The sequence below is a fragment of the Arvicola amphibius genome, chromosome 14, assembly GCF_903992535.2.
Source record: "Arvicola amphibius chromosome 14, mArvAmp1.2, whole genome shotgun sequence".
Lineage (NCBI taxonomy): Eukaryota > Metazoa > Chordata > Mammalia > Rodentia > Cricetidae > Arvicola > Arvicola amphibius.
In genome coordinates, this window is record NC_052060.1 from 57010390 (window position 1) to 57474724 (window position 464335).

At 43.6% G+C, this 464335-nt stretch overlaps 8 protein-coding genes across 30 annotated transcripts; 3 read left to right on the plus strand and 5 right to left on the minus strand.

Annotated features, from left to right (window-relative positions):
• Positions 1–18760: 18760 nt before the first annotated feature.
• Dnajb4 (DnaJ heat shock protein family (Hsp40) member B4) lies at positions 18761–28847 on the minus strand. The gene is made up of 3 exons (XM_038312071.2): positions 28213–28847; positions 21474–22042; positions 18761–20023 (listed from the first exon to the last, which is right to left on the minus strand). Exons 1-3 carry the CDS (start codon positions 28421–28423, stop codon positions 19790–19792), a joined length of 1014 nt encoding a protein of 337 aa, XP_038167999.1. The 5' UTR covers positions 28424–28847; the 3' UTR covers positions 18761–19789.
• Positions 28848–45368: 16521 nt separating this feature from the next.
• On the plus strand, positions 45369–73889 carry Fubp1 (far upstream element binding protein 1). Of its 13 annotated transcripts, XR_005283075.1 has the most exons (22): positions 45369–45600; positions 48979–49069; positions 50685–50723; positions 51410–51449; positions 51838–51890; positions 51985–52056; positions 52217–52274; positions 53467–53629; positions 53718–53816; positions 53914–54015; positions 54242–54344; positions 54491–54591; positions 55084–55225; positions 55732–55892; positions 59344–59495; positions 59777–59856; positions 62526–62663; positions 64373–64447; positions 68810–68955; positions 70544–70643; positions 71479–71525; positions 72407–73889. XR_005283075.1 is itself a non-coding variant. In XM_038310884.1 (21 exons), the coding sequence occupies exons 1-21, from the start codon at positions 45493–45495 to the stop codon at positions 72435–72437; spliced, it is 1989 nt and encodes a 662-aa protein (XP_038166812.1). In that variant the 5' UTR covers positions 45369–45492; the 3' UTR covers positions 72438–73889. The 13 variants fall into 13 exon arrangements, 8 of the variants coding, with proteins under 8 accessions (XP_038166812.1, XP_038166809.1, XP_038166805.1 ...); XR_005283076.1 differs by having other exon boundaries at positions 69352–70643; positions 71479–73889; XR_005283072.1 differs by having other exon boundaries at positions 70544–72543; positions 73663–73889.
• Positions 73890–74328: 439 nt separating this feature from the next.
• Nexn (nexilin F-actin binding protein) lies at positions 74329–92495 on the minus strand. Of its 2 annotated transcripts, XM_042054165.1 has the most exons (13): positions 92469–92495; positions 90935–91126; positions 90177–90255; positions 89938–90086; positions 86474–86515; positions 84971–85162; positions 84721–84891; positions 82707–82901; positions 80316–80513; positions 78721–78942; positions 76009–76194; positions 75106–75463; positions 74329–75022 (listed from the first exon to the last, which is right to left on the minus strand). In XM_042054165.1, exons 1-13 carry the CDS (start codon positions 92493–92495, stop codon positions 75009–75011), a joined length of 2025 nt encoding a protein of 674 aa, XP_041910099.1. In that variant the 3' UTR covers positions 74329–75008. The 2 variants fall into 2 exon arrangements, with proteins under 2 accessions (XP_041910099.1, XP_038167477.1); XM_038311549.1 differs by having other exon boundaries at positions 74329–75463; positions 82707–82892; positions 84715–84891.
• An 18142-nt stretch (positions 92496–110637) lies between these two features.
• Miga1 (mitoguardin 1) lies at positions 110638–164088 on the minus strand. Of its 3 annotated transcripts, XM_038311187.1 has the most exons (17): positions 163967–164038; positions 160864–160987; positions 160646–160760; positions 157387–157564; positions 154538–154674; positions 152273–152399; positions 149720–149853; positions 148671–148794; positions 132541–132641; positions 125830–125948; positions 125111–125183; positions 123828–123914; positions 121852–121950; positions 118936–119070; positions 118413–118466; positions 115433–115549; positions 110638–113883 (listed from the first exon to the last, which is right to left on the minus strand). In XM_038311187.1, exons 3-17 carry the CDS (start codon positions 160742–160744, stop codon positions 113665–113667), a joined length of 1803 nt encoding a protein of 600 aa, XP_038167115.1. In that variant the 5' UTR covers positions 160745–160760; positions 160864–160987; positions 163967–164038; the 3' UTR covers positions 110638–113664. The 3 variants fall into 3 exon arrangements, with proteins under 3 accessions (XP_038167115.1, XP_038167114.1, XP_038167116.1); XM_038311186.1 differs by lacking the exon at positions 160864–160987 and having other exon boundaries at positions 163967–164088; XM_038311188.1 differs by lacking the exon at positions 160864–160987 and having other exon boundaries at positions 160646–160755; positions 163967–164019.
• A 4387-nt stretch (positions 164089–168475) lies between these two features.
• On the plus strand, positions 168476–220914 carry Usp33 (ubiquitin specific peptidase 33). 3 transcript variants are annotated; one of them, XM_038310890.1, is made up of 24 exons: positions 168476–168635; positions 181313–181444; positions 181616–181669; positions 182073–182135; positions 183737–183889; positions 185587–185689; positions 187491–187560; positions 194125–194238; positions 194712–194790; positions 196585–196999; positions 199924–200064; positions 203021–203133; positions 204425–204594; positions 204690–204784; positions 205331–205364; positions 207394–207439; positions 208351–208531; positions 209546–209672; positions 210784–210953; positions 212605–212686; positions 213602–213710; positions 217335–217437; positions 219071–219139; positions 219819–220914. In XM_038310890.1, the coding sequence occupies exons 2-24, from the start codon at positions 181364–181366 to the stop codon at positions 219974–219976; spliced, it is 2730 nt and encodes a 909-aa protein (XP_038166818.1). In that variant the 5' UTR covers positions 168476–168635; positions 181313–181363; the 3' UTR covers positions 219977–220914. The 3 variants fall into 3 exon arrangements, with proteins under 3 accessions (XP_038166818.1, XP_038166819.1, XP_038166820.1); XM_038310891.1 differs by having other exon boundaries at positions 204714–204784; XM_038310892.1 differs by lacking the exon at positions 199924–200064.
• A 1609-nt stretch (positions 220915–222523) lies between these two features.
• On the minus strand, positions 222524–229673 carry LOC119800702. Its single transcript, XM_042054144.1, has 3 exons — positions 229607–229673; positions 224464–224819; positions 222524–223776 (listed from the first exon to the last, which is right to left on the minus strand). The coding sequence occupies exons 1-3, from the start codon at positions 229671–229673 to the stop codon at positions 223348–223350; spliced, it is 852 nt and encodes a 283-aa protein (XP_041910078.1). The 3' UTR covers positions 222524–223347.
• Positions 223967–293836, plus strand: Zzz3 (zinc finger ZZ-type containing 3). Of its 6 annotated transcripts, XR_005283077.2 has the most exons (15): positions 223969–225022; positions 247505–247613; positions 250104–250248; positions 255087–256639; positions 277325–277463; positions 279283–279430; positions 279517–279632; positions 280204–280275; positions 281198–281299; positions 282496–282591; positions 285123–285275; positions 287365–287499; positions 288925–289025; positions 289291–289748; positions 289857–293836. XR_005283077.2 is itself a non-coding variant. In XM_038310896.2 (14 exons), the coding sequence occupies exons 4-14, from the start codon at positions 255117–255119 to the stop codon at positions 289433–289435; spliced, it is 2727 nt and encodes a 908-aa protein (XP_038166824.1). In that variant the 5' UTR covers positions 223967–225022; positions 247505–247613; positions 250104–250248; positions 255087–255116; the 3' UTR covers positions 289436–293836. The 6 variants fall into 6 exon arrangements, 5 of the variants coding, with proteins under 5 accessions (XP_038166824.1, XP_038166821.1, XP_038166822.1 ...); XM_038310896.2 differs by having other exon boundaries at positions 223967–225022; positions 279520–279632; positions 289291–293836; XM_038310893.2 differs by having other exon boundaries at positions 289291–293836.
• A 10-nt stretch (positions 293837–293846) lies between these two features.
• On the minus strand, positions 293847–444853 carry Ak5 (adenylate kinase 5). The gene is made up of 14 exons (XM_038310900.1): positions 444794–444853; positions 437738–437924; positions 433767–433934; positions 432520–432689; positions 432319–432432; positions 397740–397931; positions 342640–342730; positions 338391–338467; positions 325733–325775; positions 322587–322631; positions 309338–309501; positions 307023–307139; positions 301451–301642; positions 293847–294974 (listed from the first exon to the last, which is right to left on the minus strand). Exons 1-14 carry the CDS (start codon positions 444851–444853, stop codon positions 294906–294908), a joined length of 1689 nt encoding a protein of 562 aa, XP_038166828.1. The 3' UTR covers positions 293847–294905.
• Positions 444854–464335: the final 19482 nt, after the last annotated feature.

The window sequence follows — 464335 nt, forward strand, 5'->3', positions numbered from 1 at the left end:
ACAATATTATTTCATCTATAAGACAATATACAGTCATTAAATGAATCATAAGATAAATTTACTAGTTGTCCCAGAAAATCTAGCCTCTGATTACATTAGTTTTGAAAAAACATGATTGGTCCCACCCTGCCTCACGTACCCACTGTGGATGGATCCAGCAAGCAAATACTTAGGAAAAAATAAACACAGGATTTGTTAAATGCTATGCAGTTTTCCTAGGCACTAAAGATAGCGTGTTTTATAGTTGCATGGCAACAATGAGCAATCAAAGACAACACGTAGAGGAAGAAATAACTCAGTTGAAATTCAAATAAAATTTGCCAAGAATAATTGCAATAGCAAACTGAGACATGAAGGAAAGGGGAACAAAGTGATGGAGTGTGAAGGATGAAGTCAGGAGTTCAATAAACAAGTGCCTACTGAGCCTACTGGGAGCTTGTTCTGGGTCTGGCTTTGTTGTGGAATAGAATATTTGTTTAACCAAGTAAAGATGTGTTGCATTGGCTTGTGTTACAGAATAATTGTTTAGCTATGTAAAGATACATTGTATTTGTTAATGTTGCAATTGTTTAATTATGTAAAATATGTTGCTTTTGTTTACACTGCATTTGTTTAACTATGTAAAGACATATTGCTGTTTTACCTTGCCTGCCTAAGGCACCTGATTGGTCTAATAAAAAGCTGAATGGTCAGTAGCTAGACAGAAGAGGGATAGACAGGGCTTCAGGCAGAGAGAAAAGGGGAGATGGGCAGCCAGCCAGTGACCAGCCAGCAAGAGTTCATACAGACAGACACAGAGGAAACAGGGAAGCAGAATAGGCAATAATAGATAAGGTAAATAGCTTCAGGGCAGCATGTACATTAATAGAAATGGGTTAATTTAAGTTAAAACTAGCTAGAAACAAGCCTAAATTTGTAAATAATTGCAAATAAGGCCACACTTTTACAATTAATAATAAGTCTCTGAGTCATGATTTGGGTCTGGCAGTCCAAGAACACCTGCTGCATGGCTTAGTGCTCAGAATTTCTCATGCATCATCTCAACCACAGCTTTGTGCTGTGGAATATCAGTTAAAGTTGTGATACATTTGTTTATGCAGTGGAACATTTGTTTAATGATGCAAAGATGTGTTGCAGTTGTTTAACTCTGTAAAGCTATGTTACTTTGCCTGCCTAAAATACCTGATTGGTCTAATAAAGAGATAAACAGTCCATATCTAGACAGGAGAGTGATAGGTGGGGCTTCCAGGCAGAAAGAATAAATAGAAAAAGAGAAGAGAGAGGAAGAAGAAAAGAAGGAGAGAGGTCATCAGCTACACATCAAACCATGGAGTAAGAAAGAAGTAAAGGAATGTATATAAAATAGAGAAAGATAAAGTCCAGAGGCAAAAGTTGGATAGGATAGTTTAAGAAAAGCTGGCAAGAAATAAGCCAAGATAAGGCCAGGCATTCATAAGAAAGAATATGTCTTTGGGATTATTTGGGAGCTGAGTGGCTGTTGGCAGAAGTTTCTTCCCTGTAAGCCACTCCCAAGTAACCACCAGAAGCTTAATAATATTTAAAATGCTCAGCCACTAGCTCAGGCTTGTTAGTAGCTAACTCTTACATTTATGTGGACCCATATTTCTTATCTACACTTTACCACGTGGCTTGGTACCTTTTCTCAGCACAGCATGCCTATCTTGCTTCTTTCTGCATCTGCTTGTGACTCCTCAGACTCCACCCTTCTTCCCCCCAGCATTCTCAGTTTGGCTCTCCAGCCTAACCTTATTCTGTTCATCTATTGGCCAGTCGGCTTCGATAGAATCAACAGTAGCTGATGGGTTTCTTTCTTTTGAAATACATTCTGGTTTCTCTTCTCCAGTGAGTAAGGGTTTGTAGTTTTCCCCTTCAGGATAAATCTCACCTTTAAAAGCTGTGTTTTCTATGGGTTCTGTCTGTAGCTGGAGTTCAGCTTTTCCTAGTATCTTCAGCACAGACTCTGTAGGACCTTTCACCCAGACTTTTCTTGGCAAGTCATTAGAATCTAACTTAATCACCTCTCCCACAGTATGTTTTTCAGTTGTTTGTTTATTGAACCAATCACAGCAACATACATTCACACAGTGTAAAGGAACATTCCGCAGGTGGCAGGTACTCCAAAGGGTAAAAAGGGGAAAAAAAACAAACTACAGCTTTGGAGGAAATGCTGTGACGTGGAGTTCTAATTACTCTGCATCTCCAATGCTATGGTAAATAAAATATTAGAGGCAAGAACTTTTTAAAAACATTTATGTGCGAGCATGCACACATATGTATGAGTGTGTGTGTGTGTGTGTGTGTGTGTGTGTGAGCGCGCGTGTGTGTGTGCAGGTGTGGGGGTGCATGTGGAGATCTGAGGAAAACTTGCAAGAGTTGAGATCAGAGGGTGGAATTCCAGTCATCAGGCTTGCTGGCAGGTGTTTTTTTACCAGCGGAGCTATCTCACCAGCCCAAAGGGTAATCTGCTTTAATACAATCTGTTTTATCATAACGTACATAGGAAAAGACGGACATCTTCGGGGAAACCTATTTCAGCCATTCAGGATCAGACACTAAACTGAAAAAGGAAATACTAACTGACTGATACACAAGTCTTTGATGCCCCAGAGTCAGGCAAATGATTTCCTTTACAAAAGCCCCCAAACAGTAGTAGATCAAGTAAAATAAGCATCTCACTGAAGGGCTGGCTGGGGAGATGGGTGAGAGGGTAAAATGAGGAGGGCAGGGTTCTTGTGCACACAGATAAGCACTGAAGAAGTCAGGAAGAGTTAACTCTTGGAGGGAAGGAGGTGTGTACCTGTCCTCATGGCATGCTGGGAAAGGATGCAGTTTACAACCTGGGGATCCTTTGCCCTCTGTAGAGCCAGGTTTCACCCTTATCTCCCAGAATTTGTGTCTTGTTTATTCCAGACCCTTTCCCCCTAAACCTTGAGCATTGCTTCTTGGCCACAAACCCATTCTTTTGAGTGAGGTCACTTGTGCTTTACAATGGCCTAAGTGACTTCTCTGCTACCCTAGGGCCCAGCCAACCCCACAGGCATTACATTTACCTCAGTCAAGCTCCCTAGACTCTAGATTGTGGACACTATCTCTGAGTCAACAGTGCCCATTTTTATAAAATAATTGAGGTGTACTTTGTAAAGAATTTCAATGTAAACATGTCTTAAAGCTTTGTTGTACTTGTGGGACTGAGTTAATTGTTATCAGAAAACTTGTTTCCAAAATTGCACTGTGCTTAACTATAGCTAAATAAGAGACCTACGTGTCAGACTCTGGAAGTTTGAACCAGTGGTGGCTGACCAAGTCTAGTTGAACTGAGTTTCATTTTTACCTCACCCAGATTGTTTCCCTGTAGACCATAAAGACTGCGGAGACTCCCGCACTAAAACACTGAGTAAGCATGACGACTCGAATTTGTATCCCAGTACTCACAGGAAACCGGATGCAATAGAACACAGTGTGATTCCAGCACACCTACAACAAGACAGGAGGGAGGAACAGGAGAATCCCAGGAACTTCACAGTGCAAAGAGGTCCCTGGTCTCAAGCAATGTGAAAGGTGGGGACCAGCATCAGAGGTTGCCCTTTAACCTACACATATGTGCATGTGCTTACACATGCACGAGGTTGAGCACATGCACACACACGTGCACATGCGCACACACACATAGAGATAAATTACTTTCAGTGAAAAGAACTAATGATTCTAAACATAACGTGGTGCAGGAGAATTATCTGTAATCTGTCAATCATGTTTTAAATAAAATGCTGATTGGCCAGACAGGAGGTAAAGATGGGAAAACCAGACAGGAAGTAGAAATGATGTAATGAGAACAGGAGAACTCTGGGAAGAAGGAAGTTGATTCCTCCCACTCCTGCCCAGACCACCGAAGCAGCAGGATGTAATCTGCAACCACTGAAAAAGGTACTGAGCCACATGGCTAACATAGATCAAAAATGGGTTAATTAAGATGTGAAAGTTGCCAGTGAGAGGTTAGAGCTAATGGGCCAATCAGCTTTATAACTTAAAAAGATCTCTGTGTTATTTCTTTGGGGCTTGCCGGCTGTGGGGTACTGGGCAGGACAGAAACCCAAACAAGCAGGCCTGGCCCCTTCATGTTACAATAACGTTTACAGGGGTTTTTAGTTTATTTTTTGATAAAGTCTCACGTATACCAGGTTGGCTTCAAGGAAACTATATAGCTGAGGGTGACCTCAAAATTCTGATCAATCTACCTCCGCCTCCCAAAAGCTGGATTTCAGGCATAAACCATGTCTAGTGCATGTGGTGGTGGAGATTAAAGCCTGGGCTTCATAAACCCTCAGCAAGCCCTCTGCCCACCGAGCTATGTCACTGGCCCCACTGCAGTGAAGTTTGAGGACAAGATACAGTCATGACAGAAAAAAGAAAGACATATCTTGATAGAGCAGAAGTTTTTAACAATTCTATCATAATTTTTAAAGTCTAAAAATCTGAGGGCAGTTACAGTAGTGCACATCTATAATCCCAGAATTGGGAAGCCGAGGCAGGAGGATTACTATAAGTTGAAGGACTCCCTGGTCTACAGAGCAAGTTCTGGGCCAGCCAGAATTACATTGTGAAACCCTGTCTCTCGAAAATAGCAACACCTAAATCTCTTAAATGAAATGTGACTAACCTACTTTCCCCTTACTAGAGGAAAGCCTGCCAGGGACTGGGAGCTCTTGGGAGTTAGGTAGGGAGAGGTGGCTTTCTTCAACAATTCCATCTTGAACTAAGTTCTCAAACACAGCCAAATATGTCTCAGTTTATTATTTCCTGCTGATGTTTGGTTTTGCTTAATCTTGCTTTTGGCTTCAGCGTCTTTATATGTAACCCACGCAGGCCTTTAGCTCCACCTCCCGAATCCAAGGGTTACAGGCCTCACCCCAGCTCTTCCATACTAGCACTGGAAAATGTGTACTAGTAGACATTATCCAAAACTGCTTTTGCCACATTTGGTAATTAATTTGAGAACAGTGCATTTACCCAGTGAGATTGTAAAATTAGAATTTGACCTGAAAAATGAATCCTTGAAACCTCAGGGATTCAAGGAAACATAATTCAGATTTTTGCAGTAATTTTGGTGGTGTCAGAGCTAAGCTTGTGTCTGCCAATCAGAGTTAGGACAATGCTGATTCCCATGGGGTAGAGACAACCCAAAGCTTCTCAAGGGACACTCCAGAGTGAGGAGAATGCTGACTTCCATGGGGTAAAGACAACCCAAAACTCCAAATGGATTTCCAAGGAGACCTCACTCTCTGTTCCAATGTCAGGCACAGAAAAAGAAATGAAATAGTGAGTTCTTGGTTTTTTTATGTATGAGTGCTTCCCTTCACGTGTTTCTCTGTACCACGTGTGTGCGTGGTGTGTGTGGAGGGCAGAATAATGTATTAGATGCTCTAACCCCATCAGAACTGGAGTTCCAAATACTTGTGAGCCATTATGTGGGTGCTGGGAACCAAGACATGTCTCCTGTAAGAGCATCAAATGCTCCTTAGTGCTGAGCCATCTCTCCAGCCACCCAGTCACTTTTTCAGAGGAAAATGATCAGGGAAAAGAGAACAGTGTCTAATCAACACAGGTGTTCGTTTTTAGTACCACCCATGGTTATATTATTGAGAAAATCTCGCTTTCAGTCAGGAAATTCCAGCACCTGGAGGAGGCTGACAGTAGAATTTCAACCAACCTGGAGCACACAGTGAGACCCTGACTCAAAACAGCAAAATAAAGGGGTGGCAAGATGACTCAGCCACTAAGAGCACTTGCTGCTCTTCCAGAGGACGTGGTTCCCAGAATCCACCCTGTGCATCTTACAGTTTACCGTTACTCCAGCTCCTGGGGAGCTGATATTCTCTGGTCTCTGAGGGCACCTATGTATGTGTGCACATACGCACACACACACACACACACACACACACACACACACACACACGTCATGCCGTTGCACCAGCCGTGAATATACTCTTTAGAGCTCATCTCGCTGAGCGAATAGCTTCTGAGAGATGTTATATGAGAATATCGGAGCCTTGTGCATATAGTAAATGATGAAGAAATATTAATTCTAGGTATGATGGCGCGTACCTGTGATCTAAGCACTTGAGAAGTGAAGACAGGAAGACCAGGAGCTCAAAGCTAGCCTGGGTTATATGAGATCTTGTCTTAAGAACAAACACAAAAATATGAATTATTATTGTGTAATAGATGTGCATAAGCAAATAGACAGCATGCTCCAAGATTACACAATAGTCAAGAGCAGGTTTTTCACATTTCGTGTCTTATAGGACTTGTGAAGGGCAAGTCTCCTGGGCCTGGGCCTTCCCGTTTTGGAGGATGAGGTTCCACACAGTGTACCTACTCTAACATTGCAATTTCCCTGAGCCTTAAAATCCCTCCATCAACACTAAGCCAAAGGATATTAAGCATCTCCAATTCCTTTTTATTAGGCTGTCTTTTGATAAACACTTCCGCCAACCATTCAAACAAGTTTTTGACACCTTTTTAAGTGTGCAAGCTTCCGTGTTAAACCTAGAATTTCCACCCAGAAGGCCCATATCAATAAACTCAGCCTGTTCTAACTTTATGTTCCTTCCACCGTTATCCCACAGCCTTAAAATCCATTTCCACCCAGATTCCCCAGACTTTTGCTTGAACGAATTAGCACAATCTTCGAGCTCCGTAGCAGTGTCGTGCATCTCCTCACAGACTGCACTTCCTACCTTCCCTCCAGGAGCCTGCTTTGCCTAGAGTCTGGTTATAGTTCTAAAGACAACTGTTCGTGGGACTTGAGGGACATCAGTACTATCTTGCCTCAAAAAAAGTCACTGCTAGAATAGCAGACATTGAAGGATTAATTCCCTCAGTGAACGGGGGAAAGGGCAAGGGGTGGGGTTGCAATTTTTAAAAAACGCCACGAAGAGAAGTCACGCCATGCAAGGCTCACATGGGAGGCTTTATTGGAAGAGCAGAGAAAAGGGGCAGAGAGGGGGGACAGAGACCCGTCCCTGGGGACAAGAGTGGCGGAAGAGAAAGAGAGGGAGGGAGAGAAAGGGTGAGAGAAGAGACAGAGAGAAAGAGAGACAGGAGATAGGCAAGGCCCACTTTTAAAAAGGGAATGGCCAGGCGGTGGTGGCACACGCCTTTAATCCCAGCACACGGGAGGCAGAGGCAGGCAGATCTTTGTGAGTTCGAGGCCAGCCTGGTCTACAAGAGCTAGTTCCAGGACAGGCTCCGAAACTACAGAGAAACCCTATCTTGAAAAACGAAATAAATAAATTAAATAAATAAATAAAAAGGGAACGTGGTGAATGAACACAGGAGATGCTCTTAGTGGCGGCTGCTGAGGACGTATTCTGTCAGGACCCCAAGGGCAGGCCAGTCCAGATGCCTGAATACTAACATTCCTCCCCTTTGTTTGTTACAAAAGCGTGAGGAGTAAGACAGGGGTAGCAGGTAAGGCAGGGATGAGGATGCCATGTTCTCGAGATGGCTTCATGCTGACCTGCGGGGTCTCGACCATCTTTGGAGGACCTGAGAAAGCTGGGGTGCTGGCCAAACCCAGAAACAGCTAGCTATTTCACTTTGCTATCCAGGCTCTGTGGGGCTGTCCGGTGTCTCTTGAACCTGACTAGATACTGTTGGAGGTGAAGCCAATAGCTTTTTTTTTTTTTACTAAGTAAGGATCAAACGATAATGGCTCGAGCCATTTAGTGACTTGTCAGCCAAAAAAAATGGGAGCCGGGGCAGTAAGCCCAAAGGACATGAATCCAAGAGACGAGAAGGCACAAATGTTGAAGGGCTGAGCCCGAAGGACCCTTGAGTTCGAGAAGAGAAAGGCACGAGCTACCCAGTGAAGTTGGAGGCCAAGGAACTTTGCCTGAAGGACACTTAGGTCTCTGATGAAAAAGACCTCAGTCGTGGGGAACAAGCTGGAGGTGATTGTCGGTGAAGAGAGTCAGCCATAGCCCTGAAGACCATTGCTGGGGGTACTCTTGCTTCCAAGAACACCAGAAGGGTGCCAGACACTCAGTCATCACTCCCACAGGTTCAGTGGAGGTTCATTTACACCTACCGGGAGGAAGGGGACTCACTGAAGTCGATGTTGCGCGGTCTATTAGTTGGAGAAGCGAAGCTTCACATATGGACCGGGTTCCAGAGTACCATCACAGGTTCCAGAGTACCATCACACCTCAGACTGCCTGAGGGCAGAGAGCAGGAGGAAAGGCAAAGAGCCTTTCCTGGTCAGGGAACCAATGTAGTTTAAAAAGTCCCGCCATTGCAATAAGGTTCTCATAGGGGCAGAGAGGAGGACAAAGACTGGCCCCTGGGGACGAGTGGCAGAAGAGAAGAGAAAGAGAGAGAGGCAGACGGAAGGTGGACAGGCCCTAGGAAAAGAGGCACCGTGTGAAAACTGAAACAACAACCTCTGGGAGGTGTGGGGAGCACTTCTCTAGGATGTTCACGGTGTATAAGGACTTAGCAACTATACCTAAAGCCAAATATATACAGCCAACTCGTGAAAGAGAAGCAGTTTTTCTGAAAGTATATTTCTGTCCCTTTGGGGGACAGCTAACACACAGTACACACCACTTAATGTAAATTGATTTTTAATATTTAATTTTGTTCTCTTGTTTTTATTGTTCGCTTGCTTGGTGAAGTCAGAGTCTTGCTATGTAGCCCAGGCTTGTAACCCCCGCTTGGCGGGTCAGCTATTCAGGGTCCCCTGAAGGGGCGCTAACCTGCAAGACATGGGCTGAAGAAGAGGAAGGAGACCAAGCAAGATTGTATTGTCAAGGTCTCCGTTTATTGGGGTGAAAGTTACAGCTTATATACCCCTTGAATGGGGGGGAGGTAGGTAGGCAGGAACTCTGCCTGGGTAACTGAAGGTCATCAGCCAATACCTGGTGTAAGCCGAAGCATGTGATCCATTAACATTGGAGTAAGGGGCGGGTTCCGTTAACAGATGTGATCCATTAGCATTGGAGTAAGGGGCGGGTTCCGTAAACATCCTTAGGGCAATGACCTCTGCTATCCCTGTAAAGACGATGGTCCCTGACAAATCTATCCTTTAGGAAAATGGTCCCTGACACAGGCTAGCCTCAAACTCCCAATCCTCCTGTCTCAGCCTCACAAGTGCTGACATTGCAGGCATACGCCAACATGGCCAGTTCTGAATTCTTTAACTTTCCTTAGAACTGTTATCGGACTATTTCTTCACTGTTGCCTTGGAGACAGATGCCTTTAACCCATTTATTTAGATCCCAGAAGCACACTGTGCTGCGCTGTACTGAAATAGCATTGATAAAGAGGACACTTATCTAATGGCCTCTGAATTCCAATGTATAAATACTAAACAAAACGCTAATGAAAACCACTAAATGTGGGGCCAGCAAGATAACTTAGTAGACAGAACTACTTATGGCCAAGCCTGATAACCTGAGTTCAGTCCTCAGAACCCAGGCAGTGAGTGGAAGAGAGAAATTGCTTCTGCAATAGCCACGGCACATGCATGCCCACACAGGCATAGCTGAATACATGTAGTAGTAAAATACTTCAGGGGGAATACTTTTTCCTTACACTATATTGGTGGTCACTAGTGATGACCATAAAATTAAAATGAAAATTCTGCCTGCTTGTTTTCCAAACACTGGGGTTAAAGGAATGGTGCTGCATACTACTTTGCTATATTTATATCCTTACGTTGTATGACAAAACTTTCCCTGGGGGGCTGCAACACACACACATACTCACCCCTCAACAGACCAAAGTGTGGATACCACCAAAGTCCAACTTAGTGAGCCAGTGAGTTTTGCTGGGGTTACTTACAGGAATATAGGTGGCAGTTTACTTACAGGAACAGAAATGACTCACTGACAGCTGCCTCACCAAGGTCCACCCTAGCATGGGTGACAGCTCACAGAGCTGTAACCTGGGGCACGCTGCACAACTTGCAGGGAGCTAAACAGGTTGGGGAGTAGTCACTCCAGGTGCCTGGGTTTACCTAAATGCTCTTCCAGGCGGCTCCAGTGGTTTCTGCTTCTTCCAGTCTGCAGCTTGGCTCTGCTCAATCTCAGGAAAATTCCCAGTTTGCACTCTTTTCTGTGGCAGGTAGGGCGGGGCCTAGAGGATCTGGTGGGTTTCAGGCACTTCCTGGGACTGCTATGAGCTGTTTACCTTCCTGTTTGATATCGTTGATACATAATAATTTTTGTTATGCCCAAGTTTTTGGTCCCCAAACGAATTCACAGAGCTGGATTTCCGATGCAAATTTCATGAGGGTTTTTAATTCAAACTCAAATTTGGACCACACCTTTACCACACCAATGCAGTGGGTGAGAAAAGTGCAACCCCGAACCCAAGAAAGGGGGAAACTTTTAAAGGGGAAACGCCATAATCAGGGGAGCTCGAGTCCTGTTGTCTTGGGACTGGGTGAGGAGTACATAAGGTAGTTTCTGAAACCATTGGTCAGTTTTGGGGTGCAAAACCCTAATGAAGGGCCATTAATAACTGACAAGGTATTTTCAAGGACAGGATGCACATTTCTGGAGCCAGGGTCAAGGCTCGATTATTTGCCAGGTGGCCTTTAGGGAAAACTGAATCCCTGTAAAATGAAAGCTTAATTAAATCTTTGGTCTCACATTTTCATGGGCTAAGATAATCAGATAATTTGGGCATTGGATGTAGCTCATTGATAGATCACTTGCTTAGGATGGGTGAGATCCTGAGCTCAGACTCCAACACAAAAAAAAGGTATCAGATAATTTCATATTGCCATTTGTTTAGAAAAAAATGTATATCTGCAATTCAACATTTAAATACCAACAGGTAATGAAAGCAACTAGATAATAGCTTGAAATTGTGTTCTTACTAATGAAGAGTCATAAAACAAAATCACCAAGACCCCACAGAATGCCACTGTACATAGTACACACATACATGTACATAGTACTGAAAGCCCTGGATAAATCCAGGTTCCCCACCCCCAGCAGGAAGAAAATAGCCAAAAATCTAAGCAGGAAGAGAAGAATCAGAAATCTAGGATTAGCCAGTTCAGTGACTCTGTTTCAGGAACTAGCTGAAGATAAAGTTAGATTGTAATCTTGAGAATAATCTTGAGAAACAGGGAGTTTCCCTCTTGTGATTATCATTGGGATTTTGGAATACTGTGGTTCAGGAACTAGCTGATTATGGCCCTGAGAGTGATCTTGAGAGGCAGGGAATTGCCCCCCTTGTGATCATCACTGGTATTTTCGGAATTTTCTATACCCTCCCTGCCCCTTTGGGATCACTGGGCTGTGGTTTCTTCCCTTAAAAACTCCTACCCGTCATTGGGGTCGAACTCTTCCCCTGCGTGGGTTATGAGTCTCTACCCCAGTGCACTGGTTCCCATCTCATCTCATCATTAAACCTCATGTGATTGCAGCAAGAACGGTCTCTCGTGAGTTACTGGGGGGGGGGGGTGTTATCCCGAGACTTGAGTGAGAGTCTCCCCACATTGGGGGTCTTTCAGTACACGCATGTATGGCTTGTGTGGTTTGAAAGAACGGCCCCTAAACACTCATATGTTTAGAAACTCAGTCCTCTGTTGATAGAACTGTTTAGGAAAGATTAGGAGGTGTGGCCTTGCTAGAGGAGACGTGCCACAGGGGTCAGGCTTTGAGGTCTCAAAGGACCAGCCATTCCCAGTTAGCTCTCAGCCTCGTGCTTGTGGATCAAGATGTGAACTTTCAGCTACGGCTCTGGCACCACACCTGCCTGCCTTCCTGCTGCCATGTGACCTATCTTGACAGCAATGGACTCTAATCTTCTGAAATTGTTTGCCCCAAATAACTCTTCCTTCTGTAATGTCACAAGCCCATAAGACTGCACAGCGCGTGCACAGCTGACTGACCAATAGGCAGATCCACGGGAAGTGTATACATACACATCCATATGGAACAACCCCATTCTGCAGAGCTGCGGGAAATCTTGTCTTTTGGAAAAGTCACTGTCATATCTGTGGGAACCTTGTGAAGCCATGATTCTTCCCTTTGAAATGGGATTCATCCCCAAAACACCTCAGCAGCGACTTCTTCACAGGCAGTAGAACACCCTTGCTCCATTCCTCCACACCACGAGGCCTTGGAGCAATGGCATTCACTCTTTGTTCTCACAGTCAAATTTACATAAAGTCAATCCCACAAAATTACCTGCGAACAGACTACAGGGAAATTTCTATAGAAGACAGGCACCTAGCAGGAAGACAGCCTGCCCAACCTTTGCTAACAAAAAAACCTGGGCTTCCCCAAAGCTGGTTATCACAAAAGAGATTTGATGAGGACTGGGTGGATCCAGGACTCAGGGATGTTTAGTAACTTTATCTAATGGTTTGGAATGTCAGGTACTTCCCCTTGAATGCTGGCTCTTTCTTGGGTGGTGTCACAAGTACTGCTTGGTCAGGTTCTACCTGCCCTTTTTGTGCTTTTGATATGCATATTATTATTGTCCTTGCTTATGGAATTTTCCAACTACGTCTGTAAAAGCTAGAAGCCTTGTGGGGGTCACCTCTTCTCCTTCTCTTTCTTCTTCTTCTCCTCGGTGCACTTCACTTCGCTTTCTCCCCTCTCACGGAAAATAAAGAACAGGCAGAGGTAACGGATTTGAGCTAATTTTTTACCCTCAGATCCTCGCCTACCGTAGACATCCAATTCTGAGCCCCGAGGGGGTACTGAGGCTGGCACTCATCACGGGATCTTGTCACTGCAATAGACAAGTAACTAAGACAGATGAACACACTTTGGGACCTCTCCCACTGGGCAGTTTTGTGGCACTAATATTGGTGTGTATTTGTATAAATCTAGATGGATAATATACCAGGCAGCCAGGCTGGGTACACACCGGCACAGTGTGTTGCTGCACTGAAGACCGTGGGCTATTGTAACACAACCTTAAATGTTTGTGTTCCTAAATCTAGGCTTGGCATCATGGCATACCCATGTTTTCCCAGCACCTAGGAAGCTGAGGCAGAGGCTGGTAGATCCTAAGTTCATGGCTAGCTATAGAGTAACACCCTGTCTCAAATAAATTAAGTCTTTAAAAGAAATCAATGTCTGGCACTGTAAACCTAGTGAAAACACACGGCTGAGGGAGTCAGGCTCTGGGACGGCACTTGCTCCTTGTTTAGCTGTACTGGCACCACGTCAGACTACTGTGTGAGCATTTGCTTATATCCGTAGTCAAACGCCTTGCTCAGAGAAGCCTTGTTTTGTGGCAAGCAGGAGGTGTTTGGCTATTCAAGGTGCCGAGAGTAACTGACAGCTATGTGCTCTGTCCTAAACATAAGAGGTAGGCCACGCCGTCTAAGGCTCAATGAACCCAACAGAACAGAGGCAAACAAACTTAAGAGGTAGACAACAGGAAGACGGGCGGTTAACACCATCTGAGCCCCATGCAGCCATTGCAATCATGAACTCATCAACCAGGGTCACCTGTACTGAGCATGCCCAAGGCTGGCCTTGCTCATAGTCAGTCTTGAGTGAGGGTGGGTTGGCTAGCTGCCGGACCTTGGGCTACCAATAGATTCTGGGAGATCAGGAGCCACTGTTTGCAGTTGGGCGCATTGTTAAACCCATCTGCTCTAACTGGTAGCTCCAAATCCATGGTCACACAGATAGCCCTGGTTAAATCCAGGGGTTCACAAGCAAAACATGGCATGACCATGGGTAAGCCATCTGTAGGGAGGAGGTGAGCAGCGTCGCATAGGGCTAATCAGAAAGCATTATATACATTTATGAAGTTGTTAAAGAACAAATTTAATTTTAAAAAAATTAAAAAGAAAAAGGTTTCAATAAAAAGTTAAAGGATATATATATTTTTTGGTTTTTCGAGACAGGGTTTCTCTGTAGCTTTTTTAGAGCCTGTCTTGGAACTAGCTCTGTAGACCAGGCTGGTCTCGAACTCACAGAGATCCACCTGCATCTGCCTCCCGAGTGCTGGGATTAGAGGCGTGCGCCACCATCGCCCGGCTTAAAGGATATTTGAAACACAGGAAAACTAACTTTCTAGTTTTATTCCCTGTATCAATTTTACAAAACTTTATCGGCTGAGTCCTCTCGCCAGTCCCAGCCTTGAACTCTTGGTTCTTCTGCCTCAGACTCCCGATTGCTGGGAATGCAGGTGTGTCTGGCCACACTGAGCTTCACATGGTGCTGGTGAGCGACCTCAGGACTCCTTACAGCTCCATGCGGGCGGTAGCTACAGCTCCGTGAGCCTGGGGTCCAACAGAACAAAGCCTCCAGCATTCACCATAGCAGAGGGCAAACGCAGCTCCCAGCTGACCACTCGGACAAACTCTGAGCCTTCTCACCAGCCCTGCTTCGCTACCTTTTTCCTATCCAACCTTTAGCTTCCTCTTTTTAAAACTATCTCAAAGCTGTCCATGGTGGCTTGCTCCTGTAAACCTTGCTAGCTCTCAAGAGCAAAGGCGACCACATTAGTGCTAGATCAGCATCATCTCCAGGCAGAGACTGTCTCCAAAACAAAACAAAGCATTATCTCAAGAATGACTCAATAAATGCAACCACTCAACTCAGAATTTTAGCAGCTCAGCAGCCACGCTTCATTTTGGAGGAATTCCTGTCCCGGCACGTCACACCACAGCCTGTGTCACTGTAAACTTTTCTGGATAAAATGTGCAGGAGTTTTTCACCTCCTCCTCCTTCCTCACCATTTATCCTTACATTTAACATAACATCTTTCACCTTTAGAATCGTTCACTGTCTTATTTACTGAGTTGGGGCATGTAGGTGCCATGGTGTGAGTGCGGAAGTCAGAAGACAACTTTCAGGAGTCCGTGGTCTTCTGTGTGAGCTCTAGAGATCAGCGGAGGTCGTAAGGCTCGGCAGGAAGTGCTGTCGCCTGCTGGATCTCACAGACCCTTTGAAGATCTTAAATTGTGTAGTTGAATAAAGGTTTGGATACAACCTTATAGTATTTTGAAAACAATTTTGGTGTGTATTTTTTAAATTAATAAAGGGTACATTATAATTATGGATTATTATATACTAAGAAAAATAACCTATTTTAGGTCTGAGGGATAGCTCAGTCAGTAAAGTTATTGCGTGTGAGAACAAGGATCTGAGTTCGATTCCCAGTACTCATATGGAATGGCATAGTGTAACCTGTAACCCTGGCTCTGGGTAACAGAGACCAGGATCCCTGGGGCATAGCAGTCAGCTCAGTCTACTTGGCAAGCTCCAGGCTAAGGAGAGACCCTATCTGAAAACACTAGGTGGACAGCTCCTGAGGACTAACACACAGGTTATCTCATCTCTGGCCTCCATATATATGTGGACGTGCCTGCGTGCTCACTTGCACACACACGCACACACTCAAAAATAACTTGTTATCTCAGCATGGAAGCACACATGTTGAATCGCTGCACATGGGAGCTGAGACAAGCAGGTTGCTGTCAGTCAGAGGTTTCCTATTCCACATATTAAGTTCCAAGCCAGCTAGAGCTACACACTGAGGTCTTATACCAGAAAAAAATGTAATATGTTGAAATATGTATATTTATGAAGTTACAGCCTCATATTTTAAACAATTTGAAGTATAAACTGCATTTTCCCTATATTTCTCCACAAAGGGAAATCTGTCTCCCCACCCTCCCCCCCCACACACACACCTGTTTGTGAAGACAGATAGCCATACTACTTTATGTATCATAGAGTAAAAATCATGTTCGCTTTGACTTCATGAGACTGAGGAAAGCATTCCTGAAACATGAGAAGAGCAGTGTTCCCTTCAAGGCCATTGACTGAGTCCAGTCACTTACACTAATAACATCTTATCCATCACAACATCCCAATGACAGTTTCCTAAAAATAAACAAGAGGAGGCTTTTCAACCCCTGCTTCCAAGACAGACCAACAATGGCCCGAGTGATGAATTAATGTGGACTTCAAAGCCCTGATGATTTCAAGGCCACAGGTGCTAAGCACCACACCGAAGGGAAGAGATGCAATAAAAGAGTATGTGTCTTGCTTAAAACATCCTCAGATGACTGTTCTGAGCTAACCAGACTACACACTTGCACTGGCAAGCCATAGTATCCTTGGATATGTGTGTTCTTTTATCTATCTATCTATCTATCTATCTATCTATCTATCTATCTATCTAAAAACAATCTTTTCTCATTTTACATACCTATCCCAGTTTCCACTCCCTCTCCTCCTCCCACTCCTTCCACCTTCTCCTCACCCCACCCACCCCATCCAGTCCTCAGAGAGGGTAAAGCTTCCCATGGGGAGTCAACAAAGTCTGGCACATCACTTGAGGTAGGTCCAAGGCCCACCCCACTGTAGTTAGGCTGAGCAAGGTATCCCCCCCCCCCAAGGAGAATGAGCTCCAAAAAGCCAGTTCAAGCAGTAGGGATAAATCCTGGTCCCAATGCCAGTGGCCCCACAGACTGCCCCAGCCATACAACTGTCACCCACATTCAGAGGGCCTAGTTTGATCCTATGCTGGTTCTCCTGCTGTCAGACTGGAGTCGGTGAGCTCCCACTAGCTCAGGTAAGCTGTTTCAGTGGGTATCCCCGTCATGGTCTTGATCTCTTTGCTCGTATTCTCACTCCTCTCTCTCTTTGACTGGACTTTGGGAGCTCAGTCTAGTGCTCTGCTGTGGGTCTCGGCATCTGTTTCCATCAGTTGCTGGACGAAGGTTCTATGGTGACAACTAAGATATGCATCAATCTGATTACAGGGGAAGGCCAGTTCAGGCACCTTCTCCACAATTGCTTAGGTCTTAACTGGAGTCAGCCTTGTGGATTCCTGGGTATTTCCCTAGTGACAATTTTCTTGCTAGCCCATAACGCCTCCCTCAATCAAGATATCTCTTTCCTTGTTCTTCCTCTCTGTTCTTCCCCCATCTGGACCATCCTGTTACCTCATGTTTTTTTTAACATATGAAATACATGCTTTCTTTTTGTAGGAAGAACAGACATCTTTAATAAGTAGCTTTCCTGGATTTGTTACACTATAAAATTATTTTAGCTATACAAGGACTAGTAAATTAAACATTTTTTAAAAATTAAAAAAATGTGTATGTTTTGCCTGCATGAATATTGGTGCACCACTTGAGTGCCCATGCCACAGAGACCAGAAGAGATGTCCCCAGAACTGGAGTTCCAGAGGGTTCTGAACCACCATGCAGGTGCTGTGAGCATCAAGTGCTCTTAACCTGAGTTCTCTCTTTCCAGCCCCTAAAAATGAACATTTTTAAAATCAAAAGTACTCTCATAATTTAAATCGGAAAAATTTAACACTTTACTATTACTATTAATTCAACATTTAACAAATAGAAATTGGGCACTTATTACATTGTGAAGAATTATGCTTCCTCTAAATTTATATAGCTTTGTAATTTATTCTACTGCTGCCACTGAACCCCAGCCCCAGCCCCAATAACTATGTACATTATTTTACTACTAGAATAATTGTCTACTAAAAAAAGCATCTAACTGAAAGCTAACTTGTGTTCATAAACTCTTTATTTGCCTTGGAGAAAATGTTTACTCAGAAAGACTGTAGTAACTGTTGCTTCACGGCAGATGTGGTGTGAACAGCACAGGCCTGTCATTCCAGCACTCCTGGGAGGCAGGAAGAAAGACTGCCATAACCAACTGAGCCACACAGGATTACCACATCAGCCAGGGCTGCATTGCGAGACCCTACCTCGAAACAGACAAAATAAACACACACAAAACAACCCAGTAGATAGATACTGTGGGTTTTGAATGTGAGCTACAACCATTACTCCAAGACTTTAGCTCTTTCTATTTGTAAGAGGATTTCCATGATGCTCATAGAGATACCGTGACTACCTCAACTCTGGCATTTTTTTAATTTTCCATTTGCAACTAACATTGTAGCTGTTCCCAACAATTCCACTCTCAAGTGTGTACTGCAGTGAATGTAGTCAGTTCTGCCCACACACAAGTTTGCTCACAGATGTTCATAGAGTCATTATTCATACAAGCCACTGAGAGATATAACCCAAAGGCCTAAAACACCAACGAAGAGGCAAACAAAATGGTACCTGTGCACTTGATCTGCCACTGAAAGGGATGAAGTCACTGATAAGTGAGAAAAATCACATAAAAGAGCCATATGTTGATTGATTCTGCTTATATGACATACTTGAGACAAAAAAAATCTATCACGAAAAGCAGATAGGTGCTTCAGGAGCTGAAAGGGAAGAATAGGGAGTGACGTGGGCTTCTCATGGGAAACAGACAGTGGTGTGACTGCACAATTGCATAAATGTACCAAATCCGTTAACCATATACTAGAAAAGAGCATGAAGAAGCTGGGGCACAGTTCCAAGGTCAGAGGCACTTTGTGTGCAGGAGGCTCAGAATCCAGTCATCAGCGCGCACACACACACACACACACACACACACACAAAGGGAGGGAGGGCGGGGAATTACTATGAATGCTATCTTATGAGAATTGTTTCAATAAAACCGCAAGGTATATGCTTATTATAACTTACAAAGAATTTCTAAATCAATTTACATTCTACTAAAAGGTTATAGGGCCCAACATTCATACATAAATATATATATTTATAAATGAATATTCATACATAAACATATGTATGAATATGTATCATTCTGAAAGTTGTTTTACAAAAAACTATCTCATAATATCACTTTTGATAGACATAAAACAGAAGGCAGAATAATTTTTAAATGTAAATATATTTAAAAAATTAAAACACCTAAGAAACACAATCTATATACATGAAAAAGTAAGATATTTATATGCGTAACAACTAGTAGCAACATGACCCATGAGCAGCAGTAGTGTCTAGTCTGTCCATATTTTGGTTTAACACATAGTGGTAGCTCACTGTTCTTAGGGAAATTATGTAAGGTACATATAGCATATTATGAGGATAGAAGACTATAAATGGAAAATTAATGCCAAGTAGCAGTATTTTCTCTAAAAAAAAAAACAAATGTTATTAAACAAATTATCTTAAACTAATAAACAAAATGAGCTTATTGTATTCAGTTCAAGATATATAGTCAAAGTTGCATAAAAGTACAGGTGGCCATTTAACCATGGTCTGTTGCTAAAATATCAGAAAGTCAGGTTATTGGGATTTCCACGGGAGATAAACTGTTTCGTTTCTTTTCATGAAGAGGGCGGCTCTACGAGCACTGTAACCATACTCTTAAGAAACACAACAGCACACGAGAGGCCACAGCGCTGAACCACACGCACCGGTACTTTCTTCTACTGGTACCAGCCCCAAGAGCATTTCTCAAGGTCACCTGGGTCACGTTTCCACATGACCTTGTCTTTTATTCTCCCCCACATATTACTGTAAAGGTAAGAATTTTAATTTCTACTAAGGAAGTCTATCACATTGATCATTTAAAGACACACAGAATAAAGTATTCAGGTGATCTAGTAGTACTTTACTAGAGGTATATCTACTGACCACAAAACCAACTTTTACTTATAAATGAAATACTAAACGTTTCTGATTTGGGAGAAATGAAATACAATACAGTGAGTGATTTTTTTTCTTCAGCTCTGCTGTAAAAATCCACTTTGCCTATTTGACCCGTCTCTATCCATGCACTTTAGTGAACCTCAGAGGCGTTAACACAGCTCTATACAGAATGCACATCAGTCCACTGCCATTCATTTTATATTCTCAGTGTCTTAGCAAAATATGGGTAGCAAGGTTCTTCTCATTCTATGAGGCAGGGAGATGCTTCCTAAGGATCTCTTTGGATGATGAAGATATGACATCTGGAAAGGTCACATCAAACTCTATTAACAGGTCACCACGCTGGTCAGGGTTTTTTGGAAACGGCAGCCCATATCCAATGATTCTTCTCCTCATCCCAGGTTTCACAATATCACTGATTGACATAGGTATGTTTCTTCCATCCATTGTTGGCACATTAATTGAGCAACCACACAATGCCTAAAGTGGACCAAATAAAATGAAGTTAATAAACTTCCAAACTAGACAATACAAGATCTTGCTGGGTGGTAAAGGATAATACCATGAAGGTGATATTTTAATTTCCAAAAGGATTACAACAGTTATAAAATCTTTTCCCTGTTCTAGAAAATCCATTCAAGAGAAGCATAACCAGATGATACCAGAGATAGAATAGAAAGGAGAAGCAACAGATGTCTTTCACAGTGCCTTAGGAAGCTAACAGTTTGAAGCTGTCAATATTGAAGGTGCAGGAGTTTGAATGGAAGAAAAGGAAGAACTTAGAACTGAACAGAAGCAAGGCCTACTTCTCTAGAAGGCCTTGAGTGTCTATTAGATGCTTTACAGCTCCTGTTGAACCACTGAGGGACCACGAGCCAGGACTTCACCACAAGAAATGCACAAGGAACTCAGAAACATATGAATGAGTTAGTGATGTCAACGGAGTAGAGCATGAACAGAGAGGTAGGGTAGAGGTCTCGTGACAGAAAGGACACACAGACCATCCCTTATCGACTGGGACTAGCAAGGGCCTAAACTAAATAAGGTCTGCACTGCATCAGGCTGAGTGACCACAGAGTGTAGCTCTGAGTCACAGATAAACTATACAAAGGAAAGACAGCACACTCAGGGAAAGGAAAACATATTTGGGGGTGGAAGCCACATTTCTGCCTTTTAAGATAGTTTGAAATACATGGTAGGGATAGAGAATTTAAACAGGGACATGACCCCATTTCATGGGGCACAGCTGACTCTGAGAAGCAGTGCACATAAGGACTCCAGGGCTGCAGTAAAGTGGTGGTATTATACATCATGTTTTGTATTTATTACACTTTAATACTTGTTATATAAATCTTACTCCAAGCTAATCATTTCAGAACTGTATAAACCAGTGGTTCTCAACCTGTGGATCACGGCCCTTTATGAGGCTGGTCAGAAGGCCCTTTCACAGGGGTCTCTGAAGACCACTGGAAAACATAGGCATTTAATTTATGATTCATAACAGTGCCAAAATTATTGTTATAAAGTATCAAGAAAAATAACTTTATGGTTAGGAGTTACCACAACATGAAGAACTGTATTAAAGGGTTGCAGCAACCTATTAGGAAGGTTGAGAACCACTGGTCTAAATGGATTCAAGAGATGGGATTTCCAAATGCAGATCTCAGAGACCACAACCTAAAACCAGACTAGAGCTAACCCAACTCCGGGCCATGGAGTAGTTAATCAAGCTTGCACTAAAACTGACATTTAAATAGTTAACATCAGCAGCTAAATTTAGAAACTGTGATGTCATCCCTAAGAGCTGCAGTGGTAGCACTTCCTAGAGAACTGTTAAGAGGAGGGAAACGTGCAGAGCACTGAGCGAAGCCAGCTCCTGCAGGAGAGTTCCCTACAAGCAATCAGCCGAGTCACAGTCTTACTAACTTACCTCCCGTAAACTGATTTTAGCAGTATAAACTATATTTGATCCATCTCTTTTAAACTTGGGATGTTCTTTATCTTTAATAATAAAAACAATGTCTGCTGGAATACTGCTTGGTGTTTCGTCACCTTCCCTCGGAAAAGTAATTTTGGTGCCTTCTTTCCACCCTTTTTTAATCTCGATGGTGAGAATTTTGTCCTCAGATCTGTAACTCCTTCCATCAGGGTTTAATCTTTTTCGAGAGATCTTCATCCGTTTGGTGCAGCCACTATATATTTCTTCAAGAGATACTCTAAGTTCATGAATAACAGGAGGGTCTTGCTTGAGACGGGAGGGTCCCACAGAATTCCTGTCTCTTGGATATCCATTCATGCTGAATCCAAAGGCACTAAAGGGATCTCCGTCTATCTCCATCTCTTCAGAATCTCGACCTCCACCCATCCGTCTTCCAAAGAAAATTTCAAAGGGGTTGGAGCCTCCAAAGAAGGCTGCAAATGTGGCATGAGGATCCCCATGAAAGGTGTACCTGAAGGTACCTCCTTGTCCGTCAGTGCCTCCTGCTCCTCCTTTCAAACCTGGGGAAGAGATGAGCATGATCAGGAAAAGGGTGGAACACCAGAGAGGTGACTGTTTGCTAGCTGTGTTGCTAATAACCTTTGGCTTATCACTTACAGCCAGAAACATCGTTATAATTAAATGGAATAGTTACACAGCTTCTGAAGAGCCACCTGAAGTTAGAGGTTTAGCTTTTAAATCAGCCCTTCAAATTTTTAGCTTTAAAAATTTATTCTTGAATCTTTGTTTCATAATAAATACGAAAAATAAAAGGAAACCGAGAATCCTTTACCTCGAAAGCTACTGTTCCAGAATAGTGAAGTATTACAAGTTTAAAAGTTGTTTTTTTTTTTTTTGGTTTTTCGAGACAGGGTTTCTCTGTGGCTTTGGAGCCTATCCTGGAACTAGCTCTTGTAGACCAGGCTGGTCTCGAACTCACAGAGATCCGCCTGCCTCTGCCTCCCGAGTGCTGGGATTAAAGGCGTGTGCCACCACCGCCCAGCTAAAAGTTTTAAAGATGTGTATTAAGAGGAATTTAATAATCAACAAATAACCTAAATCCATAAGAGCCAATATAACTAATTAATGCAAGCAATGATAAGTAATATAATATTCATACTATTTCATTTCTTTTGCTGATTTTTAAGATTTTTATTATTTTTAATTATGTGTAGGCATGTGTGTCTGCATGTGGGTATGCACACATGAGTGTAGGTGCCCATGAAGGCCAGAGGCATCAGATCCCCTGCAGTTAGAATTATAGACAGTTGTGAGCCTTCTGACATGGGTACTGGGGAATGAGCTTGGCTCTTAACTGCTCACCAATCTCTTCAGCCTCCAGCCAGATCTTTTACTGTTTAAGAACTAAATAGAACTAGTTCTTAGCATCAAGGGAAAAAAAACTCTAAGAAAGAGGACAGTATGGAAAATGTTTTTGTGTACACTAGATTATTATCATCTAAGATAACAAGACTCCTTAGGTCTGTCTACCTTGTTGCATCCTGACTCAAAGCATTTAAACCCAGGACTGAAATTGAGAGCCTCAGGTCTTTCTAGCATGTAACCTCGGCTAGCTATTTCTGTCTGACAGCAGTACTGTGACCTTTTGCCCAACAAAGTAACATGTAGCTGACAAAGATTACATAGCATTTCCACCACATCCCAAAAGAAGATTCAACTAAAACCCACAAAACAACATACTGATGTTTTAGGAGGCCAATCTTGGCAAAGATTTCTATCATTGGAAGTGAAGTTTCTGGAGAAGCCTTAGAAGAATTCCTAACCAAAAAGTAAGTAGGGAAAGGAAGATTACAAAACTATGAAAAACTAGTTTAAACTGGGAGATTCTTACATCCCAAATTGATTTAAGGGCAGGGAAAATATGTTGCTAATTTTTGCATTGCTCATACACATGGGGTTGAAAATGACAGGCACTCCAGTCTACTGAATGAAGAAAATCAACCAATTCTTAAAGTCTTCCTAAGTTGAAACTAAAGAAGGTGTTCTGAGGATCAGCCTAAAGACAAAGCAAAAGAAAATAACACATACAACATGAGATGTAATCATCACGAGTTCCAAGAAGACTTAATTTTTATATCTTACTGTATTGTTAAAGGGTACACATACACAGACAGGCAGACAGACAGACAGACAGAGAGACACACATACAGGGTTAGGGGGAAGAGAGGGAATATGAATGATAAATCCAAATAGTAGTTGGGGTTTTCCTTGTAGAAGTGGACTGACGAGTCTGGGGTGGGCGTGGTTAAAGTGCAGCTCATTCAGTCTTCCTTTTATAGTTTTTGTTGGTACAACTGCAACTCCAAATGTGAGAAAGTTAATGACAGACTTTCTTAGATGACAACTCAAAGTCAGGACAAGGTCACTAAATGAGGACCTAAGTTACTTCAATCATTGTGCCCCTCCTCCCAGAGATCTCACAAAGTAATAGTTTAACAGTTGGATGAATGAGCTTGCCTACCCTTAGCTCTCTAAAAGGCAAAATCTAAATGGTTAGGGCACATAACAGAAAAAAGAAGAATAACATTTTCAGTATTACATCATAGGTTTGGCTTTTCTCTAAAACCTCTTCCCTTGCTCCCAAAAATGGTAATTCAGTCAGTATTATAGTCTGTGAGAAAATTTACACACAGCCTGAAGTGACTTACTCATCACAGCCGACAAAAATTCAGCCTTGGGATTTTTCTAGACATAGAATGGTCAACTATGCAGGTCAGATAAAGAATGAAGCTACTTTAATAATGAGAAAATCCTACCAAAATGCCACTGTAATAGGACATGAACTTCTTGCTGTCTTCTGCACTGCTAAACACTTGATTCTAACAAGCACATCATTGGATAGATAGTTAGCCTTAATCCTGTACACTGCAACTCGCAATAAAAACAGTCAGTATCCAGCTGGCTTCCCTCTGCGCTGAAATGCTTTCTAGTTTCTCGTTTTCTGAAACGACCATCTAGTCAGGGAATGGACTCTAATCCCACTGCTGCCTGAGCCTGAAATCCAGTAGCCAATTTAATATGCAAAACAAATACATTTTGGGGACACTACTCATAGCAATGACTTCTATTAGTTATCTGACAAAAAATTATGAAAAGAAGAAATCCTAAAGAATTGAATTTGCAAAGGAGAAATGATGGGGTTTACTCTTTTTACTTCAAGGAGACAGGATGTATAAAACTTGATTTGTAGCAAGACTTCAGTTATAGAACGAGAGCCTTTCAACAGCTCAGCTCACAAGAACCGAGTAACTTACACATCTCCAGAACACTGAAAACAAAGACGTGCAGCTGACTAACTGCATTAACGAGAACAGTAGACTAGATGAAGGTTAATACACCAAAGACTTCAGTTTGAAGACACAAGAACTTCCAGCAGCCCAAGAAAACTAGTGAGTAAGCAGTAATCAACAGGCAGAGGAGGAAAGGGAGTCAGAACATCAGAGCCCTCTAAGGCATGTTTTGAGGGGAAATTTTACTTATTTATTTTTTACATCTTAAAAGTACATTTATTGTGGTCAGCTGGTTGGTCTGTGGGCATATGTGTGCCATGGTTTGCACTCAGAGAGAGGACAACTTTCAGGAGTCTGTCCCCTCAATCCACCATAGGTCCCAGGGATTGAACTCAGGCCAACAAGCACCTTTACCCACTGAGTCATCTCTCTGGCCCAATAGAGAGAAAGAGTTTAAGTGTTTAACACAAACTTCTGCTCATGTCTGCTTAGCCAAACCTAACACTTTAGGGCAGAGAATATGTCAGAATCCATTCTTAAATTTCTGTAGTTCCATGATTATTTTCAAATGTCTCAGGTGTGGAGAGACCTAATCTATTATTTAATATGCAGACTACATGACAAAGCTAACTAGTATGCAGTTCAACTGTAAAGAACTTACATAGTTTTACCACCATAACCCATTTGTGGAGCGCGCCGCCATTCTGAAGCGTTGTCTGCTTCTTACAGCTGACACCTACCTCTCCCTCCAGCCCCAAGCAATTTAGCCCAGCTATCTCTATAGAGCTGTCTTCTCGAGACATCTCCCATAAACTGAGTTACATAATATGTATAGTCTCTCTGGGTTCTTTCACCCAGCATATTTTTCAAGGTCCATCCAGCTGTGATATATTACATTAAGTGGGTACTTTTGTTAAGAATACCCCACTGGGATATATACTTTTTGCTTATTTACTTACTATACCAGGTGATGCATGCAGGGCCCTCACTAGGGCTGCTGTGAACAATCAGGCACATGCCTTTATGTGAGCAAATGCCCCCCCTTATAGATTCTTAGGAACATAACTACTACAGACCATAATAACTTTAAAAATAGAGCTATTTTATTCATTAAAAAGAATTCTAAATTTCAAATGTTAAAAGAATTTCACAGCATGGACAAATCAGATTATCTCATTCACTTCCCATAGTTCCTTATTTCTGCTCTCCTAGTTCTAAGATGGTAATGGGTCGGGGAGGAGGCTCTAGGTAGTAAGTCAGTAGTTTTGCATTCTTAGAAATTCAGTATTATCTTACTACTGTAGAGGGCTATGGACCTAGGACTATGAGTATAGACAATAAGAAAAAGAGAAAAAAAAAAAAAAGAAACCTCCTTCGTGACCTCACACAGTGTCCCTACAGGAGATGTTTGTGGGGAGGTGCTAAGGATTGAGAGCAGGGGCTCCCACACACTTAACTAGTGCCAGGACACTGAGCTACCCTCCGGCCCCAGAGGGTTTAAACTACAGTGTGCTAGTCTACCGAACGGTAAAGAAATGAACCACTTTTCTGTGAGGGAGGAGTTCTAAAAGCTCAACAATTTTCCCTTCCCCTGTATTTTCAAACAGCTTATAACTACATAGCATCTCCGAATAATGTGCTGCAATGCTCTAAGACAAGAGTCCTGCCTCCGCTCCTTCCCTTGCTTACAACACTTATCTGGGCTAGGAACACCAAGAATGAAAAAAGATCCAGGGCATACAGACAATGCTGATTTAGGTTTTCAAAATTTAAGTCACTTTGGTAATGATCAGAAAACAAACAAACAAACAACAACAACAACAAAAAAAGCATGATGGGGGATCACTCAAGAAAAGCACTGCCAAAAGGGGCCTTAAAGAACTAAGTGTACCATTGAGTGACTTGAAAACTCTAACATCAAACATGTTTAATAAAGCCTGAATCCTACATGGCGTAATCACAACAGAGATGTGCTTGGAAAGAACCAAATAATCTGCCTTTACCGAGGGGCTTTTATGGGAATTCACAGAACCTCTCCACCTTCTCAAGAGAGGCCAGAGTCCTGGTGATGTCTGGAGGTCCTGCTTGCTCCTGAGACAGTCCCATCATGGCATCAGTGGGACCATGGGGAGCAGAGAGGCTGAACTGTCCACTACTTGCTTTTTTTCAGTTCCTTATTTTGTAAGAACCTGACCCTGTAGATCCGCACCACTACCACGGCAGCAGAATAAACCTTAATTCTTGGTACTCTGAACAAGAAAAGAAAGCACGAGGAAAAGAGTCTCCCTACTACTGCACCAAACTGCCAATTTAGTTTGCTTAACGCAAAGTGAGTGGTCACTGCGTGGCTGTTTGAAGGATTTATTTCTGATGAGGGAAATCTGATGTTTAAATGCTATAAACAAAGGGAAAACAAAGCTGTTTCCATAGCCACAGTGACTTGGAAGACGTTTGGGGAAAAGTAACGAAAGAGAACGTTAGTCCCGATTTAAGGCTTGAAAGCCCAAACCCGTGTGAATTAACATTGCTGACTGACGGTGTCCAGGTCCTACTTTGTGCGCCGTTCATGGAGATGCTGGACAAACCTGAGCTAAGGCCGGAAGGATAAAAGGAGACTCTCAAAGGTCTCCCGTGCACTGAGCTCACTAAGTTCTGGTCTCAGAAGGCAAGAAAAAATATGACTGAGGGAAAGGGAGCTGTCACGCTTTCCTGTTCACAAGGCAGGGAAATTCTGAAAGGAATAGTTAAAGAAAATCAGTCATTGCTCTAACTAGGTGGCCATTTTAGGTTTAAAAAAAATTCTGAGATCTTGTTCTCCTGGCACACAATTACTGTTTACAATTAAGCTAAAAAACTTGTCCTGGTATTTTATGACATCAGGGAAATTCTTTCTTCTCTAGGCAGATTGCCAAAAACAACTAGAAGCTAAATGCCTGTGCCTTCTGCGTCTAAGACACACGGCTCCGTCTAGCTCAACTAGCATTGCTCTACAAAGGCAAAAAACTTCTTGTTTTTTTTTTAAATAAAATATAAATGACACAGAATTGAACTGCCAATGTTAAGATTTTAAATGACTGAAGATTCTATTAATTTTAACAAAAAAAATCCATTAAGAAAGCAAAACAGGTTGCATAAGACTCTTAATTCATTCCTCAGCCCAGGAACTTACTAAGGCTTCTTTTAAACTATAAGACGCTAAAACTCTAAGTCTGCAGTAGAATATATATAATACTGTTTTTAAAAAAACCCAAAAGACAAGCATTTCATTCATAGCTCGCTCAAATAATCAAGAATTAGACCTATTATTACCAGTTATTATTACCAGTTATTTTTCTTTTTATTTTAGGTATGTCTGACGATCTAATTTAATGATAATCAGAAAGCTGAGAGACAGAAAAAAGGTAAGATTTGGAGCCAAGGAATAGAAATGTGCAGCTTACCTTCTTCCCCAAACTGATCATATATCTCTCTCTTTTTAGGATCACTCAATACTTCATAAGCTTCTGCGACCTCTTTAAATTTCTCCTCTGCTTGAGGGGATTTGTTCTTGTCCGGATGAAATTTGAGGGCTTGTTTTCGGTAAGCCTTTTTAATATCTTCATCTGTAGCTCCTTTTTCAATTCCCAAAATTGAATAATAGTCTTTCCCCATTTCGAATGCCTTGAAATGAACTTAGATTTTCCTTTGTAAAAGAAAACAGTGTCCCCAGTCTTAGCAATACAATGATTCCGAAAGAATAAAGCAAGCTGGGTGTCTTAAAAGTTAAAGCAATCAGCGATGGGGCTCAGCTGTCTGGAGGCAGCAGGCAGCGTCTCTATTAATTCCTTCCCCAGCAGCTCACTTACAGATAAATATACACCACACCAGAGCCGGCCTCCTCCTAGTCCCTCCCATTTTCACTACGTGTCTCTGTACTTTCTAGAACAGCAAATGCTACAGGACGTCACTTTCCCAGCGGCCTCTAGGCAGAGTGCTGGGCTGTGTCCCTCCTCCTCCGTGATTAACTATTCCCTTTCCTCTGGCTCTACCATATTATTTCCTGTGGATTTAGCAAACCAGTATTTCAGCACAGAATGCCGTAACTACAGACGTAGTTACTCCATTAGAGGTAAAAAGGCAACAGAAATAATTATAGCCATTAGGTATCCCACGTTAAAGTAATTATACAGATAGAAAAGCCCTGAACTTACTGTAGGCATTCCAATCTCAAGCTACCTGGCTGTAAAATACACAGAACTAAAATATGAGGTGTTTACACTTAAAGTCTTCAAAGAATTTGGGTCATTTTCAAAATTCCTAGGGTCTATCAATCTGAGAAGGTGAGGAAGTCACTATAATAAAATTTCACATGGTAAAAGGCTATAATAAAATTGAAAAGCAGAATTTTAACATAAGTGACTGGAGAATGATTTTAACTAGTTTTTAGTAATATTTAATAATTCACTCTTTGTAAAAGCTCACTGTCTGTGTTAATTACAAGTGAAACAGATCTCATTCTGAGGGTCACTTTTTCCCTACTGCAGGAAGGGTTAGGAGAAAGGCTCAGATTTCAACAGGCTCAGTGCAGAGTAAATCTAACCCTGATCAGTCTGAAATCTGAACATGCTACTTACAAGAGGCAGCAAGGTAACAACTACATTACAAACACATTTCTCCTCATTTTAAGTATGCACTTATTGGCAAAGATTTTTGAAAACATGCGGAAGAATTCTCCCTTTTTAACATTCCCTGTTAAATATATTATATATATATATATATTCCCTGTTAAATATTAATATATTTTCTTTTAATTCTTTAAAAAAATTTGTTGCTATTTGTTGCAATTGTTAATGAAGTTTAAATCATATTTACATTTATATGCACGTGATGCTTTCTTCTACAATGTATCTTGAATGAGATTTTTTTTTTTGTATGTAGACAACTCATCTTTTATCTCTTATATGGGTTTCCAATCTTGTCTCAACGTGTTCCCACTTCTAGGTGAACACTGAAACTCCAGACGTGGGTATAGTTACTAGGCAAGCCTTTCACTACTGAGCTGGACTCCAGCCACCATTTCTGCTCTAATATTGAAAAACTGGATTGCTAAGACAGTGTCCAAAGAAATGCACTCAGTACATACTGTATTTAAAACCCTCAGTGTTTGGAAACTTGAAGGGGGCACAGCTAAAAGGAAAAGGAAATGGACATACATGCTTAAGAGACTGAAAACTTGGTGGCAACGGAACCGCCCCTGCTTGCCAACGCTCTGATGACTCAGCACTTCTGCAGGCTTGCTTTTGCTGCACAGCCAGGACTTCCTAGGTCTGAAACCTCCCACAGCACCTTGCTGCTGGGAATCTCTCACGTGGCCTCCCACAGTCAAAGCCGAGTGAGCTAGCTCACATTTTTTTCCATCTACCAAGAAATATCAGCATCAAAAAACTTTTTTTCAAATCCAAAGAATCTGGGAGAAAAAGAAAAAGTCACCATGAGACTGCTATTTTGAAAATGCACACACCACCATAGTAAATTATAAATATCTACTTGCTAATACAGGTGTGTGGAGCTCCAGCAGAGAATATGAAGAGAAACTACAGTTAGTAACTGACATTCTCCCCCCTGTAAGATTAAAAGGTTAATATATTTTTGTCCAACTATTAAATTAGAGCTTGCACTTATGATTTTCACTTTACAATTAAGTGGTGGGATGCCATGAAGCTGTAATTCTCTTATTTTTATTATAAGTAGCGAGGCCAGATGTCTCTCTCCAGTAATCTTAGTACCCTCCAAGTCTATCAAAAAGCTTAAATGTGATTATCAAAGCTAACAGCAACCAAATTGTTGTGTACAACAGTATGTTGAAGGGAAATGCCACTCTATTTTGTCTTTTAATCAAGTTTCCTTGCATGGAATATTATGCTTTAATAGTTACACTGAAGACAGCATTTAAACCCCACAGCCTAGAAGTGTAACACCACATTCCACTGATTCCATCTTCCTCTAATTTGGTATTCCTGCCAAACAAAAACAAATTTCAGCTGTTGTGATGGTTCATGCCAAAATCCCAGCACTCTGAGGCAGCGGAGGCCAGCCTAAGGTGCAGGGTGAGCCGGAGGCCAGTATGAGCTACAAAAGAAACCCTAACTTTTTCTTCTGAGTCACAAGCCAGTCTCAGTTTATGGTAAAGTACAGGGTCTTGCAGGACTGGGCTGACTTCTATATAGGAGAAGAAGAAATTAATTTCAAATTAGGTCACTCAGAAGGCTGAAGCAGGACGATAGCAAATTTGAGGCCAGCCTAAGCTACAGAGAGAAACCCTATCTCAATGAATTAATTCAAATAATCTCAAATATTTGAGAGCGAATTACCTAATATTTTACTGATACACTTGTTGAAAACGTTTTCTATAAATACTTAATTTTTGAACAGGTCATGTTCAGTCCTGATGTTTCTTATAGTAAATTTGTATAAGAAAATCGTGACTTCCAGTTCCCCACAATTCCTACCCAAGAATAAGCAATCTTAGGCTCTTAGGTTCCTAATGCTTCTGATAGTTGAGTATCTAACCTCAAATCTAAGTATGTCCAATAGTCATTAAATCTGCCAAGGTAGTCAGGTATGGCAGTGTACCATAATTTCAGAACTTGGCAGGCTAAGGCCGGACAACTACTACTGAGCTTAGCATAGCCTGGGATGCAGCTTAAGAAACTAAAAGGGGGGCTGGAGAGATGGCTCAGCGGTTGAGAGCACTGGCTGCTCTTCCGGAGGTCCTGCGTTCAGTTCCCAGCACCCACATGGTGGCTCACAACCATCTGTAATGAGATCTGATGCTTTCTTCTAGCGAGCAGGCATACACGCAGGTAGAACACTCTATACATAATAAACAAATCTTAAAAAAGGAAAGAAAAGAATGGTGTATATCTCAGTGAGTGGTAAAATGCTTGTCTGCTCTGCAGAAGGAAGGAGGGAAAGAGGGAAATACATGGTGGTACTAAGGACAATCTACAATGGTTTAAAACAGTCATTTAAAGCAGATTCTGGAGTCAGGACTTCCTGGATTCAGATTCTGTGTGGCCTGGGATCTAAATTTCGTGTCTGTTTCCTTATCTGTTAGTTGGGTTAATATCAATATCAATTTGCAGGGTTACCATGAAGATTAAACATGATGTACAGTGTATTTAAATATCGTTGACACTGTGAAGATTACTTTTATGATTTTATTATATGAAATCCAACAACTTTCAGGAAACAATCATGCCATGTATAACACTCTTACTCATAAAAAAAGTAAAACCCATGCTGGTGGTGGCAAATGCCTTTGATCCTAATACTACAGGGAATGAGGCAGGCAGACTTCTACATTCGAGGCCAGCCTGATCTACATTGAAGTTTCTAGGCTAGCCAAGGCTACAATAGTGAGACCCTGTCTAAAAAGTCAAAATCATTAAACACTCCACGCAGCTGGTATCTGTCACACTTTAAATCGGATTTATTGATTTATAAGCAGGGGTCTCATTGTGCTACTCAGTCTGGGCTCACGGTTCCAGAGTCAGTCAGATGTGGTACACAACTGTAATCCCAGCACTTAGGAGAGGAAGGCAGTCTTTGGTTACATAGTAAGTTTGAAACCAGCTTGGGCTACATGAAACACTGCCTCAATACAAAAGAGCACCCAAATCAAACTCCTTTCTCCTCAACCTCCAAAGTAGCTGGGATCATGGAAACACATCCCTTTGCTCAGCAAATATTCTCAAAATATGTTTGATCGATTCTGGAGTCAGAGGATCTCCCCAGCCTCAATTTCTGTCTATACTTCACAGAGCTCAGTCACGCAGGATCCTGCAAAGCTGTCCATTCTGGCTAGAAGGCAAGCGTAAAGAAGCTACAAATAAAGCTGGGCATTGTGGTGCGCAACTCCTATCCCAGCCCTCAGGAGAAAGAGGCAGGGAGATCTCTATGAGCTGGAGGCCAGTGAGTTCTAGGACAGCCAGGGCTGTGTGGACAGACTCTGTCTTAGCCCCTCCCCTCAAAGAAAACAAACAACAAAAATAATAATAAAAACACCCTTGAAAACAATGGAATTTATGACATAAATTTTACACTATTTTAAGCTGTACTACTACTCTGCAGCAGAAGTCTGATGATAAAGTCCGCCTTTCCTCTGGATTGCAGTTTGCAAAAACATTAAGCTGCACAGACCAGTAAGTGCCAGACTGCCCTCAGAGGAGTCAGACATTCCCCATGCTATCATGCTGCAAAAGGAGCCTTCTCAGGCTTTTATATCTGAATCCCATTCTTCTCTTACACAGCGGATCTCGTCCAAGCTTTTCTGATAACAGCAATTATATAACGGCAGTTTAGAAAGTCCTTTGGTATGCCCTCTGATGTCTATGCTGTGTGTGTGCACGTCTGATATTTAAGCAAGAGAGAAATTTTCATAAAGCTTTTCTATAACTATGGTCTAACAACATAATATTTTATAATATTATTATTATAACATAATAACATAATATGGTCTAAGCTATAATATTATTTTGAATGTTTTTATTTTGGATTTGAAGCAGTTTCCCTTCAGAGCAAGTGGGCTCTGAACTCATGGTCCTGCTGCCTCAGCCTTCTGCATGCTGGAATTGCAGGCCGGAGCCATGATGCCCAGAGGTGCTGTGGTAACAATACTTAAATATACATTCTTCTAATATTAGCATGAAAAGAACATTATTGGCCCAGCACACACCCGCACTATGATGGGCTGGTGTCTAACTGAAGGAGCAGGGCTGGGTACCACACTCTGTAAAGAGTCAGAAAGACAAACAGCCTGACAAGCAGTGCTTACTGACCTCTTGCATTCTGCTGCTCATGTGTCATGCAGCGGGGATGCTTCTGTCAATACACTGAACCACAGAGACAGCAATTACATAAGATTCTGTCGCCTAGTAATATCACAGCCATCTTGTGTTAACATGCTGACATTCACACAATGACAAAAGTGCCCATGTCAACAAGACGTGTGATTCTGCTAAGAAGAACTGTATTTGGTTCTCATCTTGTCCTTTACTCTCTGCACAAATACAAACATGCTTTCAAGTCTACAGTTGACAATTCGGCTCAGTAAAGTGTGGTGCAAAACAAGTGAACAATTTAATCACCAAATAAATACTACTCAGTCAGGGCTGGAGAGGTGGCTCAGGAGTTAAGAGTATTTGCTCTTTCAGAAGACCCAAGTTTGGTTTCCAGAACCCACATGGTGGCTCACAATCATCTACATCTCCAGTTTCGGGGTATCCAATGCCTTTTTCTGACTTCCATGGGCACCAGACATGCATGTAATACATACGCATACACGTAGGCAAAATGCTCATGCATGAATATATTTTAAAAATACCAAGTTGGGCTGGAGAAATGGCTCAGTTGGGCTGGAGAAATGGCTCAGAGGTTAAGAGAACTGAATGCTGTTCCAGAGGTCCTGAGTTCAATTCCCAGCAACCACAAGATGGCTCACACCCATCTATAATGAGATCTGGTGCCCAGATCTATATACATAATAAATAAATTTAAAAAATAAAAATAAAAATACTAAGTTATTATATGGGTTATAAGACAATTGCAATATAAAAGAAAGACTTGAAATGAGGGTTTAGAGAGATGGCTCAGTGGCTAAGAGCACTTGCTGCTCTTGCAAGAAGACCTAGGTTCAGTGTTTTGCACCCACAGGATGGCTCACAGCCATTTGTAACTCAAGGTCCAGGGGATCCAACACCTTCTGACCTTTATGTGTACTGCACACGTGGTGCACACACAGACATTCAGGCAAAATACTCATCTGCATGGAAATAAAAATTAAGATGGACCTTTAACCCCAGCATTTGGAAGGCAGAGGCAGGAAGGTCTCTGTGAGTTCAAGGCCAGCCTGGTCTACAAATCAAATTACAGGACAGACAGGGCTGTTGCAGAGAAAAACTCTGTCTCAAAAACAACAAAATAAAAATAAAGTAAAATGAAAATCTTCAAAAAAAAAATAAAACCTTGGAAAGGAGTTGGCTCTGCATACTTAGCTTTGCCACTTGATTTCTGATCTGAGTTCTAGAAAAGTCATGCACTAAGTCTTGAGTCCCTCGTTTATACAATGACTAACACTTTCTGCCTCTTGAGAGGGACCCAAGAATTAGAAACTAGGGGCTGGAGAGCTGACTGCACGGTTAAGACTACAAACTAGTCTCTTGCAGAGGGCCCAAGTTCAGTACTTCCCAGCATCAATGTTGGGTGACTTATCCCTGACCAGAACCCAGGGGTCTGCTGCCTCTGTGTCTACCTGTGTCACACACTTATACACAGATTCACATACACGATTAAAAATAAAGCTTTATAAGAGCAAGAAAATACATGGCAGTGAAATACTGTGCAGATATTAGCCGTTGTCCTTTCTCCGCGCCGGCTGGTTGGTATGGAAACGGCTTCAGAAGAAACATGAGGCTAGGGATGCAGCTCCACCGTAGAATTTGTCTTGCATGGCAAGATCCTGAGCTCAGTCTTTTGGGGAAAAAAATATAGGAGTAGGAAGAGAATGTGAACAATGACTTGAAATTCTGATAGATTCTGAAAGAGAGAGGGAAGGGAGAGGGTTTAACATGTGGATCAGGAACAAAAAGTCCGTATGAAGAGATCACAGCGTTAGTCTACAGAGTAGGAGGCTGGCCAGGTAAAAGTACGGGAATGAGGAGGACTGGTCAGACTGTTCAAAGTTTCATTGCTATTTTGAAAACTGTGCGTCCATGCTCTTCAAAAGGTGCTGCTTCGGGATTGCAGAGGCGGCGCTGTGGTTGACAGATTTCCATCCTCTAGAAGATCTCAGTTCCATATCCACTACCTACACCAGTCAGCTACAACTACAGCAGCACGGGAGCTGACATCCTCTTCTGGCCTCTTTAGGAACAGGCACACACGTGGCACACACCACACTCCTACACACACACACACACACACACACACACACACACACACAATTAGATAAAACAGAAATCTTATTTTTAAGAGGCCACTTTAAGGTCAGCTTTGTAGGTATAAGCACTTGCTGCTGAGCCTGAAAACCTGTTTCAATCCCCAGGACCCACACTGTGGAGAGCTGACTCCCATAAGCACATGGTGGCACACAGACCCCACGTACACAAACTTATTTTTTAGGTGCCAGTTCAAGTAGCTTGCATAGCATAGAAAAGGCTCTAGCTTCCATCCCCAGTGCTGAAAAAAAAAAAAAGGAAGGAAAAAAGCTAATTCTGTCCAACTGTTTGGTCATCCAAATATTAAATGACAATTTATTTTGAAGCCTGTGAAATTATTTTTTGGTTTTCTTAGCAAAGTAATTTTAATGAACATTTTATTAATATTTTAACTGTCCAAAAAGCATTTAGATGTTGAACCATAAAGGTCAACAAGAGACAGAATTGTATCAGGAGTGGTTCTCCAGGGAGTACTGTCTCTCTTGTCTAAAATATCCAGCAGTCTTATCACTATAGCTATGTAATTCCAAAAATTTTCCATTTTTGATACTATGTTATTGCTCAATTTTATAATACTTTCCTTATATGAGTGGTTCTCAATCTTCCTAATGCTGCAACCCTGTAATACAGTTCCTCATGTTATGGTAAGTCCCAGCTATACAATTATTTTCATTGCTATTTCATAACTATAATTTTGATACTGTTAAAATTGCAATATAAATATCTCTGTTTTCCAATGGTCTTAGGCAATCCTTGTAAAAGGGTTGGTCAACTCTTGAAGGGGTCATGACCCACAGGTTGAGAAACACTGACCTACACAAAGCATAATAGTATACATTTAAATTGATTTTAATTATCTTCAAAGATAATTAAAGTAAAAATTTAAAAACTTAAAAAACAAGCCTTTTAAAATAACGTAAAAGTAAAATTGTTTTAAGAAGCTTACTAAATATTATCATGAGCAGTCAGGACTGGTGGCACACCTTTAATCCCAGCACTCAGGATGGGGAGGCAGGCAGATCTGAGTTTGAGGCCAGCCTGGTTTACACAGTGAGTTCCAGAACAGCCAGGGATATGTAGAAACACAAACAAAATCCACTAGTCATTGGGAAAGAGTAATCAGAAATATTCCCTGCTTCAAAAATAATTCTTGAATGCGAATAAATTTATTTTTCTTTTGAGGAGTACAGAATTTATTCAAACTGGGACATTTAAATGTTTCCTAATATAATTTCCAAGTAACAATTAGTCCTTCTTTATTACTTTCTTTTAATAGGAAGTCACCCAAAGTTTACTAGGAACTTCAAAACAAATAGGGAGCTAGTATACTTACCTAGCATCTTGTGATCTACATTATAGTGTTCCTGGAGCGGGGGTGGGGCCTCAGTGGGTAAAGTCCTGTGCAGATCCCCAGCACCCTGTCAAAGCCAAGCGCCTTGTACCTGTAAGCTAGGGAGTTTGGGAGGAGCTACGGAGACGCTTGCTTGCCAGTCTAGCTGGAACTCCTAGCTCTGGTTCAGTGAGATCTGTCTTAAGAAAGGTAGAGTGATAGAGGAATACATTCCACATTTACCTCTGCCACACCACACACACACACACACACACACACACACACACACACACTTTTTCGTTTTGTTTTTACACTTATTTTAAACATCAATTTAGGAGGCCAAAATAAACTGGGATTCTCGATCATTTTATATGTCTTGATACACTGATGACGCGCTTACAACATGTATGTTAAAAGATCACTGTGACATGCAATCCACATACAACTGCCAACAAGACACTATATATTTTTGGGGGACTAAACCTTTGAAATCAGTGTGTGGCCACACTTACAGCGCATCCTGCCACCCTCAAAATGTTTCATACCATTTGTTTAAAAAAGGATAAAGGGATTTGAAACAAAAGCCAGTACTTTGTCTTTAAGGTAGTGGTAATGGCTGATTTACACATGCTCAGGAGTTGGGGATTTAGCTCAGTGGTAGAGCACTTGTCTGGCAAGAACAAAGTCCTTGGTTCAGTCAGTCGGGCAAAGAGGAATGGGGGGAAGGGGAAAGACAAAATTACAAACAAAACAAAACAAAGAACCAAATCAAAACCAAGGTACCTTCTAAGCAAGAAATACTAGCATGACGCTCAAGGTAAATTAACACTAGGAAACAGACTGGTGAGGTTTTTCGTTTCTTCATTCCTAGAATATTTTCCCTCATAAACAGGTAGAGAAGGAATTAAGTGGCTGTGCATAAAGCAAGAACTGTAGCCTCGCAGGGTGGTGATGGTGCACACCTTTAATCTCTGAGTTCAAAGCCAGCCTGGTCTGCAGAGCAAGCTCTATGACAGCCAAGGCTATCATAGAAACCCTGTCTCAAAAAACAGAGAGAGAGAGAGAGAGAGAGAGAGAGAGAGAGAGAGAGAGAGAGAGAGAGAGAGAGAGAGAGAGAGAGAGCGAGCTGTAGCTTCTCAGGCAAGTAGTACAAGGAAAGGATGTTTATGACCCAAGAAGAAGCAGGTGGAGATGGGCTGCCCCACGGGAACATAGGGCTCTTAGCCAACACTGTGGCCTAACAAGTTTTACTACAAATCACATTACACCCATGCAGGTATAATCAATCAAACTGATGCTACTAAAAAGTCTTAACCACAACTCAAAGATTTATTGACAGCTACCAAAAATAAGCAATATGATATTCATAAAAATGAGCAAACCCATGCTAAAGAAATTCACGAGCCACTATAAAACTGGATAACTGCTTAATTCCAAATACAGTGGGCTCAAACTTGCTTTTTTGCCTAAAGAGGGCAGATTTAAAAAATTAAGATATCAAAAATAAATGAAATAGAAATTGTGTAAATGTTTTTAAAGTAAAGTGTTTATTGGCCAACAGGATAGCTCAGTAGGTCAAGGTGCTTGCTACGGAGCCTGATGGCCTGAGTTCAATCACCAGAACTCATAGGAGAGGAGCAGAAACAGCGCTCTGACCTCCAACATTCATGCCACGGCCCACATGCCTATCAATATATACACACAGAAATGAATGTAGTAAAAAACAAACATATAATCTTTTGGTTATCTGGACAAAGTCAGCATATCCAGACAACACTTAGGAGACCCCACTGGATTAGATCATTGTGTCGTGACCGTAAAGAAGGCACAGTCACTGGCCCACAGAGGTTTGCACTGTAAATACAGAAGGTACTCACTATCATGGCCTTCACCAGACAGTGGTGGAATTGAGCAGTTAAAGCCAGGACTAGATGGCTGATAATGCCTAAATATTTACTGACTGGCCACTAACAGGAAAATGTTTGCTGACCCCCACTATGTACAAATTATTTCTCACGAAGGACAGGGAAGTATTTTAAAAAGCACTAAACAAAAAAAAAAAAACTTGAGTTTTGCAAAATTCTTTTGATATATACTTTATATAATAAACTCTCATCCTGGGCATACCTGCCAGAGGGAACATATAATACATATAGGAATATCTGTGGTGTACAATGAGCTGTTCTCAAAGGCAGTACATGTGTTATAAAAGGCTGAGAAGGACTACTTCACAGACCAATTTTTTTTTGGTTTAAACCATCAATCCTGAACATAAATGACCAGTCATTTCCCTCAAAACAAATTTACTTTCTGTAACACTGCAGCAGATGCTGAGTTAGCTAATTCTGAGTCATTATCCCTATGGGAAATACAGGTTCCTGCTAGCCTCTGGTCATGTTTTCATCAGCCATCTCAAAAATAACCTTTTTTTTTTGTTATGTATTCCTACTTAAAGATCCCTATTTTATATTGTTGACTCATTGACATTCCCTCATGGCCAATAGCAGTGTAAGTCACGCTGGAATGAAGCTAAGTGAAGATAAAAACAAGAAAGCAGAAGACCTTGGGTTGGATAGTTGGCTCAAGTGCTGAGCAAGCATGAGGACCTAAGCTCAGATCCCCAGCAACACGGAAAGGCTGCCAAGGCTGTGTGTGTCTCTAATCCCTGTACTATGGGAGCAGAGAGAGGAAGATCCTGCATGCTCACTGGCCAGCTAGCCTAGTTTCAACAGCAAGCTCCAGGTTCAGTATGAGGTCCCAGCTCAAAAGATAAAGAAAAAAAAAGGTAGAGAGTAAGAAAGGGAAGGAACACATTTTAGCCTCTGGTGTATGTGCACATGCACACATTAAGTAAATAATAATTTTAGAAGAATGGTTCATAACTTGAGCTGTTTCATAAGATTCACATTGCTACTCAGTATATGTGCATCTTCAAATGACCCTAAATCATTTTGAGTATTGATCTGGGGATAAAAATAAATTTTGTGAAGAAGGCAGATTCATAAATACAGAACTGGCAAGAATTAAGGCTTAAATGTATAATGATGTGTCACTACCAAAGACCTAAGACCAGCTTAAAAAATTCCAAGCAACAGCAATATTGAAATTACCTGCCCCAAATGGCATGCCATGATATTTGTTATGTTTAAAACAAGGGTGCTACCCTTTACTCCAGAAACCCTCCACACAGCTTGATTCTGCCTTGAGTCCAGCTGGAGGTTGTGCTGCTGGGACCCTGAATGAGGGTAGGCTCCTAATCCACACTTGTCGCCAGAAACCAGCTCGCTTATTATTATATAAATGTATGCCTTTTCCACTAGGCTGGAATTTCCCTCCCTTCCTCCCTCCCTCATTCTCCCTTCCTTCTCCTTCCCGCTTTCTCTACCAGAACAAGACCTTTACAGAACACACTGCTAAACCTCTGCTGAACGAAGGAGCAGACATGGGTAACTATAGGACGTAAAGTGTGTATGATATAAACAGACAAATGGAAATTCTAAATACATCCTGCACGATTTTCCAACAGCTCAATGTGTGTGAAGAGAACGTAAAGCTCATTACATATACACCACGTTTCTGTTTATAACTCCCAACTGACAAAAACAGAAACAATGCCTCAAGAAGTTCATACTCCAGAAAACAGGATCTCAAGCAAAGAACTGGACCGTTAGCATGGAACGAGTTTGGGGCCAGTATGGTCAGATGCACTCAGTGCTGCCTGGCCTGTTCCCACTGGTGACTTGGCCAGGACTCAGCTCTGTGCTCAGGGTTAAAAACAGAGCCCAAGGATTGAGATGACAACAATGAGCAGTCATGAAGTTATTTTAAATACTGTAACTTACACTAGGAGGGAAGTGTTAGCTAGATGAATGACCTATCTGGTCGTTAGGCTTTTCCCAACCCAATCTTTCAATCCATTGTCTACTGAACCAGACTCTTACTACTCAGACTGATGGAAACGGAGACTTGACAAAGTGACTTGTGATTTCACTGACCCTATGGACCAAGACTATCTTCATGAAGGTGGCATTTTTACTGTCTACTCTGCCTGCCCAGACTCCAGCTCAATGCCCAGCTCTTTTATGGACTGAATAAATAAAAGAATTTCTGAGTACCTACTAGATGTTAATCCTATCAATCTTAAATTCAAGGTCAGCCTGGACTGCATAAGATCCTATCTTGAAAAGAGAAAATAAAAATGAAAACAAAAACTACCACTCTATTCTGGAGTAAATAACCTTAGCTGTCACAAGACAAAATGGTGTACGAAGTGCTATCCTAAATCACAGGAAAACGGTAACTTTAGATGCTCGGTGTAAAAAAGTTTAATTTTCCTCTTAAGTATGTCTCTTTAAATGCATTTTAAAAGAATATGAGATCTATCAATATAAAAGAAAATATTTTGTCAGAAGACAAAATCCAGAATGTCCATAGCTAGACAAAGAAATGGAAATAAAACTCTACTAAAAGCAAAACTGCTATTCCAAGTGAGTCTCATATCCCATTCCCACCCGTCTTTACTTAGGGTTTCCTGGTTAAGATCTTCAGTTTTCTACACAATCTATTTCCAGAGGGAATGTTATACAGGAAAAGTAGAGGTCCCGATTACAAAAACATGGCGATTTGAGTTCTACACATTCAACATGTGAATCCGTGGTTACCTAAGTGATAGAGGAGGGTTATCTATATATCTGTTGTTTCATTGGTTAATTAATAAAGAAAACTGCTTGGCCTGATAGGTCAGAACATAGGTAGACAGAGTAGACAGAACAGAATTGCGGGAGAAAAAAAGCAGTCAGGCAGATGCTTCAGGCAGTTGCCATGCCTCTCCTCTCTGAGTCAGACACAGGTTAAGATCTCTCCTGGTAAGCCACCATCTCGTGGTGCTACACAGATTACTAAATATGGGTTAGTCAAGATGTGAGAATTAGCCAATAAGAGGCTAAAACTAATGGGCCAAGCAGTGTTTAAATGAATACAGTTTCTGTGTAATTATTTCGGGTGTAAAACTAGCCGGGTGGCGGGACACAGCCTCGCTGCTCCATTCTACACCTAAATATTAAGGCATGAACCACTGGGAAAAGTCCTTTTTTAAAATTAAAATTTTTTTAAGTATTTTGAAATCTTCTCTTAAATTGCCTGTTCTTTCTAAGATTTAAATATTATGGAATTTAAAGAAAATATTTTTAAGTTCAGATTTTAAAAAACCCATAGATTTATATTATGTTGCCTCCTTAAGCAGTACAGCTAGAACTCATCTACGAACCAATATTTAGGGAAATGGCTCAGTGGTTAAGAGCACTGACTGCTCTTTCAGATGGACCTGGGTTCAATTCCCAGCACCCACATGGCAGCTCACAACTGTCTGTAATTACAGTTCCAAGGGACCTGACACCCAAGGCCAAAAAAAAAAAAAAAAAAAAAAAAAAAGAACCAATGTTCAAATATTTGATGTTGAGTAAATATGTATAACTCTGAGCCATATGATCAAAATACATGTATGAAAATGTCAAGAAGACATGTTATTAATATTTTGAACATACTACTCTACCTTAAATTACAAAGCTGATAGGAGTTCTGATAGACTATACTTTGGCACCCTATCAGAATATATATATACACACACACATATATATGTATATATATATATATTTTTATATGTATCTCAGTAACAGGACTGTCTGCTTTTGACCTTCTCCATGGGTAGGAGAAAAGCTCTCTCTGGCATTTTAAAACTTTAATTTATTCAAGCAAATAGTGATCCATGAATTTGCAGCCATTCCCAGATATGGTTTTAGGGGCCTGTGAGTGACTCTGCCCAACTTTTTTTTTGTTTGTTTTTTTTTTGTTTTTTTTTTGGTTTTTCGAGACAGGGTTTCCCTGTAGTTTCTAGAGCCTGTCCTGGAACTAGCTCTTGTAGACCAGGCTGGCCTCGAACTCAGAGATCCGCCTGTCTCTGCCTCCCAAGTGCTGAGATTAAAGGCGTGCGCCACCACCGCCCAGTTCTGTCCAACTTTTTATGTGGGTTCTGAAGATCTGAATTCATCTTCAGACTAATGCAGCAAGGGCTCTTACCTGATGAGCCAATCTACACAGATTCTGAATTTTACCAAGATTATTTGAACACGGCTATTTAAAATGTAGTATAATTCCTGGAATTCCTTCCTGATCCTGAGAATAAAGATGAATTAACAAGTTTTATAGTACCAACTTCCAGTGGCACAGAACTGTGTGATTCCTGGAGAGTTCAGAAGTGCTCTTCGAGGGTGGCAAGGCAGGTTATGAACACTTGCGTAGATGAGAAATCTGAGACACAAGATCAACAAATGAACTAAATGGGCGTAGTTTGGGCCCAACATTTATTTACACAACGAATAACTAGACCGTCAGCCTAGGGGTAGGGATGATCATGATGGAGACAGTGGCCTTGCTCTCTCCAGTTTACACTCTAAGGGAAATAAGAGAGTAAACAAAGCAGACAAACGCTGTAAGGCATGGTGATAAGCTAGGGGTTGCCGATGGCCTGACAAGAGCCATACAGCAAACAATTACCTGGTTCAAGATCTCAATAGGGTAAGAAATCTTAAGTCTGCAGGACGGTGGTGGTGCACGCCTTTAATCCCAGCACCTGGTAGGCAGAGGCAGGCAGATCTATGAATTCAGCCTGGTCTACAGAGCGAGTGCCAGGACAGATTCCAAAGTTACACAGAGAAACCCTGCCTCAAAAAACAAAACAAAACAAAACTAAGCTAAACAAATTAGTCTACACTGATTCCAACGTATTCCATTCTAGAATATCCACATCTCCAGTATATGTTTTTTGAAATTAGAAATGGAGGTTCTTCTGGTATTTACAAAAAAACTAAACAATGTTAGAGGGGAGTAAATAATACTCTGAATTATTTTGATCAGAACACTTATTTGTTGTAACTCTAGTTAATGAAATAAAAAAATTACTGAGAATAAATGCTATTTGCTGGGCAAAGCTTTCTTAAAGCGCGACTGAATACTTTTTAGGAACTCTTCGAGGTTTTACACCGGGTATGATTAAATCTGTAGCCCAATACCTTTACTGTTTTTCCAAGTCCACGAACATTTTGAGATAATTCAACACATGTAAAAATATGAGCTGAGCTATAAAATGGCCGAGACAGAGCTGGGTAAAAGAAAACCGCTGGTTTTATCTGCAAGCACATGACTTGTTAACTATCTATGGGTCTTGAATTTACGGGCACAATAGCTTCCGGTTATCAGGAAGCCGGTAGCATATATTTCTCGCATTCTAAGATTCCTGAAAAGAAAATGCTCTTAGACCGAGAGAGGGGGAAAATAACATACCAAATGCTATTCTTTCTTAGCAAGTTGGGGACGGGGGTCATTGTGGCACACGAAAGTTGAAACAGAACAGGACTTAAGAACCCTCCCTCCCTCACCCCAATAATTGTTTGCATTACATTAGGCATGCTCAGGAACGGTCTCGGGAGATGTGTAATTATTGGCACATAAAGCAAATATTAGAAATTGCCTAATAAAATAATCTAATCCAGAAAACTACATTTATCTGCGGCCCCGCAGGGGGTGGGGTGAACTCATCAATCAAGCCAATTTGAGTGAAGAACACGACCGTTCGTTCACTCGTGTAGGGCCACGAGATTGGCCGAATGACACACAACACTGCTGGGTCTAACACTGAACGTCACAACACTCACGTTTTTAAAGGACAAAGGGCTGTCATAGTTTCACCATCCGCTCACCCACATTATTTTTTAAAGACACTCGATAGGTAGCAATCGATCGGGAACTAAGGGCCCGGCGGGCGGTCTGATCATCCCCACGTGTGACCCCCGACAGCCTGGCAGTCGCAGGCGGCGGCAGCTCAGCACCCCGAAGGATGCTGGGCTCCCGCCGGGGCCGCAGACGGTTCTGCAGCGTCGCCGCAGACACGCGCGCGGCCCTCGGGGGCTCGCGGGACACTGTTGCGTGAACTCCACGCCCGGCGGCGTCAAGCGCCTCACTACGGAAACAGGGAAGGACATGTGCTCCGAGGACGCGGCGGGGCGAGGCGCCCAGAGCGGGAGCAGACGCCACCTCGACGACCGACGCCCCGCCACCGCGAGGGAACAATAAGCCTCCAACGCGCCGGGAAAGGGCGCCCCGGTCAACCACTACTCTCGCGAGATCTTAGTCAAATCTCGCGATAGTCTCTACCGGGCGGCCCGTCTCCGCGCCCGCCCCCAGCCCCGCTAGCTCTGAAATATCGCGAGATTTCCCCCGCCTAGTCCCGCCCCTTTACGGCACGATGGTCGCACAAGAATGTGATAGAGCCTCGACGGCCGCCATTTTCTTCCTTTCTTAGCGGTTAGCCAAGAGGGGAGCCTCCGCGAGGAAGCGGCAGCGGCGGCTGTAGCGTGGCCATGGCCGACTACTCAACGGTGCCTCCGCCCTCGTCTGGCTCAGCCGGCGGCGGCGGCGGAGGAGGCGTTAACGATGCTTTCAAAGATGCCCTGCAGAGAGCCCGGCAGGTAAGCGTGCAGCGCGGCGGCTTCCCCGAGAGCCTCCGGCGGGCTAGGCCCCGGCCTCGCTGGTCTCCCGGGCTAAGCCGGAGACGGCCATCTGTCCCGGGGTCCCAGGCACTCGGGGCCGAGCTCGGCTCAGGTCCGGGCTGAGCCTCCCTTCCCATGCGCGCTCCCCAAACGTGGCCCCGGGGCTTCCACTTCCGCAGCGCGGCCCGGCTCTCTCGGGTCGGCTTCCGTTCGGTAAAGCGTTTGTCGCTGTCCACAGCGGCGGGGAAGGAAGATTTTAGGAGGCCGGGTCACGGCTAGGGCAGGACGGGCTTGACCGCCTAGCGGTGCTCGCCGCTCCGCCGAGCCCTCCCTCCCCGGAAGGTAACGTTCGCCTGGCCCCGGGAGGCTCCCCGAGCGCCCTTCCCCGGGGCGGTCAACCCGCCTGTCTTTCCCTCCCGCTCAAAATGGCCTCAGGCCGGTTCTCCCCGAGCTTTGGGTTTTAATCTGCCTCTCCCGAGGCGAGACCTCCATCCTCTTTGTGTTCCGTTGGGACGTACTGCTGCCCCGAAGGCACCACTTAGCGGGTTGAAAGACAAAAGTGCTTGTACTTGAAAATCTTTTTCCCATCTCTGGACTTTCGTGTCTTCAGGTAGACCTCTGATTTATTTGTAGCTTAAAAATGTAGCGTTGTCTTGGTGGGCACGGTCGTCCTTAGTCCCTGCACTCCAGAGGCAGAGGCAGGCAGATCTCTTTGAATTTGAGGCCAGCCAGGACAACAAAGAGACCTTGTCTAAAAAAGACGTTACGGAATTTGGGTTTAAGCTAATAAAACATCTTTTTATGGCACTCTATCGTAGTTGTTAGACATTTTATAATAGTGTTGAACAAATATTGCAAAAGTCGGTTTTGACTATATTAGTTTACTTCCTTCCTAATCTCCCCCGCCCCCTCCCCCCCGGACTGAAAGATTACAGAGTCAAAGTTTATCAGCTCTACCATGATGTGGCAAACCACGTGTTGGAAGATTTACTAGTCTTTTATTCATCTAGCGTATTTAACTATCTAGTACACGGATACTGAAAAAAAATAGTTTCATTTATTTGTGGAGAGGGCTCAGTGACTGTCGTGGTTTGTGTAGAAGTCAGAGATAACTTGGGAATAACTTGGGAGTTGATTCTCCTACAACGTAGCTTCCTTGAGTCACAGGAGAGTCGACAGCTTTAGATATGAGTCTCTTTATCTGGGCCTCTTGAGGAAATTTTTTTGATACCAGGGTTTATAAAAGGACAGGCTGGCCTGGGATTTAAGGCGTCCTAAGCCATCTTGGTGCTTGCAGGTGTGCTCCACCCCCTCAGCTTTGAAACATCTTAATGTGTAATTCGTTTTCTAAGGAAGGTGTGAGATAATCCAGGAATCAAATATCATTGGACAGAATAGCTAATGCTTTGATTAATAAGAAAATAAACAGAACAATTATGTAAAAGTTTGCACTGTGAGGCAGGCACTGTGCAAGATAGTGGATGGGTGACATTCATGCAGTGCACTGGTGGGGTAGCACAGAGAAGAAGCAGCAACCTGTACAAAGGTGGGGGTTTCTGGACTGACAGTCCAACAGTTAAGTCAGCTGGAGTATAGAATTGATTAGGAGAAGGGAAAGGTGTGTAGAAGTTTCCCATTTGTGAAGATGGGGCAATCGAAGCTCAGAATGTCTGAGAACATTTGACAAAGACAAGACTCTAGACAGCACACTAGAAGTAGATTAGCACCTCTACCCTTGAACTGCTAAGGAAAGTGTGGATCAGCATTTAGGAAATAGACTGTTTTCAGGTCATTATCTTCTGAGAATCATTGTTTTGAACTCCAAAATGTGTAACTGCAGTGAGAATGGTGCTAAGTGCTGACTTGTTTGAAGAAAATGCAAAAATCTAAGTGGGAAGCTTGGATTGTACCTGTGAATTAAAATCAGACATTACCCATACATGATATATGCTTAATAAAATTAATTATTGATAGAGCTCATAATTCCAACATGTGAGAAGGGGGGAAGAAAGGCCAGCCTGGGCAACAGAGTGAGACCATATTGCTGTATTGAGAATTGATTGATCTTCAGGGATTTCTTTTTTGGTTTTTCGAGACAGGGTTTCCCTGTAGTTTCTAGAGCCTGTCCTGGAACTAGCTCTTGTAGACCAGGCTGGCCTCGAACTCAGAGATCCGCCTGCCTCTGCCTCCCGAGTGCTGGGATTAAAGGTGTGTGCCACCACCGCCCGGCAGGGATTTCTTTTTTAATGTTTGTTGTTACCAAGAAAATTATTTTCTGAGATTAATTATGGAGAGTTATCTGCTTTGTGGTGTTCTAGTCTTTGTCAGTTTTCAATTTTTTAAGGTTTTGCTTTTTCTTGAATGAATGAACCAAGCACCAACTTTGATTTTCTTTTGGACAGTTGTAGAACTATCAATAGATATCCCATAGTAAGGAGATTAAGGTCTCTCTCTGTAGCTATGGTTGGATGAAATATGAAGTATACTTTCTTGTGCATGTTTCTTGGAGTTCGAGTAACCTCAGAAGTGTTTATAAAGGCTAACTGTAGAGAGTGGTCACAGTCTAAACCACTTTCCTCTAGTTCAGTATGCCATCTTCTCTGGCATTTTTACCTACTGCCTTTATCAGCCCCACACAGTGCACTTAGATCCCCAACACACCTTTTGTAAATGCTGCATTTCAAGATCAAAGGGTGGAAAAGATGTGTTCCCTGCTGTGATTGGGAAAACCTTCAGGAGAAAAGGTTAGGTACCCACAGATGAAATAGGCTTTTAATGGGGAAATGACAGGTGGTTAGTAAAGTTGATCACCACTGAAGACTTAGATTGTAGGCCTTTTCATAGACTTTGTGTGTGGTGGTATGGGCATAGATGAAGAGGAATATCTAATAACCCTGGGAGATATAGTTGACATAGGGATATAACTTCTTGAATATACTCTTAGTCTTCCCCAATCTTCTGCTTATAATAAACAGATAATTAGGTTAGTTTCATATCAGTGTCTTAGAAGTATCAGTCATATATTTGTTTGTTTTTCCTTTTTTCGAGACAGGGTTTCTCTTTGTGCAGCAGTGGCTGTCCTAGATTTTGCTTTGTAGTAGTCCATGCTAGCCTTAAACTCAGAGATCAGTCTGCCTCTGCCTGCTGTGATTAAAGGCGTGCACCACCACTGCCCAACTGATGTTTTTTTTAATAGAGCTTAATCCCATACCATTCCTTGTTAGCTCCCTAAACCACTAATGATAGTTTTAATTAATCCTAACAACTCAATAGTGTATTGTTGTAGAAAATTTAGTGTAGGAAATTTAGAGTAGTAAATGTATGTTAGTATAATAACCTTTCTGATTTTTTTTTAAGATTGCAGCAAAAATTGGGGGTGATGCTGGTACATCATTGAATTCAAATGACTATGGTTATGGGGGACAGAAGAGACCCTTAGAAGATGGAGGTAAGTTATAGCCAGGAACATTATAGTTACCTTGCACAGTGTTCAGATGATGAGGGGTTTTCACTCTTACTTATTGAAATAATTTATTGACATAGTACTATGTATCAATCTCAGAAAAGGGGAAAAGACAGACTTAGAAGAAAGGTGGGTATAATGTGAGCCTTATATTATTGCGATAGTAAATAGTTCATTTTTTTCCTGTTTTAGGAGTATGCTTAGTTTGCTCAGATTTCTCGTTAATATTGAAAATAAACGAAAATATAAATTACTTAGGAAACACTTTCCTGGTTTTCCCAATTATTTGGTATGCTGCCTATTCATTTACTTTGAATTCACTTCAAAGGCTTTTATAGTGGATTTATAGTGCTTTTTTTTTTTTTTTTTTTTTTAAATTTTCGAGACAGGGTTTCTCCGTAGCTTTTGGTTCTTGTCCTGGAACTAGCTCTTTTAGACCAGGCTGGCCGCGAACTCACAGAGATCCGCCTGCCTCTGCCTCCTGAGTGCTGGGATTAATGGCGTGCGCCACCACCGCCCGGCTTTATAGTGCTTCTTATTTTTAAAAAACATTGACACTTCTGTAATTAGAAGTATGTGCTTTTTTTGTTTTAGTTCTGGTGTGTGTGTAAATTTTGATATTCTAATTGAGCATATAGAAATGTAATTGTAGCCCTGAGTAGGAATACTTGGTTTCCTTTTAAGTATGCTTATATTTGCAAAGTGAGGTTTTTAAAATGAAAGAAAAATGAGCTAATGATGCTTCAGATGTTGTGTGTAATGTATTCTTTTTATTTTATGTGTAGATGGCTCTTGGACAAATCCGAGCAGTACAACACACTGGGAGGGAATGCCCTCTCCTTTTAAAGGCAGGAATTTTTATTTATTACCTGTGTTCAGTATGTAAACGTGAAATAAACAAGCCAGTGGATTCTTAAGAGGACACAACTGTCTCTTGGTTTATGTGTCTGAATTTTTTGCTAAACAAAAGCCTTGGCATGGGAAAAATAACAATAGTAGTGCTTTGAACTATAGACTGTCTATTCTAATGTATGTGTTTTATTTGAGAAAGGCAGTCACGTAATTGCTTTGAGGTTTTGTTTTTTGCTAAATTCATGTAGTGAACTGTTTCATTTGGTAATAATAAAACAGTTTAGATTGAAACTGTCTTGTAATATGAGCTTTCCTTTTTATTAAAGCTTTGTGATCACTGTCAACTACCCTTGTCTTTTGATATGTCCATTTTTATGTAGCTGATATGTAAGATTTTTATATAGCTATCTATCCCTAGTTGTCAGTTCTTACCATAGAAGAAGCATCATTAGCTTTTAGCATTGGTATTCACCAGCGTTTAAATACTTTGTTTTGAATCATTCTAAACTATTTAGAGTGTGCATTGCTTAAACAGGAAGAGAACGAAAGAATTTAGGTTTTGTGGGTGTGGTTGTTTTGTTTTGGGGGGTTTTGTTTTAGAGTTTTGAGTCTAGGTTGAATTGTGGCAGTTTTGGTTGGTTCAAGTGGTAAAGCTTTATATCAGGTATTTGATAAACATTGGCATTCTTGCTTGGGGGGGGAGCTTTGTTTTTAATTGACAAAAAGTAAACGAAATTTAATTTTTCAGATCAACCAGATGCAAAGAAAGTTGCTCCCCAAAATGACTGTAAGTACTTTCGTTACGACTTTTTAAATTGTTTATATATAAAATTATATATGTATGTGTGCATCTCTGTGAATTTGTGTGCACTCAGAGACCAGAAGATAGCATGGGAATTCCCTGATAGTGGAACTGCATGTAGTTGCAATCCTCCGTGTGGGTGCTGGGAACTGTTATACTTTTGGATAGGTTGTGGATTTTGGTTTGGAGAATTTTGTTTTTGAGCCAGGCTCATTCTATAACCCTGATTGGCCTTGGCCTCACAGAGATTCATCTACTTCTGTTTTACCAATGCTGGGATTAAAGGTATGCCTTGCCACGCCAAAGAGGGTAGGTAGATATTAAGAATGTCTAGTCAGAATTTTTTTTTTTTAACAGATGTATGCTTTTTTTTTTCTTAAATAATGATTCTATTTTAATTGTGGCCATGTATGTGTAAACATTGTTTGATGTATATAATTTAACTTCCAATTTTTAGGCATGTGCCACTTGGGGGAAAAAAAGTGTTTTGTGTGCCATTGCTAGTATATTTGCCCTTTCTTGGCTTTCTTGCAGCCATCAGTGATGATTTGAATAGTCTGAATCTTTTATTCTCTTCAGTATATGGATCAAAGAAAGAATGTAGAATACTTGGTGTGTTTGTGTTGAGTAAACTTAAACTCTGAAGTTTGTTTTGTTTTTTGTTTCTTAAGCTTTTGGAGCACAGTTACCTCCGATGCATCAGCAGCAAAGGTAGAGTCAAAACCTTAAGTACTTTGCAAGTCTTAGTTGAATTGTGTATATAGCCAACCAAGTTAGTTTATATTGAAAATGTCTATACAGTTTTGTATGTATGGTTTATTTCTGTCCTATTGGAAAAATGATATAGAATCGTTATTTTCTTTTTATGTAAGAAATTGGTAATTCGGGAAATAGAAGAAAGTAAAGTAAATGGTAAAATTATATTCACTCTGAACTCTTTGACATACTCAGTTCACTGTCTTGCTCACTTACACTTGCTGCCAATTTAAGAACCGGAATTTGAGCTTTTAGGAGACCTTGGTTGGATTTATAAAGCTACCTTTCATGTCCAAGCACACATCTTCCTTTGAAGAAAATACTAGTTTCTGTTATTTCTTAGCAGATCTGTAATGACAGAAGAATACAAAGTTCCAGATGGAATGGTTGGATTTAGTAAGTAACATAATTTTTAAGTTTTCAAAACATAAACATGCTTTAGAAATTTAAGGTAAATAATAACTTTTCCTTTTTCCTCCTCCTTAACTAGTAATTGGCAGAGGAGGAGAACAGATTTCACGCATACAGCAGGAATCTGGATGCAAAATACAGATAGCTCCTGGTAATGTTCTCCTTTTTGTGTGTGCATTTTGTTGTTTTGTCCCTGGCTCTCGAAGTTTTTTTATAGTGGCTAGAAAACATGAGTATTAATTTTAAGTTTCTAAAGATGGTGATGCTACTTTTTATTTTTAACCTAAGCTTTTCTTTCTATTTAATTGTAGATAGTGGTGGCCTTCCAGAAAGGTCTTGTATGCTAACCGGAACACCTGAATCTGTCCAGTAAGTTTGAAAATGTTAAGTCTGCTTAGATAGCAATGTGAAGACTAAACTTTTGTGTATTCATTCCTTCTGCATCATTGTCTTCTACTGCTGCCTTGAAAACTTCGCTTTAAAGTTTATATAGCATGCCTTTCTTGAATAATAGGGATCATCATCTAAGACAGAAAATTGTTAAAAAACCAGGGACCAAGGAGGTAACACAGACATCCAGGTTCTTGCCTTCCACGTAGGAAGAACTGAGTTTGTGCCCAAGAGCGAAAACCAAAAAACTTGGCATGTTAATATGAGCAGTCTTTGTAGTGTTGGAAACATGCAGACTTTGGGGGCTTGGTAGTAAGCCAGCCTCCACTGTTTCATGGCTTTAAAGCCATTGAGAAGACTTTATTTCAAAAGGTGATACTACGCCAAGAATGTCACTGATCGTTGTAATTTGGCCTAACACTACAGCCACAGAGAAACCCTGTCTCGAAAAACCAAAAAAAAAAAGTTACATTCATAGACACAAAATTACTAAAACTTGATTTGACTTACATATAAATAAGTTGATGATGTCATCCAAAACTACCGAAATCTTCTTTAACACTCGTTTGTTTGTTTTGTTCTTGTTTGTTTGGTGGTTGGTTTTGTTTTGTTTTTCTAGACAAGGTTTCACTGTATAGCCCTAGCTGTCCTAGAACTCCCTTTGTAGACAGTCAGACTGACTTCAGACTCACCTCCCAAAGGTGTCTGCCACTCCTGCCCCACTCAGTGTCTTGTTACTTCCCGTTGCTATGGCAAAACACCATGACCAAGGAAGGCAACTTAGAAAAGAGTATTTTATTGGGCTCATGAAATCAAGCCACCACACCCACTTAAGCTCATTTACTGAAAACTTACAAGTTGTGAGAAGTTATTACCTCATCCTGCACTGAAAAACAGCCTTCCCTTGTGTTCATTTGCCTAAGACCATTTCTTCCTACTTCAAGACATCTTCCTTATGACTAGATTGCTGTATTTGGTTCGTAGTCGCTTTATTACTACCCCTTTTCACATTCCTTTTGGCTTTGCTTTTTCTTCCTGACTCACCATGCATGTGCATCCAAATTCAACTGCTCTCTGACACCAGTGATTAGGATCAAATTGGTTGACTGTTGTGTTTCATTTTGGGGTAAGGTTGGTTATGCTACACATTTTTATATTAACTTGTTTATAGATCAGCAAAAAGATTACTGGACCAGATTGTTGAAAAGGGAAGACCAGCACCTGGCTTTCATCATGGAGATGGACCTGGAAATGCAGTTCAGGAAATCATGATTCCAGCCAGCAAGGCAGGACTCGTTATTGGAAAGGGGGGAGAGACTATTAAACAGCTTCAGGTACTGTTATGGTAACAATTATTATTTAGTCTTTTAAAAGCCAGTTACTATTTTTTGTTAACTTGCATTATTTTCTTAATTATGATAGGAACGGGCTGGTGTTAAAATGGTTATGATTCAAGATGGGCCTCAAAATACTGGTGCTGATAAACCTCTTAGGATTACGGGTGACCCATACAAAGTTCAGGTAAGCCTCACTTTGTCATTTATATAAAACAGGGGGGTGACAATAAGCATCAAATTGTTTTGAGAATTTTTCTAAATTAGATAACTTTCTATTTTAGCAAGCCAAGGAGATGGTATTAGAGTTAATTCGTGATCAAGGTGGTTTCAGAGAAGTGCGGAATGAGTATGGCTCAAGAATAGGAGGAAATGAAGGGATAGATGTAAGTAAACAGGCTGGATCCGGAATTGTGTCCTAGTCCATAGAGTGCTTTTGTGTTCTGTTTGGAGTTGAATTCTTTTTATATGTCCCTTTTCTCGATTTCTTCCTTGGGGTATTTTTATCTTGTTACTGTTTGACATGATCGTTTACTATATTTTATGATTTGGTGGAGATGAATTTTTGAGAAATCGTATTTTTTAATATACTTCATCTTTTACTTCCTTAAGGTCCCAATTCCAAGATTTGCTGTTGGCATCGTAATAGGAAGAAATGGAGAAATGATCAAAAAAATACAAAATGATGCTGGTGTTCGAATTCAGTTTAAGCCAGGTAAGGGAAGGTATATTTGGTGTTCTAAGAATTGATAGCTATTAAATAGCTATTAATCTCGACACTCAAAATTGTTTTGTCATGATTGTTTTTTTTTTTTTTGTTTTTTTTTTTTGTTTTGTTTTTTGTTTTTTTTTTTTTTGTAGATGATGGAACAACACCCGATAGGATAGCACAGATAACAGGACCTCCAGACAGATGTCAGCATGCTGCAGAGATTATCACAGACCTTCTACGAAGTGTTCAGGTTTGATAGGAAATTAACATTTTCAGTTTGCTTTCATTGGAAGTTTTTATCATAACTGAAAAGTGCTCTTCCATATTGTATTAGAATGTGTTGATTTATTAAAATGACTAAATATTTACATTGTTTTAAGATAAACATCTTAAGGGCAGAAAAACTGTTGCAGAAACACTGCAGAAAAAATAGGGTATTAAAAGCTGTGTCAGAGACACATGGAAGACAGCACAGAGACAAGTGTTAATGTAACCCCACAGGGTCTAGTGGCAGAACATGGAGAGGTTTGGGACGGGCTTCTTAAACGCTTGTCACAGTTCTGTGAAGATAGGCAGAGCTACACAGAAATCCTGTCTCAAAAAGGAAGTTATTAATTGAATTTTTTTGTCAAGTAATATTTAAATCATCTCTTAATTTCATTGTTGAGAAATAGGAAACTTTGGAAATAAAACTAATGATTTGTTGAAGCCTTTCTTTGTTCATTTTTTTTCCCTCCTTCAGGCTGGTAATCCTGGTGGACCTGGACCTGGTGGGCGAGGACGAGGCAGAGGTCAAGGCAACTGGAATATGGGACCACCTGGTGGACTACAGGAATTTAATTTTATTGTGCCAACGGGGAAAACTGGATTGATAATTGGAAAAGGCAATGTATTTTAAATTCTTTGTTAAACATAACTGATTTTTGTGGACACTTTATTGTACACAAATTGTATTGATTTTTGTTTGTTTGTTTTTGGAAGTATTTTAGTAGGAAAGGGATTTTACATGGCAACTAAAACAACACTCTGTTAAAAATGGGATTTGTGTTTCATTGGCTTCTAAGGAAAGGGGTCAGTTATCTGTTGAAATAAAACTTGATCCTAATTGAATTGGGGTGACTGGTTTGGTTTAGGTTTTTGGGATTGTATTTAGGTTAATTTTTTTTTGTTTCTTACAAAACCTCTTTATTGAAGTTTTACTATTCTAACGCATGTTAGGATTTATATATTTTTATTGTATTTGGTATGAGTTGTAGATGGAAGACCAGAATAAGTAGAAAATCTTAACAAATTATTGTCCAGTGGAATACTATCAAACTTTATTAAATGGGTGTTTTTAAAATTATAGCATTTCTTAAATTCTTTGAGCTAATTTTTTTCTTTTTTTTAGGAGGCGAAACCATAAAAAGCATAAGCCAGCAGTCTGGTGCAAGAATAGAGCTTCAGAGAAATCCTCCTCCTAACGCAGATCCTAATATGAAGTTATTTACAATTCGTGGCACTCCCCAGCAAATAGACTATGCTCGGCAACTCATAGAAGAGAAGATTGGGGTGAGTACCCTTTAAACTTGTTTATAATGTAGTTCCTGGTACTTAATTCAACTGTACCATGGGGAAGTGTATAGTTTGTCATCTGAAATTTAGAGCTTTTGTGGTGTAAGCACACCATCATGTAACAACATAGGAAAGATGTCCAGAATTACAAGTATCCTTGTTAAGCATACCACTTCACAGTTGAGTGTCCGTAGATCAGAGATAATAATAGATCTGGCAGCAGCAGTTGGATAGCCTAACTAGTTACAGGAGTTCAGTGTTTATCAAAGCCCACACTATCCATCCCTGCTGCGTCAAAGTAGTAAGTTAAGGTATTTATCTCCCATTCTGCCAAAATAACTTATAATTTCTGACTTTTGGACTGGCTACTGATCATCAGAGGTTTGAAACATAGACTAGTTTGATTCTTCTGGAGCTCCTTGGCCACCTAGCCCAGTAGGAGGAGGGGGCTGCTTGTTGGTTCCCAGCCACCTGGGCTAGCTTAGCCCTAAAATAACCACACAGAAACTGTATTAATTAAATCACTGCTTGGCCCATTAGCTCTAACTTCTTATTGGCTAACTCTTAAATCTTAATTTAACCCATCTCTATTAAATGGCTGTGGCTTACTGGCAAGATTCTAACTGGCGGGAGCTGGAGAGATGGCTCAGCGGTTTAAGAGCATTGCCTGCTCTTCCAAAGATCCTGAGTTCAATTCCCAGCAACCACATGGTGGCTCACAACCATCTGTAATAAGGTCTGGTGCCCTCTTCTGGCCTGCAGGCGTATTATACACAGACAGAATATTGTACACAGATAGAATATAACAAATATTTTTAAAAAGATTCTAACTGGCGTCTCTCTGACTTTTCTTTTCCCAGCATTCAATTCTGTCTTCTGCCTACCTAAGTTCTGCCCTATCAACAGGCCAAGGCAGTTTCTTTATTCATTAATGGGAATGACAGCACACAGAGGGGATTCCCACATCACAAGTTCACTTAGAGAAACCAGTCAGTGAAAGACACTGGAGGTGGTGTTGATCCTGACTTCCACAAGCACCTGTACATCTGCACCCACACTAACAAGTCACATGGAGACAGCATACTAAGTGTACTGCACCTTACACAAAGTAGAATAGAACAGTGTCTATTTTAACAGAGATATTCCACCTGTTGTTGGCGGCACACACCTTGAATCCCAGCACTGGGGCGGGGCGGGGGGGGGGGCTGTTGTAGGCAGATTTCTGAGTTTATGGCCAGCCTGGTCTACAGTGAGTTTCAGAATAGTCAGGGCTACACAGAGAAACCTTGTCTCCAGAAAACAAAGCCAAAAAAAAAAAAAAAAAAAAAGCAGTTATTCCAAGTGATTTTGGCACATGGTCAATTTTTGAAAGTTGTCTGGTAGTGCAGCAGATAGAGACTTGACCGCTATGGCTTTATAGTGAGGCAGATAGGGGTTCACTTCGTTGTTGGGTTTTTTTTTTTTTTTTAACAACAAAGGAAATTTGAAAAATGTCTTAAGTTTGAATGTACACCTTGTGATTGTTCATAAACTGAAGATATTTGCAAGTCAAGCAATGCCAAAAACTGACACCAAAGATTTTCATTTTTCTTGCTTTGTTTTTGAGACAGTGTAGACTAGGCTGGCCTTGAATGCAAAGGTCTGCCTGCCTTTTCCTCTCAGTGGTGGAGTAAGAAGCATAAACCACTATATCCAGCTGATATTTTTTTTTTCTTAGCCTAATAGACCTAGATCAGAGTATCTGTTGGGTCATATTGAGAAACAATATTAACAGTTTGGTTTAGTGCTTACTAAGGCATAAATGTCCTAGTAAGCATTAGTAGTGAGGAAGTTGGTAGCCAAATACAGTTTAGGTATTTTGTCAGGCTGCTGAGTTGGCTTAATGTGCAAAAGAACCAACTGATTGTGCCACCAGAACTGATGACTTGAGTGCTACATGGAATCGTCATGATGGCAGGAGAGGACCAGCTACCAAAAGTTGTCTCCACATCACAGTGTGGCATGTGCAGTCATACTCAAAGGAAATAATTTTGATGGGAGAAGCATTTTCTGAGACTGTAGAGATGGCACAGCAGTAGCAATTCTAGAAGACCCAAACATTTCCCAGAAAGCCTGTAAATCAAGCATCAGGGGATGTGGTGCTCTCTTGTTATTGTTGATGTTTTGAGACAGGGTTTCTCTGTGTAACAGCTGGCTTGGAACTCACTATGTAGACCAGGCTAGCTTGAAACTCACAGATAACCACCTCCCAAGTTGCTGGGATTAAAGGTGTGTGCTGCCACTGTCCAGTGGATGTGGTGCTCTTTAAGATTTTTTTTTTTTTTTTTTTTTGGTTTTTCGAGACAGGGTTTCTCTGCAGCTTTTAGAGCCTGTCCTGGAGCTAGCTCTTGTAGACCAGGCTGGTCTCGAACTCACAGAGATCCGCCTGCCTCTGCCTCCCGAGTGCTGGGATTAAAGGCGTGCGCCACCACCACCCGGCCTCTTTAAGATTATTATATATACAGTATTCTACTTGCATACCAAAAAGGGGCACCAGATCTCATAGATGGTTGTGAACCACCACGTGGTTGTTGGGAATTGAACTCAGGACATCTGGAAGAATATAGCCACTGCTCTTCTGAGCCTTCTCTCTAGCCGTTAAAATTTTTAAAGATTGTAAGCATTTTGTTCAAAAGCATTAATATTAGTTGTCATTTGTAAAAAAATAATGTTTTAGGACATCTACATCTAATGATTCTTGTAGGTTTTGCAGGGTGGCCTATCAAAAAAAGAAATGAAGCCAAGTATAATAGCACAGGTCTTTAATCCTCCCGGCCCCTGGAAGGTAGAGGCAGACCAATCTCATGAGTCAGCCTGGTCTACATAGTCAGTGAGATCTTACCTCCAGATAAGGGAGGAATGGTAAAAAGTGTTGTGATGAGGTTATATAGAATAACTGATGTGTTGTATCAACTGTGAAGGAACTTTTATATGCTATTTAGAAAGGATGGGCACAGCATGAGGATGGCAGATCAAATTACTGGTTTAAATGGGATTCCTGTGACACTTGTTTGGGAGACTAGATTGAGAATTATATGTTAAAAGTGTTCCCTAGACAATATGCAGTTTGGGAAATCTATTACCAGAATGGTTGTCTGATATAGTAGGAAAGTAAAAGAACTAGGTGGCCTGATTATAAGTGAATGAATGGATGAATAAATAAATAAAATGGCATTGTTTGGAAAGGAGTAAAAAGCTAAAGGGAATTTGCTAGTGCTCATTTTAATGAATTTCACATGTCATAATTTGAGGTTTTTTGCAGCTTCAGGAGAGGAAGGTAAATTTAAACTTGTTACTTGAGTAGAAAGTAGTTGGCCTTTGAGTTGCTTAGCCATTACACTGAGTGTATTTTGTATGTTTTTGTGTGCTTTTTTTGTTATTGTTTGGTCTTTCTTTTTTCTTTCTGCAGGGCCCAGTAAATCCTTTAGGGCCACCTGTACCCCATGGGCCCCATGGGGTTCCAGGTCCTCATGGGCCTCCTGGGCCTCCAGGGCCTGGAACTCCAATGGGACCATACAACCCTGCACCTTACAATCCAGGACCACCTGGTCCAGCTCCTCAGTAAGTACTAAGTTTGGTTGGTTCTGGGCTTTCCCTAAAGATCCTAGGCTGAGATGGCTCAGCAGTTTTTAAAGCACTTAATACTCTTACAGAGGGACCTGGATTCAGTTCCCAGCAGTACACGGTTGTTTACAACCATCCATAACTCTGGTTCCAGGGTATCTGACACCGGTTGTATATGGTTGGTTGCACATACACAGGCAGAACCTACACATAAATTTTTATTTCTTTTAATAGAGATTCTTGCTTTTGGTAAATGGTATTTGTGTTTGTCTTTTCAGTGGTCCTCCAGCCCCATATGCTCCCCAGGGATGGGGAAATGCATATCCACATTGGCAGCAACAGGCTCCTCCTGACCCAGGTAGAGGATAACCTACTGTTAATATGTTGTCTGTACTCTGCCTACTGCTTTGTATATAACATCTTTGCTGTTTTTCAGCAGTGTTGGGCACAGTCTTCCTGCAGTGTAAGATTGATAGAATTTTTTTGTCTCTGCATTTTTGAGCCAAGGTCTCAGCCTAAAGCTCAATATGATCCTCAGCTTGTTTTACAGTGCAGTATAGCTCAGTTTGGCTTAAAATTAACTTTTAAATTATTAAAACAGAAAGCTGAAATCAATTGCTATATAAAGTACAGTGTCTTAAGCTTTAGATAAAACATTGCTGTTTCGTATGTTGTAACTTTGTAGTAGTTCATATTTATAAAATAATGTATCTAACACTGCGAAGTTCTAAAAGAGGATGAATATAAATTATTTTATTGCTGATAAGATACCTTAAAATATTAGTAAAAATTAAGTCCCCATTGCATACCAAAACTCTAAAATACATCTATTTTTTCTTCTAATCTGAATTTTCTTTATCATTCTGTTCTCACTTACATTCCCACAAAATGGTTTTGTTTCCCCTCCATCACAAGCAAAACTGTCCACTTATAATTTGGTCCTCCCCCGCTCCAACACACACACACACACACACATACACACACACACACTCCAGCCTCTGTAGTTAGAATTCAGCGGAGAAATTTCAAAGAATATGTTCTTAGTTCTAGATTACTTTCTACATCGTATTTTTTTTTTTCCAAAAAACCAAAGCAATTGTGTTAAATATAATTGCTTTGCTGGATTTGTTAAACATTTTAAATTTTAATGTTTTAATGTGGCCTTAATAATGTTAAATTATCATAGGAACTTTGCTCAGTCACCAAATACCCACACAACTTCTGTTCATTTAAGAAACAACTTGAGAGCTGGAGCAATGGCTCAGTAGTTACTTTGTCTGCTCTTCCAAAGGTCACGGAGTTCAGTTCCTAGAAACCACATGGTGGCTCAAAACCATCTGTAATGGGATCTGGCACCCTCTTGTTACCTGGAGGCATACACACAAATAATTCTCTAAACATAGTAAAAAAAATATTTATTTTTTTTAATGAAAGAAACTGCTTGAGCCAGGTGAAGGTAGCACATGTCTTTAGTCCCAGGAGGCAGGGGCAGGCAGATCTCATGAGTTTGAAAAGACAGCCAGGGCTACATAAGAAAACTATTTAAAAAAAAAAAAAAAAAAAAGGAAGAAACAATTTGGATTGTGGCATCTGAGTGTAAAAGATGAGCTAAGCCTATTAAGGTGTGTTCCCAGTGCAAACAGTAATAGACTATAAGGTGTGGAAGAAGCATCAAGTACAATTGCTTTAAAAATTAAGAGTTTCCTTCATTCTAACAAGCATTTAGGAGTGGCATGATTAAATGAAAGACTTACATTGTATACGACTGCACCATGAGTGGTGTTTGGGATAGCTACTGTGGTTAAGAAGTTCTATAAGGACTGGAGAGATGGCTCATGGTTAAAAGCACTAGCCACTTTTCAAGAGAACCTGAGTTTGATTCTCAGCACCCACATGGTGCCTCATAGCCATCTGTTTAGGCTTAAAATCAGATAGGTAAGTTATATTCCTATAACTGGTTGATTTGAGTTTTTTTACCTAATACTGTTTTCTTCATCTTAAGTGGATAATTGGACTGATACTGTGTTAAAGAGTAGTGACTCTGCAGTACATTCTAATTACAAGGAAAACACTTGTTCAGGTTAAAAAAGGAAAGAAAGCTTGGTGCAGGGGATGCTAATCATAATCAGAGGCTGTGGTGACTGGTGACAAGTCCAGCATTTTTTTAAGAGTGTTGGGAAGTGGGGCTGATGGAAAGGACAAGCATGAAGACCTAAGTGACTGCAGTGCTGAGGAGGAGTCCTGCCTTTCCTCAGCCACAGCTCCTTGTCCAGGAGACGCCTCACTAACCTGCACATTTGTGTAGATGCACACATAATACATAATTAGAAGTAAAATACATTTAATTATATAAAAAAGATGAACAGTTTGAGAACATCCAAAGTCAGTCATTGCCCTCTATCCACATATGCACACATGAGCAAACATGCTCCCACACACAGCTACACAAAAGGATGAGCTAGGATGTTGATATCATGAAAGACACAACTGACAGCAGAGGCCACACACATGTAATTCCATGTAGAAGTAGAGTCACATGGAACATGATTTCAAAAATGTTTTGCGGGTAATATCAAGTGATATACTATGCTTGGGATATCCTAATGATTATAGGAAAATTAAATTACAGAATAATTTCAAGGTTTTGACATTGGTGAAATACAGACTGTTTCTTGTTTTTGTACAAATTAGCTCGTAGATGTCTTCTCTACAGAACTGTTGCTGAACTTACTTGGGTTGGGGAGAGGGAAACAAAGATACAGGGTTAGGACAAGGCAAACCATGTGAAGCCAGAAGGTCACCCCACACCCTGGTTCCATCATTCACTAGTTTTGTAACCTAGGAAACTACTTTACCTGAGGCCCAAGTTTCTGAACTAAAAGCTAAGTGCTAACAATGATACTAAAAAAACAAAATTGAAAGTCTGTTGTCAATTTTTCAGTTTGTAAGGAGTCCCCAGAAAGATAAATGTTGATTGTGGAGTTTACATATAAACCTTGGAATTTTTTTTCTGTTTTTAAATTTTAGCTAAGGCAGGAGCGGATCCAAATTCAGCAGCTTGGGCTGCTTATTATGCCCACTATTACCAACAGCAGGCACAACCCCCACCTGCAGCTCCTACAGGTGCACCAACTACAACCCAAACGAACGGTCAAGGTAACTACGGTAATTAAAATTTTTATTTTCTATTTTAAAGCCAAAGTTTGTGTTTTGATTTATATGTTTACTAGTGTGTTATAACAAAATTTCCTTTATTTTACTTTCAATCCTGGGAATTGAACCCTGGACCTTGTGCATACTGTGCTAATACCATATCACTAGGTTAGATCCCTAGGTCTAAGGTTTTGAAGAGTCAGTGTGACTGTGGGTAAGCATACTAAATCACTTTGAAATAGTAATAAACTTTAGTCTTTGTTCTGTTCCCCTTTTACTCCATTACCTGGGTATAAATGTCTGTTAGTTATGAAAAGCACTACTGAAAGCTGTACCTGGAGACATGAAGTCATATTATCCTTATACATACATACTTGTGTACTCATTCCAAAATGAATAACCGTCGTCTTTTAGAGTTCGTACTCAGCATTGATACGCCACTGCTGTACACAGCCCTTAGATTCGCTAGTTGTCCCAGTGTTTCTATCGAGATAACCTAGTATCATACAGCATATTTATTAGGTCTGTTATGTCTAATCACGGCTGGAGCACTTTCTTGGTCTTTCCTTTTCTGTCTCTAAGAAGAGTATAACTCAGTTGTTAGGTATCTGTCAGCTTAGGTCCCTTGGAGTATTAACCCTGATATGCCATGTTTTTGTGCTGTGGTACCACCACTTACTATAAGAAATTAGTTAGTATTTTTTGGTAAATTTTACTGGAATTATATCAGTAGTGTATTCATCAAACTTCTCCCTCAGCCTTAGTCTCTATTAGTAGCCTGGCTCAGTAAACTACTGTTACTATAACTGTTAACTGTTGGTTGCTATCATTGTATATTAGTTGTTATTTTATTGCAAGGAATAGCTTTCCCCCTTTTTTTTTAACTGCTTTCATTATATTGTCCTAGATTTGGGTGGTTGGGATTATCTTCAAGGTGGCTCTGGTGTCCTTCTGACATTCTTCAGGTGCTTCCTTAGTACCTAACACAGTAAGATGCTTTGTCTTCTGAGCTCCAATCAATGATTCATTCATTTTTTTTCAAGGGTAGACTTGAAACCAGACTGAGTATACTCATTGGTATTTAAATCTCATAATTTGAATCTGGTATTTAAATCTGATCATAACCCTTTCTAAAATAGAACTAGAAAGTATGTTTTGGGGCTGGCGCTTAATAGTACTTGTTCCTGCAGAAGACCCAGGTTCGATTCCCAGCACCCACGTGGTGACTCACACTATAACTAATTTCAGGGGATCCAGTGCGCTCTTCTGACCTTGGAGAGAACCAGACACCTTCAGTGCGCAAATAAGCATGTGTGGGCAAAACAATAATACAGAAATAAAACTATCTAGAAAAGTTATTTAAGTATGTTTATATACATGCAAGCTAATACATACCTAATAAAAATAGCATGATTATCTGCTTATATTTTAAAACATTGACATTCTATTCTAATGCTTCAAAACTATCATCAGCTTTTTAACTTTTGTATTTAAAAATGGCCAGAAGGTTCATGTCCTATGTTTCTTTCATGTGCATTTTCTTAATAGCCCTTGTTAGCAGTTTCTCTGCGTCCTTTCGTGCCTGCTGTCTTGTGTCCACACTAGTGCACTCTACAGCTCCACGATAGATAGTGCGCACTCCGTGTTCATGGTGCACAATTGCCTTCGAAACCTAAATCTTGTTTGTTGTTTTGTTTTATTTGTTGTTTTGTTTTAACAAGGAGATCAGCAGAATCCAGCTCCAGCTGGACAGGTTGATTATACAAAGGCTTGGGAAGAGTACTACAAGAAAATGGGTATGCTGTATATTTAATTTCATTAATTAAATCAAAGAACTTAGTAACTATGTATTAGAAGGCTGGATTTTGCTTAGAAATTTGTTTTTAATATTTTAGATAAATTATCCATATTTTTATAATGTTGAGATTAAGAATATCAAGGGTGTCATTCTAAAATCATTGAACCTGCAGCATATTAAGAACATTCTGAGAATTTCTTAGATTTGTGTTTATATAGCAAGAAAATGCATTTGTCAGCAAGCTAGTAATTAAAAGAAATTTCCTTACTAGAAAGTAATATATGACTTTAATTATTGCTATACTTTTGTGTGATGTTCTAACTAAAATAAGGTTAAATTTTAGAGCCCCAAGCAAAGCGATTGTATGTGTCATCTTCAATTTTGCTGTCAAATAAGCAGGAAATTAAGACACAATGACATATTGCTTTAATCTTAAACATTTGCATGCATTGAAAAGGAAAAATTATGATCTTTTTTTTATAAAAGCTTGTGTTTGACAACTATTGAATGTATGCCTCACACAGCCATGATGGTTGTGTAAAAGTACTTACAGCCAGAGATACAGCTGCTTCCAGATTAAAGAGGTTTCCTACTTGCACAGCTGTTTAGAGAAGTGAATGCTGCATTATACTCCTGAGACTTCACAGGTGTGCTAGCTTACTTTTTTCAACCTCACTGATCTCAGGCAGGTTATGACAGTTAAGCATTTGTACTAGAAACTTTCTAACCTTGAAACAGTGTTCTGTGTGATTAGCATGAATACATAATTCGTTATTTCAACTGGGGCACTTTAAAGAAAGAATTGAAATGTATTAATCATTCTGTGATAGTCAGAGGTCAAGGCATATAGCCACCTTAACTGTGCTGAAATAATAACGGTACTTTTTTTAAAAAATAAGGAATTGAATATGAAGAGGCCAAAAAGCATTAACTCCATGTGTAATTTCACCATGTGTGTTGATTTGTTGGAGACCAAGGCCTGCAAACTGACATAGGTGATCATGGTAGAATGAGTTACAGCCTGCTATTTGTTTACATGACATCAAATCAGTTTTGTTTAGTTAATTGTAGCTTTTGTTGAATATAGACATTTTAACTCACTTTGATTTTAGTTTTCTGCTTTCTAGCACTTCCCAGCACACCATTCTGTGAATATCTGGGTTCAAATCCCCATTGCATCTTAAAAAGCCAAACATGGCCAGTGCATGTCCTGGTAACCCCAGTTGGAGAGCTGTTTTCCAGGAACTTGCTGACAAGTGTTTTTGAAATGGAAGAGAGAAGAAAATAGAGGAGAAAAAAGTCTTGAAGGCTCTTGGTCTAGTTTAGGTAGTACGGTGCTTGGCTAGCATAGATGAGCTCTGGGTTCATCATGTGTGTAGGTGCGTGAATTATCTCCAAAGGCATTTTTTTTTTTTTTTTTTTTTTTTACTTTCCCAAATAGGCTGACCAGGTTTCATAATTATAGTCCTTGTGAACTGCTTCGAAAAAACTCTGTCGTCTCTCTGTCTCTCTCTCCCTCCCCCCCTCTGTCTCTGTCTCTCTGGGTTTCAAGTTTCAAGACAGGATTTCTCCGTATAAAAACAGTTAAGGCTATCTGGGAACTTGCCTTGTACCAGGCTGGCCTCAAACTCAAAAAGATGTCTGCCTCTGCCTCCCCAAGTGCTGGGACTTAAGGCTCCAAAGATTCTTACAGATGAAGGAAAAGATGTTTTGAGTCATTGCGAAGAGCAAAATACAGAGTGGTAGAGGTAGCAGGTTGTTTGTTTGGTTGGTTGGTTGGTTTGGTTTTGGTTTTGGTTTTTGGAGACAGGGACAGGGTTTCTCTGTAGCTTTTAGAGGCTGTCCTGGAACTAGCTCTTGTAGACCAGGCTGGCCTCGAACTCACAGAGATCCACCTACCTCTGCCTCCCAAGTGCTGGGATTAAAGGTGTGCACCACCACTGCCCGGCTGAAGTTGCAGGTTTAATAAAAACTTCTGTAATCAGTAAAGAATTAGGCACCAGATAAAGTTAAGGTAATTCCTGTTTAGAGGAGAGTAGGTGAAGTCATCTTGGGTAAAAACACTGATAACCTAGTAACAAGAAGGCATATACTATAAATTTCTGGTATCTACATACACATACATGGCTTCCATGCCCAAACACACAAAACATACACACCACAATTTTTTTATAACCCTTACATTGTTAAGTACTAATGTGGTGCTCAGAAGGCATCTAATACCTTAAAGCCCAGAGGACATAGCTGTGGAACAAATGCAGGTCTATCAAGAGATAATTGAACACTGTGATGTGTTTAATAAGGGCGACTCTTACACTGTTGTAGAAATGGTGACACTTTCTGTTGAGCTCTATGGAAATATTGGGTAGTGTCCTGGTAAGATGTAGACCAGACTCCAGTGTTAGAAAGGTAGAGACAAAAGGGTAAAGACATGGGTATGTGAAATCTAGAGCGAATTAAGTTGTTAGTGGTCAGAGTTGTTTGCAGATTTGGGGTTTTCATAGAGTCTGAAGGAGTGCTTTATATGTCTGTCCATAAGTATCTTATGTCATTGTGCATAGCCAGATTTGCTCTCGTGTAGTTTTATAAAGCATATAGTGTGATTTTTATACCCTGTTGGAGAGTTTTCTAAATATTATTTTGAATTACATCTATCTCCTTATAAAGGTCCAAATGGTAAACTGAAGTTATTTATTATGGATGTGAAAGTAGAAATAGGGAATTTTTGTAGTAATAGAAATGTTTTTACATTGCCCAAACAAGCCCCCCACCCCGCACATTTTAAGTTTATGTCATAGATCTCAGTTTTTGTTCACATGGCTGACCTTTATTCTGTGAACACGTTTTACAGTGTGTAACAGGATGCTTTCTGAAATTATAAAATATAAAGGGTGTCCCTTTTGTCTTCTCAGAGCTCCATGTTCATGTAGCACATACATACTTCACGTGTTCTTTTTTTAGTTTTTTGCCTTGGCAGTTTCAAAAAGGTGGGGAAATTGTACAGGAGTCATAGGTTTGGCCAGTGTGTTCAGCTAAATGTACTTGGTTTATATTTTATGCCTGAGCCATACAAAGTAAGTTGCAGGCTAGTTCATTTTAAATATATTATACTCTGTGTTTCTAACTATTGTAATAATGTCCCTACCAAGAAACTGTCTCTGCAGTTAACTTGTTTTTGTTTGCAGAATCTGTCCAGTATTCATATGATTTGATGACTGTATTTCTCATTTGATAACTCAATGGTCACTGTGTTCAGAAGCAACAAAACTACTCGTGGAAGCTGAGTTTTATTTGATTCATTGATCTTGTCCTTTTTATCAGCTGCCAGATTTTTAGCAAAACTGTACTCTGATATGAACACAGTAGGTCTTTTGTGTTATGGCATGTGTGTGTTTTATAAATATTTTTATAAAATATTGATTTTAAATATTTATAAGTATCAGTAGTTCTCTATTGTAGTTTAAGACCAGTATAACAGATGACAAAAATGAATAAAAGAATAGTGAGCCAGGTGTGGTGGCGTGTGCCATTAATCCTCAGGAGGCAGAGGCAGGTACCTCTCTGAAGATGAAGACAGCCAGGTCTACATAGCAAGAACTCTAGGCCAGCCAAACTGGATCTTGAAATCCTGTCTCAATGTCAAACAAACAAGACCGAACAGAACCTCCATGGTGACTGCGGCACAAACCTTTAGTCCCAGCACTGGGAAGGCAGAGGTAGGCAAATCTCTGAGTTCGAGGACAGCAAGGACTACATGAGGAACCCTGTCTCAAATCCAGTGGGGGCGGGGGACGACGGCAGCGACAAAAAAATTTCTTCTTCCCTGTCAAAGATAATGTCTGAATCTTTGCCTTTGTTTAAGGCTTTGCGAGTTTCAGTTGTTTCATCTTTGTTGATAGCGTGTTGAACTAAAAGACTAAAATCTGTGGTTAAGATGAAAAGAGCATTTTTTTGTTTATGCGTGCTGCACCTTTTTTTCTCATTCTCCCTCTCTCTTTAAGGCATAATTAAGATAAACAGTAACTGAAGGGTCAATGAGACACATATATAATCCCAGCACTTGGGAAGTTAGCAAGAGGATTACAAGTTCTGAGCCAGCCTGTGCTGCCTAAGTGAAACCTGACTCAAGATAAACAAGAACCTCTATGCCTGTCATTATAAAGCTGTACGAACAGTGGGTGGAAAATTGTGTTAAAATTCAGGGGGTTTTCTTTAGGTCAACAAGGGCAGACACAAGATAATTCAAAGGCTTGGGAGGAGTATTACAAGAAGCAAGGTATTATTTTTACTAGCCAAGAGATTCTATGAGATTTTTAATTATATATGGTTGGAGCAATAAAGTTCCTCTCTTTCCCTGAAGGTCAAGCAGTTCCTGCTCCTACTGGGGCCCCACCAGGTGGGCAGCCAGATTATAGTGCAGCCTGGGCTGAATACTATAGACAACAAGCAGCATACTATGCCCAGACAAGTCCCCAAGGAATGCCGCAGCATCCTCCAGCACCTCAGGTATAATAGACTTGCCTTTTTTTGTGTTTTTGGTTTTGTTTTGGTTTGGTTTTGGTTTTGGTTTTTTTTTTTTTTTTTCTCCAACCATATTTTTTGCATGTTTGTATGTTTGGGAATGTGTTTTACTTTTTGCTTGATAAAGTATAACTAGGAAATTGTGATGTGTTTGGGGATTTGGTTTTTAAATAATGCTTTCTGGCATCTGCGTGCTATTTTTATAATGCCTTTGATTTTAAAAATAATTTTCTTCCCCCAGGGATTTGCAAATCATGCAAGAAGCCACCATCATTTATATTAACCAGTTTTTCTTTCTTAAAGGATTCACTCCTGAATTAGCTCCATTTAAAGGATTTTCTTTAACTTTTTGTGTATCTCTTATGTATCTCTTCTGCACAGGGCCAATAATAAGAAGTGGACAATACAGTATTTGCTTCATTGTGTGGGGGAAAAAAACCTTTGTTAAATATATGGATGCAGACGACTTGATGAAGATCTTAATTTTGTTTTTGGTTTAAAGTAGTGTTTTCCCCCCCTTTTTTATTTTGAAAATGTACAAAATATCTATCACTACTGATAGGAGGTTAATATTTCTGTGTAGAAATGAAAATTGGTTTGTTTTTAGTCTTTAGTGTAGATGTACACATTCCAGCAAATGTATTTGCAACTATTATGTGGTCAATGCTTTGTGATATAAATGTACTTTTTCAATGTATACTTTCACTTTTAAAATGCCTGTTTTGTGCTTTACAATAAATGATATGAAACCTCCTGTGTCGGTAAGTTGGATATGTGGGTAAAGGATTCATAATTTCTTAGCAGTGATAAATTAAGATACATATACACAACTATATAAGCTTTCCCCATGAATTACTGAGTTTTTAAACACTGGCATGTTTTTCCCCCTTGCAGTATAGTGGTAGATTGGAGGATCTTTTCTGTTGTATTTGGCTATTTCAGCACAAGTAATCCTGATATCTTCATTTTTTTCTTCTATTTGATTAAAAAGTGCATGTGTATACAATGATCTTTAGTATACTTCCATTGCATTAACAGTGAAATTTCCTTTTATATGTGAGCACTGTTTACATGTGAGACCTGTACTGCTGCTACAACAGTTAACCTTTCTGTTTTTCACTTATTTCCAAGACTGTTTCAGCATAACTAATTTTGAACAGTTTTCAGACAGTGATTTGAGTAGTTTATAAGAAGCTTTTTGTTTTTCATGTAAAGCAACTCTTTCAATGTATATAATAGTGTGTTTCTTTCTAAATTTAGGGTAGAAAAGTAAATAGTATGCAAAAATATAGCTACATTGCATCTGCCATTGAAACATCTGGGGTATGAAAACGTTCCAGCTTTTTTCATTTTGCATTATAGATAAGCCTTGTCTTGTAATTGCACAAGTCCAGTCATTGAATCAAATTAATTTTTTGTGTACTTGAATCATTTTATTACTCTTTTAACATTCATGCTGAAGTTCTGATATTGTTGAAAACCATTGTTTTATTCTGCATATTTGTTGGCTCTTTGCATATTAATATATTAGACTACATGCAAATACAGTCTGTCTTGCCATTGTCTGTTGAAGTGCAGGTTTGATCCAGCCAGTATAGGACTAGCTCTGTAGGGGTGAGGAGGACTGTGCTGTGTATCATCATTGATTGTGTTCCTTCAAGGAGCATTGCACTGTAAGTACATCAGAATGACAAATTGATGAACTGCAACAGTGTCTCTTTGTCGATGTTCCACATAATGCAATTGCTATATTTTGTGTGAATATTATGTTGGAATACAGTGCTGATATCATGGGAAAACATAACTGCCTTTTAACATAGAATAATACATAGTTCTGTATGTTTTTTTTAAGTGAGCTTAATGGGTAAGTATTTTTGATATGCTTTAGCTAATAGCTAAAGAAGATTGATCATTAACAAAGTTGAATAGTATTGTCTATCGGTGCTCCTAAAATGCCGATTTTTCAGTGTAAGATATGCATCTTTAACAGTGATATGAAAAACTTGAAATGTGTAAGACAGTGCTTTTCAGATTGCAAATTATAAGCAATGTAGCACTTAGCCTCTTTTCATAGATATGTTTTATCTGTGGTGAGCACCATGTGTTTTGCATATGCTTTAAAGGAAGAGGTATGAGGACAGAAATGTTGAGGTAATAGGGCAGAAAACAGTACAGCTCATTGTGGATGTTTTGAAATGTTTTTTTGATTGTTTTATGTAACTTTGAGTGACTTCCCTTACCCTTATTAGATATGGATACATATTCTAGTTTGAAGTTTAATAGCTAAGGAGTTAACTATTAAGTGTAGGGTATTGACATGAACAGTTTCAGTATTGCATGATGTTGTTGCATAGATGGATGACCTAGGAAAGTGGTGCATTTAGTAATTAAACTGAAGGAAATAGTTGAATTCAGTATCATTCACAAATTGGAGGCTGTTGATTTTGATTCGTTTAAAGTTTAAAATCCTTATTAATTGCAAACAGTGCAATTATTTATACTTCACAGTGCCTTCCCAGACCTTCCACCTTAGGTTCTGCTGCAAAAAGCAACAGGTAAGCACAACCTAAGGACATATATATAAATATATCAGTACATTAATGTTGTCCCTGTGAGGTTTTTGTGGTTGTGTACTCAAAAGCAATCTGCTGCTGCTTCCCCAAATGTATTTTGTTATTTATGCTACCATTCTAGTGGAAAGTCTGTTAATTTGTTGAAGCAACTGTTTATAATTTTGGGTAATTGTTTTTATTTTCATTTTTTCATTAAAATGAAATGAGTAGATTGCTGCTATAACTGGCAAACATCCAGATCTTTTTGTACCCATTTTCCCCAAGTTAATAGACGTGTTACAGTAAGAACAGTTAAATAGTTAAGACTTAGAAAATCATTTGGTCAGAAATTTCAACAGCCTTCACAGCCTGTTTGTATAACTGACAGGACATTTTCTTTACCCTCCAAGCCTGTGGTTTTAGTTTTGGTTTTATTTTTTCCTCCTTTATTATTACTGCTTTAAAGTATAGTGATTCAGTAAGAACATTTTGAGTCAGTTTCCTAGACAGTTCTGATTTCATGACTTGTATATGCTGACAAGGAAGACTAAGGAATACTGGCAGTAAGTTTTGAAAAAAAAGGCATGTGCATCAGTGAAATGTTAACTGTCAAATAACTTTTCATAGTCTGCATAACCAAGTTTCTGATTTATTATATTTTAATAACTGACGCTGCATTTTTTTTGCCAGTTTACAATGTTTGTGTTATTAGGAATGATGCTTAACTAGTACATATTTTGACTTAAGATGACTGTCTTAAAGCAGCACCGTATCAGTTTTGTTTTTAATTCAGTTTCTAAATGTGCTGATCCTATTAAAAACTCCTGCTTATCTTAACAACAAAGAAAAATATTCAAAAATACTGCCTTCATTTTCACACACAGTGCTGAAGATGCTGCAAGCACCAAATCATAGCTCATAAAATCAGGTCCTGAGATAGTTACCCATAAAGAGGAATCCTTTGAGTGTATGCCATTGGTGAGCCGATGAGCATGGACCATAGAAGGGCTCAATGTAGAAGGTAAAATTGGCAAATCATAATTGAGAAATATGAAATGTATTCCCATCCATAATATGGTATAGGGTATGATGTACCTGCTCTTAATCTTGATCACTTTTCATTTTAAAGTGCTATTCACTTAAATGTTCCATGAACTGTTAAAATTATATAGTTATTACACACACTGTGAGTGTGTGTGTGTGTGTGTGAGAGAGAGGGGGGGGGGAGAGAGGGAGGAAAGAGGGGGTTGGGTCAGTATCTCTTTAGAGCCTGTGAAGTTTTGGTTAGCTGTAGTTTGTGTTTGGAAATCTGGATGAATGCTTATAGATATTGGGGATTGTTTCTATCTTGTGAGAAGTTTGAATTCATTACCATAAACCTTCACTGGTTTAAAGCATTTTAAATAGCACCAAACTTAACTTGTAAGTAAACTGGAAAGCAGAAAAGGTGAGCCAGTTGATTTGAATTCAGCAGATTTTTAAGGTAGAAATTGAATGGTTTTGATTGAAATTAAACTCATTTAAACAAGTTTACAGATTTTTTTTAAAATGACATACATGTTAGTGGAGTGATAACTTAGTATTCATTGCTTTGATGTTTGTTTCAGAAATGTATACTTGTTTTTTAGTAATGAGAATCATTTTAATGTTAAAACTAGTAATTTGATACTAGTTATAAAGTATATTAAACAAATATCTTGGTAGTTAATTCATTAAAGTCAGTTTAGTTAGGAATAGCAAGTGCTTCCCTGTTTTCATTCACTTTTGAATGCTTTGCCAATACAACCAGTTCTTCCTGAAAGTAGTTAACATGTTGTCTTAGAATGTTGATAATAGAATTAACTGATCACTGGAGATGTCTTTTTTGTTGTTGTTGTTTTTTATTTTTTTTGCAAATTCTGCCTGGCGTTAAAATGCATTTTCATAATACTTAGATAATTTGACCAAAAATAACCCTGCTTTTTGTTTGATCAATCGAATTGAGAAATTTTTTTAAATGATAACTTTAAAAAGCAAATGCCAGGGCTTTAGTTTCTTGAGTGATACCCTAAAGAAACTCTTAATGTATTTGCAAATATATATATATATTTTCTTATGCATGCTCGATGCATTTTCGTCCTGAGAAAAGTGTTCTCTACAGAAACTACCCGTGTGTTAAAAGAAGATTGGCTTAAAATGGCTACTGTGATGGGAACAGTGTCTTAGGGAGATGCAGCTTGGACTGGAGGTAAATTGAATACTTTACAAACTGGTTTAGAGTTTTGCTTTATTGACATTGTATGTAAAGGGCAATGGATTGTTGTGATTTTGTATTCTTTATGGTTTTCTTAATTTAAAACAATAAATGTACAGTGATGACTTACCAGAGTGCTTTTGTCTTTTTGTGTCTTTGATATGTATACTGAGTTAAAATTTTTCTCCTTTATTTCTGTCATTAAAGATTTACTGTGAAAAAAATACTGGTGGAGGTTTTGCCTTTTTAATTCTAATGATAAGTTCTTTAAACTTTTAAGAGTGGATAGCTCATTGCATAGCTTTTAAAATAAGAAAATAAAAACCTTTTGATGCACAGGTAACTTTATTATGGTTTCATGATGTAAAATAAAGTTGTTTTCCAAGAAATTGAATATAAATATAAAACAACCAAATAATAGAACATAAGTTATAATTATTTACAGACTTCTTCGTTGTTGTTTAGAGATAGTCTCTCTATGTAGTCTTGACTGTCCTGGAACTCACTATGTAGACCAGACCAGGCTGATCTTGAACTCATAAAGCTAGAATTTTAAAATCACTTTTCCCTAAATCTAATCCTCTTAGGTGTTGAAATCTTCAACTGTGTTTTTAAAAAAAGCCACATTTGTTCCTACATGGAATACTAATATTTTCTCATTATAGTATCATTTATTCAGTCAGGTCACAGCATAAACTTCAGTATGGTCATTATACATTTGAGACACACGTTAATATCTATCACACTTGGAACACTGCTTAAACGTTGGTTTCTATCAAATTTGATTTAGTAGTTTTGGAGAAAAAAATCCTGCTTGGGTTTTTCTTTCCAGCGGTCCTCCTTTGTCAGTGTATCTTCAGAAAGACTGGCGTCCACAGCAGTTATGGGCTACAGAGGACAGTGGAGCAGTTCCGGTTTCACTGTCCTCTCTGGCTAACTTTAGGTGTAAAAATTCCATTTATTCATGCAAACAGTATACTTTAAACATAATGGTTATAAATATGGAAGATACAAAGCATTTGCTTTAGGTTCATACAGAAGGAGTACATTTCCCTTCCCTGTCAACTACATTTTGACTGGGCACAACATGGTAACCCAAATGTGCATTGGAAAAGGCATTCTTTGGATCAGCTATTTGGAAGATTTGGGGAAAGAGTATTAGGTCAAGTTGGTGGCACCTCTGTTCTCCTTTGGCCCCTCCACAGAGATGTAGCAAGAGAGTTGGAGAGAGAGTTCCAAGGAGAGAAGGAAGCCTAGTAGTCATCCACTAAAAAAAAGAGAAGAAAAATGATATTTTCCCCCATTTATTTCCTTAATAAAATAAACGATCAAATGCCAATTAATTCTTACTTTCAATGGTAAGAATGCAGGTACTTGCTGCAGAGCCTTTATTGTTGACAGCTTTACACATATATTCTCCTCCATCTTCTGGGAAAGTTTCTGGCAAATAGAGGCAGTAAGTTTCGCCTCTTTCAATGTACTGATAGTCTTCTCCGTCCTGCAGCATCTCTCCTTCAAACCACCATGTGATTTCTGGCTTGGGCTCTCCTGTCACTTTAACAGTAAATCTGACTGGCTCACTGTCAACAACTGATGTGTTTCTTAGAGGCTTTTTGAACCAAGGAGCTCCTGATCTGGTTTGCTCCTCATCTTCAGTGGTGGAACCATTAATGATGCTCCCTTCTTCTTCTTCCTCATCTTCTCGTCTCTGTATTAAATAAGTGCATTTATCAAGTTGTATTTTTAGTAATAGAATTTTGGAGGTAAAGAAAAGTTTGGGATATATAGCTTAGTGTTGGAGCATTGGCTAGCATGCATGGTGCCCTGGGTTTCATTGATTGTAAAACCATTCAAATGGCTTGAAAGCTATGAGGAAACAGCCGAATAGAATGGCTCAGAGGTTAAGAGCTCTGACTGCTCTGCCCAAGGTTTAGAGTTCAATTCTCGGCCGTGGTATCAATGATGTAGTTACATCATAGGAAAAAAAAGTTTGGGGCTGGAGAGATGGCTCAGAGATTAAGAGCATTGCCTGCTCTTCCAAAGGTCCTGAGTTCAATTCCCAGCAACCACATGGTGGCTCACAAACCATCTCTAATGGGGTCTGGTGCCCTCTTTTGGCCTGCAGCCATACACACAGACAGAATATTGTATACATAATAAATATAATAAATACATATTTTTTAAAAAGCTATGACAATTCATTAATTGCTTGTAAATGGGTTAAGAACTCCCTCTGGTTATGTAGGTGCATACTTTCTGTAATGCTGCATCAATTTCTTTCTGTTCAAACTGCATTCGTAGTAACTTCTGTTCTTCAATTCTCCTTTGTTGTTCTTCTTCTCTTGCTTTAGCCATTTGTTCAAATCTGGCTCTCATATTCACTTTATGAGTAAAGGGAGATTCACTCTTTTTTGCAGGCTTTACATCAACATCGTCGTCCTTAAAAAAAATGAAAATTGCTTGCCAAATAAATTCATTGATGATTTGGTAATTTACAAGCACAAAATATTTAATGTTTGATTTGCTTTTTATAATACTGTAGCTATTTAGATTTTCAGGAAAAGTGAGAAAACCTTGTGCAAGTTTATTGCTTCCTCAATACTGCATTTAGAAAATGAGAGAGTTGACTAACTGACAGCAGTGTCAAACAGCTAAACATCGATGTTCTCTTTTCTAGAACCTTTGGAAAACTAGACTGGTTATGGGAAAGAAACCTACTAAGTCATAGGGCACTGACAGTATTGGTAACAGGATATTAAAGCAGCATAGCGTTCTCCTGGGATACAGCAGGACATTAGAAAACCAAGTCAGAGGCTGAGAATGTAGCTCCATTGACAGAATGCGGGTCTAGCATTCATGAGTCCTCAAATGTGACTCATCTCCATACCTGTATATGGTGGTCCAAGGCTTCATGGAAGTAGAAGTGAGAAGTTTGTTGCCAGCTTGAGATACTGAAGACACAAATTCAGACACTATATATAACCTTTTAATTGGTTAACCAAATAGGGGATGTAAAGTACTATGAGTAGATATTGGATTCTTTAATCGAAAGTTGTATGGGTGCCTTCAAAGAAGTCTGGGATCTCCTGGAAGTTTGAAGACATAATTTGTAGTTCCCTCCCCAAGACAAGATCTCTCTAGCTGGCCTTGAACTCACCACATTCAACATTAAAAGCCTAAGTTTGCCTCAGGATGAGAGAAGTGCAGCACCACTCCTTTCAAACATTGATAGCTCTCAACGGAGACATTAGGAGGTTGGAGGGGAAGTCTATCACTGGAAGTGTTTTAAAGGTCAAGGGCCTTTATCCAAGGGATAGAAGAGAATTACACATTCTTCCCATTGAGGACAACTTCATCTGGCAGCTGTGCCAGAAGCAGTAACGCATCAAACACACTGGTTCTGTGTTTACAGATTTTATAATGGCTATCTTTAACAAAAGAACAACTGTTTGGTAGACTGGGCTTTTGTTTAAAACAAGGTCTCCTGGAGCCCGGACTACCCTTGAACTCATCCTGTCTCCCAAGTGCTGGGATTACAGCAGTGATTCATCATACCTATCTTGAACTTTACCTATGTTTAAAGATTCTAATTTTTTTGTTTTGTACCACATGGCCAGTAAATACTAGTGTTCTCCAGTTACCACAAGACTACTATTTTACTACTTCCCCCTGTTACCAATAATTTTACAACATACACATGCTTGCATCTCACTAAGTTCAGAACCAGTATCAGACTGCCTTTAACACAATTTAATACCTCACCAGACTTGATAAATGCTGGTTTCCCTGGTGATGGTGCCACAATAGTAAGGTCCTCAGCAACCATCTAAAAGAGAACTTATCCCGTTTTGTTTAAAAAAAAAAAAAAAAAAAAAAAAAGTCTTGCCAAGAATGGTACATGTCTATAATCCCAGTGCTCAAGAGGTGGACACTGAAGAATCAGGACTCCAAGCATTTTTCTGTTACCTAGCCTTTGGTCCTGCCTTTATGACTGTTTTCCACTTCATCATGATGCTAGAATTCTTTGGTAGAACTATTTAGAATTTCTATTATAACATCATTTTTGCTGATTACAGTTCTTGTAAGGTGAAGTCCTTTCACAACTAGCCACAAAGAACTTTGACAACTTCATAACCTATTCAGTTCAGTCATACCATTATAAAGTCCTTGGGATCTATTTTTGAGTCCCTTAAATTAGTACAATTTTCGTTGACTTCAACTGTCCCTCATTCTAGAATGTTCCTCTTACCACATTTTTTATATGAGAATACTTTACAAATGAGAAGATAGCCTTTGACCCCAAAGGCTGAAAGTTATTTCCACAGGACAGTAAGAGAAAACATTTCTGGCAGAAAACATTTCAGAAACAAAGGCAGGTATTGATACAGCCTGATAACAGCCTGCTTGGTTAAAGCGTGGAGTCTGGAATGGTACAGAGAGACAGGATATATGGTGGGTAGGGAGCAAAGCATCAACACTCTAAAATGTTAAGGTTGAGCCATTTCTGGCTTGGATCACAAAGCATTGTGGAAGGATTTTCTACAGAAACCTCAAAGGTGACCAGGTAGCATCAGAGGGCCAGGGAGAGCTGCCACTGTTACATCACGCTGAAATGCCTCAGCCCTACAAACCTCTTAAGCACACTGTCCAATGTAGCTTCACAGCAACAGCTAACATCCAGCACAGTAGATTGTTTTCAGCCATACTGCTGGCTCATTTGTGTGTCCCCAGACCAACTGTCACTTATCCTGCTTTGCTTACTTCTAAATTTAATTTACTACCATTCCACTTTTTCTCAATTTTGTACTCTATCCATTCCTCCCTCATCCTTTTGGACTCAGTGCTATATGATGAGCTAAATGGTCTTTTGCTATTCAGTTTTCAGATTGTTAGAGATATACCAATAAGTAACTGTAAATACTAACTTATTTTAAGATTAAGGTTATAACAAATACAATAATATACCTCATGGAAGTTTTCTGCTTCTCGCTCTTTAATTTCAAGGTCAATTGCTCTCCTCTTTGCTCGCTCTTCTTCTATCTTTTTCTGTATTTCTTTTTCAGACAACTGTCCAATTTTTTCAAACTTGCTTTTTAGATTTTTAGCTTGAATAGAACCACTTCTTTTTAATTTAATTAATTCTTCATATTCTCTACTCAATCCAAAAGTTTCATTTTCTTCTTCCTCCTTCAAAAGAGTAAGATTTCTGTATGTTGATAATCAGTAAATTACAGTGGATCTGTGTATGAGGGGCAGGGGAGTATGTTCCAAGACAATCAAGCAGATTCCTGGAAGCCACTGGTCAAATGTTATCCTATATGTACTGTTTTAAGAGTTTTATTTCTGCCGGGCAGTAGTGGCGCACGCCTTTAGTCCCAGCACTCGGGAGGCAGAGGCAGGCGGATCTCTGAGTTCGAGGCCAGCCTGGTCTACAAGAGCTAGTTCCAGGACAGGCTCTAGAAACTACAGGGAAACCCTGTCTCGAAAAACCAAAAAAAAAAAAGAGTTTTATTTCTGAGTTTGGAGAGATGACTTAGAGGTTAAGAGCACTGGCTAATCTTCCAGAGGATCTGCGTTCAGTACCTAGCACCCACATGGAGGTTTACAATCTTTAACTCCAGCTCCAGGGGATCTGACACTCTCTTCAGGCCCCCTGGCACTGCTTAGTAACATACATGCAGGCAAGAACACCAAAACACATCAAGTAAATTTTAAGTAAAAACATTTACTTATTAAGAACTTCCAGTTCCAGGATAGGCTCCAAAGCTACAGAGAAACCCTGTCTCAAACAAAACAAAAAACAACTTCCAACCTTTCACATGAAGGAAGCCCTGTACAACTCCAACTTCTCTTTGACAGCTAGATGGACTCGCAGCACTTGGGAGGCAGAGGCAGGTGAATCTCTAAGCTGGAGCCCACCCTGGTCTACAGAGCTAGTTTTAGGACAGTCAAGGCTAAACATAGACTGTCTCAAAGCAAAACAAAAACAAACTTCTCTTTGGCATATTAAATTGCTAGTATCAATACTACTGTGCTTTGGACCCACAATTAAATACAATACTGATTACAATTTTTTAGATCTTTTTTTTTTACATGTATAAGTGCTTTGCCTGTATAATGTTTGTGTGTGCTACATGCATGCCCTGTGTAGGTCAGAATAGAGCATCAAATGCCCTTGAACTGGAGTTAATGGATGACTGTGAGCCACCATGTGGGTTCTTAGAATTGAATCTCAGTCCTTTGGAAGAACAGATTTACTGTCTTTTTGATATTGCATCAGGATACTGTTACCTACAAGGTTCACACAGGAAAAAGACAATTTAGTTACAACAAATAACTAAAAAGATCTCAATATTTTAAGTTAGTTTTCAGTTTTGTGTCAGGCCACATTCCTAGCTACAGTCTACCAGGTTGGACACACACACACACCTATATTAAGTATATATGTCATAAAAGTATGTCAGATATCCTTATGTGATTAATAACACATAAAGGTCACAATAGAGCAATATAAGGAATGCACTCAATTAGATCTCTAAGTGAATATTCTTCCACCTTACCTCTCCCATTTCTTGTCTCAGTTGCTCAAATCCCTGTTTTTCCATTTCCAGTTTATGCCTTCGTTCCTCCTCTGTTCGTCGTCTTTCTTCTTCCATTTTTTGTTTTAATAATTCTTCAAAATTAATTTCCAGTTTTCCAGGCATCAGAGATTCTTGGGAAACTGTTTTATATATCTCTGGGGAATCATCATCTAATACCTATTTAAAATGAATATTTTTATCATTTTTTCCAGAATTGTGCATACTAAAAAGATGGTATTGTAGAAACTGATATTTCTTGAATAAAAGTGTTTTATGTTGATCTAAAAATTCAGAAATCATAAACTGTTTCACAAATCAATGAACAAGGGAGTATTATCAAAAATGTAAAATTGGGGTATCTGTGGTGTGGAGGATGGTAACCATCTGTATCCAGTCTATTCAAGTGAACAAAAATATTCATGCAATAATATATTTTAATGACACTGAGAACATTTTAATTGGATTGAAGTGAATCTCCAAATCTGGTCACTGACTAGGACATTTCAGTTAAGTTGTAGTCTTGTCTTAATGAATTAGTTACATCTGGATCATCATTAGCTTTTATCAGAAAAACAAAAAGCCTTAATTCATAATTTTATTGTGAAGAAGTTTTGCTGCCAAGATGTTTTAAAGAAATAATAGTTATACTCTTAGAACTGCCAGTCCACTTAGAGATGCATATATTTAGCTGACCCTGTAACCTTATACAGTAGCTGAGGATAATTAGCCTTGGTTTACATGTGAGGAACCTGAGGAATTGACTAAAAAGTAGTCCAAAATCAACAGAAATGCCAGTTAACAAAGCCAGAAGCCAGGCTTCAGAATATTTCCAGTAAGGTTAGAAATTATATGAAACCTGTAGAAAAGTGTTGTGGTGAAACCTAGTGTTTGATACACTACAAATTATTTAGAAATGTGAATAATTAACAGACTGCTTTGCTTTTCATTATTTTGTAAATTTCTATGAGTAACTAATTTGATTGTGACCTTGGGCGAGCCACTTACCTCTCTGAGCCTCCCCATGATGACTTTCTTATGGTTGTCACAGGATTAAACAAAGCTTTGAAATAGGTAGCACTCTGTCTAACATCATAGCCGGCTCCCAACAGTAAGGTTTGAAACTTTTTAAAATGTTCCTCTGTCTATTTATTGGGGGGGGGGGGAGAATTTAGGTCTCAGAAAAAAAAATTTCTTCTTATCATGCAAGTGTCTAGGATTGAACTTAGATCATCTGGCTTAGTAGCATCTGTACTCAGTTGAGCTATCTTCCTGGTCCCCAAAAACAGTTTCATCATATTATCACATCCTGAGGACAAGCAATCCCCAAGCTGAACCAGAAACTTGGCTTCTAAGTTGTCAGATATATCTTACCATGACAAGTAATGTAATTCTGTTTTCCTGAAAGTGAAAACATCTCTCTCTGATCTGAAATGTGGTCTGCCTGCAGCTATGGACACGGAGTCAAACAATCCTCTCCTGGACTCACGGGCAGGGATAGCAAAGTGCTGTGGACTATGGTGGCGAAGATGGAGTAAGCCAGGGTGTTGAATAAATGGGAGTTTAGAGCCACCTGGGCATGAGCGAAAGGTTGAAGGCGTGTATTCCAGGCTCCCGAGTTTCTCATGTGAGTGTACAAGAAAACTGGTGGATCAGATAGCCATGTTATAAACATTAACATGGCATGGAAAGTTTACCTTTGTGACAAATTAGGCATCGTTGTTTAAGAAAGAATGATGGGTGTTTTGAAGAGTTAGATAATTATGAATAAACGATTTTGGTCATCTAAGTAGACTGAGTGGGATTAAAATGGCAAAAAATGAGAGAGGGGCAGAAGAGAGAGGAATGGAAGGAGGGACTATATGGGAAAGTTCCCTGACTTGTCTTTTCTTGACTCAGATCTGGTCTAGAAAATGGATCTTTGAGAGAGGGAGATAGTGCCCAACTCTTTATGCCAGACCTGGCAAGGGTAATCAGAACCCTTTTCGACACAGCCAAAGAAAACACTGACAAGGGACTGGTGTTTAAAACCTATTTGCCATTCAATGCTTGCTACGGATTTCAGAGATAACAGGATGTTCCTCAAGTCTAATCATTTCATTTACAGCCTCAAAAAATGGAATCCCTAGGCTAGGCTTGATAGCTCAGTCAGTAAAGTCCTCATCTTTCAAGCTTGAGGACCTGACTTCAGTCCCCGGAACACAAGTAAACTAGGTGCACACCTATAACACCAGCACTGAGAAGGCGGAGACAGGAATACTCAAACTGCAGCCATTCCTGAGGATGGCATCCAAGGTGGTTGTCTGGCTCTCCACAGCTTGCACAAGTGCCCACATGATGCACACACATACTGTTGAGGAAACTTCGTCTTACCATGCTTCTCCTTGCTTCAGCAAATGCCTTCCTCTCTTCCTCTATTCTCCTCCGGGCCTCCTCCTCTGCTTTTCTTTTCTCACCTTCTCTCCTTTGCCTTTCTATTTCTTCAAAACTGAGCTTGAGTTTTCCAGGGCGGTACTCTGTAAAAACTTTTGCCGTATCTTGGTTTTCATCCTCATCTTCCTCATTTACCTAATAAAGAAACTATGCATTACTAAAAATTGAGATTTACTGGGACAGGAATGCACTGCCAGGGAAGGGCAAGTTCTTAGGAGCTTGACCGAGTATTTCCTTGTTGCCAGAATACGTACTCCAAAACCTCTTACTTTTTATTTAGTTTTTATTTGTATTTTTGATGTTTGAGTCAGGGTCTCTCTAAATAGCCCTGGTTGCCCTGGAACTCACTATGCAAACCTGGCTGGCCTTAAACACAGAGAGATCCACCTGCCTCTTCCTCCCAAGTGCTGGGATTAAAAACTACCATGCCTGGCCAAATCCTCTTCCTTTTTAATGTCCTATATGATAAAATAATCAAATGTGGAGAAGTTACAAATAAAAATGTACTCAAGATTAAATAAAATTTCTCAAGCTTTTGAATAAAGGTGACTGCATAACAAATTTTAAAGGGCTCAGCTGAGATAATTCTCATAAACTAAACAGTTTGTACTTAGAGCTCAGGTACATACACATGGAGACTCTGGAGAGGGTGACACTTTAATCCCAGTTCTCAAAGAACTCTATGAGTTCAAGGCCAGTCTAGTCTACACAGTGAGCTCGAGGACAACCAGAACTACAGTGGAACCTTGACTCAAAAAAATTAAAAAAAAAATTTCCTCCCTTTGAACTACAGTGATTTTCCTTATACTAATCAGATAAAAGACTGCCATCCGTATTATTTTATATAAAATTCATAACACAATTACTTGCACATTTAAACATTAACTGAAATATTAATTTAAATATTAAGCTGATTACCAGTTATATTAAAATGCACAGATATTATCTAAAAGTGAATAACATTTTATTTATTTGATTTGGGGGCAGAGTCTTACTTTACATACAGACCAGACTGGCCTGGAACTCACAGATACCTGTCTGCCCCTGCCTCTCAAATGCTGTAATTAAAGGTGTGTACTACCACACCTGACCAAAAGGAATAATATTTTAAGTAAATGTCTAGAAAGTCTAAAATGGTGAGCTCTAAAGTTATCCTCATAACTTTAATAATGAAAGCCGATTAAGAAACTCATGGTAACTTTGAAATTATAGCTATTCATTTTTAAATTCTCAAAACGAGACTGGAATCCATGCTCCCTTCTCTTTTTATAGTAAAGAATTAGTGGGGATTAAGTCTCCGGCCTTGTGCATGCTAGGCAAGTATACTACTATAACTGAGTACATCTCCCTAAGTTGTCTAGGATGGCCTTTAACTCGGACTGATTCAGTAGTCCAGGCTAGCCTTGGATGTGTGCTCTTCCTCATCCTCCCAAGCAACTGGAATTATAGACCTGTACTCCTCAAATGAAATTCATTATTTGACTTAAATATAATCCTACAACCATACCATTAAATATACTGCTTACCTCACACACAAAGGGAAACCAGATGCATTGAGTAATACCTATATATTAATAGAGTATACAGTATTAAAAATAAAAATTTAAAGCATATTGGATAAAATACCCCAAAGTGAAAGCTCAAAGAAAATACAGATGAATTATATGTATGTATAATATTGTATATAAATATGTATATGGTTTCAAAGCCATGCCTTTTGGGATTTGAATAGAGGTAGTGGTAAAACACTTGTTTGGCATGCACTGGGTCCTGGATCCAGTTAATAGTACTGGGAAAACGCAGTGGAATGAGGCCTCCCCACCAGAGAGAGCCCGCTTGGACCTGCAGTCAGCCTCCTGCGAGGCTTCCCCACCAGAGAGAGCCGGCTTGGACCTGCAGTCAGCCTCGTGCAAGGCTTCCTGATGAAAGGCAGAGCCCGCACAGATACACTTGCCGTGTGCCTCCTTGCTTCCTCAAAGGCGCGCCTCTCTTCTTCCAAGCGCCGTCTTGCTTCCTCCTCTGCTTGCTTCTTGCGATGTTCTTGTCTCTGCCGCTCCAGTTCCTCAAAAGTTAATTTCAGTTTTCCAGGAAAATGGGCTCCCTTTCTGGCCTCAGTTTCATCATCCTATGAAAACAAACTTGTTACCCAGAGGACAATTGCTGTTAACTACACCTTGGATTTGTTCTCGTGAAAAACTTCTTACCATGACGAATGACAGACACTTTGCTTCCTTGAGAGCTCGACCCTCTTCTTCATATCTTATTCTTTTATCATCTTCATGGTTAAGCCTCTCACTCCCTTGCTCTTTGTCCAGATCCTCAGGATTCTGTATTTTTCCAGATGTTTTGTTCGATTTGGCAGGCACCACTGTTATAAGCAGTGAGTCATCTCCTTCCTATTGGTAAGACAGACAATTAGCATCCGTACTCTTAGTAAGAATGGACGTGGTAGGGCACTTCACCTCCACAAGTGGTGAATTACATGGCTGTCAAGGCTATGAAGGACAAAAAACCTTATTTTTTTAAAACTAGTTACTCCTAAATACATCTTTCTCTGAACTCACTGTGCATGGCTAACGAAGCTTACTGAGATCCACCAATGGCAGTCTCAAGAAGCATTCTGCATTAATTATAGAATTAATATACCCTATCTAATTAAGTAACAAGACTTTAGTACCATTGCCTGATTTTAGGCATTCTGTACATTAATTACACAAAAGGTAATGTGCATGTGAGCATACTTGAAACCAATTTGATGGTGGATAGTTTGGCTTAAACATCCAACATAGCTTTCTCCATAATCTGCTCCTCCTTCCAAATTTTTCAGTACTTAATATAATAAAGTTGTATTTAATGAGAAAAGCTATTGACTGTTTACCCAAGTGATATACTAACATAGTATAGATAAAGCTGTAAAGCATTTATCCTATTAAAATTTCAAACAAATTGTTTGCCATGTAGCCCTGGCTGTCCTGGAACTCGCTATGTAGCCCGGGCTGGACTCTTAACTCAGAGATCTGCCTGCCTCTGCCTTCTGAGTGCTGTAATCAGCCATGCACCACTACACCTAGCTGAAATGCATTCTCTTTCAATTGATTTTATTACAAATTTATCATTACATCTACTTTTCTCAAAAATAAAATTTATAAATTGTAACACACACTCCTAAAATAAAATTCTTCCAATTTTGTAAGCATAATTTTAGGCACACCATCAAATTGGTTGGTTGGATTTTAACCTTGCTAGTTGACTGGGTTATATTTTTAAGGTTATTGGACCATTCCTTCACGGTGATACACACTACCCTCCACAATGGTGTGTGAGAGCCAGAACTCGAGCTCGTAGGGACTCTGAGGAGAGAAGAGAGATGAGGAGGAGGAAACGGCCTTTTTACAACGCCAGCTTCCAACAGCCAGCGAGGCTGTTTCAGGAACCATGCGGTCTTGGCAGAGTGTCCCTAACAGCCTCCCGGGCCCTGTCTTCATGACCCACTGTGCAGGCAGAAGCATACTTTTCTTTAAACACATGGCAGTGTTTGAAAGGGCCCAGGCATGCTCTTGCCTTCACAGAACATTCTTGACTTCTGTCATTGTGAGATTTATAATCAAAAGTGAAATAAAGCCTCTGCATGGCCTTCTTGGATTACAAAATAATTTGTGAATCAGATAATTTTCAGTGAATGTTTCATTAAAGGAAACGTCTGTTACCTCTGATGCGGATTCGGTTCCCGTATTGTTTATGTCCTCAATCTATTGAATGAGAATTTCATATCGTTACATTACATTGAATTTTCTGCTTGGTGATTTCAAACATACAACTGAAAAGTAATTTAGCTGAATCTTCTGGTAAAATTTCAACGTTTGACTGTGAACTTATGAGGAACAATTTTTAATTTAGTAGCAATCTAAACTGAGACACACAGAAACGCCCCCATCCTCTGCCCCTGTGGTAGCAGCAGGAACATCTATCACAATCAGATGATTGTGACCCTGTTTCTTATCAAGATATATCTAGCAAAAATGTAAACGACACAATAATAAAGTATGGTAGAAATATCAGCTAGATTAGAAGGGAGGCTAATCTGGTACTTATTTTTTTTTAAGATTTATTTATTATGTATACAATATTCTCAATACTCTGCCTGCAAGCCAGAAGAGGGCACAGATCTCATTACAGATGGTTGTGAGCCACCATGTGGTTGCTGGGAATTGAATTCAGGACCTTTGGAAGAGCAGGCAGTGCTCTTAACCACTGAGCCATCTCTCCAGCCCCTAATGCTGGTACTTATAATATTTTCTCATATTTCAGCAACACAGAACTGGGAAAAGGCCATCATCTACAGCTGGAGCACATTTCTCTGAAGAAACATCATGAGGTTAGCTTGATGAGCTGGAGCCTAGCAGATTGCTGAGAGAAAGGGAACAGATGGCGTTAGCAATGTAGTGTTTGAACTTTAGACAAGTCTGCAGTGTCACGAAGCCCAAGGCAGGGGTCTACAAAGGGAGTTCCAGGACAGTCAGAATCACACAGATAAACATAAACACCAGGCAAATCTGAAGTGTCATGAAGCCCAGGCAGGAATCCACAGAGGGAGCCAGGACAGTCAGGACCACACAGATAAACTATCTTGAAAAACAAACAAAAAAAATAAAAAAAGAGAACTGTCTTAGAAAGAAAATTTAGCCAGGATGATCTCTGTGATATTGAAGTCAGCCTCATCTACGTATCAAGTTCCGGGACAGCCAGGGCTACCTAGAGAAACCAGATCTCAAAAGACAAAACTTAAAGTACCTTACATTTTAATAATGAATAGTTTTATCAGAATAATTTTATGCTACAAAATTTAATTTTTGAGAATAATTTGTTTTATTACAGAATTACTCATTAAACTGACTTGCTATATAAGTGGAATAGGTTTTTTCAATGATGTATCATACACAGTAAAATTTTAATGGTTCTCTAGTAATTATAAATGAGTTGTTTTCCAATGAGCAATCAAATTAATTCCTCAATAAAAAGACCTACAAAACGTGAGAAGTCAGACACCGAGAATACAGGAAAGAGAAACAGTTCATGAGCCCCAATTCTATTCCTAGAGCTCCCCTGGGTCTGTCTGATCTCTGCTAAAGTGGACAGACACTTACAGGGCTTCTACATCTTGTTTGCTTAGAGTTCTGTTGTCAGTGTCTTCTTTGCTCACTTTAAACCATTACAGAGCAAGAGAGAGAACCATGGAGTTCGCCAACAAAATGACAAATGATGAACGCTGTGCAGGGCTGTGCTACTAGCATAGTTAAGACGAACCAATGTTCAGAATTCAGTTAAGTGTTGACTTTCAAAGTTAACAAAGAACTGTTTCTCAACTTTTCTTTTTCTTCTTGTTTTTTATTCATAGGAAGCAAATTTGTTTCATCCCTGTATTTCTTTCCTTGCCTCTTTTCAAGATCCTATTTCTCACCAATATCTGTCCCTAAACGGTGGACTCTAATTTTGTCCATCAGGCTATCTTCAGAGTTAACTAGATAATGCACCCTCGGGATTTTCCCACACTTTTTTTTAGTACCTAATACACAAAGTATATTCCTTTTTAATTCTCTGTAAGATGCTTCAGTCTTAGAAGTGGTAAGATCCATTTCCAGCTCAGGAACTCCTCTTGTATACTGGTTTGTACAAGTAAACTATAAACAAATAATATCATACTGCACTGCATTGAATCATAGTAAATTTGAGTGGAAAATGTACTTATGTTTTAAAGCTAAACTTTACACATTTCTAAGAAGACATTACTACAATCACATTGCTGTTGTGTCCCTTACTTTAATAGGGCTAAAGCATCATTAGCCAGGGCTCTGTGGCGCCCTCCACACAGCACGTGTCTGCTGTAAAGACACTACTTTTTTCATGATCGCATTTATTTCAGTTTACCTTTTGAGCATCCAGTCTTTACTATAGTCAAGCTTACTCACAGGTTTGTGTTTTGAGAAACAACTGCCTACTATTCCATTCTTGGATTTAAAATGGGTCAGTAACCCTAGAAAATAATAGTGCTTTGAAAGTATAGAAGAAAGAAAGAAGACTAATTCTACATACATACATAGTATATGGTGCAAGAAGCCACTCTTTATAGACTTTAGTCTTACTCATTTACTTTATAGTTTTAATATAACGACATTCCTAAAGCATATATATATATATATATATATATGAAGCATGTATATATACATACTTATATATTTGTAGTAATTATGTCTGGTGATAATTCAACAGTTCTCATTTTATAATTCTATTTCTTTATAAAGTTTCACTAAGAAAAAGTATAGGAAAATTCTCACTGCTCTTAACATTTAATCTGGCATATAGGCATGTATCAGCGTTTGCTACCAAATGAGTAGTTGTTGGTGTTAAAGAAGAGCTTATTTGCAAAACTGAAGTTAAGGGTTCTTAGGAATGCAAGTATATAATAATGCTTTATTTTCATTATCACTTTTCAGTCTAGACAAGTGGCAGAAGCTGAAAGGAGCAGAGCATATGGATTTAAGGCCCTTAGAATATTGCTTTCAGGGGCTAGAGAGGCAGCTCGGTGGTTAAGGGCTCCTCTGCTCTTGTGGACCATCTTGGTTTGGTTCCTAGCACATACATGATAATAGCTCAGAACCGTCTATAACTTCAGGTCCGGGGATCCGACGCCCTCTTCTGACATCTGCAGGCACTGCATGCACAAGGTGTTCGGACACACATGCAAGTAAAACACTCTTACATGTAGAATAAACAATCTTTTATAAAAATCTGTTTTATAAATGATAGAGATTTTAAATATTGCTATTAAAAGGCCATATTGTGCTCTGTGATTATGAATAGTTTATGTGTGAAAATGTCTTATATCATCATAAAATTCTCAAAGATACCAAGAAAAGTTAGGACGAATGTCAGTTTAAGGAATGTAGAAACAGTAGGATCATTTCTGACAAAAGCCGCATCGCCATCCTAAACAGGCACATTCTGCACATACTACTGTGCATCCCAAACTGAATCGTTTCCCTTAAGATACTGTTCTTAGGCAAGTCACTATTAATAAGCTTATATTAAATATTTTAAACAGGCAGCATCCCGATTAGTTCTCATTTGTTCTGTTAGGTCCAGCACAAACAGCACTGTAGCACTCAGCATCTACCTGCTCAGCTCTTTTTGCTAATTCGCGCTGTATTTTCCTCTTTTCCAGCAGATCCTGTTCAAGTCTGCGCTTTCTCTCCTCTTCCGTTCTCTTCCTTTGCTCTTCCTGTCTGTGTCTTTCCATTTCATCAAATTTACCTTTAACCGTCCCTAAGAATACACACACACAAAAAAAATGTCTATTTTGCCAGGTTTCTTTCTTTTGCAAGCCTTTTTACATTTATCCCTCAAAATTCTTACCTGTTAACTTTGGGACATAAGCCTTTTCTACTTTAGCAGAAATCTCTTCCTCATCATCAGAAGCAAGCATTTCTTTAATCTGGGTGGTTAAATAAATTAACATGAACACATGGCCCAACATCAGACTAGATTATATTAGAGTAGCCCCACCCCTGCTGCAGGAGAACCCACTAGGATATCCAACAGATCACTGAAACCACAGGTAATTCTGAGACTGTGCATGCTGTTTTTTCTTGTAGGAAAATTATATATTCAAATAAGGAAAATAATTTTTATAGATCTTATAGTTGTGATGAACTTTAACTTTTCCATTAGATACAGTAAGAAAATAACAATTATAAAAGAAAATAATTATAAAAACATATTGTAATGAAATTTATTTAAAGCTTTTGTTTTCTTTTCTGGAAACTTCAGTTTACTATTTTAGACCATGGTTAATGACAGGCAATGAAAGCAGTGGAGAGAAGCTGCAGAGGGGAGGAGGGGATCACACAGTGGAGACTGCAGAGAGGGGAGGAGGGGATCACAGTGGAGACTGCAGAGAGGGGAGGAGGGGATCACAGTGGAGACTGCAGAGGGGAGGAGGGGATCACAGTGGAGAGAAGCTGCAGAGAGGGGAGGAGGGGGATCACACACAGTTTAAATTAGATTACAAATATAGGCATTTTTGTTATAATTTATATAAAATGTTAGTGTCAACAATGCATTTAAATAAAGAAAAGTAACATTTTCACGAGAATAAAATAAAATCAGATGACCTCCTGCTTTCTCCTGTTCCATTCTCTCTCTCTAATATATTGTTCTTGTCTTCTTTGCTTTTCGTCTCTAGATCGCCTTTGATTTCTCTCTTCCCTGGCCTTCTGCATGGCTTCAAACTTATCCTTTACGTCACCCTTGCCAAGTTTTGGCACATAGGATTTGGGGACAGGTTTAGATGAAGAAAGAAGAATCTTCGTTAGAAGAAAGCAAAGAGAAGGAAGTTTAAAAAGAAGAAATTAGGCAAGGATAAGAATAAGACACATCAAAATACTCATCAAAACAAATAGAAACAAGTTTCAAACGTTTATTTGGATCACCACAGCCTGATTGGATGGTCTCTAAAACTTTAATTTCCTTAAGTCACACTAAGACTGAGAGCAGAAATTCTGTTGGATCACCACTTCTTCAGAAATGAAACCCCAATTAAAGGTAGCATTCTACTGAGGCTTGAGGCCAGTACAATATAAAATCAAATAAGGACCTCTAATTAAAAACTGCTTGTATTCTATTTTCCCACCCTAGTCCTAAAGACTCGGATTGAGGATTGCCATCACTCCTTACAAATGAACAAGATCAATCGCAGTAAAGGATATGAACTGAGAACAAAGCATAAGATTGGGCTTTCAAGGAAAAGCCCATATTACAAAAAGCATTGTTGCTATTATAGTAGACAGGCTGGGCAAAGCTGAAGGCCAGCCTAAGCCTGCAAGAGATGAGTCAGCTTCATGCTGTGCTGCCCACGTACAAGTACCTAAAAGCTCATTAAAATGTGCAAGGTGGCCGCACCCACTAAGAACAGGCTCCGAAAGGGAAACCCTGAGAGAGGAAATTTGACCGGAGGCTAGAGCAATCAATGGTTTCCCTCATCGGAAACTAAGGCTGTAGACTCTTCTCATCTTTTTCAGAAGTTAGTTTCTGAAAGAGGTTAAAAAATTGAGTGTCAGAATGCTAAATTCTCCTAACGACAGGGACAAGCAGCTTGCTGATCTGTGACGGATCCGGCTCATGCTTATCCGCGGCCTGTCACCGTCACTGGTCCATTCAAGTTCCTTAGCTTGTCACTTCCGAGTGTCAGCATGTGGGGCCTCTCCTTCTCAGTGGCTACAGCCAGGAAAAGGGTAGAAGTTAAGAGGACTTTCACTGTTGCTAGAAGATGCTGAGCCCTTCTTTTCAGAGCGAATTATTACCGCCAATGGTCCCAGCCTCAGTAAAACCACATTGAAGGAGTTAATTTCTAAGACCAATGTATTTAAAATTCTACCTAAGACCCTAGCTCTTCACTGCCTTCCAGAAGTTCGGTATGCATGTTTCTCAGAACCCAGATTAAAGTACTGAGCCAAAACTGCGAACAGAACCTTCTTTCATTGTACATCCTAATGTTACCAATTACAACCTCCTAAGTATGACCCTTTCCAAATCCTCCAGTCAGATGTCTTGCTCATCTCTTCCTACCTTTCCAAGTCTCTTCTTGCCTCCCCACTCCTATGCATGCACACACACACACAGTCAGGAGAGCTTTTGAGATATACTTACCTCTGCCTTTTGGGAAACGTCATTCATGTTTGCTCTATGTGGTTTGGGGCGGAAGCTTCGTATATTTTTGTATCTGTAAAATAATAATAACATTTCTGGGTGTTGCAGCAAACACACATTTTTATTTATATTATTTTTTTTAATATTTATTTATTTATTATGCACACAACACTCTTTCCGTGTGCATGCCCGTAGGCCAGAAGGGGGCACCAGACCCCATTACAGATGGTTGTGAGCCACCACGTGGTTGCTGGGAATTGAACTCAGGACCCTTGGAAGAGCAGGCAAATGCTCTTAACCTCCAAGCCATCTCTCCAGCCCCTATTTTATTTTTTTTTTATTTTTATTTTATGTGCTTTTGTGTTTTGCCTGTATGTGTGTCTATTGAGGCTATCAGATTTTGGAGTTACAGACAGTTGTGAGCTGCCATGTGGGTGCTGGGAATTGAACCCAGGTCCTCTGGAAGATTAGTCAGCGCTCTTAACTGCTTGGCCATCTCTCCAGCCCCAGCACCTTTAATCCCAGTACTCGGGAAGCAGAGACAGGCAGATCTCTTGGAGTTTAAGGCCAGCCTGGTCTACATAAAGATTACAAAGTGAGACTTTGTCTCAAACAAACAAAAAAAAAAACCCAAGTTAATATTAAGAATTGTAATAATCTTCCCTTTTATATACTGTATATTTTATCAATATACATTTCTAAATATACAATTTATATACTTATGCAGAAAGATATAATTTTTAAGTTATAAATTTCCCATCAGAAGTTCAAATAAGTAACTAGTTGTGATAATCTTCAGCTCTTTAAGATTTGTGGTACATAAAAAAGCCTTTAGAAGGCCCAAGAAAGTGTACAGCCCAGAGGAGCTTGTTGATCCCACAAGAGCACATGAGTTACATGACCACACTTCCTTTAAATCCATCCTTTTGTTTCCTGTAATTTGACTCTTAAGGATGAACATGCTTTGAATGTAACACAGCCTTTAAAACTGAACCTTTCAAGCTGCTGGTGCCATACACCTTTAATCCCTCTGAATATTTGCCCATTGTATATTTTTCCATTTACCCAATGAAAAATATTTTGGTTATGCTGTTTTGGTAACTGTAAATGAAACTGATATTAAACATCTATGCACAGGTTTTTATGTGGCCAAAGCTTTTCAAGTCCTTCAGAATAAATACCAAGTCTTGATTGCTGGATGGCGTGGTAAGAGTATGCTTGGTGGAGGAGTCAGGTGGCGAACTGACTTTGGAAGTGGTGCAAGCTGCTGCACTCCACCAGCAACGCAGGGGAGTTTGGGTTGCTCTCTCACGTCCTCTGATGCCAGTGTTCCGGGCTGTGGCTGCTGTCGCACTGGATACTAGCTCATCTTAACTTGCTTTCTCTGATAACATGAAATACATTTTCTGTATGCCCACATCCCACAGGCATATCTCTAGTGAGATGTCGGTAGTCTTTCCTTATTTGCGGAAGGGTTTGTTTGTTGGTTTCTTTTGTGTGGCCTGACTTTTGATCCCCTCCAGTCTACCCCCTGAATGCTGGAGTTATAGGCATGGCCACCATACCGATAACACAATCATCATTATTTCAACGATAGCATAGAAATTTAGGGTTCCATGCACTACGATGGTACTTGCTAAGCATCTACCCTATGCTGGCTTTTCTCTGGGAGACGCTGAGGAAGGGAACCCTGAGTAGACAGGCAGGCACTGCCCCCATCCTCCTGTTCTTAACAAATGCCTTGAAACCAGGTTTGTAAGTAGTCTGCTTTTTACCTGGGCGGTTTCATAAGGCTCCAGCGCAGCTCTGTCAGCCCTGGAAGGCAGTATACTCAGTTGCATGCCTAGTGACCTGCACACTGCACTCAGGTTCTGCCCTGCTCTTACTTCCGTACCTGGCACACTTTATGCTCCCTGCCTAGGTTACAGGAGATCAGCTGCTTCCTGGAGCTACCTTGCAGCTCTAACTAAAATAAATCTCATCCTGGAAACCTTTACAACATGCATGCATAAACTGACAAGTCTGAAGGATTCTCTAATTTAGTTTCTAGTCCCTTGGTAGAAGCTGGAGGTACATGTGTGAGTGCTTGTGTGTGCACACACCTGTATATGACATGCATGCATGTCTGTGTTGAGAGGTAGAGACAGTCTCTTAGTGAACTCTGAGCTCACTTTGATTCTGCAATGCTGACCAGCCAGTGACCTCCAGGGAGCCACCAGTCTCTCTGCTGGGACTGTGGGTGTTGTGTGTTCTGCACCCATCTTTTTATGTGGGTGCTAGCAATCCAAATTCAGGACTTCACATTTGTGCAGCAAATGCTTTGCTGGCCGAGCCATCGCCCACAGCTTCCATCCTCACCATAAACTGTCTGTACGGTATTTTTAAGGCAGTCTTTGGGCCCTATTCTCAGATTTTCAGCACCGTGCATTAATCACATACAATGTGATTAATGGTGCAATGTTCACATCTCGGTGTGAGGTGGCTGTGACATCTGCCTCGTTCCACCTTCTTCTCTGCTTCTGTACAGCATGGCCAATGGTCACGAGAGGGAATGTGTTTTCTTTTCAGAATAACTTCTTCTTACTTCAACACAACCGTGCTTGCCAGCAAAACCTACGGTATTCACACACGTCCTATAAATCGATAGGATCCATTGCCACAGTTTACTTTCCTCCAGAATCTCGGCAACTATTTTCAAGTTGTCCACTCCTCAATAGGTCAAGATGCAATGAAAACAGCCCCTTCCACTGCTCGAGGGCTCCGGTCCTAGTGCAGTTTCTGGAAGATGCTGAACTAGTGTGAATACCAGAAGAGCAGCTTCAAGTATGCATTCTTGGTAACAGAATCCAGAAGTCCCACAGCGATGCCTTGCGGTGGTTCTTCCGGCCCCACGCAGCCAGCCCTTCCTCTCCATGCTCCTTCCTCTGCTTTGCCCAAGGGGAGTGGCAGCAGAGTGCCCATGGGGCAGAACGAAGAGTCCTCAGCTGACTAAGCCTCTGCAGATTACCTCAGACTCCAGGTTTTTCTTATTGATTTCCTCCATCCTGACAAGTCTATTCAGTAACTGCCACCTACCTCCAAGACCTTTTAAAAGTCATTTCTTTACAAATAAAGTACTCCCCCAAACTAAATAATAAAATTGGTGTTCTGTATGTTACTCCTAAACATGGTTTCCCCTCCTTAATTATAAGATATTTGAGTTTGCTTAGTTTTCTAGGTATGGCTGACAAGTTTTAAGTATGCATATTGTTAAACATGCTATACCTTATAAGCCTAATCTGTCTTTTTTACCTTTCTATTTGGGAACCTCACATATTCACACCCAGGTCCATCCCTCCAGGGACCAGCTTGTCTCAAATGATGCCGTCTGTTTCACAGATCTTGAGTAGCACATATTTCAGCAAGCATGTCCTACAGGCACCTCTACTTTATACACGCCTTCCACCTTCCCCATTGCCAATCACACGCTCACACCGTGCGTGCAGCACAGCCTCCTCTCCAATCATGTCCCTGAAGGCTCATTTGATTGCTATAAAATAAGCAATGAAAGGGTCCTTTAAAAAAAGACAAAAATACAGGGTCGTCTACATAGCCCTGGCTGTGCTGGAACTCACAGGCTGGTCTTGAGGACTCATGGAGATTTCACCTGGCTCTGCCTCCTGAGTGCTAGGATTAGAGGCTGTGCCACCATACCCAGCACAAATATAAGGATTTAGAAGAAAAAAAACTCCACAAATATGTTAGGAAAGCTTTCCTAAGTTAAGAAGAAGGATGGAAACAAGGTATGTGCTGCGTACTAAGTGATGGAAACAAACCACGTGGCATGTGTGCAGTATAGTAAGTAGCTCCCATCTTTTTATAATTTTAAAGCTGATGAATGACAGAGCCGAGAGACGAGGAAATTAGCTAACGTGGAGTCTCGTGAGGACTCAGTGGGTAAGGGCCACTTGAGTTCTAGTCCTAGACCCCACATAGGTGGAAAGAGACTTGACACCAGAACGTTGTCCTCTGTCTATGTCCACACACTGAAGCAGGCCCCACTCCCACTAATAATGATGGGTTTTTTGTTGTTTTTTTTCAAGACATAATGATTTTTAAAAGCTAGATGACATACATAAACATGGTGCTGGAAAGATGGCTCAGCACTTAACAGCAAAGGACCTGGGTTTAGTTCCCAGCACCCACATAAGCTGCCCTGAACCACCTGTTAACTCCGGTCCCAGGGAATCCAACACCTCTTCAGTCACCAGGCATGAACACAGTGCACAGACATACATGCAGGCAAAACGTTCATACACTTGAAATCAAATAAATCTTAAGTAAAGCTAAGAAACGTGTAAATTCAGAAATGCTTGCTGAGTATCTGTCTACAGCCTGTTAGGGTCAGTCCATTACACAACGATGAAGAGAACAACCATCTGTTCTGGCTGACCGCAGTTTGCACGGGAGACCCAGAACTGCAAAACATCTAAGGCTCCCATAAAAAGTCCTCATCCGCTGATCTGCATACAGATGTGGGCATGCGCCACAGGACACATCTCTGAGGAATCAGCTCACTCCTCCTACCAGGCAGATCTCAGGCATGGAACTCAGGGCTCCAGGCATGGCAGTGAGCATCTTCATCTGCTGAGCCAGCGCTCCAGCCAGTGTCTGCTCCGAGATCAGAATATGCACTGATACCATAAAGACATCAAAGTGCAGCCTGCATGAAGGAGGGGTTTGAACATCTGGGGCACAGGGCTCAATCAAGTAAAGCCCTGTTTTTGAAGATGTTGGATAAGTTTTATTTATATAAATTTATCTACAGATAGGGTGATAAAATATATACTTACTAGTTCACTTAAATAAAATTACAAACATTATTATCACCATAAAACACCATAAAAGTAGCTATGTCCCAAAATAAAGATAACATGGAGAATAATATTGTTTTACAGTCTTGAAAACTCAAAACCTGGCTTAACAAGAGAGAAACACATTTTAACATCTACTTCCGCATGCGAATTACTATGGGATGTCGTCGTGACTGAAGTCCATAAGGAAAACAGATGGAAAGGGGTGATGTTGCTGACCCTATGGTACAGGGTTCTGAGAACACCTTTTGAGAATCACTGAACAGAGCATCAAATCAAGTCAATTCTCATTCCAGGATGTAAAAACTGAGACTGAGATCTACTCAGGGTATTTAGAATGCTAAATGAAAATTGGTTGAGATTCCTTTCTATGCCCAGTAACTGAACACCAAAGGGTTTTATGTATCTAGGAGCACATGAGTTTTTCTGACCTGAGTGTTAGTGACTTTTGTGTCCGAACAGGCAGATGCAATGCCGCTGGCTGCCACACGAGGGCAGCAGATGCCCGTGCCACCCTATGAAGTTCTAAATGCAATGCCAGGCAGGCCCCTTAGAACTACCAAGAAGAGGAGCTGGAGAAATGGTTCAGCTGCTCATCCAGAGGACGCAGGTTTAATTCCCAGGGCCATATGGCAGCTCACAATGTCTGTAACTCCAGTTCCCGGGAGAGGACACCCCTTTCTGGCCTTTGCTGGCACTTCCACTCACACAGATATAGTCTCACACACAAACAATAAAATACGTCTTCAAAGAGCTAGTCAGGACACTAGCTGGGACACTTTTCATATATCTGTCTGTATTTATTTGTAGTTTTTTAATTTCGTATGTTTTTGTATGTTTTGTATGTTTTTGTGTATGTGTGTGTGTGTGTGTGTGTGTGTGTGTGTTTGAATTCAGCCTTGTGTGTATCACAGCATGCATGTGTGTGTCAGGGGCAGCCCTCACTCTCTACCTTAATGAGAAGGGCTCTCTCATTGGCTGTGGCAGGTGCCCTACTACCTGGCTGGGAGCTCCAAGGGCTGGCTTGTTTCCTCTCCTTCCCACCTCCCCAGAGGAAGGCTGCAGCGCTGACGTGAGACCACGGGCTTTACATGGGCTCTGGGGATTTAAACACAGCTCGTGCTTCACGGACTGACCCATCTACCCAGCTCCAGACCATTGTTCCTCAGGCTGTGTGACGTCAGGGCGCCACATATATGCCCTCCACCACCGAGCTTCACCCCTACACCACCTTTAACAACTTTTTTTCTAGACTCGCCAGACCTATGTATAACCTCTGCTTTCTCCATTTTATTTCCTTGCACATTTTAGACATGCAACCACAGCATTTCAAGAGCAGCAAATAACGCACAAAGTGAACTGGAAATCATAGCTGTCCATCAGGTACTACGATGACCTTGCTGATAATCTCAGGAGGGCAGAAACTGCCTAGACAGTGCAGCCACACCTTGTTTGTCCCGGGCCCCCACCTCCCTTTGCTGCAGGACTGCAGGACTGCATGGGGTTTGCTAAGTCAGCCAGACTGGCCTCCCACTCATTTCCTTATTTATTTATTTGTTGTTTTAGAGGCGTGGTCTCACTTTGTAGCACTGGCTGGCCTGAACTCACTTTGTAGATTAGGCCCGGCCTGGCTAACTTTCAATCCCTCCTCCTCCATCTTCCCAGTGCTGACAGGATCACAAGTGTCCACTGTCAGGTGACAGGATCACAAGTGTCCACTGTCAGGCAGGGGTTTGTCTCAACTTTTAAAGGAAGTTTTAAATGAGAAACTTAACAAGAAATACTATATATACAGAAAAATGTTAAAACCTAACTCTTTGAAGGAAACAATGAAACTGTTTTGAACTTCACAAAATTTAAGCCTAAATGCTTATCATTTTTAACTTGTACAAAAAAAACCCATACATTTAGTCAGCCATGGGTAGTGCAGGTCTGTAATTGCAGTACTTCTGAAGCCAAGGCAGATGACTGTTATGAGCTTCAGGCTAGCCTTGGCTACACAGCAGGACCCTGGCTCAACTATATAAAGAAAGAAACCGATATATAACCATATCGTAGTGATGTGAAAATTACAAAGAGGAAGGACGGCACGTGCCTTGATCAGCACTCAGAAGCCTGAGGCAGGAACCACAGGTTCAAGGCCAGTTAGGACTCTACAGCTAAGACCCTATCTTGGCAGAAGAACGCGTATAAGTAAAGTGAAAGCACACTATAATCCTGTCATATGCTTCATCACAGCTGGGGGGGGGGGGACCAGACCTCACCATCCTGCCGTCCTGTTGTGTGAGGAGCACGGGTCAGAACGAGTGCAGGCAGGAACAGATCTGACTTAGCTTACACTTCCAGGTCACTGTCACTAAAGAAAACCAGAGCAGGAGCTCAAGCAGGCCACGGAGAAACTGAGAAGGAACGCTGTGGCGGCCTCCTCTCAGGTGCCCCCACTTGCCCACAGGAACGTCTTTGTACGGGCCAGAGCACCTGGGTCCTAGTCAGTTAACACAATCTCGCACAGACACGGCCACAGACCAACGTGAAAAACTCAGCTGAAACTCTTCCCCGTGACCCCAGACCATCGGGTTGACAGCTGATGTGAGTTAGGGCACACTGGAAAATGGTTAGATGTCCAAAGCAAGCCCCCGAAAGAAACACTAAGCTGCAGCCTACTCTGACATTCTTCTGAAATAACTATAACCTTCTGTATTTCCGTGGTTGTGATGCTTTTCAAAGTGTGTTTACCACTCCGGAGCCCTGGCAATCAAATCTGATGTGCTCCTCAATGCTGTGTCAGTGAGAGTCACACCGCTCAGGACACAGGACGGGGCCAAGATGGGAGAGGTAACAGGAATCAGCCTAAACAAGGGAGCCTCGAGATGATCACCCACCTAAGAGAACAAGACAGCAACATCAGAAACCTGGGGTAGGAAACCGCCTTCAGGAGACTCAGGGGTTGTAACTGCTGGGCTTCCTTCTCCTATGGAAAATGGAAGACAGCCCTCACCAAGAACCACGGTTTGGATGCAAGATCTGGAATTCCGGCTGAGAAGTCGGCGGGGCAGTGGGGTAGAATGATAAGTCATTCCTTTTCCTGATGGAGTTCGTTTCCTCCTGTTATGGTGAGAAACCACTCTGGCTGAAAACAACTCAGGGATGGAAGGGTTAATTAGCTGACCTGTCCAGGTCACCAGCCTTCAGGGCAGGAACAACTGAGGCCTTCTGCTTGCCCAGCTTTTGCACACAGTCCAGGACCCCCAGGACAGTGGGCCTAGGGATGGTGCTGCCAACCACTGAGGGGCCTCCTGTGCAGTGGTCAGGTGATTCCCACAGACATTCCCACAGGCTGATCTAATCTGGGCTCTCCTCTCCGGCCGTGGACTCTAGGCTGTGTCAAGTTAGCCAAGCTCTAGAGGTCACTACAAACACTGCTAAACATAAATGGAACGAGGACTGGAGGTTCGAGAAAAGACTTCTTTACCGGAATCTCTTCCACATTTTCTAAATTCCACAATTAAAGTCATTTGGTTTGTTTCAGCTATCAATTCATGGCTATCTCCTGTTCTGGGAGACACACTAACACAGTTGTCCCTGAGTGTTAACTTCCTCTCCCTGCTTCCTAACACTACCTAAGAGGATTTTTTTCTTTTTCTTTTTTTCTTTTTGAGGCAATGTCTCTCTATCCTGGAACTTTATAGAGCAGGCTGGCCTTAAACTCAAGAGATCCATCTGCCTCTGCCTCTTGAATGCTGGGATTGAAGACCTGTACCACCACACCCAGCTTTTCACATTGTTTAAACTGTGTGTGTGTGTGTGTGTGTGTGTGTGTGTGTGTGTGTAGGAAGCACACTGCCAAGACAGCAGCAAGTACAGCTCAGAGATATGCAAAAGGCACTGATTTCCATCCCCAGGAGAGCACCATTACCAAAATGGACACCACCAGGAGCTGTTGAGAGGCAGTCAGAGCTCCTGCTGTTCTTGCAGAGAGTATCAGTTCTGGGGGTTTGGAGGCCCTCTCCTGGACTCTGTGGGCACTGCATCCACATGATACACATACATACATGGAGTCAACACACTCATAAAACATAAAAAGCATGCTATCATAAAATAAGCCACACCACACAATGGATATTTAAATTTAAAAAGCAGCAATTTCAAATGTATGTACTATGTAACTAATAAAACCAGAGGACCAGGAAAGAAACTGCACAAGTCATGTGGACCAGAGTGGTCCAGGGAGAACAGAAGCATGCAGCTGTTAGTAGGCAGCAAGTCCTTGTCTTCCGAATGACGAAGGAGCTTCGTGTGCGGCTGCACAATGAAAAGACACCAAGAAACATCTATAAACTCACGTGGATGTGTGCCACGTGTCCCGCTCTTTCGCAGTCACCCCATCTCCGTTCTCCTAGACAGCTAGAACTGATATCGTTTTAAACAACAGAGCTTTCTCCCCACAAATGCAACCGATCATTTCGGGCACTTCTTTTTAAGCAAACGAAACCCCCAGTTAATCTCTCCCAAATGTATGCACATAGCTGCCATGCCGTTCACAAACGAAGCCCTAACCTAAATGCTTCAAGTGAAATTCTGGTACAAAGCGCTGTTCAAAACCTAGATAATGCATTCCTTGGCTGATGCTAAATATAGTCTTCTCAAGATGACATACATTTTGACAACGATCAGCCTTACATGTCAAGAGTTCTAAAATAGCACAGATCCCATTTTAAGGAAAGCAGAAAAAATTGCTCCTCCCTCTGTATCCCTGCAAATCTATTAAACCTATTAAAGCCTGGTCGCATCGCAAGCTGCTAGACGGGAAACTAGATTCTGTTGCAGTTTTTGCATTGTGCTAAGTCAACTGCTGCAGGTAAAATTCAAAACTGCACTCATTTCTCTTAATGATTCCTCAGAAGCATCAGGCAAGGGAGAAAATACTGAGCTGGGCCTGAGGGTACAGACCTGTAAATCCAACGGCTGTGCAGGCTGAGACGGGAATCGCCATCCTGTCTGGACTACAGAGTGAGAGCCTGGACAACCTAGTAAGATCCTGTCTAAAACAACGCAGTGGCAAGAGCACTCGCCAAGCAGGGACCAGCTACATCAAATAGCCCGTTTACACTACAGCCCACCCGCAAACAGAACAAAAGACTTCCCTTCAGTTAACACCCCAAACGGAAAGAAATTTCAGAGATAGTTTGAATTTTCTTACAGCAGCAGTTTAACCTATAAAAGAATAATATTGGGAAAAAATTTATGTAGTTTGCTCAATTTCGTATGGCCAAGCCGATCTGAAAACGTGAGTTCGTTTCATGGAGACATACTCCTGCTGTTGCTTGTGCAATGGGCTCCTGTTGTATAAACTCATTAACAAAATTTGACTGGTGAATGACACTCCCTCACTTTGCTCAGAGAGCGGGTCAGTGGCTTCTTTTCTCTGCTTGCCTGTCTTTTTCCAAGGGCGGTCACTTTGTGAGGGCGGACCATATGCTATTTTTACCACATTATCTACGCTCAACTCCTTCTCCACTTTGTGGCCTTAAAAATAAAATTTATATCTCAAAGCCACTAGGCAATCACCTAATCTCTCAACTTTATTCTTTCTCCCCTCTCCCTCTCCCTCTCTCTCTCTCTCTCTCTCTCTCTCCTCTCTCTCTCTCTCTCTCTCTCTCGCACATGTGTGTATGTATGTATGTATGTATGTATGCATGCATGTATCATATATTGCATTTGAACATCTCACAGTTTATCCACACGGTGTCTTCACTCAGATTTCTAGAGCTAGCAGCTCAACCTCCAAGCATAATCCCAGTCTTGGCAATGGGTAGCAATTGGGAGACCTGGGATGGTAGGCTATAAATCCCTCGTTTCCCGGTTTTCACAGGGACCTATGTGCAATTTCTTCAAAACCATAGCCACTGCTGGCGGAGACTGCGGCGGGCACGTGCTGGGTGCCACTGAGAACTCACCCGCTCGGACCCTGAGGGTCCCCGGCAGAGGAGTGGACACACACTCAGCTCCCCGGAACGCTCTCCCCCCAAACTCAGCCGTCCAGATTCCGATAAAGCAGAAGCCCCAAAGCCTGGCAAGGGACCCACCCGCAGCCGAGGCCGGCGGGGCCGAACGCAGTGCTTCCCGCGGGCCCGGAGCCCCTCCGTGTCCACCCCACCGAGCCCTCCTACCCGCCGGTCGCCGGGGCGCCGCGCCGCTCCTCCCGCTCCGCGCTACGCGTCCGGGTCTGCGCGTTGCCCACGCCGCTCCAGCCGCCCCGAGCCCTCTGGCCGCTGCGCGCCAGCAGCAAGTTTCCATAAAAGTCCTGGTGCGCAGCCGGCTCCCGCATTCCAGACGGGCCCAGCGCCCGCTGCAGCTGTTCCGGGACGCCAGGCCAGTCCCCAACCCCCACCGCCGCCGCAGCTCTCGGAGAGGGGTGGAGAGTCACCCAGAAAGAAGAGGGGCGGTGGCTGCCACTCCTGGCTGCCTCCTGGCAACCCGCCGGCGCGTCCCTGCCCCAGTACCCCATAAAAACTCACTTGGACCAGCTTCCTTCCCGCTTTCTACTGAATGGGGCGGCAGGGGGCCAACACTGTATTCGTTGCTCCTCTTTAACTCGGAAGCGCTAAGTGAAAAAGGCGCTTAGGTAGCGGGATGTGAGTCTACGCAACCGCTCACCTTTTTTTGGTTGAAGCCAAACCACCTCTGCGCCTCCTCAGCACCCAAAAGCACGGTGTGGGAGCGCAGGACTGCAGGGAAACCACGTTTGACTGTAAAAGGCTAGCCCAGCAGAGGCCTATTTGGGTAAGTGGAGGCCCTAAGGTCTTCAATGCATTAAACAACAAACCAGCAAGGTGTTTGTGTCACACAAATAAAGGCCCCAGGTTCAACCCCTTCCAGCACTAAACAAAAGAAAAACAATATTAACGAAACAAGTTAGCCAGGAGGTGAAGACAAGATCAGGCGTTCAAACCTTGCCTGCACTATAGAGAGAGTTTGAGGACCGCCTGGGCTTCAAAAGACCTTCTCTTGGAAATCCATAAGGAAAAGAAAAAGGAGGCGGCAAGGTAGGTAACCCAGGGACAAAGGTAACCACTTCTGGTTCCGCCACTGTGAAGACCAAAGAACAGGTGATACTCCTTATCTTGTAGATAGCGGTTTGCTCTTGCGTCCCTCACCACTCAGCTGGAGGGAAAACGCGGGAGGACGCCTGGAGGAGCAGGCTCGCCCCGCCTCCTTCCACTAGCCCCATTTCTTCAGTTCGTGGGGCTCTCCCCGCCCTCGCTTAAGCTGCCCTTAGACCTTTCCTCGACTCACCTCACTGAGCACACCCTTTGGCCCTCCATTTGAATGTCGCATGGTGCAGAAGCCCCCCCCCCACCCAACTCCCCAAGTCTATTGTAGATGCTGCTGGTGGTGTCTTTTTTCTGAGATTTAAAGGACGAGATTTTTGCATTTCTACCCAACAACCTCAGAGAAACATGTGATGACCTTCAGCCATAAAATTATTTTTGTTGCTACTTCATAACTAATTTTGCTATTGTTATGAATCATAATGTAAATATCTTTGTTTTGATGGTCTTAGGCAACCCCTGTGGAAGGGTCATTCGACCCCCAAAGTGGTCCTGACCCACACTTGGGAACCACTATTCTAGAGTGTTCTGCTGACAATAAAACTACCCATGGCCCAGCAGGATTCTGTGTTTTATGGAGAGAATGGAAAATTTTGCATAATCAGATGAGGTTATTGGCACAGAATTTGTGGGAGAGACCACACATGGATACAGGAAGGTGTAGTGAAGGACAACTAGTATGACCTTTCTAGACCCCAACCATTTTTTTTGCATGTGTGTGGCGTGCATGCATGTATGTGTTGGTATGTGTGCGCAGAGGCCAGAGAACCCTCTTGGGGTTGTCTGCTTAGGAAGACCATCCACTTGCTTTTGAGATAGGGTCTCACTGGCTTGGAACTCACTGGTTATGTCTGAGCATCCAGCGCCAGGACTATGTTCTATCCCTACGCCTGACAACCTTATGTGTCCCCACTGAGGACTGATCATGGGTTCTCACGCTGGCAAGGCAATCACTTTTCTAAGACTGCTTCTCAGTCCTAGCAGCTCCTCCCTGAAAGGCCTAAAACGCCCGCGACCTCTTCTCACTGCGCAAGACCTAGCACCTATACACAGTTTATAAGGATGGAGAGGGTCAAATCTCCACCACAGGAGGCAGTGAGCTACACAAAGAATTTCAGATGTGACTGTCTGGGGATAGTTAGCTCACAGAGGGATCCTACCTAGTGAGTGCTAGGAACAACAAGGAGGCTTGTGTGGGGGAAGCTCAGGACCTGAAGGGTGAAATAACAGGAGCGGAAGTGGGCGGGGCCAGACTACACAGGCGCTTTTGTGGGCATGAGACAGGTTTGATTTTACTCTAAGATAGGTGGCCACTGGTGGGCCTGAGACAAAGTGATGGCAGTGGTGGCTGCTGTGACCTGCTTACAGCGTACTTGTTTGGGCCCGAGTGTTGCAAATAGACAAATGGGGTGAGGGAGGAAGCAGGAGACAGATGCAGGAATCCAGAGCATCAGGAGGAAGACACTGGAGTTTGGTGAGGGAGGAGGCAGGAGACAGATGCAGGGGTCCAGAGCATCGGGAGGAAGACACTGGAGTTTGGTGACTTGAAATTTGAGGTGTGTCTCAGGTTGAACTGGTGGGCCTCTGAACAGACTGATGCCAGAGAGGAAGAGAGGTCATGGTGTCTGCACAGTCACAGAGACCCTAACTCAGACACTGGGTTTCTAGTAATGTCAAATTTAGATGTCAAAACTTAACCCACCCTGATCTCCACCCTCTGTTGTCTTCTACATTTAACTGGGTGGCTTACAGTTTCAGAGGAAGTGGTCTGAGCATATATGAGACCTCAAAGCCCACCTCCACAGTGACACATTCCTCCAACAAGGCCACACCTACTCCAACAAAGCCACACCTCCTAATAGTGCCACTGCCTATGAGCTGATGGGGCCAATTACATTCAGACTACCACACCCAAGATTTGCAAATATGCATATGAACTCCTGTTATATTTAGCACAAATCAACTGGGTCTGTTCTCACCCTGTATTAGTTATAGTCTATGGTACTGGGGTTCAAACCTTAAGTGTATTGGGTGCTCTAATGCTGAGCTATACCTTTAGCCTCTGTCCAAATTAGACACTCATCACAACAATAGATAGAGAAACACAGCTGAAGCTTTGAAGTGAACTTGTAATGGCAAATAGCTTATAAGACTTAACCATCAAGCCTGGAGAATGGAAACGTAAAATACTGGGTACAGACATCAAACTAGAGCATCTCCAGCCATTGCCCTTGTATTGCTAAAGGCTTTCTCTCTTAAAAGTAAGGGATGTAATTGGCTGTCTAGTGCCAAACAGTTAACCCTGAAAGCACACATACTGGTAACCTTATATGGACTAAGCAGGTTATATTTATGAACATATATATGAATATACAAATACACATATGCATGCACTAACAAGTGGTGAGAAAGGAGACCATGGCTCTGAAGGGAGGGGAAGGGGTGTATGGGAGGGTTTGCATGGGCGGGGGGGAGTTACGATTAAAACTGAGTTTTAAAAGCAGACCATGGCAACAAGCAAGGTATGCTGGGCATGGGGCACGTGCAGTGGGGAGACAGGCAGTCAGACACCTATAGCCTAGTCTACATAATGAGTTCCAGGCTAGCATGGGCTATATAGCGACACCCTGTCAAAAAGGAAAAAGTTAGGGACTTGTAGGGTGTAGGATATACATTGGTGGGGCACATGCTTCACAAGTGCGAGACTCTGAGCGTGCATGTGTGCGTGCGTGTGCAGGTCAAAGGACAACGTTCAGGAGCAGAGGCTCTCTTCCACAGAGGGTTCTTGGGAACAAACTTAGTTTGTCAGACCTGAATAGGAAGTACTTTTACCAGACAAGCAATCTCTCGGGCTCAGTTTATGCTTCTGTGCTGTGGTATTCAGCCAGCATGAAGATCCTGAATGATCTTGCCTCCTGGCAATTGGACCGTGCAGCGTTCTCCCACACTGGGTCAGGGTTGGTGCCCAGCAGAGTCTAGGCACTGCCAAGACTGGGAGATGCCAGTGGGCAAAGTGCTTGCCATGCTCACCTGACCACTGGAGTTCAGACCCCCAGAACCTGTAGGGAGCCAAACTCGGTAGGGCATGGGTCTGGTATCCCAGTGCACACCTACGGCAGGACAAAGAAGCGCTGGGAGGTACGAGCCAGCTAGCCTGTGAATAAGGAAACCCTGCCTCAAAGTGGAAGGTGAGGACTGGCAGCTGACGCTGTCCTGACTTCCACACATGCACCGTGAGCTGGTCCGTGCTTGCGTGCACAAACCCTGTCCCACACATTGTCTATCACACAAACACTGCCTTTCACCGTGCTTTCCTGGAATTCACTAGAGAAGTAGCCACTTCTGCCGACAGCCAGCAATGGACAGGCCTCCTGACAGCAGGGCCGAGTTAGCCAATCTCCCAGCCTTCTGACTATTTTGAGTTGCTATCAGAGACACCTGATGCGGGGTAACATTTTAAAATTTATTTGGCTCATAACTCTGGGAACTTGGTTGGCACTGGCATGGAGGTGAGGACCCCCTGCTGTACCACAGGGTGGCTTGCAGAACAGGGAGTCCTGTGTGCTCCTTTAGAGCACCGTGCTCCAGCACTGTGCTCTCAGGAAAGTAACTCATGCCAACCAAGCCTGTCAGCAGCCCAGAAGGCGGAGCCTGACCGCCCCAGAGGGTGGGGTCTGGCCGCCCAGAGGACAGGGCCACATAACCTCACTGATTTCCGTGAGGCCCATCACCATCTGAAGGTTCCACCAATCACTTCAACAGTGCCACGTGAGAAGCTTCCAGCACATGAACCTCTGGGAAGCACGGCAAATGCAAATCCGTTATCCCCAGTTGAGCCTTTAGTTTTCTGTTGCCTTAGGAGAGACCCTGATTCAGAAGCCGCAGGCCGGCCATCCATAGGGGTCCACCAACCCTCAAAGCAGCGAGTGTTTGTTGGTGTTAAACTGTGTGACACTCCTCACACAGCTGTGGCAAGTGCCTATTGGGAGGCAAGCTGAGGATCTGGGAGCTGAGCAACACCTGAACCCAGGAATTTGCAACAGGCCTTGGTCAACGCCTAAGACTCTGTATCAAAAATAATGAAGCAGCAGAGGAAAGATGAACGCTTTGTCGCCTGCTCTTGCCATGCAAGCGCTGCGCCTTCTCAGGCTCCGTCACCTTAAGGAGGGTTAGCAGCATTGGCAAGGCTGTAGTACCCGCTCTTTCCCAGCCCTGCCCACGGCAACGTGGCCATGTTCAGGTGCCACTGTGTTATTTCAATCAGCAAATTACCAAGCTCTGAAACTTCCTATATACAAATGTGCCTGTGAAGGCTTCCGGTGACATACGGGCAGTTAGAAGCGGGATGCTGAGGTGATAGTTGACGTGGCGGTTACTCTGCTGCGGCTTTTAAGTAAAGGATGAAAAGCACCATTGGGAAGGCGGGCTCTTTTTCTTTGCTGTCCTGGAATCCAGCGCTTCTTTGCCCGAATGATGGTTACTGCAGGATTTTCACTGTTTTGATGTACGAAAAGCCAAAGAACCTGAATAGACCCAAAATCTGTACAGCAGGATCAGAGACCACAGAGAAGAGCAAGGAAACAACGGGCAAGAAATGGCAGTTGCCAGTCAAGCTGGTGGGACAAAGGGGTATAGTGTATGACACACAGAAACCTCCAAGGCTCTGGGAGGCACAAAGAGGTGATGGAGAGGCAGGAGAGAAGCAGCAGAGATTTTTCTGTTTCTAGTGTGGTTTTTGTTCTGTTTTGGTTTATTGGGGAGGTTTTTTTTTTTTTTTTAATTCTTGCCTTTGTTTGCTTACTTTGTTTTCTTTCCTGGGGGGAATGCAACAGGGATGAGAAGGGCTATCAGGGGACAGGGAGGTGAACAGAATTGGGGCACATGATGTGAAACCCCCAAAGATTCCATTAAGGAGTTAAAAAATATTAAAGACTACAGGAACTATGAAGAAACACTGCAGAAAAAAAAAAGATGTCAAAAGCTGAGCCACAGGGAACACAGCACAGAAACAAAAGTTTGTGAAGGGGAGGCCCACAAAGGGAAGAGCAGGGCAGAGGCAGACAAATGAGCAGCCACCAAGTTCACAGCTAGAGATGTAACCTGGAATTCATGACAGACATGGTGAGGCCCGTGGAGGGGCTTCTTCATCACACGTCACAGGTCTGCGAGATGCATGCACCTTTAATCCCGGCACTCAGGAGGCAGAGGCAGGCGGATCTCTGTGAGTTCCAGGACAGCCACTGCTACACAGGGAGACCCTGTCTCCAAACAAAAACAATAAAACAAAACAAAAAAGAATTCCATGGGGCTGGAGAGATGGCTCAGTGTTTAAGAGCATTGCCTGTTCTTCCAAAGGTCATGAGTTCAACTCCCAGCAACCACATGGTGGCTCACAACCATCTGTAATGGGGTCTGGTGCCCTCTTCTGGCCTACAGACACACACACAGACAGAATACTGTATACATAATAAATAAAAAAAAAAGAATTCCGTAAGATTTTTCAAGTGCCAAAACCTTAAGTTTAGCCAGGATAACCAAAGAGGACACACAAGCTGACAAAGACAAAGCCAGATGATGACACAAGGAACCAAGCGAGCCCTCAGAGCCAGCACAGAACCCTGTCCCTCACCATGCACCTCTGTGTATGCCTGTGTGACCTGGTTACTAAATAATATATTTCAGTTCATGTATTTAACAAATTAAATAAAACAGGAATGGTCGTGCATGCCAGTGATCCTGGTGCTTGGGAGGTCGAGGCAAGAGAACCTGGGGTTGAGAGCAGCTTGTGCTACGGAAGACTCCTTTACACAAACCGAAGAACCTTAACAATCCAGGAGCAGGGTGAGCAGCTCCGAGGTGGAGCACTTGCCTAAGATGCTGACCCTGGAGACAGACTCACTGGCGGTGAGGGAGGGTGCGGTCATACCAGCCCAGGAGCGATACTCTTGATGGCTTTGTTCACTGAAATATTTTTTTTGAGGTTGAATATTTATTCAGGGGAGTTATGAAGGGGGAAGGGAAGGAGGAAGAGGAAGAGGAAGAGAGGGAGAGGGAGAGAGAGAGAGAGAGAGAGAGAGAGAGGGAGGGAGGGAGGGAGAGAGAAGCAGGGAAGTGGGGAGAGAGGCAGAAGCGAAGCTGCTCCTCCGAGAGGAAGATGGAAAAGAGCTTCACTGAAATATTTTAAGCAAAACATGATGCTGGGACTTTATCCATGGCAATACTACTTTATTTCCATGTTAGTACATACAGACATTTGGTAATATGTTACACTTGACTTCAGCCTCCACACGTGGCCTACTTACACTGAAGAAACAGAGGTGCTGACATCAGCCAGGGATCATTAGGGACCAAGTGTTTCATATGTCCATTTACCGCAGGTTATATAAACTCTTATGTCTCACATACATATTTGTTGGTTAAAAAATTTACAGATTTCAACTGAGCCTAATCCTTATAGTCAGTTTGAAATTATAGTCCAATTAAATTCTGAGTCCATGTTCACATTAAAAGTAAAAACGAGTTCTGAGCATAACTTACAGTCTGACCGTGACGGGCCACGGGGTGCTCACCTCCACTTTGTCAGCCTTGCTTTGTGTCCTCATCCCTAGGCTGACTGCGGGGATGGAAGTAGAAATCACTCGTCTTAAAGCAAGGAGACATTGTAAATACATTTTTATACCCAGTTAACTCACAGCAAACAGATACAAATGATAAGTATTCCTCCAGGAGACAGATACAGGTCTTTGGAGCTGACTTTTTAACAGAACAGAAAACTTTCTTGAACATATTTTTAACCTCCGGTAAGGAATGACGACCCTTTTAGCTGCACAAGAAGAACAGAGAGAAACAAAGGAAGATAAATCAACTGAATGTTTCCCCTTTCTTCTGGAAGGTTTTTCTTGGGATTCACTCTGTCCTCTTACACAGCATGTGGAAGAATGGCAGGCGACCTTCAGTTGACGCCATCAGTCCCACTAACTGCCCCCTCCCCCGCTCTAGCTTAGTCTGGTCTTTTTATTATTTTTATTTTGTAAAGCATCGCTCCTCTGTTTAATTTTAAGGCAAATGAAAACTGGTGTGTATATATCTTAAGTATTTTCAACAGTCAAGTCAGAGATGTTCTGTTTAAAAAGACATTTTCCTTTAAAAAGTTACCCCCCCAACCCTGATCCCCCAAAAGAGTTTTCTCCTATATTTATTACCCCAAAATCTTGCTAGGTCATTATTATCTCTTTTGTCAAAGGCCACAAAGAAAGTATCTGGTGAGTGTGCCTGTTAATTAGCTCACCAGAAACTAATCAACTTTAAGTACTTCAGTTGGACAAACCAACCCTTTCTTTCTTTTCATTTTTTTGAGTCAGGGTTTCTCTGTGTAGTCCTGGCTGGCCTCAAACTCACAAAGACCACCTGCCTCTACCTCCTGAGTGCTGGGGTTAAAGGCGTGGACTGCCGCCTCCCAGCCAAATCAAGACCTTCTTGAAGATGGGCAATTTATTGTTTTTAATTGAAATTAAAAGCAGGGAGAAATCAAACGCTTTTTGGAGAGATCATCCGCCCACGATGATCTCACGTTGTAGCAGCGTTACTGCTACAGAGGGCAAGTCTTCTAGCAGTGTTTCCGCCCCCCAAAACAAAGTTCCCTTACAGCTCTGTTTATAAAACCTCAGCACAAGACATCGAGCTCTCCAGCGAGTTAACTAATACAATCCCTAACTGTCTTGCTAGTGCGGCATGCGCACTGGGTCACTCACATCTGCTGACGTCTCGGAAGGATGGGGCACAGCTAAAGGAAGTACGAAGGGGAGCAGGGCAGAATGCATTTGGTACTCGTTATTGGTGAGCATCACAAACAGGGAATTAGGGGGGTAAAAAGTGACGCATAAGGCGGCAAGGCGCTGACAGCCTAGACACGCTAATGGCACAAGTCAACATTTTACAACGTATGATTACTGTACATGACTATGATGGATATATAAAGGCTTAAAAAAACTTATTTTTTTTATCTTTTCTTATCATTAACCTTAATCTAGGCACTTTAATCTAAAAATGCATTTTTAAAGAATGCATTTCAGATCTTTCTGTATAACTCACTCTGAAAACGAACGCAGGCCACTCCAGGACTTCAAGTCAACAAACCGATCCAATGAGCAAGTGGGACATGATCTTACAGCAAAATTCATGAGGTCTGAAAATATATAATCTGCTTTGCCACTTGTTCATATGTTTATCTTAAGGACACAAAATATGTTCCCATATCATTTAAAATATTTGTGTTCAATTTCTGAGAGGAAAAGGCCTTTAAAACACAAGCTCAGAGAACTAGTATTTTTAAAACGTGGGCATAAGTTGGCACACTTCCAGTGTGCTGCGCTCTCTGTGGGGAATTAAGTTTGTTTTGTGGACAGAGAAAAAAGTTATTTGATTCTACCAGGTTTAACACCTTAAGTTCATAGTTTCATTTAAAAGAGGATAATTATTTAGTTTTTTCTTTGTAAATAGATTATATTTTTAAATTTAATATTCACCTAAGGGAAAATTGTTCCAGTTTATAAAAAGCTAAAAACTCATGGGGTGTATTACAACTCAGCGGACAACAGTGTGTCCTCTGCACACTAAGGCGGTCGGTCCTCTACAAGCTGCACTCTGTAGACTGCCGGTCTCCTCCATTTTAATTCTGTACACCAATCCCTGGGGGTTACAATTCCCTTGAGTCAAATACAGAGCAAATATACAAGCAATAAGGCAAACAGCACAGCTAAGCACCACTATTGCCTACATTTGACTAAACTAAGAAGTAACTTGACAGTTAAGAACACGCTTCAGGCAAAGTTAGATATGTTGACACTAGAAGTCATAAACTCCTGCACACGTGAACCACAGTGGTCTTGGGCTAGTGTATTTTCAGGGTGCAAAGCATTGAGGCATATTTTGAGAACGACATTGGACATTCCAGACAGTGTGGAGACAATTAATGAACCCCTATGTATTGGCTGCAGTTCAAGCAACAGTCATAAATTATGCAACGTTTCACAACTCAAATTATTACCTAAAGATCATGAAAGAGTCACCCTGGACATATCACGCGTGGGTCCCATGACAGAATCTCTGCAGAAGTACAGTGCAACACCCATTCTTTGAGACTTTCTTTCTCCCTTCCTGAGTCTGCAGCGTCAATTCTGTGGATCCTGAGGCGCACCTCACAACCAGACATCGCTCACACCTCTTCTGTACTCATTGTACTTTGGCTTCTAACAGCGGGGTGGGCACAGCATGGCAGTGTCCACTAGTACAAGCGGTGGCATGCCTCAGGGTATCCGCGCCCAGACAGGCAGCGAGCAGCTCCGTGCGGCGGATGAGCAAGTGCAGGAGGTCCTCGGCCAAGGCGTCGATGCTCGAATAGCGCACCTTCTCAAGGTCAAAGATGTCTTTGAGAAAGAAAAGAACTTGATTCTGAAAAATGAATATATAAGAAATTGGTATTTATTAAACCACAATTTGTTACATCCACGAATTGCTAATACTGAAACAGACACTGAGCCAGGGGTTAGACACCTCAGTTCTTAGTTTCGCACCTCATGGGCAAAGAACATTGAACAAGTTATTTAATCATTTTGATTGTTGTTTTCTATGTCTGCAAAATTTGGGCAAATACTTGTCCTGCTTTTCATTTGTTTGTCTTTTTCTTTCCTCCCCCCACCCCCGCCAATGTCATGGCTTCTCTGTCTGTCCTGGAAGTTTGTAGACCAGGCTGGCCTCAAACTCAGAGATCCGCCTGCCTCTGCCTCCCAAGTGCTGGGATTAAAGACATGCACCGTCACATCCTGTTTACTACACAGAGCTGGCACAGTGAGCAAAAGAGGGACCATGAGAAGCACCCAGAGCACTTGAGTACCTGTGAGGGGCTGTTTTCCAACCTTTGCTCTCGGCCACCTCTGAGCCTGAGCCACACAGACATAAGAAAAGGAACCATTCTCACTAATCACAATACTTTTAAATGTATATTTTTCTGTTAAAAAAGGACATAAATGAAAAATAATAGTTTCATGTCTGTCGTCAGTGGCAGCCTTGAAGAGTTTTATTTCAGCGAGTTAACCCCACAGAAGCACATTTAACGTGAGCTGCAGACTGCTAGACCCTAACCTCAGCTGCTCTCAAGTGATGGACGAGTGGACCGCAAAGAGAAAGCCCAGCGACATCACTGCTACTCCTCGGGAACCCTGTGCTAAGACTATTAGAGGCTGTCACAGAGTCACTGCAGGTCACAGGCCAGCAGCATCCTAGTGCCCCGGTCCACAGCTAGGAAGGAGGCAGAGTTGGAGGGCTCAAGACCATCTGAGCAACTCCACTCTTCCCACTGCAACACACCCTTCACAGCTGGAAGGCTAAGCAGACTAGAAAAAGTCATGACTTCCAAACAACAGTAAGATAAATACTTCCTAAATCATTATACAAACACTGTATTACTAAAGCAAACAAAAACTTAGAAACAATTCCCAGCACCATGAGGCGTGCAAGCTCTCAAATTCATGCTCCTCTAATTGTTTGTCTCTGGAGACCCAGGCACTGCAACACAGCCCAGCAGAGAGGTTTTCCCTGGCACTTTGTCAGCCAGAACATTTTGCAGTGAGCTCTAACAAATGTTTTGGCAAACACCAACTTCTGACATGAGGACACACTTTAAATTCCCGTGTGATTATTTCTTATAACTTGGATTTCAACATTCATATCACTTGTGCAGCCACAACATCACACAGGCACCGCTGTAACATGGCAACGCTGTGCAAGACCCTAAGAGGAAAGGTGGACACAGTCAGGGGACATGTGGAATCCAGAGCGGGGTGTCCGCTCTCTAAGGCACTGGTCCATTACATTAACATTCGTATTAAAGATGAAACCAATTTAATACTGGCACTTAAATACAGAGGCTAGGTGATTTTTATAACTTCATATATGGTAAACAAAAGTAAACAACTTTGTTTGATTCAATGGCTGAACATACCTTAAAGAAGTAACACAAGTCATACAGAGAATTCCTAGGGCCCAAGAAGCCCCAGGCTAACACAGGGCTTACATGCTCACAAATGGCATAAAAATGTGCGAAAAATCCATCTGAGATCTGTTGGGAAGCAAAAGCGAATCCGGTTATTTTTAGCTTCTTAAGTTCACTTTCTCTATTAATGAAACATAAACCGCTGGCCACTGTGCGGGCAGCAGCCTTTGGGAGCAGACCAAGGTTCCATAACGAGCCAGCCTATTGGGAAAATTAATACACTGAACAGTGCCTAGGAGTCAGAGGGTTTTGTATGGGGTTCATACTCTAGCCTGCAGTTTCAGATGAGAAACACTTTCTAAAAGGCAAATTTGCCTCATAAAAATACATTTTGAGTGTTCCTTACCAGGGGTTCGGGCCAGAAAAATTTCAGATTTTTTAAAATTCTGGAACACCTCTTCCAAACAGTTCATCGATGAGGACTAAGCATGCAAAATATGAGCCTCCAGGGGCCATTCTCAGTCAAACCACCACAGAGAACCTGGGTTTGTATTTAACTCTTTCCTAAAAGCAAGTGTCATGCGGCAGCGAAATTCTAACATCAGTACCGTGCTCTTCCATGTAATTTTTAGGGGCATTGTGCTCACTGTTATTTTCATTATTTGAAAGTCTTACTCAACTGTAGTGACCAAAAAAAAAAAAAAAAAACAAAACAAACAAACAAACAAAAAAACCCAAAAAAACCTCCCTCTAAAATGGGTTTTACACAAGCACTAAATGATTAAGCGTTAGGGTTTGGGATGTAGGTCAGGAGATAGAGTGCTTGCTTGGCGTGCACAAAACTGTGCGTTTGAAACCCAGCACCCTATAAACCAGGTGTAGGGGAACATAGCACAGGGGAAGTGGTAGCAAGAGGACCAAGAATTCAAGGTCATTGCTGACCACTTAGTCCTGAGCAGCCTGTGACTTAGGAGACCCGGTCTATAATAGATAAACACACAGAAAGCACTGAACTGTTCCTACTGAACTCCAGCCTTAGTTAAGAAAGTCAATACGACTAAACTTGGTCATGTGGCTGACATGGAATCCTGGCACATAGGTCTGCATTTGAGGAAGGTTTCTATGTTCGCTAATAACAGACTTTCCAGTTTAGTGCAGTGTAGGTCTTAAAGCTATGTCCTTAGGAGTCTGAGGGTCTCCTCCGTCAGACTGCCTGTAGACAGTCTGAAGGGCGCTTTCTTGGTTAATGACTGCTGGGGGGGGTTGGTCACTACAGGAGGTGCCATCTCTGGACAAGTGGTCCTGGATGATAGAAGAAAGCAACCTGCGTGAGCCACGAAGAACAAGCCAGTGAGCAACGTTCCTTCAAAGCTTCTTCCTCGGCACCTGCCTCCAGGTGCCTGTCTTGCATCTCCTGGATGGTGCACTATAATATAAAAGTCTTGAACTTCCTGGATGGTGCACTGTAATATGGAAGTGTCTTTCCGCCCCACGCTGACGTTGGTCCCGTTCCTCTCTCGTCTTGATGTTCTCTCCCTGATCTTTCTTTTTCTTTTTTTTTTTTTAATTATTTATTTATTTATTATGTATACAATATTCTGTCTGTGTGTGTGTCTGCAGGTGCAGAAGAGGGCACCAAACCTCATTACAGATGGTTGTGAGCCACTATGTGGTTGCTGGGAATTGAACTCAGGACCTTTGAAAGAGCAGGCAATGCTCTTAACCTCAGAGCCATCTCTCCAGCCCTCTCCCTGATCTTTCAATCGGGGAAGCTTTCCATTGAGCTGGGTTTTATTTGTTTGTTTCGGCTCAGTGTAAAGATCTTGTTACGCAAGACTGACAACCTAAATTCAGATCTTTAGAACGTACATAAAAGTCAGACACACGGCACAAGTATCTGTAATGCTGGTATGTCCCTGCTGGAGATAGATGAGAAGAAAGCATAGGAGAATCTTCAGCGAGCCTGGCTCACACAGCAGCAGAAAGATACTGTCTCAGAAGAGGAGGAACGGTGTAGACTGATCCCCAGATGCTGTTCGTTAGCTTCCATAGGTGTCCTGTGTACACCCCTGCACCCACACATGTGAAGAAGCACACAAATATGCGCGCGCATGCGCGCGCGCACACACACACATCATCCACCTGCGTACCACAAACATCCACACAAGCTCATACCACTTCCAGAGAAAGACAAACATAGTATAGTTTTCTGGAATAATTTTAAACTAGAATTATTCAGATGGAGTCCCCAGAATGATTTCTGGCAACACCTCCTAGGGAAACCAGGAGGAGCACACTGCAGAAACTGCTACGGTGGGCCCTCCAGGCTCAGTGTTACAAACTGTTAGACTGAGAAGTGTGGGCGGGGTAGAAACAGCACAGGCTACTGGGTAATCACAGCAATAGCTGGGATTGAACTGAAGGCCACCGGGCGACAGTTTAGCCCTTAGCTCTTTGCACCGAATCTTTTAAACATTGTACACAGTAAATATTGGCATTATCTTCTTTCTCAAAGAGGAAGACATTAAGGCAGAGAGATTAAGCAACTAACCAAGGTCACAGAGAGTTAGTGACCTCTCAAGCCAGGCAGTCTCACTTCAGATTTCACCCACCTCACCACAGCCCTGCAGAAAGAGCAGTGCTTTGTGGGTAGGACGGACTAGAAGATACACGGGAACACACGTTCACCACAGATGGTGCCCCCGGGTTTATCAGTGCTCTAACCGAGTAAGCCACCAGTCTGGTGGACAAGCCACTGTGAGGGCAGAGCTATGAAGCACGCCTGCCCTTGACGGCCCTCTTTGCACACAGGCCTGCCTGTCTTGTGGGTGCCGCACAGCACAAAGCCCATCATGGGCTGCGGGTAGTGGATGTGGATGTCGGAGCCACCACTGTGTGGTCCCTATCAGTCACCCAGTCTTGGTGTCTCGGCTATTTTCACAGCAACAAAAAGTGAACTAGGCAGGAATCTAGGGCATGGCCAGTTTACCTTCATCTGCTGCCTTTTCTGTTTCAGCACCGACCAGCAACTTGAAGCCACAGCCTAAGTATGTACAGAGGAGAAAAGCAAGGTTTAAAGTTATAGCTGCTACCAATGTTTCCTTTTAAAGACAGTGATTTTTACTGGGATTCAAAGTTTCTTGATCTAAAAATTCCAAAGAGTAGAAGTAAGGAGTACCCTGGCTTCCTTGTATCAAACATCATGGGAGATATCTCATTTTTATGAAATTTAAAAATTAAATACAAAGCCTGAACTCTAGAACCAAGGAGCTTAGCAATTACAACAATGAGCTCAACCTCCCCCCCCCCCCCCCCCCCTTCTGAGACAGGGTCTGTCTGTGTAGTTCTGACTGGTCTGGAACTCACAGAGACCCACTCACTTCTGCTTCCTGAGTGCTGGGATTAAAGGCGTGCGCCACCTCTGCTGACCTCCACGTAACTCTTTCCTAAACTGTCCGTCCTTGACCATTTCCCATCAAGCTTGAACGGCGAGGAAAGTACACAGCACTCACGGTTTCTTTGAAGGAAGAGTTGAGCCAGCGATTGTTGACTACATTCTGGATGGATGTTGGTGGGTTTTCTAAATCTTCAAAGGAATCCATTAAAATAAAATCCAGAACCACATCATAAAAATTTATATTTTTTACCTGTATTAAATTGCAAGATAGAAATGGGTGTTAGAGAGGGCTGAGGGAAGTCGGAGCTTTGCAATGCCAGGATTTTCAGTGGTTTGGATTATGTTTCTCCACAAGCAGAAGGTAAGTACAAAGCCACATCCCTAGGGTATTTATTCCTTTGCTGTGGGAACTCCTTCAGCCAATAGCGTATAAGATACTGGTCCACTTTGGGCGTGGTCACATGTACTATATATACAGATAAAAAAGTGTGTACAGCCCCTTGGCTGTTGGATTTGGTTCCAGTTCCCCTGCTCATGCAGAGGACTGTTGATCTGTGAGTCTACCCCTAAGAAAAGAAACCTTTATTGTGCTCCATTCTGGGCTAGTGTGAGACTAGTTAATTATAATTGGCAGCACCCCTTCCTGGCCCACCAGGTCCGACCAATTTCTCCTTAACTCCTTTCCTTATTCTGAGCAGTGGCAGGGCTCGCGGGGCATCGCCGCTCACTCGCCCCAGGTCTGCCTGTCTTACCTACGAGGTCACCATCTCGCTCTATCGCGTGCTCACAGGCACTATGCTCTGGCATGTACTGTACCAGGTGTTCAGGTAGCTACGGCAAGAAACCTGGAGTCTATGGCAAGAAAATAATCCCACAGAGATCCAATTACAACCCCAATAAGCACAAGAAAGCATCAAAGTGTGCAGCAGAGACTGGTTTTAAGCTGGACATAGAGATGGCCTCCCTGGGGAGGGAGCCTTCCCAGGGACAGGGAATTCCTGTCAGACTTTAAGGTCGGAAGAAATACTATGGCGTCAAAGGGAAAAAGCACTGAACGTGTGCCACAGCAAAGCGGGTGGGAAACATGGCGGGAACCAAAGACCAGACCCCGTAAGGGCTCATCCCCGTGTGGAGGAGGGAAACATGGTGGGACCAGACCCCATAAGGGCTCATCCCCGTGTGGAGGAGGGAAACGTGGCGGGACCAGACCCCGTAAGGGCTCATCCCCGTGTAGAGGAGGGAAACGTGGCGGAAACCAAGGACCAGACCCCGTAAGGGCTCATCCCCGTGTGGAGGAGGGAAACGTGGCGGAAACCAAGGACCAGACCCCGTAAGGGCTCATCCCCGTGCGGAGGACTTCTAATTTATTCTCACTGGAGGATGGAGTTGGGGATGGGAGATGATCAGACCACATATTTTAAAGATGATCTTGACAAGTTAGAATGAGTGGCCTGGGACTGGAATCTCGGTGCCTGGGAGGTAGAGGCAGGAGGATAAGAAACGCAAGATCATCACACAGAGTTCAGTGCTGGGTTACAATGAGACCTTGTCTCAAAACAAGAAGAAGATAACTTTAGCAGAAGTGTAGGAGAAGCAAGGAGAGGCAGAGTAATTCCAAGGAGGGTGCAGTGGGCAGGGATCACAGGGTACAAGACACCAAGGAGGCTAGGCCAAATAAAGGCCACGGGAATACAGAAAAACTCTAACCGCGTTCAGAGACAAGGACAAGTGGGTAGCGGGAGGAAGGATGAAGGATGAGGCTCAGGGCTCTGCTGACTAAGTTCATAGAATGAGGGAGCACCGGAGAAGGAGCTCTCCCTGTCTGCACCTACTGTTCCCTCTGCTACAGTGTCTCTCTGCTCCCTGTAAATTCACCTAAACTTTGACCACAGCAAGCCTGTCCAGGCTCAGTATGGACTCGCCCTGCCCAGGGGTAGAACGGCCATTTTCCTACTGTGCTTTCATGGCTGCTGGTTAGAAACCAAGAACTGTGAGCTGGAATAATATTTTTGTGCTGTTGCTGCTCCTAGACCCTGACATAACCAGAGCTAGAAGTGTTTGTGCACCCATGATGGAGGAGGGTCATCTGTCTATGTATTACTTTCATTGGTTAATAAAGAAACTGCTTTGGCCCTTTAGTAGGACAGAAAATTAGGTAGGCGGAGTAAACAGAACAGAACTGTGGGAGAAAGAAAGCAGAGTCGGGCAGATGCCTCAGGCAGACGCCATAGCTCTCCTCTCTGAGATGGACGCAGGCTAAGATCCTTCCTGGTAAAAGCCACACCTCGTGGTGCTACACAGATTACTAAATATGGGTTAAAGCAAGATATAAGAATTAGCCAATCATACCCAGACCTTTACATCTGCATCAAGTTCTACCACCATGCATAAGCTAGAATCTAGGAATTCACGTGTATAGCTGTGATTTAAGTCCTAGGCTCTCTACCTTCTCGGACAGTAAGAACCTGCCTCTGACTTTTCTGCCACATTTGCCTCTCCAGTCCCATGTGTCTACGTCCCTGGATCTGCTAAGGTGCCCTGTCTCTTGCTCACCTTAAACTGCTCGTGCACAGAACACTGTCACTGTGCCTTGTATGAGGAATGAAGTCTGCCACTGACTGTTAGATGGAAGATGTGAATGAAGAAAAAGGCTTTTAAGAGTCATTCTTTCCAACCAACTGATTTATGAAGACAATGGTTTCCATTGTTTATGAAGGTCAGAAGTAGAACAGTGTCTGCCACCACACACATGTTGGCTATGATGGCACCCTACCACCACACAGTAGGTGCAACAGTTCCTATCACCACACAGTAGGTACAATGGTGCCTATCACCACACAGTAGGTACAACGGTGCCCCACCACCACACAGTAGGTACAATATGCTTTATCACCACATAGTAGGTACAATGGTGCTGTACCACCACACAGTTGGATTTACTATCACTTAAAAAAGACAAAGAAAGCAATGCCTTAGTCAGGTAACTATATGTAGATAGCAGGAATAATGATTATATGAAATTTGAATTTACCCCTCTGGCAGCAAGTTCCATCTCAGTACTATCCCAGTGGTCAGTCTGCTCTAAAAAATAGATCATCTCATCAAAAACATCTTCAAATTTCTTTGGATTCTGCAAAGAAAATATATTGCAGTCTTAAATTAGCTTTATAACAAGACTTAAGACTACAAAATAAATTACTTTTTAAGAAAGTTAGTTGGATCTTAATTATTCAAAAAACATTTTCAAATATTATTTACCTTTTTAAAAAAAATATTTCAAGTATCCCAGGCTAGCCTTAAATGAACTGTATAGTGGAAGATGATCTCAAAATCCTGACCCTTTTATCCACCTTCCTTCCAAGTGCTGGGATTACAGATGTGCCCCATACCTGGTCTCTACGGTGCTGGGATTACAGATGTGCCCCATACCTGGTCTCTATGGTGCTGGAATTATAGATGTGCCCCATACCTGGTCTATAATGTGCTGGGATTACAGATGTGCCCCATACCTGGTCTATAATGTGCTGGGATTACAGATGTGACCCATACCTGGTCTCTACGGTGCTGGGATTACAGATGTGCCCATACGTGCTCTCTATGGTGCTGGGTTTGAACTCAGCCCCATTACATGGCAGGCTAACCACGTAGTCTACACTCCCACCCTCCACTTACCACCTGTTACTCTAGTTTACAGAAGCCAAGAACGAGAATGTTAGTAAGCCCTCATGGCAAACTGATGCTCGGACTTTAAGATAAAAATGAGATTCTAGCAGAAGGCTGGGGTTCTTCCCGTGCAGCCTAGCTCCTCCTGGAGGAGCTGGTTCAAACCCCAGGGCTTGTCTACACTAGGAAGGCCAACCAACCTTGATGCAGGGGGAGGAGCTTGGTCCTGCCTCAACTTGATGTGCCATGCTTTGTTGACTCCCATGGAGGTCCTGCCCCTTTCTGAATGGAGATAGATGAGTGGATGGGGGGGTGCCACAGAGGGGAAGTGAGGGGAAGGGACGGGAAGAGCAGAGGGAGGGGAAACTGTGGTGGGTATGTAAAATAAATTTTTAAAAAATTAAAAAAAAAAAGAGGGCCAAGAAAGCAACCCAGGACTTATCCTGTGACCTGCAAGGACACAGAGTCACCGAGAGTCACTAGTACTGTGCACTTTAAGTTACTTTCCCAGATATCTCGTATTCAATCACAACAGTTTCTGAACGCAGCTCTACAACACAGATGAGGGAACTGAGAGTGAACAGGACTGGAGCTGAATCCCAGGTAGGCCAAGGGCTATGGGCAGCCCTGTTTGTTTTGTTTGTTTTAATCTGGACAAGCCTGCATAGAGTAATGTGATTCCTTTGCGTCTGAACTAAGCTCTTATCAACGTCTCTGCTCCACTCAGCCCATGAAGGTTAGTGCCAGGCAGCTGGGTCTGCACTGACTAGGCCGGAGGAGGGGCTGTAATGGTAGCAGCTTCACTGACAGCTCCACTCACCAGAGGCCTCCAGATGCCACCGGCAACTGGAACTTATTAGAAACACCCTGGTCGGAGGGCATGAGCTTTACACACAAAAATAACTTGTGTGCAAGTCGTGCTCTTTGAGCAAGGCGGGGTAGCACACGTCTAGAGTTCCAGCACCAAGGAGAGGAGGCTGAGGCAGAAGAATCAGCACATATTTGAGTCTAGCTTGATCCACAAAGTGAGTTCCAGGCCAACCAGAGGACAACAGTAGCTCTGTCTCAAAAAAAAAGGGGGGGGGAATCAATATTGTTTGGTGGGCCTTTCCAATTACTTACAAAGGTTTCTTTCACTATCAAAATTTTAATGTATTTTAATCTTAAAAATTTCTTCATTTGGTAGACAGGTGCTATACGCCACCTTTTGTCCCTTTGTGTGAGAGAATAACCCGCTAGAGTTGGCCCTTGATCATGTGGATTCTGGGGCTCACCAGCCCCTTGTATTTTATTAGTCTTAGATATACCTGGTAAAAACAAAACTTGCATAGAGAATAAATTTACCTTCCGTGCTTTCACAATTAAAGCTGACAAAATCTTCCTTCCACTCTCAGCCAGGAATATCCTGTTGGCTGCTTCCGAGAGAATCACCTGGAAAATACCAGTCCCCACAGTGAGGATGGATTTGAGTGATCAGGGACTCATGAGGGACCTGAGACAATTGACCAGGGACTGTCTGTGGGTGCATGAGGGACCCGCGACAATCAGTGGGCACAAGAGGGACCCAGGACACTCCATGGACGCACGAGGGACCTGAGACAGCTTGTGGACACACGAGGGACCCGGGATGGTCCATGGACACACAAGGGAACCGTGACGGTCCGTGGACACATGAGGGACCCGAGACGGTCCGTGGACACACGAGGGAACCGTGACAGTCCGTGGACACACGAGGGACCCGAGACAGTTCTCAACTGCACAGTGCTAGGTCAGCACCAGAAATGGAGGAAGTCTAAGTTCATAGACAAAGAGAGCTCCTACACCCAGTGATCAGAAAAGGTCAAAGGCGGGTAAATTTGAATTTAAATTCTTTTTTAGACAATTAAATATCTAGGATGAGGAGCTGGGTGGATGGCTTAGGGGTTAAGAGCATGCACTGTTCTTGCTGGGGACAGAAGTTTGGTTCCCAGCACCCATGCTGGGCAGCTTAAAACCACCTCCAATTCTAGCCCCGTGCTATCTGATAGCCTCTTCCGGCCTCCATGGACACCTGCACTCATGTGTACCTACCTATACACACATACACACACACTAACAAAAATTAGTCATTAAGGAAAAAAATTGGGGTTTGTTTTCTGAGGCAGGGTTTCTCTACATAACAGCTATGGCTATCCTGTAACTCCCTCTGTAGACCAGGCTGGTCTTGCACTAGAGAGAGATCCACCTGCCTCTGCCTCCCGAGTGCTGGAATTAAAGGCGTGTGCCAGCAATTCAGGCTTTATTATTAACAACCTCACTTCTCTATAGGAATTCAGTACTTTTAATCATTGATTCAAATTTTAGAAATCTAACTACACACTGCTGGATAAGAACAAAGAGTCATTTTAAGCAGCTGTTTTCATACACGTAGACCATGATGTTGTTCTGTCCAGACAAAGTGTGGTGGACCTGGAAGGTGTGGGAAGGAGGTGGAACTGGGGATGAAGCAGCATGGATGGGGAAGAAACTCGGCTGACAGACTATCTGCCACGAGCAGCCAGTCACAATAGCGAGGAGAGCAGCCCTGTGCACAGGGGGACACAGCTCCTGAGGAGCCAGGTGGGGCATCACTCACTGCTGAGACATACCTGGAAGGCCTGCCGGATGCAGTGGAGCTTGGCCAGGAAGTCGCTGTCCCCGAGGCACTCCAGCGTCTCCGTTCTGCAGTGACGAGGGGAGAGTGATGGTTAGGGTCACCCAGGAGCGGCCTTCCGTAGACCTGGGCTTGTGCGGGGAGGAGTGACGGTTAGGGTCACCCAGGAGCGGCCTTCCGTAGACCTGGGCTTGTGCGGGGAAGGGTGATGGTTAGGGTTCACCCAGGAGCGGCCTTCCGTAGACCTGGGCTTGTGTGGGGAGGGGTGATGGTTAGGGTTCACCCAGAAGCGGCCTTCCGTAGACCTGGGCTTGTGTGGGGAGGGGTGATGGTTAGGGTCACCCAGGAGCGGCCTTCCGTAGACCTGGGCTTGTGCGGGGAGGGCTTCACCACAGGACCTTAAGGTGAAGCACACGCATACTGACACACCACAGACCAAAAATGCATTTTCCCCACATTCATAAGCATAATTTAATAACTGTCACATAAAAAGGAGCAACAGTGCTGGGCAGTGGTGGCACATGCCTTGAATCCCAGAATTTGGGAGGCAGAGGCAGGTGGAGCTCTGTGAGTGCAAAGCCAGTCTGGTCTACAGATTCCAAAGCTACACAATGAAACCTTGTCTTAAAGAAAATAAAAAAAAAAGAGCAACAGCACCTTAAAAATATAGCCACTAAAATAAATTATTAGCCATAAGCTAAACTGGAATAATACCTCAGTACTCTGGAGTAAATTTTTCCTTCTTCAACTAAATGCATGGCTTCTTCGTAGAAAGGGCAGCGGCAGAAGGGGTCCAGGCTGTGGGTGGGCCGTACTTCTCTGTGCTCCGTCCCCTAAGGATGCAGAAAAACGAGTCACCGAAGGAACAGGAACTATTTTAAAAACCTAGAATTTCCATATTACCAAAATAAGCTAAATGTGACTAAGCCACAAAAATCACTAACATTTTATGTAACTACAACCAAACATTACTGTACTTCAAATTTCAGTTGTTAAAGTTCAAAGTGAGCCTGGACTAACATGACTAATATGGGCAAGATTCTGTCTCAGCAGAGAAACCAAATGGCAAAATCTCAGGCGCTGGACTGCAGGGCTGGCTGAGGCATTAACTGTAGCTCGGTTCCCAGCACCCACGCTGGAGACTCATAACCTCCTGCAATTCTGGTTCCAGGAGAGTTGGGAGCTCTGGCTTCCATGGGCACTAGTGCTCACATGCATGTACCTACTCACAGATACACATCCACACACACCATTAAAAATAAACTCCTGCCGGGCGGTGGTGGCGCACGCCTTTAATCCCAGCACCCAGGAAGCCTTGCTAGGCAGCCAGTTCCAGACTAGCCAGGGTCACATGATGGGATCTTGTCTCAACCCAAATAAGTAGAACTTAACAAGCTTAGCATTTTGAACGCAACTACTTAAATCTACAAGGTGTGCAGAAAAGCAGAGTAACTGTCAAGGAAGAGGGTTTTCATCGTCCAAAGAACACTTTAAACCCATGCATGTGACAGAACCGAAGAAAACAGACACAAATCTAACTTGTGATTAATTGCTGTAAGGAATTCCATCTTCTATGTGACTTTGGTCAGCTTTTATGTAACTGAAAGATAATGCTTTCTGACTCTTTGAATAGAATCTAATAACTCTATAAATAAAATTCCAGTCTGACACTTCATTAAAAGACAACTGTAAATACCCTGGGCGGCTAGCTACACAGAAATCCCAAGCGGATGCTTCCCGGCACGCTGTATTTTTTTTTATGGCACTATGGGGAGAGAACCTAGGGTTTCTGCACAATAAGCAAACACTCTACCTCCTCGGTTACAGACCCAGCTCTAAACTTTTAACAACAGTATTACTGGAATTCATCTCATGTGCCATAGTATCCACCCAGTTAAGGTATACAACTCGCTGGTTTTGGAACACACAGAGTTATGCAGCCACAGTACTTCCAAGAACATATTTGTCTCTCTACCAAGTGTCCCCATCCTTCTCTCCTTGTTTCTGGAAGCCATTACTTGGAAACCAAAGTGTCCTACTGAGAAAAATGAAATAGAAATGAAATTAGCCAGTATGCGGACTTGTGTGTTTGGCTGTTTCATTAGTGTGCTTTCAAGGTTCTACTGTGAGATACCATACATCAGCAGCTCACTCAATTTTATGGATCATGGGCGCTGGAGAGAGCTCAGTGGTCAAGAGTACTTGCTGTTCTCATAGAGAACCTGGGTTTGGTTCGCAGTTCCTATGCCAGGCAACTTACAACCACCTTCGAGTTCAAGGGATTCGCTGCTCTCTTCTGACTGCCATGTGTACAAAGCAGCACGTGGTACATGTGTATACATACATACATACATACATACACACATACATAAATGCAGGTTACTCACACGTGCACATGAAATAAAATAAAAACATGTAGACAAACCTTTAAGAAGACGAAACTCTGGTGAATGGACATACTATATTTGTTTATCCACTCCTCAATGATGGACTATGGGTTTTCCCACTTCTGGGGGATCATGAACAGGCTGCTATGAGTATTTGTATACAAGTTCAAACACATCTATGTTTTCAACTTCCTAGCACATAAAAACAGAAGGGTCAGATGGTACCTATGTGTTTTACTGCTTGAGGAACTGCCAGACGGTTTTGCAAAGTGGCTATCCAGGTTCCAGCTCTGCCAGCAATGTACATACACTCTTTCACAACTACTGCGTTTCCACCATTATTATAACAACTATAGCAGACGAGAACCCATTTGCATTATAAAATGAGCAATAATATTAAGCAGGTTTTCATCTTATTGGCCATTTGTATATTCTCTTTGGAGAAATGTCTATTCAATTTTCTATTTAATTTGCCCATTTTTACATTAGGCTACTTACCTATTTTGTATTTAATTGTAAGAATTCTTTATATAGTAGATATGCAAGCCTTTTTATTAAATATGCACTCTGTAAACATTTTTTTTTTTTTTTTTGCTTTACCATCTTTATAAGATTTTGGTGTCTTTGAGGATAGCAGATCTCTGTGAATTCAAGGCTAGCCTGGTCTACTTAGGGAGTGCCAGGATAGCCAGGACTATACAGTAAGACCTGTCTCCTAACACCAAAACAAAACAAAACTAAACAAAAACAAAGAGACAAATGCTGAGAATCCTGCTCTTGGAAGCTGCCACACAGGTCAGATTCTGACTGTCCTTGAGCAAAGTGCCAGCCCCGTCCCATTAAGTTCTCTCCTTAGAGGCCAAGAGGACGGCACAGCAACTACAAGCCCTGGCTTTGCACAGAGAACTGAGCAGTGAGGAACGGCACAGCTCACAGCTCCTCTCCGGAGTCTGCTATCTGGATTTTTGTTTTTGACAATTTATGCCCAAATAGTCTCCTTGTTTTCTGGGGGAGTTTTTCAGTCTTCTTCCTCCTGCTTAGGCTCAAATCTTGGGCCTTGTGCAGGTGGGAAACAGCGTACTCGGGAGCCACAGTGCCGGCCCTGTCTGCACGCAAACCCTAGAAGCTCCTGTGAAGGCCACAGCTTCCGCATTTCACATGCAGTTGGTGCAGTGTCACATGCTTTAAACTGCAGTGAGATCTCATTTGTATTTTCATAAATAAAGCTTGCCTGAAGATCAGAGAGTAAAACAGCCCCATTGGTCAGCCTTCTAGACCATGCAGAGGTGACACACACCTTTAATCCCAGTAGCCACACTAGTTGCCATAGAAACCAGGCAGTGTATGCCTTTAATCCCAGTGGTGCACACCTTTAATCCCAGCCCTAGAGAGGAATAAAACGGGAGGAGACAGTTTTCACACAGTCTCATTCTGAGATTTCTGGAAGCAGAATCGTCATTTTAGACTTAGGTAGAGGTTAAGAGCCAGTCTGGCTGCTTTGCTTTTTTGACCTTCAGGTTGAACCCCAATATCTGTCTCTTGGTTTTTATTAACTGTGCTACAGTAAATGACCCCATTTATTCCTTCCATCAGATTGTAACTTGGGTAAGACTACTATTGTGACATACAGGCAAAGGAGCTGAGCTTCACAGTAACAGGAACTGTGCGTTAAATCCTAGAAGCAAACCCTTAATTTTGAAACTAGACATAATATTCCAGAACGCAGGCTTTCTGCTGTGTGTGCATGTGCAGATTTGAGGTTAATGTTTGGTATATACCTTGACCATTTCCCTCTATTTTTAAAAACGGGATCTTTCACTAAACCTAGAATTGATGATTTAGCAAGACTGGCTCCCCAGCAAGCCCCAGGGGTTCTTCTGTATCTAATATCCAGATTCTGAGCTTGAAGGTGCTAATCCAGGCACTTGTCTCATGACACAGGTCTGGGGCTCGACCTCAGACCTTCACGCTGTGCAGCAGACACTTAACTGTGCTCCAGCCTCAGACCTTATGCTCTCAATCAGACTACACTGTCTTGCTCATATCTAGAGGCTGCCACGCAACCGGCAACATCCAGACTAATATACATGTGGGCCAGGGAGGTGGCTCGTGGGTAAGGTACTACATGCACACGTGGGCCAGAGAGGTGGCTCGTGGGTAAGGTACTACATGCACACATGGGCCAGAGAGGTGGCTTGTGGGTAAGGTACTATATGCACACGTGGCTTAGGGCCAGAGAGGTGGGCAAAGTTACTTGCATCAAGTCTAATAACCTGAGGACTCCCATAGGAGAGAATCAACTTCCTGAAGCCTTCCCCTGACGCCACGGTGCAGGAGTTCAAAGCTGAGGTGACGGGGACGGTGGCCTTTAACTGGCTCAGCAGTCTATGGCAGAGCAGCTACAAAGGAACACAGGGCTCCCTTACTGCAGAGCACAGCCCACATCTCGCTGCCCCACACAGCTGTGCCCTCCTGGAAACTGGCCACGATAATTAAAAAGAGAGAGAAGGAGCAGCAGAAATAAAATGTCAAGCATTGGAAAAGGTAAGTGACTGAAAGAAGGCTACAGGAAGAAGGGCTCAGCAGCCAGAGGAGAGCTGTCTGGACCTGTGCGGCTTCACAAAGACTAGGGTTTCTTTACCTTTTACGACAACATTATTTAGGACAGTAAATCTGACCACAGAGAAAAATCAGGTTAGTTCTGATCTCAGTGCTATAGCACTCACTGGCTAGGAAACAACAGCTTTCTGGTATCTGCTGCCACTAACATAACATGTTAATGCTATTATCACACGGGTATGAAAACCCACCCCAGAATGGTGCATAACCTGTAGCCTGTGTGCAGGTGTGATATCACAACGAAAAATGCCATATCACACCTTGTAGGGGTTGCAGCCAAGGTACCAAACAATAAATATTACCTAAAATTACCTTTAGGTTATATGACAGATAGATTTATTTATTTTACATATATTATCGTTTTGGCTACATGTGTGTATGTGCACCACACGTGCCTTTGGATGGTTGTGAATCACTCTGTGGTTGGTGGGAGCCAAACCCATGTCTTTGACAAGAACAAGTGCTGGACCATTTCTCTAGCTACAATATAAATGAATTTTATGTCTAGACTTGTACTCCAAATATGTCATTATTATGCAAACACTCCAAATTATATACGTGTGTGTGTTCACACACACACACACACACACACACACACACACATATAACATTATATAACATTACTGGAATCAAACATTTCAGGGCAGGGATGCTGAGCCTGTAGTGCAAATTCTTGGTAACAGACACCTGAGGAATGTTGTCTTAGAACTGAAACTATTGTTGTAATAGAGATTTAGTTAAAAACTAAATTTTAATTTTTTAAAATAAATTAAAAATATATAAATATTTATATATTTATAAATAGAACATTTATAAAAAAGACTCAAGAGTCAGAGGCTGGGGTGGAGACTACCAGCTCAGAGAGGTTGAGGAGCAAGTAGCTGAACTTCCCTCTTCGCAGGCATCTCAGAAAGACAGCCTCCTTCTGCTCAGCCAAACCAAAAAAAGACTGCCACACTCAAAGTCCCTCCTTACAACTTCCTGTGTGCCTCTCTATCCATCTTCCAGACTCCCTCTGACTCTCTGATTACTTTCTGTCTACTAGTTGTTGACTCCGCCTCCTGACCCAAGATTGATTTTATTTAATTAGTGCAAACACAAACTTAGGGTTCACAGTGTGATCGAACACGCTGCAACACAGGTATCATTATAAGTCTCAAAAAGTATTTTCAGCCGGGCGGTGGTGGCTCACGCCTTTAATCCCAGCACTCGGGAGGCAGAGGCAGGCGGATCTCTGAGTTCAAGGCCAGCCTGGTCTACAAGAGCTAGTTCCAGGACAGGCTCTAGAAACTACAGGGAAACCCTGTCTCGAAAAACCAAAAAAAAAAAAAAAAAAAAAAAAAAAAAGTATTTTCAGCTATCATTGGAAATAAGCTAAATCAACGTGCAGCAAAGCTTACATATAGGAAAATTTTGTCAATCACTTTGACAAATGATTGGCCTAGTTTAAAGAAAAGTGTATTGCAATAATTGTCTTACTCTAAACAGGGAAAACAGATCTTTAAGTTCTGAATAAATCTATCAAGTTACCAAACACTGTTTAACTTCTCAGGATTCTGATCCACTCTTCCCTTCTTTCCGTTTTTCTTCCCTTAAAGCAGGATCTCACTTGTAGCTCTGGCTGTCCGAGAACTCCATTTGTAGACCAGGCTGGCATCAAATTCAGAAATTTGCCTGCCTCCCAGAGTCCTGGGATTAATGGTGCATACGATCACGTTCAGCTACATTACTTGCAAAAGAATTTATCTTGTAACACTCATATTCTGAGTTATACCTTAGAAGCAGCGATTTTAACTGCTGAGTAATCTCTCCAGGCTCTAGAAAGACAATGTTGCTAGGTTACATACTCAATTCCAGTCTCAGAAGGGTGAAGGAGAACTGTGAGTTCGAGGCCAGCATAGGGTATAGAGCAAAACCCTATCTCAAACAAAAGTGAAGAAAAACACAACACCAGGCAGGGCTAGAGAGATTACTTGATGGGTATGAGCATTGGCTGCTCTTGCGGGCCTGGTTCAACTCCCGTATGGCAGTTAAAAACCATCTGTGAGCCGGGCGTGGTAGCGCACGCCTTTAATCCCAGCACTCGGGAGGCAGAGGCGGGTGGATCTCTGAGTTCGAGACCAGCCTGGTCTACAAGAGCTAGTTCCAGGACAGGCTCTAGAAACTACAGGGAAACCCTGTCTCAAAAAACCAAAAAAAAAAAAAAAAAAATATCTGTGACTTCAGTTCCAGGGCACCTGAAAGCCTGTCTTGGCCCCTGTGGGCATCAGGCACAAATGTAATGCAGAGACATATTTGAGGCGCACACACACACACACACACACACACACACACACACACACACACACACGCACGCACGCGCGCGGCAACTGTGTCATGCAATGGCACACCACCTCACCATGAACACGACTTCTCTCACCTCTGCTGCTGAAGAGAAGAGATCTGCGGATTCACTGCTCAGGGCGTCTTGCAGGCCAAAGTCACCCACATTCTCCTTGGTGCTCACGTCTGTATCTTTATCTTAAAAGAGAAAAGGTAGAAGGTACGAGGTCGTTACTCTGTCTCTGCTGTGTTCACTTTCTACCTCCCCTCTTTATTCAGACGTTCGGGCCCAGGGAAAACAGGAACAACTATAGCGGGCTGTAATCTGACAAAACCCGCACGGCACTTCATGTACTGCCATGCCATGGGACACAGTGCTGCACTTTTTTTTAATGTAGAGATTAAACTTATTTTTCATTAAAAGAGCTTTAAGCTTAAAAAAATAACTCCAGTTAAATTATTTACCATACTTGGTAAAGTATGTAAACACCAATACTAGTTTAACACAATTTAATTGCAAGTGGTCTTCTCTAAATTTGAAATAGTGTAAGGTTCATTAAAATCAACTGAAAAAAATTTTGAGACGTAGCCTAGGCTGTCCTGGAATTCACTGTGTAGACAAGGCTGGATTTCTACTCACAGAGATCTAATGGGGGAGGTCCTTCTGTATATGTGTTGCTTTTATTGGTTGATGAATAAAGAAGCTGCTTAGGCCTATGGCAGGGCAGAATAGAGCTAGGCAGGAAAACTAAACTGAATGCAGGGAGAAAGAAGGCAGAGTCAGGGAGACACCATGTAGCTGCCACAGGAGACAGATGCCAGACGGAACCTTACCAGTAGGCCACAACACCATACAGTGATGCACAGATTAATAGAGATGTGTTAATTTAAGATATAAGAGCTAGCCAGAAATATGCCTAAACTAATAGGCCAAGCAGTGTTTTAATTAATATAGTTTCTGTGTGATTATGTTGGGTCTGGGCAGCCAGGAAACAAACAGGCAGTCTCCATGTGCAGAGATCCACCTGCCGCTGCCTCTTGAGCTAGGATTAAAGGCGTTCACTCTGCAAGCTGTGGTGGCCCACAGCAGTAAGGTAAGCTGAGGAAGCTGAGACGGGAGAATCTCAAGTTCAGAGCAGGCAGCCACTTAGCTAAACCGTCTCAAAACACAAAAAGGCCACCACACTTGCATTCATAAGGCATGACTGAATTATTAACACAACATTTCTGGCTAATCACCGAGAGTAAGCTGCTCGTTATCCGTGTCGTCTTCAAACTCCAAGGCTGACTTTACAAACGGAGCAGCCAACAAAGCTCAGGCAACAGTTTCTTTCTCATGCTTATTCTTTTTATTTAAAAGTCAAATATGACCAACTGCCTCAGTGGCTTTTGCTTTGTTTTGTGTTTTGAGACAGGGTTTCTCTGTGTAGTCCAGGCTGTCCTGGAACTCACTGTTAGACCAGGCTGGCCTCGAACTCACAGAGATCCGCCTGCCTCTGCCTCCCGAGTGCTGGGGTTAATGGCATGTGCCACCCGTCCGGCTGCCTCAGTGGCTCTTCAAATGGTGATAAAGCTCAACTTTTTAGAAATAATTTATCAGGCCACCAGGCCAGCCATCTGTTGGCTATGCACAATACCCTGAAGGTGGGTGTGACGCTGCCACACCACCAACAGAAATCCATTTGATGACAATTCATTTTCAGGTTAAAACCCACTTATCTAGGTGATTAGACTGTAGCAAATAACTAACGTACTTGGAAATGGGTGTAAAAAGCAAAGAAGAAAAAAGATTCTCAATCTGTTAAACTTGTCAAATGCTTTATCCCCGTTAATAAGAAATCAGGAATTTCCTTGCTTTCATTTATTCAAATTTCCATTCTACTAAGCCTTCCCTAAATAAATGTCATTAATTTTGCCAGAAATCTTTCAAATTTTCTTGAGAACCCCTATGTATCAGAAGAACCCTTTGTGACTCCATTGGAGAGTAGAAATCCACACCGCCATTAATTTAGTTTAAATTCAAAAGTTGTGCAACTGATATTTTCAGTCCTGCAGAGAACAAAAGGGTTGATGCACAGCGCTGAGGCCTCGGTAGGGTGGGGGCGTGCGCCCACACGCGCTGCACACACACGCTGCACACACACGCTGCACACTCGGTCGCTGTTTCACGTCTGCTGGGGCCAGCTGTTACATTTAAACTACTTACCTTCTAAAGTCTAAGTTATAATTGTTTCAATTGTGTTAATCCTTTGAACACACTTAGCTTCTTTTTTTAAAAATATTTATTTATTATATACATAATATTCTGTCTGTGTGTATGGCTGCAGGCCAGAAGAGGGCACCAGACCCCATTACCGATGGTTGTGAGCCAGCATGTGGTTGCTGCGAATTGAACTCAAGACCTTTGGAAGAGCAGGCAATGCTCTTAACCTCTGAGCCATTTCTCCAGCCCCCACACTTAGCTTCTTGTCTTAAAATTCTACCATGCCAGGTGTGGTGGCGCACTGGTAGAATCCTGGTTATACCTAGGAGCCAGGAGGCTAGTTTAGCCCAGCAGTTCAAAGTTCATATGGGCAATATAGCCATACCCCATCTCAAAAAAATTAAATAAATAAAACCCTTCTGCTAGATGACCATTATAAACCAAGATTAAATTATTCTATTTAAATAATAATAGTCTGGAAATATAGCTCAGTGGTAAAATACTTGTGTAGCTTTGACATGGACTAGAGCCCTGGATTCTCTACCTTGCATAGCCAACAAACAAAACAAACAAACAAACCACCCCAAAACAAAGGGAAACAACAAAACCTGAGAAATTTACAGTATTCTACCAAACCAGAAAATGAACTAAGTGTCTTATTACCTATCTACCTCTATGTGTGCCCGAGTAGATTTATGTGACCCACGTATGTGCAGACGCCCACAGGTTAGAAGATGGTGTCTGTCCCGGAACCGGAGCTACTGGAAGTGTGCACTAGGAACCACACCTAAGTCCTCGGTGAGAGCCAGAAGCAACTTAACTGCTGAGCCATCTCTTCAGTCCAGTTGTTTCACACTTTTATAAACAGCTTCATAGCTGGCAAATGGTATCTTTGGACACTCAATTATGGGGAAAATTCCCATATTTTCATTTCAGTACATATAAGACACTTAAAATGCACACACATGCAAATGTACACACATGCACACACATATACACATGCATGTACAGAAACACATATATGCAAGCACATATACACAGTTGCACACACAGAAACACATACATGCATACAAACACACATATGCACACACATACACACACAAGATGTTTAAGAGTCCGAGTTTTGAAGCTTTCTTAATTACTTTCCATTGTCAGTATGTAAGCTGCTGGTGTAAGGAAGCACAACTTCACGATGCCCCAGCAGCGTTAAAGCGGGTTACATTCACAGCCTGTTAACTAGGCTCCACACACGCGCGCGCGCCTGTTGTCATTGTCTCGGTACACCACAGAGATCTAGAGCCCCTTTCCTTTGTACACATCGTCAGCTATAGCTTCAGCTGACAGTACCTAGCCATTCAGTGTCATTGAGATCAATTATGGTTGCACTCTATTTAATAAAGAAAGAAAAATCTAACAAAGCTGACTCAATTCCAGAGGGACGAGGGTGACTCCCTGAGTCCAACCCTGCTGTACAATGTCACATGATGGTCTACAAGGTGAGTTCCAGGGAAGGCTCCAAAGGTACACGGAGAAACCCTGTCTCAAAACACAGAGGATACATCTCTTATATCGTAACAGTCTGGAACTCTTGCTGGACCCCACAGCCAGAGTTAACAAGGCACCTTAAGGTCACTTAAGACTGCTGTTCTACTGTGTACCCAGCCCATTGGTTTAGCCTGCTTTTAAGAGAACAATGTAACAATCAACCTCACAGCCCTGGATTATTATGTATACCACTTTTCAGAACAATGTAACGATCAACCTCACTGCCCTGGATTACCGTATATTCCGCTTTTACAGCCTGTAATGCACAGCTGTCATCTTAGTTAGGTGCCATCCGTGCCCCACTCAGAGCAGGGCATGTGGTGCTATGATAAGCATTCGCTGGGAACAGCAAACAGACCGAGGGCAGCCTTTTAAATGGCTATCCATGATATCCAGATGGGGTCAGCTGGAGTCAGCGACTTAACCCCTTGTGAAACTCCATTAAAGATTTCTGTAATGTGTCCCTCAAGTGGTGTTTTCTGGGTTGCTCAATAAAGGCAGAGCAAAGCCCCTTTGCAGAGACAGACACACATACACAGCGACTGATTCACATAGCCTTCAGGCAGGAACAGATTCAGACTCATACAGCAGGCAGTGGATGGAAGGCAAAGGGAAAGTCAAGTAGAGAATTCAAATCTGAGCTGCTCTTGGTTCAATAACACCACAGGGAAGGGCTTTGATTTCTTTGCTTAATGCAATACCAGCAAATTATTGGTGACTCTGAGTGCATCGCTAATGTGTTATATCTATGTGCCAGAAGACAACAGACTGTGTCTCTTATTTCAGTGATTGTTATAATTCCTGAAAGGCAGCTTAATGATGCTGAAGAGAGAGAACGCATCTGTTTCTTGAATGAACCAATAAAATGTATAAAGAAGAAAGCCTGGGCAATACCCCAAACTCACTGTTTTTACACACCCAATTAAAATGTACAACATTCTCTGGAAAGCATCTCAATTCTCGACTGTACTACCAAACACAGGGAGAGCGCAAGAATGTGAAGACTGAAGCTTTCATCTTAGCAGTTCCAGAAACTGCTCGCTGGATTTCCTTAGTTAGGGTTTTTATTTACTTTATTTACTTATTTTTGATCTGAGACAGGGCTTTTCTCTGTAGACCTGGCTAGCCTGGGACTTGCTCTGTAGACCAGGCTGGTCTTGAACTCACAGAAATCCGCCTGCCTTTGCCTCTCAAGTGCTGGGATTAAAGGTGTGCACCACCACCAAAGCAGCTTGGGGAGGAAGGGTTTGTGTGGCTCACACTTCCACATCTTAGTTCATCACTAAAGGAGGTCAGGACAGGAACTCAGCAGGTTAAGAACCTAAGGCTATGGAGGGTGCTGCTTACTGGTTTGCTTGCTCCTCAAGGCTTGCTCAGCCTGGTTTTTTTTTTTTTTTTTTTTTTTTTAGAACCCCGGACCACACTCCAGAGAGGGTTCCACCCACAATGTGCTGGGCCCACCCCCGTCAATCACTAATTAAGAAAATGCCCAATAGCTGCCTACAACCCAGTCTTATGGCGACTTTTCCTAATGGAAGTTCCCTCTCAGATGACTCTAGCTTGTGTCAAGTGCACATAAAACACTCAAGCATGGGATCCAAAGCCGTTTTCTGGTCTCTGGGGGCACTGCACACATGTGGTACACACACAAATGTATGCAGGCAAAACACTCAGGTACATAGAAAAAAAAAATCTTACGAAAGTTTAAAACTGCATCCGGTGTGACCTAGCAGTTTTATACCAGATGTGTTTTATATAAATGCATGTTTATAGGCATAAACATCCTCCCAAATCATCTGAAGTATCAGGCCGTGTTGAAAGAGTTAAAACCACGAGTTGAAAGGCAGAGAGCTAACGTTAAAGTCAGGGCCCTACCCTATTGCTTATCAGCTGGGTACCCTTGAGAGTCTCACCTCTGTTTCTCAGTGAGCTCTGTAAAAATAGGAGTGAAATCTACTACTAGCTATCACAGGAATTTAACGCCAGGTCTCTAAACATCCAAAATTAGCAACTCACAAATGTGTACCATTTAGTAAATTCTGCTTCTCAGCAACCACTGCTTAAACGTATACCACAGAAGAATAAACCAATCTGCAGGCTGGAAGCAGCAACTTTAGCAAGGGATGTGGTTCTTCTCTTGCCCCCACCCCAGTAGTGTATGCAGTTCTTCAGAGTCCTGAGGACATTAAAGCCACTTAAATGAGGCTCATGCAAACTAACATTTCTTATTTGTTATAAACTAGCAGTTCCCAAGACATGAGAACCATGGCTAAAGGGCCGGACATTGATTTCTTTTGGGTCATTTTATCTATAGTAAGATTTTTTTTAAAATATTTATTTATTTATTTATTTATTTATTTATTTATTTATTATGTATACAATATTCTGTCTGTGTGTATGCCTACACGCCAGAAGAGGGCACCAGACCCCATTAGAGATGGTTGTGAGCCACCATGTGGTTGCTGGGAATCGAACTCAGGACCTTTGGAAGAGCAGGCAATGCTCTTAACCTCTGAGCCATCTCTCCAGCCCCTGTAGTAAGATTTTAACATATTTTTAGAGTCCTGTTAAATTTCTGATGCTTCTAGTATCGAGACCTAAATTAAGTGTGATAAATTAATTTATAAACCTGAAATATACAGCTTATGCCCTTTAATGAATGAATTCTTAAAGCTTCCCATGCAGGGTAAATTACAAGCTAATGGCATTTAACAAATTAGCAGTGGCCACACCGGCTCTCAATGGAGTAACTCTTTGGTTGGGTTAGTTGATTGGTAATCTTTAAAAGTAAGTAAGTAGATCTTAAAATGTTTTCTGCCTGTCTTTGTCACCTAGCAAGTGAAGCACACTCACACTGGGACATCAGCAACGCTCTTCTTGGGAGAGCTACCGCACCACAGTGTTTAATTTTAGCTCACTTAGCCGTAGGCCAGAAATCTGACTGGATTCTAGTCTTCCTCCTCCTTCCACAGCCTCATAATTGAAGGATTTGCTTTTAAAGTTTTGTTTTTTTGTTTTAAAGGAGGGAGAGGGAAGAAAACCAGAAGCCATCTCAGCCTGGACCCTGGCCCCAGGCCTTGCTTTATTTCCTTAGATCAAGCCAAGTGGGGTTTTCTGTGTCTTGGTTCTGCTGTCTCTAGGCACATTCTATTCCTGTCACTGAGAAGGCCCTGGGTCTATTTTAGCCTCTGCAGACGCTGTGGAGATTCCAGGGATGTCTCTCTTCTTTCCTGATCCCACAGAGAGGAGGAAGCCCACCTGTGGCTCACTCACTGTTGCTGACTAGTCTCCTGAGGCGTTTGACCAGCTTAACTACAACTTAGAACCCGTCCTTTCTCCAGTTTCACTGAAAATGGACAAGTTCCTGCTGCCAACAAGTATTCTGTAGTCTTAAGTGGTTCAAATTATCAGCCATCTAGAAAACTACTGTGGCTCTTCTGTGGGAAGGTTTTTGTGTGTGTTCAAGGGTTTGTTGTGAGACAGGATCTCACTATGCAGCCCTGGCTGGAATAGCCTGTGCCTGGGATTAGAAGCGTGTGCTACTACACACATCCTCTTTATATGAAAATCTGCTACCCATATTGTAAACCATCCTCCACCCCGGTTTTCAGATGCTGAAATATACAGCTTGGAAGAAAGAACAAAGCTGAATTTACAAGCCAAACACAATTTCTGAACGGGAAAGACGGAGCCCTGCAGTACTTTCTTGATGCACCCTTCAGTGGGCCTCTGTACTGCTGTGGGTGGCACTGCAATCCACCGGCCCCGAAGACTGCTGGGTTCCGACGAGTTCTGACTCCCACATGAGATGGTGGCACGCATACACAAACAGCTTGCCGCTACGGCACCGAACAAGAACAGCTTGCCCTAACAGTTGTGTCTGGCTTTCCCTGTTTATCAAAACATTCAAACACCACGATGGCAGAGCAGAACAACTGTGATCCTAACTGGGAAATACAACTGACAACACACCCTGGTGACTCAGGGAGAAGGAGGGGGGCACCCACATTTTAATTAAGGCTGGGTAGTGGCAGCGCACGCCTTTAATCTCAGCACTAGGGAGGCAGAGACCGGCAGATCAAGTTGAGACCAGCCTGGTCTATAGAATGAGTTCCAGGACAGCCAGGGTGACACAGAGAAACCCTGTCTTCAAAAACCAAAAATAGAAAAAAAAAAAGAGTTTGCAGTTCCAAGTTGTCTATAACCTTAACAGGCGAACAGGTACAATCGGTCTGTATGCTGCATGAAGGCCCTGGCCAAAGGGACAAGTAGGGACAGAAAACTAATCCAAGTACTAGGCCAACTTCCCTGGAGAAAGGTGACTCTTGGCCTTTTCCTAGTTCTACAAAACCCCTGTATGACAGATGAATCGAAGCTGTGGAGCGGCGCCCCTTTGTTTCTAGAGCATACAGCAACTACAACCCCGCTGCACTGGCCCTCTCTTTAGCTGTCCTGGCATGCAGCAATGACACCAGGTAGTTTCCTTTTGTGGTATCATTACGCCCTCTGAAATTAAAACTACGAGCTTCACACTGGAGGGAAGTGACGAGCCACACTTCGCCAGTGTTGTGCCATTCGCATTGTGCTTATTGAGAGATCTGACTGCATAACTTAAGCCTGCCGCTCAGATCACGCCCTAAAAATACAGCCTCGGAGAGGCTCTCCTCCTGTCAGGGAATTCTGAAGGGAAGAGGACGACACTGGTCCCACAGTGTCAACTTTGGGACACTGGATGAGAGGAGAGTCTGAGGTATTTCCGGTTATAGCGAAACTCATTCAGTGTTTCTGGATGTTCTATCTGGGAACTTACCAGACAGAGTAACACCTCTCTCCTGGACAGGAGATCCCATATGACAGTGCTGTGCTTTTCCCTGCTGGAGAAATTTGTGTACTCAGTACTAAGCTAGAAAAAAGGATATTTTTATTTTCCCTTAGAGGAACTCTCATCAACTCAAAACAACAACAATAACAGCAAAACCCAAAAAGACACAGGCACTTCGACAAAAAAGGAGCTACAAGAGAGGATAAAAATATTGAAGTCACATCAGTCACCCTTCCACAATCCCCTTCAAGCATATATATTGGACTTGACATCTCAGTAATTTTCAGTGCCTAAGAAACAAGTTCCACATGACTTCCCTGGTCCTGTCTCCTAGGTCTAGCCTCATGTGCACACTGCATCCTCAAACACGGTCTCTTTTGTGGCTGGACTCTCTGGCACTCTCTGCTAGCCCTTTTCTCAGCTGTTTTCCTGCTGTGTGTCTTCGAGCGACTCCTTCCACACAGCCTTCTCTTCAGCGTCCCACAGACACTCCCAAGCTCTTTTTTCACTGTATCCACAGCCCTTGACCAACACAGAGCAGGGCCTATTCCCCAGCACCGCGCTGTCTGTGCTGCTTCTTAAACACCAGATGAGTCAACTAAAACTGTAGTAAGCTTTGGTTTTCCCCCCTCTGACACCTTTCCATTACACCATTCTTGCTATACACAAAGAAATGACATGTTTGGGCTATGTGTGCTGGTACATTCCTGTACATGCAGAAGACATGGTTTTCACATGTATCTACTGTGCATGTACGTATGCATATGTACGGACACATATGCATGGCATGTGTGTAGAAGCCAGAGAACAATTTTTTTTTTTTTTTTTAACTTTTTGAGACAGGGTTTCTCTGTAGCTTTGGAGCCTGTTCTGGAACTAGCTCTTGTAGACCAGGCTGGTCTCAAACTCACAAAGATCCACCTGCCTCTGCCTCCCGAGTGCTGGGATTAAAGGCGTGCGCCACCACCGCCCGGCCAGAGAACAATTTATGTAATTCAGTTTCCTTTCTCCAGCAAGTGAGCTCCAGGGGTCCCAAGTGCTCAGGTTTGTGCCGTTACCGACGTGGCCACTGGGCCAGCTCAGATCCTGACTTTAAGGCCAGCCTATGCTATGCAGTGAGGCATCCATTCTAAACCAGCCAACCAACAAGACAAACAAGCCTAAACAATAACAAAAGTACCAAAGCAAAAATGTTTTTCAAAATGCATATTCCAGACTTAAGATCCTTGGTTCACTCTGCTTTAAAAATAGATCCTGTGGAGGCCGAATAGCAAAGCATGCATATTTTACAGCGCCACTTTTCAACAGTATAAGATTCCTGGTTTGTTTTTAAGGTCTAAATTTGTTCCTACACATCAGTGTAAAAGAATCTCAAAATCCTTTGCATCAGCCAAAAAAAAAAAAAAAAAAACCACAGCCAACATTGATCATACTCATGGCTTCATGGCTCTAGGGTTGCTTCTAATACTGATGTTACAATAATACCGTTATTTAAAGAATGCATATAAGATATAAAGACTAATTAATTTTAAAAGTAACTATAGATTAATAAGCTAGAACTTAATTCATGTACGCCCTATCAATCAAATAACGTCCACAAACTATTAGCAAGCTCCGTATGTTGTAAATCATGTTTATTTTTAAACTGGTATTAATCCATCAATTTGGACCTACACAGAGGACCAAGAAAGCCGGCCAAGACTACGTCGCGCCGGGTGTCGCAGGGCAGAATACTCGTCCAGCACACAAGGCACTGCACTGGATCCCTAGCAGCACAGGAATGACAGAAGAACAGTACCAGTTCCCGAACAGTAGACGGGATTCCCTGCCTGAACATTTAGAGACGAGGATACGACTAAAGTCTAGGATTCATATCGCTCCCTAAAAATAACCGGCTCCTGACACAAACAACTTGCTACTAAGAACACACAGAACCCAGTGCGCGAGTCGAGCTGGCGCACACCAGAGTGACAGATGTGCGGTGCACACTCAGACACACGGCGCTAACGGAGGGGCTGTCTAAAGTGACGTCATCCGGGGTCAGGGTGCACACTCAGACACATGGCGCTAACGGGAGGGCCTGTCTAAAGCGATGTCATCCGGGGTCAGGGTGCACACTCAGACACACGGTGCTAACAGAGGGTCCTATCTAAAGCGACATCCTCCGGGTGTCAGGGTTTGATCCTGTGGCCTACCTACCCCACAGTCTTTGTGACCAACTAGAAAGTAGTTTCTATCAAAAAATAAGAAAGGTAACACAATAATGAAGATAATAAAAATTTTTACTTATTTTAAGATATACTTTTATTATATATTCGGCATATGAAAATTGACATATTTATCATATACACATATATAGAGAATAAAATAGTATTTCTGAATTCACCATTCATTTATACCATGTTTTTCAAAATTTACAAGATTTACTTATTAAGAAAAGCATAACTAAGTGGACCACTGCTATGTGTCTACTGCTTGATGTCTGTGGTATGTGAGTCTGGACAGGAGTCCACGAGCCCACGGGAATAGCAGCTGATAAGCCAAGAATTAACTCACGTCCCAAAGCACATCTGTTTACTTTCAAGTTCTTTATCTGAGGCTCTAAAACAGGAAAGCTTCAGTTACAAGATATAGAAAGAATGGGCAGGCGGGAAGCTAAGGGGCATGGTCTGCAGAGAGCTTTCAATGTTAAAAGTATACTGTACTGCTCTCCAACTGTCTCATATGAGGAAGACTTACCTGGTCAATCCAGCTAAGTTCAACTGGAGACCTGACCTGGTCTTATTTCACTTGAATCACACAACACAAAAGGTGCACAGTAAACAGTTCAATAAATACTTGCAAATGTATTCATTTACTTTTCTTATATTTATTTATGGGTTGTGCAAAGTGGGGGTCAGAGGACAACTTGAGGGACTTCTGTTCTCTCTTTACAGCGTGTGGGTTCCAGGGATTGTCAACAGGTGTCCAGCTTAGCAGTAAGCACCCAAATTCTCTGAGCCATCCTGGCAATCAACAAATTGCCTTGTTTTTTGGAGACAGGTTCACTATGTAGCCCTAGCAGGGCCAAGCTCCCTATGTAGACCAACCAGGTTGGTCTCAATCTCAGAGGGATGAACCTCCCTCTGCATCCCAGCTTCTGCATTAAAGGTATGTGCCACCACGTCTAGTACAGACCAGAAAATCTCAATACCACCATCTTAGCTACTGCTCCAAGCGCATATAAAAACCATCTACTCAACAATCATCTGCCACACTCTGAAATGCCAGAGTCACAGTCTCAACCACAGGTCTAGATCAATCTCAGGACTCTGTTGTGTGAAAACAACATGGGACTTATTCGGTTCTTTTGACACGGTCTCCCTAAGTGGTCCAGACTGGCCCCCAACTTTTACTCTTTCCAGGCTATTATGCATGGATGCAAAGGAGATAGAGATACACATTTTGATAACTCAGAGACCTATCCTACACTTAATGGATGTGACATCAGCCACCAAGAAAAGCACCCTCCCCTTACTTCCTAATGCAAGCCATTTTCTTATCACAGGATTAAAGATGGGTAGAAATACATCTAACAATTCTGCTGTATTTCTTTGTCAAGCACTTGTGTGTCCCTAAGCATGTGTGTTTGCAGGTGTGCACACATGTGTAGAAGCTTAGATGTGGAGGCCAGAGTTGAGGGCAGGTATCTTTGCAAACCACCCTCTATCTTTTTTATTATTATCCATTAAATTTGTTCTTTGACATTTTTGTACACATATATAGTGCATTCTACTTCCTCTTCTTCCCCTCCCCCTACAGGTCCCTTTCCTACATCCATGCCCTACCTCCCTTTTCGGTTTTTTGGTCCACGGATTTTAACCAGGACCATCTGTGTGGGCATGTGTTGGAGCCGTGTGGACTCACCATTTGGTACACAATGGAAGCCGATAACTGTCCCTTATCCAGAATCAATCCATTGCCAACAGTTTATCTGGGAGGGAGAGAGTACCATGAGTCCCTCCCACCCATGATTGGCAGTTGAGTGGCCCAGTCTCCTGTAGGCCCTGTACAGGCAACCACAGGTGCTGTGAGATGGTATTTGTCAGGCCCCGACAACAGCAATTCTATCTCCCCGCTTACAGCTCTTACATCCCTGCTCTCTGTTGTGATGCTCCCTGAGCCTCAGAGGGCGGGTCTAAGTATGCTGTGCTGGGCATCTTATTCTTTTCGAGTCAGGGTCTCTCACTGAACCGGAAGCTCACAGATTCAGCTAGGAAAGCTAGTCACTGAGTTTCAGGGTTCTGTTTGTCTCCCCAACTCCAGAGATTACAGCCCATACCAACCCAGCTGCCTTCTACATGAGCGCTGGAATACAAACTGAAGTCCGTCCTACAAAGCACTCTCTCTGCTTGAGTTCTAAGTTGCTTCTCCCTGTGAAAAGTGTCCACTGGCAGACGCTGAGGACCGGATCCTCACTAAGCAGCCAGGGCACAATGTAACAGATGAGTCACTGAGTCCTCACTAGGCTGCTAGGGACACAATGTAATGAAGGAGTCACTGCTCAGCTCTGGCTGTGCTCCCAGCCTTGCAGCCAGGTCTGGACCTGCAATCTCATGGCTGCCCTGCAGAACCTGACCCCACTCTCCTAGGCCTGACTGTAAGTGGGGGTCTTAATAGCAAGGCTAGATGGGTGTCACCAAGACGGTGAGCCAGGGGTCCAACAGCTGCACGGGTAAGGCTGGTAGAAACTTCTCTCTCTTCTGACCCAGCTCCACAGTCAGGCGGCTCACAGCCTCCTGTAACCAGTTCTAGATCCGAGGCCTCCTCTGGCCTACTCAGGTACCCACACACACACACATGTGCACCCCAACACACACATATAAGTGAAAATATTTCTTAAATAATAATATATAATGCCTGTAATCCCAGCACTAAGGAGGCAGAGGCAGGGGAATCTCTGCATTCAAGGCCAGCCTGGTGTACAGAGTGACTTGCAAGACAACTAGAGTTACACAGAGAAATCCCGTTTTGAAAAATCAAGCAAAGGGGCTGGAGAGATGGCTCAGTGGTTAAGAGTACTGACTGCTCTTCCAGAGGATCTGGGTTCAGTTCCTAGCACCCACATGGCAGCTCACAACTGTCTGAAGATCCAGTTGCAGGGGATCTGACACCTTCACACCAATGCACATAAAGTTAAATAAACCATAAAAAAATATTTAAAAAAAAAAAGAAAAATCAAGCAAACAAAAAACTATAGCAGCTAGCCAGTCATTGTGGCACACACCTGTAATTGAAGCATTTGGAAGACAGGAGGATTCTGAATTGGAAGCCAGCCTGAGCAAAACAGTGACTGCAAAGCCATCACTGGATACACAGGGAGACCCTATCTGAAAAAAATTTTACAATTACGAAGTCACCATTGTTAATAATCTGACAGACAGAAACTTGAATAAACACACCCTAAACATCTAGATGCTTAGGTAGAAGAACTTACACGCTCATGTGAATCTTCACTATTATTTCAAGTGTTCTGAGACTAACTGTCAAGTGTTCTGAGACTAACTGTCAGGTGTTCTGAGACTAACTGTCAAGTGTTCTGAGACTAACTGTCAAGTGTTCTGAGACTGTCAGGTGTTCTGAGACTAACTGTCAAGTGTTCTGAGACTAACTGTCAAGTGTTCTGAGACTAACTGTCAAGTGTTCTGAGACTAACTGTCAAGTGTTCTGAGACTGTCAGGTGTTCTGAGACTGTCAGGTGTTCTGAGACTAACTGTCAAGTGTTCTGAGACTAACTGTCAGGTGTTCTGAGACTGTCAGGTGTTCTGAGACTAACTGTCAGGTGTTCTGAGACTAACTGTCAAGTGTTCTGAGACTGTCAAGGCCTTTTTCACTCTGAGTTACAGTGGCAGGTGCATGCAAAATGTGCCAGAAGTGTTGGCTTAAAATGAACTCACAGTTCAGGAAGCATCACAGAATGGCATTTATGAGTCATTGGTCTCTAAACTGGAGACAAGATATGCTGCCCTCTAGCGATTTCAACGGCACAATCAACAGCAAGTCTCTCAGGAGTGAGTGGGAAACTTTCACATTCATTGCAAGTAGAGAACTAATTCAAACCTTCATTTCATGTAACAGTTGCAACAAGAAGGGCAGAACAAACACCTGCTGTTCCCATCAAGCTTAAGATGTTAGTGCATAAGAGTTCAGACATATGGGGGGCTGGAAAGAAGGCTCAGCAGACCCTTAGAGCTCTCAGGCAAAGCCACATAGCCAACTGGTGAGTGCCAGGTTCACAAGAGACTGTCTTAAAAAAATCCAGTGGAAACTGATGAAGAGAGACACCCAGAACTGACCTCCTGTCCACAGGCATGTAAGTCAGTGGTAGAGCACTGAGCGTGTACAAGCCCTGTGTTACATCCCCAGTACTGGAAAAGAGAAAAAAGTAAGACACTCACAAAATACTAACACCTACAAAACTGAGTCTTCTTGCCTCTGCAGTACGTGGTCTCCAAGCTTCACATTCTGGTGGACCTCTGCAGACACTCTCTGCCCACAAAGTTCAGAGCCATTATAAGGCTATAAGTTATAAGGTGTTGCTCGGCCTCATCAGCGGTCAGGCGGTATGGAATACTGACCTATGAACTCTTTTTCTCACCTGAAAACCAGGATGATTCTACACTGGGCTTTATTAGGGTCCTTCTATTTCAGTTCGTTATAAGACAGGCTCTTATAGCCAGCCACGCCTTTAATCTCAGCATTAGAGAGGCAGGGCAGGTAAATCTCCGTGAGTTTGAGGCTAGCCTGGTCAACAAAGTCAGGACAGTCAAAGCTATTACACAGAGAAATTCTGTCTCAAAAAAACCAAAAAAACAAAACCAGAAAAAGAAAAGATGGGCTCTTACTACTATGTATCCCAGTGCCTTGCTGGAAACCAGCACTGGCAGCTGGCCTTGATGTCATGGTCCTGCCTCAGCCTCCTGGGTGCTGAAGGTCCTTGTTATGAGTAATATCACGATTTTCCCTGAGAATGGTTCTTGACTCCGAGAAGAAAGTGTGCTCAACATGAAGTGCTCAGCAAAGACCCTAGCACAAGATAATCAGCATCAACGTGATTACCATAGGCTCAAGCAATCCTCCTGCCTCAGCATACCAAAGTAGTTAGGACTACAGATAAGATACAATCAGATCATAACCTAAATTATTCAAAAAATTTCCCCACAGAACAAAGGCAGGCTGATCTCTCTGAATTCCTGGCCAGCCTGGTCTACATAGTGAGTTCTAGGACAGCCAGAGCTATGTACCCCAAAAAGCATAAATAACAACAACAACAGCAACAACAGCAAAACCCAACCACTAGGCCATCTCTGCTGCTCCAACCCCCTCTTCATTCCCTTATTTCAAGCTTAAGAGGGGTTTACAGAAAGAAACAATGTTAAATCATTCCTTTCTTCTAATCTCATTCACAAAACCTCTGACTCTCAGCACTTCTGAGCTCCAGACCAGCCTGGTTTATGAGTTCTGGCCAGCTAGGGCTACAGCGGACACTTTTTCTTCTTGGATATTTCACAAGGTATTTCTCTCTTAATGCTTAATACGTAAGACACTTCAGCAAATGATTCAATCTATAAAAGAAAAACTCACAGGCTTCAGAAAACCTCAAAAACCTCTACCTTACCTGTATCGTTTGCAAGGGAGTTAGGGTCAGACCCTCCAAGGGTAGCTTCAAACTCCTCCTGGAGGCGATAGGCCCTCTGCAGCAGAGCTTCAAGTTTGTGGATGAATTCCGTACTAATTATGTCCTACGAAGACAGAAAAATAACAGAAACACACAGTAACTATTACACCCAGTGTTAACAATCTGTACACAGAAACCTGCCTTCTAACGAGAAACTTGTGTGTAGACAGAGCTGGCGCAGGGATCACTTGTGCTGGTGGCCGTACCTAATCATAAAAATTCAGACAGACCTACTGCTTTTGTAGTAGAGAGGAAGAACTGGGTCCTGACTGATCATTTAAGTAGACTAAGCGTTTTTAGGTTTGAGCATATAGAAGAATTGCCTAGAGCATTTGCTCAGTTAGATTTAGGGCCTCTTGTCCCGGGCTTCTGATTCTGCAATCTACTCCAATTTTGAAATGATCAATAAAGACTCAGTTCAACCTCTGTATTACAAAACAATAGAAATCAACTGCGTCTGCTGCTTCTGCCCATCCTGAGCTGGAGAGTGGGTTCAGCATGAAGAGGCGCTCCTGCAGAGGGCCCGCCCTGCCTGGCTTTGCTTCCAGCACCCGCGGGGCAGCTCACCACTGTTTGCTACTCTAGTGCCAGAAGACGCAACACCCTCCTCTGACCGCTGCAGGCAGCTGGCACACTCATGGTACACATTCATACATGCAGGGACAAACTTATCCATATAAAATAACAAAACAATTTTTAAAAAACCAGAAGTGCTTAAAAGCTTGGAAAGAAAATGCCCAGCAAGAAGCCCCTCGTGCTGGGCAAGATCCTAGGCCTGGGGAAGCAGTGGCAGACAAGCTGGGTGTTTCTGATCAGCCTGGTCTACTAAGAGTCCTAAGCTGTCAGGGGCTACATAGGGAGACCCTCTTTCAAATCAAAACAAAACAAACCCCCAAAATCTCCCATATAGTCCCAAGCTGGGAAAGCTAACAATGTGTTTGACTGCCGGGAAAGAAGCCCTTCCATAACCGGAGGCAGAACGTCCTTACGTCCACGCTTTCTTCAGCGATGGCATCTCCGGCTCCCAGCTTAACAGAGCCGCAGGCCTCCTCTTCCGCCTGTCTACTGCGGAAGGTCAGCGCTTGTTCCCATCGACGCAAGGCCTCTTCAAACAATTCCATACCTAAGAATTAAGAGCGGAGTGATTGTAAATGGGGAAAACCATGTTTCCTTAACATGTAACATCAAAAACAGAAACTGGGAGGAAAGCTACCTACAGGAGCTATTATTGCTGTGATAAATACGATCATGTTGTTTGTATGCTTGCGGGAGGAATTTGTGTACAGCTGCAGGCTAGGGATGCCCTAAAATGCTGTGGTTAGAGCTTAAGGGTCCATTCTGGAGGAAGTGTGGAAGGACCAGAATGCAGACAGAAATGCAGAATGGACGCAGCCTCATGAGGTTCCAGAGAGAAAGGACTCTGTTGAGAACTGTGCAAAGGGCTATTGACCTTACACGCTGATGGAAGAATCCGGTTACTCTGGCCATGTCGTGAGAACTTTTGTGAGACTGAATTAATTCATAATGAACTAGCGTGGTGTAGTGGGACACGCCTTTAAGCCCAGGACTTTGGAGGTAGAGGCAGGTGGATCTGAGTTCGAGGCCAGCGTGATCAACAGACTGAGTTCCAGGACAGCCGGAGGTACATATCGAGACCCTGTCTCAGACAGTAACAAGATGTAATAAACAGGAGATTCAAGTAATGGTCCCAGGCCTGGGTTCAGTTCTTCCCAGAAGTAGCTATGATAAGAACAGAGGAGCAGATGCAGCCTGGCTGTCCCAAGAGTGGGAAAATATTCAGAAGTGAACCCCTTTCTGCCCAGTCATTCCCTTCCCTGCTCGAAGGCCAAACATGTGAAGATTTTTGGGCACATCTGCTATCTAGCATGAACCTCTACTGAAGGGAACACAGCTTGCTTGGCATAAGGAGAGAAGCAGGCTGAAGGACCCGATCCACATCAGGAGCAGCTGGTCCCAACACTCAGTCAGCTTCTAAGTCATTCATGCTTGTGAAGTCAAGAGGGATACTCAGCTATTAAATAGATTTTCCTCCTACTTGGTGGTTTTTCTGGATACAGGACACAATGATATCTAGACAAAAGAGACTAAATCAGGTCCTAACGCTGCCACTAGCCGAGAGTCCAAAGACTACAACAGGTTAGCATATAAGGCTGAGTGAAGGCACCCCAACACATCAGGTCTTTGCTTCTGGAACCTGGGTTCTCTCATAAGGAAGGGTCTTTGGAGACGTGGCTAAGATCAGGGTGTCCTCGAGAGGCTGCTTTAGAATACCTCGTAAATCAAATCACCAGTGTAATGGAGAGGTTTGGGTAGATGGGACACACCAACGTAAATCAAATCACCAGTGTAATGGAGAGGTTTGGGTAGATGGGACACACCAACGTAAATCAAATCACCAGTGTAATGGAGAGGTTTGGGTAGATGGGACACACCAACGTAAATCAAATCACCAGTGTAATGGAGAGGTTTGGGTAGACGGGACACACCAACGTAAATCAAATCACCAGTGTAATGGAGAGGTTTGGGTAGACGGGACACACCAACGTAAATCAAATCACCAGTGTAATGGAGAGGTTTGGGTAGACGGGACACACCAACGTAAATCAAATCACCAGTGTAATGGAGAGGTTTGGGTAGACGGGACACACCAACGTAAATCAAATCACCAGTGTAATGGAGAGGTTTGGGTAGATGGGACACACCAACGAGAGAGTGAGGTGGAGAGTAATGTAGAAGAGTGATGCTGTCACAACCCCAAGGAATGCTGGGAGCCATGAGCCACTGGGAGAGGAAAGAACTGAATTCTCTCACAGGTCTCCTAGAGAAATGTGACAGTGGGTTAACCAGCACAGGACCAAACTATAGGCCCTCTGAATGTGGGTGACAGTTGTATAGCTGGGACAGTCTGTGGGGCCACTGGCAGTGAGACCAGGATTTATCCCTACTGCTTGAACTGGGTTTTTGGAACCCATTCTCTTTGGAGGGATTATCTTGCTCAGCCTGGATGTAGTGGGGAGGGCCTTGGTCCTGCCTCAAAGCAATGTGCTAGACTATGTTGTCTCCCTCTGAGGAGTGGATGGGGGTGGGAATGAAGATTGGGGGCAGAAGTAGAAGAGAGTGGGAACTGGAATTGGTATATAAAATTTCAAGAAAAAAAAGAAATGTGACTGAATTGACACCTTGATTTCAGCTCATTAATAATGATTTTGGACTTCTGGCTTCAGAACCCTGAGTGAATTGTTTTTTGTTTAAGTCTCTGTGTTTATGGTAATTTATTATATTACTCTCAATAAACGAATACAGCTGGTGGTGTTATATAGCGTGAATTCAACAGACATGGGTCATTTTAAAATTACAGTTGATTCTCTTAGAGGAAATCACTGTCTTTGGTTTTGTTCCCCCATCAATGCTGGGGATCACACCCAGGACATTAAAAGGCCATCCTCGCTCTTTGCCACAGAGCCCCCACCTTCAAATGGAAGCTGAGGTCAGTACCCAGAGCTCTGGAGTTTTGTACCCACCCATCAAATACAAGTTCTCTGGGGTGGTCACTGGAATATTGACAAGCTTGATGTCATCCTCATCCGCTTTGTCCCAGGAGTTAGAGTTCCCACAAGCACAGCTATGGCAGGAGTTGACACTCTGGACCTGAAATGAAGGCCAAGGAAAGTGAATCATCATGTATACTTGTATGTGAGCGTGCGCGCGCGCACACACACACACACACTCACTCTGGACCTGAAATGAAGACCAAGGGAAGTGGATCATCACACACTTGCTCATGAATGAGCATACACACACACACACTCACTCTGGACCTGAAATGAAGACCAAGGGAAGTGGATCATCACACACTTGCTCATGAATGAGCATACACACACACACACACACACACACACACACACTCACACTCTGGACCTGAAATGAAGACCAAGGGAAGTGGATCATCACACACTTGCTCATGAATGAGCATACATACATACACACACACACACACACACTCTGGACATAAAATGAAGACCAAGGAAAATGGATCATCACACACACTTGCACACGTGTGTGCACGCACACACACCCACACTGGATCTGAAATGAAGATCAAGGAAGTGGATCATCATGCACACTCACACATGTCCACTCATGCACGCACACCATACACACACACACACACACACATACACACATGGTCTCCTATATAGCCAACAATGACTTTGAATGTTTCATCCTTCTGCCTGGAATTACAGGTGTGAGCCACTATACCTGGTTTTTATACAGTACTAAGGAGGAGCCCAGAGTGGCAAGCATGCTAGGTAAACATTATCCTGAGGTACATGCCAAGCCTGCTATGGTATTTACAAATTATTTACATATGTTTTATAATTATGGCTTAGGTAAGTTCCACCTGAAGAAATAATTCTGATTATATACAAATTTAGTTCTCATGTGACTCTTAACTACTCTGACCCTGCTGTTAAAAATATAAAAATAAAACAATATTTAATATCTAGAACATAAATCAGTATTGACATCCCTTTACTGTGTTAGCACTTACAGACTCCGGTATTTGGGAGTTCTGACATCGCTGAGACCTATCTAGATTTGCATGGCTACTGCTCATGTACCTTCCTTCTCTAGGAAAACCTACTGTGCCAACCAGGCCAGTCACTGCATGCAAATGACCCCACTCCCTAATTTTAGCTCTGTTCTCTGGAAAGAAATCGAAATGCAAATCTCTATGTGCCTTTGGTGACTGCCTGCTTCTCTGCTGACATCACAAGCTCACAGGAGGAGGTCAGCATCCTGCCTGCAGTGGCAGTTCCTCCTCCAAGTCCATCGATCCTTCCAATTCATCATTTCTAAAACATCTCTTGCCACACCTTTATATGTTTTAAATTTTTTTATTTTAATTATATATATGCACATGTGCCTGTGTGGGGTTATGTGCCTAAGGAAGTCAGGAGGGTGTATCAGGTCCTCTAGGGCTGGAGTTACAGGTGGCTGTGAGTTTCTCAGGGGTTCTCTGCAGAAGCAGGACATCCTCTTCACTTCTGAGCCCCTCCTCTCAGCTCCCTTGATGCCACTTCTCAGGTTTTGTAGACCTAAATTCCTCCTGTCTTCTGTGTCATGGCCCTGATCTAAGTTTTCGTTGCCTGCTGTCTAAAGGCAGGGCCCTGCCTCACAGCCTTTGTGGCAGAACAGTAGGCCGGCTGAGCAAGTGTAGAGATGAGTCAAGTCCCTGGAGCTACTTCTGCTAAGAGAGGCCACTTTAACACTCACTTGAGAAGCACCCACGGCTGAGGAAGCCACAGCTAGGAGTGTCATCTGTGCCCTGCTGTCCAGCTCTCAGAACTGCAAGTCTGCAGGTCTCTAGTCTAGGTGTCCTGCTCTGTCACAGGTCTTTAAACTTCAGCATCTTTTCCTCGGCATAGTGACACTCTGATGCAGCAGTCTAGCCAACCCGGAATGAGGCAACAGAATGACTTGAGCCCAAAAGCACAGGGCGAGCTCAGAAACACAAGACCCTCTTACTCAAGCGCTGGAGCCATCACATCTTGTCCAGCACAAAGGATGCTGCTGCACTGCTTCTGAATCAACACTAGCCATCGAAGCTATTCTCAAAGGACCAAATGGACCGTATCACTCATTCAGTGAAACTGGATGCCAGCAGCAAAGGAAACAGACTTGACCAGATTGTCTCTTAAGAGCAGCAGATCCGTGATACTTAGGCTAATAAGAGATATGTAAACAGTGTTAAGAAGAGGAATAATAAAGTATGCTTTTCTTACAGAAGCTAAGCTCTGGGCAGAATCCGAGTATTTGCTGAAAAGTCCTCCATTAGTGTAGTTACAGGACTGAGATCCTTTGTCCTTGGTAGAACTTAGTGACAAGGTCAAATTCTGTCTGCTGCTGGAACAACTTGAACCTGGTAAACAAACACATCAAGACCAAAAGCATCAGCAAGTCCAACAATAACTTTCAGGAAAAATTTAAGTTATATTATAGTTCAGAAAACGCCTGATGTTTTAAAAAACACATTTTACTCAAGCATATAAATTATTAAATGTTCAACGTTTTTAAAATATACATTTCTCAAGTTTGTGTATTATACATACTATACCAGATTTAATAACAGAGTAAAACATTCAGCTAACTGCTCAGGACAGTTTTGAACAGCTTTCTGTAATCGGTGTAGAAATATTGGCCACAGCCTCACAAACTGTCAGTATAAAACATAAGCACTTTCCCCCTGAATTCCAGCTTCTCTTTAAACGTGTTAGGATTTGTGCACACCTGACACCCCGCCACCCGCTTGCACACTCGTCTGCAGAGTATATACAGGTCTAGTTTCTCTCGGCATGACAGCTCAGTGTAGAAGGAGGGGCGACGGGCTGCATCCCGCCACCCAACTAGCTTTACACCCGAAATAATTACACGGAAACTGTATTCTTTTAAAACACTGCTTGGCCCATTAGTTTCAGCCTCTTATTGGCTAATTCTCACATCTTGCTTTAACCCATATTTAGTAATCTGTGTAGCACCGCGAGGGGTGGCTTACCAGGAGAGATCTTAACCTGCATCTGTCTTAGAGAGGAGAGGCATGGAGACTGCCTGAGGTGTCTGCCTGACTCTGCTTTCTTTCTCCCACAATTCTGTTCTGTCTATTCCGCCTACCTAATTTTCTGTCCTATTAAAGGGCCAAGGCAGTTTCTTTATTAACCAATGAAAGTAAGACATAGACAGAGGACCCTCCTCCATCAACTCAGGCTGTTCTGCTTTAAAATCCCAGTACACATGTTATGTGACCTTGGTACTTTCTTCATATGTAAGTGTTTTAAATACATAAATGAGAGCAACATGCAACTGTAGTTGTCATTCAGAGGATTGCTATAAAAATTCAATAAAATGCTGAATACAGTGCTTGCCTGAGTCCTAGTAAAATCTCAGTAAATAACCAACGGTGACCAATCATGTGTGCCAATTAATAAAGCAAGAAACCATAAAATACATGAAACAGTAAAATGCTGAGAAATCTCTCCTGGTCAAGGGATTATTATTATTATCATCACATTCTTATTTATGTTGTGTGTATGGGGGCCCATGTGCTACACGAGCATGTGGTAGTCTTCTTTCCACCACGCGGGTCCTGAGAACAAACCACAGGCTGCCAGGCTCGCAGCAGCGCCCTTACCCGCTGAGCCATCTCGTCTGCCCCAGGTAACTATTCTCATTGCTACAATTCAGCAGTGTGTACCATATCTCTTATAAAAAAAAAATACAAATCCTTTAAAGGTCTGCAACACTTCTACAACTTGATAATAAGGAAATAGGCAAAAGCACGCAGAACAAGCTGGGCAAGGTGCTGCACACCTATAGAATCCCAGCACCAAGGATGTAGCCATGAGGATCAGAAGTTCAAAGCCAGCCTTGGTACACAGTGCTGTGGAACAATCCTTTTGCTCACTGTGAATATGCATTACTCTGACTGGTTAACAAAGAACTGACAGGCCAATAGCTAGGCAGGATTTTCTGGGCAGAGAGAACACTGGGAAGAAGGGTAGAGTCTGAGGAGTCAAAAGGAGGCACCATGAGACCCAGAGCAAGCAGGAGGGGAAGGACATAGAGGAGGTATATGAGCCTGGGACAGCACACAGATCAACGGAAATGGGTTAATTTAAGTTATAAACCTAGCTAAAACAGCCTAAGCTATGGGAGCATTTATAATTATTAAGTCTCTTTGTGGTTACTTGGGGAATGGCTGGTGGGACAGAAAAGTCTGACTACAACATAATGAAATCAAGGCCAGCTGGGGCTCCAGAAGACTCTGTTAAACAAAACTCACAAATTAAAAAAATCACAAATACCATAAAGGTAACAGAGATCAATTATAGTAGTATATTTATACAAATGCAATAATTACTGTTTTACAAATGACAGTATACACTATTGATTTAAAATGATAGTCTCACATGTTATCAAATTCTTTGGAGGCAGGCTGTGAATGTACTATCATAGTTTTACAGTTTTTAAAAAATGTTTATTATCTTAAGTTATGTGTGTATGTATCTGCATGTGATATGTGCACGCGGCGAGGTGCTCAGAGGCAGTGGTGTCAGACTTCCGAGGCTGCCAGATGTGGATGCTGAGGATGGAACCCAGTTCCTCCGCGAGACGGGCTCTCAACCCTACAGCTGCCCCACTTCTCCTGCCTCCCAAACTTTATTTTACTATACGATTTATTGACACATAGTTTTTGTTTTATTTAATTTTGGTTTTCAAGACTGGGATTCTTTGTGTGGCACCACCTCTTGCTGTCCTAGAACTCACTCTGTAGACCAGGCTGGCCTTGAACTCACAGAGATCCGCCTGCCTCTGCCTCTGCCTCCCAAAAGCTAGGATTAAAGGCATGCACCTCCACCACCCTGTGACACATATCAAATTTTAAGTCAGTATTCTTATGTGTAGATGTACAGATGTGTAACAAAGAATTGTCAGTCATGACTTCAGGGAAGCAGGACTCTATGTGGCTTTAACACATCTCTCTTTTCTCCTCTGTGCTTTCTCATCCTACAGACTGGTGCTCCGGCTGTGATAGTGTCTCCTGCTCCACAGATTTAATCTGAGAATTTCCACAAACCTTTGTCCGATGCTGCTCGTTTAGTCTGTTCAAGTATGAGGTGCTCCGGTTCCCATGGCAGTACTTTTCCTTTCTTTTTTCCACGTCTTCTTTTAAAGTGATGGGCAAATAAGATTACAGATACAGCGCTCACCGCAGTCACCACAAACAGCTTTTTAGCTACTGGTGAAAATTTGATCTGGAAAAGATTGGGAAAAAAAATCTCATAGTTTTTCACTAAAATTAGCTGTTGGAGGATATCTGATGACACTGTGAGCCCTTAGACTGTGTTATTTACTGGAAAAACCTGTTTCTAGTTGTGGTGTGGCCCAGCCCTAGCACATATCTTTAATCCAAGAGCTTTTTGCTTGAATATTGTAAACAGGATTAAATAAAGTCAACCATAGGTCAAGAGGAGAAGTAAGCAACCAGTTGACAGGAAGTGAACATAAGATTATTAAGAAAAACCATAGAGAGAGGGAGTCAGGAGGCTGGATAGAGGCACAGGAAATAGAAGAGAGGAACTTTGAGATGGAGACTTGTTTGAGATGGCATATGAGGAAAGTCAGGGGGTGCTGTTCTCTGCCTCGCTGAGCCAGCAGGCTTTCACCCCAGCATCTGGCTCCCAAGTTTTTATTGGCAAATTAGAATGTTTGAGATTTTGTTAAAAAAACAAATACAAAAAAAAAAAAAAAAAAAAACAACAACTAGCCTTTAATACCAGCACTAGGGAGGCAGAGATAGGTGGATCTCTGAGTTCGAAGCCAGCCTGGTCGACAGAGCTAGTTCCTGAACAGTCAGGGCTGCACAGTGAAACTATGCCTTGAACCCCCACCCCAAAAACACAAAACCCCTAAAATTAGATCGTCTATAAACATTATGAAGAGTCTATGTATCCCTCTTTTAGGGCCAGCCAGTCTGTTTTAACACTCTGTTACTCACTGCTCTGAAGTTATCTAAGTTTGGAATGTACATTATTATTTCAAAGTCAGTAGATATGTAGAATAATTCAACCCTGTGAACATTTATAGACAAAGTGATGATTAATCTATGCAACTGAGTCTTCTTGTGGGGGAGAGGGCTCTTCTGTGTAGCTCTGGCTGTCCTCGAACTCACTCTGTAGTCCAGGCTGGCCTCAAACTCGAGAGATCAGCCTGTCTCTGCCTCTCAAATACTGGGATCAAAGGTGTGTGCTACCACTGCCTGAATCTTCTATATGAACAATTAGCAAGATTTTTAAGTACAGAAATGATTACATCAAACTTTAAAGCTGAGCTCATTTTTAAAAGCCATATCTGGAATTTTAGGCAAACAGAAGTTAACTTATTTCTAAATACCACAGGAATAAGTGATTTTACTCATAAATTAACTAAAAAATATTTTTAGAATCCTACTGTCTGGGTTCTACATTACTTGGCGCCAATGCCCTCTCCTGGTCTCTATGGACCATGGCATATACACAATGCCCAGACATATACACAGGCAAAACACCCATACACATAAAATCAAATATTTTTAAATTAGAATAAAAGATCCTAAGAACAGACTATAACCACAGAACGAGTGGAAAGACCTGCAAGATGGCGACACAGAAACAAGCTCGCATCGTTAGCAGGGCTGTGGGGATGGAAACCAGCATGGCAGCTCCCCACAAAATGAAAAGAATAAATGCCTGATTCCGAAGTTCTACTTCTGAAAAGAACTGAAATCGGCGTCTGGCCCGTCTTCCCTCCTTTGTGTTTGGGTGCCCGTGGGCACGAAGGGGGCAGTAGGGTCTTCACAAACCACTGTCCACACTGACCCTGGCGCTCACTCATCTGGACGGATGAGCTGGCGCTCAGCACCAGGGCCTCCCCACGACTAGACAACAGTGGGTCCCCACGTTGCCTGGCTTTTCTGTTTGCCTGATTTTTAATGTGAATTCTGGGGATCAAATCTGGGTCTTCATACTTGAACTGAGACATCTCCCCAGCCCCATTTCTCTAGCTTATTTTTTTTTTTAAACAGGAATCCCTTTATAGTCCAGGCTGTCCTTAAATTCCTGCCTTTAGGGCTGGAGAGATGGCTCAGCACTTAAGAACACTGACTGCTCTTCCAGAGGTCCTGAGTTCAATTCCCAGCAACCACATAGTGGCTCAAAGCCATCTATAATGAGATCTGGTTCCCTCTTCTGGCCTGCAGGCATACATGCAGACAGAACACTGTATACACAATAAATAAATAAATTTACTAAAAAAAAAAAAAAAAAAAAAAAATCCTGCCTTTACCTCTGGGGCGCTGAGGTCACCGGTGTGTGGCACCGTGATAGTTAAAAGCAGACTTTCAGAGACTACTTAGACATCCAGGATCACAGAAGCATTAGTCGAGATGGTTAAAACATGGAAGCAAGCCAAGTGGCTCACAGACAGATGAAAAGGTGAGCAAAGATTTGTGCATCCATACAATGGAATATTGACTCCATATTAAGAGGAAATTCCATTATCTGTCACATGTGGATAAATCTTGAAGATATGCTTAGTAAAACACACGAGTCATTAAAAAAAAAGAATAATGGGGTTAAAGGTATATGTTACCACACCTGGATAAGGTTTTTTTTTTTTTTTTTTTTTTGGTTTTTTGAGATAGGGTTTCCTCTGTGTAACAGTCCTGGCTGTCCTGGAACTAGCTCTCACAGAGATCTGCTTGCCTCTGCCTCCCAAGTGGGATTAAAGGCGTGCGCCACCACTGCCCGGCTAAGAAAGGAAAACTTTTTAAACTAATACAGCATATATAATCTACTTTAATGAAATATTTATATTTGCATAAAATATAAAATATTTATACATAATATATATATTGTGCCGGGCGGTGGTGGCGCACGCCTTTAATCCCAGCACTCGGGAGGCAGAGGCAGGCGGATCTCTGTGAGTTCGAGACCAGCCTGGTCTACAAGAGCTAGTTCCAGGATAGGCTCCAAAGCCACAGAGAAACCCTGTCTCGAAAAACCAAAAAAAAAAAAAAAAAAAAAAAAAATATATATATATATTGTGAAATATGTATACGCACATATACATATACACAAAAAATGTTTAAAGTCGGCATTAACTGCTTTAGCATTTTAATATGCTGTGTGACATCCTCCAGGGCTGGGAGGGTCGCTCAGTGGTGGTCTGCCGGCTCAGCAAACTCTGGGTTCAAGTCCTCATTACCACAGAACAGTCTCAAGGGAAACAAATGTCACAAACAAATTCCATTGAGCAATATAAACGTGCTATTCAAATTCAGTCCATTTCAGGTTTACCTGGGAGAGAGAATAGTACCAAGACACAGGCAGGTCGAACACTCTCAGTGTGGCCGTCCTCAAGGAGAACTGTGATTCTCTGACTGTTTCTTCGGACATGACTCCTCTACCTGATCTGGGTTCAATGAAACAGACATTAGTCAGCCACAGGGGCTTTGGTTGCTTTTGCCATGAAAGATGCAAAGTTAAATTCTTTCCAGCTGTGGTGTTGTTCATACCTTTAACCCAGTTCTTGGGAGGGAGAGGCAGGCAGATAGATCTTGAGTTTGAGGTCAGCGTGGTCTACATGGTAAAATTAGAGAGCCCACTCCTGCAGGTTGTTCTCCGGTGCCCACAGAGCACCTAATAATATAATAAAAATATTTAAACTGTCAATTTTGCAATTATGCATGCATGATATTGCAATGGAGCTAAAGCTGCCTTTATCAGTTACCAAAACAGCAAAGGAGAGCATGCACTGTGTTTATACTTAGTCTTGACCAAAGGCTAACCACAGCAAAGGAGAGCATGCACTGTGTTTATACTTAGTCTTGACCAAAGGCTAACCTAACTGTGATGAAAACGCAGTAGATTTAATCCTCATGTTCAAGTCAAACGTTTTCCTTAGAAAACAACAGTTTCTACCAGAAGGCAGAATGAATGAGAACACGTTACATATATACGTATGAAGATTCCCTGAGTCAAAAAGCCTTTGCTCTGTATATTAACCTAAAACAATTACAGGGAGAGGAGAGGGCATGGGGAGATTTGCATGTTCTAGAGCAGGGATCCTCACCCTTCCCAGTGCTGTGACCCATTAGCACAGTTCCTCACACTGTGGAGACCCCCAACCATAAAATCGTTTCCGTTGCTACTCCACAATGTAATTTTTCTACTGATATTAATAGTAATGTAAACACTATTTCCTGTGGCTGTAGGCAACTCCTCGCAAGGGTTATTCGACACTACAGTGGGGTCACGACCCACAGGTTGAGAACCGCTGTTCTAGGTTCTCTTTCTGGTTAAAGTTTTTCTATCTGAGTAACTAAAATCTAACTCTTCTCGATTTCCTTCACGCAAGTGTGCGTGGGTGCTGCCTGGAGTCCAGAATACGTTCTTGCGCATGGGAAGGAAACTCAGAGTTCAGTAGTTGGCCTGAATTTTCATACTTATTCTCACATTGCTTCATTTAAACAACATTCTACAAGTGTCATATATATACTACTATACTACATAACATATAATAAACAATTATTTATCATATGCAAGCGTGGGTGTCTTAGGGCAACCTGTGGTCTTTCCTTCTACCACATGCGTCCCAAGGATCAGACTTAGGTAGTCAAGCTTTTTGGCAAGTTCCTTAACCTACTGGGCCATCTCACCAGTGGCTGGCATTCTTGACACCAAAGGTCAGCTATTGAGCGGACCAGTGGCGGCACACACCTTTAATCCCAGCACGCAGGAGGCAAAGGCAGGCAGATCTATGAGTTCACGGCCAGTGTGGTCTATAGAATGAGTTCCTGGGCAAATGGAAAAACCCTGTCTCAGAAAGCAAAAGCAAACAAAGTCAATTACGTGTATGCTTACGTATTTTATTTTTTATTTTTATTTTTTTCTGTTTTTGTTTTGTTTTGTTTTTCGAGACAGGGTTTCTCTGTAGCTTTGGAGCCTGTCCTGGAACTAGCTCTTGTAGACCAGGCTGGCCTCGAACTCATAGATCTGCCTGCCTCTGGCTGTTCTTCCAGAGGACCGGGGCTGGTTCTCAGCACAGACAAGGTGGCTCACAGCCATTTCTAACTCTAGCCCCAGGGAATCCCACGCCCTCTTCTGGACTCCACGGGAACTGCATGTGCCTAGAGCACAGACACGCCTGCAAGCAAAACACCATACACTTAAGGGGATTAAAAAAAAAAAAAAAACCCACTGTCTGGTGACAAAAAAGCTTATTTGAATTTGCTGCAGTACTTTGCTCAAGAATCTTGACAAAGTTTTTTTTTTTTTTTTTTTTTTTTTTTTTCAAATTCTAGATATCTCGTTTCATTTCTCCAAGGAAAGCAGAAAATCACCAAGGAAGCTGAAGCCAAATGCAATCATTACTAACTGAAAAACTTCAAAAGTAGGCATTTCAGTTGATCACTGAAGTATAATTAAAATAAACACCGAAGCAGTTTCATGACTACTCAAATTTGTAAAAGAAATCTTAAAACATCACTAAAAATTACTTCATTCATTCCATTCCAAACACGGGCCTGTTAGAAAGTGCCATCAACCGAGTTTTCATTTTAAACATCCTAAAATTCGATTCCACAATTCTGGCTCTCTAAGCAAAAAGTAACGCTAGATTTTGACGTGAAGCATGAAATCTACACAACTTAAGTCTGAGGAGGAATTGTCTGTGTCTGTGTCTCTCTCCACCCCCAACAGGAGGAGGGGGGACAGGGTCCCCTATAAGCCAGGTAGGCCTCGGAATTCAGTAAGTAGGGAAAAAGGACCTTGGATCTCTGATCTTCCTGCCTCCACCTCCCAAGTGCTGAGGTGAGATTACTTACACGTGTGCACCCACTCCTCTGGTCATCTGAGGAGATGTTTTTAATGCGGTAAAAATCGTTACTGACAATAACCTAGTAACAAGAGCAGCCTGCGAGGTCTGTTTTAACACAGACGGCTAGTGGTCACACCTGTAATCCCATCACTTTGGAGGCAGAGGCAGGAGGATTTCCACCAGCTGGAGCCTGGTGTCGTTTTCACAATGAGTTCCAGACCAGTCTGGTGGGCAACAGGGTGGGGCGCTGTCTGAATAAAAATAAACATAATAAAACAAAATGTCTGGGGCGTTCCAGGTAGAGTAGATGCTTGGCGATTTTGGTCAGTGGGCCATTGCTTCTCTGCAGGCGCCCCCCCCAAGACAGGCGTCATCTATCACCCAGGCAGCTCAAGGTCCAGAGGCCGGCGTTCTCTGCACCCCGGATCTTCTCACCCTGCATTTGCCTTGCTCTCTCCCCACCCCGGATCTCCGCGCCCGGCACTTGCCCAGCTCTCTCCGCACCCGGATCTCTCCATCCCGATCTCCGCGCCCCGCACTTGCCCAGCTCTCTTCGCACCCGGATCTCTCCATCCCGATCTCCGCGCCCCGCACTTGCCCAGCTCTCTCCGCACCCCGAATTTCCACACCCCGGATCCCCACGCCCCGCACTTGTCCAGCTCTCCGCACCCCGAATTTCCACACCCCGGATCTCCACGCCCCGCACTTGCCCAGCTCTCTCCGCACCCCGAACTCCCCACCCCATCATCTCCGCACCCAGACCTCCACCCCGCTCCTCCCACGAGCGCGCTCGCCCGCACCTGCGCCTCGTCAGCCTCCAGCCGCAGCCAGCACGGAGCAGCCTCGGGCTGTGGGAGGCAGAGTCCTTCCGGGGTCAGGCCGCAAAGGTAAGGAAAGTGGAGGGCACTGGCGGGCTGCGTGAGGGGCTACGTGAGAGGCCGCTCCCGCCATATTTGTTCAGGGCAGTGGGCTCTATGCGGAATTGCAAACCTTTGGACACCAATCAATAGGGAGCATGGAAGCTGGGAACCTTTCAGGAACATAGGACCATTTGGTCAGCCCGGTTAAAACTATGAAGAGTTTCTCAGTAAAAACGGTCATGGCCACTCAGGATTAAAGAAAATATAATAGGCACACAGCATGCGTGTGCGCGGACACACATGCACACCTTTTTGAGCCCCAGAAGCCCATCCTAGATCCCAAATTAAGAATTTCTGGGCTGGGAATGCAGGTCCGTGGTAGTTTGTGCTGAGCATATACGAGGCTGTTCAATGGATATAAACCCTCCCCAAACCAACCACGCACCTCTGTCACAGACCGAGGCCTCAACTGAGTGAGGTTACAGGCATGGCAAATGGACCTATATAAATGATGCATTTATTATTAGCTTAAATTCTCTACGGCTGCTTGGCAGTGGTGGCGCACACCTTTAATCCCAGCACTCGGGAGGCAGAGGCAGGCGGATCTCTGAGTTCGAGGCCAGCCTGGTCTACAAGAGCTAGTTCCAGGACACCCAGGGCTACACAGAGATAACCTGTAGGAAAAAAAAAAAAGCTTTTAAAAATCTCCACCAAATTAGGTAACCTAAGAATAGCAATGAAGTTAAGAATTAGTTAGATTGAGGATTAAAAATCAAACATTAGTGGGGCTGGAGGGACAATTAAGAGCTCTTGTCTCTCTTGTGCAGCTTATAACTGCCCGTAACTCCAATTCCATGGGGATAGGATGCTCTCTTTTGGCTTTGGTGGGTGCCTGCATACAGGTGGTACACATACAAACATGTAAAATAAATTATCTCCAGAGCAGCAGTCACACCCGCCTAACAGCTGAGTGGCTGGCCTCTCTGACAGCCGCAACCCCCGCCCCCCCACACAGAGTAACCCCAAAGACAGCCTTAGCTACTGAGCAAGCAGCAACCCCTGCTCCCCCACACAGAGTAACCCCAAAGACGGCCTTAGCTACTGACAAGGTGATGGGCAACCTGGAGCTTGACGGAATGTACTAAAATGCTGAAACGATCTCAAAGCAAGAATTTCTGTAGAGGAGATTTTGCTGGGGGCACATCTCCTTTCTTATTGGTTTTTAAAAATACATATTATTTATGTAAGTACATGTCTTCATGGTTTTTTATTGTTTTTATTAATATATATTTTTCTGCTCCCCTCCCTTCCTCTCCTCTCCTCTTCTACCCTCTCCCATGGTCCCCATGCTCCCAATTTACTCAGAGAACTTGTCTTTTTCTACTTCCCATGTAGATTAGATCCATGTATGTCTCCCTTAGGGTCCTCATTGTTGTCTAGGTTCTCTGGGATTGTGGATTGTAAGCTGGGTTTTCTTTGATTTATGTCTAAAAGCCACTTATGAGTGAGTAATATGATATTTGTCTTTCTGGGTCTGGGTTACCTCACTCAATATATGTTTACTAGATCCATCCATTTGCCCACAAATTTCAAGATGTCATTATTTTTTTTCTGCTGTGTAGTACTCCATTGTGTAAATGTACCACATTTTCCTTATCCATTCTTCGGACAAGGAGCATTTAGGTTGTTTCCAGGTTCTGGCTATGACAAACAAAGCTGCTATGAACATAGTTGAGTACATGTCCTTGTGGTACAATTGAGCATCCTTTGGGTTTATACCCATGTAGCTGAATGCGTAAAAGGGGGTGAAGACACAAATTGAATAATCCCAAGGTAACTCCAAAAGATTCCAGTTATAATTCTTTATTGTAAAGGGAAAACTCACAGAACAGGAACGAGAAGTCCAACCTCAAGGTGTGTGACGTGGGAACAAGAGAGCAAGAGCTGGGCGAGCCAGCAGTTTTCTCTGGATACCCAAAGGTCACGCCCCAGCGGTTTTCTCTGGATACCCAAAGGTCACGCCCCAACCTGGTCCAGCCTCTTCAAGGTCATTGGCTGAAGGAGGTTCCCCATCATACCCAAAAGTGGTATTGCTGGGTCTTGAGGAAGGCTGTTTCCTAATTTTCTGAGAAATCGCCATACTGATATCCAAAGGGCTATACCAGTTTGCACTCCCATCAGCAATATATCTTGTATGAAGTATGAGTGTACAAATATCCCACAACATGTGTGTGTATGTGTGTGTTGAATTTGTGTGTACCACATGCATATAGGAACCCAAGGAAGCCAGAAAAGGTCACCAAATCTCTTAGAATTGGAATTACAGATGCTAAGAAGCTAATTCAGGTCCTCTGTGTGTGCATGTGTGTGTGTGTGTGTGTGTGTGTGTGTGTATGTGTCTGTGTGTGTGTGTGTGTATACTCTCCGTGTCAAAGGCCAACAATTTTCATGGCTGGAGTTAAAGGGGGTTTATAAGCTGTTCAACATGGGGAAACACACACTGTGTACATATACAATATTAATAAATAAAAATTTAAAATACTTTTTCTCTGTCTCCTGACATTTACTGCTGTACAAACAGCCAGATCGCATTCCTACCACCACCACAGCTTTCCTGTGCCACAGACCGGACCCTTGAATTTCACAAGTCAAATAATCCTTCTACCCGGACTCTCAGAAAGCAGGATGGAGAAGCAGGAGGACCAAGAGGTCAACGCCAGTCTAGGCTATGTAACAGGGGCCTGTCTTGAAAATAAAATACCAGGGCTGGAGAGATGGTTCAGCAGTTGCAAACCCAGGCTGCCCTTCTAGAGGAGTTGGGTTCAATTCTTAGCACTCACAGGACAACTCCCAACCATCTGTAACTCCAGTCTGGAGTATCTGACACCTTCTGGCCTCCTGGGTCATCACATAGGCAGATGATGTACAGACATATATATATAGACAAAATGACCATATAAATAAATAAAGTTAATTAAAAATTATCACCAAAACAAAGCAAACAAGCCCCTTCCCAAATCCTTGTATGTAGTGATATGCACGGTATGGTACTCTGACCTCTGGGCAGGTCATCAGAGACTGTGGTTAGCAGCAAAACACCCTGGTCAGATGGGATTCATTTACCCATGGAGGGAGGGGCAGGCACTCAGGCTCATGTAGCCCCTCCCATCTCTGAGGATATACACGTGGTTAACAATTGCTAGAGGCATAGGAGATACTCATGGTGGTGCAGCTGCCCTTTAAGTGGTCCATGCTTGAATGACCCCAATTAAATTCATTGGTCCACCAGATTGCATGTGGATGGAAACATTTATTTGGTCTGCTGGTTGTTCTCTCTGGGTGACTAGGAATGGACTCCCTGGGGAAAAGTCATTCAGTGAAAATTGAAAATATTATTAATTTGGATATCGGTGAAAGCAAAGAAGCAATATTCACAATCGGCTGAAATTCGAGACCCTCCTGAGTGGGACCCTTCCGTCTCCTCCGTGTCAGGCCCCACAGAGAATGTGGTTTCAAGGTTAATGTCCTCCACCTCCATCAGAAGATTAAGTAGAAGCCCCCGCGTTAGTAACCTGCTTCTGATGGGGCCGGCACACCGTGCAGAACTCTTGGATACGTCCTCCCACAGAGAGGCCAAATCGTTGGAGGTAATCAGATAAACACGTCTCACTCTGTAATCCTGCCCCCCCGCCCCCCAAGGGTTGGGTCTGTAGGGGTGCACCACCACGCCTAGCTGACAAACCTTTTCAGTTTAGTAGTTTTTATTCACATTTGTTAAAATCAACAGGGAAATGCAACAGACTCACAACTAGAAGTTGTTTTTTTTTCCCCTGTGCTCTCAGCACCGAGAAGATCCCAAGGTTTCAATAAATATTTTATTTGATCTTGAGTTTGACCTAGTGGAAAATGGTAGAGATTAATTTCTTCTTTGTCTATGTGGAAAAGAGAAACGCAATTGCTCCCAGAGAATGTAGGTCTTAAAGTGGAAAACAAACAACGGTCGGGACTGGAGCTGAATTGAGGTAGGTCTAATATTTCATATATATATATATATATATATATATATATATATATATATATATATATATATATGAAATGTTAAAGCATCACACGGTTGCACAGGCTAGCCTGGAAGTCATGGTAAGCCTCCTGCTCCAGCCTATTAAGTGCAGAATTTATAGGAACTCAGATTGCAACCCTGAGACCTTTCAGTGGTTTTTCGTACTGCAGTCAGCAACGCACCGCGACGAGACCTTGGGAAGTCGTCTTGTGACTGCAGCGGGTGGGAGACTACGAACAAAACCGGGAAATGGTCAAGGTAGCACACAGGTCAGCTGCGGTTCCCTAGCAGGGCCCCAGGCAAGCGCAGACTTGAGGGGGGAAGCCAGGCCAGACCCGAGGCTCCGCCCCGGGGCGTGCCTTCCGCCAGGCCCCGCCCCCAGACGCCCGCTGCGGCCGCGGAGACACCGGAAGGAGCGGCGGCTGCCGAGGGGAGCGTCGGGCTGCGGCCGGGATCCCGCGGGCCGCGCTGCGAGCCGTTTTGCGGCCCTGCGGAGCCGAGCGCGCAGGGCTGCGAGGAGGAGCGCTTGGGCGGTGGACGGCGGCGGAGGTGAGCGCGGCGGGAGGGAGGGCGGGCGAGCGGGCGCGCCTGGGCTGTGGCTCGCACCCGCGCGCGGCCCGGCCGGGCGGCTCCTTGGACAGCGACCGAGGTCGGGGAACGCGACCCGTGCGCGCCGCCCCGTTATTCATTGCTACGGACGGGAAAAGCGAGGTGTCATCGTCCCGGTGCCGCGTCTTCGGCCGACGCTGCGTTTGGGTCGAGTCCAGTCCTAGCGTCGGTCCGCAGCTTTTGTTCGGATCTCATTTCCACCGTGTGTGTGCTTTCCCTAAGTGCTTAAATGTTTCTCAAATACAGAATGCTCTTCGTCGGAAAATTCGTAATGTTGGCCTGTTAGGCAACGAGTCTGATTGTCTTAGGGATTTTGCACTCCACCTAAAGATTGTTAGGGTTTACATTCTCATGAAATCAGTATTAGGCCTGCAAAATGGAGACGGGCTGATATCCTGGCTGGAGCAGATTCTAAACTGAGGATACATTTTACCAATGGTCTCGAGACTTAGTGATTAATGTAGAATTCTAAAGTATTCTTTCTTTTTCCTTTTTTTATTTTCGAGACAGGTCTGTCTGGCCTCCAACCTCCAAGTTGCTGGGATTCTAAGTGTATGCCACCAAGTCAAGTTAAATATTTTTTCGTCTGATTGGATGATATTTTTTACTTTAAGAAAGCCCTGTTACCAAAGATAATGAGAGCCAGGCTAGATAGCTCAGGCCTGGAGATAACCAGCATTTGGGAGGCAGAGGAAGGAAGAAAAGGACGTCGAGATTAGCCTGGGCTACAGTAGCCCCTATTTCAAAGGCAAGCAAGTGAAAGAATGGGACCGTTTCTCCTCCTTCCGTCTGCGTTTGAGAGGGCATAGTTGTACATTTGGAGAGGTCAGAGCAAGTCAGACGATGGCAACAGGCAGTCTGATGATTTTAAGAGCCTAAAGGGCAGTAGTGAATTCATACTGTTAATATACATAGAGGGGAACACAAGAATCTTACTGTTTGATAATGTTACTTCTCTTTAGTAACCTACGCTGTGATGGCAGTTTTGCTAGTTCATTTGCTTTGGCAAGATGAGAAAAAAAACACTTCAAAAAAATCCTACAATAATACATTTGACCTGCCGTACACACCACGGATATGGATATTGGACTTATGATGACAGGTCATTTTTGATCTAATTAATAACCAACTTCCAGTTGCTTTCTTTTTCAGTTCTGTAACCCGTGCATAAGCAAATCTTTTTACATAATTGCAGTAAAGCTGACCTGCTATTTTTCAGGAACCTTTCCCTTACAGAATCTTACTGCTCTTACCCCAGCCCTCTGAAGAATGCCAATAGCCTTTCCCCAAGTCAGAGGGAGCTTCAAGATTGTGTAAGGAGCTGCATTTCCTTCTGAAGTCACATTGCCAAATCAGCCTGTGATAAAAATTGAGATAAAGATTAAGATTAGAAAGATTGAGCCGGCTGTGGTAGCACATTCTAATCCCAACCCCTGGGAGGCAGAGGCAGGTGAATCTGTCCTGGTCTCCAGAGGGAGTTCCAGGACAGCCAAGGCTGTTACATAGAGAAACTCTGCCCCGAAAATAAATAAATGTATGTATATGTGGATGGATGTATGGATGGGTGTCTTGACTAAGAGATGTGACTTACCACGTGAGAGAGACTTTCACAGGCTGGCCTCGAACTTTTGCAGCAGCAGGTGACCTTAAACCCCTGGTTAGTTCTTGAACTACAGTACATAATTACCCTGACACAGTAAGACTGTGTGCTTCAAGAAAATAATGTAAAATGCTGCAATATTCTTAAGAGAGGAAATGTGAATTGTTTTAAAAATAAGGAGATAAGGAGATAATTAATGTGTCTTACCCTGATGCTTTGATTGGCTTGAAACCTCCATGTTTTCCCTCTCCCAGCCTCCCCAGTGATCAGGACTGGAGGCATGCACTGCCACATGCAGTAACACCTAGCTGCAGGTCTTAGTTAGTGTAGTTTTTAAAACTGCTAAAAATCTACATGGGATTTCGGGAGTATTTTGATAAAATTCTGTATGAAGGTGCATGCATGGGGTTGGAGAGATGACTCAGTGGCTAAGAGTGCTTGCTGAAGTCCTGAGTTAAATTCCTAGCCAGGTAGCTTGAACTCCATCTTCTGGCTTCCATGGATACCAGCAAACACACAAAGACATAAAAATAATACAAGTAAATCATACATATAGGGCACATGAATTATGAGCAGTCTGTATATGTAATGAGGACTCATATTTAAGAAACAGTGCTGTATCAAATACTGTGTTTGTGTGACTTCGTAAGATTAGGTAGGCTGGGGGGGGCTGTAGCTCAGTGGGAGGTCTCTTTGTCAGCAAGCGCTGAACAGCATGCTCGAGGACTCTATTCCCTGGAACCAGCTAGGAAATGAAAAGGAAGCCTCAGGTTTTCTAAAATCTTAGTTGAGTGTGGTCTTTGCTGGGATTAAACCCAGGGCCTTGCACGTCCTTGTTTCTCCTGGCTGCTTGTTTGTTTGTTTGTTTATTTATTTATTTATTTATTTATTTTTTGGTTTTTCGAGACAGGGTTTCTATGCAGTTTTAGAGCCTGTCCTGGAGCTAGCTCTTGTAGACTAGGCTGGTCTCGAACTCACAGAGATCCGCCTGCCTCTGCCTCCCGAGAGCTGGAATTAAAAGCGTGCGTCACCACCGCCCGGCTTTGTTTGTTTATTTTGAGACTAGTCTCACTAAAGAAAGAGCCTAGGCTGATCTTGCATTCACTTTATAGCCTTGAACTGTTTTTAAAAATATATTTATTTATTTATTATGTATACAATATTCTGTCTGTGTGTCTACCTGCAGGCCAGAAGAGGGCATCAGATCTCATTTCAGATGGTTGTGAGCCACCATGTAGTTGCTGGGAATTGAACTCAGGACCTTTGGAAGAGCAGGCAATGCTCTTAACCGCTGAGCCATCTCTCCAGGCCCTAACCTTGAGCTTTTTACTTTTCCTTCCTTCCCTCCTTCCTTCCTTCCTTCCTTCCTTCCTTCCTTCCTTCCTTCCTTCCTTCCTTCTTTCCTTCTTTTCTTTATTTGGATGGAGTCTCATGTAGCCCAGGCAGAAACTTGCTGTGTAGCTCAGGCTAGCCTTGAACTTGAAAAGCCTGCACGCATTCTAGGGTGCATACATTTCCCCCAGACTATTTAGCCCTGGCTATCCTAGCACTCACTGTGCAAATCGGGGGGGGGGGGTGAGTAAATGCCTTTAATCCTAGCACTTGGGAGGCAGATGCATCCTGATCTACAGAGTTCTAGGACAGCCAGGGCTATAGCACAGAGAAATCCTGTCTCAATAAACCAAAACAAAAACAAAAAATCAAAAAATTACTGGGTAGACCAGGCTGACCTTGAATTCAGAGATCTGCCTGCCTCTGCCTCCCGAGTTAAAGGCATGAGTCACTGTGCCAGTTTGCCTCCTTCTTAATGAGTGTACTTACAGTGCACTGCAGCCTTTCTCTGTCTTGCTTAATTATAAATAAGTAACAGGAAAAGTCTCTTGGACGTTTAGTTGAGGGAGACATTCCATATTGCTCCCAGCCCTGTACAGAGTGAGTTCTTAGGGTGGTCACAGAGTCTGGAAGATTAACTTGGGTAGCTTCAGGTTAAACTAGATCTTGGCAGCATGGACTTCCTGGTTTCTTTACATGAACATGAATTGACTGTACACCGTGGTGGGGTTCCGTGTGATATTTCAGTGCGTGCATCCTGGGATCTGCATCGTTTTTGAGGCTTTCACAGTGTCTGTTGAACTCAGAACTTCGGTAACAATATGGTTGTGCATGCTGCTTCAGAAGATGTGAGACGTGAGTAGAACAGCCTCTAAGGACAGGCCACCAAGGGCTTACTGCAGCAGAGACTGGAGCTGTCCCCAGTGTAGCTGGGGTGTGGTGTTTCCTAATTACCTCTGTCCTTGATGACTGACTGCTCCAGAAGGGTTCCCTTGTGAGGGCCGGGCAGGCTCCTGAGTGATAGAGGAACTTAGGAGAGAGCAGAGTGCTGGGGTGGGACCCTGGAGTGTGCCCGGAAGTCATCTGTACGCTGCCGTGAGGCCTTAGGTAGGTTCAAAGGGCACTGTGGCGGTACGTTCCTGCTAAGACAGTCCTGGTGTGACTTACAAGGAATGGCGTTGAGAACAAATAAACAAAACCAACCAGAATTTGGCACTAGAAAGTAAGGAGGGAATTTAAGAGTAATGATGGTGGAAAGCCACCTGTCACGGGCCTTCAAATTAGTTCTTTCAGGAGAATAAAGGAATGAGTGTCAGGTGGGGTCAGGAGTGATTGATAAAGATGAATGGTCATTCAGAAAGCCGCCAATCGCACACCAAGTGTTGGTGTCTGGCCCGGACGTCATTGCAGGCCTGCATTAACAATTAGTTTGTTTCCAGGGCTTGTAGCAATCCTGACCTGACCTACTGTGAGATGGTGAAGGTATGGGGCTGAATGCAACATAAACAAGACTCTTGCTGACAGTTTTCAACTGATTATGAAATCCCAAAGAAGGGAATTTTTATCGGTTTTGTAGCAGCATTACTCAGATGACTTAGAATTTTTCTTTACTCTTTCATTTTGAGACCAGGTCGCCCTGGGGTAGGCCAGATTGGCCTTGAACTAACAACTTTTTGACTTCCAGTTCAGGGCAGGGATGAAGGTGTGTGCTGACACTCCTGTCAGGGTTTATTCCGTTGTGCTCACTGACTCCTCATCCAGTGAGAATGCAAACAGGTCAACCGTTTTCTTTATGCTGGCTGCATTTGTTTGCCTGTCTGAATAAGTAGTTTGTGTGGTGCTGGGGAAGGAACCTGGGATCTCATGCCTGCCGGAAGGACACAGGACCACCGAGTGCATCTCACGTCTGCCGGAAGGACACAGGACCACCGAGCGCATCTCATGTCTGCTGGAAGGACACAGGACCACCGAGTGCATCTCACGTCTGCCAGAAGGACACAGGACCACCGAGTGCATCTCGTGTCTGCCGGAAGGACACAGGATAACCAAGTGCATCTCATGTCTGCTGGAAGGACACAGGACCACCGAGTGCATCGCACGTCTGCCGGAAAGACACAGGATAACCGAGTGCATCTCATGTCTGCCGGAAAGACACAGGACCACTGAGTTGCACTCTCCAGATGAGTTGTTTATGACTGACCATTTGTTTCTGTTTGTGTAGCTCTGGCTGGCCTGGAACTCATTATGTAGACCAGATTGTTCTAAAACTTGCAGGCATTCTCTGCCTTCCTAGTGGTGGAATTATAGGCGGGGGCTACTGTGTGGTGCCAATGACTGTTCTTGGTCTTTTTTGAGTTAAGACTTAAGGCTCAGATTACTTGAGGCTTTTATTAGGCCTGTGTCAAATTTGTTAACCCCTCTCTCCCATGTCTGTCACAACTAATTCAACTAGATAAACTAAAATTGACCATGTCTTATCACTTACTGGGTAGGGTTTTTTTATTATTTCTTTTTATTTTTAAGATTATTGTATAATTATGCCATTTCCTCCTTCCCTTTCCTCCTGCCAAGCTATCCTGTATATTCCCACCTTAAGCTCCTTTAAAGCATGGCCAGGTTTTTAAATTGTTTTTACACTTAGGAATGCATATATATTCCTAAATATAATCTGCTGAGTTGGCATGTTACTTGTATTTACGTTTTTCATGGCTGACCACTTGGTAGTGGATGACCAGCTGGCGTGCTCTGCCCTGGGGAAGACTGTCTCTCTCTCTCTCTCTCTCTCTCTCTCTCTCTCTCTCTCTCTCTCTCTCTCTCTCTCTCTCTCTCTCTCTCAGCAGTCCTTAGCTGCCGTAGTTCTTTTGCAATGTTGAGGTCTTGTGGGTTTTCTTCAGTCTATAGTTTCTCATGCTTGGTTAGTCATGCTCATGAGACTATCACTGCTGATGTTACTAGGAGACACAGTCTTACAGAACAGCATCTGGTCCTTACTTGTACAGTCTTCCCACCCCATCGTATGCAGTGTTCCCTGAACCTTAGGTACAGAGTTGTTTTATAGGTATGTCAGTTGGAACTGGGCCCCACAACTCTGCATTCTGATTGGTTGTAGTTTTTCTGTAATGGTCTCTGTTGCAGAGAGGAGCTTCTCTGACAAGGGGTGAGGACACACATTTACAATGTAGTTAGGAGTTAGGCTGGTTTAGTAAAGTGGTAGTTGTAGGTTTCCCAGGATGCTTGACTTACTAGGCCCGGGTAATCAGGCTGGGTTTCCAGAACCAGTGGCTCTGAAGTCCAGTGAGAGCAGTTGGTTACTGCCAAGGTGTGCACATCATTGCTGCGCCCATAGTCACTGTGTGCTGGCCACTGTCATTCATAGGTGTCATAGCTGACAGAGTTTTTCCTTTGTAGGAAATACTGCTTTATATTGACAGATTTCAAAGGATTTTTGTTTGGAGTGGGGGTTGGTATCTTGAAGCTAAACTTTGGTATGAATAATTGTGTTAGAAACGGATTCTAGAACAGATGTAAAAATAGGAGACTTTTTTTCCCTCCCGAGGCAGGGTTTCTCTCTGTGTAGCCCTGACTGTCCCAGAACTCTGTAGACCAGGCTGGCCTCAAACTCACAGAGATCCAACTGCCTCTGCCTCGCATGTGCTGGGATTAGAGGTGTGTGTCACCACCGCCCTTTCATGGAGACTGTGCTCTTAGTAGACCTAGACTCTCACTAACTGGACATTCTAATTAGACAGGTGTTTCTAGGAAGAGAGACTAGAGATTTTACTCACTTTGTAAAAATAAAAAGGATGAATTGGAGGTTTCGGGACTGCTTGTGTGAGCTGGAGAGCTTCACACAGGTGTGAAGGGTTTGCTCCATAGGGTATTTGTATGAAGTACAAGAATCAGCTTTAAACTCTGTTTTGATGTTCTGTTTTGTGGGTGTGTGGGCGTGTGCTGCAGTGCCTTTGTGGAGGTCAGAAGCAGCTGAGGAGTTGGTTCTCTCTGCTCAGCATGCGGGCCAGTGCAGCTGAACTCAAGTCTTCAGGGTTGGCAGTAGTCATGCTTTGTTTTCTTCTGGTGTGTTTTTTTTGTTTTGTTTCTTTGTTTTTAAGACAAGTTTCTCTGAAACTTTGGAGCCTGTCCTAGGGCTAGCTCTTGTAGATCAGGCTGGCCTCGAACAGAGATCTGCCTGCCTCTGCCTCCCGAGTGCTGGGATTAAAAGCATGCATCACTACTGCCCAGCCGTTTCTCTGTGTTCTTAAGAAGTTAAACTAAAGGATTTAGTTGTTGTAACTGCATCTGAATACACTATAACCAACACATCCTTCTTAAAGGATCATTTTGTTGCCAAACTGAAACAATTACTAAAGCTAGGTAACAGGAATCCAGAAGGCCTTCTGTTTAGTTTTGTTTTCTTTCTTTTTTTCTCTTTCCCTTAAGGGGAAAGCCCATTTTAGAAGTTCCTTTTCAGTGCCTACATCTTTATTTCCTCGGAGGCAGCCTTGAACACCTTCCCATTCCACTGCGGACAGCAGAAGTCCTTAAGGGAAATGGATAGCTTGGTTTTGTTTCCTTCTCGTTTCTTTCCCTTTTTTTTCCTTCTTCCTTTCTTTCCTATTTTGTTTAAGACAAGGTTTATTGTGTTTTCCAGGCTGGCCTCGAACTTCCAATTCTCCTTCCTCCATCTCCTGAGAGCTAGATTATAGACGTGTAGCACCAAGCCCAGCATATTTTATTAAAATTTTTTATTTTGTGTATTTGCATTTTGCCTGCATGTATGTATGTGCACCATGTTTGTACCTGGTGCTTGAGGAGTCCAGAAGAGGGTTCAGAGCCCTGCATCTGGAGTTACAGATAGTTTTGAGGTACCATGTAGGTTTTGGAAACTGAATGCAGGCCCTCTGCAAGACCAATAAATACCTTAATGTCTATGCTGTCTCTCTAGCCCCAGATTTTAATTTTTTATTGTGGTCAAATCTGACCCTGTTGTCCAAATTGTCTTTCAGATCTGGGCTCAAGTATCATTCTGCCTTGGTCTCTTGTGTGGTTGCTGCTACAGGTGTGTGTCAAAATGAGTAAAACTGACCCATGAGCTAAAAATTGGAATTAACAAGTTATCTTAAAGGGACTGAAAAGGCTGGGCATGGTGGTACATGCCTTTAACCACAGCTCTTGGGTGGCAGATGCTGATCGATCTCTGAGTTCAAGGCCAGCCCAGCGTTGTCTACAGAGTGAGTTCCAGACCAGCCAAGGCTATATGGCAAGATCCTCTTTCAGAAAAACCGAAACCAAGCGAAACAGAATCTTCAATGACAAAAGGAATTTGTCTTTGAAAGCAGCAGAATAACAGCTGGTTTTCACTTAAGACGTCGTCATCATGAGGAAAACCCTCTCATGCCCCCCTCCCCCAGATGCTGCTCCGCTGTAGAAGGAGCCACGGGGCTGCGTCCCGCCACCTGGCTAGCTTTCCACCCAAAATAATTACATGGAAACTGTATTCATTTAAACACTGCCTGGCCCATTAGTTTCAGCCTCTTATTGGCTAATTAACCCATATTTAGTAATCCATGTAGCACCACAAGGTGGTCACTTACCAGGAGAGATCTTAGCCTGAGTCTATCTTGGAGAGGAGAGGCATGGCGACTCACTATGGCAACTGACTGCAGCGTCTGCCTTCTCTTTCCCAGAATTCTGTTCTGTTTACTCCGCCTACCTAATTTTCTGATCTATTAAAGGGCCAAGGCAGTTTCTTTATTAACCAATGAAAGTAATACATAGACACTCCTCCATCACTCCGCGAATACTGTCTGACATGCATTTATCTCTGAAAAATGCTACCCACACACGAAACTCAGAATGGATAGTGTAGTGTTATCCAATTGGGTGTGAATAGGAAGGATGAGCTAGCCACATTGTTTGGCTCAGTGGAGAGCGTTGCCCAGCATAAGGGTAATTACTTATCAGATCTGATCATAGATTATATCGGCAAATGAAGCAAGAAACATGGCAAGCTGCTAGTCCCCTGAGAGGTATTTGATAAAGTTCAGCAAGACCAGTTTTCAGAAGACACCTAAGGTGCTGGCGGAGGCTAGGCGGACTGGGCGGCTCTTCCAGAGGATCTAGGTGCAGTTCCCAGCGGTCCAGTCAAGTGCAGCTCCAGCACTAGGGGAACAGACACCTGGTCTGGTCTCCATACACCAGCACTTGCACACACTGGTATACCATCACACATGCACATTAAAACCAAAATAACCCTAAGTGAGAACAGGAAATGACAGCAAAGAAATGCCAAAAAAGTTCAGGAACTTGAAGAGTGAAGAGATAGGACTGGACTACAGGATGAGAGGAAAATGTGTTGCCAACTGAGCATCGAAGATAAGCGCTATAATTTATGAAGAACCCAAAAGTTAAATGTTCCCCCAAGCAGTCATCCAGTAAAATAACCGGAAAACGAACAGACAGTTCTGAAAAGCGGAACTACAGATGGCCAGTAAATATTTGCAGGGAACGCTCACCTTGAACATGCTGCATTACCAGGGAAATGCTACTTGAAGCTGCGTTCAGACTGCTGACAGGCAGAGTGGCTGTCCTCAAGAAGACAGGGACATATGCTGGGGAGAGCAGGGAGGGGTGCTGCTGGTGGGGTATGCTGTGGCCGCTGTGGAAATCAGGATGGAGGCTCCTCGGCCTGTAAGGTAGAATGTCCAGCTGGGCCCTGCTGGCTCTGTCCCTGAAGGGATCTAAGCCAGCACATCACAAAGGGGCTACTGAGGCTCTAGTCATCGCAGTCAAGTATGGAACCAACCTTGAAATGAGTGGGTAAAGAAAATGTGGCATATATACACAGGATGAAGTTATGTCATTTGTAGAAAAATGGATGGACTGGAAGTCACCATGTTAAATGAAATAAGGTAGACTTCGAAACCAGATGCCACATTCTGTGTCCTATGTAGAACCCAGGTTTTATATCACAGAAAACTTGAAATGGATTTCAATTACAGCCGCATTCCTATGCTTTATCATCTGGGAGATGCTCTATTCTGTACTCTATTAGGAAGACAGAAGAGGTCACCAGCATTTCAAATTGTGCAGGTTGAACAATCTGGCGAAGGCTGAGCTGGCTGTGTCCTCTGCCCGCATATGCCACACCTTGATTGTGTGTAGAGAAAATTATGCCGTAGTTTGTGTGTGCCACACATTGATTGTGTGTAGAGAAAATTATGTTGTGGTACAGAAAGAGGTATTTTTAGTGGAGTAGACATTGTTACAGTCCCTTTGGAAAAGAATCTTGTTGCAAAATCTGTTTTTAAAAATGAGCCCTTTATTTGATGGTCAGTATAATTTATGCTTTTCTAGCTCATATTTATGTATCTTATTTCAAAATTTTCTATGTAAATTAAATTATACATTTTCCTCTGAATTTGAAGTTATTTCCATGAAATGACATAAAATATTTTCTCATAATAATTTGAGCCTTTCAATGTCAGTAGACATGCACACTTTCTCAAATATCCTACCTAGTACTTTCTTCTTGTTTTCTCTATTAAACTTGCCATGGAATTTGCTATGAAGTTCATTTTGAGATTAATATCCATTTTTAAATAATTCTTCTTAGTGTGTCAAGTTGTTATATGTATCTTTGCTTTTGTTTTATTTTGCTGAGGAATATTCAAAATTATAAAAGTACCAAAATTAAAAAAAAAATAAAAAAAATAAAAATGAGCCCTTTGCTGGATAGTGGTGGCGCATACCTTTAATCCCAGCACTTGGGAGGCAGAGGCAGGTGAATCATAATGAGTTCAGGGCCAGCCTGTTCTACAGAGGGAGTTCCAGGACAGCCAGGGCTGTTATACAGAGAAACCCTATCTTGAAAAACAAAAACAAACAAAGCAAAAGAGCCAGCCTTTGCAGGCTGGGGTTCCCGCTCACTGATAGAGCAGCTGACCAGCACGTACGAGGCTCTGGGCTTGTAAAACCAAACCAACCAAAAATAAAAAACCTCAGCCTTTTATAAAGTTCTGTTTCTAAGGGGTTCTTTTATGCTTGTGTGTGTGTACAAGTGGAGACCAGAGTCCAATGTTGACTGTCTTCTGCTTTGTTATTTTTTAAAGATACAGCTAGCTGGGGTAGCACACAGGACTCAGAGGCATGAGAGGCTCTGAACTAGATGGCCTGTCTTATGTAGTGTGCTCCAGGATGATCGGGGCTGCATAATGAAACCTTGTCTCAAAAGTCAAACAAAACGCTTGGTGGTGGTGGCCCCAGCACTCAGGAGGCTGAGACAGATGGATCTCTGTATGTTCAAGGCCAGCCTGCTTTACAGAGCGAGTTCCAGGACAGCTAAAGCTGTTACACAGAGAAACCCTATCTCGAAAACCAAAACCAACCAACCAAACAAACAAAAAAATTTGATTTATTTTTGTTTTATAGTTATGAGTGTTTGCTTGCATGAATTTTATGTGTATCATATGTATTCCTGGTACATGGAGCAGCTAGAAGAGGGCACAGGATTCCCTGGGAAGTGGAGGTATATATGGACAGTTGTGAGAAACCATGCTAATGCTGGGAAGTGAAATTGTGTCCTCTGGGAGAACAGCCAGCGTCCTTTAATGCTGAGCCATCTCTCCAGTACCCCCTTCCCCTATTTTTTTTTTTTTAATTTTATAAGACTTCCCTTTGAGCTTTTAAAAGGCAGTACCGAAATAGCTTTAGTTAGTAGGGATGTTTTTTTCATTGCTGAGGCACCACATCTTGATGCTCTCCTCCACTGTGTTAGCAGTCTTAAAGCTGTGGCCAGTGGCAGCACAAGCAGCCTTGTTTGGCCCTGAGAAGGAATGTCTTAATCCAGCTGTGCACTCATTAGTGCTGGATGAGTCTGTGATGGCAGCCCCAGCGGTTTTCCAGAGCTTAGTTACTGTCTGCTCTTTTCTCTGGGATACTGTACCCTGTGAGCTCCAGTCACCCTGGGCTTCCTAAGTTCCCTGTTGTCCCTTCACCTCTGAGACTGCTTGGCCTGTTAGCGGTTCATCCTCGCTGCTCTGAAGTCTGGACGTCTCTCCAGGCTCACGGGGCATAATCGTAGAGTTCTGTGCCATTTTCATTATAGATCACTGTCCTATACCGTATGTTGTTTCATACCAAAACCATTATTTTATATATTTGTTTGTTTACTTTTGTAGTTAAGGTAAAAAAGCAGTTGAATCCAGTTCCCCCCTCTTGACTGGCAGTGCATGTACTTAGGTATAAAAAGGAGAGAAGAGAAATGGGTAGAAAAGGTCGCTAAATATTATCTTAAAAACAGGAATAAGAAGGTTAGCAAGTGTTTAAATTGAACTTCATGCCCTGAAGTCCACAGTGTAGTTTACTTAATAATTTTTCAAATTCTAAAAATTATTACATTATTTTTATCTGTGTGAGCGTGTGTGTGTGTGTGTGTGCGTGTGCGTGTGTGTGTGTGTGTGTGTGTGTGTGTGTGTTTAGGTACACGTGTGCTGCAGTGTGTGTGTGTGTGGAAGTCGAGGACAGTGTTTTGAGTCAAGTCTTCCCCTTCCCTCTCAGGCACCAGCCCCAGGTGCGGCTGCACTTGCTTTGCAGGGCGAGTGTGTATGTTTCTTATTTCATCTTTTGCTTTAATCATTTGTAGCTTGTTAACATTTTGTGATTAATTTTTGGGTCACTTTTCCTGTAGGTATTACTTGATTTGGAAAACCTTGAAAAGCAGGGAAAAAAGTGTAAGAAAATGACTACTTTTCGAAATCATTGTCCACATTTGGATTCAGTTGGTGAAATAACAAAAGAGGATTTGATACAAAAATCTCATGTAAGTTATATTGTAATCATCCTTAAAAAAACCAAACTCCCTTTCCTCTTTAATACAAATTTAAGTAAATTAATAGAACACTCCTGTCAAATTTAAAACTTATGTGTTGCTATAGTGAACTGTGTCTGTTTTCTCTGACATAGCAAATATCTCCTGTGTTTACCCTCCTAGGGAGCGTGTCAGGACTGCAAAGTCAGAGGACCCAATCTGTGGGCATGCTTGGAGGTATGTATATGTTTATTTGGTTTTTCTTGAAAAGTTTGCTGTTGTAAATTTATACATATTAATCACAATTTTTGATACATTAAAGAATTTTATGTGAGTATACTTTTAAAATAATAACAAGAAATTAAGGTTCAAACTTTGGATGGATTTTAATTCGGGTATGTTTGTAGAGTTTAGTAAACCACTCAAATATTTTTATCTTTACTTTTTATTCAAGTTGGGATAACTTTCAGTTTTGAAATACTTAGTCTGGTCTTTGTGGTTGATACCTTATAGTTACGTTATCTAACTTTGGGAAGTAATTATAGAATTAAAACATAAAATCAGAACTTAAGTGGGACTGTTGTCATGCTGTTTGTAAACTCAGTGCATCTGTGATAACATGCGTGCCTTTAATTTACAGAACAGGTGTTCCTATGTCGGCTGTGGCGAGTCGCAGGTTGACCACAGCACCATGCACTCGCAGGTATTTACGTGACAATGGCTGCACCGCAGTGTTGGGGCTGGGAGTTGGATCCCTGGCTGTGCCTAAGCCGAGCATGCAGTGGGTCAGCACTGAGCGAATCCTGGTCGTGCCAGAGCATTTTCAGAAGAGCTTGCAGGAGTGGAGAATCCGTGTAACATTAATTCAGGCTCTGACTGGCGCCTGCGAGGCTTCTGTGTAGCCTAGCCTAGCCCAGCCTGGCCTAGAATCTGGAATCCTCCCTGTGTCTCCTGTATGTCACACCACAGATGTGACACTACACCAGCCTAGAGTTCTTGCTTTTTAGAAAATATATTCACTAAAACTTTGCTTGTTCTCAGTGAAAGGTCGGAGGGTGGGGTTTTGAGAAAATCAGTATTAATACATGACTGTAGTTGAGTATTGATAAAAGAAGTAAGTATACATGGATGTGTGTGGAGATTACAGGTGTGGTATCAGATTTGGAGGTTGAAGTTAGTGTAGTTGTGTAGGTTTCTGTTTGTTTTAAAATTAATCTTTATTAGTGTGTATGTTGGAGGTGTGTGTGTGCCACCCCATGCATGGGGGTCAGAGGATGCTTTTTGGGAGTTGGTTCTGCCCTTAATCTGTAGGTTGTAGGTTTGATCTCAGGTTGTCAAGCTTGTACCAAGTGCTTTTTTCCTGCTGAGCTGTCTTGCTGCCCAGTGCAGGTTTGACTGCCTGACTCCCTTCCTTGCGATCCAGCTCTTGCCCTTTCCCCTGTTCTACACACCATTCCGACTGAGTGCCGTTGACACCGCTCCCGTTGTGTGGCACTTCCCATGTGACTCTGACATGAATCTCAGATCTGTTAGGTAGATCTTCCACTCTAAACTAAGTTTCTCTAATGAATGCTCTCTTTAGATGCGCACTGATAATCTGCAGCAGCTAGTCTCAACCATGTTTCCTTGTGAGATTGAATTACGCCCCAATGTTTGCAGTCCTAAGGCAACATTATACAGTTTCTTTCCTGTGCATTGGAAGTGGTACTCTCTATGGCCATCCCTTAGAAAATTGAGAAATTAGCCAATCATATCTTGTATATTCTGTGCGCTAAGCCCTCACACAAAGCTCCCTCTGAGAAAGGCTATTGACCAAGTGTTGCTTGAGTTGTATTGTGCTTCCATTTAAATAATGTGTGTTCCTTTGTAGTTATGTTCTAAATTAAACAAACTAGCACTCCCAACTCCCTAAAAAAATGTCATGAAGCCCGGGCGGGGCTCAGATCCGCTGTGCAGTGGAGATGATCTTGAGCACGTGATCCTTTGGCTGCTGGGATTCCAGCAGTGTCGCTGTATGGCCCATACTGTCTCCTTCTGCTCTCCTTTGCCAGTGCAGAGCTGAGGAGCTTCCACTGCTGTGTTTATCTTCACCTTATGAATGAGGGGAGACAGATGCTAGAATAACTTGGAGAGTAGGTTAGGTGTTGTTACTATGTAAGTGTCTACAGTTACTCTGATGTGTTTATGTGTGTGTTCTAGATTAGCTGTTCTGAGTAGACTGTTGCTCGCCAGAGGCTGGGATTCATTTTGGGTTCCTTTGCAGAAGCATTCTCAAGCATATTTTCTCTCCTGTGAGCTGTGTAGGAGACCAAGCATTATCTGACTGTGAACCTTACCACTCTTCGAGTGTGGTGTTATGCTTGCAGCAAGGAAGTATTTTTGGATAGAAAATTGGGAAGTCCTCCTTCATTGCCTCATGTAAGACAACCTCAACAAACACAAGACAACACTGTCCAGGTAATCTGAGTTTAGATAATATATGTTCAGGAAATCATTTCAGAATCTGTCGCTCAGTTGGAATTTACAAAGCAGGCCTGGGTACCTTACTTGTACTTTTAAAGCCAAATGAAGCACTCATGCCTGGCTTCGCTCTTTTTTAGCACAGCATGAATTGGAGGTAAGGGCGGGATTTGAGGTGGAAAACACCTATCAATTGTAAAAGCGCTTTAAGGAAAGGATGGAAGGGATATTCCATATCAGGTGCGAGACTTTCATTAATAACCTGCGCAGAGTGCCTGTGTTCAAGTTCCTTTAAAAAAAGTCTTAAAATTAACTACAGAGTGGTAGGTTTCCACACTTTTTAAAAAAGTAGTTCTCTCTTTCTGCAAATCTGAATCTAGGAAGGCGGTAAGGGCCTCTCTGCAGCTGAGTGAACACAGCTTCTCTCCGTTCTCTCCCCCTTGGCAGCCTGCTACTCGCTGTTGTCAGTGAAAACGAGTAGAGATGCCAACACTTAGTTAGCAGCAGTATTAATTTCTCCCCTGGACCAGGAGACTCAGCAGACAGGTTTGTGCAGATGGAGGACTCTGGCTTGCAGAGGTCTGTGCCATGTTTGTGGTTCCATGTGCATGTCTGGCAAGCACAGTGATGCCCAGAGAAACAGTGGGTCTGCGGATGATCTCCTCTGCCTTGTCCTTTGTCTCTGCAGAAGTTACAGGATCAGAAAAGACAAGGCATGCCACTAATTTACATAAAATTAGTTCTTGAGCTTAAATTCAGAAGTGCCATTTATAAAATGTTTTGGGGGGGGGACTAGAAAAGCGTCTCTGGTTAAGAGCACACTGTTCTCACAGAGGACCTGAATTTGGTTCCTAGCGCCTCTACTGGGTAACTCAAAACTGCCTGTAACTCCAGCTCTAGGGGGTCTGGCCTACTCTGCACCTATTCTCACATAGATCTGCAAATATATAGTTAAAAATAAAAAAGCATGGTTTTGGCTGGGTGGTGGTGGCGCACGCCTTTAATCCAAGTACTCAGGAGGCAGAGGCAGGCAGATCTCTGTGAGTTCGAGGCCAGCCTGGTCTACAAGAGCTAGTTCTAGGACAGGCTACAGAGAAACCTTGTCTTGAAAAAACAAACAAACAAAAAAGCATGGTTTTGTAGATATTTGCTTTCTGTAAAATATAAATGCAAATTTTATAATAATTACTAATGCCATAAACTCTTAAGGTTTTATCTTTATCATTGTTATTATGTTTTTTTTATTCTTAAAATTATTTGGATGTGTGTCCATGTGAAGGTGTGTGCACAAGTAAATGCAGATGCCATAGGACTCTAGGAGAGGCATCAGACCCCCAGAGCAAGAGTCTAGACAGTTTAGAGCCCAATGTAGGTGCTTGGGATCAAACTAGGGTTCTCTTGCTCTTAGCACGAAGCCATCTTTCCAGCCCTGCTGTTATGGTTGCTTTTTGAGCAGGGTCTCATGTAGCCCAGGATGGCTTCTAACTTACTACCAGCCAGGACTGTCTGCACTTCTTATCCTTATGTCTCTGCTTCACGAGTGCTGGGGTAACAAGCATGTGCCACCATGCTGACCAGTTTGTTTTAATATCTTTTAACAGGTTTGCAGTGTAGATGTTGTATAAGTTAAAATTAAAGTGTGTTTTGATATTGTAAAAATTTATTCAAATGTGTCATGTCTTTTTGTTATTAAGGATTTTAAAATACCCAGCAATACAACACTGAAAACCCCTCTGGTTGCTGTATTTGAAGATCTGGATATAGAAATAGAAGAAGAAGACGAGCTGAAGGCAAGAGGTAAGGCTCCTCTGTCAGCAGTCCTCTGTGGCATGGCTATTCCCTGAGATCTGAGAAGTGTGGCCTTGCAACCTTGTGTTTGCAGGTCATGCAGGCTTGGTTTGTCCAGTGTCACTTTGTCACAGTTGATGCCACCTTTTGCTAGTCTTGCCTTTTGTGAGCCTTTTGCTCCCAACCTATTTTTGAGTTTTCACCTGCCAGTGATTGCTGGGCTGATGTGAAGGTATTGCCTTAGCAGGCTGCCTAAGGAAAGCCGGACTGTGGAACCTGAACTCTCAGGAGGCTGAGGTCAGCCCTGAGCCACTCAGTTTTACTTCCACCCACCAAAAAAGAAAGAAAAGAAAAGAACAGAATTTTCAAGGGGCAGCATTCATTTAGAAAAAGAATCAGGAGATTCCAGTGGGCCTCTTGCCCTATTCATCCAGATTTCAGCTCCTAGATTGTCAGACAGTCTATCAGTATTTTCCATAGTTTTCAGGCTCAGAATCTTTAATATGAACCTTGATTTTCCTGCTAGTTCTTGGAACACAGGACTCGTGTGCATATCCCTGAGCTACATCATTCGTCCTAGAATTTTACTTTTTATGGTTGTCGTTCTTTCACATTTTTTTTTTTTTTTTTTTTTTGAGACAGGTTCTTTCTGTCATGTAGCTCTGGCTGTCCTGAAACTTGTTATGTAGACTGGGGTGACCTTGAACTCACAGAGATCCACCTGCCTCTGTCTCCCTAGTGCTGGGATTAAAGGCGTGCACCACCATGGTTTGGCTTGTAATTCTATTTGTGAAGCATTTGCTGTCGCTCCAGTGTTAGAACTTGATCTCGGGCTTATGAGCACACGCCTTGCCTCGGAGTTAGCGTCCACACTGTGATCTCAGGGGCTCATGAGCACACGCCTTGCCTCGGAGTTAGCGTCCACACTGTGATCTCAGGGGCTCATGAGCACACGCCTTGCCTCGGAGTTAGCGTCCACACTGTGATCTCAGGGGCTCATGAGCACACACCTTGCCTCGGAGTTAGTGTCCACACTGTGATCTCAGGGGCTCATGAGCACACGCCTTGCCTCGGAGTTAGGAGTTAGCGTCCACACTGTGATCTCAGGGGCTCATGAGCACACGCCTTGCCTCGGAGTTAGGAGTTAGCGTCCACACTGTGATCTCAGGGGCTCATGAGCACACGCCTTGCCTCGGAGTTAGCGTCCACACTGTGATCTCAGGGGCTCATGAGCACACGCCTTGCCTCGGAGTTAGGAGTTAGCGTCCACACTGTGATCTCAGGGGCTCATGAGCACACGCACGCCTTGCCTCGGAGTTAGCGTCCACACTGGTGGCTTTCTCTTTCAGTGATGCGGTAAACGGATAAAAATAGAGCACACATGGAAGAGATGAAGATACAGCCTTACAAGGTCAGCTTCCTCTTGGGCTTAGGGAGGAATGAACATTGTAATCTTAACTCAGTTTTTTTAAAAATGTATTGTTAAACCAGGCATAGTTGCACACACTTTTAATCCCAGCACTTGAAAGAGGCAGGTGGATCTTTGTGAGTTTGAGGCCAGCCTGGTCTACAAGAGCAAGTTCAAGGACAGGCTCCAACAGGCTCCATGTTGTTGTCACCTCGTGTGTGTGTGTGTGTGCAGAAGGCATTGAATTTAGGACTGTGTACACAGTAGGCACATGCTCTACAGTGAGCAGATTTTAACCCATTTCTGTAGCTTAACTTTTGAAGTCATTCTCAATAGAAGCCCAGATATTTATGTCATTTATGTCTTCCTGAATGGCGACTTATAGTTGTTCTTTCTTCATAGGCCTTACAGGTTTAAAGAACATCGGAAATACTTGTTATATGAATGCAGCTCTCCAGGCTCTTTCTAACTGGTAAGTAGTTAGACTGATACAGATTGCTTAGCTTGTTGCTACAGTAGGTGACAAACTCCCAGAGCAGAGAGGCAAGAGCCTGGGTGAGGACACCTGCAGTCCCAGTGGGATTGCTGTGTATGCAACTAAGTTAGTTATGTTGTTTTTCTTTTGAGAGTATCTTTTAGCCCAGGTTGGCCTGGAACACTATAGCTGAGGTTAACCTTGAATTCCTGGTCCTTTTCAAGTACTGGCATTACAGGCATCTATAAACATACCCAGTTTATGCCTGTAGTTTTCTAAGGAATGATCCTGGTTTAGACTTCCAGGACTATGCCCTTGAGCAAAGTATTTGTGTTGCTTTTTGCAGAGCTTGGCTTTAAACTTAGGGTCTTAAGCCTGCTGCTCTACTGGATGATGTCTATGGCAAGTCTATTTTTGTACAGAAAACAAGGAGCCTACACTTATCAAATACTGAGATCATTTTTAGGTTAGAAATCTTATGAAAGTGTTTTAGCTATTTCTGTGTGTAATCCTGTGAATAGAGCAGTTATTTTTCTCTCCTTGTCTGTGGCACAGACTGAGTGGTTATTATTGATGGCTTGAGTCAGGGTGGAATTCGGAACCAGTGACTGGCATTGTCGAAGCCTAGCCTGAGTTTGTAAGCAGCAGCCTTGGGAAAGAGCTTAGCACCGAGAACCTGGAAGAAAATCTGTGTGGCAGACATAGTAATTGAGAAGTGATTACATAGTTCCATGTGCAGTCCACATTAAAACTGAAGTCTTTGGTGTGGTAGGAGACCACCAAAGTCCTTTTACTGCAGGGTAATAATCTATTTTATAGCACCAGTTGCCATGTGGATAGTGGATTGTAGGTGATTATAGACAAAAGTTTAATTTGGGAAAACAAGACTTGCAGTAGTGTAGGTAAGGATAATGGTGTCTTGCACAATCTTGGAGCGCATGCGTTGGAGAAAGACAGTTTTTAGGAGAAAAGATGGTTGCTAGGATATGATTAGAGTAAACAGGGAAAGGAGGAGATATGAATTAATAGAATCATAGGATGAAGGAACTGTTTTATGCTTAATTTTGTATTTTATGTGTGCAGGTGTTTTACCTACACTGTATGTTGGTACACCATGTTTATCCCTGGTTCCCACAGCCCAGAGAAGGGCATTGGACCCCCAGGAACTAGAGGTGGTTGTGAGGTTCCATGCTGGGGCTAGGGGTTAGAACTGGGTCCTCTGGAGAAGCAGCAAGGCCTCTTAAATGCTGACTCTGGGTTTTCTCTTCCTGTCTCGTTCTCTTTCATATGCACAATGCTGATGGTAACAAGAATGTAGGAGATTGTAACAACAGCAGCAACAACAACAACAACAACAATAATAATAATTCAGGTTCACTTGAAAGTAAGATTTTGAGCATGTTAACTTTAAAACGTCATGACAACTGTCAGTTTGGGCATATAAATTCAGTTGAGATAAGATGATTGGAGGCTGATGTTATACGAATTTGGCCATCACTGGTATATTGGTAGGGATTCAAAATGATCCAAGAGAAGAGTGTATTTAAAAGAGAAGCAAGGGGCTGGAGAGATGGCTCAGAGGTTAAGAGCACTGGCTGCTCTTCCAGAGGTCCTGAGTTCAATTCCCAGCAACCATATGGTGGCTCACAACCATCTGTACTGAGATCTGGCGCCCTCCTCTGGCGTGCGAGGATACATAGAGGCAGAATGTTGTATACATAATAAATAAATAAATCTTAAAAAAAAAAAGAGAGAGAGAAGCAAAATCAAAGAATCAGAGTCATGGAGAACCATGGTGCCTGAGAACAGAAAGGCTACTAAGAAAAAACAAGTTGCATGAGAGGGATAGTAGAATACATTGGCTGAGATTTGTTTAGGAATGAGGGCAGCTGACATGGTGCATGTCTGCACTTGTGTAAGCAGGAGGAGACTGAGGCAGAGTCGTCATGAGCTTGAAGCCAGCTTCAGCTACATAGGACTCCCTCCTACCTCCCACCATTTCTTTCTCTTTTCCTCAGCATCTCAGTACTTCTCTGCCTGTTTCCATGCCTTCTTCCTTTCTTGTTTTCTCCAGATAGGACCTCTCTGTGTAGCTCAGGCTAGGCTTGGACTCATGGTATTCCTCCCGCTCCTGTCTCCTAAGTGCTGGAACTACAAGACTCTTCCTAAAATTGGAAACAAAAACAAAAAAGAGATTGGTTGTTGTGATTCAAGCGTTTTTATCCCAGCATTTAGAAAGCAGAGGTCTCCTTAGTGAGTTCCAGGTCAGCTTGAGTGGCCTAGAAAGATCTTGACCTCGAAAGAACAATACTCAGTTTTATATGGAAAAACAAAAAGCCCAGGATAACTAAAACAGTCCTGCACAATAAAAGAACTTCTGGAGGTATCACCATCCCTTATTTCAAGCTCTACTACAGAATTGTAGTAATAAAAATACACATGATATTGGCATAAAAACATATACGTTGATCATGGAATTAAATCAAAGACCCAGATGTAAATCCACATACATATGGACACTTGATTTTTAATAAAGAAGCCAGAAATATACAACGGATAAAAAAAACAAATGGTGCTGTTCTAACTGGATGTCTGCATGTAACAGAATGCAAATAGGTAATTACCGCCCTGCACAAAACTCAAGTCCAGGTATATCAAAAACTTCAATATAAAACCAGATACAGAGAACCTGACAGAAGAGAAAGTGAGGGACTGAACACATTGGCAAAGGAGACAGCTTCCTGAACAGAACACCAGTCTTTTTTTTTGGTTTTTTGAGACAGGGTTTCCCTGTAGTTTCTAGAGCCTGTCCTGGAACTAGCTCTTGTAGACCAGGCTGGCCTCGAACTCAGAGATCCGCCTGCCTCTGCCTCCCGAGTGCTGGGATTAAAGGCGTGCGCCACCACCGCCCGGCAGAACACCAGTCTTATAGGCACTAAGATCAACAATTAGTAAATCGAACCTCTTGAAACTGAAAAGCTTCTGTAAGGCAAAGGAAACCATCAAAAGGACAAAATGGCAGCCTACAGAATGGAAAAAGATTTTTACCAACCCCACATCAGACAGAGGGCTGATTTCCAAAATATATAAAGAAATCAGGAAACTAAATAATCAAAAACCTCAAATAATCCAATTAAAAATGGGTTACAGATTTAAACAGAATTCTCAGCAGAGTAATCTCAAATGGCTAAGAAACACTGAAAAAATGTTCAACATCCTTAGATATCAGGGAAATACAAATCAAAATGACTCTGAAATTCCATCTTAAAGCTTGTCAGAATGGCTAAGATCAAAAACACAAATGACAGCACATGCTGGAGAGGATGCGGAGCAAAGGGAACATCCTGGTGGGAGTGCAATCTTGTACAGCCACTTTGGAAATCAGTCTAGTAGTTTCTCAGAAAATTGGGGATTGATTTACCTCCAGACCCAGCAATGCCAGTCTTGGGCATGTAGCCAAAAGACGCGCCATCCAAGCACAGGGACACTTGCTCAGCCACGGTCATTGTGGCTTTAGTTATGATAGCCAGAACCTGGAAACAACCTAGATACTCCTCAGCAGAGGAATGGATAAAGAAAATGTGGCACATTTACACAATGGAGTATTGCTCAGCTGTTGGAAAACATAACATGAAATTTGCAGGCAAATGGATAGAACTAGAAGAAATCATCCTGACTTAGGTAACCCAGTCAGTTAACAATAACACACGAGAAAGACAAACATGGTGTGTGCTCACTCGTCAGTGGACATTGGCCGTAAAGGATAACCATGCTACAATCCACAGACCCAGAGAGGTTCTCCCTGGGAAGGGGAAATAGAGTTCATGGGTGGATGAGGCAGGTGGGGGTGGGAACAGAAGGGATCATGTGGGGGAGAAGGAGGATGGAGTAGGAGCACTGAGAGAAATGAGAGAAATGCTTGGCATTGGGCATTTCGGGGACGAGGTGGAAACCCACTGCAGGGGAAACTCCCAGGAATCCATGATGGCGACCCCAGTGGAGACTCCTAACCAGCCCTCTTCTGCAACCAGGCAAGGCTTTTAGTAGAGGAATTGGGACACCAACCCAGCCACAAAACCTTTGATCTGCAATTTGTCCTGCTTGGAAAATGTGCTGGGGTAAAGGGGGCACAGAACTTGTGGGAGTAGCCACCCAGTGACTGGTGCAACTCAGACCACTAGAGGAAGCCCATCCCTGACACTGCCTGGAGGGCCAGGACCCAGGGGCTGGACAGCATAGAGACCTAGGATAGATCCAAACATGACTGGCGAATATTCCTAATAATAGTCTGCTATACTTGTAGGCCAGAGCTTAGCATAATCGTCATCAGAGAGACTTCAGATAGGAGCATTAGGTGGAGCTCAGGGAATCCTGCAGAAGAAGGGGAGGGAGGATGGTAGGAGTCAGAGGGGTCAAAGACACCACAAGAACACAGTCCACAACAACTAACCTGGACTCATAGGGTCTCACAGAGACTGAAGTGACAGTCAGGGAGTCTGCATGGGTCTGACCTAGGTCTTCCATGTATATGTTATGGTTGTGTAGTGTGGTGTTCTTGAGGGACTCCCAGTGCTGGGAGTGGGGCTGTTTCTGACTCCCTAGCCTGCTTTTGGGACCCTTTCCTCCTACTGGGTTGCCTTTTCTAGCCTTGGTGTGAGGGTGTGTGCCTGATCTTATTGTAACCCATTATGCCATTGTTCTGGTTACTGTTTCTATTGCTGTGACAAAGCACCATGACCAAAAAGCAACTGGAGGGGGAAAGGGTTTATTTGGCTTATACTTCAGCATTGCTGTTTATCACTGAAGGAAGTCGGGACAGAAACTCAAAGAGGGCAGGGTCCTGGAGGCAGGAGCTGATGCCGAGGCCATGGAGGGTGCTGGTTACTGACTTGCTCAGCTGCTTTCTTATGGAACCCAGGACCACCAGCCCAGGGATGGCCCTACTCGCAGTGGCCTGAGCCCTCCCACATTAATCACTAATTGAGAAAATGCCCTACAACTGGATCTCATGAGGGCATTTCCTCAGCTGAGGTTCCTTCCTCTCTGGTGCCTCCAGCTTGTGTCAAGTTGACACACAACCAGCCAGTAAAACTGACCCATGTCAAATTAACACACAAACACAGCACTTATTAAGCTACAACCCTTCCTTTCTTATTCACCAAGTGCTCACACTGAAATTTCAGACCCTTTAAAATAGCCAATTTCTTTTAAAATTCAAAGTCTCTCAACGGTGATCTCCATTAAAATAAAGAATAAAAGAAATACTCTCTTTAAGAGGGAAGAATCAGGGCACAGTCACAATCTGAGCCAAGCAAACCAAACTCCAACAGTATAAATCACTCAATGTTCCACTATCTGCTTCTGGGCTCCTCTGAAGGACTTGGGTCACTTCTCTGGCTCTGCCCTCTGCAGCATACAGAGCTTCCAGGCTCCAGTTGACTTTCCTCGACTGCTGCTGTTCTTGTGGTCAACCCATACTACCAGCATCTCCAAAATGCTGGGGTTTTCTGCTGCAACTGGGCTGTACTTTCACCAGCAGCCTCTCATAGGCTCTCTTCATGGTGCCAAACGCCATCCTTGCATGACCCCTTCAGTCCTGGCTGCACCTCCACCAATGAATGGCCTCTCCTAGCCCCTCACAGTGCCAAGCCTCAGCTGCTCTCCATGACCTCTTTATGCTGTCAAAACCAGTACCACCTGGTGACTCCTACACTGTACCAGTCTGCCTGCCAGCACGGGTACAACCTTGGCCACCTCTGGAACTGTGCTCTCAGGAAACACTTCCCAGAAGATCGCACTTCAGTGGTCCTTCTGTTCGTCCGTCCGTCTGTCCATCCTTCCTTCCTTTTTTTTTTTGAGACAGGGTTTCTTTGTACCTGTGGTGTCCTGGAACTCACTTGGTAGATCAGGCTGGCCTCAAACTCATGGAGATCTACCTGTCTCTGCCTCCTGAGTGTTGGGATTAAAGGCGTTTGCCAGCACCTCCTGGCTATTATTATAGCCCAGAAATCCGCTTATTCACAGCTATTTTCTTAGCTCTAACTCAGCAGCATCAAATATCCAAGCAAAGCAGAATTTCCCTTCCTTCCCCATTTGTGTTTTGTCACAGCAGTAGAAACCCTGCCTGAGACTGTGTGACAACACTTGCTGTGTTTGCTTGATGCCCCGTGAAGCCTGCTTTTAAGGGAACTGCAGGAGCAGGGCATCCGAGGAGAGGAAATGGGAGGAAGATGTAGGGAAACTGTGGTTCAGATGTAATATATGAGAGAAAAATTTTTAAAAAGGAAAAAATAAGTAAATAAATAAATGAAAGACATGGTGAGGGGAGTCCCATGTTACAGATGTCACAGAGACAGAACTGGCACGTGCTCCCTGATTGGGCAACGGAGAGGCCTCTGACTTGGAGGTTCTACACGTGAGCGGTTCAGCTAATGAATGGTGCAAAGGGCTGACCGCTAGACAGGTAGAGGCTGTCGTGTGCCGTCAGTTCACTGGGCAACTAGAAATGAATGAGAATTCAGCTTTGGTTCCACTCTCATATTTTCCTCTCTCTTAAACTAGTCCACCTTTGACACAGTTCTTTCTTGACTGTGGAGGACTGGCTAGAACAGATAAGAAGCCAGCAATTTGTAAAAGTTATCTCAAGCTAATGACAGAATTGTGGCACAAGAGCAGGTATGTACTTACTATAATTATCTTTAAAAATCAATATATAAATATGGAAAGTGTGCAGATCTGTTTGGAGGGCTGAGAAAGTGTGGGAATGCGGTTTGAGTTAGGTCAGGGGTTAGATTTGAAACTGAAATGCAGATGAGGCGCTGTGGCCGTCAGTGTCAGCTGCTGATCCGTGAGCTGCAGTTCTTGTCGCATGCGTGGTCGCAGTGCTGCAAAGCCTCCCCAGACTGTGGGCTCGACAGGCAGAGCAGGCCTCGCCAGCTGCCTGTGTCCTGTATCTACGCACAGTGGTAATATTGGTGATTATTTGACATACTATGTTAATTTTCTTTTAGCACTGTTTAGAAGTTGTGTTTTTGGAAAAAATACTGTGCACTGTGAGAGTAATAAAATTATAAAAAAAATGAAAAAAAAACCTACAAAAATCTTTAAATATTTAAATATTTAAATATTTAAAACTGTTTCTTTTTCAGGCCGGGATCTGTTGTGCCTGCTAATCTGTTCCAGGGAATTAAAACTGTGAACCCAACTTTCCGAGGCTATTCTCAGCAGGTTAGTTATTCCTTTAAAGAGCCTTACTCTTTTTAAGGCTTATTTTATTTGTATGAATGTTTTTTTTTTTTTTTTTTTGGTTTTTCGAGACAGGGTTTCTCTGTAGCTTTGGAGCCTGTCCTGGAACTAGCTCTTGTAGACCAGGCTGGTCTCGAACTCACAGAGATCCGCCTGCCTCTGCCTCCACTTTAATAATCTGGGATTAAAGGCGTGCGCCACCACCGCCCGGCTGTATGAATGTTTTGCCTGTGTGTATGTACACGTGTTCACTATGTGTGCCTGGTGCCAACAGAGGCTAGAAGATGGCACCAGATCCCCTGAGATTGAAGTTACAGGGGCCCGTGAGCCTCATCATGTGGGTGCTGGGAACTGAACCTGGTTGCTCTGCAAGAACAAGTGCTCCTAACTGCTGAGCCATCTCTCCAGCCTCCACTTTAATAATCTTTAATAAGTAGAAAATGTTAATCTTCCTTTGTTATTTCCCCATTTACCTTTCTGATTTGCTCCTTTGTGTCTGTAGAGTTGGGGCTTTGGTGACAGGGCTTCTATAGCCCTGGCTGGTCTTGGCCTTTCTGTTCAGCTGAAGATGACCTTGGGTCCCTCCTCTTCTCTGCCTCTCATGTGCTGGGGCTACAGAGGTGCCACACCACACCTGGCTGTGTGCTTTTGCATTTCTGTGGATCCAGTGGATGGCTGCAGGGCCTGTTGGATGCCAGGCAGGCATTCCACCACTGCGTTGCACCTTCTAACTTCTGTGTGCTTCCCTGCTGTCATAGGGCAGCTTCAGTTATCGTGGTTCATTTAGTACCTTGAGAATTTATAACTGGTCCTCACACATTTCTCTCTTCTCAAACTATTACTTTTTTTCTACTAACTTCCAATATAAATTTCCGAATCTCTGGAGATTATAATCTAGTGCTGCGGGTAGTGGGCCAGGAAGTTGTTTTATTTAACGTTATTTGTGTGTGTGTGTGTGCGTGCGCGCGCGCGGAGGGGTATGCACATGCCCGGTGCATGTGTTTAGGTCAGAGGACAGCTTTGTAAAGTGGGTTGTCTTTACACCGCCTTCTGACTTGCGTAGGAAATGGTCAATGATCGACTGAGCCATCCTTGCAGCTCGGCTCGGGAATTTTTATTATCAACAAGTTCTTAGGATCCATCAAGAATTTTTTTTTCTTTTTTCTTTTCCAGTTTTTTGAGACAGGTTTCTCTGTGTAGTCCTGGCTGCACTGGAACTCACTCTATAGAACAGGCTAGTCTTAAACTCACAGAGATCCACCTGCCTCTGCCTCCCAAGTGCTGGGATTATCCACTACTGCCCGATAATTTTTCTTTAAGACACAATCCATGGATGGGAAAAGCTCTAACTTAAACCAACTTACATAATATTTATTATTTTTATTTATTAATTTTTTTATTGATTTTTTTTATGGAGCTCTACATTTTTCTCTGCTCCCCTCCCTGCCTCTCTCCTCCCCTTCAGCCCTCTCCCAAGGTCCCCATGCTCCCAGTTTACTCGGGAGATCTTGTCTCTTTCTACTTCCCCATAATATTTATTTTAGGATGTATTTCTGAATTGCAGTTGTCAGCTGAGGAAAATCCTTATTTTCTGTTTCATCAGTTTCTTCCCAAAGCATTGCTTTGTTTGCCTTGCTTTTGGAATGCAGTGAGTTGCAGCTCTGCTGAGCGTGAGCTACGGATGTATTCAGTCCCGTATTCTGCCTGTGTCGTTCCTGTCCTAGGCTCCACAAGCGTTTGCTCTACACTCGTAATGTGATTGTTGTTGATCTGCAGGATGCCCAGGAATTCCTTCGCTGTTTGATGGATCTGCTTCATGAGGAGTTGAAGGAGCAGGTCATGGAAATAGAGGAAGACCCTCAAACACTGACTTCTGAGGAAGCAGTGGAGGAGGAGAAGAGCCAGTCGGATGTGGACTTTCAGTCCTGCGAGTCTTGCAGCAGCAGTGAGAAAGCGGAGAATGAGAGCGGCTCCAAAGGCTTCGCCGAGGACAGCAGTGAGACCACGATGCTCATCCAGGGTGCCGACGACCTCGAGATGGCCAAGGACTGGCAGAGAGAGAAGATGTGCAACAAGATCAATAAAGCAGAGTCTGAAGTAGAACTGGATAAAGATAGAGACACCGTATGTGACACAGTTGACCTGAACAGCCAGGAGACCGTCAAAGTGCAGATACATGGCAGAGCTTCAGGTGACAAGTTAATAATCAGATAGTATTTCCTGAGCAGGGGGAGTGCTTACCTAACTGTCACTTTTGGAACAACTCGTTCGTTTGTTTTTGCGGCAGGATCTCAGTGTGTACTCTTGGCTGGCCTGGAACTTACTATGTAGTCCAAGTTATCCTTAAACACATCCACCCCCCTCTGCCTCTTGAATGCTGAGACTAAAGGGGAGTACTATCATGCCTTATTTTGGGGATCTTTAGCTAATAGACTGTAAGTTTAATGCTGTCCATTTTAAGTGTTAAAATCATAAAATTATGAAACTAAAAGTAAGATAATTTTGTGGATCATTTACTTAGGAATTTTTTTTTTTTTTTAAGCAAGGGCTCCTCAGAATTCCTTTATATGGTTACATAGTAATCTAGAAAATTAGTCCCCTTGGAATTTTCTCTTTGATTTCTGTTGCCATCCTGGCAAAAAGAAAAACTCAAATTTTCTTTTCCTTTCTTGCCAGGAAAGGACATCATATCCCACTACAGATGGTTGTGAGCCACCATGTGGTGGCTGGGGATTGAACTCAGGACTCTGAAAGGGCAACCACTGCTCTTAGCTGCTGAGCCATCTCTCCAGTGCCCAACCCAAATTTTCTAATCATGCATGTTATTATATTTCAATGGTTCTCACTGTAGCCAATATGTACATGAACTTTGTTAGGATATATTATATCATAATATTGGACAGTGTTCCTTTGAGAAAGGGCAAATACCCAAATGAAAGAAAGGAGTTAAGTTGCTTTATATACCATATTTATCTCTTTATACCTTGATGTGGCATTGACTACTCTAAATTCTGTAAAATTAGATGATTAGGAAATCAGATGATGTGACTCAGTGGTGAAGAAGTAACATAAAGTTCATTTCTGTAGCAGCTGGAGAGGACTAGTAAGCAGTCTGAAGTATCAGAGTGCACTAAAGGTCTTTCTTGAACTGTGTTTCCTTAGTATAGGAATACTGCCTTGTGCCTTCTAGCTGGGAAATCCAGGAGTGCTTAGACTCTTTACAGACTCGCTGTGGGTAGAAGTTCTTCAGTCAGTAAATGCCTGAATGTTAGTTCTGATAACCAGACTTCCTGTCAAAAGCCAAAGGGAAGCATAATTCAGGGACAGACTACTAGCGTGTGGGTTTGTTCTTAACACATAGTAACTAGATAATGAACTAAAGTAGGTCTGAGCATTTTATGTTTTAGATCCTGAGTGGAAAACTGTGGCCAAGATGATGTAGTGCACTGGACCTGAACTATTCACTGTCTGTCCCTACAGAAACACTCACTACCCTCTGAAGCCTTTCACTTCTCTTTAGGAAGTCCAGAACAAGGCTTTCACCACTAGCATTTTGCTGTCTTCTTTAGTCATGGTTGACGTGTTTTTATTATTATTATTATTATTATTATTATTATTATTATTATTATTATATATTTATATTTTTGTGAATGAGTGTTTTGGCTACATGTGTGCATGTGCACTACATGTATGTCTGGTGTGCAGTGAAGCCAGAAGAGGTTGTCAGATTCCCTGGGACTGGAGTTATGGATGGTTGTAAGTTACCGCCATTTAGATTCTGGGAACTGAACCTGGATTCTCTGCAAGAGCAGCAAATGCTCTTACTGCTGAGCCTCTCTCCAGCCTGTGGTTGATATCTTCATCCACAGCTTTCCCTCTGCCTCTCTGTTTGCACAGTCATTCAACACAGTTTCTTGTGTTGGGAGATAGATATGCTAGGCACTAAGACTCTAGCAACATACTGTCAGAGTAGCAGCTGTGAGATCTTGCTTGATGCCTCATATAGTTATGTTCCAAAGAGATGGTGTCCTGAGAGCTTATTTTTATTACTTTAAAAATAAATATGATTAACTTATACCTGAATTTCTTTTAAAAAAATTGTTTATGTGTATATGTATTTGCACACAAGAGTTGTTGAAACCCTAAGTGTACCACATGTGTGTAGGATCCCACAGAGGCCAGAACTGGGCATATGATCTCTTGGAACTGGAGTTACAGGCAGTTGTGAGCCGCCATGTAGTTGCTGGGAACTGAACCTCTGCCCTCTAAGAGCAGTAAGAGCTTGTATTCACTGAGCCACCTCTCTAGCTCCCAATGCCTAAGTTTCTTGTTTGGTTTTCATTACTGAGTTTATTTGGGACAATAGTCTTTTCTCTCACTTAAACAATCCGTGGGCTGAGGGAGCATGGGTCAGTGGTGGAACATTTGCTTAGCATTTTTTGAGGTCTTGGGTTCCTTTCCCAGCACAGTGAAAAAAATAAATAAATAAAAACAACATGGGTGGAGCTACCGAGATGGGTTAGTACTTAGAGCCCCTCACTGGGTGGCCACAGTTGTCTGTAGCTCCAGCTCTCCTGGCGTCCAGTGGCGTCTACACTCAAGTGTACGTATTCACAGAGACACAGGCACAAAATGTGAAGAAGTGTCAGGAAGCAGACATGGCAGTACATGCCTTTAGTCCCAGCTTTTGTGAGGTAAAGGTGAAGGGTCAGGTGGAATATGACCTCATCCCTGGCTACGTAGAGTAGCCAGCCCGAGTTACATGATTCCTTTTGTAACTCGTGGGCAGATTTTTAGATTTTTAGAAATTTTACTAAATTTGGGAAGTGTGATTGTCTTTGGTTTTGTATCACCACTGCTTGCTGCTAACTGACCATAGCAGTGATGTGTTAGGCATTAATTGAATACCTAGGTGGAGAAATCACTGTTACTTTGCTTGGCAAGCACTTTGGTGTTATTTCACTTGGCATTTGCTAACATAGACTGTCTTCAGTCTATCACATTAAGGAGTCTTTCCATTAGTTAGCCTTATTGGCCACATGGAATAAAACTGCTTAATAGTTTTAGTTATAATTTTAATTGAAGGTAATAATAATAAAAATTTAAATATTACAGAATATATCACTGACGTCCATTTGAATGACCTGTCCACATCACAGAGTCTTCCATCCAATGAAAGTGTTAATACACGTTTATCAGCAAGCCCTCCTAAGTCAGGCAACCTGTGGCCGGGACTGACCCCTCCACACAAAAAAGGTAAAGGAATTCCCCCACTCCAGTTCCTCAGTTTAAACTGCTGATCCAATGTTGGTAGAGTAATTTGAAATATGTGCTCTCTTAGAGTTGATAGGATTACACAAGCACCATCAGAATTTTTTATCCGTGGTTCTCTTAAAGTTTAGTCGTGCATTTTAATATTGTATGTGCATATGTCTCTCCCTGCATGTGTGTGTGTGCACCACGTGTGTCCCTGGGCATCTGTTCACCTGAAGCTGAAATGGACGTTTGTGAGCCATTATCTGAGTGCTGGGAACCAAGCCTGGGTCCTCTGTAAGAGCATCAAGTGCGCATAACTGCTGAGCCTTCCCAGCCCTCTTACGTCACCTTTTCTGTGCCTTTTAACCCATTTTGTCCTACAATTTCGAATCAGATTATTGCCCTCCCCCAAGGCCTGCCACACCGACACTCTGATCCTGATGGACCCCTGACGCCTGCCACTCCTGTTGTTCCCCTTTCCCAGAATGCCCTGTAAATGATACTACACAGTAGGTAGGCTTAGGAAATAGCCTTTTAAAAAATATATATGTAGCATAATGTATTTAAGAATTGGACTGCATTATTTCATATCTGAATACTTTTTTCCCTACCAAGTCACGTTTAAATTGTATTATTTATTCCTCATCAAGGGATTTTTGAATTGTTTACAGTTTTTGGCAATTATGAATAATACCACTGTAGATATTTGTGTATAGTTTTTATATGATCCTAAAGGTTTTGTTTGTCAGAGATAAGGTCTGAGGATTGTATTTCCTGGGTTTTATGTTCATTTTATACGCAGTGCTATACAAAGCTGCCCATCTTCCCGAGTGTCTGCACCATTCTGCGCTGTCACTGCTTTATATCAGGATGCTAGCATCCTAAAGTGTTAAACTATAAACCTAGAGAGGGCCCTGTGAGTGCATGCCTTTAGTCCCAGCACTTGGAGGAAGGTTGATCTGTGTGGAATCGAATCCAAGGACAGCGTGGTCTAAATAGGGCTGTGTAATGAAAACCTGAACAAACAAACAAGCAAACAGAAAAACATAGTTGAAGGTCTTAGAGACACTTTTACAGACATGAAAACATGGACCAGCGAGGTGGGCCAGTGGATCACAGTCTTGCTATATACAGACATGAAAACACAGACCAGCAAGGTGAGCCAGTGGGTAACAGTCTTGCTGTATAAGCATGGCAGGCACAGTTTGATCCACAGAACCCACAGTAAAGGGAAGAACTGACTTCCCCGAGTTGTCTTCTGATCTCCATATTTCACCTTCATCTACTCTGCCCCCACATACAAAACAAAAACCACCATCTATGAAAGAACTAAAAAGTCTTGGCAAAGGACCTTGTTAAGATTTTTTAAAAAGGGGAGGGTAAGATTAGAAAGAGATATTTGTAGGCTGAAAAAGAACCTGTATCCAGAAGAATGTGTATAACAGACCTCACTAACAGAATCTTTTCTTCATATGAGCCCCAGTGCAAAACAAGCAAGTGCAGTTGGGACTGTTCCGAAGGGTGATGTTCAGGCTAGGCCTCCTGTCTCATCCTTACACTTTTACCCTGGCTCTCCATCTTCATTTCCTTCCTCTGACTTGAGCGTAGATATACCAGTGATGGGGGCTAATTCCTTATTTTGCATATGGAACAAATGAGTAAACTATTATGCTCTTTAATATTAACTAATTTCAGATTGTTTTCATAGTCCCCTATGTACATTTTATGTGGCCAAGAATCATAAATACTTTAAAGCCAGCTTAAGCCTTATTTGATTTTTGATTGGCTTCTCTAAGTAGTGATTTTTTAAAAAAATGTATTTTTACTATTATTCATGTATATGTGTTTTTCCATGTATACATGCTATATGTGTTTGGACAGTTATGGAAGCTGGAAGCAGATGTAGGATCCCCTGGTGCTAAAGTTGCATGTAGATGCCTGTAACATGAGGGCCGGGCTCGCTTGTTGGGGTTTATGTCCTGCCCAGTTCCCCACAGCCGGCAAGCCCCAAAGAAAAATCACACAGAAATCTCCATAAGTTATAAAACTGATTGGCCCATTAGCTCAGTCTTCTTATTAGCTTTTGTAGCTTATATTAACCCATTATTCTTATCTATGTTAGCCATGTGGCTCAGTACCTTTCACAGTTTCTTTATTAACCAGTGAAAGTAACACATTGGCAGATGACCCTCCTACATCAGATGCCTTATGTAGGTGCTGGTCCTCTGGAAGAGCACAAGTGAGCCATCTCTCCAGCCCTAAAGTAATGCTCTTGGATGGCATTTTGAATTTTTATTTGGTATAGTAATTAAAATTTTTCGTTATGTGTGTTTGTGTACGTGTGTGTGTGAGTGCACATACCACAGCATACTTTAGAGGTCAGAGGACATCTTGTTCATTTTCTCCTTAGATCAAACTCAGGTCTGAGGCTGTACAGGAAGCATTTCTACCTGCAGAGCATCTTGCAAGCTGAGTAACTTCTACTGTTAAAAAATTCTAAAGATGCTGGAGGGCCCAGTGGCTAAGATTGTATATAGGGTTCAGGACCCAACAGTTACATCAGGTAGCTGTCAACTGCTTCTGACTCCAGCTCAGGGAATCCAGTGTCCTCTTCTGGCTTCCATGGGCACCCACATGCACATACACACTGACATAGTATACACATTCATAAATAAATAACTCTTAAAAAGGAAAAGGTTCTAGAGGACGCCAGGCATGCAGTGAACGTGGGCAGCAGGCGTGGCAGTAGGTGTGGCAGCACGCTCTAACCCAGTGTCAGGCAGTGGAAGCCAGGGAACCGGGATTCAGGGTCAATTGTAGTGTCATAGGGAATTTGAGGCCAATCTATACTACATAAGATTGTCTCAAAAAACAAAATCCAAGACAATGCAAAAATATTTTAGAGAAAAATATTCAAGGAACTAATGGTTCTTTTTAATGTTTTTTTTAATTCTAGCTCAGTCTGCATCTCCAAAGAGAAAAAAGCAGCATAAGAAATACAGAAGTGTCATTTCTGACATATTTGATGGAACAATCGTTAGTTCAGTGCAGTGTCTGACGTGCGACAGGGTGAGTAGGAGGGAACCACAGCACACAGCACATTCCTCTTAAATGACTTTAAGAGCCTGAGGAGGTCCAAGAGTTAAACTGCCATTGCTGTTGCAGAACATGCATACATGTCTGTTGTGTGTCAGTCATTGTAGATGGGAGGGATGAGACACGTCCTTTGGAAAGGACCTTGGCTCTCGGTCTCTTTTGGTTGCATAGGAAGGTGAGAAGTTGCTTGGCAACAAGATAGTTAACAGTGCTTATTCTCTGAAGGCTGAAGAAATTAGGTGTGCCTGGAAACGGTTGTGTTCACAAGCAAAGGCAATTAAGTGTGTGTTTTACATTTGGTTTTGTAGGCAGCTTGTAAAGACATAGGTGATTCAATAATAAAGATAATGCCAGATTCACAAACACAAGAAAAAAAACTGACAGATGTCCGTGTCTCAAACATAAATTAAAATTATCGTGAGGGTTTGACTAACACCTACTCTTTCGAAATTCTTCATTCTCACTTCAGTGCAGGGTGGATATGGTTGATGAGTGTGAAATACTGTCTCAAAAGCAAGAGAAATAAGCTTTCCCATATTGTGTCATAGCATTAAGTCAAATGGAAGGCATTCAGTAGGGTCATATTACATAGACAGTATATTACCCAGAAGTGTTTTTACTTGTGGTGTGTGGTTAGTGCTACAGCTAAGGATGGACTGCCTGTCACTGTCATGTAGTGAGAGCCTATCTCCAAAGGCATTGTAGTCATCTAAGTGTGTGCATTTACACTCCATGGTTGCCTGAAGCCGTGTATCTCCCATGGTTCATCCCTGCTGTTAATGCTGGTCCATGGCAGGGCTGGTTTCCTCTTCACCCTCTTTTAAACAACATTTAAGACTATTTTCAGCCTGCAGTTTCTGTTCTTGGGATGCTGAGGCGAGAGAATGACTTGACAGAGTTTGAGAACCTCCTAGGTCATAAAGCATATAATAAGACCCAGTCCTGCGTGTCTCCCCTCCCCCACACTCAAAGAATCTGTATGCCAGTTTTTAGCAGCCAGGTGGCTGGATTTGCTGTGCTTTTTAACACCGTGACATCTCTGATCCATAGATAGAAATACCAGTGGCTTATATGAAGATTACATTTGAAACAGCACCTGGTACAAAGCAAGCCAGGCTCTTTTCTGTCTGTAGTATTTTAAAAGCAATATGCTTGTTGTTTATATTTGCTTATTATAATAACTTGTTTTCATCTTTGGAAGAAATCTAATCTTATAAATAACTGTGCTGAGTTCTTTCCATCCATTAAAACCAAACACTTGCAGGTGTCTGTAACCCTCGAGACCTTTCAGGATCTGTCCTTGCCGATTCCTGGCAAGGAAGACCTGGCCAAGCTGCACTCCTCCAGCCACCCCACCATAGTCAAAGCAGGCTCGTGTGGTGAAGCGTACGCGCCACAGGGCTGGATAGCTTTCTTCATGGAGTATGTGAAGAGGTGTGTATTTGCTTTCTTTGCCTTGACTGATTGTTGGCTGCTGCTTCTGCTGTACTAGCAGAACACTTCCTTTTTCTTCTTCAATGATGTTTCAGGTTTGTTGTCTCATGTGTCCCTAGCTGGTTTTGGGGTCCAGTAGTAACCTTGCAAGATTGTCTTGCTGCGTTCTTCGCCAGAGATGAACTTAAAGGTAAGAACTGTAATCATGTTTGTGGCTGGTTTTGTAGGGAAGCTAATGCTGAGGTTTTGGGCAGCTTCAGCAGGACTTGCTTGGATGTGCATGGGGGACCTTCCACGGCAGTGGAGATGCGATTAGAATTTATATACATTTCTCTAATACGAATGACAGACTTTGAAGATGTGTGGTTCAGAGAAGGGAGAACTTATGAAGACAATGGATGGCAGATGTGTCTTGAGTTGTCTTTACATCTTCAGCCTCTCTGAAGGTCCTCCGTTTTTCTTGTGTGTTCAGCATCATGCTTGGACATATCACATATACAGCAGATTTCAGTCTGGGCATATCACAGACTACCAATAAATTCTGTTTATTGAATAAAAAAAGAGACTGTTTCCTGAGTTAGTGTGTCAGAGTGAGAGGAGAGGGAGGGTGGTGATGGTGGGGGAGTGAGCATGGTGAGTTCACTGTCGCTGTGCGTGAAGTCCACGTTGGGCACATCCGGGAACTGAGAGGAGTTTGCTGGCAGTTAGATAGTGACTAGGTCTGCTCTGTTTGCAGGTGACAATATGTACAGTTGTGAAAAATGCAAAAAGTAAGTAACATTGTTTTTAGCTTTGTATTTTGTATTTTTCTTGGTTATCTGAACTGGGCACATTGGAGTTATACTTGATGCTATGTCTGGAAAATTCTAGGCCAGAAAGCCTTCCTTTAAAAATAAGAGACTGGTTATTTTATAAAATATGTTTAAGGTAAATATTTAGTAGTTTGATGTAAGATGCTATTAAATGTATGGCTTTTGATGAATGAAGTTAAGTTTGTGAGTTTGCATTAACTATATTATAAAACAAAGGATTCTTGAGTTGCCATGGTAACTGGTGTCATGAAGCTTGAGTTGCCATGGTAACTGGGGTCCTGCAGGAGGTTTGCTGCTATGGGGCAGAACAACAGGATGGCTGAGTCTCATTTTGTTCATATTTGCTACCAGCTTCCTTTTCTGTCTCGTAATAATTTTCACTTTTAAAAACCTCTTTTTGGACTGGGTGTGGTGGCACACACCTTTTGATTCCAACACAGGGACCTGCCAGCTTGGTCTAGGTAGTGTTTTCTAGGCCAGCCAGAAGTCAACAACTACAGCAAGCAAAGTAAACACCTCTTGATGATGTCCGAAAATGTGAGTAGAAGTTTGATAAAGAATGACAAGCATTTTTGGTGTAGAGAGAATTGTGAAATTTTTCTGAATCTCTGTATAGAAAAAATGAACTCCTAAGAAAAGCTGGAATCTTTATTTTTAATTTTTATTTTATGTGTATGAGTACTGTGCTTGCATGTGCCTATGTACAGCAAGTATGTGCCCAATGCCCATGGAGGTCACAGGGGGGCATCAGATCCCTGAAATTGGAATGTGGGTGCTGGGAACTGAACCCCGTCTCCTGCAAGAGCAGCACATTCTCTTAACTGCTGAGCACCTCTCCATCCCCTCCAGCTGGAGTCTTCACAGCGCAGAAGCTGCTGCAGCCACAGCGGATGTCAGCCTGCAGCTGTTGGAGTGCAGCAATGTTAGCCAGTCATGCAACCATGATCAAATCGATCCCTCTCTCACCACGCAGAAAGGGCCTTGCCTAGTTTTACAGCTGAAAAGAAGCTGAGTCTAGGAAGGTATCTCCCCGTGAAGCCAGACGTGCCAGCTAGAGGAAACAGCAATGAGGTTGAAGAACCAGTGTTCTCCCCAGATCCCCAGTGTAGATCGGACAAGTGGTCATTGATATTGGTTAATTATTATAATCTTTGGCTTAAGAGTAAAGGTTTCTAGTCTAAGTGTGATATTTATGTATTATGTCATGAGCCTGGTGTGGTAATGCACGCCTTTAATCCCAGCTCTTAGGAAGCAGAGGCAGGTGGATCTCTGTCAGTTTGAGGCCAGCCTGGTTTACAGAGTGAGTTACAGGAATGCCAGAGCTATGTAGAGAGAACCTGTCTCAAAACACCTGAAATGAAAAAGGAGAATAAAGGTTTTCAAGCCAGGTGTGTGGTAAATGCTGATATTTCAGTACTGAGATAGGAGGATTGTAAATTTGAGACTTTGTCTCTAAAACAAGATAAAAAGAATAACTAAATGACCCTGAACTACTGATGTTGAAGAGCTGGAGTTTGCACTGTGTTGCATATTATAAAAGTGTAGACATTGTCCCACTTCCATGCTGTGCTTTTAAAAGCAGGAGCTCACGTATCCCAGGCTGCCTTCAAGCTTCTTAACAGAACTGAGGCTGACCTGGAGTGTCAGATTTTCCTGCTCTACCTCCCAAGTACTGAAACTATAGGCATGTGCTCCAACGCGTGACCTGTGTAGTGCTGTGGATGGAACCTGAGGTCTGCGCGTGCTAGGCGAGTCAAAGCATTGTGCAGTGATTTTTAGCTCTTTATTACTATCTTGGTATAAGTTATTTTTTATGATAAGGGGCATTTTATTGTTAGGGTATTTAGTGTATAAATATGTACATAACTAACTCGGGATATGCTACTCTGATAACTTTTTTTCTTGACATTTTCTGCAAGATTTTTGTGGTCCAGTTGAATGTAATAAATGTTTTGTAGATTTATTAGTTTTTCTTTTTTGCCTTTAGGTTGAGGAATGGAGTAAAGTTTTGTAAAGTACAGAAGTTTCCTGAGGTATGACTTCTTTTTTACTCATTCATAAAATGTGGTTGTGCATTAACGTCACACACTGCAGTAACTCAGAATGGCTGGAGCACCATACGTACCCTTAGGACTCATTTTAGGAGGCTGGGTTAAATATATGAGCACCTTTTAACAGTGTGCTCCTGAACATGTCACCAGACATTGCGGGGTACACTAATACCCCTTCACTGTGTGCTGTTGAACATGTCACCAGACATTGCGGGGTACACTAACACCCCTTCATAGTGTGCTGTTGAACATGTCACCAGACATTGCGGGGTACACTAACACCCCTTCACAGTGTGCTGTTGAACATGTCACCAGACATTGCGGGGTACACTAACACCCCTTCACCATGTGCTGTTGAACATGTCACCAGACATTGCGGGGTACACTAACACCCCTTCACTGTGTGCTGTTGAACATGTCACCAGACATTGCGGGGTCTTACAGGTCTGAAGTGCACAGTCAGGAACCAGTAGCACTGAGCTTGGGAAGAGGAGCCCTGCCCACTCTGTCACATTGAAATTATATCTGGAATCATGTTAGAATTCAGGATGATATTTAACATTCCTACTTTGATTATGTAAATACTTCAAAGACTCTTATTGAGAATATAAGATGAGACAGGTGCAGTGGCTCTGCAAATCTCTTGAGTTTGAGGCCAGCCTGGGTCTACATAACGATTAACTTCCAGGCCAGTCAGGACTACACAGAGAGACCTTTAAAAATGGAAGAAAAAAAATCCAAAAACCAAAATACAGTATTTAAAAATAAACATTTAAATGACTCTAGTTGTGTTTGGTTGACGGCCTCGTTTTCTCCTTATAGCGCAGAACTTCATTGTCCTTCTCAGCACTTGTAAGCGTCCCTAACCATTTGGGTGCTGGTTACACTTTTAGATCTTGTGCATTCATCTTAAGAGGTTTCGGCATGAGCTGATGTTCTCTACTAAAATCAGCACCCACGTCTCCTTCCCTCTGGAAGGCCTGGACCTTCAGCCATTTCTTGCAAAGGATAGCCCAGCGCAGATTGTGACCTATGACCTCCTGTCAGTTATCTGTCATCATGGGACTGCAAGCAGTAAGTACAAAGGCTTGACATTTGTTTTTGATATAGAAATACGTATCTAAGTTGATTGCTTAAATAAGCCCCACTTGACCAAGGGAAGAAAAATTTAAAAACAGATTTTAGTCCTTAGTATCAGAAAAACAACAGACTTAACCCAAGTGAATAATAACCATTTAGGAAAATGGTTGTAGTGGTACATGCCTATCGTTGCCATACTCCCGGGCTAAAGCAGGATTAGGAATGCAATACCAAAAAAAAAAAAAAAAAAAAAAAGTCAGCTACCTAAAACAGGTACCAGGAATACAGGTTAGGTATCTAGCTTGGTCTTTTTTTTTTTTTTAATTTTTATGGTTTATTTAACTTTATTTTATGTGCATTGGTGTGAAGGTGTCAGATCCCTGGAACTGGATTTTCAGACAGTTGTGAACTGCCATGTGGGTGCTGGGAATTGAACCCGGGTCCTCAGGAAGAGCAGTCAGTTCTCTTAACCGCTGAACCATCTCTCTAGCCCCCTAGCTTGATCTTATTGGCAAACATTGAATGCCTGCTAAGTTCAAGACCAGCCTGGGTAGCAGAGACTTTCAGACAAAGAGCTCCACATTTAAGGTGATTGTGATGTTAATTGCCCTAATTATATCTTCTACATATATAAATATGTACAATTATTATGTGTCAGAGGAGGCATTTGAGATGTTAAATTTAAGACTAAATATTTTCCCTAGACTATTTGGAAAAACAGTTATAAGGTAACAGCTTTAACAGGGTGGGTTTCTTACAGGTTTTCAGGGCTCCATGGTCTAGGGCGAGCGTGGTGGAACACACTCAGGAAGCTGAGTGGGAGGATTGTCAGTTCCAAGACCAGCCTGGGCTACAACAGTGAGGCGTTATCTCACAACAGAATAAAAGGATAAAAGTCTGGTGCTTCCTGTCTGCTGGCAGTGCTGAGCGCAGTCCGACCAGCAAGGCTACAGATGCCGTGTAGGTGTGACATGTAGACCCTAACAGGCGCTTTTCCTTGCAATCCAGGTGGGCACTACATCGCTTACTGCCGCAACAATTTAAATAACCTGTGGTATGAGTTCGATGACCAGAGCGTCACTGAGGTTTCCGAGTCCACCGTGCAGAATGCCGAAGCCTACGTCCTTTTCTACAGGTGACGGGACTGTCATGTCACGGTGAAGAAAGGACATCTCTGTAGGATCCTCACTTCTGAGACTTGCAGGGCTTATGAGTGGCCATGAGAAATGTGCTCTTATGAGTAGGAGAAGGAAGCTGTTCATAGATGACCCCTGTTCAGGAAATTAAGAATTCATAGACAGGCAAAGGGATATATTTTGTTTTAGAAATATTTTTAGTTTGTTTTTAAGCATTTATATTTTTAGAGGTTCACTTAAATTTATGTATAGAGGTATTTTGTATGTATGTAAGTCTGTGCACCACATGTATGTCTGCTGCCAGAGGAGGTCAGAAGAGAGCATCAGATCCCCTGGAACTAGAGTTACAGGTGGTTGTGAGCCACCATGTGGGTTCTGCATATCTAACCCAGGTCCTCTGCAAGAACAGCAAGCTGCTGAGCTATCTCTCCAGCCCCTCATTTCTTTCTTTAGCATTTATTTATTTATTTATGTGTATGTGCATGTATGTTCCTGCGTGTGTGCACTGAAGTTTGTTTGTGGAGGTCAGAAAACCATGTGGGTTCTGGGCATTGAACTCCTCTGATTTGCTGGCAGGTACCCTTACCCCCTGAGCATCTCACTGGCCCAGGATGTATGTTCGTTTAAAGTATATAAAGTCAGAATTAAACACCAAATTTCTTCTCTAAATATCCTGTAGCAAAAAAAGGTATTACTATAAAAATGTTTGATATATTTCTGTATCTTATAAAAGGAAATGCTAGATACTGGAACAGGAACCAAGAATGCAGCTCAGCCACCCGACTTGATCTTACTAACACTGAATGTCTACCGTGTACCAGGGGTTCCCTAGATACCCATAGTTAAGATTCAGTGCCGACCCCAGGGTAATGTATAATGTACTGAGCTGTGGGACAGACTGTTTCTCTTGGGATTCCTTAAGACTGATGAGAGCTGTAGTACAGTGTGGATTTTAAGTCTGATGGTGAGGAGCCGCGCTGTAGTGGAGTGTGGTAAAGCGTGTCTTAACCTCAGTGAGTCTGTCCTCCACAGGAAGAGTGATGGTGAGGAGCCGCGCTGTAGTGGAGTGTGGTAAAGCGTGTCTTAACCTCAGTGAATCTTCCTCCACAGGAAGAGCAGTGAGGAGGCCCAGAAGGAGAGGCGGAGGATATCAAATCTGCTGAACATAATGGAGCCTAGCCTCCTTCAGTTTTATATATCTCGACAGTGGTTAAATAAGTTTAAGACCTTTGCTGAACCTGGCCCTATCTCAAATAATGACTTTCTCTGTATTCATGGAGGTAAGGAGTGTTGTTATGTAAACAGTGGTAGAGGGTCGCTGTTAAATCCTTTGCAAATTAATAAAGAGCCATGAATTTCCCCTCCTTACATCCCCATCTGGACCTGAGTGTATTTGATTCCTTATGGTTCAGAAATAGACCCTGTGTGAAACTTAGCACTAGAACTAAGAATGCCAGAGACTGTCCCATGTTGTGAAAGCTTTAGTTCTGAGCTAGAGCAGATACTTGGGTGGCTAATCATGGTCGAGTGAGCCCTCTTCATGCATGTCTCCTGGGAGGGCCGTTCCTGGGCAGTGAGTGTGGCTCTTACCTGTCTGTCTCTGGTGAATAGGTGGCTTTCTGAAGTGTGAAGCATGTTTGGGACTTGTTACCTGTAACATACGCCTCTGTGACGAATGCGCTGTTACTGTCTGTTTCTGTAGTAATAAAGACCTTTCTGTGGACGCTTGCACTGACCTTTATGGTCGGGGACTTGCTGTTGTTGATTATTTTTGTAATGAAAATATAGGGGTGGGGAATATCCTGTATTGTATATAGAGACCTAAAGTTGCATTATTTCTGAGTTTAATGATACCAGTTAGTGATTGAACACATGCTTGGTTTGCTCAGGGTCCTAGCCTCAAACCCTAGTGCTGCCAAATAAATAAATAATTCTGAATGGGTATTTCAAGGCATATGCTTTGCTCCTCTTTAGGAAGCATAGTTACTAAAAATGCTTTTTACTTACATTTTTATTTTTTTTTTTTTTTTTTTTTTTTTTTTTTTTTTTTTTTGGTTTTTCGAGACAGGGTTTCTCTGCAGCTTTTTTAGAGCCTGTCCTGGAACTAGCTCTTGTAGACCAGGCTGGCCTCGAACTCACAGAGATCCGCCTGCCTCTGCCTCCCGAGTGCTGGGATTAAAGGCGTGCGCCACCACCGCCCGGCTTACTTACATTTTTATAAGGAGAGATTTAAGAACAGTGATTGAAAGCCAGGTATGGTTGTATACTCCTGTAATCCCACTATTTGGGAGTCCGAGGCAGAAGAGGAGGCCAGGCTGGGCTACAGAGTAAATCTCTGTCTCAAAACAAAACAAAACAAAAAAAAAAAACCCAACCAAAAAACAAAACAAAACAAAAGGATTGGCCATTCACCATTAAACATGACCTTATTGATAGGCCATGCTTTGTTGAGTCCCGTGGGAGGTTTTACCCATTCTGAATGGAGCCGGAGGAGGTGTGGATGAGGGGGTAGGCAGAAGGGAGGCGGGGGGGGGGGGGGGGGGAAGGGGAGGAGAAACTGTGGTTGGTATGTTAAATAAGTAAATTGATGAATAAATAAATGAAAATGACCTTATGTGCTGGGTGGTGATGACACACGCCTTTAATCCCAGCATTCTGGAGACAGGCAGAGTTCTGTGAGTTCGAGGCCAGCCTGGTCTACAGAGCGAGTTCCAGGACAGCCAGGGCTGTTACACAGAGAAACCTTGTCTCAAAAAACCAAAACCAACCAACCAACCAACCAAACAAACAAAGGCTTTTTGTGTGGGAGTGTTTGCCTTACTTGAGTAAACTTTTGATTTAGTCTCTAGCACTGCAAAACTTAGTCATTGAAAGTCATATAGGGAAATTAAAGAGTAAACATTAAGTACACTTGTTTAATATGTATTTTAGGTATTCCTCCACGAAAAGCTAGTTACATTGAAGACTTAGTTTTGATGCTGCCTCAGAACATTTGGGATAACCTCTATAGCAGGTTTGTTGTTGAAATTCAACAGTATGGTGTCATAAAGCAAATGAGCAGTTACAAAGGGTTGGGTTGTCACAGCTGCCCAGTGTGTTCTCTGATGTCTAGGAAGAACATCCCTTTTCTTAATTTATTCACTCTAAAGTATCAGTAGGAAGACTTTTAGTTTGTGGGGCCCTAGTCTAAATAATGGTAATTTTTATGATTATCTGTAGTATATGTTTTAGTATATAACTTTTTGTACATTAAAGGATGTTACATCTCCCCAATAGCAAAATTTCTCATAGTTGTACACTACACTACTAAAATTGGATATCTTCCCGAATTATAAAGTTTTAAAATGTTATTTCCATACTAAGCATTTTAAATTAAATATTAAAAATGCATTCATTAAGTGCTTTTAACTCGAGCATGGGAAGACTTCATTTGATTAAAATTTGCTTGCATAACTAAGAGAATATTTTGTGCTAATCTTTGAATAGCTGTAAGGGCAAGGTGAAAGGCAGACAAAGCAGGGTAGGTGTCACATAGGCAGTGCTGTTTGCCCTGGGACACATAAGGTGGAGTTTTTAATGTGATTTTTTTATATTAATTTGAGAATTTTCCTATAGGATTTATTCTTTAAATTTTTTATTGTTTTTTAAAAGTAATTCTCTCTGTGTGCTATGCTATGTATGTATGTATGCATGCATGCGTGCATGCGTGCATGCTATGGAGCACAGGTGGAGACCCGAGGGCAGCTGGAGGGTCCTTCATGGTGTCCTGAGGAACAAACTCAGAACTTATTTTAAGACCCACTGTGCCATCTTGCCAGCCCCAGAATTTATTTGTAACTGGCAATTTAAACACTGATTAAAAAGCTAGCAGCAGTGTCCTCGAGCACGGGCCCTCTCTGCAGTTGTGACCTGTGCTCTCCGTGTTTAGGTATGGAGGAGGACCCGCGGTCAACCACCTGTACATCTGTCACACCTGCCAGATCGAGGCCGAGAAGATTGAGAAACGAAGAAAAACTGAACTGGAAATTTTTATTCGGGTAAAGATGTAACACTTTCAAATTGTAAGCTATGTAAGCTAGAGATGGCTAGCCGGCATTCGGCCATGAATGGTGGTGAGAGAGCCGCAGTGGGCGTCAGGTCCTGCCTGCGCGGCCATGACAGCCCTGCTCGGTTCTCCACAGTTCTGCTTCTCTTCTTCCTGTGGGCGCATTTCTGTTTCCTGTGCATTTGCCATGGCAAGAAATTTTACTTCCCAAATTGTATGTTCTCTCATTAGAGTAGTCTGTAGTCTGTGCAGGCTGCAGCTGTTTGTGCTGTTGATTGCTAAAGGAACCTGCATGTTCATTCTCGAAAGGTCTGGACCCTCAATAGTCTTAATTGTTAGATTTCTGTAAGGTTAAGTTTTAACCTCTGGTTAAAGATTATAGAAATACTGAATAGTATTGGTACTCAATTGAATGTTGGATCCTAAAAGGATCTTCCATGTTGTGCCTTTTGTGAATTGACCTTAATGACAGATGACACCTTGAAAAGAGCCTTTGCATAGGATTTTGGGTTGAAACCATCCTGAGAAGTTTGTATAAAACCTAAATGCAGTCAGTGTCCCTTTCATGATACACAGAGAAGAGAGTACTATGGCAGGATGGAGGGCAGATTGAAGTGAAAACAGCCATAGGCAGCCCTTGAAGGAGGAAGAAGTGGAGTCTCTAGGTCTCCAGGAACAGTGTTCTGAGCACTTTGATGTTGGATGCTTGTCTCCAGAACTGTGAAAAAGCAAATTTCCCTTTTCACTTACCAATTTTGTGATCATTTTTCATTGGAATATTCTATAGAAAATGCAGTTTCTGTTAAAAAATTTTTAAGACAAGGTCTTTTTATTGTTGTTTTTCAAGACATAGTTTCTGTGTAGCCCTGGCTGTCCTTGAACTCACTCTGTAGATCAGGCTGGCCTGGAACTCAGAGATCCACCACCGCCTGGTGAGGACGTCTTCATGTAGTGCTGGAACTTGCCGTGTAGACCAGGTCTGCTTGGTCCTTCTCCCGAGTGCTGGGGTTAAGGAAATGTGCCAGCACCCCAACCCCACGTCACTTGTTTCCTAGCTCTCAGCTCTTTGCTCTTGTGTAGTAGTCATTTGTATAATTTGTGAAGCAGTCACCGTAACTGAGCTTAATCATTTTAGCCAGTATTTTGAACTCTTAATTCCTCTTTCCCAGTTGGGTCAGTGACCTGAAAAACAGTATAGTCAAGGGACTGTACCAAGGACCAGTCCCATAAAAACTATTTTTCCCTGTGGAACTAAATCCTCCGAAGCAGGAGAGGCTCAAGTTCTGTCTATAGGGAGAACGTTTTTGTGAGTGTCAGTGTAGGAAGTTGTCGGTGGGTTTTCTTCATCCATAACCCACTTTTTAGTCTTGTAAATTCTAGTGATGGGGAAAACATGTTACTGACTTCCAGAGTGGGGGCATATCACATAGAACACTCTCAAACCTGCCAACTGTTGCTATCAGGTACAGAAAGTGAGTCTTTTATAAGCGAGCAGCTTTTGGGTGGCAGCCTGTGGTAAGATGAGTGAACCTTACGGATGTGAGACCTTTTCTTCTTTGTATAAACTAAATTCCATGGTCAGAAGCAATGTGGGTGAAATCTGGTGCCACATCGTCTTAATCCATTCTTCAGTCGAGGGGCATTTAGGCTGTTTCCAGGTTTTGGCTATGACAAACAAAGCTGCTATGAACATGGTTGAGTACATGTCCTTGTGGTATGATTGAGCATCTTTGGGTATGTATCCAAAAGTGGTATTGCTGGGTCTTGAGGTAATTTGTTTCCTACTTTCCTAAGAAATCACCATACTGAAATCCAAAGCGGCTCTACCAGTTTGCACTCCCACCAGCAATGCAGGAGTGTTCCCTTTACCACACAGCATAAATTGTCATTAGTGGTTTTGATCTTGGCCATTCTTACAGGTGTAAGATGGAATCACAGAGTTGTTTTGATATGCATTTCTCTAATGGCTAAGGATGTTGAGCATTTCATTAAGTGTCGTTCAGCCATTTTAGATTCCTCTGTTGAGAGTTCTCTGTTTAGGTCCAATTTTTTAAAATTGAATTATTTGTTTTTTTGATGACCAATTTCTTGAGTTCTTTGTATATTTTGGAGATCAGCACTCTGTCCGATGTGGGGTTGGTGAAGCTCTTTCCCCATTTTGTAGGCTGCCGTTTTGTCTTGTTGACTGTGTCCATTGCTTTACAAAAGCTTTTCAGTTTCAGGGGGTCCCATTTATTGTTTTTCTCAGTGTCTGTGCTACTGGGGTTATATTTAGGAAGTGGTCTCCTGTGCCAATGTATTCAAATGTACTTCCCACTGTCTCTTCTGTGAGGTTCAGTGTGCTTGGTTTTATGTTGAGGTCTTTGATCCATTTGGACTTGAGTTTTATGCATGGCAATAAATATGGATCTATTTTATTCTTTTACATGTTGATATCCAGTTATTCAACCATTTGTTGAATATGCTTTCTTTTTTTTCCATTTTATATTTTTTCTTCTTTGTCAAAAATCAGATGTTCTAAAGTGTGTGGATTGATATTCGGATCTTTGATTCAGTTCCATTGGTCCTCCTGTCTGTTTTTATGCCAATACCAGTCTGTTTTCAGTACTGTAGCTCTGTAGTAGAATTTGAAGTCAGGGATTGTGAAGTTCCTTTATTGTACAGGGTTGTTTTGACCATGCCCAGGTCTTAATTTTTTTAGAAACACCATACACAGACCCAGAATTTTTTGTATCCTGTTTTATGGATCCCATGTAAGTAGCTTTTGAGTGTCCCAGGAAGACTCTTGCCCTCAGCATACTTGAACTTGGTAAATATTAAAGGGTCAGGAGCAGCTGGGCATGGCGACACATACCTGTAATCCTAACTTTTGGGGGGTCACATGGGTATCTGGAATTCGAGGCTACCTAGGCTACACGAGCTATTTTCTTAAAAAAATCTATAGGGAAAGACAAAGTGTTGAGTAAGGTTTAAAGGGCTTGAGAGTAGTGTGAGGAGTTGAAGTGGTCAGAGCTCGACTGTGGTGGAGTTAAAGGAAAGGCTCGTAGGGGTGAGAGACAGTCACATACATAGTTGTAACTAGAAAAGCGTGTGATCACTGCAGAAGCCTGAGGATTAGGAGTACATCAGGCACACACAAAACAGTTTAAAAGTCTTAAAGCACTGGCAGTCTGAATTTGGTTATGTCTGTCCTTATCTAGTGTATATCACTGTCATTTTGTGCCCAACAGGAAATGCTGCTGTAACTAGACAAATTCTAAATACCCTTTATTATTCTTTTGAGGCCCTGTTAATTGCACCCCTTTTTCATACCAATGTTTCTAGCCATTTGATCTTTACTTTTTTTTTAAGTTGGCTATGGTGAAAGATTTTTTAATAAACATATGAAGTATTTAGTGAATTCTTTGCCTTAGTCATGTTCTCTTACCCCGTTTCTCATGCTCCTCTTTTGTATGTTTGTTGTATTCTGAGACATAATCTAGAGTCACTTATTGATAGACTGCCCTGTGTCTTAGAACTAAGATAACCTCGTGTGTATGAGAAATTACCTTGTTGGATGCTGAAGGAGAATATCTCAAGTTCCAGATGCTAGGTGTCTGACCTTTCCTCTCTGTAGCTCAACAGAGCATTTCAAGAGGAGGACTCTCCGGCAACTTTTTATTGTATCAGTATGCAGTGGTTTAGAGAATGGGAGAGTTTTGTGAAGGGTAAGGATGGAGGTAAGTGCTGAACTCAAAGTTTCTTAGCTATGTTTTTGTTTGTTAATTCTGTGATTATTGGAGATTATACCAGTGAACAAAAAAGACCTATGATTTCAGGGAACTTATATTCTAGTTCATAGTCTTATTGCTATGAATTATTACTTATGGAAGAATAAAAGAATTAAAATTTCCTTTAATTTTAATACCAGTGGCTAGACAGGTGACTTGGCAGTTAACAGCACTTGCTGCTGCTCTGGGGACAGAACCTGCGTCAGTCAGCTCATCACCACCTCCCGCTGCAGCTCCAGGGGAGTCTGACACCTGTTTCTCATCTCCATTGGCACTGGCACACACATCCCATACACAGATACATAAATAAATTTAATCTTAATGCTGAAAAACTTTATAGGCCAGCCTGGTCTACATAGTAAATGTTGTGTAATAAATTTCATCTCACAAAGATCACCCTCTCCCCACCCAGATAAAGAAAAACCTTAAAATATCACACAACATGGGCTGGAGAGATGGCTCAGCGGTTAGGAGTACGGCCTGCTCTTCCAAAGGTCCTGAGTTCAATTCCCAGCAACCACATGGTGGCTCACAACCATCTGTAAGGGGGTCTGGTGCCCTCTTCTGGCCTGCAGGCATACCCGCAGACAGAATATTGTATACATAATAAATAAATAAATAAATATTTAAAAAAATATCACACAACAGGATGGTGAGTAAATTATAGTTTATCTAGTACAGTGGAATACAGTGTGGACTTTTAAAAATAATTATGTATAAAGATTTGAGGATAAGGCATGGTGTACGCCTTTAATCCTAGCACTGGGGAGGCAGAGGCAGGGACATCTGAGGAGTTAAGGCCAGCCTTTTCCACATAGCCTGGACTATATAGTGAGAATCTATTTCAATACTAGTACTACTATTAATAATAATAATTTGAAAATAAGCTGTTCTTCATATGTTGAGTTGCTTACAAAAATACATGTACATATTTGAATTTCTTGGTTTATTTTTTAGTTAGCAAACAAAGTGATGGACTTAATTATGGCGATTTTAAACATAATGGCATACTTTGTTCTACTGGTCCTCCCGGACTGCCCCTTCAACTGTATTTTAAACAATGCATTACGCAAAAGCAGACCACACATATATTAAAACCATATGCCTACTTTTCTGTAAGATTTTAGTTATTTTCCTTTCCTCATGTCTGTTGGGAGCTTTTTGAGAATGGACAAGTACTGCACTTTCATGTACAAAGAAAAGAGGCTTTTTAATATTTCATTTTATAATGATTTTGGTTTAAAGAACATATTTGGAAGTGAGAATTTTATAATTTTTTTTAAATTACAAAGCTTTCTTATAGCATTAAAAAATATTTGAACTGCAGTTCCCAATGAGCAGTTAAGAAACTGTATTAGATTTTGTTGCTGAGTAACCTCTCACTTTTCTTGGTTGTTTTTGGGTCAGTTGAAATCCCCAAAGCTGGGAAGATACTTAAAATAGATGGTATTTCATAAAAAGTAAGTAAATAACTAGATTTTATTGGTAGTTCTCAGTTATTTCAGCGATAAAATTATGTACTTCTTTGCAGCATTTCTTTGAACATGTTTATCTTAACAATTCTTTTATCATTTTGATTTAGATCCTCCAGGTCCTATTGACAACACTAAAATTGCAGTCACTAAATGTGGTAATGTGATGCTCAAGCAAGGTAAGTTTGTTTAATAAACACACAGAGTTTCTTTTCTGAGACAGGGTATCATGTACCCCAGACTGCCCTTGAATTCTAGGTAGCCCAGAATGGGTTTAACTTGTGATCCTCCTGTTTCTCCCTGCCACGTGTGGGGATCACAGGCCTACACCAACATGATTTAATTAATACTGAAACCTTTACTTGTGACGATTTCTCACTGGTAGAAATATTAACCAGTCATCCTGTTATTTTTTTTTTAATTAACCTAATTCAGATTATGTTCAGAGATGTTCAGACTTACAGTAGAACAAAGGGCAAGAAAGCAGTGTGTGTTAGTTGTGGGAGGGTTTTAGAGTTGTTGGTAAGAACTAAGAATAAGGCTGGAGAGATGGCTCAGAGGTTAAGAGTACTGGCTGCTCTTCCAGAGGTCCTGAGTTCAATTCCCAGCAACCACATGGTGGCTCACAACCATCTATGAGACCTGGTGCCCTCTTCTGGTGGGTAGGCATACATACAGACAGAACATAATAAATAATATAAAAAAAGAAGTGTTGAAAATTAAAGATATTGCTTTAAAAAAAAGAACTAGGAATACACAACTCTAGATATTACGTATTGTCTTACGTATTGTAGCTTATATCTGTGCAATATATTCATGTTTGTAAACATCATTCTTTGCATACACACACAATTTTAGGAGCAGACTCTGGTCAAATTTCAGAAGAAACATGGAATTTCCTGCAGTCCATATATGGTGGAGGGCCTGAAGTTATCCTCCGACCTCCGGTGGTTCATGTTGACCCCGACGTACTGCAAGCAGAGGAGAAGATTGAAGTAGAAACTCGATCCTTGTAGTTTTGAGGGTACAGAGCTCTGACGAGAAGTCGTCCTCACTCGCGCACGCATTCAGTCATTCCTTAAAGCATGTTTATTTCTTTGATTTTTCACCTTTTGTCACATTTATTCCTTTGTACTGGGCATTATGGGAGGGTATGTTTAAATGTGTAATATAAGTTGGTAATATTTAATGCTAAATAACTTACCATGTCTTTCAGTGTACTGTTTAGGTTCTGGGCAGACCCAGGTGCCCTCTTCAGTGCTGTAAATACTTCTGCTTGAAAACCTTTTCATTACCCTAAGCCAATCTTTTCAGTTCTCAAAATAACCTAATTGTATAGTTTTGACATGGCTTTGCATAGTAAGGAGCATATTTTAAATTGAGAGTAGTGGTCAGAAAATTGTTAATTTCCTAAAGCTCAGGAAACATTAGGATGTTAATTCTTTTGCACTGTAGCATACAAAATTGCATATTAAAATTTACAAAGTCTTTTGAATGTAACAGGATGTATTTAGTTTGAATGGAATTTGTCACCAGATAATCAGTAACTTATTGCTGCTTATAATGTAAAATGTTAAACTTTAATTCTGTAGACCTGAATGGTATTCATTAATGTCAGTAACTTAAAAAAAAAAATCTTAGTTTTAGGCCGCTTTTTATTTTGAGAGCATGAAGTATGGAATGTGTCAAATGAGACTGTTGATAAAGCTTAAACCACTTGCAAAATAATTTTTTAATGAAATGCAGTCTTTTTAAATAATAAGAGTATGCATTGCTGTTTGCTTGATTATGTGATGTCCAGAGCTTAACTGTATTCCAAGTACAAACATGCTAGGTGACACCGAGGCTATGCAACAGCATTCACAACAGCGTTGTTTTTGTGTGGGGTAGCCACACTGTCTAAAAACAATGTTGTTAAAACCCATTCAATAAAAATCATTTTAAGATGTGTAAACTGAATGTTGAATTTATTTGATAGACTTTTTTAAAAAAGGGCATGAAATTTATTATTAATGCTTTTCATCATCTTATTTGAAAACATGCAACAAAGAAGTTCTTTGCTGTAATAAAGTTTATTTTTTAAAATATTTATTTATTTATTATGTATACAATATTCTGTCTGTCTGTATGCCTGCAGGCCAGAAGGGGGCACCAGGCCCCATTACAGATGGTTGTGAGCAACAACGTGGTTGCTGGGAATTGAACTCAGGACCTTTTGAAGAGCAGGCAATGCTTTTAACCTCTGAGCCATCTCTCCAGCCCCTGTAATAAAGTTTATTAAACCATTTCAAGATGGACAGTATGGTGGTTGGCATCTGTGTTCAAGTATGAGGCTCAGGCTGGAGGAATTTTGTTTGGGGCCAGTGTGGGCTGTGAAATAAAGACTGTCTCAAACGGCAGCAAACTACAAACAAAACCTGTCAACTGTGGGTTAGGAGTACTAATTTTCTAATTCTAGCACTCTTTTTCTTCTTCAATGTAGGATCTTATACATGTTAAATACTATCATGTTCTGCCAGTTGGTGGTGGCACACGCCTTTAATCTCAGCACTTGGGAGGTAGAGGCAGGTGACTATCTGTGAGTTCGAGGCCAATCTGGTCTGGACAGCGAGTTCCAAAGCTATAAAGAAAAACCCTGTCTCGAGAAAACAGCAAAATAACATCATAGGTGATCTTATGGCTACAGCCCCTTAACAGAAGGTAACCAAACTGCCCTGTGCCCATTTGCATCTTGTCCAGTCCAAAGGCCTAAAAGTAGTGGCCTCCAACACTGCACCTCACTAACTGCTGGTAATGGATAGTCAGCGCTGTTCCTTGATGGGATGTCAAATCCCTAGGGGACTGCGTGCAGTGAGCTCAACTGATGAGCCACATGGCTAACACAGATAAGAATGGGCTAATAGAAGTTATAAAAGTTAATAAAAAGCCTGAGCTAATGGGCCAATCAGTAGACCTCTGTGTAATTTCTTTGGGACTTAAATGCCTGCAGGAACCGGGCAGGACAGAAAACCTCCGACAACAGGACATGAAGTGTATCTCATTTTGAAGTACCATCCAGCTGAAGTGTGAGGTGGCTGGACCCTACATCATACGATGTGATACAGGTGCCAGCATCACCCATGGGCTAACGCTGATCAGTTTATTCTGAATGGGCCAAGAGAAAGGAGACCCAGTGGGAGGGAGTGGGCTGCTAGGGGCATGCCTTGGAAGGCTACTTGTCTGAGACTCCTAGCTGTCCCTGAGGGTCAGCAGCTTTTCTCTGCTATCATGTCTCTGCCCTGTCCCAGGTCTAACCAAGGACTAAATCTTTGGTTCCTTGTTTTTCTTCAGTATTTTGTTATATAAGGATCAAACCACAATGTTTTTATCATTGAGTTACACACCAACCCTAGCATTCCTTTTGAGACCTATTCAAGTTTCTTCAATCTGAGTGAGGGCTGTGGCTGAATCCTGAGTATTTCACACCAGCACTCAGTGCTTTCAAAATCAGTTGACCATGCACCATGCACTCTGTCTCTCTTCAAGGACCTCAGAATCACTCAAGAAAGACCCCCAGACTCGAATAGTATGTAAAAAAGTGTTTATTCTCCAGAAACTACCAATATGCAGGACCGACCACGAGTACAGATAGTGACCCTGAGAGCAGCACACAGGCTCCTTGTAAGCACAATTAGGGGAATTCCAGGAAGTTAGGTCATCTTGAACATGATTGGTCAAGCAGGTAACAGTTATGCTAGTATACTTTTGACTGGTTGAGGTTACTTTTCCCATCTTACCTGGGCAAGCCTGATGTGTTTCAAAGGGATTGCAGGAACTGTCCTTATTTGGTCATTGCTTTGAGCTACTCTGTGGCAGAAACAGGCCTTGTACATGCTCTCTCCCTTGTCCCTGCTGTCAGGAGTATTGTTAACAGCACTATGTTTAAGAAACTGAAACTTAGGCCTGCCTGGTTTGTAAAACAGAGGAACTTTAGATTTTTCTTCTCTTTCCCTCTCTCAGATAGGGCCTTACGCAGCTCAGGCTGGCCTCAAATTTGCTTAGTAGCCTATAATTCTGGCACTGTAAGGCAGATAATCAAGTGTTCCGAGCTACACATGGAGCTTTAACTCAGTCTGGACTGTAAGGTCTTGTCTCAGTGAAAACATCAACTCGAGCGTAATACATGTTTTGTCTCCAAATGTGAGCAAGGCCAGTTTGGGTCTCAGGTAGCAGAAGTTTATAGACTGGTGCAGGGACTTAAAAGGGAATACTCTTGGTACCATTCCCTTGGAGGAGAAAAAAGCTGAACAAAGTCTGAATAGAGGAACTGGGCAGAGAGGTGGCACATGCCTTTTACCCCAGCCCTCGGGAGGCAGAGGCAGGGCCTGGTCTGAATGGACTGCCTCATCTAGTCCATTGGATCATACAGATGGATACAGGCTGGAATCAATGACACGACCTTTGTCATTACAGTCATCAGTTCTTTTGGAAACATGACATCACGTGACAAGGACATGGCTGGGGCTGACAACCGGTGCCTGGCTCTAGACAATGCTCTGAGCGGCAAGAAAGCTAAGTTCTGACCATCCCCAGCAGGAGCTATCCTATGTAGATAACATCCTGCTATTATGGACAGAATCTGGTGGGGAAACCATGTTATTTTTATATCTTTGTCTATTCCAGCAGAGTTCAATGAAAAACATGGGAAGGATGTGCTCTGGTGAGGTCTTGGAGACCCAGCTACTCCGAAGACTAAGGCAACGGAGGCTGCAGGTGTGATCATCAGCACAACATACCTGCACCCTTTGTCTTGTAGGAGATGTTGCTTTGGGTTCAACTGAAAACGAAACAAATACAAGACCACTTCAATGATTTAGTAATTTAACAAATTGAAAAAAAGCACGAGCCGACTGCCGCAGGACTTTAATCCCAGCACTTGGGAGGCAGAGGTAGGCAGATCTCTGAGTTCGAGGCCAGTCTGGTCTACAAGACCTAGTTCCAGGGCAGGCTCCAAAAGTACTGAGAAACCCTGTCTCGGAAAACAAAAAACAAACAACAACAACAAAAAAAGAAAGCACGGATATCCATTTGCTTGGAAAAACAGAACGACTGCCTCAGGGAGGAAAACAAAGGCTCTGAAGCAGGACTTTACTTTTGGGAAGAGCTCCAACAGCAGACTCCACCAGTGGACTTGGGATTTTTGGAACATAATCTCACAGCCAGAGGTTTAGGTCAGCGTTTCCACAGCTCAAGAGTGACAGTCTATGTGCTATCCACCCAGAGAAATCGCTTCCCTCCATTACTGACGGCGGGCATTACTTTCCTCAACTCCCAACACAGCGTCTTTGAAGGCAGGTGTTAGGGATTGAACTCAGAGCTCATGCCCGGCACGCACACGCTGAGCTACATAAACACACCTGAGCTCCAGCAACCATCATTTTTTACTACGTGTTGAGCCATTTGTCGGAAAAAGGCCCGGAGAAAAGACGTCCCGTCCTACATCCTTGGTGGCGAGAACACTTACAGATAACGGCTGGAAGTGCCGTCTAAAGGTGCGCCCTTGGGAACCGGGTGGTCTGGACCGCCCTCCGACAGGCTTCTGAGACCTGAAACCCGGGAGAGGTGGGGGCGCTGGGGCTCTGGGGTCGCGGTCGGCCCTAGGCAGGGCATGAGCACAGGCGGGAGGCGGAGAGCATCGCTGAGCCGGGGCCGGTCTGGGGAGCCCGCCCAGGTCCCGCGGGCGGAGGGCATCGCTGAGCCGGGGCTGATCTCGGGAGGTCCCCACCACGCCGGGAAGCGGCCCTGCGCGCCCTCCGTGCCGCCCAGCAGCGCGGCCGCGGTCACCAGCAGGTGGCGCCGTGAGCGCCCGGCCCCACGCGTCTCAACCCGGAGGAAGGAGGGGACCGGAAGGAGCCGCCGCTGCTGCGGGAAGTGGAGGAGCGGGAGGCGGGGACCCACCTGGAAGCGCCGCGGCGCCGCTGTGGAGCTTCCTGCGGCGGAGGGCTCTCGAGCCAGTGCGCGGCGGGGGCCGAGGGCGGCCACGCGGGCGGCGCCTCCCAGAGCGGCCGGGCCCGGCGCGAGAGGTAAGCGGGCTCCCGGGGCGCGTGGCGGGGCCGGCCGGAGAGTGTGTGGGGACTCGGGGAGAGCGCGGCGGAAACGCGCGGGGCCGCAGCCCCTCGGACGGGCGCCGGGAGGGGGGTGGCTGAGGCGGCGGCGCCCCCACGTGGGCTGGGCGCGCGCGCGCGCGTGCGTGCGCGGCGGAGGGGGCGGGGAGGCCCGCGGAGGCGCCGGGCGCCCGCGCGGCCCACGTGACGGTCACGTGATCCACGGCGAGGCCGGCTGAGGTCGACCTCGGGTTTGTGTGTGGCGCTTCGGCCGGCGGAGGGCTCCGTGCGGCTTCCGGCCCTGCTCCTCCCGCACGGGGGACTCGGGGGGGGGACGCACGGGGCGGGGAAGGCTTGCCCCGCCTCCCGTCAGTCCGCCGCCCTCCCGTCCGAGACCGAAGCACACTTCTCAAAGCCCCGAAGTAGTGATTTTTTTTTCGCTCCCCTCGCCGCCGCCATGTTGGCTCCAGAGCACGCCCGCGAGATGCTAGTGGGTCTGTATCGCGAGAACTCCCGGTTCTCGCGGGATCTGGTTGGCAGAGCGGTTGTGCTGGATGGCGGATCCCTGGGTTCCGGGGACCTGGGACCTGCAACTCTTTTTTCCAGCAGGCAAGTTGTCAGGGAGGGGCCGGGGCGCGTGCCCTGGTCGCCGGGAGCTTTGCCTGCGCGCGCCTCCCCGGCCACGGCGACGGCGACGACTGTGCCGTGCGGACGGGCCGTCGGGGCGCTGCGCTCCTCCCGCCCCCAGGCGCCCGCCACCTGCCGAAAGCTGCCCCGCCGACCGCTGCCCCTCGGCTGCTTCTCCCTCTACCGTGGTTCCAGACAGTTTCTGCCCAGTTACCCTTTCCCTAAAGCATTCCTGCCTTGTTTACTTTTCTGTCGCCTGTGGCTGCGGTGTCTTTCTCCAGTCGCCTAAGAGAAAGCCGAGCATCTCTGCTTGTGTCCGGGCATCACTTAGTTACTCACTTGGCCATTGATTAGTTCTCAGTACCCTGGCCGTTGACAGGAGCTTTTGGCAATGTTTGGAGTCCCCTTCATCCCTGACAGTATCTGAGATCAGAATAAAATCGTTGTTATGTACGTGCTCGATGTAGGGCTTTGCCTTTTAGTGTTACTGAGGTTACCCTTTTGATATTCGGGAGTGGTGGTTCTAGGTTGCATAAAATGATACTGGATTATTTTAATTAAAATCCTGCTACCTTGCTACTTAAGTTTAAGGTCATGTTTTCTTAAAGTGACCACTCGCACCACTTCTAGTATCCATGCTTAAGTGTTTACTGAATTTGTTTCATTTATTTGTATTCAGAAGTATGAAAGATGCACAGTCAGGAAGCCAGATCATTCATATAGTTTCTTCTTTTTTTTTTTTTTTCTATTTTTGAAGCGGGCTCATTTTGTAGCCCAGAATATTCTAGAGTCGTAGAACTGACTAGGTAGGCCCAAAACTTGCTGCAGTCCTCCAGTCTCAGCTTGCCTACTGGTGAGATGACCAGTATTTACCATCACACCGAGCACATACAGTCTTGGTCAGTGTATGCGAACCTGTGCGCGGTTGCTATGGAGGCAGAAGAGGGTATCTGATTCCCTAGGAGCTAGGTGTTACAGGAGTCTTTAGCTGCGCAGAAATGAAGTAGATGCGCGATTAGAACGCTGGACCTGGGGGTGGGGGCGGGGAGAGAGGGAAGCACTCTTAACCACTAAGCCATCCTTGTTGGTTTTTTGTTTGTTTTTGTTTTGTCGTTTTTTCAAAACAGGGTCTGTCTTTGTAGCGTTGGCTGTTCCAGAACTCCCTCTGTAGATCAGGATGCCTTCCAACTCACAGAGATCTTCCTGCCTCTGCCTTCCCTGTCCTGGGATTAAGGTGTGAGTCACCACCGCCTGGCCGATCTGTCTCTTTTTAAACTACAAAAGTATTACTATATGCTTTTACCTGTTATAGTTTACCAGGGTCCCGCAGCCTTTTACCCTATACCCGAGCGTTGTGTGGGCCATGCTTTAGTTTGTCTTTTAGGAAGGGGAGCTAGGTAAAACGATTTAGTGCAAAGTCTGTCTCCTGTGAACACTTCTTTAAGTGGATATTTTGGTGGTGTGTACTGAAAATTTCTCCAGTAATAGAACTATTTTTTTTTTTTTTTTTTTTTTGTAGCGGAAATGTTCTAGGGTGCTGGTGGCTTTGCACAGAAAAGTCTTTGTAAGACATAGATTTAAGGAGATTCCCACTTGAGTTTTATAACTTTTAACATACTATATGTAATCATATATTATGTACTCTAAACTAAAAACATGTCAGTGCATTGGGCTTTTCCACAAGTTTACTCGCTCAATTAAAGTAAATTCCTTTAAAAAATGTTTTTCTAAGTTTAAGAAAAACGTGTATTTTATGTGTATTTGCCTCTGTGTGTGATGAAGGTGTCTGTCACAATACAGTCGTTGGAGTTACAGGTGTTTGTGAGTCACCACGAGGGTGATTGGAACCAAAGGGTCCTCTGGGGGATCAGTAAGTGCCCCCCAGAGTAACAACTCTGACCATGCCATTTAGTGAGCTCACTAGAATGCTAGACCTCAGTAGTTAATACTGACATCTACTTAAATTAGAAGATGTTAAGTATCTATAGTTTTTGTCATTCTTCTGAAAAACCTTAGCAGCAATAGAGTTCTATTTTAAATCTTTTAAAAACTAGGTAATATAGCTCAGGCTTTACTGGAATCTAGGAACCTCTTGCTTCAGTCTCTGGAATTCTGAGACAGCAGGCATTCATTACTAAATATAAATTCTCCTAAGTTCATCCAGCCTGTTAACAATAATTAATAATAATAATAATAATAATAATAAAACCATACACGACTCAAATGGTGTACTTGTTTGTTTTTAAAAATCCGTCTAGTGCAGGTTGGCATGTGGAGGAATGGACCTGTTGTGTTATGATATGGAAAAGACAAATAGTTTGACAGTGACAGGGAGCTGTAAAAGCTGTAGAGAAAAGGAGGGTGCAGATAGGCCAGAACCCAAGAATAGGCAGGCTTGGAATGGGGGGGAGGCACTTGAATTGACAGGTTCTTCTTTTCAGGGTGGGGGTGGGGGTGCTGTTAGTTTTTGAACAGGTTCTCACTGTGTAGACTTGACTAGCTTAGCACTATGTGCAGACCATGCTGGCTTTGAACTCATAGCAATATTTCCACCTCTGCCTTCAAAGGGTTGTAACTGCAGGGTGTACCACTATTCCCAGCTCTTAAAAGTTTCCTAGACAATTCTGCAGATCACTTAGGTAGCACTTGTAATAAAGGCCAGTAGATGAAGTAGATATTTAATTGAGAATGTGTGGAGTCTTTAGTAGACAATTGAGCTGGACATGGTCACTTGTGCTTGTTGTAATCCCAGCACTGGAGGGTGAGGAAGAAGTGGATCACTGTGCTGGACACCAGCTTGGGCACAGAGATTTCGAGGCCGTTCTGGGTGACAGTGAAAACCCCATCCTTGAAATACCCAGAGGAAGAAAAAGAAGCCATAGCTACACAGAGAAACCATTCCTAAAGAAACCTTAAGTGAAAAATTAATAAATGACTAATAAGAATAAGAAATCTCTTGCAACTGTTGTTTTACACACTGTTTTTGGTGGTGAATTTTGTAAATTATCAATCTTTTGCAAATAACTTATTTTGAGGTTGAAGAAAATGTAAGAAGTATTTTGCATGGAATCATTTTTCATACAGATTATAGTAAAGTACACAGCCAGAAATGTCAATGGAAGTATGTTGCGGGTGCTTTAAAAAGAAAAGTATTTCAAGAAAAATTGTTTGGCATTAAACAATAAGTAACAGTTGAGTATTATAATAGTATTTTGGCAGCTTTTAGTATAATTGTGTACTTAGTACTTAGCTTTTAGTATAATTGTGTAAATTAGTACTTTGGTAACCACTGTCATACTAGAAAAAAGTGTATGCGTGAGTATTAGTCACCATTGCAAAGTCCCAGGTGTGTATGGCTGCTGAAACTCACTGTCTGGACTTGGCGGTTTTGACTTTGCACGTCTTACCTTCCTGTTGTTTTCTACTCAAGTAGTCTTTCTCTGTGTAGTGTTGTACAATAAATTCTGTCTTGTCAGATGAATGAGTTCTGTAACTTTCCCTGAGGACAGCATTGTTGCATGAAGGTCAAGCTAGTTTATTCCCTCCTCCCCCTTTTGTAGTCCTGAGAATTGAACCTAGCACTTCAATCATGCTAGACAAGCATTACACATCTCAGCTGTTACCCCAGCTTTCCACCCCTTCCCTTCGCCTGCTGTTTTGAGGAAGCACCTCCAGAACAGTGATGGGTCTACTGGTGTGTTCCACCTGTGTCTTTTATATTATTTTGGTTTTTTAGAGACAGTTTCTCTGTATAGCGCTGTGTCTTTCATTTTTAAACTTAGTCTTCTTTCTTACATGTTAAAGAGTCCTCCATCTGATGTTTATTGAGCAGCAGTGAGCTCGGTCATTTGTAACATGGCAGAGATTCTGGGCCTTAAGCCATTGGTAACCCAAGTACATTAGAGGACAGCTTGTGGGGAGACAATTCTCCCATACCGTATGGGTTCCAGATTGAATTCAGGTTGTCAGGCTTGACGGCAAGAGCTTTTGTCTGATGAGCCATCTTGATGGCTCACCTAGTTGTCTCTTAGTTGATTTGTGAGTTCAAGGAAGGCCACGTGGTGGTGGTGCACACCTTTAGTCCCATCACTTGGGAGGCAGAGGCAGGGGGATCTCGGGGAGTTCGAGGCCAGCCTGGTCTATAGAGCTAGTTCCAGAACTACACACAGAAACCCTGTCTCAAAAAACCAAAACAAACCAAACAAACAAAACTTCAGGGCAGATAGATCCTGTTTGTTATATTTCTTTCTTTTTTCCCCCTCTTCTTCCTTTAGTGCTGAGGGTCAAACTCTCCCAGCCTCATTTTGCTCTATTACACACTTATCACTTACGTCCTGGACTGTGGTGGCTCACACCTTTAATTCTACCACTTGGGAGGCAGAGGCAGGCAGATCTCCGTGAGTTTAAGGGCAGTTTGACCTACAGATCAAGTTCCAGGACAGCCTGGCTACACGGAGAAACAAAAAGCAAGCAAACAAAATCAAGTTTATGTTCTTCATAAGAGAAATGAAATAACACTTTGGGTTCATATGGATGAATTACTTTTCAAGATTACGTTTCTTGGAAACATGTTTTGTGGAATTACCTTACTAACATCTCTAAGTTTATGATTACTTCCACCTTAGGTCTCAGGAACCTGGGACATAGGCTAGCTAGGGTGTCTATTAACATGTCAAAGCAGACCTGCCCCACCATGTTCTTCAGTATCCCTCCATCCCTACCAGTACAGGAAATGACCGTCATCCCTACCCTGTACCCTAAACTTCTCCAGCCCAAGGACTGGGCTGCCTTTCCCTATTTAATCTAGCCATTTTGGTTACGTGGTCGTTTTGTCTACCCTTTTCCCTCTTGGTGTCCTGGTCCTCTACTCTTCCTTCCCTCCCTCAACTTACATGGCCTGGCTCAGGGACATGCTCACTCTGGACTCTCCCAGATGTCTCTGCCTGTGGCTCCGCTCTCCCTTTCATCTGTAATAAACTTTCTGCTCCACCATACCTAGGAGTATATCTATGTCCTTTATCTTTTTATTCTCCCCCTACCCCGCACCGCCACCCTCCCAAACACACAAGTCCCTTATGCTTTTCCTCTCTCCCTCTCTTTCCAGGGTCTTGTTCCTCGAGCTTGCTACATAGCTTAAGGTTGGTCTTACATTTTTTTGAACCTCCTGCCTCCTCCTCCCAAATGCTAGGATTATGAGCCTGTGCTTCCACAGTTAGCTGTAATATTTTCTATACTATCCAACCTTTACTCCAGACCTGTCCTCTCCTCACCCCCGAAGCCTCACACATGCTAGGCACACAAGTGCTCTACCACTTACTACACCTAACGTGAACTATCCCACTAAGTTTTGTGTTTGTTTACATTAATATTTCTTTGCTTGGGGAGATGTTTTGTTTTTTCCCTGCCCTGTTTTTTTTAAACATGTAAATACCAGTAAAGTGTGACACTCAGAAAGTTTTTTACAAATTCACAGCTGAGTGGATTTGCACGGATTGAGCAGACTGGATCTTATCACTGAGAAGCTCAGAAAGTCTTGTACCCTTCCTCTGCCTGTTAGCCATTCCTTCCTTCCCCTGGGGAACCTGTAATTTTGATGTCCAGGACCACACAATTTTGTCCATCTCAGTGTAGAATGTGTGCTTTGTTGTGCTTGGCTTCTTGTGCTAACTTTGTGAGGCCGCCTACTCTATCATCACTTCCATTTGGAGCCTGAGATGGGGATCTCAGCACCAGTTTAGACATTTCCAGGAAGTACGTTTGCTCTAATGCAGTGTAAGTAGACAGTGTATTTGAGTTTCTGTCATTGCTGCCTTGCATCAGGACTCAGCTACCCCCACTTCATTCTGTTCTCAAGACGAGTCCAGCGTCCCTGACCAGCGAGTGCCTTTTCATTACTCGGAAGCTTGCTTTACATTCTCGGAATTCCTCAGGTAGTAGAGACTCCTGGGCCAGCTTTAGGGGGTTTGCTTGTAGAATCTTCAGTTATTAAAAGACTATTGAGAGAGTCCAGTAAGAAAAAGTCCTAATTTAAATTAAAGCTGTTCTGCATTCAAAATATTTATGCACATGGTTGTATGCAGATTATAAAATCACGTTGTAAGCTGCTGTGCAAATGTGCGAGTCATGGAGACCCATGCCAAGTCAGTGTTGCTTTCAGCCTGCCTTCGGATGGAAGTGCGGCTTTGACAGCAGAAGCTGGCAGACCTTTTGTCTTCCCGTACCACTCTGCTCTCTTAAGTCATTAGGAAGGATTCATTACTGGGTTTAACTGCTGAACTCTCTCCAGCTCTGTCTGGATTTGATGGAACGTTTAGGAGAACATTGTATTACGGATACTAGAAGACAGAGTTGCTCATCAGTCTCAGTGGATGTGTGTGGTGAGTGATGAAACACTGGCCCTGAGCGAGTCATAAATGTCTTAGGGTGGGGGCCATGATGCCCAGGCTGGCTCCAAACTCGCTGTGTAGCCTCCACCTCCCAAGTGTTAGGATTCCATATGTGTATTATCTTTCTTGGCCCACAGATGTTAGTGTTGGTGAACTAGTCCCAGTGTTTCCTTTCTTGACTTGCATACTTTTCTGTTAGCCTACTTTGACCATCAATTTTTTGATTAATTTGTAACTGTAAGGCACAGGTTCTCAAGGTTTGTCATGCTTCATGAATCACTTAAAAAGGTTGGTTTGCTTTACTTTGTTTTGGAGATGGAATTTCATTATATAGTTCCAGGTGGTTCTGAATAGAAAATCTGCCCCAGCCTGCTAACTGCAGGATCATGTATACCACTGCATTGCACCCTGCTTGGTTTGAGAGTTTTTGTTGTTTTGCTTTTTGAGACTAGCCTCAAGACTAGCCTTAAGCTTGTCATCAGCCTCCTATGTGCCATGCTGAGATGACAGAACTGTGTCACCAGCCCCGCCATACTTGACTTATTCCATCTTTTAGCTCCTGGGTTCTTCGGGCTCTGCTGTCAGCAGCGAGCCTTGACTCACGCTGAGCTAGCATTTGTGACTTCGAGGAATTTCAGGACTAGCCTGAAATGAAGCAGAATTGTAGATTTCATTAAAGATGTTACAACATAGGCTTTGGCATGAGAGATAGGCCAAAAGGGTACTCAGAAGAAAGTAAGGCTTGCTGGAGTGGAGCACATGGGTGTGGGCATCTTCAAGGTGAGTTCCTGGGTTTTGTGGGATTTTGGTTGTATTGAAAATTGCTGTCTTATCACTGATATGTCCTTAAAGGTACCTAATAGAATTATAAAGTAGAAGTCTAGCCCATGGGCTTATGGGAAAGTAGAATATCTTTGCTGTTAATAGTTTTTTTTTTTTAATTTTATGTATGTGGGTACCTTGGAGGCCAAAGAGGGTGTCTGATCCCCCGAAACTGGAGTTACAGAATGCTGTGAGGTATTGTGTTGCTGCTACGAGTTCCAGGTCTCTGGAAGAGCAGCTGATACTCTTAACCTGACCTCTCTTCAGACCCTGTTGTAGACTGATCTGTAGATTCTCTGGCCCTGTCCAGGAATGGAATGAGGCCCTCCCTGGATATTCAGCCCTCCAGCTTAGTCATGGCTCCATTAGCATAAAGCATCTGTATATGAGAGATGTGTTAGCAGCCTTTATAGCAAACATTAACTGCCGGATTTGCTTCTCAGCTACTGAGAGACGCCACCTAGACTCTGGGATGGTGGACTCCTTTCTTTCCCTGTCCCTTGATTTCCCCGTCTTCTCCCGTGCTTCAGAGCAGGAGGCTTCTTAACACTAAAGAATTTAAAGAGTGTGTTTGGCATAATTTTGAGATTTTTAGTTTGTTAATTAAATAACAATACACTACTAATGAAAATCATCATAGCATTTGATAAGGTTGGTTTTTTTTTTTTGCTGGTAATTTAAAAGTTGAAAAGAATTGGGACTGGAGAAATGTCTCTGAGGTTGAGAGTTGTTGCTCTTGCTGAGGACCAGTGTTCAGTTCCTGTCACCCATGTGGTTCACCGTCATCTGGAACCATACATTTCCAGGGTACCTGACACCTTCTGACCTCTACAGGCATCAGGCACAATACTCATGCTTATAAAATGAACAAAGCTTTTGTAAAAATTATTTTCTCTACTTTTAAGTGTGTGTATTTTGCCTGCATGTATGTGTGTGCGTCATGTGCATGCAATGGCTGCAGACACCGGAAGAGGGCATCAGATGCCCTGAGGCTGGAGTCCCAGATGGATGTGAGCTGTCTGAGTGTTCAGGAAGTACAGCAAGTGCTCTTATACTGCTGAGACATCGCTTCAGCCCCAAATAAAGCTTTCAAAAGAGTTTAAAAGAGTTGCTGGTATAGCATGGGTTCTGGTCACTGGTGGGTGGAGAGCAGTGAGAGATCTGGAATGGGTCATTACTGAGCACCTGTTTGTGGGCAGGTGTGCCCTTTGTAGTCATGCTCTTGGGTGGTATAATGTAGAGAGCATTATTAGCCCTGTAAGTTGAAGCAAATTCCTTTATCTCTAATCTGTATTTTCCTTAGAAATAAACCTAGCACATTCTAGTTGGAATCTATAAAGCAAAGGCTTGTGAGTACTGCTGGTTCTTACTGATGTAGAAGTGGGCAGCCAGGGTTTGTCACACGGTGACACGTGTCACTCCTAAGCCTATGTTTTTCCATGACTCGCAGCTATTAACTGAAGTGTTTCAGTTAATAAGTAGTGGCTGGCTGTGTCAGCTTGGAGTTTTAGTTATAGTTTTCAGAAAGTTCAGAACAAAGATAGGCAATGATTATGACCAGTGTTAGTTGTTAGTACTGACGGATAACTCTTACTAGTTCAGTGTCACTGAAATGACAGCAGGTTCTATTGAGTTTAGAAAGCTGTGTGAGCAGTCTGAAGAAGTTACACCTTGGGTGGCGCTACATGTCTTTGGTCCCAGCACTTGGGAGGCAGGGACAGGTAGATCTCTTCAGTTGGAGGCCAGCCACATCTACATAAGGAGTTCCAGGCAAGCCAGGGTTACAAAATGATCCACAGAAACAGATAATAGCACAAAACAGCACTTCCCTCCTTGAGCAAATGAAGTATCAGGCTGGACCAGTAGGAGTCCATGCTGGCGGTCTATATTTGTAGTGCTGACTCTGCTCTGAAAGCTGTTTTAGGAGAGGTGAGCTTGGGGGAGAACTGGAGCCATGACTCAGGCTTCTTCCAGTTTTGAGTACATGGCCACAGGTAACACCATATGGCATCAGAGGACACATAGAATTAAGAACGGGAAATTGTAATAAGCAGATTTGTTTTGTTGTTTCTATTACCTTGTTTAATTAAGGGAGGATTTTTGATGTGTCAAAAGGAGAGGAGGAACTATTGAGGGAGTGAGAAGGGAAGGAAGACCTGCTAGGAGCTAATAAAGAATTTGTGGAACAATTGTTTGCATAGAGCAGATTAAGAGTCAGGATACTGCTAGCTGTTTTCCATAGGCAATATCGTTTTTAAAAGTCCCATTAAAATGAACAAAATCAAGGGACTGGAGTGAGGTCTTAGTGCTTAAGAGCACCCACTGATCTTGATCTGACTCAAGTTCCCAACACCGATGTTAGGTGATTCACAACTGTCTGCAGCTCTGGCTTCCAGAGCGTTGATGCCTCTGACCTCTTCAGGCATCTGGATTCATGTACACATTACCCCCTTACCCCCACAGGTTTGTCTTTGAGGTGGGGTCTCTCTGTGTAGCCCCAGCTATCCTGGAACTAACCATGTAGACCAGGCTAGCCTCAAACTCAAAAGAGATCTGCCTTGTCCACCTTAGTATTGCTGGGATTATGTATCTCTATGCCTAGCCTACCCTAAGGTTTTGTGATCCTGACATTTTTGGACAGTTTTAAATCATTAATTTTCTTGATTTCCTTTAATTTGTGTTTGCGAGCTTTGCTTGTGGCAAGACTGAGGTTATCGATACTGATACTTTCTGTCCTAGTCTCTGTATACTCAGATGTTCTACCTTCTCATATTCTCTGTTATATTTGGCTTCCTATTTTAAAATATTTTTTAATTATTTAAATTAGGTCAAAACATGAAAGAGAATGCCTTGTGATTTAAGAATGCCTGTAAATTGAACAGACGCGGACAGTCTTGAGTGTATATTCCGTGTGTGCACAATGTGCATAGGAGGCAGAGGTTGACATCAGCTGTCTTCATGGTCACTTTCCACGTACTTATTACATTTTTTGAGATACGTTCTTCTCTGGACCCGGAATTCACCTCTTAAACTATATTGACTGGCCAGAAAGCCTCCTGTCTCTGCCTCATTAGTGCTGGGCTTGCCAGCATGTGCCAGCATGCCGACCTTCTGTGTGGGTGCTAGAATTGGACTTAGATCTTCGTTTGCTTAGCAGGCACTTTACTGAGTGTCTTCTCAGCCTCCTGAGTGCCCTTCTAGATGCAAGACTTTTGTGACTTACACTTGTGATAATTTCTGAGTTATTTTGCTTTTTAAATCAAATGCCATTGGGAAATGCCTTCTTTTTTTTCCCTGACAGGTCAATTGTCAGAAAATAGAGATTTATCTTATACCTTAAACAATCTTTAAGTCCCTTTATAGACAGCTTTGAATGTTTATTTGGGGTTTTGTTGGAGGAGGCCGCTAGTTAGTTTCTGATCCCTTTGTCCTGAAATAATAACACAGAAACTGTATTAATTAAATCACTTCTTGGCCCATTAGCTCTATCTTCTTATTTCTTAACCCATTTCTATTAATCTGTGTATTGCCACGTAGCTGTGGCTTACCGGCTAAAGTTCCAGCGACTGTCTCCAGCAGCAGGGCTACATGGTTTCTGTCTGACTCCGCCTTCTTTCTTCCCATGTTCAGCTTAGTTTCCCCATCTACCTCCATTCCCTACGCAGGCCCAAGACAGTTTCTTTATTAACCAATGGTATTCACAGCATTCAGAGGAGAATCCCACATCAGGGTTTCTGTGCCATTATTAACTGTATCATGTCCTGAGCGTGTTTTAAAGTGACTGAGGTGTATGTGTCTCAGTGAATTGGCCCTCCGCTCTGTTCCTACACTGCACACGTACAGAGAGCTGAAGTGCTGTCTAGTGTGCGAATATGAGATTACGATGAGAATCACGTTAGTGAACTTTATTCAGGTATGAGTTTTATGGCTACCGCCTGTGTTCAGTGTTAATGAATGAGTCAGCAACGTTAAATAAGGTATCTTTAAATAGAAATCCACATAAAGTAAGGATGTATGTTGATAGGTTAATGGATGTATTGACTAAAGGTTGGCAGGAATTTAATATTGTTTCATTAACTACCATCTTACTTAAGTCAAGAGACTAAAACAAAACCATAGGATGGGGGACTTAAACACCCCCCCACCCCATATCTTGAGGCTGAGAACTCCAGCATCAAGGCCTAGAGAGACTCAGGTACAGACCTACTTCATGGTTTATCCCTACTGACCTCTCCAGGTCCTAACTACCTGAGGGCATGAAGCTGACTAACCCTAGTCAAAGGAAAGGTGACTCCAGAGAAGAGGAATTCAATTTTGATCAATTATCTGTATTACCTGATTGGTTGGCTTGTCTCTTAAACCTTCTAGAAGATAAGCTAGTAGGCTTATAGAGTTTCCAGGCCTATGGCTGACTGTTCAGTCCTTGCACTCCTGGATAGTAGATGGCTGTTTTCTGTATTAGTAGAGATAGGGAATGAGTCTTCAGAGGACACTGACTTCAGTTTATGTCTTTGTTTAAATTGTTTAGTCCTCGCTTTATCCTTGTACTGGGCTTTGCTCAGAATCTTCACCGCAGTGGTATAAAGTGTTCCTGATGCACCTCCAGCCACTGGGAGGAAGTCAGCACAGACTGTGCCCAGACGATGTGCGTTCTTCTGGGAAAGGCCTTATTGTGCACCTGCAAACTCAGAACAGCTTTGTTGTCTGCTTACGACCTTGAGCTTACAAGATCAAGCCAGTTAGTTCAGGAGCCTCCAGCCCTAACTAAGGAGCTAGACGGAGTTAATGGCTTCTGGGGGAGAGCTAGTTTCTATGTGGGTGTGGCTCCTGCTAGATTGAGCACGTCCCAGAGTTGGTTCCTGTACTCAGAAGCTACGCACCACAGAAATTTAAGTTGGTGGGTCGGTCCCTAAATTAAAAAGACAAACCTGGAGGTAGGTAGGGAGGTGGGGGTAGACCTGGGAGGGGTTAAGGGAAGGAGTTCATACATTGTGTGAAATTTTTTAAAAAATATTTGTAAGATGATAATGCAATTATACTTTAATTTAAAAACATTAAATAATATGTAAAAGTAACAACTATACCACTCCCAAGACTCTGCTGCTCCTTCAGTAGTTAAATAATGTTTTCTAGTCTAAAATGGGAGTAATGAAAGTCTGAAAAGTGATGTTTTGTGTTTTGTTTCATTTTTGACATGGGCTTTCACTATGTAACTCTAGCTGGTCTTGAACTCACAGAGATCTGTTGTCCTTCACTTCCCAAGTGCTGGGATTAAATTCATGTGCCACCATGCCCAGCCAACCATAGATTTTTGACGGCTTTAAAAAATGAATATAGTATCTAGCTGTCATACATAGTTCATACTAACAGTTATTGCATACACTTAGTAATTTGTGCTATAGTGCTTTTGCTCCTTGGTATAATTTATCTTATTTAGTACTCAGGGCAATTGTATGTAATAGTGTTTTCCTTGCCTTAAACCAGTGATTCTCAACCACAGGTTCCCTTAAAACACAGGTCACAACGCCTTTTGGGGGTCAAATGATCCTTTCTCTGGGATTGCATATCAGATATACTGCATATCAGATATTTACATTACATTCTTAATAGTAGCAAAATTATGGTTATGAAGGAGCAGCAAAATCATTTTATGGCTGGGGATTACTACAACGTGAGGAACTGTATTAAAGGGTCACAGCATTAGGAAGATTGAGAACCACTGCCTTAAATGAATGAGGAAAATAGGGGCTGGAGGTGGCTCGCAAACGAATATGACACTCTTCTGACCCAGTGTAGCCCAGAGTAAGGAGCTTACCCAGCGTGCACAAAGCCCTAATTCAGTCCTCAGCAACTGTAAAAACCAAATTTGTCTACAGTCAAAATTTCTGTATTGACACAAAACAAAACAAAAAGCTAAGCTCCATACTACTGTTCCCAAGTTTACCCTTTTCAGCATCTCCCAGAATTCAATAACAAGTAGCATTTGATTACAGGTACCATTCACTGACTTGTCTGTCTCTTCCCGTGAGTGACAGGCCTTCCTGAGCTCGCATTTCTGCTTTAATACCCACTGGCACCAAGATCACAGACACCCGCTTCAGCTCTCTCAGCACTGACACAAATGCTCATGGAGAAGAAGAAAGACATAGAGGGCAGTCAGCGCACAGTGTATGATAAATGTTAAGTGCTGTTCCGAGTGCTCCTTTTTTCTTTTTTTTAAAATTGTGCGTGTGACCATATATCATTGTATGTCATGGTATATGGTCTTTCTTTTCACCGTTTGTGTCCCAAGGGGCAAACTCAGGTTATCAGGTGATGGCAAGCACCTTTACTCACTGAGCCACCTCATCAGTATTTATTGAGACAGACAAACTATAGATTAGTCTGGACTACCCTCAGAGTCCTAGTAATGATCCTGCCTCAGCCCCCTGCAATGCTAGGATGACAGGCTTGGAACCCAACTGCATCTAACGTGTTAAGCTGTTAAAGTTCATTTGTTGATTGATACTTGGGTATTTGAGTAATGCGAGACCCTGTGTCCTCTGTTGTAGAGCTTTCTAGAAGGAATCTGAGGAGGAGGTGCCATATAATGACCATAGAGAAAGCAGCACTGTGGTAAGGGGAGAAACTTGCTACAGAAAGTAATCTGGGTATGGTTAAAGGCTATGCCATCATGTGGGGAGCGGAAACCACAGGAAGGTGGTGGAGTGTTTTCTGGTGTTTGAGAGACTAAGTGAACTCAGACTGAAGTCTCCAGCCCTACAACGTTAAACCCATCTCTGTGTCTTGGGTTACTTGCTCTCTGATCTTGAACCTTGATTGAGTTAACCTCTCATTGTGACTCAGCAGTGAACTGAGAGGTCTAATAGTAATTGCAATGGGTCCTAAATGAGATATAGGGTGCATATGTATATTTTTTTTCTTTGTTTTGTTTTTATTTTTTATTTTTTTTAAATATTTATTTATTTATTTATTATGTATACAATATTCTGTCTGTGTGTATGCCTGCACGCCAGAAGAGGGCACCAGACCCCATTAGAGATGGTTGTGAGCCACCATGTGGTTGCTGGGAATCGAACTCAGAACCTTTGGAAGAGTAGGCAATGCTCTTAACCTCTGAGCCATCTCTCTAGCCCCTTGTTTTTATTTTTTAAGATAGGGTTTCTCTGTGTAGCTTTGGAGCCAGTCCTGGCACTAGCTCTGTAGACCAGACTGACGTCAAACTCTCAGAGATCTGCCTGCCTCTGCCTCCCAAGTGCTGGGATTAAAGGTGTGCGCCACCACCGCCCGGCAATAATAAATTATTTTAAAAAACATTTTGGAGTGGGGTGGATGCCACAGTTGTGGAGATCAGAGGAGAACCACTTTCCCTCCTGCCAGTATGTGGGATGCAGGCAAGCACCTTTCCTGCTGAGACATCTCACTGACCCTGGCCCTTCTGTGTTAAGTGCTTGATACGTATCAGGAAACAATAATATTTGTTGTTATGAAATGGAAAAAAGTAGGATGAGATTTACTTAGGTACATCGGTTGGTTGTATGTGGGATGTTAAGGCAGTTGTGTAGAGAAAACCACAGAAATAAACCACCTAGGGTAAATAGGAGTGTGGAATAGTAAAAGCCTGGAAAATAGGATAGTTTGCTTGAGATGGGAGACATTGGCCAGTAAATGGCAGTGGTAGACTGAAAAGGTTTCATAGGGCCCTTGGAAAGGGCTTTGTCAAGTCGGGCATGGTGGCACATGACTTTCCAAAGGTGGAATTGTGATTTCCAGGCTAGCCAGGACTACATAGTGAGATACTGTCTCTAAAACAAAGCAGAAAGGACCTTGCCTCAGTTTCCCCAGAGTTTAAAGTGCTGATGGCGTGAGTACACAGACTCTTCCCATTGTGGGGAGGAGAGATTTGAAGTCTAGGCTCAGGTAAGAACAATCACAACCTGTGTGGGAACAGAGTTAAAGGAATGTGAGATTCTTTACATCCCACTAGCGTAGTCTGATGAGTAACTGTAAAATGCCTCCCCAGGAAAGGAGGAGACTGAGAAGTACAGCAAAAGATGGCAACAGAGGCCTGAAGGAGAATGTTTGTCTCTGGAGAACTGACCTTTGAGAGAAAGCAGATTTAATTATTTTCTTCAGAAGCTGGGCATGGTGACATCGTTCAGGAGACAAGGAAAGAAGAACTAAGTTTGAGGCCAGCCTGGGTTACCTAGGGAGACTCTATCTCAAGCCAGAACAGTGGTTCTCTTCACTTTGTGGCCGGCGTTAGCTTGGGTAGTTAGGTCTGTGTATGGTGTTCAGTAGGCTGGGTGACGGGAAAAAGAATGGAAAGGTTACTTTGGGCTGCTAGATGGGTCAGCCGGAGAAGGCCCCTGCTTCCAGCTTGACGTTTTAGTTGGACCCTGGTCCCGTGTGGTGGAAGAGGATACAGCATGTTGGCGCCCACACATTTGCAGCAGTCAGTCTTCACCACATGCTCCTTTGCAGGGCTTCCGTTGGGAACGGAGGGCGCTCTGCAATGCCACCCTTAATTAGGAAGGTTCTAGAACTGAAGGGAGGCGGTGCTTGGCGTGTGAATGGAATTTGGAGTTTGATACTGGCAGGAAGTTTGCTATATGGATCTGAAGCTCCGAAAGGAAGTGTACAGCTGAGACTTAGACTTAGGCGAGCCTTCAACAAAGGGAATCATGGTGCGGTTGTGAGAGTAGACCCTGGAAGAGCATTGACCAGTAGGAGTGTTAGCTTCCAGTCTCGGAGCTGCTCTCCTGCGCATTGTGAGTTCTCTTAGGCTTGTCTTTCACATCTAAAGTGAAGTGGGTAATTTCCTAGCTCTCCCACTGAAAACTTGGCCAGTGCTTCTGCTGTGGCAGTAATGAGCTTATAAGCCATCTATAATTTTTATTTTTTTTCTACTCTTTGGTGGGTACAGTTTGTTTCCCAGATCACAATCTGAATGAATACTTTAAAACTGAATTGAGTTACTATTTTTTTTTTTTTTCCAGAGACAGGGTTTCTCTGTAGCTCTGGCTGTCCTGGAGCTCACTCTGTAGACCAGGCTGGCCTCAAGCTCACAGAGATCCTCCTGCCTCTGCCTCCCTGAGTGCTGGGATTAAAGGCGTGCATCACCACTGCCTAACTCATTTTGCTGTTTTTTTTTGATCCGAAGTTTCCCAGTGGCTTCTGTCCTACTCAGGAAATCCCAAGTCCTTACTGTGCCCAGCAAACTATGCCTGCTTTTAGTTAAAGAATTGACTCGCGAGAGGGAACTCCTTGGCATGGTGTTACTCTTCAGTCATCTGTTGTCTTTCTATTGTTGTTATTACTATTGTTGTTATTTGTAGAGACCTTCTCAAGCCAAAACAGCATATTTTTATGCAGTTTATGATAGAACAGCATACAGAGTGTCTACCAGAAGTGTCTGGTAATATATATCTTGTTTGCTTATATTTCAGTATAAGCTTTGTGAAAGCCTGGGATTTTTGCCTTTGTAATTGCAAAGCCCAAACCACCACCAAGAACATAGCTGGCCCTAGTTAGTTTGTTTTGTTGAATGGATGTGAGTGAGTGACAAAATTAAATCATGGCATTTTTCTACTTAAAACTTGTTATTCCTTCAGTCATGTTTTGTATTGTGCTATATTATTGTATTATTTCTTTCCTGTTAGGCATGAGTCTGAGTTTATACAGGAGCCAATATAATCTTTGAAAAGTATTTATTAGATTGTGATCTTTCTAATTCTGTAATAGAATTAACATTTGGGAAATGAAGAAACGTGTCAAATACAGAATAGATTTCTGCCATAGCCTACAAGGCTAGTTTAGAACCTGGCTGACTGAAAATTTATTCCACGATTCTTTACTCTTGCCACTGGGTTCCAGTCGTCTTGGCATCACTCTTAAGTGCCTGAGCTTAGTGCAGGGCTTCTGTTTATATTGTTCCACTGCTCCAAACAACTTCTGAGATCTCATTATTATATAACTGTACTGACCTTGAACTCTTACTCTCCTGCCTCAGTCTGACTGCTGGGACTATGGGCATATGTCACCATACTTGGCTTTGTGTGCTTTTCTTTATATACACCTGTGTTTCATATAAAAATTGAAATTATAAAAATTACAAAAATATATTACACTTAGATTAAATTCCACCTTTGTAGAACTATAAACCTCCCTCTCTCTGTATTTCATTAGGTGATTCTGATACTTAGCTGTGCTTGAAAACCTGGTTCTCTGGGTGGTGGTGGCGCACGCCTTTAATCCCAGCACTTGGGAGGCAGAGGCACGCGGATCTCTGTGAGTTCGAGGCCAGCCTGGTCTACAAGAGCTAGTTCCAGGACAGGCTCCAAACACAGAGAAACCCTGACTCTAAACAAAGATTTGGAAAAAGTTTTAGGAGAGGGACATGGGCAGGTGTGTGTCTCATGCTGCCTCCCTCCTTGGCAAACGGCGTCCAGGACCACATGTAAAGCAGTTCTCTTCATTCTTTGTTGATGCGGTAAATACTCCTACTGCATAGCTTCAGGGGAAAGGGGTGACTTTAGCTCACGGTTTTAGGGTACAGCCCATCATGGTAGGGCAAGTTAAGGCATCTGGATCTTAGAGCAGGTGGTGACGTGTCCCCAGCCACACAGAGAGAGCAATGACCACATTCATGCCACCGCTCAGCATGCTTTCTCTACTTTCTGTAGCCTAGGGTCTCCAGCCTAGGATGTGGCCCATCTATCTTGAGCTAATACAAGGTAATCCTCCACAGACAGCTCAGTCCTGTCCCCAGGTGACTCTAGAGTTTAACAGATTCACAGGCAGCACTGGTGATGTTCCGTGATTCACGCGAGTGATGACGAAGACCTGCATATGAAAATGACCATGGTGGCTGTTACAGAAGAGAAACAATTGGAGAGTACATTGTGTATTTGACGGCATGAAGGTTTCTGTTGTCCCTTTCAGTGTGAGTGGCTGTGGTCTAGAAATAGTCTTTCGAACACTCTCAGTTGGGTCCTGGACACTGTGAAGTTTCAGAGGAAGCTTGAATCAGGATTAATTAAAAACTCAGGGTCAGAAATTGGGGTTCAACCTGACGATCTGAAAAGCAAAACAGCCAGTCACTGGCTCTTACCTTGACTTCAGTCTGAAATGGCGATCCTACCTCCTGGAATCTTAGAAGGAGGCTGCGCCTAAGAGCTGTCTTTCCCATTTTATAATCCTCTCTCGGGCTGGGATTAAAGGCATGCACTGCCCAGTTTCTATGGCAACTAGTGTGACTACTGGGATTAAAGGTGCGTGTCATTATGGCTACTGGTGTATGTTACCGTAATCTGGTCTGTAAGGCTGACCAGTGGGACTGTTTTACTTTCAAATCTTCTGGCAGTCTTTATTTCGTACAGAAGCTGGCGCAAAGTATGACCATCATTCTGAGATGATGTGTGGCCTGCATTGAGATGTCCTCAAGTAGAATGAAGCTTTGTACACTACTAGTGTCTAGACCTGACTCACAAAAGCGCTCCACAGTAGTTCCCTGAGGTGGAGGCAGGTGGTATGTCCGCAGTTTACAGATGAAGAAATGAATGTAGGCAAAGTGACTAGCAGTGACAGAAAATGAAACATCTCTCTGCTTCTGGGTCTGATATTCCTCTCTGCTGAACCGTATTTCTGGACCTATAAAGGAATCCTACTTAACCTGTGGCTTTGAACTCCAGGGAACCAGGAGAGTAGGCTTTTTTAGGTCAGGCTTTTTTTAATACCAAGTAGTAATTTTTTTTAAATGGGAAGTGACTATGAAAGAATGCCTAAGAAAAATGTTTAAAAATATCTTTGACCATTATTCTATGCTTTTTACAGTTGACTGTATAAAAATCATACTATGTATTTACTATTTTTACTTAGAATAAGTAGAGAATCAGGTATTAAAAATGAGTCTATAGTACAACCTTTTGAGTTTCTCCCCCCAAGCCTTTAACAACACAATATTGCAGTATCTTGCAACTCAAGTTATTAGTTTAGCCTGGATTTTGCGGTTTATCTTTAATAGTGTTTGTGCTTATCCCTGTGCTTTATGACCAGAGCCAGTATTTTTAGGGAAGTTGCTGTAGCCTTTTTGAAGGACTTGTGTATCATGAGCACAGTAGTTCTAGTGTTCATGGCAAGTAGTGGAGAAGAGAATTCTTTGCAGTGAAGATTGGTTTTTAGATTTGCTTGAATAGCCCATGAATTTATTAGTACAGGCAAACAACCGGAGCTTTGTAGCAAGGATCGAATAAAATAAGGCTTTAAGAACAGGGCTTACATAGCTTGTTTCTATTTTGTGCATTTAAAAGACAAATAGCTAATTTTTAAGTGCCTAGAACTTATTACTAAAAGAATTCAAATGGAAAATGTCATTGTAACTCAAAAGTATTTTATTTGCTTCAGTAATGCAACATTTTGTGTGTGTGTGTGTGTTTGTGTGGAATGCCTGACTTTGAAATCAATGAGAAGAAAGGAAGGGTATCACGAAGGTGAATGAGTGTTCCTTTAGTTTTAAAAACAAGGTCTCTTGTAGCTTAGGCTGTCTTACTCTCCTGTCTTTACCTAGGATTACAAGTGTGTGCCACCAAACCTGGTTTGACAATTCTGTTATCCACAAAACAGGTGCATGGTTACCTACATTTTTTTCTATATAGCTCTTTGACTTTTCTATCATGTGGGGATTTGGAATGACATTGTAGGCATCTTTCTTTGGTATGTATGAAATAAGCATAAGTCACACACAGACACACTGATACAATGATTGAAATGACTTAAGATTTTGCTTTTGAAGTGCAATGTTTACCAGGATTCCTGCTGCTCTGCCTCCTAAGTAGGCGCTCACTACTGAGTGTGGTAACTTAGTTCGTATTCAAGAAAGGTTTGTATAGCTGCATTTTAGGGGTGTTTTTTTGTTTGAGGGTGCTGAGATTTGACTTCAGGGTTCCACACCTGCTAAGTCCATATTTTGCCATTGAACTTCTTTAGCCCCTTAAATTATTTTGAGAGAGGACTTCATTGTGTCCAGGGTGCCAGGATCTATGTATTCTTTGCCTAATTAGACCTCCAGTGCTGGGTATAGTCAGCTACCACACACTCAGCTTCACCTTGTTTTGTCATTAATTTCCTGTTTATTCTGATAGATTACTTTTGTAGAGGGTGTAGTCTATGGTAAGGCTGCTATAATAGAACCATGTGTACACATGTGCATGTGTGCTTAGCGTGTGTATGTGTGTGATGCCTCACATTAGACCTAGGGTCTCCTGCATGGTAGGCAAGTGCTCTGCTCCTGTCCTGAACAGCACCCAAACTGGGTAGGCCTGAACAGCTGGCAAGAATTTTCAGGTTATATTTAAGAGAAACTCAAGACACCCCCTACCCCCGCCCCACTTCATTTCTTTGTGGCCAGCATTAGATGTCTTCTTCACTTGCCATTGGCCTTATTGAGTCACTCACTGGACCTGGAGCCTTACCAGACTGGCAGGCTTGCAGGCCATCAACACCATCCATCTCCCTGTCTCTTGACGCTCCAGCCCCAGGTCCTCTGTCTGTGTGGCAGCATGGTATAACAGTGCCATCCTCCTGGCCCATCACGCCATTCTTTTTTTTTTTTCACATTTATTGTGTGTTTTTTCATACTTTCACCTGCTCAGCCATCTTGCTGGCCCCTGTCAGGTTCTAAGTATCATGGATTTCTTCTTTTTTTCCTTATTTTTAAGATTTTTTTTTTTAGTAAATTTTTTTACTAAATGGTTTCCATTCCCTTCTCTCCTCCCATTCCCACCCCCCAAATGGTCCTGTGTCTCATCCATTGCTGTAAATTTTTTCCTTTTTTTTTTTTTTGAGTCTGGGTTTTGTTAAGGTGTGTTACTTTTGTTTATGTTGTATTTGTTTTTAATTCTGTAATGCTGTGATTCTTTGCCTGTCTAAAATACCTGATGGTCTAATATAATAAAGATCTGAACGGCCAATAGCGAGGCAGGAGCAAGGGTAGGCAGAGCTGGCAGGCAGAAGATATAGAAGGAGAAATCTGGGAGATTTTCAGTGTAGTAGCGCAAGGAGGAGGAGGACATCACAGTCCAGCCATCCAGCGACACAGCAGTCCACGGAGTAAGAGTAAGATTAACAGAAGAGAGCAGAAAAGCTCAGGCGGAAGGGTAGGCAGGGTAATAGAAGTTAAGTAAAAGCTGTCAAGCAACAAGCCAAGCTGAGGCCGGGCAGTTATAAGGAAGAGTAAGCCTCTGTGTGTGATTCTTTTGGAGCTGAGTGGCGGGCTCCTCAAAAGAGTAAAAACATAATACTACAGGGTTTCTTTCTCTGTGTAAATATCATAAAACACCAGAAGGTGCTTTCTTATTAATGTCTGATTGATAATGAACTTCAAAAATGAGATATGTCTTTAAGGCCCTCTGCTTTGCAGGAGTTTAAATTGGGAATACTTGATCTTGGGTAAGTGTGTAAGAGTGTTAGCAGATGCTCTGGCTCTGGTGATGTGTGTCATGGTAAATAGAGGGAATCAGTTAAGGAACTCGGGATGGTGTGTGCTATGTGTATCTTGAGATGTTTGTTATCCACAAGTCTGTAAATAGTGACATCATAGTGACCGTCTTGTGATTTCCCTTCACAGATAACAAGCTGTGCTAGTACAGCCGTATAAATACTTCCTGGAGTCTCTGTAACGTGGACATGAGCAGTGATGACACGTAAACGCAGTACTGGGCGGAACCCTTCCCCAGGTGAGAAAAGAATGCACTCTTCCCGAAGGCTTGTGAGATGGAAGGCATTGGCTGGTGTGGTTTTGGTGTGTCAGGCTTGCAGTGTGCACAAGAGCCTGTCGCACATGAGAAGTCAGCTGTATTCCTGATTGGCAAGTACGGTGAGGGATGCTCTGTAGTGAGCCCTCCTGAGAAATGACTCGCCGTGTGGCTGCGATTTCAGAGTGCTGTGGCCTTCAGTGTCCTGATGGTGGCTGCCACATTGTGGACTGTCTGCTCTGTGTTCTGATGGACTTCTGGGGGAGGGCAGGGAAGTCGTGAGTTGAAGTCTTTAGTATAAGGCTGGATTTTCAAGTCAAGCTTACATTTTGTAGGATTATGTTTTCCCTGTGCGCCCATTATTCATGCTAATTTAGAGCCTTAAACAAAAAGAGGGGAAAATAGCAGGTTTTCTACTTTATCTACTGTAGAATTTATAAGGAGAGGTTGCATTCATAGTTGGTACGTTGTACCTCTGCTCCTCTCTGAGAAGCAATCTCTTCCTACATAATATTTTATTAATGTAAATAGGAAGATTAATAAGGAATTTCAAGGGTAAAAATATATACTAGAGTACAATTCTTTTTTATTTTAATTTTTTAATTTCATGTTTTTGAGTGTTTTGTCTGCATACCAGAAGAGGGTATGGTTTTCATGGGACTATAGTTATGGATGGTTGTGAGCCACCATGTGGGTTCTGGTGGCTCAAGACCTCCAGAAAAGCAGCCAATGCTCCCAGCTGCTGAGCCATCTCTCCAGCCCTAGAGTCAGTTCTACAAATATTAGAATGAGAATGCAAGCTTGAAGAGAAAAAGTTTTTTAAAAAATCTACTTTAAATATTACAGAAGTGCTGGACTTGGAAGTGCAGACCTTTAATCCTGGCATTTGGGAGGCAAAATTAGGTCTAATCTACATCCTGAGTTCCAGACAACCAGGGTGATATAAAAAGACCCTGTCTGAAAACCAGCAGAAGGAACAGCAGACATGATTATTTGTGCACACTCGTAACCCCATCCCTTGGGAGTTCAAGTTCAGCAACCATAGGGATGTTTGAGGTCAGTCTGTGCCACTGGAAGCCCTATCTCATAAAACCAAACAACAGGCTAGGTGTGCTGGCTCACATGTTTAATCCCAGCACTCAGGCGTCAGAGGCTGGTAGATTTCTGTGAGTTATGTTAGCCTGGGCTGTACAAGTGAGACCCTGTTTCAACAAAACAAAACATACACACAAACCAGCAAAATACTATATTATAGTAATGAAAAGCTTATTATGTGTGTTAAAATGAGCATAGCGGCATTGGATCATTTAATACTTATTTAGTTTCTGTCGGCTATACGTAAATAGACCAAGTCCATCACCTTTAGCAGTAATCTATTCATTTTTACTATATAGAGCCCTGGTTTATAAGATTTGGTAATTGCACCAGTCCTTAATTACAATACTTCACTTAAAATAGTATCCATCTAAAAATATCTAGTTTAATCTTAAAATAAAGTGGCAAGGTTAGTCATAAACATTTGCTTGCCTTTTTTCTAGTACTGTTATTTGCAGATGGTCATTCCTAATAACCCAATTAGCTAGAGCATGTGGTCTTTGAAAAAGATGTCGTAACATACTAGTAAAACTGCAGTTATATAATATGCCAAGAATTGGAATGTTACTAGGTTAATTAAAATATCAGACTTAGTATTTAACTCAGGAAACTTTTTCCTTTTTTTCTTTTTTTTCTTTTTTTTTTTTTTTGAACTTTTCATTGATTTGGATTTCACATCATGCATATCGATCCAATTCATTTAACTCTTGGCTTTTTTCTTATTGGAGAATCTCTATGGCCAGATATGGTGGTGCACACTTTTAATAATACCCCATACTTGGAAGACTGAGCCAGGAGGGTATCCGAGCTTAGGGCCAGCTTGAGTTCCAGGACAACCAGGGCTGTGTAGGGTGACCTTGTCTCAAAAACAAAAACCAACACCACCACCAATAAAAAAATTAAAAAAGAAAAAAACAGAAAATACATATGGGTAAAGGTAGCAGAAGCTTCAGTTAGTAGCTGACTCTGAGCCTGTTAGTGGGGCTCACATATGTGCTAGGATACAGAGGAGTCTCAGCGTAAACTTAGCCCCACGGGTTTTGTTTTTATTCAGTCCTAAGTCTAGGAAATCCTCTAGAAATTCTTTATATGGTCATCTTTAAGAGGGGGGGAAAAGCCTTTGATTAGAGCAAATTGCAAGAAAGGGCTGAATCATATTTTACTTAAATTAATAATTGAGTTATTTGTAAGGATTTGTGTTGTCTCAAGTTTCTTCAAGCTTCGTCTCATTTGCTAAATGCCCTTGAGGCTACTTAGCCAGGAAGCACCAAAACATCACTTAAAGATACTGCTGCCTCTGTGTACTTCTGTAATCAGTATACCATTAGCCTAAGTTAACTTCCTTATTTAATACTTCTTTATCATTTTATTTTAAAGAGAGACGTTTAAGAGGTTCTAGCATTCTTGGAGGCCGAAGCCGAGAACCTGAAGCGTAAGCTCTGTTGTAGGTCATAGCTTCGTCTGCTTAGGATATAAGGAAAAGAAGGAATGTTTCCACAATGATAGATCTTCACTTATACAGGTAAGTCACTCAGCTGTGCAGTAGCGAAAACAACTTTAGTTTGATTTTATTTATTTTGGTGGGAGGAGACATGTTATTTTCCATCTTCCTTTCTCTGCCTTGCTGTTTGATGGCATTCTCAAGCTGTACAGACTGAAGATTAAATATTTTTCCATTTCTCTTTTCTCAACAAATGGATAAATGAAATGACTATTGGTATCTTGAGACTAGACCACTAAAGCTGTCTGAAATATACATATTTTGAGGAGCAGTGTGAAAGTCTTTGACGTCTCAGTTCTTTTAAGTGTGTACTCATTTGAATCTGTTCTGTCTTCCTATATGGCTCTCTGTTTTGTCAATCATCTGTTATCTCTCTTGATAACAAAGAAGAGATCTCTTTGTATATAACTGCATGATAGAGTTTTCAGACTTCAAAGAGGTGACTATTAACTTTTCACTGCATTGAGTGAATAGGGTCACAGGTTTTCTCCTGCTCCAATGGAGTGATAATCATCCAATTGAACTGATATGTCTGTTAAAAGAGTTGTGTGACTAGGTGTCACAGTTTGCACCTGTAATCCTACCACCAGGACACAGGAGGATTGTTAGAGTTTTAAGGCCGGTTCGGGATGCATTGCAAGGCCCTGTCTCAAAAACTACATCTCAGACTTGCATGATAAACAAAGCCTGAGCATAGCTTATGCTACAGACAGGCAGAAAATCATACTGGTGACACCTCTCGGTTACCGTTACTCGCTTTTTTTCTTTGATTTTGACCTTTGTACTTGAAAATATATGGGTATTATGACCAGTTTTCTAGGTGTTGTTCACTTAATAAAACTAATATGATGATAGTATTGGTGTTAGCTAGGCGTGGTGGCATACTATGCCTTTAATCCCAGCACTCAGGAGGCAGAAGCAGGTGGATCTCTGTGAGCTGAAGGGCCAGCCTGCTCTACATAGTGAGTTCCAGAACAGCCAGAGCTACATAATAAAAATTAAATAATATTGGTGTTAATTGCCAATTCCTCAACTCCTAAAGTAAACTGGGACACTTGGTGAGTAGAGCAGGGGCCAGAGGCTCCAGTATGGCGGTTACAGGCACTGTACTAGGGATAGTTTTTAAGTAAAGCTTAGCTGCAGCATGCTTTGTTTCTAGTGGGTGGGCCTTTGTCGTTTAGTCTGTCCTATTTCTTTTGGTTCTGATTCAGTAATGTGGGTGTAGTCACTAGGACTGGAGGCTCATGATCAGAAAGAGCTATAATGTTTCAGAATTTTATAGTTTTTATGAAAGTAGATTCAAATTCAGGGGAAGGTGGTTCAGAGGAAGTCTGATAAGAGTTAGGATGTGTGGATTTAGGGGAAGTTTGAAGCTCTGGACAGGCTGAAAAAGTTTGGTTGCTTGGCCCATTTCATTCTCTTGAGTAGTATGAAAGCTTAGGAGGATGGGGCATGCAGGATAAAGTGTGCTGATTCTAGTGATGGCTCATGTTCTCTTCTTGTTCACTGGAAATGCTGCTGCTCACCAGCTGCTTGGTAACAGAGGACGGAGTTTAGTCTCTTACTGGGTTGGGTACAATTTGCCCCCATGAAAATGTGAACTCAGGTTTCCCTTAATTCTAAAACTATAATAATACAGTTTCTCTTAACAAATGGGTGTGGCTAAGGCTTTCACCAGGTGTCTCTTAGTTTATATTATTAAGGGTGTTCCTGAGCTAGTTGGCAAATAGGTTCACTTCTATTCCCATAACAACTTCATATTTAGCAAGGATATAATTATATGACCAAACCTTTTCGTTGGATTCTTTAGTGACTTTGTATTTAGCTAAAATAAGGAAAATAACAGTTTCAGTCTGTACTACTTTGCTAAATAAATAAACTTGGCACAACAATATTGAGATTTGGTTGGAATCATGTAGACATACTTGATTAAAAGTCCCTTATTGATTAATGGCTTTTACGTTCAGTTTATGAGATAATTGCAAAATGTATGTATACTTCATATATGCTTATGTAAAAATAGGAAAGAAGAAGAAATATAACAGTTTTGTTTTAAACTCGGGCTTTCATAATTTGACTAGATTTTTACTTGAAGTGTATAAGGTAGTTTTGCACTCTGTTTAATGCTTCTTTAGCCAAAGCAATCATGGCCTTATTTATAATGTTTTGTTTTAATCATTATGATGTAGTAAAATCTTAAAGAGAATTATGTATCTAATTTGGTTTGCCACCTTATGATTGAATGTCGTTGTTAGGCTGCTGCCGGAGTGCAGCATCTCAGTGTTTTTCCTACTCCAGCACGTGCGAATTGTTGGGCAGGGGCTAAGATTCTGCAGTTCTTTCTTTTTTCTCGCCTTTTCCCCTTTCTGTTCTAAGTACCAAATGCAAGTCAGTTTCTAGCAAGCTTCAGGACATGCTTCTAGTGTGAACTCTCGGGCTGTATGGTTACAGCAGTTTGAAATACCAGAAAATACTCACTGTCAGATGAGCTCTTCTTGTTGGCCCCCGAAAACATACACATATTTCCTTCCTTCCTTCCTTCCTTCCTTCCTTCCTTCCTTCCTTCCTTCCTTCCTTCTTTCCTTCCTTCCTTCCTTCCTTCCTTTTTACCGTTTATTAGTCCTCTCCCAAAAGAGCTTCTTGATAATTGCAGCCTAGTGGTTAGCCTTTAATGTAATCAATGGATGGAACTAAAGCCTTTTCTGGGGAACAAAAGACACAGAAATAGACTTAATCTTTGGTTCTGATCAGTATTTTAGTTTTATAACTGGAATCATAAAAGTACAGGCTTTCATAGGTACTCTTTGATAGTGGTTTTCATTTATATTTGTGTGTACATACACACGTTTATGTTCATACATATATACATATACTTTAAAAATAATTATCAGTATGTCTGATTCAATACTCTCTTTTGTGGAAGTTAAATTACAGAGAAAGGTTTTGCATCTTGTTCAGATTGGTATGGAAAGAGAAGAATGGTTAAGGAGAGCCAGTTAACTGAAATTTCTTCTGGGGGTTATAAGCCTTTAATGGGCATTAGTTATTGAAAAATAAAGCTTAATCAATCACAAGTTATGAAGATAATTAAATTTGTATTATATTTTATAGTTTGCTTAGAAAATTAATTTATTTTTAATTTTACATTCATATTTACATAGATACTAATATATAACCTTCAACTTTGAGAACTCCAGACTTTGATACATCAAAGAAATAAATTGCTTTTAAAATTTTTCAGTTTGTGTTCTTTTAACACATTAAAGTTTAACTTATTTATTTTGATTGGAAGTAGAAACTGATCAGTATTTATTACCTGTAAATAAAGCAGAACTGTTTTCTTGATGGCAAGCTGTTAGAAAACTAACTTAGATCTCTAGGTAGTGCAGTTCATGTGAGCGCTGTCTGCTCTGACGGAGCCTACCTGCTCACTGTTAAGCTGATCTCCAGGAAATTCTCTAGAGCGAGTAATGCTGTTTTAAGGATTTTAAAGCATGCCCTGCTTCAAAACAAACCCGAGTTCAACCGACTTCGCATATTTCACAGAGTACTTTTCTTCCTTAGCTCATTGTCAGCAGCCAGAAATAGGGCAGCAGTTTTCTTTTCTGTGTCTTGTGCAGCAAGCTGCTGTGCTCTTCTGTAGTTCCAGTGTTTCCAGTATTAGGTAGTGCAGCTGAGGCCTAGAAGGGAATGTGCTTGACTTGCATGGGGGCGGATAAAAGGGTGTTAGATGAAAGGGGTCTGTATGAGGGAGGCCACTGGAAGGCAGGCGAGCATGGTGGGCTTGTTGTGCTGTTGTCGACCCTTTCTTTATTTACCATTCTGTGCCCCTCTTGAAGTTGTTAAGCAGCAAGTGAAGTGACAAAATATCTAAGAAAACCAGCAGAAGGCGAGGAAGGGGACGGAGACCTGGAAAACGCCACTAGCTCTTTCCGAGTTTACCCAGGTGGATCAGTGAGGACATTTCCCCGTAGGCTTCCGACTTCTCTCAGTAGGTTCAAAGCATTCCTGCCAGAAAATTCACTCACCTCCACACAGTGAGCTAAAGATATGCTGCCCTACATACAGAACCTTGAAGAAGAAAATGGGTGTGTGTGTCGTGTGTGTAAATACACACACATGTGACATGTGAGATGATACTCCTTACTTCTGAAGTGGCTCTTTCTTTTTGAAGGCAGCTCTTGCTTTCTGTCTCCTCAGAATGCTTTCGTGTAGTGATATGCCTTTCTCTAGAAACTAGAGCTTTGGTTGGTTGTGGTGTTAGCCAGTGCAAGCTAGTGTTGCGACTTCAGGCCACAGTTTAATTACAGAAAGTTCATAGCAATATGCCATAGCTTGTTATCAGGGGACTTAACAGAAAACCATTTTAGTAAAAACCACAGATTGATTAGAAATATGTTCTATAACAACTAGCTGATCTATAACTTTAAGAGTGCTACTTTAATAACCAAAATGGAATCGTATGTTAGGTTCATCATTTCTGAGAGACAGAGACAGTGAACTTGGTCTCTAGAGTTCTGTGTGAGCTGGCTATATATAGGTTGTCAGTAGATTGTTGAGGCTGTCTGTGCCTCAGTCTCCTCAGTTGTAAAGTAGGCACAATAGCTGTACCTGTGAGTTGTGAGACTTCAGGGAGTGCAGGGTGTTTAACATAAACATCGAGTAAAAACATGAACGTAAAAAATGGTATTTAACTGTTAGCTATTATTAATGTCATTATTGGAAATTTTAATAAAATAATCTTTGTCCCATTATTTATTAATAATGGCTATACTTGGATAAAAAGTTGTAACTTTATACTTTTGTTTTAGATATATTAACTATTACCTTTTTCTCATTATCTTGTTTACATTTTGAAGGTTTCCCAGTGAGTGGACCATGATGCCCGTATGGTAGGGACTTGCCAGAGTATGGCTGCTTCCCGGTCTGCTCGCGTTACAAGATCAACAGTGGGGTTAAACGGCTTGGATGAATCTTTTTGTGGTAGAACTTTAAGGAATCGTAGCATTGCTCACCCAGAAGAGATCTCTTCTCATTCTCAAGTACGATCAAGATCACCAAAGAAGAGACCAGAGCCTGTGCCAGTTCAGAAGGGAAATGCTAGTGGAAGAACTTGTGATGTAAAACAGCAGAGTGCGCGAGAAGCGTGGGTAAGCCCTAGGAAAAGAAGACTCTCCTCTTCCGAGAAGGATGACCTAGAAAGGCAGGCCTTAGAGAGTTGTGAAAGAAGGCAGACAGAGCCAGCAGCGCCCGTCCTGAGGAACATTAAACGCTGTTCTAGAGCTGAAGCCTCAAACAGCTCAGAGGAAGAGTCGCCTGTAAAACCAGACAAGGAGTCGGTAGACCAGAGGACAGTAGTGGACCATGATGCAGAGTTTCAAGGGACTAAACGAGCTTGTCGATGTCTTATATTGGATGATTGTGAGAAAAGGGAAATTAAAAAGGTGAATGTCAGTGAGGAAGGGCCACTTAATGCTGCGGTAGTCGAAGAAATCACGGGCTGTTTGACTGTCAATGGTGTTGACGACAGTGACTCGGCTGTTATAAACTGTGATGACTGTCAGCCTGATGGGAACACTAAACAAAATAGCACTGGTTCCTATGTGTTGCAGGAAAAATCAGTAGCTGGAAATGGGGATTCAGAAATGCAGTCTCAAGTGTTATTTGGTAGTAGGAAGGAGGACAGTTGTATAGAGCATCTCGTGCCTTGCACAAAGTCAGAAGTGCAAATCAAGTCGGAGGACCCCAAACTAGTAACTGCCTGCCTCCCCATTGATTGTCGGAATCAGCTGACTGCTGAGCCAGCCGTGGGCCCTGTTTCTGAAATTCAGTCATCCTTAAGAGATTCTGAGGAGGAAGTAGATGTGGTGGGAGATAGCGGTGTCTCAAGAGAGCAGTGTGATGAGAACAGCAGGGACCCTCTGGACACAGATCCCGAAAGCATGCCAGTCTCCGCAGAGCCAGAACCGTCCTCTACACCAGACTGTGTTTCAGCGCAAATGACACCTTTATCCGAACCGCAAGAGCACCGGTATACCCTGAGAACTTCGCCTCGAAGGGCAGCTCCAACCAGAGGTAGTCCCACTAAGAACACATCTCCTTACAGGGAAAATGGACAATTTGAGGAGAGTAATCTCAGTCCCAGTGAAATGCACACAACTGTTAGTGATAATGTAAGTCAGTCTCCCACAAATCCTGTTGAAATTTCTCAAAGTGAAAAGGTTCTGTGTTGTGACTCTCAAAACCATGGAAGTGAAGGACTAAGTGAGTCACCCTCAGAGGCCACAATGAATGTTGGACCCTTGCCGTCTGCCAAAGAGAGTGCCAGTCAGCACCCTGCGGAAGAGGAGGATGATGACCCTGATGTTTATTACTTTGAATCAGATCATGTGGCACTGAAACACAACAAAGAGTATGTGTAAATATGGTAACCATGAGTTGTGCTTTGTTTATCACTCCAGGCTTTCAGTATCATTCGTAAATGTCTAGTCTGAATGTTTCTATTGTGGAGGAAGTTAGCACTTTAGCATAAGTTTAGACTTAACATAAATTTCTTATCTCAAAAACTGAGATTCAGCATTGAACTTCATTACTCGTCTCTGTAGTTCACATTTCCTGGTGCTGAGTTCCCACGTGTCTAAATAAGAAAGGACAAGTGAAACCATGTGCTGTGTCACAGGAAGGTCAGTGGAAACATGAGCGCTAGTGCTTTGGATGCTGAATTAGCACAGTCCACTTTGACCTAGAGATTTATAACATCTGCCTTTATAAATCATAAGTATGTAGCTATCATCTAGGTACTGGAAATCTGGCAAACTAGAAATTATTCATATTTAAATCTCCATTAAATGTCTGACTTAAGAATGTGCTTGAGCCATCATCGTTGTAGATTAGAGCAATAGACAGTGCTGTTAACACTGTTGGTGGCTTGGCTCAGCCCTGGCTCATGGTGGCCACCTTTACCAACGTACTTTTGCAAATAATTCTGTATCCAAATTTTTCACAATTTTGCTCATTTATTTTAAGTTATTTTGGAAAAATAACAAAAATGAATCAGAGCTAACTGTCTCTAATCCTGGAAGGACTCTAAAGTGCTCATCAAAACTGCTTTAATGGGTAACAGTGACCAATTAATTAAATTAAGCAAATTAATTCCTCTCATAGGTTGGCTTTTGACTGCTGTCACAAAGTCACATTGTAGTGGTTGTACAAAAATCATTGGAGTTGAAGAATATTCTAATGCTTTTATTATGACAGATGCCTGGTCAGGTATCACTGGGACATGATCTCTTTTTCCATGCTTAGCAGGACCTTTGTTCAGGACATATATCTGGTAACACTGGAGCCTTTTAGCATAGGTCTCTTTTCTGGAAAAGAGACTTTTTTTCTGTGCTCTTTGTTTTTGTTTTTGTAGATATTTTGAGACAGGGTTTCACTGTGTGGCCCTGGCTGTCCCAGAACTCACTCTGTAGACCAGGCTTTCTTCAAACTTAGATCTGCTCGCCTCTGCCTCCCAAGTGCTGGGGCTAAAGGCATGTGACACCGCTGCCCAGCTTCCTATGTTCTTTTAAAATTGTATTTTAAAACCAGATTTAAGAAAGATTTTATAAATTACTGTAGAAGGTTCCAAGTCTAATAATATGAGAGATCAGTTTAAGGCAGGAAAATACAATAAGTGCATAAATGAAAGATTTCAGTTAGAAATAGGATAACTGGTACACGGTGGCACACCCACACAGTCCCAACATGAGAGGCCAAGGCAGGGAGGGTGCCTGGGTCATGTAAGGGGACCCTGTCTCAAAAAACCAAACAAACCAAACAAATCTACAAATGTTTTCCATTTATAAATAATTTTAAAAAGGGGGGATTGTTTATAGGTACAAAGAAACATGTTTTAGAGAAGCAACTAAAACCTCAAAAAAAAAATGATAATCTTGTTTCATTTTCTTATCTTTGAAATGGGGGCTATCTTTCTGTGTCACCAAGGTTAGTGTTGAATTGTGACTCAAGTGAGTCCCCTGTTCCTGAGAACATGGGGCTTCGAGCTTTTGTCACCATGGCTAGCTCCAACTTAAATGACTTTGAATTTCTCCAGAACTTATGTTGTTTTTTCTGAACTGAGAGCCTGGCAAATGTGAGGCTCCTGTTTTGCTCCTGAGCCACACCTTCCCTTCCAGGAAACAATGTTCCCTTGACTTTTGTTGTCTTTATTACAGGGTATTCTCTTCAGTTTTGACTCATCATTGATTCTGGGAAATAGTAATTCACTCTTGTTACTTTTAAAATTGAGATAGAATGGTTATTAAGGACAATACTCCCATAAGATAATTATCCAAGTAGTGGCTCTAACTCCCAAAAGGTGATATTCCTTGTACATCAGCATGGGGCATGGAGTCCTTTGGAGTTGGGCTGCTGTTTACTCTATGAGGACAGTGCTCAGTGCTGATGCATCATTGAGTGACTGGGTGAAAGAAATTACTTATTTTGCTCCTGTTATCTTTTGCTTTATCTTGGATCTTTGAAAATGACACTTAATTTTAGGTTTTACTTTCTTTTGCTTTCTGCTTGCATTGCTAGAAATCAGAACCAAGGGTCTGCATGGTAGGCAGATGCTCTACCACTGCTCTTGGATGGAAAGAGATGATCATGATTAGTATCTTGGTTTGAAGTAATTCTTAGAAAGCAGTATTTGATCATGTTGCATGTAAATTCTTTAATAAAAATCCCTTTTTGTTTCTATTCCCATTTTTTTATCCAAATATCAGAGATGATTGGCTTTTAAAGAACAAAACTATAAAACAAGCCAAGTGATTGTTTAAAAACAGCATCACTATGATGCTCCCGTGCTTTCAAGTGTCAGGAATTTCAAATGCTTTGAAAGTGGTATTGATGGATCCTCTCTGTTGGTGCCCAGTACTCTTTGTGCTAGAAAAGCTCTCTAGCTCATTGCCTGTGAAACTGGGGATTTAGCCTTGCCTACAGTATTCATTAGTACTCTGCCAGAAGGGACCACGACCTACTTTCTGATGCCAATTAAAGCAGGTTATTAATGCCAGGTGCCATGCTGCACACAATCTACAAGACCCCATCTCAGACAAAAAGTGTATTAATAGAAAATCCCATGGTTGCTGTCGTGTTCTCTTAAAGAGTTAGGCTCTCCGATTCTACCTGATACAGTTAAAACTAAGCTAACAGTAATGATTTAATTGGCAGGCTTCGCCTTGTCATTTTAATTTATCCATCTCTTTGAAAGACTGTCACTCTCAAATGTTTGAGAAGATACTGTAGTGTCCTAGCTTTAGTCATGGCTCATGACAGGTTCGTCAACAGCACAGGGAAGGGAGTCTGAGTCTTAGGGTACTTGACTGTGGCTCACATTGTACTTTTGCTTATTCTTCCTCTAAATAGAGAACTCTACTTGCTAACTGAAAAAGAGGCTAGAAAATGTGTTCTTCTTAGTAGTATTGTCCAAGGCAGTACTTTCCCTAAAAAGTTTCTAGTCCCTTGAAGATCAATATGCTCCTTTAGTGGCCTGGCAGATTGAGATCACTTGCCTAACTGGCTGCTCTTCCTGGTAAGCCTTGAGGTTCTGGCTTTCAGGATCAGATAAGGATTTTAAGGTCCTAGGGTTTAGATTTAGTATTTTTTTTTTCAATTCAAAAGGTAATCACTAGAAATGAAACTTGGTGATGTATGTCAAAGTTAGGTATATTACACAGGCTGTAGAGTAGAGTCTCGTGCCAGTGGTAGCATACATACTGAGTGTGTACGAGGACTGGGTTCCATGTCTAGTACTGCTCTGCAAACACAAAAAACATCATGAGCTCACGGTAGAAATGGGTCACACTTTGGCCTTTAAAAATGATGGGTTTTATTTTGTTTTCTTTTTTGAGACAGGGTCTCTTGTTGCTCAGGCTGTCCTTAAGTTGTGCTGTTGCTGAAGGTAACCTTGAGCTTCTGACATTACTCCCTTTCCTCTGTTGCTGGGATTACAAGAGTGCTATGATTGGACTCAAACTTCTGTTTTCTAGTTGGTAATCTGAGCCATGTCTGGTTAACCTCACGGAGTGAAGACTTCCTCCAGGGACTTAGGGAGTTTTTAGATTGGGAATCTTACAGAGCAGATCTTTGGTGTTTGGTTTTTAAACAATCTGACTATAATTATAATGCCCTCATTTTTAATCCATCAGAACCAGCATTTTAGGTGAATGACCCCCATTTAACTTATTTAGCTGCTTTCATGTTCTTTGTTTTAATAGTGTGTTTGTGAAGAACAGGTGGCTTCATGTAGAGGATTTGGTTAATTTGCAAAGGGTATTCTGAGGGTTTAGAATGCAGTGGTCTATGAAAGTCAGCAGCTACTGGGGAAGAGGGTGCTCCGTGCTCCTTGCTAGCTCATAGAAAGTGCTGTAGAATACCAACCAAACTTGACCCAGGCTTTGGGTGTGCGGATTGATGGCAGGAGCAAACTCTGTCTGAAGTATAACATTTGTTGTCAGGAGTAAGTCATTGACTAATTCAAACATGTAGTGAATTGTTGCCAACTTAAAATATTTTCTTATGTGTATGGTTGTTTTGCCTGTGTGTATGTCTGTGTACCCATGGTGGCCAGGAAGGGAAGTTGGGTCCCTTTGTACTGGGGTTCTAGATGGTGCTGAGCCCCCATGTGGGTGATGGGAACCCTGCACCCTGGAATACCAAACACCCTGGAAGCAGCAGCTGGTTTTCCTAACTACTGAGCCATTTCCAGGCCCATTACCAAAAATTTTTAATTTTCAGGTAATATAGGTGATTTTATATAATTCTCTGCTCTAATAAGTATACTGGCACATAAATATAGTCTTAACATTGCTGGTTTAGGGTCTTCGCTGGCAGAGACCATGGACCGACACTTGTGACATCACTGTGATAATAGGTCTACTTTTCTATCTGGTATGATTCCTGACTTCTTTATATTCCAGTAGTTTCACTTCCTGTGTTCTTTTGGCATCTCTGTGGCTTAGTATTTCATAGCTATATTTCACAATTTTTATAGTCTGTGGAAAAAAACTTCTGTACTAGTCATGTTCAGTAGTTTCTTTGAGGTGCCACATGCATGAGAAAGTTTTTCTCTTTAACAACATGTGTAGGTATCTTACCCGCAGTGACCAATTCTCTCACTCTGTGAGTGACTTAGTACAGTTGATTGACATTTTCTGACAGTAGTTGGCATGACTTAGAGAACAGCAAAATAAGATCTTCATTTCTCAAGACTTTCTCTTTCTGTCCCCAGTCACAAAGAGGTCCTTAAGTGAATCTGTGATTTCTCATGTGACAACTTACGACTTCTCTTTGCCCCTCAGCAGTGTTAGAGAAGTTCACAGACGCCAGGAAAAAAATTATTTGATCAACTACAGAAAATACTTGAAAGAATCTGATTGAGTGGCCATATGGAGAGGAACATATGGGAAGGTTGGGAAAAGGCTAAGGCACTGACGTTTGGGTGTAATACGGTTCCAGTCACAGACTGGTTCTTCGAGTGCTGCCTAGAGAATCTGTGTTCCGGATGGTTGCAATGTGTGTGACTCTAGCTCTGTCAACACTTAGTTGTTTTGTGTCCAGCTCCATGGTCGTCTCAGGTTAGGTTTGTGGAGCTTTGTGTTTAGCTAGAGGCTCCGTATAGACGTGGGGCTTTTTTCTGTTACTCCTTTCTCTTTGGTGCCTTGTCCTACATATTCTAAGTCCTCAGCTTTCCCAAGCTGTTTTCTGAGTCTATTCAGGACACCTCTTGTTCCATATGCTCAGTTCTTCCTACTGGGAAGAACGGCCAGCGTGGCACTTTGCTCCTCACCTTGTCCTCTCTCACTCGTCATGGTTCTGCATTGTCTGTTGCCTAGGATGTGACAAACAGTTGCTTCTTTATAGTCTCCATCAAGACAGTCATCCAGTGCCATTCTGCCATAACTGTGAGTATCTGCTTTTGTGAGCTTGCACGGGTTTATGTTCACAGGTGGCTGTAAGATTGCAGAGATGGGTACTGGTCCTCTGTAAGAGCAGTAAGTGCTTGAAACTGCTGACCCATCTCCAGCCCTTTATCTGGCTTAATTTTATTTTTAAAGTTTATTTTAAATATGTATTTTATTTTATTTATGAATGTTTTGCTTGTGTGTTTGCGTTAGAAGTTGTCAGATCCCTTGAAATGGATATTTGTGAGCCACGTTGTGGGACCACTACAAGAGCATCAAGTGCTCTTAGCCACTGACCAGCTTTCCAGCCTCATGTTATATTATGATCTTTTCCTTTATTTCATTCTTTTTCTTCTCCATTTATTTATTTATTTATTTATTTATTTATTTATTTATTTATTTATTTATTTATAAGCAGGATCACTCTGTTGCCCTGTAGACTAGGCTGACTTTCGACTCACAGAAATCCACCTGCCTCTGCAGGGAATAAAGACATGTGCTAGCATGCCCATCTTGACTTAATTTTAATGTATGCTGGGAGTGTTTCTTTAATGACGCTCCTCCCGCCTGCTGTTTGAGCACTACTTGGAAATAGTCATTATCACTATTTCAGATACCGAGGGTTGAACTCAGCCTCTATGTTGACCTTTACCTCCAGCCCTGACATTCTGTGACAGTGAGGATTGACTTTTTTATAGCCCAAAAATTCATGTAAGTAGACGTAGATTTTAAATAAAGAAGCTGAGTTGAATTTGAATAATAGGAATTTTAATTAAAGAATAGAGCTAGCTAATACTTGAAAGATGTATTGTTGGTTAGATATTGATGTGGTTTGAGCAGAAGTTAGAGTTCACAGGATAAGCAAGAGAAAGTACATGAAAGACATGAAACTGGATGGGGTTTGGAAAGGTCATTCTGAGATAATAAGTGGTCTCATTTGTCTGGAGTCTTGGTGCTTTTTCTTAGTCTTTGGAACTTTTGCTGGATGAAGTCTGCTGTGGACTGTGTTTAGAAAGGCATGGGAATGTGTTCCTTTGTATCAGTACCAGTTTAACCCAGTTACTAATAAATGGCCTTTAATTACTTACTTTGCTTGTTATGTGTGGGTACTTTGCTCTCGTGTATATCTTTGCACCATGGATGTCCAGTGCCGTTGCAGAGGTAGTAAGGGGCACCACATCCCTGGAAAGTGGGGTTACAGATAGTGATGAGCCAACCTATGGGTGCTCCAGCTTTCTTTTTAAATAAAATTAACTGTGGACGGTGTAGTGGCACAAGCCTTTAATCTTAGCATGTGGGACATAGAGACAGACTCTTAAGTTTGAGGCCAGCCTACATAGTTCTAGGATAGGCAGAGAGATATATAGTGAGACTCTGTTGGAAAATAAAATTTAAAAAAAAATTCTAGAATGTTTTGAAGTAATTTGTTTTCTTTAATACTGTGCTTTCGGCTGTTTATTTTGGAATTTTTTTATTTACCTTTTATTTTGCTACTTTCTACATTTTCTACATTGTTTCTCTTTATTTTAGTAGTATACTACTGGATTCTTAAAATAATTCTTAGAAGGAAAGTTTATGGTCACAATTTATTGATAATAAGAGACTCATTATAGTCAAGAGCAAGTGTCTTTCTGATTAACACATGATTGTGTATTTTATAGACTTAGTGCAGTATTACAAACTATACATACCTGATTTGGATAATTGTTACATGTGTCACCTCAAGCATGTCCCTGTTTATTCTGGGAACATTATGTCTCCTGTTTTGAAGTACAGGATGCTCTTGGGCAACTACAGTTGACTCTGCTGTCCCGTAAAGCATGAGTAGTTATCTCTGCTGTGCTCGTTAATCATCTCCTTCCTTGAATCCGTGTTCCAGCCTCCCCTGGAGTAGCTGCGTAAATGCTGCAACAGGTAGAGTTATGTGAGGAGCCACGGGAAGCCAGTAGAGCGTGCATTTCATAAGCAGTATTGTTTTTTTGAGGTTACAACTAAATAATGTTTGCAGTCTTGAAATGCTATCTCATTTAAGTGTAGACTCAAATTCTTGAATTTCTTTCTAAGTCCCTTACAAAGGCAGCGTGATTGTACTAGACACGGAGAACATGCCCCCTTTCCCTCCTGGTGCAAGGCTGAACAGACATTGTAAATGCTGCTGCATCTCTTCTGTAACTGCTGTCTACATGACTCGGACTGTCCTTTTTCTCTCTGCATTTCACCTGCTTTTGATACTGCTCGGCTGTCTTCTTTATATCCTTCCCTGGGTTCTCATTAGCCGATGTGGCTTAGAGGTCTGTCACCTGTGTAGTAGTGGATTCAGTGGGTAGCCCAATCTCAGATCATTCTCCCTCAGCCGATCTTCCCTTTTCCGTGTCACGCAGGAACCTGAGTAGACCATACATGGGAATTAGTTTATTACTGCTTCCCAAACCATTTTCAGCGTCCTTCAGTTAACTTGGCAGTGTCTAGGAAAAGGAGCCTCTTTACTCACCCACCAGCCGTGGTTGAGGTCTGCTCACCTCTGCTCTGCATCATTTGAAATGCTTCTTGCTTTCTGTGCTAGCTTAGAGTTCCCAGTTACCCTAGTAGACGCTGGCGACAGTAACTACTCATCTACAACACTGCTGTCTGGTGTTGCAGGAGCTCCTTCCGCTCCTTCAGCCAATAGCCGCTGAGATACCAGCCCATTGGGGCGTGGTCTCTTTTTAAAAATGCGGCCACTTCCCTCCACTCGCTCTCTGGCTTCCGGCTCTGCTTCCAGCGACTAGGCTCCCTTCCTGATTGCTGAGGGCTGTTGGCTGGGATGGTGATCTGTAAGTTTTTTTCCCCCTTAAATAACCATTCTATTAATCATAACTCCAAACTGGTGTGGGATTGTTTGTGATTTACACCTTCAGTCTGCCTCTTACTTCACATGCTGGCCAGGGTCAACTGGAGTTCCTGAGTTTTCTTTTAACATTTTATTTAATGGGAGGGGCAGCAGCCTGTAGAGGTCAAAGGACAACTTAGAGATGTTGATTTTTCTCCCATGGTTTGGTGGCAAGTGCTGTTTCCTGCTCAAAATTATCTCAGCCCAATTTCCCGAATTCTTTGAGTACCCTTGCCTCATTTAACCAAGTGTGTTTAATCTGAGGCGCATGGGCCTCACGTGCACAATGACAGCTGTGAATGCAGCCCAACACAAGAGTGTAAATTGAACTGTTCTCAGGGTTTCTTCCCTTCTGTGATTTCTATAACTCTCATTTCTCCAGTTCTCAACCTGCGGAGCGCAATGCATTTGGAATCACATATCAGATAGTTACATTACAGTTCATAACACAGTAGCAAACTTACAGTTACGAACATGAGGAACTGTATTAAAGGGCTGCAACATTGAGAAGATTGAAAAGTACCGTTGTAGATGCTGACATTGTGTTACAAAGGAAAGGATGGGCAAGCCTGAAGGCCTGCTGTGGTCTATCCATGCTGGTCTTCCTGACTATCATCCCTTGTCAACAGAGGGGAACCCTCTTAGTTACGCGAAGTCTCTTTCTTCCCCGACGGACCAGACACTGTGTGTGTGCTCTCTTCTAGTGAACAATGACTGCTGTAATTGTACGTAACAGAACACAAGCTCTGAGGACCTCTTCTGGCTATATAGGAGAATTTCCATGCCCTCATCCTGGTTCAAAAATTTCAGAAAAATGAGCATACTTCTGGTAATAAAGCCTTCATTTATTTTTTCAGTGGGAAAAATTGATCCTAGGTTTTTATGCATGCTAGGTAAAGTTCTACCACTAAGCTACATTCTTATTTGAAATGACTTACAGCTACAGAACGCATTTGAAAGCGATCTGGGTTTTAGGTTTTAAAAAGCAGGTGCACAGGCTGCACAGCCATCCGCACGGTTCATTAAGCCTACACATGGGAAGAGTGTTGGAGTGCATTTAGGGACGGGTAGTCTGCATAATTGCCTGCTGCCAAACTAGTATTTTACAATGGGAGTATGAAAAATAAGAATAAAAACACGTAGTCAGTGCATTGTGAGATAAAATTTCTATTATCAAGATGATTTTTAAATGTATTTTTACAGTCTTGAGCTTTGTCTATAGGTTTCAGAAAGTACAGAATGGTAGGAATTTGGTTGAGGTTGTTTGAAGGACTTGAAAGATGAATGGTTTGTCTTTTTATGGGGCTGAGAAGATCAGTGGACAGTCTCTTGCTGGGGTCACCTTTGTGTGAGCTGTTTCTCCTTTGGACAGATTCAGTCTTGTGTAGCCCACTAGACTGGAGGAATGTTACTGCTGTGGAATATTACTTGGCCAGGAAAAGGGAGCAGTGTCTGGAGAGATGCTCAGCAGTTGAGGGCACCTGCTCTCGCAGGCCCGGATCTGATTCCCAGCACTTACTAGGTCCCTCGCAGCAGTTCGCACTCGAGTGCAGGAGATCTGACAGGCACCTTTTGGTCTCTGCCCGCAGCAGCCACACGCATGGCACACAGACAGATGTGCAGGCACAGCACTCATGCATACAAGCAGCAGCAGCTTTAGAAAGCAGTGGGTACTGTGAGTCTTCATGACTGCGATGGTCTAGGACTCTGTGCACCAGAAGAGGCGCTGGGAGTGGGCAGTGAGAGGCCGCTGTTAGTGGGAAAAGGCTTCCTTTCCAGTGGTGGATGTGCTGGGCTAGAGTCAAGTCGGGGGAGTTGTGCACTTGGTCACTTGCTAAAGGTGACTCAGTTATACACTTACATAAAATGCCCAGAGGATTGTAGGAGATAGTTATCATGAATGTTTGAGATAATCTCCTGGGAGACAAGAAGAAAGGATGTTTTTCTTATTTTGTGTGTTTTATTCTGTTTATAATGTAAGTACAATAGAGTGGTTTACAGATTTACTTGATCTACACTAAGGCATACCTCTACTTTTTGTGTGGTCATGTAAAAATATAAAAACTAACTTTTTAGGATTCACTTATTGTTTTTATTTTATGTGCATTGGTGTTTTGCCTACATTGAATATCTGTGAGGGGCCCCGTCCCTTGGAGGTGGGGTTACAGTTGTGAGCTGCCATGTGTGTTCTAGGAATTAACCCAGGTCCTCTGGAAGAGCAGCCAGTGTTCTCATCCAGTCCTAGATAGTATTGTTTTTAACAAGGAAAAGCAGTCACTGATGATGGAGTGAAGTGTGTAGAAGCCTACCAACATGAGAGTCCAACTGACGTCCAGCAGACTCGAAAGTAACAACTTGGTTGGCTTGAGCCAAATTGTGTGATATATTGAAATATCTTAAATATGTTTTTTGTTCTCTTAAGTAGAGCAACAAAGTGGTCTTGGGAATTAGACTCGTGAGTGTTCTTTATATTGTAAAGGTATTGTAAATTCAATGATAATGTTAAAAAACGTACACTGGGTATTTAAAAGAAAATGGGTATTTGGGGGAGTAAACACCAACTCCACCACTGTGCAAGGGTAGGGAAGAGGACTGTGTCTGACCAGTTCATAGGATTCCACCCTCTCTCTCTCTCATGGGAGAGAGCCCTGCCCTTGTGTGAAACTTAATTTTTAAGTTTTTCAAGACAGGGCTTGTCCGTGTAACAGTCCTGGCTGGCCTTGAACTCATCGCCTGCCTCTGCTTCCCTAATGTTGGGATTAAAGGCATGCGCCACCACTGCCCAACTTTAACTCTCCCCCACCCCCCGGAATTCTTAAGAGTCATGTTACTAGCTTAAAGGGCACCCTTAAAAGCATAGACTTCTAAGGTCTACTGGTTAATTGGGAATATACTGCAGAGTTCCCAGATGCCCTGCTCGTCTGTTGAGTGCCTTAGGTCAGAATGGGGCATTAGTTACAATTATGAACTGATTGTACATTATTATTGATGTGTATTATTTACTATAAATTTCTTAATATTTAGGCCTAATCTTTAATTTTAGAGATATTTGTGAGTACTTAGAATAGTGTTGGTAATTTCTTTAAAAAATGGATAAATTTATTGAGCAGAAATTCTTATTCCTCTGTGCTTTGAATAAAAACCTATTTTGTAACTTATTTTGTGAAAATTAATTTAGCATTCATATTCCCCCTGTATTTTGTAAAAACTCATTAAAATATTTTTCTCACTAGATTAAATGTGACAACTTTATTTTATGATGTTGGAATCATGAGGATTTTATTTTCATGTCACATTTATGCTCTGAGTTCTAATTTTATGATTTGAAAAGGTGTCATAAAGTAACAGAAATCTGTGCCCTTTTGTGATGCTGGGGATTGAATTAAGAGTCTTGTGCAAGAAAATGCTCTGCTTCCGGGCCGCCTCCAGCTCAGTGCTTGTCCTTAAAGCGGCAGCCTCGTCAGCCCTCCTCTTCTGTGGTTGTTACTTTGCTACAGTCGCCTACTGTTTTTCTCCTAAAGCGCAGCTTCTTTCACAGCCTGGCATGTGTCCTGGCAAATTAATCCCAGAAACAAACGGATAAACTGAGGTGTGATTGAGTCTTACTTGATAAACTGTACATGCTATAAACAGTTGTTAAGTATTCTTGTCTTTTGGCATACATTGTAGATTTTCTCTTAAGGTATGAAAATTTCATTTTTATAATTTGTTTAGGTTTTATGTTGTACGTATTGGGTGTTTTGCATATTTATGAATATGCATACATTCTGTGCATTCTTGGTGTCTGCAGAGCCAGAAGAGGATGTCAGATGCCTTAGAACTGGAATTACAAATGGTTGTAAGCTATTCTGTGGGGTCTGAGAATCCAAGCCAGGGCCTCTGCAAGAGCAACAAGTGCTCTAAACTGCTGACCCATCTCTCCAGCCCTTCAAATTTGTTTTTAACTGACAATAATCTTATATATTTAGGATTTGCGGCATGGTATTTGAGATATGTCCTTTACACTATACCAGGTTATGGAAAGTATCTTATTCTTAAACTATTCATTTTGTGACTGACAGCGCCCTAATGCTCTAGCCTACCTGCTTCTGATAACCAATCTGCTTTCTAGGTTCTGTCTATAGCTTGACTGACTATTCCTTACCAGAATTGCTCAGACTGAAAGGATTTCAGATTTGCTGATGTTTGTTAATAGATAATGGGGCATGTTGAAATGCATGCAGCTCAAGTCTAAAGGTAAAGCTAGTTATTTATGTTTTATGTACAAATTACACACTGCCTGAAGGTAATTTTGTATGATATTTTCAGAGTGTCATGTGTTGACTTTGGCCTGTCTCACATCATCAGGTGTGGTGTAGTAGTGGCCATTCTTAGTGGAATTGGGTACTCATTGTGGTTTTGATTTACTTGTCTCTAAGATAAGTTACTGTTGAACCAGTTGGCTTTTTTTATATGTTGCTTTAGGAAAAGTGAAGTCAGGTTATTTGACTTTTGTGTTTTGTTTGCTTTTTGAGACAAGATTTCTTTGTGTATCCTTGACTGTCCTGGAGCTTGCTCTGTAGGCCAGGCTGACCTTGAACTCACAGAGATCTGCCTGCCTCTACCTCCCAAGTGCTTATTTTTCAATGTGGTTTCTTGTGAGTGAACTGTCTAAATCATTGTGTATTTTGGCTACTAATCATGATCATATATGGTATGGGATTTTCTTCCATTCTATAGTTTTTTTTTTCTTTCTAAAGATGATTGTTTCCTTTGCTATATAGAAGATTCAGGTCTTAATATTTGTTTCAATCATTTTTGAGCTGCTTTCTATAATTGGTGTGACACTGAGTAATTTAATTCTTCTACATATATTTTGTTAAAGAGAGTACCCTGTTAATTGTGTCATTAACACCTTTTTCAAAGATCAATTGGTCATCGATATATGGCTTTACTTTTTGCTTTCTGGTCCATTTATCTCTCTGACTTTTTATGGTAGCACAATCATGTTTTGGTTATGACAGGTAATGTGATCATTTTTAAACAAGGGGTGACCCGAGGCTGGTCCCACGAGGGGCAGTGGCAGGCCACCCGAGGCCTCCATGAAGACTCCTTGCTGGTGGGAGACGCCTCGAGTGAGAGATTGATAGATGCGCCATGCAGAGAGAGCTGCGGTATGGAGTCTGCTTAGTGGGTTATGGGAGGGGGGAGAGACGGAGGAGGGGTAGAAGCGACCTCTGCAGAAGAAGGGCAGACAGAGAGCTCAGGCTAGAGAAGAGGCAGGAGATCAGCTTGACTAGGTGGAAAGGGGGTATGTGGGAGTGGAGTGTGTCTCTTAAAGAGACAGGGTGCCCAGGTGACAAACCAGGCCTGCAGATTACAACACAGGTTTGCCTAAAAATTGTGTGAGTCTGGATTTCACAAGTAGTATGGGAAAGTTTAACTATTATTTTATAGTTTTCAGTGTAAGGGTTTTTCCATCTTCTTTGTAACTTTTTCCACAGAGTTTTACATTTTTATGTTTTTATAAATATAAAAAAATTCATTGGAATTGGCTCTATTAGGCATTAAGAGTAGATGCCACCCCTTGGTCTTGCCTCCAGACTCTCTTTGCAGTGATCTTTTCCACCTCTCTGTTTTCAGTCTGTGTCTTCCCACTCACGAGACACGGCAAAAGGGCGGCTTCCAGCCCTCCCCTTTAAATGCAGTTAACCTGTTGTTTCTTGTTAGTTCAGCCCTAGCTGGCCTCATGCTTGGGAATCCTCCTACCCTACTTCTCTGAGCTCTGGGATTACAAGTGTATACCACAGTCACTAGCAGGCTGCATCTTCCAAGAGAGTTAAGACAGTTACAGCAGGGTTAATATTGAGGAATGTGTGTTAATTCTTTTACTTCTGTTGTTTCTGGGTTGATTAAGCACTTTGTCTTTTCTTTCCTCCTTACTCATCTAGGATGCTTATTGGGTTATTGATAACGATGTTTGACTGTTTTCCAACTCTCAGTAGGTGTTTGTGTGTGCGTGCCCTGGCATGTCTATACAGCAGCATTCATATGGAGGTCAGAGACATCTTTGAGAGTTGGTTCCAGCCTTCCACATTGCTTGAGGCAGGATCTCTTGGTCATGACATGGTATGCCAGTGCTGGGCCCTAAGCTTCTGTGGGGTGGAATGGCTCTTGTCTCCACCACCCACTTTGCTGTATATGTGCTGATTTACAGATGTGTGCTACCACATCCAGCGTTATGAGTTCATAGATCCCAACACCTGTCTCACATGCATAGGCCCCGCCCTCGCGGTCATTCATTAGTTCTTACAGTGAGAATGAGGCTTCCCTAGTCTCTAAGGACTTCTGTCATCCTTTCCCTGTGAGCATCTTCTTTATTCACGTCTAATTAGAGGATAGCTTTGCTGACTGTAGTCCTTTTGATTTGCTTATTTCAGTACTTGAGATATTCTAGCCTGTGTTGTCTTGTCTGCTGTTCCTCTGACAGCTTTTTCGTTTGTGAGTGACCTGGCACTTTTCTCCTGTAGCACTTGTTCTTGTGACTTGCAATTTTAATCGCATTATGACGCAGAGTTCTTTTCTGATTTCATCTGTTGGGTTGTAGCTGCTGCCTATGGATGGATGTACATTTCTATCCCAGTGTTTGCAAGGTTTTTTGTTTTGTTTTGTTTTGTTTTATTTTCGAGACAGGGTTTCCCTGTAGTTTCTAGAGCCTGTCCTGGAACTAGCTCTTGTAGACCAGACTGGCCTCGAACTCAGAGATCCGCCTGCCTCTGCCTCCCAAGTGCTGGGATTAAAGGCGTGCGCCACCACCGCCCAGCTGTTTGCGAGGTTTTGAATGATAATTTTACTGATTGAATTGCATGTCCTTTAGTCTAGATTCCTCCTTATGCAGCAGAGATTCACTGTGATTGGCATTGCAGTTTTCCAGTTGCTGTCCTGGTGTGATACTGCCCTGGCTCTCTTAGACCCTGCTGCTCTTTCCTTGGCCTTCAGATGCTTCCTGTTGAGTCTGACTTCCTGAGCTTTCCACACACTAGATCTTCTCCATGCTAGACTTTCTGATTTTCTAGGTTTCTTATCTAAGTCTTAAGTTGAATTCTTCATTCTTCTGTTTATTGAATCATTTTTCAGGTCACTAATCTTTTATTACATTAGTTTTTCAGTTTTTTGAGACAGGGTTTCTCTGGGTAGCCTTGCCTGTCCTGGAACTAGCTCTTGTAGACCAGGCTGGCCTCGAACTCAGAGATCCGCCTGCCTCTGCCTCCAGAGTGTGTCGCCCAGCAATTACATTAGATTTTGGAGTTGCTGTTTCAGTGTCCTTTAATTCAGTTGTTGAAGCGGTATGAATTTGGAAGAAGGATAATTTTACTTTGCTTTTTCATATTTCTTTTAGTTTTAAGTAGGAGGTGTGAGCCTCCTGTTTTATATGGGCATAGTGAGCAGCCTTTTCCTGAGTGCTCATTCACCACCTGGTCATGCTTATGAAGGGTAAAACAAACTGTAACAGCAGCAGTGACACACACCAGATACGGAGTACAGTGAAATCAGTTAACAGTACCACAGACACCAGCAGCAGTTACAGGAAAGCAAATTAGAGTGTAAACCTTAACATGATGAAGGAAACAAAGGGAGAAAGAGAAGGGGTAAAGAAAAATGGTAAATTTTATGGAGGAAAAATGCTGAAATCCAGTTAGAAAAATGATACATAAATAAATGTAGATAAAGTAGAGGAAGTCTTTAGAGTACTGAGAGGTATAGATACCAAGCCACACCTGTCCCTTCTGCGCTGGACTAGGAGCTGGGGAGAGTCTTGATTGCAGAGCCACGGCAAGGGCTTTCTCCGGCCCCCCAGGCTGCTCTGTCTTGGTTCTCTGATGTTGGAGTCCTCCCTGTTGGGGCTGCCTGGGATTGGATCTGGAGTCTCTTGTGGTTACTGTCAGTTCTTGCTGCACCAACCAGTCTGTGGTGTGTGCAGGCTCAAGTCCAGCCAGCCGGCGGGCCAAGGTGTGCTTGCTGCCACTGTCATGGCTTCATTAACTTGTTCGTGTGGGGTTGTAGCCGTGCACTGCTGTCTGCTCCTCTTGTGATTGTCAGTGTGTGCAGACAAGGACTGAGACACATCTGTGTGCCCTTTACTCACATCTGCCCGTTACTCACTGGTGCCTGTTTCTTTTGTCCCTCCTTCCCCCAACATACAAATTCAACTTACTTTTTTCTCTGAAGCCGGTGGCCATCAGTGTATAGAGTGCCTGTGTGCTCGAAGCTTTAAATAGAATCCTACAACCTGGGGGAAGATGAGGGGTTTTTTTTCTTCCTTTTGTGTTTGTGTTGTGTTTTGCTGTGCTAGAGATTGAACCCAAGGCTTTGGGGTGCTAGGCAAGTACTGTGTCTCCAGGTCGCCTCCAGTGTTTGTCCATTCATTGTCTGTATGCATTTGCTCCCCAGATGAGAGCACTTCCTTACATATCTTTAAATACTTAGTATCGTGCCCACCATTTTAATATTGGTGCAATAAAATAATCTACATTCTGTCACAGTCTGTATTTAAATTTTTTTAATTTATCCCTTCAATTCTCCTTAACTGTTTTTCTCTCCCGCGAGGTGTAATCCAACATTGTGTGTTACTTGGATTTATTTGTCGCGCCTCTGTGTCCTCTGCAGGCATATAGAGTGGGAGGTTGTGGCAGACGTCCTCATAGACCTAGAGCAAATGCCTATGCTTTGTGGACAGTGTGGTTTCTGTGCAGTCACTCTGCTCTTCGTAGGTAAACGCTTGTGTGTGGCTTTGTAGCTTCATTTATAAATTCAGGCAAGCCATGGTTGTATTGATTCCTGATACAGACTAGATTTCTGTCTCTCAGTTATCGTTAGGTCTCAAATCCTGGACAGATGGCTAAGGTGCCTATGTAACATCAGAGCAGACCTGACCACCAGTTTCTCCCAGCATCACTTAGTTCCTACCTGTTAATCGAGTATGGCTGGCCCTCTACCCTAAATTTTTCCTGCCTAGTGACATGGCTGCTCGTATCCCATTGTCCTTCTCTATATAGTCAGCTGTTTTCGTTACTCTGCTGGCTTTACCCTCTCTCCTTGTGGCCTGGCTCAGAGCTCTTGCAGACGTCCCTGCCGCTGGCTGTGCTCTCCTTTTTGTCTACGGTTGACTTCATCCTCTACCACACCTAGGAGCGAGCAGTCTTGTCCTTATTTTTTCCCCCATTCATCTGATGCTGAAACCTGGGATCAAACCACAGATCTTCTCGCTGAAGATTATTTTGAAGAATTAGACCAAGTTTTTTGGCAGAATGTCTGAAAGCTAGATTTAAAAAAAAAAAAAGTTTCCACATTATGTTTTAAGGCTAAAATGTCCATGTGAGCTCTTAAGGATTCTTTCCACTGTAGAAACGGAAACCTGGACCCTAGAGAAAGATGCTGCCACGCTCAAGCACATTTTTTCCTTCTTTTCTCCTGTCTTTCCCTCTCCATTCGTGGCTGTCCATTCAGCATCCCTGCCTAGAAAAAGACAGTAAAGTACGCTGCTGAGTTACTGCTTCCTTCAGTGCCTTCCCTAGACGTCAGGGTGACCTGCAGACTGTTTGTTCAAACGTTCATGTTCATGAAAGTCAGTAAAGGAAAGGTGTGAAAATAACTCAGAAGTGCTCTAGTCAGATACTGCCCGCTAGCCTGAAAGCTGAACGTCTGCGTGCCAGTGTCATAAAGTAAACTGGAGAACTCGGTTGGTGTCACCCGGGGATCAGCTTTAGAACTGGGTAGAGTTCTTACAGAATCGGCGCTCAGCTGTCCTGCTGCCAAGTTGTGACTTTTCCGTCGTTTTCACAAGTCGCTCTGTGTCCTGGGAGGTTAGGGAATAGCCAGAGCGAAGTGTTTTATTGGTTCTGTGGCGTTTCAGGTTTTTTCTCCCCCTCTGTATTATATTTGGATTCTCATTAAATATTTGGATTAATACCTGTGGTGAATAGATACCATTCTGCCATCTTCCATTTGAGGCAAGAGTTTTCTTTGTAGTATGCCTTAAGTAACAAATGATACCTGTTTCAAGTTTATGAAACTTAAGATATAGCCATGTCCAGCATATAGTATATAAAATGAATGTTAGACCTTCTTATGTTTTTGTTGTTTGTATTTTCATATGGGGGTCTTAGTCTGTAGGTTAAGCCACCCTCAAGTTTCCCATTCTTCTGCCTCATCCCAGTGAAGGTATAATCTATCGCATTTGGCCTTCATTACTGTTTCTTATTACTTAATTGTTTATCTATCTTTTCTGTTCAGGCTTATCATCCGCTAAGCAGAGCTGAATGCATCCACAGGTGTGATCTGACCAGGACCATACACTGTTGCTTTCTCTGTTACTTCGGATCAAAGACAGTTCCTTCTCTCTGTCTCTCCCCCCCCACCCTTCTTTTCTTTTTTGAAACGGGATCTTACTAGGTAGCTGCAGCTGGCCTGTAGCTCACTATCTCGATCATGTTGGCCTCAAACTCAAGAGGTCCACCTACCTTTTTTTTTTTTTTTTTTTTTATCTCTCAGTTGCTGGGGTTAAAGGTGTACTCCATCATGCTCAACCTTCTTTCTTTTAAAAAATAATCCATTTTGGACAATTTCAAACACAGAAAGTAGGCTGAGCAGTGTGATAGTTCTCAGCTACATGCCTTTGTCCCTCTCTGGGACGCTGGTCAGTGCTGTTCACTCCTGCACACCCATGACATACTCTCTCCCATCATTGTTACACCTGAGCTCCACATCTAATTCACTTTGGTAATGATCAACTGAGTCTTACCTTGGATTCATTCGTAAACTGACTTGTTGGTTTTGCTTTTGAATGTGGAGAAAGCTGAGGGTGGGACTGAAAATAGATTGTGTCAGACTGGGTGTCGTTCCAGTCTATCCAGGGATGCACACTGTAATCCCTCCCAAAGTGGCAAGATCTCCGACGAATCTGAGAAATGATTTACATTGGGCCAGAACACTTGATGTCACATCCCTGTTCTTCAGGTTTTTATTATTCTGGCTTTAAGTATTTATTCTGTGCCTTCTAGTCATTTTGTTTACATTAAGGAAGCAAAATTGGAGTTCAAAAGTTATGCTTTCATGCCCCCCCAGCATCTCCTGTACCCCAAGATAGCCTCAAGCTATGTACACAGCCCCATACAGTTCTGGTCATGCTCAGCTCGTCATCAGGTCAAACAGAAGCACAACCACGAGTCTCATGGTTGCACAGTTTCACTTTAGGTGTGTCTGGTGCTTTGTGGCTTCTAACTTACAAGACTTACTCTGCTTCCGATTGGGCAAAACATCAAACAGTTGCTTATTCAAGAAATACTTACTGAGCATCTGTATGCTGGGAAGTGCATTATACCTTGCCTGAATAAAAAAAGGTAAACTCCCGGATATATTTTCCATTATGGAGTCACAGTCTATTGAGAAACAAAATACATTTGGACCATAAAGGAAAACTGCTCAGTTTTTTTGATATTTTAAGGACACAGCCTTTTACTTTAAAGTGAGTTTCAAGTGACTTTGTAATTATTTCTGTGAAAAGCTTCTGCATATTCAAGGCTTTGGGATTACTCATTTCTATGTGTATTTATGTAAAACTAAGTATTCCAGACTCAGGACAGTGTTAGCAAAAAGACTCTAAATGAGAATGAACTGGCTAATGTTTCTCTACTGTACTGAGGTTCCAGGATGCTAAGTACATTGATTGATGTTTGCTATTTTAAGAGAACCTTTGCAGATAGGGGAATAAAAATGCCTTCAACAGTTGCCTTTGTCTTGAGTGCTGGAGAAGGAAGGGTAAGGAGATGCTTGAGCAGATGAGAACCTGTGACCTACTACCATATCAGCCTGTGGGCCACTGGCTTTGGGAAGAAAATGTAACTGAGACGTTAATGTCCTGCACAGTAGCCAGAGGGCTGCCTTTGCTGCCTTGTCTCCTTGTGTGAAAATAATGTGATTTTAGATCTTTTATTAAGAAGTTCCTTAAAACTTTGGTTGCTGGAATGTCAGAATGCTTTCTTATTTTCTGAACTCATTCAAGGTTCAAGAATTAGAAGGTTTAAGATGGGGAAGAAGGCTTTGCTTTCTCTAACTGATGTTTTCTGACTAGGTACTTCGTAACTCAGGAAGACCTCATTTATTCCCAGTAATATGTTTTACTAAACTCTTTCAGGTAACTTGAAAAAGACTGTGTGACTTCATATCTAGTAGATGATAACTTGAACTCAGTTTTTAGTTATTGTTATCAGTAGAAAACTCTAGTGAGTTCTCTCTTTGTCTCCAGCTACCAGAGACTGCTGCAGACCATTGCTGTCCTTGAGGCTCAGCGTTCTCAAGCAGTCCAAGACCTGGAAAGTTTAGGCAAACACCAGAGAGAAGCACTAAAAAATCCTATTGGATTTGTGGAAAAACTCCAGAAGAAGGTACCAAAAAAAAAAAAAAATGTACTTTGGTACTTTTAAACATTGATTGGAGTATACTTGGTAATTTAAGATAATTATGTCTTTCTATGAGTCTGTCTGTGCTTTAAGAATATATAATTCCACCCCGCCCCCACTTCCAGGTTAGTCATATTCCCCCTACCCATTGAACAGTGAGATTTGCCCAGGAGAAGAGAACTAAGCTCTCGTTGTTTGGACAGAGCAATGTGCTCACTCCTCCTCTGTCCTCCGCGCATCACTTTCTCCTGCTTCCAGGGCTCGAGGATGTGGAACTGAGGCCTGGTGCAGAGCATTTGTTAATTATTAACTGCTTTTGTTTGGGTTGCATTTGCTACTGAGAGAAAAAGCAAATGTTTATAGAGGTAACACAAATTTATTTTACATGTTTAAGGCATAGGCATAACCAAATCCATGAAGAGAAACTATGAATTCCATTTAATTTTGAAAAATCCTTTTTTCCCCTTTAGTGTGAAACTAACTAGTTTTCTTTTTTACTTAAAACAAACTTTAACAGTGAGCCATTCAGATGTACACTTAAGTGACTCAAACTACGGAGCCCTTAATTGATATGTCTGTCTACGCACAAGTACGTCATGTGGGGGTGTTGCTCTTTGGTCTGGGGCTGGAACCAAGTGCTCTGCTACCACTGAGCCTTGCTTAATAGATTTGAAAGCCTCAATATTAGCATTGTGTGAAAACATGAAAATAAAATCAATATGTAATGGACTCAGGGTAACTGAGATGTCATCAATGTACCGTTCCTTTCTCTGGTTTCAGTAAACACTGTATTTCATAATACATATATAATTTATGTATTGACTGATTAAAATTGGTTTTAGAGCTATATTGTACCTTCTGTTAAATAAGGCTCCCCTTGGTCCAGTATGGTGCAAATTTAGAATCCCAAAACTTGGCTGAAGAATGAGGCTCTTGAGTAGAAGGTCATCCTCAAACCTACCCATCAGATTTGAGGTCACCGTGTGCTACAAGAGACATGGTTCAAAGATTTAAAAAAAAAAATAAAACCTAAACAACAGCCTGAGCCCTTATAATAAATAAATGGGAAATATCTCCATCTTTTATCATTATTACACAGTTTGCTGTAGCACAAAGACATTCTCAAAATGGCAGTTTTTGGCAGCTTAAATTACAACTGTTAGAGAAATAATGTATCAACTTTAATGTAACTTCGAATGCATGCGCTTTGTGTCTGGTAAGCAAAAATATGCATTTAGGCATACTTACTGGATTTACATGCAGTTGGCTGTTTTTCATTTCCAGGTTTTATTTATAATATTTTTAATTCAGAAATGGATGTGTTATTGAACATCTTAACTTTTTAAAAATATTAAATACAGACACTCAATAAACAGGCGAGGTTTATGTTGCTTAGGAAGACTTTTTTGTCCTAGATTTAATTTAGAAGTTTCATTTTTTTTAGATGTCATAATTTAGAGCAAGGGATATAGCTATGGTGTGGGATGCTCAACACTGCCAGAAAGAAAAAATGTCATACGTTTTATATGTGGCAGACTTATAGATTGTGAATTCATTTTTTATTATGTTACAGATAAGGTACAACCTTGCGACTGAATGTCAGAGTGTGTATCTCGGAGTGTCCTGGTGCATCGAGCACTTCCAGTGTGCTTGTGACTAGAGCTGATAGGTCTGGGTGTCGTGCAGCTGCTCTGATGCAGTACAAAGAATAGTGTTTACAGTGTGCCTCTTACGTTTTATTGTACCTATTGTCTTCTTGAGCTAATGTAGATTGGCACTCTGATATTTTTGTCTTTTTTCCCAGGCCGATATAGGGCTTCCATACCCACAGAGAGTTGTTCAGTTGCCTGAGATAGTATGGGACCAATATACCAACAGCCTTGGGAACTTTGAAAGAGAATTTAAAAATCGCAAAAGACATACTAGGAGAGTTAAATTAGTTTTTGATAAAGGTAAGAACTCACATGGTAAGAATTTAATGAGGAAAATGTCTTGTAATGTCTTGCTTGAATAATTCTGTGTATGATTTTACTTTTAGTAGGCTTGCCCGCTAGACCAAAAAGTCCTTTAGATGCTAAGAAGGATGGAGAGTCCCTTTCGTACTCTGTGTTGCCTTTGAGTGATGGTCCAGAAGGCTCCCATAATCGTCCTCAGGTAAGTAATAGGAAATTTCTGAGAAGCATAAGAATGTTTAACGTTTTGTTGCTCTGTATTCTTAAAATGAAGAGTCATTTACTGACAAATAATGGGCACATAAGCTCTGAGGGTAACCAGAAACTGTCTGTCCAGCCTGCCAGCTGAGACCCTTTAGCTGTTGTGTATGTTCCAGTCTTCAAGTTGTAGTCTCTTAAAAATGTGATTGGTACCAGTTACATTGTAGGTTCTTTATGGATTTTAAATGGCCTTTGTGGGTACTGTGCCTAGGACCAGTGGCATGTGGAGTGTGACAGGATTTCAGATGTGGCCTTGTCTCTGTAGGATTTGTTACTTTTCAATTTTGAACCCACATTTCTTGTTTCTAGAGATAAATTGCTGTCATTTATTTATGAGGATTGTTAAGAGTTTAAAACCAAATGAAATACAAGAATATGAAAAAATTATCAGAAAATAGGTGGTGTATATAAAATATGCAGAGATAGTTTGGAAATTCTAAAACATTCCCTGTGTGCTCTTTGGCTGTATCCTTGCTGTTTTCCCCTTTATTAAAAGCCTTCTTTACACACAGATGATAAGAGGTCGTCTCTGTGATGACACCAAACCCGAGACGTTCAACCAGCTGTGGACTGTCGAGGAGCAGGTGATGCACACATGTAGCTTATCTGGGGTAAAAGACAATCTAAACTGTTAAGAGTAGAGTTAGCACCGCCAGGCAAGTGTTTACTCTTGCATTGTAATTCCTTTTAATCACGAGTTTAAAATATTTAGAGTTACTTTTGTATACCTTTTTGCATATTTTAAGAAATTTGGATTTTGAAGGTGTATGAACTTTTGGGGATAATTCTTTAAAGAAAAGCCCTGGGTTTGGGAGGGAGGCTAGAAGTGACGGATATTCTGAGAAGCAGCTTTGAGAGGAAATCCTCAAGACAAGCAAAGCTCCTTCACGTTAGGTTTTAATTTCTGTTGTCAGGGAGCTGGGAACCCAGACTGGCATGCCTGTGACACTTCTGTCAGATTGCAGTTGAGTGTGAGCTTGATGTATGTGGAGCTAGGTTGTATATCTGTGGGCTTGTGTCATGTTAGAAGCTGACTTGTGGTCCCCAATCAGATGCTTGAATGACAGATCGCATAGAAGAGGAAGACTTACTATTCTAAATCCAGTGAACGGATGTGGTTTTGTTAGCACTACAGAGGATCTTCTGCACATTCTGGAGCAGATATAGTTGGGGAGTGGCATTCACTCGGATGTACACAACCCAAATGTATTTCTCTCTGGTTTCTTGTGCTTTATGAGGACCTACATAAGTGTTTTCATTCATTTTGCCTGTGGTCTCTTACGTTCCTAAGTTTTCCTGTTTTCTACTTTGAGACACTCTAATTGGCCTCCAGAGTAGAGAAAGCAGTAAAATGTGAATGGATTTATTTAGAAATCCAATTTTTTATTATTATTATTATTATTATTATTACTACTATTACTGATTTTTATTGAGCTCTACATTTGGAATTGAGTGTTTTAAATGGAATACATTTTTCACTTAAAACTTGTTCTTGGTTTGGTGCAGAAAAAACTTGAACAACTACTTCTGAAATACCCTCCTGAAGAAGTAGAATCTCGGCGGTGGCAGAAGATTGCAGATGAACTAGGCAATCGGACAGCCAAGCAGGTGATGGGAAGGGCTGCATGCAGGCTGTGCATGCAGTTGCCTTTTAGTGGGCAATTCTGCCACACTCACAGAACTGCAACAGTCGCTCTTGTGTGTGCTGGTTTTACGTTGATTAGCATTGCTTGTCTTTATGTTGATTGAAGAGACAGTCTAAGTAACCCTGCTTTGCATCAATGCAAAACATTTAAAAAAATGTATAGTAAAGCTGGGTGGTGATGGCACACACCTTTAACCTCAGCACTTGGTAGGAAGGGCAGGCAGAGCTCTGTGAGTTCAAGGCCAGCCTGGTCTACAGAGTGAGTTCTAGGACAGGCTCCAAACCTACACAGAGAAGCCCTGTCTTTTGGTGGGTGTGGGAGTAAATAAATAAGTAAATATATATTTTTAAATTTTTTTAACCTGTTCTCACTTTCTGGTGAGAGTATTGGCAGACGGTTGTTACTTACGAGCTACGCATTCTATCCAGACCTTTTCATACAAAGGCATACAGGCCATAATAACATGTAAATTGTCTTGTCGCAAACAAATAAGCTAGAACCATTGTTTTTGAGACAGAATCTCACTATGTAGCCCTAGCTGACCTAGAGCTCATACATAGTGGACATTGTAGCTCTTAGTTCTTGAGTGTTTAGGGAGTGTGCTGGCAGGATCATTTTGGTGAGATTGTGCTCGTGGGTTTTGTGGCTTTGCATTCATGTCATTGGATTGTCTTCCTGAGCACAACATAGAAGGCCCCCTCATATCCTCCTGTGTCACACACAGCCCCCCTCTCGTCCTCCTGTGTCACACACAGCCCCCCTCTCGTCCTCCTGTGTCACACACAGCCCCCCATGCCCTCCTGTGTCACACACAGTCCCCCACGCCCTTCTGTGTCACACACAGCCCCCCCCCATGTCCTCCTGTGTCACACACAGCCCCCCTCATATCCTCCTGTGTCACACACAGCCCCCCATGTCCTCCTGTGTCACTACAGACGGGCTTCCTGCTGTGCTCCCCAGTGTCACCAAGGAAATGAAGGGCTCAGCTTTGAAATCACACAAATTTAAATTTATTTGAAATGATTTTGTTAAGATTTAAAAATACAGATGTGTTTGATAACCCTTTAAAAGTGATTTCTTGATTTAATTGTTACCATTTGAAGCTTGGCATATGTCGCATCATTTCCTTGCATTAAAAGAGCTGTTGTGTCTCCTTAGGTTGCCAGTCGTGTACAGAAGTATTTCATAAAGCTAACTAAAGCCGGCATTCCAGTGCCAGGCCGAACACCTAACTTATATATATATTCCAAAAAGGTAAGGCGCACAGACGAGCAACCCTAGCTGAAGTCACTGGCTCCAGAGCTCCGTGTGGGTGGGAGTGTGCTGGGCTGCACCCTCTTCTGACATCTCACTATGCTGAGCACAAGTGCAGAGTGAGAGTCCGGGTTCTGCTTAGAGAAACTTGATGGGCTTCAGCAGCTCTTTGCTGTTTTCTCGGCAGTGATATGAATGAGTACTGCTTGAAGGGCTTTTGTACCAATTTTGTGGTGTTAGGGATGTCTTAGTGATGGTAGACTTTACCAGGTGTTGGCTCTGCTGCGTGAAGTGGAGGTGTTGCTGAGGTCCTTAGCCCTCACCGCGGTTCTAGAGCTGTAGAATGTCCTCCCTTCCCCTTGGCAGGCAGTAGTTACTTACGAGCTACGCATTCTCTCCAGACCTTTTCATACAAAGGCATACAGGCCATAATAGCATGTAAATTGTCTTGTCACAAACGAATAAGCTAGAACTGTTGCTTTGGAGACAGAATCTCACTATGTACTCCTTGCTGTGTAGATGAAGGCTCTTCTGGCTCCTACTGGAGCAGAATACTGGGATTGCAGATGGTGCTGCTGTGCCAGTTTCATAGTTAGTCCCAAGCAGCCCTTTTGCCCCCAACCCCTAGGGGCTGAGCCTAGGGACCTTTAGCATGCAAGGTCAGGAGTCTACCATGGAGTTAGATCAGCAGCCCATCCTCTTCCACTACCCACTAGTGAACAAAGCTCTGTCTCTGATGGACAGGGCGCTGCATTAACTCATAGCCTGTTTTGGAGAATTGTAATCAGTAGAACTAGGAAAACTAGGCTCAGTTGGCTGCTTTTGTTAGCTTGATAACTCCTTACAACATCTCCTTTCTGCCACGCTCCCTCTTCACTTAAAGGAAGCTAACTTTACCTTCCTGGTGGGTGCTAGTTTACATCATTTTAATGTTACATTGAGGAAATTGTTTATATAGTTCACATCTTAAAATTTTTAAAAGATTTACTTTTTAAATTATATATCTATGTGTGGGTATGTGTACACGAATGCTGGTGCCCACAGAGGCCAAAGTATTGGATTCCTCTAGAGCTGGAGTTTGAGGAGGCTGTGAGCCACCTCTGTGGGTTCTGGGAATCAAAGACCAACACTACAAGAGCAGTAAGTACCCTTAACACCTGAACCGTCTCTCCAGCACCATCAGTTTTTAAGTTGTTTTTATCCAAGCTTTTCAAGCCTGTTTTAGTTTGCTAATTTTTTAAGCACCGATGCTGTACAGCTCTGACAGCCTTGGAGTGCTGGAACATTGCACACCACTGTTGAGACTGACAGCTACAGTTTTCATGGCTGTCATCTCTCCCTCCCTCCCCTTCTCTCTCTGTGCTGTGGTTCAAACCCAGGATGTATTTAGCTTGGCAAGTGCCTTTAGTTAATCTTTCTAAAGTAAATTTGTTAATGTTATTTTATACCTTGTGTTTTTACAACTAAGAGTAATGACCAGAAAGAATCCTGGCGAAGCCTAACTTTGTTTGATTCTGTGTGTAGTCTCTTGTAAGGCCGTAGACATCGTGAGTGTGGAGGTCTAGTGTAGCCGTAGACATTGTCAGTGTGGAGGTCTAGTGTAGTCATAGACATCGTGAGTGTGGAGGTCTGGTGTAGCCGTAGACATCGTGAGTGTGGAGGTCTAGTGTAGTCATAGACATCGTGAGTGTGGAGGTCTAGTGTAGTCATAGACATCGTGAGTGTGGAGGTCTAGTGTAGTCATAGACATCGTGAGTGTGGGGGTCTAGTGTAGTCATAGACATCGTGAGTGTGGAGGTCTAGTGTAGTCATAGACATCGTGAGTGTGGAGGTCTGGTGTAGCCGTAGACATCGTGAGTGTGGAGGTCTAGTGTAGTCGTAGACATCGTGAGTGTGGAGGTCTAGTGTAGTCATAGACATCGTGAGTGTGGGGGTCTAGTGTAGTCATAGACATCGTGAGTGTGGAGGTCTAGTGTAGCTGTAGACATTGTCAGTGTGGAGGTCTGGTGTAGCCGTGGCCGCAGTGGTTCCTGACCGTGGTAAGATTTGAACAGTGAAGTGGGTGAAACGGTGGCCCTCACAGTGCAGAGAACTATCTGTGGTGTCCATTACCCATGAGCGGCATCTGCATAGTGTTGGTAGTGACGGCTGTGCCACATCCAGGTCTAATCCCAGTTCTGCTGTCTAAACTGCCCTCACCATGACATGCTGGCTCCTCGTGCCTATGTTTCTTCCTCTCTAAATAACGACTTTGCCGGAAAGTTGTGAGGCCCATGTGATACTGTTACAAGGCAAGCAGTTACTTGGTGTTAGGTGATTCTTTTTAGATACTCGAGTATTATGACAACTTCTCTCTAACTGGAAGGTGTTAATCTGACTCAGACCATTTTATGCTGTGATTTTCAGTCTAAGTTGATCGTAAAAGTTCAGTAGAGCCAGCATTGAATTCTTATAACCAGTAGGGTGTGTGCATGTTTGGTTCTGTCAGTGAGACTTCATCGTTCCAATAAGACATTTGTTTTCTCACATAGTCTTCAACAAGCAGACGACAGCACCCCCTTAATAAGCACCTCTTTAAACCTTCCACTTTCATGACTTCACATGAGCCACCTGTGTATATGGATGAAGACGATGACCGGTCCTGTTTCCATGACCACATGAACACTCCTGCTGAGGAGGCATCGGTAAGTTAGTTACCTGTTTCTATACAGACGACTGTACATTATGTATGTAATTTTCTGATTATCTCTCCTCTTCAGAGATTGCTGATGATGTACATTATGAGAGTACTTGATTTTTCTGACTGTTCCTTCTCTTCAGATTGCTGAGGACAGATTCTCTTTTAACTTGACAAGTCAGATTTTAAAGTTAATATGCTTTGTTTTTCATTGGGAAAAAAAGAACTTCAGCATATGCCAAAGTAGTGAGAACAGCCCAGTGAGCCCATATTCTGTCACTCAGCTTTAGTAATTTGACCTGGTAGTGTTAGCTCCATTGGCAGGAGTTCAGGACACCAAGCTCAGGTTTATGAGGAGGGAACTCTTCATGTAATGGAGTGTCTGGTTGCCGCAGTCATTTCCCGATGTGTGTACACACATATGCTGGGGCCTTGTGCTCCATAGGCAAGCACTCTGCCAGCTAAGCTGTACTCACAATCTCGGGGCACTTTTGACTTGTGTGTTTGGATCCAGAAACTGCAGTGAGCTGGAGGTGGGGGTGAAAACCCCCCTGTCGTTTTCTTTACCCTTCTGCTGGCACTGAGACCTGGCTCATTTGCTCACAGTGTGGACTGTGTCAACTGCGTCCCTTTGTGTCATTTGACTTGGTCCTCTGTTCTGAATTTCCTGTGATGAAATGTTTGAGTTCTTGCTTAAAGAGTGTACACTAAAACTCTGGTTGCATAGAATCGGAACATGAGATGTTAATGGAGATGCCCATGCTGATGCAGCTTTCACCTGGGATTCTGTCCTTAGTGGTGGTCAGTGCTGCAGATGAGGAATGCTTTACTAAACATGTATGTGACAGGTTGTCCCAGGCACTGTGAGCATACATATCTCTCTGTGCTTCTACGTCTTGGGCTGTTGACGGATCATATCAGTAAGCAGTTGTTCATTGCTTCAGAGGAATAAAGGGAACATTTGTGTCACTTAAGAGGGAGGTCAGAGAGTGGAGATGGTACAGAAAGACTGGCTGAGAGTTAGCCATGTGAGGAGGGGTGCAGAACATTTCAAACAGGCGTTCGGTGACCGTCACTGTAGTGTGTGCAAGGCCCTCAATTCATTTCCCAATACAAAAAAAATTTTAAGTTGACCAAATAATGTAGTAAAGTTAATTCGATTTAACTTTTTGTCTCTCTGTGTAGCCTTGGAAAGTCTTGAAATGATAATCCTCCTGCCTCAGCATCCTCATAGCTAGAAGTACAACCATGTATCACCATATCCTTCTGATTCCCATAGCTATTTAAAATGTGTATTTATGAATTTTCTGAAGGTAACATGTATAGGTTTCTCTTTCCAAAGACACAGCAACTAAAGATACTGTATGTGCATCATCTACTCCTTACTGAAACATCTGTATTCCGCCTTAGTATTGAAATTAGTCCCTTTTAAGTAAACCTGAAATAATATCACTCAGAAAGCTCTTGAGTACACAGTTCAGTAGCATTGATAAGTCATTGGTGTTACTGTACAGTTTCCAAAATCCTTCTCACCCTGCTGCTACCTGAAGCTGTGTCAGACAGTGTCTCCCGTGTCCCTGTACTCCTCCAGCTCCCGTGCCCACCTCTCTCCGTCTGTCTCTGTACAGAGCTGACAAGTGAAAGCGCATGGTGGCTGCTGCATCTGTAGGTCTCTGTGTCTTCTGATTTAGCCATCTGCAGACTGAACTATTTAGGGGGAAAATATCTGTACCAAATGTGCAAGAGAGATGGGAAGGAGCATTGTGAGAGGCGTGCGGCTCACGTTTGGAGCAGTGCACACTCTTGAAGGCAAGGTCCACTGTGTAACTGTTGAGTGGGACCAGGGGAGACTGGAGGGAAGTGACTGTGGGGCTGAGAGCAGAGCAGAGAGGTCACAGACAGCACTGGACACTGAGAAGGGAGAGGACAGGCTTCACGGGATGCTTTTGAATGGCACTGCTGGTCAGCTCCAGGGCTGCAGCAGTCTGGTCTAAAAGTGAGAAATGTCAGTAGAAAAATAATCAGGATTGTGTTTCTTACACTCTGTCCATTTTCGTCATCAAACTAACACTTTTGTATTTTGTTCTTTTTAACAGGATGAGGAAAGCATTCCTATCATGTATAGGAGTTTGCCTGAATATAAAGAACTATTACAGTTTAAGAAGTTAAAGAAGCAGAAGCTCCAGCAGATGCAAGCAGAAAGTGGGTTTGTGCAGCATGTGGGCTTTAAGGTGAGCAACTCGGGCATCTCATTTCTAAAAGAGTGGAAAGGGATATCTGGAGTATTCAGCTCTAAAGTCGATAAGCATTTAGGGAAAGGTTCGTAAGTTTCTCTGTAATTCTTTTATGCAAAGTTGTGCCCACAGTGTGTGTGTGGCTCTGTGTGGAGAAGAGACCCCAGTTGTCTGTCACGTGCACTAGCGGGTGAAGGTCACCTGCTGCTTCCCTAGTCCCTGACTGTGAACACATTCCCTGGTTCACGTTGAGCTGCCTCGTTGAGCTTCAGGAGGTTGGAGGAGGAGCCATTCATTGACACTCCAGATACTTTCCTGGGTGCTCAAGGCTGGGCGTGAGAGAGGCGGCCTCAGGTTCTGCTCATCCCGGCGGTCAGGCGGGTCTCTGTAAGCTTGAGACAACCAGGGCTGTGGAGTGAGACTGTCTTCAAATAAAACAAACAAAATAGCTGAGTCCACCTGAAGTCCATGAAAGTGGTCAGAGGCCGCCTCACGCGGGGGTTTGCCAAGGACTTTAAAAGGTGACTGCACTTAGTGAGCTTGGGGAGAGTTCAGCAAGATCATAATGTGGTGTTGCTGTTGGTCACATATATGACAGTGTTGATGTGCGGAAGGGGATGACTGCTGGGCCTGTGGAGTACCCTTCCTCTTGACCTGCCAGTCACCTCACTCATCCTTAAGGGATTTTCCTAACTGGCTTCTAGATTTTTTTGAGAGGAAATGAGAGTTACCCTGTCTTAGTTTGTTCTATTGCTGTGAAGAGACACCGTGACCAAGGAAACTCTCATAAAGGAACACACTTAATTGGGGGCTGCTTAGTTTCAGAGGACGAGTCCAGGGCTGTCATGGTGGGAAGCAGACAGACGCTAGAGCAGCAGCTGCGGCCTTACGATCCCCAGGCAGTGAACAGAAAGACAGGGGAGACTTGGGTTTTGAAACTCAAAGCCTCCTCCTAATGTTTCCAAAGAGTTCTTCCAACTGGGAGCTAAGCACTCAGACATATGAGTCTATGGGGCCAGTCTCATTCAAACCACCACACTTTGGTTTCCAAATTTGACATGGAGGGCAGGCTGAGGGGTCTTGTTGTGCATTACCTATGGGGGGTCAGGCTGGTGACTGTCCACAGAGGGGTTGGACGCTCTCTGGGTGTCTGCTGCTACACGCCTCGACAACTATAGGTCTGGTATGAGCAAGTCAGGTGTCCACATTCACACTGGTGAATCGTTGGCAGAATGCCCGAGTTTGAGGTGACTGACTTAAAAACTTCTTGGGTAAATAAATACAGAGGTTCTTTCTAATCCACCGGTAGTCTCCTTCACTGGGAATTCTGTCTAAGCTAGTGTGTTACATTTCTCTAGAGCATGGGGAAGGGTCTGTCTGTGTCATGGCATGTTGTCATGTGCCTTTCTGTGTCTGCTGCAGTGTGATAACTGTGGTGCAGAACCCATCCAGGGTGTCCGGTGGCACTGCCAGGATTGTCCTCCAGAAATGTCCCTGGATTTCTGTGACTCTTGTTCAGACTGGTAAGTGCTTTCTTTGTTTTGGGGACAGGAACCTCAAACAGTGAACTTTATCCCAAACTTCTTGTGTAACAATGATTTTATGCATTAGATTTTATTCTAAGCAACTAAAATTTTCTTTAAATCACATCACACATCAGCTCTCAAGCAGTTTCCTATTAAAGCTTTCCAAGGGATCAGTTCAACTGAGAAGATTCTGTGGTGGGTAGATGGAAATACATCTGGAGCCATGTGATAATGAGTCTGTCTCTGTGTTTTCTCCTTGCAGCCCACATGAAACAGATATTCACAAGGATGATCACCAGTTGGAGCCTGTTTATAAGTCGGAGACATTCTTAGACAGAGACTACCGTGTGTCCCAGAGCACTAGTTACAGTTATCTTGACCCTAACTACTTCCCAGCCAACAGATGACATGGAAGAGAGAGTCGGCTCTAGTTCTCTCAGCACACAGCAATGGCGTCATTGTTGAAGGTGTGCGCAGTTTGGACACTCACAGCATGAGAGCTCCCCGAGTGTTCTCGTCAAGTACAGCTCTGCACCGTATGGCTGTAGATCAGCAGCTGAACATTCCTGGTGAGCTGAGCGTTTCCCTGGTGAGATTCCACCACCACCGTCAAGCCTTGTGGGTGGTGGTCTGAGATGGGAACGAGAGCACGCGTAGACACGAGAGTAAATCCCAAAGGTTTCAAAGACCTCGGTCATAAGTATGGTGATGGAAGACAAGGTATTTATATTAAATCAGTTTAGTGGCTTTCAGTTTTGTGAAAATAGTTTTCAGCGCAGAAACTGACTTATAGACAAAGTTCTAACCAATGCTGGTGTTTGCTTCTAGGATGTGTACTCTAAAAGAACTCTGTCCGGTGGTCACTGATGGCCTTTAGTAGACTGGAGCTGCGTAACGGTTTGATACCTAACTTTTAATCACGATGAACTGTCCTTACCAAGAGCAAAGCATGAGGTGGCTGTGCTCTGCTTCTGTAACCAGCTCACGGGTGTGAATGTCGTACAGTTGTCACGCAGATCTATTTTTAAAGTCATATTATAAAGATGATCATGTGATGTGTACAGACTGGTGGAGTGCCAGTGGTGGACTGTGTAGAGCCAGTCACAGCGTTAGCCCTTGAGACACAGCCTTCTGCCTCTGTATTCGGAGTTGTCCGTACAGCTCGTCAAAGAAAACTGCCTAATATAAAAATCATATATATGGTGATCATTTCTCCCTCTTTTGTAGTCTGCACAAGATCCATAAAAGATTGTATTTTTATTACTATTTAATGAGTGATTAAATGTAGTCTGCACAGTGAGCAAGCGTTCACAAGCATTCTTTTATACTGCTGGATTTCGTTGTGCATCATTTAAAACATTTTGTACGTTTCTTATCTGTCTGCAGTATGTTCTTGAAATGTTCACTTGTCGGGATAACTGTGAGAAATAAACTATGTGGATATGTTGTTTATATTATAGAATGCTCGTCGTGGCTTCCTTTCAGCAGTGTTAGCTAGAATTCATCACTTGAAAGCCTGCTCCATCTGTGTGCGCTTTCTGTTCTCTACAAAGGGTGAAGAGTGTGAGCTTGCGTCCTGCTGGGGGTGCCAGTGTCTGTGCAGTGTGCTCACTGACGTCCACACGGGGTCTCAGGATGAGGCGGACAGTTCGCTCGAGTAGTTCTGTCCTGACAAAGCCAAGTCTTGTGTATAGAAACAGGTGATTTCCAACAGTTATCAACCAGGAAAAGATAGTATGTTCTATGGTGGATTAAGTATTATACTAGTCTTGTTTTTAACCTTGTTTGTTTTTCCTGTTTTTAAGTTCAGGGAACATTATTTACTAATTCTTTTCAGTACTTAGCAAAGTATTAAAATCTACCCTGAAATTTTTAAGTAAGAAAAATAGAATTTTAAATATGGAAATGAGAATTTTAAATAATATATTGATAAATGTATCACTGGTCATATTGATGCAGTTTATTGTGCTCAGAAAGAAAAGTTGACATGCTTTTATCTCTGGGTCATTGGTGAAGGAGAGACAGCTGGACTAGGTGTCTATACTAAATGCTCAGTACACAGCCAGAGGGCTGCCTTCTATCTGTAAATATGCAGGACAGGTAACAGCTGTCTGTATAGAAGTAGTACCAGATCGCTCTGGAGAGCAGTTTCCATCCATCCACAGTCCCAGGAAGCTTGAAATACACCTTGGAAGGGGATGTGAGCGATGCAGCTGTAGTGACATCAAGAGTGGACAAACACTTGAACGCCTTTCTCAAAGGCGGAGGTCGTGATGTGGGGTTTTCCTGTTTGAACAGAAGATGGATTTATTTTGGATTTGTTCAGCTCTAAGCACATCATCCCTATTACTTGGAGGGAATGTTTTCTTGTAATTTTATTGGAGGAAGGCAGTGCTCTTTTCTGTGTGTGGATCTTTCGTCTGTCTGTAAGGAATATTGGCTGCTGACCGCTGTGCTTGAGAAGCAGTGTTGTGAAGTGTCTTAGTTGGTCAGAATATGTCTTGGCATATGATGCTCAACGTGTTTGCTATCAGTAACACACCAAAGCTGATGTTGGGGAGAGGCACAATAGCAAATGCCGAGACAGTCCTTACAGAGCACAAAGCAAGCATGTGGAAGGCAGTTCACTGGGTTCATTTATTGCCCTGTTTTCAAGGGAGACCTAGCCAGAAAGAAACATAGGCCTTGAGGCATATTGTTAGTGTAGTGATGAGACCTGCCTTTAAGATTTGTCTGCTTAGGCTTGGTTTCCTAAGCAGGAACACCCCCACTGTCAGGTACTCTGTACTCTGTGTGTTTTTGATACCTTTGTTTCTTGTGCATTGCTAGAGGACAAACCTGGGCCCATGGCCACATTGGTGACACAGGAGGGAGACCTGTGAGTGGCTGGAGGTGCCCCAGAGTGCCCACTGCTGTGACTCGCAGGAGCACACATGCACACATACGTCCACATTGCCCCCACCTGACCCGTGGTGTCCTGACTGCTCTCTCCCTCTTTTCACTTAGATCCCAGGACATAGCTGACTGAGGTATGAGGACAGTATTTAAAGGGTGACAGAAAATGACCTCCTGCTGTACTAGACAAGCCTTGGGTTGTGACATTTCCCTTACAGCCGTGTGAGATGTGATGAATGAACTTTGTTACTATGGACAGCACGTTTAAAGCCGTGGTTCCGGGTGCCCTGGAGGGAGCCGAGCGTTCCAGGCGTTGTTCTTTTTAAGCCTACACAGCTCTGTTTCCAGTGGCAGTTAGTAACTGCTATTCATATGATCCCACTGCTTTGCTTACAGGGAGTATGTATCTGTGAAATGGAGTGATTTCTGAGAGTTGTGTCACATTGAACTTCTTGAGAACACAGTCCATGTCTGTGTCTCTAGGCTCTGACAGTTTAGCAGATTCTCTATAGTAATTGTTGGTTATATGACCCAGTGTTTTGCTAAGTTAAACTTTTTTTTTCTTTAGAGGTAGTGGGGCCCAGTACATGACGTGCCAGTAACTCAGGAGGTCCCTTGACGTGCCCTAGAGGACAGCCTCTGCATCCAACTTAACCAGTCATCCATGGGTGGGGCTCCATCATGCTTGCTGGGATGTCTTGGGTTCTAGTCACAGCTGAGAAAGTTAAATACCTTTGATTGAGTTCTAGGAACTAGTTACTGATTTGCACTAACTGCATGTAATGGGGAAATGAAAGGCACTGAAACTTACAACGTGCTAGTTCTCAGTGGTAACAGACATGTTGGGAACTGCGATAGAAAACCCAGGCCTCTGTGGAGCTTATAGACCAGCACAGAAGATAACAATGTGCAAAAAAACAGCCCTTAGTTAAATAAAAGAAAAATAGCAGTGTGAGGAGCATTGTCATCTTAAGTTGAGAAACCCTCAGTGGCAAGGGTAATTAGTTTGGAGTGTGGGAACTAGCTGTGTGGATCAGCTGCAGGAAAAGGCAAGAGAATGCCAGTGGTCAGGGCCCAGAGCCAGCCAAGAACTTGGTTTGCTTGGACAGCTTTGAAGGCAGCAACTGTGGCTTGAGCAAATGTGTGAGAGGAAGGGAGGGCACAGACCAGTTCAGGTGTGGTCTTGAGTGTAGGTCATAGCCAGGGAGTTGACATTTGTGTTGTGATGTTGTCCACATATATGTACAACCTTGCTATGAAGAAATAGTGATGTTGCTGGGAGCCACTCACAAGAGCAATGTGTGTTTTAGCTGTTCTTTGGAAGACTGATTTGCATTCCCAGGTACTGCTTTCTGTTGAAGTTTTCCAAAGTAGCTGCCACCTGATGGAGCCTCGGGCTGGTCTCCCTGCGTGTCTGCATCATTTCCTCATCCACTGCTGTGGGTGTGGTGTTTGCCAGTGTGTGTTTTGTGTTTGGAGACTGTTAGTCCCAGAGTTGCTTGTTTAAGCTTTCTTTAGCAGCACTTGGCGTCTTTGCTCAGATATCCATGTTCCCTGTCATGGGTGACAGCCTGGGGTAGTGTAAGCATTCACAGCTGTGTAGATGTGGGAACATGATGCACCCTTTCTGGTAATAGAGACCTGATTGTAACCAAAGAAACTTACTTTCTTATCCAGCATGCACTGGCGTTTCTGTTTAGGAGCCAGCGCTAGGGAAAAAGAAATAGGAAAATGACCATGTATCATGAATACGTTCACAATTTCTCTGTAATAGCTCAGATCTGGTCTGTGGCCAAAGTTCAAACCATATAAGTGGATCATAATTTTAAACTATTACTGTGTTTGCTTCTGTTTGGAATGAAAGCTGTCAAAGGCTTTCCAGAACGATGTGAGTTACAAATAAATAAAGAGTTTTGCTGGTTTCCATTTATTTCATTTGTACATAACTGTTTTGAGGGAAAAAATGATTTTAAAAATACAGTTCTGTCCTGGAAACATCTGTATTTGCACACTCGTTGAGGAAAAGAATCATGCAAACTGAACTGTGTGTTGTGTGGTGACTGAGCACAAGATGCAGGTATTTCAGAAGACAGAAGCAGCTCCAGTTGAACAGCTCCGCACAAAAGACCCACGCCTTGCTGGTGTGGTGCAGGTATTTAACCATGGAGCAGGCCCATGAAACATACACAAGAGCCACAAGATACCCACACACTAGCCTGTCCCCCGGCATCACTTAGGATATTGTTCCTTTCTTTTTACTTGGGCGATATGTCAGGAAGTAATCATCTTGTATCAGAACTGCAAGATGATTTTAGCCAGTGAGTGAAGTAGTAATCATCTCTCCTACTTTTAAATTACTTCCAGTTTCTGATGCTGAGACGTACCACACCACAGGGAGATTAGCTTGTACACTTGCTCAGACTCCATGTAGCTGGGTTCTCAAAAACTGCCCTTTTGGCTCCCTTAGAGAAGCTGGACAATATCTTATTTTCTGCCAAGTACTGCTGGCTTGGTGCCTCTGTGTTCCACAGAGCAGTTAAAGTTCCCACCAGAGTCAGTGCAGGCTGACGTGTCCAGGCTTGCCCCATGCTAAGGAAGTACCCACTTCAAGGAAGCTGTTGTGGAGAATTAGGGATGCATTCTCCCTGTGGGATGGGTCGGACTCCAGCCGCCCCGGGGCACAGGCAGTACAGGCCGATCCCATGCTGCTCTTCCTATCCTGACTTTGCTCTGCAGTACAGCCCGGTGACAGAAAAACGTGTACCAGAGAGGACAGCTGTCTACAGGAGGGAAAGTGGGCAGTCCCAAAGATACCATGCATGGCTTCCAGATATCTCTTACGTGAGTCGGGCTGGGAAGGAAACAGCCTGCAAGGATGGGGCGAGGGGTGGGAGGGGGCAGAGGGAAATGTGTTAATCGGGACGGATTTCATATTTCATGTCTTTCTGTCTCTCCTTTCCTTAACAGTTGTGCATTTCTCCTTCAGAATACAGAGTCAATAGCTGTGCAGAGCTGAAGAAAAACTTGATCTGGTGTTCCCTCTGCGTTTACCTGTATGTGAAAGGGAGAGAGAGAGTTATTAGCCCTCTGGCCTGCTTGTAAATGTCATTTTTTAAGCAAACTTAAAACATAGTGTCGTCCTGTTCACCGCTCCCCTCCCGCACCCACAGAGGGTAGAGTGAAAAGGGCGGCTTCAGAAGCCGTCCCTTTGGAGCGACTCGCCATCTAGTCGCAGCGCAGGAACGCGGAGGAGGGTGGGTCTCTGAGTCCACGACCAGCCTGGTCCACATATCCAGGTCTAGGCCTGCCACGGCTACATAGTGAGACCCAATAAACAGAATTAACCTCTCTAGATTAACATGAAAGGGCATCGCTACACACTTATATGCATGCCCCAAAGCCCAAGGCTGACACCACCAAATGCTGCCTGGGATGTGAAACAGCCAGAACTCAGAGTGGAAAGCGGCACGGCCGCTTGTGAGGCCCCGGCAGCTTTATTCCACACGGAACTCAGATACCCCAAACCTGCCTGTGCGTGTTTACAACAGCTTCCTGCGTGATTGACAAAACTTGAAAGGTACCAAGATGTCTCTTAGCATATACACAGGCAAGTAGTGGCCCCCACACAGTGGAGGTCACTCAGACTAATACGAATGAGATTTCCATGCACATCGCTGAGTGGAGGAAGCCAGAAGTCTGCAAGGGGCACGTGCTGTATAGTCACACCATGGTAGTGCAGAGGGAGGTGAGGGTTACCAAACTGTACAACACGAAGGTGTTGATGTCAACCGTTGCCTCTGGGTGACAAGTACAGGTTTATCTACTGTGACAAATGGATGACTGTGTGATGTTGATAGTTGAGGTGATTGTGTTTGAGGATGGGGTATCTGAGAACCCCTCAGTTTCTGACCTAAATGCTCTAAAGCAGAAAGTTTATCCAAACAGCAAACTGAGGGCCGTGCTCTGAGTATTGTTAGAAATCAAGAGACACTTGGGTGTTGCCATGAAAGCCCTTAGGATCACAGTGGGAGTGTAGCCTGGACTAGCGGGCTCAGGAGCAGGGGTGTGGAGAAGCAGAGACTAGGCCCACAATGTGCAGACACTGGGGCAGAGTTGTCGGAGATGGATGATTCACCTGTAGAGGGAGCCAGCAGCAGATGGAGCCAGCCGCTGCAGAGAGTAAACATAAAGCTCCTCCTCAGAAGGCAGGACCTGGCCCCAGAAGCTCTGCGGAGGCCAGAGATGCTGGTAGCATGCCTTAGACCTCGCAGGCCCTGCCTCCTTTAGGAGAGTTGATGGGGTTGGGGGGTGGGGATTATCACTTAAAAAGGAACTGAGTTCCTGCCCAGTTTCTAATGAAACTGAATACATAGGTCAGTGAGCAGAAGGGTGACTGGAGCCATGGTCACCAGCAGTGTCCTGCAATTGGGTTGTAGCACTCTAAGAAAGGGAAGGTTTCCAAAGGCTGCTGGAACCAGATGCTTAAAAAGGCGGAATTGTCCAGAAGAGTCGGGAGGAGGGTGTTGATGGTGGTGTCCTGAGGGCTTGAAGCCACCAGCTGTGGAGGTTCATCCAAATGCTAGCAGATGGGGAAAGTACTGGGAGAAGCAGAGGCCTGGTGGCCCTGCAGGTGGTCTAAGAACTGGCTGAAGCACAGAGCCCAGTGATCCCCAGGCTCTGTAGAGCATCCAGCTCCTTCTTGCCAGAGGCTCCGCGCACGGTCGGCACGTTTTCAGATGATTTTACCATCTGCTAATTGTACTAAATAGTGGGTTTTACCATGATGTCTTCATAATTGCACACAGCATCTCTCAATCACATAGCTCTCCAGTCTCTTATCCTGTCTCCCACTGCCTCTTTTTAATGGTTTATTTTTAGAATCTTGATTCTGCATACAAGAGAAAACATGCAATGTTTGCTTTTTCTGAGCATGTAGTTAACCTGCTCTCCACTTCTTACATTTCCCTGGATACAAGTGATGGTTTTCCTTAGTCTTTTGATCACACACTTGAATATTATGGAATATACAGCAATATACAGGAAACATGGATGCCCAGGAGACAATTTTCCTGAGAGCTCAGGGCTGTTTGAGGTAACTTTGAGGAACAATTTTTTTTAAACTCTTGTTACCTGCCTACAGTAGCTTCAATTTTGCAACCAGGAATCAATTTTTACATGTTTAAACACTACCAAAATCTTATCTAGCAATATTTTTATGTATTTCATTTTTCTACTTTTTTTTTTTTTTTTTTGAGACAAAGTGTCATGTATTCCAGGCTGGCCCCAAACTCCTTATGTAAGAGAGGATCCTGCCTCCATGCCTCCATCCCCAGAGTACTGGAATAATGGAGATCCACATTAAGTTTATACATTCACATGACCAGAAACAAAGCTAAGTTATATTGATCTCTTCATAGGTGATCAAACCATAAAGATAGAAGACTCATGGGAGCCAGAGACTATGGTTGGTTCTCATGGAGAAGAATCGGACCCAAAGAGACAGTGGGGCGTTGGGGTGGGGCTTGTGTTTGCTGGCCTGTTCGGTGGTTAAGGGAATGTTTGTTTTACTTTTAAAAGTCCCTTTAGGACCCTGGGCTGAAGTGTTTTGTACCAGGAGTCACAGCACCTGGCTTCCACTGCCTCGGTGCCAGCGGATTCCACACTGAGGGACTAAGCCGCCACGAGACAACAGTGCAGTTGAGCAAGGGCACGGCGCTCGTTGGCAGTGAAGTCCAGCAGGAGTACAGGCGAGGGGCTGTGGATTAGGGACGTCTCGCACAGTCCTGGGAGAGCAGAGACACACTGAGAATGATAAAGGTCATGTCACGTGTGATGTTGAAGTAATCACCTGAAAGATGACTCGTGTCGCCCAAGCCAAGGAAGTGAAAGGGGTTGGATCAGACCACAAAACTTAAAGTTTGATACTTGTCAACTACATCATTATTTATCAGGTAGTTTGTTATTATTTGTTTTTTCGAGACAGTTTCTCTGTAGCTTTGGAGCCTCTCCTGGAACTCCCTCTGGACCAGGCTGGCCCTGAACTCAGAGATCCACCTGTCTCTGCCTCCCAAGTGTTGAGATTAAAGGTGTGCGCCACCACTGCACGGCTGAATGGCTGGACATGGGTCAAGGAATGATCGTGGAATGGGAGGTGGAGAGTGAGCTACAAAGAAATGTGTGCACCCATTCTCTGCAAACCATGAGACAAAGGTTCCTGAAGAACACAGACGTAGGTGATAGCACTTTGCAAAGATCTGACAACCGCTGAAGTAAATAAAGCAGAGCCTGCACTAGCAATGACAGTACCTAGTTGTAGTAAGAGGAGCAGGGCGGGTCCCTCCATTTCTCGCCGGTCCTTCCCAGGTTCCTTCAACACTTCCATCTGCCTGTTCATTTCAGTTCCCATAGAGTAATTTAGATGAAATATAAGAGGTCTTCTATTTCTGTATATAACTAGCTGCACAGGAATGAGGCAGACCAACTTACATGTGTAGAGCCACGTTTTGTGGGGGGCTTTGTTTTGAGACAAGGAGTCACATAGCCCAAGTTGGCCTTGAACTCGCTATGCATCTGAGGCTGGCCTTGAACCATACCTCCCGAGTGCCCGGGCTTCAGCGTACTTAGTCAATTCTAAGGTCCATTTTTGGTGCTTGCAGATTTAGCACATTTAAAAGTAAGCTAAGAAGATGCCCAAGTTCCTTGTTCTCTGAGAGCAGAAAAGGATTTATGGGATTAGCAGACATGAGACTGGCAACCTCCACCACATTGCGCATGGTCCCATGACTGCAGCAACTCACTGTTCTCAGTCAAAATGAATTTCATGATCCACTTCACCCCAGAGACTCCAGTGCTGAGCCTGCCGTTAAACTGTGATGTCCTGGTGTGTAGAACACTGGGTGAGCAGGTTCCTCTCCAGTGACGGGTCTGCCTATGAGGCTCTGATGTCCTGCTCAGTGTAGAAGACATTGGATTTTGTTTTTAATCAGAGCTGGCGCTGGGAGGTAAGGAGGGTGACCTTGGTAGCTGCCTGTTTGCTTCTGTCTGTGGATGGAATGTGTAATCGTGATGCTGATGGTTCTCCAAGCTGCATCTTTTGTTGTCATGTCTTGGTGATGTGGGCTTTAGGATCCAGCCCAGTGTCAGAGTGGACTAGAGTTAGTGTCTGCCCCATCACTTCCTATGCTGTCTGCTTAGCCCAGCTATGACCACGCCCACCACCATGTCCCGGCCATGCCCTGTGACCACGTCCACCGCCATGTCCCTGCCATGCCCTGTGACCACGTCCACTCCCACGTCCAGGCCATGTTCTCTGCAGTCAGTGCTCTGGAGTGTTCACCCTGATTGGGCGGTGGAACTCAGAAATGGGTTTTCTATATTTTTAAAAAATGAGCATGATTCAAACTAGAGGGGAAAACTTTTCCCCACTAAGAATCATAAACTAAAAGGCTGGAAGAATTCCCACAGCTGCTGCCAGCACTTTATATCAGAAAGACCCGTAAGGAGGATGACTGGCCTGGGACCCAGCACCCAGACAAGCGTTTCCAGCAATATTTGGTCAGTGTTGGTACTTTTCACAAGTGCTTCGTTTCCAGCTACTGACTGAGCAGCAAATTCACTCACTGCAGACTAGATAAATGTTACTTCTCTGGATCCAGATGCCTGCATCCCCAATGAGGGGAAGCCTGAGAGAGGAGCCAGAGGCCTGGGAACCTGATGTCTTGGAGAGTAACAGAATTGTAAGGACTGCAGAACCCAGGTTTCTCTGAGAACCCTGTCAGTTCGGTGTCAACGAGCCATTCATCTGGGAGTCTGCAGGCTTAGATTCAGATAATTCAAGACAGAGAGGAAGAAACACAGAGGTGGGGGATTTCCTGATCCTGAAACACGATAAACTGGATCTGCCTGACCTTCCCCAGTCTCAGACTGAAGTGGAAGAAGTTCCCTTCTACTTGGAGAATTTTTCGGCTGTTCCAGGCCGCACCAAGTGGGGAAGCTTCCTAGGGGATTTAGCCTTACAAAGATTCTTGCAGCCCTAAATTTCTTTAAATTATTTTTATTCCTATGTATAGATGGTCGTATTGCCTTCATGTATATCTGTGCACCAAGTACATACAATGTCCTGGGGGGACAGAAGAGGGTGTCAGATTCCCTGGGACTCTTTAAGAAATGATTGTGTGTGGGTGCTGGAAATTGAACCCAGGTCCTCTGGAAGAGCAGCAAGAGCTCTTAAGGGAGGCACTTGCTTCTAGCTTCAGCCCTGAGTTTTGCACCTGTGCACTCACGTGATACCTTCATGTTTGTTTATTTTACTAATTTTTTCATCTTATTCATCGGTGGGTGCATGCATGCCAGTGTGCAGAGCAGAGGGGGGCAACTCAGGGGGTTGTGTTGTGGGAATTTCCTTCTAGTGTGTGGGTCCTGGGACCTGAACTCATGTCTTCAAGCTTGGTGGCAGACACCTTTGCCAGCCTTCCCTCCCCACCATAGCCCCATGCATGACGTCATATGCCAGCCTTCCCCCCACCATAGCCCCGTGCATGACGTCATGTGCCAGCTTCCCCCCCCATAGCCCCGTGTATGACGTCATGTGCCAGCCTTCCCCGCCCCATCATAGCCCTGTGCATGACGTCATGTGCCAGCTTCCCCCTCACCCCAGCCCCACTGACTAGCCTGGCCTCATGTGCTTCTCCCCAAGTCAGTTTCTGGAAGAAGCTGGTGCAAAGGAGCCAAGTCCCAATCAAGCCCTGTGTGAACTCCAGAACCCAAAGGTATCAAATCCAGGATCTGGAACAGGCCCGCCCTTGGGTCATCCTGTTTACCTGAGATCACCACCTACAGTTAGTGCTAGAGCTCTCGCCTAAGCTTGTCCCTCCCTTTTTCTTTTTTCAGTACTGGAAATTGAAACCAGGCCTCATGTGTGTTAGGTGAGTGCTCCCCAGGCTTCATGTGTGTTAGGTGAGTGCTCCCCAGGCTTCATGTGTGTTAGGTGAGTGCTCCCCAGGCCTCATGTGTGTTAGGTGAGTGCTCCCCAGGCCTCATGTGTGTTAGGTGAGATCTTCGTGTCTCGGCCTCGCCAGTGGCTGGGATCACAGGCTCATGCTTTAGGCCCCCCACTTGCTGTCTGTCTTGGGAAAAGAAGTTTCAGCAACTACAATGGCCCCTGCTTCAGATTAGTGACCAACTTCTTATGGCCATCTGACATCAGATACTCTTTTTTTAAGGACAAATTTTCCCTATATGACCCTGGCTAGCCTGGAATTTGCCTTGTACACTAGGCGGGCCAGATTCACAGAGCCCCACCTACCCCTGCCTTCTGAGTGGTGGGATTAAACTGTACACCACCATGGTCAGCGCCCTCTTATGTTCATATCTATTCACCTCTCATGGAGACAACAGCAAGGGAAGAAAGCAATTCCTGTTTTGTTCTCACTCCTGCAACTTCCCCAGATCCCGTAAGAAAACGTGCCTCTCCTTTCTTTCTCTCCGAGAAGGAAAGCGCACGCAGCCCATTTGAAGATGAGCCTCACCTTCCGTAGCTGTGTCTTCGTCTCATAGTAGGCGATGACGGGGATGGATGCTTGGTGGTAGGCCTCCAGGCGCTTGGCAATGGTCCTGCCAGTGTCCTCCCCTCGCTGGCTGCTCTGGCTTCTCTGCAGGAGGCGGTTGGTCATGGTGTCTGCCGAGCAGTCCATGCAGATCACCAAGTGTGGCTCTCCAATCTGGGGCGAAGAAGCAGAGCATAGCCAGGTCAGCTGGAACTCTAGGGAAGGTCTGGGGGCCTTCCATTCCTTGGTCTGTTGGTCCCTCAAGTGCCCAGCACCATACTACGGTAGAGATGGGACTGGACCTCATGGCTTCTCACTTCCAGAGCAAGCCTCACCACCTGCTGCCTCAGAGCTCTATCCACATAACTCAGCAATTACAAACATCCCAGTATAGCCAGTCAGTCCTTTACATGCAGGGGAAGGGTGTGTGTGCACGCGATCATGTGCATGACTGTGTGTACATGTATGTATGTGTGCAAGTGCATGCATGTGATATGTGTGTGCATGTAAGTATTTGCACGTAACTGTCTCCCTGTCCTGGTAATTCCTTCTTCATGCCACCAGGGTACCTTATTCCAGACACCAAGGATGACCTATGCTGGGTGTGTGTTACCCGGAGTCAGAGGAACAGAGTGACCGAAAGCAGGGATAGACTGGAGTCAGGCTGTTAGGACCAGAGTCTGATGTAACAAGGTTCAAAGTGGACTTCATCCATCTCTGCCACCTTTCACCTAAAAGCTGCCCTTCCCCTGAGATGTGGAGCCCAGCCTTCTGCACCCTTGAGTCTGTGCCCTGTGATTCTTGAGCAGTGGAAGGGGGTAGGAAGGATACTACCTGCTTTTTGGAGTGAGGTAAGGGCATCCTAAACTGTTTCCATGCTTGAGGCCCCATTGTGCCTGAGTGATTTTTACACTACCCTTGTGGTACACATATATAAAATAGCCGTACAAATTAAACATTTGCTGATAATACATTATGAAGAAATTAATTTTCAAACATTTGGTAAAAATACAGTTTTACCATAAGAAACTGCACTGTCTGCCTGGTCTTGTGTAATACTTAATATAGGGGAAATCAGCTACTTTCTTTGATGTTCACCTACTCTGACATTGCCAAATAGTGAGGAAGTCTCGGCTAGCCACCAGGAGAGCCACGTGAGTAGAAATGCCAGGCTAGCCAGCTGCCAACACATGCCCAACTTTCCCCAGTAGCTGACTATTAAAATCCCAGATCCCTCATGGGAAGACCCCCCCTCCAGCAGAGCCCAGCGAACGCACAACTAAGAGATGAAAACAAATTGTTCTTTTAAACCACCTGACTGGATCATTTACTAGACATCCCACCCACCTTCTCTGCATCTTGAACCCCATGAAGACGGTGAGGAGACCACAGGCTGCCCTGAAGGGTTGAATATGACGCTGCAGGCGCGCTCCTGGGCACAGTGGAGGAGACCACAGGCTGCCCGGGAGGGTTGAATGCGACGCTGCAGGCGCACTGCTGGGCACGCAGCAGAATCTGCAAAGCAGCAGCTGCTCTGCTTCCTTCTGGGGTTGAACTCCCACCTCAGTGTGCAGGGCTTACAGACTCTGCTTCCGGTCCCAAGTCTCACAAACAGAAGGAATGTCCCAACAAACGGATGATGGTGACCCCCCTGTGAGTTCAGCCTCACCATCTCCCCATGAATCTCCTAAACTGTCCTGTTGTGTGGTGGCCCCCAAACTGCGAGCCAATTTTTACCTTGTCTGAAGGTCAGAGAGTTAGAGGCTGTTCAAAATTGTTGGCAACAGGGCAACACATTCTGACCAGGATGTGGTGACTTGGTCCTTTTGACATTAAGATGGCCATACAGGTAGATCCACTCCACCCTGGCAGATGGTCAGGATGTACAAGCAGACTTCTGCCCCTTCTTTTATAACTGGAGGTTTAACCTGGGGAGTGGCTGCCCTCAGGATACTCGGTCTAGGGCGACTTCACTGCCTAAACAACACAATGCTAATGACTTGATGTCTCAAAAGTGTTGAAACAATTAACTGTTTGAGTTGTCTTTGTATCATGTTAAAGATGTTTGTATTGGGTATAAAAGTGTAAGGAAAATTAAACATAGGCAATTTCAGTATTCACTGGAACTCCTGATACTATCTTATGTTTTCTGTGTCATTATTTTTATTCACGACTTTGGTCTCTTTACTATTTCCCTGATCCGCATGCCCCTACCCTGGCAAGAGGCATTTTTGTTGAAGCTGGTTCCTGACGTTGTCCCTGCTATCCCTGGGACGTACCAACTCTACGTCCCTATCCCTGATCCACAAAAGCCATTCCCATACCCACACCCCACCAGCATGCCATGTTCAGGATGCAGGGGCAGGAAGCCTTGCCACCCCCTCTGAGGGAAGCATGGTGCATAAGGAACAGTGGAGGAATGAACTAAAGTCTGACCTGTGGAATATAACTCAGCCTTGAACAGGTCATGCTTTTCTGAGGGGTGCTTGTGCAGGAATACTAAGTGAGGGTGAGAAAGCAGGAGAGAACGACCCTGGTTCACCAGCAGAGGGCGAGCGTGGGAGGCACTTGGTGGTTGAGTTAGCTCTCCCAGTGATTAGCTGCCAGGCTTGCAGGGGCCATTTTCCAGGTCACTCTTGGGATTCATTCAGTCACAAGCAGAGGTTATTTGTATCTAATCTGGAAGCCAGCCATAAAAGGCCACCAGGACCAACTTAAGAGCAGGGAGAGACGTGGCTTCAACACCCAAAACTAGGGTGGGATCACTAGCACCAGCATACTGTTCGGGCCTTGTTAGGAATGGAGCCCTGGCATAGACCTGACATTGAACCAGTGCCTGCCCGCATGTTACCAGAATCCATGGTAACACGGATGGTACCATGGTAATGTGGTAACAAGCCTTGCAGCGGATCGTCTAGAGCTTCCTGCCAAGTCGTTTCCTTGGACACAAACCGCAAGGCTTGACCTCGCTCTCCTGGATCCCGTACTGTTGCCATGAACACAGCTGGCACAGTAATTATGTCTGGAGTGACCCGAATCACATACATTGTTTTCTCAAAAATTTTCTTTGAGAAAAATAGTTGAGAATTTTGTACTTCTGGAAAAGTAGCAAACCCTCTTAACCTTTTTGCCATCTCTCCAGTCCCCTGAATTTTTCTCTTTTAATATTTGAGGAAATTGATTTTTTTTTCATGGATCTCATGTCAAGAGTCTTCCTGTGTGGGCAATGTCTTTTCTATTTAAAGTTGAGGTGGGCGCTCACGCTTCATGTGTGGTTAGTGGACATTGGGATCCGCAGAAGTCATCCTCCTGGCAGTATGTAAAGGCCTGACTCTGTAAGGAAATAGAGGTGTCACTTGAAGGTGGCTGGGTGGTGAGATGGGGCACTTCCAGCTAGCCACCTCTGAAGGCGGACTCAATGGGGCTCACAGTAGGATGGAATTCCCATACTGAGCCTTGAGCCCACGCTGCCTGGGTTCTAGGTAGAAGAGGAGGACACATGAGGGACAGGAATATTGAGGGGCTGTGTGGAAAAGTTAGGGGAGTCTCGGTGCCTTGTCTGCGCTCCTGTCCAGCAGCCAGCACCAGGCTCTAGGAATGATGAGCTGTAAGGATGTCAACATGGAAAGATATCGAAAGGCAGCCAACCTCTTGGACTGGGACATAATGCTACCATCTATAAACATGTTGGGCTATATCTGTGGCAGTCTTGGGGTGCACGTGGCCTGTGGGCTGCTGGTTGGCTATGCCTGCATCTCCTCAGATCCCCACTGGTGCCTGCTGTGGCCTATAACTCCACGGGCATCCACTGTGGGATTTGCCATCAGCCCCGGCTCTGAGTCCAGATGAAGAACTCGGGTTATAATTTTGTTGCTTTTACCTGGGTGAGATTTGCTATATATCTTGTCTGGAAGACCTGGGGGGTTTCAGAAGAGTATCCTGTTACCTCTGAGCGCACTTTCAAAAGACGTCTACACCCTGAATGCCCAAGCAGGGCACGGCCTGTGCTGCCACTCCTTCTGCCTCAGCAAAGGCAGCTGTGACCTCGTCTGGTGTCACTCAGAGGCCAGCTGCAGTCACCTGCCCATACGTTTACTTGTTTTGCTGCTGTTCTTCTCATTTATTTGTGGATGCTGTCACGAGGCCTGGCCACATGAATCCACCACCCCTGTCCACCTTTGCCAAGTGGACCATGAAGCTTTTCTTTGACTCTATTTTTTTTAAAAAGATGTATTTAATTTTCATTTTATGTTTTATGTGTATGTGTGTGCCTCTTTGCTTATATGATGAGCATCTTCTGCATGCCTGGTGCCCATGGAGGCCGGAGGGGAAAGTTGGGTACCCTGTATCTGAGTTACTGGCAGTTGTGAGGCTCCACTGGGGGCTGGGAACCCAATTCAGGTCCTCTATAAAAGCAGTAAGTGTTCCCAACTAGTAAGCCATCTCTCCGGTCATGTGGCTGTATATTTAAGAGGGAGATAGGCAGTGGAGGGATCCTGAGGGAGGTTAGACCAGGCAGATACAAGGGCAGGTGAATCTCAAGGTTTAGCAGCCTTTATCCATGTGACAGTGCCCCCAAATCTTGGTCCTATCATTAGCTGTCACCAGCTGTGTGACCACGGGCAAGTTACCAAACCTCTCTGTGCTTGATCCATCCCCTTAGTGTGAGGCCTTTCTTTCCGCTCTCTACCTGAAAAGGTCACTTCTCTTTAAAAAATATCAACTGAAAGGCATCAGAGGGAAATACTGCAGAATGCAACAGTAGCCAATCCCCATGCCTTCCTCGTGGGTTCTGGCATCAGTGCCACAAATGTGCCCCCATTTGCCCGGAGTTGCAGGCAAGGTGTACAGATGTACCGCAGGGCTAGTGTTCCTGTGAAGGCCAGTGGCCCTGAGCCAGTTACCTCCTAAGGTAAGGGAGGACATAAGGCTGGGGATGGCATCGGGGAGGGGGGAGCAGCACACATCTGGATCCTGTCCTCCCAGCATCTCTTTCCCCATCTTCTGTGTAAATACATCCCTGCTCCCCCAGGGGTGACTGCCTTTCCTTCTCAGGCTGCATGGCTCAGGCAGAGTGCCCCCTGCCCCCTGCTAGATCCTCTAGGCTGGGTCTGTCAGCAGATACCTTCCCTTGTCACAGCCATTCAGTGATGAAGGGTGAGAAGGAAACAGCCTTGGGTCTTTTGTGGGACATCCCGCCACCCCTAAAACAGAAAGTTTTCTGTGAGGCCACAGAAATGTGGATGATAAGCCTGGAATAGAAGAGACTGGGCCAACACAAAGATGGGAAAATCCAGACATGAACAGCATGAGTCTACGATGGTAGTTCTGTACCTACAGCCTATCTACGAGGGTAGTTCTGCACCTACAGCACATCTATGAGGGTAGTTCTGCACCTGTGACCCGGCCAAGCATGACCACGACTGACTTCTTGCCCTGTTTTAATATTCCCTCTTTAAAAAAAAGTCTCTGTTATTTGTAATGGAAAGATCTGGTCAGTGTTACGGGGCAAATGAAGGCTTTGAATGTAGGGATACTGCCAACATCCACTCACCCTTCTTCCAAACTCTTCCCCTTGTTTCACTTCCCGCGGGTAGCCGTCAATCAGGAAGCCCTTGGTGTTTCCCAGGCTGGCCACCATGGCCTCCTTCAGCAGCTCCAGGATGATACCCTACAGCAGAAAGAGTGGTCAGCCTGGGGCCCAGTCACAGCCCCAATTCACAATGCTTGTGACTCCTCATTCTTCTGCGGAGGGAGGACTGGCCAAGCTTATCAGCAGATCTCCTCAGGCAACATTCCACGAGACATCCTCCTCTCCCACCACCTTCTTGTCTGTGGTGTTGGTGGCTATTCCAATCAGGTCTGGGCTATGGCCCCCTTGGTGAGGGGTTTCTTGCTAGTCTGTCCTTACTACTGTTATCTAACTAGGAAGTCTCCAAACATGGCATTTTACACCCCCGGAGACATGCTAGCTCTGTCCCACCCGGCAGCAACTGAATGAGCAGGGCATCGTGGCAGATTAGGGGCAAATGAGACACTGCTCAGAACACATTCACCCCTGATGTCCTCCCAGGAAGCATCATACGCAAACTTGACATGTGCTCACTTGAGAAGACTGTGAGATTGAAGAACTGTTTCTCTAGCAACATGATTTCCCCCTCAAACCATGATTTAACCGATGACTGTGGAAGTCCTGCGAAGGAGTGGGGGCCTGAGGGAATGCAGATGTCACAGATATGCCTGGAACCCTTCCCTAAATAACTGCACATTAATTCTTCATCAGCTTCACAGTGTAATAAGGAAGAGAGACAATGGCAAACAAATGAATAGATGACAGATGTAGATAACGGGCACAGTGAAAGCAGGGCCAGGGGCCAGAGGCCAGAGCAGAGCTGGGGTGGCCTCTTTGATGGGTTGTGGCACTTAGGCAGCGCTAAACCAGCTAGAGAATGCCTGATAGACAGCTCGGTCTGAGGAGCCAGCACAGAGGCAGCGCAGCCTGACGGAGGAGGGAGCTACGTGGGAGCCAGCACCATGAGGGCGGTGAAGGGGTGGTGCTAGGTATGAAGAGCTTGGGACATAGATCTGTGGGCCAAAGTGTTTGCTATGAACATGAGGTCCTGAATTCAAACTCCCTAGTGCCTAGTGCCTGTACTGAAAGGCGAGGCACAGCAACACATACCAGCAGCCACCCATAGTCCTGGGAGGCAGAGACAGGTGGATGTCAAGATCTCCCTGACCACCCAGCCTGGCCAAAAGGTGAGCAGGCTCAGTGAGAGACCCATCTCAAACACTAGGGTGGGAAGCAATAGACAGAAGACACCTAACCTCCTAACATCGTCCTCTGGCCTTGAAACACACACACACACACAACACACACACATACACACACACACGCACACACACAAACACAGAGAGGTAAATAAATATATGCTGCTATGTAGCTTTTCTTTCTTTCTCCATCTTATACAGCCCATGGCTGTGCTGACTGCTTTTTGTCAACTTGACATCAACCTAGACATACGTGGGAGAAAGAACCTTAGCAGAGGAATTGCCTCCATAGTATTGGCCTGTGGGCATGTCAGTGGGGCATTCTCTTGTGGATTAATGTGGAAAGGCCCAGCCCTACGTAGAAATATGCTTTTCCTGGCAGGTGAGCCTGGGCTATATAAGAAAATAGGTTTGAGAAAGCTAAGGAGTAAAAGCCAGCCAGCAGCGTTCCCCTGTGGTCTCTGTTTCAGTTCCTGCCTCGAGGTTCCTGCCTTGGCTTCCTCAGTGATGGACTGTGACCTGGGATGTGGATGAACTGTTTCCACCCATAAGCTGCTTTTGGTCCTGGTATTTATCCTAGCAATGGAGAGGCTCCTAGGACAAGGGTCCCCCACTCAGAGCACAGTCCTGTCCACATTCAAGTGGTGTCTTCTCACACCAATGAGCCCAGTCAAGATGATCTCCCATGGGCATGCTCACAGAACCATCTGTCTTCTAGGTGATTGAGAGTCCGTCATGTGGACAGTTAGCACAGCACAGCACAGCACAGGACGGCACAGCACCACTCCAAGGAGATTTCATTTCCTTGAGCATTCTGACTTTAGCTTTCCACACCACCTGAGTTTTGAAGATTTTACATAAAGCAAGGCTTTAGGAAACACAGGATCCAGGTCGACATGTAAGTGGCTGGCCACGGAACAGCTTGGAAGGCAAGTGGTTGTTGGCATGGACCAGCCCACCTCAGGACTGTTACCATGGAGAATAATCAAAGCTGTTCCTTGCCCCTTAAGGTTTCTGTCTTGGTGGTCCAGCCTGTCACAGCAGCCAATGGCTTGACTGCCAGGGAGAGCAGGGGGAGCAGGGTGGGTCTCTGCTTACCGAGGGCACCAGGTCTCCACGCTCCATTACGTCACGGATCAGTCTGCTTCTTTCTGACTCTGAGGCCAGTTCCTGGCGCAGGAGCTCGCCAGTAGAGAGCTGAGTGAATCCATATTTTTCTGCCAGTTTCTCACACTGGGTGCCTTTGCCGGAGCCAGGGCCACCTTAGGAAGGAGACATGTCAGGCATACATATCAAGTCCACTGCCTCCTTTTGGGGGGACATAATTATTTTTTCTAGTAGATATTCATTGTATAATTAATGGTTTCCTGATGGCATTTCATGTATGTTTACCATATGCTCTGCTCACTCACCCACAGCCCCGTCACAGCCCTGCAACAACCAGACCCCTCCTCTTCCCAAATGACCAACTTTCTATTTGCATGTATGTATGCATGTGTGATCTAGATTCTGTGGCGGAGACACAATGAGTGCAAGTATCAGTGTCTTCATTTTTTTTCTTTTGTGTGTGCATATTCATGTGTATGGAGGTGCATGTATGTGTCCATGCTTCCAGAGGTCAGAGGACAACCCCGGGTTCATGTTCAGGAATGCTTCTGCCTTGCATTTTAGACAGGCTTTCTCGTTGATCTAGAGATTCACTGGTCTAGAACTCGCCAAGTAAACTAGGTTGGCTGCACCGTAAGCCGCAGGGATTGCCCTGCTTCCCTCTCCCCAGTGCTAGAATTCGGAGCACATGACACCTGTGCTCCCATTAAGAATCGTTTGCGTGCTTACACGTGCAAAGGTGCATACATGGAGGTCAAAGCACAGCTTTTGGAGTCAGCTGTCTCCTACCAGGTGGGTTCTGCGGACTGAAGCTTTGTGGCAGGCGCTTTCATCTGCTGAACTTTCTTGTCAGCCCTCCAGACTTTTAAGATTTTTATTTTATGTGTATATGCATTTTGCCTGCATGTGTATCTGTGTATTGTGTGCATGCCTGGTACCTATGGGTCCAGAAGACAGTGTAATATTTCCTAAATCTGGAGTTATGGGTGGCTGGGGTTGACAATTGAACCTGGAACCTTGGAAGAGCATCTAGAGGAGGACTCTGGTCCCGTGTGTAGCAGGGACGCTGGAGTGCTCTAGAGTGACAAGACACCCACGCCATCCGCACACCTCACACGCTCTCCAGCTCTCCAGGCTTCTCTGGCAGCTCTTCTGGTCTTTACAAATCTTTTTAAACTGGTTCCTTCTAGAGGACCATGGAGCACTCACTCCTCCTGATTCAGCTTCAGACACCAGGGCCTTCCTCTTCTTTCTAGTCCCTAGCTTTTAGAGAAAACTTAAACTATATTTACTTTATTTGATGTGTGTGTATGTGTGTGTGTGTATGTGTGTGTGTGTGTCAATATCTGGTGCTCATTCATGTCTCCTAATTGCATCTTCCTGACAAGGGAATATCTGAAATAAAAATGCAAAACACCATTGAGATTCTAGCCTGAATCCCTGCTCTCTGAGCAGTGGAACTCGCTACTAAGGGATGCCAGCGCCTGACCCACTTTAGCGGAAGGGCCTCTCAAGTTCCTATCCTCGCTGTGGCAGACAAGCCAGGAAGGATACACGCGTTCTGTCATCTGCTCATCCAGATAGCTGCTGGAAGCCAAGGGTGGGAGGTACCGCACAGAGGGACCAAACACAGGAGACCAGCAATTACAGAAGGTAGCAGAAATGAGACAGCCCACCCTGGGAGTGGCTGTCCACTAACGCCAGAGCTGCCCCAAGCAGGGACTCTTGCTGTAATTGGAAGGGAGGGCGTGGGGACAAGAGATGACGCTCAGAGGAAGAAGTGATTCCAGGTAAATGACTAAGGGGAGTTCTCAGCTGAGCTGAGGGGGTTGTGTTTACCTGGAAGCTCTTTTCCTGGGACGGCTGGTGGCTGGCCATGTGGGGAAGATATTTTCTGACTTGGCTTCCAAGGCAAAAGACACTGTGTTCCAATTATTTCTTCCTTTCAGCTTTTACTAATAAGACTATTACAGGTTTGCCCCTCTGAAATGTTATTTAATAAATCTTGACACAAAGGCAATTAAAAGGCTCCATCTCGAATTAACAACAGCTGTGTGCAGAGGCGCTCGCTGCCCCAGTTAGAAGCCTTCCGTGGGAGCAACAGCTGCGGATTCTTAGCATTTTTGGGCCGAATGGTGCAGGCAGTGTGGAATTTTAAGTAACCTGTACAATGGCATGATTTTTCCCTTGGCTCCAAACTGGGGAACAATCTGATTTTCTCACTGTAAAAAGAGCACAAAATCTACTAGCGGCTGCATGCTTTTCATCCTGTCTCTGATATCAAAGTCCTAATGTAACACTATTAAATAAAGGGGGACTTAATGTCCTCTAAGATTATTTGATACATGAGAGAGAATTCTTTTGAAGAACCCCATCTCAGAGCTAAGGGCCTGTGCTCTCCGATGGCCGGGTGACTGATAAAGACAAGGGGCTGCCCCAATTGCTGCCCCCTCACTGATGTGTAGCCCATGGTTACTGTGGGCTCTTGCCCCCAGTAGAGCCTTAAGCAGCCCCATGTGGTATGATTTAGAGTCTAGATGAGATCCCATTTTGAAGGTAAAAAGAGTGGAAAATCCTTACTTTCAATCTCAAGTGGGATTTTAAAGGACTGGGCTGTTGAATTCTCCGTGTGAACCTCAAGTTGCGCTGGTGGAACAGAGCTCAGGTGCCCTGAGCCTGGTTTTCCACTCCATCTCTGTCTGTCGCTCTCCAGAAGCCAGGCGAGTGAGCGCTGTTCCCCGGACCTGGTGCTCTTCGGGCTAGTCCTGTACCAGTTTTCATGACCTTGCCTTGATGCAAGCTCCTGGGTCCTCAGCCCCCAAGACTGGATCCCAAGTGACTCTTGCTGTTGCCTGGCTTTGGGAAGGGTGGGAGGAGTCGGCAAAGCTGGCAGGGATAGCATTTGCTGATCTTGCCCTGGAAATCACGGGCAGATGAAGACAATCGGCTGACAAGCAGCTGCATCCCAGAGATGGAGGAGCACGTGCCCTCAGCGTGGGTGACTTAGGGCTGACTGTTTCCACGTGGTGCTGAGCTGGGCACGCACTGCTGTTTCTGTTCTCACCACCTGATGCTTTATCTACCACCTCATGGATCAATGGGGTTATTTAAAAAGCCGAATCACGTATTTGCGCGAGCTCACAGTCAATGTTAGAAACACATTTCCACAAAACACGGTAACATTTCTCCACCAAGTGGAAATGGCAGACGGCATCTAGTCCAGAAGTGTTATGAAGTTCATGTCTTATGAAGAGTATTAGATTCATAGTTTTATACATTTACAGTTACATGTGTAGCTGACATGGGGGTGGATATTTTAGATTTTGAGCATGAAGACCTCATGCAGTCCAGGCTGGCCTTGAACATGATGTAGCCAAGGACGATTCTGAACTTCTGGTCCTCCGGCCTCCACCTTTCAAGTGGTGTGATTACAAGTATCCACCCCAATATGCAGTTTATTTGGTGCCAAGGACTGAACACAGCTCCACGGGCTCCGAGGAAGCCCTGTACCAGGTGAACACAGCCCCAGGCACAGTATGCCCTGCTGACGTTGTGTTGTGTGCTGTTAGCTCTCGATGAAGTAGAAGGCACCTGGGAACCAATGTCCAAGGTTGCCTTCTGACGACACACGTGTGCACACGCGCGCGCACACACACTGATCTCAGTGCTAACACTGCACACTTTTACAATGTCTAGACACAACTTACAAATTGTGGTACTATTTTCCACATCTTTAAAGATGAATAGTCTTTGCATTTGCAGTTTTGAGAATATTAAGTATGTTTTGCAAGTCAATCTGTACTATTTCCAAGTAATCTCTGTTGTAGTTTTTCTTCAAAAACCCACCTACTCCTGCCCTTGAAATCCTCCTCCCTACATGAAAATGGTCTCAGCCCTGAGCTCATGTTTTTGTGACTCAATAATTCCTTTCAGAGGAAAGCTACAATGCCTCTTAACTGCGCTGACCGCCCAGGAACAACGGAGCCAGCTGGGACCCACGAGCCACTCGAAGCCTCCTGTAGCTAACGGGAGTGCTTTGGCAGGCCGAGCTTCAGTGTGCTATCTCTGGGAGCCAATGTTCTGCGGCCCAGAGCGAGTAAGAACCTACATCTCTATACTAGTCAACATTCCTGTTAGTGCTGGGAGCCTTTGACAGGTGTTTTGAAGGAGGTGTTGACGTGCGCCAGTGTGTAAGTGCAGCTGTGGTCATGTAAGAACTTTAGGAGGGACAGAACCCTGAGAACAACAGACATACTTCCTTATTATTATGGCCCGATCTAGGAGGTACTTGCTGTATCAGTAACAGTGACTCTCTAGCCTGGGCAGCCCTGTGTATGGTGCTGGGGTCAATGGGCCTGGTTCTAGGCCTTGGTTTAGACTTGCTGAGTGGTTGGAATAAAACTGACTTGTCCTCTCTCTGAGGCCACAGGGCTCCTACATCCTGGCTCTAATTAACATTACACAAGGAAAGTAAATGAGAAAGCCCCTGACCCCCGTGACATGCTAACAACCATGCTGCCTCCATGGCCTGGCTTCCTTGACTGTGAACTGGGACTGGATTCCATGAAGGGATCTCTATTTGGGGCTGTGTTACCCCACAATATCCCAGCCTATGGAAAGCTTAATCCTGACCTGCTACAGTTAGGTCTGAAATATTCTCTAAAGGCCCATGTATGTGGGAAAGGCTTTGGTGCTCAGCTTGGCACAGGGGGTCTTAGGTCTTGAGGGCTGAGCCCTGAAGGTGACTGGGCTGCTGGTTCATTTGCTTTCTCTCTCATGGCCTAGCTAGGAGGGGAGAGGTTCTGTTGTCACGCGATCTCACCTCAGCATGCTAGGCGGGCATGCCACTACTGTCAAGGCTGTGGCCTTAACCCACTTCTCCAGCTTCACGTTTGGCTGCCCAGCTCTTCTCTTTGCTCCGGAACCGGCAGAGTCTTCTCAAAAGGGGCCCCGTCAGCATGGTTCCCCAGGGAAACACCAAGAAACTTAGTGTTAGGGGAAAAAATTCCCCACCAGGAAGGAAACCTCTAAACGCCTGCAGCTGGTGCCTCCTGGACACCCAGACTTTTAGAAGACTCCCCAGGAAAAGGGGGCAGGCGTTGACAAGTGACTCTGAAATGTCTAAGAATTGGAGGAACATGGAGGGGCAGACAGAAGCGCAGACCCGCGGGAAGCAGTATCCCGCTGAACGTGACCAGCAGAATGGAGCTGACGGGCGCCCGAGCTTACTGTAAAGACGCTTCCAGCTCTTTTGGAAGCCTGAAATTTCTCATTATTAAAAAAGATAATCATCAGAATACATTCCCCAGGTGATCCCAGGGATGGACCGGACTGGGAGCTTCTAGACCAGATGAGCAAGAAGCGGTCTGCCATGATCTCCCAGGGGCGCCTGGGGCTGTGCTGCTCTTTCTCTTCATATCCACGCTGTAATAGGTGCTGGGATAATGGCTCCGTGGCGAATGAGCAGCTGCTACGGCAGCTGATAAAGTCCTCGGCGCCTTATTAAACGCTCGGCCATTCCTCTCACGGCCGATGGCAGGAACTGCTGGTGTTCTCTGTCGGGCTGGGGGGAAGGCAGTAAGACTGGGGGTTCAGAGGCGTGCCCCATAGTTCCTGCATGCCGCCCAGAAGAAAGTCTCCATTTCGTCATGCTTTCTGGCTTTCCGTGTCAGCTAATAAATGTCTGCTTTGTTTGTGATAGGTTGTGAGATGTGTTTCTAACAGCATTTGAAGCAGGTGCTCTTTAAAACTCTAACAGAGAACACTATGCTGAGAGCCACAGGTGTTTTGCCTGCTACCGCTAGGTGCTGCAGGACCCCCACCTGTAAGGCCCTCTGGAGTTCACACACACACCACACAGTCCTGTGCCAGACAGGTTTTCACCATAGACACATAGATTTGCCGTAAGAAACACATCCAAGAAAGGAGGTTTGTCGTGACACCAAACATGAGCCGCCATTTAAAAGCTACCTTTAATGACTGGCTTCACAGTTTTATGGCTTAAATTGGGTCACATGATCTGGCTGGACCGTTTGCTAGTAAACTCCATTGACTTTCACTCTGACAAGTCAGCGATTGTTCAGTTCTGCCCAAACTGAGCACTGTCATAGAGAGATGTGACACATCTCATTAAAGCAGAACCTGGAAGGGGAACATTTACGTGCAAAGTCAAGGAAGGTTCAAGAGGCAGGCAGATCTCTGTGAGGCCTGTGCCAGCTTGGGCTATACAATGAGTTTCAGGCAAGCCTGGGTTATGCGCGTGCACCTCAGGAAACTGAGGCACGCGTTGAAATTAGCTTGGTAAATTCACGCAGTAGAGCACAAGGTGCACTCACCGTTCCATTGACTACACTCAGCTGTTAGCGCAGGCTCAGCAGAGACTAGACCAGCATTTTAGTCAGCGTCACAGGGCTTCCAGAAGGATCTCAGCCAGGGGGAGGAGGCAAAAAGTATGAGGTCAGTCCTTGTTGTGCCCGGCAAGCACATATACTGGGTTTTTTTCTTTCTTGACCTAATCTGCTGTTCCCAATGACCACGAAGTCAGCAGTACTGCTTTCTTGGAGGAAACCATTAAAAACTTGAAGAAGAATGAAGGAATGGAGGAGAGAGAGAGAAAGAAGCTTGGTTGCATCATGCAGTATTCCAAGGACTGGGTCACGTTCTTTTGAATCACAGTCTTTGGCAGAGTTTCTCATTAACTTTGTTTGAGTCAATGAAGAAAGAGTTCATGCCACTCCCACTAGACACGGCATCCACTCGCAGTGTAAAGTCTATGCACTGGGTTCTTTCTGGGGACATAGCACCCACATTTCTCCCCTAGAGAAATGTCTCAGCTGGTGATGCATTCAAGGGCTGTCTTGACAAGGAGTAGAACGACTAAATCAAAGTATGAGAATCCAGCTGAACTAGCCATTCTAGGCTTCTTTAATTTTCCCTACATTCATTTATTTAGAATGCATGCATGCATGCCACAGCATGCCTGTGAGGGGCAGAGGACGACCCGGAAGAGTGAGTTCTCTCTTCTGCCATGTAGGCTCCAGGGATCAAAGTCCAGTCCCCAAACTTGGTGAAGTAATCACCTTAGCAGTGAGCCATGTCCATGTTTTTGACCAGAGTGTTCTTGAATTAATATCACTTAAGGACACTTCAGTAAAGCAAAAAAATAATAATAATAATTAAAAATAATTATCCATAAGTATGCATTATTAATTCTTTTAAGATAGATTTTTCACCATGCAGCCCTGGCTGGCCTGAAATTTGATGTAGAGCAGGCTGGCCACAAACTGAGAGTTCCCCCTGCCTCTACCTCCTGCTGGGACTAAGGACTGGCATCGCCTTGCCCTGTTTATTTTACCAAGTAGGACATGCTCATAAAGTCGCCGGGCCTGCAGAGGAATAACTGCTTCCTGCAGGAAGGGCATGTGTGTGAACTAGCTGCCTTTTAAACTGAATGCCATTCCTGATGCCTCCTTCCAAGGTGCTATCCAGGCCCAGACCCATGTGGCTTCCGAGATCAGGTAAGATGACCCCCCACGGCAGTGTGACTGCAGATCTGTTTACTTCCAGAGGAGCCAGCTATGACTTGCCAGGCTCCAGTATCTAGCAAACATGTTTTAGGAAGTGAAAAGAGCCTGCCACTTTGAGGGAAGCAACTGGTAGTGTTTCTTGAGCGTTTCAAGCGCCCACCCCACCCAAACATACACTGTTTTCTAATTCATCACTTATCTTCCTGCCTTCCTGGGGAATGAAGGCTGGGAATGGTATCCTGTCCCTTGTCAGGGCACAAGCATTCCATAAAGCGACTCTGGAGTGCTCTCTCTAGTGCCTGCCTATGCCAGGCGCTAAACAGAAGCTGCTTTCTCTCATCATGAGCGGGAACTGAAACTTGTTTTCTATCAGAGGTGAATAAATTCATGAGTGGATGAAACCGACATATTTGTGCCGATTCCTGAAAGGTAATTCAGAGTTCTTTTATAAGAGGGAACAACGCAAAGACAATGGGGTTACAATGAAATCAAAGCAATCATAAAATAATTGAATTTTAGGAAAAGCTCTCAGTTCTCTAGGAAGAGAAGTAAGACTATGTGCAGTGGCTAAAAAGGCATACAACAACACAGAATCTTATCTGAATATCTCCCAAAGATGACGCTAGTTAGGCTCTGGCATTGCTTTGACAAAAGACCCGTGAAAAGAAGCTTGAACGACGGAAGAAGGGCTGTGGCTCATGGTTCTGAGGGGTTGCTCCATCACGGCTGTGAGAGCATGGCAGGGCTAAACAGTTCTCAGTATGGCAGCCAAGAAGCAGCGAGAAAGGGAACAGGAAGTGGTTGGACATGACCAGAGCAGGTCCCCGTGAACTCCTTCCTCTAAGGTCCCTCCTCCTACACTGTCTTATGACTCCACCAATGGATCAGTAATTCTGCCAATTAGGTCAGAGATCTCACGGTCTAACAATCCTCTTTGGAGACCCCTCCCGGACGTAGCTAGAGGTATTTATTAACCCAATTAAGTTGGCCGTCAAGACTGCCATCGCAATACTTAAACACAGCTCCCCACAGCACCAGTGCCAACGTCAACAAGGCCATCTGTGTCCGGACACTCTGGAAGCTGCAGCACCGAGTGACGGCCCCCGTCATTATGCCATTAGCGTTGCCTCTCACACGATTAGCCAGATGTGTTTTCCAAACGCGATAGATAGCACGCCTATCAAGGCTTTGGGTGAGTCAGTGTGAACTCAGACTACGGGATGCTTTGGGCACAGACAGAAGTGAGAAGTGGAGAAGGGAAAATGAAGGCGAAAGAGATTGGGCAACAGCAAGATGCTATTCAAGGGAAGCGGGGAGGGAAGAAGAGGAGTAATAGAAGAGGCTATTAAAGTGATAGCCACGCCGTGGTGGGACCCAGAGACGCTCTCTGAAGCACATTGCCAAATGCTTCCATATTCAGCAGTGGCTGGGCCATCTTGTGTGAGCAAAGCTTCTTGAGTCATGTATGGGGCAATCCAAAGCCTGTGGAGTCTCCACAGAGTCCTGTGGTCTGCTTGCTTGACCTGCGGGGACAGCGTCTGTGTCCTTAGAAAAGGTATTTCTCTATAGACACCCGACTGCTCTCCTCAGGAACGGAACGGTGATATTCACACAGAAGTCGGCAGTCAGCTAAGTTTATCGTTGGTGGGGAGGGAACACAGGGCCTGAACGTTCCTCCCACTGGGATAGAGCAGAGTATTCCTACCTGCTACACAGCAGCTCAGGTCTCAAGGCCTAAGGGGCCGGATTCTCCCTAGGCCTAAGCCTAAGCCTTAGGGGAAGTCAGTGCTCTCGGTGAGAGGTTGTGTAACAGCAAGGAAGGGGCATCACAGAGGCTCCTAATTAACCTGAACACACTTCCCTTACAGCCCCAGCCCCAGCCACGAGCCTGCCAGTTCCAGTCCAGGAATCCCGATTGCTGTGTCGGTTGTTATGGAAACAGACCACACTACTTCCTGAAGAATTTATTATTCCAACAAATCTATTTTTTCACTAGTTACAGGCCCCCCAAACAGGCGGTTCACATGCCGGGGACAAGGAGCTCCAAGGAGCAAAGCTGGTGATTAGCAGAGACTTCCAGGGGCAGGAAGTTCAGCCCACCTGGGGTGACAGTGAAAGAGACTGACAGGAGGCCAGCTCAGGAGACAAGAGGGTGCAGACAGAGGTGGAGTCCGAGACCTGGGGATGTCACAGGAAGGACACTGGGGCCAGCTAGCATATAGTGATGAGGACAGTCTGTCAGGCCCCATTCTTCAGGGGCCGACAGTACTTGAACACAGTAAGAGCGTTTGGAATATTAGCTCTGTTTCAAGTGTAGACATGAACATGTCCTCCTAGGTGTGGCCAATCTGCAGTTCTGCCGCTCTGACTGGTTGTAACCTGCACAATTCAGGAGTCTTCTTTTTCTTGAGATAGGGTTTCCTGTAGTTCAGGCTGTCCACACAGCCCTTTTCTAGTCAAAGATGACCTCATGGTGAGGGACGCCCTTCTGTCTATGTGTTGCTTTTATTGATTAATGAATAAAGAAACTGCCTTGGCCTGTTGATAGGGCAGAGCTTAGGCAGGGAAAATTGGTCTGAATGCTGGGAGAAGGAAGGCAGGGAGAGAGAGACGCCATGGATCCACCACCGGAGATAGAGGTGCTGAAACTTTGCTGGTAGGCACAACCTCGTGGCTATATACAGAGTAATAGAGATGGGTTAAATTAATATGTAAGAGTTAGCCAATAAGAAGCTAGAGCTAATGGGTCAAGCAGTGATTTAATTAATATAGTTTCTGTGTGATTATTTTGGGGCTAAGCTAGCCAGGTGGCCGGGAACAAGCAGTCCCTCCGTCCTACAACCTCGACCTTTTGGTCCTCTCTGTCTGCCTTCAGTGTTGGGGGCTGAACCAGGGCCTGGCATGTGCTAGGCAAGCATTCTACCCATTGAGCCAGACCTCCCGCCCACTAACCTTCTGTAGACAGAACCACGTTTGTACCATTGACATCTTGTGGCTCTTACTAAAATTTACCCAAATGGTTCTCACTGTGCCTTCATGTTCTCAGGGACTTCACGACTTCAAACAGGCCCGTGATAATATAGCCATTCTGCTGTTTGTCACGGGGGCATTTGGAACCTAGGCCTTATTTTAATAGATGCCTTAGAAAAAGAGAATCCAATTCCCTGCATCACAGTGGCTTTGTCCCTTCTGTCTAAACAGTGAATTGTTTTATTTTTTCCAAGCAGAGCAGTAGCTGACCAATAAGTAGAAAAACAGGAGATGTTGGTCAGATCCAAGAAAATTCTTGTGTTCAGAGAAAGAGGGTCTGAGGGCTCTTGTGTTCAGTCTCACTGTCTATGGTTCCACACTGTGTTCTTTGAGTCTCCAAAGGGCACAGGGTTTTGCAACAGGTGAGCCAAGGTCTTCAGTTATGCCATACACAAAGGCAACACTGCATTTTCTAGGCATAAGCTATGAGTCAGAGCAGTGGGAAAACTGGAAATAATATTGCCAGAGGTAGTAATGACAACCAGAAGCTGGGATGTATTACGGTTACAAGCTTTTGGGAATCACATTATTAAAACAACATGGTAATGAAGGATTCCTACTCTAAGCATCTAGATATCAACCTTAAAGGCGCTCTCTTTTCCCCAATTTGGCTTCTAATATAAAATATGAGCAGAGACTAGAATATAATACAGTACAAGGAAGGTCTCATGCCTAGAACACAGCTTATTAAAATTTTAGTAAGCCATATGCAGGACCAATTTTCCATTGGAATTAAGATATCCAGTGAAGGCTAAGAAATATACTTTTACTTCCTAAGAAAAATACAAGCACAGAAGAACTGAGCTAAGGACCACCAGAGGCCAACAAAGGAGCCCCAGCAAGACTGAATTCCGTCATTCTTATGAATTCTCACAGGCACATGCTATCCTCAGCTAGTTTCCCTTCTGCCATCTCCCATGAGGCCCTTCACCAGCTCCTAGTTCTGCATCACCACGGCCTCCTCAGGGAAGCTGGCCTGGCCTCACCCACTTGACCGGATTACTCTCTTTTCCTTCTTTTTTAACTCTTTAGTAACACTTCTCAGGGGATGTGATCAGTTAATTACTCTCTTCCCTATGATGGGGTGTCTGGCTCCATCCCGGCCACAGTCCCCCTCAAATATTTCATGTGTGAGAGGCCAGGAGCTCAGATGACAGCTCAGGTAGCTTTGTGATGAGGGTGAGAGCCTGGCTCAAGGAGATGTCATCCCAGACCCTTGTCTCCAGACTGCCACCAGGTTAGCTCTCAACTTCTCTGGGCTTCATTCTCCCCACCCGACCATGAGGGAGATTTACCCCATAGGTTCACAAGGTGGTGGGTGTCCTAAAGTCAGCACACAGTTGATCTGGTTGTATTTCCCTGGGAATAACACCATTGTTTTGCCATTCCTGAAGAGGTAGGGAAACTTTCACTATTTGGAAGTATAGAAAGATACTTTTGTGGAAAATGGAGAAGGATTGAATACTTGCTAATATATGTATATATATTATATAATGATATATATCACATTATATATATATATATATGTATGTATGTATACTTGGATAACAAACAGGAAAGTGTACCTTTTGGGAGGTATTCTGACGACCTGACATGCTTTCACATGTGTTGGAGAGGGCTGGGATTGAACCCAAGACCTTGAACATCATTGTCAAGAGCTCTTGTCGCTAAGCCACACTTCCATCTCCTTCCCAACCTTTTAAACTTTTGCATAACTGGTTCCTTCCTGTCCACAAGTAAAGTTAATCTCTACCCCATGATCTTGGCTAAGTCCCATAACTTTCATGAGTGTCCATTTTTTTGTCTGTATAACAGAGATGGAACAGGGCTGGGTCACCCAGCTATGACATTGTTCGAGTATTATCTGCAGTGACCTGGAGCTTGGCAGGTACACAGGTGTTAATCGTATGGCATTTTATCCAACAAGTAGCTAGAAAGTATCACTCTTCTAGGACATTGAAGAAATGAGTTTTTGGTGTGTGTGAGTGAGTGGGTGAGTGTGTGTGTGTGTGTGTGTGACTATGTGTGAGTGAGTGTGTGTGTGGGTATGTGTATGTGTGTGTGTGAGTAAGTGTGTGTGAGTGAGTGTGTGAGTGTGTGGGTATGTGTGTGTGAATAAATGTGAGTAAGTGTGTGTGAGTGTGTGTGTGTGTGTGTGTGTGTGTGAGTGTGTGTGTGTGTGCTATTGGGGATCAAATCCAAGGCTTCACACATAGTAGGCAAGTGCTTTAGCCTTGGGCTGCACACCCAGCCCAAACTAGACTTTTTTTTTTTTACTGTGAACTGTGTAGATTATAGCGTGTGGCAAGGGAGGAATATTTTCATATGTGGTCACCATGCATTTAGTTTTAATAGAGGGTTGGTAGTCAAATAGCAAAAGTGAGTGTTGGACTTTAGCACGCAGCAGCCCCTTGGCCTTGTATTTTACCCCACTGCTACAGAGCTGAGCTCTGCTGCTGAGATTCCTACAACCCCGCCTTTTCTATGCTGAAAAGCGACAACGCAAAAAAAAAAGTTTAAATTGCATATTTATGCATGCAACCATCTGGAAACCTCAGGGGTATTATTTTGGTCAAAAGAAGAACATGAATTCAAAGCAGGACAGAATGAGAGATGAATATAATTTTTCTGCTATAACAATATTATTAGCAACTGTATTAGCAAAGTTGAGAGCTATTACTCACCCATCAGGAAGATAATTTTACATTTCCTCAAATCCTCCATTAAGCCTTTAAAAGAAGAATAATTTAAATTATCGACAAGAAATACCGCACTGACGCCCTGGTCCTACCCATGTTCTACAGAGCTGAGCCCACAGGAGTAAACAGGCTATGACGACCAGGGGCTAGTGAGTGTGGAGGCTTTCCCCCTACCCAGGATTTTTATTTAACATAGATCTTTAATTTGAAGTGTAAAATGATACCATCAAATAGTGTGACTCACATGGAAAGCCAAATTTTTGTCTGTTTCTTTTTGGTGTGAGGATTTGTTTGTTTTTGAGACAGGGTCTCCCTGTGTGTCCCAAGCTGGCCTCAAACTCTGCTGAACTTCAAACCCTCCCTTCTTTTGCCTCAGCTCCCTGAGTGCTGGGATTACAGGTGTGCACTATGCCTGGATATAAAGCCAATCTTAAACTTTATATTTAGTTTTTTTTAAAAACATCTCGGTTTGTTCATTACTTCTATTTTTTAAGGGTTTAGTATGCACACACAGAGTATGTGATTGTATCCATTCCCACTCCCTACTCCTTCTAGATCCATCCCACCCTGATCCAGTATTTCACATTTGCAACCATCCTGTTTAAAAAGGGAGAAATTAATATACACGATGTCTAGCAGACAAAAATAGTTTATGACTATCGTAGACAATGCCACTTTCTGTTTTAAGATGTAAAGTTTCCTTTAAAATATCAATCTTTATTCATCATGAGTCAGCATATAGAGCAGGACCAAACAAGGAGTAAATAGAACCAGCAATACAGAGCCATAATCATGGCAGGGAAAACAAGCTCTGAATCTGGGGAACCACTGCTGGGAGACACGATTCGAGATAAGGAAAAGCATGAGAACATCTGGAGTCAGTGGGACCCTAATGACTTCGCATTGCTGAGGGTTGGAACGGGAACTTCAGGGCACGTAGGTAGGTGCCGCATTGCTGTTCCCACAAACAACAGGCTTGACCTACACAGGGGAGGGGTAGGGTGTTGGGGACAGGGAGAGAGACCGTGATTGTGCATTTTTACTAGGGTATGGGACTGAAGGTTTCACACATGCTAGGTAAGGGTCAACTGTCGAGCTGTATCCCCAGCCCTTAAAATCTATTATTATTATTTACTTTATATATTTTCCTGCTTCTATGTTTGTGCACCACACGTGTGCACGGTGCCCACAGAAGCCAGAAAAGGCTGTCAGATCTTCTGAAACTGGAGTTATTGATGGCTGTTAGCTTCCATGTGGATGCTGGGAGCTGAACCCAGGTTCTCTGGAAAAGCAGCTAGGGCAGAGTCATTCTCCAGCCTATCCCAGTCCTTTAGTTTTTTTTTTTTTTTTTAACTTTTTAATATGGGGTGGGGTTTCACTAAGCAATGCAGGTCAGCCTTGAATTCACCTCGTAGCCCAGGCTGGCCCTGGACTTTGGATATTCTGACTTGGCACCCTGAGCAGCTGGGATTACAGGTCTCTGCCGTGGTCCAGTTTGTGCCTGGAATTTTTCATGAAGTCAGATACGGAGCATCCCTGACATGTTCTACAGCATCCCAGCTTCCCTGAGCATCTTTGAATGTATTTGCAGTTTAGGAAGGTGGCCATATTTACTGTGGTTATTTTCTTTGTTTTCAGGAGAGCTGATGTGGCTATACCCTATTTCAGTTTAAAAATTGCTTTTTAGTTGAAAATCATGTATTCATACAATGTAGTAATTACTAAGTTGTATGATAATTTTCAGTGACTTGGGAGCATGCTTATATAACAATACGTTAAAAATGTGGTATTTATACACACATGCAGATTCTCAACGGGGTAAAAATAGGGCGAAGACAACGTACTCAAGCGGGGAGTGCGAGAATGTTAGCACAAATGCCATTGGTCCTAGAGTTTTAGGTGATTCTAGCTTTCTACCTTAAAATGCTTCTGCAGTGAGTGCGCTCATGCTACAACCAGGGATAAAGGAAACTTCGTGCAGCAGCTGTCCATCCCACCTGCAGCGGAGCCGAGCTGGCTGTGGGCGGGGCCAGGTGACGGCTCTGTTACAGTTAGATTCTGGGCCTTCCTTCCCTGAGGACTGCCACAATCAGTGGAGACTTATTTTCACACAGCTGCTGTTTCTATTCTCATCAAGTAACACTTTCTCTAGCCCTTCATGGATCAATGGGGGTTAGGACTGGGTTAATTTAAAAAGCCAAATCACTTGTGTGAGTTACAGCCAATACTATACATCGATTTCTACAAACTGTGGTGACATTCTTTCAAGTAGATAGGACAGAATGTGTTAACCTAGGCAATTATGAAGCTCGTCTTTTATAAACACTATTAAATTCACAGCATTTGATCTCATTTCATTCCATATACAGCTAGCACGGAGTGGCTATTTTAGTTTTTAAGTGACCATTTTTGAGATATTGTCTCACATATCCCAGGCTAGCCTTAAACTTACTATGAGGAGAATCTTGAACTTGAATTCCTTCTGTCTCCACCTGTTAAGTATTGGAGTTATAGGTGTGACCATCACATTAGGTTATGAAAGCCTGGAGACGACCCAGCTATGAGCATGTTAGACAAGCACTCCCTGTCCTTTGAGAAATTTTTAACATGATAAAAATGACCAAGTGGTACTACTTCAGGATGCAGGTTGAGCTGGCTCCCAATGGGACACTGTAGCGCAGTAACTGCTATTATGGAAATGGAATTCTGTTTCCAACTCAATTAGCAAATATTGCACCTCCGATAAGCCCCATTGGCTGTTACTGCCACTGTGAAGATTTTATGTTTCAATTACGTGTGAAGAATATTGAGCTGAGGAATGCTACTCTCTACTATGTGACCTTGCTACTCTGTAACACCCATTGGGGATGGGACAGAGAGTGTGTCCCGAACATCTACTCCTCACTGTGTTCCTTGAGAGTCATGTTCTCTGGGCAGCTGGGCAGTGCATCTCTTAGTAATGATTCCTTTTGGTTCCTTGTGTGGACCAAGAAGTCGGCAAGCCATAGATTCCCAGGATAACTCATGTTAACTGGTCAGGGGGAAATGCTTTGTTGTTTTTAATCTTAGCTGGTATTAAACAAAGACAGCATATTTGAAGCTATGTGTTCTGATTAGGGAAGGAAACTCACCTCCCGCGGTGTCCTCTCCAAACACATTTAGTTCATCATCGCCCTGTTTTGAAAATAATCATAGCATTAGATGGGAACATTAATAGACACATTTAAGCTCCTTGTTAACGATAAATGCTGGACATTTGAAACAACTCCATTAAGGGAAGAACGTCTAAACACTTGTAAAGATGAGTAACAGAATTTCAGGCGTTACATTGTTGATCTGTTGGCAACCAGTACAGAATTCAGTCTCATTTTTTTTTTTTTGGTGCATAAATTATGTATGGACAGAAGAGCTAGCTTCAAGATGACAAAATTCTTCAGTGTTAGAAGCTAACGGATAGGCAAGGTCACAGCTGTGTTATGAACACCCCCTAATTTAAGGTCGATGTTGGCAAATTTTTCAGCCAAGGCCCTGCAGTAAGCATTTTTGATGTGAGCCTCATTGTCCCTGGCCACAGTTACAGTTTGTTAGTTCTTATGGATAAAATGAGGAAAGATCAAGTGACCGTTCTTTTCCCTCATGTTTATCTGCAGAATTCTAATTTCCCTTTGGCAAGGTCACTGTTTTCCCTCTAGAGAAGCGTGGTGTATTTGGGGAACAGGTTTATAAAGAGTCAGTTGCTGAGAACTCTCACCATCTACCTCATTCCCATCTTGTTTTCCTACTTCCTTACCCATAGGTCACCACATCATCTCTGGAAAGAGTATTTTTTAAAAAAAAAAAATTATTTATTTATTTATTTATTATGAATACTATGTTCCTCCTGCATGTACACCTCCAGGCCAGAAGAGGGCATCAGACCTCATTACAGATAATTGTGAGCTACCATGTGGTTCCTGGAAATTGAACTCAGGACCTCTGGAAGAGCAGTCAGTGCTGGATGTTTGCCTTCTCAATAGTGGACTTAAGCCTGGAACTGTAAGCTGAAGAAACCTTTTCCTCTCCAAAGTTGCTGTTAGTGGGGGCATTTTATCATAATAACAGAAACAATGCTAAAACACCACATCTAGATATTTCTATCCAGGTACGCGAAAAAGTGACTTCCAGATACCCAAGAATTTAAATATGTGTGCATGCATGTGTGTGTCAGTGTGTGTGTATGCATGTGTGTGTAAGCGTGTGTATGCATGTGTGTAAGCATGTGTGTGTGTATGCATGTGCGTGTACGCATGTGTGTGTAAGCATGTGTATGCATGTGCAAGTCAGTGTGTGTGTGTGTGTGTGTCAGCGTGCACTGCTCTTCTATTTTTACAGTGTATTCTGGAGAAATTTCTGTTAACACAGGACATTCTCAGCATAGTATTCTTGGCTGTACAGTATTCTATTGTAAGACTGGGAACATAATTAATTTTTAACCTTCTCTTTATTGATGAGTAGAGCTGTTCTCACTCTGACTGTTTTAGGGAAGGTGGCTCAGTGAATAAATCCATATAAATACCACTTCACACAAACATTCCTTTGGGGCAAGTTCTAGGATTCCAAATTTGTGTTCACAGATTAAATGTATTTACAGTTTTGATAGATTTTCTTTTCTTCTGCCAAGCTGGTCTCTGGAGAGGATACAGTGTTCTGCAAGGACAGCATCCATGACTCTTTCCCCAGACTTTTGCCTTTAATTCTCTTGGATGCCAGAGTCAGTTCCATGACGTCACCTGGTTACATGGACCCCCGAGGCAACATGCAGGGAAAGCACTTTGTCTAAGTACAGGGCCTTGCCACCTCGCTAGAGTCTGAGGCCTGGGGCAGCTTTACCGCCTGTCTTCTTGGGTCTGCCCTTGTCTCTGGACCTATCGCAGTGACACAGGATGCTAAGTGAGTGGTCATTCAGGGACACGTCCACACTACTTAATCCTCCCTGTGAAGGGAAAGAACCTCAGAACTCCTCACGGACACTCACATTCTATAGTCCCTTACTGAAACTGCCGCGTTCACAGTGGGGGGATGGCCAGGAGTCCACCCATTCCTGCCTTCCCTCCCCCTCTCCATTCCAAAGATGAAGAAACTGAGCAGCCTCTGGCTATGTCACCAGGCCCCTGGTGAAGTCAGCAGAAGAATGAGACCCATGCCTTTCACCATCGTGAGCAGCTCCAAAGCTTTAGTCTCCTCAGTAGAGCCACCATGGCAGGTGTTGGTGGTCTTTTACTGTCCCCTGGACCGCCGATCTTAGCATTCAGGAGCCGGCACTCTGCCCCTGTGAGCTGGGATGACTCTATGATACAAGTGGAACTCTGGAGCTCCCTCCATGATCAAGAAAGCTTGGATAGAGCAGGACCACCATTCTGCTGAGCTTTTACCTCTGCACCGTCCTGAGAGCAAAACCATTAACATCTTTGCATAAGAATCCCCACGTCAGGTGCAGCTTGGAGGGAAGCCAGCCCACTGTACTCTTCCGGAGCAATGAATAAGTTTGTCCGAAATGCGCACACAGTAAGAGGGTCACTAACACTGGGCGGAGAATGCCTGCTGATCAGAATCTGCTCGCCACTGGTCAAACAGTTGCTGGATACATCTAGGTGATGTCAAGAGGAAACTGAGTTCATACCCTTACTCTTCCACATCATTTGACTATACAATTAGACGCTGATGGGCTGAGCTGTGTCTCGTCTTTCCTGCCTATGGTAGCATGTCTTGGAAGTTTGATCAAAGTTAATCTGAATTCCTCAAACAAGGGACCACATTGAAAAGGGCCCTCCTCCTCTCTAGATGCCTTCTGGAGTTTAGCCTGTTTTTATCCATTGCTTTTATTCACAGCTCTGTGTTCTGTTTGCCTGGAGGCTTTGACTGAACCCCATCTTATTTATATAGCTCACTGGTAGTGAATAGGTTTCTAGGGCACGGAAGGAACTGTCATTTGCTCTTAGCGGTGTCATGCATAGACATAACAACCCAGATGAAGGAAATGTCTGATTGAGGGTACAGTTCTCCTGTGATTGTCAGTATACCTCACACTTCCAGGGAAAATCTTCTGTAAGCAAAATTACAGAATCAGTGGCAGAGTGCTTTCTTAGAATACCCAAGGCCCTGGGTAATCCATCATATAAATAAACTAAAAAAAAAATATGATCATTTCATTATATGTTGAAAAAGCATTTGACAAAATCCAACAGCCATTCATGATACAAGGAACATATCTAAATATAATAAAAGTAATATACAGCAAGCCGACAGCAAACATCAAATTAAATGGAGAGAAATTCAATGTGATTCCACTAAAATCAGGAACAAGACAAAACTGTCCATTCTCACCATATTTCTTCAACATAGTTCTTGAAGTTCTAGCAATAGCAAATAAGAAAACAAAGGGAGATCAAGAGGACTCATACTGGAAAAGAAGAAGTCAAACTTTTATTATTTGCATATGATATGATAGTGTATATATATGTATATGTATATATATGTGTGTGTGTGTGTGTGATGTGTGTGTGACCCCAAGAACTCTACCAGAGAGTTTCAGCTCCTCGTGCAAATGCTCAGAGAAATTCTGGTATCTGGCGTGACATGAATGGGTGCGGGGAGATCCCCACTGCCTGTAATGTCGTGTGTTTATCTCATGGAAACATCCCTTTCTACCGGGCATTTTTACCTGAGGATTATTATGAAGACAACTTCTTCCTAAGCTGTGCTGTCTAACTGATAATAACAATGGTAGTTTAAATAGAGTTTTCATGATTAAAGGTATAAGCAAGGAAGTGTCACACAGCAGGAACACATGAGTTTGAGGAGCGTATAGACTGTGGCTTAGGTTAATGATTAAGGAAAACAACTGATTCCCGGTAGTCCGGCTAGTTTAAATTCTTTTAATCTTAATGATGGGGGATGTGTTCACAGGTTTCGGAGTGCATAGTAGCTGAAACAAAGCTTTGAAAATCACTTAAAGTTAGACTAGGATGCTTTCATCAAATAACTTTGCGGCAAAAAAACCCCAAGGGGCCAATCTAAAGTTTAGAAAGGCACATAGTTGAGCGAGGAACTTGTCAAGGTCCAGGAACAAGAACAAGGCAGTCCAGTTACCCTCAGCTGATGTTCCTTGCTAGGGCTGGCTGATGACCAGAGATGATGATTGGTTCCTTGTACCCATTTCTGCCCTCAGTCTCTTGATACAGGAAACTGTTGATTGATGGGTACACACCCTAAAGATTTAAAGCAGAGCTGACTGAGAACACCTCACTTCCCCATGCGGTGAGTCTGTAACACGTTGCTTGGGTGTGAATGTACGTGGGTTCTTGGGATAATTTGGTTTTCCCCTGTAATATGTAAAATGTTTAATCATGTAAGGGAGATGGAAAACATGCTTTTTTTAAACCTGTATTCATTACAATCATTTGCTTGAAAAATAGACTGTACCAACACTGTAATTTGTGTATTGCCTGAAGGATTTTGCTGAGCTCTGTAAACTGTGAGGGGAAGAATAAAGATGGAGTTAAAATGGGTTAGACGGCAAGCGTCAAGAACGAGAGGATTAGGAAAACACCAAGAGAGACAGATGGGGCATTTCTGACTAGAAATAAGAAAAGAGAATGCAGAACACAGAAGAGTAGAGAAGGAAACCAGCAAGGGAGTGTGAGTGCTTTTCTCCCCTTTACTCTCTCAGGTAAAAAAGTCATAGTCTGTGCCGACCCTGGATTCCGCTGGAGCCCTGAGCTGATGCCTCCCAGGCAGCGATAGCCCATAGCCCGACAAGGGCAGTCAGGGGATAAAGGAGACTTTTGGGGTTGGGGTGCAGTTCATCACCATGGGAAGGTGTGTCACAGGAGAGGCTACTGGCTCAAGTGGGACTCTGGCTGCTTGTCCACATGGCAGACCAAGAGGCAGAAAGCTGTGTGGGCGTGCTCATCACGCTTTCTTCTGCCCCCTCTCTTTGTTTAGCCGCACAATGATGCCACCATGTTCAGAGTGAGTCTTCTCTCTAACTTCTTGGGAAGTACCTTCCCAGACACACCCGAGGTGATCCTAAATTCTACTAGATTGACAGCGAACATCCACTATGGCCGTGTCTGTCGTCATGAACTCTACAAAGCAAAGTCTTGTCGCTACTTCTTCCTTACTGAGAGGGCAAAACGGAACAACTCAGCGGCACAGATGGTGTCTGCGTCACCCCGCTCCAACTGCAGCACAGCACTGCTCATGGCTTAGGGACCGTGCCATACAACGCCAGCATGTGAGCATCACATCTCAGCAGGAAGCTGACGTCTCCGCAGATCTTTACAGCACCGAGAAAGCATTTGCAGCTGCGATGTCCCTGGATCAGCACTGCAGCTCTGAACTGAGCAGGGCACAGTGGCGCACGCCTTTAATCCCAGCACTTGGGAGGCAGAGGCAGGCAGATCTCTGTGAGTTCAAGGCCAGCCTGGTCTACAGAGCTAGTTCCAGGACAGCCAGGACTGTTACACAGAGAAACCCTGTCTTGAAAACCAAACCAAACCAAAACAAAACAACAACAACAACAACAACAACAACACCCCTAAAGAATGGAGTGACTGAAGTGGAGCCTCTGAGTGGACTGTGCCCGATAACCCATTATCAGGAGGGGGACACTGAATTTGACTCCCTGATACGAGCCTCTGACTGCTCAGTGTCCATCCTCCTGCCCTTCCTAGCTACCAGGCTGACTCCAGATTCAGGGAGAGGGTGTTCTCTAGGAATAAATCAGAGAATGATAAAGCAAGGTAACTGGCTTCCTCCTCTGGCCCCACACATGCACACCTGCATATACACATGCAAATATAACACACACATAACTTTCACATATGACACACACCCACACGAAGTAAAAGATGACAATGATAATGGGAATTTCTACTTAGATTTCAATGAGGTCTTCAACACGTGTGACCTCGCCTGGGCTCAGTGGGAGGCAGAGCAGTGTGGGGTTTTCTGATCTTAGAAGGGAGGAGTGACATGGGTGGGGGCTGGCGGGTTGGGGTCAGTGTTCTGAGCACCGAGCCTGTGTGTTGCTTCTCACCCAGCACCCCACAGGGAGAAGGGTGACCTGTGGATCTTGGAAGTATGGAGGAGCCAGGTTAGCCAGCACGGAGCAGTCACAGAGGCACGTGGCACCAGTGGGAGTGAGGGTGGATTTGCTAGCTAATAGATGAACAGAAGGTGAATCACGTCCATCAGGAGGTTAAAAGAAATGCTTATTTTTATGTGTATGGGTGGGTGTTTTGCCTGCCTGCGTGTCTGCATACTACATTCATGCTGTGCCCATGGAGGCTAAAGGAGGCATTAGATCTTCCAGAACTGTAGATTTAGATGGCAGTCAGCCACTGTGTAAGTGCTGGGAATTGAACCCAGGTCCTGTGTAAGGGTGCAGTGATATCTCATTTGTATTTTAATAAATAAAGCTTGCCTGAAGATCAGAGAATAAAACAGCCACCCTGGTCAGCCTTACAGACCAGGCAGTGGTGACACACACCTTTAATCCCAGTAGCCACACTAGCTTGCCACAGAAACCGGGTGATAGTGGTGCACGCCTTTAATTCTGGCCTTAGAGAGGAATGTAAGATGGGAGGAGACAGCTCTCAGTCTCATTCTGAGATTCCTGGAGGCGGGATCGTTCGGATTGAGGTCAAGGTAAGAGCCAGTGGCTGGCTATGCTTTTCTGATGTTCAGGTTGAACCCCAATCCCTGGATGTGATATATATATATCGTGCTACGCAGGGGTAGCAAGCTCTTGTAATGTCTGAGCCAGCTTCATTTGCTTTTGAGACAGGGTCTCTCTGTCCAGTCCTCGCTGACCTGGAACTCACTATGCAGACCAGTCTGTCTTTGAACTCACAGAGACGAGTCTTCTTCTGCCTCTGGAGTGCTGGGGTCCCAAGTGTGTGAGCCACACTTCAATTCATCGAGTGATCCAGCAGCGAATCAAAGCTTTACTACTCAGCTGAGAAGGGAGTTTTTGAAATCTCTTGTATCTCCAGCAGAAAAGAAAAAGAACCCCCCCCCCCCAATGTATAGGAAGTGGTATGTAATTTAGTTACGCCCAAGAATTCAGTCTGCAGCAAGTCTCATTTGCTGTTTACTGAAGTGTGCACGGTGGGAGGCCTGCGCGCCACGAAGCACTCGGATAACTGGTAAACAGAGACGACGACAGTGTGTGCCTGACTAACCCTTCCCCTGCTGCCCAAACTGCAGGCTCTCCATCCGAGCAGCTTTCAGAGGTTTCCAGGCCACCCTCTTAGGAGTAGCGCTTTTCCTTTTAATGTATAAATTGAAATGTGGGTGTTTCTAATCAGCGATTTTAAGGAAAACAATTTCTCAGTAGACTACCGGTTCCTGACTTCATAGCCGTGTGTTGATGTCAACTCGCCTGTCTTCTAGAAGGTGCGGAATGAACCAGTCTCACTTTTCCTCACACATTGCGTAGGCGCCCCGCTGTGAAGAGGGGCTCTAAGAAGCTGGCGGGCTAAGGGGAGGGGCAAAGTTGTGGATTCTTTTGAAAGGTTCACGTTGTTTATATTTCTATGTGTGCTTGTCTGTTTGAACGTGTGCCATGTGTGGGTGGGTGCTGGCAGAAGCCGGAAGGGAAGAGAAGATCCTCTGGAACTGTTGTTACAGGTGGTTTTGAAGTGCGCGTCCTGGGTGCTCTCTCCGAGACAGCTGAGTTGGTTAAGTGCTTGCTGCCTAAGAGGATTGGTGTTAAATCCTTAACACCCACATAAAGAGCCACTGTGCCTGTAATCCTAATGGAGGGGCCGCAAGCGTCCTGGGGCTCGCTGGTCAGCTAGTCTTGCTGAATTGGTGACTTCCAGATTCAGAGATTCTGTCTCAAAAAACACAGTGGCAAGCAACCCAGGAGGACATTGCCTGTTGATTTCTGGCCTCCACACATGCGCACACGGAAGGTCTAGGGCCTCGGAGAACGTCTCCCCAACCTTCTTTTCTTTGGGTAAACCAAAAGCTTTGTAGTTCTGACCACATCAATTATCACCATCCCTCACAGCTTCCCAAAGATCACACCCGAATCATCTATAGACTAGTGCTATCATGCACCAGCATCTCCCGCCTTCACTAGTCTCCTACTTCAATGTTATTTTCCCTTCCCTGAGAATCTGAGGGTAAGGCTGGGTAGAGAATGACACAGAGACAACAGCAGTGGAGTGGAGGACCAACGAGATGAGGACGACAACATCCAGGTTGCATCAGAGTGACAGGTCAAAGCGTTAGATCACACACTCTCTCTCTCTCTCTCTCTCTCTCTCTCTCTCTCTCTCTCTCTCTCTCTCTCTCCCTTCCTCCACAGAAATCAGGCCAGCACCCCCTCCCTTGCAGCTCTCTCCTCTGGGACAAAGAGTTGACAGGAAAGCATGCTGCCCCTCCCTGTGAAGCATTAGGATATGAGTATGGTCCACTTAGTGCCTGCCTTTTGGCATGTAGCCTGAACCTGACTAAGCCAGGGAGTGTGGAGCCGATTTCACCTCCTTCACCCCAAACACTTTTGAGTGAGAACCCCCCCTTTATTTCTCTAGAAGTGCAGGGTCTCTCCCTTCAGGCCCCTGTTGTACTGTACACAGTAGCCGTCTTTTCTGGTGCCTTCCCCCTTCAAGGCCTGATCTTGACGGTCCACAGTCATGGGGCTCTCTCCTAGTAAGGCTCATTCTGAAGGTTAATTTCAGATTAGTTCCTTTCAACCAGATTGCGTTGAGGTGAAATAATTTGTGGACTTAGAGCCATGCACTACCATGTCTGGCTTTTAAGAGTCCTGGGATCCGTCCTTTGGAAGTACCAAACTCTTCATGGCACAGAGGGACAGCCACATTCTTCTCCCTCCCCGAAGAGCTTTGCACCCTAACTGAGGTGAACATCGTCCCCACCCCTGACCTACTGTCAATTCTGTGACTTAATCCTCAGTCAACAAAATGAAGCTGGGCAGAGGTTGAACTAACTCCTAGGTCATATTTCAACAGCCCCATGTGCTCCGTTTCCTCCGTTGGTCACCAACCCCCCTCCCAACAACAGAAACAGACATGAGCTTGCCCACATGTCCATGGAAGGACATGTAGAGGGATGTCTGACTTGCCGTACTTGAGATCATCCTGTGCAGCCTGAGCCTCACACCAGCTGCTGGCTACCCAGTCAGATACAGACTGGTCTATTTACACCCATGCCCACATGGACGCCTTTTCCTGGGGTTCATGTAAGAACCTGGCTTCGCTATTGAAGGGGCTGAGGAGGCAAGCCTGACATACACAGATGACTGTGAGTCTAGAGATAAGAGGTGGCACTGGACATTGGTCCCTAGAACATCTCTGGGGGACCTTCAACTGATTGAATAAGGCCACAGCAACTGGCGGCTGACACCAGTAATATCTACAAAACATTTTCTCAGCCAAAGGAGACTCTTTGGAGAAGATACCAGTAGTGACACAGCCGCTGAGTCCCCACACTCTTTTAAGGGACCCCTCAGATTCCTTGGCTCTTGGAATTAGTCTTGGCTGGGTTAGTTTCTTCTGTCTGTCGTCAGTACTCCATCTTGACTTGTTCCTATCTCCCCAATAAACATCACTCAGTAGTGCCATACCTTAGCAAGGCTGACATATGAGTCTAAACAGCACACACTGTAAATGGAGGAGCCAGCTGAGATCAGCCAACCGGGTGGAACTTGGTGGACACACCCAGCCATACCCAGCCATGCTCAGCCACGCCTCGTGTCCCACCCACATCTGGAGAAATCACCAGGAGATGCTGGCTTACGCCCCAAGGTTCTAGGCAACGGCACAGCACCAGTTAACAGAATCCCAGCTTCTTCTTTTGAAATGATACTTGAAAACCCTCAGCCCAAGAATGGTTGCCCTTTCTATTTCCACTCTGATATGTATACACACACATATATATGTACACACACACATATATGTATATACACACATATGTATGCATGTATATATACACATATACGTGTATAACACAGAAGTCATCTCTCAGCATGGCTTGCAGTGGGACCTCACACAGTTGTGTGCTCCAGGCCACGTGCTGGACCGCGAAGCCAACCTTTAGAGCGCTTCTTTCTTTTCAGACGTTAGCACAGAACTCTGCAGGTGGTAAAGAGAAACATTCGCTGTCTTTTGAAAACGCCTTTGGGGAAGAGTATTTTGGGAATATTTAAAAGGCACAATGACATCACCAGGAATAGCACACATTCAACCACTACCAAAATGCCGGCAGATGCAGGAGCCCAGGAAACTGGCCTGCCCCTTTCGACTTCTGCAAGTCCCTCACAGCAGTCGCACAACAAAGAAACGCCATGATGGCGAGAGAGGACAAATGCTCAGACAAGGCTGCCCTGGGCCCCAGTGAGCACTCAGAAGTGAGGACTTGCCAGTGGAAGGCAGGAGGCTTCCCTTCTCTATGACTGGAGACCAGAGTCTGCCCTCTAGGGATGGCTGCCCCAACACAGCTCCTCGCTGTGCACCACACAGACATTCTTGGCCATGGGGCTGTGTGGGTGTTGACTGCATGAGCCAATTTGTGTGTGTCCCTAGCAGGCGCATGTGCTTAGAGAGTGCTTAGCCTGAATTGACGTAAGAATATCAACCCTCTTAATTTTAAATATTCAGAATATAACATGAAGAAAACATGGGGACAAGAGCAAGCTTTTGTGAGCACAGATTCATGGTTCCTGTCCGATGCTGCAGGACTCAGCTATCCCCCGTCATCTGGATGTGTGCTCTCTTTCCCGGCTGAAGATTTGCTGGCTAACATGGCTCAGATTGGTTTTCTAAGCTTTCGTTCTTTTTGGGAATTCAAGGTCTTGTGTACAGCCCAGGCTTGCCTTGAACTCTTGACCCTTCTGTCTGCCTCCTGACTGCTGGAACTGCAATTACACAGGCGTGCACCACCATGCGCAGCTCCTAAGCCCTTGCTGACTCAGCCCAGCACTTTAGCTGCTTCCTTGCACACATGTTCCAGAGTGGAAGCTGCTGCTGCTCCCGCCTCCTTGGTTGATGCAGAGCAGGAGAAACGCCATTTCTTTCCTCCTATGGTGGCCATGGTGTAGATCTACTGAGGTGCCAAGAGAAGGAGACTAGGATGAAGCATGGGAGAGGGCAGGACGGTCTTCTCGGAAATGCCGCAGGAATTCAGAGCCATCTTCTCCTGCAAGAACTGCAAGCGAGGTCAAGGCCATTGGAAGGCAGGGTCCTCGCTTTGGAGATGGGCACCCCTGTCTTAGACGTGACTGCCTCTGTGAGCTAGAAATCAAAATTCTACCTGTGGAGATGCTGTGGGAAGTTAGTACAACAGTCAACACACCTGTGGAGATGCTGTGGGAAGTTAGTACAACACAACACAAGACCAATAGCTTGGTTTTCTCTGTAGTAAATGCTTAATTACTATTACCAGGTACTCTAAACACAGGATAACCATTATGTCAATAAATATGTCAATATTTTCATTTTTGTGATGGGAGGAACTTAATTTATGAACACACACACACATACACATATGCACGCATGCTCATAGTACACACACACACACTCACAGTACACACACAGCCAGTCATCATACGTGGACAGCAGTCAGACACATTTGCTTCACTTGCGACGTAAACTAGTTGGAGTAGGAGCAGAAACCATGACAAGTACACACTTGGCTCTCCATCAGTTTGGAGAAGCACTGACAGGAGTGGGCACGGAGTCTAAGACATTATCTTTTAAAAAAAAACCCTAAGGTCGGGCGGTGGTGGCGCATGCCTTTAATCCCAGCACTCGGGAGGCAGAGGCAGGCAGATCTCTGAGTTCGAGGCCAGCCTGGTCTACAAGAGCTAGTTCCAGGACAGGCTCTAGAAACTACAGGGAAACCCTGTCTCGAAAAATCCAAAAAAAAAAAAAAAAAAAAAAACCCTAAGGCTGAATTAGGGAGTCAGATCACTGGGCAACTATTTTGAGTCAATAAAATATAGCAGTAGAGAATGTTCTTGCTGAGAGGGAAAGGACCCAGATCCATGTCTTCAGTTCCATTCAAAGGGAACAAACATTGAACGCCTTGGCCGTGTTTTCCTTGGGCATCATTCTCTGCAGAGTTAGATACAGAACAGCAGATCCCTGAAGCCACCGCTCAGCCACGTTCTCTGTTTAGTACTGGGAAGGTAGAGCGCATTCATTACTTTTCTCATTGCTCTGACCGATGTCAAGAGGAGTGACTGAAGGGGGAGAGGTTTACTTTACCCACCGTTTGAGACGGTACAATCTGTCACAGAGGGGAGGCATGGCAGAGGGCGTCCTCTCAGGGTGGGGTGGGGGGGGAAAGGCCGCTGCTCAGTGGTTTTTTTCTCCTTTTTCAGTCTGGAACTCCAGACTGGGGATATTGCACCCCTATTTTGATCTTGCTATCAGTTGATCCTTCCCAAAGGTTTGAGTTCCTCACTCACTCAGCATTTATTAATCCACTCAACTACACAAAATTAACCACCACAGAGACAAGAGGAACTTATTTTTATCTCAAGGAATTTTTCAACCGTAAGTCCCTATCTTAATGAACTGTTTGGGTCTGAAATGGGGGCAGGTGAGAGAGAAAAACATAGCGGAAGGAGCTGCAGGACACACGGCGTAACACGAAATGCATTATCAGGGACCCATCAGGATCTCACAAAGTCAAAATTTCGGTTTTCTTATTCATAAAAAGCAGAGATTAAAATTAAACACATTTAAATAAAAAGATGCTTTGAGGTTCACTGACCTGGTCATCATAATCTGATCCTGTGTCAATGATCTCTCCAGGGTCAAACATCATCGAAGGGTCAAGGTCGCTTGAATCTAAGTTTAAGAAAGACACACTTAGCTGGTGGAGACGGTCTGCGTGTTTCCAAAGCAGTGAGTTCCCCAGCCTCACTGTCCGATTGCTCCGTTAGCTGCACACGCTCTTACGCCACCCTCCATCTGCCGCATTCTGTGTCTGGGCTGGGGTTAGAGGACACAGACATTCTGGACCCTGTCCCAGCCTTCAGAAGAGCAAGCTCTGGAAGAGCCTAACTTGTCCACAACAAGAAACCAGAAAGTGTGAGATACTAAACCTGACCATCAGTGAAGGTGACAGTGGACCTGAGCCAGGAACTTGAAGTTGGAGAGGGAATTTGAGTGTTTAGGAGAGATGGCTTCAGGATGTTCTATGACAGAGACACCAGGAGCACCATGAAGAGAGCAGAAGATCTCCTTTCTAGAAGCTTCCGTGCCTACAAGGGCTGACCTTCCCATTCTAAACCATGACTTTTGCCTCAAGCCTACGGGTGGCCTTAGCCTCAGTTCTAGCTTCATTTCATCTGCTGTGACAAATGCCTTCACAAGGAGACTGAGGAGGACAGGGATTGCTTGGCATTCAACTCCAGCTTTCGCTCCATAATGGAGGGGACGTCAAGAACTCAGGCTCCTTGTCACTCACATTTGTAGTCAAGAGCAGAGAAAGATTAACATCGCTGTCTGCGGCCACGCAGTTGGCCTTCTCTACTCACACACAGTCCAGGGCCCAGCCCAGAAAATGATGTCGCCCATTTTTAGGGTGGGTTTCCCACCTCATTTTATAGTCAGGACAATCCCCACAGACATGTCCACAGGCCAGGAAGATTTAGGCAGTTCCCACAGGCCAGGCATCTAGACAATTCCTCCGCTAAGACTCTTCCATGACTCTAGACTGTGTCAAGCTGACAGTTGAAAATGACCATCCTAGTCCTCAAAGATGAGAGGTTGTCTCTTCCGGGTAGTATAGGCTGCATTAAGCCAGTTGCCATTCATCCCCCAGGCTCAGAGTTAAGCCATTAATTCCTGTCACAGGTTCTCACAGGGCAATGATCTCTCTTCATGACGCTTTCCTGTGGGGAGACACACCACCTACCTCGGTACACACGCCTCCCCGGCAAGGAAAGAGCTGCCCATAAAAGGTTTATGTATTCTGTGAAATAGCAAACCTCCTTCTATTTCACTGTAAACTGGGCTTTGACAAGTCATTCTTGGTTAGATATGAAAGTTTAATGGAGCATATTTTCACAAAACAGTACCCACTTCATCCACTTCTCATAAACAGAGCACCCCAGAAGTAGTGATTCATAGTCATTCGAATTCCCGAGGCAAAGTGGGGTCTCACCCAGTGTCTCCACTGGCTTTACCCTTTCATCCCTTCCCTTCCTCCCTGTCCTTCACCCTTTCTGCAGATAAGCCTCAGTCCTCAGGTCAGGCTGGCTCTGAATTTGGGAAGTGCAGGTGTGCACCATTATATGCTACTGACTGTTGCTAACCCTACTCTCCACCAAACTGAGAAGGTACGCACTGTTAGACCATTGTTTGTGGTTTTCATAGTCTCTTCTATGTTCCTAGGACAGTTTGACCAAACTGAGAAGGTACGCATTGTTAGACCACCGTTTGTGGTTTTCTTAGTCTCTTCTATGTTCCTAGGGCAGTTTGACTGCATATCGCAGGATGATCTCAACTTGGAGCAGGTGCTACTGGGTGACAGCAATGACAGAACTCTGAGCTTCCATTTCTCTGTTCACTCAGCCACCCAAAGGGCTCTACCCAGACCGCCGTTCAGTACAGTAAGCTACACGGACAAGGACTTGGAGGGCATGGCTGTCCATTCAGCATTCTGAGACAAGAAGGGAACAGTAATGCATTTGGAGGAAGCACATTGCAAGGGGATGTGGAAACATCAGAGGTGGAAGAATGGAATCTAGTTCAAGACAGGATAATCAAGTTTCTTTCTAGGCGGGTTTTGTGGACAGCGGTGTTAAAGACAACCTGAATGAATGTGTTGGCTCTCCTTAGTCACAGAGTGGATGTTGTCTTCTTGACTAGTCAAGTGGAGGAAGGCGTATGGGTGGATGTGTTTCTCTCATCTCTGACTGTCCTTTGCTTCCTAGCGAGTCCCCAGGATCTGAACACAAAGTCTTGGTGAACATGCGGCAGCAAGGAGTTCCTTGTCCTACTTATTTTGTGGCATTGGAAACCATTCTTCCAATTGGTTTCAAGAAGTGCAATCTGAAGAGCCCTTAAACAACCCACCAAGTAGGGACCACATGCTAGCCTTGGAAACAGCAGCAAATTCATTAGAAAATTATTTCCAATCACATCAGAACAAAAAGCCTTTTGATTAAAACAAACTTCCCTCTTAGGAGGAGGAGGAGATTGATGAGCCTTCCTAATCAAGGGCTCTGACAGAAATCTCACTGTATTACTAAGGGATGGCAATTCTTGACAGACTGTTGCCCCTGGCAACCGTAGTATTAATATATCTCGGATGATAGACAAAGGGTATCATTATCAGCTCGGATAATGATTGAATGGCTTCCATTTTTCAAAGCACTGGTTGCTCAGTTTTCTGGAAATTGGGACTTTCCTAATAGCCCAAGGCTCAGCAACCGAGTGAGGGAGACAAATGCTGGTGTTCCCCATCTATCTTCTAACCAGTACACAGCCACAAAAACACTAGACATGACTTTCTTCCTCAGAAACGACCACAGAATTCAGACATTTGGAAAAAGTTTGGCTTTCATTCTCCCCCATTTTGAGTTTTCAGTTTCTTTTCAGATCTAAAGATACCCCCTCCCTTTTAGATAACAAAGACAGGTCTGATCTGCAATGGCTCCCCACTTCCTGAGACACGCGGTATCACTTGTGTTAATGTAAGGGGACCTTCAGCACGTTGTTAAGTGGGAACCAGAGACAAAGGGCTTTTAATAGGCAGCAGAGGTGAACCAGACCACATTGCTCTCAGGGACAGTGTCATAGGTGCCAGTCTAAAGTTGCTGGAAGACACTCCTGCCATTTGGAGACTTCCTGCAATGGAGCTTCATGCGCCACAGAGGACGGCACTGAATGAGACTCTTCCACCCCTCTGACTCTGCCCCCTTAAGGGGAGCAATATCTCCTGTCCCTATATCCATTAAACTATTGGATTATGCTTCACGATGAAATATCAAAACACAATTCAGAAATGAAAGGCATTCATTTATGTTTTATTTGTTTAACTATATAAATATGTGTTACCTTCGTTTATGCCGTATTTAATGCTGTAAAGATGTGTATTCCTTTGTTTATGAATAGACGTGCTACATATTTTTATGTTATATTTGTTTAATGATGTAAAGATGTGTTGCATTTGTTTTACTTTGCCTGTCTGAGGCACCTGATTGATCTAATAAGAAATGGAATGGCCAATAACTAGGCAATAGAAGGATAGGCAGGGTTGGCAGGCAGAGAGAATAAGTAGGAGGAAGAATCTAGGCTTGAGAGAGAATGAGGGAGATGCCAGGGGCCAGCCAGCCAGGCAGCTGCCAGTCAGTCAGACATGGAGGAAACAGGAAATTAGGATGTACAGAATGAAAGGTAAAAAGCCTCAAAACAAAACATAGATGAAGAGAAACAGGCTAAGTGAAGGTATAAGAGCTAGTGGGACAAGCATAAGATAGGGTGGGGCATTCATAATTAATAATAAGTCTATGTGTCATGATTCAGGGGCTGGCAGCCTGAGAAAGTCGCTACAGGTTACCGTGAAGCTATGGGATGGGACAGGTGACCCTGGAGCTGTGGGTTGGGATGGGTGTAGCTACCAGAGAATGCTTTCTCCAGGTAGAACAAGACAGAGTTGCAGGAGACAGAGGGGCCCTGAGCACTATAACCTTCTATAGCCACACAAAATATGGGGCAGACTGTATTTTTTTTTTTTTTTTTTTTTTTACTGTGGAGACGTATGTGCTATGTTACATTATGATGGCCAAAGATTTCTGTGTGCTATGGCAAGAAAAACATCAGCAAGTACTCAGGGAGAGGTTTTCAGTCTTTCCTTTCTATTTGATTTTTTTATCTTTACTTTTGAATCAAGGCTAAGAATCGGGAAGCCCAGTCCCATAGCAGCTGGTGGAGCCTCGGCCAGCGATAAAAACCCTGGGCCATTTGGCAGATGATTCTCATATCTGATATCAAAGGGTGTGGTGACTTACCTGTCGCAGCCTCTTTGTTTGGAAATAACTTGTTGTCGACTGCCACGCTGATGTCATAGAACACGGCATCCTCATCGCGGTCAGCATCAAACTGGGGAAACCAGGGCAGACAAGTTTGCAACATGAGACCCATAAATGAGTTGAGTCTGAAGTACAGTGAGCATGTGCCATATAGTCGTGTCTATGATGAGACAGGAACTATTCAGATCTCTAGCCAGATGGGGAAGGGCAGTAGGAAGAAAATGTTCATTCGCTATGGCTAAGAAAAATGGGCAACATTTTCTCAATACATAAAGCAAGTTCTGGAAGATAATTAAAATTTACTTATGGCTTTGTGATTTGATTTTTCTAATAAAAAATAAAAATGTATAGTTATAAACAACAGGGGTAGATATTTCTGTTTATCTACCATTTATTTATTGTGTGTATATTATATGAGTGTGCACAAGTATAAGCAGGTGTGCATGCATACCTGTGTGCAAGCATGTGGAGACTGGAAGTTGATGTTTGATGTCTACATTTCTTTGAATTTTTTACTATAATTTTTTGTGTGTATATATGTGGTGTGTACATGTTATAGATGTACACTACTGTGTCTGTCTGGATTACAGATTCACATTTCTGTGTCCGGCTGGATTACAGATGCATACTTCTGTGTCTGGCTGGATTACAGATACACACTTCTGTGTCTGGCTGGATTACAGACACACACTACTGTGTCTGGATTAGAGACGCACAGTGCTGTGTCTTTCTGGATTACACACGCACATTACCGTGTCCAGCTGGATCACAGATACACACTTCTGTGTCCGGCTGGATCACAGATACACACTATTGTACCTGGCTTTATTCGGGCCTGGGGATCCGAACTCAATTTCTCGTGCTTGTGAACCAAATGCTTCACCCACGGAACCAGCCCTTTTCTTATTCGTAGGATTTTTCACAGAACAACCTGTTTATGTCATTTAATGCAAGAGGACTGGAGAGGCCAGATGGAAATTTTCCTAGTCTGACCACAGAACGCATATTCACACGGAAAGACAAGCGAAAGCACAGCTTCCCAAAGCACGGATGAAGCATCCGCACCAGGAAAGAGAATGACAGTAGTGGGAGCGGAACGGGCATCATCCATGCAGCATGACGGTGTGCACGTTTTCCCGGGCGGAGAGAAGTCTTTGTCTTAGTTTGACCACAGCTTCTGGAATCAACAGGCTGTGCAAAGCTCCCTAGGGACGCGGCCTTTCCCACCTCCCTCTCTGCTACCCTCCCAGGAGTTCCACCTCCAATGGGCAGGAACCGATTCAGTCCTCCTTCGAGAGTCCACCTTTGACTAGAGTTAAGGATGAGTTTGAGAGGAAACCAATGGGCTGAGTCTTTAGCATTGTTTCAACGTCTGCTGAGCGCATTCTCCAGCCTCAGGACAGGCTCTAAAAGACATTCTCTTCTCCCTTGCCTCAGGTCAGAAATTTCAACCAAATAATCTCCCCGTGGCCACCTCTCTCTGCCATGGAAGGGCCCTTAGATTCAAACAGCCCCCCCCTCAATGCTCCATGAGAGCCGTCCTTGGGAATGTATAGGTGCTTGTCATCTGCTGGTGAGCCAGAGAAAGGCAGATCCCTGGGGTTTGCTGGCTAGCCTGACCGAATTGGTAAGCCCCAGGTCCCAGTGAAAGCTCCTGTCTCAAAAACCAAGTGACGGATCCACAGTAAAAAGAACTAGCTGCTCTCCCAGAAGACCCGAGTTTGATCCCAAGCACCCAGTGACAGCTCAGGGCATCTATAGCTCCAGTCCCAGGCTATCCAATGTCCTTGGGCAATGAACACACGTACCCCATAGATATAACCCGCATGCAGAACACCTGATCACATTAAATAATAATAAATAAGTCTCAAAAGCCAACCAAACAACAACAAGGTGAATGGCTACTGAGGAATGACATTCAAAGTTGATATCTGGCCCCCACATTCATGTACACATACATCTCCATGCACATGTGCATCTGAGCACATGCTCACACGCACACACGCTCTCTGTCACAAATTTGAAAGTTCCCTCTAAGTCACAGGCTGCTTAGTGTCTTTTTTGCTTTGTCTTTTCCATTTTCTAGGTTAAAAAAATGCATTAAAGATTGCATTAAAACCACAACACTTTAAAGACTTATGGTGCCTGCCATGAGGTCTGCAGACATCAGCGGTGGATTTGGGGCCAAAGGAATCTCTTCGCAGGACTGAGTTTCCAAATCCACCACAGAAGACGAAAGAGACATACCTACACAAAGGGGCAGGAGGGGTGAGCACGGGGAGGTTTGTGTCTGAGACAGGGCATCCCTGTACTTTGATTTGAATTCCTGCAGCTCAGACCTGTGGACTCAAGCTCTGTAGAAGATATTTCTTTATAGAAGAAATAAGGGCAAGATGCAGAGGAGAGGTCTAAGTTCCAGCAGGGTTCTGTGCAGAGTGGTACGTGCAGGGCACGTGGAAGCTGCAGATGGCCAAGTCCAAGACTCATGGTCTCCACCTTCTCTTACTGAATTCATACGCTCAATCAACAGCGTTGTTGGGAAAAGCAATCAGAGTAAAGAGATTCCAGACACGCCTCTTAGGATATTTATAAAATGCTTCCAGAAGAGAAAACTCCTTAAAGTCAAAGTCTTAACAATGTAACTGTGACTTTGGTTGGTTTGGTGATAGATAGGAAGGCAGCTCGATAATTCTGGTTACCTAATAACACTAGCTCAGAGAATATTCTTCACTGTCTACATCAACACAACACCAGCACGGCGCGAAAGATCACAACACACATCACTATTGGTTGAAAAACTACTTCACCATGATGGTCGTCTGCCGTGTATACTTCAGCCATTCAGCCTCTGCAACGGCAGCGTGAGAAAGCATTCCCATACATGTAGTCCATACCACGTGGTTCCCATACATGTCGCCCGGTCCAGCAGCCTGCGCACAGGGACACCCTCTCTCACACAGGACTGTCACCGTCAGGCTTGAAACCACCTCTGCCTGACATGCCACTCTGTAGTGGGCGCTTGCTAGTGTGTGGGAAGTACGTGTGAAGCTGCGGGCTCATCCCTGGCACTGTATAAAACAGCCAAGCCATCAGACAGAACAAAGACAAGACTGAGGCTGTGAGGGATTAAATGACCCTTCTAAGGTCATGGAAGTGCAGAGCCAGGGGCTGGGCACACTGCTGGCCACGCCCAACCATGGGCTCTATCAGCTGCCCATACTGTGAGACCAGCACTCAGCTCCCCCTGGCAAGTCACTGAAAAGTATTGAATGTTGGGTATCGTTGCTCACTTCCGTAACCCCAGGATGTGGGAGCCCTGGCCGAGAAGAGAAGGAAGTTTGTGGCCAGCCTGGGCTACATAGCAAGACTCTGTCTCTAAGAATAACAACTTCCTTCCTCTTCCATTTAAAATTTGGTGTATGTGTGAGTTTGTGTGTGTGCGCGCGCATGCATGGGTGTGTGCTGTGAGCGTGACTGCGTATGTATGTGTACATGCTTCTCTGTGTGTACACATGTGTGTGTACATGTGTGTGTCCCTCTGTGTGTATGTGTACATGCTCCTGTGTGCGTGTGTGTGTGCAGGCACACATGTGCCAGAGAGCACTTCTGGAAGTCCAAGGACAACTCTTATGAGTCTCCTTCCACCCTGCCAAGACAGAGTCTCTCTGTTTTTTTCTGTTGCACTGCACATACAAGGCTCACTACACATGAGCTTCTGGGCAATTCTTTTTCCTCCTTCCATCTCTTCATAGGACTGCAGGGATTACAGACGTGAGCCACTGCTTTGGAGTCTTGTGGGCTCCAGTGATCGAACTCAGGTCATCAGGCTGGTGAAGCAAGTGTCTTCACCTGCCGGTTTCCCTCAGCCCCCCATTGAGCACAGTCCGTATGGTGATTCAAGGGAGGAATACTAATCCATGTTGGTTTTACCCTGCTATAGCATGGCTAAGGGAAAGAAGGGGTTAAAATGAGAAGATGGAGAAAGGGAGCCATGCTCTTTGGGCTGAGGACCACACTGTGCCTTTCCTACTTCTCACTGCGCTCAGCAGTGTTTGAGCTGTCAGTCAGCCTCCAGACACCAAAGAGAGTCGACCAGAAAGCTAACTTAATTAAAGTTCCCTTTTCCCTTACTATTCTCTCTTTCCTCCCAGCATTCTTACAATCTGAGGCTTTCAAAAAAATCTCAAAATTGTTAGATAAAGATTCAAACCTTTGTCAAGAAAGTTTGCAAAATAAGGAAGCTCGAGCCATGAAAGACAAATTTCAGCTTCATGTGATACACATACTTTTCCTAAGTCTAGGCTCTATTGTCTGCTCTCGAGTTCTGAACAGCACCCTGGAAGGCTGAAATGCATGCACGCACACACACACACACACACACACACACACTTTTGAAGCCATAAGATATGTGACTGGAGCTAATTTTAGTCCTAGAAGATGGAAGATCAGGCTCATTCCAGTTTTTGTTTGTTGGTTGTTGTTCTTTTCCTTCTCTTCCATATTAATCTTTCTCTTAGTTGAGATGCTTCATCCAGTCATCACCATCACCACCATCACCACCACGACCATCAACACCACCACCACCATCACCATCACCACCACCACCATCACCACCACCACCACCATCACCATCACCACCACCATCACCACCATCATCACCATCACCACCACCACCACCACCATCACCACCACCATCACCACCACCATCATCACCACCACCACCACCATCATCACCACCATCATCATCACCACCACCATCACCACCACCACCATCATCACCATCACCATCATCACCATCATCACCATCACCACCACCACCATCACCACCATCATCACCACCACCACCATCACCATCATCACCATCACCACCACCACCACCATCACCACTATCATCATCACCATCACCACCACCATCACCACCACCACCACCATCATCACCACCACAATCATCAGTCAGTGCTGGAGATGGAACCCAGGGCCTGGCACCCACTAGTCTAGAACTCACCCCAGGCTATCTTTTCCTTTCATTTCCTGGCATTCTCTAGCCTGAGGCTCAATTGTCAGCAAAAATAAATAAATGTTTCTGTCTTCTTGACTAGCTACAATGGCCACATATGGTCAATTCATAATTGTGTGAAAGAGTCAATGGAAATCAAATAGAATTAAAGAGATCAGCTTAGAAAATTGAAAACTATGGGAAATGTTTCTGACAGAGGAGCTCAGGGCAAGCTGATGAAAGGCATGGAATCAGGCAAGAAAGGGGGGCAGTTTTCAGTCAGCGCACACTGCGGTAACACTAAGGGATCACCCTTCTTGCAAATCTAACAGCACTTAACATTTATGGAAGCATTTTGTTGGAACAGTGACAATCAATCTGGATAGTCAGGGCCAAGACAAAGCATGCTTTAGGGATGCTGGGGCCGGGGGACAGTAGTAGAATGGGGTGGGACTTGGTCAGAGGCTGCAAGGATCAGCATGCCTTTGTACCGGGAGGACTAGCAAAATGAAGAAGGGAAGGGCTCCAGGGAGGGGCACAGCAAGGAGAGGGAAGGGAGGTTGAAAGGCAAGTTGTCTAGGATAAAGCAGTTATGCACAATCTTTTTTCTAGAAGGTATTTCAAGGTCTGCTTTAGATTCAGGAGCTTGCTACTCTCCCGGGAACCTCTGGCCATGTATGCGAAATGAGTGGGTACCATGTATGTACACAAGAATGGGACAGGAGAACTTGGGTGTGTAACACGCATTTACCATTTATTCCAGCTAGGTAACAGGTAATCACCGCCAAACATCCCTGTGGAGTTATAGAACAATGTGAAATATTGATTGCCACAAGAAATAGTTGGCCTAGAAAATAAGTACTTTTGAGGGTCATAGGCCCAGTAGAGAAAGTGGCTCGAATAAGACCTTAGGTTTTTCTCTCTACAGTATTTGTGCTTTTAAAAGCTAAGTTATTTCAGCTCTGGAAAGAACCAAACCATGTTCTTAATTATCTTGTTTCTCTTCCTATTTTTAGCTGGAGAGTTATTGCCGACTTCTGAGCCCTTTCAATGCCCATCCTCACTTGTTCCTTGGCGCATTATCCTCAGCTCTAATATTCTGTGGTGTTTGTATCAGATTCCTCCTTAAGAAAACCAACCAACCAACCAACCAACCAACCAACCAACTAACCAGCCAGCCAGCAAACCAACCAACCAACCAGCCAGCCAGCCAGCCAGCAAACCAACCAACCAACCAACCAACCAACCAACCAACTAACCAGCCAGCCAGCAAACCAACCAACCAACCAGCCAGCCAGCCAGCCAGCAAACCAACCAACCAACCAACCAACCAACCAACCAACCAACCAACCAACCAACCAACTAACCAGCCAGCCAGCAAACCAACCAACCAACCAGCCAGCCAGCCAGCCAGCAAACCAACCAACCAACCAACCAACCAACCAACCAACCAACCAACTAGCCAGCCAGCCAGCCAGCCAGCAAATCAACCAACCAACCAACCAACCAACCAGCCAGCCAGCCAGCCAGCCAGCCAGCCAGCCAGCCAGCCAGCCAGTCAGCCAACCAACCAAGAAAACCCAGGCTGATCTTGGCTTCAGAGCAATTAACTTCTCAGCCAGATGGCCCAAACGATAGAGATAATTACAGAGTGGAAGGGCTGTTAAAATTCCTCACTGGCTCGTTGGCTAATTGAGCAATTTCGCCCCAAGTTTTGGGAAAACATAAATGTATGAGAAGGAAAAGACGAGCAAGAGTGGAACGTGATTTGTAATACTGAGATAAAGAGACAGACTTCACAATCTGTAGATGCTTCAGAGGCTAAGACCTCATGCGTGTGTAAATGACTCAGCCAGCAGGACAGCTGATTATTACTCTATTGGTCTGCTGACCTGGGCCTATGACATGTGTCTGGGATGGTGAGGAATGAAGCTCAGAAGTTTTGTAGGTGACAGTTAAGTACCAACATGAAAAGGCTGGATACCCTTGATTTAGGGCTTTGACAAGCTGCAGGTGGAAAGAAAGACTGGTTGCTGTCTAAAAGCAACACCTCCATCTTAGTAGTTGAAATTCCATTCCCTAGAAAAGCAGTTTTATCAGCCTCTATCGTTCAACCAACTACACTCTTAGCTGGTGCAGCCACAGGTGGGGGCAGGGCTGATCTAGTGGGGGTCGGGGATGCGGTAGTTCTTTTAGGCAATCGTTGATCTGGGAAACAGAAGAGGAGTGAGGCTGGGTGTCCTGATGAAGAAAGCTCACCAACCGCATTCAAGGAACTGCCCACATATGTCATTTTTGTAGTCAGTCTGTACCCTGCCCTAAGTTACTCCATATTGGGTAACACAATGGTTTTCAGGCTGTGTCTTGCCTTCGGTTACTTGCCCTGGGTTATAATCAGCATTTGGCACCATGTTGAGTGCAGATGCAGAGGCAGGAAGACTGTGCCTTGCTGTGCCTGTAAACACCAGTGCCTATCCAGCACCATCAGAGACACAGACTGGTAACTACCCAAAGTACCACTATAAATCAATCAAAGTTCACTGGGAACATATAGACATACGGGTGCATTCAAATTCTATCAGTACACTAGGCTCAGAACTTACCAAATCCACAAGCCTATGAAAGGATGTGACACCCTCCCCAGGACCCTGCAGGAGGAGGAGAATGTCAATACTGTGATGGTGAACGCTGTCACTGACACCTGGGATGTGCATCAGGGCTCGAGGACTGACAGGCAGACCACTCCTAACAGTCCCTCGGGCCCCACTTCTCCTGGGTCTCACTGCTGGTGAGGTCTTACAATTGCCATCTGTCCAACCATTTTGTTTGTACTCAGTCCTACACTTTGCCTCTGTGGCCTCCATCGCCCGTATTTAGCTTCTTTAGCTTGGCTTGACCATTAGGTTTGGTTCAGATTTGTGACCCTGGGCCTTGTCTCTGTTTTCAAGGCTCCAATAACGTGAATCTAATGAGGCTGATTAAGATCTTAATTACCTATTGCAGTAGCAACTCTCTTTGCATCTCTATGGGTAGTCTTGGGGGTGGGTTTGGAACTCTGAACACTACTGTGGCTTCTTTAACCTTTTGTAGCTAGTCTCTCTCTCTCTCTCTCTCTCTCTCTCTCTCTCTCTCTCTCTCTCTCACACACACACACACACACTCATCTCTCTGTCTCTTGCTCTCTCCTCTCTCTGACACACACGTCTCTCTTCTCCTTTGCTATGTAATGCGTGATCTGAGAGTTAACATCAATAATTAAGATTGTAATAAAGAACTGTTTCCCAATGGCCAGATATTGAGGGAAATTGGGACTATTAACTGTCATCAACAAAGCTTATTAACTTACTGTTATGTAATGAATTCCAACATTGTAGAGAGACATACATACTGTTGTATGTTTCTAACACAGCACGCTCACTGCATCCTGGCTCTGTCTTCTTCACCTGTTTGATTTGGTTACCTGCAGTTAATTTTCTGTTAAGCAGGCCTCAAGCCTCTCTGTGTTCATAAGCCTGAGCCCCTGGAAGAATCCTTCCTACCCTAAAAAGCAACAATGACAGATTCTGTTCTGGAAAGGTATGACTTCACTCAGACAAGGTGACCAGTGCGTTGGGGCAGCACTTAGCTTCCCTGTGGCCTGTTCGTCTCCAACTTTTCACTGCTGCCATTAGGATATAGTCTACCTCTTCTTAAAGACTAGAATTGGCGGGCTTCCCTACGGAATACAGGGTGTCTTACATCTGCAACTCAACAGGCTTCTGCACATTTGTAGAGAAAGCATCCTGCTTGATGCATGGCTTCAGCTGGAGACCGACCCCCAACCCCCACTAGAATCTGTTAGGAGCTATAAGAGCCCAAGGTTCTGTCTGGGAAAAACAAATGCTAATTACGGATGCAGTCTTGGGCTTTGTAGAATGAGGCCAACCTGATCACAGAAAACAAGAGAACTGTCAGCATCTACAACGCAACAAAGAAACATAAAATTCGCCAAGGTTTGCAGGACATCTTCCTTTCAAACAAAGCTCCACTCTTAGCCTAAAAATAATCCACCCTATCCTTGGTGAAATAGAGGATTGGTGTCTGGATAAGACCTTTCTCCAAATATCTCTGGTCTTTTTTTTTTTTTTTTTTTGAGCTTTAGTTGCTGCCTTCATTGAAGAGGCACTGGAGGCAATTCTAGCAGGGTTCTAGCAGGTCTGAGCATGTCAAACATGGCTCTGACAGGCCTTGCCTGTCCCCTGTTTCCTCTGCCTTGCTAGCCACCAAGGTCTATTCCCTTATTTGGCCACTTCCTCATCCTTCTGAGGTTGACTACCAAGGTCCAGCTATCAAAGTATTGAAATCCAGTAATCAAAAGCCTCCTTTTAGATACCTTAATTAACACACCCAATCAAAATTAACCAACTTACCCTAACCCAGGGTTTCCCCTTTCCCTTTTTAAACTGTCATTTGTGTATGGGCACGCCTGTCTCCTCTCAGTCCTTTGTCCCTGTAGGCAAATGTCACCCCCCCCACCCCACCACTGTCTTGTTCCTTTCCCCTCCTCCCTCATCCTCTGTCTCCTGTCTTTGTCTCTTATTTCCTTCCTGCCCCTGGTCAACTGTGGGGCAAATAAACCTCCTTTGTGCTGAGAACATGGTCTTGGGCTGTCTTGTGCCAACTCAGAGGGCCTTTCATGGTAGTACCTCCAGTATTATAAAATGCTTTCTTGAACTTAAAGAATATGTAAAAGGAAAGCCTGTCACTATTTCCTGAACAAAATGTCGGAAAGGGAGGTTGAGGGCAAAGTGATTGTTTTGATGAGAAAGTAACAGCGACAGCATTAACACTAACACCAGGTCACCAGGCCTGATGTTATCCACGAGTCACACACGCACCTCACAGCAAAAGTCAGTGTTCCTTTGGCCACTGAAAAGCCATTTCCTTCTGGCATAAAACCATGACCTATTTAGCCATCTTCTCAGGCAATGCAGAGCCATTATTAGGAGTACACAGACTGGCTTCACAATTAGCACAGCTGAACAACAGGGGTGAACGCAGTGCCTGAACAGACGCAGATAGATCAATGTAGGTTTTCTCTTTTTAAAATTCAGGTACATAATTGTCCAAGATTCATGAGCAGCCACATCCTCATTTCCCTTAAAATACTATTAGTATTCACTAAATGTGCTGGTTTAGTCTTTTTCTTAGTATATCTAGTGGACAACAGAGGGGTTTGTTTAAGTTTTAAGCCGGTCATCTCCATGGCATGGAACACACCAGCAATTATCCATCAGCAGAGCCAAGCAACTCGTTAGGGAGGCCCCCACTGCATTAAAGGCTCCCCACCATTCCATTCATGAGGTTTTGGATTTGGAAATTTGTGCTTCAGAGGAATAATGAAAAATTAGTGTCTATTTTCATTGCATGCCTTCCAGTAACTTCTACAACATACTTTTAAGCACAGCCAGGCCTAAACATAAACAACCAATTTAGAGTGTGTAATTATATTTGTACACAGTAGTTAATCTACCATAGACAAACATGCCAAGACCTTCTGTTCTAGATGTTTCAACCGCTCTGCATGACCTTAGGGTTCTAGGATCTGACTGACAAGATTGTAAAAATATTCCCGACAAAGTTCATTTCACACCACTATTGTTAGTACACAGAAAGAATATATAACATCAGGGAAGGGTCAGGCGATGATGGTGCATGACTTTAATCCTAGCACTCAGGAGGCAGAGGCAGGCAGATCTCTGTGGGTTCGAGGCCAGCCTGCTCTACAGAACTAGTTCCAGGACAGCCAGTGCTACGGAAAGAAATCCTGTCTTGAAAAACAAAACAAAACAAAAAAACCATCAGGGGAGGCGAAAGATGCAAGACCCCTCACATGGCTTTGGTTACCCAGTGTTGAAGGCCTGCCGGCACGGGTCTAGCTGGATTCCGAGAAAGCTTGCTAACAGACGTGTGGATGAACTGATGATGATTCAGAGAACACACAGGCCACTTTACTCCCTGATGCAGCAGTTAGCCCTGGACAACACAGGACAGAGATAGCGTGACTGCAGTTCCCCTTCTTCCCCTAATGACAATGTCTCCTAATACAGCAGTTTGTCTGGAGCTGTGAAATATTAATGTTACTATGGAGACCAGTGGGACTGGTATGAACACGCAGTGAGTGTCCGAACTTTTCTTCTTCTCATGAGGGATATGTGTGTCTGTGTGTGCACATGTGTGGTATACCTCTGTGCCTGTGTAGTGTATGTGTGCACACATGTGATGTACCTGTGTGCATGTGTGGTGTATGTGTGCCCGGGTGTGTACGTGTGTGGTATACGTTGCTTGCCTGTGTGGTATATGTGCGCACATATGTAGTGTAACTGTATGCATGTGTGGTGCATGTGTGCCCATATGTGATGTACCTGTGTGCATGTGTGGTGTATGTGCGCTCATGTCTGCACATGTGTGGTGTACCTGTGTACACGTGTGGTGTATGTGTGCTCATGTCTGCACATGCATGGTATATCTGTATGCATGTGTGGTATATGTGTGCACATGTGAGGTACATGTGTGCATGTTTAAGGACAGACGTTGGTGTCAGGTGTCTTCCTCACTCTCTACATCATATTTTAAGACAGTTTCTCACAGAACCCAGAGCTCATAGATAGTCAGGAATGGCTGGCTGATGAGTCCTGTTGCCTCCCTCCCCTGCTCTAGAGTTACAGATGTGTGTGACCACATCTGGCTTTTACATGAACATTGGGCATCTGGACACAGGTCCTCAGCTTGAGTGGCAGGTACTTTATAGACTGAGCCATCTTCCCAGCTCCGCTTTGCACTAATTCCATTCTCGGTCTTACGGAACAAAACTAATGCCACACAATGGAGAAAGAGAGACTCGAGTCTTGAGTCTGCTACAGTCACTCTTTAAAAAAAGAAAAATAATCTTATTATTTTATGTGTATGCATGTTTTGCCCGCATGTATGTATGTGCACCTTGTGTGTGCCTGGTGCTCGTGGAAGTCATAAGAGGGCATCAGATCCCCTGAGACTGGAGTTACAGATGGTTGTGAGCCACCATGTGGGTACTGGAAACTGAACCTAGTCCTTTGCAGAAGCAAGCGTTTTCAACGCTCAGGCAGTTCTCCACTCCCTCCCAGCCTCTTATATATATGTGCATGGACACAGAATTTCTAAACAATATCATTGTCAGCGTGTCATTATGCCACAGCAGGATGCCAAGAAAAAAAGCAGCCAATAAAGCCATGCTAGGAAAATGTATCCAGGCTGTGGTTTTAGCAGACAAATTTTAACTCAGAAATGATGGCTCTCTTGCTCTAAGCAACAACAGATTACTGATGGGAAAGTCGCTCTTAGACAAAAGATCAACAAGAGGATTGTTATTTGCTTTCCAAATGACTTCAATATTTAAAAAATCCTATAAGGCAGATACCAAGCCAGGCTAACTCAGCAGAAGGAACTTTGAGCTTCAGGCAGCCTTGCCTTTCTCCCAGCTGTGCCCTGAAGTCCGTCCCAATGGCTCTGACTTCTCCCTCTACACATGGGCTCACACTGGACACAGCCGGCTCTGGCCGACTCAGAGTCCCCCAGGGTTTGGGAATCCGTGACCAGCACAATCAGCTACTTTCCTCACCTGCTCCTCTAAGAATGCTTCGCAGAATTGCTCCCTTTGAGCCTACAGGGGCTTAGCGAGTAAAAGACTTGCCATGTAGTCTGACAGCCTGGGTTTGGCTCCCAGAACCCAGGTTGAAAAGCCACATGTGGCGGTGCTTCTGCAGACTGAGCACTCCTGCCATGAACAGTGGACACGGGGTGGTCCAGGAGCCAGCTGGCCTGGTGTGCACAGCAAAACAAAGGGGAACTTCACAAGGTGGAGGAGAGGGTGTGCTTCTGACCTGCACACACACAGAACACATACACACATATACACACATCACACACATTACACACACATACCACACATATACACACAGTATCCCCCCACACCACACACATATAATGTACATGACATACATACATACATATCACACATATATACACCCTACACACCACACATACATATACCACCCATATACACACACAACATACACAATACATACACACACCACTCACATACCATACATACTGCAAACACATACACACACACATCACACACACATATAGTCACCACACACTAATAATAACAATAAACTAAGTAAGAAATCACACCTCTCTCATGTACATATTCCAAATACCAAGCAAGACCTGAGTTCCTTTGCTTGGCCCTCTCAGTTTAGCAAAGTTAACACATGTTGGTGATACAGCCTAGACATTCCCAGAGACACTCGGCATAAACTGCTAGTGTTTTCAAGGGTGAAAAGATTGTGGGTTTCTAAGTTTATTATTTTTAATCTTAACAACGTGTGTGTGTGTGTGTGTGTGTGTGTGGTGTGCATGTGGTATGTGTGTGTGTGGTGTGTGTGTAGTGTGATGCACACGGAGGCCAGAGGACACCTGTGGGAGTCAGTTTTCTACTTCCAAGGATCCAGCTCAGGCTGCAGACTGGATGGTAAAGGCTTTGCCATGCTGAGCCGTCTGACCGCCCCACTGGCTGGGTGTTTTCAGTCGTAGTTCATCCATCCCTTTGTCCCATCCTCTGTCCCTCCCTCTGTCCCGCCCATCCTCTGTCTCTCCCATGGTCCCTCCCTCCCTCCCTCCCTCCTTCCCTTCCTCTGTCCTACCCTCCCTCCCTCCCTCCTTCCCTTCCTCCATCCTACCCTCCCTCCCTCCCTCCGTCCCACCCTCCCTTCCTCCCTCCATCCCTCCATCCCTTCCTCCGTCCCTCCCTCCCTCCTTCCCTCCCTCCCTCTCCCTCCCTCCATCCTACCCTCCCTTCCTCCATCCTACCTTCCCTTCCTCCATCCTATCCTCCCTTCCTCCCTTCCTCCCTCCCTCCCCCTCCCTCCCTTCCTCCCTTCCTCTCTTTTCCAGCTTCATTCCCGTTCCCTTTCTTCCTTCAGCAGCTTGCTGTGTTGTCTGCGCTGGCTTCTACACTCCATACTATTCCTCCCTGAACTCCTCAACTGAAGCCTACGCCATTTCCTCCTGAGCTCTGAGTCACTGCTGGTCTGTCATTGTTATTTAGTTTTTAAAATATGCTGCCTTGATTATTGTCTTCCTGGAATTTTAAAAAACACAAATTCTTAGAAGAATTTTGTAACCCTGTACAGAGTTCTTAGAGCCTAAAATTCCCTATCTGACTAATAGCTTAAAGATACTATTGATTTATAAAAATTAATCTATGTAGATTGTCAGAAACATAGTTATTATATACGACACATATTGAACAGTGTCTAGGTTTTGCTTTCTTGTCTGAATTATGCGGCATTAAATAGGTTACAAGGAGACTTCAAGTTTCACTTCTCAATTGGTTGCCTTTTATGTGAACATGTGGAATGCAGGTTGCTTTTCCCTTGGAAGGGCAGAGGAAGCAGGCAGCCCTGCTCTGAGAGATCACCGTTTGATTTCACATTCTCATGCTGTTAAGTCCTTGGCAAAATACTGCCTTTGCCAACAACTTAAGTTGACTTAAAAAGCTGTATTGGCAAATGATAGAGAAAGATGTAAAGGAGGCTTTGTGACCTAAGGCTGCAAATGCTTTTCTGTCTTTCCTGCTCACTTTGGATGCATTTACATGATTTCTGCATAGCCCATACACTGTGAACATCTGTGGTTCTCACTGGCTTAACAAAGAGCTAAATGGCCAGTAACTAGGCAGGTAGAGATTAGGCAGGACTAGTGAACACAAACAGAGCACAGGAAACAAGGAAGGCGGAGTGGCAAGCCAGAAGCAGAGGAAGCAGGAGACGAACATGCTGTGCTGAAAAAGGGGACCGCCACATGTTAGAGCATAGCAAAGAAATGTCGGTTAATTTAAGTTGTAAGAGCTAGTTAGTAACAACCCTGAGCTATCGGCTGAGCATTTATAATTAATAATAAATCTTTATACAGCTATTTGGGAGCTGCAGTCCTGACAAAAATCCCGCCTACATATGACATTCTTTTCTGACCTCTGGAGGTCATACTACATATGTGGGGTGCACAGATATACATGCATGTAAGAAAGCTACGTAAAAACTAATAAAATAAAATAATAAAAAAGAACTGTAGCAACTATATCACTAAATTTACTTTTTTGGAAAAAACTCCACATTTTTGAAGATTTATTTTCACTTAGTTTTTATTTTTACATATGTGTGACCGTGTGAGTATACGTGTGTGTGTGTGTGTGTGTGTGTGTGTGTGTGTGTAGGTACCAAAGAGGTCAGAAGATGGCATAGATGCCCCACAGCTGGATTTATAGGTGATTGTGAGTCTCCCAATGTAGATTCTGGGCACTGTACTTGGTCCTCTGGAAGAGCAGCCAGCGCTCTTAGCTGCCAAGCTGTCTGTCCAGGTACCCGAAATCCACATTTTTAACAGACGTGTGAAGCTGGAATTCATGTGGTTTATGGTATAACACTGAATTGGGTTATTTTCTCTTTGAATGACAGCCAGCCATTCCCCAGAGTATTTGCATCATTTAAAAATATCTGATTCAAAACAACCCACATTTTACATCATGTAATTTTACTAACTTCTTTAAACATTTGCTATTACATTTTGATATTTTGATTGAAACTGCACCAGCCTTTAGTGCTTTAAACATCAGGACTAGAAGCAGGGCATGTACTGGGCTTTTCTCTAAATTGTTCTTTATTTCTCCTATTAAGGTTTGGTAATTTTATTTATCCAGTGTTAAAGAATGCCATATTAGTTTAAGTAGCAGATACTTATTATTGCTGTTGATGTTGCAAACGAGATCTTGTTTATCTCAAGACCACTTTACCAAATTTTCTAGATGATGACAAATGTCTTTAAGTATGTTATACTCGATCTCCTAACTATAAATGGTTTGAAAATTGTAATATGTTTTCCTCTTTTTTTTCTTCTATTAATACAGTTTTTAACGACATCCCAATCACAGCAATCTTTTATAATATGGTAAACTTTAGTACAACACACCATACCTCTTGTTTGTATGAAAATGTGTGTGTTGTCTCGGTTTGTGTGGAAATGTGTGCGTTGTGCTCAGTTTGACTCTCACTATTATTTAAAAGAATCATTTTATGCTTAAACTTTACTTCCGAAATCTCAAGAGAAAAGTGTAATTTTATCAAATGTCTTTGGGAGAAATCTGTTTATATTTTTAGCTCATTTTTTCTAATCATTCTGTTGATACTTGTGTAATGATTTTTCTCATGTGGTACTAAATCATGTTTTAGGGATAAGTTTTATTTAGTTGTGGGAATGAATTGACAAATGTATTCTTTTATTCTCTCATTTAGGCTCAGAAATGTGCTATCTATACAAAAATCTATTTCAAAATGTGGTAGAATTTATGCTCAACACAATGGAAGCCCCAAGAATCCTGGGAAGCTGGCTAAAGGGTTATTATTTTTATTATTAACAATAACATCACAGCATCTTAGTATTTAATAGTGGGGAAACCTGTGAGACTTTGTGTCCATGTTAATTCTTGGTTAACATGCAAGGAATGGAGATCTCAAGATGTTACTGACTTCATGGGTGCATGGGGGATTAATGCCATAATACAATTGCATACGTAGAAAGTGTGTTTCATATCATTAGAAGACATAGCAATAGGGTCCAGGAACACGGCTCAGTGAGAAAAGCATATTAGCTATAAAGGAGGACTTGAGTTTGAATCCTTAGCACTATGCAAGAATAAAAGCCAGGCACAGCAATGCACATCTATAATCCTAGTTGGAGAGTGGTGTGGAGACAGGTGGGTCCTGGCAAACCACAGTGATTCCAGGTTCACTGAGAGATCCCATCTCAAAACTCAGAACAATGCACTTCTGACCTATGTAAGTACACTTACATACTCATGTGCACACACACACACACACACACACACACACACACACACACACACACACACACAGCAATTCTAATTGCCATTAGTTCACTGAAATCATCTACTACCATTGGACTCAATTACTGGTCATAGTTTAAACAGACGAATAAACATGAAAAATTCAGAAAATGGGTTTTACAAGAAATTATAAAAGAAACTGGAGTCATCTAGTTGTGGGGTCTGAAAGGTCTTAATATCATCGTTTGTGCAACTTTTTCCCTAAAGAAAAGAAAACCTGTGTTATGGAAGTTGTTGAGGAACTGTTGAAGATATAAGCCTGTGATGTTTCCCTGTGATGGAGAGCCCTGCCGGGTGATGAGGTACCCTGCCAGGTGATGGAGAAGGAGCACCCTGCCATGAGATGGAGTATCCTGCAAGATGATGAAGCACCTGCTAGGTAATGGAGTGCACTGCCTGATGCTGGGGTTCCTGTCAAGTGATGGAGTGTGTGTCAGGTGATGGAGTGTGTGTCAGGTGGAGTGTGTGTCAGGTGATGGAGTATCTGCCAGGTGATGGAGTATCTGCCAGGTGATGGAGCGTCTGCCAGGTGATGGAGCGTCTGCCAGGTGATGGAGTGTCTGCCAGGTGATGGAGTGTCTGCCAGGTGATGGAGTGTGTGTCAGGTGATGAAGAGTCTGCCAGGTGATGGAGTGTCTGCCAGGTGATGGAGTGTCTCTCAGGTGATGGAGTGTCTCTCAGGTGATGGAGAGTCTGCCAATTTGTCAACATCTCTGTGCTGAAGGAACATAGATGGGAGGGGTGTGTGGTAGGGAGGATTGGTGAGCAATCCCTGAAGTTTAATAACCGGGCTTAAGTTATTTAAAGTTTTAACTTACTTCAAAGCTACCTACTGTTCTCGTGAAGGCTGTTTCCACACCAACACGGGATTTATTTTGCTTAATAAGATGTTACTTTTGGATAACAACGTATTTCTAGAGTTTGGCTAAATATATACAACAGCGAACACCGAGTACTGCCAGTAATAACAGGAAAACAGTGGTAACGATCAGCTAGAGTTGCTCGGGTGCCCCTTGGATTTATGAGCTGCAGAGAGTTCAGAATCCCTTTTGTTCAGAGTTCTGTTAAGCAAATCCCTGGGAAGTCAGAAGACCCCAGTGCTGCTGACTTGGAAAGATCCTGACAGCAGCTGCCTGTGGGGACGACTGTCTGCTGTCTGTATAGGATTTCTAAAAGCAAGTCTCTCTCCTGGAAACCTCTGAGCATAACGTCTACCTCACAATTAGCCCATTAATTTCATGAAGCCTGGACGGCTGGAACCGTGAGCAGTTCTGTCTTGTTGCCATAGCAAGGTTCCATAGACTTTGTGGCTTGCAAACAACCACTTAATCCCGCACAGTCCTGCAAGCTGGAAAGTCCAGACCAACCTTGGTGTGGGCCTGCTGCCTGGTTCACAGAGCCATCCTCTTCTATAGCGTTGCATGGTGTAGGAGGATGCAAGCTCTCTGGGGCCCCTTCCATAGGGTGGGCGGGAGGCCACCTTCAGTGTATGAATATGTGGATTTATATAGGAGTTTTAGCAAGAGCTAAACTCTTGCCTGGGAAGAGAAACTTTCCTTTATTAATGTTCTGAGACACCTTTGACTTTAAAGTCTTACTAGCACTGAATGACAAAAGTTGGATTTTGTCTTTTCATCCTTTGAAAAATAAAATTATCTGTTTCTGTGTGTGATGTGGTACATGGTGGTCCACCCGTCCCACTGTGCATTTGGTGGTCAGAGGACAACTTTATGGGGTCCTCTCCATGGGTTTTGGGGATCAACACCAGGATTTGTACAATCACCTTCTCCACTGAGCCATCTTAGCAGCCCGGAGTCCAGGGTCAGCTCCCAGAAGCCTTCAGTACAAACTTCAGCCCCAGCACAGGACATTTCTAGGACAAAGCGGCCTAAAGTTTCCTCTTAGTGACCCCTTTTACTGAAGAAAATTTCATGGGACCAGAGGCATATAGGAAAATAAAACAGGTGTGCAAAGCAAAAGTTTGCGCTATCGAAAACATGAAAGAAATGTATTTATTTATTTATTTATTTATTTATTTATTTTTTTGGTTTTTCGAGACAGGGTTTCTCTGTGGCTTTGGAGCCTGTCCTGGAACTAGCTCTTGTAGACCAGGCTGGTCTCGAACTCACAGAGATCCGCCTGCCTCTGCCTCCCGAGTGCTGGGATTAAAGGCGTGCGCCACCACCGCCCGGCTTTATTTATTTATTTTTGGGGGGTTTTTCAAGACAGGGTTTCCCTGTAGTTTCTAGAGCCTGTCCTGGAACTAGCTCTTGTAGACCAGGCTGGCCTCGAACTCAGAGATCCGCCTGCCTCTGCCTCCCGAGTGCTGGGATTAAAGGCGTGCGCCACCACTGCCCAGCCGAAAGAAATGTATTTTAAAACATATTTGTCATGCACTCTTTTATTATTTATCAAAGCTTGGAGCAACTTGCATATTAATGAGATGGGTGTTCTTGTTTACTTTGACACAAAGAATTAAATCTTGGCTGAGCAGTTGACACTGTGGGATTAGGGTCCTTCACTGGTTTTCAGTTGAGCAGTATTTTTATTTTATATTTGTCAATCTTGAGAATGCGGCTTCACATAAACATGTTGTGGAAGATGTTAAAAGAATGATTAGGGCATTTCAAAATTGGTTGGAAATCCTGTTGTCACCCTAAGTCAAAATTCACTGAATAATATTTTATGAAACTCAAATGAGCAATTTAAAGATCAATTTCAAAAAAACCTGAACATTCCAACATAATATAATCCAAAGATGAACTAATTTTGTGCAGTGGTAGGAAAAGCGAGAAGGTCTGTTTTCCACAGTTAATCTGCTATCTCTTCAGGAGCAGGAGATTTTGCATGTTAGATGCAACACTGCAGTTCCTTGCAAGGCTGAGGTGAGGTATCCTGGGCAGCTGTCGCTGGCACTGTGAGCTGCGGCAATCACAGAACCAAGGCTGGAGTAAGTCCCGTGGCACAGCATCGATGAGCACTGTCAGAGACACTCAGTTCGTTACATGTTTAATTCCGAATTAAGTTTTGGTGTGCTTCCACTCTTGCTGTCTGTGTGTTCCATGGCCCCCACGTTCAGTGATGCAGCCCTGGGGAAAGGATACTCAAATAGTGTGTTCTGGACCATGCTCTGCCCCTCACTTCTGTGCTTTCTGCCTACAGCATGTTGGCTTGCAGCCTTCACCCAGCTAATCCCCCTTTCCCCTACCCAACGCAGCTCAGGTCTACCTCCCTGAAACTTTCTCTGACCTTCCTCCTGGCCCTGTCTCTCCAGCACACCTCTATCTTGATAGCTCACAGTATACAGGATAGCTGAACCCCCGCCTTCCACAATGCCACAACTAGTCTATGATGCTCCCGAGGGCAGAAACCATGACCCACTTATGTCTGAAGCTCTCTACTTAGCACAGTGCCTGGATGCTCAGTAAACACTTGCCGATGAAGAACGGAACACAAGTACAGTTTGGGCCCCAGGCCTGCTACACTCCTTACACATCGTGAGTGGCTGGTGAACCCTGAAGATAGAGTGATACCCCTGGATGAAACGGGACAGGCAGAGGGCGTGAGGTTGGCAACACAGGCTCTGGGAAGTCCCCGTGGTTAGATCTCTCTGACGTATTGCTTGTGTCTTCTGGCAGTCATACGACCTCTTAGGACCACAACTCCTGGTCTACAAAAATGGGTCAAAGCAATGTTGAGCTTCTCAGCTTTGGTGGGATGGGCTGGCAGAGTGTGCTTAGTCTAGCATTTGGCACTGGGAAAGCGCTTGAGAAAGGCAATTATTATCAGAAGTGCAGCGTGGGAGCCCGCGTTCAGGATTTGCCCAGGACTGCACTTTCCTCCAGATTTTGGGGCCAGAGAGGACAATGCAGTCAGCAGTTCCTTCCACCATCCCAGCCTGCCCAGGACGATGCCAAAGTGCACCCTTGTGGCCCTCCCAGGTTAGCTGACTCATTCAGCATCGGCCTTCTCAATGATTGGAAACAATCCACTCTGTGGGCTCAGTGGGAGCGCTCAGGAGGCTGTCATTAATAATTACCAGTTCCTCAGAGCCCTGCAAGCTGTCGGCAGGCGACAGAAGCATATGGAAAGCCCCGTTTTCCCACAAGGAAGCACCAGACATGTGTGTGAACACACTCCTCTGATCTCTATGCATGGGTGTGGCACTGTGTGAACACACTCCTCTGACCTCTATACATGTGTGTGGCACGTGTGTGAGCACACTCCTCTGACCTCTATACATGGGTGTGACACATGTGTGAGCACACTGACACATCACACCCACCCACCATGATGATGATATAAAACAAAAAATTAATTATCCCTTGTCTTCTTCTACTGCATTTCAAGTTCTCTTTCTTATGTGTGTTTAAATTTCTGTTTAATGTCATATCCTCTTACCTGAAGAAGTTCTTACATTTCTTGTATGACGGTCTGCTGGCTCCAAAGTTCTTGGTTTTAATTAAATAAATTAAATAAATTAAATAAATTTTTCACTGGCTTATTTTTAAAACTGTGTTCCCTTCCAAACATGTACTTAATTGCCCTCTAGCTTGCAAGGTTTTGACAGGAAGTGTTCCAGGTCTCTTAGTTTTCTCCCTCTTGATATAATGTGACTATCTTCTCCTCTTCCTATATTTTCTCTTCCTTGTTCTTATTACTTAAGTTTTGACACGCTATTATACATCCTCGGTATTCTCTGGGTCTTTTGATTCTGTGGCTTGTTGTCCACTATCAATTCCTTTGGAAAGTTATTTTTCTATTGAAATTAAATTTGAATTCTCCCATCTCCTTGTCTCTCCTGCTCCTTTCTGGGCCTCAGCCATACAGATGTCAGAAAGTTTGGGATGCTCAGGGCCTATATCCTGGGTTTCATTTTCACCGCCTCCATCCTGTGTGTTCCAGTCTGAGCAATCTCTATTGACCTGCCCTGGATTTCTTTGATTCCGTCTGTGGCTATGCTGAGTCAGTTGGAGAGTCAGCGGACAGTCTTCATCTCTTACCGAGTCTCCCTTCCCAGCATCACCAAATGTTCTCTCTTCCTCTCTCTCTCTCTGCTGAAACTGCCCATCTGATCTTGTATGCCCGCCTGGTCCATCAGCATTGTGAATTCATGAATCAGACTGTTCATGCAGCCCCGCATCTCGTTCTATTAATTGCTTTGTCCATCAGCAATGTGCTGCTTCCCCTGACATTCCATATAGCCCATCGTATTTGTTGAAAGCCAGACAGCAGGGACTGAAGTGAATTGTTGGTACATTTGGATCAAGCTTGCCCGCCCTTTGTCTCAGACTTCAAGTGTGTGAGTCATTTAGTGCTTGTGAGGCCGGATTTGAGCTATTTGCTGCTACAGTTACTCACAGGGCTCTGCGGCCTCAGACTCCTCTAGGGATAGCTTATGCATTTGGTGGTGGCCTCTGGACGTCTTCCTAAGCTTTAGGCTTTGTTTTGTGCATCAGAGTCTATCCCCACACCTGAGAGATTCCCCACCAGGATGCCTGCCCCTTGCTCTGAGATGCTGGTCACGCCCCACAAGAAGGTATCAGCCCCATTCTGAGCAGCCACCCAAGGGTCTCACGGTCCCTCAGAAGCCCACATCTGGCTCTCCTTGTAGTTGACTTCTCCAGCGGGGATCTTCCATTTGCCCCTCTCTGGTCCTTGCCGATGCTCATCTTTATCCAGATTTCTGATTTAGTTGGTTGCTCTGACTCCCCAGTTTCCTGGTAAATTCAGAGAGAGTGCAGCTCCTCTGATGACTTTTTTGTTTCTCTAAGGGTGGGAATGAAGCTTTGTCCAGAACTACATTCTGAGCACACACAGGAAGCTTCTATAATCTTCCTTGACGACATAGCCCATCATATCCTGTTTAAAGAGACCTACTCCAGACCAGCCCCAACACTACTTGCCTTTATTTACTATAGTGTTTGCTTTTCTGGTTTATTTCCTGAAGACCCTTTGACATGCCATTCCTTGCCTTCATCTCAGGGAACATTCATGTACCAGGAGAGACAAATAAAAGGCCATGACCTTCCCAGAGCTGGGGCAGATGTACAAAGACATGTTTGAACTGTTCGTCACAGGGTTGGGTGAGGGTGGTGAAACCAGAGACAGATTCCTAGAGTTTCAGATGCACTGGTCACATTTTATTTCTTGGGCTGAGTGTGGGCATATGATGGTAGCTTTGTTGTTATTACTATCTGAACTGTGTAGGTCTTTATTCCCCAGCATGCTTTAGAATCAAAACCTTAAAGAACACTGTATGATGTCCCACTGCAGAGACCTCTCAAGTAGAAGGAAGGGGAAAATCCTGAATATCATTTAACTGAGTATTTCATGAATGCCATAAAATTTTGCGGACTGTGTCTATGTAGATTTTTTAAAATGCCGTGTCTCAAACACAGCTTATATGGATGTGAACTTGGTATGTTCTTGACAACTGAGCTAAAGCGCTTCAAACAGTGGTTTTGGTGAGGAAAAACACCTCGATGTTAAAGACACTCAAGGAAATGTGTGATCAAAATCATTCCACGGTGTGCAATAGAACATTCTTAATGAGACAACATGATATTTTCAGGTTGCTATAGGAACCCAAAGCAGGAAGATCTCGAGATTGTGACATTCGAGTCAAGTCCAAGAAAGTGAAGAGGCATTCTCCAGAAGTAGAAGCACCCAGAGGAGCATCTTCATAAAAGCCAAGAAGAACGAAACGGTTCCCCATGAAGGGGACCTCTGGGGCTTCAGCAGAGTCTGAAGGAAACGCCATACAGAAAGGTTCTTACTGAAAATCCCCCATCATTCAAGAGACAGCAAGGAAGCCCTGAATGGCAACAGTGTAGCATCAGCCACGGGGTATGAGGTAATGGCTGTTAGAGATTAGGTTAAAAAGAGACAGGGGAACAGCAAGGAAGAGATACCTGAAAGGGGGGGGTATTGAGAGCCTGGCTATTGACTGGACGTGGGGAAGCAGTGGTGACTGAGGGCTGTGCACTGGGCTTCTCAGGAGGTGGTGCTGGCATTCCCGTTCCTAGAGGGAAGAAGTGTGGGGCAGGAGGTAGGGCTGAGCAAAGGTTAGAGTCTAGTCTTGGGCAGGCTGTGCTAACTGCCCTGGGATGATGAGGAGAGAGATGACTCCCACAGGAAGTCCAGCACATGGCTTTGGTGCCTTCATGGAGAGTGTATGACCAACAGGAGAGCCCAGAAGAAATGAGGATCAGTACAAAGCCTGCGGTGGGTACAGCCCACTGGGATGGGGACAGGGAATACTTCATACATTTGGGGAAAGTGACTGCCACCTTGCTTGAACCCCTTGAGTGGAGGGATGTGTGTCTGGTTACTTCAGTTTTACTACAGAGCAATGCTATTTAATGGCATCACTTACTGAAAGGAAGCTATTTGCCATCTCACCCTTCCATCTCCCTTTACCTTGGCTGACACCATCTACCTTCCTGCAGCTCTTTCAGGAGTGAAAGGGGAAAAATGATCAAAGGAGAGTCCTAGCAGAGGCTACCGCGCCAGCTATCAAGACAGCAGTAACATGGGAGGAGGGGCACGTTTCAAACAACAGCTCCTGGTGTGGAGTCCGGCAACATTTTTGCCCCCTTTCTGGGGCGCGGGGGGCGGGGGCAGTGCACGAAGACCGCCAGAGCTTGTCTCCAGCTTGCTGTTCTCCAGGGAGTGTGGGGAGGGGGGGGTGGCGCCTGAAGTAAGTCACCGTAGACGTTAAATATGTCCGTGCTCTGTCAATACTGTTCAGTGCCTGGAGTTGCAAGAGACACAGACCCACAGTGTCCTCTTTGGACTCTCATGTGGCTGCAGGAATCGGAGGCTGTGCTGGATGCTCACCACTAGGGAGTGATTAAAACATTAAACAAACAGCAAAACCACGAAACAAAACAGCCGGACAACTGGTGAGCCGCTGTACCAGTCTCCTCTCTGGTGAGGAAAGCACTCAGCTCCTGTCCATTCACAGTGCATTTCTGCTTTCTCTTACTGAGCACCCCGGCAGCCTAGTGGAGCGCAGATTAACAGTCTGTTGATTTACAGAGATGACAGAATGGGGGACCAGGTGTTGAGCCACACTTGGAGAGTTACCCCAGTCTATATAATGCCAAACAGTAATCTTTCCCCTGAGCTTCACCATCCTCCACGCTGAGCCAACGCTTCCAGTCTCTGACTATCCCAATCCTACGATGCAGACGCTGAGAAACGTGGCCAGCGCAGCATAAGAACCATCCAGTGGGTCTCTACTGCGGGCCACACTGCATAAGGGCCTCAGACCCACCCTGAGAAGCAGGTTGGCAGAGCAACTGAAAACCCAGCTTATCAAGTATCTGTGACCAAAATGAGGCAAATAGAAAACATCTTCCCACACTTCCCAAGCAGGAGAAGGGTGTGGGCATGTGGCACTCCCCAGGGGAGGGTGGCAAGCTGCCATTGCCTTCCCACCTGCTCCAGTATTAGCTCTTTGAGGTCCAGGGTGTCAAATCTCCCACACTCCTGCTGTCATTGCCTCCCGCCTTCCCTGCAGATGCCACTAAGTGACCATAAAAGCTCCAAATGTCTGCCTCCACATAGCCTCTACCTGTGCTGCTGGTCAGTTGAGCACACCAGGTAGAGGTTCCGGTGTCCCTGTCTGAGGTCAGTGATCTGATCTGTGCTATGTTATCTTGAGGCATCAGGGACATAAAGTCTGACCCAGCTTGAACCAGAGCACCGGGTCCTTCAGGTGAGTACGATGTCTCTGCAGCTGAAGGTCCTGAGCCTCAGTTTCCCCATCTGCTGCATGAAGTGAGAGCAGCAAAGCCTTGCAGTCCAGCATCACTGGGAAGGGGAAAATAAAGTAACAAGCCACTGTGCTCAGTGTACAGAGTAAACAATCGTGGACTTGTTAGCTGAAGCTACATAAAGGCCAGGGCAATAGGAAGCGGAACTAATCGTAACAGTCGGAGAGTGCACTTGTTAATATAATTAAAACTAATAAAAAATAAAACAGTCCCTGTTTTTTCTAGCCTATTATGTATTCACTTCTTCAAATAAACCTTTTTTATCAAAAGGTAGAGAAAAGGCTGTCATCAAGCATAAGGGATACTGGGAAGGAGTGGAGGGATGGTTCAGCAGTTAGGAACACCGGCTGTTCTTCCGGAGGACCCAACTTCACTCCCAGCGCTCTGGGCTCACAAGCATCTGTAAAACCAGCTTCAGGGTCTCCAGCACCTCTGGTCCACATGCATATACCCACAGGCAGACATACACAGATGCACACACCTACACATAATTAAGCATAACAAAAATAATTTTAAAAGAAACAACACATATTTGGAGAAGAAATCACTCAACTTGTGGTTTTCTTGTCATAATTTAAAACACTGTATTACCTCAACTGATATAGAACTATTGAACTGAAACTGTGATAGAGATCTGGGGTGGTATTTTGTTTTTGCTATCGCAAATAAAGCTTGCCTGACAATCAGAGAGCAGAGCCAGCCACTAGATAGCCATAGAGGCCAAGCAGTAGTGGCACACATCTTTAACCCCACCACTCGGGAGGCAGAGACAGACAGATTTCTGTGAGGCCACCCTGGGCTACACAAGACCAATCCAGTATAAAAGAGAAACAGAGCCAGGGGGTGGTGGCTCACATCTTTAATCCCAGTACTTGGGAGGTGGAGACAGGAAGGGATATGGCTGGACAGAGAGAGGAATATAAGGCAGGAGGAGACAGGAGCTCACTGCATTCAGCCTGAGCACTGGTAGAGACAGGATCCCGCCTATTCGGGCTGAGCATTGGGAGAGGTAAGAACGAGGGCTGCCGCCCTGCTTCTCTGATCTTCCAGCTTTCACCCCTTAATATCGGACTCCAGGTTTTTATTTAATAAGACTAATTAGGATTGAGTTACAGAGACCTAAAGCCCGAAAGGAAAGTCATATTTGGGAAGATTGCATGATAACTATTGTGAATTAATTGGCCACTTTACTATCAAGCAGAATAAAAGAAAGAGTAAAATACCCAGGCGGTGGTGGCGCACACCTTTAACCCAGCACTCGGTAGGCAGAGGTAGGAAAATCTCTGTGAGTTCCAGGACAGCCAGAGCAGTTACACAGAGAAACCCTGTCTTGAAAAACCAAAAAAGAAAAAAATAAAGTGAGCACAAGTCCTTTGCTTGACTCAGAAATAAAATGCGGGTGGACCTGCCCAAGGGAAGCTGTAAGTAATTTTCTGGAGTGGTTTTGGGTTTTCAAGTGATTTGCTTAGCTATTATGAATGATAATGAGAGAATACTGAGAATGTAGGCAAAAATGAGGCTAAAACTAAATTCCCTATATTTGGCACATGCTTTGATAACATAACTGAGACACCAAAATAATTTCAGATGGGTGCTCCTGCCTCTCAGCTAGGATTCATTCAATTGGGAAGTAATGGTGTTCTAAGTGGAAATCTCAGAAACAATGTATTTATCCAATATGTTATTTATATATGGGCTCAAAGACATATATAAAGCTTTGGGGGAATTTTTTGTTGGAATAATATTTGATTTTTCTAACATTGTTATAGGGTCATATTTAGAAATTCTTTTTCAAAAATACAGAGTATGTTTAGCTCAAAAGCATTTACAGTTTGGGAGATGTAAGTAAATTGTAAATTAATCCACTATCAGTAGCAATTAGATAGCTACCTGGCATGGATACATACCCACGTGGTTATTCGAATATTCTGTGCCAGTGTGTGTTAGGCAAGGGATCACGACAGAGGATGGGGCAGAGCCATTCCTCACGGAACTTGGGGTCACACCCTTTAAAAAGCAATCTCCTTGCTGAAGGGTGGCACTGAATGGCACCTAGGGTCTCCGTCATCTTTGAACCCGGCCTGTGCTGGGATGTCTTCCTCGTCAATTTGACTGCTTTTGCAATCTCCCGGCACAGGCATCCCCAGGCTTCTCCAGAGGGGTTTAACCAAACGTGCATGGTGCCAGCCATGGGTTGTGGTCCAAACTGAATATAAAGGGAAACAGGAGGAAGGGAACAGGGTGGCTGGCATTCCATTTTCTCTGCCTCTTGATCTCGTGGAGTGTGAGCCGGCAGTCTCACACCACCATGGACAGGAGTAAGTCCTGCTATCACAGTAGACGATATCCCCTGAACCACTAACTAAAACAAACCCTCTGTCAGCCAGCAAGCGGTATTTGGTTACAGCAAGGAGAAAGAGAACCAACATACATAACTGAAACATGTATTTAAACAGCCGTGCTCTCGCTGGCAGGACACACAGTGGGATCTCTTCCTACAATCCTGGTGAGGGTTTAAACTAACAAACCTTCCCACGAAAGTCATTTGCCATATGTTTCAAGAATCTAAAGAATTTTGACTTCTAGTTTTTTTGGAAATAGTTATGAAAGAGAGAAAGTTATGACTCAGATAATCAAAGATTCTTGTCACATCTTTATAATGATAAAAACGCAGAGACCCAAACATCAAAGGATAAGAAAGAATGGCCAAGCAGATTAGACAGACCCCTGCGACGGAAGACCGAGCAGCTGCTGAGGCAGCGCTCTGTGCCCGCCTTGTAATCAGTCAGTGCTCATGCTAAATCTGAGATCAGGAGCTGGGCTCAGTCGTAATCAGAAGCAACGTTCATCTGCTATGTCTCCCACACCACAGTGCTTCTATTTTATTTGGAAAGAAAGCAAAAACATTCGGAAGTTGAAGGTAAAGATGTTGACCCGGGACCGTAGAGATGGCTCGGAGGCTGAGGGCTTGCTCTGAAACGTGAAGACAAGCACCTGTATGACAGGCTGGTTATCCATGCTTTCCTGTATCCCAGTTTTAGGGCGTGTGTGTGTGTGGAGAGGGGAGGGTGGCTGGGGCTGGGGGGGCTTCCAGCGTAGCTGAGAAAACATGAGCCCCAGGTGCAGGGAGAGACCCTGCCTGAAAGGATTGTGAGGAGAGAGGGAGAGCAGGGTGCACTGCAAGTAGGCATGCAAGCCTGCACACACAGGTACACACACACACACATACATACAACTCACAGGCTCACACACACACCACTCACACACACACACACACTCACACACACCACTCTCTCACACACACACTCATTCACACACACACACACACACACACACCACTCTCACACACACACTCATATACACACACCACTCACACACACAAATACATCCTTAAAGATTTTGATTTAGTGACACTCTTGTGTCAAAAGACCTCTTTACTCTGGGCTATTTTTCGTGTAAGTAACTTCAAGGCCTTATTTACTGAAAGAGACTTCATAGTTTTTCATGATCCGCCTGAGGAAAGGGTTTGGAGACTCATTGCGAAGTCTTGGTATTTGACATCAGTGAGCCAACTGTATCAGGGAAGAAGACTCAGAACCAAACAAAATATCAAACAGACTTAGCCACAGTCAATTTGTTTCAGAAAATTGAACAGAGGTTTAACCACAGCCTATTGGTTTCAGAAATTAAACAGAGATTTAACCACAGCCTATTGGTTTCAGAAATTGAACAGAGGTTTAACCACAGCCAATTGGTTTCAGAATACCATACAAAAACCTAGCCACCGTCTATTTGTTACAATAGCTAAAAAGTCTCCGAGAATGCAGAAATTTCATAAGAATTTTCTCCCCAGAAGAAGTGTAAGGATAGCATGGAGGAAGGCTTGGAATGCCTCCGTTCTGTGTGTAAGCGCGGGACAAAGGTGCAGTCATGATTGGGCTCCAGCCACGTTCTCATGCCTGTTGCCACGGAAGAGTAACAACATACGCTTCCCCCTGCACTGTGCACACCCTGTGTGTGTCTTTAGACTCTTCTGAAGCTCACCGTACATTTTTGAAGAATGCATTGTTAGTTTTAAGTGTAGCTGCAGCATTAGGTGAGGACGGTGAGAATCTGTGGCTAAAGGTGTGTTCTCGGCATGCATTATTGGAGAAGGCTTAGAGTTGAGAACAACAGACGAAACCAGAGAAGTCCCAAGAAAGGGCCGGCGAGGCATTGGCTCATGCAGCAGTGCAGACCTCCGCAGGGAATGTCTGAGGGTCACATAGCCAGGACAGGACAAGCTAAATCGTGCAATCCCGTCATTTCAGTCTCTCCCTTCTCCCACAGTGGGTTTTTTCAAGGAGTGTTATACACGTATCAGAACTGAACAACTGGAAATTCGATTCCACACGCCTCCCTTGTTTTCTAGTCTGCACACCTACTGTGGCAGAGAGAAATAATGGAGCATCGGCTTCGTCAACCCCTTTAGTAATCCTGTGGAGTAGATGCTAGTCATTTCTGCTTTGTTAAAGGTGACAGCGGCCCATGAAGGAGCAGGAACCACATCTTTACTCAGGACAGCCTGACTTAGGGGCCCACGTTCTCTGCATCTGCCTCTCCAGTGGCTTCTCAAATGATGTGGGTGTCACAGTGGCTACAAAGTGAATCAGTGGGGCTGACCTCAGGCAGGAATGGAAAGGCTTGCCCGCAGGCTGGAAAGTGACTCTTCTTCAGGCCTATGGCAGCATTTTCTCTTTAAGATTCCTTCCTCCCAGGTGACTGGAGCTTGTCCCAAGTTGACATTAAAAACTATCCAGGACTGGCCTATAGACAAGTGTGTATATAGGGCATTTTCCTGGTTGATGATTGATGTGGGAGGGCCTATCACTGTGGGCAATGCCACCCTGGACAGGCGGTCCATGTTTATATAAGAAAGCAAGCTGAGCAAGCCACATGTGGGTCATCCAGTAAGCAGCACCCCTCCAGAGCTTCTGCATCAGCTCCTACCTCCAGGTTCCTGCCTTGAGTCCTGCACGCATGGAGGCCAGAGGCTAAGAAAATGCATGTGTGTGGGGGTGTATGCATGCCTGAGGCCAGAAGCTAAGACAAAGCACATGTGTGGGTGTGCGCATGCCTGAGGCCAGAAGCTAAGACAATGCACATGTGTGGGTGTGCGCATGCCTGAGGCCAGAGACTAAGACAATGCATGGGTGTGGGTGTGCATGCATGGAGGCCAGAGGCTAAGACAATGCATGGGTGTGGGTGTGCACATGCCTAAGGCCAGAAGCTAAGACAATGCATGTGTATGGGTGTGCATGCATGCATGGAGGCCAGAGGCTAAGACAATGCATGGGTGTGGGTGTGCACATGCATGGTAGCCAGAGGTTGACATTGGAGGCCTTCTTCAGTTGCTCTCCTCAATTTTTGAGGCAGATTCTCTCATTCAACCTGGAATTCGCTGATTTGACTAGAGTCCTGGTAATCCTCCTGTCTCCATCACTGCACATGAGTGCTGGGGATCTGAACTCAGGTCGTCATAGGTTAAGCTATTGTCCTGGCCCTCCAAACTTGATTTTATTATCTGATTTGAAACCAACTTTCCAAGGGCTTCAGAGAACATTAGAATATTTTATCCCTGTCCCCTCTTCCCCAAAAAACTACCAGTTGGCCCCCAGGAAAGCTAGGAGAGTTCCTTCAAAATACCACATTGACGTGTTCTTGGAAGTCTCAAACAGATGCCAAGAAGGGCTTCTGGTCACGTGAGAAACGAAGTTAGGAATGAAAGCACATACCATGATTCAGAGCTGAAGCAGAATCCTGACTGGCAGAGGGAAGCCGCCAGGCACATGAGACATGTGAATGGAAGGAGGGAGATATTTATAGTTGCCCATGCCCACGCCCTCCCTGTCAGCATGGGAGAGCCAGCGGGCAATGAAATGTGACATACGACCACACCTAGAGAGAAGCAGAACGGGGTGGGGACCTTGAGAGAGGAAACGTGGAACAAAAACCAGAAACTCATCACCGTAGGAGAGGGATGGGCAGAGTGATGCCAGCCACACTGTAGGGGGACAGCGAGTGAGCTGGGTGACTGCCTGTCATTTGGAAGACAGAGGAGGAAGCCAACTGCCTCGGCAGCCCAATCATCTGGGCTGCGCCCAAGGAAGGCCAAGATGTTGTCAAACTCCCTTTTCCTTCCACATTCTCTGGTTTTCCACCATGGAATACTGAACTCAATGAGACAACACCAAAGGATGGGTCTCCATGTCATTCCCCACCTCCCCGCAAATTTCCATCCAGCTTCCAAGTTTTTGAAGACCCATCGTTAAAACTCTGTTCATGGTTTGCAACAAGAAACTTGAAGTGACATTGTGATCCACATTCCTTCACAAGTGGTTTCAGGTTCTTCTGTGTAGTATAGAGGTGGACTTTGAAGGTGTCCCCACAGCGCTAAGGCTGCCCGAGAGCTAGTGAGAAAATGTGCTTCTGACCGTGAGATGCCACCAGCAAGAACTGCTTTCCTTTCAGCCCTGAGACTTGAGGCTCACTTACTCATTTCTCCGTGGGAACATGTGTCAGGCAGTCAAGCTCACTGCTGGCGTCTTGGGGCTAAGGGTGAAAGTGAGAACACAGAATCTGAATGCTGCCATTCACGGTGGCAGCGGTGTGAACGGGGCGAGAGCAGCACAGGGGCAGGGGGCAGGGGGCGGGGGCAGGGGGCAGGGATAAGAACCCTCAGGAGGGCTCTGGTTTGGTCTGGAATCTCTAGTGCTCAGAGGTGGCTCCATCCTGGGTCTAAGGGGACAGGACACAAGCTCCCTAAAGCAATTAAGCCCAGAGCAAGCATCCTAGAGAAGCCTTCGGGCTTCTCCAAGCAGGAAAACCTGCAGCTCATAACAAGAACAAGCTTCCCTGTGTGGTATTGGAAATGCCTGGCTGCACCCTAAACTTCCCCAACTTCTCTGTTGTCCTTTAACAAGTCAGGATGAATTTACTGTCAACACATTTATCAAGATACCCCTTGCAGTTACATATATGTCTACTATATTTTAATAGTAATGACACTAGAGGGTTGTTTTCATTAGTTTTATTAGGTTTGTGTGTGTGTGTGTGTGTGTGTGTGTGTGTGTGTGTATATGTGGTAGGGCAGAGTCAGAGGTAAACATCAGGAATCTTCCTCAAATCTCTTTTGATCTTATTTTTTTAAAATATTTTTTAAAAGATTTATTTTTTAAAAGATATTTATTTGTATATTTTTATTTTATGTGTAAGGGTGCTTGGGCTACATGTATGTTCATGTACCGCATGTATGCTTGGTATGCGAAGAAGCCAGCAGAGAGTGTCAGATCTCCGGGACTAAAGTTCTAGAAGGCTTTGAGCTGCCATGTGGGTGCTGGGAATTGAACTATGTCCTCTGGAAGAGCATCCAGCGTTCTTGACCACTGAACCATTTTTTCAACTACCCAGCACTATTTTTCTGAGACAGGGATTTCCACTGAACTTGGAATGCACCAGTTTACTTAGACTACTTGGCCACCACGGCCCAGAGATGCTCCCGTTTCCTCCTCTCCCTCGGTGTTACCATCAGCCCAGGTTTGTTTGTTTGTTTTTTAATATGGGTGCTTAGATCTGAACCGAGGTCCTCACACCTACGTCATCTTCATTTCTGATGTGTGATGGTACATCAGTTTTAACATCCAAGGAGGAAGACACTGAGTTATCTGTTTAGGAAATACAGGCACTAAAAGCTTAAACCACACAGTAATTTACCAGCCTTTGAGCCCTGACAATCTAATGTCATTAAGGCTTGACCTTATCAAAGAGTAGAGAGATTCTATCTCTAGTAGACAGGAAATTGCTCATAAGCTAAAACCACCCATTCCTTCTTGATCATTCACTCTAAGACATATGGTTGGTGTTCACACATCCATCTAAAGCAGAGCGTCAAAAATAAAGCAGCAGAGCAGTTCAAACCACTTCAAACATGGTGCACACGCCGCCGTTATTATTACTACATCCTGTGATTGGGCTGCACAGATGTTTCCGTGTTAGGAGTTTGGTTCTCAGTATAGCACTGTGTGTGTGTGTGTGTGTGTGTGTGTGTGTGTGTGTGTGTGTATGTGTACGCAAGTGCCCAAGGAGCCCAGAGGTGCAGGATTCCCCAGGGAGTTGGAGTTACAAGCAGTTGTGAAGCATCTTATGTGGGTGCTAGGAAACAAATTCTGGTCCCTCTCAATCTACTAAAAAGAATATAAATTTTTAGCAAAAGATAGTTCTAAAAGTAGAGTCCCGATGTAGATGTTTTTAGGTAAGATCTCACTATGTAGCTCAGGTTGATCTTGAACTCCCTATCATTCTGATTGAGCCTTTCTGGTAAGCCACTGCTATTTTCTGCCTGATTCTCATTAACCCTCATCCTCGTCTGTGGCCACCACATCCAGATGTATTTCCAGGCTTCAAGATGGAGACAAAGGTCATGCATATTGCACCATCTTTGATTCCTAGTACCAAACCTTGCTGGTGACAATTTACACTATGATTACTGTGCTTCAGAACAATCTCTCCATTTGATACATGTAAAAATGGAATCGTTGTTGACGTGATTTTTCTGATGACCAGTATAAAGGTTTTCTAATGCGCTTGTTGATAATTTTAATTTCTTCTTTGTATTGACTCTTACGGACTTGATTTGAATAAATTTACCATTGAGTCCCTTATGAACAATATAACTTACATAATTTATAGCTCAGTAATTCAATTAATTATTTTCAATCCATTTTTTAGTGCTGGCAATAGAATCCAGGGCCTCACGCATAGCAGGCCAGTACTCTGCCGAAGCTGTCATCACTGATTTCTTATGCACAGGCGAAGGAAGAACAAGCTACAAAGGATGTCGAAATTGAGGCAATGCTGTTTTTGTGATAACCCCTGTGATGTTCTGGGCCATTTTGCATGCTTGGAAAACAACAGACTTTGAAGCATTGTGGCATTCTGCTCATATCTGTCACACCACATCACAGAAAGAAAACCCCCAAAACGCAAATTTTTTTCAAAGTTAAAACACTGTGTTCATTGAAGTAAAATGGTTTGAAAACTAACAGCAGCATATACACATAGAGAGGATGAACAGCAGACATTTCAATTGGTTATCTTTTGCTATAATTAATGCTGTAATGTATAATTACAGCAGTAATGAAGAAAAAATAAAGATTTATATAGAACTTACTACATGTCCTGGGCACTTGGATGGGTATTCCCCCATTCTTCCTTGCTGCCCTATTCTTTTTAACAATTGTGAGGTAGGTTCCTATTAGAACATGCTTCCAGAAAGGACTCTTGAGGAACAGGGAGTTTAAGTAACTTGCCCCCAACACAATAGAAGAGATGGAATCTATACAGTCTGAGTTAAAGCTCCAGGTGAATAGTCGTTGCTTCAGACACACTGATTTGCTCTTGATAGGGATGGAAAAACATACCTCTTGCATCCTCATATAGGTAATAAATGATGGGGACTGGGTTTAGCCTGGGTCATGCTGTGACAAAGTTGGTGCTTCTTCCCCTCCCACACAAGTGCCTGGAAAAGACTCCACTCAAACATTGACAGAAGAAATTCTAAGGCAGGAGAGCCTGTCCTGGGGAAGATGTGGGACAGTGAGCAACAGCAAGACAGGATTTATGAAGAAGAAAGGAAGTGAGTGCAGGAGGGCTGTCCACCAAGAGCGTGAAGCTGACCCTTAGTGTGAGGGGCTCCACGTCAGGGGATCTCAGAGGACCAGGCTGGAAGGATGTTGGTGCTGGTCAGGAGCTCACATGGTCTTCATAATTTTCTTGGACTTTCTCAATCACTTTTCCTAGTTTATGTTAATTAAGCATCCTTCCTGCCTCCTTCCTGGAGCGTCCTTCCTGTCTCCTTTCTGGAGCATCCTTCCTTCCTGCCTCCTTCCTGGAGCATCCTTCCTTCCTGCCTCCTTCCTGGAGCATCCTTCCTGCCTCCTTCCTGGAGCATCCTTCCTGCCTCCTTCCTGGAGCATCCTTCCTTCCTGCCTCCTTCCTGGAGCATCCTTCCTTCCTGCCTCCTTCCTGGAGCACCCCCCCTCTGAATAAGTTTCCAGTGAACTGTAGCTTCTGAAGGGCAGAAATCTCACCTTGCTAATTTTGGGCCCTAGCCCATAAAGACAATATATACATTGTTGAGCAACTGGTTGGATTTACTTAGACTTTTAGATACAGTGGCTTAGACTCGTCCACAGCAGGCCTTTTCCTTTTAAATGCATCCCTTGGACAAGCACTGAAGCACCCTAAGTTTTGTTCTCCCTAAAAGAATGCCAGTGCTGCAGGCATAGTGAATCATGCCTGGAATCCCAGCCTGGGGGCACCATGTTATGAGGATCACTGTGAGTTTAAGGCTAGCCTGGGCTACAAAGTAAGATCTTGCCTAAACAATAAAAATCAAAACAAAAAACCCAAAGAGATCCCAGACCGATATGCTGTAAAGAAAGCAGCGTGTACAGGGACCCAGCTCTTCTCAGTCCTGCCTCCCCCAACCCCACTCTGATATTTCTCTCTTCTTTCCCAGTCAGACATCTTGAGTTTTCCACACTTCCCACCAGCTCTGCTTTCTCACCACCCCTGTGTCTGCCCACTCCAATCTGGCTGGCTTCTGTGTCTGTCTATCCACCAAAGAAGAAATGGACCATAAAATTCACAAGCTTCCTACAGCTGTCGAAAGGAACAGGCTTTTGGCAGTTTGCATCTTCCCGACTTCTCAGACAAGCAGCCTTCAGTACTTGCTCCATTCTTTCTGAACGTTAGGCTCTCAGGCCCCCCAATCTCCCTTTCTCTCCCTTCTCCTCTTGACTCATCTTCCTCTACCAAGCCCGAGATCTTGCTCTGAGACTGTCTCTGGGCAACTTCAATCTGTTCTGCAAAGACTACAGCCCTTTTTGTATTAACAAAAGGGCAACAACCTAGTGTCTTCCAAGGAATCCATCCTCTGCTGCTGCTGATGGCCTCTTTGAACCCTCTTCTTGTACTGTGCCTACCTGCAACTTCTACACTTTGATAAGCCCAAGGTACCCATGATCCTCAGCTCACCCAAGATTCATTCCTGGTCCTGCCTCTGACAATCTTACTTCCAAAAATTTTGAAAATTTTTGATGTGGCTAATTCCTGGAAGATTTCATGGAGGGAGAGAAAAACACTTGACATGGAATTTGACTGTTTAATATCCTATGAGAGCAACAAAAAAATGGGAGTGGACGCTGGTGAGTGATCTGTCGAGAGGCTTTCAGGCTGTAGGTGAGCTCACGTGTGCCCTCGCCCCATGAAGCGCATTTCTCCGCTTCCCAGGGCTACCATGTTGCTGGGTTTGGATAATTTGAACAAAATTCTCCCAGTTTTCACATATCTGAATTGGCCAACTTACTGCCTTCATTTTTTATCTTCACCATATACAGTTTTAAGCAATTTTTATTTATTTTCTTTGCATCACCAAATATCACAAGTTAGAGTAGAAAATTCTGTGGAAAATGATAAGAATAAAAAGTATTAAATCATCTTTTTTTTTTTTTTTTAAATTTTGAGATAGGGTCTCACCCTGTAGCCCTGGCTGGCCTAGAGCTCACTCTGTAGACCAGGCTGGCTTTGAACTTAAAGAGATCCACCTGCCTCTGGTTCCTGAGTGCTGCCATTAAAGGTGTATGCTACAATGCTTGGCTTTAACACTCTTTCTTAATTCCAGATTATGAACCTTTCTTTAGTAGCATATTAATTATACAAAACTATTCCTCACTGCACATACCTGTGGAAAAAAAGAAAATATTTTATACAACCTAAATGATTAGCATCTGAAGGGCCTCTTTAATTGTTTTCTGAGGGGAGTGGAGTATTTTTTCATTTATCAGTGAAAACACTGGTTTTACGATCTTCACCAACCCCACATCAGACAAAGGCTGATCTCCAAAATATATAAAAAAACTCAAGAAATTGGTCATCAAAAGAACAAATAATCCAATAAAAAAGGGATAGAGACCTAAACAGAGAACTCTCAACAGAGGAATCTAAAATGGCTGAAAGACATTTAAGGAAATGCTCAATATCCTTAGGCATCAAAGAAATGCAAATCAAAACAACGCTGAGATTCTACCTTACACGTGTAAGAATGGCCAGAATAAAAAACACTGATGACAGCTTGTGCTGGAGAGGTTGTGGGGAGAAGGGAACACTCCTGGAAGTGCAAACTGGTACAGTCCCTTTGGGTATCAGTAAGGCAATTTCTCAGAAAATTAGGAAGCAACCTACCCCAAGACCTAGCAATACCACTTTTGGGTATAAGCCCAAAGGATGATCAATCGTACCGTAACAAGGACATTTGCTCAACTATGTTCATAGCAGCATTATTTGTCATAGTCAGAACCTGGAAACAACCTAAATGCCCCTTGACCAGAGAATGGATAAGGAAAATGTGATACATTTATACAATGGAGTACTACACAGCAGAAAAAAATGACATCTTGAAATTTGCAGGCAAATGGATGGATCTAGAAAACATCATATTGAGTGAGGTAACCTAGATCCAGAAAGACAAATATCATATGTACTCACTCATAAGTGGCTTTTAGGCACAAAGCAAAGAAAACGAGCCTACAATTCACAATCCCAAAGAACCTAGACAACAAAGAGGATCCTAAGAGGGACATATATGAATATAATCTACATGGGAAGTAGAAAAAGACAAGATCTCCTGAGTGAATTGGAAGCATGTGGACCTTGGGAGAGGGTTGAAGGGGAGGGGAGAGGCAGAGAGGGGAGCAGAGAAAAAGTATATAGCTCAATAAAAACAATAAAAAAGAAAAAAAGCCAAAAAAACACAAAACAAAAAAGAAAACACTGGTTTTACTTAAGCCAATCATTGTAAATGAATTTACAAAAAATAAACCTAGCTGCCCCACACCTCTTTCTCTTTCTTTTTCTTTTTGGTAGGATTAGGAAAAATATTATTCAACTGGCAAATCACATCATCATGTTGGAATTACAATTGTGTTTCAGGTAAGAAAACACAATTCTTTGGAGCATGACTCATTGTAAAGTGAAAAGAACGGCACTCAAGATCCGAGAACTCTCTAAGCAATTTAGCAACATCCCCCTTGCAAGCTGCAGGGCTCGCCCCTGAGCTCCATCCACTCTAGCTGGAAACTTGCTGGGGTCAGAACTTGTCTTGTGCATCTCTGGATCTCCAGAGTCCTTCCAGAGGGCAGGTGACACAGTGCTCAATATATAGGGGCTTTCCAAATCCCCGAGATGCGAGAGTCAGAACAGGAGCTGCATTTGTGTGCTCTTTAAGAGACGACTGGAGAATCAGCTTCCCTAACTGTCACACACAGACATCATGAAGTAGACATCTTTACTGAAGAGCCTTCTAAAGTGTAAATAAGTTACCCAGACGATACTCTGCAGACATGCTCATGATAAAACCTGAAGATAAAAGCTATTGAAAACTAAGTACGATGCCACAGCATGGGCAAAGGTTAAATGTTCACAGGGGTTATTTCTGGGTTGCAAAATCACAGACCGTTTTTCCTTAACTTCCTCCTTCTGCATCTGCATTCCTCACTCACAACACCTGCTATGGTGGTTTGAAGGAAAATAGTCCTGTAGACTCAATGGTATTTGAAGGCTTGGTTCCCTGTTGGTAGAACTATGCGGGGGGGGGGGGGGGGGGGGGGGGGGGGGGAGGGGAGGGAGAGGATTAGAAGGTGTGGCCTTGCTGGAGGAGGTGCGCCACTGGGGATGGGCTCAGTCTCGTGGTTGTGTCTGAAGATGTGAACTCTCCCCTGTGCCTCCAGCCCCATAGCTGCCTGCCTGCTGCCATGCTCTCCACCAGACCGGAAGCCCAAATAAACATTTTCTTTTATAAGTTGGCTTGGTCACGTGGCGCCTTTTCATAGTAACAGAGAAATAACGAAGACAGCCACCCACACATGTGTACACAGACACACAAACACACACATAAATATTATTTATGTTAAAAAGGACCCATAATTAGTTCACATAAAACGAATTAGAAACAGAAGTAAGCACCCCATTTCCCCTCCTTCTGCTATTACCTTGAAAGCTGCACATCCCACAGGCTGGGCCTGCTTGCCAACGTTAAGAAGTAAGACGGAAAATAGCACGGCATGCATCTGCCAAGACAGATTTGTGGCTGACATTTCTTCTGAGAGATGGCTCCATTTAAGTAAGTATCTGCTGGCGTTGTCTCCTGATTCAGTCATTTTGAAAAGGGATGAGTAAGTAACTCTCAGAAGTGAATGTTCAAGTTTCATTTGGAGCTCAGTGCTTTGAATGGAGGCACTGCAGAGGGGGCCAAGCATGTGAAGATTGAGGGTTGATGGCCAGACACCCAGTAGCTTCTTTAAAGAGGCTTGCATTATGCTACTGCCCGTCGTGAGGTGTTCAACACACACAACTATTACTTATTAACACACTGCACATAAAGTTTGATTAGACTCCTTTCAAAATGTTCTGGAGCATGGGCTATAGGTTCCATACACTAATAACCACAATGTATTCATTCAGCCACTCTTGAGAGGAGTGCTTTGTATTTGATATTTCTCGAGTTTCATTAATCCTGTAACCACTCTCCATCGTCCTCATTCTCTGAGTGCTTCTGTTTAGAGAGGTTAAGGAACTCGATAGCTTTCAAGTCTGGTCTTTGTAGCTCTTGGATTAGTCCTAACTTAACACGTGACGCTGCATTTTCCTTAATGGCATACGCAGCAATCCGTCCTTGCAGCCTTTCTCCATCAGTCTGTTCTGCTAGTTGGTTAGAAACCGAGCAGGTTTGTAGCAACCTAGACGTGAAGAGAGAAGGCGGAGATTACCATCCCGCCCCGCCATTCTCATCTCCCGAACCTCCTCAGAGAAGAAGGAAGGGGGAGTCAAGGAACACAGGAACATTGGAAGGGGAAAAAGAAGAATCAACGCCACAAGCTTCTAAAGCAGCTTCCGAGAGACTTTTACAGCTGGTGACAGGTTTGGCGACAGTTCTTTCAAGTTGAGCTGTGTTCAATTTTCTCAGTTCCTTTCATAGGAATTACATAAACCACCTTCCATGAGTGGAAAAAATGGCTCTAGAATACAGTAATCGCTTTCTCGTCAAAAATCCAATCAAGTGAAAGAATCGGAGGAGAAAGCGCACAGCACATGTGGTTGCCACAGGGCCAGCAATACTCCGGCGGGGACTGGGACAGCACTATCTGCACATCAGAATGAGAGAGGAGGTGGCTGGGACACCTTTGTCTGAGCCAGGTGCCCTGCTGCAGGCTGTAACCGCTTTTCCTTAATGTGCTCGGTCTCCCACATGATGAAGGTCTTAGGAGAGGACTTTTCATCTTGGAGGGCAGCGGCCCAAGGGCTTCAGTACCTTGTGCAAGGCAGGAGCTTGTCTTCCCCTCCACCCTGCTTTCCGAGGTCTGAGTGACCGGCTCACTTTGTCCTTTGACAGATGGTGTTATTTTCATCTGAGTGTGGTCATTTTCGTTTCTGGTTAGATTCACCTCTTTATGTCTCCCAAGCCAGAATGTGATCAGGATCTTCATGTAAATCCACGTTTCCCAAGCAGATATTTGCAAAATACCTACTTTATGACGTACCAGGCGGTACTCCAGAAATTTACAAAAATGGGGGAATATATCAATTCAAATATTTTCCCTCCAGGAGCTTTTGCTTCAGTGACACTACATAATATTTCTGAAATTTTCATTATTTGAAGGATTACAATTAACTTTTTGGGACCGTAGATTAAAACCAAAACCAAATTGATGTGAAATTTAGGACATATAACTTGACCAAGCGATGTAAGAATTGAAAGGAAAAGCTCACGTCAGCGGAGCAGGGAGAATGTGACTATGTCATCTAGCGTCGGCTGCACATAGTGGGTCTTCATATGACTGCAGCCCAGGAACGTGGCTTGTGAATGAAGTAAGTGTACACTGTGTGGGGATGCAGAGGCTCCCAGGGAGGCACCGAAGATAAAGAGCTAAAGGAGACCGGAGGAAGATATAGGTGTGGGCAGCACAATTACACAGACACAGGGCTAACAGCCAGGACACAGAAGACAGTATCACTGCTAGGCATGAGGCCAAAATAGATTGCCTGTCCCCACCAGGATGGCTTCCCAAAGAAACAAGATAATTTGAAAGAATGGAAGATTCCTACATTTTTCTCTTATAATTTAAAATTTCAGAGACTGTATTGGATTGCCTACTCAAATAATTTTAAGAAATTAATCACTTGATACTACTGATACAAATGAGTATTTCATGAATTCAGATTGAAAGATGAAATGAATAATAATCGGAAGTAAAACTACAATCACCCAACCCTAGTCACATGACCAAGAGCTATTGGATCTTCTGAGCTACATGGAGATTAGTAGGAAACCCTGCATACTAGTCATTCAGTTGGAAGGGATCACGCTGCACACTAGTCATTCAGTTGGAAGGGATCACACCGCACACTAGTCATTCAGTTGGAAGGGGTCACACTGCACACTAGTCATTCAGTTGGAAGGGATCACACCACACACTAGTGATTCAGTTGGAAAGTATCACACAATCTTTTGGAATTCAGCCAGAATTAATTTGCTATGAACATGTGACCATGAAAGCCTTGGTGGGAAAACCAAAAGCAAACACTGTGTCTACCCAGCGATGGTGCTGTCTGGAGTTTTGGAGTAGAGGAGACACAATCTCACAATGCACAGCATTTTTGATATTTTCAGATTAAATTTCAGGCAGGAGACAAAAATCCATTATTTTGTTCCTAAATTCAATAGCAATCGTGGCAATTGTCTGAAGCCACACTCTGGTATTTTCTGAGAAATCTCTCAGGGTGTCCGCCACCTTCAGATAACTTGTGAATTGATAATAGTTAGAGGTCGAACCATGAGGAAAAACAAGAATCTTTTGAAGGCTGTTTAAAATGTTACCACAAAGCGTAATCAGCCCAGAAGAATGAAGTTTAAACAACGCCTACTCCCACAGGAAACGCGCTCATGCTGTCCCGCTCATTAACTCCACATCAATTCAGTTCCCATCTCATAGTCTTCTCTACACTCTGCCACGGTCCTGGCCACACCAGTGAGCGAGCACCTCCAGACGACAGCCAGGACCCTGCTGGGACTCCTGTCTGCCCATTGTGTTTGCTATTCTGTGTGGGAGTTCTAGTCAAAGATCAACATTTCCACCAATTTTCCACATTATCTAGAAGTCTCAGAATAAATACATGTATTCTAAAGGTGGTTTTACACTGTGGTAAATCAAATGTCTGAGTTAAGGAAGACAGAGAATCAACAAGAAATTAGAATGATTAATATACATCTTCAAAAAAATTTCCCATTCCTTCTGTGGCTATTTATCTCCTTTTTTGTCCTTCCTGTTCACTTATTCCCACTGTATGTGTGTGTTTGTGTGTGTGTGTGTGTGTGCGTGCGCACCTATGGAAGTCAGCGGTCAATGTCACGGTCAGCTGTCTTCCTTGCATGCTCTCTATCTTGTGTCTTCAGACAGGTTCTTTATTGAACCTGGAGCTCATAAATTCGGCATGAAAATGGCTGGCCTGCAAGCCCCAGGGATCATTTTGTGACCTCCTCCTAACTGCTGGGATTACAGGTGAATGTTGCCATGCCAATATTTTATGATGTGCATGTTAGGGGTTCAAGTTCAGGTCTTCATGAGTATGCAGTAAGCATTTTACCCACACAGCCATCTCCTCTGCTCCCTCATGTTAATTCTAACCCTGAACTTGGGAGTGACTATGGCTTCATTACAGAACTTCCGGTGCTTGGGTTACTTCCTACAGTGCCTGGAGGAGCCTCGTTCTGACTGTTTGTGTTCATCCAACCAATGAGGATGTGGCAGGTACAGTTCAGGCCACCTTGCAGCCTTTTGTCTACTCTTCCATCTTTATAAGGACAGATACCTCAAGGCCACTCATTGATTTCCTCTCTCCCACATCCCGTGCGGGCTCCTGGAGATACATCGCATAGCCCCCTCTCTGCCAAGTCCGTCAGGTTCGAGTGGGGAAGGCATCATTTTTTTCAATTATGCCTAAGAAAGAAAACATCGTGGTGCTGCTGGATGAGAGTCAGGGTGGTTGATGAAGGAGCCGATTAGGGAGAAGACAGCAGTAGGTGTTCTGAAGGGCCACAGCAGGGCAAGTAGGAAGACAGCAAGGTCAGGATGAATGACACGGGGCAAGCTAGGTTTATTGTGTTGTGGGTTTATTGTGCAAATTAGGGTTTATCCCAGAAAGGGCATAACTACCTTATGGGGTTGAAAGGCTGGAAGAACAAAGCTTTGTAAGGCATGCACAACACTTGAGGTAGGAAGTCAGCCCTTCCTTGCTTCCTTCAGAATTCAAGTTTCTTATTTTGTGATAGTAATAGATACTCTGAAGTAACTTAAAATAGAGACCAGGGATAAAGGATCTACGAACAGACAAAGACAGGCAAGATTCCAAAGGGGGATTAAATGTGAAAGCACATGGAAGCTGAATTTGCACTATATTTCATGCAAATGGAGATGGTAAATGAGAAGGAAACTCGTGTCAGTCAACCACCTTGCACACCTGGGGCTTCCCTGCAGGACAGGACAGACCACCCAACTGAATAACCATGACTGAATAGTCTCATCAGTGTATTTCTGTGTGTGTCCTGGAAAGCCCGCCCCTTCGGCTTTCTCTCTGGCATCCTCCAAACACTTCCTGTTTTGAGATGTCCAATTCATAAACTAGTGTTTAAGCAAATGAACTCATTAGAGATTTTTACCTCGCCTTAATTTAACCTTTCAAACATCATTAGTGCTTCTTACTCCTTCCCATCATGGATCACATGAATATGACCTCCTCAAAAATGTTTTTCTGACTCTTTCCAAGGTAAGTGTGTGCAACAGATTAGCAGGAAAGTCCTTGTGGCTCTCATTGTTCCACTTACTGAGAGAATATTTGCTCAATGAGCAGGGAGTTACCAAAATATTGTGAGAAAGTCTACGTAGTTTTCATATCCGATTCCTAGCACGGTGCTCCTAAATAACAGAATGAACATTGGATTTTGCCAGCTCCTGAAAACAAGGAGACCAAAACCCCCTAGGAATAGAAGGAGCTGAGCTAACACTAAAGGCTTAGTGATTCTAATCAATTAAACTGTAGCAATCCAGAGAGAACCAAATCCAGAGAAAGAAATGAAGGCTGAAACACAAAAGGCATTAGGACTCCAAAGAGATGCAGAGAACTTCACCATGGCCTAAGTGAAAAATAGAATGGAAAGAAAAAAGTGCTAAAAGCTGTATGGAAAAAAAGGAACTTTACATGACACCTGGAATAGGGTACTTTGTACACATTGTTCTCCCCGGAGCAGTTCCTCACGGGAGCCCGAGGGCGGTAGATCTCGCCTGACAGAGAAATGGGGTCGAGTCACACAGCCACCATTCCAGGTCTGGCCTTCCCAACCCCATCTGGGGTTTTACACACAGTAACCAGTTTAATACCTTCTCGCTCTGTCACAGCCTTCCTCAGGTACCCAGGCTGGGCCTCCACAGACGACCTTCCCCCTCAGCCTAACATGCACATCATTGGTGCCTCCCTCCTTGAAAGCCCACGTAAACCCTTTCTTCCGTAAGCTGCTTTTGGCCATTGCATTTTGTCAGAGCAATGGGGAAGATACTGATACAGCATGACATATCTGCCTGGTCGGCTTGGGTGAGGCGAGACGTAGAGAACAGAGGAAGACAGGCACCAAGCCTGACAACTGACTGCTTGTGCTACAATGTCCTTGTTATATGTTCTTGGAGTCAGCAATTTTATAAATTATCTTAATTATTTTATAACCCTTACCTAGTAAAAAACACTTTTTATAACAAACTTTAAAATCAACAGAATATTTTTGTCTTTTTTTTTTTTTGAAAACCGCAGTGTAGAAACTGCATAGCTGCATAGTTGAATAGAAACACAATGATGAACACCTGGAGAAAGCAGGTCAGAGTGGGTCACTGTGCCCTGTAAACAAAAGGCAACACCTGAGTTGAGCTCCTCAAGGCCTGAGGCCCAGAGCCTGCGGGGTTCCCCACTGTTCTGGGATCTTGGACAAGTGAAGGATTCTTGTGCTTAATTTACACAATGCATATAGTGAGAAAACCCTCCTCACTAAGACACAGTGCAAGATGACGAGCTACCATCCATGACACCTTTCCATTAGTACCAGGGACGCGCCAAGAGCTCAGAACTGATGGCTGTTGTTGGTGAAAGCACTTTCCAGTCACAACAGTGTTACGTATTTTCTTGACGGCTAAGCATTTGCCTGCTCTGTCTTCTTTAGGGGAGAGACATTGTATATTCTGTCTCTCTCTCTCTAAAAGTATTGATCAGCTCCAATGTTTTTCTTATAACTGTTTCCAATAAGACTCATAAAATTTGTGTGCCTATCTCTGTGTATGTGTGTGTGTGTGTGTGTGTGTGTGTGTGTGTGAGAGAGAGAGAGAGAGAGAGAGAGAGAGAGAGAGAGAGAGAGAGAGAGAGAGAGAGAGAGAAGAGGGGGAGGATGGCCCACGTTCGTTGTCTTCCTCTATCACTCTCTGTGTTGGTCTCTAAGACAGGGTCTTCCACAGAAACTAGAGCCAACCAGTTGGCCAGGCCAGCCGACCAGTGAGCTCAGAGGCCGCATTAGTTCTTTTTGCGGCTGTAATGAATGAAACGCCATGACCAAAAGCAACTTAAGGAAGAAAGGGTTTGTTTTGGTTTGTGGCTCCACAGGGACAGAGTCTTCAGGGTGGGGAAATTCATGGCATGGCAGTAAGGCAGGAAGCTGGCTGATCGCATGGTGATCAATGCACGGGAAGCGAAGGAAGAGACCATGAAAGGTCGTGATGCTATGAACCCCCAGGCCCAATGGCATACTTCCCCAGCAAGGCGACAGCTCCTGGAGATTCCATAGCAGCCCCAACTGGAGAAGGGGGTGCATTTCTCATTCAAACCACCACAGATGCTCACTGCCATGCTCAGTTGCATGTAGTTCTGAGAGAAGATGAACTCAGATCCTCTTGGATTTTGCTTGGGTGGCGGGAAGTTCACTAACTGAGCTGTCTACCCAGGCTTATTATAACAATTTAATGTAAATGAAGACTCAATTCCTGAAGTCTGTAATGTTTGCTGAGACTCAAAGTTTTTGTTTTGATGAAGCTATTATCTAGAGATGTAACCGTATGTGTGTGTGTGTCTGTGCGCGCGCACACACACACACACACACACACACACACACACACGTGCATCTGCAGAGGCCGGAAGAGGACACGAGATCCTTTGGAGCTGGAGTTATAGACATTTGTCAACCATTCAACATGGCAGTGAGCACTCTTAACTGAAGAACCATCTCTCCAGCCCCTTGAATATTATTTTAATTGTATTCAAATAATTTCCTTTATAGTTATAATACTAAGGCCTTCCTTTGTACTTAAGATAATTGATAAACATCAGTAGGGCTTTTTGGACTAGATTTGTCTAGGCTCTGTGCCAATGAAAAATCAGCAGAAATGTGATTCATTCTTAGAGCCCATCCTTACATCACCCATGTAACCCAACACAGTGGGACTGCTGGATTCAGTGCAAGAGTCCTTCTCATTGGGAGCTAGCAATAGAGCGGCATCAACTTCCAGCATCATTTTCTAACTTGGAGAGGAGACACGCTCACCAAGTCATGTGGTTTGCTCTCTTCCTGTGGAGTGTGGAGAGGACTGGCGCTGTGTGAACTCCGAGGAGGGAAAAGGACGGCAGGACATGTGCTTCTTGCAGAGACAGAACGGCAGCAGCTAGAAATACGGTCTCTGCTTGCGCCCTCGTTTTGATGCTGCTGAGGAACCAGCATAATTTACATCCCAGGACTGTGGGTCTTGCTTTGTTTGTGTGGACGGCAGCACTGTGCACAAAGGGCTTCACTGTCCAGGTCTCTTGCTTTACTTTTTAATGTAAAGGAGCACACAATGAAACTGGAATCACGGTTTCCCTTTAATTGTGCACAATAAAGACAATTCATGAAAGCAATCTGAATAGGTTCTGCTTTTAAAAAATCATACTTATGAAGACTGGTCAATGGGAAGGGTAACCCTGAGCCACACAGAGGTGTGGCCTTCTGAAGCCACAATGGCACTTTCCTGAGGCAGCACTCTCTAGCCAGACCCCACTCACCCACACACACGCTGCAGGGTTTGGCAAACTCTCACCATCCAGGCAGCAATATCTCATCTTTGTTGAGTCAAAAATAAGTATTTTTCATGTTAGTTCTGGGCTCTTGATTTTGAGGTTCCAGTATTGCTGTGATTCATGCCGGAGAGAATCATTTAATTAATATCTTGAGCAAGTGGAATATTGTTTAAAGGGATGTATTAGCTTCTTGTTGAAATGATGAAATATATAACGAAAGCAATTAGGGTAAAAGGATTGATTTTGGCTCATGACTTGAGAAGTACCACAGCTTAATGCGTCTGGTGGCAAAGGCAGGGTTGAGTTCCTGATACTGCAGCATGTGGCTGTGATTACCACACCTGAGCAACCAGGAAGCAGAGGGCAGGGAATTCTGCTGCCCAGCTGGCCTCTTCCCTTTTCCTTCTCATTCTGTTCAGGACCACAGCTCACAGGGTGATGATGACATCACACGCTGCACCCGCAACATGAGGTCATCACATGCTGTACCCACAGGATGATGCCATCACATCTGTAGCCCACAGTGTGACGATATCACATCTACACTCACAGGATGATGACATCACATGCTGCCATCCGCAGGATGATGACATCACAGGCTGCCATCTGCAGGATGATGACATCACAGGCTGCCATCCGCAGGATGATGACATCACAGGCTGCCATCCACAGGATGATGACAGCTTTTCAGCTCAATCTGTTAACTTTAGACATTCCTCTGGGACATGTTTCTCAGTTACTGAAGCCAACAAATAGGAATGAGAAGGAGTGCTTGGTCACGTGACAATGGAGACTTAACAAGAGAAAATAAGCCATGGCACTGAGAAAGAAATACGGGCTCACTGTCTTTCGTGCTGTAAATTCATCAATGTCCCCCTACTGAGAATTATGACAAAATTTTCCTCCTGGCAATTTTGGAAGAGTGGGTTTGTTTGAGCGAGGTGCTAGCAAATGTCTTCTTTGCCTTCCTTGAGATGAGGCAGCTGCTGAGTCTCCTGACTGTTTATCAATTGTGATGCCACTTAGATTTATTTCTTCATACACATTTCTGTTTTCAGTTCAGTTACGGTATACCACGGCAGCAGTGGAGATGGTGCTCATCCCCAGAGACTGAGCGCTGAGACTCCGGGGTAAGAGTTAGTTCCTTTTCTCTTGTGGTAGAGTACCCTTCCCAAAACCAGGGGAGGGGAGAAAGTGTGTTTTGACTTCCAGTTCCAGAAGGGTTACAGTCCATTATGACAGGTAAGCTGTGGCTGTATGATCATGAGGCTGGCCTGGTAGTCACGAAGCGGAGAGGAAGGAGGAGTAGAGCCGGGCTATAAAACCCCAAGGACTGGCCCAGTGACAAACTTCTTCCAGGAAGACCCCACATCTTAAAGGCTCCCCAACCCTCCCAAACAGTCCCAGCAGCCAGGGTCAGGTGTTCAGACACACAGGCCGTGGGGAACAGTTCACATCCCAAACTCATCGGTTTTCTTGCGTTTTGAATGTCAGTGCCGGTTCCCACGAAGCTCAGAGTCAATTAAAGAAAAACCACTCATTGCTTCAGTCTGAGTGCAGTTACTATTTCTGTTTACTTTTCCTCTGGGTAGCAGTCTCTGGTGGGATGGGAATCACGGCTTCAGTGGTAAATCTGAAATGTGCAGAAGGGAGATCTCCTAACTGAAATGGAGGGACGTGGAGCAAATAAGGAAGTGGAACTTTCCAGGCTCAGGAACGGCGCCAGTGGGTAAGAGGGGGTTCATCGTACTCAGCAGCACACCCCATATGACAGAAACACTCTACCACTGAGACATAGCTTCTGCTCTGTACTGTGGCTTTAACAGGGTCTGTCCTCTGGGATCTGTTTGGTGACAGAATGCCCCCTAAGGCACAGGAAAGCCGGGAAAGCCAGGCAGAGTTTGAGAGACTTGATTTGTAGAATCATTTCTAATATGTGTGTGTGTGTGTGTGTGTGTGTGTGTGTGTGTGTGTGCGTGCATGCGTGTGCAGGGCACACATGTTGGAAATATTCATTTCAGAGGATGAAGATGAAGCTCAATTGGTAGTGGGCTTGCCTAACATGCAGCAGGACTCAGGTTCCATACCCTGCATTGCATATTCCAGGAGGGTGTGTTGGTACCTGCCTATGATACCAGCACTAGGGAGATGGAGGTGGGGGGGGTGTCAGAAATTCAAGGTCATCTTCAGCTATACATCTTCAGCTATACATCTTCAGCTATACATCTTCAGCTATACATCAGCCTGAGCTACATGACACCCTGTCTCAAAAATGAATAAATAAATATATTCACTTCAAAGAATGCCAAGAATAGATAACTCTTTTTTCTATTACTCTTACTCTGTAAAACAAAATTATTTGAGATAATTACTGAATTGAGAGAATACAGTCCTGCTACAATCATGGGATAATTACTGAATTGAGAGCATACAGTCCTACTACAATCATGGGATAATTACTGAATTGAGAGAATACAGTCCTGCTACAATCATGGGATAATTACTGAATTGAGAGAATACAGTCCTGCTACAATCAGCTGTCCACTCTCTTGGGAAAGCTGGTGTTGATGAACAAGAAATAATCCTGTTTTAATATTTCTCAGCCTGTGTGTTTGTTGTGTGGAGAAATCCAGTTGACAAACTCTGATGTGAATTAAGACACTTCTCGCCGGGCGGTGGTGGCTCACGCCTTTAATCCCAGCACTCGGGAGGCAGAGGCAGGCGGATCTCTGAGTTCAAGGCCAGCCTGGTCTACAAGAGCTAGTTCCAGGACAGGCTCTAGAAACTACAGGGAAACCCTGTCTCGAAAAACCAAAAAAAAAAAAAAAAAAAAAAAAAAAAAAAAAAAAAAAGACACTTCTCATACATTTTATGACTGGAGTTTGCGTCCCACTCTAAATTCTTGTACTTTTCCCTCCTCTTGCAAAAGTCCTCTAGGAAAATGGCTGTGGGGCTGACTCACCACCTAAAGTAGATGGTAGGCAGTCACCAACTATCACACGGCTTCAAAAAGAAAACCTTTTACATTGAATTTTACTTATTTACTGTGCTTGGATGTGTTGTGTGTGTGTGTGTGTGTGTGTGTGTGTGTGTGTGTGTACATGTACACCGTGACATGCATGGGGAGGCCAGAGGACAACTTGGAGAGTGGGTTCTGTCCTCTCATCAGGTGGGGCCTGGGGACCGAACTCTGGTTGTTAGGTCTGCTAACAAGCACCCTGATTGGCTGAGCCATCTCACTTGCCCCGGCTATCACCCATGCTAAGTAGTGTTTGTCCAGCGCTGGTAAGTTGTTTGTCTTTCTAGCTTGGTGAAATGCCCAGAGCACAAAGCTTGATGCATCCAGGAGATAACTGACAGTCCCTTTCCCCTCCTGCTTTGTATATGCACTTTGGAGCCCACCATATCTATACATATCTAGACTGGAACCACGTCTCTGTGATAGAGAGCGGGCCTGGCGTCTACAGGCAGACACCACAGAGCTAAGAAACAAAATCACAAGACTTCTTGACCAACGACAACTCAAACAAAACTAATTTGCTTTTGTTTAAGCTTTTAAATTAAGATAATAGCAAACATTATATTGAGACTTCAAAAATCTAGAAAAGGGAACTTATTACCCAATTGTAAGGCAGTTCGTAAGTCCAAGGGCCCAACATGTCATGAGAGTCGCTCACTCGGTTAACACCAAATAAGCAACTTCCCTAATTCCTAACACCCACATCATCATGAAAGACATTTTCCAAATTCTGGAAATCCCAACATCCCACTCTTTAATTAAAAATGTAAGAATCAACAAAGAATGAAAGGAAATTATATCTAACATAATTCCACAAAGACCCAATAACCCAGCCTTCAGAGTTCCTATTATTTAAATTCAGCCTGTGAACAATAATGCATGCACAAACATGTAATAAAACAATGTGCCACGGAGCTCAACTAATGGGAAGAATGTTGACAAGATCATGACCAGGCGACATTATGCTGTACCTCCGATTATTAGATTCTCTGATCAGTCAAAATGGCTTTTCCTTTAGTCACAGCTACCAACAGATACATAGTCAATGAAGGAGGAGGAAAAAGAAAACAGAATGGGTTGATGTCCATTACGATTCAAGTACATTATTCAGACACATCTTGTCTATGTAGACAGTATGGCTGTTAGAGAAATTCCTGGCCAAGGACATAGCTCAGTGGTAGTGGGCTTGCCTAGCAGACATGAGACTCTTGATTTAATTCACCTCAAAATAGATAAACAAAGCCATTGGATAAACTTCATAATTCATCAACAGTCATATTTAAAGAAAAAACAGGCTGGCCTGAAGTTTTATACCCATACATTATTAATTTGGGGTTTCTTTAGTGACATCTATTTGGGAGCAGCAGCAATTTCCTCAAAGGCATGCTCTTACTAGTAAGAGTTTTAGATCCTAGAAGAGCATTAGAGGGGGCAGAAGAGAAAATAAGAGACACAGAAGTCATGAAAGGATATCAACCTCACCGAGCTTCCTGCTCTTCAGCTAGGCTGGGTGGCCAGCCAGCCAGACCCAGCAAACCTCCTGTCCCTACCCCACCCTCAGTGCTGGGGTTAAGAGTACTCTCAGCCATGCCTAGCTTTATATATGGGTGTTGGTATCTGTCTTGGTTATTGTCAACTTGACACAAACATAGACGATTTGGGGAAGACAGAATCTCAACTGAGAAATTACCACCATCAGACTGGCTTCTGGACATGTCTGGGGGGCATTTTCCTGATTAGATGACTCATGAAGAAGGGCCTAAGGCCACTGTGAGCAGAACCATTCCTAGGTAAGAGGGCCTGGGCTGTATAAGAAAATTTGCCGAACAAGCCTGGGAGAGCAAGCTAGAAAGCAGCATTTCCCTGGGGTTTCTGCCTTGACCCCCTCAATAATGGACTGAACCTAAAAGGTGTAATAAACCCTTTGCTCTCTGCGTTGCCTTTAGTTATGGTGGTTATCATAGCAACAGTCCCCGAACTCGGCGAGCACCCTTCCCCACTGATCCATCTCCTCAGCCCGCAACCCTGACGACTAGCGGAGCAGCGTCTTCATAGTCCTCATTTACTAGGTGAAGAAAGGACTCCATTAGGTGTGGCAGGTAGATGCCCAGGCAGGGGGCTGGATGGGAGGCAGAAAAGGAAAACTCTGAGTCTAACCTATTAACTAACAGATTTTTATTAAAGTGTTAAAATGAATAAAGATGATCATTTTTATGATTTAGCTCATCTCTAAACACAGAAGTGCCACCAAGTTTCGGATCTAAAAGGGAACTATGATCCCAGCATGGAAAGAGAATGTGTATCTCAGGAGACAGTATTTATGTCTTTGTCAGGACATTTTTATCCAAATTATTATACTCTCGGGAGCTTAGCCTGTGTTTCCTGGTCTCTAAAAGGTGACTCTGCAAGGCACGTTTCTTCCCAGTAATTAGAGGCATTTATCTTAGGACTCATTTGGCTTCAGCAGTGAGGTCACGGGCCGCCAGCTCCACTGGTACTGACTCCTTCAATTACTGGCAATGGTATTTCACCTCTGCGCAAAATATTAGTAAATTAACACTCCCCACTCTGCATTCATTTGGGAAATCTGCTCAGCTTGCAGTGAGGAAGGCAGGGAGCCATGAGGACACTCTGGCGATACCTTTAAGCCTTGAACATAGTAATTAAAACTCTGGCTTTGCTCCCTGCAGTTGGGATTTAGTTTGCAGAGTTCATTTCTTTTATCATAGCACAAGGCAGAAATCAGCACTGGTAGGTGAGAAAAACACAACAACTAAACACATGCACACACACACATACACACACAACACACACACACACACACACACACACACACACACACACACGCAGACACAGAAAAACCCACCTTGATGTTCCTCTTTCCTAGCTCTCAAGCACCTGTTTTAAGCCAAACAATAAGCGACCTCCAGCACGGGAAGCCAACTCCAGATCAGACTTACAACTTTGACTCAAAGCACAATCACAAACAATACATCAAGATGGAGAATACCACCATCCAAACGTCACAGCTGTCTCTTCTGTTCTAAGGACATCTTAGTCCAACCAAGAGACAGTTGGCACAGGCACTGTTAGGTCACAGGGGTTCTGTGAAGGCTCGTCAGTCATCACGTGTAAAAACTGAGAGAAGGGATGGGGTGTGCATTGTTTTCAGCTGATTCACGGCTGAGCGTGCCAGCCCACTAGGCCAGAACTCTTAGTGTGGAAGAAGAGGCAGACAGCAGGAAAGAAAGGTCCCGTGTTGCCTACCATAGTCCAGCTGCCAGGAAGCTGCTGTGGCTTTTGTGTCATGAGGAACATTTTTGTTGCCTGGGATGTCTGTCTTTGCTGTGACTTAATATTGATGAGACCTGGAATGTTGTCAATCAAGGTGGGACTTCACCTCTCAAGGCTCACGTTCTAAAAAAATGTAGGGCCTGAAGACCCAGTATCATTCTTCATTAGCACACTGAATCCCAGTAACCATAGGACAACTGAGTGTGTAGGAAAATCTTTATGCCGACATGTGTGTATATGTTGTACTGTTTTAAAGGAGCAGAAAGATGGACAGCTGCCATTTCAATACCAGCTCTCATTTACAACAAGCCAAATCATCAGAAAATGTGATGGCAGAGTCAGAATCTGTTATCTCATAGATTACATGACTGAGTCCAACCTAAAACTAATCTATCACACCATGCCAACTGCTGTCTATAAGTCTACGGATAACTGTGGTAAACAGAGGAATGGGCAAATGTCACTTCAAAACACTTCAAACTTGAATGGTAGGGAACCATAGACAAGATTAACAACATATCCTTTCTCATAAAAATCAAACTAAAATGCAAAGTTTAAAAAATCATTATGATTAAATGAAGGGATATTATTAAAAATGACTACTTTAAAATTTTTTTCATAGATACTGCCCATTGTCCTTTTAAAGTAGTCATTATTAAAAATGCCCATTGTCCCCAAAACCACCTCTTAAAGCAAAGAGAATTTCTAAGTGAGAACATGGCCGGCTGGCAGTCAGTAAGGTCGCATCGTGTGGACACAGGGAAGCCAACTTACAGTCACGATGAGTCCTTTCTCCTGGAAGTATTTCACCAGTGGGGCGGCGTTCTGCTTGAAGTTTCCTAGTCTCCTCTGGGTGGCTTTCAGATTGTCATCGGGCCGTCCCTGTTGCTCTGCACGCTTCACTAATCTCTCTCTGAGCCTCTGGCTGGCACAGGCCAGGAAGACCACCAGGTCAGGGGTGCAGATCTGTGGGAAGCACAGACAGGCAGACAAATTTTTAAGATGCCAAGCAGTATCCGCATGGACGGCAGCACGGCTCTCCAGTGGTTCCGTGGCCTACGGAGACTGCTCGTTTGTTTTCCGGCTGCGCAGAACCAAATGATCACACAGAAACTGCATTAATTACAACACTGTTTGGCCAATAGCTTAGGCACATTTCTAACTAGCTCTTACAGCTTAAATTAAACCCATTTCTATTAATCTGTGTATCACCATGAGGCTGTGGCCTACTGGTAAGCATCCTTCTGCTTTGGCAGCTACATGGCATCTCTGTGACTCTGTTCGGATTTCCTGCCTGGCTTTGCTTTACCAAGCCATTGGCCCAGACAGCTTCTTTATTAACCAGTGGTAATAAAACATATTCACAGCATACAGAGGGGCACCCACATCACCACATCCTCCGCTCTTTATGCCTTTTCCATCACATTTCCCGCACTGCTCCCTACACAAGGCCAGGGCCACCCGGCCCCATTGCAGTCCTTGTGAATGAGAGACAACCCCGTGTGGCAGTATGTGGTGGCCCCTTTACACTTCAGAAAACATCTTTTCTGTCTATGCTCACATAAGGTTCCGGGTTGAATAAGGAAAAACGCAGCCTGACCTTTGTTAGAGCGTATATAACTTGATTTTGGAGGAGAGATGTTATCACCGGGCTCCAGCTGTCGGCAGCAAATCCACGCTTCTCTGGTCACGATGACCTCTTGCTACTTTAAAGCTCACTCCCACATACTAAACGCTCAGCGCTAGCCTGTGTCCTAATATCACTAAGCTCTGTGGCATTCTGCAAGGTGACAAGCATCGAGTCTGTTTGATACATGAGAAGAGCAAGGCTTTGAGAATCCAGCACCCCTCGGAGTTCACACAGGCACCGGGGTAAAAGACGAATCTGGGTCCGTCTGATCTGTACCGTCTGTTCCCTTCGCTGCTACACAGCACCAGGTAGTCCAGAGTCCTTCATGAAATACCATGAAGTTACATGGATAGGCTTAAGAAATAAGCAGTTTTAGGTCACTGAGAACTGGTATGTTTAAAAGGTACCCTGACCCGGAAGTGAATGCAACTTCCTGCTGAGCATGGGAAGAAGTTAAAGGTACAGGGGCTTAAAACAAAACAAAACAAGAAACATTGTTTCTGTGGCCTGTGTGGTGGCTCAGTGGTAAAGGCATTTATCACCATGGCTGACAACCTATATTTGATCCCCAGGACCCATATGGTGGAAAGACAAAAGCACCTCCAACCAAGTTACCCTCTGGCCTCTTCACGCATGCCATGTTACTAAAGCATGTGTATATTACACACACACACACACACTCATGCGCACACTCACGTGCACGCGCACGTATGTGCGCACGCACACACACAGAACAAAAAATAAAATTTTTAAGGAAGAAAAACAAAACTGACTTGGAAGTCTGTAAGGATTTGTACCAGGACAGAACAGGGCAGAGAGCTGAACCGCTAAGCATTTGTGCCCTCATTTGCTAATATGGACGTGCGACCTGATGCCTCTGAATTATCCTAAAGACGTCATAAGAGGAAGCGGCCAGAACAAACTCAGGACATTTTAGCCACGCTCCCTAGCTCCTGACTTCCCTTCCTCAGTGTGCTTCTGGGTGTCCTTTGAGATGATGTTTTAGTTTTGTTGGTTATCCCCCTGTAATTTCTCTTCTTCACACTCCCATGTGGCTTGTTTTCCAAGGCCTCAACCCTGCTCTCCCTCTCTCTAGGCTCGCTTCTTGCAGCGGCTTTCCTGCTTATTTTCCGTGTGCACTGAATATTATTCCAAATGGACACTTTCTCCTCTGCCTCTCAACAGCCCCGGCTCCTGTGCGCTCAGGTGTTTTTGTGACAGTCCTTTCAGAAGTCGTAATGTTACTTGTGACTCAACAAGGTTCAAAATTGATCTTAGGACCCTTTTATCTAAACCACGCTACAGCAAAACTCTCTCTGGTTTCTCTGTCCCTCCTTCCCTCCCTCCCTCCTCTTTCTCCCTCCTCATCCTACCTCACTCCTTCCCCTCCCTCTTTCCTTTCCTCCTTCTGGTAGCAATGCTCCCTTTTAAATCTCTGTTCATGCCCTGGTGTCCCTCTAGCCCCCACCACACTCCAGGCTGTACCAGGTATCTACACATCTATTGGTTGTCTTTAGCAACCCTTCTGCCTCCCTCCCTCCAGTGTCCCAGCCCTGTAATCTCAGCTGCACTAGGGGAAGAGACTGAGAGCATACATCCAGGACGAGATTGCCTTGAGCGTCCATCTAGAACCTGCCACCCTGTCCTTTGGCAAACTCCAGCCTTCCTGAAGCCATTTTCTTAAATATGACATTTCCAACACAGCCCTTTAGTATCCCCCCCCCCCTTCAGAAACAAAAGAAAGGAATAAAACCCCAAACCATGTGTGGCTGAGCTGCCGGGAAGGTGTTTACCATGCAAGCTTGAGGAGCTGAGCTCAGATGCCCAGAACCCATGTGAAAAGCCCTGCATTGAACACATGTCTGTGACCCTACGGTTGAGCAGACATGGTCTTGGAGTGTCCTAGCTGGCCCGCCCGCCCAGCTGACTCAGGGAGTTCAGGCCCAGTACGAGACTGCCTCAAAAACACAAAGAAAGCTGGAGAAAAGCAAGAAAGACCTTTGGTGAGGCTGCCCTCTGGTTTCCCCACACACATGCGCATAGGCACACACACCACCTCCACACACACATGCAGGAACGTGTACATACATATACCACTGACACACACAGATAAACATAGCCAGATGTAAACTGCTTTTAAATAACCTTAATAGAAGATCACTTGTACTTTTTATGACATACAATCAGGGGATTACTTGAAGCTAAAAGTATACTTTCTAAAATACTGTACTATAAAATTTGTATTATTGTTATATGTAATATTCATCCTTATAGGATTTAATAAGGGACACATTTAAAATTACTTTAAATAAATTATGTAATGAAGAAGGCAACTATTGCCAAACAAATTAAACTATTTGGTTTGATAACTCTACATATTAAAATACAGGGAAAGACAAACCCGAACTACCAGGTCAGTACTGGATGCAAGTAAAGCCATCTTGCAGTTTTGGATTCTATTCGAACCGATTGGTTGATTCTAGTGTGTTTTGTGCTTTGTCCCAAGTGTGATGAAGAAGCGTCCATCTATGCAACACAGCAAGGTCATAAGCAGTTTTATATATTACATCTTTGCTTACTTTTGCTTCTGTATACCAAAGACAGCTTCAAATTTATATTTTACACTTTGGATAAAATTTCATTTGTTAAGTTAGTATTCAATTAGTAGAGTTTTAAAATAGTAGGTAACATATATAAAATTTCTTCTCATGAATGGAAAGTTGGTGTGGAGAAAAACAGCCTGGATGTGAAATTACTTAATTTTATAACTAGGATTAGTCTGCTGTCTTTCCTGGTACAAATGGGGAAGCACATGACTGTAAACTCAAAACAAAACAAGAATTAAAGCATAAACAGTGAGACCCAGCATAGTTGCTAGGGAAATAGTGACCTGAGCCAGCTGCCGTGGACTGGCAGCTCTACAGGGTCCTTCCCTTGCTTAGGTCTCCAACAGTATTCCACTTTAAAGAGAAAAATATTGCTGAACTTGGTGGTGCACACCTTTAATCCCAGCACTCGGGAGGCAAAAGCAGGCAGATCTCTGTGAGTTCGAGGCCAACCTGGTCTACAGAGTTAGTTCCAGAACAGCCAGAGCTATGCAGTGAAATCCTGTCTCAAAAAAAGGGAGAGATAAAGATATAGAGATAGAGATAGAGAGAGAGAGAGAGAGAGAGAGAGAGAGAGAGAGAGAGAGAGAGAGAGAGAGAGAGAGAGAGATTTAACTTGCTTGTGTTTTTCTCTCAAAACTTAAAAAAAAGAAAGAAACCAGCAGACGCCATTGTGTGAGAGGGGTGTGGGGACTGTAAGGCTCCATCAAGGGTATGAAGAAAGAGCGGTAGCGTGGAGGAGGTTGGCAGAAGACCACGAAGGGCTCTGGAGCTCTTCCCTTAGCTTGAGTGACAGCCGCCCCCTCATTCTAGTTCCTTTTCCTATCTTAAGGAGCTGTGCGTGTCTGTCCGATGCGTAACTTAAAAGGCGTGGCTCTCCCTCCATTTGCCTTCCCAGCAGCTGCAAGGATCTTCAGCTCACCTGTACTGCGCTTTCCCGTACCGTCTAATAAAATCGCCATCTAAAAAAATGGCCTTCCTTGTGAGTCCACATCTGAATCTTTTGAGCCCCCGAGGGGAACCTCAGGTTCTCTGGTAACAACTGTTCATCGAGTTGGCTTGAGACACACAGGGGAGGGCAGTGTCCCCAACAGAAGGGACCCTGCAGCCCTTTTCTTGGCCCTTAGTCTCAGAAAGTACGAGCTGATGAATGAATGAGCAGCCGGGTACAAAAGGACGTGAGAACAAAGACACAGACAGCACTTTCGTCTCCACGGCAGAAAAATCTGAAACAGCTGATTCTGTTTTCCCCATTGAATTAAGACAGCAAATCCTTTCCCTGCTTCACATGGAAAATTCAGTCTCCCTCTATCCATTTTAAGCCCTTAATTCTGTTCAAAGGAATCAGCCGTTGTATAAACAAGGATATATTCACAGTCTCGGTTCAAGCGGGAATTCGTGTTTAATAATCTCTGCTCTCACCCAGCAGCCATTCTTTGCTCTGCTCTTTATGAAGCTGTGTCAGGAGACCTGCGGCTCCTAAATTGGATCAGCTGCACCGTCAGAAATCAGGAAGCAAAATACTAAAACAAAAGGACAATTAGCATTGAAACAAAAAACTACGGTCACATAAACCAAAAGATGGGAAAAGCACAGAGCTTGTCCAGCCTGGAAACGTCTGCACTCTGGTGACAAATGGCTTTCAAACTGCAACATTCAATGCCCTGGCCCAGCGCGGCTCGTTCCTGGTACTGACGACTAAGGGGTGGACCTGGGCTGTCCCTGAGGACTTGCTGCTAACACTGGGCTACTGTTTGCTTCCCATTCTACCTCACGGCTTCTTCCACACATTAAACATTTACCAAGAGAAAACCTGTGTGGTGCTCCGCAGGCGCTGGACAAGGTCACTAGGAAGGGAAAACTGATGGATAACTGGACTTAATCAGCTATTTAAAAAAGATCTATTTTATTTCTAAATTTTGTGTGTATGTTTATTTCTGAATGTGGGTTTGAGCATATTAAATGCAAATGCCCTGAGCAAGAGCAACAGGTACCCTAAACTGCTGAGTCACTCTTCAGTGTGGAACTTCATCATCTATGTGAGGAATAGGATATGGAGATCATTTCTGAAAAGCTTTCAGCAGACTGCAGGGCCAGGGAACAAACCCGGCAACATGACTCACCCACACTGGTTAAATGGCAGCTGCAACAAAAGCCATTCTATCACCAAGTTCTTTGAAAAGTCCAGGAAAGGGTGGATCAGATAACACACTTGGGCAGCCGAGAGGGCTCGGCGAGCAAAGGCTCCTCCTGCCAAGCCAGACGACAGCTTTTTTTTAAAAAAGGAAGCCAAAGTAATCCCTGAAATTTAGTGAAAACTGTCGAGAGACAAGATGAGCAATGGAAACCTGGCAGAACCCATCCCCACACAGGGTGACACTGCACACACGTTAGTGAGTTTATCTCAGATAGAACCCACCCCACACAGGGTGACACTCTGCATACACGTGAGTGAGTTTATCTCAGATAGAACCCACCCCATACAGGGTGACACTCTGCATACACGTGAGTGAGTTTATCTCAGATAGAACCTACCCCACACAGGGTGACACTCTGCACACATGTGAGTGAGTTTATCTCAGATAGAACCCACCCCACACAGGGTGACACTCTGCACACACGTGAGTGAGCTTATCTTAAATTAGTCTGGTTTACTAACTTCTCTTATGGCTGGAAAAGAAAAATGTCAGTTACCCAAAGGGAAATGTTTGCAACACAAAAAATAAAGGACTTGTTTCAAAAACCATGAGATCTCAGTAATTCAGAAAATTCAAGTGGAAACTGCACACCCACCAGAATGGTAAATGTAACCTAGATCAGTAAGACCCCACGTTGGCTAGGATACAGCAACGGGAGGAAGCGCCTGGCCATTTACCTGCTAGCTCGCTCGTAACTCCCATACCTCAATCGTGAGATTGTCTGTTGGGCACCAAGGATGAACAATAAGCACACATCAAACATGCCCTGACTCTGATGGAGCTCAGCCAGGCAGAGAGACAAACCTGGACCAAAGACACACACAAGTACACACCAAGATGTTAGTTTGTGGAACACCACAGGTATAACATTTTGAGCACATACCCAGGGAGAGCCAACTCCACCAGGCAAGTCACAGGAGGCTCTCAGCCTTTTCAGCCTCACAATCACTACAAACAGCTCTGTTTGTGCCTTCAGCGGGTGCAGTAGAACCGTCTAAGAGGAAATGAACCACTACTGTTCTTTGGGCGGGAAGGAGCGAGCAATTAACGTTTTGGCTGGATTTTTCCCTCATGAGATTTGGAAGACTCTAGACACTGGGACGATGAACGGGGCATTGACAAACATGGAGCCATGCCATCTGTCTTCTTTACCTTCCCTCTTCCCCCAGTAACCTGACGCCTTAACTGTTGGGCTCCTCAGTCTTGAAAGGAAAGGGCACAAAGTCTAGAAAGCAAGGCCACTCCCATTGTTCCCCAACCTCTTCACACTTTGGGCGAAAAGAGGTGATGGAAGCTGTGGGGAGCAGAGCCTTTCAGCATGCTGCAGTACCAAGCTGAGGGACAGCTTGACTCCCTTTTATTGCCGGAAGGCAGGAGGAGAGTCATCTCTCTCTTCACCCTCTGCTGTCATCCTGACTTACGAGCTCGCTGCGCTCCACACAGCTAGGGTGTGTGCTGGACTAGATTCTCATTGGCGCTGTGCGTAGTGTTGGCTCCAGCCTCTGTCTCTTCCACCTTGGCACTGCCTTGATCAGCTTCGCTGGGGCAACAGTGAGGCAATCTGAGACGGACCTCCATGGTTTTTACTCCATTAGGGGAATAGTTATCTGGTGTGTTCTGTCTCGTCCACAGTCAGAAACCAAAGTAGTCCTGTCCACTAGCAGAGTACACCATTAGCGGTTTAAAAATATAATCATTAATGTTGGCTTATGAAAAAGTACATTTCTGTGGCTTGTTTTTAATGGTGCAGGGCTTTGTTCGATAAAAGCAGCCAGGGTACATTAGGATGTGAACATGCAGGGACTTAATAAAGAGACAATTAAAGGTGCCATTTGATGTATCTCAAATAGACAACAAGAAAATAATGCATACTTTTATGGCATATGAGGCTATTAAAGCACATGATAATCATAGCATATGATAATAACAGCATAAGAGGCTATATTTTACAGATATATTCTTCCATCATTGATTTGGATATTTAGGCATCTAGTTTATCGACTTAGTTATTCATTCAACTAATATGTACTAATATCTTGCTTACTACAACCTAAAAGTTAAGGTTCTGGAAAGGCAGTAGAGTGAGAGATAGGGACAGTCTAGGGGTAGAACATCTGGAAGCCAGCAAGACCCCTCTGTGGAGAGCTCAAATACAAAATAGTGAGAAGCATTCCATGTGGTTTTAACCACCACCTAAGAACTACAGGTAATCTTTAGTGGCATTAGGCAGTCAGCCCGGACGCAGAACGAAAGGACCAACCAGGTACGGTGATGCAAGGTTGTGATCCCACCCACAGGGGTGGCCAAGGCAGGATGACTGCGGGTTCAAGGGCAGCCTAGGCTGAGCAATGAGAGCTTGTCTAAGAAAATACTAAAGAAAAGAAAAACAGAGGGACGTCATACTGAAGGAGAGAGAGAGAGCCAGGGTAGAGTCACAGCCCTTCCTAGCTCTGTGGACCAAGCCTCACCTTCCTGGTTCACAGTGGTCAGTTTACAGACTCCTTGACACTGAGGCAGGTAACACATGACTGATTAGACCAGAGACAAAAGAAAACAATAGTAAGAAAAATGGTAGAAGAATTATGTTAACGTCAAGTGGAGCTGCTGTTGCCGTAGGGATTTTCCTTAGCAGATTTGGCGATAGCATCTAGCCAGTTTCTAAACCAGCCCTTTTCCATATCCTTGCTAATTCTGAACATTTATATTCATAATATCGACAGTAATTGTCCTTGGTATGTGTTTGCTGACCTGAATCAAATTGTCTACTGTGCTGATAAATTCATGGAAGCAAAAAGACCAGGATGGCAGGGCAGTAGGGGCACACGATTTTAATTCCAGCACTCAGGAGGCAGAGGCAGGTGGATCTCTGTGAGTTCAAAGCCAGACTGGTCTATAAAGTGAGTTCCAGAACAGTCAGGGCTATACAGAGAAACCTTGTCTCAAAAAATAAAAAAGCTAGCAAGTAAGAAAAGGAAGGGAAGGGAAGGGAAATGGATGGAGGAAGGAAAGAAAGAAGAAAGGAGGGGAGGAAGGAAAGAGAGAGAGAGAGAGAGAGAGAGAGAGAGAGAGAGAGAGAGAGAGGGAGATAGATCTGGATAATCCTTAGAAGCCCATAGACTAATAGAAAATATCAACAGAAATATATTCTCTCCCTGACCAACTTTCTTGAGACAGCTGGCTCATGGGCACCGGAGCTTACTGCATTCAATCAGAGGCAGCACTGGAAGAGCTGAGAAATTCTTAAAACCTGAAGTACATTTCTGATCATTAAGTGCATTTTGTAGAGGAAAATCAGACTCAAAGGTATAAGTGCAAACTGATATTTTAGGAATAGAAAATAAGTGAGAAGCCAGGCGGTGGTGGCGCAAGCCTTTAATCCCAGCACTCGGGAGGCAGAGGCAGGCGGATCTCTGAGTTCGAGGCCAGCCTGGTCTACAAGAGCTAGTTCCAGGACAGGCTCTAGAAACTACAGGGAAACCCTGTCTCAAAAAACCAAAAAAAAAAAAAAAAAAAAAAAAAAACAGAAAAATAAGTGAGAAGTTATGTACAGCGCTATTAACTTACTGAGTGGAAAATTCACCTAAAACATTAGAGGGTATGAAGGATTTGGAAGTTATTCATTTGGTATCCTTTGTGTCATTTTTTAAAATAGTTATTTATTTATTATGTATACAATATTCTGTCTGTGTGTACGCCTGCAGGCCAGAAGAGGGCACCAGACCTCATTACAGATGGTTGTGAGCCACCATGTGGTTGCTGGGAATTGAACTCAGGACCTTTGGAAGAGCAGACAATGCTCTTAACCTCTGAGCCATCTCTCCAGCCCCCCTTTGTGTCATTTTAAAAGATGTATGTTTATTATTTTAAATCATGTGTTGGGGTGTGTGTCTGCATATGCATGTGTGCACGTGAAAGCAAACGCCCTGGGAGGGCGAGGCATAGAACCGCATGGAGCTAGAGTTACGGACAGTTCTAAGCTACCTGATATGGGTGCTGGTAACAAGAGCAGCAAGTGCTCTTAATTGCTGAGCTATCCCTCCAGGCCCCAGTTCCTCTTTTCTTAGGTATATGTTATCCTGGTTTGTATGGCTAAAAGATGATAACACTTCAAACACAGACGTGTGCCTTCTGCAGCTGTGTTTCAAGCTTATCCACATTTACTGATTTGCATGCACTCCAAAACAAATGCTCTGTCCACAGAAATTCACGAGTGCTGATGTATTCCCTACTGTAAGTCAGTACACGTGTCCATTAATGATGTGGGAGAGTCTTCTCTTTGAGTTGATTTCATTGGCTAATAAAGAAACTGCTTGGCCCATTTGATAGACCGCCCCTTAGGTGGGTGGAGTAGACAGAACAGGAAGAGGAAGTGAGGTAGAAGGGTCAGTCAGATGCCACACCTCTCCTAAATGAGACAGACTGCCATGCCTCTCCTCAGAGAGAAGCCAGACACGATGAAGCTCCAGCCCAAGATGGACATACGCTAGAAACTTCTTGGTAAGGCACCACTTCGTGGTGCTACACAAATTATTAGATATGGGTTAATCAAGATGGGAATAAGAGGCTGAAAATAATGGGCCAGTCAGTGTTTAAAAGAATACAATCTGTGTGTTGTTATTTTGGGTAAAGCTAGCTGGGCAGCCAGGAGCCGGGCAGCGGGAAGCCAGCCCACAGCTAATCACTACAGAATGGCGCCCAATGTGGATAACTGAATCCACAGAAAGCTTGAGAAAGCTTGGGAAAAAATAGAGTAAAGCATGGCTTCTTGGTAGCAGCAATTTCTCGGGTCTGGCTCTGCTTGCAAGAGGCTAGCAAGTGCTCTCATCTAAGAGAAGCTTCCTGACTCAGCTTTAGCTGCAAAATCCTGCAGCTCATTAAGAGGTCCTGCCACAAAACACTTAAACGGTGTTGATGAAAAGCTGAACGCATGCTTTTCTCTTTTCAGCTGTAGCAGGAAAAAAGCTGTGTCGTTTTAAAATGCCAGCTTTCTGGGCCGTCCTGCCAGGGCAAACTGTAACTCTTTCAAGCAGGCGGTCCTGACTATGGAGCTTTTGATTGTTGTTTAACACTGTTGCAGCTTGCTTGCTGGCAGGGACTTTGAACCGCCACAGAGTTGTGGTGAAAAACATGGCTACAGCAGTACCTCTGCCACGAGGCTGGAAAGCTAGGGAATGGGCTGGATCTAGCCGCCAAAGTCACGGCTTTAGTCCTACTGATATTGTTTGGTAAATTAAAGACTCATGTCGTCAGAAAAAGAGAGATATACAGTAAAAGAAAGATTCAAAGTCGAAGAAAATGTCTAAATGGTTTATGATGTGTTAAAAATATATGCAGGCTAAAGGTTAAAGTTCTTTAAAAAAAGGAAGTAGTTTGTTGTGGTGGTACACACCTTTAATCCCAACACTTGGGAGGCAGAGGTAGATTGACCTCTGTGACTTCAAGGTGTGGCAGCACACACCTTTAATCCGAATGCCTGGGAGGCAGAGACAGAAAGATCTCTGTGAGTTCAAGGTGTTGTAGCACACACCTTTAATCCCAGCACTGGGGAGGCAGAGACAGACGGATTTCTGAGAGTTCAAGGACAACCTGGTCTACAGAGTTATTCCAGGACAAAAATATAGAGAGAACCTGTCTCAAAAAGTAAAAGTAAAAAATAAACAAAATAGAGGTTAAAATAAAGCCGCACAAAGATGGAAAATACACAGAGAATCTTGATACTATATACTATTATGCTCTCTTTGAATTGTTTGAATGCTGAGGAAGGAGCAACAGCTGCTAAAAGATACTTGTTTATAAATGCTGCTGAACTAATCCAAGAAAGATATCTTGAAAATACCTTGACTTCAGAATTTGGATCTAAGGATATGATACTTTGGAAAAGAGATTCTTCTTTTATTTTTACAGAAAATGAGACCATGTGGATTGCTTCTATCCCAATATGGTATGATAGACCACGACCTCCTGAAAGGTTGCCGTGAACACTTTCAGAAAATTACTTCACCCAACTGATGACCAAGATGAACCTGGAACACAGGTTACACCATGAAAGATCTGATTAACAGCGTCCCCATTCAGCAGGAAGCAGTTTGGAGAGAGATAACTGCGCCCATATTCCCAAATATTGTTTATAAATGTTCTTTTACATTTAAAGGGGGATATGATATGGAGATGAATAATTTGCATTGATATGGATTTTGTTTTAGTGATTTAAATTTAAGGTCAATTTTTTATATGTATATGTATTTCTAATAATATTAAGGTATTGTGATTGTGTAGTTCATTTTAAAAATGTAATGTATATAGGTTGTTAATGGATAGTCATCAATAATAGTAAAGCTTGTAGTCATGTTAGTTAGATTTTCTAGATATATAGAGATATATTTTAAGTTACATAGGCATTCTTCATATCTTTCAAAGACTACAGAATATTGCATTTTAGATGTTTTAATAACTTAGGACTGTTCATGACAATGAGACATGTCTGCTCCTGGCAGCACCAATCTACTTCAAGAAGATGATGGGCATCGACGAGGATCCTTATTGAGTTTGATAGCCATTTGGGCAAGAAACTGCTCTTGCCTGGACTATTGCATAAACTGGACATAGAGAACCCTCAGAGAGAGGACTGCTGAACTTGCCTAAAAGTGAGATGATCTTTCGGGATTCCTGATTCATGAAAGAGTCTGCAAGACATTCTGCAGGAACCAGCAGAAAGTGACTGAACTGTCTTTGAAATTTCTTGCTTTATGGAAATGTCTGCTGGAAACTATGGGCCTGAAGCCCGAAGATGGATGCCCCAACGGTACAGAGGAACTTTGGGTGACTGTCCAGGCAGCGAGATGTCTCTGTCATTTCTAGAGTTTTGTAAGTTGCTTACTTCTTATTTACTTAGGTAATATTATATCCTTCTGGAGTCTTTGATGGAGTTGAAGAATGGATAGATAGTTAAAGTTTTCCTTTGTTATGATAAAGATAAAATGGATATAAGTATTGTAACTAATTCTTACTTGATAACTATTTTGTTATATGTAATTTTACTATGTTAAAGTTAAAGCCTTTCTTTTATTGTTTAAAGAGAAAAAAGGGGAAATGATGTGGGAGAGTCTTCTCTTTGAGTTGATTTCATTGGCTAATAAAGAAACTGCTTGGCCCATTTGATAGACCGCCCCTTAGGTGGGTGGAGTAGACAGAACAGGAAGAGGAAGTGAGGTAGAAGGGTCAGTCAGATGCCACACCTCTCCTAAATGAGACAGACTGCCATGCCTCTCCTCAGAGAGAAGCCAGACACGATGAAGCTCCAGCCCAAGATGGACATATGCTAGAAACTTCTTGGTAAGGCACCACTTCGTGGTGCTACACAAATTATTAGATATGGGTTAATCAAGATGGGAATAAGAGGCTGAAAATAATGGGCCAGTCAGTGTTTAAAAGAATACAATCTGTGTGTTGTTATTTTGGGTAAAGCTAGCTGGGCAGCCAGGAGCCGGGCAGCGGGAAGCCAGCCCACAGCTAATCACTACACATTAACACCAGTTCCCTCTGACTCCGAGAACCCTTTCCTTAGTACTAATGAGAGGACTACTTTAAATTCTTCTCTACAGGCAATAGCGGAGGCTATCTGGGCATGGTGGCACATACCTGCAAACTCAGGTACTTGGGGCAGGGGGCAGGGCTGAAGCCGAAGGATTGTGAATTTGAGGCCAGCCTGCATCACAGAATATGACTCTGTCTCTTACAGAAAAAAGCTAAGTCTCGGCAATACAGGAAACAGCAATTGCAGTCAGTTTGAGGATATATGTTTAGTACTTAATGTTCTTAGTGTTTTCCTGTGCATCTCATATATGAGAGCAAGTGAAGAAGACTCATTCAGTATTCTGCTCGTTCAATCTGCAATCACCATTAACTCTTCAATATATTCCTACATCTGTTTAAATGTTCTTCCACCCATTTGTTTTACTTTGCTTTAAAAAAAAACAAGTCAGGTTGTGAACATCACCCATAAATGGACATAAAGGAATCTGCTTCCCTCTAAAAAAATTTATTGAACATATACAATTAAGCAACTACTATACAAGACGAAAGAACTCAAATACATTCTCCTTATTTTATAAATTTTGAAGTCCCTACCCACAAGGAGCCAATATAAAGTAGAGAGGAGACACACGAAATCATCACAATAAAACTGTGTGGAAATTCCACTATGTTGGGATTCAGTTCTGAAGTAAATGCAGCCAGGCGCTCAGGTGGAGGGGAGGCCTGGAGAGCCAGGGACTGGGGGAATCTCTGAGAACATGGGAAAATATGGAATGTCTTCTTTCCTTGGCAAGTTCCACGGCCCTGACTTTCCCATGGCAGGCTGAGTAGAAGGAGGAAGCAAAGATTTCATGCCCGAGTCTATGTTGTGTGGGCAAAGATGAGGGACTGATGACATCATCACCTTTCCACCACTCACTCTGCAGGGAGATTTGGCTGCGGGCTGCACCAAGTTCCACTGGGCTCAAAGTATTTACAAAGTAGTTTGTGGGGCTGGAGAGATGGCTCAGTGGTTAAAAGCAAACACTTCTTTCCTAGAGGACCTGAGTTTGGTTCCCAGCACCCACGCCTGTAGGCTCTTATGTACCTACAACTCCAGTTCCAGGGACAGTTGATGGCTCTGGCTCTGGTGACACCGGCACTTGAGCATACATCACACACAGAGGAACACATGCACACCTTCAATCCCAGCGCTCGGGAGGCAGAGGCAGACAGATCTCTGAGTTTGAGGCCAGCCTGGTCTACAGAGCGAGTTCTAGGACAGCCAGGGCTACACAGAAAAACCCTGTGTCAAAAACAAAACAAATAAGCATACAATCAAAAAACCTGAAAAAGTAGTTTGTACTCTGGCATTTGGCTACAAGTGGCTCTGATCTAATGCAGAATGTGGTGGGTTCATGTTGGGAGCAGTGAGACCGCAGATCCTGAATTTCTTGTAATCCCCTGATCTGAGTGCCTACAGCTGCTCTGAGCACGAGACCTTCAGGAGTTCCTGATGGCAGGAGAGTGGTTTCTGGTGGGTTTGGCTGGGGCATGGCTATCTCTATATAATCTGCCCCTGAACACAATAAAGGGGGCATTCTTGGGGAATTCAAGGATGACCGCTGTCGTTGTCTCTCTGTCTGTGTGAGTCTTTGTGTTTTTTAACCTCCTGCCCCTTGCCCAGATCTCGTGAACTGGGTTCAAGTGCATTGAATGCAGACACGGAGGCGCGGTGCACGGCAGGTTCAAGGTTTAGAAGCTGATGGCCTAGTGCCCATCAAATTGGAAATAGCACACAGTTCCAAGGGACAACCAATGAAGGAATCACAATAACATATGACATCAGGATTCAATTCACCATCCCATCTCTCAGCCTTTAAACACAGTTCCATGTTTGGTTCATGCCCAGGAAAACATCAACATCTCATTGGGGGTTATGTAAGGAAAGCCTGCTTCTTCCCCAGTGAAAATCAAGCCAATGATACAAGTCTCTGGCAAAGGCCTTGAATCCTCGCTCCTGTTCCCAGACTGAGACAGGACGATATCATGTTAAAGGCTACCCAGAGCTACAGAGGAGGTCAAGACCAGCCTGGACAGCTATGCGAGACTGTGTCTCAAGATATAAAATTCTAACAGAGCTGGGCATAGCTTGATGGTAGTAAACTCACCTCTCAGATCCAAGGTCCTGGGTTCAGTTCCCAGGGTCTGACCCCTCTACCAAGAGATCTAATAAATGGCTTGGGAGTGTTGGGGTTCTACAATGGAGGGTGGGGACTGGCTCTGTGGAAGGAGACACTTGCCACCAAGTCTGATAGCCTGAGTTTGATCCTGCGGTCGCACATGGTGGGAGGAGAGCTGGCATCTTGCTAGATGGCCTCCGGACTTCCACGCACATGCTGTGGCATGTATACACACACTCACACACACACACTCTCTCACACACACAGACCTCACACATCTCTCTCTCTCACAGGGTGGGAATGATTTGGTTTTGGGACACAGGGTGGGAACTCAAGGTCTTTAGCTCTCCTGTCTGTAGACGGGGTGGGGGGGACGGGTTCCTTTGAAGAGGGTTTACATCTATGGATGGTCAGACAATTACCATTGTCTACTGATTACGACACCCAGGACACCGCCTCAGCGGGGCAATAGGAGAACCATGGATATTTAACTGTGGTATATAAGATGAGCTATTTCTGCTACCACCCACTTATACGCATAAGTGAGACGGTTCCCTGAGGCACATGTGAACATTATTTGAAGTCTTATGGTATGGCCACCACAAGCAACACACACACAAACATGCTTTTCTAACACATTGCCTGCTAGTTGAGGTTTTAATGTTTAGCACTGGTGGATGAAAACCGCTATTTTTACGAAAGTCAAAGAAATTATTTCTGAACGTTCTCGATGCCTATTTTCAATGCACCCCCTTCGGTGAGTTCTGGCAAGCTAATCCTTGGTTGCTATCTCATTAATAATTGGATAATTTTCCAAGGCTCTGTCAGCCAACAGCTATTCTAAGAATGGGTCTTTCAAATTGTGCTGGTGCTACTGAACAGGAAGGGGGCCCCCTTTCTATCCCAAGACAGAGCTAGAGCGCAGAGGTGAGCTCTCCAGCAGATATTTCCACCAGTAACTTGCGGCATTTTCCTTTTCTTGTTGGGAAATATGAGTGACTTGGGAAGAAACTAATACGTAATTTAACCATGTTCTAAATGTTTCTCCTCTCTCCTCCCCTCCCCTCTGCTCTCCTCCACTTCTTCCCCTCCCTCCTCCCATCCCTTCTCATCCTCTCTGTTTGCTGTTCTTCCCTCTCTATCCCTTTTCCTCCAATCTTCTACCTCCCTCCTCTCCTCCTCTCCCCTCTGTTTCTCCCCTTCACCTCCTTCTACTCTCCTTCCCTTCTTTCCCCCTCCTTTCTTCCCTCACCATGCACCACCCTATTCCTCCCCTCCCCTCCTCTTCTCCTTTCTCTCATCTCCCCCATGGCCCCTCACTATGTATACATAGATATCTATGTATCTGTCTATATTAGGGGTTTATACAGACTCGTGGTGGCCTAAAGGAGAACATATATTAGAATAGTTGAGAATTCAAGTAAAACATTTCTGGGTAAAATTCCAAAAATATTCATTATTAAATTTTAACAAAGAATCACAGATATAGGAAGGTCTAACAGAGATTTTCAATCCATCCTTTTTCTGTTTGTTCATTTATTTATGAGATCATTTGGTAGATATTAAGTGTCTAGTATATGTGATAGATTTTTTTTTTATTTTACAAAAATCCTAAAATTTGGGAGTGGGAACATAGCTCAGTGGTGCACTTGCCCCATATGTGTCAGGCCTGGGGTTCAGTTCACACACACACACACACGCACACACACGCACACACACACACACACACACACACACACACACACGCACACGAGCATGCACACGCGCGCAAACACACACACACACATTTTCCAGATGGGAAGAACCAGGTTCCAGATGACTTCCAATAATTTGTTCTAATGTTTAACAACTGATACTTAAAAGATTTTTGTCATCTGTAATTCCAAGGTATTCTTTTAACTACAAATACATGTACCCAGGAAAGAGGAATCAGACAGTGCGCTATTATTTTCAATCAATGGGAGATATTCAGGAAGCAATGGCTATGAGACGGACATGACAGTGCACGCCTGTAAAGGTGCACGCCTGTAAAGGTACACGCCTGTAAAGGTGCACGCCTGTAAAGGTGCACGCCTGTAAAGTCAGGGTCGACACATGCTCGGAGCTAGTGCAGTCTCTACAGTTTCAGGCCAGCGAGGGTAGCGGCTCTATGACTCACAAAACAGAGACAAAGAGATCAGTCTGAAGAAAATAAGCTTTCGAAATACACAGAGAGCTTTACAAAGCTGAAGATGTGCTTCTGCCTCTTAGGGAAGCAAACTTCACTGTAATATGATGTCCACTGGCAAGTATGCTACTGCAGAGATCGTCTGGCTGGCAAATTCTAGCCCTTTGAGTCTAGACTCACCTGTTATCTGTTTCATTGTTGCTGCTGGCTTTGTTCATTTATTTGACTATAGGATGGAACAGCTCAGGGAGAGAGTATGGTGCCAAGGGCTTGGGTACTTTAATAAAGACCTCATGTACTCACCCAGTCCGTCCATCCCAGCCAGTCACATGATCCCTCCAGGACTCAGTTTTCTAATGCACAACATGAAATCAGAGGCTATTGATTTTGCTTTCATTTAAAGGCTTTTAAAGTTTTGTTGATAATCTCAAAAATCTCCATAATGCAGAAGATGTACTCTGACATTGGCTGATGGAGAAGCTGCTAATGGTCACTGTGCACCTGGGTGTGTTTGATGCTGCAGTGACCTAGTTGCTCTCAGAGACAGGGGCCACCAAAATTTGTGACTAAGTGATTCTCTTACAAAGGGTTCTTTACAGCACGAATGGGAATTTGTTTAGGCTAGGACACACACACACACACACACACAGAGAGAGAGAGAGAGAGAGAGAGAGAGAGAGAGAGAGAGAGAGAGAGAGAGAGAGAGAGAGAGAGAGAGAGAGAGAGAGAGAGAGAAAGAGAGAGAGAGACAACATAATAAATACGGCAGTTACAAGCTGCTCAGCATTAGTGAGCTGGTTGTTACCCACTTCTGAGGCAAACACGTTGCGTCTGCCACCTACCCCACCCCATCTTTAGACCAAGTACCCATGACCACACATTTTATCAAGGCTGTTAAGGAAAAAGATGTTTCCCTTCCAAGTCAAGGTTTTATAAACATCAGCGCGGTCATCAAGAAGTTAGATAAAGTAAGGATGACTTACTACATAAAACACGGAAACCTGCTGCAGAGTGAACAGGGACGCTGAGTTCCACGGCTTTGCTAAATTTAGTGAATTATTTTTGATGTTCATTCTATAGATTATTTTAGGATTTTCTAGCTAGATGATCAGGTAATCCACAAATGCAGATCAACTTCCTTCTCCCCTACACTTACACTTTCTCAACCTGTGGGTCATGACCCCCTGGGGATCAAGTAGCCGTTCCACAGAGGTCACATGTCAGATCTCTTGCATATTAGACACTTACGTTATGAGTCAGAACAGCAGCAAAGCTACAGCTCTGAAGTAGTAATGAAATAATTTCATGGTTGGGGTTCACCACAACATGAAGAACCGTGTTAAAGGATCGCAGCATTAGGAAGGTTGAGAACCACTGTGTTAAGAGTTATTTGGAACTTCTAGTTCAATGCTAAACACAATAGGAAGTGGATATACAGCTGCAGTCCCCAGTCTTAGGAGGAAAACACACACTATTTCACCATTAAATATAGTGTTAACTGTGGGGTTTATAAAACGCGTATTTTGTCAGGCTGAATTCCTTCCTATTTCCAATATGCTAGACTCTGCCCACCCTCGCCTCGGTAAATCGTTGTTGAGTGTAGTCGATGCTTTTTCTGTCACTGTCTAAGAACACAGTCTATTGTACTAAGACTTGTTTGGGGGGCTGATTTACTCTGGGGAATGTACTCGTGTACACCATGCTTTACACAGTTGTTGCACAGTGTTTCAGATGTGTCTACTACTGCTCCAAGTGTCTTCCTACTTCTATTTTTATCTAGTTGTTATATTAAGCTATGAAGACAGGCATAGAATTTCTAACTCTGAGTGTGTGCCCATTTTATTTCTGTCATTAATTTATCTTAAAAATGCTTGTATATAGTTTAAAGCATTTTTATTAAGTGTATAGACTTTTATAATTTACATGTAATTAAACACATAAAAATACAGCTGTCGGGCCAGGTGTGCTGGCGCATGCCTTTAATCCCGGACCTCAGAGACAGATGCAGGCTTATCTCTGTAAATTTGAGGCTAACCTGGTTTACTTAGCAATTTCTAGACCAGGCTGGGCATCACAGTGAGAAAATACAGCTGTATGTACTCAAAGGACTCAGAGAAGTAACTGTTCACATCCGGACATGTCCCTCCACCCCAGCGACCCTCCTTGTCTTCTGCAGCATCACTAAGGTTAGCAAGTTTTCCTCTGTTGGTGTTTGCACGCTCTATATTCTCTCTCCTTTCTTCTTGACCCCTGTCTTTATTTTTAAAAGCACTATTATAAAAAACGAAGCATATTCATTTATACTCAAACAATAAAGATCCCATTTGAATATTCCACTAGAGGTGGGCATCCTTCATAGCATACACAGCCACCCTCTTAATTCCTTGGGTAAATGCCAAGCTTCATTTTCCCCTTGTCGTATGGGTACCCTTTACCGGGGACCACTGCTTACAAACTGCGATGTGCTTACAGTCGTGGTATACTGGAGTGTTGGGAGAAGAGCATTTTGGGTTTCCCAAATATATGACAGCCAGCTCATTTTGACTTTATTTTTGGGTAATTACTTAAGATACTCAAATTAGAACTGCATGTGCGTTTTCTCCAGGAATCGTCATTCAGTAAGGGAAAGACTGTTAAGGGGAATGGGGATGGGTAATTAAGGAAACAGTCACTTATGTTGGAGGGGATAACTATGCAGGAAGTACTGGGTGATAACCAAGGACAACCTTTGGCAACTCATCCTTATGAAGCAAGCATTCTGTGGAAATGAACAAATGTCTGCTTGGTGAGAAAGATGGTGTGGCTATTGAGGAATTCCTGTACACAGAGGAGCTGTGAGCAAAAAACGTATTTGAGGCACGCTCCGCCCTCCGCTCCGCCCTCTGCCCTGTCCTCCGCTCCGCCCTCCGCTCCGCCCTCCGCTCCGCCCTCCGCTCCGCCCTCCGCTCCGCCCTCTGCCCTGTCCTCCGCTCCGCCCTCCGCTCCGCCCTCTGCAAGTCTCACTAGTCTGCTCCCCACCTTCCAGAATGCACTCATAGGTTCTCTGGACTTCTGGCTTCTTGCTGGTTTGGATCAAGGGCGAGCATGAACAGGACATGGGAAGGTGGCAGAGGGAAGGTAGATGTTTATCCCCTAGCTCTAATAAAAGGCCGCCTCCTTCTTCCCAAGGAAGGTCAAGGCTCCTGCCTGTCACCTTCTTCTGGCATCTTTTTATCATGGCTTCAGATAAAGCAGTATCTGCTTCTTGGACATCCAGGCCTTGAGATGGAGAAAGGTCTCTCTTCCATCAGCCGTGCGGAGTGTCACTATCTCCTTGAGCATCTTGCAAAGGTATCCTAGGCACAGCCTACTAACCACCCTTCTGCTCAGTCTGTGGGTGTGCCCTTGCTTCCCCACGGAGCCCCAACAATACAGCCATCTGCTGAACCACACGCACTACTGTGATTGGGGCTGTGGACAAGTTTCAAGTTGGAGCATAACTTTCTGATAAGGGAAGAGGAGAGCACAGCCACCAAGGCTTGGTACCCGAAGGGAGGGCGTTCAAGAGAGACTAGGGCTAGCAGCTTGTTTAGATTACCAAAGATGAGTAGAGATAAAGAAGGGAAAAGTGTATTGATGGGACGGTGGTAAGGCTAGACCCAACTAGCTAGATCAGACTGCACGGGACAGATTCCTCAGAGACACATGTCACCCAAGACATCAATACTGGGAAGATGTCTTTTGTGGGAGTCCTGTACCGTAAGGGGGTGAGACGATGAATGTGGGTACAGATGTTGGGATAACTGGGTGTGCATGTCTTAATCACAAATTTAATGCTATTACGACTAGACAGCCTGCTCTGTCACTACGGACAACACATCCCTGAGAATCACTATCAGATACTACGTTTAAGCTGCCGTGGAATTTGTGTGTGTGTGTGTGTGTGTTTGTGTGTGTGTGTGTTGAATCAAAAAAATCAAAAAAAAAAAAGAATCAACTTTGCTAAGGATGTGTAAACTTGCAGATTCTTGGGTTGCGCTCACAGGACTTCCTCAGTCTGTGAAATAACATGGACCAAATACTATTTGTGGTTTGTTTAGAGACAAGGTCTCATGTAACTCAGGCTGGCCTCCAACCTGCTATTTAGCCCATGTTGACCTTAAACACCCGACTCTCCTGCCTCCACCCCTCAAAGCTGGATGTTGGGCATCTGCAGCCATGCCTGGTTTGATTTTTAAACAGGATGCATATTCTGAGTGTGGTGGCATGTCTGTAGTCTCTCATGGAAGTTGAGACAGGAAGATTGTGAGTCTGAGACTAGCTATACCTACAGAGTGAGTTGCCAGGCTAGCCTAAGATAAAGCAAGAGTCTGTCTCAAAGATCAAAATAAATAATAAAATAAAATAAAAAGCAAACAAGATATTCACCTACTTGTGAGACAAAACGTTTTGGAGAAACGCATTTGTGGACAATAGTCACCAAAGCCTTCCCACTAGGAGAATGATGTGATGGTTTTCTTGGAGGAAGAGTTGGAGTTCATTGCGAGATTATAACATAGATTTTAAGCATAAGGGTTAAAGGTGGATGAATGATGTATAAGTCACGAGCACAAGGCACATTGTATGCAGTGAGAACACAGACAAGGAAGAGGACAAGAGGGACCAAGTTCTTGGCATGAACAGTGAGAAGAAAGGAACACAAGGGAAGGCGGTCTGAGTAAGGGAAGGTGATGGCTGCTTCCCGAGCTTTGTGGTACATGTCAACAGGGTTTCTTTTGAAACTTGGTCTTGCTCCTCAGCCAGGCTGGCTTCTACATCTTGATCACTCAGGCCTCTGCCTCTAGTGTGGTTGGGATTACAGGTGTATATACTGCTACACTTGACTCAGGTTTGTCTTTGTTTCTGATTTACAGCCACTGTATTCTAAAAAAAAATCCCATCTGATTCTCCGGCCCTCGAATATGAGTTAGTCTTGGTGACTCACCCCTAACACATACACTAAAAGACAGAAGTGTCACTGTCTAAAGCGAGGTTAGAATATGCGGCAGGGCTTCTTTCTGGCTCTCAGGGTTAATACTTTTGGAGCTTGTGCTCCCTGGGGACTATAATGTCCCAGCCTCTAGCTTCTGGAGTCTGCCCAAAACCAAGCATCAGGCATCTGCGTAAGTACAACACTGGGTGCTGCTCACTCCAGGCACTGCCGTAAGACAGCCTCCTAGAGATCCTGAGTCAAAACCAACAAAGCTTGTTGTTCCACATAATTAATCCCTGTGTATTTCAGTCAGTGCTGTAAGCCATAAAGAGTGAGGGTACCATGCTTTGTCGAACCCAGCCCCAGTGTGCCCGGCAGAGTCAGGGCGACTTTGATTTATGGCTCTACGAAGTTGGGAAATTACCTTCCACTTCACAGAGGTTGGTTATGAAACTCTCATTAGCCCCTGGTTTTAATGGACTTAGATTGTATCACAGCACATTGCAATAAAAATAAATGAATAACTACCTTCTAATATAATTTCACTCTCAAAGTCTAATTATTGAATAATTATAAACAAGCTTCTAAGCCATTAGTTCTAAGGAAAGAATCGAGATTTTATTTAATATTTTGCATGGAAGTGTTAATGCTTAGGAAAAATATTGTGTAATTAAAATTAAATCACTCCCCCTTAAAAGCAAATCAAATTTGTCTCCCTTAGGAACAGCAAATCAAATTACTAGTCTGTCAAATCATTTTGTTTCACTATGCAAGTAGGGCAGCAACACCCTTCTGGGTATTGATTATCCTTTATCTCTAAACTTTAAAAAAATATTTATCTAGTTGGGATTTTTTTCATATGTATATTCTCAGTCACTCAAACTCAGGACCGAATCTGTTTTTAGACTCCCTTTTAATTACAAAGCTGAGGGCAAATGATAGGCACAACAGGAAAACACTAGAAAAAGAAGGGAAAAAAAAACCCAGATCACCATATACAGCTGCTCTGCAGATCTCACCAGATCACCGTATACAGCTGCTCTGAAGATCTCACCAGATCACCGTATACAGCTGCTCTGCAGATCTCACCAGATCACCATATACAGCTGCTCTGAAGATCTCACCAGACCACCATATACAGATGCTCTGAAGATCTCACCAGACCACCGTATACAGCTGCTCTGTAGATCTCACCAGATCACCGTATATAGCTGCTTGGCTGATCTCACCAGATCACCATATATGGCTGCTCTGCAGATTTAACCTCTTTAACCTACAATGCAAGATGAATGGAGTCCACAAGGGCTGTGTGAGCTCAGAGGCCACGGCCCTCCTAAGCAGTTACTCCAGAAGCCTGAAGGATGTGTACATGTCGTCAAGTTCATGCTTAGTATCTAGATGACACTGGGTCTAATTCCCAGTATCATAAACATATTCTGGCACAAGCCAGCACTCAAGATGGGAAGGCAAGAGGCTTACTGCAAGTTCAAAGTCAGCCTTGGCTAACCCAGCCGGTACCAAGCCAGCCTGGGCTAACCCAGCCAGTACCAAGCCAGCCTGGACTAACCCAGCCAGTACCAAGTCAGCCTGGGCTAACACAGCCAGTACCAAGTCAGCCTGGGCTAACACAGCCAGTATCAAGCCAGCCTGTACCAATTTAACCTTGACTACATTGCAAGACCCTACCTCAGAATACATAGACAAACAAGAAGCAGAAGCTTGAAGGGATGAGAACAGTTGAGCACAGAGGTGTCTCAGGAGGGTGTTAAAGACCCTTCACCTTAATCCCCCACCCCCGCCACCACAGCCAGCACAGCACAATCTAAGCGTCAGCGTTCTTGGCGCTGGCTATGGCTAAGCCTCAGCCTTTTGACTATGAACATTCCACTGCCAAGCACTGAGCACACCTCAGAGAAGAAAACACCATGGCAACCGCTGCCTTAAACAGTTGGAATCTGCATTAGAAGAGCTGCCACTTCCATTACTCCCTTTGCCAAGCACCTTTGAGTCTGGCTTAGGAATGCTGAGCCCTGGATTCCATGACTGTACGGTACGTGTAGTCGTGGGGGTGAGAAAATGGGGTACAAGAAGAGGAAGTACATCCTGTTTTAGGTAGGAGAAATGCAGCTCCAGCGATCTTCTACACATAAACTAGTGTCGCAGCCCCATGTTGTCGGCATCACCCACAATCCACAAAGGACTTACACATCTTTGGAAACTTTCATGTGGTACGATAATAATCAATAGCTAGCATAACTACACAATCCGTTCAGAGCAGCCGTCCTGGTGCACGCCTTTAATCCCAGGACTCGGGAGGGAGGCAGGGGCAGGTGAATTTATCTCTGTGAGTTTAAGGCCAGCATGGTCTACAGAGTGAGTTCTAGGGCAGCCAGAGCTACACAGAGAGACCCTATCTTGAAAAAGACAAAACAAAACAAAAATTCGGTTCAGTTTAAATCATTCTTGGAATCTTACAAAGGTAAAAATAGGTTAGTTAATAGAAAAAAAATCAGTTTCCACACTAAAACACAAGTGAATGTAACTATTAGTTATTTCCCCTGCACCTGACTCTCTTCAATACTCTGGGTGTGTGCTTACGTGGTTTGCAGTGCTGGGATGTGTGTTCAAAGGTTACATAAGATCCAAACATACTTGGTGCAAAAAGCAAAAGGCTTGGGGTTAGAAAGATAGGTCAGTTAGTCAAATTCCTCCTTCACCAATATGAGGACCTGGGTTCCATCACCGATATGAAAAGACCAGCTGGGGAATCGGAGACAGGAAGAACTCTGGACTCACTGGCCAGCCGGTTTAGCCTACTCAGTACACTCCAGGTCCCAAACTACAGCTCTGCTTCTTAGAAGTGCTGGGACTTTGCACAGGTTTATAGAATATCCATTCTTCACAGAGAAATGTCCTCACTTTGTTTGCAGAATCGACATATGTTTGTGTAAAAATAGATAGGTTCAGAACAGTGTCCGGTGCACAGTAACTTGTCCATGCGTGTCCAATATGATGTGTCTATCATTGTTACTAATGCATCATGTTTCCCCTTTCCCCATACTAATCAAGCAAACAGCAAGCTCTGTCCTTCAGTGCTTCACAGATGTACAGCAGAGAGGTCAGGACTCCAGTTTCCAACAGGCTGAGTTTCTAGGAGAATCTGAAAAGACTGGAGGGGGCTATCTCAGGGTTGTCATTGTTGGGAGCACAGGCTATCCTGAGAACGAAGGAACAGCCTCTGACATTCAGGACAACGTGGAGTCAGAGTCACAGGAGTGGTGATCAGTCCGTGGACTGGGCTCTGTTGGCAGAGGTCATAGCTAAGGCCAGGGCAGCTGAGTGGGGCTGTGGGATATGGATTCGAAGGCTTTGTGAGGGCTAAACTGAGGGGGGACAGTCACAAACTGAAGAGCATCTCCTTGTCTGAGCACCAACTGTCACTGATGAGCTTCAGGAGTGTGTAGTGGAGCCACCAAATCTCCAGAAAACTGCTTTCTATTTTCTAATCTTCCAATTTTAAAATTTGGCATGCATTTTTTTTTCTAAAAAACAGTTTGCAGCCCACACTCAGCCTGAAGACTGCCTGTTCATAATCTCTAGGGTAGGGGAAGCTAGTGGTCTCCAATCCATGTCTGCACCAAGACTGGAACGCCAGCTGCGTCCTTGCTGACAGTGGGTGAGAGGGGTCTCATAACTTTCTGAATCTCAGTTTCTTCATCTGTAGACTGCAATAAAAACATCTGCCTAGGAAGCGATGTGATAACTTAAGCACACATGATATACATCATGTTAAAATAATACTTTGCTTGGACCAAAACTGGAATACAAATATAGCCAAGCATGGTGGCACAAACCTATAGTCTAAGCCCTGAAGAGGCTGAGTAAGAAGGATCAAGAAGACTTTAAGGCCAGTCTTGGCTATACAGTGAGACCATGCCTCATAACCAAAACTGCTGTAACAGAACATAGACCAGCACAGCCAGACAAAATGAGCTGCAACCCGATGCCACTGAGCTGCCTAATTTGCACAACAGAAATTGCAGGATAAGAAATGGAAATCATATGCACAGTAGCTCATCCCAACCCACTGAGACTCTCCCCAAAGGGAGGAGCCCACGTCACATGCAGGCGGCTTTTCTGTTACTGCCATGCCTGTGAGTTTATTAAGCTGGATAAGTGTGTTCTATTTCCCACTCTGATATAGAGGTCAAATTCTTTCACCAGCCCATCCAAACACACACACACGCACACACACACACACACACACGCATACACCCATAAGCGTGCATGCATGTGCTCACACAAACACATACATGTGACTGGTACAGTCTTCCATCTTCCATTTATCCTTACTTGAGACCCTATTGTTGCATCCAAAGACCTCCTGGCTCCTGCTCATACTTACTGCCTTGAGGGGTAAGGGACCCAGCTTTTGCTGAGAGTCATTCCTCATCCATTCTCTCTCTCTCTCTCTCTCTCTCTCTCTCTCTCTCTCTCTCTCTCTCTCTCTCTCTCTCTCCCTCTCCCTCTCCCTCTCCCTCCCCCTCTCCCTCTCCCTCCCTCCCCCCTCCCTGTAGAGGACTAGGGATCTTTCTAGTCAAAGGCCTCCCAGTTTCTGTGGACATGTGTAGCCATTGGGAATGATTAACCTGGCCTCTTTGAAAGGCATTTCAGTGAAAATCCCCTTCCCCAGTAACCAAGGGTCTCTGGCCAGGGTGGCTCCATGGAGGGTTGTTAACTCTCCCAGCAAAGGATATAGCTGATGAAGGAAGAACTGAAGTAACCAACAGGACATTAGGACTTTCTTAATACTGCCCCTAGGAGCTCTAGCCAGCCTTACAAAAGGTGAGTCTCAGCCACCTCCATGGTCTTAAAGACCCAGCAATAAATATTAATTAGTAGTGTTCCAAAACAAGATTTTACCATCCCTGACCAGAGTTGTCTTCCTAACCTGGTTCACCTGGGAACCTGGTGCTCCTGAAGGCACACAGAGTTCATCACCAGGTGCCCAGCATCAGCCTGTTTGAAATGGACGTGGTGCGTCTTATCAAACACTCCAATGTAGTCAAACACTAGAACATTACTAACATGGCTTACCTGTCTGATATACAACCCAGTCTGCTCAAGCTGAGGAATAAGAGAGCCACACTGGAACAATAAACCTGTCAGAAGCTTACTCTTTTTCTTTAAAGGAAGCAGCCTAAGGTCCCATGCAGGCAATGCCATCTGTAAACCTGTGACCCGCAGCTGCTGCTTCTGCTCTCAGATTGTCCTTACGGGACATGACCTGGATGACAGGCTGGTCCTTACCTGTGCTATCCAGAAAATACTGTCTTAACTACCACAAAACCCCTTTAAGGTACTTCATTCTTTGGTAGAAATAATTTGTCTGATTTTAAGTAAATTAAGTAAAGTCCCCTACATTGTTACTGGGAAAAAAAGTCTCCATCACAGCTCAGTCACATCCACCCTCAGGTTTGCCCCAGCCTCTCCCACCCCAGTCTTCAGAACATACCCTCTAAGCCTTCCATCGTGCCTCAGACCGCAGAGGACTCCCAGGAAGTCATGAGACAATTGAAATTGGTATCTTCACAAAAGCTCCTGAAAGTGCAAATTCGCTCTTCCGTGGCGCGACACGCTTCTGCCATCCTGCTTCAAGGGGTGAAATCCCTTCTTGCCACTCCTGCTGCTATGTGTTTCTTTTCCCAGTGCCCATTTTCTAATCATTATTTAGATGAGCGTAACCATGGCTGGCTCCACTCATCTCTCCTTCCCCCTTTTTTTTTCTCTATTTCTGGCCCTGGCCTCTGTCAATGGTTAATCAAATCTATTCCTTCCAAAATAAAACAGATTCAATTCCAAACGACTCTGTATATTCCATGGAGAGCCAGACTGGAGTCCCACTCAAAACCTGCTTACTTGGGACCAAAATGTCTCACTTTTTATTTTCCCCATCTGACGTGCAACCATGACCTCCATCCTCCGGAAGCCAGTGGAAGAAGCTTTCTACAGTTCCACCTTTCTGTGTGGGTCTGCATGTATTTCTGCCTCCCACACTGGGTGGGAGCCTTACCTTGGTAACCATCCTTCCCCATACCATGCTGGCTCAGGAGAACATGGCCTGTATTTTCAATACTCTGGCCAGATTTCTTTCTCTTTAATTCAATAGTTCTGATTCTAGATGACATTTAGACAAAGCCTTCAACCCCTATCACTGTAAGAAACACTTCCTTTGAGCCCCTGGACCAAGCAATGTGGACCTTCTACTAAATCTGACCCTAAGGGTGGTTCTCTTTGCATGGTACACTGCAGAACCCTTTCTAGGAAGGCTGGACCAGTGTGCTACCCCTATTCATTTCAAATAAACCAAGAAAAACTCGCCCAATCAAGACTCAAGACTCATTTGTAGCTCTATCGTGGGTGGGAGAAGCATTTGGAGGGAAGAAAGATCAAGACTGAGAGAGAGTAGAAAGTGAACAGGTCCTCCATGAAAATGTGGTCCAGAAGTTATCCTTAAACAAAACCATAGCTGTGTTCTGCCCAAATGGTCACAAACAGCCAATGGCATAGCCAAGCCAAATCAGCCACAACCAAATAACAGAATTATTTCCATTTATATGATATGAATGCTATAAAACACACTAAGGGGCTCATCCTCATTGCCCAGGACTGATCAATCTGGAGTCTTCTCATTTACATGGTGGGGGAGCATGCTGGGTTTTTGAATACAAAGTAAGTTAACCTAAAGAAATGCAGAGTCCTCCACAATGGAGGCCCTCACAGCGCACTGTTGTCTATTGGTGGTTCTTGCGCTAATACCTCAGGTCTTTTGTTCCCTGCAATGTAAAGTTTTCTATACTGGTATAATGGGTGAACTCCTTCACCAATCCACCAAACATCCCAACATGGGCAGTATATAGAATGAGGGTTTTTGTTTTGTTGTGCTTTGTAAAGACGCTTGAGAGTGCCTTAAATTTGTGGTTGTCTGTATCCATGGCTGTGTGGGTGAATCAGACTGCTGCAGGGCCTCGGTGAAGGAGGGCTATACTGTCAGGGCAGCGTGTCTGCAGTTCCACAGTTCTGAAGAGCCAGGCTGCCGGCGCATCGCGGCATCACGTGTGTCCGGAGCTCAGCACCTGCACTCTTAGGAGGAGCTTTTCCACGGCTCATTTTGGAACTGGGTTGTTCTCACCCCTAGGTTAACTTCAACTAATCAATTATTCTTCAGGCAGGGAGACGAGGGGGATGGAGGCAGGATGTGCTAATTAGTGGGCTTCCAAATTTTCCTGCCCTGTAGTGTTGAGCGTCCCTGGACTCCAGCTGCCGGAGCTCTGGAGTGGTTTCCAGCCATTCTCAGAAGTACAAAAGCCTTCAAACGGAGGTTTAAGGCCAAACTCAGAAGGCAAGCTAAAGCAGAGCTGTTGTCGGCAGCCTTGGCATCTGAAGGTGGCCTCTGAGGGTTTAATCAGTCAGTTTGAAAAATAGACTGCAGAAGGAATAGAGTCTTTGCCATCACATCCTCTGACAGTAGGGAAGAACCAGTCTTCCCTATCATAAATCAAAGGTTTTTGTTCCTGTCCTTGTTGTTTTTGATCTTGCTATGGCCCAGTAGAAATCATCACACCCTCTGGCCATGCACTTCCCTAGAGCCACAACTCTGCAGGGAACTAGAGGATTGACTCAGTTGCCCTCCTGAGGTGGTGTTTCTGAAGGAGAACACTGAGGTTAGCAGAGTCAGCACTCACCAGCTCCACTGACTCCAGAACCAGCCCCACTGGTTCACAAGAAGGCCTGGGAAATGATTCAAAATGACTTCCTATGCATTTATTAAAATTGTTCCTTTGTGTGATATCCAAAACTCTAGTATTTATTTTCTACTCCAACCCATCCTATGTCTGATAGAACCCTCTGAAGTAAAGGAGCATAATGAGTTGATGAGACAGGGGTGAGGGTCCCAAGAGAGGGAGAAGGAAGTAGGCCTTCAGAGTGAATGAATCCGCTCTGCCTCAAAGAGCACAGAAGAGAAGCCTGTGTCAGGAGGCAAACCACAAATGCACAGTAATTTCATCAAGGTCAGCCAAACACTGAGAGGAATAGGTTACAAAACAGGCAATTGGGCCATAATGCTGTAAGCTGCAAAGGAAAACAGCTAACAAAAACAGCACAAGGTTTTATATGGAACACTAGAAATTTTCCTTTAACAACACAAAAGCAGACCTATTACACACGGCAACATGGCCATGGTTATGTGTGTCGGTCAGTTTTGTCAGCCCGGCACAGTCTAGAATCACCTGGGAAGATGCTCTCAATGAGGGACTGCTTAGATCAGGTTGCTCTGTGAGCGTGCTTGGGAAGGGTTTTTCCTCACTGGCTTAATTGATAGGGGTGCATCCAGCCTGAATATGGGCAACACCATTTCATGGGCTCAGCTTTGGACTGCATGAAAGTGAAAACAGCCAAACAAACCTAGCTGATCAAGTAGGCACATATGTGTTAGTCTCTCTTTTCACATAGATGTGGTATAACTAGCTGAGTTTCTGCTTTGACTTCTTCAAAATGATGGGCTCTGACTTGGAACTATAAGCTGAGTAGACTCTTTCTCCCCTAAGTTGCTTTGAGTTGGGGTATTTACCACACTAACAACAGAAATGATACTAGGACTCAGGGGTAGAAAGATGAGTCCTAGTATCTATTCATCCCCAAAACATCTGTATTTGAAATTAAAGCTGAGATTGATAATAAATTTATATATAGTTACATATAGAGAATAGCCAATTTGTAAAGAAAGTGAAGTATATCCATCAGCTTTGCATCACTATAAGGGATTGCCTGACAGACAGGCTAAGTATCAAGTGGAAAGGTATAATCTGGCTCCCAGTTCTGGAAGTTAGAGCCTAAGATTGAGTGTCCTCACTATTTTGGGTCTGTGGCATGGTGACCTGTCCTTATGGGAGCACATGTCAGAACGAGTGTCACACCACAGTTGGAAGAGAGCGTACAGGAGGGACCTTATAGGACCTCGCCTCCAAGGACTTGAGCATCTCCCACAAAGCCCCACCTGTCACAGGTTTGCAGAACCTTCCAATACCTCCATCCTGAGGATTAGACAGTTATGTAGACCTGTGGACGATGTTACCCATATTCAAACAACAGCAAGATGGGAATGTCCTTCCTTGATCAGGATATAATTTAGATTTCTTTTATAGAAACCACAGTATTGGAAACAGATAACAAGCAAAATCACCGACGAGAGAAAGCATGAGCAGACTCATGTCTACACATCGGTAGAGACATATTCCAATGGGAAAACTGGCTTCCCAAGGCCAACCAAGCCTGCTCCCACCCTCTTTGGTAAGGACCAGGTAAAAACTCAGAGAACGCATGCAGAGGACACTGATTACTCTTCTACAGGCTTAGCAGATGGGAATGCATGGCCTCGAAACACCTCTGGGCTGAGCAAGAAGCCCTGCAACCGCCCGACACAGTTCTTACCAGACACAGTTGATTCTGTGATGCCAGCACACATCTTTAGACACCTCCCCTGCTAAAGAAGGTTTGATTTTACCTAGCCCAGTCTTGTGCCTCCAGTGTTTTAGTGGCAGGGAGGAACGAGAACTTGACTTTCATTTGTGGTTAGCCAAATGTGAGGAGTCAGAGCTGGATCAAGTGAAGAGAATTCTACACACACCCAAGGTGCTGAGCTTTCAGGTGACACCATCACACACCAGGCTTCCGAATGACATGATCACACTCAGTGTGTGTGCCACCCTGAGTGATTGTGTGCTGCGTGGGGGAGGAAGGAGGTGGACCCTCTCTGCTGGGCCAGAGAGGCAAATAGGTATAGGCTGCAAAGTTTCCTCAGCCACGACAAGGTCGCCCACACCTATCTGACCAGGTGGACAGCATTTCATCTCCAAGACAACAGCATTGCCAAATTCTCAACAACACCAGTGAGCACAGTGCTGGGTGTCAACAACACCAGTGAGTGCAGTGCTGGGTTTCATTTACACCAGTGAGTGCAGTGCTGGGTGTCAACAACACCAGTGAGTGCAGTGCTGGGTGTCATCTACATCAGTGAGTGCAGTGCTGGGTGTCATCTACACCAGTGAGCACAGTGCTGGGTGTCATCTACACCAGTGAGCACAGTGCTGGGTGTCATCTACACCAGTGAGTGCAGTGCTGGGTGTCATCTACACCAGTGAGTGCAGTGCTGGGTGTCATCTACACCAGTGAGTGCAGTGCTGGGTGTCATCTACACCAGTGAGTGCAGTGCTGGGTGTCATCTACACCAGTGAGTGCAGTGCTGGGTGTCATCTACACCAGTGAGAGCAGTGCTGGGTGTCATCTACACCAGTGAGTGCAGTGCTGAGTGTCATTTTTAAACTGGGACTTCAGACCTTCATGCCCCCTTCCTCACAAACTGGCTGGAACTTGTATGTGATGATAGCTATCATTTCAACCACACAGTTAGGAAGGGAATATGCTTAATGTTGAAGTAGAATTAAATTCCTGGATGCCCACTTGGTGATGGAAATATCTGCACATTTGATGTCAAAAGTGGAAAAAAGAGAAAAAGATCCTGCAGGAGCTTCCATTTGCACAATGTGAGGGGAGCAGGATGGGACCAACTCTGACCTTTTATATAAGCCTTTCACCTCTGTACCCACTGAACTCCTGCAGCCTCAGCTGCAGCATCAACTTCCAGTACCGCTGCACAGCCAAAGTGGCTGAGAACTTCAGGATGCAGAGATGTAAGCTTATGAAGAAATTATACCGGATTTTCTCCAGTCTCAGAAGTGTGGTGGAGAACAGTAAGTATAAGCGACTGCAGACCATTCCGAAGGGTCTGCTGGCTGGGATTCTGTGAGCGAGGATGGAGACTGGAGTTTCTGGGAGAGCTGTTCCCGGCTCCCCTGGATGGGAGGGAGCCATCCCTGTATGGGAGGGAGCCATCTCTGTATGGGAGAAAGCCATCTCTGTATGGGAGGGAGCCATCCCTGTATGGGAGGGAGCCATCTCTGTATGGGAGGGAGCCATTCCTGGATGAGAGGGAGCCATCCCTGGATGGGAGAAAGCCATCTCTGTATGGGAGGGAGCCATCCCTGTATGGGAGGGAGCCATCTCTGTATGGGAGGGAGCCATCCCTGGATGGGAGGGAGCCATCTCTGTGTGGGAGGGAGCCATCCCTGTATGGGAGGGAGCCATCTCTGTGTGGGAGGGAGCCATCCCTGTATGGGAGGGAGCCATCTCTGTGTGGGAGGAAGCCATCCCTGTATGGGAGGGAACCATCTCTGTATGGGAGGGAGCCATCATCCCTGTATGTCCCTCTTCCCTTCACTCTGTCTAAGTGCACTGCATATTCTGGGAGCTGCGAAGATGCTACTCTGGGTCATGGATCTTTTTAAAGATTTAATAGGCACTATATTTCAGTTTTTGTGTTTGTTTAGGATGGATACAGTAGATGCTAAAAAGGCAAAATTAAACCCATTTAGATACATTTTGGCAGCTGGACGCCATGTCAATAAGGAAGCCCAGCATTTCTGACCTCCTCAGTGTGCAGGCACGGTGGTGTAGGGTGACCCCAGGTCCATCTCTCGACATTACCAACTGAGACTTATTTTAAAGAAATGGAACATAAAAAGGCATCTTAGAAAAAATATTTTGAAATAAAGTTTATAAAGATCTATACTTTTAGATAAAATTAATAAATTCTATTATCAGGTCTCATCTTTCTTCTTGGCAGATACTGCCTTCAATTTTTAAACATTTGCCAAAGAAAAAAACCTTTGCCAACACACATTGATGGGTTTGGCTGTTTCTGATCAGAATTCAGAAACAATGCCAAGAAATCATTGTTTGTCTTTATTGCTTAATCTCAAAACTTTAAGTAAAAAGTAGGACATTAAATTTATTTTTAAATAAATTAATACAAATAAGGCTAGGCTATCACTCAGTGGCAGAATGTTTGCTACCCTTGGTTCTATGCCCAGAAACACGTGTGCACACAAGCATGAACACACACAGAGATAGAGAGATAGATGACAGAAAAGGGAGCACACACAAGAGAGAAGAGAGAAATGAATAAAATACCAGAAGATATTCTTACCTGGTCCTCAAACGACAGAGCCTGGGCGACATCTCTTGGGAATCCATCAATAACAATGCCTTCTTCATCAGGTATTTGCATCAGCTTTTGTTTTATCTCTGTGATTGTTGTCTCCTGTAACACAAAGATGAAAACCTACAGTGTACTCCAGGCAGGGACAATTATTTTTATGCACAAGGAAAGAAACTCATGCAGTGATACCTGTGGGGCCAGCTCCCCGTTGGTGATTATCTTGGCGATCAGACTCCATTTTCTGTTGCTGCTGGCACTGTGGATTTTCTTCCTCAGTAATTCTCCCACTGAAATGTACTGGAATCCATACCGCTCGGCAATCTTCAAACTCTGAGTCCCCTTTCCACTTCCTGGGCCACCTGGCATTTGAAACAGGCAAACCTATGACCTTGTGCAAAGAGACGCTCCCTCCACAACAATGACTTAAAACACGTTCAGTGTCTGTTTCTTGTGAAATGAAATTGGGCTTGTATCCTTGTATTCAACACGAGTTTCACAGTGATTTTATATTTTCTTTTTGCATAATATTCAGAAGTTTCTGGTGGCATAGAGCACTGTTCTCCTCCATCTGCTTTTGAATAAGACGGAAAGTGACTTTACTATAGGTACTATGCTTCCACGCATGGGAATACTTCCAATATGTTATCATTTATTTTCCTTCTGTGGTTACTAGGGAATAAACATTTGATTTGTCAATTAAAGGGAAAAAATTCCCATTTGGTATAGGACAATGGTCTGTATTCTGTCAATTATATTTTAAATAAATGCTGATTGGCCAGTAGCCAAGCAAGAAGTATAAGCAGGACAACCATACAGGAAGTAGAGGTGGGTCAATGAGCACAGGAAAATTCTGGGAAGAAGGAAGCCCATTCCTCTGCAGTCCTGACCCAGCCACAGAAGAAGCAAGATGTGACTGCCTTGCTGAATAAGGTACCGAGCCACATGGCTAACATAGACAAGAATAATGGGCTAATATAAGTTATAAGAGTTAATAAGAAGCCTGAGCTAATGGGCCAATCAGTTTATAACTAACACCTCTGTGTAATTTCTTTAGGACTTAATGACTGCAGGAACCAGGTAGGACAGAAACCCCATCAACATTTTAAACAAGTATCTGACTATCTACATTAAAGATTAATTGAAGAAACCCACCAGCTCATAAATCTTGAAGGGATTATTTTCAGTTCATTATAGAGAATTACTGTGATATTACAGTGGAAGTCTAAGAATGTGAACTAGGTGTTAAGTAGAATTATAATTATTCTTTATTGAAAGTTGCTCTAAATATTTTCGTTAGTAGCCATTGACCTTTTGTTTCTGGTTGTTGTCACTACCCAACTCAACACTGGTAGATATGTCACCTAGCTGTTATCTCCGAAATGGAAGCAGGTAAAACAAGCCAGCAGCAGTGGGGAGCTTGATGCTCACTGCCGTACCTATGACGAGAATGATCTTGGGTCGAGGCCTCGTCGGGTCAAAGACCTCATACTCCTCTATCAGCTCTGCTGTCTCAGACAGGTCTGTGTCACTCTCTATGGAGAACTGGTGGATGGGAGGAAGCCGGTCATAGCGTCGATAAGGAAAATTGGAATTTTCAGGCATTACTGCAAAAGAGTAAGATAAAGTTGCAAAGGGGAAAAAGGGCCGAGCAAACCACTTTTCACAGTTGACCAATTAGTACAAAAAGTTGTGTAAATTAGCCAGTCTCTGGAACAAGGAAGGCTTCCTTAGTGGCCAGCAAACGTTTTTTCTTAAAAGTGGCAGAGAGCCGACATTCTGGATTTCTAGAACCACACCATCTCATACTCGACAGCCAAGGGAGCATGGGTTTGGTCCTAGACCACACCTAAGTGAATGAGGGGGCCAGTGTTTTAGGAAAACTTTATTGACACAGACGGTGGGCTGGCTTGGGCCACCTGCACCGGGAAAGGATAACTTCCTCAGGCATCGCTTCAGTGCGCTTCACAGCCTCTGCCTAGATATTCTGGGACTTGAGGACTTCACCCCACATAGACGCCCAGGGACACAGTTCCTGTGTGGAGTGTCCTCTGTTCACTCTGCAGATAGAGACACGCACTCTCTGGGGTGGGGAGTAGAATGCTCAGTGATGCAAAGATCACTGGTCTAACTCGTACTACCTTTTGATGTCATTGCATTCTATGGGCTCAACCCTTAGTGCTGTGGTGCATTGGAAAAGAAGGCCCCCATGGGCTCATCTTTGCATGCTTAGTACCCAGCTGATGAACTGTTTGGGAAGGATTAGGTGTGGCCATGTTGGAGAAGGTGTGGCCAAGTTAGAGGAGGTGTGGCCGTGTTGGAGGAGGGGAGTCACAGGGCTTGGACTTTGATGTTTCAAAAGTCCATATCACACCCAGTGCCTCCTTTTCTCCCTGTTTGCTGCCTGGGACCAGGATGTAAAGCTCTCGGCTACTTCTTCAGCACCATGCTTGCCTGTCTACTTCCATGCTCCATGCCATGATAATAATGGACTAATCCCCTAAACTGTAAGCCAGCCCCCAATTAAATGACTAAATGCTTCATTTTATAAGAGTTGCCTTAGTTGTGGTGTCCTTTCATAGCAGTAGAACAGTGACTAAGATGGATATCTTTAAGTTCGTTGACGTACAATGAAAATATGCACATATGAAGATTTAAATTTATGTCTTCACTGGCAGCAGGCATTTGCCCTTTATTTCCAGATGTGTCTGCATGTGGAGGGTGTTTTAGTAGGAGACAAAGCTTTAGCTGTCTCCTTAGTGCTAGTGGAAGTCTAGAGCCTATGTGCTTGGATATGACGGCCACATACCCACCAGGCAGAAAGGCTATGGCTCAAGTCCTTCCTGGTAAACTCTACAGCCAATGAAGAGGTGGATAAACCCGTTTGGGCTTGAGTCATAAGAAATGATGTGCAAGAGGGGCAGAGTGAGAAGGTAGAAAACAGGCAGAGGTGATGAAATGAGGGCATCGGATCCCACTGACAACATCAAAATGAAGAGTCAAAATACAAACATGTCCCAGTGGTCCAAAAGACAGACCTGGCAAGCTCCAGACAGGCAGACAGATGGTATCAGTCACTGTCAATATATAGCTCACGGCTCCTTCTTTTCTCATGCCAGGCGCTGTTATCGCACCCAGGATACAAAGAGAACCCTCACTACCCAACGATCCTGGCAGGAGGGAGATGGACATCTTCTTGGCCTTCCGTGGAGCTTTTAATAGTTGATAGCTTTCTAAGCACAACACAAAGGGTCACCTCCCGAGGAGATCATCAGCTGGAACTCTGCATTCTCCAGTGCTCTAACATGTTAAATCATTTGCCTAATGACTCACTAGACTTTGATTCTGCTAACGAAGTCTTCAGATGGTGGCAGTCAGTCCTTAGAAAATTGGGGAAAGGCATTGATTATAGTAACCTGCTCTGCCTTAAAATGAAATAATTTAAAGATCTGTCCACCAATCACTTATTTTGCTTTATGGTATTTTCATTTAGGGAAGTAGTTTGCTTAGTTGATGAAAATATTTTATGTGATAGACTGATTTCTAAAGATAATTGTATGTTAGTATGCCATTGTCAATATGCTTGCAAAAATTCATGAATCACTACATTTGTAGAGATATTTAAGTTTGGGGGCAATTACCAATGTTATCAAATTTAACAACCTATTCCACCCATTATGGTTTACACATAGGAAAGGGTGGAGCTATGGTTCAGTAGATAGAATGCTTTTCTCACTTGCATGAGGTCCTCCTGAGTCCAGTATTTTAAAACAAAAGCAAAGATTGCAAAAGATAAATAACTTATAAAACAAAAATTTGTAATCAAAAGATAAATGAATTTAGAAAATGTTTTGCATCATCCTAGCTTATATTCCAGATATAGAACAACATGGTGTAATATTTTCTTTTTTAAAATATTTATTTATTTATTTATTTATTTATTATGGATACAATATTCTGTCTACATGTATACTTGCAGGCCAGAAGAGAGCACCAGACCCCATTACAGATGGTTGTGAGCCACCATGTGGTTGCTGGGAATTGAACTCAGGACCTTTGGAAGAGCAGGCAGTGCTCTTAACCTCTGAGCCATCTCTCCAGCCCAGTGTAATATTTTCTTGACCACAGTCTATAGAAAGGTCTATCTAATGATTAATGAAAACATAATTAGCAGCACAATGACCACCATGTGGACAAGGAAGGATGCTTCTCGCTCTGGAGATATCTCTGAGGGAACAATATTTCTACTTTTCTCTTATTGAGTTTCTTAAAAATTAGCACACATGACTTTTTTCCTACACCACATTCAAATCAAATCTAACTGGGTCGTGACTGTTGAGGCCACACAGACTAAGCATTGCTTTATTTTTGCATTTATGAAAATTGGTTTCATGCTTTTGGTGGGCCAGAAACTTCTGTGAAACAGCATTTTAAAATCTGTTTTTATTATTTATTTATGTGCATTTCTGTGTGGGGTATGCACACATGAGTGCAGGTGCGTGAAGAGGCCAACAGAGGGCAGTAGATCCTCTGGAATGGGACATACAGGCAATTGAGAGCTGCCAGCCATAAGTAATGGGAACTGAAGCCAGGTTCTCTGGAAGAGGAGGAATCGGTCTTAACCCTTGAACCATTTCTTCCAACCTCACTGTAGAGCAAATTTTGAATATGGCTTAAATTTTAAAGATATTGTCATGGTCATGGAGAAGAATTAGTTTAGCGTCTCCTGATTGGAACCAGTTTCACATTCGCATACTGTTATACTCATGACTTCATTCAGCCAAAAAGGCTGATTGACCCATGGTTTCTGAAAAATGCACACTTCAGAATGAGATTGGAAAACTCGACATTGCTCCAAAAGACTATAGCTTCCACTTCTCACCTGACATGGTCAACCAATTCATCTCTGCGTCTTTCACCCAAGTGACAAATCTATTGTGTTCAGTAGTCACTTAGTAAATCTTTATTAAATGAACCTTAGAAGGTATCCATGCACTTGTGTAAACACACTAATGTGTACCCTATTCTTGGAAGCAACATTAGTGAGCAGTGGCTCTTTCTGACCACTCAATCAATGCTGAGTTGTTACATACTAACTACCAATTTGATCCACATTCTACTGTATATCTGGGGAAAGCCTATTTGCAATTTTAAAAAATAAAGCTGTAATTCTTAAATTACATTGCAAAATAATGAATTTGGTAATATAGATTCTGTATAAACTTACAGACAATTGCCAGTGTGTTGCTTTCCCCCTTATCACAGACGGTTAGAATTAGTAGCAGAAATAGATAAATTCTGCCAGAGCACTTAGAAATCCAATCATTAAAAGTGCTCTCTCCAGCCTGCATGGTATGTTTTTGAGAGACCTGCTCTCCTGTGAGATGTCATCCTTCTGTACACACATTACCGTTTCTGAGGAAGGATCTCCGAGACTGTCCTCCGTTCAGTGGCGGTAATGTCTTCTTCTCCTGGCTGACGAACGTGTCCCATTTCACCTTCTCACAGCCTCCTAGCTCCTTGACTTTCTGCAAACAACTTTCCAAGTACTCTATGGGGTCTTCCGGTTTGGAACACATCAAGCCATTCAAAAGGCTCTGAAATACATATATAAAGTAGAAATAAAATCTGTTTTGGCACTGTGTTCTAGTTTGCTTTCTGTTGCTGTGAGAGACATCATGACCGTAAGCGTGGGAGAGAAAGGGTTCATTTGGCTTACACTCCCACATCACAGTCCATGGCTGGACTCAAGCAGGAACCCGGAGGTAGGAACTGGAGCAGAAGCCATGGAGGAAGCCAGCTTGCCCCTCATGGCTTGCTCATCCAGCTTTCTTATATAATCTGGGATCACCTGCTGGGGAGAGGTTGGGGGGTGGCACCACTCCCAGTGAGCTGAGCTCTCCCACATCAATTACTTTAATTGCTAATGAAGACAATGCCTCACAGGTTTGCTTCCAGGCCAACGTGATAGAGGGAGTTTCTCATCCGAAGCATCGCTCTTCCTAGATGACCTTAGCTTGTATCAAGCTGACAAACTCACCAGCAAGCATCAGCTTTGGTAAAATGTTGTTATGTCTTATCTCTAAATTCTGGGTTGTCTTCAGCCTTTTCATTTGGTTTTTTGTTTGTTTTGTTTTGCTTTTTCTTTCATTACCCAAAATAATGGATTTTATAATGCTATTTTCATACCTATATGTGTCTCATTGTGTTTTGGTCATGTCTGTACCCCATTACCCTCTCTTGGCTTCCCCTCCCACTGGTCCCCTCCTACTCTCAAACGATCCTTGCATGCCATATGTATTTTTCTGTATAGCTAAGTCTCGATTCCATCCATGATACAAAATATGCACTATTGGTTATTTCCCCTCTTCCCTCTTTCCCTTTAGTCCCCTTTCTCCTCACAGACAGCTCCCCTTGATATTCATGACATTTACTTATCTGTTTAAATCTAGTTTTACATTAAATGTAATGTTTAAATGTAATGTTTTACATTAGCGAAAGCCTATGGTATTTGTCTTTTCGGTCTGGCTTAGTTCACGTAACGTGGCCTCCAGTTCCAGTCATGTCTCCTGTGTCCCTGAAAGTTAGTTTGTTCTTCTGTATAAGTAGTTAAAACTCCATTGTGTATTTATACCACATTTTAAGTCTATACATATGTAGATTAATATCTGTCCAAGTTTTCTGTACCTGTGAGTTTGACACAGTCCAGAGTCATCTGAGTGAGCCTCAGCTGGAGGGTAGATCAGACTGTCTGATCTAGGAGATTACCTAGGAGATTATCTCGATTGATTGATGTGGGATGCATTTGATGCAGGTACTGTACCAACTGAGCTATCTTCGAGTTCTACAGTGGCTACAGTAATTTGCATCCCCACAAGAAGCTTATGAGGGTGGTCTTCCTCCAAGTCCCTGTGCATCTTCTCCAGCACTCCCTCAATTCCCTCGCCGCAGCCTTTCTGACCAGGGGAGATGGAATCCCAGCATGGAGAAGACTTGCCTTTCCCTGATGACTAAGAATGTTGACCACTTTTTTTGTTTACTTCTTTCTGCAATTTGGATTTCTTTTGTGAAATGTCTATGCAGTTCTTTTGTATGTTTATTGATTAGAGAATTTGCTTTGTCGGTGCTTAATTTTATGATTCTTCAAATATCCTACGCGCTAACCCCTTGTCAGGTGTATGGCTGGTCAGTTTCTTTCTCTATTCTGTATGCTGTGTCTTCACTCTCTTGTTTCCTTTGCCTAACAGAAGCATCTTAATTTCATCGAATCCTGTCTGTCAAGTCTTGCTCATACTTCTGGAACTACTGATTCCCTCCACAAGAAAGCTCTTGCTTATGCCTAGATCATGATGGAACTTCCTGTTTTCTCTAGCTGTTTCAAAGTTTCATGTTTTGCATTCTGTAAGGACTCGGATCTATTCTGAATTGTTTCTGTTTTTTTGTTGTTGTTGGGGTTTTTTTTTGCAAGACGAGAGATGCATATGTGATTTCATTCTGCATATGGATATCTACTTTTCCCAGTACCGTTTGTTAAAGAGGCTGTCTATGCACCAATGTTTGTTTGGACCAAACTTGTCAAAAATTGCATGTCTGTAGCTTCACGAGTTTATTTCCAGACCCTCTATTTTATGAGGTTGGTCTACATGTCTGTTTCTATGCCTTTATTACACTGTTTTGTTGCTAGGGCTGTATAGTATAATTTGAAACAAGCAGATATAGCGTTATCCTCACAATTGTTCTTTCTGTTCTTTTAGTAAACAATTTGAATTGAAACAGTGATTTGACTGGGGATTTAAGATAACCCCTTAAATTATTGACCAATTTGTTGTGTTTTGTTTGGTTTGAGTTTTTTAAATAGGGCCTCACTATGGAGTCTTGGCTAGATGAGACTCACTATGTAGACCAGGCTGGTCTCAGACTTACAGAGATCCACTTGCTTCTGTTTCTTGAATTCTGGGATTGAGGGTTTAATCACCACACCCAGCACCAGCAAGCTTTCAGCTCAGCATTCTCTGCCTTTCAATTAGCAAGGCAACTGTGCAGTTAGATACAGGAAATGCCAATCAAAGCAAGGGTATCGTGGGAAATATTTCTGTCATTATCTATGATTTGCTGCCCTAAAGTCTTATCCTGTCTTTATTAAAGTATTAAGGCTTAGCTCTGCTGTGAAGAGGATTTTGTTTGATAGGATTTTAAAAATGTGTTTATACGGTGCCTACGACGAACTCCACGTGTACACACACTCAACAATGTTGGCGCTATTTGTTACCTAGGCTGGCCTGTGGACCCTTTCTTTCGTGTTCCTATGGGACTCATGATGAAACAGTACACTTGCCATTTATATTGGAGCAGTGGTTTATGCATCAGCCTCCCAAACTAAAAGATTTCATCAAGACAGTAGGCCACACCCACTTCTTAGTTGTATGTACCTGATACTCTCCCTAGTATATGGTATATACGTGTTGGAGTTTTAGGAGTCCCTAGAATATGGTATATCATGTTGGAGTTTTAGGATTAGGACTAAAAGATAATTCCAAATTCAAGTCTAAGAGATGATTCCAAACTCAAGTCTAAGTGAGACTTAACATTGAAGTGAGGGGCTCTAAAGATTGCTCCGTGGTTAAGATGTCTCTGTTGTTCCTGTAGGGAATCCAAGTTTGGTTCCCAGCACACACATCTGGCAGCTTACAACTGCTTATTCCAGCTCCGGGGCATCTGACAACTTTTGCCTTCATGGACACTGCACTCATGTGCATAAAACCAAATACACACACACACACACACACACACTTAAAAATAATAAAAGCTAATCTAAAACTTTAATGTCAGATTTCCGAAATGCTGACTGATATGCAACACATCTCTCTACCGGATCTGTTAAGATTGTAGAGGGAAAGTGTGGGCTTACATGTTTTTAATTCATGATGCCTTGTAGAAGGCAAGAGGTCCGTGTGCTCACAGACAGCACAAAAGACCCAGAACTGTTAAACACTCGGGCTTTGTTCTTCAGTGGAAGACACTGACACCTGTTCACCTGGACGGCTGGAGTGGACGCTGTCTGATATCCACGCTTAGTGGATAGCCTATGGAGCCAGCCTTCGCCAGCATTGTCTCTCAGGCAATAGAATCCATCCTTACACTTATTGCAAACCTGTCCTCCCTCGCCCCTTATCCTGACTGCTGCTGCAGTCAAGAGAACCCACTTGTGTGGAAAAAAACACAGGGACCTTTCTAAAGAGATGTGCTTTGCAAAGGCGTTTGAATGTAGCTATGCCAAAAGCTTTGTTGTGAAAATTGTCATAAGAAAACTTTCTCCAAAGTTTTTGTGTTTGAATATGCAAAAAATAACCTGCTTGGTATCAGACTCGACATTTGAACCAGCGCTAAGTCGGGCTGAACCTGAGCTTCCTTGTCACCTCATTCAGGTTGCTTCATCGTCAGCCATACCGTCTGCAGGGACCCCTGAAGTGTGTGACTGGTGGAAATTTACACATACCAGTTTCCAAAACTTCTACATCTGGAAATGCTGACTCGTAGGAGCTGGTCTGATGTGCGAAAATGTTTTCATTTCGCCTGTTTCATGGAACACAAATTAGTCTGACCTATATATACATTACTAACATATAAGGCATGTACCCTTGGGAAGGTTGACAAACCCTAAGACAGCTTTTGATTTTTAAATCAGTATTGTTCCATTTCCCCAAAATGGCAGGCAGTTCCTACTAGATTCCTTTGTTTTCTGAAGTTCCAAATGGGGTGGGTTTCGGTGTGCAGCTCCATTGGATGAGTTCAGCCACTGAGGGGGCAGAGAAAGCGTCATCCAGTTTCTGTGAGGCAGGTTAGCTTCCCACACTTCTGCTATTCTCTGGGCCGGAGCCAACTCGAGGGCCCTCTTGGGTGCACGCTTCACTTATGTGTACAGTGCTGTGGGCAGCACTACCTCTGTTTCTGGGGTCAAGAAATCATGTTCCAGGGATAGTAGTGACTAGCTTAGCTTCAGGACTCCAAGCCAGTTTCTCATGGTAAACTCAGATAATCTTCCTTGTACATCTTACAAAAAACATGGGATGGAATGAAAGAAAACTCCAGATTCTACGTTCCTCATATATAAGCCAACCAAAATATTGACATTTAAAAATCCCAGCCTCTAATTTTGTCTTTTCCTAAAGCTTAATTAAGTTAGGTGCGTGTATGTAATGGACGTTTTCTGACTGGGAGACAGATATTTCAAGTTTTCCTACACAAAACTAACTCCTGAGGGTCATTGACTTTTAAAGTGGAAAATGAGCTTCACATTTTCACTGATAATTTAAGATAATTTAAGTCCTTTTTCTAGTGGCCAGCAGCCCAGGGTGACGATAACTAGTAGATGTTATTTCTTCGTTTCTGGGTTAATCCTCTGAAAATGTGAATAATCTATTTGGACTTTTGATAGCATTCAAACTAATCGCCAAGTCTTTGCTCTAAGGTCCAAGATCAATACTCAAATTACAAAGCTCGGTAGAATTAGGAACACAGCAAAACCTGCTGAAAGTGTTTTTTTTTGTTTTTTTTAATTTAATTTTAAAGTGGAGGTATGAATCCAACAGATTCCCTATGCCACCCAAAAAAACCCTAGAAGTTTTCTTTTGGTGCTACATAGATGTATTCATGTGTTACCTGACCTTTAATGGCATGTGTTATCTGTGACTGGGGTTTTGGCAGCCACCTGCTTAAACTTTATATACTTAGAACAGTGTGGCTTTGGCACAGAAAATCCATTTTAGAAACCTGAGGTGTTTGATGCTTGTGGCCTGTGCTCATCACAGGGACAATCGGGTCCTGCTTCCCTCCAGACTGGGCACAGCAGACTCCTCTCACTGTTCAGAAGGAACCACGAAGTCACTGGCCCTCTCCTTCCAGGCTTTTGCAGACCAGAACTCAATCCCAGCACACTGCATTAGTGCCTCTCAAAAGGAAGCCAAAAGCTGACTTCCTTGTAGGTGTGTGCACTATTTTGAGATATTCCATTCATATGCAGAAAAGCCAATGAAAAGCTTGAAGCCCCAACAACTCCTGTCATAACTTATCTGCACACACAGTGTAGAGTTTTGTGACCAGGGCATCCAGGTTTTCTGTAAGTTACGTGGCACCAGGGAAGAGAGCACTTCCCACATTTTGGAGTCAGGAGGCTCGCCTACCGATGCATCTATCATTCTTTCAGAAGTGTAGAAATAAAACTCGTTTCAGTCTTAGCATTTATGATTTAAAAACTAAATCTTTTCGCTCTTCATTTCCATATTTACAAAACAAGGCAAAAAACATTCAAAGTACTGTAATTATGGTATCCTGTGTTAAAGATAGGGTTTCTTTGGGGGGGGGTATAAGGGATTATTGTAAAAATTATTTTCTTGAGATACACTTTCCTTTGAACAGAACAAACAGGAAAAGGAACAATGCGTGGCCTGTAGTTTATTGTATTAGTCTATCATTTCCTTTGAAAATGGAAGGCCAGGTTTTTTGAGGGCTCAGCCTATGAAGGTTGGCTTGGTGCCATTCTTTTTTAAATTTTATTTTGTCTTGTAATCTTTGGATTTAGGGGTGTTTTGAAATCGAGTATGGGAAGAAGAAAACGAAGCAAGACTTCTCTCCGGGAGGGCCGCTGTGGCGTGAGCAAGGTTCCCACATTCTTTGAGTGCCACCGCATCCCCTGGTCCCTGGTGCGGATGCTGGGGCTAAACCAGCAGAGGCTAGCAACAGGAGTCGCGCCTGGCGCCTGTCTGGCCGCTCCCAGTTCGACCCAGTCTGTGTAGGTGGGCGGGAGGGCTGGGGCTGAAGGCTGAAGCCGGGAGGAGAGACTGGATCCAGCAAACGCGCTCAGGAGTTCATTGACTGGCATAGAGCGTCACCGACCCGGGAGGTAGTGCTACACTTGAGTGTGTGTGTGTGTGTGTGTGTGTGTGTGTGTGTGTGTGTGTGTGTGTGTGTGTGTTGTGTGTTTCCGTCCCCTTCTCCATCCCTCTCCTCAAGCTGCCCACCCTCTCCCCCTACCCCGGCGGGAGGGTTGCTTCTTCCATGCTTCCCCTTCCCTGCAAAGGTCCTAACTCTGGACCCTTCAGCTTCCTGTCCTGGCTCCATGTGGGAGACTGTACTCTCACCTGGCTTGACCCTCAGCCCCAGAGAGTGCTGCCAGGCCACGGTCCCCTGTCCACTCTGGGTACCCATCTCTGAGGGATGCGCTGGAAGCAGCCTACATCCAGAACCTGGCTTGAAGAGGGAAACTTGATCCCAAGATGTGGGTTTCGAAACCCACGTTTGAAAGCGACCCTAGCAACCCGCGGGAAAGGCGACTTGTCTGGGGAGAGAGGATCTCTAGCTTCTGTGAACACCTTCACTAGGTACCCCGCACCGGAAGGTGCGGCCAGACGCTGGCCCTCCGAGTCCCTGGGGTGGCCGCTGGGAACCCTTCGGCCACCCAGCCTCTTACCTCAAAAAGCTGAGGAATGTCCCTCCGGGCCAGGTACTCCTTGGCGTCGTTGGTGTTCATGTCTGTACGGCGCGTGCCGTGCCGTGCCTTGGGGCGCAGGCGGAGAGGCTACCGGAGCTGGCGGGGTGCAGCCCTCACTTGGATGCGCGCAGGCCGGGGTCCCCTCGGCGATTCCAGGGCAGCTGTGCTGTCCGCGCTCCCGCCGCCCCCGCGTCCGCGCGGGTCCCCCAGTCAGCAGCGAGCAGCCGCTGCTTCCCGGGTACAGGCAGCGCGAGCGCCAGGGGAGGGGCGCGGAGGAGGACCGCGCGGCCGACGCCACCAGCCGCCGCCTCCCGGCTCTGCGCTCTCGGCCCGCGTCTCCCGAAGCCCGCTGCAGCGGCCGCCAGTCACGCTGCGCGGGCGGGCGGGCGCGGGGCGCGGGGGTGGGGACACGCGGGTTGCAGTCGCTCCCCAGTCTGCAGCACTGCCGGGACACCCCGGAGCCAAGGACCGGGCAATTGAAACATGCTACATTTTCACTTACACACACACACACACACACACACACACACACACACACACACACACACACACACACTACTCTGAGGTTCCCGCCTCCCGCCCCCAGGAGCTCTTCTCAGAAAAAAAGAAAAACAACAACAACAACAACAACAACAAAAAACACAGAAAAACACACAAGTAGAGAATTCATATATTCTTAAAGTTAATGATCTTTCAATGATGGGGAGTTGGGAGTGGGGGAGAGGTTTCCGTATTACTCGTTTAAGTACCCAGTCGTTAAGAAAAGTTTGTCTAGCTGGTTTCACGTTTCCTTAAACATTTGAGTAGGAGGTCTGAAATCATTAGGAGAAGAATTAGGGAGTGGCCAAAGAATCCCTTCCGCTGGGAGAAGCCTGCTTTAAACTGTGGTCACTGGCCCTATCGGAACCTCCCCTGAGGAGATGTCCAGTGAGGTGGACTGGTGTCTACCCAAGGTGGGGGGGGGGGGGGTCTAGACCGTCCAGTGAAGATCGCTCTCCACCAAGGTGCGCCCATCCTCCCCAGCTTCCAAGATGACTCATGTATCACATAAGAAGTCTTTTCACAGCCTCTGAGAGATGCTCTGAGCTTCCCCTGGATGTGGCCTCTAATGCTTGCAAGAGCCCACTCTGCAGGAGGGTATGTGGCAGAAAGGAAGGGGGAAGCTACAGACTGCTGGCGGCTGGGATCTGGTGGAAAGCCACACTTTAAACACTTCAAGTTCAAAAACTCACTGCCTGAATGTCTGTTTCAAGTTCATCTTAAAAGAGTTTTTCCTGGTCATGTTTCTTGCCACACAAGCCACCGCTGCTCACGCCTGAGGATGGCTGCAGTTTTATTTGACAAGAGGGATGGAATTAAAACGTTAATTAGTCCACTTTGCCAGTTAAGCGAAATGTGTGGACACTTGGGAAGCCATGTGCAATAACATTGTGTCCTGTGTTAGTCTTGATGGAGGCAGGTGTTCAGTTCTGAGTTACATGGGGTCCTCTGTGAGAACAGGTCTCCATGTATGTTTCTCTAGCTTATTGACAGCAGGCTTTGGAAGGACACAAAGTCTCCTCTGCCCTGGGCAGTGGTTGCCACAGTCCTTGGGAATGTTGAAGCACACAGGACTGAAAAGGTCAGTTCCTGTAGGTCTTCTCCAGGTCATTCTTTCCTTGATTTTGTTGTCATTGTTATGGTTGGTTTGTTTTAAGGTGATCCATGATTCTTAGGGTCTTTAGAAAACCCAGCAAGGGACAGCAACACCATCCCTCATCACCTTTGTAAAAGGAGCTCAGATAAGAAACACTGTAGTTAGCTTGAGAAAAGACTAGCCTTAGAGAGTGACAGTGTGCTTTTGGGTGTATCCCAGGGTAGAGAGGTTCATAAGGGCTGGATGCTCCACCACTCCTATTGCAGAGTGTGGTCTCCTGGAAGAAGGACATGTGCAGAAACCACAGTGGTTAGAATCTAGGCTGATGGCTCAGAAGAGGAGAGCGCGCAGGGACAAGAACACAGGTCATCCTTGCCATGTCTAAGCTGTCTTACCAGCTCGTGACAGGGCTTGAAGGCTAGGCACAGGAAGAGCCCGACGCCCCATACACTGGCAGATGCAACCCTACAAGCTCTAACAGACTACAATTTACTCCATGCCTGTCACATTTTTTTAACAATTTGCACATCATGACATTTTCTTACGTTATATTCAGATAAAAATCTAAGGGTCATGACCAAATAAGTTTAAATGAACTGTTTGCTTTTGTTTTAAATTTAATGCAAATGGAATTGTTCCCATCCCTTTCAAAATCTTTGATTTGGCTTTAACTTTTTGTAGTATAATATTCAAGAATGGTTAAAACTTAGAAGATATAAGGAAAAACGTTAATTAAATTCTCTCTTGTGTCTGATCTTGGGACACTAGGCTAGTTTCTGAGCTATGGCAGTAACTACACCATCTCCTGCTGGCAAGAAGCCTCTTTTCCACTAGAGAATGTCTGTGAATAGTGCGATGGGGGCCAGCTCAGCGCCGACAAACCCGACTGACCTGAGTTTGTTCCCCAGGACATGCTTGGAAGGAGAGAGCCAGTCCCCCAAATCTGTGCTCCGATCTCCACACGTATGCTGTGGTGTTGTGTCACTCACCCATCCACCGACATGCCTGCCCAAATAAATAAATAAAATGTAATAATAATAGGCAGGTGAAGCAGTGCATTGTGGGGGGAGCAAACAAAATGGGCCCACAACATCGGACCGTGATGACCGAAAAGCAGATACACCACAGAGACAGAGGGAAAACACGCACACTTCATGTTATGTTATCTGTTGTGTTCTTGCTTAAGAACATATCAGATAGCGGCAAGTGTGATAGGAAAAACCCAAAGCTAACTACCTTGACTTGAAGCAAAGGGGGCGTATCCAGATCTGCCCCATGGAAGGGGCAGAGGAAGTGGATTGTAGATAATCACAAGACTATGACTCGGACTTTCAAAGGGCCAGGGATGTTGGAGGAGGAAGAAGCTTCGGGAGGGATTTTTATCTGAGTCATCCTTAAGGAGCCTGCTCCTGCTGACACACAGCCAGCTGGGTCCTGTTCCTCAAGTGGCTGGGGTTGAGGACCACTTGCCCATGCGCACATGGATGGCCTGTGAACCTTCTGCTCACTCCACTAGACCCTAGACAGCAGGAGCCTACACTCAGCCGTCAGTTACTCCTGGCAGGCACGTCGGCCATCGGTCATCTAACTGTGGTCAGTTTAGCATGGAAGACTTGAGAAACATTTCTTCAGAAGAGTCTGGCTAGTGGGCTGGAGTATAACGAAGGGCACTGGAAGGCAGGAGCAAAGTAAGGTATATATGATTATGTATGAAATTTTGAAAACCACTTGTAGGAAAATAGAAATCTCTACTGATAATATTTTTTATTTTTTATATTTATTTATTATGCATACAATATTCTGTCTGTGTGTATGTCTGCAGGCCAGAAGAGGGCAGCAGACCTCATTTACAGATGGTTGTGAGCCACCATGTGGTTGCCGGGAATTGAACTCAGGACCTTTGGAAGAGCAGGCAATGCTCTTAACCGCTGAGCCATGTCTCCAGCCCTCTACTGATAATATTTAAAGGAATAAAAAGAGAACATTTTCCATGTTGAAGTTAGCCCTCCCCGTCATGGGAGCTGAGTGTCATGGCAGGGGCTAGTCTACTTGATGGTACTGTTATAAAGACAACTTTGGCCATAATGTGTATAATCGATTGTTTGTTATATGTTGGCATTGTGCTAAGAACATCACAAAGTATACAGTGTGACATACTTGTGCATGTCATTTTAATTTTTAAAACAACCTGAAAGGCATACATTATTTCCATAATGTTAATGCCCTCACCAAAAGTCAGAAAGCCGCTTCCAAAGAAGTGGGATGGCAAATGTCAGGTGGTTACAGCCTGGTGCCATACAATCCTTCCCTCAGCTGTGCTTGTCTGCAATGGCCTCTCTGCTGCCTCCCCTCTTCCGTGTGCATGTGTGCGTGTGCACATGTGTGTGCGTGCATGTGTGTGTCTGTTTGTGTACTTGGGCGTACCTGCACATTTATGTGGAGGCTAGAAGTTGACTGCAGATGTCTTCCATCATCATTCTCTACCTTATTTTCTGAGACTGCATTCCTTCCTCACCAAACCTAGAGCTCACCATCTGGTTAGACAGGTAGGCCAGAGAGCCAGCCCTGAGACCATCCTGTCTCTGCCTCTGCAGCCCTGGTATTGCAGGTGTAGGTCACTCATCATGGCCAGCTTTCCCAGGCCCCCCACATGCACCGGGGATTGGGCTCAGGGCATTCTTCCCTTCCCCACTACCAGTGTTTTCTAAGGACCTTTCCTTCTTTCCTTTCCGTTTTGTATCGGTATGTGTGTGTGTGTGTGTGTGTGTGTGTCTGTGTGTGTGTGTCTCTGTGTGTGTGTTTGTGTGTGTGTGTGTGTCTGTGTGTGTGTGTGTGTGTGTGTGTGTGTGTGATTTAAACCACAAGCGATATAGAACAAACTTACAGCGTGGATTTTTCTAGCTGTTCAAAGTTCTTCCCTGCTTGAGATGTCTGTGGTTACAGAGGTTGTGCAGGAAGCTTATCATTAAATGTTTGAGTGTTGAATTTCTCGTGTGTAGCACAGAAAACATCTGTCTTCTAATCGTTCTACTTCCTTCACTAATTTACAACCTATTGAACCATTTAGGTCTGTGAGAAATTTGCCTACAATACATAACTAAATTTGTAAGACCTGTTTCCACATTTTTGCATACACTGGCTTGATAAGCACGCCTCTGGTTTACAAGCCCTTTTCAGGGGCTCTTCCCAAGGCTTAGACTTTTGTGGTAGTTGTGATGTATGCATTAGTCTCTCATATCTGAGATGAACACAGGGTGTTGTAACTGTGTGTGATACAAATCTCCAGCCAAAGAGAAAATTCCCCATGTCCCCTTTCTAACCGTTTACACATTTACATTCTAGATTTCAAAGACCACCAGGAATTCATGGGTTAGGATTTAAAAGACTGAAAATTCTCACAGTGTCTGAAAGAATTAAGAATAATTTCAGTCTGGCACCAAAAAAAAAAAAAAAAAAAGACTATGGTTTCGGAGGCCCTTACATGATGGTTTCATTGATTGATTGTTGATGCAGAGTACATTCCTTGAGCCAATGTTTATGAATGACCGTCTACATTTCAACCCATATTTGGAGCTAGAAATACAAAGGGCAAGACACAAGGAGTTCAATGTCTAGTAGAAAGAGAGAAATGGGTGCCAATTAGGTTTAGAGAAATTCCACATTTAGTGGTGGGATAGAAGCAGACATGTGAAGGAGATTTATAGTGGGGAGACACAAAGTGCAAGAATCGCGTAAACAGGGGCTGGAGAGATGGCTCAATGGTTAAGATCACTGACTGCTCTTCAATTCAATTCCCAGCACCCACACAGAAGCTCACAAATGCCTGTAACTCCAGTTCTAGGAGACCCGACACCCACGGCAAAACACCAATGCACATAAAAAACCATAGAAAAGAATCATATAAACATACATAACCCCCAAATACTTTCTTTTCATTTTTTTAACCATCCTCAAAAATGATTTTTTTTTTTTACCTGCTGTCTCTTCCAGCGCCTCAGCCCCAGACAGAAGCTACTCACACATTATCCTCACCAATTCGATGTGCTGGCTTATGTCCTTGTCACCATCATTTTCTATGGCTTGGTAGCCCATTGAGAGACTTGGCAGAAGCAATGTCCCCATCTACTCCCAAGGATGCACATTTTGGTGGCTTCTACTATTCCGCTACTCTAAGCAAGTCTGGTACAAACTCTATGCATATTTTTTCACATTTTTAATTATTCCTTAGTATAAACTTCCCAAAGTAGGATTGCTAGATGAAATGGAAAAATCATTTTGTGGTTCTTACTTAAGTTTCCAGAAGGGTCTGAGCTATTTAAAGCACCGTAAGTCATGTTTTGAGTGGATGAGAGTTCTAGTTTTATTGCACGTTCTTCAATAAGTAATTCTATTTTCATCTTTCATTTTAACCAAAATGGATGAAAATTGCACATTAAGACAATTCCATCAGAACTTTGTGTCCATCTCTGTTCCTAGGTCCTGGCCTCTGATGTTTGACTATTTTCAACTTTCCCTTTTCTTTCATTGTTTACTTTCTCATAATGATGCTTTTATGACTTGATTACAATATGTATTATGTTCTGCATTATAGGACAATTATTTCCCAAGTTGCCAGGATTTTTTTGTTGGTTGGTTGGTTGGTTGGTTGGTTGGTTGGTTTTTCAAGACATGGTTTCTCTCTGTAGCTCTGGATGTCCTGGAACTTGCTCTGTAAATCAGGCTGGCCTTGAACTCAGAGCTCCACTGCCTTTTCCTCCTGAGCCAGGTTGTGCATTTGATTGGCTACCTGCATCTTTTGGAAGGAAGCTGTCTTTGTACTGGCTACAACGCAGTGTAGCATCTTATACATCACGTGGCTGATGAAGAAAACACTAAGCATATTGACTCCTTCATCGGCACATAGCTTGAGGCAGGCACTATTTCCCCTCTTTTGGATAAGAAGAAAATGAGACTGAGTCTCAGATCACACAAGTAGAGAGAGATTAAACAGTGCAAACAAAATCATTTTCGTATGAGCAGATCTAAATGTAAACAGTAAAGCCTTACAGCTTCTAGAAGGACGTGGAGAACAGGGCTGCCACCAGAAGTAGATTAAAAACTTTTAAACAGGTTGTTGAAGTTCTTAGAAATGAAGAGAGAGAGAGAGAGAGAGAGAGAGAGAGAGAGAGAGAGAGAGAGAGAGAGAGAGAGAGAGAGAGAGAGAAACGGGTCTAGCAAGAGTAAGAATTTCTGTCCATCAAAAGATACAAATAAGAGAGTAAAGAATGCAACCAGCTGACCAGGAGACATCTTCTCAGTACACATAGCCAATAAAGGACTCATATATAAAAATAACTCCTACAAATCAATAATCTAACGTAAAACTGGCCAAAAGACTTAAACAGAAACATTACCAAAGATACTGTCACATTTCAGGTTCAATTTCCATTAATAAATCAAACTCAATAACTTTATTAGTGATAGAAAAAATATAGGATCTAAAATCACCTTGGAAGAGAGTCTCAGTGAAGGATTGTCTTCATTGGTTGTCCCATGTCTCAGTGAAGGATTGTCCACATTAGGTGGCCTGTGTTTCAGTGAAGAATTGTTCTCATTGGTTGGCCTATGTCTCAGTGAAGGATTGTCCACATTTGGTGGCCTATGTCTCAGTGAAGGATTGTTCTCATTGGTTGGCCTATGTCTCAGTGAAGGATTGTCCACATTTGGTGGCCTATGTCTCAGTGAAGGATTGTTCTCATTGGTTGGCCTTTGGGCATATCTGTGAAGGGTTGTCTGCATTGGTTGGTCTATGTCTCAGTGAAGGATTGTCCACACTGGTTGGCCTATATCTCAGTGAAGGAGTGTCCTCATTGGTTGGCCTATGTCTCAATAAAGGATTGTCCCCATTGGTTGGTCTGTGGGCATGTCTGTGAGTAGATGGTGGGAAGACCCTGTTCACTGTAAGTGGCACCATTACCTACACAGAGAGGCCCAGAACAGTGAGAAACTGAAATAAGCACAAGCAAGCAAGCGAGTGCACATCCATCCCTTTCTTTCTTCTCTTAATCACGGCTACGATGTGACTGCAATTACAGGTCCCTGCTTTTATCGCAGCAACCAAAATGAAACTAGGACAAAAATGCAAACTAATGTCACAAGATGATGCCGCTCTATACCCACTGGAGCGCTTAGATAGAAATAAACAAAAGATGGCAATTATCAGGGAGTGAGCCGGTGGAGCTGCGGGAATTTGCTGTGCTGTGAGGATATTTGTGCGACCACTCATTATAGAGTTGTTCCTTCACAGAAGCTCTGTCTGACGTAGCCCCAAGCTGGAAACCACACTAGTGTTCCCCAACAGTTATGCTGTGTTTCGCTCACAAAATGTGATCCCACAAGCACTGAGAGTCACTGCTTTCCAAGTACTTGTTGAAATGGATGATGCTCACAAATACTTCCAGCAAGTGTCAGCCAAAAAAAAAAAAAATCCACTCTGTAATTCTATTGATATGAAGTACAAAACTAGTCTCATATAAACTCACCTCACAGTGCCTGCCCATGGGAGACTGAAGGGACCAGGAGCCTGAGCAGAGTCTTGGGAATGACTGCTTCCATTCTGTTCCTAGATATGGGAGCAGGATTGCAGTGTGCTCATTGTGTGGATGCCCATTCAGCTGTACAAGAGGATGAGTGTTTTTTTTGCACGAGTATCACGCATCTACAAAGACTTAGTCACTGAAAGTGAAAGGTGACGGAGCATGAGATTCAAACCCAAGACTGTACCGTTCTTAAATCCCAGCCTTCAAAACTGTCCCATGCGGTTTTGTCATTGAATGACCAGATATCAAGGGAAATGTGTAATCCACAGCCATTTTCTTGGGCCTTTATTATTGCATTTGGAGTTAACATTATATTGTTCATGCATCTTATTGTAGGCAGGCCATAATCTGTTTCTAGTTTATTCTCTCACTGGTTCTGGGTTCCTCGGGGGCAGGGATCATATACTAAAATTATTTATATGTCCCTGTTTTAGATAATGCTTGTCCTAAAATAGGCACACCTGGGTAGAAGAATGAACTACCTATATCTGCAGCTATAATAAAATGCTTAAGACTCAGCCAAAGGGATTTATAAGGAAAAAAGTAAAGAGCCTAATACTTTTTAAAAGGAGCATATTGAAGCCTTTTAAAAATCACAGCATTGCAGCTTAAATTAACTCTTATTACGGATTCCAAACTTACCTTACAGGAGTGCCTGTAGGTGATAAGGGCATTTATCTCTTATAGCGTCTCTTGTAATGTCTAACCATGCAGTAGTTTGTAATGGTATACAGTTAAGCTTTTAAGTAAACATACAATGTAAGTATACAAGCCGCAATGAAAATAATACGGGATGATTCCTCGAATCAACACATGTTCTTGAGATCCTACTTGTATGCCAGACGCCAATGGCAGGAATCAAAGTGAGTAAGTTGCACATGGACCAGCAAGGTGGCTGAGCCTGACAGAAGACCCGAGCGCAAACCAGAGAACCTGTGTGATTTCCCCATGACACGGCTCCCTACAGGCTAAATACATCAAAGTTTGTTTATACAGTATGCAAATGACACGCTACATTCCTGTTCTTTTCCGTCATTATTGGTAAATTGCACTTCTGTAAGCCTGGAGGCCCGAAGTTCTGTGCCGTGTATGCCCTTCTGAGCGTTGCCATTGTCCTGCTTTATGTCTTTCCTGTGGCTCCCGAACGGTACATTAGTAATGCATCTGTTAATCACCTAGGATGAGTATGACAGAATCTTTGCATCCAAGGGAAAAAATGTGATCTTCCTCAACAGTCACAAGTCAGTCACGTTAGTGTGCTGGAATTTTTTTTTTTTTTTAAATTGCCAGAATCTACCATCTGCTGCTGTTTTTATCTAGTCTGCTCAGCCACGTTTCTTCCGTTAATTGTCATCCTGCAATATAATTAATTAATTTCCACGCTGCTTCTAACTGGATGAAATCACTAAACTAAAGATGGTGTAGACTCTGCTGGCAGTGCTTGTTTCTAAAGGGAACTCTTCCCAGTAAGTGAGCACTCCTCCAAGTGTGGATGTGAGTGTGGTGTGGGTGCCCACAGAAGCCAGAGGAGGGTCAAGTCCCCTAGAGTTGGGGCTATGGGTGTTTGTGACTTATGTGGAGCCTGGGAACTGAATTCTGGTCCTCTAGAACAGCAAGGGCTCTTAACCACTGGGGCATCTCTTCAGCTTCTTGTGTAAAAGTTTGGGTACCTTCATTTTTCACGTCCAACATGGTACCAACTATCTACCTGTATTTAGAGTTAATAATATTCAAATTAGTTAAATGTATTTAATTTAAATTTAATCAGAATTTTAATTTATTTACGGAATGAGCCACACTGCAAGCTCTCAATAGCCACATGTGCCTGTGCCCAGGGGCTGCCACGCTGTGCAGGTATAGAACATTCCATTGCTGTATCAAGAGCTATTGAGTCTGTATAGAGAAAATGATTGTCAATAGCGTAGAGCCCTAGGCACGCCACAATTTCATTCTAACTAACGGTTTAGATAGATATTTCTCTACATTGCTCACACATGAGCTGTGTGCCCTGAGTGCCTTTGTGTATTTCTGAGCCTCAACTTGAGTCTTTCACCTAAAATTCAATTTACAGAGATTATCTGCCTCTACCTCCCAAGTTCTGGGATTAAAGGTGTGTGCCACTATGCCTGGCTGCTGAGTTGAATTTAACACAGTTCTTTACCTCCAAATTATAGTTCATTGCCTCCTGAATTCCTAATTCTAAACATTGATTTAAGATCCTAATTCTAACAACATCCTCTGCTCCCTCCCTCACGTGACAAGCTCAGATAAGGTAGATTTGTTTCCATGGACACCTGGACCCAATGCCTCCTCGTCTCAGCTGAACCAATCCTTCCTGCCTGGATCACATTCTCCAACACACATGGCTAAATTCTTCCTGCTTCAACCACCTTGATGAACACAACTATTTCATTGTTCACCCTAATTTTTCCTTGTTTTAGTCACCACAAAATAACCATTTTCCATAAAGCCCCAACATTTCATTTGAAGCTATAAAAATATTGTATTTTTGTGAGACGTTATGCTTCGAGGACTAAAACAGGAATAACTGAAATCTGTGCATTCAGAACTCGACCTGTGGTATCAGTTTGCATTTTGAACTTGGGTGGGAACGTTTACACTGAAATGAAAAGAAGCCCATGGGGCACGGAGAAGGGGCAGCTGGCTGCGTTAGTTAGCTCTCTCTCTGACAAGATGCCTAAGAGGAAAAACTCCGGGAAGAAAAGATTCGACTAATCTCACATTTCAGAGGGCTGCCTGGCCCTATGAGCTCAGGCAGAATGCCATGGCAGTGGGCGCCTGAGGAGGAGTCGTCCACTTCCTGACGGCTGGGAGCCGAGAGAGGATGCAGACATGGCCAGGAATAGCACAGCCCCAAGACACACCTAAGGATTTCTAGTTTCCACTTACTTTCTCCTAAGAAAGCTGGGTCATGTTTTAAAGCCAATTAAAACATTAACAATTCACTACTCATAAAAACTTTATGCTTTAAGACCTCATGACTAACTTTAAAGTGGCCATTTTCAGTCTGTAGCTGCCTTGGCTTTTGGTTCTTGGTTTTGTTCACTGACTTCTCTTTAAAGCATCTTTCCAAAGAATTGAGTACTTGGAAAGAAGTGTCTTTTCGGAGCTTCAGAATGCTTTAATTATTGAAGAAAGAATGGATTTCACTGGTAACGTCACTTGCTTCATACACCATCAGATCCCTCAAGCAGTGAAAAAATGTTAAATATTCATAAATAAGGAACGCTTTCTGAGTCAACAATTTGGTCCTGGTGTCAGGTTTGCTCCATAGGCGTCTCAGAGTGCATAATGATTTAAATTATTCATTACCGAACAATATAGCTTGATGCTTGTGTTTGTGTATGCTTGTTACAGTTTTCTGAGTTCAAAAAATGCTCATATTCTCTGCACGTTATGTATGACTTGATGGTAAACCCCTATTACACCCATGGTCCCCAACAAGCAGGGCCTAGGAAGTGTTGCAATGACAGCAGTGGACGGCTATTTATAGCTTTGCCAATACCACCAACTGCACCTTCTTTCGCAGGCCTGGCCTTCCTCTCCATGTCCCCACTAACGTACACACAAAAGTGAAATAAAGTAAACATGTATCTAATGGCTCCCGGAGCAACCCTGCCCTTTCAACCTGACTCACACTGTACTCTCATGTGGTGACGCACGTGCTCTCTTTCTATTTGCGTCCTTGTATTGTTCTGCACTCAGACGCTTGCCTTCTTACAAACCCACCATTCCTACCTCATTTGTCTTGTGGAGTCAGTGAGATGGGAGCCCCAGCAGCAAATCTTGCTAGGGGCTTCTGCAGCACTGAGGTCAAAGGGCTCACATCCAGAAAACATGGTGTAATGATGAACTGAGTAGACCCAGTCCACAGGGTACCACCAGGGATGACAGTGGATAGACCCAGTCCACAGGGTACCACCCAGGATGACAACGGGTAGACCCAGCCCACAGGGGACAACCCAGGATGACAGTGGGTAGACCCAGTCCAAAGGGTACCACCAGGGATGACAGTGGGTAGACCCAGTCCACAGGGTACCACCAGGGATGACAGTGGGTAGACCCGGCCCACAGGGTACAACCCAGGATGACAGTGGGTAGACCCAGCCCACAGGGTACAACCCGGGATGACAACGGGTAGACCCAGTCCACAGGGTACCACCCGGGATGACAGTGGGTAGACCCGGCCCACAGGGTACCACCAGGGATGACAATGAGGTTTCAGACTTGAGCACTTACTTCCTCAGAATTCCTCCATTCTAAGAGAGAATATCAGAATCAGAGCACTAGTAATGACCACAGAATTGTCACAGAAAAGTGACAATTCTGCCATGACCAAAATGGAAGTATTTGTGAAAGAAAGAACAGCTACTCCCTAGAATGATGGAGCTAATTTCGCAGCCTGGGTCACTCAGGGCAGGAATCATTTGTCTCTTTCTCCCACCTGAGAGAAAACTGAGTTATAGAAAACCCCTGACCATAGCCACGGCAGTGGACTCCAGAGCATAAGGTACCCGAGTAGCGCACCCCGAATTCTAGATGAGGTAGCTAAAGAAAAGCAATCCCCAGAATGGAGGAAGCAAAAGATGGCCAAGGACCTCAACTTCTTCCAATTATCTCATGTAAGCAGATGCTACCCTTCAGCACATGGAGATCATCTAGAAACAGAGAAGCAAATCTGGCTTCCTGAGATGTAGTCTGTTTATTTAAGACAGACTTTATTAAATACTTTCCATTTTGCTAAATAAAGTTTTACAAGGCCCAGGTATATAAGTGTATAAAATAGGTTTATGAATCAAATATTTACTGATGATAAAAATCATAAAGAAATTTATTTTAAAACCATTCTCTGGTAAATATATATTTTCACAATTTATTAAATATTAAAGCAAATGCATATACTAATGAGTGTGTTTAGTCTACATAGATAATTTAATCTTGATTAAATATTTGGTGGTATAGGTAATAGATCATCTATAATGGCTGAGCTGATTAATATTTTGATTTATAATCATCAATGCTGAGAATTCTGCTGCACACAAATACATAATTCAAACTGTCAGAAGTGTGTATAGGGTCATTTCAGAATCTTCAGAGCTTCTCGACTAACCCCAAGCCAAATTCATTGAATTTCTTTAATATCACTCAAGTCAGCAACCCAAATATCAATTTTCAAAACCAGACATTTCAAGACAATATTATCAGAAATATGTTAACTTGGCACTTCGGTGCTGAGGAATGACTGTGGGACAATATTGTCACTTACCACAGTGAAACGGGTATGCTGCCCTGTGTTTGTAGAAACTCAGCTGTGTTGTTCAGACTTGGAGCCTTTGGCAGGTGGTTAGGATGAGAGAACACTATCAGCATAGAGTGCCCGTCATCCATCACTGGTGCTTTTGTGGAAAGAGAGAATAAAGGACACAAATACATGTGTGCACCTGGTGTGCCCTCTCCACTCCCTGTCTCTTCACATGTGATCTCTTGTACTGCTTTGAGACTCTACCAGCGGGAAATGGCTCCTTGACCTTGAACCTCCGGAATCATGAGCCTAAAGAATATTGTCAGTGCACAATACATATGACAAGCTGCCTCCCCAGTGGCCAGAAAGATTTGAAACGAAACAGGTAGACACAAAGTCCAGACCAAACCCTCTGCCACAGGGGTTTGTTTCTTCTAATATCTGTTTCATTTCTGTGGTTATTGATATGGTATATAAAAGATTAGCAGTCTCAATCTGTTTGTCTGGAAAGATAATTTATCATCCTGAGGAAAAACAAATAAATGCTTAATTTGATAGGACTTAATTCCTGGAAAATGAAGTCTTGTTTAAGATGATTGGCAAGATAATTACAAAACTTCGTTGTATTTCTTGTTTGACATAGGCAGCCAAAAGATGATTTTTTTAAAGATTTGGTATTTATTTCTGTGTCTGTGTGAGTATGTTCCATGTGAATGCAGGTGCCTGAAGAGACCAGAGGAGGACATTGGCTGGAGCTGGAGTTTCAGGGGCTCGTGAGTCGCCCACACTATGTACTGAGAACTGAACTCAAATCTCTGAAAAAGCATCTAGGGTTCCTAAATTTTGAGCCATTTCTCCAGCCCCTCAATAGTTTGTTTGGTTTATTTTTCTTCTGAAGTTAGTAATACTGTCTGTCCATGTATTTGTAGTTGAGCTCAGAAATTTTCTTAAAATATATTTTTGTCCCTGTCTCGAAAAACCAAAAAAAAAAATACATTTTTGTATTGAAAAATGGATGTTTTTCTTACCATATATTCTGATTACAATTTCCCTTCCCCTCTCTCCTCTCAGATTCTCCTATTTCTCCACCCACTAAAATTCACACCTTTTGTTTATCTCCTCATTAGAATACAAACAGGCATCTATAAATATGCATTTTATTTCTTCACATTTTGCCACTAACTCAAAGTTGCCAGTGTGACCAATGAGGACATATTTTGTGTCATTTAGGGAAGGAATGCTTTTTAGTTTTCCTGGCCAAAACCAAAAAAAAAAATAGCATTTGAACCAATTAAATTACTAACTCTATACATCATACTTGTCATGCAGCAAGGATATATTTATGTCACATTAGGAAAAAGACCAAGAATTTCTAATGTCAACTTCTGGTTTTCTCACCCTCTTTCTCATGCCCTTGCCTCCCAGTTCTAGCCTCCAGCCCCTGCCTGGCTCCAGCCCTGACACTGGATTGCACAGTGTGTGTTGAGATTGTTCCCTTGAGATCTGTCTAGAGAAATTTACTGCTTGTTTGCTTCGTTTTATTTTCATAGACACTATGGTAGGCTTGAACTCATCAAATGTGGGTGCGTGAGTGAACACAAGGGAAGAGAGCAGGAGGAATCTGTATCTTGTAAGCCTGGAAGCCAGAGTATTTAGTGGCATTCTCTGAGCTTTCTGAAGGCTGGGAAGACTTCCAGTGGCATTGGGTAACCACAGTCTAATTGGACGCCTCCAAAAAGAGAGATCTACTACAAGGAAAATTTGAAGAAGTCTTTTAAGTTTTTGCTCAAAAGTTCTTGAGTTCAAGCCAACAGCCTCAACATTAGTACATTTACTAGATACAACCAATATACAGGTCTCCCCAAAGTAAAAATAATCCCTAAACATAATAAAAGCAGAAAATTTCAAAGTGTACTAAAATAGCATGCATTTCAGTATGCTCGAGCTCCGGATAAAGTTCTCTGGGGGGATTGATGGAATAGAGGGTGTTCTTCTCCTGGCACACGTTACCCAGGCCCAATGCTGCCCCAGTGTGGCAAGCGTGTCCTGAGGGCTTCTGTTGCCTGCGGGATGGTGATGCCTGGCAGTGTTGGTGTCTGGGACCTGGGGGATGCTGTCCTTCCTTCCAAGCACAACCCTTCCATCACTGCCTGAAGCACGATTAATAAAATCTCAAAGACAGAGGTTGAGGTTCAGCCTGAAGGTCAGAAAAAAACAAAACAGACAGTCACTGGCTCTTACCTCTTCCTCAGTTCAAAATGGTGATCCTCCAGGAATCTCAGAATGAGACTGTGAGCTGTCTCCTCCCATCTTACATTCCTCTTTAGGGCTGGGGGATTAAAAGCATGTGCCACTCGGTTTCTAAGGCAAACTAGTGTGGCTACTGGGATTAAAGGTGTGTGCCCCTGCCTGGTCTGTAAGGCTGACCAGTGGGACTGTTTTGATCAGAGATCAGAATCTTCAGGCAAGCTTTATTTATTAAAATACAAGTGCCTGGAGTTGTGGGATCCACCCAGGGTTAAGCACAGTCAATATTTTTGTTTCTTTTGTTTTCTTTTTTTGCCACCAGGAGGGCCTTCTCAGGATACATTTGTCTGAGCCCCAAAACATATGGAGTGCAAACCAGAGGTACTTATCATATTATATTAAAGTTATCATCTTATTTCTATTGCTCCTGTCCTGGCCAGGGCTCTGGCCCAGGGGACAGATGGAAGCCTTCCATCATTGGCCTTCAGAGCTCAGCTGGAAGCCTAGGGAGGAAGATACCTCCTCAGTAACAACAAAGATGCCAACATAGCTAAAGATGTCACACGGCTAACGTCCTGTCCTTCATCTCTACTCCCCAGCTTGCTCCCAGGTCACCCCAGATACTGTCTTTCAGGTGAGTGTCATATTTATACCATACATTGGGAGAGTGGGATCTGTTTTTATTAATGGTTTTCTTGACAATCCACACATCAGTGTGCACATTGCTTACAACCAATATGGAATAAAAATTAGCCAGCTACTTTGAGAAACTCACAATGAAATAGATTAATAGTTTTTTCATCTTTGATTCATATAAAAGTTTCTTCATGTTTGGCATAGCTTACTAGCTAAGAGGGTAAAAAGTCACAGCAACTCCCAAGGCCTTAATTTTCTCATCTGAACAACAGGGGTAAAATCCCATCACCTCAGAGGCTGAGTGGGGGGCTGCCTGTGTGAAATATTTGTCTATGGCTCAGTGAACCTTGGGTATTGTACAGTAGCTTAAATGAATTCGTTGGCTGCTTTGTGACAGAAACAAAGACATAACATTTATTCAAAGATGAGTAATGTTTCTTCTTTAAGATATCAAAAATTATGATAGTTATTGGTGGGAGTTTGCTTATCCAATATACGTTAACACAGATCTCAAATCACCCTGGGATGTTTGATGACTCTACATAGACTCCCTTCTTCCAGCCTACACAAATCATATGAGCATTTCCTCTGATCCGGCCACTGTGCTAGTGATAAGGCTATAAACATAAACAACACATGTTCTTGAAATCATAGAAGGCAATTCAAACTAAGACAAGTCAAGTCCACACGTGGTTTGGAGAGCTGGTTAGACACCAACTTTGAGCCTAAGCTCTTAAGAAGGCATCGTTGGTTGTTATAGACCCATTATCTAATGTTACTTGTATTCACAAAACATTCATTCATGTAACAAACACAAATATCTTTCTTATGGATAAGTTATACAACAGATAAAAGTACCAGCTATCCATAGAAAATTTTGGGGGACAATGTATGTATTGACATGTATGGACTTCTTTTCTGTGAATACTCCCTGAGTTAAATGGTGTAATAACTATCTTTTTAACACTTATGCCAAAAGTTATATTTAATTTGAATTCCATGGGAGGGTGTTGTAGGATATATGCAAACACCACAACATTTTATAATACTCCACTTGGTGGGCATGGATGTTCCAAAGTTCATCAAATCATTAATTCGGGTTAGCGGATTTCTGTAAACTGCCGTTGCAGCTCAAGGCTAACACGCTTTGTGTGCTATAAGCAGCAGCAAGAGCTAATTCCCGCATTGCTGCAGGTTCTCTGTAATGAAGGAGGCCTCCTCGGAAACAGAGGAAGAGGCCCATTTGGAGAGACAGCAGCGTTCCATGATGAGGGCTATTTAGTAAAGAGCTGGGGACGGAGCCTTCCTGAACCTCTCACTAAAGCCCTGGGTTTGGAAAGCACTTGTCACCAAGTTAGATGAGTGTGTGAATTCTCGCAACCTTTTGTGGTGCAATGCTGGCGAATTTCAGCCACTCTGCCGAGCACAGGGTCAAGGGCAGAGACTTTTTTTTTCTGCTATCCTCACTTCTAAGTATCTGTTTTCTGGCCAGCGTGCTGAGAAAACCAGGATTGCACAGGTCTTCAGTTGATCAATTCTGGCAGCTTTTGGCACAGAAGTGCCACGCTACTATCTCTCGTTTCTTAATGACTGTTCTATGACATTAATTCAGAGTGGCAAATGGAGTTAGATTTTCTTCATAATGATTTTTTAAAATATTAGAATAAATCATCACTACACTTCACTTACCTTCTTCAGTTGGAATAATGTAATGGATTCTTAAAATCATTTTCTTTCTTGATGTTGTATTTGGGGGGTAAAAACTGGTCTTCTGTCCAAGCAATTTCAAAAGCATTTTACTGATTTGTTTCTGGAAGATTTCATTTTTATATTCTTAGAATAGAAATAAATGATATCTGATTCACTTAGACAGTATATATTATATTTACTGTCTTTTATAACCATTACCAGGAAAGCAATAATGAAAATCAATTATATGCAACAAAATGCTTCTATTTTTTTCTTTTGGCATCCATGATCTCACATATAAACCTACGAGGCCATTAAATGTTACTTACGCACAATTTCATCTTTAATTTTTAAAGTACTTCTGGTGCTTTTATTGGCTTGTATCAAAATAAAAATAATATTGTGATTGTTCAAGAATCAAAACTCATGTGGTCAGGGTCCGGGTCGGGATCAGGGTCAGACGCGGGCAGTGGGGAGCAGAGGCTCTAGCTAGGGCTGGGGCTGAGGAACTGTTTGCAGAGCATTTGCCTGGCTTGCAGAAAGCCCTGGATTCCATCCCCAGAACGTCATAATCCCGGTGTGTGAGAGGGAGAAGCCCGGGGATAAGCAGTCCAAGGTCATCCTCAGACACACTACGGACTTAATGCTAGCTTGGGGTACTTGAGACCCCATCTGAAACTGTAAACAAACAGCAGTATCTAAGAACTCATACATGCGAATTGTGACAATCCTCTACTTTTCCTACAACGCAACTTAATTTCATCTCTAGTCCGCCTTTGGCAGAAAGCTCTGTCCTTTTGCTTGAAGTAGAGGCAGGGAAACACAGTCACATCTCCATCACGGAGGAAAAAGCAAGCCCAGTCTGCACGCCTTTCTCCTCCTCTCCTCAGAATGGAACGTCACAGCTGGGCTGGAGAAGGCATGGTTTCTCTGGAGTGGCAGAGAGCTCAGGGCTGTTGTTCCTGGAGACGGCAGATAGATGCGCACACTCAGATCCACCCAGTGCACACTGGCATTCAGACATGGCCTCTGTGAAGAACTAGGTGACCTTTAGACTCGAGATGCTTTCTTTGTGTAATTTAATCACTAATGCAAGCTGTGATGCTCTGGGCATTGGCCGCTGTCCCTTACCTTTCTTGTCTTTAAGGAAATCCAGGTGCCAGTGGATTCTGCTGTTTCTTCTTCTCAGAGAGGAACAAGAAATGTCTGTGAGGTCACTAATAGGTTTTCTGCCCTGAATATTAAGTTTCTCCGCTGATGCCAGATCAAGTCAAATTCAAGAGGTGTAACGACAGATTTATTGAGGGCAAAACAACTCCCAGGTAGACTCACTGGTCTCAGAGATCAATGGCAGAGAAGTCATGTAAGACCAGGAGATTTTATAGCTCATAGGCCAGTGGTGATGATGTGTCCGCCACAAGCTGGGATTTTGCCTAAGAATGGTCAAAAGCTGAGCGCTTAGGCGGGACCTT

Coding starts and splice junctions, on each gene's coding strand:
- Nexn (XM_042054165.1), bottom strand. CDS start 92,495: ATGAATGACGTTTCCCAAAAGGCAGAG. Junction 91,127..92,468: donor ACGTTTCCCAAAAGGCAGAG/GTAAGTATATCT, acceptor CTTCTAACGAAG/ATTCTTCTTTCTTCATCTAA. Junction 85,163..86,473: donor GAACCGAATCCGCATCAGAG/GTAACAGACGTT, acceptor TCTTACCAATAG/GAAGGAGATGACTCACTGCT.
- Usp33 (XM_038310890.1), top strand. CDS start 181,364: ATGACTACTTTTCGAAATCATTGTCCACATTTGGATTCAGTTGGTGAA. Junction 182,136..183,736: donor ACAGCACCATGCACTCGCAG/GTATTTACGTGA, acceptor TGAGCTGTGTAG/GAGACCAAGCATTATCTGAC. Junction 187,561..194,124: donor CTCCAGGCTCTTTCTAACTG/GTAAGTAGTTAG, acceptor CTCTTAAACTAG/TCCACCTTTGACACAGTTCT.
- Dnajb4 (XM_038312071.2), bottom strand. CDS start 28,423: ATGGGGAAAGACTATTATTCAATTTTGGGAATTGAAAAAGGAGCTACA. Junction 22,043..28,212: donor TGATCAGTTTGGGGAAGAAG/GTAAGCTGCACA, acceptor TCTCTTCCCCAG/GTTTGAAAGGAGGAGCAGGA. Junction 20,024..21,473: donor CTAAAATCAGTTTACGGGAG/GTAAGTTAGTAA, acceptor GGTCCACTTTAG/GCATTGTGTGGTTGCTCAAT.
- LOC119800702 (XM_042054144.1), bottom strand. CDS start 229,673: ATGGCTCATCAGACAAAAGCTCTTGCCGTCAAGCCTGACAACCTGAAT. Junction 224,820..229,606: donor TTCAATCTGGAACCCATACG/GTATGGGAGAAT, acceptor CTCCGGGTTGAG/ACGCGTGGGGCCGGGCGCTC. Junction 223,777..224,463: donor GGCACTTCCAGCCGTTATCT/GTAAGTGTTCTC, acceptor TTTCGTTTTCAG/TTGAACCCAAAGCAACATCT.
- Zzz3 (XM_038310893.2), top strand. CDS start 255,117: ATGGTAGGGACTTGCCAGAGTATGGCTGCTTCCCGGTCTGCTCGCGTT. Junction 280,276..281,197: donor TGTGGACTGTCGAGGAGCAG/GTGATGCACACA, acceptor GGTTTGGTGCAG/AAAAAACTTGAACAACTACT. Junction 287,500..288,924: donor TGCAGCATGTGGGCTTTAAG/GTGAGCAACTCG, acceptor TGTCTGCTGCAG/TGTGATAACTGTGGTGCAGA.
- Fubp1 (XM_038310884.1), top strand. CDS start 45,493: ATGGCCGACTACTCAACGGTGCCTCCGCCCTCGTCTGGCTCAGCCGGC. Junction 52,275..53,466: donor GGAACACCTGAATCTGTCCA/GTAAGTTTGAAA, acceptor ACTTGTTTATAG/ATCAGCAAAAAGATTACTGG. Junction 53,817..53,913: donor GTGACCCATACAAAGTTCAG/GTAAGCCTCACT, acceptor TTTCTATTTTAG/CAAGCCAAGGAGATGGTATT.
- Ak5 (XM_038310900.1), bottom strand. CDS start 444,853: ATGAACACCAACGACGCCAAGGAGTACCTGGCCCGGAGGGACATTCCT. Junction 322,632..325,732: donor TGGAGAGGACACCGCGGGAG/GTGAGTTTCCTT, acceptor CTTCTTTTAAAG/GCTTAATGGAGGATTTGAGG. Junction 301,643..307,022: donor GGGAAGAGTTTGGAAGAAGG/GTGAGTGGATGT, acceptor TCTTCGCCCCAG/ATTGGAGAGCCACACTTGGT.
- Miga1 (XM_038311186.1), bottom strand. CDS start 160,744: ATGTCCGAAGAAACAGTCAGAGAATCACAGTTCTCCTTGAGGACGGCC. Junction 154,675..157,386: donor ACGAGCAGCATCGGACAAAG/GTTTGTGGAAAT, acceptor TTTGTTTACCAG/GTTCAAGTTGTTCCAGCAGC. Junction 152,400..154,537: donor CTGCCCAGAGCTTAGCTTCT/GTAAGAAAAGCA, acceptor CCTTCATTTCAG/GTCCAGAGTGTCAACTCCTG.